This window comes from Heloderma suspectum, chromosome 3, assembly GCF_057233095.1.
Source record: "Heloderma suspectum isolate Gila_16-S chromosome 3, 16-S_ref, whole genome shotgun sequence".
Taxonomy (NCBI): domain Eukaryota; kingdom Metazoa; phylum Chordata; class Lepidosauria; order Squamata; family Helodermatidae; genus Heloderma; species Heloderma suspectum.
The window spans coordinates 160,859,685-161,436,400 of record NC_139460.1 but is presented as its reverse complement, the minus strand read 5'-3'; the positions used below and the strand labels follow the sequence as shown (position 1 = coordinate 161,436,400).

At 45.4% G+C, this 576,716-nt stretch overlaps 1 long non-coding RNA gene across 1 annotated transcript; it reads right to left on the bottom strand.

The window, feature by feature from the left end:
• Positions 1–81,849: 81,849 nt before the first annotated feature.
• Positions 81,850–90,492, bottom strand: LOC146350381 (uncharacterized). Its single transcript, XR_014788843.1, has 3 exons — positions 90,370–90,492; positions 83,920–84,092; positions 81,850–82,349 (listed from the first exon to the last, which is right to left on the bottom strand). It is a non-coding gene; the product is annotated as an uncharacterized LOC146350381 (long non-coding RNA).
• Positions 90,493–576,716: the final 486,224 nt, after the last annotated feature.

Here is a 576,716-nt window from a genome sequence, read left to right as displayed (position 1 = left end):
TCAGAGAATTTCTCCACGAATCTTGGGGAGGCTGAATGCCAGCGCATTCGGCCCCCCGAAATTGGTGGAGAAACGGTCTGCCCCCCCACCCCCCACCCGGGATGGGACTTACCTAGGTCGAATGTCCCTGGCAGCGGCGGCTCAGGCGGCGGTTCGGCGGCGGTGGCAGTAGTGGCGGCAGCGGCCAGTCTTCCGACTGGCTGCAGCTGCCGCCATTTCCAAGTTAAAAAAAAAAAAAGTGATAGGCTACGTAAAGATTTACGTAGCCTATCACAGCTAGATTTAAAAAAAAAACACCGTGATAGGCTACATAAATCTTTACGTAGCCTATCACAGCTGACTTTGAGAAAAAAAAAAGCGCGTGCACAAATGGCGGCGCCCATGGGCGCCGCCATTTGCGTTCCTTATTTTGGCACATGTAGTCTACGTAAACATTTACGTAGACTACGGCGAAAATAAGGGCAACACAAATAGCATTGCCCTTATTTTCGCCGTAGTCTACGTAAATGGTTACGTAGATTAAACGTGCCAAAATAAGGAACACAAATGGCGGCGCCCATGGGCGCCGCCATTTGCATACGCGCTTTTTTTTTTTCAAAGTCAGCCATGATAGGCTACGTAAAGATTTACGTAGCCTATCACTGCTGACTGCAGGGACACAAACGGCGGCAGCTATGGCCGCTGCCATTTGTGTCCCGGCAGGAGATGAGGTTCGCAGCCAGAGGGATGGGGCGCCTCCCCCCCAGCCAGAATTTTGGCGGGGAGGGACGGGGTGCCTCCCCCCTGCCCAGAATTTCAGGGGGAGGGACAGGGTGCCTCCCCCCACCCAGAATTTTGGGGGGAGGGACGGAGCGCCTCCCCCCCACCGCGAAGGAAGCATTGGGATCAGGTAAGGAACTTTCGTCCATCCCTAATGTACACATAGACTACCAATTGCTATGTTTTAAACATGGTGATCACAGTGGAGGTGGAGGGACCAGTGAGTGGAGCAGGGGCTGTGGAGGGGGGAGTGTTTGGAGAATCCAGATGATGGTGGGTTCTCACATCCCTAAGCAACACCACCAGAATGATCTCTGTCTCTGAAGCACAGCTGTTTTTCTCCAGTTATTCAGTTTTCCTGATTAGAGATTGCTGGGTTACGTTCAGCCTTGATTTGGCAACTAGAGTTTCCATTCACCAAAGCTTCCTCCCTCTTCCTCCTTCTCCTCTCTTCCTTCCTCCTCCTCCTCAATCCCTTACTGAAATTTCTCAAGTTGATACTTTTGGAGCCAGGCTGTCTTGAGTTGCTTAGAACGAATCACCCTGTTGGATGAGGTGCCTCATATACAAGCCACTTTCCTTCGGGGTGCCTCGTTACTATTCCGCTCTGCCTCGTATCATGTGGAGGCACCTTCAAAGCAGCCCACTTCAACTCATTATTCAAGCTTTGGACTAAGGTGGTTCACAGCCCTGGTAAAAAGACAAAAAGACAAATCTTGTCTAAGAGAGAGTTTGTTAAGAAACAGAATTCTGTAGTAGCCATATCAAGAAGGAAGTACTGAGCTGGCTCTAGGTGGTATCTGGTTTTAGGATAAATTTGACTATATACATAGTAGACAGGTGGTTGCCAAAGTACTGAAAATATAGTTTGATAGAATCTCTGAACCAGGGCATATGCCACACATAATCTTCCCAATTAAAACCCAACCCAACCCACAGAGAGACTTACTTACTTACTTACTTATTTATATTTCTATACCTTGCATTAGTCAAAGCTCTTAAGACAAAGCTTAAAACCATAAAATACAATAATATAATAAAATATAAAACAAAACCACAAGTTTAAAACTTAATAAAACCAAAGCGGTAATCAAGATAAAAGCCAGCAGCACCAAAAACGCACTAACACAATTTTTAAAAATGAAAGGCTAAAAAGCTTGGAAAATAAAAAGGTCTTCTCCTGGTGTCGAAAAGACCACAATGTAGGCATCAATATAATTCAGCATATCTGAATAACTGTTGTGCCATGCTTGGCCAATTGGCATTGTTACACAACAGTTTCCAGATCTCGTCACTGCCTGCCCCGTAAGAACTGATAATACTGCCAAACTTCTTAACTTTTCTGTTTCATGTGTGCAGTTGTATTTACCTTAGTTGCCACCAGCAGTTCACTGAAAGCAACATTTGAAGAAAATTTGAGAGTGCCTCCTCCAGTGAGTTATCATCTCAGTTGATCATGTGTGTCAGTGTATAGTCTACTGCTTATACTGCCAGGCCCTTTTTATGATTCAGCTGGTCATTTTACATCAATATCTGAGATTCAGCTTCCTTAGACATCCTTTTTCTCAGATTCAGCTTCCTTGGACAGACTTTTTCTGAGATTCAGCTTCCTTAGACAACCTTCTTCACCAGCACAAAGTTCCAGTTTGCATCCAACTGAATACCAGTTCACTGTACAGGCTGATATGGGCACTCCTCCTATAAACAGCAGTATAACTGAAAGTGTTTTATTTCCCCATGATTTGGAATTTTAAATTAATGGCTAAAAATGGTGGAATAAACAAAAAGGAGCTGAAGATGTGGCTTATGGAAGCCTTAAAGTTAATTGCTAAGAAGGCAATGACCAGAAGCGTTCACTGGGGACACTGCGTGTCCTTTAAAAAATGATGGAAGACTTTAAAATTATTATTATTCATTTGCTGATTGCCAGCAGTTTGTAGTGCAGCCTGCTGCATAGGAGAAGACACTGTTGCCTCAGGGAGCTTCCAATCTATTGTGAGACTTTCATTTACATTTTGAATGCATATGGGAACAGTGGAATATCAGCCATTTAAAAAACAAACAAACCTGAAACGATCAACTATTTAAGCCCTCCTGCTTAGAATGGTCCTTGGTTGAGTCTGAGAAACAAATAGCAGTTTGCTTTTTAAGGCTGTCAGAACACTGAGCTTATTGCAATAAGGAGTATCTCTTATTCCCTAGTGGAGCAGCCGAATTGTCCATATTATTTAACAAATGATAAAACAAAGCAAATTGCCTTGAACACAGTTTTATCTTCTTGCCCTAGTTCTGAACATTTTCCATCTGAGTTGGGATACAGCAATAGAATTTTAACTAAGACTAGCTCTGAGGATTCTCTGTGTGTGCATCTCTGTATGTGTGTGCGTGTGTCCATGTGTGTCTTTGTGTGTGTGTCTCTGTGTTTTTCAAACAAAACCTCTTCATTCCTTTGTCATCTGAGTGCAACACACACACAGCAAAGAGCACTTGAGAATAGTCACATAACTTGCACAACCTCTCCAGTGGCAAAGATTCCAGGGGATAATTTATGACAAAGGGAGAGGGGGCCATGCATCCCTTAACTACATCCTAATTGGCACCCCAGGAACTTCAGAGTACAGACTAAAGGTTCAACAGACTTTAACAAAAGATTCAGAGAGAAATACAATGTACAATAATAAGTGTTGTTGTTCAGTCGTTCAGTCATGTCCGACTGTTCGTGACCCCATGGACAATAGCACGCCACCCCTTCCTGTCCTGTGCTCTCTCCCGGAGTGTGCTCAAGTCCATATTCATTGCATCGGTGATGCTATCTAGCCATCTCATCCTCTGCTGTCCCCTTCTCCTTTTGCCTTCAATCTTTCCCAGCATCAGGGTCTTTTTCAGTTACTTTTCTCTTCACATTAGGTGGCCAAAATATTTCAGCTTCAGATTCAGTATCTGTCCTTCCAATGAGCAGTCAGGGTTGATTTCCTTTAAGATGGACTGATTTGACCTCCTTGCAGTCCAGGCGACTCAAAAGAATCTTCTCCAGCACCACAGTTCGAAAGCATCAATTCTTCAGTGATCAGCCTTCCTTATAGTCCAGCTCTCACAGCCATACGTTGCTACTGGGAAAACCATAACTTTGATTATACGAACCTTTGTCGGCAAGGTGATGTCTCTGCTTCTTACTATGCTATCTAGGTTTGCCATAGCTTTCCTCCCAAGGAGCAAGCATCTTTTAATTTCATGGCTACAGTCACCGTCTGTGGTGATCTTGGAGCCCAAGAAAATAAAATCTGTCACTGCTTCCATTTCTTGCCCTTCTATATGCCAGGAAGTGATGGGGCCAGATGCCATGATCTTCATTTTTTTAAGGTTGAGTTTCAAACCAGGTTTTGCACTCTCCTCTTTCACCCTCAACAAGAGGCTCTTTAGATCCTCTTCGCATTCTGCCATTAGGGTGGTATCATCTGAGTATCAGAGGTTGTTGATAATTCTCCCGGCAATCTTAATTCCGACCTGTGATTCATCCAACCCAGCGTTTCTCATGATGTACTCTGCATATAAGTTAAATAAGCAGGGTGACAACATACAGCCTTGTCGTACTCCTTTCCCAATTTTGAACCAAACAGTTGTTCCATGTCCAGTTCTTACTGTTGCTTCTTGGCCCACATACAGGTTTCTCGGGAGACAGGTAAGGTGGTCTGATACTCCCATCTCTTTCAGAATTTGCCACAGTTTGTTGTGATCCACACAATCAAAGGCTTTAGCGTAGTCAAAGAAGCAGAAATAGACATTTTTCTGGAATTCTCTTGCTTTCTCCATGATCCAGCGAATGTTGGCGATTTGATCTCTAGTTCCTCTGCCTCTTCGAAACCCAGCTTGTACTTCTGGTAGTTCTTGGTTCACAGACTGCTGAAGCCTAGCTTGTAGGATTTTGAGCATAACCTTGCTGGCATGTGAAATAAGCGCAATTGTACGGTAGTTTGAACACTCTTTGGCATTGCCCTTCTTTGGAATTGGAATGTAAACTGACCTTTTCCAGTCTTGTGGCTTGAGTGTTCCAGATTTGTTGGCATATTGAATGCAGCACTTTAACAGCATCATCTTCTAGGATTTTAAATAGCTCAGCTGGAATACTGTCATCTCCGCTAGCTTTGTTGTTAGTAATGCTTCCTAAGGCCCACTTGACTTCACTCTCGAGGATGTCTGGCTCAAGTTCAGTGACCACACTATCATGGCTATCAGGGACATTCAGATCTTTCCTGTATAGTTCTTCTGTGTATTCTTTCCACCTCTTCTTCATCTCATCTGCTTCTGTTAGGTCCTGCCTTCTTTGTCCTTTATCATGCTCGTCTTTGCACAAAACATTCCCTTGAGATCTCTGATTTTCTTGAAGAGATCTCTAGTCTTTCCCATTCTGTTGTTTTCCTCAATTTCTTTACATTGTTCATTTAAGAAGGCCTTCTTGTCTCTCCTTGCCCTTCTCTGGAACTCTGCATTCAGTTGGATATATCTTCCCCTTTCTCCCTTGCTCTTCGCTTCCCTTCTTTCCTCACCTACTTGTAAAGTAGCTGGCTTTCTTGCATTTCTTTTTCTTTGGGATGGATTGAGTTGCTGGCTGCCTCCTGAACAATGTTACAGACCTCCGTCCATATTTCCTCAGGCACTCTGTCTATCAGGTCTAATCCCTTAAATCTATTCCTCACCTCCACTGTATATTCATAAGGGATATGATTTAGGTCATACCTGAATGGTTTAGTGGTTTTCCCTACGTTCTTCAATTTAAGCCGAAATTTTGAAATAAGAAGCTCATGATCAGAGCCACAGTCACCTCCAGGTCTTGGTTTTACCGACTGTACAGAGATTCTCCATCTTTGGCTGCAAAGGACATAATCAATCTGATTTCGATATTGACCACCTGGTGATGTCCATGTGTAGAGTCACCTCTTGTGCTGTTGGAAAAGAGTGTTTGCTATGATCGGCGTGTTCTCTTGGCAAAACTCTATTAGCAAAACTCTATTAATTATTATTAAATTCAGGCCGGGGGGGAGGCTTCCCGCCTCGGCCGGCCGAAATTCAGGCCGGGGAGGAGGCGCATCGCCTCGCCCGGCCACGAACTCAGAAGTTTTTTTTAAAAAAAAAAAAACGCCCTCGTGATAGGCTACGTGACGATTAACGTAGCCTATCACGGCTAGATCTGCAAAGTCAGCCATGATAGGCTACGTTAATCATCACGTAGCCTATCACGGGTGACTTTAAAAAAAAAAGCGCGTACGCAAATGGCGGCACTCATAGGGAGCCGCCATTCGCGTTCCTTATTTGGTCGCTGTAGTCTACGTAAATCTTTACGTAGACTACAGCGACCAAATAAGGAACGGGAATGGCGGCTCCCTATGGGGGCCGCCATTATCCGTACGTGCTTTTTTTTTTTTTTTTAAAGTCACCCGTGATAGGCTACGTGACGATTTACGTAGCCTATCACGGCTGACTTTGCAGATCTAGCCGTGATAGGCTACGTTAATCATCACGTAGCCTATCACGGGGGCGTTTTTTTCTTTCTTTTATTGGAATGGTGGCGGCGGCAGCCAGTCGAAAGACCGGCTGCCGCTCCCGCCCCGGACGAACACCCGCCGAACTGCCGGCCGGACCCGCCGCCGGGAGGGACATTCGGCAAAGGTAAGTCCCATCCTGGGGGTGGCGTGGCGGCGGGGAGGTGTGGAGAATTTCTCCCCGAAACTTGTTCGGGCGGCCGAACACATTGGCGCTCGGCCCCCCGAAGTTTCGGGGAGAAATTCTCCACCATCCCTAACTGAGAGCATTCTATCGTTTTTGAGATTGTACCCCAGGACTGCTTTTCCCACCCTTTTGTTGACTATGAGTGCTACTCCATTTCTTCTAAGGGATTCTTGCCCACAGTAGTAGATATGATGGTCACCTGAATTAAATTCACCCATGGTTGTCCATTTTAGTTCGCTGATTCCCAAGATGTCAATTTTCAATCTTGCCATCTCATGTTTGACCACCTCCAGTTTACCTTGATTCATTGATCTTACATTCCAGGTTCCTAAACAATATTGTTCTTTACAGCATCAGATTTTCTTTTCACCACCAGCCACATCCACAGCTGAGTGTCCTTTTGGCTTTGGCCCAGCCGCTTCACTCTTTCTGGTGCTACTTGGAAATTCCCTCTGCTCTTCCCCAGTAGTATATTGGACACCTTCTGACCTGAGGGGCTCATCTTCCGGCGTCATATCTTTTAGCCTTGTGATACATTCCATGGGGTTTTCTTTGCAAGAATACTGGAGTGGGTTGCCATTTTTTTCTCCAGTGGACCACATTTTGTCAGAACTCTCGACCATGACCTGTCCATCTTGGGTAGCCCTGCATGGCATAGCTTATGGCTTCACTGAGTTACGCAAGCCCCTTTGCCACAACAAGGCAGTGATCCATGAAGGGAGCAATAATAAGTACATATAACAACAAATAGAAACTAGAGAATTTTGTGTGAAGCAGCAGGATGACCTTGATCAATTATAGCCTATTAAGTTGAATGCAACCCACCAGCAATATACTGTGACCTATATTTGATAGGCACCCTGTTTTTGCAGAAGTATATTGAGCCCCTGATGGGCTGTTAAAGGTGACTGGGGTGGTAGCAGGGGAGGCTGCATTTTGCTTAGAGGGTCACAAGTTTGGGCAGACCTGAACTGTATGATAAAATGAAAATTGTGAAACGGGTCTCCACAACTTGTGACCCATCAAGCTAAAAACAGCCCACTAGACATTACTGGAGGCCCACCCACCGGGCAGGGGTGGGCAAAGTGTGGCCCTTCAGATATTGTTTTTTTCTTCTTCTAATACTTTTTCTTCTACTTTTATCTTTATAAATGATACTTTTTATTCTACTTTTATCTTTACAAAGAACACTAACAATATAATCATCTTCTACCGTTTCCAGAATTACAGCATTCTTAAGAGGACCCCTCAATAATGAAATAAGGGGGGAAAAGAGAGTAAGAAAGGAGATAATATAAAAAGGAGAGCAAAGAGCAAAGGGGAAGGAAGCAAAAAGAAGAATAAAAGATGCAGAAAGAGACGAAAACAAAGCAAAATATAAACAGAAGTTTACATAACAAACTTAAATTTAAGCTACATTACACATAAATTTCAAATATCACTCTACTTAAATATTATACCAATCTTACAGGTCAATACAGCATAAATAATCAATTTAAATATTGTGTCTTCAGGCTTATAACAAAGAAGTAAGCTTAGAATTAATTTCCATTGGCCATTCATTTCCATTCATTTCCATATCATGCCTTTTAGCTACTATATAATGATAAAGCTTAAGAACAAACAACGAAAAATATTTACTAATCCTAGTATCATAATATTGATAATATTAATAATAATAATAATTAAAAAGAAAAGAAAGAGATTATAAAGAATAAAAAATAACAAAAAAATAAAACTATCACTAATATATTTTATGCAAAGAGAAAACTCTCTGGAAAAGACCCTGATGCTGGGAAAGACTGAAGGCAAAAGGAGAAGGGGACGGCAGAGGATGGGATGGCTAGATAGCATCACTGATGCAATGAATATGGACTTGAGCATACTCCGGGAGAGAGCACAGGACAGGAAGGCCTGGCGTGCTATGGTTCATGGGGTCACGACGAGTCGGACACGACTGAACGACTGAACAACAACAAATATATTTTATACTATCTATATTTTAGATAGTATCATTTCTGAATATATAAATGAGTGTGCACATTTCTGTACACCTTCACACAGAAGATTTAAATACATTCTATCATATCCATTTTAAGAGAAGAAGAAGAAAAAAGAAAAGGATGAAAGAAAAAGAATGGATATACATAACCAGCTATCTCTGGCCTTACAGACTAAACATAGCCAATTGACAAAACATGTTTGTAAATTCCAGTTCATGGAGCTGGAGCAGAAGTCTCGTGTATTTTCCCAATTAGCCACGCCTCTGCCGTTTTGTGATTTAGAAACTTCTTCATCTGACCTTCAGAGAAAATGTAAAACATAGCAGGATATTTTAAATGATATTGTAGATTCGTTTTGCCAAATTTCTCGCCTTGGTAAATAGCCTTCTTTTATCAACAACTTCTTTTGTGTAATCCAGAAATAACATAACTCTATCTTGTTTTGATCCCCGCAAAAGATTTTCCCCCATCTTGCCAAACACAGGATATGATTTTTTGTGGAGGCTCTTGCAAATTGAACTATAATCATATAGTCAGTCCCATTAGCATTTGGCACACGGAATGTATGCTCAATTTCAAGTACATAATCAGATGACAAAGGAAGTATTTCATTCCGGAGCTTATCTACAGTAGTAAACAAATTTATATCAGTAGATAAATCTTTGATACCAATAATACGCACATTTGCTCTGCATGTGAAAGCCTCCAATTGCGAGATTCTTGCAGAAAAATTATTATGAAAAGCTTGTGAGATGGTCTCTTGTGCTGCCACTCGATCTTGCAGCTCAGGTCGTTAACCTTCGCCTCCATTTTTTGCCAAGAGTTGTTAATTAAATCCACAGCCCCTTGCAGTGTTTATAATTATGTAGGCTAGAACTGCGAAAAATAGGGAATGCAAATGGCGGCCACCGTAGCTGCCGCCAGTTGCATACGGTGGGTTTTTTTTTGGGGGGGGGTTTAGCCGTGATAGGCTATGTAAATTCTTACATAGCCTATCATGGCTGCCTGGCTGGACGCAAATGGCGGCTGCTACGGTGGCCGCCATTTGCATCCGCAGCAGCCCATCCGCGGCCGGAAATCCGGCTGCGGACGGCCCTGGCCAGCTGCTCCACGGCCTGGCCATGGAGCGGAGCTGGCCGTTGAGGATTCCAGGGGGGAGGACCGGATCACCTCCCCCCTGTTGAGGATTCTGGAGGGAGGGACGGAGTGCCTCCCCCACCACTGCAAAAGATTCCGTGAAAAGGTGAGTTTCGTACATCCCTACTCTTGTGCATAGTTCAGAACCTAGTTTCCAGTAGTGCAACATCATTTGTGCTAACAGGATGACACAGCTGGATACTGCCCCTAGGTCCACTACTCTGCCACTGACAACAATTCAGCTACAAGGCAGTGGTGAAGCTGGAACTAGCTACAGTGTAGGATACCACTTCATACTCATTTTGCCTAATTAAGGTGTGTGTTTAGGGCTGTAATTTCCCAGCATTTTGGAGCTTGAGTGCACATAGGAAGCCCTTAACTCAACATGTGAAACCAAAATGTTTTTAGTTAACTGAATATACGTTTTGGATAGAGCCTATATGTGTACAGACTGGGTGAAGATTCCATGCTACCTCCATCACCACTTATTTCAAAGCATTTATATAGAAAACTGATATCCTGTTATACAATTCATATGTATTTGAGCAATTATCAGTCATTCATCTGAGGGCTTCCTTAGTAACTAATTACACACGATATTCTGCTTCTTTCTGAATCACACTTGTAACCTGCAGGAAATTATATAGAGGTACTGATTGCATAGTAGTGTATTTCTCCACATGATCCCCTCTGAGTTGCAAGCAGTTCCACATGCTCCTGGTATGGTGGCCATTTGTCTTCCAGTACAGAGGACAGTCTTTTGTTTGAAAGACTGTGAGAGGACTGTCCTCTAGTTTGAAGGCATCTTTTATTCGAAGGGCTTCCCAGTCCAAGTCAAGCATAACAATAAAGGGCCATCAGAAGGAAGAGCTGGGCCCATCAAGTTGCCCATCAACAGTTAAAGCCTAAATAGCAGACTGAGCAAGGTACACTGGTTACCTGGTCAGTCTTCCACACCAAAGTGAGATTTATTGTATTCCTATTTAAATTATAATAATAATGTCTACATTTGCATCTATGCATATAAATTAGGATTAGGGATGCACAGTTTGTGTGAAATATGTTCCGTCTGTGTTTCCCAGATTGTCAGGTGCCTTTCATTCCACCATCTGCCCATCAACATTGGATTTTTTGTTTCTGAATTTGTGCCAATTCATATTTCCACAAATTTTCACATGCAAAATTGTGGAAATTCCCCTGGGATGTACATTTCCATACTTTAGCCTATGGGGAAAATGCATATTTTGGACTGGGGTTTTTTTTTTTTTTTTTGCATATTTTTCAATGACGAAATTTCCACAAAATTCGGGACAATTAAAAAATCGGTCTGCAAGTCTGCAGAATCCATCCAAAAGGGGAAAAGACGGTCCACTGAGGAATCCGCTATCGGATTCATGAAATGAGCTCATTTGGTTCCATTACAGATTTCTCCAACATCCATAAATAGGATATGCAGATTTTATGCAAATCAGTGTCCCCTTCTGTCCTCTTGTTTGGCAATTCACAAGTGGCCACACTACCTGCAAGTGCTCACATGATGGCTACTGACTTTGGCCTTCAACATCTCCTTTCAGTTTTATTTTTATTATTACATTATCCCTCCTTTTTTTCCTTTTGCAAGGAGCCAAGGTGGCTCACATGGTCCTCCTCTCCATTTTATCCTCACAACAACCCTGTGAGGTAGGTGAAGCTTGAGAGTCAGTGACTGGCCCTAAGTCACCCAGTGGAATTCATAGGTGAGTGGGGACTAGAACCTGGATCTCCTGAGTCTCAGTCTAACACTTTAACAACTACACCACACTTTAAGCACAATTACTGATTGCTTCTTTAAGGACAACTGAAAATAATTATGTAACTACAATAACTTTTTTGGAGAGCGGAAGAGAATTATATAAAAATGGTAAAAATAAATACAGTGCCAGACAACTAGCCTATTTGTAGTGGCTAAGGCAGGGAAGTCTGTAGTTCAAATCTCACCTCCACAGTTAACTTACTGGATCATCTTAGTCAATAATACTGAGTTATTTACATGAGTGAATAATAGGGATGTACAAACCATGTAAAATCTGCTCCATCTCTGTTTTACAGATTGTCAGCCGCCTTTTGTTCCATCATCCGCTCACAAACGGATGCAAATATTTTTCTTTCGTCATGCGGAAAAATGCGCAAATAATTATGTAAGTTCTTATGTAAGTATTTGCATAAGTATTTACATAAGTATTTATATAATTTGACTTAGTACACAACATTTAGCGTATTGTCCCCCATTCCATTTAATGTTTCCTCAGCAGAAACTTACATATTTTTGTATGAATGTATATGCATAAATTTTGGGAAATTAAAAAAAATCATCTGAAAGGCCATGGACTACATGTCTCCTGAGGGGATAGCTCTGCAGTGGATTCCACAGGTTGGATTCTTAGAAATCCAAACTCATTTTAGTCTGTCTCGAATTTCTCCAGCATCCCTAATGAATAATATTGAGAAAATGCACATGATGTAAAGCATTTTGATAGGGATGTACGAAACGCCTACCTGGTTCCACGCTGGGGCATACGCAGTGGGGGGTAGGCGCTCCATTCCTTCCCCCAGAATCCTCCCCGGCTGGCTTCGCTCTGCGGCAGGTCCTCACTGCAGCTGGCTGGGGCCAGCCGCAGCTGGAGTTCCGGCCGTGGCTGGGCTGCTGTGACCGCAAACAGCAGCCGTCATAGCAGCCGCCATTTGTGTCCTTCCAGGCTGCCGTGATAGGCTACGTAAGTATTTCCGTAGCCTATCTCAGCAAAGAGCAGGGAGGGAAACGGCAGCCTCTACGCTGTTTGCGCCTCTGCTCTTTGCCATGATAGGCTACTTAAGTATTTTCATAGCCTATCACGGTAAAGGCAGCTACGCAAATGGTGGCCGCTACGCCATTTGCGTGGCTACCTTTACCGTGTGGTAGGCTATGTAAATACTTAAGTAGCCTATCACGGCAAAGAGCAGGGGTGCAAACGGCATAGCGGCCGCTGTTTGCGCCCCTGATCTTTGCTGTGATAGGCTATGTAAATACTTACGTAGCCTATCATGGCAGCCTGGAAGGACGCAAATGGCGGCTGCTATGACGGCTGCCATTTGCGGCCACAGCAGCCAGCCAAGAGACCAGCTGCCACTGCTGCCGCCTCTGGAGCCCCACGTAAGCTTCATCCTGGGGGGATTCCGCGGGGTGGCAGGGGGTGGGAGGCCATTCCGCCATGGGTTTTGGGGGGCCGAATGCCAGTGCATTCGGCCTCACTGAAATCTGTGGCGGAATTCTCCGCCATCCCTACATTTTGAACACTTACAACTAGTGCTATAAAAACAAAGTATTCCTATTATAGTTAAAATATACCATCCAGTTTACTCTTGTGTTTTCTCTCCATTAAAACTGATCATTTCTTGGAAGATTTCATCTCACAAATGCCAATCAAAATGCAGAGGCAGACTTAGTTCTGGCATCAGATTCACATGACTGGATTTGTATCACACCATTGCTATGCGACTCACTTTACAGATAGGCAGGAATACAGTGGGTCAGATACTAATGTGACCCCAAAGCCCCTACCCCAAAGAGCTGACAATCTGGAGAGACAGTGTGTGAATGGACTGAATACAGAATGCTAAAAAAGAGCAGTGAAGCAGGAAGCTTATTAGAATTGTTTTGCTTAAAACTCATTCTCCCCTCTTTTAACTTCCATTTTGTCTGATTATTTCACCCTCAACTAACAGTACCATCTAATTATAATTTCTAGAAATCATGCTTCCCCTCTCAGAAACATCCCTTTCTAGAAAGTCTGAATCTTGACTTGACATTGTAGCTCAATGCAGTGGAGGCTGGAGACTCTTATTTCGGTGAGGCTGTAAATCCATTCTGGGTTTTAGTCAGAACCAGCCAGAACTGCAAAGGAGCTTTCTAAGGTGTTGAACTCATTTGTGGGATAGGGTACAGCACCTTGGATAGCTCCTTTGGAGTTCTGGCTGGTTCTGAGTACAACTCAGAATGGATTTACAGCCCCACTGAAATCAGAGCCACCAGCTTCAACTGGCTCAATGATCAAATACAATAGAAGAAGAACACAGAATCACTGAGCTGAAAGATGCCCTGTAGGTCATCTAGTGCAGCCCTCCGCTCCATGCATGCCCAGCAGATGGTGGCTTTGTATCTGCTTGAAGACCTCTAGCAAGGGAAGAACCTCCCTGTCCCCTGGAATTGGTTCCATTGTCAATCAAACTGCTGTTACCGTTAAGACATTTCTCTTACTGTTAAGACATTTCTCCTAGTATTCAACCAAAATCTACCTTCCTGTAACTCAAGGTTATTGTATCTAGTCCTGCCCTTGGAGACAGCAGAGAATAAATCTTTGCCCTCTTCTATGTGTGAGCCCCCAGGTATCTGAGGCATTACATCATGTCCCCTTCAGGGCCAAACAGAATGTACTGCTAAGCATGCATAGCAGAGCTATGCATCATTGGCTTACATGGGCCTGATTCGAACTGGGACCGTGATGATTGGGGGGGGTAACCATACCCCCCCCCCAATTTCATTACAAAATTCCAGTTCTCCCTCATGGTTAAAAATAGAAAAAAAATGTCCCCATTGATTCCAATGCAGATTTTGTTTTCTATTTTTAACTCCCTGACCCCAGAGTGGTGGGGATTTGGGGGTGAAAATAGGACAGAGGAGCTTAAATTCCTCCTCTCGAATTGCCATGGTCCCAATCAGAATTGGGGCCATGTGTGCTTACACTCATAAAAGTAAGCTAAAGTGGCAATCCGCTTGGGGTGACAGGGAAGGGAGGAGGCTAGCTATGCACAGGGCTTCCTCCCTTTCCCAATAATACTTCCCCCTCCCACCCCCCACCCCACCCCAGGCAGTCCTCTCGCTGCTTCAGGGCCACTCATAATGGCACTGAAGTAGTAGTCTCCTTGGGGTGACCAGGGAAGGGAGGAGGCCTTGTCACCTTGTCCCTTCTCCAGACACCCCCATGCCACATCCCGGTTTAAACTCTGGTCTTTTAAACCCTGCTGGTTTAAAAGACCAGAGTTAAGGCAGTCTCATGTTGATCCAAACTCCAAAATTCCAGGAAATTGGAAGCTAATGCCTCGTGATAAGTGATGATGTTGTGCAATGTCACAAATTGTGCTTGCTTACAACTTACTCCCCATGCATCTACACTTTTCCTTAGTCTGTCAGGCCCAAATCCAGATGAAGATGATGGAGTGCCTGGTACCAGCAAAGATGTGCTACATTGTCCTGCTCCTGTATTGTCATATGACCCATCTGAGCCTTATGAAGCATCTGATTTTTGGGCACGTTATGCCTAATGTACACATTGTTGTATGCACTTTTGCCACACACACACACACACACACACCACTAGCAGATTTCCCCAGATATTGTAGGTTTGTTTCACTAACATACACATTTTTGTGTGCGTTTCCCCCTAATAGATGGGGGGGTGGGTTGGTTGGGGACATGTGAATACTGAAAGACAACTGCATTCTGGTTCACATATTAATTTGTGAAGTGCAAACTTGGTAACTTTGTATCGATATGCGAACTGAACTAAATTCCCCCGCCCCCATCTGTAGTTTGTCTGCAGAGACAAACATTCTTCTGCTGCCACAACAGCCCAAAGAGCTAACCAAAGACCAAAGAAACACAGTGACATTTGCTGGAACAGGAATAGGTGGCTAACCATTAACAAGAGGTGGACAGAATACAGCATTCACTAACCAATGCAGAGTAGGACATGGTAAATATGGTGGACTTGCGTGGACCCAGATCTGTTTTGGATTGTGGGTGGGGAGATGGAGTCAGAATTTACAAGCATGTGGAAGAAGTCATAAATCCTCTGCTCATTTTAAAGCATGGAAACAGGACACCGCTCAGGTTTTTGTTGTTGTTGTTTAGAAACATAAGTTTGGTAATACAAATTGAATTCATGTAATATTAAAATGTCTATGCTGGCCCAACTGCGGGAATAAGGTCCATGGTGTGTGCTTGAAACTTGAGAAATGGCCTTTAAAATCTCCTCCTTTTCTATTTTCAAAAGGTGGAAGCCACTCACCAGAAGGCATGAGGGAGGAGAAGCTTTAATGGCAGCATTTTCACAAAAGAAGAAAATATAGCAGCAGAAGGGGGCGGGCGGGGGAGGGATCCTTTTATTCCGGGTTTTTTTTTCCCCAGACAGCTGCCAAGAAGAACTAGAAAAGACCAAGGCCCTTTAATACTTTCAATGACAGTAAGCCCTTTGTTGCTTTATTTATTTACATGTTTCAATTATTAATAGCGTGAGTTCCACGACTGTGGATTTTGTTTTGTTTTTCTCAAGCATACAGAGTGAAATCTCTCTTGCTTTTTTTGGCGGGGAGAAAAATGGATTGACACCTTTGTTACATTAAATGTCTCCATTCCCTTCAAAACAGGTACATCTTCAGGGGGACAACAAGACCATACACTCTTCGGGGCAGCTAGTTTCTGGGATCTCTGCTATGCTGGTTCCAAAAAGACTTCCAGTGAACATCCTAACACTAACAGCAAGCTCCTTCTCATAGTGTGGATCCTTATGCAGCCAAAATGGCACCATCCTCACACAAGAGGGAGGGATCAGCAGGCTTGAGGGAACCCCAAGGTCTGCAGAAGTACCAGAACCAAAACAAACCCCATAAGTGAAAAAATAAACATGAGAGCCAAAGTGGTATAGTGGTTAGAGTGTTGGACTGAGACTTGGGAGATGGAGATCTGGGATTTAGTCCCCACTTCCTCAGTGTGGGGAAATCCAGCCATCTTGGAGCTTGATGCATTTCCCCGGAGTGCCTGGCTTGGGTTGGATTGTGAGCCAAGCTGCAGGCTTCCTACCAGAACTTGTGGACTCCCTGTTGCAGCAGGAGAAGGAAAGACTTGTACACAGCCAGTGGCAGTGGGCAATTGTGGTGCTGGTTGCTGTGTGCAAGCCTCTCCTCGAGTCCTCCCTGCTGGGGCCTTGGCAGGGAGGAGGAGAGACTTATGCACAGTGACTGGTGGCAGGCACTTGTGGCATCAGTTACTGCTATCACCATTGCCGGCCACTCTGCACAACTCTCTTGCACGAGGGAATTGTGCAGAGAGGCTGGCAATGGAAATTGTGGTGGCAGAAGTCCACAAGCTGGACAAGTGACCCGGAGTCCAGGGGGCCAAGCTGCCAAAGGCTCGGCACTCTTGACCCCCCCAAGATGGATTCCTCTGACATCCCCAGTCCCCACTCAGCCATGAAGCTCACTGGACTGGGCCAGTCACTGACTCTCAGCCTAACCTACTTCACAGGGCTGTTGGGAGGATAAAATGGAGAGGAGGAGGGCTGTGTAAGCCACCTTGGGTTCCTTGCAAGAAGAAAACAGTTTGGGTAAAAATGTAATACTACTAGTGCTGCTGCTACTACTAAAAAGTGTGGGAGAAACCCCTTCCAACTGCTGAATGAGAACTGATTATTGTGGGGGGGGAACAACAAAAAATAATGGAGAATTCTTGAAAAGGGCATAGCTAACTGACCACAAGCCCTCCAAACGCTTTTGTAGGTACCACTTTTTAACTGTAGGGGAGAGCAATCCTATAGCTTCTAGACCACATTTGGGAGGCCATATGATAGTTCAGATTCCTGGATCTGAGGTTGGAGACAGCACCTCAGACCCAGGAGTCCAAGCTTCCTACCCCCACCCCCTCCCCCTCGCAGCAGGCAAAGAGAGACCCGTGCTGGCTGCCTCTCCCAGGTCTCAAAAGCAACCTTGGAGAAGAGAGAAAGGGGGCATTCCCATGGGCAGGGAGAGAATTTTTGCCGTAGTCTACGTAAATCTTTACGTAGACTAGATGTGCCAAACTAAGGAATGCAAATGGCGGTGCCCCATGGGCGCTTTTTTTTTTTTTTTCAAAGTCACCCGTGATAGGCTACATGATGATTTACATAGCCTATCATGGCTGACTTTGGAAATCTACTGTGTGTGGTTTTTTTTTTACTTTCCTTTTTTTTTTCGCGGACGGGTAGACGGGGCGCTCCTCCCCGGCCTGAATTTCAGCTGAATTTTGGCGGCGAGGGATGGGGTGCCTCTCCCCCAGCCTGAATTTCGGCCAGGCGAGGCGGGGCGCCTCCCCCTCCTCCCCTGAACTTCAGGGGGAGAACTGAAGCGCCTCCCCCCCACCGCGAAGCAAGCTGCGGGACCAGGTAAGTCCCTTTCGTCCATCCTTACTTTCTGGTCTTACTGGCTCTCTCATTCTCTTTATATACCCTCCTCCCTCAAAACTAGGGATGGGGGAGAATTTCTCCCCGAAACTTCAGGAGGCCGAGCGCCAACGCATTCGGCCCCCCGAAATCGGCGGTGAAATTCTCCGCCCCCCCCCGCCCCCGCCTCCCCGAGATGGGACTTACCTTTCAGGACTGTCCCTCCCAGCGGCAGGTCCCGGCGGCGGTTCGTCGGGTCTTCGTCAGGGGCGGGGGCGACAGCCGGTCTTTCGACCGGCTGCCGCTGCCGCCATTACAAGGAAAGTTTAAAAAAAAAACCACCCCCGTGATAGGCTACGTAACAATTAACGTAGCCTATCACAGCTAGATTTCGTACGTCCCTACTCAAAACTGAAAGTACTACTTCAAACCTGAAAAAAAATAAAACCTAAGCAGAGAAATGAAACTGATGCTAAACTGGAGAAATGAAACTAATCCTTTCAGGATTACCACCTCCCAATAGAAAACTCCAGGCCTCTAAGCCTGACCCTTTTTCCCTTTGCCTCTGTGGTCCTCAAACCTCCAAAGGAGGTAATAAGGAAGTGTGATTTCACATGGTCCTGCACAACTATAGGAAACCTGGCCCGTAAGAATTGAGAGCTATAGAATCATATACCATTCTTTCAAACTGCAGCCTTAATGCACTCTCCACACACACTTTTGAGAACTGGCCCAGAAGCAATGAAATCATAGCATCCATTTACTTAAAGATGGCAAGTCGGGACAGGAAGATAATAAACTGGTCTTTATCTGCTTTCTGTGTTTGTTATGCAAACTTGTAGTTGGAATTTGACCATTTATTTTTGCCTCTCTTTCCTGGTTTGGGGCTAGTTATTGATCTTTGACAATATATTTTGCCTCTTGACCTTTAGTTACTTAGACTTTTTCTCTTTTTTCCCTTTTTTTTGGGGGGGAGGGTTGACTTGTGAGCAGGCTCTTGTAAAAGACCTTGCCAAAAGCCTTTTCAAACTTTAAATACATTTTAATCAACCAGTGCTCCTGTAGCCAATACTTTATTGACACTTTCAAACTGTAGTGCTGAAACTGTTTTAAGCTCCATTATAATGGTAATTTGAAAATATTGACTTTGTTGCATCTTTTTGTCCCCCCGCCCTTCCCCACCCACTCATGTTTTAAAGGTAATTTACATAATTTTTCTTTCTGAATTTTCCCTTTCTTGGACTGTGGAGAATTCTTCCAAAGGATAATGCAAGTGATCCCAGGATCTCCTCTGACACTGCAGAATGTACAGAATATTTTCTTAAAAAAAAAAAAAAACGGATTCCCTACATGCAGGCAAATCCATTAACATGCTTGAGTCCTTTCATCAGGTCTTTACCAAGAATTTTATGGTAAGGGGACTTAAGATGAATGAGGGGACATCTTAAGTCCATGTATGTCTTTGTACACAGAGCATAGCTTCTATGGAAAAAAACTAATAATGATTAAATTAAAGCTTAAACAGCAAAAAACATTGACACAAATAGTCCAATCCAGTAAAAGGTATATGCAGTGCAATCTTATACATGTCTACCCAGGAGAAAGCCATGTTGAATGCAATGGGACTGACTCCCTGGTAAGTATGCATTGGGTTCCAGCCATAATGTAATAAATCATTTTAATTATACTAAATTAAATCTAAGTGCCATGCACCCAGGTGTTTGTCAGATATCCCAGTGACCTTGAAATCAATGACCATAACAATGGAAGAGTTTTACTTATTTTTCAAACAATTGGACAGAATATTCTTTGCACGTTTCCCTTATGTTACCATTCTTCAGAATGAACAATGGAGCTCGGTCCAAGTTCCATTTTGGAATGTTTTCTTTGAAGATGGGGCAGCAGGGTGGGGGGCAGATAAAAGAGGGAGAGAGAGAGAGAGAGAGATGGTCACTTTGGGGTTGGTTGGACAGAAAAATTCTACATCTTTTCATGTAGAAAAGCCCTGGTGGGGGCTTACCAGGACAAGGAATGGTGGTGATACTGGCCTTTTCCTCTTCCTTTTAAAAATCATTATTTGTCCACAGTTGTGAGCAGCAAGGCATCTCTCCTGGCAGTGCAGCAGGCCACTGTGTCCCCCCATAATGCCCCACTTCACTGTAGGAGAAAGAAAGACAGTGTCCTCGGTCTCGAAGGATAGAGCTGCGTGGACAAACCATGTTATTAAAAAGGAAGGCTTGGGGCAGGGAGGCTGATACTGCCACCACTTGTCCTGGTAAGCCCCCCCTCCCTGAAAATATGGAGAATTTATTCTGCTCCCTGGAGGAATTGCTGAAAATGCTGACAGCCCACTTTGCTATGGCCTTTCTATACAAGGGAACAGGTGGCATTTTGTGGTGTGCATCTGTGCTTTGCAGAGGGATGAATGAATCCACTATACTGCAATCTTAAGGGAAGATGAGAGAGGGAAAAGAACTCCATTCAGAGAGATAAGGATTCCCTTGCACATATTCATATGCACATGTGAAAAGATGGATCATGCCCTTATCTCTGAGAGAGAGAGAGAGAGGAGTTCAGGGAAAATCCTTTAAAGTTGGGGACTGTACATTTCCCCTCCATCTGCACCTTTCTGCCTTGTATGTCTTCCATGGTAAGAAAACTTCTTTAAGTGAAAAACGGTAAAAATTTTCAAACACAAGACTTAGTTTCCACTTTTGAAGCTGGCCCAAGAATGCCACTGCAACTCATTATCAAACTCAAATATTTTGTTAGAGGACAAAATCAATATTTGTTTCCCCAAAGCCAGTACAATGTTATGTACTGTTTATATTGTGGTGATTGAAGGAAAAAGGGGGAAATAGCTTAGATTCTACCTTGAAGGTTTCTACTTAGATCAACGTAAATGTGCCAGGCATCTTGCCTACCACAAATCCACTTTTGATCAATCTCTTTTGAGTACATATCTACAGTAACACAGATGGAAAGAAAGAGACAAGGCAAAACTGTTTAAGATTTTATTTGTTGTTGTTGTTCAGTCATGTCCGACTCTTTGTGACCCCATGGACCATAGCACGCCAGGCCTTCCTGTCCTCTGCTCTCTCCCAGAGTGTGCTCAGGTTCGTATTCATTGCATTGCCGATCGCTGATGCTATCTAGCCATCTCATCCTCTGCTGTCCCCTTCTCCTTTTGCCTTCAATCTTTCTAGGGATGGCGGAGAATTCCGCCATGGATTCCAGTCACTGGAAAAGACCCTGATGCTAGGAAAGATTTAGGGATGTATGAAAGTCACCCCTGGAATCCATGGCGGAATGGCCTCCTGACCCCTGGCCCCCACGCAGAAACCCCCAGGATGGCACTTACCTGCGGCGGATACGGCGGCGGTGGCTCTGGCGGCAGTGGTGGCAGATTCGGCAGCAGCGGGTGTGGCGGCGAGTGCGGTGCATTCAGCAGTGGGTGCGGCGGCGGATGTGGTGGGTGCAGTGGCAGCGGGTGTGGCACCGGCGCAGGGGGTGCAGCGATGGTGGGTGCGGCGGTGGCACGTGTGGTGGCAGCGGCGGGTGCAGCGGCGGCAGGTGCGGTGGCAGCTGGTCACCTGGCCAGCCGTGGCCGGGTGCAGCATATGCAAATAGCGGCAGCTACAGCGGCCGCCATTTGCGTTCACTATTTTTTGCCGTTCTAGCCTACGTAAATATTTACGTAGGCTAGAATGGCAAAAAATAACGAATGCAAATGGCGGCCACCATAGCCGCTGCCATTTGCGTACGGGGGTTTTTTTTTTTGCTTTACCGTGATAGGCTACGTAAATATTTATGTAGCCGATCACGGTTCAATACAGGGACGCAAACGGCGGAGGCTATAGCCGCCGCCATTTGCGTCCCTCCTGCCCAGCAGCCGGATGTCCACTGGGCAGGACTCCGGGGGAGGGACGGAGTGCCTCCCCCCCATCGAGGATTCCGGGGGGAGGGACGAAGCGCTTCCTCCCCCACCGCGAAGCAGATCTGCGAAACGGTGACTTTCGTACATCCTTAAATCTTTCCCAGCATCAGGGTCTTTTTCAGTGAGTTTTCTCTTTGAATAAGGTGGCTAAAATATTTGAGCTTCAGCTTCAGTATCTGTCCTTCCAATGAGCAGTTAGGGTTGATTTCCTTTAGGATGGACTGATTTGACCTCCTTGCAGACCAAGGGACTCATAAGTAGGGATGGACGAAAGTCACTTACCTTTTCGCAGGGGTGCTTCGCGGTGGGGGGGAGGCGCTTCGCTTCTCCCCCCGAAGTTCAGGAGGGGGGGGGAGCCATCCCACCTTGTCCAGCCAAAATTCAGACCGGGGGGGAGGCTTCCCGCCTCGCATGGCCGAAATTCAGGCCAGGGAGAAGCGCCCCGTCTCCCCGGCCGCAAAAGTGTAAAAAAACAACAACCCAACAACCCCGTGATAGGCTACGTAACAATTAACGTAGCCTAACATGGCTAGATTTCCAAAGTCAGCCGTGATAGGCTACGTAAATCGTTACGTAGCCTATCACGGGTGACTTTGAAAAAAAAAGTGTGTACGCAAATGGCGGCGGCCTATGGGCACTGCCATTTCCGTTCCTTATTTGGTCCCGGTAGTCTATGTAAAGATTTATGTAGACTACGCTGTAGTCTACGTAAATCTTTACGTAGACTACCGGGACCAAATAAGGAATGCAAATGGCGGCGCCCATAGGCCGCCGCCATTTGCGTACGCACTTTTTTTTTTTCAAAGTCACCCGTGATAGGCTACGTAACGATTTACGTAGCCTATCACGGCTGACTTTGGAGATCTAGCCGTGACAGGCTACATTAATCGTTATGTAACCTATCACGGGTTTTTTTTTTTTTAACACTTTACCTTGTAATGGCAGCGGTGGCAGCCGGTCGGAAGACTGGCTGCCGCCCCTGCCCCCGAAGAAAGGCCGACGAACCGCCGCCGGGACCTGCCGCTGGGAGGGACATTCGCCAGAGGTAAGTCCCAACCCAGGGGGGGCGGAGAATTTCACCACCGATTTCGGGGGGCCGAATGCGTTGGCGCTCAGCCCCCCGAAGATTCAAGGAGAAATTCTCCACCATCCCTACTCATAAGAGTCTTCTCCAGCACCACAGTTGGAAATCATCAATTTATCTGCGCTCAGCCTTCCTTATAGTCCAGCTCTCACAACCATACATTACTACTGGGAAAACCATAGCTTTGATTATACGAACCTTTGTCGGAAAGGTGATGTCTCTGCTTCTTACTATGCTGTCTAGGTTTGCCATAGCTTTCCTCCCAAGGAGCAAGCGTCTTTTAATTTCATGGCTACAGTCACCGTCTGCAGTAATCTTGAAGCCCAAGAAAATAAAATCTGTCACTGCTTCCATTTCTTCGCCTTCTACATGCCAGGAAGTGATGGGGCCAGATGCCATGATCTTAGTTTTGATAATGTTGAGTTTCAAACCAGGTTTTGCACTCTCCTCTTTCACCCTCAACAAGAGGCTCTTTAGATCCTCTTCGCTTTCTGCCATTAGGGTGGTATCATCTGCGTATCTGAAGTTGTTCAAAATTCTCCTGGCAATCTTAATTCCTATCTGTGATTCATCCAACCCAGTGTTTCTCATGATGTACTCTGCATATAAATTAAATAAGCAGGGTGACAATATACAGCCTTGTCATACTCCTTTCCCAATTTTGAACCAATCGGCTGTTCCATGTCCAGTTCTTACTGTTGCTTCTTCTTGACCCTCATACAGGTTTCCCAGGAGACAGGTAAGGTGGTCTGGTACTCCCATCGCTTTCAGAATTTGACAGAGTTTGTTGTGATCCACACAATCAAAGGCTTTAGCATATTCAATGAAGCACAAATAGACATTTTTCTGGAATTCTATCCAGCGAATGTTGGTGATTAGATCTCTAGTTCCTCTGCCTCTTCAAAACCCAGCTTGTACTTCCGGTAGTTCTCAGTTCATATACTGTTGAAGCCTAGCTTGTAGGATTTTGAGCATAACCTTGCTGGCATTAGGGATGTCGGAGAATTTCTCCACGAATCTCTGGGAGGCTGAATGCCAACGCATTCGGCCCCCCGAAATTGGTGGAGAAACGGTCTGCCCCCCCGCCCCCCCCCCCGGGATGGGACTTACCTTCGGCGAATGTCCCTGGTGGTGGCGGCTCCCAGCTGCGGTTCGGCGGCGGCCGGTCTTCTGACCGGCAGCCGCCGCCGCCATTTCCAAGTGTAAAAAAACAAACAAACAAACGTGATAGGCTACGTAAAGATTAACCCTATCACGGCTGACTGCAGGGACACAAACGGCGGCGGCTACGGTTGCCGCCATTTGCGACCCGGCAGGAGAAGAGGATTCGCGGCCGGAGGGATGGGGCACCTCCCCCCCCACTGCGAAGCAAGCTGCGGGACCAGGTAAGGGACTTTCGTCCATCCCTAGCTGGCATGTGAAATGAGCGCAATGGTGCAGTAGTTTGAACACTCTTTGGCGTTGCCCTTCTTTGGAACTGGAATGTAAACTGACCTTTTCCAGTCTTGTGGCCACTGTTGAGTGTTCCAAATTTGTTGGCATATTGAGTGCAGCACTTGAACAGCATCGTCTTTTAGGATTTTCAATAGCTCAGCTGGAATACTGTCATCTCCACTAGCTTTGTTGTTACAAATGCTTCCTAAGGCCCACTTGACTTCACTCTCTAGGAAGTCTGGCTCAAGTTCAGTGACTACACTATCATGGCTATCAGGGACATTCAGATCTTTCCTGTATAGTTCTTCTGTGTATTCTTGCCACCTCTTCTTAATCTTATCTGCTTCTGTTAGGTCCCTGCCTTCTTTGTCCTTTATCATGCCCGTCTTTGCACAAAACGTTCCCTTGAGATCTCCGATTTTCTTGAAGAGATCTCTAGTCTTTCCCATTCTATTGTTTTCTTTGATTTCTTTGCATTGTTCATTTAAGAAGGCCTTCTTGTCTCTCCTTGCTATTCTCTGGAATTCTGCATTCAGTTGGATATATCTTCCCCTTTCTCCCTTGTTTTTCAATTCCCTTCTTTCCTCAGCTACTTGTAAAGCTTCATCAGACAGCCACTTTGCTTTCTTGCATTTCTTTTTCTTTGAAATGGATTGAGTTGCTGCCTCCTGATCAATGTTACAGAGCACCATCCATATTTCCTCAGGCACTCTGTCTATCAGGTCTAATCCCTTAAATCGATTCCTCACCTCCACTCTGTATTCATAATAGGGATGGCGGAGAATTTCTCCCCGAATCTTCGGGGGACCGAGCGCCAACGCATTCGGCCCCCTGAAATCGGCAATGAAATTCTCCGCCCTCCCGGGATGGGACTTACCTTTGGCGAATGTCCCTCCTGGCGGCGGGTCCCGGCGGCGGTTCGGTGGTGGTTCAGCGCGGGCAGGGGGGGCGGCCGGTCTCCCGACCGGCTGCCACCACCGCCATTGCCAAAAAAAAAAACTAAAGTAAAAAAAACCACACACACCCGTGATAGGCTACGTAACGATTTACGTAGCCTATCACGGCTAGATTTCCAAAGACAGCCATGATAGGCTACGTAAATCGTCACGTAGCCTATCACGGGTGACTTTAAAAAGAAAAAAAAAAGCGCGTACGCAAATGGCGGCCCTCATAGGGAGCCGCCATTCGCGTTCCTTATTTTGGCACGTCTAGTCTACGCAAAGATTTACGTAGACTAAGGCGAAAATAAGGGCACGCTATTTGCGTTGCCCTTATTTTCGCCGTAGTCTACATAAATCTTTATGTAGAATAGACGTGCCAAAATAAGGAACGCAAATGGCAGCGCCCATGGGCTGCCGCCATTTGCGTACATGTTTTTTTTTTTCAAAGTCACCTATGATAGGCTATGTGACGATTTACGTAGCCTATCACGGCTGACTTTGGAAATCTAGCCATGATAGGCTACGTAAATCGTCATGTAGCCTATCACGGGGTCTTTTTTTTTTTTTACTTTTTGTTTCATGGCCGGGGAGACGGGGCGCTTCTACCCAGCCTGAATTTCGGCCAGGCAAGGCGGGAAGCCTCCCCCCCTTCGCCTGAACTTCGGTGGGAAAAGCGAAGCGCCTCCCCCCCACCGCGAAGCCAAGCTGTGCAAAGGTAAGTGACTTTTGTTCATCCCTAATTCATAAGGGATATGATTTAGGTCATACCTGAACGGTTTAGTGGTTTTCCCTATTTTCTTCAATTTAAGCCAAAATTTTGCAATAAGGAGCTCATGATGTGAGCCACAGTCAGCTCCAGGTCTTGTTTTTACTGCCTGTATGGAGCTTCTCCATCTTTGGCTGCAAAGTACATAATCAATCTGATTTCAATATTGACCATCTGGTGATGTCCATGTGTAGAGTCGCCTCTTGTGTTGTTGGAAAAGTGTGTTTGCTATGATCAGCGTGTTCTCTTGGCAAAACTCTATTAGCCTTTGTCCTGCTTCATTTTGTACACCAAGGCCATACTTGCCTGTTATCCCGGTGATTTCTTGACTTCCTACTTTAGCATTCCAATCCCCTGTGATGAAGAGGACATCTTTTTTTGGTGTTAGTTCTACAAGGTGTTGTAGGTCTTCATAGAACCGATCAACCTCAGCTTCTTCGGCATCAGTGGTTAGGGCACAGATTTGAATTACTGTGGTGTTGAATGGTTTGCCTTGGATTCGGACTGAGATCATTCTATCATTTTTGAGATTGTACCCCAGTACTGCTTTTCCCACCCTTTTGTTGTCAATGAGTGCTACTCCATTTCTTCTAAGGTTTTCTTGCCCACAGTAGTAGATATAATGGTCACCTAAATTAAATTCACCCATGCCTGTCCATTTTAGTTCACTGATTCCCAAGATGTTGATGTTCAATCTTGCCATCTCATGTTTGACCACCTCCAGCTTATCTTGATTCATTGATCTGACATACCAGGTTCTTAAACAATATTGTTCTTTACAGCATCGGACTTTCTTTTCACCACCAGACACATCCACAGCTGAGTGTCCTTTTGGCTTTGGCCCAGCCGCTTCACTCTTTCTGCCGCTACTTGGAAATACCCTCTGCTCTTCCCCAGTAGTATATTGGACACCTTCCGACCTGAGGGGTTCATCTTCCGGCGTCATAGCTTTTAGCCTTGTGATACGTTCCATGGGGTTTTCTTGGCAAGAATACTGGAGTGGGTTGCCATTTCCTTCTCCAGTGGACCACATTTTTTCAGAACTCTCTGCCATGACCTGTCCGTCTTGGGTGGCCCTGCACAGCATAGCTTATGGCTTCACTGAGTTACGCAAGCCCCTTTGCCACAACAATGCAGTGATCCATGAAGGGGTTAAGATTTTATACCCATGCAAATAATTAGTTGTTACTTAGTCCAACAGTGAGCTCTCTAGGACACAACAGCTAACTATATAACTACTGATAAGTGGGCAAGCTTCTTGTTTCCAAATTAGTGCCCTTTAGCACTGCAGAGGCGTTATTTTTCTGCAAATAGCTGGATGTGGAATTAAAATAGAAGTCTCACACCAGCACTGAAATACAGTGGTATATATATCTAGCAATGGTCTTCCTCCTGGCTGAGACCTCCAAATAATATTTACTCATGAATGTGTCCCATTTAGCAATGGTTCCCACCATTTCTGAAAAAACACACAGAGAACAACACAGAGGACACTGGAATGTGACAGGATAACAATGTTGTGCTCCATAAAAAAAAAAAGAGCATATAAGAGATGGCAATTCCAGACAAAGGGGCTAGCATGGAAGCATCCTAGCTATCATGCATTCTGCTTACTTGAAAACTGTTAGAAATCTTAGCCACTAAGGTACATCAGGAAATCAAGTTCCAATCAAGTTCACATCTGACCCCTGTAATGGCCCCAGGAGTGTAACCAAGTCACCTGTAGTTTTAGAGGCGCCTAGAGATCCATAATGCTTTGCTTAGGTTCATTATTGGTGCAATTCTCTTGCTAGTCGGCCTCTGAGCATGTGAGATAGGACTGTAGCAACCCCTGCCACAAAACTCAGCAGATGGCCTTAGGCAACTCTCTCTCTTTCTCTCCCTCAACAATTTGCAAAATTTATTTATTAATTTAATTGTGTTACATTTCTATCCCACCTTTCCTCCAAGGAGCCCAAGGCAGCATGCATGGTCCTCTTCCTCTCCGTTTTATCCTCACAACCACCCTGTGAGGTAGGTTAGGCTGAGAGTCAGTGACTGGCCCAAAATCACCCAGTGAGCTTCCATGGCTAAATGGGGACTAGAACCCAGGTCTTCCAAGTCCCAGCCCAGCACTCTAACCATGACACCATGCTGGCTCTCCAAACCACACTGGCTGGCTCTCAAGATGAGGGTAAAAATACTCCCTTACCTCACAGGGTTGCTGTAAGGATTTATTTTATTCCAAACGTTTGTACGCTGCATGGTGATTACAACAAGATAATGCATGTGGAATGCTATGAACTCTTGAAAATGCTCTACAAATGATAAGTGTATTATTATTTATTCATTCCTATGGAAAGCAGGTGAATTGCTGCTGCTGCTGCTGCTGCCACCGCCCCATGTTTCACAAGCAGAAGAGTCTCACCTTGGAACCAACTCATTATATGTTGTAATAAATGCAGCAGAGGCTGGTGGCTCCGATTGTGGTGGAGCCATGAATCCATCCTGAGTTTCAGTCAGAACCAGACAGAACTTTAAGGGAGCTATCCAAGGTGCTGAGCTTATTTGGGGGATAGGGCTCAGCACCTTGGATAGCTTTTTTGGAGTTCTGGCTGGTTCTGACTGAAACCCAGAATGGATTCACAGCCCCACTGATATTGGAGCCACCCGCCTCCACTGAATAAATGCACAATCCTACTTATGTGTGTAGTCTACTCTTGTGAGCAACTGTCAAGATGGATTTGTGTGTGTGTCTTTTTTTCTATTTAAGGGAGCAATCCTATGGCCGCTAGACAGCGGCTAGACAGCCATAGGAAATGTTGTTTTCCGGGAACTGACTTCCCCCCACTTCCGCGCTGCCTCAGAGGTGGTGCAGAACAGCCCTGTCCTCCATGCTCGCAAGAAGGGGGTGGAGTGGCTGAAAAGGGGCGTGTCTGGGGGGGCCTCCGGGGCAGGGAGAGCATAGCTGCCTGTACGACAGATCCTATGTATCATACAGCAGCCTCCTCCCCTGCTCTGGGCTCCTCCCCTGCTCTGGGCTCCTGCGACTAAACAGCTGCAATCGGCTATCTAGCTGAAAAAGCAGAGCAGGACACTGGAATGTGACAGTGTCCAGATACATGGAGGGAATGATCCTCCGTGCTTCTCCTGTCCTGCTTTGGATAAGCAGTCACCTCTGAGTTCGGAGGCGGCTGCCTATCTAGATAGGATTGCTCCGTAAATGGGTGTAAGTCTCCTAAAAGAAGGAAACACAGTAAAGGCCCTTGTCAAGGACAAGCTAGGATTATGGAGGAGAGGGTAGCTAATGATATATGGCTGGGCAGGATCATGCAAACTAAGGGCACACGGGCAAGAAAAAAGGCAAACAGACTCCCTCTAAATCCAGAAAGTATTTAGGGCAGAGGGAGCTTCAGAACAGAGCCAAAGGGACAGGCAAACAAGCAGATTCAAGACAGGGATGGATGAATCTGTCAATTTTGTTCTTGCCAAGATTTTCAGATTTTTAAGGTCAGGCTCATTCTGTCCCATTTCTGCAAAAGTTTGCTTTTAAAAAAAATATATCTAAAAATACAATCATTTTTGTGTACCTTTTTTCCTAATGTACACATTGTGTGCATTTTTAAAATGTGCACATTTTTTCCTAATACTTTTCATTGCTGTAATGATGTTTTCTGCACACTATTTTCAAATAGACACATTTTATGTGCAGTCCCCTAATATGCCCACTTTTCTGCATGTATTCCCCCTACCCTCAAGAAAACTACATCACAAAGTTCAGCAAAAAAAAATAAAAATGCAATTTTGTATGCAAATATATCTTGGCTCGCTTAGTGGGTCAGGAGGTGCACATTGGGTAAATCCATAAAAATACCTTGATGGAACAATTTCTCACCCATCCCTGGTTCAAGGTGTGACACAGTGAGCCCAAAACTCTTATAAGAAGAAGTGAAAGATAGCAAGGAAGCTTAAGAGGTCTCAAGAGAGCTTTCTTTCCAAGGCACAGGCTAAGAAATGACTCTTCTTGACGCACATCACCCTTGCGAAGGATAAGCTGCTAAAAACTGTAGTTTATAGGAACGTGCCCAAATCTTTCCCATGCTGGTTGTGAGGGGGATGTCTTAGAAGAAAAATTGCTGGGGAAGGGAGTAAAAAGCCCTTCCCCCTGCCTGGTCTTCCAATCCAGATTGCAGCTGGATTGCTAATTTTTTTTAGCAATTTTTTTAGCAAATTTAGCATTGCTAAATTTTATCAAAGAAGAGGGTGGGGAGGGAAGCAGGGAAAAACTACACATGACTAAACATGACCTGCAGATTGGCACTAAATCTAGGCAGTAGACGTGCTTAAAGGATGCTGTCTAGGGATGTCAGAGAATTCCGCCATGGATCTCAGGGAGGCCGAATGCCAGCGCATTCGGCCCCCCGAAATCGGTGGTGGAATGGTCTGCCCCCCCACCCCCCTCTGGGACAAGACTTACCTGGGACAGATCTTCCTGGTGGCGGCGGCTCTGGCGGCGGGTCTTCCGACTGGCTGCCACCGCCATTTCCAGTTAATGGAACTGGAATTAACATTTCCAGTTAAAAAAAAAAAAAGTAATAGGCTACGTAAAGTAGGGGTGAACGAAAGTCACTTACCTTTTCTCGCAGCTTTTTCGCGGTGGGGGGGAGCGCTTCGCTGCTCCCCCCGCGAAGTTCAGGCCGGGGGGGGGAGGCTTCCTGCCTCGCCCGGCCGAAATTCAGGCCGGGGGGGGAGGCTTCCCGCCTCGCCCAGCCGAAATTCAGGCCGGGGAGGAGGCTTCCCGCCTCGCCCGGCCGCGAACACGAAAGTAAAAAAAAAACAAAAAAACGTCCCCTGATAGGCTATGTGACGATTCACGTAGCCTATCACGGCTAGATCTGGAAAGTCAGCCGTGATAGGCTACGTGAATCGTCACGTAGCCTATCACGGGTGACTTTAAAAAAAAAAAAAAAAAAGCGCCGGGAGGGACATTCAGGGAAGGTAAGTCCCGTCCCGGGGGGGGCGGGGGGCGGGGGGGGCGGAGGATTTCTCCCCGAAACTTGTTCGGGGGGCCGAACACGTTGGCGCTCGGCCCCCCGAAGTTTCGGGGAGAAATTCTCCGCCATCTCTAACGTAAAGATTTACGTAGCCTATCATGGCTAGATTTTAAAAAAACACTGTGATAGGCTACGTAAATGTTTACGTAGCCTATCTCGGCTGACTTAAAACAAAAAACAAAAAACCCCGCGCGTACGCAAATGGTGGGGCCCATGGGCGCCGCCATTTGCGTTCCTTATTTTGGCACAACTTAGTCTACGTAAACATTTCCGTAGACTAAGACGGCGAAAATAAGGGGAACACAAATAGCGTAGATGCTACGCTATTTGCGTTCCCCTTATTTTCGCCGTCTTAGTCTACGGAAATGTTTACGTAGACTAAGATGTGCCAAAATAAGGAACGCAAATGGCGGCACCCATAGTCGCCGCCATTTGTGTACGCGCATTTATTGTTTTACTCAGCTGTGATAGGCTACATAAACATTTACGTAGCCTATCACAGCTGACTGCAGGGACACAAACGGCGGCAGCTATGGCCGCCGCCATTTGCGTCCCTGCTAGCCAGCGGCCAGATGTCCAGCTGCTGGCGGAGCCGGCCGGTGGCTCCGCAGAATTGCTGCGGAGCACAGCCGGCTGGCCAGGATACCGGGGGGGGGCAACGGAGCGCCTCCCCCACCAGCGAGGATTCCGGGGGGAGGGATGGAATGCCTCCCCCTGCACCATCAGCATAATCTCCGAAAGGTAAGTGATTTTCGTACATCCCTAATGCTGTCTTTTCCTTCCAAGTTATTCATTCCACATTCTGCCTCTGACTTGAGAGAAAATAAATTTTATCTAGCCAGTCTCTCAAAACCATTTCCAAATTCAATTCCTTCAGCGGACTTCTGTAAATGTAAATCTGTAGTGGCCTACATTGAAGAATACATTATCTTAAAAATGTCACACACATATGAGGGACAAGGGTGTTCAACCCTGTTGATTCTCCTGGACCTCTCAGTGGCTTTCGATACCATCAACCATGGTGTCCTTCTGGATAGGTTGTCTGGGTTGGGAGTTGGAGTCACTGCACTGCAGTGGTTCCACTCCTACTTGGATGGCCGATTCCAGAAGGTGGTGCTGGGGGATTATTGCTCTGTGCCATGGCAATTGTGCTATGGGGTTCCACAGGGCTCTATTTTATCTCCCATGCTGTTTAACATCTACATGAAACCACTGGGGAGGTTATTTGGAGGTGTGGACTGAGGTGTCATCAATATGTGGATGACACCCAACTCTACCTCTCCTTTTCATCAAACCCAGGTGAAACAGCCAGTGGCTGTTCTGAATCCATGCCTGGGACTGGATGAGGGCCATAAACTGAAGCTCAATCAAGACAAGACGGAGGTTAGTGGGTGGTTCGTCTGCCCAGCTAGGTGATGTTCAACCTGTTCTGGCGGGGGTTGCATTCCCCCTAAAGGATCAGGTTCCTATTTGGGGTGCTCTTGGACCCAGAAATGTCACTTGAGGCACAGGTGAACTCAATAGTGCAGAGAGCTTTTTATCAGCTTAGGCTGATATACCAACTACACCCTTATCTGACAGAGATAGCCTAGCTACAGTTATCCATGCTCTGATAACCTCCTGTCCGGATTGTCCAATCCATTTCCAGGACCGATTCAAAGTGCTGGTATTACCATTCAAAGCCCTTAACAGCTTGGCGCCACGTTATCTGAAGGATCGCCTCCTCCCATATGTGCCTGCCTGGACCTTAAGATCATCTTCAGTGGTCCTTCTCCAGGAGCCCCTGCCAAAGGAAGTGAGGCAGGTGGCTACCAGGAAGAGGGCCTTTTCTGCTGTGGCACCCCAGCTGTGAAATGAGCTCCCTAAAGAGGTGCACCTGGTGTCTATGTTGTTCTCCTTCTGGTGCCTGGTGAAGACCTTTTTATTCTCTCAGTATTTTAGCATTTTAGCTTTCTAATCTTTTAGTTCTGATGTTTTAAATCTGTATTTTAAATCTCTGCATTGCTGCCAGATTTTATTCTAGTTGTACTCTTATATTGTGGTTTAAAGCTTTCATATTTTGTATTGTTTTATGCTCTTCTTTGTGGTTTTAATTTTTGTGAACTGCCCAGAGAGCTTTGGCTATTCGGCAGTATAGAAATGTGTAGTATAGTGAGAACAAAGTACAAGACTAGCTAACAATAACAAGGCTTTAATAATTGTCCAAGAATAAAGAGTAGTTAACCTTAAATCTGTAGGAGACATCTAGGCCTCGCTGAGGCCTAGTCCGGCCTGCCAGGAGGAGAGCTGTTGTCTGCTTAGCTGCTTGCTCTGAACTGAAGCCCTACCCCAGTAGTCATGTGATAAGCCTCTAACAACTGTAGGAGGGGAAAATCCTGTTAAGGGGCAGTACACACTCAGCTACACAACAAAATGAGATAAACAATACAAATAAATAAATAAATAAAAATAAAAATAAATTTTATTTTTAAAGGCGATCAAAGTTGGGCAAGACTTGATGGATATGGAAGTTTTAACACCAGCTGCAGTTTTCCATGGTAAATATGCATTTATTTATTTATTTAAAACATTTCTATCCCACCCTATATCATTAAGATCTCAGGGCTGGCATACAGATAAAATCAATGTAAGCAATATAAAACAATAAATAATTTAACACCTAAAAACATATTAAACTATTAAGCTGAAACCAGTTACAATCTAAAACTATAAAACCATTAAAACAATGTGCTAGGAAATGCATTTAGCCCTCAGAGGCTTTGGTAAAAAGCCACGTTTTTACTTGGTGCCAAAACGAGAACAATGTCTGCACCAATTGGACATCCAAGGGGAGGGCATTCCACAACCGGAGTGCCACAGCAGAGAAGGCCCTCTCCCACATCCCACCATAGTGTATGTTTTGTACTGGTGGGATGCAGAGGAGGGCCCCTTCAACCGATCTCAGTTCTCGGGCAGTCATGTATAGGGAAAGGCGCTCCCTCATATGAATCTTGTCAACATCTAAGTAGTGCACAGCGCAACCTGATTCTAATCTATTAATGTTTGTTTTGTTATGTCAAACTGAGTTCAATGGGACTTAGGGCTGATTCACACTTATACGTACATCACCTGGTTTCTCTACAGATGATGAATACTTTACAGTTTTATTTATTTATTTACATTTATATACCACCTTATCTGCTAAAAAGCCATCAAGGCGGTGTACAATAATTTAAAACAATAAAACCCTGCAACAATAAAAACAAGAGCATTAAAACAGTAAAAAAAAAAAAAAGTTTAAACATTAAAAACACACATTTTAAAAGGCTGCATTGAAAAGACTTCCTTTCTAAAGTCCAGTCATAGGGAGCACAATCCATAGTTTGGGGGCAACAATGGAGAAAGCCCTTTCAAGTGTCACCGACAAATGGGCCTGTGTGGGTAACAGTGCCCCCAAAAGGTCCTCTCCTGCAGATGTTAATACTCAGGCAGGTTCATAGCAAGTTAATGACTAGCCACTAAATAGGTGAACTGACTCTATTGAAAAAAATATGTGAGATAATGGGGATCATAGAATCATAGAAGTATAGGGTTGGAAGGGGCCTACAAGACCATCGAGTCCAACCCCCTGCTCAGTGCAGGAAGCCTGATTCCCAAGCAGTCTCCCATCCAAGTACTAACCAGGGCTGACCCTGCTTAGCTTCTGAGATCAGACGAGATCAGGCACTTCCATAGATAATAGGAAGAGGAACATCCATAATAGGATGTTCAAACAAATCCCCTCACAAGCTCAGTGAACTTGGGATCAGGGAACAGACCCTGCACACAACCTCTTCATGTTTCAGCTGAACGTGCAATTGGTGGGGGACCTGGCTGGTGGGTGCATTGTTGTTTGGGGATGTGGTCAGCAGGCACAATCCCACTTCCTCCTCGTGTTGGTGAACACATGAGGGAGGGTATTTGAATCCCTCAATTATAAAAGATTGATCTGTGGAGTGTGGTGTTATTTCTGTGATGGTTCATTCACAAATGCTGGTGAACTCAACACTTGTCATTCAAGTACTAAACATACATGTATGAACTAGGCCTTACCCCCAAGTGTACATATTGCTTATGGCTGCAAACTGAAGCAAGCTAACATAGAAACACATCCCATGAAATCAGTGGTGTTTTCTTCTGAGTACACACAGTTAGTATCAGATTGCTAGACTGATATACTATTATATACTAAGCCTGTGTGTTATGTATGCAGTGCATACTAATAAATTTAGGAAATTATAGTGATACTGAAATAGCGTTCATAAAATTAATGCAAATGCTCATTGGTTTAGTTTAATTATTGTCAAATATTTGGCTTAATCACACTCCTGCCTATTGAGGCTCTTAAACAAAAAGTTGTTCATATCTTTAATAAATCACATTACTACTTTGGGCAGAGGGAGATAATTGGCAGTAAAACAATTAAATATTATTTACAGTATTAGTTGAAGAATGTCAATAGTGGTATCACCTGTAAGTGGCTAGATTGTATGCTCTTCCTTGTTTTGCCCTAATGAAAATATCTATGTTCATCTCATACTGTGTTTCTCTTGCTTTTGCATGAATAGAGTGATCATTAATATTCATTATCTAACACATACTAATAAGGGTGCTTATACATGAATATTTATAGGCATAGCTTGTGCAAAACCATTAAAAGGCATTATTCAACCATGCGATTTTGATGGAGAGATGCTGGCGAAACTGCGGTATTAAGCCATACAGAGTAAGTTATGATTCCTTGTTATTATTTAGACTGGATAAAACATGAAGACCAGACCTAGCTTATTATCAATAACAACAACAACAGATGCTAGCCAATTTTAAACAGGATCCAGGAAATTGCAGGCTGGTTAGCTTAATGTTTGTTCCAGGTAAATTAATGGAAAGCACTATTAAAAATAAAATTATCAAGGATCTAGAAGGACGAATATTGCTGAAGATGAATCAGTGTGGTTTCTGCAAAGGTTAAGTCCTGTCTCACTAACCTTTTAGAGTTATTTGGGAATGTCAACAAGATTGTGGACAGGGGTGATCCAGTAGACATTGTTTATTTGGACATTTAAAAGGCTTTTGACAAAGTCTCTCACCAAAGATTCTGGAGAAAATTTAGCAGTCACAAGGTAAGAGGAGTGGCCCTCTTCTGGACTGATAAGTGATTAAAGCTCAAGAAGCAGAGATCAGGAATACGTGGTCAGTTCTTGCAATGGAGGGGTGTAAAGAGTGAAGTCCCCCAAGAATTTGTATCAGGAGTTGCACTAGTTCATACATGAACTGGAGTTAGGAGTGAGCAATGAGGTAACCAAGTTTGCTGATGACACCAAATTATATAGGGTGGTTAAAGCAAAAAGGAGCAGCAAAGACCACCACAAGGATTGCTCCAGGTGGGGAGATGGAACATTAAAATGATCAATGCAGTTCAGTATAAGTGTAACACACTGGTATATTTGCCTTTAAGAATTCTGGAGGGGGATATTCCTGCACATGGTCAGTAAGGGAGTGAGATAAGGAGTGGCCACCATTATGGGCAGATACCTCACGGCAGTTTGAAAGAAGCCTGTTTTCTCCTCTATGTAAGGCCCTGAACCCCTGAGACAGGTTAGTAGTAAGGTTTCCTTTAAAAAATGTAAAGAGTCATGGTTTTCACAAACACTGTGAGTTCCTGGTCTGATTATGTTCGTTTATATTATACAAAGGGCGGTCTGTAAAGTTTGTTCCTGTGTTGCTGGACTCTGATCCACTTTGAGAAGACTGCTGCAGAACTAAGGTGAGATGAGAATAAACTGTTTTCCCTCTTTGGCCAGCAGCTTCAGGGATCAAGCTTCAGGGAGAACTTTTATTTATATTTTTGTTGTGGACCCAATCTGGAAGACAGAACTTTGGGAAGGCTGTGCTCTGTTTTATTGTTTTGTGATATGTGAATTGTTATTCTTACATATGTATTATTGCTGATAATTAAGAAATGGAGGGAGCAATCCTATAGGGATAGATGGCCGCCTCCAAACTCAGAGGCAACCGCTCATCCAATGCATGGTGGGAGGAGCGTGGAGGAGATTGTCTCCTCCGTGCTCCAGCCACCCTACATTTATGGCTAGGTGGCTGATTTTGGCTGTCTAGCTGCGGGACCTGTTCTTCTGAGTGCAGAGGATGGGAGCGATCCACACTGCCTGTGAGGGGGAGGGGGTAGGAAGCTGGTTCTCCAGGAACCAACCAATCCTATGGCCATCTAGCCACTGTCTAGTGGCTATAGGATTGTGCCCTAAATGATATATGTTAATTATCCATGTGAGACTTTTCTATGAATCCCTTTAGAGACCTTGTAGAAAGTGTTACATAAGCAAGGGTAAAGTGATGCATGGTTTTAAAAAAAATCCTAAGTCTACATATACACTGATGAGGTTTGAGCTGGTGGTGACTGACCAGGAAAGGGATTTTGGGTTTGTGGTGGACAGTTCAATGAAAACATTAACCCAGTGTGCAGCTGCGGTGAAAAAGGCAAATTCCATTTTGGGAATTCATTAGGAAAGGAAAACTTCCAGAATCATAATGCCTTCATACAGATCTGTGATCTGACCACATCTGGAAGGCTGTTTCCAGTTTTGATTATCACACTTTGAAAGTGTGATAAAATGCAACCAACATGATCAAGTGGCAGGAGCAATTCTTCTATGAGGAAAGATTACAATGCTTGGGCCTTGTTAGCTTGGGTGGGGCATGTTAGAGGTTTAAAAATATGCATGATGTGAAGAAAGTGCCCCTCTCATTATACTAGAACCCAGGGTTCTGCAATTAAGTTAAATGGTGGGAGATGCAGGGCAGAAAATGGAAGTAATTCTTCACACAGCACATAGTTAAGCTATGGAATTTACTAACATGAGACATAATGATGACCATCAACCCCGGGCAGCTTTAAAGGGGGGTTTGACAAATTCATGGAGGATAAGGCATTCAGGGCTACTCGTCATGATGGCTATATGCTACCACCCACATCAGAGATAGGGATGTACGAAAGTCACTTACCTTTTCGAAGGGTGACATTCGTGGGGGGGGGAGGCGCTCCGTCCCTCCCCCTGAAATTCTGGCCAGGGGGAGAGGTGCTCCGTCCCTCCCCCCCCAAATTCTGGCCGGCTGGCTCCGCTCCACAGGGATTCTGCGGAGCCGCCGGCCAGCTCTGCCAGTGGCCGGACATTGGGCCACTGGCTAGCAGGGACGCAAATGGCGGCGGCCATAGCCGCCACCATTTGCATCCCTGCAGTCAGCCGTGATAGGCTACGTAAATGTTTACGTAGCCTATCACGACTGATTTAAAAGAAAAAAAACGCGTGTACGCAAGTGGCGGTGCCCATGGGCACCGCCATTTGCGTTCCTTATTTTGGCACGTCTTAGTCTACGTAAACATTTGCGTTCCCCTTATTTTCGCCATCTTAGTCTACGTAAATGTTTACGTAGACTAAGATGTGCCAAAATAAGGAACGCAAATGGCAGCGCCCATGGGCGCCGCCATTTGCATACGCACATTTTTTTTCTTTTAAATCAGCCGTGATAATCTACATAAACATTTACGTAGCCTATCACGGTGTTTTTTTTAAAAAAAATCTAGCCATGATAGGCTACGTAAATCTTTACGTAGCCTATCATGTTTTTTTGTTTGTTTGTTTGTTTTAACTGGAAATGCCGGTGGCGGCAGCCGGTCGGAAGACTGGCCGCCGCCGAGCCGCCGCCGCCGAGCCGCCGCCGCCAGGAAGATCCACCCAAGGTAAGTCCCATCGTGGGGGGGGCAGGGGGGCAGATTTCAGGGGGCCGAATGCACTGGCATTTGGCCTCCCCGAGATTCATGGCGAAAATCTCTGACATCCCTAACAGAGACAGTGTGCAGTGCTCCTGGCTGCATAGAGGCATTAGACCATTTTAAAAGTCATTCTGTCTCCCCAAGAAATCACAGGAACTGTAGTTCTGTAAGTAAGACTAGGGATCTCTAACAATGTACCCAACACACTCATTACATTATAATTAGCACAACTGTTTAAGGGAAGCCATCACAGCTGATTTTGTATAAAGCCAATAAAAATGTGTAGCACTGAATTATGCCTAATCTCAGCTCCTCTTTGTCTCTTAATCTCTTTCTCCTCTCCAACTCCAGAAAGACATGTGTGGGGGTCTCTTAGTGCAGCACTGTGTATACACTGTGTATACATACTCTTAAAGTCTATGAACATTTTACGTTCTAGGGCTGTAGTGAAGCAGACACCTTCAAGCAGTGATCTGTTATGCGAAAAGAGGATGTGTTACAAAGTGTGCAGGGGTGTGCCGGGTTTCATTTAGGAAATGCTGGAAGGCATGAAATCCTGCTTAAATGCAGCCTTGAACTGGTTACAAGTTAAATCCATGCTTAAAGTGTTTCTAGGAATGAGGCCTGACTGAACAGCTTCACCAAATACTTCGCTTGATAAGGTGACACTGAAGCAACAGCCAGTAAAATACAAAAGACATCATTACTGAAACACCTGCTACTTTTGCCGAGAAGGCAGTGCTCCTTCTTCCAAATAAACCGCTCCATATACATTTGTTAAATTATACTGTATGAACCACAATGTAATAGTACCCGTGATTTGTATCTTTCTGGAATGAACCATAAAATGCCATGTTTTACTAACTACTAGGCCCAATAATTTCTCAGCAATCTCTTGCAAGCAATCTCTTGCTGATTGTACTTTGTGTATTACAGGGACTTCTGGAATAAAGTAAACAGAATGTGTTACACATTTTTCTAGTTATCAGTTAGATTTATTAGTAATGAACACATCAAATGAATATTTAGAATGTTCGTGTAATGAGTATGCTAATTTTTCCCGAAGTGCAAACTTCTATAAAGCTATTCTCCTCAAAACAGAACTTCTTTGGTTGGGAGCGGGGGTGGGGTGGGAGCTTTCTTGTACAAGATTAACTACATAGCAATCTAGCTTTTGATCTGCAATTGTATTATCAGCTGTTAATTTAACTCTAATTCACATCATTTATTCTCATTATCTAAGTTTATCTTAATTCTACTCTAAGCATTTTCATTGTTAACATGGTGTTTTAACATTATTAAGATTTGGACTTCAGTCATGATTTCTCCTATAATCTAACATGTACCCCAAATGGAAATCATTCTGCAAGACCGACAAGAATAAAAAAAACACAAGGTCTATTTCACTAAATACGTATTCATGTTCATGCATAATTGAAAACATAATTTTTCCCACTGTAAAATGCAGCTCCATTTTAAACATGCACAAACACCCATCAAAACATCAGCCCTGCACCAGCCTATCACAGGAACTTCCAAAGCCATTTTTTTTACTCTCTCTCTCTCTCTCTCACACATAGCTAAGATAGGGGACAGCTGGCAATATTCTAGACTGAAATAGCTATCTGACAATATCTGACAAATAGCTATCTTTTGATTTGTTTATTCTTTTTTATACATTCTAAAATCAGTCTTAGGATCCCAAATTTTGGATTACATGCATAGGTTTTCACAATTGGCTGTTGGTCATCCTGCATATACTATTTTTCAATATACTTGGTGAAGCATATTTTGGGATGATATCGGTATCCACCTCTCCAGTGGTTTGCCCTAGGGCAAGGATAGGGAACCTCTGGTCTGCAGGCCGAATGCAGCCCATGAAGTTTCCCCCTCCAGTCTGCAGAGGGCCATCTTCTCCAAGTCTCACCCAGACAGGGAGAGAAATCCCCTCTTTATCTCCAATCACTTATCAGAGATAACAGCGGGGATTCAGCTTTGCGCACCGCTCGTCGTCCTAATTAGGATGACGAACAGCATGCCAAGCCAGCAATTCAGCTGGTGCTTGGAGGATCCACTCCTCCAAGCACCACCCAAGTTTGTTCATGCGCCACACACCCTCCCAACCAGGATGATGAGTAGCGTGTGACACTGAGGCTCAGCCGGTGCTTGGAGCTGCTCCTCCAAGCACCAGCTGAGTCCTTTGCTCCATGCTGAGAGAGGCATGGGACTCTGTGCCTCTCCTTGCTTGGAGAAAAGCAAAATGGTTGGGGGCAGAACTGGATGATGTCAGGGAGGAGGAAGTGTTGATCTGACATTATCTGACCCACCGGATTGATCTGGGAATTTGGCACCCGGACCAAAAAAATCGAGTTCGATACCCCTGGCCTAGGGTGTGTGCATGTACACTAGCTGTTTTTCAAGATTGGTCTCAGAAGCAGCCACTGCAGTCTGCATATCCGTAGTGGCATCACCCATCAGGGTTCCACTTCTGGGCTCTGTTGCTGGGAAGCGACTACCTCATTAAAAAGCTATTCCCTTCCCTTGCATTCTCCCAGGAGGAACAGACATCATAAAGAACAGTGCTTGCTTCAAGCTTACCTTGAAATAGTAAGCTCAGGGAGGGGTGGGGGGTGCTTCCTTGCGCATTGATCTGCTTGCAGGGATGTCAGAGGAATCTGATTGTGGGGGTAGAGCTCCAAGCGAAGTTTCACCAGCTCGGCCACCTGGACTCCAGCTCATGGAACTTCCCTGACTCAGCGTGCACTGAGCGGGACAAGCTCACAGTTTTCCACTTTTTCAATTGCACAAGTCGCAATTTGCACAAAATTGCGGGTATACATATTTATGGAAATTGCGATTTGCGTAAACCGATGGCCATAAATAGCACAATTTGTGCAAAATTGTGTTATTTATGGCTACCATTTTGCTCAAATCACGATTTCCATAAATATTTATACCTGTGATTTTGTGTAAATTGTGGCTTGCAGATAAAAATAACATAGGGACAAACGAACATAGGGAGCTGCCTTATACTGAGTCAGACCACCGGTCCATCTACCTCAGTATTGTTGACACTGACTGGCAGCAGTGTTTGAGGGTTTCAGGCAGAATGATTTCCTCGTCCTAACTAGAGATGTTAGAGAATTCCGCCATGGATCCCAGGGGGGGCCGAATTCCAGTGAATTTGGCCCCCCGGAATCCATGGCGGAATGGAGTCCCCCACCCCTCCACCCTGCGAAAGCCCCGCGAAACAGGGCCTACCTGGCTGCGGCTCCAGCTGCGGCTTCAGCTTCAGCGGTGGCGGCGGAGGTGGAGGCGGTGGCTCCGGCTGCTGCTGGGCGGTGCAGACGCAAATGGAGTCCTGAGTAGGGGACGCCATTTGCGTCCCTGCTTTAGCCGTGATAGGCTACATAAATATTTACATAGCCTATCACGGGCTACCATAGGGACGCAAATGGCGTCCCCTACTCAGGACACCATTTGCGTCTGCACCAGCCCGGCAGTGGCTGGAGACCCCGCTGCGGGTTGGCCCAGCCAGCGGCTCCGTAGCCTAGCAGCGGAGCGGAGCCGGCCAGGCAGGATTCCAGGGGGGAGGAACAGATTGCCTCCCCCCCGTCGAGGATTCTGGGGGGAGGAACAGATTGCCTCCCCCCACCTGCTGAACCCGGCGGACCCAGGTAAGCGGGTTTTGTACACCCCTAGTCCTAACTGGAGAAGCCAGGGATCGAACCTGGGACCTTCTGCATGCAAAGCATGTGCTCTATCACACTGAGCTATGGTTAGGGATGTACGAAAATCACTTACCTGTTCGCAGATTATGTTTATGGTGGGGGGGAGGCGTTCCGTCCCTCCCCCTGGAATCCTGGATGGGGGGGAGGTGCTCCGTTCCTGCCCCCTGGAATCCTCCGCGGCCGGCTGTGCTCCGCGGCAGCTCCGCAGAGCATCCGGCCAGGCCCAGCCAGGCCAGAGCCGTCCGCAGCTGGATTTCTGGCCGCGGAGGGCTCTGGGGAAAAACAAACCAAAAACACGCGTATGCAAATGGTGGTGGCTACGGCCGCCACTATTTGCGTTCCTTATTTTTGACATCTTAATCTAAGTAAATATTTACGTAGACTAAGATGGTGAAAATAAGGGGAACGCAAATAGCGTAGCGGACGCTATTTGCGTTCCGCTTATTTTCGCCGTCTTAGTCTACGTAATTATTTACGTAGACTAAGACGGCCCAAAATAAGGAACTCAAATGGCAGTGGCCATAGCCGCCACCATTTGCGTATGCTTTTTTTTTTTTTTACCCAGACGTTTTAGGCTATGTAAAAACTTATGTAGCCTATTACGTGTGTGTAAAAAAAACAACAAAAAAAACTGCAAATGGCAGCGGCGGCTGGTCGGAAGATCAGCCGCTGCAGCCGCCGCTGCTGAAGCCACCGCCGGAGCCGCCACCGCCCGGAAGATCCGCCCCAGGTAAGTCTCGTCCCAGGGGGATCCTCGAGGGGTGGCGGGGGGGGGAAGGCTGTTCCGCCACAGATTTTGGGGGGCTGAGTGCACTGGCATTCGGCCTCCCTGAGATCCGTGGCAGAATTCTCTGCCATCCCTAGCTATGGCCCCTCCCTACTTGCAGGTACATACACTGGTCTGCACAACCAAGCAGCAAGCTGATGTGCATACCTGTTAGCAGGTAAATTCGTATATCCCTTGATTTCTTAATACTTAATAATGATTACTGAACACTCACAGCTAAATGTGTGAACTGACTTCACTGAAAAGCATTGTGGGATGTTGTGAAATGCATTTCACCCCACAAATAATCTGGTAAAATCTGGCACAGATCTCTCTAGGGTGGAGGAACAGTTGGGGAACAACAAGGAGAAAATGAGTAGTAGAATTCCTTATATGCTAAGGTCGCATTGGGGGATGGGGACCTGTGGCCCTACAGATGTTGTTGGACTCCGACACCCATCAGCCCTGGTCATCATCAGGGATGATGGGAGTTGCAGCCTAACAACATCTGGATGGCCCCTAGTTCCCCACCCATGTGCTAAAGGGTATTGGTGTGGGGGGTAGGGTGGATGCTTGCTGTTTCATAGTATTGTGGCACCATTTCTTTGATGCTTTGATGGGTGATGATGCCTGAAGGAAAAACAGTCTGTAACATATCCACCCAAATGACAAGGATTTGAGTTATTCTGAACTATGTAGGATCAAACAATTTGAAAAGCCTATTATTGAAAAGCTTGAGAACCCTCTGATCAGAAGAATAACCCTCAAATACAATATAAATTACTGGGGAAAATGTTTTATACTTATCTCCTTAAAGAGAGAAAATTGTTTTAAAAGAACATACAAGCTTCAGAGACCTAAACCTACAGACAAGTCAATAAATCAATCTCTTCAAGGCTCTGACTACAAAATTAATATCTTTGCTAATTATCTCTTGCTAGGGAATCTTTGATCTTCTCTGGGCCAAGCTTGAGTTAAGGAGGGTCACAGCAGCAAATAATTTCTCTTAACAGATGACAAAAATCCATCTGAGTCATTGGAAAATTAGATTTTTCCCTTTGCCAGCTGGACTGCTTTTCTTCTTTTCTCACCAGGTAAACACTCCTCTCTTCTTTCTCTCCCCACTTTTAAACATCAATTTCTAAAGCTTACAAAATAAGATCCTGTCAGACTGTCTCAAAGGATATTATACCCCCACCCCTCCAGTTGCAATGATGTACTGAATGCACAGGCTATTTGATAAATGGGATTTGTGTTTACAAAAGCTTGAGCATTTGTTTAATACAAAATGCAAGCAAAAAGCCCAAGTGCCATGAGACAATACAGTCCCCTGTCCTTCCTTCCTCCCCCTCATATAAGTTATGAAGAAAATGCAACGTATTGTAGAGGAAATACAGCCCAGGCCAAAATAGGCAACCATCAGTAAATATGTAGGGAATTACAGTCATCTAGAAATGACAATGTACCTTCCAGTTTGTATGTAAATGTTTGATGTCCTGCCACTTATCCTTCTGCTCTAGAATAATTAACATTTTCTATTTGCCACAGTGTGCAGACAACCATCCAATAAGCCAACTGTTTGCACCACCTTCCCAAAGGTGATTCCAGACAGAAAGCTCCTAGCACTACCAATCAAAAGGCATTCTGCATGTATTCCATCTATTTCTACTTCGTGGATTTTTTTCTGGTAAGAAAGATGATAGAAGAAGCAATGGGAAAACAAGGGACAGTTACAAATAGAAGTCAGCATCATCTGGACACTGCCGTAAAATTCCATGAATGAGACAGGGTGATTGCAGGATAAAAGTAGTGTGGAGAATTTTACCTCACCCCTTTCCCCTCAGATTTGCATTTCTGTCACCCTGTATTGACGGGCAATATGGAGGAAAGCCTCCTGTATCCACGGAGGTTCTCCGCAAGCTTTTCTACATGAGACTGTTAATTGGTTGTTAATTTGCTGTATCTGCTTTTGGTTTTGTCATAGAATTGAGATCTGAGCACTACATGAGGAGTGTTTCCTTTGCTTCTTTTCTGCTACATAATCTCTAGGTGGCACCGTGGTATAGCAGACTTGCACAAATGCACAAGAGGAAATTGCACTTTCTTTCACTTTCACAGTTAAATGCCACATTTCCCCTGCTCTAAAAAAGCTCACTGAAAGTGCTGGTTAGACATAGAAGTGAAACTGGAGTCACAACATTGTTTAAAAAACCTGTAAACAACCATGTGTAGATTGTTTATGCCATGACAAATGCACAATAAATACCTCATGTACAAAAGTGCCACATGATTTAAGAACCCTGATTTTTCAGCTTTCTCAATCACATGGAGAGCCTGCATGGGTTCAGGAAGCTTTCCTCTTCACAAAGTCACCCGCCATGAATACAGGAAATGCATGGAAATGCATGAGGAGGGAATCAGGCTGACATGCTCCCTCTCCTGATGTGTTTATTTTAACCCCTGCATAGGGCTGAGATCTTGGGTTAAACAAGGGCCATAACTGTTAACACCAGTTCTGCTCCTTCCTCCTAACAGCCCACACATCAAAGATGTGCCAAGGCGAAGGGAGGCCTGCCCAAATCACCACCCCTGCCTTGAGCCTCTTGGACTTTGGTGGGTGAGGCAGGCAGGCCCAAGGGTGAGTTCCCACCCCTGAACCCTTCAGTCTCAGTGTTACCTCAGGGTGCTCACCAATGTGCCATATTTAATCATACCACTCCCTAACCTATTCTGACCCTGTAAAGTATGACCTATTTAAATGACATTTCAACTGGACTAAAATTCAACCAATCCCCAAAGGGCTCCCTCTGACACTGCAGTGCAGAGTAGGGGAAAAAAAAAACAACCTCAAGGAAAAACAACTTGTGCCCATGGCCAATTTGCAGTCAAAGTGTGTGTGTGTTGGTGGGGTGGGGTGAAGTGGGGGTGGAATCCTACTAGCTCCTGGCATCTCACATATATCTAGGAAGGGTGGGTGTCAAGCTAACCAAGAAATGCTGGGAGTGGGGGCAGGTCTTACAGACTTAAATAGCTACCTGATATGCATCTCCTATTGGCTGGCTTGCAGAATGCTAGCAACAAAGCAAAGTCACAGTCTTTCTCCTCATGTCCTTGATCCTGAATAGCCACATCCAGCTGCCCACCCCATATTCATCTATGGTTCAGGAGGAGGGGAACCTGGTAGAAATATACTAGTGCCTAGGCTGCCAAGCGGTTGCATGCCCATCATGGTAAATTAGCACTTGATAAATGATGCTTTATATTCAACCACTTTTGATCCTGCTCCATGACTAATACTTTGGTTCTGTTTCATCACCATTCTGTTTCACTCTGAATCTTAATTGGTTCTTCCCATGTCTACTGAGCTCCCCCTCTCTCTTCCTATAGCTAATCAAGATTGACCAATACACACAAGATTAGAAGCTTACAGGTGAAGAATCAATAGTTGGTTAGTTCAATCAAATATATGACATTTATCCCCACCACCATCCACTGCTCTCTCATTCCACCATTAGGATTTCCCCATTAAAGAGCTTATTCATCCATCCATCCATTTATTTATTTATTTATTTATTTATTTATTTACTTATAACTTTTCTAAACCCCTTCTTTAAAATGTCCAACAACATTGGCTAACAACAATTAAACAACCAACCAAAGGGAAAGGCATGGGATGCCATGCAAAAACAAGAGAGAAAGCGTTAAAGTTTTACGTTTTGTGTATGAATTTGATTTATTAGCCAGGATTTCAGTGGATTTCAGTACATTTGGCTCTTAGAGGTATATGAAAGTGTGTTTATAAATGTAATGCTACCGGATTAGAATAGAGATGACTCTGTCCTTTTAAAGAAGTCGATGGATGCAACATTAAGAATATATATTTGTGGGACTTATAAACATGTTCATCGATAGACATGATCAATGATAGGCAATATATCTGAACTTGGCTGTGTTATAGAAAATGGTTCTTTGTAATCATTTATATATTTTAATGGTTTTAATTGTAAAGTAATGATTTCTATGTAAGTCTGTTGTGTTTTTAGAAGCCCCTGCAGAAGAAATTGCATTTCTGAAAGGTGTTGGGCACTTTGACAATAATTAAAGGCAGTAAAGGTGCAATCCTATGCATGTTTAGACAGAAAAAAGTCCTACAACTCCCAGCATGCTCCAGCCAGCTTTTCTCTGCCTAAACATGCATTGGATTGCACCTTTTAAAAAATAAAAAGTAAAAGCAACAACTGGCACACTTCTTCTGTCAAATTCTTTGTAAGGATGTAAATGTTGATACCATGCAACATGGTATATTCTTTGGGGGTGGGAGTGGAGAGATGATGATGATCATGAAAATGATAGTAATGAAATCTGCAGCAGCAGCTAAAAGCTCTTTGTGGAGACCTAAGGAAGTTTTGGGATCCTGGCCATGAGCTAGCACATCATGTGTGGAATGGTCCAAGCTGTACAGTTCCTTGCACAGTGTGCACGTCAGCCTATACTCCGTTACTTGTATAGAACCAGTGATTAAAAAAAAAAACCAATAACAACAATTCATGTGATGGAATCCTAAGAAATATTAACAAACAACTTATAATTCATCTCTTCTTTTTTATTCTACTTTGCTGGAGTATGCGTAACGATATCAGAGTTGTCAAGCTCACAAAAAGTTTGTATAGAATAAATAGGATATTTAGTGTGACTTTCAGGATGACTAGGTTTTGATTAGATTATTTACTCTTGATTTGCTAAACAGAGAAAATGTAGGCAAGTCATTTCTGCAATCACAGATTTACATTTTTGCTATCCTGATTTCCACCATTTGCAGTTTTTGCTTCTTGGTTATTAAAGAGGGATGCAAGAGCCATGAACCAACATTGACATAACTGTAAACAATATTTTGGAAAGCTGCAGAAACAAATGGTTTTATACTTCTGAAACTGTGTGAGACATATTTTTTGCTTGCTCTCTCTTTTAAAAAAAAAAGAAAGAAAAAGAAGAGAGAGGTAACAATAAGACATATTAGATCATTTTTCCTCCATTGACAATGCCTTCTATGTGGCTAAAATACAGATAAAAGAGCCCTGTGCATACCAATGTAAAGCAAAAGTCCAATAAATAAAACAAAAGCTCCACCAAGAGTATGAATGCAGCAGTTTGAGATGTTAAGAAAAAAAAAACACCTATTAACAAAAGGAAGTTGATTAAAGCTCATGAAAGTGATGTCATGCTGTCTGATAGCCACAGACAAGTATGTAGGTAAAGCTGAGCTGGGGGAGCCGGGGAGGTGATAACTATAAATGGCTTCAGGGCAGGAGATCTCTATGCAAGATCCTTCTGTAGCAAATGAAGTGGCAAATGATTCCCAGAATGATGACTTTGAAATAGCTCCAAACTGCTGTCCCAATAGACAACAGGCTTCAATATTGGCTGGAGGACTTTGTATGCTCATTCTTGTCAAAGCCTGGCCCTTTTCTTTATATATTGAACATCTGTGTGTCCACACGGTAAGACAAGGCAAGGGCAGGAACAGAGCATAAACAGGTCTCCTAGATGCTCATAGGCCATGAGTTGAGGTCCATTATTGTGTTGATTTGTGGCAACCCCCAGGGGGCTATGTAATCTCTGCATTTTTTCTAGGCAATAACCCCATCAACCTTGGGTTAAAGGTTCTCCATAAAATGTCCTGCACGGTTTTCTTGTGGGATACTTTAAAAGAACAGCCTTAAAATCAGATTTTGTACACAGTCACTTTAAGAGTTTGGGGCTATAACTTTCACACTGTTTGCCCACTTAGGGCCCCAAAGGGCTCAAAATGACCAGAACAGATCCATAATGTATTCAAATAATTTGTGGGAGCATCATGGAAACAATGCAAAATAAGTAGTGCAGAAAGTGTATAACATCTGTGTGTGGGGTGGTAGTGGTGGGGAATCATTTTTTCAGATTTTACTTAAGTAAAAAATAGCTCCTAGAGCCTCAAGGCTTCATCTTTCAACAGTGTATTATGCACCATTTTCTTCTCCATTTAGGCTGCTATCAGGAACTATGCAACAATCAAACAATACATTATTGCATTGCTGGTAGTGGTGTGCAGCTAAGTGAGCTTAGACCCAGGACTTAGTGGTATAACGGGGGCGGGGGGGGGGTTATATGGCAATGTGAATTACTTCACTGGTGAAGCAGACAACTAGCATTTATTTTCCCTTCCCCTAACTCCGCCCCCGCCCATATTTTACAACTGCTTCTACATTTCCAATATGCAAAATACAAAAGCAAACAAGCAAACAAACCCTCAAACCATTTGCCAATCCTGATTTTTTTGAAAGAAATACTCTGAGCGTATGCAGATTTGCATTTTAAACTCACAGAAATCATAATGTCCTCGTGACTACTGGAATAAAATGGCGTTTGCTTCTCCTGTCCCAATGCTAAACACATTGACTTGGGAATAAGCACCCGTTTGTTGTAGAAAAGCATAACGTATTTTTTAAAGTAAAAAAATAATAACAACACAGTAAGCACCTCTAAACATGCAGATGCCCAGTCAGCTGCCCCCTGACTATAATATGATTTAAAAAATAAGAATGAAGGATTCTGTGATCATCCCCATTGGGCCCCCAGTTGCTGTTGTGGGCCTCTTTACCACTGCCCCCATCACTTGCCACTGTCTGCATGGTCCTCCCTCCCCCCAGCCCCTGGCTGCAGGGCCCTGGACTTCTGCCCCGAAGTTCAGCCTTAAGGGCACAATCCTATCAATATAGGCAGCCGCCTCCAAACTCGGAGGCAACCGCGTATCCTAAGCAAGGCAGGAGAGGCATGGGAGGGGATTGTTCCTCTCCCATGTGCCTCTCCTGCCCGCTATTTTCCGCTAGGCAGCCATTTTCAGCTGTCTAGCCGCAGGGGGCCAACCAGGAGAGGAGGCTGCGTGTACGGCGGATGCGTAGGATGTGTCATACACGCAGCTCCGCTCTCCCCTCCCTGGATCGCGCCCAGCCCCGCCCCTTTGCAGTCGCTCTGTGCTCCTCTTCTGAGTGCAGAGTATGGGGCTTCTCCACCTTGCCTTGGAGGCAGCGCGGACGTGGGGGGAGGTTGGTTTTCCAGGAACCGACCTTGGAGCACGGGCTCCAAGGTCGGTTCCTGGAAAAGAGCATATCCTTTGGCCCTCTAGACAGTGTCTAGGGGCCATAGGATTGCTCCCTAACTGCACCACTGCTTGCTAAAGCAAAACATCAACCTCCACCCTCCCTTTTTACCAGTGGCAACATTCACAGTACCTTACTGCTCTGTGTGTGCCCCATTTTCTCTCCATGTGAAGTAGTTGGAGTGTCAATGGACATCTTGGAATAATCTATTTAAAAACAATGACAAATACATGTTTTCTTCATAGGAAAGCCATATTTTTCCTTATTTGGCAGCATTAAAGAACCTGTGTATAAACAAAGGCAAAGAAAACATAATTCACTGTCAAACAGGGTAGGTATCAATGCTTTTTCAGTGAGGATAAATTATCCAAGGAAGTACTATCTTTGCAATGTAAATAACTCTCTACATTTTGCATTTTAGCTGACATTTTAGGGTGTGTGTGCATGTGTTTTAAGAAATCCTGTTTTAGGACTGCACCCTCACTGCTCAGAAGCCTCCAGACTCAGAGGCTTCAGAGTCCTGTGCCCTCCTGGGCTGAAGCCGGCAGGGTGGGAGGAGCAGCGGAGGTGATCTTTGCCTCCCTGTCTTTGATCTCCTTTATTTTTGCTAGATGGACTTTTCAGCTGGTCTAGCAAGGGTGCTTTGGAGGGGGAGAGAAGGAGGCTGGAGGAAGCTCAGGATAAATTATATCCTGGCCTCTCTGGTCTCCTCCCCAACTTGCCCACCGGAACACCCCCTTTTCCCTCTCTCTGAGGTCAATTTTCAACCTGGAGAGGCAGCCAGTGCAGTTCTCTCCATGCTGGCTGTCTGGGGTCAGGGATCAGAAATCTGACTTCCCTTTCCGAGGTCAGAGCACTGTCTCCAACCCTGGAAGGGGTTTGCCAAGCCACCCTACAGTCCCTGAGACACTCGCCCAGGGACCATAGGGTCGCTCTCTCACTTTCTGTCTTTCAAAATCACCACAACCTAATCAAAATCACTCTTGTCAGCTATATCTGCAATCTCAATGGCAGGATTAGAGAACTTTTTCTCATTGGCATAGATGTCAGCATTGTCAGTGCATCACCCAGGGGGAGTGACAGCAGCACCATCCTCCTTGAGATTCCCCATGCTGGCAACTACAGTGCGCTGACGTCTTGCAAGTCTCCTTATTATCTTGCAGGTCTCCTTGCTCTTTGCCTTGGAGTTGGAACCCACCTCACTGGCTCAGATAGTGGTTTGCTTTGGCTTGAACTGACGCCATGCTTTGGCCCAGATGTGTGGCGCTGCCTTGCTTTGTTTTTCAGAGCCTTAGATGACATCCCACATTGGTTATAATAGGGAAATCGTCAAATACCTAGTTATATTCAGAGGCAGAATTACATGAATTTTGCAAGCATAGTAGCCCCCTCCCAAAGGGTTACCAACTAGGGCATGCAAATACGCAAAAATCAAACTCATCACCATTCTCTGATTTCTTCCTGGAAGTGTGTCCCAACTCATGTCCATATCGGACTGCAAAATTGGTTGCAAGTTTTTTGCCCCAAAATCTGTGCACGCTTTCATGCACATTTCCCAATTGTACACATCAATTGTGCACCTTTTTGAACTGTACACATTTCTCTCCTATTGACTAAAGTGCACATTTTCTTTCAAATGCACACATTTTTCATATACATTTTTCAAGTGTACACATCACATTTTTGAATAGGGGTGTACAGACCCCACCTACCTGGGTCAGCTGGGGGGTAGGGATGGGGGAGAATTTCTCCCCAAAACTTCCGGGAGCCGAGTGCCAATGCATTCGGTCCTCCGAAGGTTGTTCGGGGAGAAATTCTCCGCTCCCCCCCGCCTCCCGCCCCCCCCGGGATGGGACTTACATTTCACGAATGTCCCTCCCGGCGGCGGGTCCCGGCGGCGGTTCGGCAGGTCTTCGTCAGGGGTGGGGGCGGCTTTTGACCAGCTGCCGCTGCCGCCATTACAAGAAAAGTAAAAACAAAAAAAACGCCCCTGTGATAGGCTATGTAATGATTAACGTAGCCTATCACGGCTAGATTTGCAAAGTCAGCCATGACAGGCTACGTTAATCGTCACGTAGCCTATCACGGGTGACGTAAAAAAAAAAAAAAAGCGCGTACGGCTAATGGTGGCCCCCATAGGGAGCCGCCATTCACGTTCCTTATTTGGTCCCTGTAGTCTACGTAAAGATTTCCATAGACTACGGTGAAAATAAGGGCAACGCAAATAGCGTTGCCCTTATTTTCGCCGTAGTCTACGTAAATCTTTACGTAGACAACAGGGACCAAATAAGGAACGCGAATGGGGGCTCCCTATGGGGGCCGCCATTTGCGTACGCTCTTTTTTTTTTAAAAGTCACCCGTGATAGGCTACGTGACGATTAACGTAGCCTATCATGGCTGACTTTGCAGATCTAGCCATGATAGGCTACGTTAATCGTTACATAGCCTATCACAGGGGCGTTTTTTTTTGTTTTTGTTTTTTTCTTTTGAAGTTCACGGCTGGGGAGATGGGGCGCTTCTCCCCGGCCTGAATTTCGGCCGGGCGAGGCGGGAAACCTCCCCCCCCGGCCTGAATTTTGGCCAGGCGAGGTGGGAAGCCTCCCCCCCCGGCCTGAACTTCGGGGGGAGCAGGGAAGCACCTCCCCCCAACTGCGAAGCAAGCTGCAAGACCAGGTGAGTGACTTTTGTACATCCCTACTGGGAGGTCCACAGGGGGGGAGGTGATCCAGTCCTCCCCCCCAAAATCCTTTCCAGCTGGCTCCACTCCATGGCAAGTCCACGTAGCCGCTGGCTAGGGATGGCCGCTGCCGGACTTCCATCCACGGCTGGTCTATGGACGCAAATGGCGTTGAGCATAGCAGACGCCATTTGCGTGCCTCCCTTTGGCCATGATTGTAAAGATCATGTAAAGATTTACGTACGTCCTACCCTTTTTGCCATGATAGGCAACGTAAATCTTTATGTAGCCTATCACGGCCAAATGGAGGCATGCAAATGGCATCTGCTAAGCCATTTGCATGCCTCCCTTTGCTGTAATAGGCTACGTAAAGATGTATGTAGCCTATCATGGCAAAAAGGGAAGGATGCAAATAGCGTCCGCTATGCCGGATGCCATTTTGCATCCTCACGGGGCAGCGGCCAGACCCGGCTGGATCTGGAGCTGGTGGTGCCAGCCTGCCAGGTAGATCTGGCCGGATCGGACTTCACATGGTGGCGGGATGGGGTGGTCCATTCTGCCATGGACTCAGGGGGGGGGTGGATTCTAAGAATCTGGCCTCATTGGAGTCCGTGGTGGAATTCTCCGCCATCCCTATTTTTGAAACACATTTTTTTGTTGTTGCACAAATCTCATTGCTCAGAAATGTATGGACTTCAAACCATGGATTGCATTCTGGTCTGTGTTTGGCTCTGGGAGGTGTGATTTGGATAAATTCTGGTAAAAAGCAAACTGAAGTGAATTTTTCATCCATCCCTAATGCCAAAATACACATTCTACTGATGCTGAGTTCCAGATACCACAGGTTGCATAACCAAGAAGGGTGTATGACTGTTGTTTGTGTGATTTATATGACCAACAGAAGTCCGATGATTTCCTCAGCTCATACTGGCAGGGCTTGAGGTCAACGAGGGTTGAGATGTTTTGCATGGCAACCCATTTTGAGGGAGCCATGTGCCTGAATTAAGATGACTTTTAATAGATTATGACTGTGCCTCTATAGAAACCCTCCTGTGCTTGCTTTTTGACAAGCGAGAGTAACAGTATTTTGATGCTTTTTAAGGAGTAAATGGACAATTGATTCAGATACATTCACAGTGACCGACAACACCTTCGTACTCTTATTTCCACTGCAGTCATTTGCCAGGGGACATTTGAATCCAGGTGTCATGAAAAAGATGCCAACAGCTACATTTGGGATCAACTTTACTGATGCCTGAAAGCATCACACATAATGCCCTTGATGTGGGGGAAGCTTTTGGCTTCAACAGAACCTTGTGGATCCAGGCTTAGAATACAGAGGGAGCAATCCTATGGCTGCTAGACAATGGCTAGATGGCCATAGGACATCCTGTTTTCTGGGAACCAACCTTGGAGCCTGCGCTCTGAGGTCGGTTCCCAGAGAACTGACCTCCCCCCACTTCCGCGCTGCCTCAGAGGCAGCATGGAACAGCCCCGTGCTCCACGCTTGCAAGAGGATCATGGAGTGGCTGAAAAGGGGTGAGTCTGGGGGCGTTCCAGGGCGGGGAGGGTGGAAATACCTGTATGACACATCCTATGTGTCATACAGCAGCTTCCACCCCCACTCAGCCCTCCGCAGCCAGACAGCCGCACTCAGTTGTCTAGTTGAAAATGCAGGGCAGGAGGAGCATGGAGGGAATGATTCCCTCTGTGCTTTTCCTGCCCTGCTTTGGATAGGTGGTCGCCTCCGAGGTCGGAGGTGGCCACCTATCTGGATAGGACTGCGGCCTTAATGATCTACTGCTTTTGAGAAAAATGAGTTTCAATAGATTCAATCAATTTATTGAAAATGATCTCAATCTTTAAGGGAGAAATCACCTCCAGAATACATACAATATTGAAATCCCCAGGACTGCATTGCTTCTAGGGATGTACAAAACACCTACCTGGCTCTGCACCGGGCAATCCGCGGTGGTGGGGAGGCACTCCGTCCCTCTCCCCGGAATCCTTCCTGGCTGGCTTCGCTCTGTGGCGACTCCATGGAGCCACCAGCCAGGGCCACCTGCAGCCAGACATCCGGCCACTGGGCTGCACAGGGATGCAAATGGCGGCTGCCGTAGCCACCACCATTTGCGTCCGTGTCTTTAGCTGTGATAGGCTACGTAAATATATACGTAGCCTATCACGGCTAAAGACACGGACACAAATGGCGGTGGCTACACCATTTGCGTCCCTGCCCTGAGCCGTGATAGGCTATGTAGATACTTACATAGCCTATCACGGCTTGCCAGGGATGCAAATGGCAGCCATTGTAGCAGCCACCATTTGCGGCCGCAGCCTGGCAGCGGCCGCAGCTGCCACCAGAGCCACCGCCAGGTAGGCTCTGTTTCGCGGGGCTTTTGCGAGGTGGTGGGGTGGGTTGCTCCATTCTGCCATGGGTTCTGGGGGGCCAAATTCACTGGAATTCGGCCTCCCTGGGATCCGTGGCGAAATTCTCTAACATCCCTAATTTCTTCTAACTAGTACATAAATACTTTAACTATTCTTTTTTTATATATATCAAATAGAAATCCTACAACTCCATCTCCTTCTCCTGCTCCTTCTTCTTCTTCTTTTATACCAAGAATGAATTAAATATGAATCAAATACGAATCAGATCAAATTTTCTCCTTATGATATTATCACTAACTGGTATTAAGATATGCTTATCAGAAGCACTGTAGCTTAACAAACAATGTATAATGAGCTACATGAAAATATTGTAGGAATATAAACTTACAGTTCTCATAGGTTCAAGGCTGGAGTGGGTTCCAAATTAATATATGTTTATAAATATATTAACATATTAATATTCATAATTTAATACTGAAGAAACCTGAGATGGAAAACAAAACCTCAGCTGTATAAATTACAGCAAGTCTCATAGGGAAAACAAATTGCTACTATCTTGTTCTGTAACACCACAGAAATATCTTGCATACAGTGTAACTAACGGTCAAGCTGTATGTATGGAGCTGACTAGGGATGTAGGAAAATTCCACCATGGATCTCGGGGAGGCCGAATGCCAGCATATTTGGCCCCCCGAAATCGGTGGCGGAATGGCCTGCCACCCCCCCCCCGCCACCCCCGGGACAAGACTTACCTTGGGCGGATCTTCCTGGTGGCGGTGGCTCCAGCAGCGGTTCGGCGGTGGTGGGTGCAGCGGCCGGTCTTCCGACCAGCTGCTGCCGCCGCCGCCGCCATTGCCAGTTTTAAAAAAAACACAACGTGATAGGCTACGTAAATCTTTACGTAGCCTATCACTGCTGACTTCTTTTTAAAAAAAAGAAAAATGCGCGTACGCAAATGGCGGCGGCCACGGCCACCGCCATTTGCGTTCCTTATTTTGGCATGTCTTAGTCTATGTAAATATTTACGTAGACTAAGATGGCGAAAATAAGGGGAACGCAAATAGCGTACTGTCTACGCTATTTGCGTTCCCCTTATTTTTGCCATCTTAGTCTACGTAAATGTTTACGTAGACTAAGATGTGCCAAAATAAGGAATGCAAATGGCAGCGGCCGTGACCGCCGCCATTTGCATACGCGCATTTTTTTTTTAAGTCAGCCATGATAGGCTACATAAACATTTACATAGCCTATCACGGCTGACTACAGCGACGCAAATGGTGGCGGCTATGGCTGCCGCCATTTGCATCCCTGCTAGCCAGCGGCCGGATGTCCAGCTGCTGGTGGAGCCGGCCGGCAGCTCCGCAGAATCCCTGCGGAGCACGGCCGGCCAGCCAGGATTCCAGGGGGGGGAGGAACGGCGCGCCTACCCCCCCGGCGAGGATTCCGGGGGGAAGGCCTCCCCCCCAACCATAAACATAATCCCCGAAAGGTAAGTACCTTTCGTACATCCCTAGAGCTGACCAATGGAGACTTCTTCCTCTCTATTTTTTACCCATATAGATGAGGGTGGCATATAGGAATTTCAGGAAGCTAGCAGCTGGACGGGGGAAGTTTAAACCCATGCACTTAAAAAAAAGAGTCAGCTGCATGCTACATATTGAATGTAATGTGGTTTCACCCCTATGACGTGGGTAAACATATGTGTGCACATACCCTGGATCGCTACAGTTCTTACCATATCCCTTTTGAGGAAGAAAGTGGTTGGGGGGTTGTTTTAGGGGTGGGAGGAGGACCTCAACGCTTCATTTTAGAGACTGAGTTCCTTGATGCCACCTTGAGTTCCTTGATGGAAGGAAGACAGGATGTAAACATACTAAGTAAATAAATGAAGAGGTGAGACCAACAATTATGTGGGTGTAAATAGGGATGTCAGAGAATTTCTCCACGAATCTCCGGGAGGCCAAATGCCAACGCATTCGGCCCCTCGAAATTGGTGGAGAAACAGTCCGCCCCCCCCGCCCCCCCTGGGATGGGACTTGAGCGAATGTCCCTGGCGGTGGCAGCGGCGTAGGCCAGTCTTCCAACCGGCCACTGCCGCCGCCATTTCCAAGTAAAACAACAACAACAACAACAAACGTGATAGGTTACGTAAAGATTTACGTAAGCTATCATGGCTAGATTTTCAAAAAACACCGTGATAGGCTACGTAAATGTTACGTAGCCTATCACGGTGTGATAGGCTATTTGCGCAATGCTATTTGCAATGCTATTTGCGTTGCCCTTATTTTCGCCGTAGTCTATGTAAATATTTACGTAGACTACCCGGGCCAAAATAAGGAACGCAGGAGAAGGGCTTCCATGGCCAGAGAGACGGGGCGCTCCCCCCCAGCCATAATTTCAGCGGGGAGGGATGGGGTGCCTCCCCCCCGGCCAGAATTTCAGCGGGGAGGGACGGGGTGCCTCCCCCCCTCCCAGAATTTCGGGGGAAGGGATGGAGCGCCTTCCCCCCACCGCGAAGCAAGCTTCAGGATCAGGTAAGTGACTTTCGTCCATCCCTAGCTGTAAATCTAAATATAGGGCTTCTCCACACAGAAGCTTTTTTTATCCCACAGTTTTATAGGGGCTTCGGCTTCCAGATTCTTTGCAACATTAAGACTGGCCCTTTACATGTGCTTCCCTCCCTGCCACCTTTCCCCCTTTATCTGTGAGTTCTCTGTGTTTCATTATACAGCCACTAGATGGTGCTGTGCTGTAGCACCTCTTATTTCACAACTTCCTCTTTTCACAGATAAATTCAACTCACTGTATTATAATAGGTCATTATTCTTGATCTTTTAAAAAATGGGATAAAGATGAGAAGATGTGAAAGTGGTGCTGGAGGCTGACAATGTCATGTAAAGGATTCGTAAACGTCCATGAGTAACCAATCTCAATTGCAAGAGAAAAGTCTCATGCAGAGAGGCTCATAGACCTTCTCAAAAGGATTTTCAAAGTGGATTTCCTGACTACCATATGCTGCTAGAGCTCACCTAAATGATCTCTCAAAATTCCTCATCCCAGTATCCCCCAACCTGGTGATCTCCAGATGTTTTGGACTACAACTCCCATCAGCCCCAGCCAGCATGACCAACAGTCAGGAATGCTGGGAGTTGTAGTCAAGAATGTCTGGAGGGCACGAGGTTGGGTTGGCTATTCTATGGTGGCCAAATGGGGCAGTCAAATGGGCTTTTTGCTTTTCAGACCCAGGTGCAACTTTCAGGATGACCTCAGTAACTCATCATGTATAAAAAATTATGGTGAGGGGGGCGGTGTTAGATAAGTCTCCCAATGTAAGCATCGGTTTGCCACCTGAAAGTGTATGGTTGCCAACTTTTCAATTATCCTGTGTAGTTGTGCCTTTAATATACAAGAAACAACAACAGGTAAAGCTTTTCCTGGCCTGCGGAGATACGTTATCATGTGCAGATTGCTACAGATCAAGGTACAGCTAAAACACAGCTTCTAGGGTCTGTCTGAAAAGTTGACAACCTTACTAAAATGGGAGTAGTAAAAATTTTCTTCACAGGAAGTGGATGAAAGAGATCATTGCTATGTACGGTAGTTAGCATAATGGTCAATGTGAATGATTCATTACACAAAAAGTCTGCACTTTGCATTACAGGGCCAGATGAACTGCATCCTAGATAGTGACATACAAAACCCCGCTTACATGGCTCCACCAGGTTCCGCTGGGGGGGTGAGGCACTCCGTCCCTCCCCCCAGAATCCTCGCTGGCTGGCTCGGCTCCGCAGAGATTCCGCGGAGCCGCCGGCCGGCTCTGCCAGCAGCCGGATATCCGGCCACTGGCTAGCAGGGACGCAAATGGCGGTGGCCGTAGCAGCCGCAGTTTGCTTCCCTGAATTCAGCCATGATAGGCTACGTAAAGACTTACGTAGCCTATCACGTCTGGGTTAAAAAAAAAAAAACACGTACGCAAATGGCAGCGGCTACGGCTGCCGCAATTTGCGTTCCTTATTTTTGGCCGTCTTAGTCTACGTAAATATTTATGTAGACTAAGACAAAGACAAAAAAGGGGAATGCAAATAGTGTAGTGGATGCTATTTGCATTCCCCTTTATTTTCACTGTCTTACTCTACGAAAATATTTACATAGACTAAGACGGCGAAAATAAGGGGGAACGCAAATAGCGTCCGCTACGCTATTTGCGTTCCCCCTTATTTTCACTGTCTTAGTCTACGTAAATATTTATGTAGACTAAGACAGCCAAAAATAAGGAACGCAAATGGTGGCTGCCATAGCCACCACCATTTGCAAACGCGTATTGTTTTTGTTTTTTAACCCAGACGTGATAGGCTACGTAAGTCTTTACATAGCCTATCATGAATGGGGGGGGGGGAAACAGACTGCAAATGGTGGTGGTGGCGGCAGCAGCTGGTCAGAAGACCAGCCGCCACCGCCGCCACTGGAGCCGCCGCTGTCTGGAACATCCGCCCCAGGTAAGTCTTGTCCCGGGGGGATCCGTGGGGGAGCGGGGGGATGGCAGGCCGTTCCACCATGGAGTTCAGGGGGCCGAATGCACTGGCATTCGGCCTCACCGAGATCCGTGGTGGAAATCTCTGACATCCCTAATCCTAGAGTCATAAAGGAACTGGCAGAAGAACTCTCAGAACCGCTGTCTATTCTCTTTGAGAAATCATGGAGGACGGGTGAAGTGCCAGATGACTGGAGGAGGGCTAATGTTGTCGCTATCTTCAAAAAGGCTAAAAAGGAGGAACCTGGGAACTACAGACCAGTCAGTCTGACATCAATCTAGGGATGTACGAAAGTCAGTTACTGTTTTGCGGATCTGCTTCATGATGGGGGGGAGGTGCTCTGTCCCTCCCCCCAGAGTCCTGGCTGGCTGGCTCCACTCTGCAGAGATTCCATGGAGCTGTCTGCCGCCTCCGCCAGCAGCCGGACATTCGGCCTCTGGGTTGCAGGGACGCAAATGGTGGCTGCCGTAGCCACCGCCGTTTGCGTCCCTGTTTTCAACCATGATCAACTATGTAAAGACTTATGCAGCCTATCACGTCTAGGTTAAAAAAAACAAACCCGCATATGCAAATGGCAGCGGCTACGTCAGCTGCCATTTGCATTCCTTATTTTTGGCCATCTTAGTCTACATAAATATTTACATAGACTATTACGCTGAAAATAAAGGGGAACGCAAATAGCTTAGTGAGCGCTATTTGCGTTTCTTTTTGATTCACCGTTTTAGCCTACGTAAATATTCGTAAACAGCGAGTCAAACAGGAACGCAAATAGCGCCCACTACGCTATTTGAATTCCCCTTTATTTTCACTGCAATAGTCTACGTAAATATTTATGTAGACTAAGACGGCCAAAAATAAGGAACACAAATGGCGGCCACCGTAGCTGCCGCCATTTGCGTACACTTTTTTTGGGGGGGGTTAACCCAGACGTGATAGGCTATGTAAGTCTTTACATAGCCTATCACATCTATGTAAAAAAAAAAAAAAAGAGACAGCAAATGGCGGCAGTGGCAGCCGGTCAGAAGACCAGCCGCCGCTGAAGCCACCGCTGGAGCCGCCACCGTCCGGAACATCTGCCCTAGGTAAGTCTCATCCCAGGGGGGATCCGTGGGGTGGCGGGGGGGTGGCAGGCCATTCCGCCATGGATTTCGGGGGGCCGAATGCCAGTGCATTCGGTCTCACTGAAATCCATGGTGGAATTCTCCGCCATCCCTACATCAATCCCTGGGAAATTCTGGAGCAGATGATAAAGCGATCCATCTGTAAGCACCTTGAAAACAATGCAGTGATTCCTCGAAGTCAACATGGATTTGTCAAGAACAAATTTTTTTTTTTTTACTTTTTATTTCGTGGCTGGTTGAGGCGAGGCGCCTCCTCACCGGCCTGAATTTCGGCCGGGCGAGGTGGGAAGCCTCCCCCCCGGCCTGAATTTCGGCCGGGCGAGGAGGGAAGCCTCCCCCCCCCCGGCCTGAACTTCGGGGGGAGCAGCGAAGCGCCTCCCCCCACCGCAAAGCAAGCTGCGAGAGCAGGTAAGTGGCTTTCGTGCACCCCTACCCAGGAAACAGGCCACACCTGGCCATGCAGCTGCTTGTCAGCCATTCGTTCCATTACTTATGAGCCACAAACGATGGGGGTGTGTGTATGCCACTGGCTGTACTTCCCGAATGGTTAGTGCCCCACTTTTGTCAAACCCCTTGAATGACAGCTGAAAGTCCTGACTTCGCTCCCATCTGGGTGTGTTTCCTTTCAACTTCAATGTGGGGTTGTACAGAGGCCAACTGCCAAAGCAGTTATCCTTGTTCCAATATTTCTGGCCCTGACTTTATTCGAATGTATGTGGCAATGCCATTCATCTGTTCAAAAATAGTTGCGGCCATTTTTAATATTTCCCCCCTGCCCCCACTGTAGCACTTGTGGGCATTGCTACATGTGGATTCTGAACCACAGGGGGCGGGGATCTTAAAAAAAATACATGCTCCAATGTTGTACTGCAGATTTTACATGGCACTCACAAATCTTACCAATTGTGCCTCAATTAAATAGCAAGTTCTCCGATACATGACTCGGTTGTTCAGATGTCTTAGAAAATACAAATTTGTCTAGTGAGTTCATCATGTGTAGACAATATTAGAGAAAAAATACCTCCTTTTTAAAGAGCAAGAGAGGCAGTTTGCATACTTGCAGGAGCTCAGGAAGAAGTGGGCAGAGAGGGGGGGGGTGGGGGAGAGAGGATTCTTACTGACGTTCCTGCGAAAGCTGCAGCCCTGCAGTATTGTAAAGAAATGCGCAGGGTTATATCTAAGTACATGCACAGTTTAGCTTTGTTCACAGTGTTTTGATTCGGAATACATCTATCCATTTTTAAAAAACTGAATCACCACTAAAATTCTGCCTGGTTGCATCGTGCTTAATTGTGCAAAATTAAAGGAAGTGTTATGTTTGGATATGCACCATCTAAATCTACTTAATTTACCAGCTACAAACTCCTCAGCGACTTGCCAAGGCTAGTATTTTAATAACTGTAAAAGAGAAACATAATTGGATTTTTTTTTTCTTGAACTGGGGAAAGACTGAGAAACATTTTGACATACATGCAGAAAGACTGGACTCCTTGCTGTGGGACAATTAAAGGTCAATTCTAATGCAGCCGTTGTGTGTTTGTGTACCCAGGGAAATTGGTAGCAAACAGAAAGTGTGAAGTCATCACATTGTCTGGGGATGTGCACTTTGTCTCTAGTTAATCCCACCCACTGCAATATACCAGTTCAACAGTACATTAACTCAGGCACACCCTGCATACACAGGCTCTCACGCACTGTGCATACACAGTGCCCTGTAATCCTTAAGTGTGAAACACTGGTATTGTGCATGCTCACGCGCGCACACGCAGAGAGACGGAGAGAGAATGAGAGAGATGAATACTGTAGTCTCCCATCACTTCCAAATTAGCCTGCCTCATTCATGTATGACTCCATTTCTCCTTCTTGCTGTCTATGTCATATGAATGCCATTTTGACAATCAACATATTATTTACAAGATTCAGGTGGATAGCCTCATTAGTCGGTTTTGCATCTGATGCAGTGGACTCTAAGGGTTGTATCCAATGCTTTCTGTTTGCCAGTGGAAATGAAACCACTGGCAGAACAGGTTCCCTCTGCCTTTGCGGGCCCTGTACACCCCACCCCCAATCTTGTCCGGGTGGATGGGGGACCACCCGGAACAGATCTGGTGGGTTCAGCATGGAGGATAAGTCCTATTGCACAAGCAGAGGTCTACTCACATGTCACTGGATGGAGCCCTGACCCACAAAGGTATATGCCATAATACATTTACTCAGTGGCACAGTGCCTCTGACTCTGGAGTTTCCAGAGAGCCATCATGACTAATCCCCATGGATTGACTTATTTTCTCTATGGATTTGTCTCAATCCTTTCTGAAGCCATCTTTTCTTGCAGACTTCGTAATATCTGATGGAATCTCTCACCAATAAATTTCATTGGAGAACTAGGAGGGAGGGAGGAAAATGTATCTTTCTTCATTTTCTCCACACCATGCATAATTTTATAAACCTTGATCATGCCTACCACCCCCATAATAATCTCTTTTTTTCTTCAGTGAAAAAGCCCTTTAAAACACACTTAAACTTTTCCTTGCAGGGAAGGTGTTCCACTTCCAACCCCTTGGTCTGCAGATGGCCAGAGGATAGTATTGCAGGCAGCTACCCACTCAACAGGGGTCAGATGATACAATGGACCAAGAGAATTCCACCTGGTCCTATAAAGCTGCTGATTCTGACTTAGCAGGCTCAGTCTACACAGCTTATTGCTTGGGCAAAGACAAATCACTCAGGCTGCCTTCCCTTATCTGCCCCCAGGCTTGATGCCAGACTATGAGCCCTTACAGCACTTCCTGCCCTGACAGAACCATGACTTGACATTGCATTGGTATTATGACCCCTACACCCAATCAAGCCTAGCATCTCTACCCAGAATACTTTGGTACTGCCAGGACACGCACATCCTGGCAGGGCCCACTGGTGCTGACACCTACCATATCTCCCCCTCACCCCATGGTTTGTACCACCAAGTCTCACCTCCCCCCCCCATAGCTGCCAGTTGGCATTAGTGACACTGAGACCCCCAGCTGGTTGCTGCAGTACTAGGAGGAGATCAACCCTAGGGAGGCCCATCAGGGGCACTCTTCCAAGGGTTCACTCAAGATTGGTGCTATCCCTGCACCCAACTTCTCCATCTTTAATATGCAATATGAATATCTACACCTTTTAAAAATGTGTTCATTAATGAACATTTAATTAGTTAATGAACATTAGTTAATGAACATGTAGGGTTTTTTTTTCCTCTAGCACCTCATGTTGCTTGTTCATTAATTCAAGTTTCAATGTGGAGTGCAGTGCGTTGCTGAAGACTGGATCCTATTACAAACAGAAATATGAAGGGAAAGGAGTTTGTTTGTAGGGCCTTTTCTAAAAGAATGATAAATGCATGGTGTTTTTATGCCTCTCTCATAATACCAAATATGGGCTCACCCCATGAAATTCATTGGCGGCATGTTAAAGATAAAGAAAAGAAAGCATTCCCCCCCCCCCCGCTGCAGATAATTAATTCATGGAGTGAATATGTCAGTGACCAATAACCGACTTACAGAAATATAAACTAATTCACAGAGGATAGGTCTATGGATGGCTATTAGCCATGCTAGGTAGATAAAAAAAAACCATTTCTAGAAGCAGCGCCACCAAATACCAGATGCTGTGGACAAATACCAGATGCTGTTGCCCTTTGTAAGCTTCCAAGGAACACCTGGCTGGCTACTGCTGGCAGCCAACGCTAGACTAGAAGATGCACTTTGATCTGACCCAGCAGGGTTCATAACCCACTGCACCACATGAAGCTTGAGGGAGGGGGCAACACCCACCATAAAATATAATGGAATAACAAATGTCTGTCATCTAATAATATTTTAAAATGATGGTCATATTATATGGCATAGGGATTAATATGGGGAAAGGACTGGCCATTGAAGAAATCTGTTGCTCTGTGTAGGCATGCCTCAATTAATATGGGGAATAGACTACAAACCCTGAAAAGGCATCTCCTACTGTGACTATGTTTATAAAAGTGCAAGACAAGCACTTACTGGGAAAGAGAAATTATATGGTAGAAATGGCACATTGATGTAGATTACATCATTACCTTGATATAAACGAAGCCCATGGCCTTGATGTAGCCTGCAATGTTCTGTAGCAATGGGAAACATTTATCTGCTGCGTCTAATTTAGCCCAGCTGCTGTATAATTTATATTTCCAAGCAAGCTTCTCAAAAAGTAACATCTGTTTAAGGCTCCAGTTGCCACAAAGTTGAAGGGAGAAAGACCTAATTGCTGAGTGTTTTATTTATCTCTCTCGCTTGCTCTCCTCAACCCCCAGCATCATGCTAACATTCAGCAATTTGTGTCTAGTGATCTTGCCAAGTTTCAGAACTGGGACGGTGGTGGGGATGACCCTCCCCCATCCCGATTCAGAAATAATGAGTGTTTAATGAGTCAAGCCAAAATCCCCTTGAATGTTGGCTAGGCATGTAATAAGCTTGAGACATTTTAAGGTGCTTCTGATCCTTCCCTTCCCCAAAGCTTATGATCCAGCAGCAGAGACTGGAGGGGTGAGGATGTTCCTTAGACCTTAATTAGGCCACAAAGCCTTACCAGTAGGATGTTTCCAGCACAAAGAGCCCTTAGTAAGGATCCAGGAGCCCTAGCAAATCTAGGGTGGCCACTTAGGCATCACCAAAGAAGAAGCTAGAAAAGAGGAGACCGATCTGCATAACATTTGCAAATGCTAATTTATATGTATAGATGCAAATTTAGAAATAATTACTATAATTTCAGTAGCAATACAATACATCTGACCATAGTGGGAAAGACTATGACCAGATTTTCTGTGCACCTTGCTTAGTCTGCTGTTGCCCAGGTGCTAACTGTTGTTGGGCAACTTCAAGGCCCTTGCTTTCCCTTCTTTCCCTTTAAACTGGACAGCCTTTCAAATTGACACAATTCAAATAGAGGGCTGTCTTTTGACAGCCCTTCAGACAGAGGACAGTCCTCAGTAAAGTAGAACACATGACCACCTTAGTTCCCAACATTTTTTATATTGGCAACTTTCTGCTGGTTTTCAGGCCTAATGGAGTTAAAAGGAGCAGTCCTCCTTTCCTCATCCTCTCTCCCTCCATCATAACTGCTGGTGGATGGTAAACATTGGAGGAAGGGAAGGAGGGCCCACAAGGGAGGAGGAAAACCAATTATAGGGCGGGCTAGGGACCATAAAGGAGGGACAACTGGAAAGTATTTGAAATGAGCCAGGGCTTTCTGAGGGATCAGAAAACATCTTGAAACATCTGAGCTTTTCCCAATAATTGTTTGAAAAAGAGAATATTTGGAAATGAGAAGGCGAATGTTCACCCAGGCTTACTTGGGGCCTAGTACAATATTCTTATTCTGCAGTTAAACAGCACCCACAAGCAACTTAAGAAATAAAGGATGTCCCCCATGTGGTGACCAACCCACAGGAGGAATGGCCTCACCCCATATATTCCTGCCAGACTGCTCTGTTCAGATATGGAAATTTAACTAACTGTGCCACACACTGTTTGCCCTGTGTCTAAAAAAGACATGGCATTTACTGTGGCTGCACCAGGCTTACAGAACTCAATACCAACTAGTATTAAGCAAACACTATCATTGTTGAGTTTCTGTCGCTTCCTCAAAATAATATTTTCACAGAAGCTTCCGCTGATCTATGACTTGGCTTTCATGCTTAATTTTATTTTTAAAGACTGGCTTTAGCGTTGCCTTAGCTGTATTGTATTAGATTTGATTTGTTTTTGTTCACTGCTCAGATATTTGTTATGGATTGAGTGGTGTATACATTTAATCAAACAAACAAATGATAAATGTGTGCAAAAAACACAAGTGGTATTGAAAGGTATGAACTCAAAAGAAAAGCCCTATTCAGGTGTTTTGTTTCTGGTTATTCTCAACACCCAATGAGAAGGAATGCTCCAGCCCTGCCCTTCTCCTTTTTCATATTTGTTGCCCTCAACTCACAGAGGGTGACAGTCTGAAAAGGAGAGCCTCCTGTATTTATTTATTTATTATTGCATTTATATCCCACCTTTTTTCCTCTTGCAAGGAACCCAAGGCAGCTTACATTATCCTCTTCCTCCTCTCCATTTTATCCTTACAACAACAACCCTGTGAAGTAGGTTGGGCTGAGAGTCTGTGACTGGCCCAAAGTCACCCAGTGAGCTTCCATGGCCAAGTGGGGACTAGAACCCAGATCTCCCGGCTCGCAGTCCAGCACTCTAACTGCTACACCACACTGTACCACACTGTATCCATGGATACTCTTAACATGAGCCAGAACACTGATTTTCTGGCTCACATGAAAAGCCTCCACAGATACAGGAGGCTTTCCTCTTCAGACAGTTGCCCTCCATGAATAGAGGGCAATGAAAGTGACTATGGAGAGGGGTCAGAATACTCCCTCTCATTGTATGTTGAGTAAAACTGGAATGCCTGAATAGGGCTAAACTAGTCAATGATTGTGGCTAAGTGCATGCAAGGAATTTGTTGCAATATATGTTATCCCAGTCAAAATATGTCACGAGATGGTGGCTGGGGTGGGGAAGATCTGCTGTTCACATTTTAAAAAATCAAAATCCCTTTGGGGATGTCCAAAGCTCTGGGCTTCCCAAAGTATCTCTTTGGGTCCTGGTCATATTAATATAATGTTTAGAACTGTATATTGTTTAATATAGATGATTGCTTTCTCAAAGTTTCTCTAAACATACAAGTAAATAAAAGAGTTTGAAAGCCTTTAATTAATACTTAATTAATAATATGCTGTATGAGACCATGGCTGACAGACAGTGCAAATCTTATACATAAGAGTTCAATGAGACTTCCACTGGTAAGTGTGTATAGGATTGCAGCCTTACTCACCTAAATGCAAACACATACATCTAGAGGAGGTAATCTGCATATGGAAAGATTTGCTTTTGAACTGATATCTGGAATAAGAATACATACTTATTTTTTCTCCTCTTTCCTTGATGTTTTGGATGGTTACTTTCAAGTTCCTTTATTGTGTTTTACCTATGGGCTTCTGACAGGTTCTAACAAGCTAATTATCCAAAGAACTTCCGGTTTCTTTGTTTGCTAATTGAGTCAAACACTCAACATTCTTCACATATTGTCACAAGGAAACAAAAAAAAATTGGTGTGTTTGGGGATAACATATTCAAAGAAAATGCCCATTCTTTGGGAGGTTGGCCTAATATTCTTCAGCCATTTGAAATCTAATTAATCATCCTGTTTTTGAGGAAGCAGAGTCAATTGTTCCAGGATGTTTAGAAAGTTAATAAGGAAAGTTTATGCAGGATTTGGAGCTTCTATGAGATGTTTAATGTCTATTAAAATAATATATTTACAGGCTTTCGCCTAATCTTTCTGCATGTGTATTTTATGCAGTTCAACCTTCTGAGAAGGGAAGACTAAAAAATAAATAAAAAAATACATGAATTATAAGTGGTGAATATTCTGCAGATTCTTTATTTCTTCTGGCATTTTAATGCAAGAATGTTTCATACTGTTCCAAGCTGCAAATAGCAGCTCACTAAAACTCTCAGTTGCATGACTGGGGAAAGCAGATTTCTGACAACCATCTGCTTTGCCATTTCTACTAATCAGACCATTGGAAATTAAAATACTGAGGCAAGCTGAGGAGTTAAGGTGATCATTGTGGAGCTGTTAAAGATGTAGTTTTTTTTCTGGGATACTTTGTTACAATACAGAGAATTGTTACTGATTTGGTTCTGAAGAATGAGTGATGCAGAATAGGAAGGTGCCTCGCCTATTTTATATTTCTCCAAGTCCCTATTGCCACGGGTACTGCTGTATTTGCTGACATTGTAGGAAGAGTTATTAGAATCTGTTATTCTAACTTGTTTAAGTCTTAAACTATCTGTACATATTCTGCCTATATCAGTAGAACAATACAGAGAAATCTCATGGAGTAGAAAGTTCACACAGTGGCCCAGGGCAGATGTAATGCTGCCATTTTCTTAACCATGATTAAAGCTGCAATACTACATATTTTTGGACAGAAAAAAAACCTACAACTCCCAGCATCCTCCAACCAGAGGCAGCATGTATGACTGGAGGATAAACATGCATAGGTTTGCACCCTAAGATGCTGCAAGTTAACTATGGTTAAGATGCATACCTCTTTCTCCCTTTCAGGCATGAGCCCTCTCCCTTTTCCTATAGGCCTTAATCATGGTTTATCATTGCATATACTGATGTTAAACATGGTTAATGCTATCCATGTTCTGCTTAAGAGGGTTCACATTTTAAGCAGAATTTGAAGTTGATTGGCAAACTCTGGTTGGCATAAACTGTATAATGTTGAGCCACAATTAAGGCTAATAAGGGAAGGGAGGGGAGAACTCATGCTGGAGAAGAGAGGAGGGAACAAGAAAGGTACTGATAGCTAAGAGATGATCAACATTCAGTGAAAGTGTTATAATTATAAGCTGCCATTATGGTTTTTTTTAAGAGAAAACAAACATACACCACTACTCTTAAAATGTTTGCGCTTGGATGGGTTACAACAGGTAAACTGATTTTAAACTTTTTTTTTTCCTGGCAAGGCTCTTGGGTTTTCAACAGGTGTGTGCCGTAAAGACATTTAGTAAATGAAGCTTTTTCTTGTCATTTTATTGCCATATCAGGAAAAGCTTAATCTGCTAAATTCATGCATGCCAGACAGTTTAAAGGCACAAAAGACCAGCAAGAAAAACATAGGTAATGTTAGTTTAAAACTAGTTGAGGTTTACAAGGAATATCATGCTTTTTTATTTTCTTGTTTGCTTTGTTGTGTGTGCATGTGTCATTTCATTTTTTCATGGCGATCACTCGTGACCGAGTAAGATTGTCTTCCAAAGGTAGAGTCTTAGCAGTGGGTGTGCAGGTGACTGTGAAGGCCAATTCTGGATCCACACAGCCTCCCACAGTGAGGACATAGGTCTCCAAGCGGAAGGCGATCACGGTGAGGGTTTGCTTGACGTGCCTTCCGCTGAGCTCGTCTCTCCCTTTCGCCCTGTGCTCGTGCTTCTTCAAAGTCCATAGCGCCTTTAATATAGGCTGACCTCCCGTTGGAATGCTCATGGGTTAGAGCTTCCCAGTTCTCAATGCTTATGTTACATTTTCTTAGATTAGCTTTGAGAACATCTTTAAATCTCTTTTGCTGTCCACCAATATTCCGTTTTCCATTCATAAGTTGGGAATAAAGTAGCTGCTTTGGGAGACGATGATCAGGCACTCGAACAACATGGCCAGTCCAGCAAAGTTGATGTTGGAGAATCATTGTTTCAATGCTGGTGGTCTTTGCTTCTTCCAGTACGCTGACATTAGTCTGTCTGTCTTCCCAAGTAATTTGCAGAATTTTTCAGAGGCAGCGTTGATGGAATCTTTCAAGAAGTTGGAAGTGGTGTTTATAGATGGTCCATGTTTCACAGGTGTACAGCAAGGTTGGTAGTACAATGGCTTTGTAAACAAGCATTTTGGTCTCCCTGCAAATGTCCTGATCCTCGAACACTCTACGCTTCATTCGGGAGAATGCTACACTCGCAGAGCTCAGGTGATGCTGAATTTCCAGCGGCTCCGCAGCCTGGCCACGGAGCGGAGTTAGCCGGGCAGAATTCTGGGGGGGAGGAACGGATTGCCTCCAATCCCATCGAGGATTTCGGGGGGAGGGATGGAGCGCCTTCCCCCCCACATGGATGTCCCTGGATGAAACCAAGTAAGTGTTTCGTACATCCCTAGTGAGGACTGTGTGTTGATCATTGTGCAGTGATCTCCACACATGAAACAGAAGTGTGCATGTGTAGACACACACACACACACACACACACACACAGACATCTTTCTCAGAAGGTTTTTTTTATGGAAAGGCAGTAAATCAATTTTAAAATGAATAGAAAGCTGAACAACATTGTTTTGTTTCACTTTTAAATGCTTTTTATAGTATTGATGAGATCCACATATTGGCCTGATCCAGACATAGTACTGAAGTATGGTTTAACATTATAACAATGAGATGCAGTGAACCTTGGGCGTCTTGCTTGCCATCCTCCTTTTCTCCTTTTCGCATGGGGAGAGGAGACTAAAAGCTTCTATTCTGAGTTTTGAAATAAACATAAAACCCTGCTGTGTCCCACTCTATTCGACCCTGAGAAACTGTGGTTTATTCTAACTGTGATTAGTTAACAAGCCACAATCTGATATCACAATTTGATCCTGGCTTGTTTGAATGAACCACAGTTAGAATAAACCACAGACTCTCATGTTGGAAATAATAGGAAACTGTGGTTTATTCAAAACCAGAAGCATTCAATCCCCTCTCCTCATGCATGAAGGAGAAGAAGGGAAGGGGAAATGCATAAGCCTGAAACTAGCCACGGCTTGTTCTTGTAAGCCATGATTTATTGCTATACCTGAACTGAATTATCTACCCAAGTTCCCATTAAGGTCATTGTCAACAGAACATTTCCGTTGAGTGAAATTAAATTTGCCTATTCCTCTGGGCACATCTAGATGGCTCAAATTTAGAGTTTTATGTGTTGTGACAATGCTGCTGATAGTTTCCAGTTGCATTGGGTGTTGGAGTCTGTGATCACTCCTGCATCAGTCTACACAAGTGACAGTTATGAGTTCCATAAGGCACTGTATCGTTTGCCTACGGCTCTTGAATCTCTTTCAGCCTGGGGGATGGATTCCACTTCAGAGAAGTTCTCAGGGGCTGCATTCCATTGGTGCCTTCCAGGTTTTTAGGGTGGCATTAGGATACTTGCCTTATGATACTTGTTTCATTTTTCAGTCCTTTAGCTAATATTTTCTGACACTGATTTTCCCATTTTTTCACTGTGTCTCCAGCACTCTGAGCGGACTTTTGAGTTGAATCAAGATCTCTTTCCTGGGTAGTTGCAGCCAATTTATCCCTCATAAACATCTATGTGAAGCTAGGGATGTATGTATTTGCCTCAGTGTGCATTGTTTGATTCACCTAACTTTTTTTTTTCTAAACTGAAAAGTAGCTGTGGCAGTGAGGTTCAGGGCAGCAGTGCCTCAGTCCCTGTGGGTTTCTCTGAAATTGCCCCCAGCACTGCTGTAACTAAACCCTCCGAGAAGCATGTCAATCTTTTAGAAGAGGGCGGGGATGCACAAAAGCTGGGAAGCTGATTAGTAGTCAGTGGAAATGGGGTGGATCCAGGGGAAGGGGCATGGCCATCCAGTGAACCACAGAGAGCCAGATTGGGGTGCCAGGTGGGATAGATTTGGCCCCCAGGCCTGAGTTTCTACACCCCTAGCATACATGGTTACCATCTCAGTATGTTCTCACAGTGGAGGCTGGTGGCTCCACTCTGGGTTTCAGTCACAAGCAGCAAGGACTCTAAAGGAGCTATTCAAGGTGCTGAACACCCTCCCAATAACCTCAGCACTAGTGGACAGCTCCTTTAGAGTTTGGACTGGTTCGGACTGAAACCCAGAGCGGATTCACAGCCCCACTGACATCAGAGCCACCAGCCTCCACTGTGTTCACAGGCATTTCGGAGGATCTTTGCGCAGGGAGCTCCCAATGCTTCTATTTATGTACTTCAATCCCAGTCCCATTGTGCACGATGCTGCACCCAGATATGTTGTTCTTCTGAATTTAAGGACACTTGCTTTGTAACATCATGGGCATCACCAGAACAACCAGCCAGAAGAAGTATGCAGAAAAAAGAAACTATCAAAGTGAACCAGCTCTTTAACAAAACGTGTTTGGTTTTTATGAACTGTGTCAATGAGTAAAAACACAGCACAAGAAAGAGAGGGGAGCAGGGGAGAGAGAGGTCTTGTAGGCAGCATGAGAAGAATGGCCTGAATGTAGTGGATTGTTTTTGTTTTTGTTTTGTTTTTCATTTCATCAAAGTTTTTCATGCCACGTCAGCAAATGTTGAGTATTATAGAAGTTATGCCAAAAACTGCTACAGCATGAAAAATTAATGGGCTGTTTGTAAAACTGGCCAGTAAAGCAGAGGGGGGGGGGAGCCCTTACCATATGCCAATGGAGATAGTACACAGGTTACTCCCTGTGGCGCCATAGCATACCATTTTGGATGATCCGCAGTGGATTTGAAAGCAAATGGAAAAGCATTTCCAGTTCATAATTAACTGAAGTCAAATGACCATAAGTGCTGATTTGCACAAGTTCAAAATATTTCTTAATGTTGGTTATTACAGTCTTGAAAGGTAGGCATGGTTGCTACCTCCTGAGAAACTCTAATGCCTCCTCCAAGACTCATGTAGCAAACTCATGCACGAAGCAAAAGTAGCTAAATATGCATATTTTTGAATCTTCCTGTGACATGCTGTGCATCATGCTGTTATATACTGCAAGTTAGCAAGAAGAGTTATCACATTGGTGAAGGTAGAGAAAAAGAAAAAAGAGAATTGTGCTGCACTTCTCCAAGCAAAGGGAAAAGATTTTAATAATCAATATGCATAAATGTTGTGTATAAACAGATAGAGAGCTGGAGTTTTGAAGCATTTTAATGCTCGTCTGGGTCCTGGATATTTGAAGACTGTCTCCTCCCATAAGTGCTCTGCCCTTCTCTCAGCCACTTGGGAGGAGATAGGAGGTGGGTGGGAGCCCAGGAGAAGGTTAGGCTCATTCACAGGTGGTCAGCAACCTGTAGCCAGCCCTCAGCCTAATTTCAAATGCCCTCTTCAAGTGATCAGTTCAGGCCTTGCACAAGAGCGATCTGTTCCTCTCCCAGCAACCCACTGGGTGGGGGCGGGGGGGAGAGAGAGAGAGAGAGAGAGAGAAGGGAATTTTAGAAAGCAGAAGAGAAAGAGGGGATAGCAGAAAGAACAAAGGAGGTGGGAGAAAGCGAAAGAGAGAGAGAGAGAGAGAGAGAGAGAACAGGTGGTCCACCCACTTTTGATTCCCTCCTACCCACCATAGGCTTCAGTCTTGCCTAGGGATGTACGAAAGTCACTTACCTTTTCACGGATTGTGTTCGTGGGGGGGGAGGCACTCCGTCCCTCCCCCCGAAATCCTCGACGGAGGGGAGGCGATCCAGTCCTCCCCCCTGGAATCCTGCCTGGCCGGCTCTGCTCCGCAGCGGCTCCGCGGAGCAGCCGGCCAGCCAGGGCTGTCTGCAGCTGCATTTCCGGCCCTGGACTGGCTGGTGTGGACGCAAATGGCGGCCGCCATAGCGGCCGCCATTTGCATCCAGCCAGGCATCCATGATAGGCTACGTAAGCCTTTACGTAGCCTGTCACGGCTGGGCAAAAAAAACCCCGGCGTATGCAAATGGCAGTGGCTATGGTGGCCGCCATTTGCATTCCCTATTTTTTGCCGTTCCAGCCTATGTAAATGTTTACGTACGCAATCACAGCGAAAAAAAGGGGAACCGCAAATAGCATAGTGGGCGCTAGTTGCGTTCCTTTTTTTTCGCAGTAAAAGCCTACGTAAATATTTACATAGGATAAAACAGCAGGAAAAAAAAAAACGCAAATAGCACCCACTATGCTATTTGTGGTTCCCTTTTTTTTCACTGTAATTGCCTACGTAAATATTTACGTAGGCTAGAACGGCGAAAAATAGAGAATGCAAATGGCGGTTGCCCCGTAGCCACCACCATTTGCGTACGCTGGGTTTTTTGGGGGGGAGGGTTAGCCGTGATAGGCTATGTAAATTCTTATGTAGCCTATCACGGCTGCAAAGACACCAATGGCGGCCGCAGCAGCCCAGCCGCAGCCAGCCAGGAGACCAGCTGCCGCCGCCTCCGGAGCTGCCGCCGCTGAATCCACTGCATCTGCCCCAGGTAAGTGCCATCCCGGGGGATTCCGCGGGGGGGCGGGGAGGGCAGGAGGCCGTTCCGCCACGGATTCCAGGGAGCTGGATTCTAAAGAATCCAGCCTCACTGGAATCCGTGGCGGAATTCTCTGCCATACCTAGTCTTGCCCACTGCTGGGATGTGGTCCCTTACATATTATCTCTGAGGGAATGTGTGGCCCTCAAGACATTGTATATATTCCTCACCCTGCCCTGTTCTGCACCAGTTTACCATGATTCAAAACTCATGTTGCATGGCAACAAATCACTCTCCAGAATAATTTTGACTCTATCTCAGTCTGAACAAAAGGTGTTGTTTCTTTAATAGTTCTGTGATGGATGTGTGTGTGTGTGTGTGTGTGTTTGCTTTCATCTGCTTTTAAGAATCATATGCCAGGGGTTCTTGGAAGCATTCACAGGGAAGCCACTGAAGCTGTTTTCAAAGTCTTTGTCCTTCCCAGAAAAGACATCTCTACCACCGATTTGCACAATGTGGGCCGGTTTGCATGATCAAAGAATCCCCCATGCCAGCATGTGCAGGCAGCCATTTTGAATATTCAACACCTGGCTACAGCTTATTGTGTGAAGCCAGGTGGCCAGGGCTTCATGAGGGTTAAATAACCCTTGCATAACCCATCATTTGTTATTGGTTATTATGCGAGGTTGGATTACCCTTGTGCAAACTCTCCAACCTGGGTTCACACAATACGACCAACCACGGCTGGGCACTGAATATTCAAATCCCACCTGGCATGCACTGATACATGCGCAGCCCGCTGGGGGGTGTTTTAATCATGCGAACCAGGTGGTTATGAAGGTTTAAGGCCCAGCCTTCTGCCCATTTTTGCCCCCACTGTGATTTATTATTTCACACAAAACTCCCTATTTTTCTAGCTGCATTAAGATAATTAGGGTTTTGCTGTGATCAACATGCAATGTGTTGCACATGCCCTTATTACATAATTTAAAAACAAATATTAAGACACAGATGATGATGATGATGATGATGATGATTGATATTTGTACACCACTAAATATAATAAAACCCCTGTGTGGTCCAGGCATAAGATCCAGGCATAAGCAAGCAGTTCAAGTGGCCTGATCTAAAGAAGGAGACCTACATGCAGTGCAGGTGTCCATATCATTTGTTAGGTCAGGAACTGCAGGTGTAGTTAGACAGTAATCCAAAGTGTGCCTCTGATTGTCTTATCTGCACTGCATTATTTTCCATGGATTAGTAGTTGTACGTGTATTCAAATGTATATTCAAATGTGTATCATCATCCACACTGTGGCAGAACCAGCCACACGTGGATACTATTTTTATGTCTATCTAGAGCTGGTTTGGGATGTGGTTTGCTACACATGTGGTCACATGTGTGCAATGCCCATTGCCCAAGATCTTGCCTTAGTAAAGGCAAGCCCTGATTTAGGGCAGCCTTTCCCAACCAAGTGCCCCCCAGATATTTTGGACTTCAACTTCCATCATTATCAACTGGCCAATAGTCAGGTATCCTGGGAACTGTAGTCCAAAACATCTGGAGGGCACCAGCTTGGGGAAAGGCCAATTTAAGGGAATCCTGAAGCAATTTGTTACCTTTGTTATCTTTTGATATTTTACTCTGAGTCAAAGCAACCTAGTAGAAGAAATGTGTGAACTTTGAATCATTTCTAAATGAGCTACATACAGTGCAATCTTATGCATGTCTATTCAGGAGTAAATCCCATTGGGTTCAATGGGCCTGAGACCTAAGTTAGTGGGCATAGGATTGCAGCATTATTATAGCCCTATGCACCTCCCATAGTGCTAAAGTGGTGAAGGTTTGTGGATGCCCATGTAATCTCTGCTCCCAAACATTCCCATGCACCCGACAATGGTTTAGATTTCTGTGTTTTGAGTGTGAAGGTCTGAAAAGGGCTCTGTAACTGTGCTTGTTTGAATGTACCTGCAAAGCTCCTGTGACTGGAAACCCTGCCTTATGAGGTGTTCAGTGAAACACTCTTGCAGAGTCCTTTTCAGACCTTCACACCGAGTGTGCAAAGGTCTAAATGGCAGCTTGCTTCCATGTGCAGCCATGTCCCCTTACCCCAATGCATGTGCAGGTAAATGCAGGTAAATCTTCAAGAAGTTGAATGTGATCTGGGATGTGTTGACTCCAATATGTTTAAGAAATAGGCTCATCCCCCATATTCTGCTGCAATCTCTAACAATGGCCAAAAGCGGTCTTGCTATACCATCACCCATGCACCAAGTTGAAATAAATACAAAGAAGCATGTACCTTTGATTCTCTCTCTCTCTCTCTCTCTCTCTCTCACCGCTACTGACGAGAGCGGAAGCTGAAATGTTTAACTGTTAAACTAAAGCCTATGAATGTAAAATGTTCTTGATCTAGTGAGCAAGGATATTGCCTGATGGTTTTCCCTAGAGAAACTGTCCTATAGCTGAAGCACTGCTATTGAGAAGATTTTACCTCCCTAAGGAACGGCACCTGGTGCAGAGCCCATCTCAGAAAAGGAGAAAGCACATCTGGTCAGTCTTCCCCAACCTGGTGTCCTGCAGACATGTTGGACTGGAACTCCCTGGACTGGTCAGTCTGGGTTGTGTGCTGGGTGTCAACACTGTGGTCTTGTCCATTGGGCAGGTCTTGGTGGCAGCTGTTCAGCCATGTATACTTTACCTTTTTTTCATCAGCTTATGAATATATGGCCACACTCCCTGAGCCACAGCACAGGACAGGATATAAATATGGATAGAGAAGTCAACAAATAAAGTCAGCTCAAAATGTTGAGCATCCACTGCGTTAAGCCACATCTGCTTTCCATACTCTGTATTTGGTGCTTTTGCACTTAATCTGAAGTTCAGGAAGCAATACGTGTAAAAAAAAAAATACATGTAAGAAATACATGTCAGAAATACGTGTAAAAAAGGGGGCGTAGAATGTAGAGCAGGAGATTGATATGCCAATGGCACTATTTCCCCAATATGGTCTGAATAGCCTGTACAGCCCCACGTCTGATGTATGAACAGATGGGGGAGCTGGACCAGTATGCATGCAGGTGCTACTTGCATTGAGCATATGAGATGCTCTGAATAGTGTCTAAATGTTTGAATGGCAATGAACAAGACAACAGTAATTGTGGAATACATGTGATTCTTCCAACGGCCTTTTTGTCCACCCTGCTTTGTTGCTTCACCACATGGAGGAGAGCGGGTGAGAAGACCAGCAGAGAAACATGGCAGGAAGTTCCATGGCTAAAGCATCAGTTAGTGTCTCAGTACATTTCAAGGTATAGGCCCTGGGTCTAGGTAAGGATAGCAACTTATGATATTCTTAGGTATAATAGTGCATACAGGCAAGGCCAGAAATATTGGAACAAGGATAACTGTTTTGGCAGTTGACCTCTGTACACCACCACACTGAAGTTGAAAGGAAACACACCCAGATGGGAGTGAAGTCAGGACTTTCAGCTGTAATTCAAGGGGTTTGAGAAAAATGGGGCACTAACCATTAAGGAAGGACAGCCAGTGGAAGCCAGTATCAGGAAGGATAACTGTTTTGGCAGTTGGCCTCTGTACACCACCACACTGAAGTTGAAAGGAAACACATCCAGATGGGAGTGAAGTCAGGACTTTCAGCTGTAATTCAAGGGGTTTGAGAAAAATGGGGCACTAACCATTCAGGAAGGACAGCCAGTGGCACACACACACACACACACCCATCATTGGGGGCTCATAAGTAATGGAATAAACCAACATCATTTCAAACTTAAGGATTGCCTTTAATACCTGGATGAAAATCCTTTGCAGTCAATGACTGCCTGAAGTCTGGAACCCATGGTCATGACCAAATGCTGAGTTTCCTCCCTCGAGATGCTTTGCCAGGCCTTTACTGCAGCTGCCTTCAGCTGCTGCTTGTTTGTGGGTCTTTCTGCCTTCAGTCTTGTCTTCAGTAAGTGAAAAGCATGCTCTATTGGTTTGAGATCAGGTGACTGACTTGGCCACTGAAGAACAGCCCACTTCTTTGCCTTGAGAAACTCTTGGGTAGCTTTTGCTGTATGTTTTGAGTCATTATCCATCTGCAATATGAAATGGCGTCCTATCAGTTTGGCAGCATTCAGTTGAATCTGAGCAGGAAGTATAGCGCTATACACTTCAGAATTCATCCTGCTGCTTTTATCAGTAGTCAGGTCATCAATAAACACCAGTGACCCAGTTCCATTGGCAGCCATACATGCCCATGCCATAACACTGCCTCCACCATGTTTGACAGTTGATGTGGTATGCTTTGGATCATGAGTTGTTCCTTTCCTTCTCCATACTTTTCTCTTCCCATCATTCTGGTACAAGTTAATCTTGGTTTCATCAGTGCAAAGAATCTTATTCCAGAACTGGGCAGGCTTTTCTAGGTGTTTGCTGGCAAAGGCTAATCTGGCCTTTTGGTTCTTGAGCGTTCCCAGTGTTTTGCACCTTGTTGTGAAGCCTCTGTATTTACATTCATAAAGCCGACTTTTGACTGTAGATGTTGACAATGACATGCCTACCTCCTCAAGAGCGTTCTTCTTGACCTGGCTAGGTGTTGTGAAAGGGTTCCTCTTCACCATGCGCAGAATTCCGCGGTTATCCCCTTTAGTTGTCTTCCGTGGCCTTCCAGGCCTTTTGCTGTTGCTGAGCTTGCCAGTTAATTCCTTCTTTTTCAGGATGTTCCAGACTGTTGTGTTGGCCACTCCCAATGTTTTTGCTATCTCTCTGATGGGTTTATTTTGTTTCCTCAGCCTAATGATGGGCTCCTTCACTCACATGGACACCTCCTTGGACCTCATGTTGGGGGTTCCAGTGAACAACTACCAAATGCAAATGTAACACTCAGAACCACTTCCAGGCCTTTTATCTCCTTGGTTGGTCATGGGGTGCCCAGGAAACAGGCCACACCTGGCCATGCAGCTGCTTGTCAGCCATTCGTTCCATTACTTATGAGCCACCAACAATGGGTGTGTGTGTATGCCACTGGCTGTCTTTTCTGAATGGTTAGTGCCCCACTTTTGTCAAACCCCTTGAATTACCAGCTGAAAGTCTTGACTTCACTGCCATCTGGGTGTGTTTCCTTTCAGTTTCAATGTGGTGGTGTAAAGAAGCCAACTGCCAAAACAGTTATTCTTGTTCCAATATTTCTGGCCCTGACTGTAGATGCCACAAAGCCGAAGCACTGCTTTCTGGGAGATGTAGTCTAATGTCACAGGAAACAGGAAGTAACAGGAGATTTGTCCTGGGCCTAAGCCAGGCTTCTCCAGATGTGTTGGATTACAAATTCCAGCATTCCCCAGTGCTGGCTGAGGGATACTGGGAGTTGTAGTCCAACACATCTGGAAGACACAAATCTGGCCTAGATTAAGTTACTGGGTGATGTGGCAGGCAGCTGCTGTGCATGTTTTCCGTAAGAAAATTAACTTTGGACTTAATTTCTGGATCAATTTCTGGATACATACACAACCCTAGCACTGACCAATCCTATCTGATACCCAATCAAAATCTGCACATAACATTCTCTCCATGATAGGAACAGTGCAGGCTGGTGGCTGTGATTATGGTGGGGCTGTGAATCTATTCTGGGTTCCAGCCAGAACTCTAAAAGAGCTATCCATGGCACTGATGGTATTTTGGGGATAGGGTTCACCACCTTGAATAGCTCCTTTAGAGTTCTGGCTGGTTCTGACTGAAACCTCAAATGTGTTTCACAGCCTCACTAACATCAGAGCCACCAGCCTCCACTGGATAGGACAATGACAGTTCTCAGGATATTTCTTACCAGCAGACTCACTAAATTGTTGTGATTTGAACCAAGAGAGGACATCAGACTGTGCTTCTGTAATGTTTTACATGTGTAATTCAGAAAGAGCTTTGTGTTTTAAAAATTGAAATGAGATCATATTGTGCATTAGCCTCTGTGATTTGCAAAATAAACTGCATTTGTTAAAAACAAAACTCCTCTTCTTTGGCTTTATAGGGATGCAGCCATATGTCTCATCCCCCTGGGGAATTTTCTCCTTGAGACTTTTTTCTCTTTAATTTGGTGAGAAGCACAACATCATAAAGGAGAAATACAAACAGCCCGTAATTAAGACATGTAAAACATCCTTGGCTATTTAGCAATCTACATTCTCATGGCACTCTTCATCTGACTCACTCACAAGTGGCATTCAGCAAAACCACAGCAGAAATACTGAAATTAGCTCAGATGCTATTCTGAGATTTTTGCTTGGAATTCTCCACAAGAAGCAAGAAATAGATGGTAGAGGGCATTGCTAAGATTGACTAATAGGGCTATCCTCATTCTGCGGCTCAAATTATTTGCCCTATTGCCCTCATTCTGTCGAGATCCCTTCCTTATCTCCACTGGACCAAGAATGAAGATCCAAACTCCCATCATAAGACTCTTGTTACTGCTGCCAGCCATCAACTTCTTCTTGTTTTCTCCTAAAGATTCAAGGTGAAGTTGGAGGTTTTGGCTCAGGAGAATTATCCAAGGAATTTCAAGGAAAGCTAAAAAAGGGTTGGTTAGGTTAGCAAAATATCATGGGGCTGGTGTGTGAGAGAGAAACTGTCACACCCCTCTAGTTATTTTGTTAAAGGCAGTAGATAGACATGTAAGGAAAGAACATACTGTAATGGTTATTTGCATGCTGACTGAGGCATCACTGGCAAAAGGTTGGAAATCTGCCATTCTACCACCTCAGTCAATGGAGACAAAAAATATGGAATAGTATGATACCAACTAAAATCACAACATGTAAACTTTTATGGGACGGAAAGAATAATACAGTGGAGACATTTCCACAGAACTGGGTTTTATTTATTCAGTTTTGGAGCAGGTATAGGCCTTCTGCCTTAGCACCAGTCGACCTTTTGATAATGTGATCTTAAGAATATCTGTTGCACTTTGGAGTTGTGGTCTGTAAACCTGGTTTACTGCTGATGACCTTAATGATCATGTATGATGTGTCTGATAACAAGTGGAAGGACTATGTGAAGAAAAAAAACAACTACAAAGGGTAGTATATCTATATAATTCACTGCTCTAGCCTTGCACCTGTCTGATTGTCTTCCACCAAAGTAATCTGCCCCTTCTCTGTGCATCTGGAGCATTCAACCACTTTTTTGGGGGGGGAAGAAAAAAAGAAAGAGTCACACCTTTTTCTTTTCTTTTTGTACACTCATGATTGGGCACTCATGGAAGTTTCTGGGTCCTTTCCATGACATCGTCAACCTCCAGGATGTCTCACATGCTTTTCCCCATTTATCTTGCTTTCACAAAGATCAGAGATAAGCTGGAATTTAAAAATAAAAGCGGGATATTGCCAGAGTGTAATGCCAGTGTAACACTATAATTTGGCCGCTAGATGGTACTATATTTCCTTATTTTCACTAGATGGTAAAAGTATAGAACTCCTGAGAAAAAGCATTTTTAATTCCATGTCAGTTGTTCGTCATCTAAAGGAGCCCATCCTAATTGCGCCAAGGAAATGGAAGCAGAAATCCCCGGCAGGGCTGCAGGACTTTTTCATAATGCAGAGAAGCCCACTGTCTCCTTCAATTAATGCCATCTCTACAACAATGCGAAAGCAATTCATGCATCTCTTCAATGGGCACCCACCAATAAGAATAATGAAAAGAATAGTCCCTTTGAAAGTGACTGGTGAGAAAAGCCATGACACAGCAAGACTGCAATCCTATATACTGGCCTTTCCCAACCTGAGAACTTCCAGATGTTTTGGACTTCAACTCCCATCATCCCCAGTGAGCTTTGGCCAATGGTCAGGAATGCTGGGAATTGTGCTGTTGGTTTGCACAATCCTTTCAAAAGAGCAAAACCTGTCTTGATGTATGAGCGTTAAATTGTTCAGAGGCAGTATGTTTTTGAAGATCGGATGCTGCGTTAAAGAGCAGTAGATGTTTGTTGCCTGATAGACCACTGTTGGGGAAAGAATGCTGGACTAGATGGACCTCTGGTCTAATCCAGGAGGGCTACGATGTTCTTAGGCTTGTGTGCATACATCCAGATCATATCCCCATCACACATCAAAACTTCTGAAATTAAGTTAAGGAACAGTATCACTGCATGATGAAGTCAACAATGGCTTCGCTGCACATTCATCAGCACTGACCCCACATCTTGGCGCACTTCACAATAGCAAAGCCATGAATTGCAGTTGTTGGTTTCAAGTGAGAAAGGGATTTGATTTCCGCATTTCTTTATTGCCTTTCAGCTCTAAACAATGTCTATAGATTTTAATGCTAATTTATTCTTTTGATCTTCAAAACAATGCTTTGTAGACTAACCCTGGAGGAAAATGGTCATATATGCAAATTCCCTGGAGAATAGCTATTCATTTGCTTTGCATTCTTTCTCTTGTTAATTACTTAACGTCTTTGTCCCATAACATAGTTTTGATCTATATTAGACATTACAGTTGTATGATATTTGGATTTTAATTAAATGATGTCCTTTATATTGCTTCTCAAACAATCTTCCATGAATTACTGACACTAATTATTCATCTTTGACTAGGACACTGTGATACATTGCATCTTTGCCACTTCTTTTGCAGTACTTGGAGTGACACATCTACTTACCAGTAAGTACAGCTCATTTTGTGCCAAGTGCATTCACTCAATCAGGCCACTTGCACAACTTGTGATCCAAGTCAAATGCACCAGTCATATATATGCAGCCTGCCAGGTGCTTGATACTAGTCTGGTGCTGAAAATTTCTCCCACATGTTTTCTGACCAATCTCATTCAATTTGATAGAAAAGAAGTTGCTTTTGAAAAGAAATACAAAGGTGGAGAAATTTCAGAGAAATTCTCATGGGTTGGGTTTGGGGTTCTTGTGCTTACCTTACTTATGAGGCTGAGGAGTGTGCATGAGTGACCTGTCTGTCTGTCATTGTACAGTAATCTCTGTGGCAGCCTGTAGCTTCCTTGGCTTCCTGCATTTCAGTTCAAGCCATCATGAGGAAGACATCCTGAAGCAATTCCTCCCATGGGGCTTTTTCAGGTGGCCTGGGAGGCTGCAGAGCAATGGAAAGATGTGTAAAAGAGAGAGAAAACACACACAGCACCTTCGGCCACCTCACAGTGATTAGGTAAGCTCAAAAATGCCACCAAAATAAATTAAAAATTTCTTTTCTTCCTCAGAAAAGTAGAAGCCTCAACAGAGTTTATGATGTTGCCACCTACAGAAGCAGTGCGATAAACCAAAAACCCGTAGGAAAAAAGAAAGAAGCTGTGCTACAACCCCTGCCAATAGTGAGTCCTATCTGTGAGGAACTGTTTGAAAATTTCTCCCCCCCGCCAGGATAAATTCAGTGAAATCCCACCCCCCTTTTTCTGCCCACAAATAGGCTGGAGAATTTTGAGAGGCCCTTTGTGTACAGCTCTACTCACCCCACACCCTTATTGCAGTTCTAGAGATGCATCAAAAATTGGGAGTTTTTATCAAGCCCAACCATGCCTATGGCTGTAATTGCCAAGCTCCTGCCCCCTGCCATAATGCTCCTAAACTCCTTCACAGAAAGAACAGGAATCAGGGCCCTGCCAGATGATATTGAGCTGGGGACCAGGGAAGAAATAGAGGCATGTGGTATATCTGGGCCTCAGATCCTCTTTCAGACTGAGGGCCAAATTCCATTTTGGAGAAGCTCTCAGGCCACATTCCAGTGCTGGGCCAGGTCAAAGGCAAAAGGGGCAGGGTCAAAATACCAAAAATACCAGTGTATTTTAGCCTAAAGCAGGTACTGTCAGTAACTACAGCTTTGGAGAGGCAGGCCAACCTTTTAGAATCGGGGGAAAAAAAACTAGACTGGGGAAAAACAAAAGTTGGGAAACCACCAAATGATTGGTTGTTGGGTGGAAGGGGTGGGGCCAGGGGAAGGTGGTGTGGTCATCTGAGGGCCAGATTGGGGGCCTGGATTTGGCTGGATCTGCACCCCTGTGGTACAGGATTCAAACTTGAAAGCCCCCAAGTTTTCTGAAGTGGTGCAGTCCTAAGAGATCTATACCATATATTTTTTGTCAGGCTTTATCTTCACTTTAAGTTGATTTTCAAGTGTATTTAACTTGGGATTCGTTGATTGGGGGGGGTGTTGATGGCATCCTAATCATGTGTGAAAAACTGGAGGAAATAACACTAGTACTTCCTTTTATTTCGAATTGTGGGTTCAACATATATATTAGGGATGTACAAAATGTACTCACCCGTCCATTCCAGGGCATCAGGGGGGGGAGGCGCTCCGTCCCTTCCCCCGGAATCCTCCCCAGCTGGCTCCGCTCTGCGGTGACTCCACGGAGCCGCAGGCCAGGGCCGGCTGCAGCTGGAATTCCGGCCGCGGCCATGCTGCTGCTACGCCGGCCACCATTTACATGGCTGCCAAGCCGTGATAGGCTATGTAAATACTTACGTAGCCTATTATGGCAAAGAGCAGGGGCGCAAATGGCGTAGCGGCTGCCATTTGTGCCCCTGGTCTTTGCCATGATAGGCTACATAAGCATTTACGTAGCCTATCACGGCAAAAGGAAGCCACGCAAATGGCAGCCACTACGACGGCCGCCATTTGCAGCCGCAGCAACCCAGCAGCAGCTGGGAGGCCAGCCGGAGCCACTGCCGCCGGAGCTGCCACCACCGCCGCATCCACCACCCAGTAAGCTCCATCGTGGGGGATTCCACGGGGTGCCGGGGAGGAGGGTGTTCTGCCACTGATTCCGGGGGGCCAGATTCTAAGGAATCAGGCCTCACCAGAGTCTATGGCGGAATTCTCTGACATCCCTAATATATATTGGGAAAATGTGTGGCCACTGAAGTCTAACAAAGCTTTCTAAGTCTGGAAGAAATGTGTATGGGGCAGGGGAGGGCAAGGGAGAAAAAGTCAACTGAGTTGTGGACAATATAAAAATTAGTGATGCCACCGAATTTCATAATTAGTTGGTTCATTGGTTGAAACTCGTCCTTTGGTAACACTCTCCTTTGTAGCAAGTCTGGATCGATGTATTATGAATTTACTATTAAGTCTGGAATTGACTGTGACTTTCAGAGCATGTACAGAGATGTTTAAAATACATTATCACAAAATGCACTGGTTTGTACAACTCACAATGTACAAAAGGCCATGCCAAATAGGACTTTAAATTGGGATCCTATCATGTGAAGTTATATACTAAATTGAGAGCGGCTTTTTATTTGATTTTTCACTTCTCCATTCCTGATTATATGTGGATGTATATGTAATCTTCTCCAGTCATTGACATCTAAAGAGGGCTTGCTTAACATTTCTCCTTTACTGTGGTTAGAACTAAGAGGCTATGGAGTGGGACCTGCTCTGATGTGCCACCCACTCTCTTCAGAATTCCTCCTCCTGGGAGATTAGACCATCTCCCACTTTCTACAGTTGTTGCTATGTTACTTGTCGGGATCTGTTGAGCTTGCTGTTGTATTCTGAGGTAGCCAAGGTAGCACTACATGAATATAAAAGGAAACTTGAAGCTTGTTCACATGTGTCTGTTCATCACTTGGTGACTGCTATTAAACAATGGTTTGAATGGATCTCTAATGGGCTATTCACACATACAACCCCAGATGCAAACCTTTTGAATTACCAGCTCAAATCAGAGATGGTTGAGGAATCCATTTTTTGTGTGAATTCTTATGCGAACTGACCTGATTGACACCTCCCAGACCAATGTGAGGATCGGAACTTAGTTCTCCAGTGGTTTTTATATCTTCTGAATGTTTTGACATAGTTCTCAGCTCCAAAATGTATCAAAATAGGTTTAAAATGTGTATTTTAAAAGAAAATACATTTGAAATCGTGTAATTCCAAATAATTTAAAATGTGTGTTAAAATGCATGTGTTAATGCATTTAAAAAACAAGCCAGGTAATTGAAGAAATATTTATGTGTGGAGATGTGCAAAAGTGACAAGGTCTGAGAGACAAACTACACGTTACACTAATCATGTAGTGTGTAGTTCATGGTTATCTTTTTCTTTACTCAGTGTAAGCACATGAGGCCCCAATTAAGCTCCGGTTCACCACACTAAACTCACCCCCTCACCATTGCTTCCTGAAATTGGTGGGGGGAGGTTTGTTAACAAAAGGGCCAAAAAAAAAAGAAAAAAAAGAGCCTCCGTTGGCATCAAGAGAGGCTTTTTTCTGTTATTGAACACCTATGCTACCGAACACCATGCATAGGATTTCACTAGTCCCATGTTTCAGACCTATATACTAACAGCAAACTCATTCTCCAAGTGTTGATCCTTATGTAGAACAAACAGCACCCTCCACACAAGACAGAGTGATCAGCAGGCTTCGGAGCACCCCAAGGTTAGCAGAGGTACCAAAAAGTTTTAAGGGGGAAATCTGAATGGAAATAAAAAGCTCAAAGCTCAGTGAAGACTGAGCATGCTCAGTGGACATGGAATGCTGACTGACTGGGGGAGGAGTGGGAAACTGAAGGAAAGGGGGAATGTAATGGAGTCTCTTGGGCTAGATCCACACTAGTGCTTTCTATCAGTATTAAACTGCAATGATAACTGTTGGGGGCACATTACGTATTCCATATACCACTTTTCTAGCATTATTTCCTGCTTTTTATTCCATATTATCCAAAATTCCACCACATATGTCATTGTCTGTGCTACAAGGTATAAATGCACAAGAGGGGATATAGCATCACCATGATTGGCTATAGCATCACCATGATATTGATATGGCATGAGGTGTAGATCTGGGATTGGAAAAGGGCATGGTTTGCTGGCTAGAATTCTGAACTCAACACAGCAATGTGTTTCAGACCCCACCTTTGTCTACCTATTTCCATTTTATTAAGATGTGTGTCTTCCACTGTTTTCTGGAACCACTTGATATATGTCTTAAGAATTCAAGAAAAGAAGATATAAACAAAATATATATTTCTTCATTCATGGATCAGGAATGGTCTATGCCAAAGACTTATCTGCTTATTAAAATCAGATGACATAGAATTGTTCTGAAACCTTTGCACCTTGACATGTTAGACTTCGCCTTTCAGTTATCTAAAAGCAGCACCCTGCATGGCATACTGAGTTACAAGCAGATATTTTGTCATCCTTCCAACAGCAACCAGGTCTAAATCTCCTACTAGCCAGTGTTTCAAAAAGCTTCAAGAACTGGTACTTAGGGTATTATCTGTGGGATTCACTTTATCTGGACCCCCTATATATATATTTTTGTCATCTATGATAATACTTCTCCACAAGCAAATTCAAAAAATTTGGTATGAACTTCCCCACCAACCCTTGCAAAAAGAATATGTCTATACAACATTTTAGAAGCTAGATAAAGCCCCAATTCAAAGCATAGTGAGTTTCAGGATCTAGAAACAGTGAGGATAGACGCAGTTATGAAGCCATAGAAAATCATGCAACTTATATCCTTGAGGAAAGGATCAAGGCTGTTTATAAAAGAAATGCTTGAATATATATGATTTGCCGAATTTTGTATAATCCTAAATAATAATGTAGGAGTATAAATAATGCAGGACGATTCTCCTCTTTATCCATCTTCTCCCCCTGAGCCATTCTGCCGATGTAGGAAGGATAGGTACCATCAGAAAGTTGAGTGGGAAGTGAATGTTAATAGGTTGTATTTAGAGAACCTGTGAACTTTCACTTTTACTCCTGCCCCCACCTTCCACCCAAGGAAGGGAAAGAGGAAAAAAAACTAATGGTGGAGTCACCAGGAAGGAGAGCTCAATACCTCTAAGATTTAAAAAAAAACAAGATTTTTTTTAAAAAATGCAAAGATCAATGTCTGTCAAAAATGATTTGAACATGAGCAGTCCAATTCTCAGTTTTCCCACTCCAAGTTAAAATTATTTTGACAGACATTTATGGAGCCAGGTAAGATGCTGTTAAGTCCAACTTCCATGTCACCCCTTGCAGCACAGATGTAGCCCAGCAGAGCTGGGAGTGAGGTCTGGCAAAGGTGTGGAGAAGACAGAGAGCAGGATGGGTCTGCTGGCTGCTGATGTCAAAATAATCAAATTATTTTGACACCAGCGGGTTTCAAAACAATTCTATGTCATCTGATTTTAATAAGCAGATAAGTCTTTGGCATAGACCATTCCTGATCTATGAATGAAGAAATATAAATTTTGTTTATATCTTCTTTTCTTGAATTCTTAAGACATATATCAAGTGGTAAACAAATAATCAAATTATTTTGACATCAGCAGCCAGCAGACCCATCCCTGCTCTCTGTCTTCTCCTCCACACCTTTGCCAGAGCTCACTCCCAGCTTTGCCTGGCTACATCTGTGCTGCAAGGGTTGACATGGAAGTTGGACTTAACAGCATCTTACCTGGCTCCATAAATGTCCGTCAAAATAATTTTAACTTGGAGTGGGAAAACTGAGAATTGGACTGCTCATGTTCAAATCATTTTTGACAGACATTGATCTTTGCATTTCTTAAAAAAAATCTTATTTCTGGTAAAAAGGACACGATAGGCAAAGCTTGGACACAAACAAATGCTTTTATAAAAATCACTTTGGACATATTTCCTTTTTCAAAAAGAATAACTTATATATTGAATTATATTCAGGATACATGTCAAAGAATATAGTTAATTGAGGGGTGGGGTTTAAATGGACTAAGTAAACAAAACACAAGCAACTCAAGTAGATAACCCAAAGTACTGGTATGCAGCTGCAAGAAAACAGAGGTAGATGTCAGTTGAGAAACCACCCCAATCAGCAAGATACAGTGACACGGGGGACCTTACCCAGAGTTTATCCATGATTTGTCTGCCAGACAATCGTGCAGAGTGCAGGTTATTTTTTCAATTCCTGGTTTGTTTGATTCTCTGCTCCTTCATCCACTCACTCCCTGTATCCCAAATGCCTTTGTGGCACTGTAGTACTGGCATGTACTACAGCAACTGTTTTGTTGTTTTGTTTTTTTAACCACTCGTGCCCACCACCTCTGTAGCCTGATGAGAGTATTGCTGTCTTTTCTGAATTCTGGCCTCCCTAACCTGACACGCTTATGACAAACATATGAAATTATGTTCCATATGTTTGTCATCCAGACCTTATGATGGGAAAAGATTCCAGGCTATTTTAGCCATCAGAAACAAGCAGAATTTCTATGAAAGAAGAGCAAATGTTCACTGCCAATTCTGTGCAATAGTATATATCTGGAGTCCTTATCAGTTGTGCACTTTAAAACTCTGCCACCTTGCACTCTGCCATCACAAGGTCTCAGAAACTTTGGTCACTTGGACACTACCACTACATATGGAAGAAAGTGCCTACCTTCCTATACTGTTTCCAACACTTTGGAAGGTTTCATGGATGCGTCCTCTTTCTGTCCCCTTGCTCTCATCCTGGTTCTCTCCTTGCTTCTCTCTCCCCACCCCCATACCCCCTTTTTCCTATAGGGGCCCTCTAGGGACAAACATCTGACAAACTAGGAAGGGTCTAAGAGCTATAATTCTCAGCTCAGGAAGGCAGAGCATGTTGCAATCTTAAAAGAAATATGAAATCAGAAGTAAAAAACACTATTAAAATCCAAGGAAACCTACTGAAACATTGAAAGCTAACCCAATTTCATATGGAAGCATAAGAAATTAAAATTAATAGACATGGCTTGTTCAGAAGAAATATTCTTAAACTCTACACATTTTTAACATTAAAAAATAGATCTCTACTTCCAAATAGCCTAATATTGACCTGAATATTTCACCTGTCCTGTCCAAGCTGTGATTTTTCCAAAACAGCAACAACAGTTATTAATAAATTGAGGGGGTTAATTTTTGTGAAAGATATTCAGTTTTACAAAAATTGTTATTAGCAAGAGTCTTAAATATAAAGGGTTGGATCCAGACTTAGTAATACATAGAGTAGACCCATCAAAAACAATGGAACTTAAATTAGGTATGACTCAATTGAGCCCCATTGATTCCAATAGGTCTACGCCACTCTGACTCCAACCCACTATTTATAATTTTCACCCATCTCATTCCAATGTTTGGAACTAACTTCTAAAGATAATTATTGGGTATGATTTGGATATTGTTTACCTCATTGGGCTGATGGAGTGGGGTATGTGGGTATTTTCCTTATGCACAGCACTTGCTGTATGCTACCTTGATCAGGCTGGCACCTAGAGCAAGGTGTCTGACTCAGCACATCAGCAGGCACTCAGAGGAGTGGCTCATCTGAGTGCTGGCTGAGTCCCTTCCCTTCACATGCCACTCACTGCTCTGCATGAGACAGTGCATGATGCATGAAGGAGGGACCTGCTTCTGGCCTCTGTGCCTCTCTCTATATGGAGATGGAAAAACAGGCAGGGTGGGCATAGATTTTCTCAGAGGAGGGGGGAAAGCTTAAGGGGTGGAACTCCAGACCATCAGATTGGTTCTAGGAGGAACAATCTGACCCCCAGACCAAAAAAGGTTCCCCACCCCTGAACTGTGGGGTCCTCTAGGGATCTGTTCTGTACAATGCTTAGGGTGGCTTAGGGTGTTACAACAAGCAGGAGAAGGTGAGTTACCCAGATAGTTATTTTTGACAGCATGTTGCCTAAGAAAAGACATTCATGCATCTCTTCCATGAGTAGATCTCCACAAAGATCTAGAATCTCAGCATCCATTTGTAGGGGTTATGTGAGTTCCCTCTCCTGTCTTTACAGAGGAAACATGAAGAGGTAATATCAGTTCTGTGGAATGTCAGAAGTTACTTCATAACTGATCTACAAATTATTAGGGCTGTGTACTGCTTTGGCCTGAAGCCTGAACTCTGAGTCAAAGCGGGGTGCCTTGGGCCACTTTGAGCCACCTCCATGTCGAGGCAGCGGGCCCCCGAAGTGGATTGGGTTGCTCCAAAGCACTTCAGTGAGCTTCGGAGTGATCCAGAGGCCCAACCACCATGCTGCCACCTTCCAGCCCCCAGCTCCTCTGGATGCGCGCCTACAGCCATCTTCTTCCAGGGAATGGGGGGAGCCATTGTTAAAATGGCAACTCCCTGTATTTCCAGAAATACAGGAAGTTGCCATTTTAAAAATGGCTCCCCCCTTGGCCTGGATCAAGACAGCTGCCAGTGTGCGTCCAGAGGGTCTAGGAGGTGGTGGCGGGAGCGGTTCCCCCGCAGCAATGGCGGCAGCAGTAGCAGCCTGCCCTCATTGCGAGCTATTGCCTCTGGCCTCACTCCAGCCTCCAGGGGCTCCTTGCAAGCAAGGAACCCATGAATGCTTGAGCAGAGGCAGGAGTCATCCTCTGACCAGGTGCCCTCCCCTCCTTCCAAGGAAGGGAGAGAGCTCAGTTGGAGGGCAACACCTGCCTGTAGGTGGTTGGTGGGCTGTGATGGGGAGTGGTTTCCTTGGCAGCACCTTCCCCGGTGGCTTCCCTGGCAGCAGTGGCAGCGGGTCCCCTAGCGGCAGCAGCAGCAGTGGCAGCAGTGGCTCCCCTGGTGGCGGCACCCCCCTGCACAGAGAACAAGGGCCTGGGTAAGGAGGTGGGGGCTGGGTGACATATGGGGGGGGGGTCGAAGTGGGATTCCAATGTCTGAATCTCGCTTCAGCTTCATAGGCCAAGGCAGGTCGGGGGGCCCTGAATCAGCCTGAGCCAAATTGGGCCTGCCTTGGAAGCCCTGAAGTGGCTTCTGAGTTGGAATGGGGGGGGGATCCATTCACAGCCCTATAAACAGTGAGGTGGTAGACCACTAAGATCATGGAGTTCTGGATTATACCACTTCAGTTTGCAGTAGTAATTTTAATGGTCCCACATCTTTAAAGAAAATCATCTTTGTGTGTCATAAATCAGCAGCTAAAGGTTCAAGTGGAGCATTTTACCTGTTATGCCAGGGTTGTTTGTTTGTTTTACTTTCAAGAATTTTTAAATATAGGAAGAGCATTAAAAACTCTAACACACACACACGTGCTGTGAAGTAGTACACTCCAGTTTACCTCTTCAGGATTCCACTGTTCTCATTTTGCTGTTTGTATAAATCCAGCCTAGCTTGTTGAAATATATATTTTTGCCATGATAAAACATTCCAATTATGGTGTATCAATCATGATTTAATCAGATACAGATCCCCCGTCTTATATGTTGATTGGTTAAATAGAAGCCCTTTGAATGAAAAAAAAAAAATCTCATGGGAAGAGATACTTTAATTTAAGAGAAAAATGATCACAAAACACCAGTGCCCTGTTGGGGAAATGAGAGCACTAATCTGAGTCACATATTAAATTAATTTATAATATCTAAATAGAACATACAATTTTTAAAAAAGTCCATTGTGGGATGGAATTGCTGGGTCAACTCCAGCATACAGGTGATAGAAAATGAGATTTAGTAATTTTCACATTAAACAGCAGTAAGATTAATTCATTGTTGCGGAGCACATCTGTTAGTCAGAGGACATAAATGGGGCTAACAAGCACTCCAAAGGAAATAGGTTTTCTCTTCTTCACACTCTGCAAGTCTCTATGGAGAAATAAAAGTTCATATTTGGCATGGAAGAAAAACACTTCACCCCTATCCTCCTATTACGTGAGAGAATACCATGAAAAATTGAAATAGCGAGGAAAGAGATGCAATGAATAGAAAATAATAGGAAAGAAAACAAAGTCAGTGTTCGTATTGCTCTTAAAATGTGGGAGAAGTTTGGAAAACATTCAAACAGTGCTTTAAAGTTTTAAAATTTTAAAAATTACTTTTATGCAAAGTTTAATTCATTGTTGTTGAGTAAGAAATCTGGGCCATGCTTTCCATCTGCTTTGAAAGCAAAACGAAAGGGTGATGTATAAAGTATTGTGACATAACATCTTATTTCTAAAACATCTCATTCTAAAATATCTTTTTTTAAAACTGTAGTTTCTGAGAAAAGTTAAGGCTCATCTGAATTCACTCCTGCAATAAAAACTATAGAAATTTTATGTTAAGGCTGCAGCCTTAATTTTCATACTGTGTAAGTGGTAAACATATTCTGTAGCAGGGATGGCAAATCTCAGGCCTGGGGCTGAAATCTGGGCCTCCTGGGGTCCCGTTACACCCCTTTGAGGTTTCCCCACAGGGCCTGGCCCCTTCCCCTGGACCTACCAAGTCCTGCAGCCAGGGTGGGACAAATGGGTGCCCCTTCCCAGAGCTGTGCTTCCCCCCCCCCTCGATTTCTTTGAAACTTGTCTTTTTAATTTGGGACATGACAATGACAGCCTCTATTTAAAGAATGATAGCTTGTTTTAGGAACAAGAGCAATTTAAGAATAGGACCCTCTGAAAAATGCAGTGATTAAGGCAGGGCGAGTGCACAACAAAAGCCTCATCTGGAAGAGCCCCCCAAGACTTTCATGAAAGACCTTCAAGACTTTTCCCTGATTGAGGGTGGATTTTTCATGATCACCATCACCCTACAATTACTTAAGCGAGCCTGGAAAAAAACAGCCTGTAAAGTAACATGACCCTGGAAGAGTTAAATATTAGAACTTGGTATTAGGGGCTAGGTAGGCTCCAGCCCTTGGACTTTCCTTTGCTCTCTTTTCCACTTTCAGTTTCACTTGTGTTCTCTACCCAGGCTGCAATAACGATGCATGTTTGTTTGCTGGCAGTAAGAAGTAAAAGTTTGTTTATTTTGCAGTTATTATGATGAGCAGAGCAGGATTGGGTGCTTATTGCTAAAGGGTGGAATAAAGAGATCACTTAAAGCGATCTGAGAAAAATCTCTACCCTTTAGTCTTTTAAAACACCCACAATACTCAAAATGCTGATGGCTATTTTTTCTTCTTTTTCTTGAGTACTTGTTGGCAAAGGATGAAAACAGCCCTAGGAGGAATAGAGAAATACTGTGGTGCACAATATGCTTAGCTGGCTGGCAGGCCACCTAGGCTGTAACTCAGTCCTAATTCCTGATTTTCCCAGTGTGTACAACTCAGCATGAGGATTTTTCATGATTTCTGGGCAGAAAAATCAACCCAGCAACCAGTAAAAAGAAAAATCCAGTTGCTTTCTACAATTTGCTTCCTATCTATGTTATAGAAATATAACATAGAATTGCGTTCTATTTTATTTGTCCATTTTCAGTGGATGATATTATTTTGTCAAAGCTTCATACAGGGGCTTCACCTTCCCCCCATAATCAGGTATCCACATTCTACAAAACCCGGTGAGCTCAAGGAAAGCTCGCAACTCTTGAGGGTCTTTAGGCCTCTGTGTCTTCTGTATGACGTCCAACCGAGCAGTGCTCAGGTCTCTGGTTCCCTTTCGAATCAGGTAGCCCAAGAAGGTGACGTGGGTCTGGCAAATCTGAGCCTTTTCTCTTGACACTTTATAGCCTTTCAAGTTTAATTCGTGCAAGAGGGAGATAGTCGCTTTAGCCCATGAGTCCTCTGTCTGGGTGACCAGAAGAAGGTCATTTGAATATTGAAGCAAAGACACCCACGGCTGGTACTCTTTCCCTTTTATGGCCACCATCGCCCCCCTCTTCCGCTTTCGCCAATGTCCTTTCTCTTTTTTTCCCCTGCCTTTTCTGCTTTACAGCATTGAAATCTAACAGCATGACTGAAAAACATTTTTTTCATTGCAGGGCATGGTGGAGCAGATCTGGCAATCATACTGTTCTTCTGGCTGCACAGCCAGGGCCCATTAAGATCAAGGGAAGGGCATTTTTATATATGCAAAAAGTTTTAAGCCACCATTTTTGCATCGGCAACTCCACACTTTATGAATTTTGTCAGAGTGTCAGGCTTGCCTCTGAGCATATAGAGTGTCCAGACAGTTCAGATTTTGAGAAAGAGCTGGAACACGTGGGGCAGGAACTTTCTCAGGCTTTAGAAGCACAGCTGGGCTTAGAGATGCCACAGGAGAAGGGGAGGGGGAATTTTCCTCTCTCACTTTTTAAGACAATTTATTGGCCCCCCTTTTTTTAAACTTTCGTAGTTTCTCTTTGAACTTTTTGAAGGCTGTTTCCTTTGTAGTCTGTGAATCTCTCAAAGCCTTGGAAATACAGCTTTTTATCTGAGTGTTGAAGTTACAAATCAAACTGTGCACTGAGCTGATCACAAACAAACACACAATCTACAACAACCGGAGTTTATGGCTATGACAAGCCTCACAGTACTGTTCATGGCAAGTCTCTAATAGTCTAAAGTTCTAATCCATGTGCAGAGTGCCTCTCAAAAATCCAAACAATAATGGATCCAAACAAACAACTGAGGGCAATAAAAATGGGATGTTAGCAAAGGCTGTCTGTCTTTTCATTAGTTTAAGAGTGGAAGGTGTAACCTTACACCTCTTTTAGATTCTTCGACAGATAAGAGCAAGGTCTGCTCTAGGGGTGGACGAAAGTCACTTACCTTTTCTCACAGCTTGTTCGCGGTGGGGGGGAGCGCTTCGCTGCTCCCCCCGCGAAGTTCAGGCCGGGGGGGAGGCTTCCCGCCTCGCCCGGCCGAAATTCAGGCCGGTGGGGGAGGCTTCCCGCCTCGCCCGGCCGAAATTCAGGCCGGGGAGGAGGCTTCCCGCCTCGCCCGGCCGCGAACACGAAAGTAAAAAAAAAACAACGTCCCCTGATAGGCTACGTGACGATTCACGTAGCCTATCACGGCTAGATCTGGAAAGTCAGCCGTGATAGGCTACGTGAATCGTCACGTAGCCTATCACGGGTGACTTTAAAAAAAAAAAAAAAGCGCGTACGCGAATGGCGGCCCCCATAGGGAGCCGCCATTCACGTTCCTTATTTAGTTGCTGTAGTCTACGTAAATGTTTACGTAGACTACGGCGAAAATAAGGGCAACACTATTTGCGTTGCCCTTATTTTCGCCGTAGTCTACGTAAACATTGACATAGACTACAGCGACCAAATAAGGAAGGGGAATGGCGGCTCCCTATGGGGGCCGCCATTCACGTACGCGCTTTTTTTTTAAAGTCACCCGTGATAGGCTACGTGACGATTCACGTAGCCTATCACGGCTGACTTTGCAAATCTTGCCGTGATAGGCTACGTGAATCGTCACATAGCCTATCAGGGGACGTGTTTTTTTTTTTTCTTTCATTGCAATGGCGGGGGCGGCAGCCGGTCGAAAGACCGGCTGCCGCTCCCGCCCTGCTCGAACACCGGACGAACCGCCAGCCGGACCCGCCGCCGGGAGGGACATTCAGGGAAGGTAAGTCCCGTCCCGGGGGGGGTGCGGGGTGTGGGGGGGGGTGCGGAGGATTTCTCCCCGAAACTTGTTCGGGGGGCCGAACACATTGGTGCTCGGCCCCCCGAAGTTTCGGGGAGAAATTCTCCGCCATCCCTAGTCTGCTCAGCTTTCCAGCTGTGATGCTTTAACTTGGGCAATTCTTTTGCAAATCTTACTGTTTCTATTAGGTCCTTACAGACATCTTCTGGTGGGGCCGGGCAACCCCCCCTTAGCTCTGCTCTCAATGGACTGGCAGAGATAAGCTTACACAGACCCAGACATTGCTCTGTCTTTGTTCCTTTAATTTTGCCACAGTCTTTAAGACTTCAAACAAATCTCTTTCTTCAGAGTTTACAACTTTTTTTGTTGTTGTTGTAGCTGTTCTTGCTTCCTCTAACAAACTTGAATACACTGGAAGATGTTGCAACTTAGAAGGAGCTAGACCGAGCGAGACTTGGGGATGTAACAGATGGGTTCTCCATGGGGGGGGGCTTCTCTCCCTCCTCCCCCCAGCAACCTCTCCTCCCAACCTAACAGGCCCAATAGTGCAGGGGAAACCCAGGGAGCCTTGGGCAGGATCTCTTAATCTCCAAGCTCTTTCCATGGGGCTTGAGTCAGGGAGAACAGGGGCTTTGGGCTTCATCTCGGAGCATACCATCATGACTTTACAATATTGACCTTTATGTTTTCTTATTCAATCAGAATTTTTCAATATCCACATTTGCCAAGCATCAATATAAGGCAGCTGATCCCCATGGTTATCAACAATCACTTTATTATATACCTTGGACCCAACATTTTTTCAGCTTCCCCCAGTTGGCCAGCCAACACTAAATTTTACCCATTCCCCATTACAAAATTTTATGAGCTCATCTTTTGTCATCTTGACACCATAATCTAACTTAAACAACTTACAATTCTTAAGCATGCATCCCAGTGGGTCTTGGCTATTTTCTCCTATGAAAGTTTCGATCCTATCCTGTCGGCCAATTTTTTTTATTTTTTCTTTCCCAACTGCTGCTTAAGCAAGGCTCAGTTAGACAAGAATGGGAGATTTGCACTCCCCAGATGGCCCAGACAGTGCGATCTGACTTACCTCGTAGCTCAGCCTCTAAACGACCCCATAGTCAGACAGCGTTTCGTCCTGTCCTCCAAAGACCACCACTCGCCTCATCTCTTCAGGAGTCCTTTGCTAGCTGGGTTGCCAGGCAACAGCTGCCTCAAACCTCACGATGAACCAAACAAGGTCCAGGGCGCCCTCCGCTTGGGTTGATCCAGCGTTTGCCTAGCTCCCAGGTCACACAGGGCGTCTCGGCAGCAGAGTCGCCAAATTTGTTACAAAAATTGTGTTCTTTTCCCTGGTAGACTTTCCAATTTGTTTACCAAGAATGAGAGGAGGCAGAGATCTGGTCCAACACTATTTTATTCTGCAGAATAAGGCAACCCTTGGGGCTAACGCTCCAACAAAGGTTACAATCAAGTGATGTGATTCAAAAGTTTATATAGGCAAGACCTTTGGGGGCTGTCTTACGCTTGCGCTGTACTAATCTCTTTGTCTAGATGAGAGGGAAACAGAAGACAGGCAGCACCTTTGACATATCTAGACACAGAGAGGTAGCCTTGTACTCTAGTAAACACATTCTTGGCATTCCTGAGTCTCTGATCAGGCGCTGTGTCTTTGTTTAGCATGGCAGTCTCACACTGAGGTAAAACAGACATAGCCTAGCTTATAAAATTATGGGATAACAGACATACTACAACTGAAATTTCTATAACACTCCCCCCTCAAAAGGCTTTTCTTAAATCTCATACCTCTCTTTGGTCCAGCAGTGGACTACACACTTAAAGGCACAAACCATCATCAATAGTATCATAACAAACAAGACTGCATTGATTACAAGTTGTTTTAACCATGCAAAATCAGGGAGCCAGGAAGTCAACTATAACCAAGGATCACTTGCTCCTGAATAATTCTGTCCAATCATATCTTGTAGTTTGGCGATTTCTTCTTCTATGGTTTTGTTTAAGTCATGGAACTTTACTCTACACCTTTGCTTCATTAGGGTGCAGGAGCCACCTTGGCGTGCCAAGAGATAATCTAAAACAAACTGATACTGGGCCACTAGCTGGCTGAGATCTTCAATTTTAGATTGCATGGCCCTTACCATTATGGCTATGGCACTGATGGTCTCTTCTAAATGGCAAGTGAGGCCTAGGATGCTTTTTCTGCAATAATTTCTGGGTATAAACCCAGGGTAAGCAATCCTGTAACTAGTTCACCCCTACCCTGTTTGGTTCTGAATCTGACAGTTGTTTTCCAATTATTACAGTGTCATCACAGTTTTTCCTCATTTGTTTTATAAGTTGCCCTATTTTTCTAGTGGTTTGCTACTTTAACGGTGTCCTTCAGGTGGGTCAGCTTCCGGTGTGACCCTCTCTGGTGCAGGTGATGCTTTAATGTGGGTGTGATGGATCCACTTCTTTCTTCTAGCGACTTTTATAGCCGTTTGAGTAGTGAGTAGAACCTGGAATGGACCCTTTCATTTCTCAGTAAGTGGTTCATCTTTCCAGGACTGGATCAGCACCTAATTACCAGGACTGAAATTATGCACTGGAGCATCTAAAGGCAAGGATTGGTATGGTGCTGCGAACCTGTGAAGACAAGACAAAACAGACTGCAAGGCAGTAACATATTCATGGATCTTTAAAGCCCTTACTTTTAAGTTTATATTTAACCTATCAGCCATAGGTAACATCTGAGGTGGGCGCCCATATAACATTTAAAGGGTGTCAATTTAATACTTTCCCTGGGGGTGTACTGTATACGAGTTAAAGCGATTGGCAAGGCCTGTGGCCATTTTAATTTAGGGGCTACACTGTGTCTCACGAGTAGATCTTCTATTGCAATTTTTCTTAGATGTGTAGCCTGGTGCAAGTCTCTCACTATAAAACTCAGAAGAGGCCTGGATATGAACACTTTGCCTCTTGGGACTATCTACCATCCATTTTTAGTTTGCTTTGCCTTGTATTCAAGAGCTCTCTCATGCTCAGCTGGAGAGTAGATTGGAACCAAATCTGTACTCAAATATGGGATTAGGGCTCTTTTATAATGCACCTCCTCACTTCTCATTTGTGCGGCTTCTTTTGCAGCCTTATCTGCCAAAGCATTGCCTCTAGGGATGGGGGAGAATTTCTCCCCAAAACTTAGGGGGGCCGAGTGCCAACGCATTCGGTCCTCCGAAGGTTTGGGGAGAAATTCTCCGCTCCCCTGCCCCCCTGTCCCCCCCGGGATGGGACTTACCTTTCACAAATATCGCTCCCGGCGGCGGGTCCCGGCGGTGGTTCAGCAGGTCTTCGTCAGGGGCGGGGGCGGCAGCCGGTCTTTCGACCGGCTGCCGCCGCCGCCATTACAAGAAAAGTAAAAAAAGAAACGCCCCTGTGATAGGCTACGTAACGATTAACGTAGCCTATCATGGCTAGATTTGCAAAGTCAGCCATGATAGGCTACGTTAATCTTCACGTAGCCTATCACGGGTGACTTAAAAAAAAAAAAAGTGCGTATGCTAATGGCGGCCGCCATAGGGAGCCGCCATTCACGTTCCTTATTTTATTTGTCCATTTTCACGTGGACAAAATCGCATTCCTTATTTGGTCCCTGTAGTCTACATAAAGATTTACGTAGACTACGGTGAAAATAAGGGCAACGCAAATCTCTGCCTCCTCTCATTCTTGGTAAACAAATTGGAAAGTCTACCAGGGAAAAGAACACAATTTTTGTAACATCTAGGGATGTCAGAGAATTCCGCCACGGACTGAAATGGGATCGAATTCCCTTCAGTCTGTGCCACGGAATCCTCTGTGGAATGGCACCACGAGGTCCTGCGGAGCCAGCAGTCATGCGGCTTTTTTTTTTTTGTCATCCACACAGAGTCACGAAATTTTTGTAAATAAAAACGCAAGGTAGAATATTTCGATAATAAATACATAAGTTTTTTTTTTTTTTAAGAATTAAGCTCACCGTGTTGTTTGTGGGTGTTCTTTTTCAATTGAAATCCTCCATCTCCATTTACTTTCAGCCAAAACACTTCCTCCTCCTAGGGGCTTCCCAAAACAAGGCTGCCCTAGGTGTGCCTGAGCGATGCACTCTTGGTTTAAAGCAACGCTGTTTGAAAGAAAGAAAGAAAAAACCTTTTAAAATGACCATGCCAGTCTGGAGCCCTGCATGAGTATTATTCCCCCTGCTAGGCTTTCTATTTCCACATCCAGCCTTGTTGGTGACATGGTGAGGCTAAAATGGAGAGGAGAACCAACTCTGTGCATGTCTACTCAGAAGTAAGTCTTACTGAGTTCAATGTGACTTATTCCTACACATGTCAGCACCCCACTTGCCCCCAGCTCAGCTTTGTATTTCCACATCCAGCTCATTAGCAAACCTCCAGTTAGTTATCTGACTGGGTGACTTTGGGCTGGACTCTCACCACTACATCATATTTCTGTAATGAAACTCATGAAGAAAAAGAGACAGTATAATGGAAAGTTCTTTCTGAAGCAGTCACACTTGTACAAATGCAGCATGAAGGGAAAGATCAGCAACTTTCTCTTTGTTTGAATAAAAAGCACACTCTGCACATGCCCAGGGAGTGGACAAAATGAGGAATAAACATACCAGGGAATATGAAGAACTATATCACATGTGTGTGTGTGTGTGGGGAAATCTCCCTCAATCCAGCTGTTCCCTGGAAATAACCCCGCCATTCACCCAAGGGTCTTCTGAGATAACTAACAGAAGGTCTGATAATGAACTGGATGTGGAAATACAAAGCTGAATGTCCACTACGCTATTTGCGTTCCCCTTTTTTTTGCCATAATTGCCTACGTAAATATTTACGTAGGCTAAAACAGCGAAAAATAGGGAATGCAAATGGCAGCCACCATAGCCGCCGCCATTTGCGTACGTTGGTCTTTTTTTTTTTTTTGCTTGCCATGATAGGCTATGTAAATACTTACGTAGCCTATCAAGGCAAACAGCAGATGCAAATGGCAGCCACGGCAGCCAGTCAAAAGACCCGCCGCCACCGCCGCTGGAGCCGCCGCTGCCGGAACATCCGCCCCAGCTAAGCTTCGTCCCGGGTGGAAGCCATGGAGGGGGGCGGGGGGGAGGCTGTTCTGCCACGGATTTTGGGGGGCCGAATGCCAGTGCATTTGGCCTCACTGAAATCCGTGACGGAATTCGCTGCCATCTCTAGTGCAGAGTGTGCTTTTTATTCAATCAAAGAGAAGGTTGCTGATCTTTCCCTTCATGCTGCATTTGTACAAGTGAAGTGTGACTGCTTCCGAAAGAACTTTCCATTATACTCTCTCTTTTTCTTCATGAGTTTCATAACGGAAGTACGATCTAGTGGTTAGAGTCCAGCCCAAAGTCACCCAGTCAGATAACTAACAGGAGGTTTGCTAATGAGCTGGATGTGGAAATACAAAGCTGAGCTGGGGGCAAGTGGGGTGTTGCTGACATGTGTAGGAGTAAGTGGCATTGAACTCAGTAAGATTTACTTCTGAGTAGACATGCACAGAGTTGGTTCTCCTCTCCATTTTAGCCTCACCATGTCACCAACAAGGCTGGATGTGGAAATAGAAAGCCTAGCAGGGGGAATAATACTCGTGCGGGCTCCAGACCGGCATGGTCATTTTAAAAGGTTTTTCTTTCTTTCAAACAGTGTTGCTTTAAACCAAGAGTGCATCACTCAGGCACACCTAGTACAGCCTTGTTTTGGGAAGCCCCAAGGAGGAGGAAGTGTTTTGGCTGAAAGTAATTGCTTCACATCTCAGGGCAGGGGAAAAAATTCGTAAATATCTATGAAAAATAGCCTTTCTTATGGAAGTTATGCAGAATTATGGCTGTTGGTACAGATTTATCTTTGTAATTTTCGGAGCAGAAAAAAAAGAGGAGAATTCCGGGGGCTTGCGAACGACGGTACTGAGCACTGGCCGCAAACTGCGAAAGTCGAGCGGCACAGAAGGTACACAGTTCGTACATCCCTATTATCGCTTAGTTAGTCTTTTATATAGCAACCAGTTAAAATGTTTTCTCTTGATTGTCCAACATGAAGGAAAATCTAAAGGCCAGGAACAAGACTAGAAGCTACACACACCAAAGTATTTATTTTCTCTGTGCCCTTCCCTAAACTTGTAGTATGGACATGTTTGTTGTCATGATACAAGATTAAAATTGAATTTTTGAGAAAACAAGCTCCGGACTAGCTTTTAACTTCTTAGTTAGAGCATAAACTATTTTGTTTGCTTTGCACTTTTTGGTATCCTCTTCTTCACTCAGGATCTTTTTAGGAATGTACGAATCTCTTACCTCTGGGTCTGGCAGGGGGGTCCGTGGGGGGGGGGAGGCGATCCCTCCCTCCCCCCAGAATCCATCTGGGCCAGCTCTGCTCTGTGGCAGTCCTGCAGAGCTGGCCACCGGCTCCGCTCCACTGGCAATACGGCTGGCCGCCATTGCCATGCTGTATCGCTGGGGTAGGGTAAGCGAGTCTCTGGACGCAAATGGCATAGCGGGCACCATTTGTGGCCGTAAAGCTGGTAGATTAGCCTAAATGCAGCCATAAATGCATTAGCCATGATGAGGGAGCCAACCCACATGGATTCCGGGGGGAGCCAGAGATGAGTGCTCCATTCCGCCACAGCCAGATTCTTGGAATCTGGCCTCATTGGGGTCCGGGGCGGAATTCTCCCCCATCCCTAGATCCTTTTTTCTTTTTTTTCATATGAAACCAAAAATATGCCAGTCATTTAATTCCTGGTGTTCATACTAAATTTTCTGTTAACTTGAGCTTAGGGTTGTCCGTCGCATGGAAATCCAGATCTTTTTGGGCCTGATGGATCCCCATGACAGACCCAGCTCAGCTTGCATTTGTGAGTAGGAATATCAGAGAATTCCACCATGGATCTCGGTGAGGCCGAATGCCAGTGCATTCGGGCCCCTGAAATCCATGGTGGAACGAAGCCCCCCACCCCCCCCCCATGAAAGGCACATGAAATGGAAAACTTACCTGCTGCTGTCCACGCTGACTTGCAAATGGTGGCCGCATCTGCGGCTGCCATACACTTCCTCATTATAGCTGTGATAGGCTACGTAAAAAATTATGTAGCTTATCATGGCTAACACAGGGATCCCATTTGCGTCCCTGCAGAGACCGTGATAGGCTATGTAAAATTGCTGCTGTAAATAGTGCAATTTGTGCAAAATTGCCACTGTAAGTGGTCTAATTTGCGCAAATTAGACCATTTATGGCCGCATGTTTGCACAATTTGCGCTATTTATGGCTACAATTTTGTGCAAATTGTGATTTGCATGCACACACCCCTTGAAAAATCCATGAGTTGGCCGAAGTCAGGCCAACTCGCAGATCATCAAACCAGAGTCTTGGGGGTTGGGGGCAAGCTGGCGAAAACTCGGCAAGCTCCACTCCCAAGTGGATTCATCCAACATCCTTACTTGACCTTTATATAGCCCATTATATAAGTTAATCACACTCTGCATGGAGGAGGACTGAGGGGGAAAGCCACTGTTTTTCCCTTCCCGTGGCTTGGCCTTCACATCTTCTCCACAAGTGAGGGGTGGGATTGGCTGGTGCTATGTGTCCCCCCCCAATTGCCCCACCTAGAAAAGTGGCCACCCCACCTAACAAGGAAGGCTGGCTACAGGGCTGACCTTGCCCTCTTCCCCAACCACTCATTTCTTGGTGGTTTCCCAGCTCTTGCCTAGTTTTTCCCCATTCTAAATGGTTGAAATGCCTCTCCAAAGGATTAGGGTATTTTTTTGGTGGGGGTATTGGTGCCCCCATCTGTTTTGCCTCTCACCTTTGCCTTCAGCCCCACTAACCCCCTAAATGCAGCCCCTGAGAGCTTCTCTGAAATTAAATTTGGCCCTCAGGCTGAAAAAAGGTTCCCCTCCCCTATTCTTCAGTCTCACATAATATGCTTGCTTTCAGCTTAGCTTCTATGCACCCACACTATATCCTTTGGCTAAGCTCCAGTCCTTTTCCTCTGCAGTTTGGGGGCAACACTGAAGGTCAGGACACTATGAGGACATTATTTGTGTCTCCTCCCTCCCCTCATTTCTACATCCCCACATTCTTCTCTCGCTCTCATTCTCTGTCTCTGTCTCTCCCCTGCCCCTCCTTGAGCCCAACCCACCATATCTCCAAACCAACCCAGTGCACCCACACATGAACATGCATGGGACATTGCCACCATCACCTTTTGTCTGCAGCAGACAGCTCCATCCAGAGGCAGCAGTTTCGGTCCTTCTCCGCCCAGAGTTCACTGGGTCATTCTGTCTCCCTGCTTCCTATTAGCACCGTAGTATACACCCATTGCTAAAGCTACAGCTAGGCTAGATCTACACTACTGCATTACAGCAGTATTGAAATGCACTTATAACTGTTGGGTCACATTACACATTCAATATACCACTTTTGTAGTGTTATTTCCTGCTTTTTATTCCACATTATCCAATCTACTGCAACCAATGCTGTTGTGTGTTCTACGAAGTATAATGCGCAAGAAGGATATAGCGTTACCATGATGGGATTGTAATGACATGATACAAGGTGTAGATCTGGCCCACATTTACTTTGAGGTTCTGCCAGAAGGCAACAGGTGGATCCCATGACAACAATTTTTCTGTGGGGCAGCATTCTAAGCTTCAGTTCTCAGTTTCCAAAAAAGACACATGCTGCACTGCTTGCCAAGTCTTTACTTGTAACTGGAATTCTTCTTCTTCTTCTTCTTATATCATAGAATCATAGAATAGCAGGGTTGGAAGGGGCCTACAAGGCCATCGAGTCCAACCCCCTGCTCAATGCAGGAATCCAAGTCAGAGCATCCCTGACAAATGGCTGTCCAGCCTCGTCTTGAAGGCCTCCAGTGTGGGAGAGCCCACCACCTCCCCAGGTAATTAGTTCCATTGTCGTATTGCTCTGACACTCAGGAAGTTCTTCCTGATGTTCAGCCAGAATCTGGCTTCCTGTAACTTGAGCCCATTATTCCGTGTCCTGCACTCTGGGATGATCAAGAAGAGATCCTGGCCTTCTTGTCTGTGACAACCTTTCAAGTACTTGAAGAGTGCTATCATCTCTCCCCTCAGTCTTCTCTTCTCAAGGCTAAACATGCCCAGTTCTTTCAGTCTCTCTTCATAGGGCTTTGTTTCCAGTCCCCTGATCATCTTTGTTGCCCTCCTCTGAACCCTCTCCAGTGTGTCTGCATCCTTCTTAAAGTGTGGTGCCCAGAACTGGACACAGTACTCCAGATGAGGCCTAACCAGTGCTGAGTAGAGGGGAACTAGTACTTCCCGGGATTTGGAAGCGATGCTTCTATGAATGCAGCCCAAAAGAGCATTTGCCTTTTTTGCAGCCACATCACATTGTTGGCTCATATTCAGCTTGTGATCGACAACAATTCCAAGATCCTTCTCGCTCGTAGTGTGGTTGAGCCATGTATCCCCCATCTTGTAACTGTGCATTTGGTTTCTTTTTCCTAGGTGCAGAACTTGGCATTTGTCCCTATTAAATGCCATTCTGTTGTTTTCTGCCCAGCGCTCCAGTCTATCCAGATCACTTTGAATTTTGTTTCTGTCTTCCAAAGTATTAGCTATCCCTCCCAATTTTGTGTCATCTGCAAATTTGATCAGCATTCCCTGCACCTCCTCCTCCAAGTCATTAATAAAAATGTTGAAGAGCACTGGGCCCAGGACTGAGCCCTGCGGTACCCCACTCGTTACCTCTCCCCAGCTTGAGAAGGTCCCATTGATAAGCACTCTTTGAGTCCGATTCTGTAGTCAACTGTGGATCCACCGGATCGTTGTTTCATCTAGCCCACTGAAACAAAAGCATTTTTCATTGGGACAACAAAATAATGCATATCAGGATGATGTCTATCACTTCTGTATCAGAACTATGAAGAAGTACCTTATTCTGAGAGGTGATTAATGCTCTTTATACTGGATTTCCTATAGTTGGGCATGATCCAGCCAAAGTTAAGCACATATGAAACCCCACTGATTTCAGTGGGGAATAAAGCACATGCTTAAATCTTTCCCACTGAAATCCACGGGAATTAAGAGTGCATGGCTTTGACTATACTTACCAGTTATCTCAGAACAATCTGGCATAGCACTATCCAGTGGGATAACACCAGAGTAGCAGCAGAGTATGATGTATAGAATTTAAAGGTGTATAAATTAATTGATATTTATCAAAATAGTTCACACAACAGTTCTGATCCAATGCTATAATTTACCAACCATCTCACAACTGTTGTTCGCTTTGCACTACGGGCCAAACCTGACACTACTTTAAATGTGTGTTTAGCAGCTACGTCCTCCCCACCACATTTTTACTCTAGAGTAGGCTGAGGGCCCCTGATCCAGATCACGATGCTAGTGTGGGGGTGGGGAGTCTTTAAAGATCTGGATTGGGTGCCCTGCACCTAGTTTAGAGTAGAAATAAAAAGACGACGTAGCTGCTAGATGCAGATATGCCCTCACCCGGCGCCAGCTTGTCTGGCTAAAAGGGGGGGCCATTGCAGGCGGGTGGGGTGACATGACGCAGGGGCCTTTGATTGGTGCACCCCAGTGGCACCACCATGCAAGGAGGGGCAGGCTGAGTTGCCTTAAACTCAGCCCCCTTCTCAAACTCAGCTCTCTGGCTCAACGCAACTAGAGAGAACTACAGCTCCACCAGAAACGACGAAGGACACTGGCCTGCTGGAGACAGGTGTTGTCACGCACGCTGAGGGCCCCGGCTCTTGAGGCTGCAGTGTGCCCGCCCCCTCCTTTCTCCTCGGTTCACGATGAGGGACTTTGGCCTGCTGGAGAACTGCTTCATCCTTGTTACAGTCGCCTGGACCCAGCGTGCTTCTGCACGCCAAAATCTCGCTTGGTGATACTGTTCGCCTCCCTCCCTCCTTCGCCGGCTCCTTTCCTCTTGCCCGCCCGTCCGTTCGGTCTCCTCGTGTACTCGCTCTCCTGCCTGCTCGCCCGCCCGCTCGCCTGCCCGCCCGCTTGCTCGTCCTGCCCGCACGCCCACCCGCTTGCCTGACCGGCCCACCGGCCGCCGGGCCGGCTCACGGCCCGCCTGCCGGCCACCCGGCCACTGGCCTTGCCGGCCTCTTCCTCCTCCCCTTGCCGGCCTCCCTGAGGTGTTGCTCCCGGAGGGGGGCGTCGGTGGGCGGGTGAGCGCGGCGCCGGTGTTTGCCGGCAGCAGCGCTCCAAGCGGCGGTCTGACTGCCCCCCCCACTGGTCAGCCGAGCCTGCCTGTTAGGAGGGGCGCCTGGCTGCTGAGCCGAGTTGGGGCGTGTATATCACAGCCCGATTGGTCGCCTCCCATGGGCTTTGGACGTCTCCCCCCCCAAATAAATAAATAAATAAATAAATAAAAGGAAGAGGTGCGGCTCAGTGGTAGAGCACATGCTTGGCATGCGGAAGGCCCCAGGTTTAATCCCCAGCGTCTCCAGGTAGGGCTACGAAAGAATCTTGCCTGAAACTTTGGAGATCTGCAGCTGCCAGTCAGTGTCAACAATTCTGTGCTAGATGGACCCAGGTTCTGACTCAGTATAAGGCAGCTTCCTATGTTTGCATGAAAAGAAAACTTTAATTAAATAAATAATAATATTAATAATAATAATAATAATAAAATTAATTAAATTACGATTATTAAATATTTAATTAATAAAATTGTGTAACAGCGGCGACTGCCTGTTTGGCGACTCCCGTGACAGGGTGCCCTCGGCGGTGGGCGCCCGTGCTCAAACGCAGCTCCATCACCTTTGGCCCCTGGCTGCGCCTCTTGAAAATCTGATTTTCTATCTAAACTGTAGTGCAGTGCTTAGGGGTGGACGAAAGTCCCTTACCTGTCCTCGAAGGACGTTCGCGGTGGGGAGGAGGCGCTTCACTGCTCCCCCCGCGAAGTTCCGGCTGGGGGGGGAGGCTTCCCGCCTCGGCCCGGCCGCGAACGCGAAAGTTAAAAAAAAAATGCCCCCTGATAGGCTACGTGACGATTCACGTAGCCTATCATGGCTAGATCTGCAAAGTCAGCCGTGATAGGCTACGTCAATTGTCACGTAGCCTATCACGGGTGACTTTAAAAAAAAATAAAGCGCGGACGCTAATGGCGGCCCCCTTAGGGAGCCGCCATTCACGTTCCTTATTTAGTCGCTGTAGTCTACATAAATGTTTATGTAGACTACGGCGAAAATAAGGGCAACGCAAATAGCGTTGCCCTTATTTTCCCCGTAGTCTACGTAAATCTTTACGTAGACTACAGCGACCAAATAAGGAACGGGAATGGCGGCTCCCTATGGGGCCGCCATTATCCGTACACACTTTTTTTTTTTAAAGTCACCCGTGATAGGCTACGTGACGATTGACGTAGCCTATCACGGCTGACTTTGCAAATCTAGCCGTGATAGGCTACGTTAATCGTTACGTAGCCTATCAGGGGGCGTTTTTTTTTCTTTTATTGCAATGGCGGCTGCTCCCGCCCCGCTCGAACACCCGCCGAACCGCCAGCCGGACCCGCCGCTGGGAGGGACATTCGGCGAAGGTAAGTCCCGTCCCGGGGGGTGGGTGCGGGGGGTGGGGGAGGTTCGGAGGATTTCTCCCCGAAACTTGTTCGGGGGGCCGAACACGTTGGCGCTCGGCCCCCCGAAGTTTCGGGGAGAAATTCTCCGCCAACCCTAGCAGCACTCCCATCTTCATCCCCAGGCCTCTCTGTCTCGGTCTGGAACTCATACCCACAGATCTTAAGACTGTGGGGTGGCTGCCTATTGTCTGGGGTGCCCAGCAGCTTTATTAACTCTTTGATAGTGTCAAGGGCTCCTTAGAGGGCTCTCTCAGTCTAATCCAGTAGCCAAGTCCAGACACAGACAAAGGGATTCTTTTCAAAGCTTTATTCTTCCTTTGCAACTTAACAACTCTACAGGTATCAACTCGATCTGAGCAGCAGCATCCCTATGCCCTAAGTTGGAACAGTTGGTCCCTGTTTGAAAAGCAATTACTGGCAGACCCCTGAATATATGGACTAGGGAGAATCCCTCCCCTTTTCCCTTGGATCCTCGGGGCGCAGCCGTTTAGTGCGCGCCTTCACTAAGTCTGCTATCTGTGCTCGGTCACTCCCCGGACTGCTAATTAAAACTAGGAATGTGGGGGGGGGAGGAAAACTCCGTTAGCTGTTGGTCCTGGGAAAGAGGAGCGCGCTCCTCTCCCAGGAGTGACTGCTCTTCCTCAGCATTAGAACTACTCTGGGATTCTATGGGCTCAGTGTCCACCCTGACAGATAGCTTGCTTAATTCACCTCCTACATCATGCCTCCTAAGAAGGGCCAGGGTGGTAAGAAAGGGAAGGGGAGGGCCCCTCCCCCCCTCCCCAAAAGTCTGCTGCCAAGGCCCGATTCTGACTCTGATGTGGACGCAGACGCGGTACTGGCATCATTTTTTTTTCTCGTTTGGAAGCTGCTGAGCGTTCCTCGAGGATCCCTCCTCCTCCCCTGGCCAGGCACAAAAATCCTCGGTGGTCCAGCACAAGCGAACATGACAGCAGACCCAACGCTCATTGCTCCTTTCTATTTCAGATTGCCTGGACGCTACTGAGGCATCCACCTCCTCTTCATCAGCTCTTCCAGAAGGCTCACCACCTTCAGCGGATCTCCTCCCTTCTGCTGCCTCATCTTCCCTGGGTGCACAAGCAACAACCTCGTTTTTTTCCAGCTGGGGATCAGAGTGTGCCCACGATTGGTACAGCTCATCTCTGGTTTCAGGGCACCCGGACACCATTGAAGCCTCCATCTCACCTTCGCAGGTTCACCATGGCAGCACCCCACCACTGTAGGCAGTCCACCTTCCTGCGGCATCTCCGTCAGCAGTGATCCAAGCAACATCCGTCTCCTTGGGGTTTCGCCCAGGCGACACAGCACACCTGAAGGCGGTCCGCCCTCATGAGGCATCTCCATCAGGAGCAATGCAAGTGGTATCGCCTCCCTTGCTCCCGGGGACCCAGACACAGGTGCCCTGGATATGGGTGACCCAGACACGGCTGCCCTGGATATGGGTGAGATGACTGCACCTCACCCCAGTTGTTCAGACAGGTGACCCTTAGGGCTGTGGGGTTGCTGCCCTAGCTTACCTACCTGGGGGCGGCTGTCCCTCCCAATGTCATCTCCCTATATGATGCCCGGGCTGCCTGCAGCTCCGTCAGTCACACCCCAGTAACCCCAGCCGCTTAATGCATCATCTTACAGGGTTTTTTCCTGGATTAATTAGGATCCCTCGCCTGCCCCCGCCCGTTTTGGACATCCACGTAAGGGGCATATCAGATCCCTATGCTAATCTGGCGAGTTGTATTGTCACCAGGGCTACTCCTTCTCGTAATGTCTTTCGCCCGAGGAGGTGTGCGAATTACTTGTTGAGGCCTCTCGCAGGAGGACCGCCATTGCCCTTCGCTGCATAAGGACCTGTTTGACCAGGACCTTTCACTCCAATTTTGACTCCTTCCCAGCTGGGGTCAGCAACAGATCTGGCAGTGGCCACATTCACCAGGTGGTCTCCTGCACTGGCCCTCGGCCTATGGCGGGTCCACTGCTTCAGCACTGCTATCTGTGCTGGGAGTAAAGCCCCAGTGGGCACATGCTCCCAGGACATGTGCAGTTTTCATCGTGAATGCTCCCTTGTAGCAGTCAGCATTCATGCACCTCTTGTCCAATGCTCGGGGAGGGTAGGGTCCCCTTGGAAAGGCCGAGGCAGTAGGAAGCTCTGGATGGCCAATGCCTAGTAAGGTTGGCACCGATACTCTGGCTTTAAGACACTACCCAACTGGGGGATCGTGTCTTAACTTGGAACACGGTTTATGCTGGGTTCTAGGGCCCCCTAGCATTTTTTCTTTAGGTCAACATAGACCATCCCTACCTCGTAAGCAACATTTCTCCTCGCTAGGCGTTGACAGGTTCAGGAGAGGTTAACAATGCAGTACTGGCAGAAGGGTTTTAGCCCCCCCCTTTTTTCCACACCCCGTTAGCTATTCTAGGGATCTCCCTTCTCGAAATGGTGCCCAGGAAATCCTCTAGGGAGTTTATCCTGATTCGTAACCTCTCTTTCCTGAGGGCCAGTCAATTATCACGAGATCCCTGATCATCTCTGCTCAGTGTGTCACACCTCTTCGATGAGGCAGCTGTCTTTGTCTGGGATGCCGGCCACGGGTCCCTGATGGGCATGTGCTGCATGGAGTCCAAAGATGGTGGTCAATGTTCTGACCTAACTCAAGTATTGCTTCCCCTTTCTGTTACTTCGGTGCCCCTTAGCTCACAAAGGCTGAGGGCCTGTCTCCCACAGCAACATTCAGTGAAGCCAATCCGATACCCTTAGGTGTTATTCTCACCTCCCTCAGGACAATTTTCAGGTCTGTTAGGCACAGCTCCAAGTCGTTATACATCAGGCATGGCTTCAACTTAGTAGGGCTTTAATGGCACCTCCTTCCGGAAGCGTGAACCTCTCCTCAAAGCTGGACTGCGGACTCACATGGTTCCGCCCCTACCCCAAGGGGTTTCAGATTCTTAGGGCAGGTCCAATCGTGCAGTGGGTAAAGGCCTGTAGAGTGGAGGCTGCCGCCCCCGCCAAGCACATTGAGGGATAACCTTATAGCCAAGTCAGTAACCCCCCCTTCGCTATGACAACATGACCACGTTATGCATTCTCCGTCCTCCCGAAATTGGAGGGTCATGTCATGTGTCAGTGTGTTCGCGCTCCAGAGTCAGTATTACAACATCTGGTTCTGGGTCCACCATGTGCCGGGTTAGGCAAACCCAATTGTCAATGCGTTGTCATGAAATTAGGTCAACATCTTCCGGGCCTTAGCCCCGTGGGTGCTCCATTCCCAGATCCCATCCTTGCAGTACTATGGGAGATCGGGATACTGAAGCCAGGCATGCCAGCCTGCATTCCATGGCTCTCTGTACAGGAGCCGCCTGCGACAGAGCAGGGTGTGTGTGCCGCGCAGTATGCAAAACCTCAGCGATAGGATTCATGGCCCTTATCTATAGATCATGGGCCACAATTTCATGCCTCCTTAAGGAACAACAGACTATTGGGACCATAAGTCGCAAGCTGGCCATTTAGCCTTCCAGCCCACAAAGGTGGGTTTCACTGACTCCATGTCAGAATTTAGGTTTCGGCGTGCAAGATAGTGTTGAACACAGATGTTTGCCTGCATTAGTAAATTATCTCTCTCCGGATACCCCTTTCGGGCTCCGGGGGTAATGGCCCTCCATTGGAGCTTTCCAATAAGATGTTTCCCTGTTCCACGTAGCAGCCCTAACGGAATGCAGGGTTGGTCTGGGCTCACAAGGCCGACTTGTCCCGGAGGGCCTTGATTTGCTGCAAGGTACAGGTCTGGCCCAAAGTAATCCATTTACATATTTGGTGATCAAATTGATCGGCATGGCAAGGGCACGGCAGTGGCCCGTGGCCAAACGCAAGTCAACGGATTATGCTCTGGCGGCACCTTATGGGTTTTATGGCATGCCACGGGTCTGAGGAGGGGCCTCCGTTTTTATCACTTCAACGGTTTGCTGTTGACTTAAGGGCAATTGTGTAGTTTCCCTTAATGTGCTTCTTCCTGAGACCAGCAGGCTCATTGTACGCCGGAACGGGTGCTCTTACATGGGCACGTTTTGATGTCTGGAGCTGCATGAAGAGCTTGTATGTCTTCTTCAGAATTCAGCTTCTGTCACCCTGTCACATTAAGATCCAGTGGCTCCATAGACGTGGCATACGTTGGGAGTCCCCTCCTCACTCTGTCCCACCAAGTTTGTCAGTCTTCCTCCGCAGGTCCAGGTGCTGCACACTGGAGGGAATGACTTCGGCTGTAAGCCAGGTGAGGACCTGATGGAACAGGCCTTGGTTGAGATACAGGTGGTCCGGCATACCTGGCCGGAAGTAGCCTATTGCAGCCCTCACTGCTCCCATGGATCAATGGGAAGGAATGGAATGACGTTGCCAGTGGCAGGGCATGTTGGAAAGTGCACAGAAAAATGGCTTATTGCCAGGTGAATGAGGTGATGGATGTACCACCCGCCAGGGAATTCTGTCGACATGGAGGGAGCGTTACAGGTAGGACGGTGTCCGCCTGTCTCATTTAGTGAATAACATATGTCTGTCTGATCTGCAAAGGGGCCTGTGGGAAGTTCTTCTGCGCAGGTGGGGGGAGTTTCACAAGCTCTAGGCTTGTGACTCCTGTGGCGGCTAGGACGGGCAAAACAGGAAAGTAGGGATGGTGTGCATGCAGAGGCACCTTATGGTGACAGGTGACGCCTGAGGGCCCCCCGAACAGGTTGTGCAGCTCGGCGGGGGGATAAGGGTTGCCTGGGAGACCAACCCTACTCACTCACCCAGGTGTTTCGCGGCACCGGGTTGGGGGTGACACCGGAAGGTCTACCTCCCCCAGAAGGGGCAGTCCGGAGGGATGGTGAGATCACCGCCACCCCTCAGGCTGGGTATGTTTTCGCCCAAGAAGTGCCAGCTAGCCGCTGACACAGTTAGATGCCCGTCCTAGTTACCCCTTTGCAGGTATTTCAATAAATGTGGCCCAATTTTCAACCCAAGCTTGTTGTCTGCGTCTTCTTTAACCCATCTCCACTCGCAATTAAAGTAATGTCTATTTTGGCACTATGTGTTGTAGTGGGCAGTGTGACTTGTTGAGCAACTGAATCTTTTTACACTGTTTGTACTGCCTATAGTAGTAAGCCTGTATCTGCCTGCCAGATATGTGTGCACGTGTTTCTATAGGCTCCTTCTCGAAGGCTGCAGACTCTGAAATGGTGGTTAACGTGGTGGTGGTTAATAAGCCATTGTTGATTGTTGTTAATTAGCTCTCTCTCCTTTTCTTTCCTAGACAGATAATGGAACAGAGCAGGCCCAAGGTCAAACCTAAGTGGCACTAGCAAGTCCTACAATACAAACATAAGATTTGAGAGTTGGCTGGGGCCTTGTATGCTACGTAATAGGGCTGTGCACCGCTTCGGCTCTAGAGCCAAATTCTGAGCTGAAGCGGGGAGCTTTGAGCCACTTCGGGCTGCATCTGATTGGCCTGAAGCAACTCAAAGCATGCTGGGTCACTCCAAAGTGCTTTGGTGTGTTTCAGAGTGATCCAGAAGCCCAGCCACTGAACTGTCCTTCCACCCAGCCATGCACCCTGCCACCCAGCTACATGCCCACCCAGCCACCCAGCTGCACAAGCTCCCTGCTTCATATCTGGACCCTCAGGACATGCAGCAGCCAGCAGCCTCTTTGGGGGCCTCTCCATTGCAACTTCCTTCATTTCCAGAAATTGAATCTTGTGCAAATGGCGGTCATCATGTACAAAACATCACAGGTGAAAATGTCTGTAATACTGCGTACATGACAGCAGAAAGGCTTCCATTTGTGCAGGATTCAATTTCCGAAATAGATGAAGTCACCAAAATGGTGACTCCCTTGAAGAGGCCAATGGCGCACATCCTGAGGGTTCAGGTAAAGAGCAGGGGGCTCGCACAGCGCATCGAGAGGCAGGGAGAGCCCACTTCAGCCATATGAATCCTCCTTTGACCCTGGAGCCCGAAGCAGATCGGGTTGGACCTGAAGCAGCCTGAAGCAAGTTGGGCCCATGTCAGAAGCCCTGAAGCGGCCTCTGAGGCAGATCAGAGGGTCCCTGCACAGCCCTACTATTTAATCCAACCCTCTGTAGAGCATCCTCAACAGACATTTGGCCAGCCACTACTTGAAGGCCTCCAGGAAGGGACTACTGTAGTGTGGAAAGAACGAGATATATGTAAAAGAATTAATGAATATCTACATTCATGGGAAGGGCTGTAGCTCAGTGGTAGAGCACCTGCTTTGCATACAGAAGATCCCAGTTTCAATCCCCAGAATCTCCAGGTAGGGCTGCAAAAACTCCTGCCTGAAACCCTGGAAAGCCACTGCCAGTCATGTTGTCAACACTGGGCTAAATGGGTGAATGGTCTGACTCAGCATAAGGCAGGTTCCTGTGTATGTAAAGTTGATTTTAAAACAGTGTAACTGCCACGACACGCCCCCCCCCCCAACACACATACACATACACATACACACCAAATCCTAGAGATTCTAGTTCCAGGGTGTAGAGAATTTTTTTGTTAGCAATCCCTAATGCTTCTCTCAGAGTTACAGTTTCCAAGGTTCTGTGGGGAGACTGAATGGAGTACATAAGCCCATGAAAACAATTCAGTGACAATGAATGGTTTTGTTGCAGAATTGAGATCTGAGCTCTACATCTCTTTTCCACTACATAACCTCTAGGTAGTGCTGTGCTATAGTGGCATAACACATGTAGGAAAATACATTTTCTTTCACTTTCACAAATAATACTCAATTTCCCCCACTCTAAGATAACCCGTGAAAGTGCTCTTAAGAAACAGAAGTGAAATTGGAGGGTCATGTCATCATCTAAAGAAGCCATTAACAACTGTGAGTAAGGAATGATGACTGCACAATAAATGCCTTGTGTAGAAAAGCCTAGGACTCCTGGACAGAAAGTGCTGACATTATAATTTGAACAGTGCTCTGCTATGGCATGATAGGCAATTGTAATTTTTAAGGGCTGAGCGCCCACAACTGAATTTATTTGCAGTGGTGACTGAAGCAATGTGGGAAATTTCAAAATCATGGAAAATGGCATGCACAAGGAATGCAAACATACTTGTGAACTGATGAGTACCCATTATACAGAGATGTTGATGTTTTTGTAATCTAGATACTATTTGCAAGGCACTGTGCATTTAAAGATATATAGTTATTCTGTCTCTCTTTCTCTCTCTCTCTCTCTCTCTATATATATATATATATATATACACACACACACACACACACTGTGTGTGTATATATATATATATATATACTGTGTGTGTGTGTCTGTTTGTGTATATATATATATATATATATATATATATATAGTAGATAGATGATAGATTTTAGAGGGAGAGAGAGAGATTGAGAGAGAGAGAGAGAGAGAGAGAGAGATTCATGGACAGTGAGTAGTTTTGAGATATTTTATTATTGTTAATAGGCAATTTTTGCATACTGATTTAGTACACCTACATATTTTGAAGCATCTTCCTGAGCTCCACAAATTTCATATGTGTAAATCAGTATGCAGAAACAACCAATGTTATTCACAGTTCCTTCCCAGGATAATGCAAGTGCCATACTTAGAGTGAACCCAATTACCACTAGTAGTTTATCACAGTTTCCATATGACACACTAGCACCTGGGTCCCATTTACTATTTCAGAAGCAGATCTAAAACCATGCTGTATATTCTGCCACCACATATAAATGTGTAAAGAAGTGTAGCTCAGTGTTTCCAGAGAAAATTGCAATACAGAGTTTAAAATAACCAGTGTCTACAATACTAGAACATTTCAGACTATATGCCTTCTGCTGGGAGATTTGCAGCATGAGCTGAACCATGTTTATTCAGAAGTATGTCCCATTGATTTAAAGCCTAGTTACATATTCCATTTCTCATGTGGCAAGAAGAAGAGCTCTTCTTGTATAGAGAATATAAGTAACCCCTTGCCAGTGAAAAGGGGTGGTCTTGAAGGTTCTGGTTGGTTTTGCTGGCCACTCAAAACAGACAGGTCATGGTGGAGTGTTCTGACAAAATGTGGTCCACTGGAGAAGGAAATGGCAACCCACTCCAGTATTCCTGCCAAGAAAACCCCATGGAATGTATCACAAGGCTAAAAGATATGACGCTGGAAGATGAGCCCCTCAGGTTGGAAGGTGTCCAATATACTACTGGGGAAGAGCAGAGGGAATTTCCAAGTAGCGCCAGAAAAAGTGAAACGGCTGGGCCAAAGCCAAAAGGACACTCAGCTGTGGAGGTCAATATCTCAAAAACCATAGAATGATCTCAGTACGAATCCAAGGCAAACCATTCAACATCACAGTAATTCAAGTCTATGCCCCAACCACTGAGGCCGAAGAAGCTGAGGTTGATCGGTTCTATGAAGACCTCCAACACCTTCTAGAACTAACACCAAAAAAAGATGTCCTCTTCATCATAGGGGATTGGAATGCTAAAGTAGGAAGTCAAGAAATCACTGGGATAACAGGCAAGCATGGCCTTGGTGTACAAAATGAAGCAGGACAAAGGCTAATAGAGTTTTGCCAAGAGAACACGCTGATCATAGCAAACACTCTTTTCCAACAGCACAAGAGGCGACTCTACATATGGACATCACCAGATGGTCAATATCGAAATCAGATTGATTATGTCCTTTGCAGCCAAAGATGGAGAAGCTCTATACAGTCAGTAAAAACAAGACCTGGAGCTGACTGTGGCTCAGATCATGAGCTTCTTCTTGCAAAATTTCGGCTTAAATTGAAGAACGTAGGGAAAACCACTAAACCATTCAGGTATGACCTAAATCATATCCCTGATGAATATACAGTGGAGGTGAGGAATAGATTTCAGGGATTAGACCTGATAGACAGAGTGCCTGAGGAACTATGGACGGAGGTCCGTAACATTGTTCAGGAGGCAGCAACGAAATCCATCCCAAAGAAAAAGAAATGCAAGAAAGCAAAGTAGCTGTCTGAGGAGGCTTTACAAGTAGCTGAGGAAAGAAGGGAAGCAAAAAGCAAGGGAGAAAGGGGAAGATATACCCAACTGAGTGCAGATTTCCAGAGAATAGCAAGGAAAGACAAGAAGGCCTTCTTAAATGAACAATGCAAAGAAATCAAAGAAAACAATAGAATGGGAAAGACTAGAGATCTCTTCAAGAAAATTGGAGATATCATGGGAACGTTTTGTGCAAAGGCGGGCATGATAAAGGACAAAGAAGGCAGGGACCTAACAGAAGCAGATGAGATTAAGAAGAGGTGGGAAGAATACACAGAAGAACTATACAGGAAAGATCTGAATGTCCCTGATAGCCATGATAGTGCAGTCACTGAACTTGATCCAGACATCCTCGAGAGTGAAGTCAAGTGGGCCTTAGGAAGCATTACTAACAACAAAGCTAGTGGAGATGACAGTATTCCAATGGAGCTATTTAAAATCCTAAAAGATGATGCTGTTCAAGTGCTGCACTCAATATGCCAACAAATTTGGAACACGCAACAGTGGCCACAAGACTGGAAAAGGTCCGTTTACATTCCAATTCCAAAGAAGGGCAATGCCAAAGAGTGTTCGAACTACCATACAATTGTGCTCATTTCACATGCCAGCAAGGTTATGCTCAAAATCCTACCAGCTAGGCTTCAGCAGTATGTGAACCAAGAACTACCGGAAGTACAAGCTGGGTTCCGAAGAGGCAGAGGAACTAGAGATCAAATCGCCAACATTCGCTGGATCATGGAGAAAGCAAGAGAATTCCAGAAAAACGTTTATTTCTGCTTCATTGACTACACTAAAGCCTTTGATTGTGTGGATCACAACAAACTGTGCCAAATTCTGAAAGAGATAGGAGTACCAGACCACCTTACCTGTCTCCTGAGAAACCTGTATGAGGGTCAAGAAGCAACAGTAAGAACTGGACGTGGAACAACCGATTGGTTCAAAATTGGGAAAGGAGTACGACAAGGCTGTATATTGTCACCCTGCTTATTTAATTTATATGCAGAGTACATGAGAAACGCTGGGTTTTATGAATCATAGGTCAGAATTAGGGATGGACGAAAGGGACTTACCTTGTCCTGCAGCTTGCTTTGCGGTGGGGGAGAGGCGCTTCGCTTCTCCCCCCAAAGTTCAGGCCAGGGGGGGAGGCGCCTCGCCTCGCCCGGCCGAAATTCAGGCTGGGGAGAAGTGCCCCGTCTCCCCGGCCGTGAAAGAAAAAGTGGGAAAAAACAAACAAACCCGTGATAGGCTACGTAACGATTTACGTAGCCTATCACGGCTAGATTTCCAAAGTCAGCCATGATAGGCTACATAAATCGTCATGTAGCCTAACACGGGTGACTTTGGGGGGGGGAAAAAGCACGTACGCAAATGGTGGCGCCCCATGGGCACCGCCATTTGCGTTCCTTATTTTGGCACGTCTAGTCTATGTAAAGTTTTACATAGACTACGGCGAAAATAAGGGCAACGCAAATAGCGTGCCCTTATTTTCGCCGTAGTCTACGTAAATCTTTACGTAGACTAGGCGTGCCAAAATAAGGAACGCAAATGGCGGCGCCCATGGGCCGCCGCCATTTGCATACGCGCTTTTTTTTTTTCCCAATTTCACCCGTGATAGGCTACGTGACGATTTACGTAGCCTATCACGGCTGACTTTGGAAATCTAGCCATGATAGGCTATGTAAATCGTTACGTAGCCTATGCACGGGTGTTATTTTTTTTTTTACTTTAGTTTTTTTTTTTTTGCAATGGCGGCGGAGGCACCCGGTCGGGAGATGAACCACCCGTTCTAACCGCCGCCGGGACCCACCTCCGGGAGGGACATTCTCCAAAGGTAAGTCCCATCCCGGGGTGGCGGGGGGGTGGCGGAGAATTTCACCGCCGATTTCGGGGGGCCAAATGCGTTGGCGCTCGGCCCCCCGAAGATTCGGGGAGAAATTCTCCGCCATCCCTACCCTAAACTCAACATTAAAAAAACTAAAATCATGGCATCTGGCCCCATCACTTCCTGGCATATAGAAGGGGAAGATATGGAAGCAGTGACAGATTTTATTTTCTTGGGCTCCAGGATCACCACATACGGTGACTGTAGCTATGACATTAAAAGACACTTGCTCCTTGGGAGGAAAGCTATGGCAAACCTAGCCAGCATAGTAAGAAGCAGAGACATCACCTTGCCGACAAAGGTTCGTATAATCAAAGCTATGGTTTTCCCTGTAGTAATGTATGGCTGTGAGAGCTGGACTATAAGGAAGGCTGAGCACCGAAGAATTGATGCTTTTGAATTGTGGTGCTGCAGAAGACTCTTACGAGTCTCCTGGACTGCAAGGAGGTCAAATCAGTCCATCCTAAAGGAAATCAACCCTGAGTGCTCATTGGAAGGGCAGATACTGAAGCTGAAGCTGAAATATTTTGGCCACCTAATGCGAAGAGAAAAGTCACTGGAAAAGACCCTCATGCTGGGAAAGATTGAAGGCAAAAGGAGAAGGGGACGGCAGAGGATGAGATGGCTAGATAGCATCACTGATGCAATGAATATGAACTTGAGTACACTCCGGGAGAGAGCAGAGGACAGGAAGGCCTAGAGTGCTGTGGTCCATGGGGTCACGAAGAGTCAGACACAACTTAACGACTGAACAACAACAACAGTTAAGCAAGGTGAAGTAGCCACCTCAGGCAACTGATTTGGGGTAGGGATGATAATTTTCATTTCTGATCAGTTCTGATGAGAATTCTCAGAGTTCTCTATATTTGGGACTAAACGAGCTTGAGCTTTCAAAAAAAAGAATGTAGGAGAAACCAACAGTGACAGATAGGTCCATCCAGGCCCAGGCTTTGAGTGATTTGCTCTTAAAAGTCTGGGTTTGGATCTCTGTGTATTCAACTATGTGTATCCAGCTGTATGATTCTGCTAGTACAAATGCCATTGCACTAGTGGAAACTAGGTTCGGAACTATGTGCAAGAGGAGAATCCAGTGGTATAGTGGTGGCAGGTTGCGCTGGGGCTTCGCTCCTGCACTTTTATTGAAGCAGTCCCCCAGCCGGGTCACACTCTGTTAGGGAGGTGGGAGGAGCAGAGGAAGGGAGTGTGGGCAGCTGGCGGCTGCCTTTCGCCTACCACGCAGAGCCAGCCAGCCAAAGTGGGTGACAGAGGGAGCCTGAGGGAGCTCTGCAGCCTCATCTCAGTGCCCCCTATTCTCCTCCTCAGCTCTCAGATTCTCCACACATCCTTGCTCTTTGCCTGCACACTCAGTGCTGCCCTTGTCATCCTGCAGCACCAGCCACCTGCCTGCACCTTCACCATCCAGTTTCGGAGGAGCATGTGGACCAGGCTAAGTTGCTTGCTGGAGACACTGATCTTGACTGTCAATCCCATGCCCCCAGCAAGCCCAGCCAGTTGTAGAGCCATGACAACCCAGCAGCCCCGCGCCTGAAAACATGTTGACCAACATCAGACTCAGGTTTGTTGGGTGGTGGTGGCAGCGGCAGCCAAAAAAGGCAGTGAGGTGTGAGATCAGGGAGTGGGAAGGGAAGAGAGAAGAAAGAGGACGTCTATATGAATGAAAAATACATGAAAATGAATTTTAAAAATTAAAATGATAAATACCTGATAATAAACCCCATTGAAATCCATATGCTTACTTCCGAGAAGACATGTATTGTGGATATTGGCTGCCTTGCCTGCCTCTGCACAGCCCGCACAGCTGGGCAGGGGCTGCAGAACTTCCCCATTGCATCTCTCACCCAGGCTTTTGCCCTTCAGATGTGTTGGACTGCAAATCCTATCATTCCCCCTCCCAGCCAGCATAGCAAATATGCTGCCTGGGGCCGATGGAGTTGTCATCCAGCAGATCTGGAGGGTGCCAGGTTGGGGAAGGCTGCAGGCAGCTGCGTTTCTTCTTGGCTGTTCCTGCAGAGGGTGGGGGCCTAAAGTGCACACTACCAGCAACCCTGACAGTCTTTAAATTATTTTTTTTAAGTAAAGCAGCTTTTTTCTTGTTCTCCCTCTACACACACACACACACACACACACACACACATTTCCTCCATATATTTGCTTTGCATTTACTTGAGAGTAAGCCCCCATACTTGAGAGTAAGCCCCATGGCCATGAGACTTTATTCTATCCATATGACAAGGTTACTATCTTATCTGAGGTAGAAAAAAAAATACATCATCATTGTTGTCCATATTTGATGTATTATTTATTTAATTAGGGCACAATCCTATGCATGTTTCGACAGACAAAAATCCTACAATTCCCAACATTCCCCAGCCAGCTGGCTGGGGAAAGTTAGGAATTGTAGGACTTTTGTCTGTCGGAACATGCATAGGATTGCACCCTTAATTGATTGGATGTATAGTCTACTTCATCCCAAAGGCTCAGGGCTGGTAACAATATGCTAATCAATCTATCTTTCCCTATTGCTGGTCACCAAAAGACAGTTTGAATAAAACATGTCTTCAGCTGCTTCCAGAAGATGCACAGACTTTGGTTTTTACAATATATGTGGTACTTTACAGAGAATCATAAGCAAAAAAGTCAATATCTGCCCCTAGAAGCTTACAATCTAAATCTAAATCTAATTTGTAATCTAAAGTTACATAGCTGTTTGAAACTTAATTTTTGATTATACAAGTTGTTATCATTATTATGTTCTCCTTTTTCCTTACACCATTTAGATATAATGTGTCTTTAGGAAGTAAGGGTGTGGAGATGTGAGTGGCCTAGACCTTTGTCCTCCTCTTGAAAATATGCTCCCATTGTTTTGTATCTTTTATTTAAAAACACACATAAAGCTGATTTACATACCATTAACTGAGGTTTGTTGGGGGGGGGCTCATTACTGTATCACCCTTAAAACTCCTGATGCTTAAACTTATTCTTAGCAGTTCTCCACACTATACCCAGTACCAGCAGCAGCCAGAGCCAGCTAGAGCACCATCCTATCCCACTCCCACAATTCCAGGGCAGGAAAGGCGAACAGGGCTAGAGCAATACACCAGCTCCTTCAGTAAGCGTGTTTAGGGTTGGTGCCTTTTACAGTGCAGGGGGTGGGGTGGAGAAATGTTATGGGAAAGTTTCTTTCACATCTTGATGAACATGAAAAAGATGGAGGCAGATGGGTGATGCAAATGAGAAGCAAGACAATGTTTTGTTCAGCATTAAATTATTAATATTCATTGTAAGAGTTGGTTTGTGCCAGGTTTTAGGATTTATCATACAATCCTGTGTATGTTTACTCATAAGTCAGTCCCACTATGTTCAGTTGCCAATTGGGCTTTCTCCCAGGTAAGTGCATAGGACCACAGCCTTAGCTGCCTTCCCAAGATCTCTGTAAATTTAATTCAAAATAAACACCCATTGGATTGCACTGTTAATTCTTGAACATTAATTTCTACAGTAAGCAGAATTGCCAAATGCAACCTTCTCTGTCAGCTACAATTTTTGCTACAAGGTTGGCATGGACCTGAGCAAACCCTGGTGTAGGGAAGGGAAACAGAAACAATCAGTTGGGGGAGAGGAGAAAGAAGGTTGTGTGTGTGTGTGTGTGTGTGTGTGTGTGTTTCAATCCAGCTGGGTGTGTGGATGTTTCTGTTGCAGGATGGGAGAGATATAATGAAGGAGCTTAGGAAAGGCTAGTGGGTAATGTTGGGGTGCTAAGGCAGTGTGCAAGGGGGCTGTTTAAATGAGAAGGGATCTGTCCATGAGGGCTGAGTTGACAGGGTGAAGCTTCCATAGAGGATCATATTCTGAAAACCTTAAATGTTCATGTTTGAGTGAGTGGGTGAAAAAGATTTTAACACCCCTGCATTTTTCTCAGACGTCCAATGGAAATACCACTGCCTTACTCTCAGCCACACTGTTTTTGGATCCCAATTGAAGGCTGTATATCTTACAAGGTTGCACAATCTTAGAAGGGGGCGTGGCTGTGAGGGGGCGTGGCTGTGGCTGTCACAAAGGGACCCTGCACTTCTGAATTTGCCACTACACTACTGGGAGAATCCAACTAAACTTATGTTTGCACAAGCATGATTGTCCAAGCTGTTGTGCACAAACCCATTGTCAAACCCATTGTGCAACTGGTTGCACAACCTGTTAAGCATAATCAGAACTGCTTGTGCAATGAAAAGATTTGGTGGAGCTTCGCTAGCACTATTTGAGTTTGGGGAATGACGCCGTTGGATACTACCCCATGTTTTTGCTTCATTATGGTTGCCACCTCTTTTTTCCTGACCGACTCTTCATTTTTAACAGCGCTATGGAGGCAGGTACTGCTCATCCCTTCTAGGAATAGCTGTACCTCCAGAATTTGGCTGGGGCAGATGGGTGAGCATTTCATTTCAAGGTTTCGTTTCTTGTTTGTTTTTAGAAACAAACTCTCAGTTTGTTTCGACCTCTCAGCGGCTTTTGATACCGTTGACCACGGTATCCTCCTGGACCGCCTGGAGGGGTTGGGCATTGGAGACACTGTATTGCGGTGGTTCCGGTCCTTCCTCTCCAGCAGGTACCAGAGGGTAGCACTGGGAGAGGAGGTTTCGGACCTGTGGCCACTTACTTGTGGGGTGCCACAGGGTTCCATCCTCTCCCCGATGCTATTTAACATCTATGTGAAGCCACTGGGGGCTATCATCAGGAGGTTTGGGGTGCAGTGTCATCAATATGCAGATGACACGCAGCTCTACCTCTCATTCAAATCTTCACCAAGGTTGGCCGTAGAATCCCTGTCCAAATGTCTGGAGACGGTGAGTGGCTGGATGGGGAGGAATAAGCTGAAGCTGAACCCTGACAAGACCAAGGTACTTTTGGTGGGAGACAGGAGGAGCCTGGGGGATGTTGACCTGGTGTTGAATGGGGTACGGCTACCCTTGAAAGACCAGGTCCGCAGCCTGGGGGTCATTTTTGACTCCCACCTGTCCATGGAGGCTCAGGTGTCAGCTGTGAGACGGACAGCGCTGTATCAACTCCATCTGATATGGCGGCTGCGCCCCTTCCTTCCCAACCATCTGCTCCCATCAGTAGTACATGCCCTGGTCTCCTCTCGTTTAGACTACTGTAATGTGCTGTACGTGGGGTTACCCTTGAAGACGGTTCGGAAGCTGCAGCTGGTACAGAACGTGGCGGCTCGCCTGATTAAAGGCAGCCGCCGGTGAGATCACTTCACTCCAGTGCTGAAGGAGTTGCACTGGTTACCAGTTGTTTTCCGGGCCAAATTCAAGGTGTTGGTTTTGACCTTTAAAACCCTATATGGTTCCGGCCCAGCCTATCTTAAGGAGCGCCTCCAGCAACACCAGACAGGCCGCTTAACAAGATCAGCCTCGGATGGCCTTCTCTCTGTCCCATCAGCCAGGACAGCTAGACTGGTGGGGACGAGGGAGAGGGCCTTTTCTGTGGTGGCCCCCACTCTGTGGAACTCCCTTCCTAGGGAACTCCGTCATGCCCCCTCTTTAATGAGCTTCCATCGTGCATTAAAAACATGGTTGTTCAGGCAGGCATTTGGGGTGGGTTAGGGTATTTTAAAAAAAAATGTTTATGTTAAAATTTTATTGTTTTAAATTGTTTTATGGTGGGTTGTACATCGCCCAGAGTGGCTGGGTGACCAGTCAGATGGGCAATTAATAAATTTAATAAATAAATAAATAAATAAATAGAAGAATTTGCCAAAATTTGTAAAGTTCATATCCAGGAGCAAAAGAAATATATATATATATATATATATATATATATATATATATATATATATATATTCACCCATCCCTAACTTTCAGTGTCCTGAAAGGGCAGGAAGTTGTTAGTTATTTAATGTATTGTTAGCTATTGTATTCTTGCTACCAGAGAAGGGGAGGAGCACTTCTGTGTTTTTCTTCCTCAGGTGCAAAAACACCTAGACCAGCCATGGTACTATGCCGCTTGACTTGTGGAGGGGGCCATTTGTTGCTCAGTCTCAGGCAGCACAATGTCTTGGGCCTCCTCTACTCCTCCTTTTAAAAAAATCTTCTGGTATTTAGCAGGCACAGTTTAGCAGATTGAAATAAACGTTGGGAGATCTGTTTCTTTAAAGAGAAAAGCACAGAGACAGCAAAAAAGACACAGAGACTAAAGTTGCTCCTGGTGGCCTGGCCACAGTACTATCTAGCCTAGGAGTGGTATTGGTAAATGCCAGGTGGATTTGTAATAAGACCTCACACATCCATGATATGATTATGGATGAGGGAACCAGCCTCGCCTGCATTACTGAAACTTGGATGGACAAGCTGACCATGAGAACGGGGTGATTTCCAGCCCCCTAATATCCAGACCATTCCCCTCACACCTAATATCCCCCTGAGGTAAGGGGCAAATCGCGGTTGGTCCTACCTTATATGTTGAATGATTAGGGATGTATGAAAGGCACTTACCTGGTCCCGCAGCTTGCTTCGCGGTAGGGGGGAGGCACTTCGGTTCTCCCCCTGAAGTTCAGGCTGGGGGGGGAGGCGCTCTGCCTCGCCCAGCCGAAATTCAGGCCGGGGAGAAGTGCCCCATCTCCCTGGCCGCGATATAAAAAAGTGAAAAAGCAAACGCCCGTGATAGGCTACGTAACGATTTACGTAGCCTATCACGGCTAGATTTCCAAAGTCAGCCGTGATAGGCTATGTAAATCATTACGTAGCCTATCATGGGTGACTTGGAAAAAAAAAAGCGCGTAGCCGTACGCAAATGGCGGCGCCCATGGGCGTCGCCATTTGCGTTCCTTATTTGGTCCCGGTAGTCTACGTAAATCTTTACATAAACTACCGGGACCAAATAAGGAATGGCGGCGCCCATGGGCGCCGCCATTTGCGTACGCGCTTTTATTTATTTTTTTCAAAGTCACCCGTGATAGGCTACGTAACAATTTACGTAGCCCATCATGGCTGACTTTGGAAATCCTTACGTAGCCTATCATGGGTGTTTGTTTGTTTTTTTTACTTTATTTTGTAATGGCGGTGGCAGCCGGTCAGAAGACCGGCCACTGCCCCCGCCCCCAACAAACCGCCACCGAACTCCCGCTGGGACCCACCGCCGAGAGGGACATTCGAGGGAGGTAAGTCCCATCCTGGGGGGGGCGGGGGGAGAATTTCACCAACAATTTCGGGGGGCCGAATGCGTTGGCATTCGGCCTCCCTGAGATTCGTGGAGAAATTCTCCGCCATCCCTATGAGTGATAACAAACTGAGATAGCCCCATGGCTGTCATGGTGGACATGAAGTCCCAAACCAGTCCTGTTAAGGCAGCCTCAGCAAGGATGTTGGAGTCCACAGGACCAAGTCCTAGGGTTCTCCTACACAACACCCAAGACCACCTAAGCCAGCTCTGTTAGGGAGGCCTGAGCAGAAGATTGGTTTAGGTAGTACACCAATAGCATCTCCAATCAGTATCTTTGGTAACCTTATGATTAGATTATTGGAATGCATTGTTGGGCTGCCCTTGTGTTTGGTTCAGAAGCTTTAGCTAGTGTAGAATGCAGCAGCTCAGGTGCTCAGTGGAACACCCAGCTAAGTACATACAGTATTACATATATGTTAAGGAACTGCACTGGCAGCCTATTAGCTATCAAGCCAAAATCAAGCATATCTTGTTGACATACAAAGCCCAAAATAACTCAGGACCAGGATACCTAGCAAACTGCCTACCCCTATATTAGGGCTGGACGGACTCACCCATGCCTGGCTTCATTCATGCCTGCAATGCTGAGTAAATGGGCCTTTTACAGCTGCCAATGATGCAATATTACCTACCCAGAAACACCCAAGCTGCCATTGTTGTGCACAATGGCAGGTCGCTTTGAGGCCAGGGCAGCTGCTGGGCACTCACAAAATGGTCATTTTCACCTGCAATTTTGCGCAAATTGCAATTTCCATAAATATTTATACCTGCGATTTTGTGCAAACCATGCCTTAAAAAAATTGTGGGAAAGTTCCAAAGTTTCAGGAACTGACCCACCATACAGCTCACAAATGCTTGCCAAGTCAGGGGTGCTGTAAGGATCCATCAAGCCAAAAGTGAACAGAATTTCCCCATGATGGCCATTCCTAATTCTGAGTTCATTCCAGTTTCAGAGTTCATTTGCACCTATAGGATCAGGATGTGTCTGTTTTCCTTCATCAAAATTAAGCACATTTAAAAATTTAAATTAAAAAAAAAGAAATCCAAAGGGTTATTTTATGATTGCACCAGATTTGTTTTTCAGGTCAAAAGCAATATTTTTGTGAGGCTAAAAGATTTTCAAAACAACTTAAATTGCCTGAATGTTTGATTTAAACATGCCCCCTCTCTGCTACTGCTTTGGCTCATTTTGTCCCCTTTGTCATCTTCTCAGGTTCATATAACAATGATGTTGCAATACTATATAGTCCATCAGGTTTGGCTACAGGATGGCATCACTGGGGATAAACAAAGCCATGACAGAATGAAGATAATGCTTCCTGGATTAGCACTGCTCTGAATAGTGGACAATTTTGGAGAACCTCAGTCCTCAGGGAAGCCAAAGGGCAGCTACTTTTTGCCAGTGATAGAAATGGTTGCTTTATTTATTTATTTATTTATTTATTTATTTATTACATTTATATCCCACCTTTCTTCCATCATGGAACTCAAGGTGGCTACATCTGGTTCCCAGGTGGTCTCCCCTCCAATCACTGACCAGACCCAGACCTGCTTAGTTTCAGCACAGTGACTGTCTCACGTGCCTTCAGACCATACCTGGGACAATCTTCCCCAGCCTGGTGCCTCCAGATGTTTTTGACTGCAACTCCCATCATTCCTGAATCCTGACCATTGGCCATGGTGGCTGGTGCTGATAAGATTTGGGGATCTGATGGGAGAACACCAGGTTGATGAAGGCTGGCATAAAACAACCCATTTTCACCTCAGTCCAGATTATTTAGAAGTATTGGACATGCGTGATGCATATATGATCCAAATAAGGATCAATGGAGCCTGCTTCTCTCCTTTCTGCCTTTACTGGGCACCTGCACACTTCAATACACGAGCCATTATAGACCCTCTATATGTGGACCCAAAGGCCCTGTCTTCCATAGGAGCACATGTACAATCTCCAGACTAATCCAGATTTCCAGCATCTAGTTCTAAACATGGTTCTAATGGTGGCTGTGATACCTTATTCAACCTCTAGACTGAATACCAATAAGTCAGTGAAGGCTGGTGGCTCTGATTTTGGTGGGGCTGTGCATCTATTCGGGGTTTCAGCCAGAACCAGCCAGAACTCTGAAGGAACTATCTAAGGTGCTGACCCCTATCCCCAAATGGATTCACAGCCCCACTGAAATTGGAGCCACCAGCATCCATAAGAATTCATTAAATTTATTATCAGTCACTGGATACAACCTTGATTTTGGTTCTCAACTAAATAAGTTACATGAATGTATTTATAGTAGTTTATGTGCACATCATGAATTCAGAGCATTTGATACTCCTAACCTTCCTCTAATTTCCTTTTCTGTTCTGATTCTGATTGGCTATACAGTGTTGTGACATCATCACATTCACTATGTGATGCCCAATTGACTGGGATCAGCCATATGGCTACCTCAGATATACCTCTGTGTAAGGAGAGTCATCATGCAGAGCTACAATGAAATCAAGAGATGTACTAGATTTCATCAGCATGGGTGTTTGTTTTAGTTTGCTGCAAATGAAAACCATCTGAAGACCTATTTCCTATCCAAAGAACAGGGTTGTTGTTTTTTGTTACACTAATGTGTTATTTGGTAGGTTGACCTTCTCTGTAGTTGCAGTGTAAAATGGTCATGTTGACCTATCCATGGTGACACTGGCAACATCTTGGTTTTGTCTCCATTCTAAAGCTGTTCAGCAAAACACAGAGACCCTGGGATATTAAAGACAGAAAGACAAATACAGAGGTTATCAATGAGCTATTTCATGGATCACTGCCTTGTTGTGGCGAAGGGGCTTGCGTAACTCAGTGAAGCCATAAGCTATGCCATGCAGGGCCACCCAAGACGGACAGGTCATGGCAGCGAGTTCTGACAAAATGTGGTCCACTGGAAAAGGAAATGGCAACCCACTCCAGTATTCTTGCCAAGAAAACCCCATGGAACGTATCACAAGGCTAAAAGAGATGACGCCGGAAGATGAGCCCCTCAGGTCGGAAGGTGTCCAATATGCTACTGGGGAAGAGCAGAGGGTATTTCCAAGTAGCGCCAGAAAGAGTGAAGTGGCTGGGCCAAAGCCGAAAGGACACTCAGCTGTGGATGTGTCTGGTGGTGAAAAGAAAATCCGATGCTGTAAAGAACAATATTGTTTAGGAACCTGGAATGTCAGATCAATGAATCAAGGTAAGCTGGAGGTGGTCAAACATGAGATGGCAAGATTGAACATCGACATCTTGGGAATCAGCGAACTAAAATGGACAGGCATGGGCGAATTTAATTCAGGTGACCATCATATCTACTATTGGGGGCAAGAATCCCTTAGAAGAAATGGAGTAGCACTCATAGTCAACAAAAGGGTGGGAAAAGCAGTACTGGGGTACAATCTTAAAAATGATAGAATGATCTCAGTACGAATCCAAGGCAAACCATTCAACATCACAGTAATTCAAGTCTATGCCCCAACCACTGAGGCCGAAGAAGCTGAGGTTGATGGGTTCTATGAAGACCTACAACACCTTCTAGAACTAACACCAAAAAAAGATGTCCTCTTCATCATAGGGGATTGGAATGCTAAAGTAGGAAGTCAAGAAATCACCGGGATAACAGGCAGGCATGGCCTTGGTGTACAAAATGAAGCAGGACAAAAGCTAATAGAGTTTTGCCAAGAGAACACGCTGATCATAGCAAACACTCTTTTCCAACAGCACAAGAGGCGACTCTACACATGGACGTCACCAGATGGTCAATATCGAAATCAGATTGATTATGTCCTTTGCAGCCAAAGATGGAGAAGCTCCATACAGTCAGTAAAAACAAGACCTGGAGCTGACTGTGGCTCAGATCATGAGCTGCTTCTTGCAAAATTTCGGCTTAAATTGAAGAACGTAGGGAAAACCACTAAACCTTTCAGGTATGACCTAAATCATATCCCTGATGAATATACAGTGGAGGTGAGGAATAGATTTCAGGGATTAGACCTGATAGACAGAGTGCCTGAGGAACTATGGACGGAGGTCCGTAACATTGTTCAGGAGGCAGCAACGAAATCCGTCCCAAAGAAAAAGAAATGCAAGAAAGCCAAGTGGCTGTCTGATGAGGCTTTACAAGTAGCTCACGAAAGAAGGGAAGTGAAAAGCAAAGGAGAAAGGGGAAGATATACCCAACTGAATCCCGAGTTCCAGAGAATAGCAAGGAGAGACAAGAAGGCCTTCTTAAATGAACAATGCAAAGAAATCGAGGAAAACAACAGAATGGGAAAGACTAGAGATCTCTTCAAGAAAATTGGAGATCTCAAGGGAACGTTTTGTGCAAAGACGGGCATGATAAAGGACAAAGAAGGCAGGGACCTAACAGAAGCAGATGAGATTAAGAAGAGGTGGCAAGAATACACAGAAGAACTATACAGGAAAGATCTGAATGTCCCTGATAGCCATGATAGTGCGGTCACTGAACTTGAGCCAGACATCCTAGAGAGTGAAGTCAAGTGGGCCTTAGGAAGCATTAGTAACAACAAAGCTAGCGGAGATGACAGTATTCCAGCCGAGCTATTTAAAATCCTAAAAGATGATGCTGTTAAAGTGCTGCATTCAATATGCCAACAAATCTGGAACACTCAACAGTGGCCACAAGACTGGAAAAGGTCAGTTTACATTCCAATTCCAAAGAAGGGCAACGCCAAAGAGTGTTCAAACTACTGCACAATTGCGCTCATTTCACATGCCAGAAAGGTGATGCTCAAAATCCTACAAGCTAGGCTTCAGCAGTATGCGAACCGAGAACTACCGGAAGTACAAGCTGGGTTTCGAAGAGGCAGAGGAACTAGAGATCAAATCGCCAACATTCGCTGCATCATGGAGAAAGCAAGAGAATTCCAGAAAAACGTCTATTTCTGCTTCATTGACTACGCTAAAGCCTTTGATTGTGTGGATCACAACAAACTGTGGCAAATTCTGAAAGAGATGGGAGTACCAGACCACCTTACCTGTCTCCTGAGAAACCTGTACGAGGGACAAGAAGCAACAGTAAGAACCAGAAATGGAACAACCGATTGGTTCCAAATTGGGAAAGGAGTACGACAAGGCTGCATATTGTCACCCTGCTTATTTAACTTATATGCAGAGTACATCATGAGAAATGCCGGGTTGGATGAATCAGAGGTCGGAATTAAGATTGCCGGGAGAATTATCAACAACCTCCGATATGCAGACGATACCACCCTAATGGCAGAAAGCGAAGAGGATCTCAAGAGCCTCTTGTTGAGGGTGAAAGAGGAGAGTGCAAAAGCTGGTTTGAAACTCAACATTAAAAAAACTAAGATCTTGTCATCTGGCCCTATCACTTCCTGGCATATAGAAGGGGAAGAAATGGAAGCAGTGACAGATTTTACTTTCTTGGGCTCCAAGATCACTGCAGACGGTGACTGTAGCCATGACATTAAAAGACGCTTGCTCCTTGGGAGGAAAGCTATGGCAAACCTAGACAGCATAGTAAGAAGCAGAGACATCACCTTGCCGACAAAGGTCCGTCTAATCAAAGCTATGGTTTTCCCAGTAGTAATGTATGGCTGTGAGAGCTGGACTATAAGGAAGGCTGAGCGCCGAAGAATGGATGCTTTCGAACTGTGGTGCTGGAGAAGACTCTTACGAGTCCCCTGGACTGCAAGGAGGTCAAATCAGTCCATCCTAAAGGAAATCAACCCTGAGTGCTCATTGGAAGGACAGATAATGAAGCTGAAGCTCCAATATTTTGGCCACCTAATGCGAAGAGAAAACTCCCTGGAAAAGACCCTGATGCTGGGAAAGACTGAAGGCCAAAGGAGAAGGGGACGGCAGAGGATGAGATGGCTAGATAGCATCACGGATGCAATGAATATGAACTTGAGCACGCTCCGGGAGAGAGCGCAGGACAGGAAGGCCTGGCGTGCTATGGTCCATGGGGTCACGAAGAGTCGGACACGACTGAACGACTGAACAACAACAACAACAATTTATTATTAATAACTTTGGACCTACCAATATAATTGAAGGCCAGTTGAAAGGAGGAGATTCACATTCAGTAATGCACCCCTGAGAAATATACCATTTTCTCTGCTTCCTTGGAGTGGATGCTTGCATGCTGTACCAACATACCACACCAACCCAAAGCCATGCTGTTTCTCTGAAGTGCATGTAGTGCTGAAAACATCACAACAGTTTTTCAGTGGCTATACCATGTACCAGGCAGCATGGAGTTTCTTCTACGTTATTGTTATTGTTATTGTTATTGATCCTGAATTTCAATTAGATTTTCAGTTATCTGCTAAGCCTGGAAACATACCTAATTTCATGTTGAGCCTTCTGACTGCCTATTCTGTAAGAAACATTTCCCCACTATTCTTAGCAAAGGTTAGCCATAAATCTCTTTCTCAGCAAGGGTGCTGATAGTTGAAGAACCACACTGATAAGGAATGCTCTGTTTCTGAGCTCATAACCAAAGAGCATGGATTGTCAGATCTTTGTCAACGGTATTTATAGGATTGTAGAAATCCAACAAGTTATTTTATACATCTCAGAATTTCAGTACTAGCTGAACTGGAGTACTCTCCAGTAGGGATGGTGGAGAATTCCGCCACAGATTTCAGTGAGGCTGAATGCACTGGCATTCACCCCCCCCAAAATCTGTGGCGGAACGGCTTGCCCCCCCGCTCCCCTGCAGATTCCCCCTGGGATGAGACTTACCTGGGGCGGACGTTCCGGATGGCGGCGGCTCCAGCGGCAGCTTCGGCAGCGGCGGTGGCTGGTCTTTTGACCGGCTGCCGCGGCTGCCATTTGCATTATGGTCTTTGCCATGATAGGCTAAGTAAGTCTTTACGTTGCCTATCATGGCAAGCCAATAATAATAATAAAAAATGGCGTACGCAAATGGCGGCGGCTACGGCCGCCGCCATTTGCGTTCCCTATTTTTCGCCGTCTTAGCCATATTTACATAGGCTATTATGGCGGGAAAAAAAGGGGAATGCAAATAGTGTAGTGGGCGCTATTTGCGTTGCTTTTTTATTTGCCGTTCTAGCCTACGTAAATATTTACATAGGCTAAAACAGTGAATAAAAAAGGAACACAAATAGCGCCCAATACACTATTTGCGGTCCCCTTTTTTTTTGCCGTAATACGTAAATATTTACGTAGGCTAAGACGGTGAAAAATAGGGAATGCAAATGGCGGCTGCCATAGCCGCCGCCATTAGCGTACACTGTTTTTGGGGGGTTTTGCCCAGCAGTGATAGGATACGTAAATATTTACGTAGCCTATCATGGCTGCCTGGCTGGACGCAAATGGCGGCCGCTATGGCAGCTGCCATTTGCATCCACACCAGCCAGTCCGTGGCCGGAAATCCGGCTGCAGACAGGCCTGGCCGGCTGCTTCATGGAACCGCTGCGGAGCAGAGCCAGCCGGGCGGGATTCCAGGGGGGAGGACCGGATCGCCTCCCCCCCGTCGAGGATGCCGGGGGGAGGGACGGAGCGCCCCCCCACCATGAACAGAATCCATGAACAGGTAAGTCACTTTCGTACATCCGTACTCTCCAGTTATGTACAGCCATGTGCTTTCAGCATAGCATTCATTAAGATTACCTGCTTATATCATTGCCTGGATTCTATTAATCAATACTCAGGTACTAGATTTGAGGGATAATTTATATGTGATGAGAAATACATGAGTAATGCTTACTCAGACAGAGTGATACATGGTAGACATCACATGCAAATTTAGGGAAGAACTCATCTGTCAGTTGCGGTTTCTCTCAATTTGTCACTTTCACAATCTTAAATTCAGCTCATCTTGAACTTTGAGAATTTCTCCAGTCTTACATTTGGTTTGAGATTTATTTATTTTTTAAAACATGTTTGCATGAAAATTGATAGACATTTTGTGCACATTTATCCTAATACATGCATTATGTATACACAATTTTTGAAAGCAATTGTCCTAATATAATGCATTTTTCAATGTTATTTTCTGTAATATACACATTTTCATATATATATTTTGACTGGAGAATTCCACTGCAAAATTTGGAGAAGTGTGAATTTCAAAGGATAACTGAGTTTTGGTTCCCATAAGTGTGAAATTAGGTACATTGTACATGTTGTACATAGGTGCAAACGCCTTGAAAAAAACAGGATGAGCCACATGGAACCAATTAACACTTTGCTTGTGTGCACCATGTATTTCTTCTCAATCCATCACTTGCTGCAATAAATGGGTGAGTTAGATTCTGGGAAGATAAATACTTCTGCTATTTTTTATTCTTTATCCTTGAAATTTCATCCTTTCTATAATTTAAAATAGTATGGATTCAGATTACCATTTCTCACATTGCTTATGACATTTGTAAGTATTGTCCAGTTCAGGAGTGGACAGCATGCAGAACAGGGGCTGCATGTGCTCCCCGCCCCAATACTTTTTGTGGACTCCACTGGCACACTGCTGCTGCAAATATGCGGTGGCAGCAATAAAGCATCACTTTAAAATAAGGCATGCAGAGAGCACACCTTGTTTTGAAGCAGGATCACACACCTGGACCCTCCCAGGAGCATGGTTTTGCTTCAAAAGGAGCAAATTGGGCCCTGGACATTGCCCATGCTTAGCCCAGTTGCTTCTTTGGGGCAAGTGGTTGGAGTCCAATTGTGCAGTGCACTTTGTGGTGGCTACCATGCATTCAGAAGCATCTCATTTCTTTTCCTTCTTTGGTAGGGTCACCTCTGAAATCTGTCCCATGGTATTTGATGTCACATTTTTTGGTGGTTTATCCATGGCAGATGACATGAAAGACTAAATGGAATTCGCCATACTTCTGCATACAAAAAATGCCAAAGATGATGTGATGGGGAGCCACCATGCTGAGACATTAAACATTTGGGGAATAGATAAGAGTAATTATTATGTTGCAAACAGTGCTCTTCACGTTTAATGTGTATTTATACTCATTTCTACAGTATTTTTTTAACTGATTTTAAAACTGCATCCAATGGTCAAAGTGATTCCATAACCAGAAACATGTCTGTGTAATTAGGGCTCTGTAGATTCATTTCATTAAGGAAGCAAAGTTAACGAGATACTTCTGTCCTCTATGCCTCAAACCAAATATAATAACCTACAATTCTTTATCTCTGGAAAGGGAATTAAAGGAAAGCCTGAACTTTACAAATATATGTTGCTGTTGTTCAGAAATCCATCTCTGTTGAATTATATAAACCAGTCTAAAGATTCTCAGGAATGTAGGTTATGTTGAGACTAAAAAGGCTTTTGAGTAGACTGATGACAGAGAAAGAGAGACACAGTGCAAAGGACACAATTAGCTAACAGCCCAGTCCTATTTCAGAAAGGTACCCATGTCAGTCCCTTTCATGCACACACATGTAGACGCTCCTTCCACTTCTCCATGCTGGGATCCCACATGAATGCAGTATTTGTGGAATACTGCAGGCATGCGGGAGGAGCTGAACAGATGGCTTTCCCCACCTAATTGCCGTCAATTGGGGTGGTTGATGACTAATGGGTAAAATCCATTTGAGGGAACCAAACTGCACACTTCTAGGGTTTTATTTTTATTTTAACACAAATATGGCACCCACATAGGATGGCACCATGTGGAAGTGGATCACAAACGGAAGTGGATCACAAAGTTGGTGTGAGGTGTCCCAGTTTGTTGCAGCAGAATGAGCAGAGAGTCTCCTGGCTTCTGAAAGATCCAGTGACAAACCTAGCCATCCATAGGTGATGGAGGCAGCCAATGTTGTTGTTTTTACTGCAGCCAATCATGTGGTTGAAGAGGTGGGTTGTTTTTAAACAAAAAAGTGATGTGGGGTGGGTGGTGGTGGTGGTGGTGATGATGGTGATGGTGATGAGCAGCCAAAACACCTCCTGTTGAGTGTGTGTGTTCCCCCACCCACCCACACTATGGGTGGCTAGCCTAGGACAGTGGTGCAGCCAGGGGCAGCCCATCCATATAGGTGAACTAGGTTGTCACCTATAACTACCCTAGCCTGCCAAGTTAAGTGGGGCACCAAATTCTAGGGGGGGAAATGTAAATACAAAAAAACCCCAAATAAAATAATGAAGGTATCACTATTTCATTTCCCTCAGAGGGAATATGACCAAGGTTGTGGAGGTGAGCAAGGGACAGACTGGGGATGGTAGGGCTAAGTCAGGCCACCTGCCTTTGGGACCTGGTCCTCTGTGGGATATCCTCATGCTCCACTGCAGCTCTCGGTTGGAGGCAGGGAGTGAGACACACACCCCCACACACTCCCTGAGAGCAGCCACTCCCTCTGCCCTCAGCAGGCTGAGCCTAGGGGCTGGCAGTGCCTTGCTGGCCATGTCGCTCTCAGGATGCAACTGGGACCCTTCTTCCAGTGACCCTTCTCCTAGGGCTGTGCTTCATCTCCTTTGTGGTGTTACCAGACACTCTGTGCTGATGCAGTGCTTAGTAAAACCTGAAACAGTTTTGGGCACGTTTCATTATAAACGACAATATTTCTGCTGCCGGTGATGCCGTGGGAGGGGGGTGTCTCTTCATTAAACATAAAATAGGGGAAAATGTTTCCTAGTTTACCAGAGACGTAGCCTAGATCTGCCCTTGGGTTTGGTGGTGGGAGCAATGATTGCGTGGTTCACCTAAGGTGCCCATTGCTGGCAGCTAGTCTAGGGCAACCCCTGGGTATGGCTAGGTTATTTTAGAATCCTGGTCTTAATACTCTCCTGTGGGGCAGGGGAGTCTATTACTTCAGCTGTGAAGCACACACTTAACGTTTCTTTTCTCCCCTGCCACCGTTCCATGCTTTACAACTGCTCCTATATTCTTGATATGTTAGAACACACACACACACCTGGGGGGGCAGGGGACTGTTTGCCAACCCTCCTGCTTCTAGGCTTTCCATAGGCATCTGGTTGGCCACTGTGGGAACAAAATGCTGCACTGCATTTTTGTTTCTTGTCCCCCCCCCATAATTTTATATTGTTTATGTTGAATGCTGCCTTGAGAGGGTTCTGTCCTTAAAGGTGGCCTAAAAATCCCTATAAATAGATAGATAGATAGATAGATAGATAGATAGATGATAGATAGATAGATAGATAGATAGATAGATAGATAGATAGGACTTTGGTCTGATCCAGCATGATTTTTATTATGTTATGATGTTCTTATGCAATGTTATTATAAAGCTCAAATGCATTTTCCCCAAGCTGATGCCTCGACTCTCTAAAAACATTCACTGATCAAAGTTCCAAGGTTGCTAAGAAAGCTGTCATGTGACCATCTTTTGCTTGCTTGCTTGCTAGCTGTAATGGTCATTGATGGCTGGTTAATATTACCTATAGGGTAACTAATGGCTGTGGATGTTTCTTTAATGGGCAATCCTCTTGTAGTGCTGGGGCTTAGTGAGGCAGTGTACTGGCTGTGGGTGGGTCAGAAAAATAAGCAATTGTTTTGCAAATTTAATTTGAGCAAAGATAGACAGCCAAAGAGCTGGAAATGTATTTGCAGTTAGCCAAGATGGAAGTAGTCTTGGCTAGAGGGAGCAGGACTGCTAGAATGCATACTGTTGCTCTTTGGGAATCTGATGCAGGATTATGGTAATGATGCCTACTTTGGGAGTCTACTTGCTTCCAATATGCTCTGTTTGTAAACAAAAATTCCAAATACCACCAGCACTCTCTCTAGTTCTAAGGAACAGACCCTGTAAAGAGGCCACCCCAGGAAGTTTCTACCAGTTTGGGGAAATAGGGTTCCCCACTTCATTTTGTAACAATGGATTCATGGATATTCCTTGCCATTATTTTTCTTGATCTATACAAATATGAAAAGCTGCCAAACAGATAGATCTCATGTATTGGAATTAGTATAAAGAGGATATATTCTAGAACTTTATTATAAAATGAAATTTATCAGACTAGTAGGATACATGCAAAGTTCAGGAACATTTATAGTAAGAGAACAGAATAATGACCAGAAACTGCCTACAATTTAATAACAGGAAAGCTATTTTACATCTTTCTGTGTTAATTATCATAACAAATGCATACACTCTGCCTAAATGCATGTAAAATTAGAAACTAATAAGAGTGAAATAAAGACACCTTTGCCTCCAGATGTCATGATTCTATCACGTGTTATGTAATAAAATCCAGATTTTTTTTTTCTTGCTTCAAGGCTTTCCACTTCCCAGTAGGCCCCAGACTGAGCTGTAGCTTTAAAACTTTGGAGGGAGGGAAGAACTTGACAGGATTTTCTCTTCTCTTTCTTAGAGGTTGATTTGGTTGGAGCAACTGCCACTCCTTTCAATTTTTGGATAATCATTTTTGAATCAGTTTCTGAAACCACAGCCATCTTTTGTATACATGCCCTATGGGATACCCAAGAAAGGACATGATCACTCAGGCTGGGTAGTGTTCCTAAATTCCTAATGACTGCCAAGTTTCCAGAAGTGGACATTGTACTATCCTTGTGAAGCTGCCTCTATTCATCTGGTAGTGGATGTCCTAACTTCTTAGGTAAAAGAGAACAATCCAACTCTCTAGGAAAAAAAAAGGCGATGGGGGGGGGGAATAAATGAAGTGGGGTAGGATTTTGGAAAAGTGAGAAGAAAACATTCGGCTATTGGGTGGTGTAGAAATGAAATAAATAAATAAACAAGCAAACAAACAAACATTTCTTTGGGGGATATGTGAAACCTCTGGTAGAATTTTTGCTTGCCCTATGTCTCCCTGTTAAACCTTCCTCATAATCTCTTGGAAGTTTTGCTTGAGGAAAAATCTCCAAATTCACTTTAATTCTGCATTAGTTGGCTGAATTCTAGAGCGGAATGTCAGGAATTATGCTCTATTTAGGCCTGAAGATTTTTTTATATACCTTTAATGTTTCAGTGTATCAGTTGATATGCCTAGTATGTAGACAATAGGAAGTGGTCCATGTACTAGAAATACGATTATGGACTAAGGCGTATCTCCCCAGTGCTTATCTTGCACAGTCCATATGTTAATTCATTAAAATGCTTTAAACCCACTAGGTATGACACACTTCACTTTAATGTTTGAACAATATTTCTTTACACAGATGCCCTTGTTCAACCACTAGAACAAATTGGATTTGCATATGTACATCTCAGTGTAGAAGCACATTGTGGCTGATACAGAGATGAGACCCCCATCTCTAATAACAAACTCTGCTGAGCAAGCCCAAAATGGGAGAAGGTGCCTAAACTTGCAGAATTCCCCCTCTATATAGTTCTTAAAAATAAGGCAGCCTTAGTTTTGCAGGGTCTGTTCTCTAGACCTAGCAGACCTATGCCCTCTTAGCCTCTGTTTCCCAGTTCCCAGCCTTCCAAACCTCTCTCACCTGTCTACTTCCTACACTTGGGTTTCTGTACCTCCTGGAGCCACTATCTAGTCCTCAGCTTGCCCCAGAGAGGTTCCTCTCTGCCTAGGGTCAGTCTCATTTTATCCCAGTCAAACTGATAATTGTTCTTTCAATCTTAGAACTGGACTGCAAACATTCCAAGAGCTTTGTCTGTTTGCTTTTTGTCAGAGCAGTTGAAATGTTCATGCTCAGCAGTTCTGCCAATAGGTGTCAGAGGAGTCTCTGCTGCAAGTGACATACTATCAATATCATTGATATGAGATATATATATATATATATGTGTGTGTGTGTGTGTGTGTGTGTGTGTATAATGTGAGTGCAATATAGGTTCTGCTCAATAATCTCTCTCTCTCCAACTTGTCCAAAACAGCACTGTTATATTTGAATGATAATAATATGATGAATGTGTAAAACTTTTAACATTTTTATTTTATTTTCATTGTAAAATCCTCAGTTGTCAAGGTAGATAGCAAAATAAACAAGGAAGGTTATGGAAGTTGCATATGTGTGTTTTAATCATCCTAATGTATATCTAATTTGATTTCATGTTCTCCAGAAAACACATCTTACTATCCAACACAAGTCATGCTCCCTGATAGTAGATGTGTTTTCCACAAATCTGGGACTGGCAAAAAGATTTAAGCAAACTGAAGTGACATTCAAATTTCTCATACTCTAAAAATGGAGGGGGGGGGATCTTAACAGCATAAGCTGCTTTAGCCTTTAAAAGCAGGAAACATAAAACTTGAAATCAGTTTGAATTCTCTGAGCCAGTCTTTGTCTCTTAGAAAAAAAAATATGAACAGAGGCACAAACTAGATAACAGCATTTTATGGGGTACAGAAATTAAAGTGACAGAATTACCTTTCAAAGAGATAGATCCCCAGGGCTTTAATGTAAAAATAGCTATTATTTTATTAGACAAGACTCTAATCCACAAAGCTGCTCAGTAGTATTCCAGACTTCCAAAAGATAATCAATGCCTTTGCTGCAAGACTTGATAGGATGGGGAAAACGATGCATTTGAAAGTTGCTGGGGAGCCATCTTGTGGCGAGTGTATTTAACCTTCAGAAAGCTTGTTCAACAAATGGGACAGGAGCAAAGAATGCTTGAGCCCATGATGTGGAGCGATGCACTAAGCTCAATGAAAAAGAGGCCATGTTGTTGTTGTTGTTCAGTCGTTCAGTCGTGTCCGACTCTTCGTGACCCCATGGACCACAGCACGCCAGGCCCCCCTGTCCTGCGCTCTCTCCCGGAGCGTGCTCAAGTTCATATTCATTGCATCCGTGATGCTGTCTAGCCATCTCATCCTCTGCCGTCCCCTTCTCCTTTTGCCTTCAGTCTTTCCCAGCATCAAGGTCTTTTCCAGGGAGTTTTCTCTTCGCATTAGGTGGCCAAAATATTGGAGCTTCAGCTTCATTATCTGTCCTTCCAATGAGCACTCAGGGTTGATTTCCTTTAGGATGGACTGATTTGACCTCCTTGCAGTCCAGGGCACTCGTAAGAGTCTTCTCCAGCACCACAGTTCGAAAGCATCCATTCTTCGGCGCTCAGCCTTCCTTATAGTCCAGCTCTCACAGCCATACATTACTACTGGGAAAACCATAGCTTTGATTAGACGGACCTTTGTCGGCAAGGTGATGTCTCTGCTTCTTACTATGCTGTCTAGGTTGGCCATAGCTTTCCTCCCAAGGAGCAAGCGTCTTTTAATTTCATGGCTACAGTCACCGTCTGCGGTGATCTTGGAGCCCAAGAAAGTAAAATCTGTCACTGCTTCCATTTCTTCCCCTTCTATATGCCAGGAGGTGATAGGGCCAGATGACATGATCTTCGTTTTTTTAATGTTGAGTTTCAAACCAGCTTTTGCACTCTCCTCTTTCACCCTCAACAAGAGGCTCTTGAGATCCTCTTCGCTTTCTGCCATTAGGGTGGTATCGTCTGCATATCGGAGGTTGTTGATAATTCTCCCGGCAATCTTAATTCCGACCTGTGATTCATCCAACCCGGCATTTCTCATGATGTACTCTGCATATAAGTTAAATAAGCAGGGTGACAATATGCAGCCTTGTCGTACTCCTTTCCCAATTTTGAACCAATCGGTTGTTCCATCTCTGGTTCTTACTGTTGCTTCTTGATCCTCGTACAGGTTTCTCAGGAGACAGGTAAGGTGGTCTGGTACTCCCATCTCTTTAAGAATTTGCCACAGTTTGTTGTGATCCACACAATCAAAGGCTTTAGCGTAGTCAATGAAGCAGAAATAGACGTTTTTCTGGAATTCTCTTGCTTTCTCCATGATGCAGCGAATGTTGGCGATTTGATCTCTAGTTCCTCTGCCTCTTCTAAACCCAGCTTGTACTTCTGGTAGTTCTCGGTTCGCATACTGCTGAAGCCTAGCTTGTAGGATTTTGAGCATCACCTTTCTGGCATGTGAAATGAGCGCAATTGTGCGGTAGTTTGAACACTCTTTGGCGTTGCCCTTCTTTGGAATTGGAATGTAAACTGACCTTTTCCAGTCTTGTGGCCACTGTTGAGTGTTCCAGATTTGTTGGCATATTGAATGCAGCACTTTAACAGCATCATCTTTTAGGATTTTAAATAGCTCAGCTGGAATACTGTCATCTCCACTAGCTTTGTTGTTACTAATGCTTCCTAAGGCCCACTTGACTTCACTCTCTAGGATGTCCGGCTCAAGTTCAGTGACCGCACTATCATGGCTATCAGGGACATTCAGATCTTTCCTGTATAGTTCTTCTGTGTATTCTTGCCACCTCTTCTTAATCTCATCTGCTTCTGTTAGGTCCCTGCCTTCTTTGTCCTTTATCATGCCCATCTCCAATTTTCTTGAAGAGATCTCTAGTCTTTCCCATTCTGTTGTTTTCCTCGATTTCTTTGCATTGTTCATTTAAGAAGGCCTTCTTGTCTCTCCTTGCTATTCTCTGGAACTCTGCATTCAGTTGGGTATATCTTCCCCTTTCTCCCTTGCTTTTCGCTTCCCTTCTTTCCTCAGCTACTTGTAAAGCCTCATCAGACAGCCACTTGGCTTTCTTGCATTTCTTTTTCTTTGGGACGGATTTTGTTGCTGCCTCCTGAACAATGTTACGGACCTCCGTCCATAGTTCCTCAGGCACTCTGTCTATCAGGTCTAATCCCTGAAATCTATTCCTCACCTCCACTGTATATTCATCAGGGATATGATTTAGGTCATACCTGAACGGTTTAGTGGTTTTCCCGACGTTCTTCAATTTAAGCCGAAATTTTGCAAGAAGCAGCTCATGATCTGAGCCACAGTCAGCTCCAGGTCTTGTTTTTACTGACTGTATGGAGCTTCTCCATCTTTGGCTGCAAAGGACATAATCAATCTGATTTCGATACTGACCATCTGGTGATGTCCATATGTAGAGTCGCCTCTTGTGCTGTTGGAAAAGAGTGTTTGCTATGATTAGCATGTTCTCTTGGCAAAACTCTATTAGCTTTTGTCCTGCTTCATTTTGTACACCAAGGCCATGCCTGCCTGTTATCCCGGTGATTTCTTGACTTCCTACTTTAGCATTCCAATCCCCTATGATGAAGAGGACATCTTTTTTTGGTGTTAGTTCTAGAAGGTGTTGTAGGTCTTCATAGAACCCATCAACCTCAGCTTCTTCGGCCTCAGTGGTTGGGGCATAGACTTGAATTACTGTGATGTTCAATGGTTTGCCTTGAATTCGTACTGAGATCATTCTATCATTTTTAAGATTGTACCCCAGTACTGCTTTTCCCACCCTTTTGTTGACTATGAGTGCTACTCCATTTCTTCTAAGGGATTCTTGCCCACAATAGTAGATATGATGGTCACCTGAATTAAATTCGCCCATGCCTGTCCATTTTAGTTCGCTGATTCCCAAGATGTCGATGTTCAATCTTGCCATCTCATGTTTGACCACCTCCAGCTTACCTTGATTCATTGATCTGACATTCCAGGTTCCTAAACAATATTGTTCTTTACAGCATCGGATTTTCTTTTCACCACCAGACACATCCACAGCTGAGTGTCCTTTCGGGTTTGGCCCAGCCGCTTCACTCTTTCTGGCGCTACTTGGAAATACCCTCTGCTCTTCCCCAGTAGCATATTGGACACCTTCCGACCTGAGGGGCTCATCTTCCAGCGTCATATCTTTTAGCCTTGTGATACGTTCCATGGGGTTTTCTTGGCAAGAATACTGGAGTGGGTTGCCATTTCCTTCTCCAGTGGACCACATTTTGTCAGAACTCTCTGCCATGACCTGTCCGTCTTGGGTGGCCCTGCACGGCATAGCTTATGGCTTCACTGAGTTACGCAAGCCCCTTCGCCACAACAAGGCAGTGATCCATGAAGGGGAAAAGAGGCCATAACTTTATGGAATAAACAACTTTTAAGGGTTTGGCATACGAAGGGCAGGGATCCTAACATTGTAGTGATCATCGCTGAGCTCAGTTCACCTGTTGGGTTAAGAGGCCATCTGCTGGGTCAGCCATAGGAGGGTACCACATGAAAGCCTTCTCCCAGATCCTACTCTTGTAACCCTGTAGGAGATTGGAGAGGAATAGTCACCACCAAGAGCTACACTTATCATGCTTTGCCCCTTGCCCAGTTGCTCTCTGACATGTCCCAGGAGGCACACAATTGACTGGATCTCCCCTTGCCAGGCACAGCAGTCTGCTTGAGATGACCTTGTGCTGGAGATTGGTCATGAGCAACATTGGTGATGGAGATTGGACAGAGTTGTAAGCTATGATAGTTGCATAGTGGATTTCTTTTTTCTTTTTTTACCATTGTGTATGAAGGGGCAGTAGAACACAAGGCAAACCAACCACCACACCATCATCATGATTATGATAATTATTGCATAATTATTCCCTGCAGATGTGGCAGACTCTGGCCTCATCCACTGGCCAGAGAACCAAGGGCCAGTGGGGGCTGCACTCCCTGTCTCCCAGGAAGAATGCTATGGCAAGGGAGAGACCAACCTGGCCCCATACGTAAGCCAGCTGCAAGGAGAAAGAACACCTATAAGAACTTTGAAACTAAGAACTGGGGCCTGGGTTTTGCTCACTGCCCTCCCTCCCAATCCCTTTTCCTTTTGTGCTGTGTATTTTAGATCATAGGCCTAAGAGCAGGGAGTGTCTTATTACTGATCTTTCTAAGCTGCTCTGGGAGCCTTTTTGGCTGAAGAGTGGGATCAAGATACTGTAAACAAAATAAATAAATAAATAAATAAATAAGAGGAGGAGGAGGAGGAGGAGATCAACAGTTCTTTTACTTTTCCTCACAGGATCAAGGAGTGGAGCAGGATGTTGAGATTGCTCAAATAGAGCTAGCTTATTACGGTGAATGGCACAAGCAGAGGTGTAGTGGAGGCAGGGTTTGGAGGGGCACAGCCCCTGCACTTTTTTATTAGCAGGGATGCTGACATCATTTGCCAACCCCCTCAGAATCCCCTGTTCCCTCTGAGTTTAGCTGCAATTTTCACAGTAGCTGGGGAGAAGACACATTATTTCTTCCTGTAATGCAAGGAAATAATTTTGGAGTGGCCTGGTCTTAAATGGGCAATTGAGACCCATTTGCTATATGAAAGACCTGCTCCTGGTGGAGATGAGAACTGCTAGAACTGGTTTGTTGGTAGGGATCCACACACAGCTGCCTGCATTTTTGGATTCTCCTTGGGGAGTGTGGCTAAGGGGACTGTCCTGATGAGCACCTCCACCTCAAAATGTGCCACTACACCACCGGACATGAGGAAATGTTCACAAGTGAAAAGGTAAAGGACTACATAAGAACCTGAAGAGTCATGTGTGATCAGACCAAAGTCCTCTCTAGTCCAGCACTCTGCTTGCACAGTGGCCAATCAGATGCCACTGGGAAGCCCACAAGCAGGACATGAGTGCTACACCACCCTCCCACCTGTGTTCCCCAGCAACTGGCATACCAAGGCATGCTGACCCTGACAATGGAGGTAATATATAGCCATAATGACTAGTAGCCAGTGATAGCCTTACCATCCATGAATTTGTCTAATCACCTTTTAAAACTGTAGAAGTTGAAGATATCACTGTATCTTGTGGTAGTGAATTCCACAGGTTTAACAGTGTGTGGTGTGTAACTATCTTGGTTTTATTATGTGCTATTTTTATTCATTTTTAATGGTTTGCATATTGATTGATTGATTGATTTATATCCTGCCCTTCCCCATAAAGGGCCCAGGGCAGCTAGCAACCTACATATAACACAGCTAGGGATGTCAGAGAATTCCGCCACGGATCTCGGTGAGGCCTAATGCCAGTGCATTCAGCCCCCCGAACTCTGTGGCGGAACGGTCTGCCACCCCCCCGCCCCCCGCGGATCCCCCCCAGGACGAGACTTACCTGGGGCAGATGTTCCGGACAGCGGCGGCTCCAGTGGTGGCTTCGGCGGCGGCAGTGGCGGCGGTAGCTGGTCTTCTGACCGGCTGCCACCGCCGCCATTTGCAGTCTGTTTCCCCCCCCCCCAATTTGTGATAGGCTACGTAAAGACTTATGTAGCCTATCACGTCTGGGTTAAAAAAACAAACAAACCCGCGTACGCAGGTTTTGTGTTCCTTATTTTTGGCCGTCTTACTCTACATAAATATTTATGTAGACTAAGACGGCAAAAATAAGGGGGAATGAAAATAGCATAGTGGACACTATTTGTGTTCCCCCTTATTTTCGCCGTCTTAGTCTACGTAAATATTTATGTAGAGTAAGACAGTGAAAATAAAGGGGAATGCAAATAGCGTCTGCTACGCTATTTGCGTTCCCCTTTCTTGTCTTCGTCTTAGTCTACATAAATATTTATGTAGACTAAGATGGCCAAAAATAAGGAACACAAATGGCGGTGGCCATATCCGCCACCATTTGCGTACGCGTTTTTGTTTTGTTTTTAACCCAGACATGATAGGCTACGTAAAGATAGTCTTTACGTAGCCTACCATGGCTGAATTCAGGGACACAAACGGTAGAGGCTATGGCTGCCGCCATTTGTGTCCCTGCTAGCCAGTGGCTGGATGTCTGGCTGCTGGCGGAGCCAGCCGGCGGCTCTGCGGAATCCCGGCGGAGCAGAGCCGGCCGGCCAGGATTCCGGGGGGAGGGATGGAGCGCCTCCCCCCCCCCAGTGGAACCCGGCAGAGCCAGGTAAGCGGGGTTTCGTACATCCCTAAATACAGCACACCACATAAACAAGATTAAAATCATTACAGATATAAAGTACAATTTTAAAAAAGATCAACACAACCAATCAGTCAAAAAACAAATAGAGCATTTGCCTGTACTCCAAAAGCCTGTACAAATAAATAGGTCTTTAACTGGTGGCTAAATGAAAACACTGTGCAGGACAGACAAAACTCCACTGGAAGAGAGTTCCATATTGTTAATATATTGGACACCGCTCAGAGACCTTGAGTTACTGGGCGGTTTAAAAGGGCAATACATACATACATACATACATACATGCATCAGTGTGACCACACTTTTAAATGGTGTTTACATTACCAGACAGTGGGTGCATAATACCAGTTGCACTTCAGATGAATATTCATTAATTACAATAACCAATAACCCTTCAAGATATATACAGATTAGGACTGAGCCCAAGTACCATTAAGCATCAGAGCAAAATGGGGGGATTGTGGGGTATGAAATGGACCACATCCCCCCAAAACTGTTCCCCTAGGAACAGCTGTAAAGAAAAGACTGTCATAAACTAGCACTAATGTCTAAGGGCTCCTGTGACATCAGCAGCCAGCCAGCCAATTATCTCCCTCTGCCCTCTTCTCGTTTATGTATTTGAAAATTCTGAACTCTAGACCCTGGAATCTTGATTCCGTCACAAATTTCAAATATCCTTACCATTTGGTGGACTTCCTATTGGGTTTTGTTGGTTCTTGTTTTTTAGACACCCTGTTTTCTACTTGAATGTTGATTTTTCATAGCAAATAAAATCTGTTATACAACAGAAAAGCACACTTTAGATGTTGGTTTTCTTTAGTACTCCCCAAGAAGACTCAAAATCTAACTGTATAAAGAGATTGTCAACCAGGTCATAAGTGCCAGCTGAATCCTAAGAACCAGTAAATACATTACTTAGGCAGTATGGACTGCCTCTCAGGCTGTTTCTGGGTTCAATTTAAAGTGCTGGTTTTAACCTTTAATGCTCTTAACAGCTTGGAACGAGGTTGCCCAAGAGACTGCCTTCTCCCTATAGTCTTCTCAGCACCAGGTGAAGACCTTTCTGTTCACCCAGGCCTTTTAAATAACTCATGCCATCTGAGCCTCTCAGTTTCAAATCTATGGTTGCACTTTTGGGATGCAGTGAAGTTTGTTTTGTTGTTGTATTTTATGGCCTTTCCTACACAAGGTTTTTTTTTATTATGTGCTTATCATTCTTCATTCATGGTTGTTTATGAGGAAGCCTTAGACAATGTCATCATCCTCGGGTGATTCTCCTGTCCTTTGCATCTACTTTCCCCAGGTGTGTGTGTTGTTGTTTTTTCTGAATGGGGACAATGTGGTATTCTTTTCTTTTGCAAAAGGAAAAAGCCTCCCTACTTTAGTGCAGTTGTGCTAGTGCACTTTATTCTGTTATGTGTTCGGGGAGTGCTGACGGAGGGTAGCAGGGAGGGAGGAAGGAAGGAAAGTTGATGTTCTGAATTTGTTCAGGAGCAGCAAAAAAAAGGTCTACAGATCAACGTGCACATATCACGTGCACAAAGTGCCATGGCTTGAAAGGGGATGAAAGGGAACAAGAAAAGGGCAGAGGGAAGAGCTATTCTGACCAACAGTGGAAGGCTATGTTGTGATATTTAGCAATATGTTGTGGTAAGTAGTGATGGGGAAAAATGGGTGTGTAGAGAACCTGCACACAATCTGAAAGAAGAAGGAATGGTAAGGTCGCAATCCTATTGGGATAGGCGGCTGCCTCTGAACTTAGAGGCGACTGCCTATCCAATGCAGGGCAGGAGAAGCATGGAGGGGATCATCCCCTCCGCACTTCAGCCACCTTGCATTTGTGGCTAGACAGCTGATTTTGGCTGTCTAGCCATGGGAAGGCGGAGCGGGGAAACAGCTGCCGGATGACACATAGGTAGGGATGTATGAAACCACTTACCTGTTTCGTAAGTGGCATCCGTGGTGCGGGGGAGGCACTCTGTCCATCCCCCTGGAATCCTCCTCGGCTGGCTCCGCTCCATGGCGACTCTGCAGAGCCACCAGCCAGGTGCATCCGCAGCCGGACATCCGGCTGCGGCAGGTCTGTGGACGCAAATGGCAGCTGGCATAGCAGCTGCCATTTGGGTCCCTTCACTAAGCCATGATAGGCTATATAAATATTTATGTAGCCTATCATGGCAAAGAGCGGGGACACAAATGGCGGCCGCTATGCCATGCCCGCTTTTGCCATGCTAGGCTAGGTAAATATTTACGTAGCCTATCACGGCTCAGCAAAGGGACGCAAATGGCAGCCGGCGTAGTGGCCGCCATTTGTGGCCACAGCCCAGCAGCGGCCAGAGCTGCCGCTGGAGCAGCTGCCGGAGCCGCAGCCAGGTAGGCTCCATTTTGGGGGGCTTCCGTGGGGTGGTGGGGCGGGTTGCTGGAATTCGGCCTCCCTGGGATCCGTGGCGGAATTCTCTGACATCCCTACACATAGGATGTGTTGTACCAGCATTTCCTCCTTCTCTGTCCTGGAATGCCCTCTGAAATGCCCTGTTTTTGCCGCTTAGCAATCCTCTTCGGAGCTCAGAGCACGGGCCATTCTGAGCTGCCTGCAAGGCAGCACATGGGGGGGGGGGTTTCCTCTGAGTGCGGGCTCTGCGGTTGGGTTCCCAGAAGCCAACATATCCTATGGCCATCTAGCCACTGACTAGCAGCCATAGGATTGCTCCCTTTGTTGTTGGTTTAAAAGACTTGTGCAGAAAAGCCCTATGTATTTTATGGCTGGGTGCTCCTGCCAAATTAAATGAGGTGGGTGGCTAATAAAAAGATGGCCTTTCCATTGTGGCACCCCAGAAAATACCTTGTGCCTACACTGTGACCTGTTCGGTGCTAGGTGATCTTTTTATTCTCCCAGGTTTCTTCGTCCTTCAGTTTTTGCCTGTTTTAAATCTGTTAGGGTGCAATCCCGTGCATATTACAAAATGCCATACAACTCTGGGAGTTGTAGGACTTTTTTCTGTCTAACCATGCACCTTACTGTATTTTTAGATCTTTACACTGCTGACCATTACTTTCATTTTTAAATATAATTGTAATTTTAAACTTTTAAAAGTTTTATAAGGTTTAATCATATTGTTGTATTTTAGGGTTTTAACTGGTGTAGACCGCCCAGAGAGCTTTTCACCATCAATCAATCAATCAATCAATCAAAACAAAACACATTGCTTTTGATTTTATGGTTGTATGTTCTATTTTACCTTTATTGTTTTTATCTTTATTGTAAGCTGCCTGGATAACTTTACCTTATGGGGTGGTATATAAATGCTGTAAGTAAGTACATAAACAATTCTGCTGATAAGAAACCACTTCCACACAGTTTGGTTCCACGTTGTCACAGTAACATATGCAAGGAAAGGCATGTTTTGCCTGGAAAATGTACTTCCCATGCCAGTCCTGACGTCCCTAGTGAATGTATCATGCTAGCACATGGTATTATTCCATGATCTGAGCAACCACAACTAGTCTTTTTGTATGTTGCTGCTATGGCATGGAGCCTTACCAGGTGGATGCAATTTTGGGTGACTACCACAGCACCTAAGTAGGGATGGGAGAACAAGTGACATTTGAGATGTCCAGGATTCTCTGAATGTCATCTCTCCATTTGTCTTGCGCCTGATTCCCATTTGCATTTGTGATCAGTGCTCATTCTGTGCAAATGGGAAACTTGCACAAACCGAGTAGCAATTGAATGGGAGATTTGCGAAAATCTCCCCAGATTGGTGTACATCTCCCCAAATTTGCACAGATCTTCTCAAATTTGCACAAATTTCCTCCATAGACCGAAGTGGGGCTGATTCAGACCACTGGGGAAATTTGCATGAATTGACATGGGAATCAGGAACGAGACAAATCTGAGCATGTGTTCAACAATTTGTGAATATTTTTGGCAGACACGTGCTTGGGCTCACATTTGGAGCTTCGAACAGGGCATGTTTTGTGAACAAAACTGAGATTCTTATACACCCCTACACCTAGGTAATGGATGAATTTTCCCTAAGGCTCATCCCCAACCTATGCAATTATTTATGTCATCCAACCACTGATAATTTGAAGGATCAGTGTGGGATCTGTTTAGGGGGTGAGGGATCCGTTTAGTTTTTAAGATTTTTTTTCCTTCAGCTGTGCTGCATACTGAATCAGGACTTGTACATATAAATGTCAAGTATCACAACTTTTTATAAAAAGAAAGAAAATATTTCTACACTGACATAAGACCAGTGCAGTGCTCCTACATAACCTTCATTTATTGCAGTCAATCATATGAAGAAACACCTGTCGAAGGATTGCCCTTGAAGGACATGATCCTCTAAACCTGCATAGATCGAGGTAGCTCTTAAGTCTTACACAATAGAGAGCAGAGCACCTATATGCCTGTTGGCATGGAAACAGTGGGTAGCATCTCTCTGAAAATGGGGCAATTATTCATACCATTCTTCTCTAATGTACCACTGCTGCACAAAGATAGCTGAGGACCTTGTGGTATTTGCGAAAGTACTTTGCAGTTTGCGCACAACCTATTTGACATTAGAACTTTATTAAAATGGGATTATTTAACACTTCAGCATGTGCATTCAGTAAATTCATTATATCCCTAAGGCCAGCAATCTGTGATACCGGCAAGTGAAAAATGAAAAGAAAAATGGAAAGAAAGAAAGAAAGAAAGAAAGAAAGAAAGAAAGAAAGATGGGTATGTATTACCATGCATGCTGTTGATAATAATTTATTTCTGTTAGGTATGAAAGAAGCCATCTTGGTTGGATTCAAAAGCTACCAACTCTCTTTTGCCTTGGCCTGCCTCCCAGTAGGCAGTGACCAAAAGCTGTGAACATGCAGATTGCTAATGGCTAACCAAACTGTTTCATGAGAGCAATCAATAATTTCCTTTCACTTTTAGCTTAAGTATTCTTAAACGTCAAGGCAGTATTTAGTTCCCAGGGAGAATTCATGCTTTTCAAAATCCATATTATTTATTTAAAGGCATTCTTTTCTTTTCTATTCTTTCCTTGTCTATTCTATTCTTTTCTTTTCTTACACAACTCTTCAATTATATTACCTGGCCAGTTTACAAAAAGCTCAGAAAAAAAAATTGGCTGACTCTGAAAGGACAATAAGGTAGGCACCACTCGAACTTCCCTGGGGAGAATATTCCACAACTGGGGAACCATTTCCAAGAAGACCCTTTCTGTCTTTCTGTGGTGATCAATCATCTCACCTCAGATGGTTGGGGTACCTGTCAGAGGTTCTTCATTGAAGATCTTAATGTGCATTTCTAGGCTCAGACAAAATATCATAGATCTCATAGAATCATAGGGTTGGAAGGGACCTACAAGACTATCAAGTCCAACCCCCTGCTCATTGCAGAAAGCCTGATTCCCAGGTGGTCTCACATCCAAGTACTAAACAGAGCTGATCCTGCTTGGCTGATGAGATCAGACAAGATCAGGCGCAACCAGCCCTTTGCTCCATGTATGTACCAAAGTATGTATGTATATGTATTTAGGGTGCAATCCTGTGCATGTTTAGACAGGAAAAGGTCTTACAATTCCCAGCATTCTGCAGCCAAGGAGTTGTGGTACTTTTTTCTGTCTAAACATGCATTGGCTTGTGACCTTAATTAATTAAAGTATTTTAAGCCCACTCGTCAGCCAAAAAGGCTCCCAAAGTGGCTTACAAAAAGTAGAAATAAGATAGCCCCTTCCCACAGGCTTGCAATCTAAAAGACACAACCCAAAAGGAAAAAGGATCAGGAGGGAGAAGGAAAAAAGCAAACACAGGCACTAGTTCTTTGTTTCCAAAATTCCTATAATTGTTCTTTCTGGCAGGGAGGAGGGAAGCAAGCTCCCTACAGCTGCCACCTCTCTGGCCAATGTATCAGGCCATGCTGGGCTTCAAGTTCTTTTTGGGAAGCAGGAGAAGCAGCCTTAGTGTTTTTTGTTCCTCTGGCCAATGGTAGAGCCCAGAATGTGTTGCCCTTAAGCTCTTCGGTTCCAGGGCAACTAACAGGTGTTCTACTATGGAGCAAGAATGGTTTTGTCTATCAAGTATGAACTTGTAAGAGAAATGGACTTTGAGGAGACAATTTATGTTTTTGCAATCAAAAATATGGCCTATTTATAAATGTTTGCAGCCACATTGGTCCCTTAGAATTTTAAAAATCAAAGCACCAACCTGATAATATCTTTATCAGGACCAATCGAAAGTTACAAAATAATCGGCCAGCTTTGTAGGACACTTCTTTAGACTAGATATTATGTTAAACAAACAAACCAAAAAGGCAAAGGAGTGGGTGTTTGGGGGCATGGTATAAAAGACCCCATGTGGGCCATAGTGTAATTTCAGAAATAAAGAAAATGTAAGTTCAAAATTAAAATAGAAACTTTTATTTCATGACTCATGAGATGGTATGTACGCAATGCGACTGTGCTATATGTGTGTGTGTGGGGGCTATACTTTATGCTTATGTGCCTGCTTTTCTTTATTAAGGTAGCATTTTATGATTTCTCTGTCAGCTCATTTGCTAGTTTTCTTGACTTTTCTAGTATGCCCTATGTTTCCAAAGCCTTAAAATACCTCTGGTCATACCAAGGTGGCTTAGGAGTAGGTTGGAGGAGGTGAGCTGATTTTTGTGGAAAATACACACTAAACCACTCTACCTTGGGTAGCTACCTCATTCTAACTCCTAGCTGTGGTCCCCTTCCAAATCCTAATTGAATAAGGGCTTGACGGCAACTGCACTCATTATAGTCAGTAGATAACCCCTGCTTACTGCTTCCATCACAGCCAAGAGCACTATTCCAGTTTGTCACAAATGAAATCAGGAATCTTGACCATGGTGTGAAAAGCAGTGCAATAGCAACAAGCTGAGAAAAGGATCTCCTCACAGAAAAATAAGCAAATGAAAGAATGTGAAGCTACACTGGTTATTGTGTGCAGAAAAATTAAGGACAAAACATTCAAAATACCAGAAAACAGCAGATAAAAAGAGATCAGAAGAAACAGAGACAAGCAGAATCCAGGCAAAGAATGTAAGCAGAATTAATAGAGCATGAACATCAGTGAAAATGTTAGTGGTCTTGCAAGAGCATACCCAATAGCCATAGATTACTACAAATCAACTTATTTTGTAGTATGTTGAGGAAATACAAAAAAAAAAAACACCCCTCCCCATTGATCACTGCTAGAGACTCTGAGTAGCTGAGATGCAGCCTGGACTGCCCAACAAAGATATTGATTAGTGGGAAATCCCAGACTGCATGTTGGTGTGTGGATATGGCAATGAGAGGGACAGGGAAGGGGTAGCGCCGATGCTATGCTACAGCTGATGAGGCTGGTGCTGAAGGAAGGAATACCCAAAGGCCCACTCACCACACAGACTCAACCTCAGAATGGCAGTGTTGGGGAAGAGCCAGCAGAGGGTTCCAGCTGGCATTGAGGGAGGATTAATGCACAGTTTGGAACTTGGTTATCCACCAGCTTTTGCACTTCCCAAATGCGCTGACATGGTTCTTGACTCAAACAAGTATCAATATGCATTTATAAAATGCATATTTGAGGAAGAAAATATATTTAAATGCACACATTACATTTGGGTTTAAATGCACATGGTCAAGGAGAGTTTATTTCTTTTTTTAGATCGCAAACTAATGCAGAGGCAGGATGGAACAGACTTCTGGGTGAATGAAGTGACACAGACTAGAAATGGACTGATTCTCACATCCCTATATGTGGAGTCAAAGTCTTATATTGGACTGACCAGCTTGTGGTCCACAGAAATGACAGGGGCTCTACTTGGTGGTTGCACAGTCTGTAAAATACACTGTTAAAAGCAGCAGCCTACTGTTGTCTTGAGTAGCTTGTTCTTGTCATTCCCTCCCATTGCATAACAGTTTTTCAGAACATGATTGTCCAGGCGATTGTCGCTATATTGGCTTCATGACAACTTGAAAACTGAGGAGAAAGGCCAGCTTGGGGTGGCCCTTTCACCTCAAAAATGGCCATAGGGATTGTCCATAAGAAGCACATATGAAACAACAAAGCAGCAACATGATGGCGAGAGTATGTGCAAGAAAAGTTACACTTCCTTTTCAAGGAACTTGCACAATCTTTTGTGGCATTTTAGTTGGTCCTCAGAAAGGTATTGCCTAATTGTCGATTGTGGATTTCCCCCCTGGATTTCAGATAATTTACTCATGGATCAGCATGACTGTCTTTGGTGTGTGTGTGTTTTTAGTAATAAAAAACCCTCTCTTTTAGTTTGACTGGCATATCTATTGTGTCAAAGCTGTCAAAGGCTTTGATTCCCCAGAGTCATTAATAGCTAGATTTAGTTAGTGAGGCCTCTAGGATTTGGTTTCTGATTAATTTCCCTTATTGACTATGCTATGCTGCTGATGATATAGTCCCATGGGTGAAAATTGTCCCTCCCCACTGCAAGTCGACAGCATAGTTTATTAGATTTTGGAATGGTTGTCAAATTTCACTTACAGAAGGCCCAAGAACAAAAATGTTTTGCAGGTCAGGTGTAAGCTTATGCAAATGAAAATGTGCAACCCCATCCACACTATATTGTATGAACTGGAGCCACCTCAGATGTGCCTTGCCTGGATGTGCAGCATAACATGAGTGTGCTTAGGATATCCCTATTGGCTTGGACCAAAGCTCCGTCTAGTAGTCCAGCATTCTGTTGGCAGAAGTGTATCATTTCAAACATAACAATATGAAGTGATCCTGGTTTCATATCCTGGTTTCTTAGAAGCTGTGAAATGAGGGTTTCCCAGTGTGGACATCACTGGAAGCTGCGGTTTAAAAAGCAAGGATCTTGGTGTCAAAACCATGTGCATGGGGGGAAGGTGAAGAAGAAGTGTGTGGGCACGTGTCTCATTCTCACCCCACCAAAAAACATGGTTTATTGGACTGAAATCATGATGTCTTAGGGCTCCTTCACACAGGGCTTTTATCCTGCTATTGAGATTGGTTACACACAGACGTTTGCGGGTCCTGTACACGATGCCGTCCTCCTCCAGGGCACCTCCCACTCTTTGTGAGCTCTATATAATTAGGGATGTATGAAAGTCACTTACCTTTCGCAGATTATGTTGATGGTGGGGGGGAGGCATTCCGTCCCTCCCCCCCGGAATCCTTACCGGGGGGGGAGGCGATCTGTTCCCCCCCCCCCGGAATCCTCCGTGGCTGGCTGTGCTCCGCAGCAGCTCCACGGAGCAGCCGGCCAGGCCCAGCCAGGCCAGAGCCATCCGCAGCCGGATTTCCGGCCACGGAGGGCTCTGGGAAAAAAACACACAAACAAACCACGTATGCAAATGGCGGTGGCTACAGCCGCTGCCATTTGCCTTTCTTAGTTTGGGCCGTCTTAGTCTACGTAAATATTTACATAGACTAAGACGGCGAAAATAAGGGAACGCAAATAGCGTAGTGGACGCTATTTGTGTTCCCCTTATTTTCGCCGTCTTAGTCTACGTAAATGTTTACGTAGGCTAAGACGGCCCAAACTAAGGAACGCAAATGGAGGTGGCTGTAGCCGCCGCCATTTGCGTATGCCTTTTTTTTTTTTTACCCAGACGTTTTAGGCTACGTAAAAACTTACGTAGCCTATCACGTCTCTGTAAAAAAAAAAAAAAAAAACTGCAAATGGCGGCAGCGGCAGCTGGTCAGAAGACCAGCCGCCGCCGCCGAAGCTGCTGCCGGAGCTGGAGCCGCCGCCGCCCGGAAGATCCGCCCCAGGTAAGTCTCATCCCGGGGGGGATCCGCGGGGGGGGGGCGGGGGGGGCAGGCCATTCCGCCACAGATTTCGGGGGGCCGAATGCACTGGCATACGGCCTCACTGTGATCCGTGGCAGAATTCTCTGCCATCCCTGATATTATTGCGTTGTTTTTCATGATGAAGAAAGTTTGACATTTCCCCTCCTCCCATCATGGAATCAATGTAAATCAGGGTACACTGTTTAAAGATGCTTTATTGCAAATGAAACAACAGCACCACCTAGTGGCTTTGTAATGAAACCCATAGAGCTTATTGAGAAGTTTAGTCATTTTGAGAGGCCACATGGAAAGGAGCTGATCCAATCCCACAAAGATTCTGGAAGCAGAAGCCCCAGTAAATTGTAGGATTTTTAGCCTTGTGTGATGAAGCCAGGCTGGTGTGGAAACCACGCTACTCCATCTGTGCACTAGAGGGCAAGCGTGGCGATCCTCAGACCATGAGATGGGTTCCCAGTCTGACCCTCTGGGCTTTCCTAGATAGCCATGCCCCCTTCCCCTGGCCCCACCCCTTTTGCTGGTTTCCCAGCTTTGGTGCAGTTGTTTCCCCATTCTAAAAGGCTGAAGTGGTGGTAGGCAAAGAAGGAGAGAATAGAGTGTGTGTGTGTGTGTGTGTGCGTGTGTGTGAGAGAGAGAGAGAGAGAGGAGGAGGAGGAGGAGGAAAGAGAGGAAGTTAGGGGGATAAAAAGAGGGAAAGAGAGAGACAATGGAGTGTGTGTGTGTGTGCGTATGAGACACATACACACACACAATATTTTGCCTAAGGCCACTGACATAATATATATATATGATATATATATATATATATATATATATATATATATATGACATAATATATAAACTGGAAACAAGACCCCACTAAATATAAATATATTAGCCAAATGTTAGTTAAGATCAACATCACTGCCCTCTTTCTCAAGATCTCACAAAGACAGAGAGAAAGAAACAGTGTGTGGGATGGTGATGATTGTAAGAGAGAAAGTGAGAGAAAGAATGTGGAGTAGCTCTGACCCCCCCCCCCCCATTGCTGGCATGCAGCCTCCAAGAGATTACCTTCAAGGGAACGCAGTCCTTGACAGAAAGAAGGTTGCCCACTTTTGTCCCAGAGGTGGAGTCTTAAATGTCTTTTGGGATGAGCCAAGGAGCAAGATTCTCCTGTATCATTTTTCTTCATGGTTACTGCCACTCCGAGTACACTAACAACATAAGTTAAAAAGGGGGGAGTTATCATTAACCCATTTCTCTTCAGACCCTAAGTTAAAGCTTTGACATCTGGAAGGGTCACTCTACTGAGAAGTAGAAAATGCAGGGGAGGAGGGATTAAATTTTTGGTAATTTTTGGTTTTACCGTGGAGGAAAAATACATAAAACTAAATAAGGGATTAAAGAAATGAATCACTGCAACAACAAAAAGAAACTCAGTTCCCATATCTCCCTTGTGAAGTCATTTCCTACATTCTATAAATTGAACATGACAAAACTATACAGGTTTTTGCAAAGTTTTTTTTTAAGTTTTTTTTAAAACTTAAAAAGTTTTTTTAAAACAGCCTAAAATTTTTGCTCATTATAACTGCTTTCTTTTGGCATGTGTATCATGATTAACACATTCTGCCATCAATGTGAGATGAGAAATTTTCTTTAATGTGATATGATAACCAAAATATCTATCTATATCTATATCTATATCTATATCTATATCTATCTATCTATCTATCTATCTATCTATCTATCAATCATCTAACATCTATCATCTATCATCTATCTATCTTTCATTTTGTGGCAGATAGCAGATGGGTGAAAACGTTAGAAAGCAGGAGGAGGGAAGGAAGAAACCCAATAGGCTCCGGTGCTGAGTCTGAATTATTTTCTTTAAGTCTGGTTCATGTGTAGATATTTATCACTCAAAAAGACAGCAATGAGTGATGAATGGCCCATCATGTCAGTTCAGTGTATAGCTTTTCAATGGACTCAGTTCACACATTCAACTACTATACATCACTGTCACCCACCCCATTTGTATGTTACCAGAGCTGATCCTCATATATTTGAGGAGCAGGCCCACCCTTCCCCTCCATGACATAGATGGTGCCATGTAAGAGCCAGCACTCCCACACTGGTGCCCGATGGTGTGGAGGTTTGGCTTGCACAGTTTCTCTCTCACAGGGAGAAGAATTACACAACAAAGTGACTGTGTGATAGGACACTGATGTGGAGTGCCCAACTCATCATGGCATAATCTGTGTGGTAGAAGGGAGAACTGAGGGTAGAAGCTGAGAACCACTGCCATCCATATATGAAGTGGTGCCAACCATACGGTGATCAAGTACAGAAAAAGGAAGTGATATACATGCATGTGCGAGCCATGCCAAAATATATGGGTTGACTCACCTGTGAAGCCATCAGTCTGTGGAGTTGTGAAGCAAACATTCCACCTGTGGTAGGGCCGTAGGGGTGTACACTTACGGATGTCAGAGAATTCTGCCACGAATCCCAAGGAGGCCGAATTCCAGTGAATTCGGCCCCACAGAATCCGTGGCAGAACAGAGCAACCCGCCCCACCACCCCGCGAAAGTCCTGCGAAACGGAGCCTACCTGGCTGCAGCTCCAGCTCTGGCGGTGGTGGCAGCTGCGCCGGCAGCTCTGGCAGCTCCAGCCACTGCCGGGCTGTGGCCACAAATGGTGGCCTCTACACCGGTCTCCATTTGCATCCCTGGCAAGCCATGATAGGCTATGTAAGTATCTACGTAGCCTATCACGGCTCAGGGCAGGGACGCAAATGGCGTAGCCACCGCCATTTGCGTCCGTGTCTTTAGCCGTGATAGGCTATGTAAATATTTACATAGCCTATCACGGCAAAAGACAGGGGCACAAATGGCATAGCAGTTGCCATTTGTGTCCCTGTCTTTTGCTGTGATAGGCTACATAAATATATATGTAGCCTATCATGACAATAGGAAGGAACGCAAATGGTGGCTGCCGTAGCTGCTGCCATTTGCGTCCATGTCTTTAGCCGTGATAGGCTACGTATATATTTACGTAGCCTATCATGGCTAAAGACACAGACGCAAATGGCGGCGGCTACGGTGGCTGCCATTTGCGTCCCTGTGCAGCCCAGCGGCCAGATGTCCAGCTGCGGGCGGCCCTGGCCAGTGTCAAGGGCTCCTTGGAGGCCTCTCTCAGTCTAATCCAGTAGCCAAGTCCAGGCACAGACAAAGGAATTCCTTTCAAAGTTTTATTCTTCTTTTACAACTTAACAACTATACCGATTGCAACTAGATCTGAGCAGCACAGTACCTATGCCCTAAGTTGGAACAGTTGGTCCCCATTTGAAAGGGAATTACTGGCGGACCCCTGAACTTAAGGACTAGGGAGAGTCCCTCTCCTTTTCCCTTGGATCCTCTGGGTGCAGCCGTTGTTTGCGCGCCAACCTGGCATTACGCCTCCTTTCCGCATCCTCCATCTGGCGCCGCTCTCTGCATCTGCGTCGCGCATCCACCAAGTCTGCTATCTGTGCTTGGTCACTCCCTGGACTGCTAACTAAACTAGGAATGCTGGTGGGAGGAATCTCCGTCAGCTGTTGGTCCTGGGAAAGAAGAGCGTGCTCCTCTCCCAGGAGCGACTGCTCTTCCTCAGAATCAGAACTACTTTGGGATTCTATGGGCTCAGTGTCCACCCTGACATCCAGCAGCTCCACGGAGTCACTGCAGAGCAGAGCTGGCTGGGAAGGATTCCGGGGGGAGGGACGGAGCGCCTCCCCCCCACCGTGGATTGCCTGGCGCGGAGCCAGGTAAGAGTTTTGTACATCCCTATGTACAGACTGTGTAAAATCCACTCTGTCTGTATTTTGTGGATTGTCAGGTGCCTTTCACTCCGTCGGCTGCTCACAGATGGATGCAATTTTATTTTATTTTTGTCATGAATAGAAATACACAAATATTTATGTAAGACATTTTGTAACCATTTACTGAATTTACCTTAGTACATAAGATTTAGTGTACTGTCCCCCAACTCCATTCAATTTTTCCTCAGCAGAAACTTCCATATTTTCCTATGAATATGCATACATTTTTGGAAAGTAAAACAAACAAACAAACAAACAAAAATCCGAAAGTCCACGGACTCCATGTGGTGTGTGTGTGTGTGTGTGGGGGGGGCGCATTGTTTGTAGCAGATTCCACAGGTTGGATTCTTAGAAATCCGAGCTCATCTTAGTCTGTCTCAAATTTCTCCAGCACCCCAAACCTGTGGTAGAACGTTTCACCCATGAAAGGCATGTTGTTGTGACTGCATAATGACCATGCAGGTGTGAACCAGAGGCCACTTGAGTTACACCAATCAAAGTCTTCAGTGAAGGACTTGGTGCTCTTAGCTCTGAAGATGACTGAGGAACTAGTAAAAAATTAAATTAATCCCAAATATCAAGTTAAATCCTGAGTCAGTTGTGATTCAGGATGTAACTTGACTCAGGATTGCAGGTTTTGAATCCCAAAATATGGATTTACTAGGCACAATTTAGGGGCAAAAAAAAAAGAACAAAGGATTAGCTGTGGCCACACATTACACTTCCCATAAGGATCAGCATCCCTGTGATGAGTTTTTTACCCCCACTCCCTCCAGCCAAGTTGTTTAGCAGCATTCACCATGTGAATCCTGGCTACTGCATAGGTCTTTTCTTGTCCCTGCTGATAGATATACAGTTATTGCTTTAGCAAGAACAGAAATGGGGCAGAGGTGGCTGGAAGGTATGTTTGGACACCTCATTTCCTCTGGGGCTTCTGATTTAGGCTATTTTCTCTCCCTCTGTTCTATGTAATATAAGGCTCATGCCTTGGCAAGGGTGCAAGCCAAAGGCCAAAAGCACAAGGGCTCTTGTCCTGTGGCTCTCAGCCAAGGAGAGCAGCCAGTATGAGGCAGGAATGATAGCTGGAACATGAAGTGAAGCAGCAAACTGAAGGCAGACGGTTCATCGAGAACAGGGAAGGTGCACTGCTCCCAAAGAGCTGTCACTGTGTCAACATTACCAAGGACAAGGGCGCATTCCGCTATGGAGAGAAGTCCCCCCCCCAATCTGTCATGGCCTGTGGGTTCTCCTGGATGAAAGTGAGGAGTGACCAAGGGGGGGAAGACGTTGATTTTCAATCCAAGCTGTCTCCATTGCATCCTCAAATAGCCATCCGGCAGAGCTTTTCCAGGTGGTTTAAGGTTTGCTGTCATATTTGGTAGTAAATCCTAGGTTGGAGGCCTGCTGTGAAAATTTGTGAGGTTTCATGGATAGAATTGCTCACCTTCATGCCAACTTGAATGCTGCTTTTATGCAGTATCTGGTGAAGTGTCCAATCCACCATCTGGTCCAGTAGTATGAGATCAAAAGTTCCAGTTTTGGTGGCCTGATGATGTGGACAAGATGCTTGTGACTGTTCAGCCTACAGCAGGCTTTCTTGACCCTTTGCCCAACCTGGCTTATTCAAGCTAGTCAAGAGGGGTTGGCTGGGTGGATCCAGGGAGTGGTGGATGCTTCCTTGCATGATGCAGTGGTGTCCACCACCTTGAAGGAGGCAGTGATGACTCGGCTCCCGAAAAAGCCCTCTCTTGATTTAGAGATTATACCAAGTACTCCCAGTCACTAATACCCCTTTATTGGGCATGATGCTTAATTGCAGACATTCTTGGAGGACACTCGTTATCTTGACTAGGGATGGTGTGGGCGCCTGTATGGGTCTGAGAACCCAGCAAATCCCCCACCACCACCCATGCCCCCAAACCCAGCTTGGTGGACCCCCACCCTACGCACAAGGTCAGGACTCACTGCAGCCACCCGAGTGCCCATTTTTGCACAAGATGGGCCTCTGTATTTTGTAGAACTACTGTTTTCACAGCAGAGTTACACAACGATGGCCGTAAAGGTTCATTTCAGCCATAGAAATGAACCTTTATGGCCACTGTTGTGTAGATCTACTGTGCACATCTTGCACAGCCCCATCTTGCACAAAAATGGCAGCCTGTCAAAAATGAGAGCTGCTGAGAGCCCCCTCAGACAGCCCAGCAGCTCACCCCTCACTTCTCACCAGGTCGGGTATGTAGCAGGGGTTCAGTGATTAGGGTTTCACCCACCCTAATCTTGACCCATTTCAGTCTGCGTTCAGGCCTGGTTTGGAACAGAATCAGCTTTGGTCACCCTGCTAAATGACGCAGGAGAGGGACAAAGGGCGTATGACTCTATTGATCATGCTTGATCACTCAGTGGGTTTTGATACTGTTAACCATGATATTCTCTTGGATCATCTTTGCAAGTTGGGAGTTGTGGGCACTACTTTACAGTGGTTCTAATCTACTCCTACTTGTGTAGACAGTTCCCCAAAGTAGCATTGGATGACTATGCCCTGGCACCCTTGCAATTTTGCTCTGGGGTGCCACAGGGAACTGTCTTGTCCCCCATGCTATTTAACATCTGTATGAAGCCACTGGAGATGCTCATTAGGGGATCTGGCGTGAGGTGTCATCAGTATGCTGCTGACACCCAGCTGTATTTCTCTGCGACATCTGAATCTGGAGAGGCTGTGTGTGTTCTGAGCCCATGCTAAAGAGTGCATAACTGCTAGAATTAAATCATTGAACTCTTACATACAAAAGTATGATGCACATTTTATTACAAAGTGTACACCTAACTATCATACGTGGAATAAGATCCAAATATACAGTACCTAAAGGCTAATGAACAATAAACCCAATGAAAAGATCCAACAACAAAAAATGCACACATTTTGAAATGAAAGGCACTAAGTATAAAGTTCCCCTATAGGTAAGTGTATATTTTTAAAGAAATATTACATTGACAAAGAATGCAAAGTTATGGGCATCCAGTAATATCCCATCTTGTTGAACTTCATCATGTGCTGCCATTGAATAACTCAGGTTCTTCCTCCATATACTGCAGAAACATTGAAAATGTATCCACATATAAAGGTTAAATAATTCACAAACAGACACGTTGACTGAGTTTGGATGGCGCATCGTGGGTTATTTAACCCATGGTGAGATTTATTTATTTAACCCATGACAAGACGTGGTGCCTGCAGGTGCCACACTGCATATGTAACCCCTGCTTGGGGGTTGTTGTGTCATGTGAACCCAGCAAGTGTGGGTTATGCAAGGGTTAAACAGCCATGGGTTATGTGAGGGTTTAACCCTCACATAACCCAAGCTTACCAGGTTCCCATGACACAACGATCCCAAAGGGGGAGTGTATATTCAAAATGGCAGCTGCACGTGCTCTGCATGTGCCGCCATCTCATCATGGGTTAAATAGCCCACAGTGGGCTGTTGTGTCATATGAACAGCCCCATTAAGACACCCACTATGAAAGCATATCCCCAGTATTCAATGGCAGCACCTGATGAAATGAAAGAAAATGGGATATTAACGGATGCCTGTAGCTTGGATTTCTTTAGCTGACATTAGCTGAAGCACAGCATGGTGTTCTGAGAGGGTCTTGATAAGGATATGGAGGCATGCATGGATCTTCACTTTCTTGCAGTGTCCCCTCATGCTGTCTGCTTGGGTGCCTGTGCAGTTATGTTGGCAGGGGAAAGAAAACAGGCCTATGGGATTTCTCTACACATGGGCAGTGCATGCACCCATCCTCAACTGCATTAAGCTCATGTGTTTCTATATACTGTGGAGTGCCGTACGATGCATCTTCTAAAACATGCATTATTTCTTTCAGAAGCATTTAAGAAATGATGCATTGTTATATGAATGCATGTCATATTTATCCCAAATATGTATACATTCCATCCAGTGAATAGTAAGATCATCCAAATGCACAGTACCTTTCTTGTTCCAGTGTAACAGTATTCTCTGCAGGGCCTCTAGTGGGATGAAAGCTTTTTCTTTCTTATTCCTTCAAACCTTCTTCGCCTACTACTTAACCAATTACAGCCGGTAGAGTCCAGGTGGTAATCAACTCAGTATGAAATTGCTTTCACGCTATAATTTTGATAAAAGTTACATGGTAATTACCACTGTAACACTAGAATTAACAGCAGAGATAACTGACAGTGCTGATTGGCCTCAGGCCAAGATGACCCAGTGTATTACCTTGAAGAGAAGTTAGAGCAGAACGTCCAACTTATGCATCTAGGGATATCTGGAGCCTGTTTCTATGGATATTTAGTCAGAAGCACTGAACTGAAAGCATTTACTCCTAAAGAAGTGCACATAGGATATGTGCTACTACTATTGCTACTAAAAATAGTAGATTTAGAAGGTGAATTTTATTTCTGTCACAAACATTCTCCTTTGAAAAACAGTGAATAAAATATTCCAGCTAAAAATTGGATTTACACATAATACTGAAGCTCTAGTGGACATGATGAAGTTTAAGTGTACCAACAGATCTCTGGGGCTGTTGTTTTCTATGAATCGTGGACTCTTTACACAAGAAGGCAAGAACATGGCTAGCAGTTATGAAAATTTGTAATTGGCTTTAATGGCCGCCTTGGGCCTCCTAGTACTTATGTCAGAACAATGGATTTCTCAGTGAGCTTTATTTACACTGTTAATGTTTGATTTTATAAATGTGCATAATGAGATAGGACATTATAAAAATGTAAATGTGGTGCATGGTGTTGAAAGATCGACTGGTGTAAAATTATTCACTTCGGCCCAGTTTGGACATAGCAACAGAACATGGGCTTGCCATTACAAGAACATGTTTGCACAAGCCTTGGGCTCATGTGCTTCCCCTTCCCCTCTCTGTGTGTGAGAGGAAGAAATTGGAGGCTTCCACTTCCACTTTTGAACTTCCCACAGTTTGACATTACATCCAAACTTGGGGGACTTTGGTTTGTTCAGAGCATAGTTAGTTCAAAGAAGTGTTGTGCCAAAAAGTTCTCCCACATTTTTTTCTTACTGTTCACATTCAATTTGATAGAGAAGAAATTGCTTTCAAACAGAAATTCAACACAGAAAAAAAACCCCAGAGAAATTCTCATGGCTTGGGTTCAGGATTCTTGTGCTTACCTTACTTATGAAGTGGCCAAAAAGTGTGAGCGAATGCCCTGTAGGGATGGTGGAGGAATCTATCCAATGGGTCAAGTCCGCTGAGCTTTTGACATCTCAGCCCCCCCCCCACTTGTCCATGACCTGGCCTGAGTGACTTGACCTGTGTGAATCAGGCCAACTTGTGGTCTTCCACCATCTGCATCGCCGTGACAGACCCCTCATGCTCTCCTTGCCGATGCTAACACCAGGCAGGAGAGCATGAGCTATTTGCACACAGCAGTGGTGGGTGGCAGGTGGCAATGGCAGGAGCTCCTGCCACCACCACCTGCCACCCATCACCTCTGCCATGCACAGACCCCTTGTGTCATCCTTGCCAACATCGGCAAGGAGGATGCAAGGGGTTTGTGCATGGTGGTGTTGGCAGGCAGTAGTGGCAGGAGTCCCTGCCACTGCCCACCACCACTGGCACTGCTGCCATCATTGCCATCCCCCTTCTGCTATTCTCCTTCCTGGACCCTGGGAGGGAGAAGGAGACATTTGTGCACAGTGGGGTCCTCATGCTGCCACTGCTGCACCACCACAGCAGCACGCAGCTGTCCCTCTCTCCCTCCTGCTGTCAGCCCCCAGTCTGGAGAGCCCACCACTTCACCTTTTTGACATGCACACTTGCACACTTCCCCGGGGGGAGGGGGGGAAGTATCCCATTTGTGTACTTCTGAAGCACCAAAAAATAATGTTAAAAGGCAGCAAATGAAGAAAATGCTCCAAAAAGGACGGAGTAGTGATTGGAGTGGGGAGGAGGTAGACTGGAGGCAGCACTGGTGAGATTGCTAGGAGTGCCACTCTTGCCAGGCGACATTGTAGCTGCTTGGGACATGCTATGGTGCTGGGTTTAGACATCACAACAAGCCACCCTGAGAACACGCCATCCTCAAGAACTCTACTACAAGCCATGGTTTCTCAGGGTGGCTTGTGCGTGGTTAACAAACCACACCGAATCATCCACCCTAGGTTCAGACGTCATGGTAACCACGCTGAAACTAACAAGGCTCACAACCCACCATGGCTTGTCATGTTATGTGAACCCAGTCACTGTGTCAGAGGACTTTTGACATATTTTCTATTTTCTTCTCTTTCATTGTTTTATCAAATACAAAGGAATATAGACTATTAAATTTATGGTACGCACACATTTTATCTTACTATTTCTTCTATGAAGAGTTGTATCATATTTTCTTCCAGATGAACCCCCTCAGTCAGTACTGATGTTCATCAGAGAAGGCTTTGCTCTGGACACAGCTGGGCCTGCTAGGGTAAAAAGCATGGTTACAAGCAGCCTTTTCAATGATGACAGAACTCCCACCACAGAGGGGCTTGGCAAGACAGCTTCCTGGTGACTTTTGAAAGGCTGGCAAAGTTCTTTCTCTTCAGGAAGGACTCCAAGAATGGTCCAGGCCTTTTGTTTGGTTTAATTGAAAATGTATAATTCTGTAGCTCTTTTTATTGATTTTAATTGTAAATACCTATTGGGTTATTTCATCTGATATTGTATTGATTTTTATTGTTTCTGAGCTGCCCTAAGGCCATATTTGGCCATAGAATGGGGATAAATTTAATGGAATAATAATTCTAATTGTTTTCATAGAGGCTCTCAGGCTTCAACAGAAACTAGGGGTGTACGGATTCCCCACCGTCTGTTCCGGTGAGGAATCTGTGGTGGGGGGAGGTGATCCATTCCTCCCCCCTGGAATCTTCCGGAGCGGCTCCGCTCCACTCACATTCTGGGTGGGGGACTGGCTTGGGGGTGCTTACCTTCCCTCCTGCCAGCCAGAGCTGTTCACCTCCTCCCTGTCCCTGCCGATTGCCTTTAAAAAAATGTCTTAAAAAAAGAAAGAAAAGGCGATCGGGAGGATGTGTCCATAGGCTTATACGCAAGATTCACCGCTCTATTTTGCATGTAAGTCTATGGGCACATCCTGCTGATCGCATGTGCTCATAGACTTATACGCAAAATAGAGCAGTGAATCTTCCATATAAGCCTATGGACACATAGACTTACATGCAAGATTCTTGACTCTATTTGCATATAAGTCTATGCGCACATCCTCCCGATTGCCTTTTTAAAAAAATGACATTTCTTAAAGGCAATCGGCAGGGACAGGGAGGAGGCGAACTGCTCTGGCTGGAAGAAGCAGCCGAGTGCCATTCCGCCTCCAGTCCTCCTGGAGCAGAGGTAAGTGGTCCCGATCTGCTGCGGATTCCTGAGGCCGGATTCCAAAGAATCCAGCCTCATTTGAATCCACAGCGGATTTCTCTGACATCCCTAACAGAAACCAAGGAAACTGTTTTACACTACTTGAGGCACAACCTCTTGAATCCCATGGGACTGTTTCACTATATTTTTAACTAGAAAACAGACCTGGCTTTGCATGGGTTGGGAAGAGCCCTTAGTTTGATACAATAAAGCTTTACACACCTGTCAGAATTGGAGACATTGTGTCTGCCCCATCTGAGTGAAGACATGCCCACTGGAGACCCTAGGCATGGCCTCTGCCATGGATTTACCTGTGTATTGTATTTATATTACTTTTCAGCCAATTTCAGGTTTTGTTAACTAATTGCTATTAATTTTATAGTGCTTTTTGTGTAGTTAAAACTTGTTCACTGCAGTGTTGAATCATCATGCCAAGTTTGGTTGAAATTGATCAAATGGTATTGAAGCTATAAATGTTTTAAAATTTTGATTGGCCACCATTTTGCTTCGAGATGGTGGATGCAATTTTGTATGGTTAAAATCTGCTTGCTGCAGTTCTGAATCATGATGTGAAATTTGTTTGGAATCAATCAGCTGGTATTGAAGCAGTAAATCTGTAAAAAAAATTGATTGGCCACCATTTTGTTTCAAGATGGTGGTCGAAATGTTCACTATGCCTAAAACCATTCCAGACAGAGGTAGAACAAATCCTAAAAGTTTCATAACAATCGATCAAATGGCATAGAGGCCGTGAGTGTCCGAATGGTTCAATTGGCCAGCATTTTGTTTCAAGGTGGTGGTCAAAATGTTCACTATGCCTAAAACCATCCCAGGTAGAGGTAGAACAAATCCTAAAAGTTTTATAACAATCGGATGCATGGTTTTCAAGTCTACCAAGGATGTACAAACAAATGCTATCTTTTATATAGATATATAAAAAAGAAGAAGAAATCATCATTCCACACAACCACATATATTATACTTTAAAAGAATTCAAGGTCAAAAGGGTTAAACATTTTACCCTCAGGAATCATCAAAACCTTCTGCATTTTCATCCTTCTATAGGGAACAGAAACCGGCAAGTCCATAGACTAAAGTCAATGTTTTATTTGAACATTCAAGCAAAGTCAATGATTACTTTGGCTTAGGCTTTGTACTCCTAAGATGTGGGCTAATGCACTTGATTGGAATGGAGTCAGCACATAATTCTACTTTTCCTTCGTAGTCTCTCTGAGTATATAGAAATAGCCATAAAAATGCATTGAATTTTGAGCATTTCCCTAAATGTCCATTATAAGCACAGAATTATGGAGAAAGCCTGGTGTTGATACAAGGTAGTCCTATAACACAAAATACATTTATAAATAAATGTTTTGTCATAGGAATGGCAGGTGCTTTTCTTTCATATAAATGAAAATACTGGCAAATTTAGTCCTCCCCCCCCCCCCGGAAATCACTTGTACTTAGAGACAATTCCCACATGGACTATACATACCAAGGTCTCCAGGAACAGGTCTTGTGCACAATTACATCTCCCCTGCATAGACATTGCCGTATTGTTGGGAAAACACATTCATCCATCCCCAAATGTATTTGCTTCACCCACATCATCAGTCCCTACTAGTGTGACTGCTTATTATGAATCACTAAAAAACAGGAAATGCCTCACCAAAGAAGAAGACAAAAGAGGATATTGATTTGCATATAATTTGTGTGTGCTAATGTATAGGTATAGCTGCAAATTTAGAAACAATTAAAATAATGTAAACAAAAATACAATACATCTCACCATAATGTGGAAATTTGTGATGAAGTAATCTGTGTGCCTGTCAGGGATGCCATCACAGGGAAATCTGCCCCTCTTTGGGCTTGCCAGATTTTCCCAGAGCCCCTGTCTTGGCTTGTGAGCCAAGCAGTGGGCCGTTCCCCAAAATCTGTGAGAAGGATTTCCTGGTAGGGATGGATGGAATGTTGTGACCACTGTGGTCCAGCGGGTGGATGTCAGGTAGGAGTCCAGGGGGATCAAGCCGGAAAAAGCTTGCCATTGCCAAGCTCCACCCCCCAAACTAATCCCTCTGACATCCCTCGTGCCTGTCTGTTCAATCTGCTCTCCAGGTGCGTTGATGAGCAACTTCGAGCTCCAACTCTTCCTTCTGAAGGTTCTTTATCTTTTCACCAGACTTGGACAGGACAGTCCTTCAAAGAGAAGACACCTTCAAAACAGAGGACAGTCCTCTGGCAGCCCTTCAAATACAGAACCATCCTCTGTTAACAAGGGCACATGGCAGCCCAGGTGGACAGATTATCCCTATTAATTTTATTGGATACTTTTATAGGATCTGCCTTTCCGCCAAGGTGCTGAAGGCAGCATACCTGGTTTCACGCCCCCATTTTATCCTCACAATAATCCTGTGAGGTAGCTTAGATTGAAAGCCAGTGGTCAAGATCACTCAGTGAGCTCCATGGCTGAGCAGAGATCAGACCCCTTTTACGGCATATTATTTTACGGCATATTATAAATAAATAATATTTAATTATTAATAATATAATAATTATATTATTATTTACTCACGACCATAGGAATTATTATTCTTGGCTGATGTATTTTTAAAAGGGAAGGAATAATCTCTTCTAGTCAGATAGTGACTTGGAATCTGAAAGGATATGATATACACTGCGAACGGAGAGGGGGAAATAAAGAGACTGTCACGAGTGCTTGGATTCAAATTGGGCCACGTTTATTGATAAATCTGTGAAGGGGAAACCCAGGACAGGCAACTGAACTGGGCCAACAACTAACTGACACTGACATGGGCGAAAGCAGTCAAAGCCTGTGGAGTGGTGCATCTTCTCACCACCCCACAGGACTACCCCTTTGGGGGAAGGTAGGCCTTCCCCTGTCACCCCCTCCCGGGCCGCAAAACACCAGGTGGGTGAGGTGAGTTGGCCTCACAGGTCCCCCTGATGGGCCGCGAAACCCAGAGCGGGAGGCCTCAGGCATCACCTGTCACCATAACCGTGCTTCTGAATGCTCACTGTCCCTATTCTCATCCCCAATGCCTGTCCTAGCAGCCACTGGGAGTGACAAGCCTATTGCTTAGTCAAACTCCCCTCACCTGCACTAAATTACTTCCCACAGGCCCCTTTGCATATCCAACAAAAATATATTGTTGCCTAAATCAGACAGGTGCACTCCATCCTGCCTATAAAGCTCCCCCCATGTCCGTATAATTTCTGGATGAGAAATGACCCCATCTCCATCCCTGTATAGCCCCAAAGCTATTCCCCTGTTAACTGTCTGACAGGCCCTTTCCATGGCCCGCTGGTTCCAACCATTCCTCCAGATAATTCTAGGAAGCAAGCATGACCAAATGATAGTTATCCCCAGCCAACAGTGCCTGATAACCTGAAAATCTGCCAATGCTTGCACCAAAACCTGTGGGGCGACATGCATCAAACCTTGATGGAATAGCGCAGGCAGGAGGCACTCCCACCGCATGTCATGTCTGCCAAGCCACTGAACACAGGCATGCTGGGACAGTCCGAGCTGAGGTCCGCAGCCTGACCTGGAAGCCCTCCGACCAGCCTAGAACACCATGCTGTGTCCACTTATGAGCACAGGCATGGGTTCACATTCATTCCATCTAAGGAAATAAAGGAAACAGGAAGGAAGAAAATGGCTGGCCATCAATATCAAGGTAAAGTCCTCACATAAGCCTTAAAGGCCTTGGAGCGCCATCTGCCCACCACCTTCACTTGGTCAGATGAAAAACCCAGTGACGCAGCTGTCAAAGTGGCCCCAGTTGGGAAGGAATGTGTCCCAAAGCAAAATTTACCTAGACCAAGGGTGCCCAAAGCCAATTTAGCAACAGCCCAAAATTGATATTTCATTAGAGGAGAACTGTCAGAATGGCAAAAAAGCGGACCTTTCGTGGACCTTCTTAGATCCAGAAGAACAGCTAACACCCTGACGGGGCATAATTCCTCCATCTGTGCTGGAAGTAGGGACACCATGGCACCCCTACCCATCTGATCAGTCTTGGACCTCTGGAGCAAAATCCTGACAACATCGGGATGGACCTGGATGTCTGTATATTGCAGAGCTCTGTCAGATACATCATCTTTGGATGCCATGACCAGTTCAGAAATTCTGAGGGTCCTGAAAAAAGCCATTAAGGGGGCCACATGAAACAGTGCCGCTTCAAAGTACGAAGCACAGATGGATGGCCACAATCCTCAGAGCCCCAAAAGGATGTCTGGAGAAAGGGGGCACCTGGGGTCTGCAGCTGTGGGCGATATCCTGGCACAACCCTGAATGGCACATTGCACCCTGCCAGGCCCCTGAATTTAGACAAAAATGCCAGTGCCATTCCGTCTCCAGTCCTCCTGGAGCAAAGGTAAATGGTCCTGATCTGCTGCCAATTCCTGAGGCCGGATTCTTTGGAATCCTCATTTGAATCCGCAGCGGATTTCTCTGACATCCCTAGGACTGAGGCTGGCAACACTGGTTGATAGTGTCCAATGAAACCCCCAAAATAATTAAATCTGAAGATGGACCCTCTGTTTTTTCATGAGCCAAAAGGACACCAAGCCCCTCCACCATGGATCCCAAACCCCACATCAAGTTGACACATTGTGTAGAATCCTTGGGTCCAGCAAACAATAAACATCCAGATAACAGACCACGATCTGTGTCCCTATCTCTCATGGCCCATTCCAAGAAGGTGCTAAACTTCTCAAACATGGCATAAGAGATGGAGCATCCCATGGGGAGGGCCCTGTCCATGTAGAACATTCCTTGGAAACAGAACCCTAAAAAGTCAAAATCCAAAGGACTGACTGGTAAAATGCAAAAAGCAGATTTTATATCGCATTTACCCATCAATGCCCCATACCCAAGGACCCAGACCATAGATACCGCAGAGTCAAAAGAAGTGTAGCACACCAAACACAAATGATCCGGGATCTTGTCATTCACAGAACTGCCTTTTGGGAAGGAGAGGTTGTGTATTAACCTGTACTCCCCAGTCGCTTTTTGGGGAACAACACCCAGAGGAGAAACCGTCAGGTTAGGGATCGGCGGTGCTGGAAATGGGCCAAGAACCCTCCCTGTGGCTACCTCCTTGTCAATTTCGGCTTTTACCACCTGTACCCTGCTCAAAACCAAGTTCTGATTCTTAGAAAGATGAGCCTTCTGCTGACCCTGAAAAGGGATTCTAAAACTGTAAGTGAAACCTTGTTCTAGGTAGGGATGTCAGAGAATTCCACCACGGATCTCGGTGAGGCTGAATGCCAGTGCATTCGGCCCACCGAAATCTGTGGTGGAACGGCCTGACACCCCCCGCCCCCCTGCGGATCCCCCTTGGGACGAGACTTACCTGGGGCAGATGTTCCGGGCGGCGGCGGCAGCGGCTGGTCTTCTGACTGGCTGCCACCGCCGCCATTTGCAGTCTTGTCATTTTCTTTTTTTTTTTACAAGACGTGAGAGGCTACGTAAAGATTTATGTAGCCTATCATGGCTGGGTAAAAAACAACAACAACAACAACCGCATACGTAAATGGCGGTGGCTACGGCCGCCGCCATTTGCGTTCCTTATTTTTGGCTGTCTTAGTCTACGTAAATATTTACGTAGACTATGATGGCGAAAATAAAGGGGAACGCAAATAGCGTAGCGGGCGCTATTTGCGTCCCTTTTTGATTCACCGTTTTAGCATACGTAAATATTTAAATAGGCTAAAACGGTGAATCAAAAAGGGACACAAATAGTGCCCGCTACGCTATTTGTGTTCCCCTTTATTTTCGCTGTTATAGTCTACGTAAATATTTATGTAGACTAAGATGGCCAAAAATAAGGAACGCAAATGGCGGCGGCCGTAGCCACCGCCATTTGCGTATGCGGTTTTGTTTTTGTTTTTTTACCCAGAGCCCTCCGCAGCTGGAAATCCGGCTGCGGACAGCTCTGGCCTGGGCCTGGCCGGCTGCTCTGCGGAGCTGCCGCAGAGCACAGCCAGCCGTGGAGGATTCCGGGTTGGAGGAACGGATCGTCTCCCCCCCCCCGTTGAGGATTCCGGGGGGAGGGACAGAAGCCTCCCCCCCCCATCAACGTAATCCATGAAAGGTAAGTCACTTTCGCGCTGCATCTGCGGCTGCCATTCGCTTCACCATTTTAGCCGTGATACGCTAAGTAAATATTTACGTAACCTATCAAGGCTAAAAAGGGGGATGCGAATGGCGGCCGCTGTAGCCACCGCCATTTGCATTCCCTATTTTTTTTGGCCATGGTAGGCTACATAAATATTTACATAGCCTATCACAGCAAAAAAAAGGGAGGCAAATGGCAGCGGCTACGGCAGCCACCATTTGTGTCCCTGCGCAGCCCAGCAGCGGCTGGATGTCGCTGCGGGCTGCCCAGGCTGGCGGATCCACAGAGTCACCACAGAGCGGAGCCGGCCGTCAAGGATTTCGGGGGGAGGGAGGGAGCGCCTCATCCCCCACCGCGGATGTACAAAATGAAACAGGTAAGTCATTTCGTACATCCCTATGCATAGCCTATTGCAAGAAGAAACAGGGGTGCAAATGGCGTAGCAGACACCTTTTGCATCCGGATCACTTCCTGTTTCTCAGCAGTAGCAATACAGCACAGCAATGGCAGCCGTATTGCTTGCAGAATGGAGTTGACCGGTGGCTCCATGGACTCACCGCGGAGCCAGCTGGAGAGGATTCCGGGGGGGAAGAACGGATTGCCTCCCCCCCCACAGACCCCCCTGCAGACCCCAGGTAAAGGGATTCGTACATCCCTAATCCAGATATTGGTTGAGGTGTAATCCCCTTATCTTTCTCTTCTGCTTTCACATGTGCAAGAATCAGTGCCAAATCAGGTTCCTCCTCCCCTTCTGAGGAAGAGTCATGCCTCTTTCAATGCCTTTTTGCTGGTGAGTGAGGGGCTTTGCCCTTTCCTTTCTTGCCCCCTTGTCTTTTTAGGGGGCATATTTGAATTGCTCTGGGCCCAACAGTCAGATATAGGGAGAGCTCTGGAGTGCCCCCCAGTAGGAGGTCAGATATTATATGCACTCTGCCAGACTACCCTCCCCCAGCTGAGTAAATGTATGTGGGAGTCCCAGGTGTTCACCCTCCAAATTCTGACCAGACCCAACCCTTCTTAGCCTCAGCAAGCCTCCACAGGCATACCAAGGATCCACCCACAAACCAGGCAGAAGCCCCAGTAAATGTGCCCCCCCCACCTTGGAGACTGCCTCCAAACCTCAGGCCGGCTGGCCCCAGAAGATCAGGCCTCTGTGCCTGAGTAAATCCAGTGTGTTGGAGATTGCGCTGCTCCTCCACCGCTCCTTGAGGAGAAGCCAGAAAAGGACGTGCAGCCCGTCCCAGCTGAGAGGCCTCAGCTTGTGCGAAGGTGCGTGAATGCTGTTGCCCCAGGCCCCTGAAGGAGAAGGAAGCCGCCACTGACACCCACCCAAAGCAGCCACTGCTGTGGCAAGAACCTCAGCCAGTCTGTGGCCAGGGGAGAGAGAAGCCACTGCTGCTGCTTGCCCGATGTAGCGGCGGCCACAGCAAACACCCCAGCTGGTCTGTGGCCGAAAAAAGATGCCCCCACTGAAGGCCCTGGCACAAAGGTCGAGCCACCACTGCTGCCCTCGCTCCATCGGCTGCAGAAGCGCGTGGCACCCGCCCCTGCAGCCGTGTGTTGATAAGGTGTTAGGGAGGGGCGCAGAGAGCTACGGTCACTTCCCCACACCCTCCCACCTCTGGTGGGACCACCAAGGGATGCCAATAACAGCTGTCGACATCTTTGCACCCCACCCGCCCACAGCGGCCCACCCCGTGGCCAGGCAAGCTGGATGCGGGGTGTGGCATTTTTCTGACCATTGATGTGTCGCAACACACTTTTTGTACATTTTTGATTATTTTGATTATTCCCTTTTTCAGAACACTGCGATCACTTGAATCCTCTAACTTTCCTTTCTTCCAGCTCGTCTTTCTGATCTTTACAGCCTTTTCCTTATAATACATTTTGTTCATCAGTTTCCTCCCCCTCCCCAGCCTACGCACACCATGGCTCCTAACACATTCTTTGGTATCTACCACCTTTGTGTTCTGAGCTCTCTTTGGATTGCAAGGCTCCCCCCACCCTACTACATTCTTCCAGGCAGCAGCAGAAGTGACAACCAAACACAAAAGGCTCCTCTCAACAGTGTTTTATTCTGATTGCAAATATTTCCCTCTCCATTGGAGAGATACAAAGCGGTGTCACCTGTGTACGCAAGTAAAACATCTTATTGCAAATTAAAATATTTCCCAATAGAAGACTTGATCCTGTGTGACATGACACTTCTGTTCATTGGGGGTGGGGGGAGTTGTTGCCAGTTTCCCCTAAAAAATAGACAAATTAATGGAGGTTAGGTCTATCAGTAACTCTTAGTCATTAAGCCTAAATGGAACCCCAGTGTACAGAGGCAGTGTACCTCTGAATCCTAAGATTATACAGAAAGGTAAAAGGGACGACCATCATCTGAATGTGCGACTTGTATGTGCATCTGGATGGCCACTGCTGGAAACAGAATGCTGGACTAGATGGACCACAGTCAAGTCCAGCAAAGGAACCTCACATCATTTCAGATTATTATTATATCATCACCACCACCACCATCATCATCATCATCAGTGCAGACCATACATGTCTACTTAGACGTAAGCCTTATTGAGTTTGATGAGACTTGCTTCCAGATAAGGAAGTATAGGATTGCAGCCTTAATATATGTACATTAGGTATCTTCAGCTCATAGAGCAGTTGAAGTGATTTATATTAATGAAAATGCAATAATCACTAAATTATATATTTAAGCAGTACGATCATAAAAAGCAGCCAATATAAAACAGTTTTAAAGCAGCAGCAGAAATCCCATCTTAAATTTTTGTTTAAATTGAAAGAAGAAGAAGAAAAAGAAATAAAAACTGATCATGTTTTGGCTTACCAAATTGGATCCTGCTAATCAGTCATTGCAGACCTAATTTTTGTACACTGTTTCATTCATGGTTTTGTTTGGTTTTTGATTCTGTGGTGTTTCTGCTTTGGAGACCATAGGCCACAGCTATACAGGAGCTTCCCTTTTCCTCCTTGCCTTTGGTCTTCCCGATATTCTCTGATGAGAGTCAACAATGACAGCTAAATTGTTTTATTATAGGGACACTTGGGGGAGGCCCAAACCAATTTCTGCTTGATTTGGAAGGACTCCCTGTTCTTTTGGACTCCAAGCATAGAGTCTGACAAAGATGTAAGGTGATGCTGCTCTATTCCCTGAAAGCCCTCCAAAGGGCAGAAACAATTTGACCTTTAAATGCACAACAGAACTGGCTTTGAGGGGGGAATTAAAAGTTGGAATGACACACCAGTATCAACTAACTGAGATCTCTCTCCCAGGAATCATCTGATTGGATAAAGGAGAAGTAGAAATATTCCTCCTTGGAGAGCCATTTGGAGGAAACCTTAGACCCTTGCCCCTTTGTTAGCCTAATGTTGGCTAATTCACATTAGAGACTGCAACTTGAGACACAAAGAAGTGGGGTGGGGGAATTCTTAAACAGCACTGTAGCCAGTGACTTTAGCAAGGAGACTCCATGGATGCATGGGCAAGTGAAAACATCCTATGATAACACCAAATCCTATAAATAAGGAATTGGATAGTTTTTAAACAGATCAAAAGATGAGTAACATTAAGCAGCTTGCCAACAAACATTTCTATTATTGGCTGCACAACTAAGGTATAGGAGAAGTAATGACCTTGTTCTGTTAACCTTTTTTTTTAAAAAAAAAGGCTGTTTTACTGACTAAGTAGCTGAGTTCTTTGCATAGGATTGTATTATATTTAGAGAGAAATATATTAACATCTGTCTCTCAAGCTGGTAGTGATGTTCCAAAATGTCCAGGTTTTAAGTTTTTCTGTGGTTTGAGAGTGGGTGAATGCTCAAAGTATTTTGAGCATTCAAAACAGAGAGAGAAAAAACTCAAACTATTTCTGGGTGCAGGGGTCTTACCAGTAAAGGTGAAAAATGGCATCTTCTGGAAAACTTTTATTTCTTTCTACAGAAATTTCCCCAACCACTTCAAGAAGTCAGGAGTGGCCGTAGTCAGTGGCCAGTGGGGGCTGCCATTGCTTTTGACTAACAAGGATAGAACTATGCATAGTGACATAGTTTTGTCTTTGAGTACTTGTTTAAGCCATGGTGATAGTGGCTTAACCTGGGCCCATGCATTTTGTAGTGCAAGCCCTTTTGAGGAACTGAGGAGGACCCACCTAAAGCAGGGCCGGGGTATATTAAGGTGTCTGCAGTATATAATTAATGCTGCTATTAATATAAGTCCTACTCTGACCAAAAAAAGAGATCTTGGGTTCCTGGTGGATAGCTCAATGAAAGCATAGACTCAGTGTGTGGCTGCTGTGAAAAAGGCAAATGCCATGTTGGGCATAATTACAAAAGGAATGGAAAATAAAATGGCCAAGATCATGCTGCCTCTGTTGAAATCTATGGTGCAACCACACTTGGAATACTGCATACAGTCCAGGTCACCGTACCTCAAAAAGGATATTGTAGAGTTAGAAAAGTTGCAGAAAAAGGAAACCAAAATGATCAAGGAGTTGGAGCAACTCCCCTATGAAGAAAGTTTACAATGTCCGAGTCTACTTAATTTAGAAAAAAAGGCACATAACAGGAGACATCAAAGAGGTTTACAAAATTATTCATGGTATGGAGAAAGTAGATAAGGAGATGTTTTTCTCCCTCTCCCATAATACTAGAACCTGGGGTTCTAGAAGCTCTGGCTATACAAGCTTTCTGTTGGAATTTGATAGCTGCTGGTACTATGTCTTTCTACCAGCTCCAGTGTCTTGAACCTTCCTTCCTTGACCTTGCTTTGTGACTGATCCTCTGTGCTGCTGACCTTTGGACTCCTGCTAGAAACTGTTTCTTGGACTGCATTTTTGTTCAACTGCTTACCTGTGCTTTGACCTTGATCATGCCTCAGACCCTTCTTGACAGGTAATACTATGCTCTTGACTAGGGGTGTCAGAAGAATCTGCAATGGTACCAAATTAGCTTGGATTTTTATGAATCTGACACATGGATTGTGCAGCAGGCTGGCTTTCCCCATGCCAGGTGGATTCCACAGACCTCCAGAACACTTTCTAACCTTTGGGAATTCTGTGCAAATTTTATCATAGAAAAATGTGGGGAGATCTTTTAAAAAACTGGCCAAAAATGTCTATTTCCCTCCATAGGCTAAAGCATGAAAATACACAGGTGTGGGGGGGGATTTGCACATCTTGTGGAAATTCATGTATTTTTGCAATGTGTATTTGCACAAATTCAGAAACTAAAAAAAATCCAATTCCACTGATGGGCAGACGTTGGAACGAAAGGCACCTGACAACCCACGAAACAGACAGAATGGATTTCAATTGGGCTTCAGGCCTGGGCAAGGGACAGAAACAGCCTTGTCACCTTGGTGAACATATGAGGGGGGCTTTGGATAGGGGTGAATGCTCCTTCCTGAGTGGCTGTGAGCTCACCAGGTGCCCCTGAGAGCTTCAATTAATTGGAGGGTGGGGTGGCCTGAGTACTCCCAGCAGCTGTGTGGGCAGGAAGATTCAGTCTGTTTCCTGCCTCCCAGCTGAGCAGAGCAGAGGAAGCTGCTTCAGCTGGTCTTGGGACTATAGAAGCAAGCAAGCTCCCAGAGAGTGAGCAAACAGGGGGAGCAAACAGGAGTTGGACAGGGGAGCTGCAGTGGCAGAAGAGACAAAGGAGACAAAGACAAAGAGTGAATAGAGGACCAGGCACAGGCTACTGTAGAACAACCAGGAAGCTAGACACAAAAAGGGAAAAGAGACTATGGAAGGACAAGACTCTCTAGTGGTGGTGACCTGCAAGGTGTGTGCCATGTTTGTTTTCTTGCCTGAGAACAACATGGCCTACACGTGCAACAAGTGCAAGTTGATCACACTGCTGGAAGAAAAAATAAGCGGACTGGAGCAGTGAGTGTCGACCCTCCAGGGAATAAAAGAACACGAAGAGTTCTTGGACAGAATGGTGGAACTACAGCAGCAAAGCAAAGAACAGAAGCTAGAAGAGCAACAGCAAGCTGAGGCAGAAGAGGAAACTGCTGACGTGAGGAAAAATGAAGTAGAGGATACTCCTTGGAAAAGGGTGACAGGAGCAGAAGAACTAGAAGACACTCAGCACCATTGGAGGCAGTGGAACTAGGGAACCATTTCCAGGTACTTGAGGATGGGAATGGAGGACAGCCTGCAGAGGAAGAATTACAGGGGAACCTGCATGAGATCAAGCAAGAGGCTGAAGGTCAGCCAAGCAGAGGTGATGAAACCAAGGCCTATAACTATAAGAAGAGAAGAGTAGTAGTAGTGGGAGACTCCTTGCTGTGTGGGATTGAAACTCAAGTATGTCGTGAAGACCCATGGACTCGTAAGGTATGCTGTCTCCCAGGAGGATGGGTTAGAGACATGACTGAAGGGTTGCCTGAACTCATAAAACCCACTGACAGGTATCCCTTTCTTCTCATCCATGTGGGAACAAATGATACTGCCAAGCAGAGCTACGAAGAAATCACATCAGACTTTGAAGCTTTGGGAAGGAAACTCAAGAACTTTGGGGCCCAGATAGTTTTCTCATCCATCCTTCCAGTAGTGAGAAGAGGGACAGAAAGGGAAAGAAAAATACTCTGGGTGAATGACTGGCTACAAAAGTGGTGCCGACGAGAGAGATTTGGATTCTGGGACCACAGGCTATACTTCCTGGTAGATGGACTGTTGGCAAGGGATGGGTTGCACCTCACAAAGGCTGGGAAGAATATGTTTGGCCACAGCATGAAGAACTTTGTCAGGGGGCCTTTAAACTTAATCCTATGGGGAACGGAGACATAAAGTTGGGGGTAACAATCGATGAAGGCTCATGCACAGCAATGGAGAGAACAGCTCCAATAGCGCCCAATAATAGTCTTCATAAACATGTAGGAAGAAAGCCAGACCATGAAGCACATGGTCTTTGATATCTATATATGAATGCCCAGAGTATGGAAAACAAACAGAATGAACTTGAACTCTTAGTACAGGAGGAAAATTATGACTTGATAGGTATAACTGAGACTTGGTGGGATGACTCTCATGACTGGAATACAGCAATTGAAGGATATAACTTCTTCAAAAAGAACAGGAGGAACAGAAAGGGAGGTAGGGTTGCACTATATGTTAGAAATACTTATCTCTGCACAGCAACACAGGAGGATGAGCTTGGTAGCCCCATCGAGAGCATCTGGGTTAAAATAAATGCAGCAAAGAATAAAAGGAACATGGTAGTCAGAGTCTACTATGGGCCACCCAATCAAGGAGAAGACAAGGATTAAACTTTTGAAAAGCAAATAACCAATGTTTCAAGGAAGCATGATGTCATACTAATGGGGGACGTCAATTTCCCCGATGTTTGTTCGGAGACAAATTCTGCAAACATGGCCCATCCAGGAAATTCCTGACTTGTGTGGTGGATAACTTGTAGAGGTAGGAACTAGAGGATCGGCTATCCTTGACTTGATCTTAACCAACAGAGATGACTTAGTGGGTAAAGGAGCAATTACAGGAACTCTGGGGGGAAACGACCATGTTATACTTGAGTTCTTGGTCCTAAAGGAAGCAAAAGCCAAGTGTAGCCAAACCCATACCCTGGATTTTAGGAAAGCTTCTTTCTTTCTTTCTTTCTTTCTTTCTTTCTTTCTTTCTTTCTTTCCCTTTTTTATTTTTATAAATGAAATAAACAATAACAACAACCTAATCAATAACTACAATTTCCCAACAATAAAATATTCTTAGGAGGACACCACAATAACGAAAGAGGAGAAGGAAAAAAAAGAGAGAGAGGAAGAAAAAACATTGGCAGTATTACAATTCAATACAGTATAATCAACCTTACATTTCAATATCATATCATCAGTCTTATAGCAAGGAAGCAGGCCTACAGTTCATTTCCAGTAACCATATATTGCCCTTCAGCTAACATATAATATTAAAGCTTAACAATTTAACCAGTCAAAAATCTTACTAACCAATAATAAGAGTTATAATAATAAAAAGAAAGGAGATTTAAAAGGATTAATAATAATACTAACAAATCACTAATAGATTTTATAATATTATATGATAATAAATATTAAAATCAACCTTACAACAATCACTAATATATTTTGTACTATATACAGCGATATATAAATGAGTGTGCACATTTCTATATGCCCTCAGACAGTAAATTTAAGTGTAGGAGTGCACGAAAGCCACTTACCTGGTATCGCAGCTTTTTGCGGTGGGGGGGAGGCGCTTCGCTGCTCTCCCCCCAAAGTTCAGGCCGGGGGGGGAGGCTTCCCACCTCGCCTGGCTGAAATTCAGGCCGGGGAGGAGGCGCCTCCCCTCACCCGGCCGCGAAATAAAAAGTTTTTTTAAAAAAAAACGCCCCCGTGATAGGCTACGTGACAATTAACGTAGCCTATCACAGCTAGATCTGCAAAGTCAGCCGTGATAGGCTACGTAAATCGTCACGTAGCCTATCATGGGTGACTTTAAAAAAAAAAAGTGTGTACGCAAATGGCGGCCCCCATAGGGAGCCGCCATTCGCGTTCCTTATTTGGTCGCTGTAGTCTATGTAAAGATTTACGTAGACTACGGCGACCAAATAAGGAACGTGAATGGCGGCTCCCTATGGGGGCTGCCATTTGCGTACACGCTTTTTTTTTTTTTAAAGTCACCCGTGATAGGCTACGTGACGATTTACGTAGCCTATCACGGCTGACTTTGCAAATCTAGCCGTGATAGGCTACGTTAATCGTCACATAGCCTATCACGGGGGCATTTTTTTTTTTTTTTACTTTTATTGGAATGGCAGTGGCGGCAGCCGGTCAAAAGACCGGCCGCCGCCCCCGCCCCTGATAAAGACCTGACGAACCGCGACCGGGACCCGCCGCCGGGAGGGACATTCGGGAAAGGTAAGTCCCATCCCGGGGGGGTGTGAGGTGGGGGGGTGCGGAGAATTTCTCCCCGAAACTTCTTCGGGGGGCCGAACACGTTGGTGCTCAGACCCCCGAAGTTTCAGGGAGAAATTCTCCGCCACCCCTATTAAGTACAGTATATGATATCCATTTTTAAAAGAAGGGATTTAAAGAAAAAAGATAAAGAGAAAATAAAATAAAATAAATGAGAGAGGATAAACAAAAAGAACGGATATATATATCAGCAATTATCTCTGGCCTAGCCTGAATCTTCCAGACTAAACATAACCAATTAGCAAAACATGTTTGTAGATTCCAGTTCATGGTGGTGAAGCAGAAATCTCACATGATTTTCCATTTAGCCATGCCTCTGCCATTTCATGATTTAGAAACTTATTCATCTGGCCTTCAGAAAAAATGCAAAAATGTAGCAGGATATTTTAAGGGATATTGTAAGTTCATTTGTTTGGGCAGATTTTTCACCTTGATAAATTGCTTTCTTTTATCAGAAACCTCCTTGGTGTAATCCGGAAATAACATAACTTTATCTTATGTTAAATGTAGGGATGTATGAAAGTCACTTACCTTTTCGAAGGGTGACATTCATGGTGGGGGGGAGGCGCTCCGTCCCTCCCCCGGAAATTCTTGCCAGGGGGGAGGCGCTCTGTCCCTCCCCAAAAAAATTCTGGCTGGGGGGGAGGCACTCCGTCCCTCCCCCCGCGAATCCTGGCTGGCTGGCTCCACAAATGGCGGTGGCCGTAGCCGCCGCCATTTGCGTCCCTGCAGTCAGCCGTGATAGGCTACGTAAATGTTTAATAGGCTACTTAAATATCACAACTGATTCAAAAGAAAAAAGACGCACGTACACAAATGGCGGCGCCCATGAGCGCCGCCATTTGCATTCCTTATTTTGGCACATCTTAGTCTACATAAACATTTACGTAGACTAAGATGGCAAAAATAGGGGGAACGCAAATAGCGTAGACACTACGCTATTTGCGTTCCCCTTATTTTCGCCATCTTAGTCTACGTAAATGTTTACATAGACTAAGATGGCGAAAATAAGGGGAACGTAAATAGCGTAGCGTCTACGCTATTCGCGTTCCCCATTATTTCTGCTGTCTTAGTCTATGTAAATGTTTACATAGACTAAGACGTGCCAAAATAAGGAATGCAAATGGCGGCGCCCATGGGCACCGCCATTTGCGTATGCGTGTTTTTTTTCTTTTAAATCAGCCATGATAGGCTACGTAAACATTTATGTAGCCTATCACGGTGTTTTTTAAAAATCTAGCCATGATAGGCTATGTAAATCTTTACGTAGCCTATCATGTTTTGTTTTTGTTTTTTTACTGGAAATGGCGGAGGTGGCAGCCAGTCGGAAGACCGGCCACCACTGCCACTGCCGAACCGCCGCCAAACTGCCGCTGGAGCTGCCGCCAGGAAGATTCACCCAAGGTAAGTCCCGTCCCGGGGGGGCAGGGGGCAGACCGTTCCGCCACCCATTTCGGGGGGGTGAATGCACTGGCATTCGGCCTCCCCGAGATTCGTGGCAAAATTCTCTGACATCCCTAGTTAAATGTGAAGTAGCTACCGCCGTGCCACAGCTAACTGATGACTAGCAGCACTAACAGTTACTTTCCAAGCAATCTGCCCATCCCATGTTACCCTTTTATATAAGCCTGTCAGGAGAACACACCATCCACGCCATCCCAGTAATGCATGGGATGAAGAACTGAGCAAAAGTTAGATTAACACTGCTATATCAAGCTTCACATATTTTTTCCTATAATCTGTAAACAGACGTTTTTCTCCCTAAGGTGCATCCTTCATATATAATGATTGCCATAGAGCTGCATCATTTCAGTAATGTGAAAATCAGGGGGCAGGGGGATTACTAGCTGCAGGGAAGCATGGGTACCTTTTTATACCAAGAGATGTTTCCCTTGTACAAAGAGGCAAGGATGATACACTACCTGGCTGATACTCCTGTACATCAGCTACCCAAATTACTGAATGCTAATGGGTGTATATGTTGGGGGGGGGGGTTATGGAAGAGCACATGCTTTGAAAACAGAAGGTCCAAGATTCAGTCCCCAATATCTCTACATCATCATCATCATCAACAATCTTAGCAGGGTCAGGAATTCCCTGAGTCTGCTGCCTTTGAGAGCTATTGACACGCAGGGCCTAACTACACATGATGCTAAATACATCTTTCCATCTAAAAATCCCCTTTCTGAAGCTAGTATTCACTTATTTTATTTTATTTTATTTATTGTATTTTTATCCCGCTCCTCAGCCAAAAAAGGTCCCAGAGCAGCTTACAATCAATGAACAAAGAAGGCAGTCCCTGCTCACAGGCTTAAAAACTATAAAAGACACGACACACAAGGGAAAGGCAATGGGGAGGGAAGAGGAGGAGAAAAAGAATTAGGTAGACTGTCAGCAGGGCTGGTGGGATGGCCCTGTTCCCCCCTCTCATGTCCACTTATGAGAGGGGACAATCCCCCATTTGAATCAATGAGGCTTTCTACCCAATGCAAATAGCACCTTCAGAGGAGTGATCTTCCTCAGGACTGGAGCAAGAGAGGAAAGGGTTAAATTTCCCTCCTCACCTGCTGTGATTCCAATCATTTTCCCCTCAGTCTTCCCCCCAGTTGGTTCTATTTATCTATTTTTAAAAGAAAAAAAATCACTGCCATGTTAAAATTCAAAGACACATTTAACATTCTGCCTAGTTTGGCCCTGAAGTAGTCAACAGCGGGCTAGATGAAGCAATGGTCTGACTCAGTCTAAGGCAGCTTCAAATGTTCATATTTGCGAGTAGTAAAGTGATTTTTCATGATGCTTTTAAAAACAGCCTAATTCTCTAAACAATATACAAAGTAATGAACACCATAAAGAAAACAGTGGAGTTGTGTCTATGTGTGAAAATAATGGGGCACGTTTTATTCATGAGCCTTGACAATGGTTCACATGAAATATACAGCTGAGCAAAAGCTCTGCAAATAAAAGAACAAAAGTACAAGCACCATAAACATGCCCTCATTAAAGTCCTATGGCTGCATTTTGCTTCGTAACAGCATACCAGAACTAATAGTACTTTTCAGATGTATTATTATTGTTGTTATTAATCATGTCACACTCTCCAATTTCAGAATAAGAAACAAGCAAGTCCAAACAATTTTTAGGGATGTCAGAGAAATCCGTTGAAAAGTCAAATGAGACCGAATTCAGACAAATCCGGTCTGCAGAACCCTCCCCCAGGACGGGGCGCCCCGGTCTACTTGAACGCTAGGGATGGGGGAGAATTTCTCCCCGAAACTTTGGGGGGCCGAGTGCCAACGCATTCGACCCCCCGAAATCGGCGGTGAAATTCTCTGCCACCACCCCGCCACCCCCCCGGGATGGGACTTACCTTTCACAAATGTCCTTCCCAGTGGCGGGTCCCAGCGGCAGTTCGTCGGGTCTTCGTCAGGGGCGGGGGCAGCAGCCGGTGTTTTGACCGGCTGCCACCACCATTACAAGGAAAGTAAAAAACAAAACAAAACCCCGTGATAGGCTACGTAACGATTAACGTAGCCTATCACGGCTAGATTTGCAAAGTCAGCCGTGATAGGCTACGTTAATCATCACATAGCCTATCACGGGTGACTTTGAAAAAAAAAAGCGCGTACGCAAATGGCGGCCCCCATAGGGAGCCGCCATTTGCGTTCCTTATTTGGTCCCTGTAGTCCACGTAAAGATTTACGTAGACTACGGCAAAAATAAGGGCAACGCTATTATTGCTATTGCGTTGCCCTTATTTTCGCCGTAGTCTACGTAAATCTTTACGTGGACTACAGGGACCAAATAAGGAACACAAATGGCGGCTCCCTATGGGGGCCGCCATTTGCGTATGCCCTTTTTTTTTTTCAAAGTCACCTGTGATAGGCTATGTGACGATTAACAATAGCGTTGCTCTTATTTTCGCCGTAGTCTACGTAAATCTTTACGTAGACTACAGGGACCAAATAAGGAACGCAAATGGCGGCTCCCTATGGGGGCCGCCATTTGCGTACGCGCTTTTTTTTTCTCAAAGTCACCTGTGATAGGCTACGTGATGATTTACGTAGCCTATCACGGCTGACTTTGGAAATCTAGCCATGATAGGCTACGTAAATCGTTACGTAGCCTATCACGGGGGTGTTTTTTTTTCGTGGCCAGGTAGATGGGGCGCTTCTACCCGGCCTGAATTTCGGCCGGGCGAGGCGGGGCGCCTCCCCCCCCTCGTGTGAACTTTGGGGGGAGAAGCGAAGCACCTCCCCCCCACCGCAAAGCAAGCTTCGAGGACAGGTAAGGGACTTTCGTCCATCCCTATTTGAACCGGAGCTCATGCGGTATTTTTTTTTTTTCTCTGCCGAAAATTTTATGAAGGTATTTATGAAGGAAACTTTGCAAATCGGGATGAAAGATGGCGAAAGGGATTTTATGAAACTATTTAATAAATATGCAGTTTCCTGCTACGATGCGGCTTTCTTTCGCTGGGAGGGACGGGGTCACTAACTGCACGTAGCCTCATCTTTTTTTATTGTCTGTGTGTGAAGGTGAGGTCAGGTTCAGGTCAGGTGAGGTCAGGTGAGCGAGATCCCTCCAGGCCACCCCCCCCCCAGGAAAATAACATCATTGAGGGGAGGGAACTCATTGACCATTTATCCTGCCTTCACATAGGATGGCGGTGTGTCCAGCAGCCTCAGTTGCTCCAGTCCAGACTCCAGACTAGAGACCAGAGGCACCACTGCTGCAGACAGAGTGTCTGTCTCCAGCAGCTGCAAGGAGTGTGTTTCTGTGTCCCTCTGTTCTATGGCACTGCAGTTCAACCTTTATTAGAGTGAAGGTATGTTCTTTCATATGTTTACTTTACCTGAATGTGCCCCTATGCTTAGTGATTTTGGGGTGGGTTGGAGGAGCAGGGGGAACTGGGAAGGCATCCTCCAGCAGCCTTTGTTTAGGCCTGCCAGGAAGGACTCCATCCTCCATCCTCCTGGGCTTTCCAGGATTAATCCACGTGCTTTTCAACTCCATGTGCCCCTATGTACTTAGTGTTTCTGAGTGGGTTGGGGTGGGGGGAACTGGGAAGGCATCCTCCAGCAGCCTTTGTTAGGCCTGCCGGGAAGGACTCCATCCTCCATCCTCCTGGGCTTTCCAGGATTAATCCACATGCTTTTCAACTCCATGTGCCCCTATGTACTTAGTGTTTCTGAGTGGGTTGGGGCGGGGGGAACTGGGAAGGCATCCTCCAGCAGCCTTTGTTAGGCCTGCCGGGAAGGACTCCATCCTCCAGCATCCTGTGTGCACTGTAGGCTTGTGTTTTTCAGGCCGCATGGATGGACTACATCCTCCATCCTATGCTTTTCAGCCTAATCTGCTGTACAATATGACCCTATTTAGTAAGCATTGGATGGCTGGATTGGTAGGTAACTACTCCTACACTGCACTATATCTGTGATTGTAGGCTGTTCACATGATTTCAGCTTTGCCACATGCATTTATGTCTCCTTCTGCCCAGAGACATGAACATGGAGAAAAGAGGAACCCGTGGTCAATCCAGCACTCAAAAGAGGCGTGGACGCCCGGAGAGAACATTCTCCACTGAAGTTGCATTTCAGCGGTGTTTTAAGAATGAGATGGGAGAGGAGGAAGCACAAGGTGTGACCAGCAGCGACAGCAGCCCCAGCCCCAGTCCACCCCACACCCGTAAGCAGCACACACCACCAATTTCCGCTACAGAAAGTGGCACAGGCACAGCCGGCCACAACTCCAGAGGAAGAGGATGAAAGTTCATGGATGGTGAGCGGAAGGGCAGTGTCTCCAAAGTGGATGAAAATGTTCCCAAGGAGACTCTACAGTGGCGGAATGAAAGTCAAGATGTCTATTTCATTCCAAAGGATGAATCTGGTAAGACTCTGTCATCACAGGTGCTTGTAAATATCTGGATACAAATAAATATCTTCAAATATTTGAATAGTCCCTACATTAGCCTTCTGCAACTTGCAGCCTTCCAGATGTGTTGGGCTACAACTCCCAGCATTCTTGACCATTGGTCATGCTGGCTGGGCCTGATGGGAGTTGAAGTCCAAAACCTTTGGAGGGGACCATTTGGGGAATGGATCTTCTTCTTCAACACGACAAAACATACACGGCTGTTTTACATTCATTAATTTTCATTGCTGTGAACATATTTCATTTTATTTAAATGTTACATGGTACTGCAGTACTAAAGAAAACCCCAAGTCTTTAAAAGAACTGCAATACTTTCTCAAACGATACACCTTTTCGGTGGGAAAACACTTCAGTGTTTTGTTCTTGCTTGTTTCCAAAGCCATTCATCATAGTTTGCTGTCTTGTTTGGCCTTGATCTCTTTTAACTAGAGCTGCAATGTGAATTGATTAAGCAATTACATTTCTGAGGATGGTTTTTAAAAGAGGGCCTGACTAATCAGGCACTGCTCCCGGGGGACCACAAATGCACCTCAGAAAAAGGCGGTGGGATTTGCCAAGTATGTGCTCAGGACCAGCCCTATCATTAGGTAGCAGCGAGGTGTTGGGGCACAGAACTGTGGGTGCTCCTCAGACTGCCTTGTACCTCCTCAGCCAGCTTGTTGTCCTCTGGTGTGGTGGAAGAGGCTCTCCCATTGTCACTGTTCAAGTAAGATTCAGGTACTGCTCTATGTAGGATGGAGGGGTGCCATTTTATCCTTTGCCTCAGGTCAGGAAGCAAAACGCTTTGGGCCAGCCCTGTAGGTGCTGAGTCCCACACAGTGGTATAATAGAGCTGATGCAAAGGAGTGGACCTTGCAAGGGAGCCAGATATCTCCTCCCCCATGCTTTTCAGACTTTCACCAGTTAGGACACATTTAGATAACTCTCGTTGAGTTTCGAAGTCTGTACAGTACATTTTTTTTTGCACCTTGTGTCATGTTGATTGATCGCAATTCCAAGCTATGTTTCATAGATTTCTACAACTACACAGTTTTATTCTCTTGGCTATTACTCATGTGTAAAAGTTGCATTTCTCATGAAACTCTGCTTCTATCTATTTTGAATCTTTACAGAGACACCCACAACCATCCTCTCCCTGCATCAGACAGCGGAAGTGGGACAGGTGAACCAGGTCCACAGCTGCCTGCTGATAATCACCTCGTGAGCGGCGGCTCATGTGATTTTGAAAAAAAGGCTGGAGGACTGAGTGTCATCAGTAATCCGGACAGCGAAGATGATGAGGAGCCCTTCTGTATCAATGATGTCCCTGCTGAGACTGGGTCTGACTCTGTTTTCCACTTCCAGCCTTCTGGGTTCTTTGGGAGCAATCCCAAACCTCAGGAACAAACATCCCCTGCTAAGCACTGGTCAGCGCCATAAACAACACCAAGAACAACACCATCCACAGATGAGCGGAAACGTGCAGCTCCCAATGCCACCTCATTTGGAACCGATACCCCCATTCCCCAAAGAAGAAATGGTGGTGGCAGGGTGAGCTCCTATGTGTGGGGTTCTTCAAATATGCAGAGAACGACCGCTATGTCGTGCTTTGCGATATTTGTAGAAGCCGTGTGCGTAGGGATGTACGGAAATCACTTACCTCTAAGCGAAATTGATTCGCGGTGGGGGGGAGGCGCTCCGTCCCTCCCCCCGAAATTCTGGCCGGCTGGCTCTGCTCCGCATGGATGCTGCGGAGCCACCAGCCGGCTCCTCCAGTGGCCAGACATCCGGCCGCTGGCTAGCAGGGACACAAATGGCAGCGGCCGTAGCCGCCGCCGTTTGCATCCCTGCAGTCAGCCATGATAGGCTACGTAAATGTTTATGTAGCCTATCATGGCTGATTTAAAAAAACAACAACGCGCGTACGCAAATGGCGGCGCCCATGGGCGCCGCCATTTGTGTTCCTTATTTTCGGCGTCTTAGTCTACGTAAACATTTATGTAGACTAAGACGGCAAAAATAAGGGGAATGCAAATAGCGTAGCATCTACGCTATTTGCATTCCCCTTATTTTTGCCGTCTTAGTCTACGTAAAGGTTTACATAGACTAAGACGGCGAAAATAAGGAACGCAAATGGCAGCGTCCATAGGCGCCGCCATTTACGTACGTGCTTTTTTTTCCTTTTAAATCAGCCGTGATAGGCTACGTAAGATTTATGTAGCCTATCACGGTGTTTTTTAAAGATCTAGCCATGATAGGCTACGTAAATCTTTACATAGCCTATCACATTTTTTTTGTTTTTGTTTTTACTGTAAATGGTGGCGGCGGCGGCAGCCGGTCAGAAGACCGGCCGCCGCCACCACTGAACCGCCGCTGAACCGCCACCGCCAGGAAGATCCGCCCAAGGTAAGTCCCGTCCCGGGGGGGCGGGAGGGCAAACCGTTCAGCCACCGATTTTGGGGGGCCGAATGCACTGGCATTCGGCCTCCCCGAGATTCGTGGTGAAATTCTCTGACATCCCTACGTGTGCGGATAGGAAAAGAAGGGGGCTGTGGACGAGTGGGCACGTCTGCCATGAGGCGACACATGGAGGTGCATCATGCGCTTCTTGTGCCCAAAGATAGCAACCGGAAGCCACAACCATCTAGAAAGAACAGTACCGCCTTCCTTGCCTCATCTTCCAAAAACTTCACGAAACGTGGTGCGGGTGAGAAGGGCACAGAAGGCAGCTTCGCTAAGAGGCAGGCGTCAATGGAGAAATGCCTCACACTGACACAGAAATTCCCCTCTGACAGCATCCAGGCACGAAGGTTGAATCAGGACCTGACAGTGCTCATTGCAAAACCTATGCTTCCCTTCTCCCTGGTGGAAGATGAAGACTTTGTGCACTTCATGAAGAGATTGTGCCCTCGGGGGGATGTCCCCTCTCATCACTTCATTAGTGGCATAGCCATTCCAGCCCTGGCTTCTGAAATCAGAAGGGTATTCCAACAGGATTTGAAATGTGCAGTTGGAGGTAGTGTACATTTAACGAGTGACACATGGACAAGTAACCAAACAAAGTCTTATCTGTGTGTCACTGCGCAATGGGTATCCATCAGTGCGAGCAGCCAACTGACTCGTAGAACAGTGACATTGGCCCTCACAATGCTCTCAGGGACACACACGGCAGAAAACATCAGCAGTAGCATCAGTGGTGTTGTTCAGTCCTGATTGGCCCCCTTAAATCTAACAGTGGGCTGTGTAGCAACAGACAATGCTTCCAACTACCTAAAAGCAGACCGCATCACACGGCTAAACCACATTCAGTGCGTTGCGCACTGTTTGAACCTTGTGGTGCATTCCGGATTGAGCAAAGCATCTCCTAAAATAGGCAAGCTACTTAAGGTGGCCCGATCCATTTGCACCCACTTCAGGCAGTCCTGCTCAGCAATGGAGGCAATCGGCGCCATCCAACGTAGCCATGGCCTTCCAAAGCACAAATTCATTTTGGATGTGTGCACACGCTGGAACAGCACATTGCATATGCTTCAGAGACTCTGTGAGCAGAGATCAGCTATAAATGACTACATTACTGAGAAACAACACCACTCCAAATTTTTTGTCACACCACATCAGTGGCTCTGGATGTAAGACCTGGTGGACATTTTAAACATATTCGATGAATGCACAATGCTACTGAGTGCAGACTATGCCACACTGGGCCAAGTTCTACCTGTGCTGAAGATTATAGAGGGGGTCCTGAGAAAACGCCATGCTGAGCTTTGTGAGCGCACCAGTGCTGTAGGCAGTCAAGTCCCCAATCCTGCAGTTAGTCTTGCTGAATTCCTTCTTCAGGAGCTGGGCACCAACAAACACATCACTTTGATGAGAGGGGACATGAAATACGTTGCTGCTGCATTCCTTGAACCACGGTTCTGGGATAGCACAACAAGGGCGGTGCTGTCAAACCAGAACCCTGACTTCCAAAGTGTAAAAACCTATTTGACAGAGAAAGTCATGGAGTGCTGCTGTAGGGATGGCCATGAATTTCTCCACTAATCTCGGGGAGGCCGAATGCCAACGTGTTCGGCCCCCTGAAATTGTTGGTGAAATTCTCCGCCACCCCCCACCCACCCCCGGGATGGGACTTACCTCATGCGAATGTCCCCCTCAGTGGCGGGTCCCGGCAGCGTTTCAGCAGCGGTTCGTCAGGGGCAGGGGCGGCGGCCGGTCTTCCGACTGGCTGCCGCTGCCGCCGCCATTACAAAATAAAGTAAAAAAAAAAAAACCACCTGTGATAGGCTATGTAACGATTAACGTAGCCTATCACGGCTAGATTTCCAAAGTCAGCCGTGATAGGCTATGTTAATCGTTACGTAGCCTATCAGGGTTTTTTTGGGGGTTTTTTTTCCATTCAATTTTTATTTTGTGGCCAGGGAGACGGGGTGCTTCTCCCCGGCCTGAATTTCGGCCAGGCGTGGCGGGGCACCTCCCCCCCGGCCTGAACTTCAGGGGGAGAACCGAAGCGCCTCCCCCCCACCGCGAAGCAAGCTGCGGGACCAGGTAAGTGACTTTCGTACATCACTACAGAGAGATGTGCTGGATGAGAAGGAGCTGGGGAAGAGTGAGGCTAGTAGGACTACAACCTCCCCTGAAGATAATATCTGCAGCAGTAGCACCATCACCAGCAGGAGTGGCGATGATGACGCCACAGCACCTGCACCACCAACACAACATACAGACACAGGGGCATCTTGTCGAAAGTTCTACTTGTACTCCTCAATGGCAGTGGAGCTCGGTGTAAGTGGGAGCAGGCAGGGGGAATGTGCCAAAGCAGCCAGGAAAGGATCAGCTTATGATGTGGCTATCCAGGAACTGGAAGCTTATGCCAGAGAGAGTTTCTCGGGAACACAGAACAGCCCAGAGAGTGATCCTCTCCTATACTGGGAGACAAAACATGGCGTTTGGCCAAATCTGACCAAAGTCGCCATTTGGCATCTATCTTGCCCTCCCTCGAGTGTGTCCTCTGAAAGGCTTTTCTCCACCACTGGCAACATTGTCACCACCGGCCGAAGCAGACTCACACCAGAACATGTCTCCACCCTTGTCTTCATACGCTCCAACAGGGGATGGATTCCCGAGGAGAACCTCCCTCCACCACCACCAGCTGTCAGCAGAGTAGAGCAGTCATCAAGTGACGAGGAGGACCCCTGGGATGATGATACTGCTGCTAATGTGAGCCAGAGTTCTGAGGGACAATGAGGCAGAATGATATAATTGTGAGTGTGGTCACACTGAGGTGTCCCTCAGAACTTTGTCCAAACAAGCAGTCCCTGCTTGGTCTGGGCAGAGCCCAAAGCACTGGTGATATGTGGCGGAGCTTTATAGTAACTCACATGCAGAGTCCAGACTGTGTGTGGCGGACTATGCAACAGCGTACATCCCTACTACACACACAGAGAGAGTTTTCTATGCATCCCAGTGTACTTTGCTATCAACTGTATATGTGTATCTTTACCCCTCAGAATGTTAGTATGAGTCTGATTCCCCAAATGTATGTATAGTTCTAATTCTCTTGATGTGTGCTTTTAATTCATTTAAAATTCTTTCATGAATCACGGAATTGCTTTCAAAAACCTTGTTGTGGTCTCTCTCTGGACTCCCTCAGCTTTTGGGTTTTCCTAAGCACCGAGGGTTCTATGTGAAAAGATCCCTCTGGTATGCATCCAGTTTACATGTATGTGATATGCACCTCCACGTAAAACAAAGCATACTTCATAGAATCATAGAGTCATAGAACAGTAGGGCTGGAAGGGGCCTACAAGGCCATCGAGCCCAACCCCCTGCTCAGTGCAGGAATCCAAGTCAGAGCATCCCTGACAGATGGCTGTCCAGCCTCGTCTTGAATGCATTCATTCATAACATCAGGGATGCTGACTGACCATCTCCCTATGAGGGAAGCTTACAGCAGTTGGGCTTGTTTGGCTGGGAAGGCATTCTTGTTGCGGTTAACAGTAAGCAAACACAGAGATCATTGTGTACAACGATCTAGATTTAAAAAATTATATCTGTGGACTTGAACCAAGGAATTGTTACCTTTTTTTTTTTTAGAAAGAACTTTATATACAAACAGAACAGATCAAAACAAAAGACAGAAACAATTGTAACGTTGGGCTGGGCACTGGCTGGCTGCAGGCCTCAGTTCGTAGGGGGATGCAGTTCCCACTCCATGGCCTCCACCCTTCTTTGAAGGTCATCACCTGTGTGTAGAAAGAGAAGAATAAAGCGCAATGGTAATAATATGCATCTTGCAGGCAGAGTTGTTAGCTCAGGTCAGGTGCCATTCTGTAGTATTACTTACAGGTCCTGCTGAGCCTCTGGATGTCTCTCATCAGACGCATCAGGAGCACAAGAGGAGGGGCTTCATCTGTGGAAGAAGGGTGGCCTTCCTCCACAGATGCTGCTCCTCTTGCTGCTGGCTCTTCGATCTCCTCCTCCTCCTCTTCCTCCTCCTCTTCTTCCTCTTCCTCCTCCTCCTCCTCCTCTCTCCTCTCCCTCTCCACGGCCCTCAGTGCCTCCTCTGCCAGCAAGGCATGATGCGCAGCTGTGGGATGTCACAGTAACAGAATGAATGCATTTATATATGTGGTGAGTGAACAAAACCACAGTCATTGATTGATCTGTCTATCACCATCCCCACTACCATAAGAACCACTGATTCTGTCCTCCCACCACAAGGTCTAATGATGAGGGGATAGTTAGGGAGGCAGATTATACAGTACTGACCGTTTTGGTGTGATGGGGACTGTTGGACTTCTGTAAACATGCACAGGATTGCACTTCTAGTCACCCCATTTCTACATTTGCAATGCCATGGTATTTATTTATTCTATTGATGCATTGCATAAATGCCACTTTTTTCCTAGTGCAAGGAACCCAAGGTGGCTCACATTAGCCTCTTCCTCTCAATTTAACGCTCACAACAACAACACTGAGGTAGGCTGGGGCTTTCTGACTGGGCCAAAGTCACCCAGCGAGCTTCCATGGCTGAGTGGACTATACCCAGATCTCCAAGCTCTCAGATGAACGCTTGCTCATGAGTTGACTTGAGTGCCAATGTCTTGGTAGAAAGGTGGGGTGCAAAAATTCAGCAATCACTACATGAAGAAGGATGACGTGCACACACCGAGTGGCTGGTCCTGTTGCTGCTGGGCTGGTGCCAGTCCCCCTGTGTGCACTGTGCAGAGACCGGCAGCAGCAGCATTTCCCTAGAAATGGACAGCGTGTCAGTGTGTAATATGAGTTGTAGCCAGGCCCGCATAATCCTATGCATGTGGTTGTACAGGAAAAAGCAATGCAGCAGTTCTCAGCATCCCTTCAACCAGCCAAAGTGGCCAGAAGATGATGGGACCTTTTTGTGTCCACGTTCAACAAGCATAGGATTGCAGGCTAAATGTTAGGATTTCTTTGTTTCCACATGAGACCACAAAGAGATAGCTTCATTTTTGGTACACATCCTTGTCTTCATATTTAGTTAAGCTTGATGATGGGATGGGATAACTATAACTTACCAGGCATATACCTCTGCGAAAATGGGGGCTGGCCTGCTTTGACCCACACTCTGTGGATGCGCCAGTAGTAGGCGGGGAGGTTGGACAGCGGTGCCCTCCTCTCGGCAGCAGCAATCCCCTCTCTGATGAAGGACGGCTTTAGTGCCTTCCATTTGGACCTCAATTGTCCAATTGTGCGATGGTGGCCTGCTCGCTCCATCCTCCTCTTTATCCGGGCCCAATAAAGTTCATTGCGGCAGGAGCAGCTGCCAAACAGCACTGCCACCACCCCGCTGCTCTTAATGTTGATGAGGGGGGCCTTGGTCTCCTCATGGTCCCACCTCCTGCCACACACTGGTGCAGCCATTTTAGAGCAGCCACACTTCTACTACACACAAACACACACACACCAACACAGCCACGCACAACCACCACTTAACTACACACACACAGACCAAACTGGACAAAAACACCACAATGCATAACTATACACACACACACACACACCAGACAGCCATGCACAACCACCACTTAACTACACACACACAGACCAAACCAGACAAAAACACCACAATGCACAACTACACACACAGACCAGACAAAACCACCACAATGCACAAACAACACTGATACAAGGAAATCCACTAAGCACCACCACTAACACACCACCACCACCACACAACAGAACTCCACCCACAAATCACCACGCAGACGCAAGCGCAAATGCAGACGACATTCAGGAAGTTAGCAGGAAGTTGACGACAGATTTTGCGGAAGCGGAGCTGCAGCCCCGTTTTGTTTTGTTTTTTGTGAGGCGGTTAGGTTAACAAGACCAGTAAATGCAAGGATCATCAAGCACAAATACACAGAAATTAATAAAATCACAGTCCCTGTCCCTGTCCGAGAAAACAAGACAGCGGGGGAGTGCACAGAGGGCGGGAAACGTTTCGGGCAGCAACGAAAAAAATACGTAAATAATTACAAAAATAGTGGGAAAGTTCTGGCCAAGGCAATCCCAACAATGGTGAGAGTGCGGCTGAAGCTACGGGGGGATTCCCCCCTAGGGAGGAAATACGTAAGCAATCACAACAAGGGAGAGTGCAGCAGAAGTTACATAGGGTCAATTCCGGCCGACAGAAACTATGTAAATATTTGCGACGAATAGTCTTTCGCAGAATGGCGGAATGGGAGGGCAGCTGTTGGGTGCGGAGGATTTTTCGACGTTTGCTGCGATTTTATTTACGTAACTTTCGAGGCGGGAAAAACCCACACAGTATTTTGGGGGTTTGCGGACAGCGGGACGGGACAGAGGACGCCAACTGCGGAAGTCAAGCGGAATGGTATGAGCACAATTCGTACATCCCTAATTCTATTCCAGTGTTAAATGTGTTTGGTTGGAAGTAAGGTCCTTTGATAGCGATGGAACTCGTGTTCAAGGAAAGGGCTGCACAACTTGTAACCTACCAAGCTAAACAGAATGCACCATCAGCCACAGGAACATAAGTTGCCCAATGCTTAGCCAGTTCACATGAAATGAGAAGCCACTGTGGATGAATTTCCCCACAGGACTTTCGTTGCAGTGCCAGCTGCCATTTTGAAAATTCGAGCCACAGTGGGGGGCATGCTGTAGCTTCTCATTATGTGCAAATCCAGTGAGGGTAGGGTCTTGGGTGGGTAACAGAGCCCAGACCAATGGTTCTGGGTGGCTTGTTAAACACCCCAACAACCCACCCTTGCTGGCTTTGCATGTAATGACAAGCTGCAGTTGTCCCCCCATCCCCCAGCTGCAACTTGAATGTTCAAAATGCAAAACAGCAAGCCCTGTGGGGAAATTCACCCATGGTGGCTTGCCATTATGTGTGAACTAGATGACTGAGTCTGAACATTGGCCCATTTAACTGAATATTGTATAAAATGACTGGCAATGGCTCTGTAACCCTAATTTGAGGTGCCAGGGACAGAACCTGGCCCTTATACATGCAAACCATGTGAGCTACAGCCCTTCACCCCCTGAAAAAAGCACACATTGTCTATGTGCTTGACCCTTCCCCTCCCCTGTAATTTTGCAGTCTCAACAGGCAGCAAAAACAGGAGGTTTGACCATCCCTTGTGGGCTGCCTGCTGTATAGGGCAACTGCATGTGTTTGAAATGTCCCTATAAATCAGGTGGCATCCCTATTTTCTGGTCTCTTGTCTGGCAAATTGTTGCCCCTGTTTTATCTCTGTTTTGTCTTTTGAAGATATTTCAAGGATACCTTTGACAAATATATATGGACAGTAGTTGCTAGAGCTGTCATTTTCCAGGTTTCAGACACCTTCCTGGGGTCTCCAGAAATTCAATCTCTGAATGACTCATCGAGCTGAACACAGCTTCACCAGCCTACCCACCATCATTTCATGACATTTCCATCTCCTTTCACCTCACCTCACACACAATGCTTGTCAATGGGAGCACTATCGCACCTTCAGCATAGGGAGTGATAAGTCTTCAAGTGATGAGATAAGGAGTGATGAACATGCATGAGTGAATCAACCCTTACCATCAGGCGACATGTTAAGCCCACCATAGATATGACATGGCCATTTCTCCCTCTCCTTGCTGTCATGTATAGAAGTAGTCACCATACGGCATAGAGTTATTGGCTAAAGATGTGAAATGGGGGCGGGGGAGGTTAACACACAACCTGCAGACTAAAAAGAGAGAGGTAACTGCTGGAAATAACTGCAGGAACATTTAGCAATGCAATTAATTCCCTGATCTTGAGAAAAATTGCTATTCTATAAAAGGATGTGGTTCCTAGCTTTCCTTTCACAAATGGGACACAGTTCATGTTCCTAGAATGAACTCTCTTGCCTCCCCCTTCCCTCTGCTCCTCACCCCAAAATCTGCTCCTGAGGATTGGGGGGCAATCTTAGGAGTGCCCTAGTAAATGATGCATGGGGCTACAGATGGAGGGGAGAGTTGGCAGAAAGAAGGAGCAGCTTAGGATTCAAGGCAGTGTACGTATTCTCAGTCATGTATAACACATTAGATCCAGGGTAAATTCCCATTCAGATCAAAAGAACTTCAGTCATGACCAATTTAAATGGGACCAATGTGCAACAAATTTAGTCTGGATCCAACCCCCTAGATGTAAGTGGTATGTGCATGCAAGCATGCATGTTCAGAAGACAACTCATGGGACATTCTATGTGTGGAAGATAAATTGAGATCATTCCCACTGGTCCCACTCCCTGGCCACAGTTTAATGGGTACGTTTGCACAAAAGGGCTGCAGGACCTCTTTAGCCTGATGGCTGAATTCCATTCGGGGCTGCATTCCAGTGGTGTGCATTGCTGAAGGCAATGGCGGCAGGGCCAAAAGGGGATGGGACCAAAAGTACCAGCGTATTTGAATTTAAAGCTCCTGCTGCCAGTTGCTCATCTTTGGAGAGACATTTCAACCCATTAAAATGGGGGGGGGGGACTGCACAAAAGCTGAAAAACCACCAAAAGATCAGTGATTGGGGGAAAGGCCTTTTGAGGACCTCCAGAGGGCTGGATTTGCCCCGTTCCCAAGGCCTGAGGTTCTGCACCCTTGCTACATTGGATGCATCCAATAGTGTCCTTCCATGAACATAAAAATCTATTCATGGAAAGCCTCTGCTAACAGAAGAAGAGGAGAGGCTATTTTTACTGATTCTCCCTTTCCCTGTTCAGCTCTCTGTGCCCACATTCCATGATGTTATCGTCTCCCAACACACTAGAGCAGATTTAAGGTGAGGGGCTTCAGGGAGAAGGGAGAATAAATGAAAATTGCACTCTTCCTGTTCCATTAGCAGAGGTTCCCATTGAATCAAAAGCCCTTTTGCAAGCAGGACACCCCCCAACTCAAACCTCTCTGTGCATATATAACACACATATTTAGAGTACTGTCTATGATTGCACAGGGTTTATGTGAAAAATGGAGGGGAATTCCCACCAGTCTTAAAGATTTTAAGTGCAGGGTTATACCAGATGTGCAAAACAGCAAAATATCCTCCTAACCAAGACCAGTCTTTGAAAAATAATTGTGAGATTTTGACAATGTCATGATAGTAGTGACATTTTGCAGATTCTGCTGCTGAACAAACTCATAAAATGTGACCATAAAAGACAAGAAGAAACATAAATTTTATCTTTTCATTTGAGTGTAGCCATATTAAAAAATTTTCTTTGTCAGATACTGTTCTTCTCTTCCCAGGCCTTGAAGGATAGTGGATTGCCATACAAATTCAATTCACGCTTAAAGAGATGCTCCATATTATATGGAGCACTGAATAATGTTTATTGTCCCCTTCAGTTTACTGACTTTTCTGTATGATGTCATTTAGAAAACACAAGGACAGCTACCATGCTTTCTATACCTTATACAATTAAGTTATATTCTGTCACAATTTGACCTATCTTGTTATATAAGCAAGGAGTTTTGTTCAGACAGAGACTGAAAAAAATCTCTGTGAAATTTCAGTACTGTCACAGAAGTTGAAAGAGAAATCTTCTCTGGTAAAAATGTATGCATGAATAGAATAAATTGCTATATATAAACCATGGATCAAATTGTGTAAGATATTGATACCGTGACAGGGGATGGGAGCAAAAATGGTTTGCTTACAGTTAATACGAACTAACCCAGTTTGTACTTCCTGAACTAATAAGCTAACCTGAACACAATTTTCCTTCATTCTTGGCCATTCTCCAAATTTTGTAATACAGTTATCCAATTACAAAATGCATACATTAGGGGAAATTGCATAGAAAACTGTGCACAAGAGGGAAATTTGTATATTAACAGCATATATTGGAGAAGAATGCTTGCAAAAATGCATATATTAGGGGAAATTGCATACCAAAATGTGTACACATTTGTATGTGTACAGAAATGCATATGAATGTTCATGTTGTATCTTAAAAATGCTATGTGATGGGATGGAACAATCTTGTGCTTGAAAAAATGAATGTGTTATAAAATGAAGCATTTATCCATCCTTAATTTCAACACCTTTTACTCCTTACACCGCTGAATCTAGCCAGAGAAGCATAAAGAGAACTGGCCACCATACATTCAGGTGAAAGTACAAGAGTCGGGTGGGGGGAGGTCCTCCCCAAACCAGTGGTCTACTCCAACTGCAAGCAGATGATCCTAGGGGACTTTTTGGAATGAAAGAGAAAGGCAGACAACATCTCAGAGAATGTGGAGTGGGTGCCAAAGAAGGCAAGCTAGAGATTGGGTTGAACACACTAGTACCAAGAAGGAGGTTAAACAAAAGTTGGCCTACAGTCCTGAGGGCCACATTGGATGTCTGCTGGGGTGGCGAGGGCTGCACATGTGTGCACATGCATGTACATGAGCACACTTTCACATACAGCTCATATAACTCACACACACACACACACACACCACTCATTCAAATCCAGCTCTTGCCTAAGAGCATTTCAGAGGCCGGGCGTCTGCTTCAGTGAGATAAAATGAACTTTTATCCCAGATACCTCCGTTCGCAAACCACTTGACCATCCAGGAATGCTGGCTCCTTGCCCTTCACCCTCCTGTGATCCACTCTCTTGCTGAAGAATCCTTACGTCCCACACTCTATTACCTGGGGTGGAAGTGTGGAAAAAAACCCCTCTAGGAACAGTCCCATTGGTTCTTGCTATAGAAAGCCCATTCCTAGAGCATTCTAGGGAGCAGGCAGGAACCTTCAAGCACAGCTTCCTAGGATGCTTCACGGATCCACTAGGAATGAGGCTTCCAGGCAGGAGCTATGGAGCCCATTCCTAGAGCATTTTCCTATTTTTCTTGTTTTTTCTCAGGGTCTGCCTTTTTTTATTTTCTTTCCCTTTTTTTTTCATGCCTGATCTAGATGTTGTAAGGGACATTATGGCTCAATCCCAAAACCTCTGAGTCTGAGATTCGAACCTAGACAAGCAAAAGGAATAGTGTGCAAAACATTATAGCTTCTGCTCTTGGCAGGTAATGTGAAGGTTCTTGACTGGCCAAGACTGAGATAAATACTGAGAGTCTGCCATTCTGCCCATGCCAATCAACAGAGCAGAACATTCTGCCTATGCAGCTCCAACTTCCAGCCACTGACCTCAAGGACCTTGAGTTGGATAATATCCCTCAGGACTTGATTAGAAGATCCACCAATGGTCCCAGCCTGGCTATGGGAAATGGTCTGGAATGAGGCAAGAACCAAGAGTCTGGTTTGCTGAGCATGAGGATGAAACAGGAGACAGGACTGGAGAACAAGCCAGGAGGCAGGATGAAAGAGAATCAGGATCAGAGGACAAACTGGAGGCAAGACTAGAGAACAAGCCAGGACAAGTCAATTGCTATCAATAATTATCTTTCAATATAACTGAAAAATAGCAACAAATAAAAAAAAGTCCCACCCATTTCAATAGATGCAGGATTTGAGCCTCATATATTTGGAAGGCTTTGCACTCACCTCTGTATTTTATCAGTTTTGGATCTCTAATCTTTGAAGGTTTTTATTTTATGGTATACAGTCTCAAAAGTTAGTTTTTCTAATTACTGAAATTTCACATGTGAAAGGGTCATTGGTTGAAAAACAGGTATTTTATTAGTCATCTTGCCATTTATGAACCTCATATTTTGAGTCAGGATGATGTTTTCTCTCATAGCTTTTTTTGGCAAATGATTGTTAATGGTGCAGTAGGGTTGATGCACTTTCTCTGTGGAATTTTTCTTCAGTTGGCACAGAACTTGTTTTTATCTTTAGTCAACAAATTATTCTCTTGTTCGTTTTTTTTTTAAGGCATTTTTTTTTTGGTAAAATTTCCAAGATGTTTGCTGGGCTTAATTTCACAGAAGATGTCTTTTCTCCTCTTTTAGGGAATGTAACAATTACCGTGTGATTCTTCACTGACCTCATAGTGGAATTTCTTCAGTACTTGTCCAATGTGTATTATTTGCAAGGAAGACATGGCCACATTACAGGGTCACTTTTCTGAATGGTTCTTCAGATTTCAAATAGTAATTCATGAAGAGATTATTTTTATGCCTTTTTGCAGCTCAGATAATAGCCCTGATCAGTCAAATGCATGAGGGCATAAACCTGTAGGGATAATGTGGCAGTGTGGATTAACCCCATCCCAATATTTGCACATATTCCAGTCCTTGTCTTCCATTTCCAGTCCTCATATCTTTAGAGCCAAGATCTGATGGGACATTCTAAGTTCATTCTGCTCAATGTATTCACAATTTCCCTCCAGACCTTTGCACTAAACACACAAAAGAGTGAAAGGGGTGAAGTCTCATGTGAGGAAGCACTGGAGGTGGGATATAGTCTTATTTCATACAAAAAAGTGTGACTTTTTTCCTGAGTTTGTAAACATTAAAAACATTGTCCTAACTATGCCATTGCCAATGGAGATACAGTCCATGGGCCTGTTTCCACGAGTGATTTACGCTGAACTGGCTGCATGTGGAGGTCATTAGGAATATACAACATCATGGCTATCCAGCAGCCACACTGGAACTTATTGCAGGAAAATCTGGCTTTCCTGAGACCGATTCTTTTCCTTAATTTGGCTTATCTGTATTTCTGTTGTGGTGTACACCAACACTTCACATTTACTCCAGTATGCTAGTCCTGTCCAGAGATGGGCCTTTCACAGTGACCACAGTCAATGGGTGTTTCCCCAGTGTTTCCCCTGCCTGTGTTTCCCTGATGTTTCTGCCATTTCCCGGCTGGCAACCAGAGTTCTTTTTTTACAAAGTAAAGGATTAAAATGAACAGTGCTTTAGTGTGACATCCTGAACCCGAAGTAAGCACACCACATTCATCAGCAGCCGCTGCCTGTGGACTGTGAACTGTACATTTAACGTCGTTACTCGGGGTGTATGAACCCCACTCACCTGAGTCCACTGGGGGGTCTGCAGGGGGGGAGGCGGTCCGATCCTCCCCCCAGAATCCTCCCCAGCCAAGTCTGTGGAGCTGCCGGCTGGGTTCGTCCGCTGCCAGACTTCCATCCGGTGCTGGTCTGCGGATGCAAATGGCGTCCGGCATAGCGGATGCCATTTGCATCCCTGCTCTTTGCCATGATAGGCTACGTAAAGATTTATGTAGCCTATCATGGCAAAGAGCAGGGACGCAAATGGCGTAGTGGACGCCATTTGTGACCCTCTCCCTTTGCGTGATAAATCTTTATGTAGCCTATCATGGCAAAGAGCAGGGACGCAAATGGCATCCACTACGCTGGATGCCATTTGTGTCCACAGACCGGCAGCAGACAGCAGCAGATGACCCAGACCCAGACCCAGACCCAGCTGGTGGCAGGTAAGATCCAGCCAGTGCAAACTTCGCAAGGTGGCGGAGGTGAATGGTCCATTCCGTCACAGCTGAATTCTCCACCATCCCTAGTTGTTATTCCGTCAGGGGCTAAGACTTACACTACTAAAAGTGCCATGGGTTGGCATGTATATGTATAACTTCCCGGCCAAATTGCATTTCCAGAGGTAAGTTACTGTAGAATCTTCAGCTGTGCATTTAGAAAGCATCACTATCACGCAATAGCGAAAAAAGCCCCAGTCTCCAGTTCACTTCTACCTGCCCCCTCCCGCTATCTCATTATGACACTATGGCACATTTCTCCAGGAATGCACATACTGTCAGGTTTCCTGATCCCCCCAGCACACACTCTCAGGCAATCGGACACTGGACACCCAAATCAGTGAGATTCCTTTATTGCAGGGAATCCCATGGCAAAAGCTTAATTGTTACACTCTTCAGAAAACATATAGCTGATGGTCAGTAGTAGCTATAGGCTCTATGTAATTCCAGAACAGTCCAAAGCTAAACACTGCTACCATGACTGTGATCCTCAACGTGGTTTTTCCATTGCCATTAGGGATGTCAGAGAATTTCTCACAAATTTTAATTGGGATCGAATTCTGACAAATCTGGTCCACGGAATCCTCCTCGGAATGGGGCGGCCCAGTCAACCTGGACTGGAGCTCACGCAGACCCCCCCCCCTTTTTTTTGTCCGCCGAATGGCGGATTTTATGAAAATAATCACAAAAAGAAATCTGTAAATTAGAAATGGAAGAAGAATGCAAACGGCTTTAGCCTTTTTACAATAATAAATAGGCATTTTCCTTTTGCATTTTCCCGACGCTTTCTTTCACTGGGGCTAAGTCGCGAAGTCCACAGAAATCTTCCATCTTTTCTGTTTATTGTCTGTGGAGGTGAGGTCAGGTGAGCCACTGCTCTTTCCATGATAGGCTATGTAAGTATTTACGTAGCCTATCACGGTAAAGGCAGCCACGCAAATGGCATAGTGGCCACCATTTGCTTGGCTGCCTTTACTGTGATAGGCTACATAAATACTTACATAGCCTATCATGGCTGCAAGGATGCAAATGGTGGCTGCAGCAGGCCGGCCGTGGCTGGCCGGGAGACCAGCCGCCGCTGCTGCCAGAGCCGCTGCCGCCACTGCCACATCCGCCCCAGGTAAGTTCCAGCACTGGGGGATTTCGCGGGGGGCGGGGTGCCGTTCAACCATGAATTCTGGGGGGATGGATTCTAAAGAATTCGGCCTCACTGGAATCCATGGTGGAATTCTCTAACATCCCTAGGCCCAGGGTACATCATGTATTCATTGGGTGAAAGGCATAGTAACTCCCCTAATGGCTGTGAAGCGCTATTTCCAAAGCTGTGTGTCTCTGCTGTTTGGTTCCAGGCTTTTGGGGAATAATTGATTCCAACTTCAATCCTTTGCATCATTGCCTAGCTGGAGCTTCAGGGGGCAGGAGAAAAGTAGGGTTGGCAGAGAATTTCTCCAAGAATCTTCGGGAGGCCAAGCACCGACGCATTCAGCCCCCCGAAAGTGTTGGGGAAATTCTCCGCCGGTCCCCCGCCCCCCCCCCCGGGATTGGACTTACCTTCGGTGAATGTTCCTCTCAGCGGCGGGCCCCGGCGGCAGGTCCCGGCGGCGTTTCGGTGGCGTTTTGGCGGGGGCAGCGGCCGGTCTCCCGACCGGCTGCCGCCGCCGCCATTGCAAAAAAAAAAGAAGTAAACTAAAAAAAAAAAACACACCCGTGATTAGCTACGTAAGGATTTCCGTAGCCTATCACAGCTAGATTTCCAAAGTCAGCCGTGATAGGCTACGTAAATCGTCACGTAGCCTATCACGGGTGACTTTGAAAAAAAAAAAGCATGTACGCAAATGGCGGCGCCCATGGGGCGCCGCCATTTGCATTCCTTAGTTTGGCACGTCTAGTCTACGTAAATCTATGTAAATATATACAAAATAAGGAACGCAAATGGCTATTACATAGCCTATCACGGCTGACTTTGGAAATCTACCCGTGATAGGCTACGTAAATCGTTACGTAGCCTATCACGTGTGTGTGTGTTTTACTTTTTTTTTTGTGGCCGGGTAGACGGGGTGCTCCTACCCGGCCTGAATTTCGCCGGCGAGGGATGGGGCGCCTCCCCCCCGGCCTGAATTTCGACCGGGTGAGGCGGGGCGCCTCCCCCCCTCGCCTGAACTTTGGAGGGAGAACCGAAGCGCCTCCACCCCACCGCGAAGCAAGCTTCGAGAACAGGTAAGGGACTTTCGTCCATCCCTAGAGAAAAGGGAGTAGAGCCTGGAGGGGAGGAGCCTCTCTTATTAGATGAGCAGTCCCTGCCTGTCTGATGATGTTCACTTCCAATCCCTCCACCCCACCCGGAAGTATGTTTCTGTCAGTGACTTATAATGGTGTGGTGAACTCCTTTGTGGAGCCTCCCTCCTACCCAACTACCTCCTGTCAGCACTGCCACCTTCTCCTCCTGATCCTCTTCTCTTTCCCTTTTCCATCTGCCCTGCCTGCTCCTGTTTCCTCCTTTTCCTCCTCTCCTCTCCTCTTTTCCTTCCTCATGGATCCCCACTGACCACCTCCTCCTCTTCTCTTTCCCTTCCCAACCCCCTCTGGTCACTGTCATTCTCCAATTAGTCTGCCTCACTCAATGTGAGCGGTCCTTCCTAGCAAGGCATTCTGGGTGAGGGAGCCCTGGAAACTGCCTATGCTGCTGTGGCACAAGCAATCTCCAGGGCCACTTCACCCAGAATGCCTCACTATGAGGAACAACCCTTCATAGGGAGGAATTTGGGCCACTGACAGGTGGGCTTTTTGGAGAGCTTGGCCAGCCACTTTTCTAGTATGGAATTTGCCACCACAGGGAAGCAGTCAGTTGGGCTTCCCAGAGAGCCTACCTCACTCCATACTAGGGATGTTAGAGAATTCCACCACGGACTCCCCTGGAGTCTGTGACAGAATGGATCAATCCCCCCCCTCGAAATATCCCTGGGATGGACCCTACCTTTTGTCGGCCATCTGGTCCGTCCACATCCCTGGTCTGAATAGGGGTGCACGAAAGCCACTTACCTGGTCTCGCAGCTTGCTTCGCGGTGGGGGGGAGGCGCTTCGCTGCTCCCCCCGAAGTTCAGGCCGGGGAGGAGGCGCCTCGCCTCGCCCGGCTGCGAAATAAAAAGTAAAAAAAAAAACGCCCCCGTGCTAGGCTACGTGACGATTAATGTAGCCTATCACGGCTAGATCTGCAAAGTCAGCCATGATAGGCTACGTTAATCGTCACGTAGCCTATCACGGGTGACTTAAAAAAAAAAAAGCGCGTACGCAAATGGTGGCCCCCATAGGGAGCCGCCATTCGCGTTCCTTGTTTGGTCGCTGTAGTCTACGTAAATCTTTACGTACACTACGGCGAAAATAAGGGCAACGCAAATAGTGTTGCCCTTATTTTCGCCTTAGTCTACGTAATCTTTATGTAGACTACAGAGACCAAATAAGGAACATGAATGGCAGCTCCCTATGGGGGCCGCCATTAGCCGTACATGCTTTTTTTTTTTTTTCAAGTCACCCGTGATAGGCTACGTAAATCGTCACGTAGCCTATCACGGGGGCGTTTTTTTTTTTTAACTTTTATTGGAATGGCGGTGGCGGCAGCCGGTCGAAAGACCGGCTGCCCCCTCTGCCCCTGTCGAAGACCTGACGAACCGCCGCCGGGACCCGCCGCCGGGAGGGACATTCGGGAAAGGTAAGTCCCATCCCGGGGGGGGGTGTGTGGGGTGCGGGGGGTGCGGAGAATTTCTCCCTGAAACTACTTCGGGGGGCCGAACACGTTGACACTCGGCCCCCCGAAGTTTCGGGGAGATATTCTCCCCCATCCCTAGGTCTGAAGCCACGAATGGCTGCCCCAGTCTGCGGCTGCCATTTCCCTCCCTACTTTTGCTGTGATAGGCTACGTAAATATATACATAGCCTATCACGGCTAATGCAGGGATGCAAATGGTGGCCACTAGGGTGGCCGTCATTTGTGGCCACAGCCAGGCAGTGGATGGAAGTCCAGCTGCAGGCGGCCCCAGCCAGCGGCTCTGCGGACTTGCCACGGAGCTGGCCAGGGAAGATTCTGGGGGGAGGGACGAATCGCCTCCCCCCTCCCCAGCAGACGGCTCCACCGGAATGGGGTGAGTAATCTGTACACCCCTACTCCATGCCTAGCTGTGAGAGGCATTGGGTGGGAAGTGCTTTGGATAGCTGTGCCGGGCACTCTCCAGCAGGAGTACAGAAACTGTGGCTCTCCAAAGTGCTGGACAGGCCAATAGGCATTGGCCCACCACTCCATGCTGGGCCTCCAGCAGCAGAAGGCATGTGGCTGCTGCTCCTGGCACTGGCTAGGAGGACCCAGAGTACTGCTGCCAGCCACCATCACAACCACCGCACGGCCTCCACCGTCACATTGAGGGGGTTATTTGATCCCTCCTGTGGTCCTGAGTAAAAACACACTGCGTGATTCTTGAGACCAACTGACCTTAAAAATGTCAAGAGTTACCATTATCAATATCATCATTGACTCTCTGATATTTACCACAACATGTAAACACATTCTATATTATTTATATCGTTAATAGCATTTCAAACTGTTCCTTGTTTTTCCCTTTTGAGTTATGCTAATTGAAACCAAAATATCCACATTAGTTTAAGAGCCATATTTCAAGTGTTAATTGAGTGATACGTTACCAATTAGCTATAACTGGAAGGAGAACTTAGCATCATCTTAAAAAAAAAAAAAGTGAACAAAAATCCCAGATTTGCTTTGTTTTTCTCTTGAAAGAACATGAGTCTGGAAGGTTCTACCCTAGGGAATAGCTACAAGAATTGTTTCTGGTCCCTTTCCTGTTGGATCCTGAGAGAGAGAGACTGGATCTGTCAGCTACTTTGGACCAATTGGCTGCTATTAGGCCCCATCCAGCCCAGCTGTGACTAATTTAAAGAGTCACAGGTGCGGCAGTAATCAGTCAGCAGGAATAGCGGCAGTGTGGGTATTCGGCTGCATTAACACCCTGCAGCACAGACCTTGGCTTTCCTTCAGGCCAGTGCTCCAAAGGAGTTGAATGATAGAGATGAATCACCAGAATAAATTTCGCCAGGTGAAGCTGGAGTTGGAGATTGATGGAAGTTTTGGGAAATTCAGCCAGTGTGCCCCGTGCTCACTTTTAACTTGGAGCTACTGTTCTGTTTCATAACATTGTGCTTCTGTTCTCTGTGTGATGTTATATGCCAGCAGTATCCCTCCTCGCTTTTCTGTAGGGCAACAGAATTGTAAAGTGATCCTAGGAGTTTGGCAGTGACATGCATGTAAGGTAGAATGCTGATTACTTAGGCCAGTAGCCTTCTGTTTCTCTAGACCTTCTGGCTCAGCTTGCAACATGGGACTCACAAACTCTTCTGTTATAACCTCCTTGCTTATATTTACCCTTCTTATATCTATTTCCTTTGTCTCTCTTTAACTTTCTCCCTTCTGCCTGCCTGTCATCTTCTTTCTCACTTCCTTATCTTCTTTCAAGAAGATAATTGTAATGTTGTTGGTGTGAATGTGATCTATCATGTGCAAGGCACAGTTGCAGGTCACAGTTAGGGTGGCCAAAGAACTACCAAATGCATTACTAAAGAAGTGGAAAAAGGGAACATTGGCTGGCATAACATTTGCATATGCTAATCTGTGTGTATAGTTGCAAATGTAGAAATAATTATTATAATTTAAATAGAAATACAGAGCATCTCACCATAATGTGGAAAACTGTGACTAGATGACCTGTGTGCCTACTCAGTCTGCTGTCCCGGTGCTGTTGATGGGCAACTTTAAGACCCCTGCTCTCCCTTCTGATCATTCTTTTTCTTTAACCCAACTTGGACTCACCAGACAAACCTCCAGATTCAAGTCCTTTGGCATCACCTCAAATAGAGGACTGTAAAAGACCATCCAGAATGAAAATGGCTTCCTCAAAATTCTCCATGTTATCTCCAGGCAGTAAAAAAAAAGAAAAGAAAAAAAAAGTCTTATAAAATAGTAGGGTGGGAAGGCCTCGATGGACTCAAGACCATCGAGTCCAACCCCCTGCTCAATATAGGAATCCAAGTCAGAGCATCCCTGGCAGATGGCTGTCCAGCCTCATCTTGAATGCCTTGCATGTGTGTGTGAATGAATATCTTCCGGCGTGTGTGAAATTCTTCAGCGGTGGGGTGGGGATGGGGGTGGGAAGAAAGTTCTCAACTTGCTAGGAAATTTCAGCTCATCTAATACTGACTGAAATTTTATTGTTAGTTCTTATTGGTGGATAAAGGAAGCAATGGGCTAAGAAAGGAAGATTAGAAGCCAAGCACATTGCTTCCTTCACCAATATTAAAAATAACACTCAATATTACAGTTGGATTCACAACTGTTTAACTCTCCATCCTAGGGATTCTTTTCTGAGAATGTTTTGCCCAGATCTAGATCACTGATTGAAGTTAAGTTTCCAGACATCACCAGTATTCTTCAGCTTCAAGACTCATGCAGCGAGAACTAGGGATGTATGGACTGTGTAAAATCTGCTCCATCTGTGTTTCGTGGATTGTCAGGCACTGTTTGTTCCGTCGTCTTCTCACTAGGGATGTCGCAAGCATCCGGTTGGGGCTCGAAGCCCGGCAAGAAGTTGCCGGTTCAGCCCCCCAGACACCAGCTCGCAGACCTGAGCTCTTGCCCAACTCTCAGTGTGCTGAGTCAGGCAAGACCTTGGGCTCCCGCTCCCTCAGAAAGGAGAGGGGAAGAAGGCAGCATCTCTCCTCCTCCCCCCATCCTTGCTACAGTGGCAGTGGCACGGGAGAGGCTGGTTGTTTTCCGTAAGTTTTCCTGGCCTTACGGAAAATGACCAGCTTGTCCCTAACCACTGCTTCTGTAGCAGGTGGGGCTGGGGGAAAGAAGGAGGCACGTATCCTCTTCTCCCCCACCCACCTGCTAGAGGCCAGGGCGAGAGGCTGTGGGCTGGCTGCCCAGGCCCTTTTCCCCGCGCTGGCCCTTGACAGCCAGCGTGAGGAAGAGGGGTGACGGCAGCACTCCAGCGCTCTCTCCCTGGCCTCCTCTAGAGAAGGCCAAGGTGAGAGGCTGGGGGGCAGCTTTGCCAAGGCCTTCCTTCCATGTGCTGGCCCTTAATAGCACGAGGAGGGGGGCAGCTCACGCAGCTTGCAGGCAGGCAGGGTGAGCAAGGAAGCTCCCCAAGCAGGCCCGCTCTGTGTGAGCTGCGGGAGGGGGGCAGTTTGTCAAGTTCCCCAGTCCCGGAGAAGATGGGCTTGTCCATCCCTACCGCTCACAGACTTTTTTTCATCACGTGGAAAAATACGTAAGTATTTACATAAGTATTTACATAATCTGCCTTAGTACGTAACATTTAGCATATTGTCCCCCGTTCCGTTTAACATTTTCTCAGCAAAAAAGTATGTATTTTTCTATGAAATTATATGTATAAATCTCAGGAAAGTAAAAAAGAATCATCCAAAAGCCCACAGGCTCTGTGCAGCCCGAGGGGGTTGCTCTGCAGTGGATTTTACAGGTCAGATTCTTAGAAATCCGAGCTTATTTTAGTTCATCCCAAATTTCTCCAGCATCCCTAGTGAGGCCTCTTTTTCACCAGTCACTGTTCAGTTTGTGTCCTCCTCCTATGCAAAATCCTACACAGATGGGATTGGCCCTCTGACACTGTTCCTTCCCAGGGCAAATTAGCCTCAGAATCCTAGACAGAGACTTGTGTGCAAGAGAGGTGAAGGGGTCCAGGCAGTAGCAACTTCTCTGCCCTAGTGAGTACAAATGAAGTTCTCAAAATATTAATTTGCAGTATTTTAAATTAACTCAACTGTGTTGCACCAGAATATATATTTTGCAGGCTGACTGGGAGACAACTGTGATAGCCATTTCTCACATATATTTATTTACTTGAACTACTTATATACCATGTAATATCCTAAGATCTCTAAGTGGTTTACTTAAAAAATGAGAGCTGTGCTGAAAATTTCTTCCACATTCTTTTGGCCATTCTCATTCAATTTGAAAGGAAAGAAATTGCTTTCAAAGGAGAAGAAAATTTTGGAGAAATTCTCATGGGTTGGGCTCATGATTCATGTGCCAAGGCAGTTGATGCTGTTGCCAGTTGCAATGGCAGCACAAAAAAAAAAACCTTAGGAAAAAAGAAAGACTGTGCTACAACCCCTATCAATGGTGAGACCTATGTGTGAGAAACTATAGGAAAAATTTTCCTCCCTGTGCAGAAATTTTGTGAAAATGTCCCCCAACCCCCCAATTTTTTTCTGCACACAAATAAGATGGAGAATTTTGAGAGGATATTTGTGCACAAATATTAAAATGCATATCATACAATATAAAAACCAGTATTACAACAATATAAAGTAATAAAAACATTAAGGGTGAAACCCTATCAGGATGACACCTGCTAAATAAAACCCTCCAATCTCGGAGGCTTCTGACTATTCTGTGCCCTGCTGGGCTGCTGGCAGGGTAGGAGGAGTGATGGAGGCAGTTTTTACCTCTACATCGTCCCTCTAGATGAGCCTTTGAGCCCATCTCACAGGGTCGGGGCTGGAGATGCCATAGGGGTTTTTTGTAACCTAGCCTTTCCCATCCCTCCCCACTGGAATATACCCTTTTTGACCTCTACGAGGTCCTACAAGGCCACTTTTGTGACCTTGGAAAGCAGGCACCATGGTTCTTTCTGTTGTGGCTGTGAGGGGGCAGGAATGGGGGCAGGAATTGGATTGTGTAGTCCGCCCCACCCAAGTCATAGTAGAATCCAATAAATCCTATGATCCCCTGGATGTTTTCCAGGGACCATAAGATTGCTCTGCCCAAATGTTACAGCCAAAACAGAACAGAACAATGCGATTACAAGTCGGACACCATATGTGTGTGTGTGTGCGTGTGTGTCTGTCTCTGTCTGTGTGTTTCTAGGATGCAGAGCCTTTTACAAATGAGGTAACTGGACACTACTGATTCATGCATTAACTAATGCAGAACAGTGTGGAAACAATGCACATATCTTCTACCTATGAGGTAAGGGAGACTGCGTAGTTACATACTGAGCCTGTTCACACCATCATGGAGGGAGGGAGGGAGGGTGGGTTGGTGGGTGGCAGGCAGAACCACACTGCAAGGAGGGGTAGGAAAATTATGACATGTGTGCCCCCCTCCCGCCGACCATGGAAACACAAAGGGCAGCATGGTTCCCTTACTGATACCCACTCCATGTTTCCCCCGTCATCCTCCCATCGCTGTGGTCATGAATACCAGCAGCTACCATGTCAGGAACAGGCTGTGTCAGCTGCACCTGCATTGCTAGGTGACTGTGACCATAGAGACTGACTGTGGGGGTTAGAGCATCACCAACATTTCCAGCCACTCTAGGCAGCTGTCTCTATAGTTGTGGGAATTTATCCACAAAGTGGCTGAATTTATCCACAGGAAGCCCAACAGATGACATGATAAGCCATGCTGGGGCCCTGTACCCGCTCTGCAGAGGGTGGTAACAACGGTGGGTAACTTCGTGATTGCAGGTGGGGAAAACACCCCCCACATGAAACATCCCATGGTGGGTTAGCGTGTCATCTGAACTCATCCACCATGTTAATCAGTTTGATGGTTCTTGGGGGTATGGTATATACCAGCCTTCCCCAGCTTGGCACCCTCCAGAGGGGTTTGACTACCACTCCCAGCATTCCCTAGCCAGCATGCTGGGAGTTGTAGTCCAACCCATCTGGAGGGCTCCAGGTTGGGGAAGCCTGGTATATAAGCACACAATCTTCCCTAACCATTTGGGTGGGCCTTTTACACATTACCGGAATAGCGTGAGAGGACACATGGAAGTGGCAGCAACAATGTCTGTCAAGTAATATTTAAATTATGGGTTGGTGCTTTTGTCTGGTATTGAGCTGCTGAGTGATTGAGTAGTCATTGCCTGTCTTTGTATTTCTCTATTCAGAGAACACGATAGATAGCTTAATTACTTTCAGCTTGAGTGTCAAAAGATCTAGGTGACCGTAACTGTGCCACTTGGTACATGAAGTTGAATTAGGCTGAAATGGCGCACTTTACGAAACACCAATTATCACATCACTGTCATTTTATTATTATTATGTACACATAGTCTTCATTTTACTGGAGAAAAGCATTTCAAATCTTCCAGTGACTGCTTATGAAATCTCAAAAGCTCCAGTTGTTGTTTTCATACAGTTGCTGTTGGCAAAACTATGTCAAAACAGTATACAAACATGTAATAGCTCTCATCTGTAAAGAGCCCACTCTTACAATCCCAGGTTGTCTAACAACAAAAACAGACTCCTGCTGTTCTGCATTGAAGCTTTCCTGGATGTTTGCATCTGAAAGGGAAACAGAATCGCTCTGTGTTCATCTCACATGGGGAAACAAAAGGTGTGTAGTTTGCTGTTTGTAGTCACAATCCACACCACTTGCATTGCCGAACAATCCAGACACAGCTGGGTATCTTGAAACATCCCTAAAATGCCACTAGACATAACACGCATGATGAATGAGGTGGCAGAATGAATTTCACCACTTCAGATGATAACAGTTTTAAAAATTCCCCTGTGTTAAAAACCAGCAAACTAACTGGAAATGCCCTACCCCCACGTCCGGCTTGCCTGGCTGCGGGGGGGGGGGTGGCATTGTGGGGAGGGTGAGAGGACGTGTCCTGCTGCCACTGGCAGTCCTTGGTGGTTCCATCAGAGGTGGGAGGGGCCAGAGAGGCGTCTTAGCTCTCCTCGCCCCTCCCAACTGCCCCTTGCTTGTGCAGCTCCTGCCTTCTCTTAGGCAGTGTGGGTTTCAACCACTTGCCCTTTTGGAAGCAAAGTAGGAATTTTGGGCTCACAGTCTGATTGGCCTGGGCTGTATGTCTTTTCCCCTGCTTCACACTGTTAATGGGGTGGATGAGTCCTTTAGGTAAATCTGGTAGGGATGTATGAAAGTCACTTACCTTTTTGCAGCTTGGATTCGTGGTGGTGGGGAGGCGTTCTGCCCCTCCCCCCGGAATCCTCCTTGGGCCGGCTCCGCAGAGCCGCCGGCCAGGGCCATCCACAGCCAGAGTTCCAGCTGCGGACGGGCTGCTGGGGATGCAAATGGCGGCCGCCATAGTGGCCACCATTTGTGTCCTGCGAAGCTGCCATGATAGGCTACGTAAGTATTTATGTAGCCTATCACAGCAAAGCCCCCCCAAAAAAACAGCGTACACAAATGGCAGCGGCCACAGCTGCCGCCATTTGCGTTCCCTATTTTTACCCATTTTAGCCTACGTAAATATTTACGTAGACTATTACGGCGAAAAAAAGGGGAACGCAAATAGCGTAGTGGGCGCTATTTGTGTTCCTTTCCCCCCCACTGTAATAGCTTATGTAAATATTTATGTAGGCTAAAATGGGTAAAAATAGGAAACGCAAATGGCGGCCGCCGTAGCTGACGCCATTTGCGTACGCTGTTTTTTGTGGGGGTTTTGGCTTGCCGTGATAGGCTACGTAAATCCTTACGTAGCCTATCACGGCTATGATGTAGAAGCGAATGGTGGCTGCAGGGCGGCCGCCATTTGCAAGTCAGCCCAGATGGCAGCAAGTAAGTGCTCTGTTTCGTATGCCTTTCATGGGTTGGGGGGGCGGGGGCTTCGTTCCACCATGGATTTCGGGGGGCCAAATGCACTGGCATTCAGTCTCACCGAGATCCATGATGGAATTCTCTGACATCCCTAAAATCTGGTCCAATTCATGTAAGTTTTGGCTGCATGTACAGACAGCTGCTAGGATGGGCAAGGGGGACGAGATTAGGGATGGTGAGTATTCAGAGGCACTGTTCTGGTGACAGGTGGCCTCCTGTTCTGGGTTTTGCAGCCCATCAGGGGGATAAGGGTTACCGACTCACCTCACTGTGAGGCCGACTCACCTCACTCACCTGGTGCTTTGTGGCCTGGGAGGGGGTGACAGGGGAGGTTCTATCTCCCCCATAAGGGGTAGCCCTGAGGGGTGGTGATGCTGACATGCCACTCTTCAGGCTGTGAATGTTTTTGCCCATTTCAGTGCCAGCTAGCAGATGGCACAGTTTAGTGCCTGTCCTGGGTTTCCCCTTTGCAGATATTAATGTGGCCCAATTTGAATCCAAGCACTTAAATCCATCTCTTTATTACCCATCTCCACTCACAATAGCACAGGTACCTGTTTCCCTGCTACATCAAGAGTGAGGAACCTGTGGCCCTCCAGAAGTCATTGGACTCCAATTCCCATCAGCCCCAGTCACCATGGCCAATATTTAGGGACGATAGGATGTGGCAAATATTGGGACCCATGTTTCTCAGCCTGACGTAGCTAAGCAGTTAGGAGATTCCATGATCAAATGCATCAGAATATATTCTGCATTAGGGTTTCCTGACTTTATTCCAACACCCTGTCCCACACAATTGGGGCTCTTAGGCTGAGAGTAAAATATTTTTCCAAGTACACTCCTGTGAGAATCATGTTGTGATACTTAACATTTTGGGGGTGGGTGAGGATCCCACAGATTTATATCAGGATGTAAAGTGGTGAATAGCTGACAATGGAGGTTCTAGTGTCAATACTGGACAGTATAAATCAAGGGAGTCACAATGGAATTAGGTTATGAACAATACAATAAACAAGGGATGCTATCAACCTAGGAAGGGATGCTTGAAATGGGAAACAGCAGGCCTCCCAAGCTAAAACACAAATACAACCATTTTGCAATTTATTTATTTTTTCTAATTCAGGCATGGTCTTTGAAGATTTGAAGATGTGAAGCTTCGAATCTTCAAATCTTCAAAGAGCATGCCTGAATTAGAAAAAAAAATTGTGGAGAAGCCACGATTCTTCGAAGATAATGCCTTAATTAAAAAAAATAGCTGAAGCGAGGGATAGAAGGGGGTAAAACTTAGTCTCATTTGAAGAGATAGAACAGCACCCTGCTCAATGTGGGAAGTCTGATTCCCAGGCGGTCACCCATCTAGGGATGTCAGAGAATTCCGCCACAGATTCCAGTGAGGCTGGATTCTAATGAATCCGGCCTCCCGGAATCCATGGCAGAACAGCCTCCCACCCCCCGCGAAATCCCCCTGTGACGGAACTTACCTGGGGTGGATGCAGTGGCAGCTCCAGCAGTTCCGGCGGCTCCAGTGGCAGTGGTGACAGTGGTGGCGGCGGCTCTGGCAGTGGCGGCTGGTCTCCCAGCTGGCCATGGCCGGGCTGCTGCGGCTGCCATTTGCATCCTTGCAGCTGTGATAGGCTACATAAGTATTTATGTAGACTATCACAGCAAAGAGCAGGGACGCAAATGGCTGCTGCTATGCCATTTGCACCCCTGCTCTTTGCTGTGATAGGCTATGTAAGTATTTCTGTAGCCTGTCAGAGTAAAGGCAGCCATGCAAATGGCGGCAACTATGCCATTTGTGTGGCTGCATTTACCATGATAGGCTACGTAAATACTTACGTAGCCTATCATGGCAAAGAGCAGGGGCGCAAATGGAGTAGCGGCCACCATTTGTGTCCCTGCTCTTTGCTGTGATAGGCTACGTAAATACTTACGTAGCCTATCATGGCTGCTTGCAAGGATGCAAATGGCGGCTGCTACAATGGCCGCCATTTGCGGCCGCAGCAGCCTGGCCGCAGCCGGAACTCCGGCTATGGATGGCCCTGGCCGGCGGCTCCATGGAGCTGCCACGGAGTGGATCTGGCCAGGGAGGATTCCGGGGGGAGGGACAGAGAGCCTCCCCCCCACCACAGATGCCCGTGCACAGAGCCAGGTAAGGGATTCGTACATCCCTACACCTATCCAACTACTGACCAGGACCGACCCTGCTTAGCTTCCAAATCAGACAAGCGTGCACACATCCAGCCCTTTGCTCGTTGCTGAGGAAACATTGAGTGCTGAGGAAGCCATGCGATCAGTAGCTGGAAGATGACATGGGGCCGTCGAGAACTGTGATTGGACAGGAGGGAAATACAAACACCACCATATATGGACAGGCAGGGGAGGGGTCTATGACCAGATACAGTAGCGAAGGCGGAAAATCAGACACATTAAAGGGAAATACCAGGATATCAGGGTATGAAAGTGGGAGCACGGAAGTGGGAAATTCCAGTTCCAATTCAAGGTGGGTACTGCATAGTGTGAAAGACAGGCAGTGATACCTCATTGGAAGCGAAAACCCCCGTAAGTGTAGATCGGCCCTTTGTGGCTAGAAATAGGGTCTTGAGACCAGGCGATATGAATTTTTAGAGCAGATTTAGTAATGTGTTGATATTTCCATTATATAAGAAGGAATTTAAAATTTGAATGTACATAAACAGGTGAACATGTGTAAAAATGCTTAGCGTGTACAAAAGGCAGTCCAGAGAAGAACTCAGTTTCTTTGCTTGATTTAGGAAGATGTTTTACTTGTTTTGCTGTTCATAGGCCTTGTTTCTAGAAACGTATCTTGATGTTTTTCTGATTTCTGGTTGTACCAACATTGTGTGCTTAGTATTTAGTTTGTATTAGGGATCTACTTGAAATAAATAAAAGACAGAAAAGACAAAAGCTTGGTCTCAGAGTTGTTCCTGAACTCAAACTTTCTGTGTCTTATATCAGAAGTCAGTAAAAACCTGCATTACTGATGACATTTTGTGCTAGGGAAAAGTGAGTGGGAGTGGTTACCTGGGCTGCATCTACACATAGTAGTTATACCGTTATCATACCATTATCATAACTATTGGTGCCCATTGGTGTCATGTGTACCAGTAGTTAATGATATGTATGATAATGGTATGATAACGGTATAACTGCTATGTTTAGATTCAGCCCTGGTGGTCTAGGGCCAACCTAAATACCAGAATTCCATCTCATAGCATCTCTGGGTGAAGACAGATTTGTCACAAGGAGTTATAGTCCAACAGCATCTGGAAGGTCATGCATTCCTCACCCCTGTGCTAAGTCCTTTACAAAGGTAGCCTCTCCCCAATTCAAAGTGTTTATCACAACATTTGTTCTGTTACTCTAATCATCCAGTTGCTTCCCAGTTAATGACTGGACTATCGAAAGGACCAGACTGCCCTTCAAACAAGATAATAGCCTCAATCCCTTTCCCTCCCTCCTGGGAAATAATCTAAATACAAAGGAACATTTTGTTACCTGTAACAGGTGTACTCAGCTCACCTCCTAGCATGAACTCTCTATGACTCACTGCAATCATATTGCTCTTGCTTTAGTGAATGGAAGACCACTGCCTTTCCCTAGCTATGGGTTTCTTTCACTATTTAAAATGGGAAGCAAAGGGTAAGTTTGTCTTTGAATGGGAAATCCTATTTGCAACTTTTTGCTACTTTTCCAGGTCTGATTATCAGCAAAATCTTTTAGCATCCAGTTTATTTTCATTCCTAGCTCTGTAATGGTTTGTGTTTTCTCGGTGTCTTGATTATCTTTCTACCACTGCTGTTTCTTTTTACCATTTTCAATGGGATATTTGTTTTTTTTCACTCGAATGGGACTGCTCATTAATTTTCTTCTCTTTTTTTGCTGTTCTTGTTCTTTCTTCTACTTTTGATACTGTTGACCTTCTTTCTTTATATATCTGATATTGAGGTTATCTAACCTCCTTTCCAGGTTTTCCTCTTATCTCTCTGGTTGCACACGTTGTGTCTACAGACAATGCCTCTTGGTCATCCTGATCTCAGCTTTCTGTGTTCCTCAAGGTTGAGTTCTTGGTTCTCATTTGTTTATTTTGCATCTTCATCCTCTTCTTTGTTCTTTTGGTATTGATAAATGCCTCCATGTTAATCATAGTCAGTTAGATTTTTCTGACCCCATTATCTCTTCTGTCTCATTTTTCTAATATTTCTGTTTGTTTCCTCTTGGTTGCCTTCTCATTTTCTGAATCTCAATTTAGCTAGAACAGTTATTTAAAATACCTGCTCTGTACTTCCTGTTCCAAATGTCTGGTGCTGCCATTTCTCTTTTTTGCTAGAAATCCAAGTGTGCTTTTTTATTCTTCTCTTCCTTTTTCATCTTCTCTTCCTTCTATTGCTAAGGTCTCTTACTTTCAGCTTCTTAGTGCACAATCCTATGCATGTTTAGATAGAAAAAGTAGGGATGTCAGAGAATTCCACCATAGATCTCGGTGAGGCCAAATGCCAGTGCATTTGGCCCCCCGAACTCCGTGGCAGAATGGCCTGCCGCCCCCGCCCCCCCGCGGATCCCCCCCAGGACGAGACTTACCTGGGGCGGATGTTCTGGGCGGTGGCGGCTGCGGCAGCGGCTGTGGGGGCTGGTCTTCCGACTGGCTGCCGCCGCCGCCACCATTTGCAGTCTTGTCTTTTTTTTTTTTTTACCCAGACATGATAGGCTATGTAAGTTTTTACATAGCGTAAAACATCTGGGTTAAAAAAAAAAGCATATGAAAATGGCAGCGGCTACAGCCGCTGCCATTTGCGTTCCTTATTTTTCTTCATCTTAGTCTACATAAATATTTACATAGACTAAGACGAAGAAAATAAGGAATGCAAATGGAGGCAGCTGTAGCCGCCGCCATTTGCGTACACTGTTGTTTTTCCTTACCCGGAGCCCTCTGCGGCCGGAAATCTGGCTGCGGACGACCCTGACCTGGGCCTGGCCAACTGCTCCGCGGAGCCACCGTGGAGCACAGCCAGCTTTCGAGGATTCCGGGAGAGAGGACCAGATCGCCTCCCCCCCGGCGAGGATTCTGGGGGGAGGGACGGAGTGCCTCCCCCCCCAGCGGAACCCTGCAGAGCCAGGTAAGCAGGGTTTTGTACACCCCTAAAAAAGTCCTACAACTCCCAGCAGTCCCCAGTGAGAATGGGACTGCATCCTTGAACTTTCTAAGAGTTGTTGTTTTCTTCGGTTGACTCTGCTCATTCTTTACCTTGTTCTTTGATTTTATATCAGTTTGGTTATTGTAATTCTTTACATGTTGGCATGCTGTTATCTCATCTTAGGTTTCTTATTTCTGTCTTTCATTTTTCTGTATGTTTTTTACTCTTTTTTGGCTGACAACTGTAATCACACCTTGTCTATTTTCTTTTCATTGGTTACCATATTCCTTCCATTTTCATTTCTAGATTTTGGCTGCAATCCTACATACATTTATCTGGGAGTGAATCCAACTGAACTCAGTGAGGCTTACTTACTTTATAGTAAGTAAGCTTTATTGACTGTGCTGTGTCTTACTAGCTTTGAAGAGCATCATGACTCCCTCTTATCTTCTCTGCTTTCATGTCATTCTCCTCCATGATCTTTGTTTGTTTCAAATGCTCTGCCAATAAGATCTGGAACTTTCAGTCCCTACCAGCCTTTAAGAAAAATGTATTTCTTTCAGTTTGCGTATATTTGAGAGGAGATCTGTCTCCTATTTCCTTCCTTCTTCCTCCACCCTAGGGTGGCCACATGCATTGCCAAAAAAGAGGAAATGCATCACCAACAAAGAGGACAAAAGAGGGCTCAAATTTGCATAACAATTTGCATATGCAAATGTATATGTATAGGTTCACAGGGAATAATGTCCTGGAAAATTAGGAATAATCTTGTTTGTTCTGTGTCATGCAGATATATGTGTGTATGTATATGTTAGGGATAATGCCCCACCATGCTCAAGTGAGCCACACTGAAACTTGGTTCACAGATGGGTCTGCCAGATACCAGGGGAATGAAAGGGTATGGAGGGCAGCCACTATCAATCCTAAAAAGCAGGCTACCTTGTCTCGTGCTGGATGAGACAAATCCAGCCAGTATGCTGAATTAATGGCAGTAATGATGGTGATTGAACACGCGGTAGAACAACAATCTGATACCGTGTACATATATACTGACTCTTGGGGAGTGTGTAAGGGATTGACAACATGGCTTCCCAAGTGGAAGCAAGATGAGTTTTGCATACATAACCGCCCCTTGTGGGGTCAGGAGCTCTGGAAGCAAATCAGTCAATTGCTCCAGCAAATCACAGTATATGTTGGACATGTGGATGGGCATGTCTCAGGAACACCTGAAGCTTTGTACAATCAGGCTTCTGATCAACTGGCTAAAGTGTGGGCAGCCCCGCCTACACTAGACCAGGGGGAGGAGATGCTGACCTTGGCCTGGTGGGTGCATGAAAAGTCCGGGCACCTGGGGGCCAAGGCAACTCAGGAATGGGCTATTCATAGAGGCGTTCCCTGCCCTGTGGATGCAGCAGCCACCGCAGTTGCTACATGTGAATTGTGCTTGAAGCTCAAGCAGATGCCCCTTCCGAAGATTCCTCTAGGGCAGTTGCACACAGGAGAGGGGCCAGGGCAGATATGGCAGGTGGACTATGTAGGTCTGCTGCCCCAGTTTAGAAGGTGGCAGTATCTACTAACCATGGTAGATACCTATTCAGGGTACTTATTAACATACCCATGTGCCCAAGCTACACAACAAACTACAATCAAGGGACTGGACTTTCTGATCAGGAGATATGGGGTACCCATTCAAATCCAGTCTGATAATGGGAGTCACTTCACAGGTGCAGATGTGAGGGACTGGGCCAATGAATGGAATATCCAGTGGATATACCACGTTCCTCATCATCCGCAAGCATCTGGGTTGATTGAATGGATGAATAGGTTGTTGAAGCAAAAGCTAAAACAGCTGACCTCAGACCATACCTTAAAAAGGTGGGGGACAGTCTTGGAGCAAGCTGAGTTTGAATTAAACAGCCACCCCCTAGGGGTTGGCCAAACACCTCTGCAACGTATGGTGGGATTGGTAGCACCAGCACCAGTGGAGCACCTCATGGTGTAGAAAACCCAGCCGTATGGAATCCTGCCCCTCCTGGCAACACCAGGCTGTGCAGGGGCGGACCTCGCAACACCAGAAGGGGTGGAGGTACTGGCCAGAGGGCGGGTCACTGTACCCCTTGGCATAGGGGTGACCGTCCGCTGTGGAACCTATGGGTGAATTGCGCCACGATCTGGCCTAGCCCTTAAGGGAATACAGGTGTTAAGAGGGGTAGTGGATTCCGATTTTAAGGGTGAACTAAAGGTGCTGGTACATAACACAAGTGCAGAGGATGTAGCCCTTTCCACTGGGCAGTGTATAGCCCAGCTAATTTGTGAAAAATTGAGTGTGCCTACTATCCAAGAGGTAGCAGGTCCTGGTAAACCCACGAGCAGAGGGGACAAAGAATTTGGGTCCACAGACAAGGATCTAACTCCAGGACAGAAAGTATGGGTGATGTATCCAAATCAACTTGATCAGACAGGAGAAATTCTCAGTAAAGGGCCGGGGGCTACGTATTGGGTATTGTTGGCCACTGCCACCTCTCCTGTCTGTCTCAACATAGCTAAACTGAAATGTCGAGAATGATTAAAATGCATGTTCCCCCAGGTGTTGCCACAACATGGCGAAGATGAGCTGGGGCACACTGCCAGAAACATGCACCAAAAGGCCCAACTGGGTGCAGTTCTTAGGACCAGATACCTATATGACAAGAAAGTGGCAAAAACAGGTTTGGGCATGGGATAGATGCCCTCATAATGCTCTGATAACTGTCACAGCATGGAAAAGCCAGTGGGGGGTGTTGGCCCTGGTGCAAGGACCGCACCCTGACTGTCCTGCTTCAGTCTCCATCCAATTGAGGCAATTGCCACATTGGGATGGACTTTGGGGGGTGCCCTACATGAAGCTACCACCTACTGGCATGCCAGATAGAGAACCCCCGTCATGGGAGGATTTGTTTGCTCCATGGCACTTCTTCGGGCCTAGAAGTGTTCTGGATGCGAAACATTCATTACCCTACTTATGTTGCCAATATTGCTAAAAGGAAACATGATGTATAATGTACAGGTGTAGTAACTTTATCTCTGTGTTAGTTCTTTGCATATAGAATGAGATTAATGTGGCCAGCATACTTGGTGCTTGTCTGGGCACAGTCTGACCTGCCTGCTCTGGAAATGGCTTCCATATCAAACTCCACGCTGCCGCTGACACCTGGAAGGGCAACCTGACTACCCTCTCGTTATACGAGCAACGAGTCCTGTCACAGAAGCAGTGGCGGCCGGGCACTCAAGGCAATTGTATGAATGTTACAGGGGTGGGCTTATATTAGTATGTATCCTTTATATTAGGGTTAAGCAACTGTATATAAAAGTGCAGACCCTTATTTGGCTAAATGAGGCAGGAGACAGACAACAGGACTTGAAGGAAGAATTGTGCACCCCAAGGGGTAGAATGTAGAGGAAAACCACGAGAAGACTATTGTATATCGAGGAGATAGGGATGGTGTGCCACAGTTGTTCCTTCTATTCCCATGTCTCCTGGAAGACCTTAAAACTTATGCCTCCGTAAAGCCTTTAGTGTGAAATTCAGTTTTCAGAGCTGGTTGCAGGTGGGGATGGCATGAAATGCGGGAGGGTACCATCTGGCTATTGTCCACTCGCTTCACCTAATCTTTTGAGTGGTACAGATATGACTTACATCACCAGGTGGCTTAAGCACAACAGGTGTGATTAATTGAGGTGCTGCCCTAAGCGGCAGGTAGCACTCAAGAGATTAAAGTATAAAAAACCCTGCAGTTTCGCCCAAGGGGAGCTTCAATGCAGACCTGACCAGGAAGGTGCTGCATGCCGGCCGTATACTGGGGTCTCCTTGTTGCCATTCCGCTCGGGCTCCCGACAACTGATTGAGGACAGCTTGCTTGGTATTGTATATTCTTCCTGATATCCTTTGCCTGCTTTAAATAAAATCCTTTGACTTCAAGTCACTTGTGTGCTTATTGCTCCTGAATCCAAAAAGAACCCTTGCCTTTGGCAAGGCAGAGAGACACAAAGAGAGAGAGAGAGAGAGCGCTAAGTGTTGCACATTCTAAGAACTTCTATAAGACATTCCCCTTTTAGAAATTAAGTTTGATTTAGGGATGGCGGAGAAATCCGCCTCGGAGTCCAATGAGGCCGGATTCTGAGTCCGTGGTAGAACGGACTACCCCACCCCCCCTGCCACCCAGCAACATTTTCCCAGGATGGACCCTACCTGCTGCCAGCTGGTCCGAGTCTGTCCGCTGCTGTCTGTTGCCCCGGTCTGCCAACGCAAATGGCGTCCAGCGTAGCAGATGCCATTTGCGTCCCTGCTTTAGCCGTGATATCATGGCAAAGACCAGGATGCAAACGGCATCCGCTATGCCATTTGCATTGCTACTCTTTTCGTGATAGGCTACATAAAGATTTATGTAGCCTATCACGGCTAAAGCAGGGACACAAATGGCATCCGCTATGCCGGACGCCATTTGTGGCCGCAGACCGGCAGTGGACAGAAGTCCAGCTGCGGATGGGCCCTGGCCAGTGGCTCCGTGGAGCAGAGCTGGCTGGGGAGGATTCCAGGGGGATGGATGGATCGCCTCCCCCCCTCCAGATGCCCCAAACAGGTGAGTGTGTTTCGTAGTTTGATTCTACCTTTGTTCTATCTGTGATATATACAATTATGATTTAATTTATGACAGGGATATGAATTATTAGAATATTTTGATACAGAGGAGGCTACCTTTGATTGCCCAACATAACCTTTTTTGTTTGGGAGTATGTTCTTCATAGTGATGCATTTATAACCCAACCATAGATTTGGTCAGCCAATATGCGAATGCTTGGAGTGGCTGTTCCATGAAATGCATTGGCACGAAATGTGACATCACAGTAATGTCCAAGAGAAACATGCTAGCTAGGGCTGAGCCACATGTTTTCTTGGTTCACTTTTTTCCTCAAAAGTAGCTAATATGGTGGACCACCCACCCTGGTTAATCCTTTCTTTTTAGTGGCAGTTCTAAAATGTGTTTCTCAGAACCAAAATGGTAGTAAGGGGTCTGAGCCCCTAGGAGACACATGAGAATGAAAATGGGACAATGCAGTATATTACGGAGCATGACTAGGAAGAGAACATACAGGCAGACCTGATCCACTGGTCAGGTGACTCCTGGACCTGGAGCAGTTACACCTTGGAGTTAACACCTCCTATTAAAAGGCAGACCCAAACAGATGTGCTTTCAGAAGTTGCTCAGACAGGGCTGGCGCAAAGTGTAGGCATAGTTGGGCACCTGCCAAGGATCCACACCCCAGTAGGGGCCTACTGATAACAGCCTCCTAGAGTTTCACCTCTTCGCCATTTCAGCTTGTTTGTTAACCTGCCTTTCGCTCTGGCCCAGACAACAGAAATGGTGAGAAGTGCCCTGCCCCCCACATCTGGCTTGCCTGGCCATGGGGGGGGGCATTGCAGGCGGGTGGGGTGAGTGGACGTGGTGGGCCATCATTGGAGGAACCCCCATGGCGCCACTGGTGAGGGGAGGGGTCAGAGAGGTGTTATTACTCTCCACGCCCCTCCCAACTGCCTCTCGCTCATGAGGCTGGCTGAGGAGCAGTCGGCACGTGCTCTCCAGCCCTGAAGAGGAGCAGTGAAGGCATCAACAACCTGATCAGAGGCAGCAAGGCCTTCGTGGTGTGGCCTTTGTGGGGCCTGAGGAGCAGCCATAGTTTCTGCCGTGGCTGCGGCAGCAGATAGGAGCCAGCGACGGCAGCGCTTTGGCAGCTTCTCCCTTGTGGGACGACTGCTCTTGTCACATGCCGCCAGCAGTTGGAGGGCTGACCGTTTTAATGGCGGACCCATTTTGGGGGGAAAATTGCTGCGAATGCGGCCCCATGCCCGGCGTGGACAACAAGTCTTCAAGGGCCATTTGGCCCAAGGCTTGGCTGCTAGGGCCCCTGGGGGAATGGGGGGGTAATCCCAGGTTTGTGGTCCCTCTGGGGGGTGCTTGCCTTTTCAGGCCCTGTCCTGACGGCCAAACATAGAGGCCCCTTCTGACTCTTCCTCGGGTAGTGGGGGCAGGCTGCTTGCCCAAGGGCATGGGACATCACCACTCTTTCTCCCTGGAATCATTTTAAAAGGGGGATCCAGTCCTGATTTTTGGGCGTCTGGGCCCAACAATGTTGTGCTGGTCATCCACACTGGTTTGGTTAGCTCGTGTGTCGGGGATATATCCCAGGCAGTTCCCTGCTTGTGCTCATTTTCCTGGGCCTTGTAGACTTCTTTCTAGCACCTTGCTATTACACCATGGGTGTAATTTCAATTCATCATTATTAGAGTTGTCTGGTGTGCATTGTTTGTATTTTGGCCTTGCCTAGGCAATCCCTGGGATCCTCCTCCTTTTGCTTTTGATTATTATAATTGGGCAACATGCTTCCTAAAAAAGGGCAAGGAGGCAGGAAAGGAGAGGGTAAGGCCCATCGGCCACCCACTAAGAGGCCACAAAGTAAGCTTGACTCTTCATCTGAAGATGATGTGGGCCTGGATTTGGCTACAATCCTGGCATGCCTGAAGGCTGTAGAAAAGGACAAAGGATAAGGATTACATATCCCACCCCTGCCGGGCCAAGTAAATCCGGGGGCTCACAGCCTAAACGAATGAGTCAGTGGACACAGCACAGCACACATTATTGCTCTCCCTTTCGGTGTGTTTGGATGCCGTTGGGGCATCTTCCAGCCCAGCTTCATCTCATAAGGCTGGATCGGCTCTTCAGCCAGAGGAAGAACCGACAACGGCAGCATCATAGGTATCTGCGGTAGGGGAAACATCATCCACCATGGTCGGGAAACCCTAGGGCCAGAGACTGGCAGGGCCCCATGCAGGATGGACGGGGCGGAAGGAGATCCGGTGGTGGACAACAGCCCCCCCCAGGGGACCCAGCCCAGTTGAGATTGGGCCCCTTCAACAGCTGTTGAGGCGCTATCCACGGAAGGAGGATGCCATCGACCTTGAGCTGGGTTTCATGCACTGTTTTAGGATTCCTTTTCAGGGTCAACGTAAGGCCCAATTTTCTAAAAACTAGACTTCCGTCCTTACCATGGAATGGTTAGTAAAGGCCAAAATTGATAAGGAGATACTCATGGGTAAGGCTCTTGGCCTGTTTGCCCTCCCTCCCAATTCCTAACTTAAGGGTTTCCCCTCTGGGCATTGTCCCTAGGGATGTACGAAAGTGACTTACCTTTCGCGGCCCGTTTGCCACCCCCCCAATTCCTAACTTAAGGGTTTCCCCTCTGGGCATTGTTAGGGATGTACAAAAGTGACTTACCTTTAACAGATTATGTTGATGGTGGCGGGGGATGCATTCCGTCCCTCCCCCCGGAATCCTGGCCAGGGGGGAGGTGCTCCGTTCCTCCCCCCGGAATCCTCGAACGGCCGGCTGTGCTCCGCTGCAGCTCCATGGAGCAGCCGGCCCGGCCTAGCCTGGCCAGGCCAGAGCCATCCGCAGCCGGATTTCTGGCCACGGAGGGCTCTGGGTAAAAAAAACAAAAAACAAAACATGTACGCAAATGGCGGCGGCTACAGCCGCCGCCATTTGCATTCCTTCTTTTTGGCCGTCTTAATCTACATAAATATTTATGTAGACTATGATGGCGAAAATAAAGGGGAATGCAAATAGCGTAGCAGGCGCTATTTGCGTCCCTTTTTGATTCCCTGTTTTAGCCTACGTAAATCTTTATGTAGGCTAAAACGGTGAATCAAAAGGGGACGCAAATAGCGCCTGCTACACTATTTGCATTCCCCTTTATTTTTGCCGTCATAGTCTACGTAAATATTTACATAGATTAAGATGATAAAAAGAAGAAACGCAAATGGCAGCGGACGCCATTTGTGTACGTGGTTGTTGTTGTTTTTTAAACCCACCCAACCATGATAGGCTACGTAAAGATTTACGTAGCCTATCACATCTTTTTTTTTTTTTACACAAGCCTGGAAATGGCGGCGGTGGCGGAGCCGCCGGCGCCCGGAAAATCTGCCCCAGGTGAGTCTTGTCCCAGGGGGGGATCCACGGGGGGGGGTGGCAGGATGTTCTGCCACGGAGTTCGGGGGGCTGAATGCACTGGCGTTTGGCCTCACCGAGATCCATGGCGGAATTCTCTGACATCCCTAATTGTCCCAAAGAAGTCCTTTGGGGAGTTCAGGTTAATTCATAACCTCTCCTCCTCCAAAGGTGGGTCGGTTAATGAACAAATCCCCAATCATCTGTGTCCTGCTCAAATGGAGGAGTTATGCCCCATCAGGGCTTTAGCAGTTTTCTTGGACCTAAGATGGTCTGCAGATTGTCAATTATTTTGTCATTCTGATGGTTCCCGATTGACAAAATATCAATTTGGGTCATTACCAAATTAGCATTGAGTGCTCTTTGTCTGGGTAAGTTACCCCAAGGGACACATTCCTCTTGGATTGGAGCCGCTTCGACAGCTGCATCTTTGGGTTTTTCACACAATCAAGTGAAGGCAGTGGGTAGATGGTGCTCCAGGGCCTTCCAGACTTACATGCAGGGTTTGTCTGCCAATTCGTAATATGACACTTCGCTTTCTTGTTCTTACTGTTCTTATTTCCTTAGATCAATGGAAGGGAAACAAACCAGTGTGTGGGCTCATATGTGGGCACAGCATGGTGTTTTGGGCTGGTCGGAGGGCGTCCACGTCGTGCTGCGGATCCCAGCTCGGACAGTCCCAGCGAGCCAGTGTTCAGTGGCTTGGTAGACGCAGCATGCGGTGGGAGCGCCTCCTTCCCACACTATTCCATTGAGGTTTGGTCCATGTCCCCCCACAGGTTTTGGTGCTGCATCTTGGGGAAGACGACTTGTGTTGTGTGAAAGGCAAGGACCTCATTGTGCAGGCCTTGGCCGATTTTCAGGTTATCCAGTGCAGTTGGCCAGGGATAACTATTATCTGATCCTGCTTGCTTCCAAGAATTAATTGGAATGCTTGGAACAAGGGAGCTATAGACATGGCTCGGCAGAAAGTCAACAGAGAAATAGCCTTGGGGCTATACAAGCACTGTGATGGGATCATCACTCACCAGGAAATCACATGGACAAGGTGGGAGCTTTACAGACACGATGGTGTGCACCTCTCTGATTCTGGGAACGACATATTTTTGTTGGATCTGCAAAGGGCCTGCAGGAAGTGCTTCAGCGCAGGTTAGGGGTGTATAGAACTCACCTCCAAGTCCACTGGGGGGGGGTCTGCAGGGGGGGAGGCAATCCGTTCCTCCCCCCAGAATCCTCCCTGCCTGTTCCGCTCTGCGGCGAGTCCATGGAGCCTCTGGCCAGGTCCGTCTACTGCCGCCCTGCCTGTCTTCGGATGTAAATGGCGTCGGGAGTAGCAGATGCCATTTGCGTCCCTGCTATTTGCCGTGATAGGCTATGTAAATCTTTATGTAGCCTATCACGGCAAAAGGCAGGTACGCAAATGCCGTCTGCTACGCCAGATGCCATTTGCATCCGAAGACAGGCAGAGGCAGATGGGACAGGTGGCAGCGGATGGACAGCCGCAGGTAGGATCCGGCCCCACACGGATTCCCCCGGGTGGCGAAGGTGAGTCTTTCGTTCTGCCGCAGACTCCGGGGGACTCCACAGACTCATTGGAGTCTGTGGCGGAATTCTCCACCATCCCTAGCACAGCTGGGGAGAGTTTGACAAGCAATAGGCTTGTCACTCCTGGTGGCAGCTAGGATGGGCAAAGGGGAATGAGCTTAGGGATGGTGAGCATTCAGAGGCACGGTTATGCTGACAGGTGACGCCTGAGGCCTCCCAAATGGGTTTTACGGCTTGGCGGGGGGATAATGCGCCCCGCGGGGGATTGCCTGGGAAACTGACTCACCTCGCTCACCCAGGAGCTTTGCAGCCCAGGAAGGAGTGACAGGGGAAGGTCTACCTCCCCCAGAAGGGGTAGTCTTTCGGCGATGCTGTCATGCCACCCCCAGGCTGTGTATGATTTTGCCCATTATAGTGCCAGCTAGCAGCTGGTACAGTTCAGTGCCCATCCCAGGTTTTTCCCCTTTGCAGATATTTCAATAAATGTGGCCCAATTTCAATCCAAGCACTTGCGTCCGTCTCTTTATTATCCATCTCCGCTTGCAAGGAGGAGCCGTAGATGCCACTGCCTACTTTCTCACTGGCTCTCTGCCTGTCAAGTTAGAGAATGAGGAGCAAAGCAGCTGGTGACAACAGCGGTGAAAATACAGAGTTGCTGAGTAAGGGAGCCCACTGAGCATGTCTTTCCCAAGAGCCCCCAGAAGCCGGCACTGTGCTCAGAGTCAGACTTTGGTAAGTCTGCTGGGAAAAGGATTTCCATAGGACAGACTCTAAGAACATTCCTGAGAATGTACAATTATCATTCAGAAGATACCCCAATGCATGTTTAGCTGTTTAAAATGCTCAGTAACATGTGTAAGCTAATTGTCCATGGCCTGCAAATTTGCTCCCCCATCGCCACAATGTAAGAGGTCAACAAATTTTATGATACGTGGACTGCAGGGTGCTGCTTGGTGAGTCATTTTTATATAGTTCCACCCAACGTTAGCAAAGAGCACCACATCTTTCAACACTGTTACTAGACTGACAAGAAGATAGGGCATTCTTTCCTACACAAGGAGCTGCAACTTTCTATCCCATAAAAGCTTTTACACATGATAATAACAACATAGAGCACACATAATATTCATATCTTCTTTAATGAAAAATTGGAAGACACTCCTAGTGCCATAAATTACATGCAAGGACAAATTTAAAAGAGTTGTCCTTGACTGCTTCAGATCCACTGGACAAAAATAAAGCGTTTGTGATTTATGGAAAGGGGAATAATGACTTTATTAAAAGGCTTGTTGAAGCTCATTTTTCAAAATATATAGTACATGTGATTATTTCCATTTATTACTGATTTTTTATGCCTTGGTTGTGGCAGGCAATACCCATCATTTGTTTATCTCATTAAAATTCCCTCTGCAGGAAGAAAGCATTATGTCATCACTATAAGATTACAAGTTCTATAAGGTCAAAGTTTCAAAATGATCTAAAGTAAATTAGCAGGATGGGAGAAAAAGAGGCTCTGCTCTATCAGATGAGAGCCATGTGAAGGGAAAATGCTCAGCTGTTTAAAACCTTCAGTCAGTTCACCCATACTATAGATGGCTGAGAAATCATGCTGTTTCATACTTACTGGTGAGGCTCAGAAAAATTGGTTAGGTTTCATTTTTTCAAAGATTTTTTTTTTCATTTTCTTTTTTAAAAATAAATTGGGTTGAGTGAAAATGCTCTCCCTCCCAATTCACCACCTGAAAGAATTAGCCAGGATTGGGGGAATTTCACTTAATACTTTCTGGTAAGACATACAATTCTCCAGCAGTTTCAGGGATGCTCACCATTAGCAGCAGTGGTTGTGCAATCCCCACCACTAACTTTTAGAAAGCTAGCAGCAAATAAAAATGGTTACTTTTTGATTTTTCAATACCTATGACTAGGGGACGGGTGAAGCCCCTGACATCTGGTCTCTGGAGGGTCCACTGCAGGGAAATCCAGGTTACTTGGGGCCCCATAGACTTTCCTGGAGCCCTGGAGCATCCCCTGGAGTTCATGGGGTGGCTCTCTATCTCTCTGAAAGGCGCAACAGGCTAATGGAAACTGCCATTAGCCTATCGTGGGAAAATTACAGCTGCCATTTGTGGCCGTAAAGCACTTACTTCTACCTAAATTCATAGAATAGAATCATAGAATAGTAGGGTTGGAAGGGGCCTACAAGGCCATCAAGTCCAGCCCAAATTATGGCTGTTTACATGCTTTATGGCCAGAAATTGTATAAAATACGCCAATTATGGCCATAATTTTCTCGTGATAGGCTAATGGTGGCCACCATTAGCCTATCATGACTTTTAGAGTGATGAAGAGCTGCCCTGCACATAATCTGAGGATGCACAGGTAAGGGGGGTTGGTCCGGAGGTAGGATTCCTGGTAATTCAGCCTCATTTGGGTCTGCAGCAGATTTCTCTAGCTTCCCTAGCTATGACAATACCTTTCAAATTGTCTTCTGGGGAACTCTTAAGATTCCTTGGAAGCTTCTCAGAGGATCTGGGATGGGTGGGGCACCAATGGAGGGCAAGAGAGCTTGGCTTCCATGGTTCTTCCCTTCATTGTGAAAATAAAGGGAAATATTGGGGTGTGTTGTAGGATTTGGTCTCACATGGATTGATGGAGAGGCCTCACCAGTGCCTTGGGTGAACTGACTGTGCCCACTAGAGCATGCCCCACAATCCTCTGAAAAACAGGGTTTCTTAGGCAGATGCCCACAGATTCCTCAACAGACAAATCACCGTGAAAGGTAGAACATTTTAAGAACACTGCTCTATGAAATAAACTAGGGCTGTGTATGGACCCTCTGCTCTGCTTTGGATGCCACTTTGGACCAATTCAGAACCCCCTTTCCTTCAACTCAGATCCAGATCCGAAGTGAGATTCAGACTTCCGTATCATTCGTTTGGGGCATTTCCCCATTGACTTGCATGGAAAAACACAAACAGCCATAACTTTTTCAGTTTTTATGATACATACATGAAATTTGGAGAACCCTCAGCCCTCCTGGAGGGAACTCCACCTGCCTAATTTCAGACAGTTTGGCCCAGTGATGTTTGTGCTAGGTGGAGTTAAAATTTGATTTTCTTCCACAAAAACTTTCAAAGCAAAGAGCTGTAACTTTTCACCATTTCCACACAAATGCTTGAAATCTGGGCCCCTCTCAGCTAGGGATGTACGAAAGTTCCACCACAGAATGGCCCCCCACCCCCCACCACCCCCCCAGGACGGGACTTACCTGGGGCGGATCTTCCTGGCGGCAGCGGCAGCTCCGGAGGCGGCGGCGGCAGCGCTGCAGCTGCGGCGGCTGCAGCAGCCGGTCTTCTGACCGGCTGCCGCCGCCATTTCCAGGTTTAAAAAAACAAAAAAACAAAAAAAGTGATAGGCTACGTAAATCTTTACGTAGCCTATCACGGCTGACTTTAAAAAAAACACAGATGTGCGTATGCAAATGGCGGCGGCCATGGCCGCCGCCATTTGCGTTCCTTATTTTGGCACGTCTTAGTCTATGTAAACATTTACGTAGACTAAGATGGCAAAAATAAGGGGAACGCAAATAGCGTTGACGCTACGCTATTTGTGTTCCCCTTATTTTCGCTGTCTTAGTCTACGTAAATGTTTACATAGACTAAGACATGCCAAAATAAGGAATGCAAATGGCGGTGGCCATGGCCGCAGCCATTTGCATACACGCGTTTTTGTTTTTTTTTAATCAGCCGTGATAGGCTACGTAAAGATTTACATAGCCTATCACGGCTGACTGCAGGGACGCAAATGGCAGTGGCTACAGCCACTGCCATTTGTGTCCCTGCTAGCCAGCGGCCGGAGGCTCCACAGAATTGCTGCAGAGCACAGCCGGCCGGCCAGGATTCCTTGGGGGGAGGAACAGAGCGCCTCCCCCCCGGCGAGGATTCTGGGGGGAGGGACGGAATGCCTCCCCCCGCACCATCAGCATAATCCCCGAAAGGTAAGTGCCTTTCGTACATCCCTACTCTCAGCTCCCCTGGAGGGCATCTCACCTGCCAAATCTCAGATAATTTGTCCCTCTAGTTTTTGTGTAAGGTGCAGGTAAAATGTGCTGTTCTCAGAAACGTAAACCAAAGTTCATAAAGGGATATTCAAGTTAGGCGCTGAAGTGGTGAGGAGGTCACTATCCCTGAACTCTGCTGTAGGGTTCTTTGAAATGCAAATAACCCCTTTCCCCTAGTATTACTCTCCTATCCATAGTCAATACTTCAGGGTCTCTTTGGCTGAACTGCCTGGGAAAACACTGGCAGGTACGCAGGAAGCAAACAAAGACAGCAACCCTGCCAGGTGGGCACACTGACTCGAATGAAGAGCAATGAGAGTTGTCTGCTGGACTGACAGAGGCAGGAAGCAAGACAGCGACCCTGCCAGGAGGGCACAGCAGCACCTCGCCCACCTCTGCCCCTGCCAAGACTCTGAAGATGCCTCATATTGGGCTTGCTTTGCAACACACAGTGTAGTATTATATTATTTAAATAATATCTGTTAATGTGTGCAGTCCTTTGCCCACTGTTTTTGGAAATATGGACTGTGTGTACTCTGACACACACTGTTTGCTTGTCTGCACAGCACAAGTACAGACAAACACACGCATGCACGCACACACACACACACACACACACGAGCAAAAAAGAAGAAGCAAACACTAAACTACAAGCAATTGGGGCGGGGGGGGACTAACTATAATCCTAACAGAAGAGAAAGGGTATTATTATTATTATTATTATTATTATTATTATTAATTTTAGGTTAAAGAGGTCAAAAATGGGAAGGGAAGGAATACAAGAATTGAGACGGGGAGATGGAGGGGAGCCAAGAACAAGGAAAGGTAAGTTCTATCATCTATCAATTGATCGTTGGATCGATCTATCGATCTATCCATTGATCTATCATCAAAATAAGGGCAAACTAATAGGTAGGGATGTATGAAAGTCTTACCTGGCTCCGCGCCAGGCAATCTGCAGTGGCGGGGAGGTGCTCCGTCCCTTCCCCTGGAATCCTCCCCGGCCGGCCGCAGCCGGAGTTCCAGCCACGGCTGGGCGGCCGCAAATGGTGGCCGTCGTCGTGGCCACCATTTGTGTCCTTGCAGTCAGCCATGATAGGCTATGTAAGTATTTACGCAGCCTATCTCGGCAAAGAGCAGGGACGCAAATGACAGCTGCTATGCCATTTGCGCCCTGCTCTTTGCCGTGACAGGCTCTGTAAGTATTTATGTAGCCTATCACAGTAAAGGCAGCCACGCCAATGGAGGCTGCTATGCCATTTGTGTTGCTGCCTTTACCGTGATAGGCTATGTAAATACTTAGGTAGTCTATCACAGCTGACTGCAAGGACACAAATGGCAGCTGCGACGATGGCCACCATTTACAGCTGCAGCAGTCCATCAGCGGCTGGCCGGGAGACCAGCTGGAGCCACCGCCGCATCTGCCGCCGGAACCACCACCACTGGAGCCGCCACTGCTGCCGCATCTGCCACCAGGTAAGCTCCATCCTGGGGCAATTCTGTGGGGTGGGGGGGGAGGCTGTTCCACCACGGATTCCAGGGGATTCTTTAGAATCTGGCCTCACTGGAGTCTGTGGCAGAATTCTCTGACATCCCTACTAATAGGGGAGAGAGAATTGAAAAGGTATGTGTGCGTGTATGTGTGTGTATGTGTGTGTGGGGGAAAGATAAGCAACTACAGTGACATTTTCTGGTTTTTTAAATGAACAAACAACAAGAATGAATGGTAATCCTCTTACAGAAGGGTAGGGTGGGGTGGGGTCACTAACATGTAGGGGTGGACGAAAGTCCCTTACCTTTCGCCGAAGCTTTTTCGCGGTGGGGGGGAGCGCTTCGCTGCTCCCCCCGCGAAGTTCAGGCCGGGGGGGGAGGCTTCCCGCCTCGCCCGGCCGAAATTCAGGCCGGGGGGGGAGGCTTCCCGCCTCGCCCGGCCGAAATTCAGGCTGGGGAGGAGGCTTCCCACCTCGCCCGGCCGCGAACTCGAAAGTAAAAAAAAAAAAAAAACGCAAATAGCGTTGCCCTTATTTTCACCGTAGTCTACGTAAACATTGACGTAGACTACAGCAACTAAATAAGGAACGCGAATGGCGGCTCCCTATGGGGGCCGCCATTAGCGTACGCGCTTTTTTTTTTTTTTTTTTAAAGTCACCCGTGATAGGCTACGTGACGATTCACGTAGCCTATCACGGCTGACTTTGCAAATCTTGCCGTGATAGGCTACGTGAATCGTCACGTAGCCTATCAGGGGACGTGTTTTTTTTTTCTTTCATTGCAATGGCGGGGGCGGCAGCCGGTCGAAAGACCGGCTGCCACTCCCGCCCCGCTCGAACACCGGACGAACCGCCAGCCGGACCCGCTGCCGGGAGGGACATTCAGGGAAGGTAAGTCCCGTCCCGGGGGGGGGCGGGGGGCGGGGGGGGCGGAGGATTTCTCCCGGAAACTTGTTCGGGGGGCCGAACACGTTGGCGCTCGGCCCCCCGAAGTTTCGGGGAGAAATTCTCCGCCATCCCTACTAACATGGCTGTCATAGCATGCACTTTCTTCTCAGCTTCATTCTGCCAAAGGAGAGAGGGAAGGGTAAGGCTTCCTCTGCCATGCCTGGGAGGGACTGGCACAGTTGCTCTTGGTGGCCACAGCAGAGGCAGGATAGGGCTGGAGCTGAGAGCAAAATGCCATGGAGCTTCCCTCTCAGATCCTGTCCCATCCTGCTGCTGCTGCTGCTGCCGCTGCCACCACCATCACTGCACACAGTGACAGCTCATCAGGGTAGTGGGAGGCTGCCCAATTATCAGGCGGCTCGTGCACCCCAATGGATCATCTTGCGCCCTCTCCCTGGGGTGTGTGCACCCTATTTGGAGACCACTGCTCTAGCTTCTAGTCCTCTCCTGTCCAGTAACACCACCTCTCTCACAATGAGCAAACGGAGGCTGACTCACAGAAAAGCTCATTCCCTCCTCCTCCCCCACTGCCCTTCCCATCTTCTTTGTCTTCTGCCCCTCCTGGTGGCTGGATCTCTCTCAAATTGATACATTTGACACCTCCATGTCCTCTCTCCTTTCCCCCTCCCCCTCCAAGTGATCTTTCAGAAGTTGATACATTTTGGAGACAGCCTGTCTGGGCTGCTCATAAGGAAAAAGAAGAGCTCTGAATATACAAGGCTGACTGAGGTGCTTCGTAGGTGGCCCGCTTTGGTTCAGGGTGCCTCGGTGCTGTTCTGATCTGCTTTGTAGCAAAGCAAGGCACCTCCAAATCAGCCCACTTTGCCTTGTTATTCGGGCTTTGGACTGAAGCGGTGCACAGCCCTAAAATAAACACCCCTTATATGCCCTAGAGGGTAAGTCTCATTGAACTCAATGGGATTTACTTCTGAGCAAACATGCTTAGGGCTGTGCTTATAGTAATAGAAAATACTGGTATTGTACAGTATCCATAAATTTTGATCCTTAATATATTTGCAGCCTAATACTTACCAGGTTTACTTGGAAGCAACCCCAACTGAATTTCAATTAGCATTTCAGCCTTACCTGAAACAACTTCTATTAAAATTGGTGGGATTTACGTCCAAGTAATTGATTCTAATTCAAAGGGAGGTGCGTAGAGTTCCTGAAATGCAGCAGGGCTTCCAACCAAGTTCCCACCTTCTGCATCTGATTGCCACTTGACACCTCCTTTCCCAAACTCAGGCTAGCTTTGGTTGATATTTTCAGCTGCTTTCAGGAATTTGAGTCCAGATGTACATGCGTTAAAATATATATATTTGGATTGTGACCTATGAGCATAATTTATCCAAAGTTGAGTACTTTAAGGCCAGTCCCATATGGATGTTACACTGGAATCTTAAATAAACTTGTTTTGAAATATTTTTTTATCAAAATCAATGGGGCTTGCTTCCAAGGAAATGTGTTTAGTATTACACCACAATCCTGAGTAAGTAATGATTAGGTATGTGTGAGAAATTTGCTCAATTTTTTTTTTTTAATAGATTTACCCCGTTTCCACTTCCTGGACCTGAACATGAACCCGAACACATTTTGCAGTTGGAAATCCATACATTTCTGAACTTTTGATGTATTCTGCAAAACAAAACAAAAATGTGCTCAACAATATGCACACTTTAAAAAAAATCACAAGGTCATATAGAAATAGGATGGAACAAGCTTTGACCTTAAAATAAAAAATAAAAAAATGACAAACTTGGCAAGACTGTTGCCAAGACTGTGACTGTTCTGTCTATCCCTAGTTACGATCCCACTGAGTTCAATTAGGCTTACTAAAAAAAAAATGTGCACAGTCTTGGTTGCTCCCATGCCATTTTTAATAAAGCTCCAATATAAACCCTCAAGGCTCAGCCTATGTTTGCCCCATATTGGTGTTATAAGAAACACAAGTACTAGAAAAAAGTATTCATTATTTGGCACCTTCCCCCCATGAGGATAATATACTGTTGCACTGAGTTTGATGCAGGTACAAGTAACGGCATATGATCGTTGCTAGCTTACACTTTAAGAGTTCTCCAACTAATTAAGTTGATTTCACATTTAAACGGTCTGAGCTGTATACAAAATTCTATATTCTGATTTCAAATGACATCAGGGTGAGGCGATGGGGGTGTCCTGAATCAATGACTGGGTAATGTGATAATGGACGGGATGGGAGTAAAGAAACTCAAATTCAATCTAGACAAGATAGAGGTACTGTTGGTGGGCTGTTCGTCTGCCCAGGGAAGTGGTTTTCAGTACGTTCTGGAGGTGTTTCACCCCCATTAAGGCACCAGGTTCACAGTTTTGGACTTCTTGATGACCCAGCACTGCCATGCAAGGTTCAAGTGGACTCTGTGGCTTGGAGCACATGGCTTTTATCAGATTTAGCTACCCATGCTCTGGTAACCTCCTGTCTGGACTATTGCAGTGCACTGTTGTGACACTTACCACCTCCCTATAACTTAGGAAGCTCTTCAGTATTAATAACTAGTTATATCCAAGGTCTGCTCAGGTAGTATCTCTGTCACCTCTCCTTGTGTGCCATATTCCCCTGGCTGGGCAAGGAGCTGGAGCATCCTTGATCTTCATCAATCCAGACACTGTAAGAAGAGGCAAGGCATTGTGGGGGAGGCCAGTGCAGAAGACATCTCTATAATTATGCTCCAGGATTCACTGAATATTCAAAATGGGGCTATTTATTCATAGGCTAAAAGGCAGGGTTTATATATGGGAAGTAAGGATCAACATACGAAACATATATTCAGGGTGCAATTAGGGATGGACAGACTCACTTGCTGCTGCCTCACCCTCCGCTTGTTGGACCTCTGCCAGCTGCCCACCCCTGCTTATGCCAGGGTATGAGCTGCCCGTAGGTCTGCGGGAGTCTGTTGAGCCTGCGCTCACTTCCCCAGTGAGCTGCTGTTGTACGCACAATGGTGGCTCATTGGGGGCTTGTGGTGGTGGAGGCAGCAGGATGGGAGGTGAGAGGGAAGAGCCATGGTGCTCAGTTCCCATCTCTCTCTGTTCCCATCTGGCTGCCTCCTCCACTGGGCAACCACACTGCTGGGCACTGGCAGAGGAAGGTATGGTTGCTCAGTGGGAGGTGGCAGGATGGGGAACCTTGAATGGCCCATGTCAGCAACATTACAGGCATAAATGCCTGTATTGTTGTGGACATGGCCCGCTTAAGGCCCCCACTTGTGAATTCGGGATAGTTACGGAAAAGAACGAGCAGCCATTTGAGTGGAAAATGGTGCTTGGCAAGGAAGGGGCCGCCCGTGTGGTTGCCTAGCTCCGAATGCACCAAGCTGGGCAAGCACTGGGGTCCATGGATTGGCATCCAGAGGCCGAGCTGACAACTTCTTGCTGGACCTTGAGCCCCAACGCCATTCCTAGGTGCAATCCTATGGAAGTTTGGACACACACAAAGGTCCTACCACTCCCAGCCTTTCCCAGCTAGCCTTTCCCATCTAGCCTTTCTGGCTGGGGAATGCTGAGAGTGGTAGGACTTTTTTCTGCCTAAACATGCATAGGATTGCATGCTCAGAAACAAACCTGCTATAATCCCTAGCTACACTGCCTCTAACCCTGGGGTCTCTTAGAGGGTGGCACAGCTATATATTTGTGAGACAAGGACAAGTTGAGATTGAATCCACCACCTTCTCTCCTTCAGGCTAACCTCTGACTCCCAACTGACAAGACCCTACTGTCATGGAGGCTGTGCTCTCCCTCCCCACCCTGCTTCTCTCATAGAGGAGGGACTAGGGATGTCCGAAACTCATACCTGGCTCCACGCCGGGCAATCCACGGTGCGGGAGAGGCGCTCCGTCCCTCCCCTCAGAATCCTCCCCAGCCAGCTCCGCTCCACGGCAACTCTGCGGAGCCGCTGGCTGAGGCTGCCTGCAGCCAGACATCCAGCTGCTGGGCTGCACAGGGACGCAAATGGCTGCTGCCATGTCTGCCACCATTTGCGTCCGTGTCTTTAGTCGTGATAGGCTACGTAAATATATACGTAGCCTATCACTGCTAAAGACATGGACGCAAATGGTGGTGGCTACAGCAGCCGTCATTTGTGTTCCTTCCTATTGCCGTGATAGGCTACGTATATATCTACGTAGCCTATCATGGCAAAAGACAGGGGTGCAAATGGTGGCCGCTATGCCATTTGCACCCTGTCTTTTGTCATGATAGGCTACGTAAATATAAATGTAGCCTATCACGGCAATAGGAAGGAACACAAATGGCAGCAGCTATGCCATTTGCGTCCCTGCCCTGAGCCATGATAGGCTATGTAGATACTTACGTAGCCTATCATGGCTTGCCAGGGATGCAAATGGTGGCTGGGATAGCAGCCGCCATTTGCGGCCGCAGCCCAGCAGCGGCTGGAGCCACCTACGCCACCACCAGAGCCATGACCGCTGGAGCTGCCACTGCCGCCGGAGTCGCAGCCAGGTAGGCTCCATTTCGTGGGGCTTTCGCGGGGTGGTGGGGCAGGTTGCTCTGTTCCGCCATGGATTCTGGGGGGCTGAATTCACTGGAATTCAGCCTCCCTGGAATCCATGGCAGAATTCTCTAACATCCCTAGGAGGGACCACAATCTTGACAGGCAGGTCGTCAAGCTCAGCTGTCAAACCTGCCATATCACTTTCTTACATTTGTACATGGGACTGCCTCTGGAAATGGTCTGGAAACTGCAATTAATTCCAAATGGAGTAGCAAGACTGGACAATTTGATCGTATGTTGCACTCATGCCCTGCTTGTGGGTTTCCGGTCCACAGCTGGTTGGCCACTGTGTGAACAGAAGGCTGGACTGGATGGACGCTTGTGCTTTTCCAGCATGGCCCTTCTCATGTTCTCTTATGTATTGCACCAGTACTTTATCATCAGCTTCTAGTCCATTTCCAGAATAAACATTTTTTGAACACACATTCACAAATTCTGGAATTTTTAAACACTGGTTGAAAAGAAAGGCTTCTGCTCTCATTTGAGCTCAGGATTGTGAACGGGGCATGTTCACGTGATTTTCAAACAGAAATTAAGTTCTTGTCCATCCCCATTTGACCTCTTCCCCCCTGTAAAAACACCACTACTACCCACAAAAACCATGGGGTTAGGATCTGTCCTTCTGGTATTTAAAAGGTTTTGATCGTGTAGGTGACCTCAATCACCATTTGCCTGCTCCATTGCAGCACAGGCTATCAACTTCCCACCATGATAGTTGCGAAGTCACAACCAGTCCAGTCAACTCTATCTGTTTGATAGTGCTGTGAGTTTATATTACTATTCTAGGAATGTTGTCTGTTCCCCTCCAATATATGTTCAATATTACAGCACACTTTAATCCCCAACTGTCCAAAAGCCTAGGTCAGGCCTGCACAGCCTGTGATCCAGCAAGACAAATGCAGCTCACCAGTCATATATGGTGGCCCACTAGGGGCTGGATAAACTGCCTGGCTTCCTGGAACTGCAGAAACTGATCAAGCACCTGTCCGACCACAATACATGGTTGATGACCTGTGTTTGGCTCAGTGGGGTATGAGGTCATTTAGTTTTGTAAAGCTCTCGCTGGTGGTCAGTGTTTAAATATAACAAAAAGAGAACTCTATTCATTGAATGCATTGCTTGCCAAGTTGCTTTTTTCTCTGCAACATTAAAGCATTAATGAAATCTATACAGAAAGGAATACTGGGGGAAAAACAGAATTGTGGACTACTTTCTAAAGTAATGAAGCAGTAAGCTTTAATGAAGCGACATCTTCATAGCACACAACCAAGATCTTGCCAGTACATCTTTCTTTTCAGTTTGTCCTTGGTAATGCAGTTGTTATGTAGTTACCATTGAAAAGGATAATGCATAGTGGTTGGGTTTTTTTTTTTCCCCAAATCCTGTCAAAACAGAACATGTAGTCTGCTGTAAATCACACACATTTCATTTCATTAGCACTGAATGTGAATAAACATATTTTTTTCCAGTTTTGCAAGGCTTTGCAAAGCCAGCCCAGCCCAAACCTTAGTGTGGGAGAGAGCCCTGTTCAATGAATCCATGGTTTTATATTTGAGAAAACTAAGTAAGCCTTGTGGACTGATTTTGACAAACTGTTGATTGTACACTTTGGGCATTTCAGTGTGTTAATTCTTTGCACCATCAATAGAAAAAATAAAACATATAAACACTGCATGACTGTTACTCTACTGTGGTCTGCAGTCTTGGAAAGTGAGCACCTTCAAATGGTGGAGGAGTAGGTGTGTGTTGTCTTTTTCTCCACTGTGCACTGCATAACACTGCATGTGACACTACCACTCCACGTGGAAAGTTTATCAGTCAGAATCCCAATCTGCACAATTCTTCCCCCTTCAAAAATGTGGTGGGGGAAGAGGAGATTTTGTGAATAGGGCATCTGTGTAGTTATATGCAACGTCACATGCAATGCTATCCACTGGTAGAGGGAAGGGGCATATGCATGCTCTACAACTACACCAAGGTTTTCTCTGATGTTGCAAATGTGAACCAGGCCATATTTTCAACATTCTAGTGAACGTTGGGACAAGCAAGCAGTCTTTATCTGAGGCAGTCAATTGTATCAGGAGGTGCAGAATAAAGTGATGCAAGTGGAGGCTTTCTTGGTGGTGGCCCCGCAATTCTGGAATGATCTCCCCCACAAGGCCCACCTGGCACCAACATTGTTATCTTTTCAATGCCAGGACTTCATCTACATGGAAACAGAAAGAGAAGTGCGTTCTGGTTATATCCAGATTTTCATGGAATCGCTTTGGTCAGTCAGGGGCAAAAAAAGCAGCATATACACTACCTAAAACCCTGCTTTCGCGGATCACACAGAACTTGAATCCTCCATGCTGCTCAGAGAATGAGAGAAGCTTGTTCCCTGCCCATATCCACACTCCCCTGCTCCTCTCCACACTCCCCTGCTCAGGGAAGTTTACTGGAAGCGCTGAATTAAGCCCCTGTAGTTTACGTCACACCTATCCCCTCTCACCCACCATTGGGATAGTGTGGAAAATTAAAAGATATTGTGCTATTATGAATGGGAAAAACAGGCTACATAATCTGAATGGGTGAAGCAGCTACCCTGCTATTGTGAATGCTTGAAACAGCGCTACTGCACTATTCAGAATGGGAAACACAGGCTATATACTATGAATGGGCAAAGCAGCTACTCCAGTATTGCGAATGCCTAAAACACTGCAACTAGGGATGGATGGACACCACTGTGACTGTGCTTGGCAGTCACTTCAGCAGCTGTCCCTGCTGCTTGCCCAGGCCAGCCAGGCCATGTGAGCCCCTTGAGGGCTCAGCGACCCTTCCTCTCATGTCTGGGCCTGGCTTGTGTGTGGCTTTCCTCCATCCATCCTCCTTTGCAGCCACCATTTTAATGAGGATGGAGGCTTTTGTATTTTTCATAAGTCTATTGTTGCATACAATGGTGGCCCTAAAGGTAGGGATGCACGAAAGTCACTTACCTGGTCTCGCAGCTTGCTTCGTGGTGGGGGGGAGGCGCTTTGCAGCTCCCCCCAAAGTTCAGGCCGGGGGGGAGGCTTCCCTCCTCGCCCGGCCGAAATTCAGGCTGGGGGGGAGGCTTTCCGCCTTGCCCGGCTGAAATTCAGGCTGGGGAGAAGCGCCCCATCTCCCCGGCTGTGAACTTCAAAAAAAAAAAAAAAAAAAAGCTCCAGTGATAGGCTACGTAACGATTAACATAGCCTATCACAGCTAGATCTGCAAAGTCAGCCATGATAGGCTATGTTAATCGTCACGTAGCCTATCACGGGTGACTTTGAAAAAAAAAAAAGTGCATACGCAAATGGCAGCCCCCATAGGGAGCTGCCATTTGCGTTCCTTATTTGGTCCCTGTAGTCTACGTAAAGATTTACGTAGACTACGGCGAAAATAAGGGCAATGCTATTTTTTAAAGTCACCCGTGATAGGCTACATGACAATTAACGTAGCCTATCACAGCTGACTTTGCAAATCTAGCCGTGATAGGCTATGTTAATCGTTACGTAGCCTATCACAGGGGTGTGGGTTTTTTTTTACTTTTCTTGTAATGGCGGCAGCGGCAGCCGGTCGAAAGACCGGCTGCCGCCCCCACCCCTGATGAAGACCTGCCGAACCGCCGCCGGGACCCACCGCCGGGAGGGACATTTGTGAAAGGTAAGTCCCATCCCGGGGGGGTGGCAGGGGACGGGGGGGAGAATTTCTCCCCGAACAACCTTCGGAGGACCGAATGCGTTGGCACTCGGACCCCCGAAGTTTCGGGGAGAAATTCTCCCCCATCCCTACCTAAAGGGTGATGTCCTCAATAATAGACTTATGACAAACAAGAGCCCTCATCTTGCATCAAAATGGTCACTGCAAAGGAGGATGAGTGAGGAAGGGCACGTACAAGCAGATGGGCCTGGTAATTCCTCCTGCCCCACAACTACCGCTGCTGCCACAGTAGCCAGGATGGGGGGGGAGGAGAAGGGAGCACCACGCACCTCTCCTCTTCCCCCCATCCTGGCTACCACAGCAGCATTGGAAGGGCAGGAAGACAATGAGAGGGAAGACAGGCTCATCCGTCAAGCCTGCGCTCACTTCCCCTATGAGCTGCCATTGTAAGCACAATGGTGGCTCGTTGAGGGCTTGTGGTGGTGGAGACAGCAGGATGGGAGGTGAGAGGGAAGTGCCATGGTGCTTGGTTCCCATCTCCCTCAGTTCCCATCTGGCCGCCTCCTCCACTGGGCAACCGCACCTCTCTCTGCTGGGCAATGGCAAGTATGGTTACTCAGTGGGAGGTGGCAGGATGGGGAGCCTTAAATGGGCCATGTCAGCAACATCACAGGCATAAATGCCTGTATTGTTGTTGACATGGCCCCTTTAAGGCCCCCATTTGTGTATATGCAATAGTTATGGAAAAGAACTAGCAGCCATGTGAGTGGAAAATGTCGCTTGGCAAGGAAGGGGCCACCCATGCGCTTTCCCAGCTTGGAATGCACCAAGCTGGGAAAGCACTGGGGTCCGTGGACTGGCATCCAGGGGCCGAGGTGAGAATGTCTTGCTGGAGTTTGAGGGAAGTGCCTCTTCTTGTCCTCCTGCTCCATCATGCTGCTGCTGCTGTGGTAGCCAAGCTGGGAAGGGGAGAAAGAAGCACCAGCATGCAGGTTGGCAGCTTTCAGCAGGGGGTGAGCTAATCCTGGGCACTGCTGAGCTCTGGGGCACTCAGCGGCTGGGTCCGTCAGTGCCTTACAGCTCAGCAAGTGGGGTCTGGAAGGCCAAGTGCAAGAAAGTATGCTGGCCTCCCAGACCCAGTAGGGTGCACGCCACAACCCTAAGCATTACTGTGATACTGTGAATGGGGGCCAATCTACATTGCATCCACCATCGCAATGAATTCGGTGTCCTGTCAGGTTAAACGCTCTCGCATTACAACGTGATTATTCACACTCACCCATTTTCCCCATTGCAGTGCTTCATCGAATGCACAAGCTCGGTTCACACTCGAGCGCTGTGCTGTTTTCCTGCTGTTTTCCTGTGCGTGCTTGTCTGATCTTGGATGCTAAGCGGGGTCGAGCCCAGTCAGTAGTTTGATGGTTGACCGCTTGGGAATCAGTTTTACCAAGTTTTACCCCCTCCTATCCCCCACTCCAGATGGTTTTTTTTTTAAATTAAGGCGTTATCCTCACAGAATCGGGGCTTCTCTGGTATGTTTTTTTTTTTCCTAATTGAGGAATGATCTTCAAAGATTCGAAGTTGTGAAGCTTCACAACTTCAAATCTTCAAAGATAGGGATGCGAGAGAATTCCGCGACAGATCTCAGTGAGGCCAAATGCCAGTGCATTCGGCCCCCCGAAATCCGTCGCGGAACGAAGCCCCCGCCCACCCACCCCATGAAAGACGTGTGAAATGGAGCACTTACCTGCTCCCATCCATGCTGCTTTGAGAATGGCAGCCATCCTGCAGCCGCCATTCGCTTCCTCCTCTTCATAGCGATGATAGGCCATGTAAATACTTACGTAGCCTATCACGGCTAATGCAGGGATGCCATTTGCGTCCCTGCGGAGGCCGTGATAGGCTACATAAGTATTTATCTAGCCTATCATGGCGGGGAGGGGGAAACCCAGTGTACGCAAATGGCGGTGGCTACCGCCATTTGTGTATGCTGGGGTTTTCCCCCCTGCCGTGATAGGCTATGTAAATATTTACGTAGCCTATCATGGCTCAATACAGGGATGCAATTGGCGGTGGCTATGACAGCCGCCATTAGCATCCCTGCAGGGCTGCCCAGTGGCCGGATGTCTGGCTGTGGGCGGCTAGAGCTGGCCGGCGGCTCCGCGGCTTGGCCGCGGAGTGGAGCCAGCCAGGCAGGATCCCGGGGGGAGGGACAGAGCGCCTCCCCCCACCGCGGATTGCCCGGCGTGGAGCCAGGTAGGTGTTTTGTACATCCCTATTCAAAGATCATGCCTGAATTAGAAAAAAACAACAACAACATCGCGAAGAAGCCCCAATTCTGCGAGGATAATGCCTTAATTTTAAAAAAAACACATCTGGAGGGGGTAAAACTTAATCTCATTTGAAGGGATACAACAATCCCCTGCTCAGTGCAGGAAGCCTGATTCCCAGGCAGTCGCCCATCCAACTACTGACTGGGGCCAACACCGCTTAGCTTCTGAGATCAGACAAGTGCGCGCACATCCAGCCCTTTGCTTGTTGCTGAGGAAACGGGGGCTGCTGAGGAAGCTATGTGATCAGTAGCCAGAAGAAGACATGGGGCTGTCGAGAGCTGTGATTAGACAAGAGGGAAATACAAACACAGCTGTATATGGACAGGCGGGGGAGGGGACTACGACCGGATACGGTAGGTGGCAGTTCCGGTGGCAGCGGCGGCTCTGGCAGCTCTGGCAGCTGGTCTCCTGGCCGGCCGCGGCCGGGCTGCTGCGGCCGCCATTGGCATCCTTGCAGCTGTGATAGGCTACGTAAGTATTTACGTAGCCTATCATGGCTAACCCCCCCCAAAAAAAATCCAGCATACGCAAATGGCGGTGGCAACGGCGGCTGCCATTTGCGTTCCCTATTTTTCGCCGTTCTAGCCTATGTAAATATTTATGTAGGCTATTATGGCGAGAAAAAAAAGGAATGCAAATAGCGCCCACTACGCTATTTGCGTTCCCCTTTTTTTCACCGTAATAGCCTACGTAAATATTTTCGTAGGCTAGAACGGCAAAAAATAGGGAACACATATGGCGGCCACTGTAGCCGCCGCCATTTGCGTACGCTGGGTTTTTTTTGGGGGGGGGTTAGCCGTGATAGGCTACGTAAATACTTATGTAGCCTATCACGGCAGGCTGTCTGGATGCAAATGGCGGCCGCTACGGTGGCCGCCATTTGCATGCGCAGCAGCCTGTCCGCAGCCAGAACTCCGGCTGCGGATGGGCCTGGCCAGCTGCTCCGCGGAACCACCGCAGAGTGGAGCCGGCCGGACAGGATTCCAGGGGGGAGGACCAGATCGCCTCCCCCCGTCAAGGATTCCGGGGGGAGGGACGGAGCACCTCCCCTCCCCACAAACAATTCCACGGAAAGGTAAGTGAGTTTTGTACATCACTAAAATTGGGCCCATGTGAAAACTGCCCTCCTTTTCCAGGCATTTGGCACCATGTAATGAGTTTTTAATCAGGTTCTGGATTGTCTTTTGTTGTTTAAAAATGTTTTTTGATACGTGTGTGCTATCTGTTTATGTTTTTCTGTAGATGTTTTTTGTAAAAAAAATTGTGAACCTCCCAGGGATCTTTGGCTATGGCACAGTATAGAAATATAATAAATGAAATGAAATGAAATCTCTGTGTTATAACAGTAATAGTCACACACACACACACATACACACACACACATTAATAAGACACATGTGACATGGATAAAATATTTATTTCAAAAGGAAAGAACAAAAGTTGAATGAACATGGCGTATTGGAGCTGGGGCTTAGAGTAGTTATCAAAAATGTATGTGGAAGTGAGACAGTGGTTTTGTACGTCTCCAAGTGAATTCTCTGACAGCTGTTATGTGGTCCGTCCTTCACCATCCTGTTTGTACGTTCTTAAGTTCCCTGAAGTGATATTCAGTGATGTGCTGTTATTGGGTTTATGGAACTCAGAACGCAACAGCCAGCACTGAAAGAATGCACATATACAAATACACAAACAGTAAACACAATACTTTTGTCAAATAAAGTATACGGTATCTTTTTTTTCTTCCCTAACTGCCTGTATATTGGAGAGCTCTTCTACTTGCTGCTTTAAAGGAAGCCCAGCATTTATCTAATTCAGGTTATTTATTCGGACATAATGAATACTCTATTTAAAAAGTGATAATATGTATACAAGTAAAGTATTATTTATGCCCAGTTCTAGAGTTCTTGTTTTAAAGATATATTTTTTTAAAAAAATGGGGGAAAGCTGAGGAAATAATAGAAGAAACTATGACAAATAGTCTGTAATCATGGAATTGTTTACATGATGCATTTAATAGGATTTCTCAGGTGTGTTGTTGTTTTAACTTGCTGGTGGAACTAATCTTTTTTTGGCAGGGGGCATGGCTCCTGTATGTGTAATATGAGCATAAGGGGGAAAACAACCAGTAGGTAAACAGAGGCACCACTCAGGGATGTTTTAGATGAGATGTGATTGTTAGGTTGTGTATTGTCAGTATTGTGTACAATGATTAGCAACATCCCCCGCTCCCGGGGGTTAGACCCTTTCCCAGCCTTGAAGGTGATGGGCTTTGGAACCTGGGATTTTATGCATGTAAATTACCACTGAGCTGTGATTCATCAAGTTGTGCCCATCTCTCTTGTTATCATGAAGAATAAATGGGGATGGTGGAGAAATTAGCTTGGTTCACATTTTAATATGAACTGACCTAATTTGCACTTCAATACGTGAACTGGAACACAATTATCATTCAGTTTTAACACTTCTCTGAATTTTGTGATGCCGCTCTCCAATAAAAAAAAAAATGTGTACAAAAATGTATGCATTTTTGTACACGTTTCTAATAACGTATGCACTTTTGTGTGCATTTCTGCGCATGTATGCCTTTTTGTTAGGGATGTATGGATTGTCTAAAATCCACTCTGTCTGCATTTCTTGGATTGCCACATGCCTTTCATTCTGCTATCTACTCATTGATGGAATCAGGTTTGTTGCAAATGCACAAATCCACGCCCCCTCTCCTGCATTTCCACACTTTAGCCTATGGGGGGAAATTCACATTTTTAGCTTCTTCTTTTTTTTAATGCATATTTTTCCATTACTCAATTTGTGAAAAATGCAGGAAAAATAGAAAAATGGTCTGTAAGGCTACGGAATCTGTCCAATTGGGGAAAAGCTGGTCGACTGCAAAATCCATGGGTCGGATTCATAAAAATCCGAACACCTATGACTCAATTGTGGATTTCTCTGACCTCCCTACTTTTTGTACACATTTCTGCTAATATGTGCATTAGGAGAAATGCACATGAAATTCCATAGATTAGCAGAAATGTGTACAATGCATTCACTAAAAGAACTGAGTACAAAAATACATATGAAATTTCACAGGGATTTTTTTACCAAAACAAATCGCAAACTGATGTGGAAAGGGGTAGGGATGGCGGAGAATTTCTCCCCGAAACTTCGGGGGGCCGAGCGCCAACGTGTTCGGCCCCCCGAACAAGTTTCGGGGAGAAATCCTCCGCCCCCCCGCCCCCCGCCCCCCCCCCCGGGATGGGACTTACCTTCCCTGAATGTCCCTCCCGGCGGCGGGTCCGGCTGGCGGTTCGTCCGGTGTTCGAGCGGGGCGGGAGCGGCAGCCGGTCTTTCGACCGGCTGCCGCCCCCGCCATTGCAATGAAAGAAAAAAAAACAAACACGTCCCCTGATAGGCTACGTGACGATTCACGTAGCCTATCACGGCAAGATTTGCAAAGTCAGCTGTGATAGGCTACGTGAATCGTCACGTAGCCTATCACGGGTGACTTTAAAAAAAAAAAAAAAGCGCGTACGCGAATGGCGGCCCCCATAGGGAGCCGCCATTCCCCTTCCTTATTTGGTCACTGTAGTCTATGTCAATGTTTACGTAGACTACGGCGAAAATAAGGGCAACGCAAATAGCGTTGCCCTTATTTTCGCCGTAGTCTACGTAAACATTTACCTAGACTACAGCAACTAAATAAGGAACGCGAATGGCGGCTCCCTATGGGGGCCGCCATTCGCGTACGTGCTTTTTTTTTTTTTGTAAAGTTACCCGTGATAGGCTACGTGACGATTCACGTAGCCTATCACGGCTGACTTTCCAGATCTAGCCGTGATAGGCTACGTGAATCGTCACGTAGCCTATCAGGGGACGTTGTTTTTTTGTTTTTTTTACTTTCGTGTTCGCGGCCGGGCGAGGCGGGAAGCCTCCTCCCCGGCCTGAATTTCGGCCGGGCGAGGCGGGAAGCCTCCCCCCCCGGCCTGAACTTTGCGGGGGGAGCAGCGAAGCGCTCCCCCCCACCGCGAACAAGCTGCGAGAAAAGGTAAGTGACTTTCGTTCACCCCTAGAAAGGGGATGGAAATTCATGGAATGAACTTGTGATTCAAAATGTCTGAAAGTTGTAGAAACTGAAACATACAGATTTGTCCATGCCTAGATATAAAAAAGTAACCTCAACAAACATTCTTTAAAATATACCTCTTTTTGTAATGTAATGTTTAATATGTCCAAAAAACAGGAATAATCGTATCATAAAATCACAGAATGTTAGAATTGGAAGGGATCTTGGAGGTAATATCAAACATATCTAGAATTCACTCCTGATCCAGAAGAGGAATTGTCAGATTTTCGGCAGGGGATTTGGTGGGGAAAAGCGATGTGAAGAGCCTGCAATTATTCTAATAAAGAAGTGGCAGTCAAGGTTTTGGTGACTCTGTGGTGGTGGGATAAAGGCAATCTACACATGCTCAAAGGCACCCCTTCCTCTCTAACAGTACTTCATATTATATTCCATAAATGGAATCATCAACTGAGGAGCCTGATCAGCGTGCATGGTTACCTGGGAATCAAACCATTGACTGCAATGATGTTTACTCACAAGTAAACATCCTGGATTGCCATTTCAAAGTTGCAGCAGCTTGGATGCAGAGACATTCCCCCATGCCCCAAGCTGGACTGGCGATTTGGGATGTCCTGCATGATCTCCCTTCCTTCCCCAGAAGAGCAGTAGAGTGCTGGGAGTAAGATGATTTGGCTGGCACCTCCTTTCATTTGTGTGTGTGTTTGACTATGTTAAAGGCTCTAAGAGAGAAGCAGGCATCTTTAAAGTTTTTAAATAGGATGTTAGGGAGGGGGACTGCTGTCGCCATGGGAAAGCAATGACAAAAACTGTTTAAAAAGAAGAAAGAAAAACAAGTTGAAAAGAAAGAAAAAGGAGTAGCCTCCAACTGCTACTCTCTGCCAAAAAACAAACACAAAACAAACAGTAAGTTCCAAGCCCCTGAAAGATTTTCTTCAGAATTTCTCTTGAGAATGTGATGAAAGTGATTCCCCACATGCACTTCTTGAGTGGGTCTGAGAATATGGGGAAGTATTTTTTTGATCAGCCCCAATTGTCATACTCACAAGTAATGGATTTTACCTGCCTCAGTTTCCTGCTGATAGAACAAAGAGTCTTGATTTTCAGATGAATGGAATCATTAGGCTTTAGAATAATTAAAAAAAACACACACCACAAAACCAACCACCCCACCTCCTCTTATAAAATTATTCCTGTGGCTATATAAAAGCAACCTGCAAGCATCAATTCCCTCAAAGAGCTCATATGAAGCTAAATAATATATTGATAAGTGGCTTAGGGAGAAAATTGTGTGTGTGGGGAGGTAGAAACACACAGCAAAAATACCTCCCCTGGCACTCCAGGTACCAAGAAGAAAGGGAGCTCCATTGTCCACCATTCATTAGCTCTTGTTCTCCCAACTCATTAGTTCTGCACTGTCCCAGACCCTCTCCTACAAACCTAGGGATGTCAGAGAATTTCTCCACGAATCTCGGGGAGGCTGAATGCCAGCACATTCAGCCCCCCGAAATTGGTGGAGAAACAGTCTGCCCCCCCGCCCCCCCCCCCGGGACGGGACTTACCTTGCTTGAATGTCCCTGGAGACGGCAGCTCTGGCGGCGGTTCGGCGGCGGTTCGGCGGTGGTTTGGCGGCGGTTTGGTGGCGGTGCAGCGGCGGCCGGTCTTCCGACCAGCTGTCACCACCACCATTTCCAAGTAAAACAAACAAACAAACAAACAAACAAACATGATAGGCTATGTAAAGATTTACATAGCCTATCATGGGCCCGGCTAGATTAAAAAAAAACACCGTGATAGGCTACGTAAATGTCAGGGTAAAAAGTCAGGGCTGACTTTGGGGGAAAAAAAAAAGCGCGTACGCAAATGGCGGCACCCATGGGTGCCGCCATTTGCATTCCTTATTTTGGCACGTGTAGTCTACGTAAACATTTACGTAGACTATGGCGGAAATAAGGGGAACGCAAATAGCATTGCCCTTATTTTTGCAGTAGTCCACGTAAATGTTTACGTAGACTACATGTGCCAAAATAAGGAACGCAAATGGCGGTGCCCATGGCCGCCTCCATTTGCGTACGCACTTTTTTTTTTTAAAGTCAGCCGTAATAGGCTATGTAAACATTTACGTAGCCTATCACGGCTGACTGCAGGGACGCAAACGGCGGCGGCTATGGCCGCCGCCATTTGCGTCCTGGCAGGAGACGAGGTTTTGCGGCTGGAGGGACGGGGTGCCTCCCCCCCGGCCAGAATTTCAGTGGGGAGGGACGGGGTGCCTCCCCCTGGCCAGAATTTTGGCGGGGATGGACAGGGCGCCTACCCCCCGGCCAGAATTTCGGGGGGAGGGATGGAGCCCCTCCCCCCCACTGCGAAGGAAGCATAGGGATCAGGTAAGGGACTTTCGTCCATCCTTACTATCTTTTGCCTGAGTAGATTCAGTACTGCATGTTTTATTTGCTCCAAATAAAACGATCCTCTAAAAAAACACACACAACACCATGGTGACACCACTAACCCATTTGAAGCCTGGACCAAGCAGGGCAAGGCAGCCAGAACATCGAACAGCAGGAGGTGGGCCAACTTACCATCTTATTGGCCTGCCTGGGACTGTGTTGCTGCCAGTGAGAAGCCCCCCCCCCCGGCTGGAGCTGAAGAGGGAAAAAAACTCCCCTGGGCTAATTACAGCTGATTTGGGCCAGCTGGGTCCAAGCTTCCTGGGAAGACTCTTATATGCCCATCTCTGCTGCAGGGCGGCAGCACCCTGGTGGCAGCAATGCCGAAGGCAGAGTCGCCCTTTTGGAGGACCGCTTTGGGGAAGATGCAATGGCAAGAGCCACCTCCCTAACACTGGGTTGACTGGTTCTGTGGCTTCTATGTGTGGGGGTTGGTTTTGCTTTTGTTTTGCTTAGGATCCTGTTATGTGCCTGGGAGAGAAGATATATGGCCAAGTCAGGGTACTTGAGGGGGCCCCAATTAGTGTGGTTGCGGATCAAGGGAGATATGGCATTGGGAGGAGGGCTAGCCAGGTTAGGGGAACACGGCCCAGACAGTTAACGGCTGTGCCATGTTCCATCCCTCCCCCCAGCCACAGGCATGGTGGTTGCCCTATCAGCCAGCCCTCAGGTCTCCGGATGCTGCTTTTAAATGCCAGATTGGCTCAAAGTAAGACCTCCCTCATCCATGACTTAATAGTGGATGAAGCAGCCGATCTGGCATGTATAACCGAAACCTCAGTGGGTGAGCAGAGAGGAGTTTGTCTCTCCCAGCTTTGCCCACCAGGGTACTTGTTTCAGCATCAAGGAAGACCTGAGGGGTGGGGGTGGGGGGCTGCTGTGGTCTATAGGAACTCCATCTCCCTCTGCAGGCTCCCTGTCCATGTGACTCCTGGTCTGGAGTCTTTGCTCCTTGTTTTGAGCCAGTGGGACAGATTGGGGACTCTGTTGGTGTACCACCCACCCTGCTGCTCAACAGACTTCCTATCTGAGCTGACAGAGGTGGTCTCAGGTGTGTTGTTGTGATCCCCCAGACTGTTGGTTCTGGGGGATGTCAACATTGACACTGAGGGCACCTTGTGTGGGGTGGCTCAGGATTTCATGGCTTCCATGATGACCATGGGACTGTCCCAGCATGTCATCGGCCTAACGCATGTAGCAGGGTATACTCTAGACTTGATTTTCTCAACTGGCCTTGGAGAAGGTGGTCTGAAGGTGGGAAACTTTGCATCAGTCCCCTTGTCATGGTCATATCATTAGCTGCTGAGGTTTAGACTTACAGCAGCTTTTCCCCTCTGCAAGTGTGGGGACCTATTAAAATGGTTCACCCCTAGAGGCTAATGGATCCGGATGGTTTCCAGAGGACTCTGGGGAAGTTTCTGGCTAATATGGTGAGCTCTCCTGTCGAAACTCTGGTTGATCTGTGGAATGGAAAGTGGAAATGACCCGGGTAGTTGCCATGATTGCTTCTGAGCACCCTCTCCTGAGTGGAGCTTGAACTGCTCCATGGTGTACGCCAGAGCTGAGAGCAGTGAAACAAAATAGGAAATGGCTTGAGTATAGATGAAGAAGAAATCCTAGTGGATGCAATCGAATGCTGGTATGTGCCTATGGTAAAGTATATTCAGGGGCAGTGAGGGTGGCAAAAAAAATAATCTTGCTTAGGGATGTACGAAAGTCACTTACCTGTTCATGGATTATGTTGATGGGGGGGGGCGTTCCGTCCCTTCTCCCGGAATGCTCACCGGGGGGGAGGCGCTCCGTTCCTGCCCCCCGGAATTCTCCGAGGCCGGCTGTGCTCTGCGGCAACTCCACGGAGCAGCCGGCCAGGCCCAGCCAGGCCAGAGCCGTCCACAGCCAGATTTCCGGCCGCGGAGGGCTCTGGGTAAAAAAAACAAAACCGTGTACGCAAATGGCAGAGGCTATGGCCGCCGCCATTTGCGTTCCTTATTTTTGCCCTCTTAATCTACGTAAATATTTACGTAGACTATGACAGTGAAAATCAAGGGGAACGCAAATAGCTTAGCGGGCGCTATTTGTGTCCCTTTTTGATTCACCATTTTAGCCTATGTAAATATTTACGTAGACTATGACGGCGAAAATCAAGGGGAACGCAAATAGCATAGCAGGCGCTATTTGTGTCCCTTTCTGATTCACCGTTTTAGCCTACGTAAATATTTACATAGGCTAAAATAGGGATGGGGGAGAATTTCTCCCTGAAACTTCGGGGGGCTGAGTGCCAATGTATTTGGCCCCCCGAAGTAGTTTCGGGGAGAAATTCTCCGTGCTCGCCCTGCCCCCCGCCCCCCCCGGGATGGGACTTACCTTTCCCGAATGTCGCTCCCGGTGGCGGGTCGCAGCAGCGGTTCGGCAGGGCTTCGACAGGGGCAGGGGCGGCAGCCGGTCTTTTGACCGGCTGACACCGCCGCCATTCCAAGCAAAGTAAAAAAAAAAAAACGCCCCCGTGATAGGCTACATTATGATTAATGTAGCCTATCACAGCTAGATTTGCAAAGTCAGCTGTGATAGGATACGTAAATCGTCATGTAGCCTATCACGGGTGACTTAAAAAAAAAAGGAAAAAAGCACATACGGCTAATGGCGGCCCCCATAGGGAGCCGCCATTCGTGTTCCTTATTTGGTCGCTGTAGTCTACGTAAACATTATGTAGACTATGGCGAAAATAACGGCAATGATATTTGCGTTATTTATTCCAAATAAGGAATGTGAATGGCTGCTCCCTATGGGGGCCGCCATTTGCGTACGCGCTTTTTTTTTTTTTTAAGTCACCCATGATAGGCTATGTGACGATTAACGTAGCCTATCACGGCTGACTTTGCAGATCTAGCCGTGATAGGCTACGTAAATCGTCAGGTAGCCTATCACGGGGGCATTTTTTTTTAACTTTTATTTCGCAGCCGGGCGAGGCGAAGCGCCTCCTCCCCGGCCTGAATTTCAGCCCGGAGAGGCGGGAAGCCTCCCCACCGGCCTGAATTTCGGCCGGGCGAGGAGGGAAGCCTCCCCCCCGGCCTGAACTTCGGGGGGAGCAGTGAAGCTCCTCCCCCCCACCGCGAAGCAAGCTGCGAGACCAGGTAAGTGACTTTTGTGCACCCCTAGGCTAAAACAGGGAATCAAAAAGGGACGCAAATAGTGCCTGCTATGCTATTTGCGTTCCCCTTGATTTTCGCCGTCATAGCCTACATAAATATTTACATAGATTAAGAGGGCAAAAATAAGGAATGCAAATCGCAGCGGCCATAGCCGCCGCCATTTGCGTACGTGGTTTTTTTTTTTTTTAACCCACCCAGCCATGATAGGCTACGTAAAGATTTACATAGCCTATCACATCTTTCTTTTTCTTTCTTTCTTTTTTTTCTTTTACAAGAGTGGAAATGGTGGTTTGGCGGTTCAGCCGGCGGTTCGGCGGGTCTTCGTCCGGGGTGGGAGCGGCAGCCGGTCTTTTGACCGGCTGCTGCCGCCGCTGCCATTCCAATAAAAGGAAAAAAAAAACGCCCCCGTGATAGGCTACGTGACGATTAACGTAGCCTATCACGGCTAGATTTGCAAAGTCAGCCATGATAGGCTACGTAAATCGTCACGTAGCCTATCACTGGTGACTTAAAAAAAAAAAAAGCACGTAAGGATAAATTCTCGTTCCTTATTTGGTCGCTGTAGTCTACGTAAATCTTTACGTAGACTACGGCGAAAATAGCAAATAGTGTTGCCCTTATTTTCGCCGTAGTCTACGTAAAGATTTACGTAGACTACAGCGACCAAATAAGGAACGCGAATGGCAGCTCCCTATGGGGGCCTATCACGGCTGACTTTGCAGATCTAGCCGTGATAGGCTACGGTAATCGTCACGTAGCCTATCACGGGGGCGTTTTTTTTTTTTTTAACTTTTTTGTTCGTGGCCGGGCAAGGCGAGGCGCCTCCTCCCTGGCCTGAATTTCGGCCGGGCGAGGCGGAAAGCCTCCCCCCCGGCCTGAATTTCGTGGGGGGAGCAGCGAAGCGCCTCCCCCCCACTGCGAAAAGCTTCGAGGACAGGTAAGGGACTTTCGTGCACCCCTACCATGGGCACCGCCATTTGCGTTCCTTATTTTGGCACGTGTAATCTACATAAACATTTACGTAGACTGCGGCGAATATAAGGGCAACGCTATTTGTGTTGCCCTTATTTTCCCCGTAGTCTACGTAAATGTTTGCATAGACTACATGTGCCAAAATAAGGAACGCAAATGGCGGTGCCCATGGGCGCCGCCATTTGGGTACGCACTTTTTTTTCCCCCGCAAAGTCAGCCGTGATAGGCTACATAAACATTTACGTAGCCTATCGCGGTGTTTTTTTTAAAAATCTAGCCGTGATAGGCTATGTAAATCTTTACGTAGCCTATCACGTTTGCTTGTTTGTTTGTTTGTTTGTTTTTCACTTGGAAGACGGGCCGCTGCCACCACCGCCGCCAAACCGCCGCCGGAGCCACCGCTGCCAGGAGGATTTGCCCAAGGTAAGTCCTGTCCCGGGGGGGTGGGGGGGCAGACCGTTTCTCCACCAATTTCAGGGGGCCGAATGCCCTGGCATTCGGCCTCCCTGAGATTCGTGGAGAAATTCTCTGACATCCCTATCTTCTATTGAATATTCTATCTGCCACCCAGTGAAGCTCTTCAGAGTCATCCCGGGGCTATTACATGCCAGCCCTAAGGACACTGTAGACCCCTCTGAGGCCCACTGTAATGCATTTGCTAGGCACTTCCAGGATAAGATCTCTTGCATTCACTGGGACTTGGACTCCAGTGTTATAGCAAGTCAATCTGGTGATGTATCCAAAGCACAGCCTTGTCCTGTTCTCCTGGATGAGTTTCAGTTGGTACAGCTTGAGGACGTTGACAAGGTGCTTGGACAGGTTCATGCAACCACTTCCGTACTGGATCCTTGCCCCTCTTGGCTGATAAAAACTGGCAGGGAAGGAACAACTGGCTGGGCCAGGGAGGTGATTAATGCATCCTTGTGAGAGGGACTGGTCCCGGGCCGCCTCAAAGAAGCGGTAGTGAGACTACTCCTAAAGAAGCCCTCCCTGGACCTGGAAAATCTTAGTAATTTTAGGCCAGTGGCAAATGTTCCTTTCCTGGGCAAGGTTCTTGAGTGGGTGGTTGCCAACCAGCTCCAGACACTCATGGATGAGACCGATTATCTAGAGCCATTTCAGTTGGAGTTCAGGCCAGGGTTTGGCATGGAAACAGCCTTAGTCACTCTGGATGTTGACCTATGTCAAGAGAGAGACAGGAGGAGTGTAACCTTGTTGATTCTCCTTGATCTCTTGGCGGCTTCCGATACCATCAACCATGGTGTCCTTCTGGGGAGATTCATTCTCTGAGCTGGGAGTGGGAGGCACTGCATTGCGGTGGTTTCGCTCCTACTTGGATGGTTGGCTCTAGAAAGTAGTGCTTGGGGAATATTGCTTGGCCTCATGGATTCTCCAGTATGGGGTTCCACAGGGATCAGTTCTGTCCCCCATGTTATTTAACATCTACATGAAACTGTTGAGTGTGGTTATCTGGAGTTTAGGGGTGTGTTGTCATCGGTATGCTGATGACACACAGCTCTATTTCTCCTTTTCATCTTCTTCAGGTGAGGCTGTGGATGTGCTAAATCAGTGCCTGGCTGCGACAATGGACTGGATGAGGGCTAATAAACTGAAACTCAATCCAGACAAGACTGAGATGCTGTTGGTGGGTGGTTCTTCTGATTGGATGGAGGGTACTCAACCTGTTCTGGATGGGGTTGCACTCCCCCTGAAGTAGCAGGTTCATAGCTTGCGGGTCCTCCTTGAGCCATCCTTGTCACTTGAGGCTCAGGTGGCCTCAGTGGCACAGAGTCCCTTCTAAAAACTTCAGTTGGTGGCCCATCTACACCCTATCTGGACAAGGGTAACCTGGTTTTAGTTGTCTATGCTCTGGTAATCTCCAAATTAGATTACTGCAATGCACTCCACGTGGGGCTGCCTTTGATGACGGTTCAGAAGCTGCAGCTTGTGCAAAATGCGGCGTCCAGATTGATAACGGGGACCAGAAAGTCTGAACATATAAGACCAACTCTGGCCCGCTTGCACTGGCTGCCTGTATGTTTCTGAGCCTGATTCAAAGTGCTGGTTTTAACATATAAAGCCTTACACAGCTTGGGACCACAATACCTGATGGAGCGCCCCTCCTAACACAAATCTACCCATATACTATGCTCAACATGTAAGGCCCTCCTCCAGCTGCCTATACTGAGAGAAGCTCGGAAGACAGCGACAAGGGAGAGGGCCTTTTTTGTGGTGGCCCCCAAATCATGGAATGATCTCCCCTATGAGGCCTGCCTGGCACCAACATTGTTATCTTTTCGGCACCAGGTTAAGACCTTTCTCTTCTCCCAGGCATTTGGCAGCATATGATAAGTTTTAATTGATCCTGGAATGTCTTATGGTTATGGTTGTTTGTTTTTGAGATTGTTTGTTTGAAGTTGTTTTAGATATATGTTTCTTTTGTGTATATTGTCTGTTCATGTGTTTTTTTTTTAATGTAAATGGTTTTTAATCTCTGTGTGCTGTATTCTTTAATCCTTTTATCTTTGTAACCTGCCCAGAGAGCTTTGGCTATTGGGCGGTATAAAAATGAAAATAATAATAATAATAACAACAACAACAACAACAATATAAGGCTAACAATAGTGAAGCCAGCAAGAGTGATAGGAGTGGCCATGTTCTCCTGGAATCAGAGAGAATCTATCTCCATTCCTAATTTGCTTAAAGGAGGTTCTGGCCTTGGCTACAGCTTTGCATTTGGCAGTTCGAAATGGCATGATGATGACTCAGTTGTAGAAGCTGTGTGTGAAGAGTAGGGAACAGGAGCATGCCTCCTTGTCCTGCCCAGTATTGCACTCTCTGCCTGCCCCAGTGTCAGGAGGTGCCCCTCTGCAGACATCCATATTCAATTCATGGATGGCAGGGGCAGGAACGCTTGTAGCAGCAGAGCCTGGTCCCTCTTATCCATGTGCAGTTTCTACTCATGAGTAATATCCGCATAGGGGGGCTACCATCATGGAGGGATGAGGGGAAACATGTGATTCCAAGAGCTTATCTTTTGTTTTTTTCCCCATCTCCCCTGTATGTGAACTCCACACCACTTGTTCCCATCTCTCTTAGTACACATAAAAAAGGGCTACCAAAACATAAGATTACCACCCATCACCCACCCGCCATTTCAGGACATGTAACTAGAGATGGATGACCCAGCACTGTATCTCCATATTGGAGAAAATTCCACCTGCTCTGTAGGCCACAGGGGCCCAGATGCCTTTCCAGAAAGAAAGAAAGAAAGAAAGAAAGAAAGAAAGAAAGAAAGAAAGAAAGAGGTGGCAGTTTTCATACTTGACATTTAGAACGGCCTTTCCCAGCCTGGTACCCCCAAGACATGTTGAAATACAACTTCCATCACACCCAGCCAATACAGCCTTGCTGACTGAGCATGATGGGAGTTGTATTCCAACTCAACTGGAAGGCACCAGGTTGGGGAAGGCTGATTTAGAAGATGATCTTTTAAAAAATTCAGAGGAGGCATTTATATAATACTTCTGGAGAATCACTGCTTAGAAGCTAGAAATTTACTCAGCACACTGCAATGACTCATAGATGGTTGCCATAGTTGGCTGGATAAGCAAAATACAGATTTGTTGTTTCCTCAGAACAAAGGGAATTTAAGGTTTTTCTCTCCCCCCCTCCACTTTCCCTTTCATTAGCAATAACTGGAGTTATAGAAGTAAATTCCAGCTGCACTGCTGGGAGAATTACATGCTGTAAGAGAAACTCATTGTGCACTTATTTAAATAGCAAAATAATAAACATTTAAGCGTAATTGAACTATACATCCAATCAAGCTATATCCTTCTGTCAATTATGCAATTTTATGGCTTTATTTTTTCTGTGAGATGTATGTGTGTCTGTGTGTGTGTGTGTGTATACATATCTATCTATATATATATATATATACACACACACACATACATACACACACACACACACACACATATATATATATATATATATATATATATATATATATATATTCTTGATGGCTTTACTCCTTTTCCCTCTATCACAAATATTATTTTCCTAACAACTAACAGATGTGTGTGTGTGTGTGTGTGTGTGTGCGCGTGTGTGTGGTGTTGCTGTTGTTATTATTGTAGTTGTTGCTCTGTTCATGAACAATCAATGTTAAGAGCTTTTGTAAGACTGTGAACAGCAAGCAAATTAATGCACAGAATTTCTAGACTTGAGCTCTGATGATCTACTGCAGCCCCTGCTTATTCACAAACTGACAGCAGGGAACCCTTAATTGATTTCTATCCAAAATACAAGGAAAGAAACTGGAATCAAACAAGGAAGGTAGAAAAGAGACAAATGCCAGGCATCTGACGCTTGATCTGCCACATACCGGCACTAAACGGCAAGCTGCCATATGACATTGAGCTAAGGTTGCTGCCTTTCTGAGAAATTAGCATATGACAACCATAAAGAGAGGAGGCTATTGATTTTTAGTGTGAGTTATGCTCTGACAGCCCATGTTACCAGAGACATTCCTTATTTTCTTTGGTAACTATCTTCAGAAAATCTTCTTGTTTTGCCCTTTAAGGAAATGTGTGGGTATGCCTTTTTAATTTTTGTTGCTGTCAGTGTGGATGCACGTGTTCCTGAGGTTTCTACAGGTCTCAGCCCCCTCCCCCATGTATCTGCAAGATAAATCTCCAAGTAATTAGGCATATGTATTTTGACTGTTATGCCTCTAATGCGTATTGATGTAAATAGAGCCACATTGACACAGAATGCCAAGGCACTGCTTCCCTTCCATTCTCCCATAACCCAGAAAGCAAATGTGTGTTTCACTCCGGGAGAGAGCGCAGGACATGAAGGCCTGGCGTGCTATGGTCCAGGGGGTCTCGAAGAGTCGGACACGACTGAACAACAACAAAAATGTGTGTTTGTGTCATGACTGTTCTGTAACAAGTACCGTCAGGTCCATTGTGTGACTAGATATTCTGTGGGTGAATCTGTCAGTTTCACTTTCTCTTGCATTAGAATTTTTTAACTCACAAGTGTTTTCTCTCCCACCTGCATCAGACAAATTCAATAGGTACAGCTATTCCCCGGCATGGAGAAGACCATGATATAGCTGCCTGCCATAGAGCTGTTAAAGATGAGCAGCCTGTCAAGAAAAAGAGGTGGCGACCCTATTTAAGCACCTAATATGGTTGAATACACAGGGATTCAAGACCAGACTTTTAAGAGAAAAGTAGTCCAAGTCCTGGGCCTGGATGGATGAATGTGGCAGCTTTGGTTTCTCCTAAATTCAGATGTTCTTAATCTCTTTGTCCTCAAAATGGAGAACATTGCAAATTTTGGTAAAATATTACCGGAACCGAACTGAAACAAAATTCTCACTCATACCTTTGTGAGGTCCATAGGAAAGAACATTAGTTATTGGGCAGGTTTGTTTGTTGTTGTTTATTCGTTCACTCACTTCCAACTCTTCATGACTTTATGGACCAGCCCACGCCAGAGCTTCCTGTCAGCCATCGCCACCCCCAGCTCCCCCAAACTCGAGTTTGGAGTCCCCCAAACCTACAGAATATCATCCATCCAACTTGCCCTTGGTCGGCCCCTCTTCCTTTTACCTTCCACTTTCCCTAGTATATCAGCATCTTCTCCAGGGTTCTGTCATTGGGCAGGTTAGAATGTAATAAATAAATACATAAATAAAGTTAAGAAGCTGTAGCCACCGCCACAAAATGGTATTTGTCCTCCAAATCTTTGGTACCTTTGTGTACCTCAATTGTCTTCCTGAATTTGGGCCCCAGTGCAGCCAGCAATTTCAAGACAAACACTTTGCACACACAGTTTTTTTTAGCTCAGCCCTAACTGAAGTCCAAGCAAAGACAGCCAAGCTGTCTGCTACAGACAGTGTTGTACAAAAAGATAATCTGAGGATCAATAGTCAATCTGACCTAGGGAGAAAAAAAGATGTTATCTGAAAGGACAGCAAAATGTTAGTTATTTAATTTAGAGAGCAATCCTATGGCTGCTAGACAGTGGCTAGATGGCCATAGGATTGTTTGGTTCCCAGAAAACTGCCTCCCTGCCCCTGCCGCCTCATAAGAGGCATGGTTCGCCCTGGGCTCCATGCTCGGAAGAGCAGCAAAAGGGGGCATTCCTGGGGACAGGGCAGGGTGGGGAATGCAGAAGTGCCAGTACGATGCTACCTATAGGTCATCCAGCCTTCTCCCCCCCCCGCCCTGCTCTGAAGTCCTGTGGCTAGACAGCTGAAACCAGCCAGCTAGCCATGAATGCAGGGCAGCCAGAGTGTGGAGGAGAGGATCCCCTCTGCACTCCAGCCAACCTGCATTGGCTGATTTCAAAGCCAATTTGACCTCCGATTTCAAAGGCAGCCAACTATCCACACAGGATTGTGCCCTTACTGTAGTTGTAGTCCCACAGGAGGAGAGGCTCCTGTGAGATTTTCTGCCTCAGGTGCCAAAATAATTTTGCTGGCCTTGGGTCCTAGAAAAAAAAAAGGGGGGCGGGACAGTTGCTAAACAGCACCCCAAAATGCTGCCACCTGGTTTGACCAAACAGTAAGCTTCAGTCTTCAGTTGTTATCGACTGACCTTAAGAACAGTAGGCTTTTGATATATACATATATAAAGGAAACCAGCAATAAGCTGGATAAGAGGTTTTCCTTTTAAAGCAATTGACTGTGTTTGGCCTTGAAAGAACTGAAATGTTGTTGAGTGGAGGAAGCATTCGTCTTACTATTGGATTACTTCGGATGAAAATCCACAAAAAGGGTACACTACCATATGTCCACTCCTGTACATCCTTAGACTTGTGTATTCTTAGAATGTATCTCTGTCAATGCACTTCGTTTGGAAGCCCAGTCCATGTTTAATCAGGAGTGTAGTTCTGTGCACCGTGGAGACAGTTAGTGAGCAAGAGGCGGCCTGTGGCAAACCGGTGGGGAGTGATCTGGAAATCGGGGGTATATCCACCACCCCCTTGTCATGGTCAGAGCATTACCTGGTGGGGTTGGACTTCTTGGTTCCACAACCCCTCTGCAGGGGTGGAGGACCCATTAAGATGGTCTGCCCCAGGCATCTTATGGATCCAAATGGATTCCTGGCTGCGCTTAGGATTCTTTGGAGCATGCAAATGACAGCTTGGTCAAGACCCTGGGGGATGGCTAGAATGCTGCAATCACAGGAGCATTAGACTGGGTGGCTCTGAAACGCCATCGCCCCCTGAACAGAGCTCAGACTGCACCATGGGTCACCCCACGGTTGTGAGCTCTGAAGCGCGAGGTGAGACAGCTAGAGCGCTAGGGGCAGAAATTTTGCACTGAAGACCATTGGACAAGGGTTAGAGCTGTAGTTTCAGCCTACCACATGGCGATAAGAGCAGCAAAAAATGTTTTTTATGCTTCCTTTATCATGTCCACAGAGTGCTGTCCCAGGAGGCTGTTCTAAGTGGTCCAGAACCTGGTCATTCCAGTAGTTCTGGAACCAATGGAGCATTCTAAGGCCTCCTGTGTTGAATGTTCAAAGCACTTTGCAGATAAAATTGACCAGATCAGACTGCTTTTCCGTGCACTGTGGATACAGTTAGTGAACGAGAGGTGGCCAGTGGCAGACCACTTGTGTGGGATCAGTTCCAGCTTATTCTAGGGATGGACAAAAGGGACTTACCTGGTCCCACAGCTTGCTTCGCGGTGGGGGGGAGGCACTTCGGTTCTCCCCCCGAAGTTCAGGCGAGGGGGGGGAGGCGCCCCGCCTCGCCCGGCTGAAATTCAGGCCGGGGGGGAGGCACCCCATGCCTCGCCGCCAAAATTCAGGCCGGGGAGGAGCGCCCCGTCTACCTGGCCGCAAAAAAAAAAGTAAAGTAAAAAAAAAAAACACAACACCCGTGATATGTAAATCATCACATAGCCCATCACGGGTGACTTTGGAAAAAAAAAAAAAGTGCGTACGCAAATGGCGGTGCCCATGGGGCGCCACCATTTGCGTTCCTTAGTTTGGCACGTCTAGTCTACGTAAAGATTTACGTAGACTATGGCGAAAATAAGGGAACGCTATTTGCGTTGCCCTTATTTTCGCTGTAGTCTACGTAAATCTATCACCCGTGATAGGCTACGTGACGATTTACGTAGCCTATCACAGCTGACTTTGGAAATCTAGCTGTATAGGCTACGTAAATCGTTACATAGCCTATCACGGGTGTGTGTTGTTGTTTTTTTACTTTCCTTTTTTATTTTGCAATGGCGGTGGTGGCAGCCGGTCAGAAGACCGGCCGCCGCCACCGCTGAACCGCCGCCGGGACCCGCCGCCGAGAGGTAAGTCCCATCCCGGGGGGGTGGGGGGCCGGCGGAGAATTTCACCACCAATTTCAGGGGGCCGAATGCCTTGGCATTGGGCCTCGAGGAGATTCGTGGAGAAATTCTCCGCCATCCCTAGGTTCCTTCTGATGAAGTGGACAAGGTGCTTTCATCTGTAAAGCCAACCACCTGCTTACTTGATCCTTGCCCAACTTGGCTCATTATGAGCTGCAGAGAGAGGCTGGGTGAGGGGATCAGGGCAGTGAACGCCTCCCTTAAGGAGGGCGTGATACTATCAGCCTTCAAGGAGGTAGTGATAAGAAAGCTCTTAAAGAAGCCCTCCTTGGATCCCCAAGTCTTGAACAACTTTCGCCCAGTCTCGAATCTGCCATTTTTAGGCAAGGTGATTGAGCGGGTGGTGGCGATGCAGTTGAAGGTATACTTGGAAGATGCCAATTATCTAGATCCATTTCATTCAGGCTTCAGGCATGGGCATGGGACAGAAAGCGCCCCGTCTCCCCGGCCGCGAAAAAAAAGTAAACACACACACACACGTGATAGGCTATGTAACGATTTGCGTAGCCTATCACAGCTAGATTTCCAAAGTCAGCCGTGATAGGCTACGTAAATGTTTATGTAGCCTATCAGGGCTGAGTTTGGGAAAAAAAAAAAGTGCGTACGCAAATGGTGGCGCCCAGGGGCACCGCCATTTGCATGCCTTATTTGGCACGTCTAGTCTACGTAAAGATTTACGGAGACTATGGCGAAAATAAGGGCAACACAAATAGCGTTCCCTTATTTTCGCCATAGTCTATGTAAATCTTTACGTAGACTAGATGTACCAAAATAAGGAATGCAAATGGCGGCGCCCATGGGCGCTGCCATTTGCGTACGTGATTTTTTTTTTTCCAAAGTCACCCGTGATAGGCTACGTGACGATTTATGTAGCCTATCACGGCTGACTTTGGAAATCTAGCCATGATAGGCTGAGTAAATCGTCACGTAGCCTATCACGGGTGTGTGTTGTTGTTTTTTTACTGTACTTTTTTATATTGTAATGGCGGCGGCAGCGGCAGCCAGTTGGGAGACCGGCTGCCGCCCCTGCCCCTGCCAAAACGCCGCCGAAACGCTGCCGGGACCCGCTGCTGAGAGGGACATTCGCCGAAGGTAAGTCCCATCTCGGGGGGGGCGGCGGCAGAGAATTTCCCCAACACTTTCGGGGGGCCGAATGCGTCGGCACTCGGCCTCCTGAAGATTCGTGGAGAAATTCTCCGCCATCCCTAGTCTGGAGATGATGAGTAGCTAGATGGGGAGGAATAAGCTGAACCCTGACAAGACCAAGGTACTTTTGGTGAGAGACAAGAGGCGGTTGGGGGATGCTGACCTGGTGTTGAATGGGGTACGGCTACCCTTGAAAGACCAGGTCCACAGCCTGGTGGTCATTTTAGATTCCCAGCTGTCCATGGAGGCTCAGGTGTCAGCTGTGAGACGGACAGCGCTGTACCAACTCCATCTGATACGGCGGCTGTGCCCTTACCTTTCCGACCATCTGCTCCCATCAGTAGTACATGCCCTGGTCTCCTCTTGTTTAGACTACTGTAATGCGCTCTACGTGGGGTTACCCTTGAAGACAGTTTGGAAGCTGCAGCTGGTGCAGAACGCAGTGGCTCACCTGATTAAAGGCAGCCACTGGTGTGATCACATCACTCCGGTGCCGAAGGAGTTGCACTGGTTACCAGTTGTTTTCCAGGCCAAATTCAAGGTGTTGGTTTTGACCTTTAAAACCCTATATGGTTCTGGCCCAGCCTATCTCAAGGAGCACATTCAGCAACACCAGACAGGCCACTCAACAAGATCAGCCTCGGATGGCCTTCTCTCTGTCCCATCAGCCAGGACAGCTAGGCTGGTGAGGATGAGGGAGCGGGCCTTCTCTGTGGTGGCCCCCACTCTGTGGAACTTCGTCCCTAGGGAACTCCTCCATGCCCACCCTCTTTAATGAGCTTCCACCACGCATTAAAAACGTGGTTGTTCAGGCAGGCATTTGGGGTGGGTTAGGGTAATTTTAGAATGGGATGTTTTAATCTTCAATTTTACTGGTTTTTTGGTGGTTGTACATCATCCAGAGTGGCTGGGTGATCAGCCAGATGGGCGATTAAGGAATTAATTAATTAAATAAATAATTAAATAAATAGCATCGTTCCCCTTTTTTGTTTATGGGTTTATTGTGCTTTACTATGCACCACTGGATTTTATCTTACTATACAATGAAATGCTCATATGAAGTTGTTACTTACGACAGCCGGGTGCTTTATAGCAGTTCTTGGTGTTGCTGGCCTTGGGTGCTATTCACCTTGACTTATGCAGGGGTGGGGGCACTATTCGGTGCTTCGCCTCAGGCAGAAAGATGTCCTGGGACAGGCCTGCAGCGCTATGTCGTGGTGTAGCATTAGTCCAAGGTACTGAGGGGTCGGGAGGAATGGCAGTCAGGAGGCAGCTCTGCCATCACTTCTTCTGTGGCAGTGGCAAAAGAAACAAATAAAGCAAATGAGTTAAGAATCCACTGCCGCAAAATGGTAAGCTTGCCCTACTGAACTGTGAAATTGCTTCCTCAGCTCACCCTGAAAATATTGCCAAAATGGCCCTCCATTTTCACTACCTCTGAGTGGTGCAAAAAGCAACCGCTCTCATTTTAATATGTGCTGGCAAAGAATGCCCCCTTCCCTCCCATCTACCTACCTACCTGCTGCTGCTCTAGTGGTGGCAAGAAAAAGCGAGGTCTCTCCCCACTTTGGGGAGCTCTCGCCCCACTTTGTCGCTCTGGCACCTGATGTTCTGGTATGCAGCTCCTCAGGTGGGGGTATCATTGAGTGGTAGATGCCTGCTTTGCTTGCGGAGGGTCCCAGGTACAATCCCTGGCATCCCCAGGTAGGGCTGGAAAAATTCCTGCCTGAAACCCTGGAGAGCTGCTGCCAGCCAGTGTCGACAGTACTTGGCCAGATGTGCCAATGGTCTGACTCAGTAGAAGGCAGCTTCCTATGTTCCAGGTGTAAATAGTCCTGTGAAAAGTATTTTCCCCAAAGGCTGCAGACCTCCACCATAGCCTTTGGGAAAACTGTGTCTGGTGTGCGTGCAGCGGCATGCCAGGCGGGAGAAGGGGAAATACTTCCCTTCTGTCTTTCCTCCTGCTTGCCACTGCCAGACAAGAAGCAGCCATGGAGCTAGGTGGTAGAGAATGTGGGAAAGGGGTTGGAGGATCATTGGCAGGTGGTGGAAAGAGGTTCTAGGAGGTGCAAAACGGGGTATGGGTTCGAGGCCAGTGTGCCCTCGATGAGAGGCATGACAGGATCCAAATCGATTCAGGATCCAAAATGATTCAGGATCCAGTTGATTCAGATTGGCTCAGAAAAAAGTTAAATTATTTCTGGTTCACGGGGGGAATAGCTTGGCTTAATTTGAGCCAATGTGATTCAAGGTTGGGGGAGATCATTCTTTGCTAGGTGCACCTTCTCTGCTCCTAGCGCACTTCAGTCTGGATTATCATGGGGAAACCTGTTGGGAGAAAATGCATGGAGGATCCTGCCTTGGTTAATCAAGACAATTCATTCATCTAGTCCAGGCCAGGGGTGTTGAACCTCAGGCCCACAGGTCAAATATGGCCCAGCTGGGGTTCCAAAAGAAACCTCTGGGTTTCCCCAGATGGCCACACACACCCTTCCCTGGCCTCACCCCCTTTTCCTTGACTACCAATAGGTTGGTGGCTTCGTGGCTTTTGTGCAGTTTCTTTCCCCCATGTTAAAAGGTTGAAATGGAACCTAGGAACATAGGAAGCTGCCTTATACTTAGTGCATCTAGCTCAGTATTGTCAACACTGACCAGCAGCAGCTCCCCAGGGTTTCAGACAGGAGTCTTTCCTTGTGCTACCTAGAGAAGCCGGGGATCGAATCTGGGACTTCCTGCATGCCAAGCATAGAGATGTTGGAGTAATCCTCCACGGACCCCAATGAGGCTGGATTCTATTGAATCCGGCCCCTCAAAGTCTGTGGAGGATTGGTTCTCCTACCTTTGCCTCCCCTGCGAAGTCCTCACCAGCAGATCCTGCCTGCTGCCGGCTCTGAAGCCCCAGACATACGGCTGCCATTGCTGTATCGCTGGCTGGACTGATGAACTGTGGATGCAAATGGCATCCAGTGTAGCAGATGCCATTTTGCATCCCTGTTCTTTGACATGATAGGCTACGTAAATCTCTATGTAGCCTATCATGTGAAGGAAGAGGGAAGAAAATACGCCATTTGCATCCCTGTTCGTTCGCACAACGTTTGCCGTGATAGGCTACATAAAGATTTCATTCTTTGCTGTGATAGGCTATGTAAAGATTTACATAGCCTATCATGGCAAAAGGCAGGGATGCAAATGGCGTCCGCTTTGCCAGATGCCATTTGAGTCTGAAGGCTGGCATTCTGGCAGCAGACAGACCCGGCCGGTGGCTCTGTGGACTCACCGTGGAGCAGAGCTGGCTGGGGAGGATTCCAGAGGGAGGAACAGATAGCCTCCCCCCGCCGCGGACCCCCTCCGTGGACTCGGAGGTGAGTTCTGTACACCCCTAGATCTGCCCTGGGTCTGCTACCTGGGATCCTTTTAACCAGAGATGGTGTGGACTAAACCTGGGACCATTTGCAAGCAAAACATATGCCCTACCACAGAGCTATGGTCTCTCATCTAGTTCTATCCAGTGCTTTGAGTTTATGATTATAAACTAAGCCACTGGTGTCCTTAACACAACTTTAATATCGCACTGTTGGTTTCCCCCCTTCAATTTGTTGAAGTCTTACTGATGTACCATGCTGGAGACACAGTGATTGCAGAGTGCTGGTGGGGATGAAATCAGGATCCCATTAACAGATGATCAATACTGCTGTCACCTTGAATTAGAGGAGAGACCATCATATCAGTGCTGATTGGAGCCTATTACTTTTTTCTTATCATAGCTGGAAACTTCTTGCTAGGGCTTTCAGTTGATGAGTATAGTATCACATTTAGATCTTCAAAAACGCCAAATATATGATGAGGAAATGATCCAGATACAACACTCATATATTTCTTTAAAGAAAGTGTTTCGTTTCAAATGTTTAAGCTTTGTTTCCTAAATGTAATACAGATTTCAAAGTATTGCATAATGGTAATAGTATTACATCTTCTATACTTTCAGTTTTATACAGAATTGTAGCAAAACAGGGCCCTGATCCTAAACGTATTTTTTTCTTCATGTATTGATTTGATATCTTGTGTTTTGGCCTATACTGGCATCACAAGGAACCGAATAAAACAGAGTAAAAACCATTTATATATGATAAAAAATGATATATGGCAACATGACCCCTTTTACAACAATTTCAGCAACCATCAACAATAGAATCAATACAATGACAATAATAAGTCAAGCTTAAAACCTCAGCTCATCCATAGAATCATAGAATCATAGAATAGTAGGGTTGGAAGGGGCCTACAAGGCCATCGAGCCAACCCCCTGCTCAGTGCAGGAATCCAAGTCAGAGCATCCCTGACAAATGGCTGTCCAGCCTCATCTTGAACACCTCCAGTGTGGGAGAGCCCACCACCTCCCTAGGGAATTGCTTCCATTGTCGTATTGCTCTAACAGTCAGGAAATTTTTCCTGATGTTCAGCCGGAATCTGGCTTCCTGTAACTTGAGCCCATTATTCCATGTCCTGCACTCTGGGATGATCAAGAAGAGATCCTGGCCTTCCTCTCTGTGACAACCTTTCAAGTACTTGAAGAGCGCTATCATATCTCCCCTCAGTCTTCTCTTCTCAAGGCTAAACATGCCCCATTCTTTCAGTCTCTCTTCACAGGGCTTTGTTTCCAGTCCTCTGATCATCCTGCATCCTTTGTCTGCATCCTTCTTAAAGTGTAGTGCCCAGAATTGGACACAGTACTCCAGATGAGGCCTAACCAGTGCTGAGTAGAGGGGAACTAGTACTTCCTGGGATTTGGAAGCTATGGTTCTATGAATGCAGCCCAAAAGAGCATTTGCCTTTTTCTGCAGCCACATCACATTGTTGGCTCATATTCAGCTTGTGATCGACAACAATTCCAAGATCCTTCTCGCTTGTAGTGTTGTTGAGCCATGTATCCCCCATCTTGTAACTGTGCATTTGGTTTCTTTTTCCTAGGTGCAGAACTTGGCATTTATCCCTATTAAATGTCATTCTGTTGTTTTCTGCCCAGCATTCCAGCCTATCAAGGTCACTTTGAATTTTGTTTCTGTCTTCCAAAGTATTAGCTATCCTGCCCAATTTTGTGTCATCTGCAAATGTGATCAGCATTCCCTGCACCTCCTCCTCCAAGTCATTAATACAAATGTTGAAGAGCACTGGGCCCAGGACTGAGCCCTGCGGTACCCCACTCGTTACTTCTCCCCAGTTTGAGAAGGTCCCACTGATAAGCACTCTTTGAGTCCGATTCTGTAGCCAACTGTAGATCCACCGGATCGTTGTTACATCTAGCCCACTTTGAGCTCGTTTGCTCATCAGGATATCATGGGGCACTTTGTTGAAAGCTTTGCTGAAGTCGAGGTATATGATGTCTACAGCATTCCCACGGTCTACAAGGGAGGTGACTTGATCAAAAAATGAGATCAGATTTGTCTGGCAGGACTTGTTTTTGACAAATCCATGTTGGCTTCTAGTAATCACTGCATTGTTTTCAAGGTGCTTCCAGATGGATTGCTTTATCATCTGCTCCAGAATTTTCCCAGGGATTGACGTCAGACTGACTGGTCTGTGGTTCCCAGGTTCCTCCTTTTTACCCTTTTTGAAGATAGGGACAACATTAGCCCTCCTCCAGTCATCTGGCACTTCCCCCATCCTCCATGATTTCTCAAAGAGAATAGACAGCAGTTCTGAGAGTCCTTCTGCCAGTTCCTTTATGACTCTAGGATGCAGTTGATCTGGCCCTGGAGATTTGAACTCATTCAAAGTAATTAGGTGTTCCTTGACCATATGCCTATCGATCTTAAGCTGCAATCCTGCCCCTTCAGCCTGTACTTTGCCTTTGCCAGGGGGCTCATAGACCCTCTTTTGGGAGAAGACTGAGCCAAAGTAGGAACTGAGCACCTCTGCCTTTTCTTTGTCATCTATTATCGTTTTGCCATCCTTATTTAATAGCTGAACAACCATTTCTTTCCACTGCCTTTTACTATGCACGTAGCTGAAGAAAGCCTTTTTGTTGTTTTTAGCATCCCTCGCTAACCTCAGCTTTAGCCTTCCTGACATCATCCCTGCAATTCTGTGCTACCTGCCTGTACTCTTCCTTTGTTACTTGGCCTTCTTTCTACTTCCTATATGTGTCCTTTTTTGTTTTCAGGTCATCCCTAAGCTTTTTGTGAAGCCACATTAGCTTCTTCTGTTGTCTTCCACCTTTTCTTCTTGTTGGAATTGTTTGTGATTGTGCCTTGAGAATTTCCTTTTTTAAAAGTTCCCACCCATCTTGGACTCCTTTTCTCGTTAGCGTCGCTTGCCATGGGACCTTACTGATCATTGTTCTGAGTTTATTAAAATCAGCTTTCCTAAAATCCAGGGTATGCATTTGACTACACTCAGCTTTTGCGTCCCTTAGAACCAAGAACTCAAGTACAACATGGTCGCTTTCCCCCAGAGTTCCTGTAACTGCTACTTTATTCACTAAGGCATCTGGAATTTTTAAAAGGGTCTACAATTCAAGGACTTCCATTTCAAGGGTCTTCCCATTTAGGAAGCGTGCCACTGCCAAGGAAGCCCCACTGTTAGTATTATCTAGCCTAGCTTCACCAGGCCCTTACACTTGAAACAGGAGCCCTATGCTGGTAGGGATGTATGAGAAGCTGGTTGCAGTTCATGTTTGTCCAGCATTTACCCAGTTCACACATCCCAGAACTGAAACAGACCTAAATCAATTCTGTGGTAGAATTCTGTACATTTCCGAGCTTGAGATGCAATTTGCTGAACAAAACAAAACAAAAACATTAGGAAACTGTGCAGAGTTAAGAAACGTGCATTAAAGAAGTACGTACTTTTGAAAAATGCACACAAACATTCTTTAATCAATGGGAGGAAAATTGGTACATTTAAAAATGTGCACAATTTATGTGTACATTTGGGGATATGTACCCAAAAAGTTTCATGTAGAAAACATCGCCCCCCCCTCGAGCTCACAATCTGATATAGGGATGAGTCAGAACAAACTCCGAGATGGAATTCAGAGGACCTTGATAAGCTCAAGTTTAGCAGAACTGCACATCTGTAGGGATGTCAGAGAAATCTCCAATGGGAACAAATGAGTTCAGATTTTCACAAATCTGGCCAGTGGATTTCACAGTAGACTGGCTTTCCCCGTCAGGTGGATTCCACAGACTTGCGGACCGGTTTTTCTAACTTCCCTGAATTTTGTGCAATTTTCATCATGGAAAAATATGCAAAATAAAAAAACAACTGGCCAAAAATGTGCATTTTCCCCCATAGGCTAACGTGTGAAAATGCACATTTGGGGGAATTTGCGCATTTTGGAAACCAAAAGAAAATCTGATTCCGTCAATGGGCAGGAACAAAAGTTGCCTGACAGTCCATGAAACACAGATGGAATGGATTTTACACAATCCATACACCCCTACATATCCCTAGTCCTCTGCAGGGTACTATTCTGGGCCCCCTCCTCTCTGGGTGGTCCACTCAAGGAGTGGTCCCTTCTGCAGCCACAGTTCCTATCACAGTTTTATTTTTTTTCTAAAATACAATGCACTGGAAGTTCCAGTTCCAGCATATTGTGGGTTTAAAAAATGGCCATTACCACATAAATAGCAACAAACATGTTTTTTAGCCACACTGTACCAGGACCAGAACTTCTACTGCATTGCATTACATTTTGGGAAAACAACAGATTAGATTCCTGCATTGAGCAGGGGGTTGGACTCGATGGTCTTATAGGCCCCTTGCAACCCTACTGTTCTATGGGTCTATGAATGACAGTGGATGCAACCATGACTACCAAGGGGATCCGAGTGGAGGGGTCAAGCAGTGGTGGACCTGCTGCAGGCATCGTCAGCAGCTTGAGCTCCAGCCTCCAGCACATGCACAACCATGCCTTGTGGTGGCTCCAGGAAGGTGTGTGGATAGCAGGCACAGTCCTGCTCCCCACCCAATAATACAGATTTAGTGTACATGCATGCAACGCTTGTATAAGGCTCACATCTTTACTCAAGGTGTGCATAAGTCAAAGTAGCCATAATCAAGCTGTATTCCCTAATTGGCCAATTCTCCTCTAATGGTATGAACTATGAGATCAAAACCTACCCTAACCATAGGATTTTTATTGATCTGGGACAACCCTGCAAATTACTCAACAAGTTACTAGCCATTAAACATATTTACTAGCTCACCTGCCCACATATACCTATGTCAGTCACTTGTATTTTGTTGATGGCTTAGTAATTTGTGTTCAAGATAAAAACTACCAACTCAACTCTTCCAATTTACAAAAGTTTCCACCTCCATTTCTGGTTGCTTGGAGGTGATTCTTGCCATACCTGTGCAAGTGAGAAATTATTATTATTATTATTATTATTATTATTATTACTACTACTACTACTACCCCACCTTGTTTCCTCTTGCTAGGAACCCATGGCAGCTTACATAGTCTTCTTCCTCTCCATTTATCCTCACAACAACCCTGTGAGGCAGGTTAAGCTGAGAGTCAGTGACTGGCCCAAAGTCACCCACTGAGCTTCATGGTCAAATGGGACTAGAAACTGGATCTCCCAAGTCCTAGTCCAACATTCTAAGCAGTACACAACATTGGCTTCCTATTTACAAGTCTGGTATCATCTATTTTTTCCGCCCAAAGAAGATCTATGAAACTGAAGGCTGAGATAACTGGCTGATATTCTTTCACATAATGTCTGATGGACATCAGCAGCTTCTTAACACAGGGCAGAGTGACATGATCACCTCAGGTGGCAGTTATTGGGGGACCTCCTATCTGTTCCTCCTGCAATCCCCAGCTGTTTCCTGCTGCCTGAGGACATAGCTTGGTGTACCACACAACCTTTCCTAGGTCCCCTGAACTACCCTGCTGCCTCCAGTTTAGTGGAGAACAGTGTTGAAGTAAGATTCAACTGCTGGTCCAGCTGGCTTCTGCACATGATGTGGGGCACCATCTTGTCCTTTGCCTCAGACAGCAAAATGTCTTGGGTTGGTCTTGCTTAACCCTGCACAGCTGCTGTAACAAAATATAGTCTTCAAAAATGGTTGAACAACTACTGGCAGCACTGTGGATCACAACAACCATAAGACATATTACAGCTGTTTTATATGTGAGGAATGAAAAAAACAAAAACAAAACCCCGGTTTCCATTGTGGGGGTGGGGCTGGGAAAAGTGGTGGTGGGCAGGTTTAATCCTCTGCTTTCAGTGCACACACTTACTCTAGAGTAAATAAAAAGCTACCCTTCAGCTTCACTTCTTCACACAGGGTAAAGTCAAACTATGGAATTTGCTACCACAAGATGTAGTGATGGCCACCAACTTGGATGGCTTTAAAAGGGGATTGGACAAATTCCTGGAGGAAAAGGCTATCAGTGGCTACTAGGCTTGATGGTTATGTGTTCTCTCCAGTGCCAGAGGCAGTATGCCAATGTACGCCAGTTGCTGGGGAACATGGATGGGGTGGTGCTGTTGTACTCATGTCCTGCTTGTGGGTTTCCTGTGGGCAGCTGTTTGGCCACTGTGTGAGCAGAATGCTGGACTAGATGGACCCTTGGTCTGACCCAGCAGGGCTCTTCTTCTGTTCTGATGTTCTTACATGCTACATGATTAGTGTACCTTCTAGTCTGATTCTAAGAAGTTAATTAGGACAGTGGTATGTGTATGTGTGGAATCAGACCCCCACTCACAGCCAAACAGATGACTGGTGTGCTCGTGGCGCCCTTTAAAGGGCTATCACACAGCCCCAACTACTGCATTCACACAGCAGCGGATCAGATGACTGGTGTGCTCGTGGCGCCCTTTAAAGGGCTATCACACAGCCCCAACTACTGCATTCACACAGCAGCGGATCAGATGACTGGTGTGCTCGTGGCGCCCTTTAAAGGGCTATCACACAGCCCCAACTACTGCATTCACACAGCAGCGGATCAGATGACTGGTGTGCTCGTGGCGCCCTTTAAAGGGCTATCACACAGCCCCAACTACTGCATTCACACAGCAGCGGATCAGATGACTGGTGTGATCGTGGCGCCCTTTAAAGGGCTATCACACAGCCCCAACTACTGCATTCACACAGCAGCGGATCAGATGACTGGTGTGATCGTGGCGCCCTTTAAAGGGCTATCACACAGCCCCAACTACTGCATTCACACAGCAGCGGATCAGCTGACTGGTGTGATCGTGGCGCCCTTTAAAGGGCTATCACACAGCCCCAACTACTGTATTCACACAGCAGCGGATCAGATGACTGGTGTGATCGTGGCGCCCTTTAAAGGGCTATCACACAGCCCCAACTACTGCATTCACACAGCAGCGGATCAGATGACTGGTGTGATCGTGGCGCCCTTTAAAGGGCTATCACACAGCCCCAACTACTGCATTCACACAGCAGCGGATCAGATGACTGGTGTGATCGTGGCGTCCTTTAAAGGGCTATCACACAGCCCCAACTACTGCATTCACACAGCAGCGGATCAGATGACTGGTGTGATCGTGGCGTCCTTTAAAGGGCTATCACACAGCCCCAACTACTGCATTCACACAGCAGCGGATCAGATGACTGGTGTGATCGTGGCGCCCTTTAAAGGGCTATCACACAGCCCCAACTACTGCATTCACACAGCAGCGGATCAGCTGACTGGTGTAATCGTGGCGCCCTTTAAAGGGCTATCACACAGCCCCAACTACTGCATTCACACAGCAGCGGATCAGCTGACTGGTGTAATCGTGGCGCCCTTTAAAGGGCTATCACACAGCCCCAACTACTGCATTCACACAGCAGCGGATCAGCTGACTGGTGTAATCGTGGCGCCCTTTAAAGGGCTATCACACAGCCCCAACTACTGCATTCACACAGCAGCGGATCAGATGACTGGTGTAATCGTGGCGCCCTTTAAAGGGCTATCACACAGCCCCAACTACTGCATTCACACAGCAGCGGATCAGATGACTGGTGTGATCGTGGCGTCCTTTAAAGGGCTATCACACAGCCCCAACTACTGCATTCACACAGCAGCGGATCAGATGACTGGTGTGATCGTGGCGTCCTTTAAAGGGCTATCACACAGCCCCAACTACTGCATTCACACAGCAGCGGATCAGATGACTGGTGTAATCGTGGCGTCCTTTAAAGGGCTATCACACAGCCCCAACTACTGCATTCGCACAGCAGCGGATCAGATGACTGGTGTAATCGTGGCGTCCTTTAAAGGGCTATCACACAGCCCCAACTACTGCATTCACACAGCAGCGGATCAGGGCCAGAATAGTTCATCCCCCTCCTGCCTTGATGAGACCATTTTTGATAGTGTGCGACACTCTTTCTGACACATGTAAGATGAAGACAATGCAGAATCCGCGCTTATCATTCATTCAATACAAGTGATATCGCTCTTGTGGAAAGGTATATTTTCAGTCTATTTGGCAAACAACAGAGTGCAGTTTGAAGCCATTTGTTCCTAAACTTCAAGGCACTGAAAATTGAATTCTGCACAGAATGAAATATGTTGATTATGTGGAGTGGCAAGAAAGAGGTTGAGCATTTAGTTGTGCTAGACACCTGATAATGCTGCAGTAATTTCCCCCCTCTTTTTTGATTGCAGGTCTCGAGCTGTCCAATTGAAGTAAAAACAGTCAGCAATGACTATTGCTCATTTGCTTTCCATTTAATATCTGACCAGGGGAAAATCTGTTCTCTGCATGTACATTTTGAAAGAGGGAGGGAGGGAGGGAGGGAGGGAGGGGGAGAGAAATAATTTCGCTTTGCAAAGAAAATGCATAAGGGCCCCAAGCCAAAGATAAACAGCAAAATGGCAACTTTTCAGTTATCACTCAATGTCATTTCTGCTTTTGGCTGCAACCTCATGCTAAAAGTCAGATAAATTATTGTCCAGTTTTAGTTCAGTGGCTGGAAAATAAATTACTAGTACATCTCTTGTGAATTAAGTTATCCCTGTGCATGCATATAAATCATAAAGAAAGGAAAGAAATTATCCCCCAAATGTCCACAGACCCGTATTCTTCTTTCATAATAACACGCATTTCATCTGCTGGAATTTAAATTTAAGATGACCTTTATAACACTCAGGATTATTATTAACTGCACAAAAATCCAAGCTGTGATCTAAGGCTGCCAGGTTATATATAATGTTCTAAAACAGTATGATACATCAATTTAATGCAGGAGGAAGAACTTTCTGATATACTTGATTCGTTTTGGCAAGGATCTGCTTTCTGTCTTCCCTACCTCTTTGCCTTGATCAGAAACTCATAAATGAAACAGAAAAATCCAAATAAATTTTGGTTGTCAAGAGAATCTTCAAGAGTATTGATTGTATTATTTCGGTTCACGATTCAATGTACCTTTAATTTGCTGGGCACAGCCTACTGAAGACAATGGAATTACAGATGTAATCCAAAACACATCTTCAGATAAGTTCTACATCAAAATACTTCCATATAAGAAATTGCATGTATCTCACACATACACTCTGAAGTATGACACTTTTGCATATTTTAATGGGTTGAACACACTATAGGAAGGCATTGCTGGCTGAGGTTTCTATGTCCTGAAATGGACATGTATGAATTTATCACATCTGAGGATATTTAGAGTTGAAATGAATCTTGACTCCCCAATTCTTCTTGAAAGTCTCCACTGCAAAATTGATGTTTGATAATCAGTGGATATTCTCTGGATACCAAATATTTGTTAACTGTTTGACATCTGATTATATCTGATGTTTGACAGGCAATATTTAATGGTATTTAGTGTCTGGCAATGGCATTTAGTATTCTATTGTTATTTATATAACATGCAGTGATATTTACTATATGAAAATTGTCAGTCTATGGGAATCTCATCTTTGATGATTGCCAACATCAAAACAACCAAGATATATGCTGACAAGTCCAATATCACTTAAATTTAGATTGAATTTAGCACTTCTGAAATGATTTAGATTGAATGAAATGAAAATAAAAATAAAAATTTCAAATATGGTATGCAAACATCATTATTACTAATATTTCAAACATTTGCCAATATTATTTTAGTTACAGTGTGCATGAAGGCTGCATCTGATATCCTACATGGAAATGATACCCATGTAAGAAATTTACAATGTATGATATGGCCCATAATATCTATGTTAGCAATGCAAAATTGTATGGATGTATAACTTTCTGAAACTTTCAAGCCAGCCCCCAAAGCAATGTTTTTAATATGGATGTCAGAGAATTCCGCCATGGATCTCAGTGAGGCCGAATGCCACTGCATTCGGCCACCCGAAATCCATGGCAGAATGAAGCCCCCGCCCCCCCCACGAAAGGCGTGTAAAACGGAGCACCTACCTGCTGCCATCCGTGCTGACTTGCGAATGGCGGCCACCTCTGCGGCCGCCATTCACTTCTTCATCATAGCTGTGATAGGCTACGTAAATAATTACGTAGCCTAACACAGCAAGCAAGCAAAAAAAACACAAAAAAACAGTGGATGCAAATGGCAGCGGCTATGGCGGCCGCCATTTGCGTTCCCTTTTTTTCACCATTTTAGCCAACGTAAATATTTACATAGGCTATTACGGCGAAAAAAAAGGGTATGCAAATCATGGAATAGTGGACGCTACTTGCATTCCTTCCCCCCCCCCCCCCGCCGTAATAGCTTACGTAAATATTTACGTAGGCTAAAACGGTGAAAAAAAGGGAACACAAATGGTGGCCACCATAGCTGCCGCCATTTGCATCCACTGTTTTTGTTTTTGTTTTTGCTTGCCATGATAGGCTACGTAAATATTTACGACACCTATCACGGCAAAATACAGGGACACAAACGGCAGCGGCTACGGCAGCCGCCATTTGCGTCCCTGCAGGCTGCCCAGCGGCTGGATGTCCGGCTGTGGGTGGCCCTGGCTGGTGGCTCTGCGGAATCTCCGCAGAGTGGAGCCGGCCGAACAGAATTTCGGGGGGAGGGACGGAGCGCCTCCCCCCCACCACGAATGTCACCCTTTGAAAAGGTAAGTGACTTTCGTATATCCCTAGTTTTTAAGCTGAGGGAATTTAACTATCTGAGTTTACTGTGAGAAAATGCTGCATAGAAATCTGACAGAAAAATGAACAGGAAGGAACTGTAGCTGTGTGATCCAGAAGTATGTGCATTCCAGATTTCGTGGCCCACCAATGTGATTAGGACCAGTGATTTTGTGGGGAAGGCTGTTATGAAGTAGCCACCCTTCAATTTCTGACACACCTAGGTAAAATCAATTTCTTGCCACATTGATTTCAGATAAGGATGAATGAAATCTGGTTAGACTGGCCAGGTGTCCCACATTACAGAGGTCAATCCTCTATTTGGGAGAGCTGGTAGAGGACAGCCCTCTGTTTGAAGGTGTCCTGTGTTGACCAGGTGAGGTATCCAGTCAAAGTCTGATTTAAAGTCAAAGAACCATAAGGAGGAAGAGCCAGGGGCCTTGAAGTTGTCCATCAACAGTTAGCCACACAGGTCATCTGGTCATAGTTTCCCTCCCTATGGTACAAATACATTGTATTTCTATTTAAATTATAGTAATTATTTTTAAATTTGCACCCCCCCCTCTCTGTATACACACACACACACTTGCATATGCCAATATTATACAAATTTGGGTCCTCTTTTATCCTCTTTGTTGGTGATGCATTTTTAAAATTTTATTTTTAATGGGGGGGGCACTACATACGTGGCCACCCTAAACCTGCTGGATAAATCAAATGATGGTGAACATTTCACCCAAAACTGGTCTTATCTTATGGGGGAAAGTCTTTCAGGGCCTAGCTTCAGTACTGCAGTGGGCCTTGTAGGTTATAACCAGGATTTGATTAGAAGTACCCTGGAAGGGCTTGGGATTGTTCAGCCTCTGGAATGTCGGAATCTGCGTGAGTGCATCTCTGTCAGTGTTCTCAGAGCAGAGCCAGGGGGAGACATCCGACTCCCTGCCCACCTGCTGGTTTGGCCTAGGCAAGCAGGGAGGCTGGAAGCTGTCTGTGAGAACCTGACAGAGGTGGGGCGGGGCTTGCAGAAGGAGTACCCAGGTTGAAGCATCGCTGCTGGAGGGCTGAGCAGTGCCACCCTGTTTAGACAGCGGCCTTGCTGAAAGGCCAAAAGCCCTTGTCTGTCAAGGGGTCTGGAGGAGGTGTCTTACAGTCACGTCTCTCCCTTCTAAGCTGTTGCAAAGATGAAGAGTCTTTGCAAGGAACATGTTGCCTTCAGTGCCTGAAGCCTTCTCTTTTTGGATCTATCATTGTTTGGGCCTCTAGAGGCACTCTGCACATGGACTCTCCTTCTAATTGGACTTGGGATTCCTAAGGACTTGCCATGAGGTGTACTGCGATGCTTTTCATAGACTTTGAATCCTTGTTTTGCTGTACATTGTGTGTCTTCCTTGTTGTCAGCCCAGCGTCCTGACAGGCTGGGTTTGATCCTGACTCTTGGGCTTTTCTCTGTCTGGACTCATGCACTATGGAGTCACCAAGTCAAAAGCTGTGGCATGGAACTCTCTGCTTATGTGGACTTACTCTTGGACTCAATAGGCCTCGCCCATGTAGCACAAAGATCCCAATGAAGGTTCAAGGTTGGATGAAGTCTGTGGATTTGTTTAGGCCTTTTCTAGAACTCTTGCTTTTGATTGCCTGGGAAGGATGACCCCAGGAATCATTCCAGTTCCCTGTGATGTTTGTGGAGATTTGTGTCTTTGATTGCCTGGGAAAGTTGACCCCAGGAATCATTCAGATTACTGGCTATTGTCCCTGATTGCCTGGGAAGGATGGTCCCAGGGATCCTGAGCCCCTTCCCCTGTGTTTTGAGCCTCAGCGATTTCAATGGAGAAACCTGTTTTGTGTATCTCTGTCATGGTTGTAGTTTTTAGCTTTGGACTGTTCTGGAATTATACAGCCTAGAGCTACTGACCATCAGCTGTATGATTTCTGAAGAGTGTAACCATTAAGCTTTTGCTTTGGGATTTCCTGCAATTAAGTAGTCTCAGTGATTTGGGTGTCCAGTGTCAGATTGCCTCAGTGTGTGTGTGTGAAAGATCAGGAAACCTGACAAAAAGTCTCTAATTAAACTAAGCCTATATAGGCCTCTGTAGAGGCCTCCAGGCCCTAATGAGGGAGACACACTTCTAAGATGGTGCTGGCCATGGGTATTGTACATGGAAATGTGCACATAATGCACAAACCAGTGTGGTGTAAGGGCAGTCTACATTACAACTTTAAACTGGTTTCAAACTGGTTTATCTAAAGGGATTCTGCAGTTTCATGAGGGTACTGAGAATTCTTTGCTAGAGACCCCTGTCCCCTGCCCAAGTGGCCCCTCTTTCTAGAGCTACAATTCCCAGAATTCCTGTATTCGGTAGCCGTAATCGCTAAAAACAGGTTTAAAACCAGTTTAAAGTTGTAATGTAGATTGCCCAATAGTGGCTAGAGTGTTGGAGTGGGAGCTGGGAGATCCGGGTTCTAGTCCCCACTCAGCCATGGAAGCTCACTGGGTGACTTTGGGCCAGTCACAGATTCTCAGCCCAACCTACCTCACAGGGCTGTTGTTGTGAGGATAAAATGGAGAGGAGGTGGAGGAGAATGTAAGCTGCCTTGGGTTCCTTGCAAGAGGAAAAAAGGAGGGATATAAATGCAATAAATTAATAAATAAGTAAACCAACCAACCAACCAACCAACATCACCACAGAGGTGCCTTCTTCATGCCACAAGAAGCTGTTGGTATTAGAAACCAGGATAGGTCATTTCGAATAACATTTGTCCAAAATGCCCTTACAGTTAGGGATGGCGGAGAATTTCTCCCTGAATCTTCAGGGGGCCGAGCGCCAACGCATTCGGCCCCCCGAAATCGGCAGTGAAATTCTCTGCCCCCCTGCCCCCCCCGGGATGGGACTTACCTTTGGTGAATGTCCCTCCCGGTGGCGGGTCCCGGCGGCGGTTCATCGGCCTTTCGTCGGGGGTGGGGGCGCTGCCACCGCCACCATTACAAAGTGTAAAAAAAACCCAAAACACCTGTGATAGGCTACATTACTATTAACGTAGCCTATCATGGCTAGATTTCCAAAGTCAGCCGTGATAGGCTACGTAAATCATTACGTAGCCTATCACGGGTGACTTTGGAAAAAAAAAAAGCGCGTACGCAAATGGCGGTGCCCATAGGCCACTGCCATTTGCGTACGTGCTTTTTTTTTCTCGAAGTCACCCGTGATAGGCTACATAATGATTTACGTAGCCTATCACGGCTGACTTTGGAAATCTAGCCGTGATAGGCTACATTAATCGTTACATAGCCTATCACGGGGTTTTGTTTTGTTTTTTAGACTTTGTTTCACAGCCGGGGAGACGGGGAGCTTCTCCCCGGCCTGAATTTCGGCCGGGCGAGGCAGGAAGCCTCCCCCCCTGGCCTGAATTTCGGCCGGGCAAGGCAGGACGGCTCCCCCCCCTTGCCTGAACTTCGGGGGGAGAAGCGAAGTGCCTCCCCCCCACCGCGAAGCACCCCTGCGAAAAGGTAAGTGACTTTCGTACATCCCTACTTACAGTTCACCCAAACTTGCCTGCCCCATGTGTATAATCAAGCTAGATTGACTTTTCCAATTAAACCATATCTGTCTGTGTGGTCATTCTTAGCAGAGTAGCCTAAAAATGAGTGGATGTAAATGATCTCACCCCTCACCACCCAGGTCTTCCCCTCCATTTGTTTTCTGCTATACTCAAAAGTAAGCCCCATTGAATTCATTGCGGCTTATCCCAACTAAATAGATAAAGGATTGCAGTTTAAGAGTTGCAGACACCAAAATCCACCATATAAAAAGAGCTAGACCAGAGTCCAGACCAAAGATACATCTAGTCCAGTATTTTATTTCCAACAGACAGCCCAATGCCACTGGGAAGCATGGGTTTCCCCACCAGTCACACACACAAAAGAGATAATAGCGCTGTACTTGCTTCTGTGGATACCATGGCTATTTGTTACATGCTCTCTGTAGACATGTTAGGAGATAGAACCACAATTAAGCTCTTTACACATACTCTCCCATCGATGATGCCTTCACACACATGCAGAACCCTTCTAAAGAAACTCCCTGAAGTCCCCCCAAACTCAGAGGCTTGTGAGCATTCTATGCAGGGCAGGAGGAACAGTGGAGGTGATCTTTGCCACCCTATCCTCCTGACCTGAATTTTTCACATTTTTAGCCTGTATATAAACAGCATTTTGAAGGGGGAAGGAAGTAGAGGTGTCAGGATAGCTCATATCCTGGCCTCTCCTGTCCCCTCCCCGCCCACTGAAACACCCCATTTCCCCTGCTTTGAGGTCAAGTTCCTGACCTTGGATGCCAGTTGACATGGTTTTTTCCATGCCGGCTGTGAGGGGGAAGAGGGTTGATTCTCCAATCCCACCCCCCCTCTGAGGTCAGAGCACTGTCTCCAACCTTGGATCAGGGAATCAGAACTATCCTATGGTCCCTCAGATGCTGTCTAGGGGCCACAAGATTTATCCCTAGCACACAAAGACAATGTGCAAATCTCCTTTAGTTCATCTTTGCTGCGTTAAAATGTTTGCCCAAACCTATGCAGTCTTTTCTACTGATTTGAACTCATGGGGGGAAATTTAAATGCTTCAGTGACCAGATTATTGCCTTTACCCTGATGCCTCATTAAAATGTCTGGATTTGAGTCACACACAGCTGATGAGCCAACATTGATTCTCTCTAGTTTACAACATGAATGAACATTTTTTATTTGGTAACTGATGTATTTTTAAAAGCCTATGGATTGCACAGAGGAACAGGCTCCCTTAAACTCTCTTCTTAATTTGGATTCACATTGCCGACATTAACAATTCAGTGCTATTCATCTTATAGCACTAGGTTCAGGCACTTAAAATGCAGGTCTGCCTCCACAAACAAACACAATTTAAAAAATCTTCCACTCTGTGACCCAGAATAAGATTTAAGTTAGATGGTTTTGCCTGTTTTGGTAACATGAATTCACCTGTCATTGGAGATCTTAATATCTATTACTGGTCATGATCAGCATGGGGATGAACTAAAAATATCCCCATGTTGAGTTCTCTCCCATCATCCCTGTAACATGCATGATCAGTTTCCCCATTCATTGCATGGTGTGTATCTCCACCCATACCAACAGCAAAATGATGTAGATCATCACAGTGTAATAATTTCATGTTATGTGGTTTGTGATCCTACATGTTTAAAAGGTGAAGGGATCCCATTTTTGGTTAGTCCCCATGAGTTGTAATTCCATCCTTAGACATAATGTCACAATGAAGTGTGAACTGAAAGTTTTGACAAAGTGCACATGCACTCTGTGCACGATTAGGAAATAAGGGCACAATCCTATGGGGATAGTCGGCTGCCTCCAAACTGAGAGGCTTTAGGCTCAGACATTTAGGCTGTCTAGCTAGAGTGGCTTGGAGCGGGGCAGGGGTGGTGGATGGTGCATTGGAAGTGTCATAGAAAATGAGGAAGGATAGAATGGTGCTTCTGCTGCCCCTGCCCCCCCACCCCCAGGAACACCCCCTTTCCCCCCACTCTGTGCTGCTCTTCCAAGCACAGAGCCAGGGATGGGATGAACTGCACCTTCTACGAGAGGACAGGAAGGCAGTTTTCTGGGAACTGACCTCAGAGCGCTGGCTCCAAGGTTGGTTCCTGAAAACCAAAAAATCCTATGGCCATCTAGCCGCTGTCTAGTAGCCATAGGATTGCACCCTAAATAAAACAGAGGACAATGGAAGGTTATAATATCTTGGTTCCACTTTGGAAACAATGCCAAGTAATTTGGAACTCAAAAAAATACAGGGAAAATTTGAATATCGGTAGAATTTTAGAAGCATCCTTAGCTGACGCTAGACCCTAAACTTCTCATAGTTCATGCTGTGAGGGAATGGGATCTTACTAGAGATGGATGAGCTGCTCACAACATAATCACCATTAGGGATGTCAGAGAATTCCGCCACGGATCTCGGGGAGGCCGAAGGCCAGTGCATTCGGCCCCCCAAAATCGGTGGCGGAACGGCCTGCCCCCCCACCCCAGGACGAGACTTACCTGGGGCGGATCTTCTGGGCAGCAGCGGCTCCGGCAGTGGCTCCGGCGGTGGTTCAGCGGCAGCAGCTGCAGCGGCCGGTCTTCCGACCGGCTGCCACCGCCGCCGCCATTTCCAGTTTTTTTTTAAAAAAAAGACATGATAGGCTACGTAAAGTTGAGGATGAGGAGCTTATGGACACTCAGATATTGTTGGACTACAATTGCCATGATCCCTGACCATTTGTCATGCTGGCTGATGGGAGCTAGATTCCAATAACATCTGGTTCCCCACCTCTGGAACAGAGTATCCTGGAGAAGGGAGTGGCTGGCTGGCTGGAAACCTGCACAAGAGCATGCCTGTTAGGAAGGGAGGATACGCTGTAATGTGCCATTTGTGAACTCCTGTATACCAGCCCGTATTTTCTGGTACCTGTTCCTGGAAAAAAGTACTTACCCTCTTTTGCCTTTTGGAAAAAGGAAAAAGAAGTCAGGCCAGGGTTTTTTGTTGTTGTTGGGCGGGGGTATCCCTGAGAGGAGTAGTTTCATTTCCCTGGTTATGTTTCAGTTTCATTCCCCCTGTTAAGTTTCATTTCTTCAGGGTTGAAATAGTACTTTCAGTTTTGAGGGAGAAGGGTATATAAAAAGAGCAAAAGAGCCAGTGAGAGCAGAGTCAGGGAGACCAGAACCTGAAGAGGGTGCAGTAAGAAGCAGCCTGCGGAAGTCTACGTACAGCTAGGATAAAGGAAGTTGCTTCTTGCAACATCCCCCCCCCCTTAATGCCTTTTGTATCACTCAGCTCTATAGTGTAAATACCTTTAGTTGTGATTTGCTTGTTTTAATTTTCCAGTAAACTGTTGTGGTAAACCCTGTGTTTTGAGTGTCAATTGCCCTACCTCTACAGCCTAAACCCCATGTTACTGGAAAGAGGAAAGTAAAAGAAGGAAGGTGGGACCCTTATGGAGGCAAGAGATCCTTAAGGAGTTGCTCAGGAGGTCCAGGTCATAAGGGGAACCCTGACAGTGTGCACTGAAATTCAGTAGAGCACTTCAGGCTTCATCCCCTCCCTTTGGTCTTGAGAGCTTAAATAGCTGAATGAGGTAGGGGCGGAATAATGTCACACTGAGTACAATTCCATATAAATATACATTGTTGGGCACAGCTCCCCTTTCATAACTCTATCTAGATAGTAAATGTGTGCTTGTGTTGCACCTGTTCTATAATAAGTAAAATGAGATGCAATGCAAGATTAATATTCTTCATTTTTTGAAGAAAATTTTTGAAATTTTTCCGTTTGAAAAGCCACATTCAGAGCAGCGGCAGTGCACTATGCAACACAGCAGAACTAACACAGGTTTTACTTATAACATTTCTTGTTTTGTAGCAGTTCCTATCTTTTGATGAGCATTCTTTATTTTAGAATAGCCATTATTTGTATCTTTAAAAATAACAAGGAAAAGATATGAATAAAAAGGTGTCCAGCTGACCTCTTATAGCTTACGGCTTTATTTTATTATTGTTTATAGAGTACTTATAGCATTTACAGTATTTGAAATGTTAAGTGCTCTGTAACAGTGCCTCAAAGTAAAGCTGTGTTTCACTGATTTTTACCTAGCATGAATGTCATCGCGGTGGAAATTGACAAAGAACCATACTTTGAAACTAATTGAAGGAAGATCAGCTTTGTAGTTGGTACCCAAACAACCTGTAGAACCTTGAAAGAAAGGTTACCCACACACTTGCTTTTTGCAGCCCTGGCTCATTGCAGACAGTGCATTCAAAAAACACAGCCACTGAGCTCTAGGGATGGTGTGAATGCCTGACTGGGCCCAGGAGTCCATTGGGTTCCCCCACCTGCCCACACCCCCAGACTGCGTCCACTGAGTCCCTGGCCTCAGTTGCCCCTGCTCATGCCCTCCCAGATGCTCCCCACACTCACCTGAATCCATCCGTGAGCATCCGCCATTTTGCTGAGGTTGTTTTTTTTATGAAAAAGGAGCTAATTAACAATGCACATATTTAAATATGTGCACATTTGGGCTGGAAAAGCTCAATCTATGCAAAATTAGAGGCATTATGCAGGACCCAGGGTGAGTACAGGTGGCTCACTGAGCTTGTGGGGGCTTGAGCATGGGTCCGGGGGGCCTTGAGAGGGGGTGGTGCTCCAGCAGGTGCCCACTGATACCGGGCAGGGGTGGGTTCATACATCCTTACTGAACTCAGCTTGGTGCCCACCTCAGCTTGGTGGCCCAGATGACCACCCAGCTTGCCCACCCCTAGGGCCAGCCCTCTGTGCAGAAGGCAGAAAAGATCCTTCAGCAATGTGCAAGGGGGCTCAATTAGTGATCCTTGGCGGAAGCACTGCTGCTGTTACACATCATACAAATACACAGGTTCCCTGTTTTCATCTGTGAGATGTTGTGATAGGGAATACTTTGTTCAGATTCTCTTCCATGTGCATCCATAGGTGAACACCTAAAACCACAGGTTGTTGCTTTTGTTAGTGTTGCTTGGCTGTGTAATAGAGTGGTGGATGTTTGGATGTGATAAAAGATGCAATAAATGTTTCAAGGTTGAGGGCCCTCAGGGAAGATGGTCTTTCAAGGGCTTCAGGGAAACAGCTGGCTGTAATTTACCAGCTGATAATGGTGCTATATAACAGAGCTCGAAGTTTGCCTGAGATCATTAGATAGGGAAACTCCAGAGGGAAAGGAAGTAGAAGGCTGGAATCAAGGGGCAGGTGTATTTAGGGGTGTCTGTGTGGTGTTTTTGCTGTTTTTTTTTTAAGCTGTAGTTTCTGTTTGGAAACCCAGCTTTGAAGAACAAAAGCCAGATCAGAGACTCTGTGAGATTCTCTCATCATGAAGCAGGGGAGTTTGCAAAGCTGACTCATAGACAGAGCTTTTGATTTTATTTGGTTTTATTAGATTTTATGTCTTCCTCCTTGCAACCAGACATTCAAAGCACTCTCTGCTGATGCAAACCCCATGGAAATGAGCAAGGCTTCTGCCAGCCCTACAAAGCTCAGTTTAACATGTTGTTGCTTGCTGATTTGTTAGAGGCCATCTACACCTACTTTATCCCACCCCCACCCCACTTTGTATAACTATCTTGGTGTGTCCTGAACAGTATCTAATAATCATATAAAAAGACACAAAAACTAACAAATGGGGATGTCTCTAGAATCCTCTCCATATGGGTCAAAACCCCTGCAAAGTGGAAAAGACACATAAAAATTCCTTTTATCTATTTGCTTTTCATTTTCCTTGATGAAATACTTAATGAACTGTTTAAAACTGGAGAGAGAGAGGAAACCATTTTGAGTAGCTGCCCTATTAGCGGTGCAGTTACAGCGATGCCTGTTGTACTTTGTAATCGCTTCTAGGATTGTCTCCAGAGGAAACACGCACAGAGTGGTGTCCTCCTTTCTTGGCCACCTGTTCTTATCTGCTGCATCACAGGCCAGTGTTTCTCATCCTTTGACATACAGAGACAGCAAGATGATACTTCTGCTGCCTCATGCAATTTGATTCAAAGCATGTCATACAGCTTATGCTTATAGGTGCTAATCATTGTTCTGCAACATCAGACATCCATCTAGTCCAGCACTCTCTTTCTAACAGGAACCAGCTAGATTGCGTGGGACACTTGCAGCAGGGCATGACACTGCCAGAGGTACAGTGGATGGGCATGAGAGAGAAGCCCTATTTGGGCTCCAAATTTAATGTGTTCAGAATTCCCTTTATATACTCTTTTGAGGCTAATCAACATGTTTAGATTGTTTTTACTACATTTATTCATGTCCATTAAACTACAATCCCAGGGACACATTTCTGTTTTAAAATAACTTATGTCTAGATAACAGTATTGAATTTTGAATGTATTATCAAGATAAATGATTGTAACAATATACATATAAAAACATTCCAGAATCCCCTGATCAGGTGTGTTTGTGACACAAGAATTATTTCTCTGACTTCATCCTGTCTTCTGAGTATATCTTCTCAAAACACATATCTTATATTTGTGATGTGGGAAACTCCCTCCTACTACCTTATCTGATGTCATATAACTGGCAAATGTTTTATGATTGCCCTCATTGTTTTTATGGTGGTGTTTTATGTATGTATTGCATTTATACCCTGCCTTTTTTCCTCTTGCAAGGAACCCAAGGCGGCTTACATTATCCTCCTCCTCTCCATTTTATCTTCGCAACAACAACCCTGTGAGGTGGGTTGGGCTGAGAGTCTGTGACTGGCCCAAAGTCACCCAGTGAGCTTCCATGGCCGAGTGGGGACTAGAACCCGGATCTCCCAGCTCCTAGTCCAACACTCTTGCCACTACACCACACTGGCTCTGGTTCCAATGCTGCGAGGAAGATGTTACTATAAATCTAATATGGGCACTGACTTCCTGGTGCCAGAAGTGCGAAACCTGGCACATTGGCTGGATTTCTTTCTTAACAATTGTTTGAGCCAGAATTCTCTTGGAGGCATTAAATTACTGGATTTCCTAATTGGGAAACAGGAGTAAGGTGGAGCAAATATGAAAGATTTGCCTGATCTGCATGTAGGTGATGGTCTGAAGAGGAGTGCCTCCTGTATCCGTGGAGGTGCTCCATGCAATTAAGAACTCTGATTTTCCAGGTTTCTTAACTGTGGGGAACCACCTCCATAGATACATGAGGGGGTCCTCTTCAGACTGTCACCCTGCATGATGGAAATGCACATTTCCACGACTGATGGAAATGTGGGGGGCGGGTGGTCAGTGGAGATACAGAACTCCTCCTTGCATATTGATTCTACACAGCTTCAGAATGCCCAAATTAGGGTTAGTGACTTTCTCTGTTGTGGTGTCAATATTACAGAATCCTATCTTGAGGGTGGACTCCCTTTTGGCAGCAATAGATGCACATTTATTCCAGTGGGATATTGGAACATTCATTAGTTGATTAGATGCTGCATTTTAACAATGCTGTGCTGAGGCTGCCATCTGTTTTTATTTTTAATTACTTGTCAATGATGTTTTAATTGTTTTTTGTTTTAATTTCAAGCTTGTCCTTATTGTTTTGGTACTGAATATTTTGAAATAGAAAGTCAGATAGGCATACTTTGAAAAGGAAGAAAAGAAATTACCCCAAGATTGTGACCAAAAGGGGCATACCTGCACTCACATTTCATGTGATTACGTGAATCTCTGGCAGAGATTTTTTCCCCCTCAGACGTTGCCACCACATAACCATCAAACTACTTCTTAAACCTTTTGAGTCCAAGGAGCAGTTTAGGAGTTTGATCCAAGAGTGATTTCAAGAAAAAAATATGAATATTTATTTTATTTTACATGTGCAATCTTATATTTCAGTGACGTCCACTTAGAAATAAGCACCATTTAGTTCAATGAGATTTACTGCCAGGTAAGTGGGTAAAGGATTGTACCCTAACATTGTTCTTGTGAATAATTACACTTTGAACATGGGGGGTGTTCTGTTATACCCTCCCCCATCCTAACCATAGTCATTTTGGTTTCTTCCTGCTAGCGTATAGGTGATTAAGTGCTAACCCAACATGTATACATTTGAAGTATACATTTACAGGCTGACACAAACATATCTCTTAACAACCTTTCCTATTGTACCTTCCTATTCTACTTTTTCTTTGACAGCATATACAGTATGATACTTCCTACTATTTCAAGTCAGTAAGTCTGAGCTTCAGCTTTATACTCCCACAGGATACTCAGCGCTCACAGAGTGAGTTTTTTTCTCCAGCTGATGATCTGTGTTTCAGGTTGACTTACCAGGCTGAGAAGAAATGGCTTTACTTCAAATCCACTACTACTATTTTTCCCAGACTTTCAAGGATCTGTTGTCATGTGGGTTAGAACTTAATCACCTACATGCTAAACAGCAAGGTGCCCCCCATAACATTACAGTAGGACACTCTACACTCTGCTACAGTTTCCATTGTCTCATAGTAGGCTTCACTGTAACATCACTTACTCTGCTGTAACTTTGGGATGTCTCTATTTTTAGCTTTAACAAAGTAATTAATGCTTTTACAAGAGTTCAACAATACTGGAACAATGGCTTGACATGTTCTACAACATATGTTCTGCACATAGAGCAGAGGTGTTAAACCTCAGGCCAATGTGCCAAACCTGGTCTATCACTCTATCTGAGGTCCCAGTCTGGCCTTTCAGGGTTCCCCAGAAAGTCAAGCTCCCTTCCCTAGTCCTACATCCTTTTCCCCAACTGCCAATTGTTTGGTGGCTTTCCAACTTTTGCAAAGTTTTCTTCCCTACCACCAAACATCTTGATTATAGATGGTTTGGGGCAAAGACCTGTCCTGGTTGCTTGTATTAATTTGATTAATACAAATACTCCACCTGAGTGCCCTCTCCAGCACTGTGGAGCCCATTCTGCTCCCTGGTATACTGGGGAGCTGCAGTCAATGAAACAGGCTGGACATCGGCTAGAGCGCAGATGGCGCAAGGCTCGAAGTGAAGATGGCTGAGCACACTCTAGAGCACGTAATTGTGCCTACTGCATGGCAGTGTGACTTTTCCTTGGCCCCTTGGCAATTGAGCAATGAGGTCCCACTGGGTACCATCTTGTCCCTAATGTTGTTTAACATATATATGAAGCCACTGGAAGTGGTCATTATGGGATTTGGAGCTAGATGCCATCAGTATGCCGATGACACACAGCTCTGTCTCCCTGTGGCATCTGAATCAGGAGTGGCTGCGCAAATCCTGAATCAGTGCCTAGACTCAGTAATGGGCTGGATGAGGGCCAAAGCTGAATCCTGGCAAGATGGAGGCCCTGTGGGTGAGGGATTCCCGGGTCTGGGAGATAGGCTTATTGCCTGTTCTGGAAGGGGCTGCACTCCCTCTGAAAGATCAGGTTCATAGTCTGCGGGTACTAGGGATGGGGGAGAATTTCTCCCCGAAACTTCGGGGGGCCGAGTGCCGACGTATTCGACCCCCGAAGTAGTTTTGGGGATAAATTCTACGCCCCCCCGCCCCCACCAGGATGGGACTTACCTTTCCCGAATGTCGCTCCCGGTGGCGGGTCGCAGCAGCGGTTCATCAGGGCTTCGACAGGGGCAGGGGCAGGGGCAGGGTCTTTCGACTGGCTGCCACCGCCGCCATTCCAAGCAAAGTAAAAAAAAAACAAACGCCCCCATGATAGGCTACGTGACGATTAACGTAGCCTATCACGGCTAGATTTGCAAAGTCAGCCGTGATAGGCTACGTAAATTGTCACGTAGCCTATCACGGGGGCATTTTTTAAAAAACTTTTTATTTCGCAGCCGGGCGAGGCGAGGCGCCTACTACCCAGCCTGAATTTCGGCCGGGCGAGGCGGGAAGCCTCCCCCCCCGGCCTGAACCTCGGGGGGAGCAGCGAAGTGCCTCCCCCCCACCGCGAAGCAAGCTGCGAGACCAGGTAAGTGACTTTCGTGCACCCTTAGCAGGTACTCCTAGATCCATCATTGTTGCTGGAGCATGGATGTACGAAAGTCACTTACCTTTTAACGAAATGTGATTCGAGGTGGGGGGGAGGCGCTCCGTCCCTCCCCCCGAAATTCTGGATGGGGGGGAGGTGCTCCATCCCTCCCCCCTGAATCCTGGCCAGCCGGGTCCGCAAATGGCAGCAGCCGTAGCCTCCTCCATTTGCGTCCCTGCAGTCAGCCGTGATAGGCTACGTAAATGTTTACGTAGCCTATCACGGCTGAGTAAAACAAAAAAACAAAACCCCCCCGCACGTACGCAAATGGCAGCGCCCATGGGCGCTGCCATTTGCGTTCCTTATTTTGGCACGTCTAGTCTACGTAAACATTTACGTAGGCTACGGTGAAAATAAGGGGAACGCAAATAGTGTAGACGCTATGCTATTTGCATTCCCCTTATTTTCGCCATAGTCCTCGTAAATGTTTACGTAGACTAGATGTGCCAAAATAAGGAACGCAAATGGCGGCGCCCATGGGCGCCGCCATTTGCGTACCCGCGGGGGGGGTTTCTTTTTTAATCAGCCGTGATAGGCTACATAAACATTTACGTAGCCTATCACGGTATTTTTTAAAAATCTAGCCGTGATAGGCTACGTAAATCTTTACGTAGCCTATCACGTTTTTTTGGTGTTTTTTTTTTTTTACTGGAAATGGCGGTGGCGGCAGCTGGTCGGAAGACCTGCTGTCGCCGCCAAACTGCCGCCGGAGCCGCTGCCGCCAGGAAGATTCGCCCAAGGTAAGTCCCATCCCGGGGGGGGCGGGGGGGCAGACCGTTTCGCCACCGATTTCGGGGGGCTGAATGCACTGGCATTCGGCCTCCCTGAGATTCGTGGTGAAATTCTCTGACATCCCTACACTAGAGGCCCAAGTGGTCACAGCAGCTAGGAGTGCCTTTTACCAGCTTTGGCTGGTTCACCAGTTACGGCCTCTCCTGGACAGGGATAGTTTGACCATGGTGGTACAGGCATTAGGAACCTCAACACTGGATTACTGCGATGTGCTCTGTGTGGGGCTGCCCTTGATGTTGGTCTGGAAGCTGGAGCTAGTTCAGAATGCAGCAGCTCGGTTGTTGTCAGGAGCTGCTCCTTTTCAGTGAACGAATCCTTTGCTGAGGGAACTGCACTGGCTGCCTATTTGCTACTGGGCCAGCTTTAACGTATTAGTACTAGTGTACAAAGCCCTAAACAACTTGAAACCAGGATACCTGAGAGAGCACCTCCTTCTTTACCAACCTGCCCAGTCACTGAGGTCATCAGAGGGCATGTCCCTGGTACTTCCGCAAGGACCCACGGCCTGGCTGGAGTCTACCAGGAGAAGAGCCTTCAGTGTGATGGCCCCCTTCGTCTGGCATTCCCTGCCTTTGGAGGTCAGGCAGGCATCAACACTGTGTTCCTTCCAGAGCCTCCTGAAGACATTATTATTTCGAAAGGCCTTCCTTGCGTGCCCAGCCTTGGTTTATTAAATTCACCTTATTGGAATTCGTCTTTTAATATTTTTTTTAAACTATTTTTACCTGGTGTTTTATTCATTTACTTTTGTTGTTCACTGCTTCAAAATCTTCTGATGTGGAGCAGTATATAAATATTGTAAATAAATGAATAAATGATTTGTAAAGTGTCATGGGCAATATTAGCCCTATAACAGGGGTGGTGAACCTCAGGCCTGGGGGCCAATTCTGGCCCACCAAGGTCCCAATCCGGCACTCTCCTATCCCTGGCCCCACCCCCTTCCCCCTATCCACCAGTAACATTTGGTGGCTTTCCTGCTTTTGTGCAGTCCCCCCCTCATTTTAAATGCCTCTCCTGTGGCCTAGCTACTGGCAGTAAGAGCTTTAAGCTAAAATACACTGGTATTTGGGGTATTTTTGCCCCACCCCGTTTGCCTTTTGCTGTAGCCCCTTGTGCCTTTGGCTCCATCCACCACTGGGCTGCAGCCCCTGAGAGCTTCTACAGAATTGAATTCATCCCTCAGGCTGAAAAAGGTTCAACACCCTTGACCTAGAGTAATATAACTTGAACTGAAAGCCCTGTTTCTGTTACGTACCACACGAGAATGGGCAATTATGAAAACTCTCCACTGTTCATCGTCATAAGGAATATGCCACAGTTAGTTTCATACTTAAAGATTTACTGTCTTCCCTGTATTGGCTTTACAAAATCAAATTACATCATAATAGAACTGTGCATGCACAAATGGCCTTTCAAAATTCTCCAGCCTATTTGTGGGCAGAAAAATGGTGTGTGTGTGTGGGGGAATTTCAACACATTTCTCCTTGGGGAGGAGAAATTCTCCAACAGTTTCTCACAGATAGGGCTCACTACTGGCAGGGGTTGTAGCACAGCTTCTTTCTTTTTCCCTAGGAGTTTTTGGTTTATTGCACTGCTACTGCAGGTGGCAACAGCATCAACTGTGTTGAGGCTTCCACTGTTTTGAGGCAGAATTTTGAATTTCTTTTGGTGGTATTTTTGAGCTGTGAGGTGGCCAAAGGGGCTGTGTGTGTTTTCTCTCTCTATTACACTTCTTTCTATTGCTCTGCAGCCTCCCAGGCCACCTGTACTTCCTGAACTGAAAAAGCCCCAGGGGAGGAATTGCCTCGTGATGCCTTCCTCATGATGGTTTTAACTGAGTGGGAAGCTGAGGAGGCTAGAGGCTGCCACAGAGATTATTGTACAATGACAGACATGACACTCATGTACACTCCTCAGCCACCTGATAAGTAAGGTAAATGCAGGAACCCCAAACCCAACCCATGAGAATTCCTCCAAAATTTGTCCTCCTTTGAATTTCTTTTTGAGAGCAATTTCTTTTCTATCAAATGGAATGAGAATGGTTGGAAAAAATGTGGAAGAAATTTTCAGCACAGTACTACCTCATAGCTCTTAATGATGACAGAATGCCTCATTATACAGTAGCTCTTAATGTCAATGTGCCAACACTTTAAGGGCACGTGGAACACTGCTGAATACTGAATGTCTCACCACAAGGGAAACTTGGGAGGCAGTGTAACTGTTAGCATTATCCTCTATAGCAGGGGTGGGGAACTTGTGGTTCAGTTATTGGGCTCCAGCTCCCGTCGGTCCTAGCTGGCATGTCCAATGGCCAGGAATGATGAGAGTTGTAGCCCAACAACATTTGGAGGGCAACAGGTTTTGGAAGCGCTATACAAAATGGTCTCCAGCTTCCAAAATGTGTTGTGATCACAGCCGAGCTATTTAATGTAGAGCCACCACATTTGTTCTAATAGAAAAGAATAACAATTATTTGAGTCTGCCGCCTCAATGTTGTAGTTCAAACTGTCCCTTGTGCTTATTATATCATGCTTATGCCAAGTCACAAGATTTAACGATCAACTGATTTCCAAGACAAAACCGGCAAGGAAGTTAGAGAAATAAGGAGAACCCAGAAAAAACTGATAATTGTCACCCTTTATTAGACTGTGTGTGTATATCTTAAATGTGAGGGAGGCAATCCTTCAAGTAACCCAGTCTCCAACGATTTAAGGAGTTACAGGTCAAAAATCATACTTTGAATTGTCCCCAGCTAAACCTTGGCTAACATCTGAAACTAAGCCCTGGCTAAGTTTTTCCATGGGGAAAAGTTCTACTCCTACAACAGGGGTAATGGGGGGAACCCAGCAGAAATAAAACCAGCAGCCAACACAAACCGACCTGAGGCATTTTGTCAGTACAGAGACAGCAGCATGCCAAGGGGAAAACAGCAGGTGGTCTCTGCCATGGGACAGGAGAGGGGAAGTAAATTGCTTTGTTTGTATATCAGAGTGCCCAGCCGGGGGTTCACAAAGCCAGATGGTAAGTAAGCATTTAATTCCATTTCCTCCCTGAGTCCTATATTTTCTCTGTTGCCTCGACTCCTTGACAGATTGATTAGCAGTCAATGTTTTTATTTTGATCTTAAATAAATTCAGAGGAATTAAAATAATGAGCAGAGTTATTTTGTGTTTCCTTTTTAATTGTGTAGTAATTAAGTTTTATTTTCTCTGTGTTGGATTAATGTGTGCTCCCTTGCTGTTAATGTTAATGCAGATTAAATATATTCATGAAGCAGGTATTTTTAGAATGTCCCTGATGTAACTAATGCTGGAAAGAGGCAGATTTGTGCTTCATATCCTATTGAGTTATGCAATTTCTGAAATGTAATTTTTTGGGAGGAAGGGGTCTTTAAAAGCAGAACAATGCATTAAGAAGTACATTTGCTGACAAAAGACCCTAATCAAAAACACCTACTCTGCAGTGGTACTGTTAGAAAAAAAAGGAGACTCCATAACCGTTGGCGTCTCAAGTTACGTAAGAGCCCGAGTGGTGGGAAAATGTAGGCGGAGCAAAAAGGGAATCATACTGACGCGCTCATGACTAACAGCTTGGTAAGCTGATAGTGACTGTTGATTGGCTATTGACTTAGTGAGCCGATGTACTAACTGTTTCATTGGTTACTGGTAAGAACAATAGAAGCGATATGATATAAAGGGCTTTTGCACACGTGTCTCGGGACCAGACTGCTCTGCACCCATTTTGCAAAACGTTCAATAAAATAGTGTTGGATCCACTGCTGCCTGCCTGGCATCCTTCTCTTCTAAACCGAAAGCAAGGACTTTTTATCTAACAATTTGGTGCCGTGACTCGGATCCTGCTTTGGGGTGCGTCCCCTTCGCACTGAGCCGAGCGGAGGAGAAGTGGCCACAGGCGGTTGTTTTACACTGCCTTCTCCTCACAACGGTGGCGGCGTAGGCGCCTGGGGACCAACGCCAGAGGAAGAGGGAGACGTGATCACTCCTTTTAGGCACCGGCAGTGGATCAATAAGCAGCTGGACGCAGCTGCGGGTGGGACAGAAGAGGCTTTTGGGGTAAGTGAAACAGCTTACATTAGGGGATAAACGCAGGACGGTGGTGTGATTGTGTGAGACGCCTACGGGCGAAGTGAGTGGGGAGCCCCGATCTGCATTTCCTTACCCCGAAGACGGGCTAGGTCAGAGGAAGGCGAAGTGCAAGAATTGCTGATTGAAATTCCCACCATCATGGGCGGGTCCCAATCTAAGTCTGCGAAGAAGTCCCATATGCCCTTGGAGTGTTGTTTGTGCCCTTGGAGTGTTGTTGGTCACGTTTTAAGCAGGATTATGGAACTAAGATGACAAAGGATCGTCTTGTCTTTTTTTGCACCAGGGAATGGCCAATATTAGAACCTAAATGGCCACCCGAGGGGTCTTTTGACCCAACCTTGGTATCTGATGTGCGAACAATAGTAGCACAGAGGGGAAGTTGGGACCAGTTCCCTTATATTGATTCATGGGCAACTTGTGTGCCCCTTGGCGGCAGGCCCGCTCCGTGGGTTGTTAAATGCATGTCCCTTGGCCTTCCCATGGTGGTCAAAAGGAAACCACCAAAAGAAGGACCACCCAGGGTTGTGGCCACGGCACCGGGGGACCCACTGCTTCCTCCTCCCTACGGGACAGCCGTCGCAGGGCGACCACGCCCGTTGCAACCACCACCCTCTCCTGAGGGGCCCGCCCAGCGGTTAGATGCCCCCGAGAAGGACCCCTCTCACGAAATAGTACCAGAGGACCCCACCCCTCTAGTTGAACGCCGGGACACTCTCCAAGATCGTCTATATTCCCTAGAGGAAAGATTGGAGGTCCTACAGAGAGAAGCAAAAGGGGGACCTAACTACAACCTGCGAAAGGACCCCCAACCACCGGTGAAGTTCACCTTCCCCATCAGAGAAATCCCTGACCCTACCGCCCAACATCCTCAAGGGACGATGTTTGTTTATGTCCTATTCACAACATCTGATTTGTATAATTGGAAACAATTTAACCCCTCCTTTGAAGAGGATCCCGGGCCACTCCTGACTCTGATGGAGAATGTGAGGCTTACTCACAACCCCACATGGGACAATACACAAATGCTATTGAACACCTGTTTTCTCAGCCAAAAACCAACCATCCTTGCGGGGCCACGAGCCAAGTATAGGGAGGAAAATCCCCAGGCAACTGAGGAGGAGATGGCGGAGGTTCTGCCCACAGGGCGACCCAATTGGGGGGTGGCCACAGCGGCACAAAGATGCTTACATGCTGACTATTTTCAACTCATTTTAGCAGGCATGAAGCAAGCCACGAGAAGGGCCCCCTATTTGCAAAAAGTCCTGACTCTAAAGCAAGACAAAAACGAACCTCCTGCCGTGTTCCTCCAAAGGCTGAGGGAAGCCTTCGCTAAATATACTGACATTGACTTGAATGATCCAAATAATTTAAGGATCCTCATGACTCAGTTCGTGGGAAATAGCTGCCAGGACATCAGAAAGAAGTTGCAAAAAGTTGAAGGAGGGTTGGCAGCTGACCTAGGAGTTTTAGTTGAAGTAGCTCAAAAGGTTTATGAGAGGCGAGAAGAAGAAGAAGGAAAAGAAAAAGACAAGAGGCAGGCCAAGCTCCTTGCTGCGGTTCTTAAACCTGACAAAGAGGGAGCTAGAAAGGGGAGGAAAGGGGAAAGGAAAGGATCTCCCCTGGGGAAAGATCAATGTGCCTTTTGTAAGAAAATGGGGCACTGGAAACGTGACTGTGAGGCTTTGAAGCAGAAAGAGAGAGGGGAAAATACGGGAGGAGCAGAGAGAGTTCTGTATGAACAGGAAAGAGATTAGGACAGACCGGGGCCCGGCCCCCTCTTAGCCGTCTCTGAGGCAAGACGGGACCCCATGGTCAAAATAAAGGTTGGGGGCCGCTCCTACAAAGCCCTTGTGGACACAGGGGCCGCCCTGTCCATCCTCCTCCTCAGTGAGCCCCCAACGGGAGGTGGGGGGTTCACCACCATAATGGGGGTCAAGGGAAGGGCAACCCAAGTGCCCCTCTCTCGTCCCCTGTTCACCAAGGTTGGGAAAACACACCTAGAACATGCATTTGTCTGTACCCCCTCCTGTCCGGTGGCATTGCTAGGAAGGGACTTATTGACTAAACTCCAAATTGAGATTGCTTTTACTCCTGATGGAAGGATGGAGGTACGGCTCCCTAAACAGCAGAGTAGTAACTACCAAATGGCCCTTTTGAAGGTTGCAGAAGAACCCACCTCAGAAGCCACCGAGGACTGGAGCCTAATAGAAGATAGAGTCAACCCTCTAGCTTGGGCCAGGATTGGAGGGGCCTCTCGTGCCAAGTCGGCAGCACCATACAAAATTCCCCTCAAGGAGGGAGCAAGGCCTGTTCATGTGAAACAGTATCCCCTTTCCTGCCAAGGAAAGGAGGGCCTACAACCAGTAATAACAAAGCTCCGAGAAGAAGGCCGACTCATTGAGATAATGTCCCCCTATAACACGCCCATCATCACTGTGCCAAAAAGGGGAGGGGTGGGCAAGGGCTACCGCTTAGTGCAAGACCTCCGGCTCATTAATCAGCAGATCGAGGCCCCCCATCCTGTGGTCCCCAACCCACACACCCTCCTTGTAGGAATTCCAGAAGACCACGCCTGGTTCACTGTCATAGACCTAAAAGACGCCTTTTTCAGCATCCCCCTCCACCCTGATTCAAGGCCTTTGTTCGCCTTCGAATGGGAAAGCCCAGAGGGAGGGTCAAAAGTTCAATTAGCATGGACAGTCATCCCTCAGGGGCTCAATCTCTCACCGGTCGTCTTTGGCCAGCAGCTCCAGTAGGATCTCGAACCCTGGGTCCAGCAGCACTCAGAGGTGCATCTCCTCCAGTACTGTGACGACCTCCTGATTTCAGCCAAGGCCAAGAATGCGTGCCTGAGTGGGACGGTTTCCCTCCTCAACTATCTAGCGGGGGGGGGGGTATAAAGTGTCAAAAGAAAAAGTACAGTTGGCCCAACCAACTGTTAAATTCCTAGGCTACCACATAACTAAAGGGACTTGGAGCCTAGGGCAAGAAAGAGTCGAAGTCATCCGTGACACTCCTGTCCCTAAGTCCCCCCGCGAATTGAGGGCCTACCTGGGGTTGACCGGATTCTGCCGACTATGGATAGCAAACTATGGGGAGACAGCGTGGCCGCTGTATGAGGCGCTGCAGAAAGATAGACTGGATAAATGGAAATGGACTAAGGAAATGAATAAGTCTTTTCTCAGTCTTAAAGCTGCTCTTGTGTCACCACCTGCTCTAACCATACCAAATCCCAGCCGGCCATTTAGACTTTATGTGCATGAAAATAAGGGCATAGCTTCGGGAGTGCTTTGCCAGCGGAAAGGGCCCTCTTGGAGACCAGTGGGATATTATTCCAAGGTCCTAGATGTCATAGCACGAGGATGGCCAAGTTGCCTGAGGGCAGTGGCAGCAACAGCTCTGATCTGTACCGAGGCCGAGAAAATGATGATGGGAGGACCCATTGAAGTTTGGGTGCCGCATGGGGTGCCACAAATTTTGGGATCAGGAGGAGGAAGTAAATTTCTCAACCCAGCCCGGCATTCCCGATATGAAATAGGTTTACTAACAAACGAAAACCTCACTTTTAAGGCTTGCTCTAGCTTTAATATCGCCACACTACTGCCAACATTACTGGGCACAAACGGATCGGGACTCCCAGATCATGACTACCTTGAAGTATTAGACCTAGACACCAAAGGCCAACCGGACCTTGAGGATGAACCAATAGAGGGAGCCAGAGATCTGTTTGTAGATCGATCTAGCTATATGCTGGATGGAAGGCGCTACACAGGAACGGCCGTCGTTACTCTAGACGAGAGTGTGCACAAGGAAAGGCTGCCTCCTCATTTCTCTGCCCAATCTGCTGAACTGGTAGCCCTGACAAGAGCCCTGCAAGCCAGCAAGGGAAAGCGAGTAAATATTTATACCGATAACAAAAATGCCTTCGCTGTTGTGCATGCTCATGGGCAACTGTGGAAAGAGAGGGGATTCCTTACAGCAAACGGATCTCCAGTGGCTAATTGCGGCCTAATAGTGGATCTTCTGGATGCCCTCCAGCTACCCTCACAAGTAGCTGTTGTCCACATCTGAGCCCATGGGAAAGAAAAAGAGGAAAAATGGAGACAGGGAAACCGGAAGGCAGATGAGGCCGCAAAAAGAGCAGCCAGAGAGGGAATCCAAGGAACATTCCTCATTCTACCCAAAAGAAAAGAGCGCCCCACATACTCCCCTGCTGAGTTACAGATGGCACAAGAACACGGAATAAGTCCCTGCGACGACGGATGGATCCAGATGACAGATGGAAGACTGCTTCTTCCACAGACCCTGCAGAGGGTTGTTCTAGAGCAAGTTCACCATTCTCTTGGACACCCTGGAGCATCAGCCATGATCGACTATTGCAAGAGGCTGTTTGTCTCCCCTGGCTTAACTGTATGTGCCCACCGACTAGCTGCAACCTGTGAAGTCTACCAGAAAACCAACCCTCCCAGGGCACCCCCTCCTCCAAAAGGAGGGCGACCATGGGCCTACTATCCTTTCCAGAGGGTGCAGATTGATTTTGCTGAGATGCCACCATGTAGGGGTTACAGGTATTTGCTTGTAATAGTATGTCAAATGACGGGGTGGGTAGAGGCGTTTCCATGTAGGAACTGCCAAGCTAAAACTGTTGTTGCTAAATTGTTACAGGAGGTGGTGCCCCGGTTCTCCCTGCCCGAAGTTATAGAGTCCGATCAGGGCTCACACTTCACCTCAGTTATTACACGGGGGCTGGCACAAGCTCTGGGAGTAGAGTGGCATTTACATTACCCCTGGAGGCCCCAGGCAAGTGGACAAGTTGAAAGAATCGATCGGAGCCTCAAGGAGACTTTAACCAAACTCCAACAAGGGGTGAAGCTCACATGGGTTGAGGCTCTGCCAATAGCTTTAACGAAGCTTCGAAGGATGCCAAGAAAGGACATAAAATTGTCCCCCTTCGAACTGATGTTTGGGTTCCCGCCTCGGGTACACTGCGGAAGGAGGGAGGAAGTCAAGTGGGAGGTGGGTGATCAGATGCTAAGGGATCAGCTGACTTCTCTACAGTCTGTTCTTTCACAGCTACGAGCTTATTCCGTTCCGTTTCAGAGACTGCCGTTAGATGCACCTATCCATCTCTTCCAGACGGGAGACGAGGTGTTGCTGAAAAAGTGGAATAAAGAAGCTTTAAAGGAAGGGTGGGAGGGGCCTTATTTGGTGGGACCAACCAGCCACTCATGTGTAAAGCTTGTGGGTTCTAGTAAATGGACACATTGCAGCCGGATAAAGCCATTTAAGCGACCCTTGCTTCCTTCTGTCACCTGGAAAGAACAGGAGGACACGGGCAACGGTCCTTTGCTCCCTGGCACCCCTCCGGAAGCTGGCAGGGACACAGGCGAAGAAGCCATCCAGGAGCCACAATCGCCTGTAATATACAAGTCACAACATCTGGGAAAAGCTCGGGTTCGAATTACAAAAAACTTGTAATAAGAAGCAAGTATTGTGGGTGGTGTTGGTAATGTTAGTTAAAGAAATATTAACGTGGATGGTGATACCTCAAGAACTTGGGCTTGACAGCTTTAAGATAAAACCCCGAAATGTCACACCAACACCCCTCAAACCACTTCTGGTACAGATCCCCGAGAAAGAGAGGCGCCCCTGGAGAACCAGGTTAGGAATCCCAATAACAGAGGAAACTGATAATGTGTGGTTAGAGTGGATAAAGTATACAGCCAAGTCTTTAAATAAGTCTGACTGTTTTGTTTGTGCCACAGGGAGATCAGTAGCAAAGGTGCTGCCCTTTCCACTGGGGTGGGACACTCCTTCCCTCCTCACCTGCGTGATCCGTTTGTTCCAACACCCTGATGCATGGGGAGAGGAGGAATGCCAAACCCTCAATAAATTATACCCCCCACTCAAATTAAAGGATCGCGTCAGACCTTCCACAGTCTTCCTGCAAAGAAGAAACCATACCGGATGCATACACCAAAACCTTGCAGACACAGAGGGGCGTATAGGGAACCTGACGAGTAAAGTAAAATGTGTTAATTCCACCCGCTTTAGGAATAATTGCCTTTCAATCCCACGAGCTGATCTCTGGTGGTATTGTGGTGGTCTAGAGTTGTACGAGGTATTGCCCTCCAATTGGTCCAGAGCTTGTGGGTTAGTTCAGTTGGCAGTCCCCTTTTCAATTGCATATCATCCAGCAGAGAAGACTGGCCAACCCCGGCAGAAACGATCAGTAACCCCTTTTGATGATCAAATATATATTGACTCCATAGGAGTACCAAGGGGAGTGCCAGATGAGTTCAAAGGAAGAAATCAAATTTCTGCAGGATTTGAATCTACCCTGTTTGGGTGGGTGACCATTAACAAAAATGTAGATTGGATCAATTACGTTTATTATAATCAACAGAGGTTTAGAAACTATACTCGAGATGCTGTAAAAGGATTGGCTGAGCAGCTAGATGCCACCAGCCAAATGGCTTGGGAAAATCGGCGTGTTCTTGATATGATGTTAGCAGAAAAAGGAGGGTTTGTGTCATGCTAGGTGGATGGTGTTGCACCTTCATCCCTAACAACACTGCCCCAGATGGCACGGTAACAAGGGCTTTGCAGGGCCTCACCGCCTTGTCTGAAGAATTAGCCGAGAATTCAGGGATTAACAACCCCGTGACTGCCTGGTTAGAGAGATGGTTTGGAAAATGGAAACACCTAGCAGCCTCAATCCTTATTTCGCTTGTAGTGATGATAGGAATTTTAGTGTTATTTGGTTGTTGCATTATCCCCTGCGCTAGAGGCTTATCCCAGCGGTTAATTGAAACCGCTCTGTCAAAACAGATGCTCTTGCTTTATTGTGCTGATAAAGAAACTCCGTTTTAAATGCTTTAAGACGTGAATAAAGACTTAAAGGAGGGAATTGTTAGAAAAAAAAGGAGACTCCATAACCGTTGGCGTCTCAATTTACATAAGAGCCCGAGTGGCGGGAAAATGTAGGCGGAGCAAAAAGGGAATCATACTGACGCGCTCATGACTAACAGCTTGGTAAGCTGATAGTGACTGTTTATTGGCTATTGACTTAGTGAGCCGATGTACTAACTGTTTCATTGGTTACTGGTAAGAACAATAGAAGCGATATGATATAAAGGGCTTTTGCACACGTGTCTCGGGGTCCAGACTGCTCTGCACCCGTTTTGCAAAACGTTCAATAAAATAGTGTTGGATCCACTGCTGCCTGCCTGGCATCCTTCTCTTCTAAACCGAAAGCAAGGACTTTTTATCTAACAGTACTATTGACTATGGTTTGGGATGGGAGCTATTGAATAAGAAAGGACAGAAATGTCCAGGATTAGGACTGTGCAAACCCTGTTCCCCCACCCCGATATTTTGGTAGCCTTATCAAAACACTTTTCATTGCTCTTGACATTCTTAAACTGTCTCCCCTCCCCCCCAATGTCCCCCGTGTTGGGCCTTGAAAACCACTTTCAGATTTTGCTTTAGGCAGTAATTGGTGGCAATTAGCCATCAACATGGGGAGGTCAGGTGTGGAAGGGCAGGGTTTAAGATAACATGTGCTTTGACCCATACATTTTGCCAATAGCAAATTTTGAGGCAAACCTGGAGTTTTCAGCTTACCTAAGCATCCCAGGATTTCAAGGTAACCAAAGGGAGTTGCAATTGGACTAACAGAGTCTCTCATCAGGGTTGGTTGTGCACTACTCTTCCTTGGACCCACAGAAAACACTGCCCTGTTAGTCAAGCTGTGTTATGGATGCCATCTGCTTCTAGGGATGTCAGAGAATTCCGCCACGGATCTCGGTGAGGCCGAATGCCAGTGCATTCAGCCCCCTGAAATCCGTGGTGGAACAAAGACCCCCCACCCCCCCGCCCCACGAAAGGCATGCGAAATGGGATTCCTACCTGCTGCCATACGTGCTGACTGGTGAATGGTGGCCGCGGCCGCCATTCACTTCATCGCTATAGCCGTGATAGGCTACGTAAATACTTACGTAGCCTATCACAGCTAATGCAGGGATGCCATTTGCGTCCCTGCAGAAGCCGTGATAGGCAGCATAAGTATTTACGTAGCCTATCACGGCAAAAAAAAGGGAACGCAAATGGTGGCAGCTACGGCGTGATAGACTATGTAAATATTTACATAGGCTATTACGGCAAAAGAGAGGGGTGCAAATGGTGTAGTGGCTGCCATTGGCGTTCCCTTTATTTTTGCCGTAATAGGCTACGTAAATATTTACGTAACGTATCACGGCAAAAAAAAAAAAAGGAACGCAAATGGTGGCAGCTGTAGCCGCCGCCATTTGCGTTTGCTGTTTTTTTGTTTTGTGTTTTGCCATGATGGGTCACGTAAATATTTACATAGCCTATCACAGCAAAATACAGGGACGCAAATGGCGGCAGCTACGGCCACCGCCATTTGTGTCCCTGCAGGCTGCCCAGTGGCTGGATGTCCGTCTGCAGGCGCCCTGGCCAGCGGCTCTGCGGAATCTCCATGGAGCGGAGCCAGCCGGAGAGAATTTCAGGGGGAGGGATGGAGTGCCTCCCCCCCACCGCGAATGTCACCCTTCGAAAAGGTAAGTGATTTTCGTACATCCCTATCTGCTTCTCGTCAGCACTGGATGTCCTAACAGTCGTAGCCAAAATTTGTTTGTTTATTTAAACTTTAACCCACCTGAGAACATTTTCTGAGCAGATTACAAAGAGCTAAATGACTAAAATGCAACACAAACAGTTTAAGATTTAAAATACAGTGCAATATTTCAAAGAGAAAAGAAATACAAACAACAAACAGCATAGGAATAACAACCATAAAAATCTAGATCTAGGTCTCTAAAATGCCTGGGAGGAAAGAAAATCTTTACGTAGGCTAAAACGGTGAATCAAAAGGGGATGCAAATAGCGCCCGCTACGCTATTTGTGTTCCCCTTTATTTTCGCCGTCATAGTCTACGTAAATGTTTACATAGATTAAGACAGTAAAAAGAAGGAACACAAATGGCAGCGGCCGTAGCCGCTGCCATTTGCGTACGCGGGTTTGTTTGTTTTTTAAACCCACCCAGCCATGATAGGCTATGTATAGATTTATGTAGCCTATCATGTCTTTTTTTTTTTTTTTACACAAGCCTGGAAATGGCGGCGGCGGCAGCCGGTCAGAAGACCGGCCACCGAAGCTGCCACCAAAGCTGCTGCCAGAGCCACCTCCGGAGCCACCGCCGCCCAGAAGATCTGCCCCAGGTGAGTCTCGTCCTGGGGGGGATCCATGGGGGGGCAGGGGGGCAGGCCGTTCCACCACGGAGTTCGGGGTGCTGAATGCTCTGGCATTCGGCCTCACCGAGATCCGTGGCGGAATTCTCTGACATCCCTAACATGCTTACACTGTCCTGAAAGTCTTTCCCTGTCAACATGGGGAACTGTGGGGAGTGGAGGTGAAGCATGCAATCCTGACTCTCTCCATGGTTAGAGCAAATGCCAGAAGAAGGCTATCACTGAGCTGGGAATCAGTTGTACAGTACTTTGATTTGAGAGTGCTTGGCTTCGTCAGCACATAAGGCAACGAGCGTGTGTTTTACGTTGCAGCCTTTGCAATGGATGCTTGAAGTTTTCTCAAATGACCCTGTGGCTTTTTTTATTTTGATTGTATAAATTGTATTTGGTTGGATGGAGCTTTATGCTGGATTAGCTACGCTAATGGAAGCGGACTTCCCTGCCCCCTCCTTCCCACAGCATACGTCCTACTCAGAACAAGCCTCTATGACTTTTAAGGGATGTCAGTAAGAATTTGGAACTTCTCAGGGGGGTTGGAGGCTGAAATGTCACACACCTGTCATTTCTGAAATATTTTGTTTAGAAATGGAAGTTGAAGTGAGTTTTGAAGGGCCTGCTTGGGCAAAACTGGTATAGGAATTTTGAGTAATGGTAAAAGAACTGTTCACCAAAGGTCAGCAAAATTTCTTGGGGGTGTGTCATGCATCTTCTGTGCTCAGATTCTACATCCTCCATAACCAGCACTATTATTGCTTAAAGATATATATTTGTTTTAGGCTCTCTTTTAGGGCAAAGCTCTCACAGGATGATTTCCAGCATATAAAACACAAAATATACAATCATCATTTGCATAATCATGCACTACACTGGTTCTCACTAGAGATAGGTGAATCTGTCCATTTCTGTCTCAGTCTCCAATATCAGTTTGGTTCATTCCGAACTTTGAAATTTTTTCCAATCTTAGGTTCACACCGAACTTTGAGAAAAAGATTTGCATAAAAATTTGCATGCATTTTTGTGTGCATTTCTCCCACTACATGCATTTTTGTACGTAATTTTACCTAATATACACCGTTCTGCAAGCAATTTTCCTAACATAATGCACATTAATATATGAATTTTTGTGCACTCTTTTCACCAATATACAAACATTTGTATGCATTTTTTAGTTTGATAACTCCATCGCAAAATTAGAAGTGTGAATTTTGCAGGGAAATTTAGTTTTGTTTCACATATTGGTTTGGAAGTGCCAAATAAGGTATGTTTGCATTAAAATATGACCCGCCCCCCTCCAATTCTCCCCCTTCCTTAGTCCTGCACGTAATTTACAGACCTTTGCATAGCAGCTGGTGACTTGGGATGGGGAAGTGAATCAAGCCAGTTCAACGTGGCTTAGATGAGTATTGTGATTCAGATGTGCCTGGGAGGGGCCATGGCTCAGGGATACAGCAGAGGATGCAAAAGGTCCCAGGTTTGATTCGCAGCATCCTCAGGTAGGGCAGAAAAAGTTCCTGTCTGTCTGAAACCCTGGAGAGCTGCTACCTGTCAGAATCAACAGTATTGGGCTAGGTGGACTAATGGACTGACTCTGTATAAGGCAGCTTTCTACATGCATCCAGAACCGCATTTACATCTGATCTGGCTGCATACATGGAAGCTTGCTTTTGCTCATGAATTGTGGGATTGGGGAAACTTTTTCTCTTATTTTTAATAGGTCTGTAGTAGGGATGCTGGAGAAATTCGAGATGGACTAAAATGGGTTCAGATTTCTAAGAATCTGACCTGCAGAATCCACTGTGGAATGACAACCTCAGGCCGCGTGGAGTCTGTGGACTTTTGGATGATTTTTTTTTACTTTCCTGAAATTTACACATATAAATTCATAAGAAAATGTGTACGTTTCTGCTGAGGAAACATTGAATGGAATGGGGAACAATATGCTAAATGTTACATAAATACTTACGTAAATACTTACATAATTATTTGTGTATTTTTCTGCATGATGAAAAAAAATTTGCATCCATCTGTGGATGGATGATGGAACAAAAGGCACCTGACAATCTGTGAAACACTGACGGAGTGGATTTTACACAGCCCATACATCCCTAGTCTGTAGTAGGGAGGTTGGAGGATGCCATCTGCGGACAGGTTTGTGTGAAATCCACAGAGCTTTCTGCGGCTTGGCTTCCTGGACTCTGACTTGGCAGCCCGTAGTCTTTCGTTTCTGCTGCCACCATGCACAACCCTCCCTCTCTCCCTGCGGGGAGAGTGGGAGAGTTGCACACAGCAGTGAGAACAGCAGGCAGGAAGGTGAGCCAAGGTGCTTCCCTCCCTTTCTGCCACCACTACCTCACCAGCAGGGACAGAGGGAGCATTGTGCATGGCGTTGGCTCTTTTTTTTGCTGTAAAAAGTCAAGATATGCAAATTGCAGCCACAATTTGTGTAACTTGGGCAAATTACAGCCATGATTAGTGCAATTTGTGCAAATTGCAGCTGTAAATTTCATAGTTAGGTGCAAATTGTGGCAAATTATGACTTTTTACAAGGAGCGGGGAGGAAATCTGCGAGTTCTAGCTGGAAGTCTGCTGCTTGGCTCACAAATGCAAGCTGAGCCAGGGGCTCCAGGGGAATCCGGCAAGCCCCAAGAGGGCCAGACTTCCCCACGCTGGACATCCCTAGTCTGTAGTACTGTATCTCATTATAACTGCTGGCTGAAGTAGTGGTTGCCACCCCTGCATGCACACCACTGAAAGCTTTTTCCTGTGGTGACATTCCATACAGATGTGGTAATGTTTCAATGTTCCTTATCCACTTAGGCTACAACCCTATACACTCTTATCTGGAATGCAATGGGGCTTACTTCTGAGTAGACATGTATAGGCCAGTACATGGTTGTCATGTGTGTAAAGTGTTCACCCATTGTTGGCACATTCCTGGCGAGGACTGTACTGGCATACATAATTCAGTTCTCACACAAGAAAATCAACTTTTGCTATTAGGGCCTCTCAAAATTCTCCAGCCTATTTGTGGGCAGAGAAATCAGGGGGTCAATCTCACCAAATTTCTCCTAGGCGATGAGAAACTCTCCAACAGTTTCTCACAGATAGAGCTCACTATTGGCAGGGATTGTAGCACAGCTTCTTTCTTTTTTCCTAAGGTTTATTTGGTTTGGTTCATTGCACTGCTTCTGTAGGTGGCAACAGCATCAACTGTGTTGGGGCTTCCACTGTTTTGAGGCAGAATTTTGAATATCTTTTGGTGGTATTTTTGAGCTTACCTAATCACTGTGAGGTGGCTGGTGGTGCTGTGCTTGTTTTCTCTCTCAATTACACATCTTTCCATTGCTATGCAGCCTCCCAGGCCACCTGCACTTCCTGAACTGAAAAAGCCCCATGGGAGGAATTGCCTCATAATGTCTTCCTCATGATGGCTTTAACTGAGGTGTGGGAAGCTGAGGAGGCTACAGGCTGCCACAGAGATTATTGTACAATGACAGACAAGACACTCATGCACACTCCTCAGCCACCTCATAAGTAAGGTAAATGCAGAAACCTCAAACCCAACCCATGAGAATTCCTCCAAAATTTCTCTTTCTTTGAATTTCTTTTTGAGAGCAATTTATTTTCTATCAAATTGAATGGGAATGGTTGAAAGACATGTGTGATAAATTTTTGGCATGGCACTAGTTAATACTTTTGCATGTCATGCCATGCTGAGAACTTTGAATGAGCTTTTCATTGGTCTCTGTGAGGGAATGGTAATGCTGAAAAACTGTCAAACTCTTCCTGAATCTGTTGTTGAATAGCAGTTGTATATACCATGCAACAAAATGGACTGTCAGTCTTTTACATATGCTTTTCCTTTGTCTTTGAATTTTTTATTCATATCATCTTCATATTTTAATCTTTCATAATGTTCATATTTTTAGATTTTTCATATTGGTCTTCAAATTTTATGGTAAGGATGGGAAAATGGAAGCGATGGTAGAAACTGTGCCCTAAAAGGCAAGTTGTGCTAAGTTTCAGTTGGCTAAGATTTCTGAGACACCGATAGGTGATACAAAAATGGGGCTCATAAATACAGACTTAAAATCAACTTTTATGTTAGGTGTTCAAAAGAAACCATATAAATTTATCACTTCTAATATGAGGCATTTTGGCTAAGGTAACAACAGAGGATAAAATTAAAAAGGAATTCATTCCAGGAAAGTATGGTATTAAACCATCATCAGGCTATAGTGCTAGGCACAAATTTTCATTTTATGACATTTCTTTTATGCGTTTTCATGCAGAACAATATTGTGATAAGACATCACCTGGATACACATTATTTTTATTTTGTTTTGCTCTGAGAACATTTGTGCACTGTGACAGACTCAAACTCTGATATACAAGTAGGATATTTTAGACTAAAAGAAAGAAGATAAATATAAGCAAGGGTGGAGAAGCATGAAAAATGTTTTTTTTCCCACTGAATATATAAACCAGAACTCTTACATTACAAGGCAAAATGCTGAACTACTGACTTACTAACCTAGTCTGTTTTGCAAAATTATCACCATTTAGGCAATGCAATATCATTTTTGTCTGTACTTACCTATTTTCTGTAACACAACAGTTTGTTCTTTGCTCGCAACTGGAATTTTAAAGAAAAACAATGCCATAGAGGTTACAATATAAAATTGGAGATCTGCTCCACAAGACTTGAAATCTTAGGTGTGTGTGTGCGTGTGCGCATGCACTTTGGTCAGCCTTAAGGATGGAGCAGATGTTATGACAGATCTGGAGCTTCTCCTCTAGTCTGTAACCAAGTTGCAGTCAGATTTACCACATGACATAATGTAATCACACTGAGTTTCCCCATTTCCAAGCCATTCTGTTCAGGTTTTGCTCTCAGGGGCAGAAAAATCCACAGCATGATATTGTCACATTCCTTGCTGAGTATCATCCTTCCGATCCTTATGGCTATGAGGAGGAGAATGTGAACTGGGGGTGCCACTTTTTGGTAGCAGTCATGTCGTTTATAATGTCTAGTTATTAGGGGTGCACGAAAGTCACTTACCTGGTCTCACAGCTTGCTTCGCGGTGGGGGGGAGGCGCTTCGCTGCTCCCCCCGAAGTTCAGGCCGGGGGGGGAGGATTCCCTCCTCGCCTGGCCAAAATTCAGGCCGGGGGGGAGGCTTCCCGCCTCGCCCGGCCGAAATTCAGGCCGGGGAGAAGGCGCCTCGCCTTGCCCGGCTGCGAAATAAAAAGTAAAAAAAAAAAAAAACGCCCCCGTGATAGGCTACGTGACGATTTGCGTAGCTTATCACGGCTAGATCTGCAAAGTCAGATAGGCTACATTAATCGTCACGTAGCCTATCACGGGTGACTTAAAAAAAAAAAAGTGCATACGCAAATGGCGGCCCCCATAGGGAGCCGCCATTTGCGTTCCTTATTTGGTCACTGTAGTCTACGTAAATCTTTACGTAGACTACAGCGAAAATAAGGGCAATGCAAATAGCGTTGCCCTTATTTTCGCTGTAGCCTACGTAATCTTTATGTAGACTACAGCGACCAAATAAGGAACGCGAATAGCGGCTCCCTATGGGGGCCGCCATTAGCCGTACGCACTTTTTTTTTTTTTTTAAGTCACCTGTGATAGGCTACGTGACGATTTACGTAGCCTATCATGGCTGACTTTGCAAATCTAGCCGTGATAGGCTACGTTAATCGTCACGTAGCCTATCACGGGGGTGTTTTTTGTTTTTTTTTACTTTGCTTGGAATGGCAGCGGCGGCAGCCAGTCAAAAGACCGGCTGCCGCCCCTGCCCCTGTCAAAGCCCTGCCGAACCGCCGCTGCAACCCGCCACCGGGAGCGACATTCGGGAAAGGTAAGTCCCATCCCGGGGGGCGGTGGGGGGGTGGAGAATTTCTCCCCGAAACTACTTCGGGGGGCTGAATACGTTGGCACTCGGCCCCCCGAAGTTTCGGGGAGAAATTCTCCCCCATCCCTACTAGTCATCATCTGGCACAACCAGGTTAGTTTAGGGATCACTTCATCCCTTATATCCCTGTCCAGTGTTTCTGATCTTCAGAGGGAGCACTTTGGTGGTGCCACATAGTCCTGAGATTTACCTTAGGAGAGTAGTAATAGACTATATTGAATGGAGCATTTAGTGTTGAAGCACCCATCGTCTGCTGCAATGCACTCCCGGTTGACGACAGGCATCTTCAGTTTTGATGTTTATATGTCTCCTTAAGACATGGGTGGGCAACTTGTGGTCTTTCAGATGTTTTGGCCTACAAGTCCCATGATTTCTCAGCATTGGCTATTCTGGATAGGGCTCTTCGGAAATGTAGGCCAAAACATCTGGAGGACTACAAGTTGCCCTTGCCTAACAACCTATCTTTTCACACTGACTTTCCCTGAGGTGTGACCCAGCCAGTTACAGTTATTTTAAGGAATATTTTATGAATATTTTATTGACCTATTTTATTGCTACATTTTAGTGTTGAAATTGTTATTATGTTCACCTCTTTGATAATGTTGTTGGGAACCAGTGCATACATTTGTGAAATAAATAGTCCCCCCAATATTGCCCTTATTTTCAAGAAGTCTTGTGAGAAGACATCAAACTGTCATATATTCTATTCTATATTGTTGTAATACTGCTGTATTTGTAACTGGTTGTTGATTAATTTCTATTGTACCTTTGTTTTATTTTGTAAGTTGCTCTGAGAACCATGACTGATGAATGTCTAATAAATGTTTTTAATAAAGTAAATAATTTCCATCCAAACAGTTTTGACTGAGTAAGAGCCAAAACAGATTGCAATTAAGGCTGCAATCCTACAGACACTTACCTAGGAGTAAGTCCCATTGAACTCAATAGGGCTTACTTCTGAGTAGACATGCAGAAGATTGCACTGTAAATCTGTGTCTAGCAGCTGTGTCTTTCTCATTTTTTACTCTAGAATAAGCACAGGGCCCCTGTTGGGATTGGGGCCCTAACATGAGGGATAGAGGGGCTTTTAATATCTAAACCAGGGGGCTGCACCTACTCTACAGTAAAAAAAAAAAAATGGGAAAAACAAGGTGCTTGCTAGACACAGATTTAAAGTAATGTCTGCTTTGCTGTTTTGGCCCTAAAACACAAGGTTATCATGTTTTAATCATCTCAATCAAGCTTGATTTTTTAAAAAATGACATGTCTTCTTATGTCTCATTTTCCTTCTCATTGTCCAGAGTAAAGCAGTCCCATCTAATGAGTGCTATTCTCAGCATATTTAATGTTCACAGCAGTTTCTGTTGATTAAATAACACAGACAACTCATATCCTGCGTATAAAATAATCTAAAAACCATTACCCGGCTTAAGAGGTAAACATCATTGTAATTCCCAATAGCACTCACAACCATTTTTTACAATAAACATCTTAGATTAAAACCTAATTAAAATTCACATTTGATTGATGAAGACCTTGATGGATGGTACCAAGGCATCCACTGGTGCTTTCAATACTCTGTAGAGTATCATAATTTCAGACATTTTACTTGTTTTGCAAGAAGGGACCATCTGACAGACGGAGTATCCATTTTTTGCTTAGGCCTCTGGATGGCTTTAGGATAGAATGCTACAGTAATAAAGTATGGGCCTATTGAACGGAGCTAGTCCTGACATTTTAGCACCCTGTTGAAATATATACAATGGCAGCCTTCTCCTTACTCACCATGGTAGCTTCTAGATATTCTGAACTCAGGATGAGCATGTTTGTAGCTTGATGATAGCAAACTTCAAGTGATGGCTAATATGGATCACGCACCATGCCCACAGCATTGCAATCACTTATATCACTTAAACACAGTATCTTCCAATGAAGGCAGTTCACACTTTTCAATGGAAGTTGTAGGGTGTTGAGTAATCAACTAATGAGTTGACAAGTGACATACATACAAATGTGAAACATTATGCAGTAGGGTTCTCACTAGCACATTTTGTCTGGTACTGTGATTTGAAAATCCCTAACAAGGTCACCATCTCCTCTTTATCTTCCTTCTCTCCTTCATGCACATGTAGGACCATGTTTACAAACTCTAACTCTATTGCATTTCTTCTGCTTGTATGCCTCACATGCCCTCCTTAAGTAACAATATGCTGCTGTTTCCCCAGCCACATACTACTGAAAAATGTGAGCATTCCTGAAACCCATTCTTGGTCATCCACATCTTGAGTCTTCCACAGAATGAGACTGCTGCTGTTCTTTTGCAGTGGAAGTCTGGAGTAGCATAGAGAATGGGAAGTCCCTTCCAGCTGCTTCTGTCATCTTTAAACTAGACAGTCACCCAGGGCCAGCCCTATCATGAGACAGAGTGAGGCAGATGCCTTGGGCAGCAAATGCAGGGGGGATATAGGGAGGTGGCAAGATGTTAGAGTACACACCTGTGTATGCCCCGTGGCATGCCCCCTGCCCCGAGCCCCTAAGCTAGCCTGCTGTCCTCAGGTGTGGTGGAGGATGTTACCCCATCACCAGTGTCGAATTAAGATTCATCTGCCAGTCTGATTGGCTTCTATATGTGAAGTGGATGAGCAGAGCATTTTGTTCTTTGTCCCAGGCAGCAGTACGTCTTAGGCGAGCCCTGCAGCCACCTGTGGCCATGCATACTAATGTGTTCACTTTGTAAATAACTTGGCAAATTTCAACCCAGAGCTCGATCTGCTAAGGCAACTGGTACATTTAAAAATGCCATTTTAATGTGCCCTTCAAGCTATTGGGCCGACAGATGGTGCATGTGTGTTATCAGTAGCAGTGGTTGTCACAGAAGCATATCTGGAATACTTTGGACAGTCACCCATGACTAGCCAGGCTTCTTCACTTAACAGCTAAATATACTGTAATGAAGGAAGGGATGATTGTGTCCCAACATTTTTTAACACTTCTTGATAGCTGAATTTGCTCAAAGATTGAGACGCTTTCTCCCTATGTATAACTGAAAGATAACCCTTCAGGCAACTTATAAACCTTGTGTTCCATTTCCTCCTTTTTATCTGTCTGAAATTCTTCTTATTACTCTCTCCCTACATGCAATTCTGCTACTAGCATTCCCGCCCCCCCCCCGCCGCCCTTATGTGGACTTAGCTTAGTTTTCTCCAAAGTGCAAAACTGTTGTTTGATCTTTCTCCAGGAGCAAGTTCCCAATTATAGATCTGAGCTTTAATGAGAAAGGCAAATAGATTGAAATGCTCTCTGTCAACTGGTTGTGTAATCTAGGGGGACCAAACAAGGATTTGCCCTTAACTATGCTTTTCATATTTCACCGACCGAGGCCTAGGTGCCACAGCCCAAACAATGAGCATCTACTTAGAGAACACAAAGTACAGCAGACAAAATCCCATGTGAGTTTCTCCTGTTCCTGCCCACTCACAATGAAAATGAAGCATGCTACTGAAAAGAGTGCATTTGACCCTGATTGTATGTTTGAAGTTACACTTAAGTAATCCCATTGTTTCCTTTAAGAAGGATTTTCCAGAGTAGCTGAGAACCTTCAACATTATCCTGCTCTAAACACCTTGGGTGTATAAAATTATCCTGCAGTAGAACAATGTCTGGCCCAAAGAGAGGGCAAATCCAGAAATGAGTATCCATTTTATAAAAGTCTAGATATGAGAGACGCTTATTCCATTTTATTTGTACTTCACCTTTCTACCAAAACATGGCACTCGAGGTGGCTTACAGAACTAATTAAAATTTATTAAAACAACACATTAAAATACAATAAGAGCATAACAGTTACAGGGGAAAATATTATTAAAAGCAGCACCCAACCCACCAGATACACTTACAGGCTAAAAGCCTGCTTAAATAAAGCAGTCTTTGGCTGCTAGCAGAAGGACAACAGAGAGGAAGCAAACCTAGCCTCACTTGAGAGGGGTGAGTTCTGTAGCCTGGGAGCAGCCACCAAAAAGGCCCTCTCTTGGGTCACCACCAAACTTGCTTCTGAAGGCAGCAGTCTCAAAAGTAGGGATGGCAGAGAATTCCGTCACGGACTCTAATGAGGCTGGATTCTAAGAATCCGGCCCCCCAGAGTCCATGGTGGAATGAAAGACTCACCTCCGCCACCTGGTGGAATCTGCACAGGCCAGATCCTACCTGCTGCCATCCGTCTGCTGCCGCTGCCGCCTGTCTTCAGACGCAAATGGCATCCAGCGTAACGGACGCCATTTGCGTCCCTGTCTTTTGCTGTGATAGGCTACATAAAGATTTACATAGCCTATCATGGCAAAGAGCAGGGACGCTACGCCGGATGCCATTTGCGTCTGAAGACCGGCAGTCCAGCAGCGGATGGACCCGGCCAGTGGCTCTGTGGACTCGCCACAGAGTGGAGCCAGCCAGAGAGGATTCCGGGGGGAGGAACGGATCACCTTCCCCCTTCCGCGGACCCCCCGGCAGACTCGGAGGTGAGTTCTGTACTCGCCTACTCAAAAGAAGGGCCTCTCCAGAATCTTAGGGACTGGGCAGGCTCGTATGGGAGAAGGTTGCCTTAGGGAAATATGACTCATTAAAGACAAGATATCTAGATTTTTGTCATTTTTCCAGATTCCTCAACACACTTGCATAATAAGAATGTTTAAAATAGACATGTTAAAATTGCATGGCTTTATGATGTGGTTGTTCTTAAAAACAGAATTTGTTTTTATTGTGACCAAGGTTCAAAGAAGAAGAGAAAGGCCTCATTCTTTAAAGGCCATGGTGGTCGTGGTGGTGGTGTGTGTAGAAATAAAGATAGACCCTGTTCAGACATCATGCTAAGCCATGATTGTTAGCATTTTTGAGCTAATCATGATGGCTTAGTGTGATGTCTGAATGGTGTTTTTTCCAACCATGGTGGCTTATTAACCATGGACTAACCACACTCACTAACCACTTGCTGCAACATGGGTAGCAGCCCTAACTATGGCTTAGCATGACATCTGAATAGGCCCCTGTGGTAATTTAAGCGCTACCACAGAGCTCTGTGGCAAGAGTGGCTGAAATTGGCCCAGCTTCTCCTGCCAGCATTCAGATCTCCTTGGTCAAAATCTGCCTAGCAGCACATGATGAGGGAGCTGAGATCCAGCCTCCTCACTCTCCATCCCTGCCTGCAGTATGAAAACTGGAGAAGCAAGGGAAGAGAAAAATGCTTTCAACCCCATGCCATGTTATTGCCACAGTGACCTTGAACACTTAGCACTCTGAGCCACAAGCACCTGTGTCCACCACAATAAAGAAAAACATCCCCAGCTGGCTGGCAGCTGGCCAAGCAGTGTCATCCCTGCCTCAAATGGTGCTGCTGCCCCCACTAGGAATGTCAGAGAATTCTGCCACAGACCGATACGGGATCGAATTCCCTTCAGTCCATGCCACAGAATCCTCTGCGGAACGGCACCACGAGGTCCTGAGGAGCCAGCAGTCATGCGGCTTTTTTTCATCATCCACAAAGAGTCATGGAATTTTTGTAAATAAAAATGCAGTGTAGTATATTCCGATAATAAATACGTAAGTGTTTTTTTTTTAAATTAATTGTGCTCACTGACTTGTTTGTGGGTGTTCTTTTTAAATTGAAATCCTCTGTCTCCGTTTACTTTCAGCCAAAACACTTCCTCTTCCTTTTTTTTGAATATATATTTTTTATTTTATTTTTATAAATGAAATAAACAATACCAAAATTACCAACAACCTAATCTATACTTCAATTTCCCAACAGTACAATATTCTGATGAGGACACCACAATAACAAAGAGAGATGAAAAAAGAGGGGGAAAAAAAGGGGGAAAAAGGGAAAAGGGAGGAGGAAAGGAAGTGAAGAAAAAATAAAAATTTCCTCCCCCCCTCCCTCTCCCTCCACCTTAAAGAATTAAGTTTAAACTCCAACACCCCCCGGCCTCCGATGCCATTCTATTTTAAAAACTATATCTATAACATTAACAATCTTACAGTTTAATAAACAACCTTACATTTCTATATCATATCATCAATCTTCTATCAAAGGAACAGGTCTACAATTCATTCAGGAAAGCCTATATTATTAGTTATATATATATATATATATATATATATATATATATATATATGTATGTATATTTGTTGTTGTTCAGTCGTTCAGTCATGTCCAACTCTTCGTGACCCCATGGACCATAGCATGCCAGGCCTTCCTGTCCTCCGCTCTCTCCCGGAGTGTGCTCAAGTCCATATTCATAGCATCGGTGATGCTATCTAGCGATCTTATCCTCTGCCGTCCCCTTCTCCTTTTGCCTTCAATCTTTCCCAGCGTCAGGGTCTTTTTCAGTTACTTTTCTCTTCACATTAGGCGGCCAAAATATTTGAGCTTCAGCTTCAGTATCTATCCTTCCAATGAGCACTCAGGGTTGATTTCCTTTAGGATGGACTGATTTGACCTCCTTGCAGTCCAGGGGACTCGTAAGAGTTTCCTCCAGCACCACAGTTCAAAAGCATCGATTCTTCGGCGCTCAGCCTTCCTTATAGTCCAGCTCTCACAGCCATACTTTGCTACTGGGAAAACCATAGCTTTGATTATATGAACCTTTGTCGGCAAGGTGATGTCTCTGCTTCTTACTATGCTGTCTAGGTTTGCCATAGCTTTCCTCCCAATGAGCAAGCGTCTTTTAATTTCATGGCTACAGTCACCGTCTGCAGTGATCTTGGAGCCCAAGAAAATAAAATCTGTCACTGCTTCCATTTCTTCCCCTTCTATATGCCAGGAAGTGATGGGACCAGATGCCATGATTTTAGGTTTTTAATGTTGAGTTGCAAACCAGCTTTTGCACTCTCCACTTTCACCTTCAACAAGAGGCTCTTTAGATCCTCTTCGCTTTCTGCCATTAGGGTGGTATCATCTGCGTATCTGAAGTTGTTCAAAATTCTCCTGGCAATCTTAATTCCTATCTGTGATTCATCCAACCCGGTGTTTCTCATGATGTACTCTGCATATAAATTAAATAAGCAGGGTGACAATATACAGCCTTGTCATACTCCTTTCCCAATTTTGAACCAATCGGCTGTTCCATGTCCAGTTCTTACTGTTGCTTCTTCTTGACCCTCATACAGGTTTCCCAGGAGACAGGTAAGTGGTCTGGTACTCCCATCTCTTTAAGAACTTGCCACAGTTTGTTGTGATCCACACAATCAAAGGCTTTAGCGTAGTCAATGAAGCAGAAATTGACGTTTTTCTGGAATTCTCTTGCTTTCTCCATGATCCAGCGAATGTTGGCAATTTGATCTCTAGATCCTCTGCCTCTTCGAAACCCCGCTTGTACTGCTGGTAGTTCTCGGTTCACATACTGCTGAAGCCTAGCTTGTATGATTTTGAGCATCACCTTGCTGGCGTGTGAAATGAGCGCTATTGTACAGTAGTGTGAACACTCTTTGGCATTGCCCTTCTTTGGAATTGGAATGTAAACTGACCTTTTCCAGTCTTGTGGCCACTGTTGAGTGTTCCAAATTTGTTGGCATATTGTTTGCAGCACTTTAACAGCATCATCTTTTAGGATTTTAAACAGCTCAGCTGGAAGACTGTCATCTCCATCAGCTTTGTTGTTAGTAATGCTTCCTAAGGCCCACTTCACTTCACTCTCGAGGATGGCCGGCTCAAGTTCAGTGACCGCACTATAGTATCATGGCTATCAGAGACGTTAAGATCTTTCCTGTATAGTTCTTCTGTGTATTCTTGCCACCTCTTCTTAATCTCATCTGCTTTTGTTAGGTGTCTGTGTTCTTTGTCCTTTATCATGCCCGTCTTTGCACAAAACGTTCCCTTGAGATCTCCAATTTTCTTGAAGAGATCTCTAGTCTTTCCCATTCTATTGTTTTCTTCGATTTCTTTGCATTGTTCATTTAAGGAGTCCTTCTTGTCTCTCCTTGCTATTCTCTGGAAATCTGCATTCAGTTGGGTATATCTTCCCCTTTCTCCCTTGCTTTTCGCTTCCCTTCTTTCCTCAGCTACTTGTAAAGCCTCATCAGACAGCCACTTGGCTTTCTTGCATTTCTTTTTCTTTGGGATGGATTTAGTTGCTGCCTCCTGAATAATGTTACGGACCTCTGTCCATAGTTTCTCAGGCACTCTGTCTATCAGGTCTAATCCCTGAAATCTACTCCTCACCTCCACTGTATATTCATAAGGGATTTGATTTAGGTCATACCTGAATGTTTTCATGGTTTTCCCTACGTTCTTCAATTTAAGCCAAAATTTTGCAATAAGAAGCTCATGATCTGAGCCACAGTCAGCTCCAGGTCTTGTTTTTACTGACTGTATAGAGCTTCTCCATCTTCGGCTGCAAAGGACATAATCAATCTGATTTTGATATTGACCATCTGGTGATGTCCATGTGTAGGGTCGCCTCTTGTGCTGTTGGAAAAGAGTGTTTGCTATTATCCGCGTGGCAAAACTCTTGGCAAAACTCTATTAGCCTTTGTCCTGCTTCATTTTGTACACCAAGGCCATGCCTGCCTGTTATCCTGGTGATTTCTTGACTTCCTACTTTAGCATTCCAATCCCCTATGATGAAGAGGACATCTTTTTTTGGTGTTAGTTCTAGAAGGTGTTGTAGGTCTTCATAGAACCGATCAACCTCATCTTCTTCGGCATCAGTGGTTGGGGCATAGACTTGAATTACCGTGATGTTGAATGGTTTGCCTTGGATTCGTACTGAGATCATTCTATTGTTTTTGAGATTGTACCCCAGTACTGCTTTTCCCACCCTTTTGTTGACTATGAGTGCTACTCCATTTCTTCTAAGGGATTCTTGCCCACAGTAGTAGATGTAATGGTCACCTGAATTAAATTCGCCCATGCTTGTCCATTTTAGTTCGCTGATTCCCAAGATGTCGATGTTCAATCTTGCCATCTCATGTTTGACCACCTCCAGCTTACCTTGATTCATTGATCTGACATTCCAGGTTCCTAAACAATATTGTTCTTTACAGCATCGGACTTTCTTTTCACCACCAGACACATCCACAGCTGAGTGTCCTTTCAGTTTTGGCCCAGCCGCTTCACTTTTTCTGGCGCTACTTGGAAATTCCCTCTGCTCTTCCCCAGTAGTATATTGGACACCTTCCGACCTGAGGGGCTCATCTTCCGGCATCATATCTTTTAGCCTTGTGATACGTTCCATGGAGTTTTCCTGGCAAGATTACTGGAGTGGGTTGCCGTTTCCTTCTCCAGTGGACCACATTTTGTCAGAACTCCCTGCCATGACCTGTCCATCTTGGGTGGCCCTGCATGGCATAGCTTATGGCTTCACTGAGTTATGCAAGCCCCTTTGCCACAACAAGGCAGTGATCCATGAAGGGGATATATATTAGGGATGGCAGAGAATTCCACCACGGATCTCGGTGAGGCTGAATGCCAGTGCATTCGGCCCCCAGAACTCTGTGGTGGAACGGCCTGCCACCCCCCCACCCCCGTGGATCCCCCCCGGGATGAGACTTACCTGGGGTGGATATTCCGGGTGGCGGCAGCAGCAGCAGCAGCGGCGGCCGGTCTTCCGATTGGCTGCCGCCACCATTTCCAGTGTTAAAAAAAAAAAGACGTGATAGGCTACGTAAAGATTTACATAGCTTATTATGGCTAGGTTAAAAAACAAACAAACTACGTGATAGGCTACATAAATCTTTACGTAGCCTATCACGTCTGACTTAAAAAAACAAAACCAACGCGCGTACGCAAATGGCGGTGGCTACAGATGCCGCCATTTGCGTTCCTTATTTTGGCCCATCTTATTCTACGTAAATATTTACGTAGACTAAGACAGCGAAAATAAGGGGGAACACAAGTAGCGTCTGCTACACTATTTGCTTTCCCCTTATTTTCGCCGTCTTAGTCTACGTAAATATTTACGTAGACTAAGACGGGCCAAAATAAGGAATACAAATGGTGGCAGCTGTAGCCGCCGCCATTTGTGTATGCGCGTTTTTTGTGTTTTTTTAAAGTCAGACGTGATAGGCTACGTAAAGACTTACATAGCCTATCACGGCTGACTACAGGATGCAAACGGCGGCGGCTATGGCCGCCGCCATTTGCGTCCCTGCTAGCCAGCGGCCAGATGTCTGGCTGCTGGCAGAGCCGGCCGGTGGCTCCGTGGAATCCCCGCGGAGCAGAGCCGGCTGGCCAGGATTCCAGGGTGGATGATTCCGGGGGGAGGGACAGAGCGCCTCCCCCCCCCAGCGGAACCCGGCGGAATCAGGTAAGGCCAATTTCGTACATCCCTAATATATATATATATATATATATATATATATAGAGAGAGAGAGAGAGAGAGAGAGTATTATATAATAATAAAACTTAATATAAACCTTCAACCATTAGTAATATATTTTATACTAGATATATTATCTATTTTAACATAAAAAATATGAAGAAAAGCAAGAAAAAATAAAAGATGAAAGACAGTAAACCAATATAAATATAATCATTTATCTTCTGAATTAGCCTGGATCATGTAGACTAAACAGAAATAGTTAACAAAGCTTGTTTAAAGATTCCAGTTCATGGGACTGTAACAGAATTCTCACGCTTTTTTACTTTCAGCCACGCCTCCGCCATTTAATGATTTAGAAACTTCTTCATCTGACCTTCAGACACAATACAAAGTGTAGCAGGATATTTTAATTAATATTGTAAGTTCATTTGTTTTGCCATATTCTTTGCTTTGATAAATTGCCTTCTTTTATTCGCTACCTTTTTGATGTAGTCTGGAAATAACATAACTTTATCTTGTTTCCAGGAAAGGCTTCCAGCCTCCCTTGCCAAACGCAGGATATAATTATTTGTGGAGACTTTTGCATATTTAGCTATGATCATGTAATCCTTCCCTTTAGCATTTGGCACATGAAATGCCTGCTCAATATCAAGTAAATAATCAGATGGAGTAGAGAGTATCTCATGCAAAAGTTTATCCACAAAAATAGGCAATTTTACATAATTAGGCAGATGTTTAATCCCAATAATACGTACATTGGATTTTTTCTTGAAGGCCTCTGGTTGAGAGATTCTATCAGAGATATTTTTAAAACAAATTTGTGTTGTAGTTTCATTCCCTGCCACTCAGTCTTCAAGCTCATTAATTTTCATCTCCATTTTTTGCCATGATGCATTAATTAAATCTACAGCTCCTTGCAGGGCGGTGATGGAATTTTGGATTAATTCCAGCCTTTTGACTTGTTCCGTAAATTGTGAAGATAAAGTCTTTATCAGAGTAAATAATTCCCCTATATCTTCTGTTTTCGACACTTTTGACACAGAGGATGTGGGGGGAGTAGATGCCAGCTCTTTTCTTCTCCTCGGTGCAGACATGTTTCTCTCAAACAAATCTTGCAGGTCCTCAGATGTTCTTAGATATCGTTAATGTTTCTTAAATCGTCTCTCAGAGGTTGTTATTTTTATTAATGTAAAAGAAATGAAAGGGTTAATTAGGCCTGTGTGTATGTCATGTTTCTGCAGGAGCACTGAAAATGTGTAGAATGTAGCATTTCGTTAAGAATGCATATTTCTGATCATCTCAGATATATAGATATAGATATAGATATAGATATAGATATACACACACACACACACACACACATATATGGTTCTTGCACTTATGGCTGGAAAAGTACATTTGAAAAAGTTTGTGCAGAGTGAAGTCAGAGGGGTGGCTAAAAAGATTTCCAGTGAATGGGGGTGTGGCTTCAATTTCTTGCACAGCTCCTACCCTCTCCCAATGACTAGCAGGGGAAATTGTAGAAAATTGCAGAATAATTATGCAAAATATATAGCATTATAAACTGGCTGCACAATTTAATTATCCTGGCACAGAATTTGAATTGCTTGGATGCAGAATTATACGTTTGTTTGTTTTACAGCAAGGAGATACACATTTATTTATTTATATTTATTTATTTATTTATTTAATCAATGTATATGCCACTTCCTATATCAAAAGATATCATTAAATGGTTATGGTCATTGTTTTTACAGCAGTTACTATACATAAATGCATGTTACATTCATGGTAAAAGATCTCTAACATTTTCCATATTGATTAAGCCAAATGATTATGATTATTTTAGGTTTCACAAAGTCGCCTGACTTTGCAAGGAAATGATATTAAATGACTTTTAAATGTTGATCTCTCCCTCTCTTGCTCTCTACACACAAGCATTTTTTTTTTCTCTTATTAATGCAAGGGTTGTAGCTGGAGCTAATGTAATCTTGTATTAGTAAAGGATATCAGCAGTTCGTGAAGAGATTACATTTCTGCATAGTTTTTAGCAGTATAATGTGAATATTGGAGATAATAGGCAAGCTAACATTAGCAAAATCAAACGGTTTAAAATGTTCTATTTCACATTTACAATAGAGGTCTCTATTTAATAATTGTGTTCCCCCAACCCACCCCTGTTACAGATGTGTGCTCAGATTTTTCTTCAGTTGCAGTACAGTTAAGTACAAAAAAAATATGAATGAATTCACTGAAGTGTTATAGTAAAGCAATACAAATTATAGCCTAGTTTTTACCCCAAAATTATTGCCCAGATCTGCTAAAGTTTCAGTGCCATTTTTAAGTTTAACAGGGTGTCATGGGACCAGGTATGTCCTAATCTGCATGTGGAAGAGAGATCAGGCTAAATAGTGTGCCTTACTCCCGTTTGCCCCTCCGTTCCTGGTGCTTTCCCATTGCCACCAGGTGGAAATCCTTATTTTCCCCACCTACTTCCACCAAAAAGCCTTTAAAACCATCTGGGTGGCTTGTTAATACCTTTAGGTAGTTTGGGATTTGGCTTTTAGGTGTGGTGGGTAAATCAACAAGGAAAGAGACCATAAGTTTTAAATTAAATTAAATAACAACATTTTGAAATTTTACTGGAAAACTATTATTAGGACAAAGGTTTTAATATCTGAATGGTTACAACACACACACATACACACACACACATGCACGAGCAAAAGGATAAGAAAATAACCAGGGTTAAACACATCCACCAAATCCTTGCTAGACTCTCCCTATTTTATCCAAGTTCTTCCCAGCACTATATTAATGTCAGAATTATTAGCTTTCCCAAGCACCTTTCTTCCTTGACTTATTTCTTCTTTCTTTTCAGCCTACCAACCTCTGATTTTCTTCTGGACTCTCTCTAAATATCATTTTGGCCTCAGCATTTTATATGCTAAAGATAGCCTGTGTTCTTGTAACTCTGACAAGTCAGGAGGGCTCACCTATGCCCTAAATTACTTCTGCTGAGCTTTGTGCAAAACTGAAACTACTTACATAACCTATTTTTCCTTCAGAGCAGACTTTTTGGCACCAAAAGGCTGAGCAAGGATCCTGACCTTTTGTTGAACATCCTGTCCTCTCACTTGCTCTATAGACTTACTGGCAACTGCCATGTTTTGGCCACCTGAACTTTTGACCTTTTGGTTTTATCAAACACAGAAAGGAAATTAACTCCACAACATACACAAACTATATATACAATTATAAGATAGTTTTGTTTCTCTACATAGGGTTTCTTCTTTCTCCTTGCTTTATGATTCCAATGAATAGTTAATCTGATGATGTCACAGATCAATGAGACTAATCAAATTTGGAAACATGGTGATGTCAGTAAGGACAACACTGCACAGCTCCATACTAGTTTCATAAGTTACACAAGTAGTATGAAGTTGCCATACAAGCTACACAAGAATGCACATTGGATGATGATGATTATAATTTCTTAGATGCCTTTCTCAAAAAAGTCTCAGCGTGAGCTAAGATAGAATTAAAACATAGAAAGTTTAAAACAGTTACAGCAATTATCCATTAAAATACACCCATCCCATAAAACAACTAAAATGTAAATGACAACCAGAAATAATCTGACTTATGAACTAAACAGCCCATCATATGCCATGAAATGCCTGGCAGTAGAGGGAGATCTTAAACTAGTTCCAAAAAGATGACATTAATTTGGCCAGTGCATTTTACACAAGCTGAAGTTTCCAAACCATCTTCAAAGGCAGCCCCACATAGAGTGCATTGCAGTAATCTAACCTGGAAGTTACCCAAGCATAGACTACTGAAGCCAGGTTATGCTGTCCAGATCGGGGTGTAGCTGGGCTGCCAGCCAAAGCTAGTAGAAGGCACTCTGCAACACTAAGGCAACCTGAGCCTCAAGTAACAGTGATGGTTTCAGAAGAACACCCATGCTATGAGCCTACTTCTCCAGGGGGAACGCAACCTCATCCAGACCAGGCTGAACACCATTCATCTGGTCAGAAGAACCTCCCACTAATAACATTTTGGTCTTGTCTGGATTGAGTTTGTTTATTTAGTTTAATATACATTTGGACATACACTTGAATGCATATTCACCAGAAGTTGCTGGATCTGCGTAGGGATGTACGAAAGGCACTTACCTGGTCCTGCAGCTTGCTTCGCGGAGGGGGGGAGGTGCTTCGGTTCTCCCCCCGAAGTTCAGGCTGCGGGGGAGGTGCCCCACCTCGCCCGGCTGAAATTCAGGCCAGGGAGAAGCGCCCTGTCTCCCCAGCCGCGAAATAAAAAAGTGGGAAGAACAAACAAACACCCATGATAGACTACGTAACGATTTACGTAGCCTATCACGGTTAGATTTCCAAAGTCAGCCGTGATAGGCTACGTAAATCATTACGTAGCCTATCACGGATGACTTTGAAAAAAAAAAAGCGCGTATGCAAATGGCGGCGCCCATGGGCGCCGTTATTTGCATTCCTTATTTGGACAGGGGTAGTCTACGTAAAGATTTATGTAGACTACGGCGAAAATAAGGGCAACGCTATTTGCGTTGCCCTTATTTTTGCCGTAGTCTACGTAAATCTTTACGTAAACTACTGGGCCGAAATAAAGAACGCAAATGGCAGCGCCCATGGGCACCGCCATTTGCGTGCGCGCTTTTTTTTTTCAAAGTCACCCGTGATAGGCTACGTAACGATTTACGTAGCCTAGCACGGCTGACTTTGGAAATCTAGCCGCGATAGGCTACGTAAATCGTTACGTAGCGTATCACGGGTGTTTGTTTGTTTTTTTTTTACTTTATTCTGTAATGGCGGCGGCAGCAGCCGGTCAGAAGACCGGCCGCCGCCCCCGATGATCCGCCACTGAACTCCCGCCGGCACCCGCCACCAAGAGGGACATTCGAGGGAGGTAAGTCCCATCCCGGGGGGGCGGGGCGGCGGAGAATTTCACCAACAATTTTGGGGGGCCGAGTGCATTGGTATTCAGCCTCCCCGAGATTCGTGGAGAAATTCTCCGCCATCCCTAGATCTGCGTGCTGCTGCCCAATGGAGAACCACTAAACTTCAAGTGGAAGCTTCTCAGTAAAGTATCTTCAGGCTGGACTGATTCCTTCTATCCAGGCTAACTGTATGACCTTTCTGGTAGGGATGTACGAAAATCACTTACCTTTCGGGGATTATGCTAATGGTTGGGGGGGGAGGCGTTCCATCCCTCCCCCCAGAATCCTCGCCGGGGGCGGTGGCGCTCCATTCCTCCCCCCCCCAGAATCCTGGCTGGCCAGCTCCTCAGGGATTCTGCAGAGCCGTCGGCCGGCTCCGCCAGCAGCTGGACATCCGGCCGCTGGCTAGCAGGGACGCAAATGGCGGTGGCTGTAGCTGCCGCCGTTTGCGTCCCTGCAGTCAGCCGTGATAGGCTACGTAAATGTTTATGTAGCCTATCATGGCTGATTTAAAAGAAAAAAAATGCACGTACGCAAATGACAGCGCCCATGGGTGCCGCCATTTGCGTTCCTTATTTTGGCATGTCTTAGTCTACGTAAACATTAACGTAGACTAAGACGGCGAAAATAAGGGGAACGCAAATAGCGTAGCATCTACGCTATTTGTAGGGGTGCACGAAAGTCCCTTACCTGTCCTCGAAGTTTTTCACAGTGGGGGGGAGGCGCTTTGCTGCTCCCCCCACAAAGTTCAGGCTGGGGGGGGAGGCTTCCCGCCTCGCCCGGCCGAAATTCAGACTGGGGGGGAGGCTTCCCGCCTCGCCCGGCCGAAATTGAGGCCGGGGAGGAGGCGCCTCGCCTCGCCCAGCCACGAACTAAAAAGTTAAAAAAAAAAAAAAAAACACGTCCCCGTGATAGGCTACGTGACGATTAACGTAGCCTATCACGGCTGACTTTGCAAATCTAGCCGTGATAGGCTGTGTTAATCGTCACGTAGCCTATCACGGGGGCATTTTTTTTTTCTTTTATTGGAATGGCGGCGGTGGCAGCCGGTCGAAAGACCGGCTGCCGCTCCCGCCCTGGACGAATACCCGCCGAACTGCCGACTGGACCCACCGCTGGGAGGGACATTCGCCAAAGGTAAGTCCCGTCCCGGGGGGGTGCGGGGGGTGGGGGGGCGGAGAATTTCTCCCCGAAACTTGTTCGGGGGGCCGAACACGTTGGTGCTCGGCCCCCCGAAGTTTCGGGGAGAAATTCTCCGCCAACCCTAGTATTTGCGTTCCCCTTATTTTCGCCGTCTTAGTCTACGTAAATGTTTACGTAGACTAAAATGTGCCAAAATAAGGAATGCAAATGGTGGCGCCCATGGGCCCCGCCATTTGCATATGCGCGTTTTTGTTTTTTTAAATCAGCTGTGATAGGCTACGTAAACATTTACGTAGCCTATCACATTTTTGGGGGTTGTTTTGTTTTCAATTGGAAATGGCGGCAGCGGCAGCCGGTCGGAAGACTGGCCGCCGCAGCTGCCGCCGCCGAACCACCGCTGCAGCCGCCGCTGCAGCCGCCAGGAAGATCCGTCCAAGGTAAGTCCTGTCCCAGGGGGGTGGGGGGGCAGACCGTTCCACCACTGATTTCGGGGGGCCGAATGCGCTGGCATTCAGCCTCCCCGAGATCCGTGGCGGAATTCTCTGACATCCCTACTTTCTGGGCCGGAAGAAGTATAAGAGGACTTCCTGTTCCAGTGAAGCCTTCCTTGAGAAATAGGGTTTTCCTAAGCGTGTTCCTCTCTTCTTGGTTAATCTTTGGCCCTTGCTTGCTCCTTATAGTTTTTCATATACCTTATTAGTAATCCTTACCACCAGGGGTAGGCAGCCTGGTGCCCTCCAGATGCTTTGGACTACAACTTCCATCAGCCTCATCCAGCATGGCCAATGGTCAGGAATTCCTGGGAGTTGTCGTCCAAAATATCTGGTGGGCACCAGTTTCCCTGCCTTACCTTACAACTATCCTGTAAGGTGGGTCAATATGTTTATCCCCAAATGGACGGCTGACATTGAGAGACAGTGGCTTGCCCATGTCCACCTAACTAGTTTTTGTTAGGGATGGCGTGGGGGGCTAACTGGGTCCAGGAGTCTGTTGGGGTCCCCCATGACCCAGGCCGCTGGACCATGCCCTCAGAGCCTCTGGCCTTGCTCATCCCTGCTCGTGCCCTCCCGAACGTTCCCTGCACTCACCTGGACCTGTCTGTGAGCCTCCACCATTTTCCCAAGCTTGTTTTTATGAAAAAAAGAGAGGTCTTTTAAAACGTGCGTATTTAAATATGTGCAAATTCAAGCTGGGAAAGGTTGATCTACACAATATTAGCGGCATAATTGGCCCATTTACACCTCTAATATTGTGTATGTGCACATTTTAAAAGACCTCCTTTTTTGGTAAAAACAAGCTTGGGAAAATGGTGGGCACTCGCAGATGGGATCCAGGGTGAGTGCATGTGGCTCAGTGAGCTTGTGGGGGCTCAAATGTGGATTGGGGGGGTCGAGCAGGGGCAGCTCTTCAGTGGGTACTTTCTGAAACCAGACAAGGGTGTGTCCATCCATCCCTAGTTTATGGAAGTTGAGATTTGATCTGGTGACATCCTCACTCATATCTCATTCTCAGAGGGAGCAACCCTACTGGGATAGGCAGCCACCTCCGAACTTGGAGGTGACCGCCTATCCAATGCAGGGCAGGAGAAGCGTGGAGGGGATTGTCCCTTCCATGCTTCAGCCACCCTGCATTTGTGGTGTCGTGGGCAGCAGCTTAGCTGGACTCTCAAGGACCACACTAACATGGTCTGCACTTGCAAAAAGCTTTATTCAGGACAGAGTATCGAGGCATGGGATGGTTCACCTCAGACATTTGAGTGACCAAGAATGGAGCTTTCAACCCTCTGTTATAGATGATATGCTAAACCATATTTCTCCATGCCCTCCCCCCTTGTATTTGCTATTCACCATTGTGGTTTCTCATATAAAGCAATAAGGTGTTAAAGCTTAGACATAACTTCATAAAGGTGACAGGAAAACACTAGCTTGACCACAAGCTCTATAGGAAACTTACAGAAATCCACAAACTACATCCTGTTATTGTCTACCTTTGCATTAAGCTAAGCCTTCAATAAGTGGACTTGCATTGCATCCTTGCTTTAGTCTTATTATGGCTGATAACTTAAAATGGAGTCTCTTTGGCCAAAGCTAAATATCCATTACAGCTATGACAGTGGCTAGACAGCTGATGAAATCAGCTGTCTAGCTGCAGGAAGGCAGAATGGGGGAAGTGTCTGCCGGAAGACATGTTGAATGTGTTGTACTGGCATTTCCACTTTCTCTGCCCCAGAACATCCCCAGGAATGCCCTGTTTTCACTGCTCTATGCTCCTCTTCTGAGCACGGAGCGCAGGGCCGTTCCATGCTGCCTGTGCTGTGAGGCAGCACAGGATAGGGGGAAGGTTGGTTCTCAGGGAACTGACCTCGGAGCCCATGCTCCGAGGTTGGTTCCTGGACGATGTCAGTTCCTGGAAACTGACGTATCCTATGGCTGTCTAGCCACTAGGGATGGGGGAGAATTTCTCCACGAAACTTCGGGGGGCTGAGTGCCAACGTGTTCAGCCCCCTGAAGTAGTTTCGGGGAGAAATTCTCCGCACCCCCCCCGCCCCCTGCACCCCCCCCCAGGATGGGACTTACCTTTCCCGAATGTCCCTCCTGGCGGCAGGTCCCGGCGGCAGTTCGTCAGCTCTTCGACAGGGACAGAGACAGCAGCCAGTCTTTTGACCGGCTGCCGCCACTGCCATTCCAATAAAAGTAAAAAAAAAAAAACGCCCCCGTGATAGGCTACGTGACAATTAACGTAGCCTATCACGGCTAGATTTGCAAAGTCAGCCGTGATAGGCTACGTAAATCGTCATGTAGCCTATCACGGGTGACTTAAAAAAAAAAAAGTGCGTACGGCTAATGGCAGCCCCCATAGGGAACCGCCATTCCCGTTCCTTATTTGGTCGCTGTAGTCTACGTAAAGATTACATAGACTACGGTGAAAATAAGGGCAACGCTGTTTGTGTTGCCCTTATTTTCGCTGTAGTCTACGTAAATCTTTACGTAGACTACAGCGACCAAATAAGGAACGCGAATGGCGGCTCCCTATGGGGGCCGCCATTTGCATACGTGCTTTTTTTTTTTTTAAGTCACCCGTGATAGGCTATGTGACGATTAACGTAGCCTATCACGGCTGACTTTGCAGATCTAGCCGTGATAGGCTACGTTAATCATCACGTAGCCTATCACAGGGGCGTTTTGTTTTTTTTTTACTTTTTATTTCGCGGCCAGGCGAGGCAAGGAGCCTCCTCCCCGGCCTGAATTTCGGCCGGACGAAGCGGGAAGCCTCCCCCCCGGCCTGAACTTCGGGGGGAGCAGCAAAGTGCCTCCCCCCCACCGCGAAGCAAGCTGCGAGACCAGGTAAGTGGCTTTCGTGCACCCCTACTAGCCACTGACTAGTGGCCATAGGATTGCAATATCAGCCACTCTATTTCACTATAAACAACGAAGAGTCTTGTAGCACCTTAACTTTGTTGCTTTTGCTACAACACAACACTGAAACCCCTCTGGAAATTGGAAAGCATTCTTGGAAAGCATGGAGACAAGATACTGCTCTGCTGATAAAGTATCCAGAGTACTATGGAAATCAAGGTGGGCACACATACACTCACACACACACACACACACACACAGAGAGAGAGAGAGAGAGAGAGAGAGAGAACAGTAAAAGCAAGGGAAACTTTTTTCATTACAAACAGTAGGGAAGTTAGAGAAATCCGCGGCGGATTCAAATGAGGCTGGATTCTTTGGAATCTGGCCTCAGGAATCTGTGGAGGATCAGCCCCACTTACCTCCTGTCCTGTAGGATTCCACATGGGATGGCACAGCTGCCTGTTGCACCAGGACCCATTCTCCTCTGCACCGATCGCCACTTAAAAAAAAAAAAGGCAATCGGCAGGATGTCCCCATAGACTTATATGCAAAATAGAGCTGTGAATCTTGCATATAAGTCTATGTGTCCATAGGCTTATACACATGATTCATGGCTCTATTTTGTGTATAAGCCTATGGGGACATCCTGCCAATCACGATTAAAAAAAAGAAATGGTGATCAGCAGGATGTCCCCATAGATGTATATACAAAATAGAGCCGTGATTCTTGCATATAAGTCTACAAAGACTTATACACAAGATTCATGGCTCTATTTTGCATATAAATCTAGGGGGACATCTTACTGATCGCCTTTTTTTTGTAAAATGGCAATCAATGCGGAGGCGAAAGGCTGTGGTTGATTCAGGAAAGTGGTGGCCCTCGGTTCTGAGGAATCCTCGTGGAGATGAAATGGACAGTGGGGAATCCATACATCCATATCAAACACTGATTCATCTAGAAAGGAGCGCCTCCAGCAGCACCAGACAGGCCGCTTAACAAGATCAGCCTCGGATGGCCTTCTCTCTGTCCCATCAGCCAGGACAGCTAGACTGGTGGGGACAAGGGAGAGGGCCTTTTCTGTGGTGGCCCCCACTCTGTGGAACTCCCTCCCTAGGGAACTCCGTCATGCCCCCTCTTTAATGAGCTTCCGTCATGCATTAAAAACGTGGCTGTTCAGGCAGGCATTTGGGGTGGGTTAGGGTATTTTAGATCAAAGCTATGGTTTTCCCAGTAGTAATGTATGGCTGTGAGAGCTGGACTGTAAGGAAGGCTGAGCGCCGAAGAATTGATGCTTTCGAACTGTGGTGCTGGAGAAGACTCTTACAAGTCCCCTGGACTGCAAGGAGGTCAAATCAGTCCATCCTAAAGGAAATCAACCCTGAGTGCTCATTGGAAGGACAGATAATGAAGCTGAAGCTCCAATATTTTGGCCACCTAATGCGAAGAGAAAACTCCCTGGAAAAGACCCTGATGCTGGGAAAGACTGAAGGCAAAAGGAGAAGGGGACGGCAGAGGATGAGATGGCTAGATAGCATCACGGATGCAATGAATATGAACTTGAGCACGCTCCGGGAGAGAGCGCAGGACAGGAAGGCCAGGCGTGCTATGGTCCATGGGGTCACAAAGAGTCGGACACGACTGAACGACTGAACAACAACAACAACAAGGGTATTTTAGAAAATGTTTTTATTGTAGAATTTTGTTTTAAACTGTTTTTATTGTATGTTGTACATCGCCCAGAGTGGCTGGGTGACCAGCCAGATGGGCGATTAATAAATTTAATAATAAATAAATAAATAAATAAAGGAGCACTGGACATTTGTTGAAAAAAATGACCTCTCCAAAAGAAAAGAGAAAAAAATGGATTTAAAAATATATATTATAACTTGTTTTTTGCTTTGTTTTTTTGCCTCGGAACTGATGGAAGTCCTCAATAAATATATCATGTTATAAACTGTCTGAATTTTTAGATTAGCTGGAAAAGATTTGTCTGAGAGACACTGACCCCCACCCTGTAGTCCCAAGGTCTCCCCACACTCCAGCATGCCTATTTAGAAGAGCCCTGTCTCATTGCCTGAATAAATTTAATTACACACTCAGTTTCACTCAGTCAGTTTCAATCACACTAAGGCTCCAAGACTAAACCTACCACCTCATAAGTAAGTCTTTCTGAAATCAATGACTTTCTTAAATAAGTGTTTTTAATTTTACTGTAGTCTACTTGGATGAGGTTTAATGGAGCTCTCCCGACATTGCAAAATACTTTTGGGCACAATACACTGGGCTGTTCTCTTGCACACGGACTACATTTTTATAGCATTTTTACAGTGTAATGGTATGCATGTTACTCAGAAATAAGTCCCATTGATGGGCTTACTCCCAGGTAAGTGTATATACACTTTCCTGGGAGTAAGTCCCATTGAACTCAGTGGGCATTACTTCTGAGTAGATATGTACAGGATTGCACTGTTAATGTGGTCCTTTTTAGGTGGCCTGGGATACTGAAAGGAAGAATAGAGTGGACTGCAGAACATCTTTTCTAGAGCAGCAGTGAACAACTTAGACCTCAGTGCCTTCTGCACTCTGATGCAGCTGTATAGTGTTTGTGACTCAGATTGGTGTTGTATTAACTAATAATCATCAAACTTAGCAAAGCCTGATCACTGCTACCTTTTTCTTGGGTAGCCACTTATGAATTGCCCCAAAAGAGAACTGCATCACCCCGAAAGAGGGAAAAGAGGAGAGATTTGCCTAAAATTTTAATATGCTAATTTTATGTATAGATGCAGGTTTAGAAATAATTATTATAATTTAAATAGAAATACGGTACACATCACCAGAGTGTGGAAGACTGCGACCAAGTGACCTGTGGGCAGGGATGTCTGGATTTTGTGAAATCTGTCCTGTGTGTGTTTCATGGATTGTGTGGTGTGGTTTGTTCCGGCATCTGTTTACAGACAGATTCCGGTTTGTTTGTTTGTTTTTCCTGTTCTGTGGAAAAATACGCAAATAATTCTGTAAGAGGGTTCACAACAATTTATGTAATTTATGTTAGTATGTAACATTTACCGTATTGTCCCCCATTCCATTCAACTTTTCCCCATATGTATTTTCCAGGATAGCATACATCTCAGCAGAAAATGTCAGGAAAGTTACAAAAAAAAAAAAAAAGATCTGAAAGTCCATGGACTCTGCGCAGCCTGTGGGGGCCCGTACACAGTGGATTCCATAGGTCAGATTCTTAGAAATCCAAACTCATGTTAGTTTGTCTTGAATAAATTAGTATCCCTACCTGTGTGCCTTGCTCAGTCTGCTGTCCAGGTGCTTTTGATGGGCAACTTCAAGGCCCAACTCTTCCTTCTGATGACCATTCATCTTTATACTGGACTTGGACAGCACAGCCCTTCAAAGTCAAACAGAGGATGCCTTTAAACAGAGGAATGTCCTCTGTAAAAGAGGACACATGGCCACCCTAGCTTCCCCCTTTCCTGCAGGTTCAATGCAGCTGCACCAGGGCCACAACCCCAAACCCAATTTTGCCACCGTTGCACAGAAAGGAGGAGGTGGGGACCTGATTTAAAGAGAAAAAGGGTGTGTGGGTGCAGAACCCTTCCCCTGGGACTTCTCTCCCTTTTGTCTGTCCCCTGAAGTCTCCTTTCCTTCAGCTCTGCTCCAATATCACAAGTGAGGCTAAATGGTGGAAAGTGTTTGGATACAGTGGCTGCAGGGAGTGCAAGCAGTGGGAAGTGGGAGAGTTCTGCATGCCTTACCACAGCCCCATCGGATTTGTAACTTGGAAACCCACCCACCCCATGCTTGCTTTGTGATGGCAAAGTCCACAGCTCTAGGTTGGCCTTCAGGAGGCAGAAAGGGTTTAGTTTTAATCTCAGAAACTAAATCTATGTTCAATGGGAGCTAATCTACTCTCAGGGGCCAAATCCAGGACTCATGGGGTCCCAAATGTGGTCCTCCATGGTTCTCTAGATTGTGACTGCCATGTTCCCTTCCCCAGGCTCCGTCCCCTTTCCTTAACTAGCAATCATTTGGTTGTGTCCTGGAAGTTTTTTCCCATCCTAAAAAGCTGGCATGCACCTCTTATGGTTGAGTTACTGGCAAGAAGGGCTCTAAACTAAAATATGTGGGATTTTTAGCCCCTCCCCTTTTGCCTTTGGCCCCACCCACCACTGAGATGAGGTTCCCAAGAACTTCTCCGAAATGGATTTTTTTTCCATGGGCTGAAAGAGGTTCAACATCCTGGGGTATACACACTTACTAGGAAGTAAGCCCCATTGAACATAGTGGGACTTTTGTCTCAGGAAACATGCATAGGATTGCATGGTATATTACCTATCTGCATATACTTGCATTTTATCATACAATTCAGACCCAGGTGAAATGGTTTGGCCTTTCAAGCCCCTTGGCAGCTTAGGACCAGGGTACCTGAAGGACTGCCTGTCTCCATATGTATCTACCAGTACACTGAGCTCTTCACTTGAGCTAAGGTGGGTGGCTACCAGAGAGGGAGCATTCTCAGTGGAACATTGCTCCCAGAGACATTTGCCTGTGATCTGCCTTATTGTCTTTTCAGCATCAAAGACCACTTCATTTTCCTGAGCTTTTAAGGGTACATTTCTAATGGTGATGACTGTTTTATGGAGCTTTTATGGAGCTTTTATGATTTTGTTGCATTTAGCATTTCACACACACACACACACACCAATGGTTTGTAAACTGCCCTGGGAGCATACTTGCTGAAAAAAACTCACAAACACAAACAACATTCTGTTGTAGGCCTCCTCATTTGCCTGCCATGTATCCTGAAACAAGCTATCACATGCCTACATCATTTAAAACAATGCACTTGCAATGTTGTTGTTGTTGTTGTTGTTCAGTCGTGTCCGACTCTTCGTGACCCCATGGACCATAGCACGCCAGGCCTTCCTGTCGTGCGCTCTCTCCCGGAGCATGCTCAAGTTCCTATTCATTGCATCGGTGGTGCTATCTAGCCATCTCATCCTCTGCCGTCCCCTTCTCCTTTTGCCTTCAGTCTTTCCCAGCATCAGGGTCTTTTCCAGAGAATTTTCTCTTCGCATTAGGTAGCCAAAATATTTGAGCTTCACCTTCAGTATCTGTCCTTCCAATGAGCAGTCAGGGTTGATTTCCTTTAGGATGGACTGATTTGACCTCCTTGCAGTCCAAGGAACTCGTAAGAGTCTTCTCCAGCACCACAGTTCGAAAACATCAATTCTTCGGCGCTCAGCCTTCCTTATAGTCCAGCTCTCACACCCAGACATTACTACTGGGAAAACCATAGCTTTGATTAGATGGACCTTTGTCGGCAAGGTGATGTCTCTGCTTCTTACTATGCTGTCTAGGTTTGCCATAGCTTTCCTCCCAAGGAGCAAGCACCTTTTAATTTCATGGCTACAGTCACCATCTGCGGTGATCTTGGAGCCCAAGAAAGTAAAATCGGTCACTGCTTCCATTTCTTCCCCTTCTATATGCCAGGAAGTGATGGGGCCAGATGCCATGATCTTAGTTTTCTTAATGTTGAGTTTCGAACCAGGTTTCGCGCTCTCCTCTTTCACCCACAACAAGAGGCTCTTTAGATCCTCTTCGCTTTCTGCCATTAGGGTGGTATCGTCTGCATATCGGAGCTTGTTGATAATTCTCCCAGCAATCTTAATTCTGACCTCTGATTCATCCAACCTGGCATTTCTCATGATGTAGTCTGCATATAAGTTAAATACGCAGGGTGACAATATGCAGCCTTGTCATACTCCTTTCCCAATTTTGAACCACTCAGTTGTTCCATGTCTGGTTCTTACTGTTGCTTCTTGACCCTCGTACATGTTTCTCAGGAGACAGGTAAGGTGGTCTGGTACTCCCATCACTTTAAGAATTTGCCACAGTTGGTTGTGATCCACACAATCAAAGGCTTTAGCGTAGTCAATGAAGCAGAAATAGACGTTTTTCTGGAATTCTCTTGCTTTCTCCATGATCCAGCGAATGTTGGCGATTTGATCTCTAGTTCCTCTGCCTCTTCGAAACCCCGCTTGTACTTCCAGTAGTTCTCGGTTCACATACTGCTGAAGCCTAGCTTGTAGGATTTGGAGCATCACCTTGCTGGCATGTGAAATGAGCGCTATTGTGCAGTAGTTTGAACACTCTTTGGCATTGCCCTTCTTTGGAACTGGAATGTAAACTGACCTTTTCCAGTCTTGCAGCCATTGTTGAGTGTTCCAAATTTGTTGGCATATTGAGTGCAGCACTTTAACAGCATCATCTTTTAGGATTTTAAATAGCTCAGCTGGAATACTGTCATCTCCGCTAGCTTTGTTGTTACTAATGCTTCCTAAGGCCCACTTGACTTCACTTTCGAGGATGTCCGGCTCAAGTTCAGTGACCGCACTATCATGGCTATCAGGGACATTCAGATCTTTCCTGTATAGTTCTTCTGTGTATTCTTTCCACCTCTTCTTAATCTCATCTGCTTCTGTTAGGTCCCTGCCTTCTTTGTCCTTTATCATGCCCGTCTTTGCACAAAACGTTCCCTTGAGATCTCCAATTTTCTTGACGAGATCTCTAGTCTTTCCCATTCTGTTGTTTTCCTCGATTTCTTTGCATTGTTCATTTAAGAAGGCCTTCTTGTCTCTCCTTGCTATTCTCTGGAACTCTGCATTCAGTTGGATATATCTTCCCCTTTCTCCCTTGCTTTTCGCTTCCCTTCTTTCCTCAGCTACTTGTAAAGCCTCATCAGGCAGCCACTTGGCTTTCTTGCATTTCTTTTTCTTTGGGATGGATTTTGTTGCTGCCTCCTGAACAATGTTACGGACCTCCGTCCATAGTTCCTCAGGCACTCTGTCTATCAGGTCTAATCCCTGAAATCTACTCCTCACCTCCACTGTATATTCATCAGGGATATGATTTAGGTCATACCTGAACGGTTTAGTGGTTTTCCCGATGTTCTTCAATTTCAGCCAAAATTTTGCAAGAAGCAGCTCATGATCTGAGCCACAGTCAGCTCTAGGTCTTGTTTTTACTGACTGTATGGATCTTCTCCATCTTTGGCTGCAAAGTACATAATCAATCTGATTTCGATATTGACCATCTGGTGATGTCCATGTGTAGAGTCGTCTCTTGTGCTGTTGGAAAAGAGTGTTTGCTATGATCAGTGTGTTCTCTTGGCAAAACTCTATTACCTTCTGTCCTGCTTCATTTTGTACACCAAGGCCATGCCTGCCTGTTATCCCGGTGATTTCTTGACTTCCTACTTTAGCATTCCAATCCCCTATGATGAAGAGGACATCTTTTTTTGGTGTTAGTTCTAGAAGGTGTTGTAGGTCTTCATAGAACCGATCAACCTCAGCTTCTTCGGCATCAGTGGTTGGGGCATAGACTTGAATTACTGTGATGTTGAATGGTTTGCCTTGGATTCGTACTGAGATCATTCTATCATTTTTGAGATTGTACCCCAGTACTGCTTTTCCCACCCTTTTGTTGACTATGAGTGCTACTCCATTTCTTCTAAGGGATTCTTGCCCACAATAGTAGATATGATAGTCACCTGAATTAAATTCGCCCATGCCTGTCCATTTGAGTTCGCTGATTCCCAAGATGTCGATGTTCAATCTTGTCATCTCATGTTTGACCACCTCCAGCTTACCTTGATTCATTGATCTGACATTCCAGGTTCCTAAACAATATTGTTCTTTACAGCATCGGATTTTCTTTTCACCACCAGACACATCCACAGCTGAGTGTCTTTTTGGCTTTGGCCCAGCCGCTTCACTCTTTCTGGCGCTACTTGGAAATACCCTCTGCTCTTCCCCAGTAGTATATTGGACACCTTCCGACCGGAGGGGCTCATCTTCCGGCGTCATATCTTTTAGCCTTGTGATACGTTCTATGGGGTTTTCTTGGCAAGAATACTGGAGTGGGTTGCCATTTCCTTCTCCAGTGGACCACATTTTGTCAGAACTCTCTGCCATGACCTGTCCGTCTTGGGTGGCCCTGCACAGCATAGCTTATGGCTTCACTGAGTTACGCAAGCCCCTTCGCCACAACAAGGCAGTGTTCTTGCAATGTACTTCCAACATTAAAACGCACACACACACGGCCCTTCTCTATTGGATCCCTCCCCAGACTCTTTCCAATTAAAATATTATGTCATTGTCCTTTTGTGTCTTTTTATTTCCCTCTGGTTTTGTGTTGATCATTTTCAGACACTAATTGCTAATCTCCAATTAGGATTATTGTTGTTTTTTAAAATAGGGGGTGGGGGGACTACAGAATGCAAATCACATCTTCATTTCCTTAGATCTCCCCTCCATGCACACAGAGGCATGGAGGGGTTACACACTCTTCTCTGCACTGTCAGGAGTTTATGCATTCATGCCACTTCTAACTTGTGACTTTCATTGTCTTAGCAGAAAGAATGACTTGCACTTTTTGCAGGCCAGCACGACATGGCACGGAACAAAAAGGGCACCATGTTGCAGCAGCTGAATAGATAACGCATGTCAATGGTGTAAAATACAGTGATTTACTCTAATGGAAACATTTGAAGTTCCTCAGAGTCACTTATCACAGCTCAGCAGCCTATTTCATTAGCATTTTCATTTTTCCCACTGTTGTTTAATTTAATCTAAGCAAACACAAGAAAGTTCATATGTGTCCCCCGCACCCACTCCTGTTCCCTTTCATGAGTTACACAGCCTAGAAGGGGTGAAAAATTCAAAACTAATTCCCTTGTCTTGGCTGGGCGGAGTTGACTCTCAGGAAATGTAAAATGGAAGTGAAAATTGTGGGTCACTTTAACTATAAAGTGTGATGATTTGGTTTGTTTTTTACAAACAGCATGCCAACACATCTACAGATGCTTAAAGGAAACACTGTTTAGCTGAAATTGCTTAGGAAGGATGCCCCAAATTCAGAAACTGTCTAAAAGAGGTATGGGAAAAGATGAGTCCATGGTTTATACATACCCTCTAACACAGGGGTGTAAAAAGTAGAACTGTGAACAAACGGCCTCTCAAAATTCTCCAGGCCATTTGTGGGTAGAGAAATTGGGGGGACAATTTCACTGAATCTTTTCGAGGGGAGGAGAAATTCTCCAACAGTTTCTCACAGATAGGGCTCACGATTGGCATGGGCTGTAGCACAGCTTCTTTCTTTTTTCCTAAGGGTTTTGGTTTATTGCACTGCTTCTGTAAGTTGCCACTGCATCAGCTGTGGTGAGGCTTCCACTTTTCTGAGGCAGAATTTTGAATTTCTTTTGGTAGTATTTTTGGGCTTACCTAATCACTGAGAGGTGGCCAAGGGTGCTGTGTGTGTTTTCTCTCTCTATTACACATCTTCCCATTGCTATGTAGGGATGTACAAAAGTGACTTACTTGTTCATGGAATTGATTCGAGGTGGGGGGGAGGCGCTCTGTCCCTCCCCCCGGAATCCTCAACAGAGGGGGAGGCGATCCAGTCTTCCCCCCCAGAATCCTGCCTGGCCGGCTGCGCTCTGCAGCATGTCTGCGGAGCAGCCGGCCAGGGCCGTCCACAGCCAGACCTCCGGCCACGGACGGGCTGCTGCAGATGCAAATGGCGGCCACCATAGCAGCCACCATTTGCATCCAGCCAGGCTGCCGTGATAGGCTACATAGGTATTTATGTAGCCTATCACGGCTGGGAAAAAAAACAAAACAAAACAGCGTACGCAAATGGCAATGGCTATGGCGGCCGCCATTTGCGTTCCCTATTTTTTACCGTAATAGCTTACATAAATATTTACGTAGGCTAAAACGGCAGGGAAAAAAGGAATGTAAATAGCACCCACTACGCTATTTGCTTTCCCCTTTTTTTTGCCATAAATAGCCGTAAATATTTACATAGGCTAAAACGGCGAAAAATAGGGAACGCAAATGCAGCCGCCGTAGTCGCCGCCATTTGCATACGACTTTTTTTTTTTTTTTAACTTGGCTTGCTGTGATAGGCTACATAAATACTTATGTAGCCTATCACAGCAAAGAGCAGGATGCAAATGGTGGCTGCGGCAGATGGTCGAAAGACCAGCTGCCGGCAGCGGTGGAGCCACTGCGATCCAGAACATCCACCCCAGGTAAGCTTCATCCTGGGGGGAATCCACGGGGGGGCGGGGGGGCAGGCCGTTCCACCACGGATTTTGGAGGGCCGAATGCCAGTGCATTCAGCCTCACTGAAATCCATGGCGGAATTCTCTGCCATCCCTATTTCTATGCATCCTCCCAGGCCACCTGCACTTCCAGAACTGAAAAAGCCCCAGAGGAGGAATTGCCTCGGGATGCCTTCCTCATGATGGCTTTAACTGAGTTTTGGGAAGCTGAGGAGGCTACACGCTGCCACAGAGATTACTGTATGATGACAAACAGGACACCCATGCACATTCCTCAGCCATCTCATAAGTAAGCCTGAACCCAGCCCATGAGAATTGCTCCGAAATCTCTCCTCCTCGGAATTTCTTTTCGAAACAATTTATTTTCTATCAAATTGAATGAGAATGATTGAAAAAAAGGTGGGAGAAATTTTTGGTACAGCACTAGTAAAAAGTGCAGCCCACCAAGCCATTTCTGCAAGGCTGCCAGCCCCCCCTCCATCTACCGCCCCCTTGGTGGCACTTCCCATCCCTTGCTTCTCTCTGATTTCTCTGAGATTGGAGATAAGCAAGGGATTCCCTTGCTACTGCTAGCACTACAAGGGAATCCCTCCCCTTTTCTCTGAGGTCTGATAAGGGAAGGGATTCTGGGTCACTGCTTCTGGGCCCCTGGGGAACTGAGAAAGCAGCAGCAGCAGCAGCCTTCTTGCTTCGTTTGCAACCCAGAAACAACCCGGATTGCTGCTTTGGTGACTCTGCTTGAGCTAGGGATGGCAGAGAATTCCGCCACGGATTCCAGTGAGAATCCGGCCCCCGGGAATCCATGGCAGAACAGCCTCCTGCCCCCCGCCCCCCCCCGTGGAATCCCCCGGGATGGAACTTACCTGGGGCTGATGCAGTGGATTCGGCAGCTGCGGCGGCTGGTCTCCTGGCCGGCCGCGGCCAGGCTGCTGCGGCCGCCATTGCCGTCCTTCAAGCTGTGATAGACTATGTAAGAATTTATCATGGCTAAATGATCGCTGTGAATTTAAAAGAATTATCACGGCCTATCATGGCTGCCTAGCTTGACGCAAATGGCGGCCACTACGGCGGCCACCATTTGCATCCACAGCAGCCCAGCCGCAGCCGGAAATCAGGCCGCGGACGGCCCTGGCCGGCTGCTAGGGATGTCAGAGAATTCTGCCACAGATCTCGGTGAGGCCGAATGCCAGTGCATTTGGCCCCCCGAAATCTGTGGCGGAACGGCCTGCCACCCCCCTGCCCCCCCGTGGATCCCCCCCAGGATGAGACGTACCTGGGGTGGATGTTCCGGGCGGTGGCAGCTCCGGTGGCGACGGCTTCGGCGGCTGGTCTTCCGACCGGCTGCCACCGCCGCCATTTGCAGTCTGGAGGTTTGGGTTTGTTTGTTTTTTACAAAGACATGATAGGCTACATAAAGACTTACGTAGCCTATCACATCCTGGTTTAAAAAAAAAAAAAGCGTACACAAATGGCGGTGGCTACAGCTGCTGCCATTTGTGTTCCTTATTTTTCTCTATCTTAGTCTACGTAAATATTTACGTAGGCTAAAACGGTGAATCAAAAAGGGACACAAACAGCACCCACTATGTTATTCGCGTTCCCCTTTATTTTCGCCATAATACTCTATGTAAATATTTACGTAGACTAAGACGGTGAAAAATAAGGAATGCAAATGGCAGCGGCTGTAACCACCACCATTTGCATACGCGTTTTTTGTTGTTGTTGTTGTTTTACCCAGAGCCCTCCGCGGCCGGAAATCTGGCTGTGGATGGCCCTGGCCTGGGCCTGGCCGGCTGCTCTGCGGAGCTGCCACAGAGCACAGCCGGCCTTCGAGGATTCCGGGGGGGAGGACCAGATCGCCTCCCCCCTGTCGAGGATTCCGGGGGTAGGGACGGAACGCCTCCCCCCCACCATGAATAGAATCCGTGGAAAGGTAAGTGACTTTCGTAGATCCCTACCGGCTGCTCCGTGGCCTGGCCACAGAGCAGAGCCGGCCATCGAGGATCCCGGGGGGAGGACCAGATCGCCTCCCCCCCCATTGAGGATTCTGGGGGGAGGGATGGAGCGCCTCCCCCCTACCTCAAAAGATTCCACTAAAAGGTAAGTGGGTTTCGTACATTCCTAATTTGAGCACCCTAGACACTGCCCATCCCCACTTATCTCCGATCTCTTATCAGAGATCAGAGATAAAGGAAGGGGTTCCTGGATTGATGCTTTGGCATCGCTAATGGGAGCACCAAAACCGTGATCAGGTCGGGGTCACCAGAATGACCCAGAGGCAGCCTGGGCAGTGCCAAGTATCCAGGCTGCCCCCATCCAGTGTGTGTGTATATGTTTATGTGTCCCCCCCTTCAGTGTGTGTGTGTGTGTGCGCGTGCCCTGGCCCTTCAGAGATCTTTTTTCTCCACAGCGAAGGGGCCACAGGGCCTTCTCTCTCTCTCTCTCCCCCTCTCCCTCTCCCCAATCTCTGTCTCTCTGTCTTTTTAAAAGATAACATTCATAGTAACACATGAAGCTGCCTTATAGTCATACCATTGGCCCATCTGGCCCAGGATGGTAGGCCCTGACTGGTAGTGGCTCCCCAGGGTCCCAGACAGGGGCCCTTCACAGCCCTACCTGGAAAAGATGAACCCTGGGCCTTTCGCATTCAAACCATCTGCTCTACTAGTGAGCTATGGCTCCACCCCGTCATTTAGTGCACATGTCCCAGACTGACATTCTAACCACAAAGCTACCACATAAAAGACATAATAGATACAAAAAACAGGATATTATTTTAAAAGAATGTAACACCTCCATGACAGTGTATAATGCCCATAAAGTTGTGTGTGGACCACAGTAAAGTTCATACTCATAATATTTATGGGTATGGAAAACTTGGATTTCTTGCTCTGCAGTTGGAGCAGTGTCTCAAACCTCGGATCCAGGAATCCAAACTATCCTATGGCCCCCCAGATTCGGTGTAGGGGCCAGGATGCTCCCTTACAGAATTGTTCTGAAGATTAAGAAAGGGGTGACAAGAGAAGAACCTTATATTCTGCCTTGAACTCTTTGGAAGAAGCGTTGGATAAAATTGTGATATATAAAGACATGTGTACAGTCTAAACCATGAACTGAAGGAGGGTTTTTCCCCCTTCCCCCAAATAATTTCATAGGGAAACAAGAACAAAAAGGGAGAAATGCAGTGATTACATAATAAATATCTACGTTGTATCTTTAATACTGAAATGTTAGGCATGTCTACTCAGAAGTATGTCTCATTACACTGAATAAAATTTACTCCCAAGTAAGTGCATATAACACTGCAGTCTAAATGTAAAATGCCTGCTTTCCTTTTGCTCACACAGATGAAGGCAGCTGTTATTTCTTCTAGACTTTCACTGCTGCAAAAAAAAAAAATCAATGTTGATATCCATAATTTGAAAGGTGTAATGGAAAACCAAGTAAACAAGGCATAATTGCTATGTTCTCTCCATAGGGGGCGCACTCTATGAAGGTCTGAAATGTGAATGGATTAATTCTGCATCCTTTATATTTTGTGGTCCCATCATTATTGCTATAGTAACCCAACAAAATTGTATATGATGTCAACTTCTGAAAACAGTTTTTAGGGAGAAAAGCATCTGTTAAAAATGGACAGGAAAAAAAAGACAGCAGTAAAAAAAGAAAAAAAAGGATCGCAATTTGGACCATCAGAAATGTAGTGTCTGTATATTTCATATGGTAGAGGAAACTTGTTGAAGAGAAGTCGCTTTGCACGTGCTCCCTGCCTAGATGGGAAAATGCCTGGACTCCCACTGTATATTGCTTCGTTGGCTTGGCCGTTTCCTAATACATCTAATGGAATCATATGCCTAATACATCTAATGGAAAATATGCCTAATGTTTGCACATATGCCCTTGCTTTGCATAATTTGTTATAATTACTTGATGTAAAACAATTCAGTTTTTGCTTACAGGAATGTCATCTTTTTGTACATCATACAAATGTCCATTAACCTTTATAAGAAGCATGGTATGCACATCTGAAATATTCAGAAAGTGTGGAATCCATGAAAGTGCAGATGTGGATGATGCAAATATGGCCCAGTTGCATGACTTCCTTTTTCACTTATATATAATAATAAGATGCATGCATTACCAAGTGTGCTTGGGGTTTCGTTTGTGACCAGGTCCATGTTTAAGGTGGCTATGGGCAAGGGATCCCTCTGTCATCCCCCCACCCACCCTTTGAGAGCTTATTTTTTTCCTCACGGGTTAGCCTCCCCCCTGCTCCACACACATAGGCTTCCTTGGCACAGGTTCTGCTGAGTGGGGGTGATACAGGAGGGCTGCCACTGCCTGTGCTTCTCTAGATTTTGTGACACTACTCTGGCTGGCCAGGGAGAACAGAAGCAGCAATGGCCAGTGTGTCAGGAACTGCTAGGCATTGTGGGCATCTGGCTGGGGCTTCAGACCTGGTGAGAAATCACCAGTTCAGCCCCCCCCCCAGACACCAGTCTGCAGATCCCACACTTGCCCAAATAGGTGCACGTCGAGCAGGCAAGCGTGGGGATCCCCAATTCTTTGCCAAGCTGCAAAAGGTGGCTTGGCCTTTTTCATTAAAGGCAATTTTATGCAAATGGCAGCCATAAAGTGACAATTTAGCAAGGTTGCAGGCAAAATTTTATGCAAAACAGCAGCTAGATGAGGTATTGGGTGGCCATGTGCTGCTCGCCAGGTACTTGTGGACCACCTGGTGATTCGCTGCACAGGGCAAGCAGAAGTGGGTGGCTGGTGGGGGTCCGGTAATCAGCATGCTATCTGGACCACGGTGAGTTCGCCCATCCCTAGGAACTGCTGACTACTGTGGTGAAGCATATAACTGCAGCCTTACAACAAAGAACCATTGGGTTCTTCACAGCGGGAAGGAGTATAAAGAGCTTCCTGTTACAGCTTGTTACTTGAGCAACAAGGTCTACCTGAGATCTCAAGTGTCCTGTGTTTCTGTTTTTGCTCTTTGGTCCTCAGTCCCCCCTTGTTCTCCAGTCCTGCCTTATGGTTTGCCTTCTGATCCTGATTGCTCTTTGGACTTGAATCCTGGTTCCTGACTCACTCCAGATTGATGCCCAGAGCCTAGTGGAGGACAAATTCCACTGTCTGCACTACTTTGGGCTCCCTGGCTTGCTGCTACCATCACCATCAGCCTAGGATAGCACAGACAGAATCCCTTCCTCTTCCACTCCATTCTTTCCCAGGCACAGCACTGCTGCCATAATGATCTTCCTTCTTGTTCTCAGTGCCTCTAGGCTGTGCTCTGATCTACACATCCAGGGTAGGGATGTACGAAAGTCACTTACCTTTTCGAAGGGTGACATTTGCGGTGGGGGGGAGGCAGTCCATCCCTCCCCCCAAAATTCTCCCTGGCCGGCTCTGCTCCGCGGCGACTCCGCAGAGCAGCTGGCCGGGGCCGCCCGCAGCCGGACATCTGGCCACTGGGCAGCCTGCACAGGGACGCAAACGGTGGCCACTGTAGCCGCCATTTGTGTCCCTGTATTTTGCCGTGATAGGCTACGTAAATTTTTACGTAGTCTATCATGGCAAAAAAAAAAGGGAACGCAAATGGCGGCGGCTACGGCGGCCGCCATTTGCGTTCCCTTTTTTTTTTTTTGCCATGATAGGCTACGTTAATATTTATGTAGCCTATCATGGCAAAACACAGGGATGCAAATGGCGTAGTGGCCGCCATTTGCGCCCCTGTCTTTTGCCGTAATAGGCTACGTAAATATTTATGGAGCCTATCATGGCAAAAAAAGGGAACGCAAATGGCGGCCGCCGTAGCCACCGCCATTTGTGTTCCCTTTTTTTTTGGTCATGATAGGCTATGTAAATACTTACGTAGCCTATCACAGCCGCCGCAGGGATGCAAATGGGATCCCTGCGTTAGTCGTGATAGGCTACATATTTACATAGCCTATGACGGCTATAATGAAGAAGCAATGGCGGCTGCAGAAGCAGCCGCCATTCGCAAAGCAGCGTGAACGGCAGCAGGCAAGTGCTCCGTTTCGTGCACCTTTCGTGGGGGGGGTGGGGGGCTTCGTTCCACCATGGATTTCAGGGGGCCGAATGCACTGGCATTCGGCCTCACCGAGATCCGTGGTGGAATTCTCTGACATCCCTAATCCAGGGCAGGCCCCAGAGGCATGTCCACTGTAGCAGCCATATCTGCCTTGCCCAGAGCTGTCGCCCCGCCCCCTTAAAAAAAAATTAAGAGCAGGCTAGCGGCAGTGCCAGTAGGCCCCAGCATTTGCTCAGCTGATGCTGGGCCTGTATGTGATGTAAATTTGGAGTGGGATCTCATGGAATCATAGAATAGTAGGGTTGGAAGGGGCCTATAAGATCACTGAGTCCAGCTGTTCTACAGTTATACATTGAAACAGAGGAGAGGATTCTTAAAGGGCCTCTATACTATTCAGTGCAGTTTCATTTCATTTGTTGGTTTGTTTATTTCAGCAGAACCCTCAAGGCTGCTCACAAGATAAAATCCTATACACAAATCAGTTTAAAATCTGCCATAGAAACAACAAATCCAACAGTCAAAATCAGCATGAGGCCATTTCTAAAGCAGCGGCTGACAGCAACCGCATCATCCCTAGTACTCCAAAGTCCATCTGAATTCACCTGGCCTCTAACTGACCTGAAGGCTGAAAGCTAAAAGGCACAGTGGGCTTGACTGGCTTCCTTAGGGAGGGAGTCCTGCAAAGACAGAACCAATGTTTCACCTGGGCCTTATTTTGAAGACAGGCCGATCTTTCCTTGTGCCATGCTAGGGTCCCAATCCTGGTTGGGTCCTCAGCACCTACTCTAGAGCAAAAATGAATTAAAGTAATGTCTGTTTTGGACTTTAGACTTCATCTTTCCAGAAATTAACCTATAAACCTCTAGGGCTTCAGGGTTGTTGTTTTTCTTTTTAATGACAGCCTGCACTCAGCATGTTACAATGGGGTTATCTTGGTATTAGTGGTGCCACCCAATTAACTCCATCGCCCTCTACAGGTAGTGCCCTGTTAGTCCAGGATGCGTATTCATTAAGGCCACTGCTTATTACCATCACTCTCCCATGGATTACTGAAATAATGCATGGTTTGAATACTGAAGTGCTCTTTGAATGTTAAGTATTGTTACAGCCTGCTGGCCATGGGCATGCCTGTTAGTTGTATAGCTCTGACCCAATATAGAATCACACAGGAAATTATTTAATCTCAGATAGCAGACCAATAATAATAATAACATAATTTAAATATAGACAGTTTTACAGACCTCTGTAACATTCATTGCTTACATTGGACTGTATATAGGTATACAGGATTTGATCTGAAGAGTGTTGCTCTGTATTATTGATAAAATTTTGCACTGTGATCCATCAGTTAATCAGCTAACACAATTTTTAATTTATAATTGTGTTACTAATTACCCAATGAATGACTGTGAATAGTTTTTGGCAATAACAAAGAGCAGCACTCTTAATTTGCACTCTGTAATAATATAATGCAATGTTATGTTAAGATGATCCAAACAGATCGTTCTGGAAATGGAAGCTTTTGCTTTTAAAAAAAGGTTATGTAAGTAATGCACTAGGGGTGTGTTTGTCATAATATAACCATTTCCTCACAGCAGTAAAAGATATGAGACTTAACATGGTATCTGTAATTCTGAAAGGGTGTGATTATCTCCTGACAACCATTCTCTGCATTTGCCTTGCTGGTATCTTTAAAAGTCTGCATTGTGCAAGATAATAGGGCTTAATTTTCTAGGAGATAAAGTCAGTTTGACACCAGGTTCTGTGTATTTGTATTGTTCTGTAATGGAATAGTTGGGCCATTTCGCAGCCAGTAGGAAGTCACACTCCAGTGGTTCAGTGGTAATGTTGTTGAGTAGGACAGTACAACCAGTGTAATCTGAAGGTACATTAAAATGGAAATGTGGAAAAACAGAAAGCCTATGTTTTGTCTTTTCTCAGGTAAGTTCAAAAAGCAATTTCCCTCCCCAAAGAAGTAAGTCCTTGATAGTGGCAGAGATAGTCTTTCCCACTCTTTTTCAGTTCACACATTTTTATTAATTGATTGTATGATGTTAACTGTTTGGGAGGTGGAAAGGTGAGACTTGGAGCTTTATGGTGCACCTTTATCATTGGTACCCCACCCAACATGTCACAAATTAAAATTAAAATAGGTATAGTATTGTATTCATATACCACACTGATTTTTACACAAGGTAAATGCCTTAGCATTCCCCTTTTGTATCCTCCTTAGGAAGTGCCATTGTTTTTTAAGAGGAAGGGACACACTACACAGCATGGTTTCCCTGGGCACTCCAAGAAATGCCACTGCACTGGAAAGCTACAGAGAGAGACCCACAAATACACAATAAGGCTCTCTTTTAACTGCAATCAAGGAGAAAAACATAGCTGTTACAGGTGAAAAGCTATGGAGAGCCACAAGGCTCTCTAAATGCAAAGCAAAGGGGAGAAATGCAATGGGGCTGTGAAGATCTAGAGAACAGAAACACTTCTAATTATTTGAAGAAAACTGGGGGGAAGCTCACACACCTTATAACATTAGTCCCCCCCCCCCTTAAATTGTCATGCAAATTTCTCCTACCCTACACAATCTTTCAGGGGCCTTGTTAGTCCCCACCTCACATGAATTGCTGGAAAAAGTTTGCTACTGTTGTCAAATAGACCTATAATACCCATTGTTCTTATGATGAAGTAGGTTCTTGTGTCTAACCGCTCATGTCAATGCAAGTCATTTAAGGTGCCACAACTCTTTGTTTTTCCCAGCAGGTTGTGACAAGCAGAAATGAAATTAACCTTCTCGAGAAACAGTGCTAACCATAGAAAATAGCAGCACTTTCATGTTTTTGCTCAGTATTTCATAAAGTGCATCTCATGACATGCTCAAAGTTTACTGTCAGAGTGAAATGTGAAATTAAATACATGCTGCAACTTGCCACAAACTAGAAACTGTGATACTGCAGCATTTTATTGCTAGGCTAGGGAATAGCTGTGGTGCATTTGATATTCTTTTGCGGTAACTATTATGACACTGATGTAATTTTAATGGCACTTGGTTTTAATTATAAATATGCTGCATGACTTGAAGCCATCCAATGAGAAAAGCTGGCAAGCTCAGCCTTGGTTTTGCCACCTTACACTGGAAGAATGATCCAGATCATTAAATTTAAATGGCCTAGAACGGGCCACTTGTTCGTTAATTTGGCATCCGCGCTTGCAAATGGAGCTGTGTGTGAGGACAGCTTCTCGTTGCAAAGAGATGTGTTGAGCTTTGAATGTGCCAGCCCTGAAGAAAAGTAGATTAGAGGACATATCATTAGTTTAGATCAGCCTGTTTCTTGTGGAGGCCCGACAAGCCAACTACATTTGTTTGACCAAAAAAAGAAGTTAGAAATGCCCTTGAACATCAGCAGTTCACAACTGCTAGATTAACTTTCTGAAATGTGGGCTACAATAGAAATTGGCAAGAAGTGAAGGAAATGAGAAAGGTGACAGTGTTCAAATTTGTACATGTTTTGGCATTGGCCAAGAAAATCTTCCCGCCCCATGCCTTGTGTGTGACCATGCACTGCAATTGTGTGTGTGTGTGTGTGTGTTTAATTCATTGTTTTATATACTTGACCTTCTTAGCCTGTGACTAAAGGTAGAGGCTGTTGGCATAGAATGTCCATATATTTATGTCAGCAGCTTTCCCTAAACAATTTTGCTTCACCCAATAGCAGCTATTAATTGCTGAATAGAAATGCAGCTGCAGTTAAAAGTCATATCAACATTTGCCTTTAAAGCACCAAAGGGATGCTGTAGAATATCTCCAAAATTGTTGAAAGTAATGCAAAATAGCAAAATGGATGGGCTGGCAAGTTCATCATCTTTGTAGTTGTCCTGTCCCACAAAATATGCTGCCTCTTTTTACAGTACTTCTAAAAGACACAGGTGCTCTCTCAAGAGTCCTGCACATGTTTTGAGACAAGCAAACATGGGGTGTACCATGTTTTGGACCACAGGTAGAAAGGTGTTTGGACTACACCTCTCATATGGGAGTTGTAACTCAAAATGTCTGGTGGGCATCAGGTTGGGGAAGCAGTGCTGGACCTACCATTAGGAGTCAAGTAGTCACCTCAGGCAGCAGATGGTGGAAGGTGGCAGTAAGGTGTTGAAGAAGAGTACTTCCATACTCCTGTATGGGAGGATTCTCCCAGGGTTGAAGAAAGTTTCAACTGCCAATCCACCTGTCTTTCCTGCATGGAATGAAAGCGGGTTGTTCATTGCTTCAGGAAGCAAAATAGCTTGGACTGGCCCTGTGGGGAAGGTTGCCTGTCATGCCCTACCTGGAGGATTCATCTGAGGAAGAAGAGGAGGGAGACAGCCAGCACAATGGGCCTCAGCCAGAGCTAAGCATGAAACAGGAGGCCTTGGCTGACAGTCCTCCTCTGGAAACATTACAGGAGCAAGCAGGGCCCTCTTGAGGAGTTCCTGAACTTCCCCAAAAGTTGGAAGCAGACTCTGAGGGGATCCATCCCTCCGCATGGTATAGAATCAGATGCATGCAACAAAAGAACAAAAGGAAGTCACAGCATGGGGGCCTCCCTTAAAAGCAACACACTGCCCTAAGTAGCCAGCTGTGCTGACTAACATTTGCTGCACATGTCTGATTTTATGCCTTTCAGGGGATGGATCCCCTCAGAGTCTGCTTCCAGCATTTGTTCAGGAACTGCTCAAGAGGGGCCCAGATGCTCCTGCAATGTTTCCAGAAGAGGACTGTCAGCCAAGGCCTCCTGTTCCTGGCTGAGCTCTGGCTGGGGTCCATTGTGCTGGCTCTCCCCCCCCCTCCGCCTTCTTCATCAGATGAATCCTCCTCCAGATAGGGCATGACACTGCCATTGAGCTAAGAAACTAGAATGGAGTGAACTGAATAACTGAACTGAAATCTTTTATTGGCGATGATTATATGGATGCAGATTGGGACATCAGTCTTTAGCCCAAGAGCCCAGGTCAACATACTTATATCATAAGGTAAAAAAGGGCTGACTATCTGGACATTGCACAAAGGTTGTGGCATCTCCAAAACTGTGAGTTTTATGCATAACTGCGGGAGTGTTTAGTGGTGGCAGGCCCCTGACCCCACCATTGTGGGGCCAATAATTACATCATAAGGTACATGGATGAAATAAGCCATATCTGTTGGGGACTTGTGTATATAATTCCAGACTGTCCAATCCAATTGACTTCATTGGGGCATACCTCTTTCTGACTATTCCAAAAAGGGGACCATTAATTATGTCTTAAGGCACATGGCTGAAACTGGTACTATTGGTAGAGGTCACCATCCTGTATCATAAGATAGCCAATCTGACTGTTTCAAATGTAAAGATACGTTTCATGTAACATAGAATTATACCTTATGATTCTGGCTTAGTTAAGACTACCAGGCAGGACAAGGTGGGGATGAAACACATTTGCATTCATTTTTTTTTAAAAAAAGTTATGTAGTTATGGAACTTTTAAAAATAGGTATCTAGTTATTTTGGGGTGTGGGGTGTGGGGTGTGGAAGCTGAATGATGATTATGAATCTGTGTACAGATATTTGTATATATAGGAATGTGCATGTGTAAATGTATCTATGTGTCCGTGTGTATATATGCTGAATGAATCTCTTTCTATCTGCTGCTAAAATACAGGTGGAAACTCCCCTCCTGCTACATGATGTGAGGGTGGAAACTGGGGGCTCGTATGTTCAAGTTGCGAAGATGGGCACATGCACATCATGGATGAAGAACCTGCTGTGACTGTTCTTAAAATCCTACATCTGTCTTCATCCTAAAGTATATATTATTTACACGTTCTGCAATGCAAAGAATATAAAAAGCCTTAGTGCTCTCTCTCTCTTTTCCCTTCAAAGAAGGAACTCTTAAAAGAGCATTTTCTGGTGAAATGAGACTTGAGTTACACTTTAGCAGAGCATAATGGGATAATCAGTACAGAGTCTGAATTACCCAGATGTGAGCATTACATTATGAATCCCCAGATCTTAGCAGGGAGAGATAGCATTTGAAATAGAGAATGGAAAAGTTGGCAGGGAAACAGATAGCAAAAGAAGACACGGACAATGAAGTAAAGATTATCATCAGGACTTCATTTCTTGCAGAAGGCTTCAGTGTGGCTCTAGTCACTCTGTAAGAACAGGGTTTATAGGTTGTAATAATGCTTTGAAGCTTTCTACATATATATATATATATATATATATATATATACACCAAAGATGCTCTGCTGTACATTTTCCAGTTTCTACTTATTCTCAGGAAATCCAACAATGAGAAAAAAGAGTTTCTGTTCATCCGCATTGGCTACAGCCTGCCATGTAAGGGAGCAGAGCTACATTTGGATCTGGCAAGCAACACGGTTATAGCACAGCTGTTCATTGAAAAGATGTCTGCATTAGCTTCTTATCTGACGTATGTCTGTGTTGCAGGGCTGGACCATTTCCTATTGCAGATGGGGAAACAATGCTTGAATTCTACTGTCCCACACATATAATGCTCCCTCTATTCCCAGTAAGCAGCTTGGAAGGCCATTTTGAGGAAGCGATGGAGGTTAATGAGTTTGATCCCTGCTCACCCCCACAAAAGTGGATTTGCAGTAAGCTCAATCCCATACTGTCCATTCGCAGATGAAAACAGGGGCACTCTTGCACATTTGTAATATCCCTATCCTCTCACTAAGAACCACTCTTTAAGCGTGTCCTCTTCTTAACACACTGCTGTTTGCTGGGGGATGTTCTCTGCTTGGTATATTCATTTAGGCCTGGCCTGGACAATACTTCCCACCACCAACCCAGGACATTCTGTGGAGCCTGCTCTCATAGGAACATAGGAAGCTGCTTTATACTGAGTCAGACCCTGGGTCCATCTAACCCATTCTTGTCAACATTGACTCACAGTGGCTCCCCCGGTTTCAGGAAGGAGGTTTTCCTGCCCTACCTGGAGATGCCCAGGATTGAACCTGGGACTAGGGATGTACGAAAGTCACTTACCTTTTCGAAGGGTGAAATTCGTGGTGGGGGGGAGGTGCTCCGTCCCTCCCCCCCAAATTCTGGCCGGGGGGGAGGTGCTCCGCCCCTCCCCGCCAGAATTCTGGCAGGGGGGAGGTGCTCCGTCCCTCCCCCCCAAAATTCTGGCCGGGGGAGGAAGCGCTCCATCCCTCCCCCCTAGAATCCTGGCCGGCTGGCTCCGCAAATGGCGGTGGCCATAGCTGCTGCCATTTGCATCCCTGCAGTCAGCTGTGATAGGCTACGTAAATGTTTACGTAGCCTATCATGGCTGATTTAAAAGAAAATTTAAAGCCATTTAAAAGAAAAAAAACAAAAAACCCGCATACGCAAATGGCGGCACCCATGGATGCCGCCATTTGAGTATGCGCTTTTTTTTCCTTTTAAATCAGCCATGATAGGCTACGTAAACATTTACGTAGCCTATCACGGTGTTTTTTAAAAATCTAGCCGTGATAGGCTACGTAAATCTTTACAGATAGCGTTGCCCTTATTTTCGCCGTAGTCTATGTAAATCTTTACGTAGACTACAGCGACCAAATAAGGAACGGGAATGGCGGCTCCCTATGGGGGCCGCCATTATCCATACGCGCTTTTTTTTTTTTAAGTCACCCGTGATAGGCTACGTGACGATTGACGTAGCCTATCATGGCTGACTTTGCAAATCTAGCCGTGATAGGCTATGTGAATCGTCACGTAGCCTATCAGGGGGCGTTTGTTTGTTTTTTTCTTTTATTGCAATGACGGCAGTGGCAGCTGGTCGAAACACCCGCCGAACCGCCGGCCGGACCCGCCGCCGGGAGGGACATTCGGCGAAGGTAAGTCCCATCCCGGGGGGGGTGCGGGGTGCGGGGGGGTTCGGAGGATTTCTCCCCGAAACTTGTTCAGGGGGCCGAACACGTTGGCGCTCGGCCCTCCGAAGTTTCGGGGAGAAATTCTCTGCCATCCCTACTTCCAGTGTCTCTGGATGTTCATGTGGACCTGTCATGTTTAACCACAAGCTACATGTCCCAAATCCAATGCACACAGGCCAGAATCGTGTGCCGAGTGTCTGGATTTTATTAAGCTGGTACTCCCACAGGGGATGTATTTGGCCCTGTAATTTTTTACAGCACACGCTTACTTAGATATAAGTGCAACTGTGCTCTATGTAGGGATGTCATGGGTGCCCGACTGGGTCTGGGAGTCTGTCAGTCTCCCCACCCACCCCGCTCACCCCTGAACCCAGCTCGGTGAGCTGCCACCCCTGCCTGCTAAGCTGCACAAGCAGCTGGGACTTACCAGAACTGTCCGCTCATGCCCAGGAGCTGCCCATCCTCGAAGTGAGCTGCCATTTTAACGCAAGATGAGTGCTCTGAATTTTTCACATCTCTAATGCTGCACACAATGGTGGGCATAAAGGGCAATTTCCACAACATTGGAGGGCTCTAATGTTGCAGGAATGGCCCTTTACAGTCACCGTTGTGCACAGCATTAGATATACCAAACTAGAGCCCCAATCTTGCATTAAAATGCTGGCTCACATGGATGAGAGGGCAGCTGTGGGGCTCTCCAGGACTGCTTGCTGAGCCCTCCAGGGGCTCATATGGCCTGACTCATGTGGGCAGGCAGCAGCAGTGGCTTCTCAAGTGCCCACCAACTCGGGTGAGTCCATCCATCCCTAGCTCTATGGGACTTACTCCCAGGTAAGTGTGCATAGAATTGCAGCGTCCCTTGCTGATGTGCTGCTTGAAGAGTATTTGAATTGTGGTTTTAGCTTTATTGTTATTGTATCATTTCATTTCATTTATTACATTGCCATGATACTGCCCAATAGCTGGGCACTTTACAAAGATTAAAATCCTAAAATACTATAATAAAACCATTTGCATACAAAATTATAAAACAATTTTACACAGTCAAGAATAACAATCCCAGGACCCATTAAAAACCTTGTCATGTGCTTTCAAATGCCTGGGAGTAGAGGAAAGTTTTAATGTGGGCACAAAAAAGAGAACAATGTTAATGCCAGGCAGACATTTTTGCGGGGGCATCATCGAGGAGGCTCTCTCCCTTGTTGCCATCCTCCAAACCTCCCGAGGATAAGGGGCTTGGAGGAGGGCCTCAGATGATGATCATAATACAGAGGTAGGTCCATTCCATAGTGTTGCTGTTTTACTATGATTGCCTTGTAGGCCAATCCTGGCTAATGTACACAAATTTTGTGAGTAAAACAATAAACAGAACCCGCAGCCTACACATATAAAAGCAGCATGTCAGGGGAAAGCCTGATGCTAGAAGCTTCCCCCTGATATGGTAGTGTTACAGTAGATTATGCCAAAAATGAAATGTGACTGAGTTTGGAGTTGGAGTTGGAATAAATATTTTAATGTAAGACAAGCAAGCAAACAAAATACAGAATAGGGTCTTGGTTTTTTTTGGCTCCCTCTCTGTATGCATCTGTGATGTATGTGCCTGGCATGGACAGCTAGGCTGTGTGTGCATTCACAACTAGGATGAATGGCTAGCAGGGCTGACCCAAGACATTTTGCTGCCTGAGGTGGAGCAGCAAATGGTGCCCCTCCACGAAGTGAAGGTACATGTTACCCAAAGCCAGGCAAATTATTTTGGCACCTGAGGGAGAAATCCTACAAGCACCTCTCCTCATCTCTGGTAGTAAATATACAATAGTGACCAATTAAATAACTCACCATTTGCTGCTGTTTCATGACCACCTTTGTCATGATAATCTTTGTATACTGCCCAGAGAGCTCCGGCTATTGGGCAGTATAGAAATGTAAATAATAATGATAATAATGATAATGATAATGATGATGATGATGATAATCATCATCATCATCACAATCTGCTGCCTGAGGTAGCTGCTTCACTCTGCCTAATGGTAGGGCCAGCCCTACTGGCTAGCTTGCTCTATGTGTGCATGTCTAGCATGGGCAGATTGGCTTTGGGCATGTGTAACTCAGACAAGTTCCTTATTTCACTTTCCAGCTCTAAACTGGGAAAGATGTCTGTGAATGCTTAATTATCTAGTCATCATGTACTGCTAGGGATGTCAGAGAATTCCACCACGGATCTCGGGGAGGCCGAATGCCAGTGCATTCGGCCCCCCGAAATCTGTGGCGGAACGGCCTGCCCCCCTGTGGATCCCCCCGGGACGAGACTTACCTGGGGTGGATCTTCCGGGTGGCAGCAGCTCTGGTGGCGGATCCGGCGGCGGTTCGGCGGTGGCGGCCAGTCTTCCGACCAGCTGCCGCCGCCACCATTTCCCGTGTAAAAAAAAAAAGATTTACGTAGCCTATCACTGCTAGGTTAAAGAAAAAAAGTGATACGCTACGTAAATCTTTACGTAGCCTATCACGTCTGACTTTTTTAAAAAAAACCTCACGTACTCAAATGGCAGCCGCCATTTGCATTCTTTATTTTGGCCCGTCTTAGTCTACGTAAATATTTACATAGACTAAGACAGCGAAAATAAGGGGAATGCAAATAGCGTTCGCTACACTATTTGCGTTCCTCTTATTTTCACCGTCTTAGCCTACTTAAATATTTAAGTAGACTAAGATGGGCCAAAATAAGGAACGCAAATGGCGGTGGCCATAGCCGCCACCATTTGCGTATACCCATTTTTGTTTTTTTTTAAAGTCAGATGTGATAGGCTACATAAAGATTTACGTAGCCTATCACAGCTGACTACAGGGACGCAAACGGCGGTGGCTACGGCAGCTCCGCAGAATCCCTGCAGAGCAGAGCCGGCCGGCCAGGATTCCAGGGGGAGGGACGGAGCGCCTCCCCCCCATCAACATAATCCGCGAAAGGTAAGTCACTTTCGTACATCCTTATGTACTGAACATGTGTGTGCTATGTCCTTTATGTGTCTTGAAATATGGCTCACCTGTTTGCAAGGAAACAAACAAACAAAAAACTAGGGCTGTGCATGGACCCCCCACTCTGCTTCGGATGCAGCTTCGGATCTTCTGAAGTGGCCTTGCTCTGCTCTGCTTCGGACCAATTCAGACCCCATCTGTTTCGACTCAGATCTGAATCCGAAATGAGATTCAGACATCAAAATCACTTCTTTGGGGTGTTTCCCCCATTGACTTGCATGGAAAAACACAAATGACCATAATGTTTTCACTTGTTACAATAGATAAATGATATTTGGGGAACTCTCAGCCCTCCTGGAGAGGACTACCCTTGGCAAAGTTCAGACAGTTTGGACCAGTGGTTTTTGTGCTAGGTGCAGGTAAATTTTGATTTTTTTTCCACAAAAACTCTCAAAGCAAAGAGCTATAGCTTTTCATTTTTTCCACAAATGCACATGAAATCTGGGCCCCTCTCAGCCCCACTGGAGGACATCCCACTTACCAAAGTTCAGATAGTTTGGCCCAGGAGGTTTTATGCTAGGTGCAGGTGAAATGTGCTGCTCTGAGAAACTCAAACCAAATACAGGAAGGCAGCAGGGGGGATAAGAGCCAAGAACAAGCAAATTATTGGGAAAAAACCCTTTAATTTTTTTTTTTTAAGAATCAAGCCAGAAAAGAAACAAACAGTTCACTTCAGAATGGGGGGTGGGGAGGGGGCAATAAGGCAAGGCATGGGTAGGCTGGAATAGTAATATTTTTTCCTCAGAATTTAAAAAGAAAGAAAAAAACTAAATGGTTGAACAATAATTTAAAAGGATGGAGGGGGAGCAAAGGAACAAGTTAAGAAATAAATGTTTGTTTTTAAAGATCTAGAAAAGACTGTGTTTTTAAAAATCTAGAAGACAGATTTGAATGGACAAGGAAGGAATTAAGAAGCTGCAATGAGTGCACCCCCCCCCAGATCTAACCAAACAAACATAGCCCTCTCCCAACCAACCACCTTGTGCCCAAATGCAGCCTTTTGCCAAACTATATATACACCCCTCCTCCACCGCTGTCTCTGGTTGGAGACTGCTGGCTTAGGTTCAGCCCTAGAGTTCCCATCTGCCAAAGCATACTCCCTCCTCCTTCCCTCACCTTCCCCCTCTGTTCTCCTCCTCCCCCTCTGCGTCACCTTTCAGAAGTTGATACATTTTGGAGACAGCCTGTCTGGGCTGCATAAGAAGAGCATACAAATCTCCGAGGCAGACAAGACACCGTGTGGAGGAGCTGCTTCACTTTGGGGTGCCTCGGTGCTGGTCTGATCTGCTTCATATCACAACAAGGCACCACTGAATCAGCCCGCTTCGCCTCATTATTCAGGCTTCGTGCCAAAGTGGTGCATGGCCCTACGAAAAACTTCTTATATGTGCTCTGGCCAGGATTGGTTTAAAATAAAATATGAATGTTTCAGGGAAACTTACATATGCATAAAGGTTTCAGTGAGGAAAAACTGACCTAAGGCCTGCTTTAGCTTACCAACTGCTGGACCTCAAAACATCACATTAAAATGAGGTGTGCTATACTACTATTGCCACTGAGCTGAATTATTTGTTCTCTATTTTAAATATGTATGTAGCGCCTTTAAGGGTACAATTCCCTCAAAGTAGTTCACACAATATAATTAATAAAATCATATAAACACTGAGACAGTAAACTACAAATGCACCCATGTCTCCTTTTCCCTACTGCATTGTTCTTGTGCATGTTGTGTGGCAGCAGCTTGTATCAAAGTGGGGCCCTGAAGCGATTAACAATGACCCTGATCATGTCACACAATGTCTTTCCTTATAGTAGGGGTGGGCAGCCTGTGGGCCACATGTAGGGATATCAGAGAACTCCACAATGGAATGAAATGAATTTCTATTTCCGTGAATCTGACCAGCTTTCCCCCTGTCCAGTAGATTCCACAGACTTGCAGACCATTTTTCTAACTTTCCCAAATTTTGCACAAAATCCGTTGCAATAAAATACACACAACCCCCCCCCCGCCCCAAAACGCACATTTTCCCAATAGGCTAAACATGAAAATGTGCATTTTGGTGGAATGTGTGCATTTGGGCATGTGCAAATTTGCACAATTGTAAATTTTTGCAAATTTGGAAACAAAAAAGGTGAGGAAGACCCCTGCTCCAAAATAAAAGCAAATAAGGCTGCATATTCATATACTCCTGGGAGTCACTCCTATTGTATTCAATGGGGGTTACTCCTGAGTAGGCACGCACAGGATTGTACTGTAAATTTAAGTTGTATATGGTCATGTGACTGCAATGGCTACGTAACTGCATTGCTTCCCCAATCCCCCATTATAACTGCTATCTTGGAATATATTTAGAGTTAATGCTCTGGCACAGCTGATGACACAAATAAACTGGGTGCGAAAAGTTGTAAAGTAGCACGGGAAGAGGGGTAATTGAAAGTGATAAATAGCAATATATACACAGAACAAAACAAAGATTGGAAAAGACATATATAATTTCCTTGTATGCATTTTTGTCAATATGACTACATCACAGTATAGTAAATTGGAGTCCAATTCCACTTTAAAGCGGAGTCGAATCATGGATTAAAAATCTATTAAAAATAACAAATGCAGTTAAGGGCACAATCCTACTTAGGTTTAGACAGAAAAAAGTCCAGCAACTCCCAGCATTCCCCAGCCAGCATAGTGGCTGGGGAATGCTGGGAGTTGTAGGACTTCTTCTGTCTAAACCTACATAAGATTGTGCCCTAATACTCTCAGTGGAATACTGGTCTACTGTCTGATTTGGCATTAGCTGAAAGGGGAGTGCTGAATTTTTTTGATTGAGACAAGGTTAGGCTGAAGCAGGGAGTATTTGGGGCTCGGGTGGGCAGTTTTAGTCGAAGGGAGTCTCAAGTGCCATTTTTTTGGTGGAAAGGTGGGTATTTATTGAACAATTGGATTTTTTTATTTGTTTATTTTTTGAGAGGAGAACTCCACTACAAAATTCAGAGAAGTGTGAATTTTGAAGGATAGCTGAGTTTGTGTTAAAATTTTTGTTCAAATATTCAACTGCTAATTACACAAATTTATGCCCCATTCCTAGCATTGAGGACAATGCTGAGTTCCATGGACCATTGGTCTGAGTATAAGGCAGGTTTGTTACTGAGGAGAGCTTCCTTTGTTCCATTTCCATATGGCTGAATAGACCTATGCAGGCAGCTGCAAAATAACGGAAGACATATACATGTGCATGCTGCAGACATGCCCACAGGAGCATGTGAAATGGCATGCAAAAGACAAGTGTAAGGACTAAGGATGTATGGATGTTGTGAAATTGGTTCAATCTGCATTTCACATATTGTCAGGTGCCAATCATCTGCTCATTGGTAGAATCAGATTCCCCCCCCCCAATTTCTTGAATTTGTGCAAATTCACATTTGTAAACATTCACATTTGCACAATTTCAAACTTGTGAGAATGTGCAACTCCTTCCAAATTGTGCAAATCCTCCCCAAACTGCAAATCCCCTCAAAATGTGCATTTTAATGCTTTAGCCTATGGGGAAAATGCACATTTTTGGCTGGTGTTTATTATTGTATGTATTTTCCTATGACTAAATTTGTGTACAATTCCACAAAGTAAAAAATTGGTCTGCAAGTCCACAGAATCCTTGCGACTCTGGAAAAGCTGGTCCACTGTGGAATCCATGGGTTTGATTCATAGAAATCCAAACTCATTTAATTCCGTTGTGGATTTCTCTGGCATTCCTACTAAGGAACAACCAACTTGTCACACTGGGAGAGCTATGATTGAACTGTATGTGTATATATATATATATATATATATATATATATAAAAAAAAATTATATATATATATATATATATATATATATATATATATATATATAAAAATTATATATATATATATATATATACATACAGCCACGGGGTACTGCTAATTTGCTCAAGGAAGCAGCTTGGGGGTGTAGGTCTTTAATTCTTTCCCAATCTAAATCAGCCTCTCCCCTACTCATGCAATTATTTGCTCATGGGGAAAATGTTGGCGAACACCCCCCCTTGGGAACATAAGGATACACATCTCTCAGATGCTGTCCGGATAAAACTGCATCCTTGTGTCCCTTAGGAAGATCATTACCAAAATGTGTTGAGCATCTAATTGTTTTACAAGGTTTTAAGGTTGTTAACCTCTGGCCAACTTGTGGTTCCAGTCTGGCCCTCCAGGGTTCCCCAGATGGCCCCACCCCTTTTCCTGGCCCCACCCCTTCCCCCCAACTCCCAGTCATTTGGTGGTTTCCTGGCTTTTCTGCATTTTGCACCCCATTCTAAAAGGGTGAAATGCCTCCCCTAAGGCTTAGTGACTGGCGATTAGCGTTTGAAGCTAAAGTATGCTGCTATTTTTGTGTGTGTGTGTGTGTGTATTCTTGGCCCTGCCCACCACTGGAGTGCAGCCCCCGAGACCTTGTCCAAAATTGGATTCATCTCTCAGGCTGAAAGAGGTTCAATACATTTTACATTTAATTTTTTTTAAAAAAGTTTTTGGTACCATTTTGAGGATTTGCTTCTTTTCTTTTGGTTTCCTTGTGTTTGGTGCGGCCCCCTTTGGCTTCATTTTTTGACCCAGTATAAGAAAGCTTCATATATTCCAGAGTCTGTTGGGCTCCATTCAGCTTGGCGAGCTACCTGTGAGCAGGCCTAGATCATATCACATCATGCAGCCGGCACAAATAAAACCTACTACCCTCTTTGCTTTCTAATATGAAGGAAATATATAGAGCTCTATCTCATTTCCTTCCATCAGGATAATTGTATCTGCCAAGCTTTTGCTACTCCATCCCAACTCTATTTTCCCAAGTGTGCATCTGGGAAATCATGCAGAAGTGGAAACACTGTTAGTAAACCATTGTAATACTGACATCACATTAACCCCCCCCCCCACATTCCATATAACTGGATGATATAACTGGAAGTGTGTGTGTGTGTGTGTGTGTGTGTGCGTGTGCATGTGGTGGGAAGCACTGAGGTGAGATGCCACCTGATGCACCAACCTGTCAGAAAATAAAACTATATAAAGTACAATCCTACAATCAGAGATGTCTAAATCTAGTAAATCAGACAGGGATTGTAATTATTTTAAAGATAAAGAGCCATGACGCTGGAGAGAAGGGGGCAGGAAAGTAGTGCTGTGCCAAAAATTTCTCCCACATATTTTCGACCATTCTCATTCAGTTGGATAGAATAGAAATTGCTTTTGAAAAGACATTCCATACTGAAGACATCTTGGAGAAATTCTCAAGGGTTGGGTGTGGGTTTCTTGGACTCTCCTTACTTAGGAGATGGCTGAGGAATCAGCACAACTGCACAAGTGTCCTGTCTTTCATTGTACAATCATCTCTTTGGCAGTCTGTAGCCTCCTGAGCTCCCCACACTTCAATTGAAGCCAAAGCCCAAATGGAAGGAATCATGAGCTAATTCCTCCCTTAGGGCTTTTTCAGATCCGGAAGTGCAGGCAGCCTGGGAGGCTGGCTGTGATTAGGTCAGCTCAAAAACACCACCAAAAGAAATTCAACATAAATTATAGACTGTCCTGAGAATGAGGCAGAACAATGGAAGCCCCTTTCATGGGGGAAGAAAACTTTCTGGAAATTGGAGGACAGATTTTGGCAAAGCACTACACTTCATCCCTGGAGCTTGATACAACACTGCCCCCCACCCCCCACCCCCCACACACACACCCAGCATTGTGGTGGATGGAAAGTGGGGCCAGCCGTCAACACAGTTGATACTGTGCAGGACAAACCCCGCCCCCCAAAAACCCTGACCAAAAACAAAAGAAGCTATGCTACAAGCCCTGCCAATGGGGATCCCCACCTGTGAGAAACTGTTGAGAATTTCTCCTTCCCCTGGATAAATTTGGTGAAATTGTCTCCCAAATTTCTCTGCCCACAAATAAGGTGGAGAATTTTGAGAAGCCAGCTGTGCACAGCTCTAGAAAAAAACTGAGAGCATCTCCCCAATCAAGCCCCTGTCTTGGAGTGTGTGTGTGTGTGTGTGTGTGTGTGGAGAGGGGATTGGGAAATGTTATCCCTCTTGGGAATCCTGGAGCTGCATGCCATAAGGTGGTGAAGGAGCATTGATCCCTTTCCCAGTGGATCCCTTGGGTGCTAATTGGGCCACTCAGGGTCAAGAGATGCTGGGGAGGTATTCCCCATATATCATCCTTGTCCCCAAGTGCATAACTTAACTTTCCCCCATAGAATAAAATATGACCATTCAGGATATAAGATAAAGTAAAGACAAGCACCTATACTGAACTTGTCCCCTGCTCTTGGTGACAAGAGTGTACCCCCTCTTAATTGTATCACAGATTATAGCCTTTTTGTTTTGTCCCACAGAAATCAGTGGGAGCCATTGTGAACCAAGCCATCTACTGTCTGCATATCCCTGCCCTGGTTTCTGATCCCAGGGCTGCAAACCTAAGCACGCTTACTACAGAATAAGCCTTACTGAACACAGGGACTTAATTCCAAGTAAATATGCATATGATTACACCGCTGGTCACATTAAAGTGTGACTCAGTCCTAGGAGAGCAGGACAAAACCTTGTGGAAGTACTCTCTCTCAACACGTGCACGTGCGCACGCACACACACACACACACACACCCCTTTTCTACACAAGGGTGTTAATTCACTGTATCTACTTCCTATTTCTTCATAGAATTGAGATCTGAGCTCTACACAAACAGCTTTTCCTTTCCTGCTTTTCCACTACATAACCTCTAGGTGGTGCTATGTTATCATGGAATAACACAAGTAGGGGAAAAACATTTTCTTTTGCTTTCACAAATAATACTTTATTTTTCCCACTCTAAAAACCTTGTGGAAGTACTCTTTAAAAACAGAAGCAAATCTGGAAGGTCACAGCATCATTTAAAGAACCCATAAACAAACATGAGTAAGGAATAAATAAATGTAGAAAAAAGCTCACACAGAGACACACACAAAAACATACTTAAGTGTGTCAATATAAACAGTAGTATTTATTGTTATCTACAAGTGGGGCCCTGCAACAAAATGTAACAGTTCACTGTTCCAGCCATTATGTTTTCCTACTGTCGTAGTATTTTGTATTCTTTTATAGACATTTAATGCTAACATTTCTTCATATTTTTGAGTGGATTTGTTGCATACCAGATATCTCAAAACAATTCAGCACTTGCTCTGAGATAGAATACTCTTCTAGGTGACCTCTGTATCTATGGCATATTTCTTATTGTCCTCTTTTATTATTTGATTTGAACTCCAATCCCAGAAAATGGCTTTTATTTTTAGTTTAGCTGGAGGCAATGTATGCTAATTGGGGGAGCAATCAACTGGGACTCAAAGACCTATTTCAGTATTGCTAGTGTGTTACTGTGGGATGTTCTCTAAATAACTTCAGCAAAATCTTTGAACCTGGTGCTTTGAATTGAACGAATAATAGGGATGTACGAAAATCACTTACCTTTCGGGGATTATGCTGATGGTGCGGGGGGAGGCGTTCCGTCCCTCCCCCCAGAATTCTTGCCGGGGGAGAGGCGCTCCGTTCCTCCCCCCCCCCCGGAATCCTGGCTGGCTGGCTGTCCTCCGCAGGGATTCTGCGGAGCCGCCGACCGGCTCCGTCAGCAGCCGGAGATCTGGCTGCTGGCTAGCAGGGACGCAAATGGCAGCGGCCGTAGCCGCCACCGTTTGCGTCCCTGCAGTCAGCCGTGATAGGCTATGTAAATGTTTACGTAGCCTATCATGGCTGAGTAAAAAAAAATTAAAAAATGCGCGTACGCAAATGGTGGCGCCCATGGTGGCGCCCTTTTTTTTTAAAAGTCAGCCGTGATAGGCTACGTAAACATTTACGTAGCCTATCACGGTGTTTTTTAAAAAAATCTAGCCGTGATAGGCTACGTAAATCTTTACGTAGCCTATCACGTGGTTTTTTTTTTTTAACTGGAAATGGCGGCGGCAGCCGGTCAGAAGACCAGCCGCTGCAGCCCCCGCCGCCGAACCACCGCCAGAGCCGCCGCCAGGAAGATCCGCCCCAGGTAAGTCTCATCCCGGGGTGGGGTGGGGGGGCAGACCGTTCCGCCACCAATTTCGGGGGGCCGAATGCGCTGGCATTCAGCCTTCCCGAGATCCATGGCGGAACTCTCTGACATCCCTAACTAATAATGGGTGAACGGACACAGTCATAATTTGTAATTTGCTAGCCAAGTCATGAATCCAGTGTTATAAAACTCAGGTGAAGGATCTCTGGCATTACAAGATTTTGAAGCATCTCCACATTTTTGTGCATGTGCCTCATCAAAGTGTATCTTAGGAATGTAGCATGTATAATATGGCATTATTTTTCCATACTGGGCTTCACAACATCATACATCACCACAAATCTTTCTCTGATTGGCTGTTATCCTATGTGCTTTTTTAAAATAGTAGGTTGACATGTAACCAGTGCAGGTGGAGGCAGTAACTATGGAAGCACAGCCAACACCTACACAAACTCATATATGTGTGGTGGTAAATTCTGAAGTACAAGTGAAGTGATCCTCATGACAGTCCTCATCGCCACAGCTCCAAGTAGAGGCCAGAATTTCAGGCAGCTGTGGTAAATTCAGTCCTGTCTAACCTCAGAACTTGCACCAAGTGGGTCTGAAGCACCCCGATGGGTAACCAAGCTAATCCCAACAGGTAAACATCACCACAGAACATCACTACAGATAAGACTGTAAATTGAAACCATATTTATGGCTTTATTGCAGAAAATTCAGGGAAAATACAAAACAATGAAAATGGCATGGTGGTTATATGAGCACTAGAAACTGTCTCTCCAATTACAGGAAAAGAGAATGCAACATAATAAACAGAAGATAAATCTAAAGACTTCAGCAAAGGAGATCGTTACCTTGTCGTGGTGCTGGAGCTTGAGCGTTGCCCTTATTTATAGCGTTGCCCTTATTTTCGCCATAGTCTACGTAAATCTTTACGTAGACTACCCCTGCCCAAACAAGGAATGCAAATGGTGGTGCCCATGGGTGCCACCATTTGCGTAAGCGCTTTTTTTTTTTTCAAAGTCACCCGTCATAGGCTACATAAAGATTTACGTAGCCTATCATGGCTGACTTTGAAAATCTAGCCATGATAGGCTACGTAAATCATTACGTAGCCTATCACGTGTTTTTTTTTTATTTTACTTTTTTTATTTCGCGGCCGGGGAGACGGGGCGCTCCCCCCCGGCCTGAATTTTGGCGGCAAGGGATGGGGCACCTCCCCCCCAGCCTGAATTTCAGCCAGGAGGGGCGGGGCGCCTCCCCCCTGCCAAGAACTTTGGGGGGAGAACCGAAGCGCCTCCCCCCCACCACGAAGCAAGCTGCAGGACCAGGTAAGGGACTTCTGTCCATCCTTAGATTTGACGGTGTGGTCAGTGAGCTAGAGCCAGACATCCTGAAGAGTGAGGTTGAATCGGCCTTAAGAAGCATTGCTAATAACAAGGCAGCAGGAGATGACGGTATCCCAGCTGAACTGTTTAAAATCTTGCAAGATGATGCTGTCAAGGTGATGCATGCCATAAGCCAGAAAATTTGGAAAACACAAGAATGGCCAACAGATTGGAAAAAATCAACCTATATCCCCATACCAAAAAAGGGAAGCACCAAAGAATGTTCAGACTATCGAACAGTGGCACTTATTTCACATGCCAGTAAGGTAATGCTCAAGATCTTGGGTAGACTCCAGCAATTCATGGAACGAGAATTGCCAGATGGACAAGCTGGGTTTAGAAAAGGCAGAGGAACTAGAGACCAAATTGCCAATATCTGCTGGATAATGGAGAAAGCCAGGGAGTTTCAGAAAAACATCTCTTTCTGTTTTATTGACTATTCTAAAGCCTTTGACTGTGTGGATCCTAACAAATTGTGGCAAGTTCTTGGTGGTATGGGGATACCAAATCATCTTGTCTGCCTCCTGAGAAATCTGTATAACCACCAAGTAGCAATGGTAAGAACAGACCATGGAACAACGGACTGGTTTAAGATTGGGAAAGGAGTATGGCAGGGCTGTATACTCTCACCCTACCTATTCAACCTGTATGCAGAACACATCATGTGACGTGCTGGGCTTGATGAAGCCAAGGCTGGAGTGAAAATCGCTGGAAGAAACATTAACAATCTCAGATATGCAGATTTTACCACTTTGATGGCTGAAAGCGAGGAGGAGCTGAGGAACCTCATGATGAAGGTGAAAGAAGAAAGTGCAAAAGCTGTGTTGCAGTTAAACCTCAAAAAAACCAAGATTATGGCAACCAGCTTGATTGATAACTGGCAAAAAGAGGGAGAAAACGTGGAGGCAGTGACAGACTTCGTCTTTCTATGTGCAAAGATTACTGCAGATGCTGACTGCAGCCAGGAAACCAGAAGACGTTTACTTCTTGGGAGGAGAGCAATAACAAATCTTGATAAAATAGTTAAGAGCAGAGACATCACACTGACAACAAAGGTCTGCATAGTTCAAGCAACGGTATTCCCCATAGTAACCTATGGCTGCGAGAGCTGGACTATAAGGAAGGCTGAGCGAAGGAAGATAGATGCTTTTGAACTGTGGTGCTGGAGGAAAGTTCTGAGAGTGCCTTGGACTGAAAGAAGATCAAACCAGTCCATACTCCAGGAAATCAAGCCAGACAACCACTTGAGGGAGTGATATTAAAGGCAAAACTGAAGTACTTTGGCCACATAATGAGAAGACAGGATACCCTGGAGAATATGCTGATGCTAGGGAAAGTGGAAGGCCGAAGGAAGAGGGGCCAACCAAGGGCAAGATGGATGGATGATATTCTGGAGGTGACGGACTCGACCTTGGGGGAGCTGGGGGTGGCGACGGCCGACAGGAAGCTCTGGCGTGGGCTGGTCCATGAAGTCACGAAGAGTCAGAAACGACTGACCAAATAAACAACAACAAACAAATCAAAAGAATTGCAATTGCCAAAGCTGGTACTATGAACTTGGCCAATAAGATAATGGCTTTAGCTTCTAACATTGTTATGACTCCTCTTTCCAACTTACTCCTGTTTACTACTGGTGGTAGTAAAGAATTCTCTGACATCCCTACTCAATCCCACAGCTCACTCACTAGTTTACTATGCGAATGGCTGAACTCATGGAGCAAACGCTGCCTTTTCCACATCTTTCCCAGTGCCCACTTGCACCTAAGCCAAAACTTTTACTTACCAAAGAACAACCTTTTATGTCTAATGCTCCAGAGGAATGTCAGCCCTAGGTTGAATAACTGGAAAATAAATGAATGCCAAGCTATGAGGGGAAAAAGCAATGTTGTATAAGAGGTGGATACAAATCAACATGATAGTTCCTTCCAATGTTGTTGGTTATTGTTGGGGTCTCTGACCTTTTTGGGTTGGTGGGCATAGTTAGAATTTAGAGAGTGTGTTGTGGGCATTCTCAAAAAATGGCTGTCATGCGGCTTGCCCACTCATAAAATGGCTGCCATGGTGAGCATGACCAGTCAGAAAACACTCGTTTCCCAGAAGGCAAAATGGAAAGGACATTTATGTATGTATGTATGTTATGTATGTATGTATGTATTACATTTCTATATCACCCAATAGCCAAAGCTCTCTGGGTGGTTCACAAAAATTTAAACCACAAAGTACAGAATAAAAACAGTATAAAGTATAAAAGCTTAAAACTACAGAATAAAAATACAACCAGAATAAAACCTAGCAGCAACACAGAGATTTAAAATACAGTATCAGATTTTAAAACAGCAAAGTTAAAAGACTATAGGAAAAGTAACTTTGCTTTACAGCATGCCAGCCTCCCAGTTATTTTGTTTTAATTAAAAAACCCTTAAGAAAGAAAATAAAAGTCAGGAGGAGCAGGGAGCCTGATGGGTGACTAGAGAGATGTCCTCAGGCACCACATTGGAAACCCCAGGGTCATTGTATGGTTTTAACTTTTAAATTGATTGGGTTATTTGGCATAGAGCAACTAAAGGGTTAAAGTAAAATCATTTTGCACATCTACATTGCAGATGGGATATTTGTATTTCCTTCAGTAACTAACAGGTTACAGCAGGCCTGTAAGGGGCAGGAGTGGTGGTAGTTTTAGGAAACCAACAGGAAAGCCTTTGTTTTTCTTCTTTACGGCACAGATACTATTATTTTGGAACAGTGCCATGGTGGAATCTCCCCACATAAATATTCCTAACAGAACATGCAATAAAGGCTATACCTGAGATGAAGGAATAGTTTGACATGCAAAGAGTTGTATGTCTTTTTTTAAGAAGGGAGAAGGGATGTATTGCTCAGATTTATAGAAGCAGTTCTTTAAAACACTTGTTGGTTCAAAGATGGACTGGATACTTGGATTCAGTTACAGTAATACATTCAGATGAAGAGTTTCCACACTCAAATTAAGTAGTCCGTCTTCCCCTTGTGAAAAATGTTGTCATCTGAAGCTGTTCATTTGCTCAATCAGATCAGTGGTCTTTCTTTTCCCTTTCTTATTGAAGTTATGCTAAAAATACTGGGATATCTTAAACCTGCAACATAATTGCTGCAGCAGAAGAATCTGGATATTGAGGCAACATTTAAATGTATTGACTGTGTTGGAAGCAGGGATGTTGGAGAAATCTGCTGCAGACTCCAACGAGGCCGGATTCCCAAGAATCCGACCTGCGGAGTCTGTAGCAGACTGCCTCCCCTCTCACCTGCATGTCCTCCGGATTTCATGTGGGGCACCTTTCCAGCCTTAAAAACAGCAAGATACGCTAATGGTGACTGCCATTAGCCTATCATGGGAAAATTATGGCTGTAATTTGCATCTTTATGCCATTTGCAGCCATAAAGTACTTAGATCTACGTAGATTACAGCCATAAGTGCTTTACGGACGTAATTTACATAGAAGCGCTTTACAGCTGCAATTTATGTAGAAGTCAGCACTTTACCGCCGCAAATGGCATTAAATACGCAAATTATAGCTGTAATTTTCCCACAATAGACTAATGGCAGCTTTTAAAGCCGGAAAGATGGCTAGGGAAATCCAGCAGACACACCAGGGCTCTGGGGAAATCTGGTAAGTTCCAAGGGGCAGACCCCCCCCCCCCGCCCGTAGGCTGGACATTGGGGGGGGGAGGTTGCCCATCCCTAGTTGAGAGGCAGTTGCAAGAAATGCAAGATGATACTTATACATTTTTGAAGCAGCCAAAGAAACATGTGAAGCTGCTGACAGTGAAGCACCATCAGATCATCTTCGTAAACTTTCGGGGATTTCTGCATTTTATGGGAATTTGAGCATTTTTGCCCTTGTGAATTTGGAAACTAAAAAAAAATCCAATTCCATCGATGGGTGGATGATGGAATGAAAGATGCCTGACAACCTGTGAATCACAGGTAGAATGGATTTTACACAATCCATATGTCCTTAATGAAGACCCCACCCTCACTCAGTTGTATTCTAGCAATTCACTGTTGCCTCTGAATATGTAGGTTCCAGTCAGGTGTCATAACTAATAGCTCTTGACAGACCTAGACTGATCCTTCATTTTATTTTATCTTGCACCCCCAAAGACTTATTCAACTTTGCAGAAGAGTGAAACAAAGAATGACATCTTTGATTATCCACCAAAAATGTAACCTTATTATATTATGTGAGAAGTGTTTAGAGATGGTTCAGAAGGTAAACAATAAGAATGAAGGGTAATTACAAGATTATCATTCTGGCAAATGTGTTTATGCCAATTCTTGGCAAGTTTTGATCCCAAGGGAATATTCCAGATCTCTAGGATCTAAATTAAAGACTGCTTGATTGACTACTTGTCCTGTTGACATTATACTGGAATGACTTTTTGTTTTTACTTCTGATCTGTCCGTTGAACTGAGCTGATTAACAGGCTAAAACACTGATTCCAAGTCCCCCTTCATTTTGCAAAAAGTAGGCAAACAAACTGAAAGAAATAGTTGAATGTATGACTGTGACTGGCAGAAGTTATTTAGAATTCTAGTAAACAGTGGAATGGGAAATTTATTGGCAGTAAAGCCAAAATAAAAAAATAGACTAGAATTGCATTTCAGTTCATAGTTCTTCAGAATTCTTTCCTCTACATCCATTGTAAATGTCCTGAATAGGTTCCACAGCCTTTGAAGCAAAATTCTGTTTTATTTTCAAATAACCAATCCAATGTTATTCAATTGCACAAATTGCTTTACACAAATAAAAACAAACCAGAAATCCACAAGCTGGCCCAACCCGATGCAGACTGAGTCAGGTTAACTTGCGGAAAAGCGAGGCCAAGTCTGGAACACTGTTGCTGTTGTTGTTCAGTCATTAAGTCGTGTCCGACTCTTCGTGACCCCATGGACCATAGCACGCCAGCCCTTCCTGTCCTCCGCACTCTCCCCGAGTGTGCTCAAGTTCATATTCATTGCATCAGTGATGCTATCTAGCCATCTCATCCTCTGCTGTCCCCTTCTTCTTTTGCCTTCAATCCTTCCCAGCATCAGGGTCTTTTCCAGGGACTTTTCTCTTCACATTAGGTGGCCAAAATATTTGAGCTTCGGCTTCAGTATCTATCCTTCCAATGAGCAGTCAGGGTTGATTTCCTTTAGAATGGACTGATTTGACCTCCTTGCAGTCCAGGGGACTCGTAAGAGTCTTCTCCAGCACCACAGTTCGAAAGCATCAATTCTTTGGCGCTCAGCCTTCCTTATAGTCCAGCTCTCACAGCCATACATTGCTACTGGGAAAACCATAGCTTTGATTAGATGGACCTTTGTCGGCAAGGTGATGTCTCTGCTTCTTACTATGCTGTCTAGGTTTGCCATAGCTTTCCTCCCAAGGAGCAAGCGTCTTTTAATTTCATGGCTACAGTCACCGTCTGCGGTGATCCTGGAGCCCAAGAAAATAAAATCTGTCACTGCTTCCATTTCTTCCCCTTCTATATGCCAGGAAGTGATGGAGCAAGATGCCATGATCTTAGTTTTTTTTAATGTTGAGTTTCAAATCAGCTTTTGCACTCTCCTCTTTCACCCTCAACAAGAGGCTCTTTAGATCCTCTTCGCTTTCTGCCATTAGGGTGCTATCGTCTCCATATCTGAGGTTGTTGATAATTCTCCTGGCAATCTTAATTTTGACCTATGATTCATCCAACCCGGCGTTTCTCATGATGAACTCTGCACATAAGTTAAATAAGCAGGGTGACAATATGCAGCCTTGTCTTACTCCTTTCCCAATTTTGAACCAATTGGTTCTTCCATGTCTGGTTCTTACTGTTGCTTCTTGACCCTCGTACAGGTTTCTCAGGAGACAGGTAAGGTGGTCTGGTACTCCCATCTCTTTCAGAATTTGCCACAGTTTATTGTGATCCACACAATCAAAGGCTTTAGCGTAGTCAATGAAGCAGAAGTAGACGTTTTTCTGGAATTCTCTTGCTTTCTCCATGATCCAGCGAATGTTGGCGATTTGATCTCTAGTTCCTCTGCCTCTTTGAAACCCCACTTGTACTTCCGGTAGTTCTCAGTTCACATACTGCTGAAGCCTATCTCTGGAAGGTTGAGCTGACTAAAACTCAGTGAGCTTCACCCCTTGGACAGATTCTTCTGACATCCCTGTTCCAGATCAACACTTCTCCAACAGTTAGAAATCATTGGGCCATTTCACGCATTACACAGCAATGAGTATATATGCCACAGGAAGCTACAGCAAATCACGGTTCCCTAATGAGTCTCCTTGTATGAAGCATATGTTTTCAAAAACGTGTTTACTGCAGCTCCGTACTACATGTTTAGATGTACACTTTAAAGATCTCAGATATGCTCCTAAATAATTAGATGTGTAAGAAAAGCATTTGCCTAATCACTAGTCTACATGTAGGAGTGGTCAAATGATGTCTGTCTGTTGTCTTCCTCACTTTTCTCTGTAAACCTCTCCCCATCCCCCACCCCACAGATGACACCTTTTCATCTGTCTCTGATCTATCCATAGAGTACAATCTTGCCACCAGGAGTCTTAGCCAGCTTCTGGGGGAAACCCCCCTCAAAAAAGATAGGGCAGAATGTCCTTGTTTTTACCTGCAGGCTATTTCCTTCAAGTGACAGCCAAAAGACAGAGCTGGAGGGGTTCATCTGCTGTTTGGCTATCAGTTAGTGTCTGCAACAGAACAGATGGTGAGAGGTTAGGAGGACAGACTTTTGTGGAATCCCCAAATGGAGTTTATTATAGAGGTCTGCTTAATGGATGTTTTCCCTTTCATATTCTTTCAAAACCATGTGTTTCGCTTATATATCTACATATAGGCTTCAACTGAAAATGGGGGAGGAAAAACATTGCCCCCTGTGACTTACTGTTGTTGTTGTTTTTTGGATTTTGGATGTTTGCTGTGATCCAGAGTCATGCTTGATCACAGCAAACATCCGTCTAGGCTGGGATCCTGTTTCCAACAGTGGTCAACCACATGCCTCTAGGAAGCACCCAAGCAGGGCATATAGACAACTGTCCTCCCCTGATGGTTGCATCCAACATCTAGTATTTAGAGGTACACTGCCTTGGACCCAGAAGTTCCATTTAATTATCATGTCTTAACAGTTGTTCATACCAGAAAAGTGCTGTGTGAAAGCTGTAGAATATGCCAAGCTTGATAGCCCAACACATTTTGAATCCACAAGGCTCTTCATCTGGGAATTGTAAATGTTCTAGCAGTGGGATTTGCTTTCCTTCTCCCAATTTGCTGACTGCCTTGCTTTATTCCACAGTAAAATGTAGGAACTCTTTACTGATGACACAAAATGTGCATGATGATTATGTACTCGGGAACTGATACCCGAGTGCCACAGTGTAATATATAATATGAAGTGATTTGAAATAAGGCAACAGAGAGAGTGGTGGCTTAAAGGCAAAATCCCCTTAAACATTATGGAGAAGCAACACCAGGTGAATGAAGAAATTACTGCATTTGGTTGGTCCAGCAGCACTTCTCTGTATCGTCCAAACTTGCTTTGACCGTTTTATTGAAAGAGATGAATGAGTAATACGGCAGGTCATATTATCTCTAATAATACTGTTTTGTTGTTTTAATCCATTTTAATTGTGCCTTTAAACTGTCTTGAGCGCTATTTTTTGGTGGAATGGTGGAGTACAAATTAAATACATAAATGAATGAATAAATAAATAAAATGTGTGGATTTGTGAACTCCAAATCCTGTAACAGTGAACTCTGGATAGTACCCAATGGGGGCCTGTGTATGCATGGCCAGCCCTGGTCTGTGCACAACTACAATATGGCATTTCCAGGGGCAAGCCCCATCACAAATGAAAACACTGGTTTCTTGAAAGGACAGATTGCACCCCTTCTAGAAATGAACATTTTCGTTCACATCGGGGCTTTCCCCTGGAAGCTCTGTATCATGGCTGTATATACACCTGGGCTGGCGGGGCTGGGTGCATCTGGACTGGGGCCCGGTAGGGCTGGCTGCGCACTCACAGCTAGGGATGTCAGAGAATTCCGCCACAGATCTCGGTGAGGCCGAATGCCAGTACATTCGGCCCCCTGAACGCCGTGGCGGAACGGCCTGCCCCCCCGCCCCCCCGTGGATCTCCCCCGGGATGAGACTTACCTGTGGCAGATCTTCCAACCAGCTGCCGCCACCGCCATTTCCAGGCTTGTTTAAAAAAAACAAAACAAAAAGATGTGATAGGCTACGTAAAGATTTACGTAGTCTATCATGGCTAGGTTTTTTAAAAAAAAACAACAACGACGTGATAGTCTACGTAAATCTTTACATAGCCTATCATGGTTGGGTGGGTTTTTTTAAAAAAAACCCGCGTATACAAATGGTGGCGACTACGGCCGCCGCCATTTGCATTCCTTCTTTTTACCATCTTAATCTATGTAAATATTTACGTAGACTATGACGGCGAAAATAAAGGAGAATGCAAATAGCATAGCGGGTGCTATTTCTGTCCCCTTTTGATTTGCCGTTTTAGCCTACGTAAATATTTACGTAGGCTAAAACGGTGAATGAAAAAGGGATGCAAATAGCGCCCACTATGCTATTTGTTTTCCCCTTTATTTTCGCCATCATAGTCTATGTAAATATTTACGTAGATTAAGATGGCCAAAAAGAAGGAATGCAAATGGCGGTGGCCGTAGCCGCCGCCATTTGCGTACGCGTTTTTTTTTTTTTTACCCAGAGCCCTCCGCGTCCAGAAATCCGGCTGCGGACGGCCCTGGCCTGGCTGGGCCTGGCCGGCTGCTCCGCGGAGCTGCTGCGGAGCACAGCCGGCCATTCGAGGATTCCGGGGAGAGGAACCGAGCGCCTCCCCCCCAGCGAGGATTCCGGGGGAAGGGATGGAATGCCTCCCGCCCACCATAAACATAATCCACGAACAGGTAAGTCACTTTCGTACATCCCTACTCACAGCCCCTATTAGATACTCCCCCTGATTTTGAAACATTAATTTAATCCCATGGACCAAACCTGCCCCCTAAAAAGAACTACCATCAGGCATGAGCAATTTATATTACCCATGATTTTACCATAATTCCACTCCATCCTGTTTCTGAATTAATATGCATTTTTTAAAAAAATCATGTAAAAATAATGGCATTTTCTCTCAAAATACGGATTTAAAGTGCATTCTCTTTCAAAATAGTACTTAAATGAATATACATTTGATATATTTAAACTGCATAACAACATTTGGAGAAGTGTGAAATCCAGCGGATAGCTAAGTTCTGATCCACTGGATTTCACACTTAGTCTCAGAGGTGCAGATCAGGTATTTTGTAAAGAAATTCATAATGATCAAATTCCTCAAGCATCCCTACTTGTGTTTAGAGGATGAGGGAACAAGGCTTGCCAGCAGATAGGATGATGGAGGCCACTGCCTTCTCAACATGTCTTTCTAGAACAGGGATATTTAACCTCTTCCAGCCAGAAGGCAGACTTCAGTTATGGAGAACCTCTCAGCAGCTGCATTCCAGGGGTGGGCGGGGCCAAAGGCAAAAGGGGAGGGGCCAACCGTGAAAGGAATGGGTCCAAAAATACAAAAAATACCAGACTGTTTTAGTTTAAAGCTTTTACTATCAGTAATGAAGATTTAGGAGAGGCATTTCAACCTCCTTGAATGGGAAAAACTGCACAAAGGCTGGGAAATCACTAAACTATTGATCAGTAGGGGAAGGGTGTGGCCAACCCAAAGGGCTTAATTAGGACCCCAGGCAGGCCAGATTTGGCCCCTGGGCCTGAGGTTGTGCACCTCTGATCTAGAAAACTAGTACATGACCATTTAATCAAAGAACCTGCTCTTTTGAGGATGCTCACCTTTCTTCTAAACCTTTCCCATTTTGACAGAACTGCTGCTCAGTTTTATAACTGAATATGGATTACAAATGTGCTTGCCTTGATCTGTCATGCTTTTCAGATGTTAATCATAAGTAAAATAAGTTAAGTCAACTATACTAGCTAAAGTTTCTTTTCTTTTCTTTTTCCTCCTTGTTTTTTTTTTTTTCAAGGTGAGGTCAAGTCCAACACTGTTTTGAAGGACAGCCATTGATCTTTGCCCATCATAACTGCACTCCTTGCCCGTAAGCAGCTTGAATGATTGATGGGCATATCTGATCCAGACAGACCTGGTCTCTAGTGAGAAAACATCAGAAAGGGTCTCATGAAGGAAATTTTATGACATACTGCACACTGTTAGAACCAACTGCTCAGAAAGATGATGCCTTCTTTACATTTGGGATGTGCCCTGTTTCACTGGGGACTTCCTCTCAACAGCCCCTTCATAGAGGTCAGGAAAGAGCTCTAATCTCCCAATGATGATCTCTTAAAAGAGATGTGTCCCAAAGAGCCTGAATTTGTAGAGACAGCTGCAGGGGAACAAAAGCAACAAGACAGGATAATTTTACTATCTACCTGATTATAACTTGTAGATAAAAAGGGTTTAATGCATTGTTGCATGCCCATCCTCTTGAAGACTTTCCAGTATATTATTTTACCTTGGGATTTCTTTAAGCCAAGGCTGGCTGGCTGAATGATGGCCCAAAGGCCAGGTCTAGCCAATAAAACAATTTTATCTGGCTTCTCTCAGCCCTACCACATTTTAATCAAGACAGAGTAAACATTTTTGCCTAGAGTTTCACACAAATGGGAAAAAAGGTTCCAAAAGTCATATTTATATGCATATGGGTGAAAAAAAAGATTCCACATTTCAATATCTTTTTCTTTGGATTTTGTTCCTAGACCAGTAGTCACACAAAGTTGTAATTATACAACTATCTATATTATTTTATTTTATTTTATATTATTTATATTATATTATATTATGGACTGATCAGACCAATTATTATGGTGTGTTATGCAACACAGTACACTTCCTGAGCCCTACCTCACCACCACTATCTGGAAAATAAAGTGTGCCCCCCTAAATTATTTTATTTATTTATTTGTAATACTTTTATAATGCTTAATATAATGAAATCCCTAAGCGGTTCACAAACAAATATTAAAATCACATTTAAAATACCTTATTAAAAATATCCCCATTACAATAATAAAGTGGAGCAATATAAGGAGCAGCAAGATGGAGCAGCATGATTAACTTAATTACAAGCCAGGGAAAGGAGTTGACAGGGAGTTGACTATCTCTGCTATGTATCAGGAGAGAGGGGCTCATATTCTGCATTAAAAAAAAAAAGATTTTGTAACTAGAAATGCCAAAATTCAGGAGTTAGGATCCTCCACTCCACCTTGTGACTCTGAAGTTAAATCCTGACAAGATGGAAGCTCTATGGATTGGTGGTTCCTGAGTCTGGGAATTGGGTAAGCGACCTGTCCTGGACGGAGTTGCACTCCCCCTGAAGGAGCAGGTGCGTAACTTGGGAGTACTCCTAGATCCATCCCTGTCACTGGAGCCCCAGGTGGACTCCATGGCCCAGAGCTTCGGCTGATCTGCCAGCTATGGCCTTTCCTGGACAGGGATAACCTAGCCACAGTAGTACATGAGCTGGTAACTTCCTGATTAGACTATTGCAATGCACTTTACGTGGGGCTGCCCTTGGAGACAACTCAGAAGTTGCAGCTAGTGCAAAATGCAGCTAGACTGCTGACCGGAACACCCCATAAAAACCATATAACACCGATTTTAAAGGAATTGTTGCACTGGCTGCCAATATGCTTCCAGTCAGAATTCAAGGTTTTGGTGATGACATTTAAAGCCCTAAGTGGCTTGGGACCTTGATATTTGAGGGAGCTCCTCTCCCTATATATGCCTGCCTGAGAACTGAGATCTGTTGGAGGGGCCCTCCTCTGCATCCCACCAGCACGAGGCATACACTATGGTGGGATGTGGGAGAGGGCCTTCTCTGCTGTGCCACCCCAGTTGTGGAATGCCCTCCCCTTGGAGGTCCAATTGGTGCAGACACTGGCCTTGTTTTGGTGCCAAGTAAAAACATGTTTTTTACCAAAGCTTTTGAGGGCTAAATGCATTCCCTAGCACATTATTTTAACTGCTTTATTATTTTAGATTTTAACTGGTTTTAGCTTGTTTGATAGTTTAATAAGTTTTTAAGTGTTAAATGATTTAATTTTATCTGTATGCTGCCCTGAGATCTCAATGATATAGGGCAGGATAGAAATGTTTTAAATAAATAAAATAAATAAAGATCATGTAGATACAATGAATGACTGCACCATCAAGTCAGCAGGGGAGTTTCTCTTACCCCCACCCCACCCCTTACTTTTTATAACATCATGTCTGTTGATGAGATCTGGAAATCTCAAAGACTTGCACATTTTTTTGGTGACAGATTGGTTGGCCTAATAAAGTTATTATACTACTATGGATTTAGGATTTTTAAGAATTGCTAACATGGCTACTTTTGCTTTTAGAATAAATTCTGTAATTGACCTTAGCACACTAGTGCTTTGTATCAGTACTGAAGTGCACTGATAACTGCTGGGGCACATCATGCATTCTGTATACCACTTTTCTAGTGTCACTTGTTATTCCGTATTATCCAAAATACTGCAACGGATGTCACTGTGTGCATGATGAGGTATAAATGTGCAAGAGGAATATATCGTTACCATGATGGCATCTTATCAATATGACACAAGATCTAGATTTGTTTTTATTCGTTCTTCTACAGAATATGAGATCTTTGTCAGAAATGGTGATGATGAATGGAATGGAGACCTGCGACCCCTCAAATATTTGTGAGCCTTAGTTTTGTTATGGCAGATGTTGGTCCAGAACAGGGGTGAGCCATGACGGGAGAATTCAGAGAATTCTAGCTGATGTGGCCAGAATGTCCTGTGGAGGTGTCAGGAGCCATTCCAGTTAATGAGGGACAGGAGCAGGCCAAGAACAAGGCGGAGGATGCTGCAGTTCAAGAAAATATGAACTACCGAGAAGCATAGAAACAGAATAAAGTCACTCATGCTTCTCTTGAAGCTTCTTTATTCATTTCAAAGCTGCTCTTAGTGTTCATTTTAAAGTTATTACTGAGTAAGGCTGAGCCCAAACCTTTTATCTCATATTCCATGTGTGCATTCTTAGGTTAATGGGTGTTGAAAAACACCACCAATTTTCTGCATTTTTTAGCACTCGTTGCATGTTTTTTCACTGATATTCTTCTCAGTGTCATTCTCCTTCTTTACTATCAGAGTCTTCGGTGTACATAGCTGTTTCATTGTGGAAATCACATTTTCAGCTGTGGAAATCCACATCATTATGTCAGTGTTGTCATGAACCCTTGTCTGATATGATGACAGGGCCAGTCCAAGACACTTTGCTGCCTGAGGTGAAGGACATCATGATGCCCTCCCCACATTCCACACACAGATGCCAACCAGACTGGCCATTGAACGTTATTACAACACTGGTAATGGGGCAGTATCCTTCCTCCACTACACCTGAGAGCATGGGGGGTGGGATGCAGGACAGGCTTTGTTCTTCAACACCTTGCTGCTGCTCCCTTTCCTCCAGCATCTGCTGCCTGAGACAGTTGCTTCACTTTGCCTTATTGTTGAGCCGGTCCTGTGTAATGATATCACAGATGCCCATAAGAAGAATCATGTGCTTGCTATAGCCACTTAGATTAAACAGTAGTGTAGGCAAGTGAGGTTGAGGCATGGGAGGGCAAATAAAAAGGGAAATTATGCAGTATGGAAATAGCAGCCAAAGGAACAAGGAAGTACCCAACTGCATCAAATTGACATGAATATCTGGCAAGCCAAGATAGGTCTTTCTGTATTTATTTTTTTCTTGGTAACCTGGCTTGGTCATTTTTTCTTAGTGAACTGCATTCAATGCAGTTTTCAAAGTGGTTATCTGAGTATTTGGCATAGCCCTAGAAATGAGTCATTTATGTTATGGCACTACTTATTCTGAATGATGCTTTGTTTCTTTTGTTAGGCTAGTTTTCTGCATGCAGGCAGATTTATGTATGGTGGAGTATTTGAACATGTAAGTAGTCATTGGAACGTGAAATGGTACAGTCACCTTAAGGACCAGCTTTGCACAAAGTAATAGAATACAGATTTGGAAAATAATGAAGATAATAAAAATGGGGTCAAAAAAGGTGTGTTACTTTGATTTTTCTGATTGTAAAAATCATCAATGACTTGTTTCATGTTCAGCTTCAGGAGAACATCTCACTTTAGTCTGGCTTTCTTGCATTAGGAAAAATGCCCGCAAATTTCACTTTCATGAGAAATGTCAGTCAGTGACAACTCTGGAATGGGCAAGAATACCTCACAATTACCTCCATCACAACAAAAAGTAATGTGTAAATCAGCCCTAAGTTCAGGCACAAAAAGAATTAAAGGTCATATTTTTCAGAGTAGCAGACTTGGCAAACAGAAATAGCTAGGGGGGAAATACGTAATTTCCCTCTCTCAAAAGGCAAAACTCACCTTTTATGCCACTTTTAGTATGGCTAACAGACTGTTTGCTGTATGATATAAAACCTCTTTTGTCTGCTCTGTTATGCTGCTATGGGGAATTGTTAAAAGCTGCTGAAGCAAAAGAAATAATACACTTGAACATTAAATGCTACTACAGTACCACAAGGCATGCAAGCAACCTAGACTGACAACTACTGTGCATATAATCATAAGAATACTCACTAACCTGAGTTACCTTGGACTTCATTAGTGCTACTGGAAGAAGAAGAAGGGGAAAATGCCTTTAAAAGATTTCTGGATAGGGTTATTACAGAAATTGAACCTTAATTGGAACTTAATTTCCATAATTATGCATAATTATCTGTGTTTATGACTCCTACAATGAGCATACAGCGTTTTTTTCCCTCCTTTTCTGTAAGCTGGAAGACACAGTGACTTAAGCCTCTTTAGAATCATTGGGTAATATGATCATATTCACTTCAGTGACTTTATTAAGCTGTATAGTTTTAGAATTCAATTAGAAAAGTGTGTATTTTCAGTACTTGGCCCTTGACTTCACTAAAGAACATGAAGGGAGCAACAAAGCAGATTAAAACTTTTGCTCAGTTTTATTCCTTGAAATGTGGACCAGAAATTGAAGTATTTAATCCTCTGACAGTCCATCTTTCTTTCTTGACCTGTTTGAAAGAGTGGTAAGGGCATGTTTGCCTGCTCCAAGGCAATGGCAAGCACTGCTCATCCAGTCTTTTTATTCTTCAGACGTTAGTAGGGTAGAATCATATTCAGCTTCCACTGATGTTAAAACAAGCAAGCAAACACACAAGGCCACTAATTGTAAGAGCATTTGATTGGCTGTGCTGGATTAAACCTAAGATCCTCCTAGTGCAGAGCATAGTCTGTAGCAGCAGCTAGCTAGGTCTTGTGGAAGGTAATAAGCAGAGCCTGAAGGTGCAATGCTGTTCACCTGTTGTTTGTACCCAATATCTGATACACAAATTATGCTGCTATGAACATTATGGCTCCACTTAACTATCATGATGAATAACTAGGAGCTGATGGCTATTCTCTGGGACATAACCATTTTGGCAGGTCCAGCCATATTATTACTGTCCTGAGTGTCCTCCAAATATTATGAATATTTGCACTGCAGCAGTGCCCCATACTGAAGGTGGTGAAGTATAGAACTGTGTCCTCCCTCCCTCTCTAGCCCATGAAAAGACATGCTGTGTAGCTCAGAAGCATCTCTCCTTCATCCACAGTGAATTGGATCATGAAGAGAAGGCCACAAAGAGGATACAAAACCAACAACAACTTTAATAATGAAAGCTTATTGAGGACAGGTCATGCAGCAGACTGCTGCAGGCAAGGCTGAGCAGGATACTGAAAGCACAGTGCCTGAGAGGTGATGTAGCATGTAGGCACTTCCTGGTACAGCAAGCCAGGAAGGCCAAAATACAGCTGGGAATGATTGTGTCAGGCATAAAATGATTCATGCACGCTTGCCTTGCTGGCTCCAGGATTCTGAAGTCACTTGGGCAAGGCACCCTCAAAGGCCCTTCTCCTACAATGAATCTACCTTCTCACTGTCATTGCCACCAACTGCTATTGCTCCTCTAGTACAGGAAAACTACAATTTGATGTGGGCAAAATTGTAACAGAAGCATCTGAAAGTACTTTACATTCCAAAATAATGGCTGATTAACGTATCCAAAATCTGCGAAGATGAGGCACAGGAACACCCTCAAATTTGCATTTCAAAATAGCAGTTGTGTTCTAATCTGCAGGTAAGTGTAATTTCTCTGTAAAACTTTTATTTTTCAGTGTTGTAATGTCCCAGTGGCTAGTAATTAATTGTAAAATATATAACATACTCTAAGAAATATACAGGCCCAGGATCATGGTACTGAATTGATTATGCATAATAACCATACTATCTATAATAATAAAAGAGGATTTGTGTCTGTTTGTCAGCACCATAGCACCAAGACCATAAAACCTAGACACCTGAAACTTGACATGCATATGAAGAATATCCTAGGGTTCTCTGCACTATTTCGTTTTTAAAATACATTCATGGAGGGAGAAGTCCTATGGCCGCTAGACAGCCTTAGGATATGCTGTTTTCCAGGAATCGACCTCGGAGCCCGTGCCCCGAGGTTGATTCCTGGGGAACCGACCTCCCCCCACTTCCATGCTGCCATGGAGGCAATGCAGAACAGCCCCATGCTCCGCGCTCACAAGAGGAGCATGGAGGGGCCAGAAAGGGGCGTGGCTGGGGCCATTCTGGGGCAGGGAGAGCGTAATTGCCTGTACAACACATGGGTCGTAGAGCAGCCTCTCTCCCTGCTCTGTGTAGGAGTGCACGAAAGCCACTTACCTGGTCTCGCAGCTTGCTTCACGGTGGGGGGGAGGCGCTTCGCTGCTCCCCCCGAAGTTCTGGGCGAGGCTTCCCACCTCGCCCGGCTGAAATTCAGGCCGGGGGGGAGGCTTCCCGCCTCGACGGGCCGAAATTCAGGCCGGGGAGGAGGCGCCTCGCCTCGCCCGGCCGCGAAATAAAAAGTAAAAAAAAAAACGCCCCCATGATAGGCTACGTGACGATTAACGTAGCCTATCACGGCTGACTTTGCAGATCTAGCTGTGATAGGCTACGTTAATCGTCACGTAGCCTATCACAGCTAGATCTGCAAAGTCAGCCGTGATAGGCTACGTTAATCGTCACATAGCCTATCACTGGTGACTTTGAAAAAAAAAAGCGCGTACGCAAATGGCGGCCCCCATAGGGAGCTGCCATTCGCGTTCCTTATTTGGTCGCTGTAGTCTACATAAATCTTTACATAGACTACAGCGACCAAATAAGGAACGTGAATGGCAGCTCCCTATGAGGGCCGCCATTAGCCATACGCGCTTTTTTTTTTTCTCGTGATAGGCTACGTGACGATTTACGTAGCCTATCACGGCTGACTTTGCAAATCTAGCCATGATAGCCTACGTTAATTGTCACGTAGCCTATTGCGGGGGCGTTTTTTTTTTTTTACTTTTATTGGAATGGCGGCGGCGGCAGTCGGTCGAAAGACCAGCTGCCGCTTCTGCCCCTGTCGAAGACCTGACGAACTGCCACCAGGACCCACCGCTGGGAGGGACATTCGGGAAAGGTAAGTCCCGTCCCGGGGGGGGGTGCGGGGGGCGGGGGGGTGGAGAATTTCTCCCCGAAACTACTTTGGGGGGCCGAACACGTTGGTACTCGGCCCCCCAAAGTTTCGGGGAGAAATTCTCCCCCATCCCTAGCTCTGTGCTCCCGCAGCTAGACAGCCACAGTCGGCTGTCTAGCCTCAAATGCAGCAGGGCAGGAGAAGCGTGGAGGCAACAATCCCCTCCATGCTTCTCCTGCCCTACTTTGGACAGGCGGTCACCCCCAAGTTCAGAGGCAGAACCTGTGATTCATCCAACCCGGCGTTTCTCATGATGAACTCTGCATATAAGTTAAATAAGCAGGGTGACAATATGCAGCCTTGTCATACTCCTTTCCCAATTTTGAACCAATCGGTTGTTCCATGTCTGGTTCTTACTGTTGCTTCTTGTCCCTCATACCAGTTTCTCAGGAGACAGGTAAGGTAGTCTGGGACCCCCATCTCTTTCAGAATTTGCCACAGTTTGTTGTGATCTACACAATCAAAGGCTTTAGCATAGTCAATGAAGCAGAAATAGACGTTTTTCTGGAATTCTCTTGCTTTCTCCATGATCCAGCGAATGTTGGCGATTTGATCTCTAGTTCCTCTGCCTCTTTGAAACCCCGCTTGTACTTCCAGTAGTTCTCGGTTCACATACTGCTGAAGCCTGGCTTGTAGGATTTTGAGCATAACCTTGCTGGCATGTGAAATGAGCACAATTGTACGGTATTTCAAACACTCTTTGGCGTTGCCCTTCTTTGGAATTGGAATGTAAACTGACCTTTTCTAGTCTTGTGGCCACTGTTGAGTGTTCCAAATTTGTTGGCATATTGAGTGCAGCACTTTAACAGCATCATCTTTTAGGATTTTAAATAGCTCAGCTGGAATACTGTCATCTCCGCTAGCTTTGTTGTTACTAACGCTTCCTAAGGCCCACTTGACTTCACTCTCTAGGATGTCCGGCTCAAGTTCAGTGACCGCACTATCATGGCTATCAGGGACATTCAGATCTTTCCTGTATAGTTCTTCTGTGTATTCTTTCCACCTCTTCTTAATCTCATCTGCTTCTGTTAGGTCCCTGCCTGCTTTGTCCTTTATCATGCCCGTCTTTGCACAAAACATTCCCTTGAGATCTCCGAATTTCTTGAAAAGATCTCTAGTCTTTCCCATTCTATTGTTTTCCTCGATTTCTTTGCCTTGTTCATTTAAGAAGTCCTTCTTGTCTCTCCTTGCTATCCTCTGGAACTCTTTATTCAGTTGGACATATCTTCCCCTTTCTCCCTTACTTTTCGCTTCCCTTCTTTCTTCAGCTACTTGTAAAGCCTCATCAGACAGCCACTTGGCTTTCTTGCATTTCTTTTTCTTTGGGATGGATTAAGTTGCTGCCTACTGAACAATGTTACGGACCTCCGTCCATAGTTCCTCAGGCACTCTGTCTATCAGGTCTAATCCCTTCAATCTATTCCTCACCTCCACTGTATATTCATAAGGGATATGATTTAGGTCATACCTGAATGGTTTAGTGGTTTTCCCTACGTTCTTCAATTTAAGCCGAAATTTTGCAAGAAGCAGCTCATGATCTGAGCCACAGTCAGCTCCAGGTCTTGTTTTTACTGACCGTATGGATCTTCTCCATCTTTGGCTGCAAAGGACATAATCAATCTGATTTCGATATTGACCGTCTGGTGATGTCCATGTGTAGAGTCGCCTCTTGTGCTGTTGGAAACGAGTGTTTGCTATGATCAGCGTGTTCTCTTGGCAAAACTCTATTAGCCTTTGTCCTGCTTCATTTTGTACACCAAGGCCATGCTTGCCTGTTATCCTGGTGATTTCTTGACTTCCTACTTTAGCATTCCAATCCCCTTTGATGAAGAGGACATCTTTTTTGGGTGTTAGTTCTAGAAGGTGTTATAGGTCTTCAAAGAACCGATCAACCTCATTTTCTTCGGCATCAGTGGTTGGGGCACAGACTTGAATTACTGTGATGTTGAATGGTTTGCCTTGGATTTGTACTGAGATCATCTATCGTTTTTAAGATTGTACCCCAGTACTGCTTTTCCCACCCTTTTGTTGACTATGAGTGCTACTCCATTTCTTCTAAGGGATTCTTGCCCACAGTAGTAGATATGATGGTCACCTGAATTAAATCCGCCCATGCTTGTCCATTTGAGTTCGCTGATTCCCAAGATGTCGATGTTCAATCTTGCCATCTCATATTTGACCACCTCTAACTTACCTTGATTCACTGATCTTACATTCCAGGTTCCTAAACAATATTGTTCTTTACAGCATCAGATTTTCTTTTCACCACCAGACACATCCACAGCTGAGTGTCCTTTCGGCTTTGGCCCAGCCACTTCACTCTTTCTGGCACTACTTGTGCTCTTCCCCAGTACCCTCTGCTCTTCCCCAGTAGTATATTGGACACCTTCCGACCTGAGGGGCTCATCTTCCAGCATCATCTCTTTTATCCTTGTGGTACGTTCCATGGGGTTTTCTTGGCAAGAATACTGGAGTGGGTTGCCATTTCCTTCTCCAGTGGACCACACTTTGTCAGAACTCTCCACCATGACCTGTCTGTCTTGGGTGGCCCTGCATGGCATAGCTTATGGTTTCACTGAGTTACGCAAGCCCCTTCGTCACAACAAGGCAGTGATCCATGAAGGGGAAAAAATACCCCACCCCACCCCAAATGCCTGCCTGAACAACCATGTTTTTAATGCATGGCGGAAGCTCATTAAAGAGGGGGCATGGCAGAGTTCCCTAGGGAGGGAGTTCCACAGAGTGGGGGCCACCATAGAAAAGGCCTTCTCCCTTGTCCTCGCCAGCTTAGCTGTTCTGTCTGATGGGACAGAGAGAAAGACATCTGAGGCTGATCTTGTTAAGCGGCCTGTCTGGTGTTGCTGGAGGAACTCCTTAAGATAGGCTGGGCAAGAACCATATAGGGTTTTAAAGATAAAAACCAACACCTTGAATTTGGCCTGGAAAACAACTGGTAACCAGTGCAACTCCTTCAGCACCGTAGTGATGTAATCACGTCAGAGGCTGCCTTTAATCAGGTGAGCCACCACATTCTGTACCAGCTTCCAAACCGTCTTCAAAGGTAACCCCATGTAGCACACATTACAGTAGTCTAGACGAGAGGAGACCAGGGCATGTACTGCCGATGGGAGCAGATGGTCAGGAAGGTAGGGGCACAGCTTTCGTATCAGGTGGAGTTGGTACAGCGCTGTCTGTCTCACAGCTGACACCTGAGCCTCCATGGACAGCTGGGAGTCTAAAATGACCCCCAGGCTGCGGACCTGGTCTTTCAAGGGTAGCTGTACCCCATTCAACACCAGGTCAACATCCCCCAACCTCATCTTGTCTCCCACCAAAAGTACCTTGGTCTTGTCAGGGTAGGGACGTACAAATTGTGTACCTTTGGTGCCACTTAATTTCCTCAGTTTGCGGCCAGTGCTCCGTTCTGCCTTTCACAAGCACCAGGAATTCTCCTCTTTTTTCCACTCTGAAAATTATGAAGATAAATTTGTACCAACAGCTGTAATCCTGGTGCCCAGCCGTCTCCGTGAGACCACATAACTTCCATAAGAATCGCTATTTTTCGTAAATATTTACGTTTTTTAAAAAAATTGAAATCTTCTGTCTCCATTTACTTTCAACCAAAACACTTCCTCTTCCTAGGAGCTTCCCAAAAGAAGGCTGTCTTAGTGGTGCCTGAGTGATAAACTCTTTGTTAAAAGCAATGCTGTTTTAAAGAAAGAAAAAACCTTTTAAAATAACCATGACAGTCCTGGAGCAGCATGGTCATTTTAAAAGGCTTTTTCTTTCTTTAAAACAGTGTTGCTCTAAACAAAGAGTTTATCACTCAGGCACCCCTAAGACAGCCTTCTTTTGGGAAGCCCCTAGGAAGAGGAAGTGTTTTGGCTGAAAGTAAATGGAGATGGAGGATTTCAATTTAAAAAGAACACCCACAAACAAGGCATTGAGCACAATTCATTTTCTTTAAAAAAAATTACGTATTTATTATCGGAATATACTACACTACATTTTTATTTACGAAAATTTTGCGACTCTTTGTGGACAACGAAAAAAAAAGCCGCATGACTCCTGGTTCCACAGGACCTTGTGGTACGTTCTGCAGAGGATTCCGTGGCACCGACTGAAGGGAATTTGATCCCATTTCAGTCCGTGGCAGAATCCTCTGACATCCCTATGTCAGGCTTCAGCTTCAGCTTATTCCTCCCCATCCAGCCACTCATCATCTCCAGACATTTGGACAGGGATTCTATGGCCAACCTTGGTGAAGATTGGAATGAGAGGTAGAGCTGCATGTCATCTGCATATTGATGATACCACACCCCAAACCTCCTGATGATAGCCCCCACCCTGATACCCTCACCCAGCCTCTCTCTGCAGCTCATAATGAGCCAAGATGGGCAAGGATCAAGTAAGCAGGTGGTCGGCCTTACAGATGAAAGCACCTTGTCCACTTCATCAGAAGGAAGAAGCTGGAACCAATCCCACAAAACCAGTTTGCCACAGGCTGCCTCTTGCTCGCTAACTGTATCCACAGCGCACAGAATAACACTCCTAATCTGATCAATTTTATCCACAAAATGCCTTGCCAAGGCCTCAGAGGAGGCCTTAGAATGCTCCAGAGGTACCGGAGCAACTGGACTGACCAGTCTCCGGACCACCTTGAACAGCCTCCTGGGATAATACTCTGCAGATGCAATAGAGGCAGCATAATATTCGTTTTTTGCTGCCTTCACCACCACGTGATTAGGGATGTATGAAAGTCACTTACCTTTTAGCGAAATTGATTCGAGGTGAGGGGGAGGCACTCCGTCCCTCCACCTGAAATTCTGGCTGGGGGGGAGGCGCTCCGTCCCTCCCCCCAAAATTCTGGCCGGCCGGCTCCGCTCCGCAGGGATTCTGCGGAGCTGCCAGCCGGCTCCGCCAGCGGCCGGACATCCGGCCGCTGGCTAGCAGGGACGCAAATGGTGGCGGCTGTAGCCACCGCCGTTTGCGTCCCTGCAGTCAGCCGTGATAGGCTACGTAAATGTTTACGTAGCCTATCACGGCTGATTTAAAAGAAAAAAAATGCGCATACGCAAATGGCGACACCCATGGGCACTGCCATTTGCGTTCCTTATTTTGGCATGTCTTAGTCTACGTAAACGTTTACATAGACTAAGACGGCAAAAATAAAGGGAACGCAAATAGCATAGCATCTATGCTATTTGCGTTCCCCTTATTTTCGCTGTCTTAGTCTACGTAAATGTTTACGTAGACTAAGATGTGCCAAAATAAGGAATGCAAATGGCGGCGCCCATGGGTGTCGCCATTTGCGTACGCGCATTTTTTTTCTTTTAAATCAGCCGTGATAGGCTACGTAAACATTTACGTAGCCTATCACGGTGTTTTTTAAAAATCTAGCTGTGATAGGCTATGTAAATCTTTACGTAGCCTATCACGTTTTTTTCTTTTTTTTTAACTGGAAATGGTGGCAGCGGCAGCCGGTCAGAAGACCAGCCGCCGCAGCCGCCACCGCCAAACCGCCGCCAGAGCTGCCACCAGAGCCGCCAGGAAGATAAGTCCCGTCCTGGCGGGAGGGTGGCAGACCATTCCGCCACCAATTTCAGGGGGCCGAATGCGCTGGTATTTGGCCTCCCCGAGATTCGTGGCGAAATTCTCTGACATCCGTACACATGATAGGCTGAAGATACAGCTCTAGCCCATGTCTGATCGTCTTTGGAGTGAGACTTCCACCATTGGAGTTCTAGCTGTCTCACCTCCTGTTTCAGACCTTGTAACTGCAGATTAAACCATTGTGCAGTCCGAGCCCTGTTCAGGCGGACAGGGCATTTCGAAGCTACCCGATCTAATGCCCCAGTTATTGCGACATTCCTAGGGATGGCAGAGGATTCCGCCACGTATCTCGGGGAGGCCGAATGCCAGTGCATTCGGCCCCCCAAAATCTGTGGTGGAATGGCCTGCCACCCCTTCACCCCCCCACGGATCCCCCTGAGACGAGACTTACCTGGGGCGAATCTTCCGGGTGGCGGCGGCTGCGGCGGTGGCTGCGGCGGTGGGATCTGCGGTGGCTGGTCTTCTGACCGGCTGCCACCGCCGCCACCATTTGCAGTTTTTTGTTTTTACACACACGTGGTAGGCTATGTAAGTTTTTATGTAGCCTAAAATGACTGGGTTGAAAAAAAAAGCGTACGCAAATGGCGGCTACAGCCGCCGCCATTTGCATTCCTTATTTTGGGCCGTCTTAGTCTATGTAAATAATTAAGTAGACTAAGACGGCGAAAATAAGGGGAACGCAAGTAGTGTCCACTACGCTATTTGCGTTCCCCTTATTTTCGCCATCTTAGTCTACGTAAATATTTACGTAGATTAAGACATCAAAAATAAGGAACACAAATGGCGGCGGCCGTAGCCGCCGCCATTTGCGTACGCGTTCCCCCCCCCCAGAGCCCTCTGTGGCTGGAAATCCAGCTACGGACGTTAAACAAAAATCAAAACAATACATCCCCCTCACAAATACTGCCAGGCAGGAGTCCACAGGGAGAGCAGCAGCAGGAGGCATGCCCTCTTCCCTGCGTAGTGCCTTCTCCTGCAGATCCTGGCTCTCCCAGGCCACCTCAGCCAGCCAGCTTATATATCCCTACCAGGAAGGGACAGGTGGAGGTGGTCTGCACAGCTGACTCAGTACCTGGGGGCCTGGTCCTGCAGGGACAGGTGGTCTGCCCGGCAGAAGTCCACAGGGAGAGCGGTGGTGGTAGTGGTGGCAGCAGCAGCAGAAAGCAGCAGCAGCAGACATGCCCTCTTCCCTGGGTGGTGGCTTCTCCTCCAGATCCTGGCTCTCTCCATGTGTTTGAAGCCTGCAGTTACATATTTAGTTGCTAGTGGGCAAATTTCCCTAAGCAGCACATAGTTTTGCAGTTGATGCAGTTTGAAGCCAGGGGAGATTAGTAGATAAAGTGACAGTTTATATGGCTACTCCCTGCACCACATATGGGGTAGAGCCCTGCATGGGAATGGAGCGGAGAGACGCCTCCCTCAGGGGCTATACGGGCGCACCAACACAGGGGCCATGCCTAGGGTTGCCAGCCGGTGTGCCTTCACTCTGACAGGGCAGGCACAATGTGTCCAACTCTGACAGCTGTGTAAGTTTGCTCATGGGCTTCGCTGTATCAAACTAAGGGCTATTCTAATCTGTGCCAAGCTGGCTCCATTCACTAATAACTAATGATTAACAAATACTTAAATGATGAAACTTCTTCAAGGCAAAGTAGTTCCAATGAACCTATTTAATTCAATCACCGTCTCCACACTCCACTGTCAAACCATCATCATATCCACTGACTTGGCAGTAGGGATGGTGTGGGCTGCCGATTCCATCTGGGAATCCTGCGGAACCTCCCTGCCCGCACCCTGAGCCCTGCTTGCCAAGCCCCTGTTCCCACCTGCTCCCTGCCTGCACTCGGCAAGCAGGCCGCACTCACCCTGGTAGCCTCAGCGAGCTCTGTGGTCACCACTTTTTGACAAATAAAATGGCAATCGCAAAAATGTGCATATCTATGCATGCGAAAATGCATACTTTTCTGAACTCACATATTTGCATATGCACAAAGTGGAATGTTTGCAAAATGCGCATTTTGCGCATACGGAAATATGCACATTTTTGCGATCACCATTTCATTTTTTAAAAAATGGCAACCATGGAACTCCATGAGGCCACCGGGGCGAGTGCGGGCTGCTCGCCAAGTGTTGGAGGGGATCGAGTACAGACTGGGGACTAGCAAGTGGGGGCCAGGGGTTGGGTGGGCACCTGGAGAACCTGGATGGTGGTGGGTTCGCACACCCCTACTTGGCATTTACCAAAAGTGGTCAAACAAGGCAATCCTTTTTTGCTTGCAGCCACAGCACAACATTGAACACCCTGTTATGCAGTTATACCAAATCATTTTCACTAGTCATTCAGGAGCTGGAGCCATATCAGACTTTTTTTTTGACCAGTACATCTGATTTATCTAGCTGCTAGATACTGATTTAAAAGAATGTCTGTTTCAGCCCAGAGAGAGGAGTCAAAAGTTTTTCTGCTTTTTTCATGGTTTTTGGTTGTTTGTTTTTTGGCATCCCCGCAGCAGATTCCTCACTGCTCCTATCCCAGCAACGGAGGACCCATTCCTGGGCTCTTAAAGGGCCCACTTGTGTCTTCCTGGTTAGCCCTTCACTAGGTGTCATGAGGGTACCACACAGCAAAGTGAAAATGTGACAAGTAGGGATGTCAGAGAAATCTGTTTGTGGGGTGGAGCTCGGCGAGTTTTCATGGGCTCGTTCCCCCAGACTCTGGCTCACTCATCCAAAAGCTTGTCTGACTTGGCATGCAAGAAGCTGGACCAGCTCGTGGAATTTGGGGCATTCTTTTATTTGCACAAATGTGATTTGCACAAACTCGTGGTCGTAAATAGTGCAATTTTCACAAAATTGTGGGTGTAAATGGTCTAGCCTGTGCAAAAAGGGGCGGATTTCCCTGTGACGGATAACCCTAGCAATAAGCCCTCTGACCTTTGCAAGGTAGGAAAACTATGCAAAATATTGCCCCGCACACCAAGTTCTCTTGGATTAGTTGGGAACCAGTGCAAGTGCCACCATGCATCTAACGAACCATTCACTAGGACTGTTTGGCTGCAGTCCTCTGCATATCCATATATGGCAGTAAGTCTCACTAAAGGCTGCAAGGCTGGCTTCCACATAATTGGGCATCAGACTGGGGCTCCAAAGAATGATGTGCATGAATCATATTCTCCAGCCTATTTGAATTAGTGGATGATTCAGATTACTTGATCTAGAAAGAATGTGTCACCTTCTCTACTTCTGTACCCAGTCACTTATGCAAAAGAGAACCAATGCTCCTCAGGATGCAGTAAATGTACTGAGAAATGGAGGGTGGGGGATTTAGTCCCCTACAGTTCTTCAAATATCCCCCATTAGTCATCAAAGCAAATTGAAAAAGGAGACATGCTGTCCTCCTATCAGAAGCAAATCCCACTGTTCAATGGAGTTGACTCCTAGGTGATATGGCTGAGGTTGCACTGCAATCTAACCCATATTAATTGATCTTTTGACTGCTTTCTGACCATTTTTTAAAATCCCAGATTAACTGCCATGGGCACTGTCAGCATAATCCCCCTGTGTGTTTACTCAGATCCCTCACACTACATTCCGTAGGATTTACTGCCAGGTAAGTCTGCACAGCATTGCAGCCGATCTTCTAAGAATTGGCATTGCTTGTTGGCTTTACTTTTAAAATGCCTCATAACATGATTACAGCAGCCCCCCTCTTTTTTTGAGCAAAGGGATTTGTGCCTTGGCAATGATGTAGTGGTAATGTTTAATGTGCAACTGCTTCATGACAGTATCCATAGCCATGCCCCTGAGAAGAATCCAAAAAACCAGGCAGTGGTATTGATCCATATCAACAAGCCAGTTCTAGCAGTTTTCATCTCCACTTGGAGCAGGTCTTTCATAAAACTAATGAGTCCTAATTGCTCATTCAAGGTAATTTACATTGCAATATATTGAGAACAAAAGATTGTTTTTGGAAAAATTCAACTAGTGTGAGATTTGCAGCAAACCTCAGAGGGAAGAAGGAATTCTGAGGGGGCTGGCAGCCTCAGTCAGGCAGAAAAAAAAGAGGGGATCTAGCCAGCTCCTGCTGGTAGGCCGCCTTTTTAGCCATTTACCTTTCAGCATTTACTATTTTGGCCATTTATGGATTTCTAAAAAAAAAAAAAAAAAAAGGCAAGAGGGGACATTGTTCTGCATAAAAAGTGCATATGCTAATTTATATGCATAGATGCACATTTTAAAAAAAAAATCACTATAATTTCAATGGAAATACAATACATCCTACCAGGTGACCTGTATACCTGTTCAGTCAGCTGTCCAGGGTCTAACTGTTGATAAGCAACTTCAAGGCCCCCATTATCCCTTTCTTATGGTTCAAACCAGATTTAGACTGGAAAGCCCTTTAAACAGAGGATGCCTTCAGAGGTCCATCCTCTGACATACCTTCCAATAGAAGATTGTCCTCTATAAAGTAGGACACCTTGCCACTCTAGTCACCATATAAATTAGGCAGCTCTGTTTTGCTTAGTAGGTTGTGCAGGTATGCTATAGGCCTTGAAGCAGGCCTTCCTAGAGCCCATCTTATTATAAAGCAGTAATTGAGTTGCATGAACTTGAGCACGCTCTGGGAGAGAGCACAGGACAGGAAGGCCTGGCGTGCTATGGCCCATGGGGTCACGAAGAGTTGGACATGACTGAACGACTCAACAATAACAAAAATTGAGTTGCACAAATCACTTGACCACACAGTCTTCTGAACTACGGTGTTTTCTTTTCCAAAGAACACTTACATGATCAACTCAAATCTAGTCACAGCATTGCATGCACATACCCATTTTATAAACCCGCTACACATGTATCTGTCACCATTTGTGCAATCGTGGCAGCTGTATGCACAGCCACAGGCAGCCACGTATGGGCTACGAAACATCTGGACCTCTGTTTTATATCTCCTTGGGCCAGCATGGGTTTAACAGCAATGCAAACAATACATCAAGAGAAGCAATTGCTAAAGTGATCGAGAGTGCACTGTAGATGTGTAGTCAAATGGAATGACAAGTAAAGGATAACGATACAATCTGTTCCTAGTGACCTTATGGCTGCACAGAAGGGAATACTGAACCGCATGTACCAATATGCTGATTATATTATTAAAATGATTATTCATTCAGCTGAAGGGTAACGAACTGAGACAGGCATGAAAAAGACTTTTATACTTTTGCAAGGTGCAATAAATTTAGACTTGCGCTTCGGCCAGTTAGCCTCCAGATTGTAAAAGATCACAATGCCCTAGGTAGGCTTATGTTGGCAAAGCAGAAGAGTCAAGCTAAAGGAATAGCTTCATTGAACTAAATGCATGAAGTCATCTTTCAAGATAAGCTTTCCATAGTCACATTATCTAGTCTTGGAACCTTTATTTTTCAATTAAGTTTATCAATCCCAACCCCCCGCCCAGGCCAAAAGGCTCTAAATAGAAGTCACCTCACATATATCAATTAGAGCTGTGCACAAATGGCCTTTCAAAATTCTCCAGCCCATTTGTGGGCAGACAAATTGGGGCATGGGGGGGGAAGTTCACCAAATTTCTCCGAGGGGAGGAGAAATTCTCCAACAGTTTCTCACAGATAGGGCTCGCTATCAGCAGGGGTTGCAGCACAGCTTCTTTCTTCTTTCCTAACGGTTTTTGGTTTATTGCACTCCTATTGCAGGTGGCAACAGCATTAACTGTGGTGAGGCTTCCACCTTTTTGAGGCAGAATTTTGAATTTCTTTTGGTGGTATTTTTGGGCTTACTGAATCACTGTGAGGTGGCCGAGGAGGCTGTCTGTGTTTTCTCTCTCTATTACACATCTTCCCATTGCTCTGCAGACTCCCAGGCCATCTTCCATTCCTGAGCTGAAAAAGCCCATGGGAGGAATTGCCTCAGGATGTCCTCCTCAGAATGGCTTTAACTGAAGTGCGGGAAGCCGAGGAGGCTACAGGTTGCCACAGAGATTACTGTGCAGTGACAGACAGGACACCCATCCACACACCTCAGCCACCTCAAAAGTAAGGTAAGCACAAGAACCTCAAACCCAACCCATGAGAATTTCTCCAAAATTTCTCTTCCTTTGAATTTCTTTTTGAAAATGATGTCTTTTCTATCAAATTGAATGAGAATGGTGGGAGAAATGTGGGAGAAATTTTCAGCACAGCATTAGTATCAATACAAAGGCCCTGAAAGCATACCCATACAAAAACCACGCATACGATTTGGGCTTGCTTCCACTGACATATCATCAAGCCTAAACTTTGTAAAATTGTGTCTATTTGATAATTTAGTCCCATTGTAAATTTGATGCCTATTTACAGAAGTTAAGGCTCATCTTTCTAAGGATGCTAAAGGGTTTTGTTACATTACAAAGCATTACACACACATGGCCACTGGCTCATTCACAGAATGTTATCCTATTGTCATTAAGTCAACATAGCCTCTTCCCATATGAAGGACTGGGAAGGAGCACAGCTCGTGAGACTTAATATGTGATGAATAGAAGATGGATGGAAGATAAGGGATAGTTCTGGAAAGTTTTCAGATACTTTCTAATAGGTCTTCATTGGGATATCTGTGGGGTGTCCCATACACACAGGTGTATGTATGGGGCTTGCTAGAGATGTTCTGATGAAGGCACACAGTCTAGGGCAGAGCTTGACTTTCCCCCTTGTGCATTCATTGACAACAATGTAAGTGCCTGCAAAGGTCTGAAGAATGAAATAAGGGACAAGTTTAGTGCTCGCTCTCTCATGATACTTTACCAGCCAAGTCCTTTTCTCCATGCTGGGAGAGACATAGAAAAAGTGAAAATCACTCGGGGGAGGGGGAAATAATGCCAGTGGGCATTGCCACACCCACAGATGTCATCTGGAAGGGCTGTTGGGAAGCAAAGCAGCTCGCCACCAAAGATGTATTCTGCAGCCCTGCTTTAAGAAGAGGGAAAGTTTTCATGATGTCGTCGGGGACAGCTGTCAAGACAGAGGGAGGCTGCAAAGATTTTTCACATCTAGCCTCCTGCCCATTTGTTTCTTTGATCTAAATAATCAAAAACCTATCAGACTACCATGACCTGGTGTTTTGGATCACCAGATAACCTTCTATAGCCTCTTATATAAACAACTCAAATATTATCTAGGCCTCTCAAGTCTGGTAAGCATGGAGGAAAGCAGCGTTGGAGTCAGTGGAGGTGATAATCAAAGCACATGAGTGTAATCAGAAAGTGTGTGTGTCTGTGTGTTTGTTTTAGGAAATCAGAGTTTACATGGCTTAGGATGGAGTCAGCACATGACATCACTGGGCATGTGTCAGAACGCCAGTGTCCTGGCAGGGGCTATTATAGATTTATTGATTGATTGATTACATACATTTCTATACCGCCCAATTTCCGGAGCTCTCTGGGAGGTTTACAAAGATTAAAGACATTAAAATACAATATACAGAGATTAAAAACAATTTACATAAAAAAACACATGTTCCAGGCAGCTGGATCTTGCTACCATTATAATTCCCCACAGTGTCCCCAACTTAGTATTTCTCCAAGGAATTATGGGAAATTTAAAGGGTGGCTAAACCCCAGAGCTCCTCAGAGCACTGTCACCACAGTCAGGTTAGGGGGTTCAACTCCCTGGAACCTACTGATGGGGGGGGAGGCAGCAGAGGACACTTTGGCCAGAGCCCCCTCATACTTGGGAGTCAGCTATATACATGGAATTTAAACCATAAAAAGAAGGAAACCACAGTTCAAGCATTTCTTTTACTTAGTTGTTTATTTATCTATTTCTTTAGGGTACAATCCTATACATGTTTAGACAGAAAAAGGGTCGTACAAAAAAAGTCCTTCCCCATGCTGGCTGGGAGTTGTAGGACTTTTTTCTGAGTAAACCTTGGGCCTTAAAAGCATTTCTACCCCACTGTTCAGCTGAAAAAGCTCCCAGATCAACTTACCTACAACCAATGAAAACAAGACAGCACCTGTCAGCAAGCTTACCATCTAAAACATTGCCATCTAAAACCAAGAATAAAATAGTAAAAAGCTGCACTGAATTTTAAAAAGTGGTTTAAACACCTAGGCCAACTTCAAATTAGTCAAGTGAAGGGAGAATAACCATGTCTTTTAAACATATTTAGAAACACATGACAAGAAGCCTAAGCAAATTTCCCATGGAAGGGTCTTTCAATGTGATGGGGCCACCATCAAGAAGGTCCCATCTCTTGTGCCTGCCAGATTAATGGAGCTAGTCCTAGATAGGCTCATATGGGTGTGCGCAGTCCATCAAAGAGACCAGATGGTTCTTTGGTCTGATTCAGCAGGGCTCTTACATTATAATACTGCAACTAGCCTTGGAGGAGAAACCAACATGGCTTTGGATTTGGAGTATATTAGTTTAGGCAGGCTTTACTGGTCTCCCACTGACCAAGGTTCCCAAGTAAAGGAACATGAGCCCTATATAAGCTAAGTGACAGCATGGAGCAGGGAGGAGGGGGGAAAACAAGCTGCTCCCTTCTTCTTCATCAGCCATCAGTCTCTCCTTCCCCAGGTTCCTGAGCTGAGATTAGCAGCACAAGGTCTGACAGGGGTGAGATGCTACATCTAGAGAAACCCAGGGAGGGCTGTTTGTTTCGTTCCCAATCCATTCCTGGATTTTGAGCATCTGGTTCCAGAGACTGGACATTGCTCTTCAATTCACAAGCTGTCTGGTTAAAAAACAGGCAAATGGCCAGCCTAATTCTCAGGCCTTTGGAATCTCTTTTTATTGCCCATTGTGTCTTCTTAAGATCACGTTAGTTCAATAGCCTAGGGCCCTCTAGAGTAACTCTCAATTCCAGACCATGCATCAAGCTGAGTGTACTGTGATTTCCCTTTAGGCTTTGTACAAAGATCTGGTCTAGCCCTCACAAACCACTTGCCTGCATCTCCCCTGCTAGAGATTTTTTTTAAAGTTTCTAATCAATTAGTGTCCTCAAATCTATATGCTATAAAAAGCTGCCATAAAGGATGAAGACAGGCATTTCACAAGCCTGAAGAAGTGTTGATCTGCCAAGCCAAATGCAGCTTACCAACCATGAACTGTGGCCTCTAGGGATTAATGAAAGTCACTTACCTTTTAGCGAAATTGATTCAAGGTGGGGGGGAGGCGATCCGTCCCTCCCCCCGAAATTCTGGCCGGGGGGGAGGCGCTCCATCCCTCCCCCTCGAAATTCTGGCCGGCCGGCTCCGCTCCGCAGGCCTCTGACTAGCAGGGACGCAAATGGCAGTGGCCATAGCCGCCGCTGTTTGCGTCCCTGCAGTCAGCTGTGATAGGCTACGTAAATGTTTACATAGCCTATCACGGCTGATATAAGAGAAAAAAAAATCGCATGTATGCAAATGGCGGCGCCCATGGGCGCCGCCATTTGTGTTCCTTATTTTGGCACATCTTAGTCTACATAAACATTTACATAGACTAAGACAGTGAAAATAAGGGGAACGCAAATAGCGTAGCGTCTAAGCTATTTGCGTTCCCCTTATTTTCGCTGTCTTAGTCTACGTAAATGTTTACGTAGACTAAGACATGTCAAAATAAGGAACGCAAATGGCGGCGCCCATGGGCGCCGCCATTTGCATACATGCGATTTTTTTTTGTTTTATATCAGCCGTGATAGGCTACGTAAACATTTACGTAGCCTATCACAGCTGACTGCAGGGACGCAAACTTGCGCAAATTTGCGTACATGCGTTGTTGTTGTTTTCCTTTAAACCAGCCGTAATAGGCTACGTAAACATTTACATAGCCTATCACGATATTTTTAAAAATCTAGCCGTGACAGGCTACGTAAATCTTTACATAGCCTATCACTTTTTTTGTTTTACTGGAAATGGTGGCGGTGGCAGCCGGTCGGAAGACCGGCTGCCGCAGCTGCCGCTGCCGAACCGCCGCCGAACTGCCGCCAGAGCCGCCGCTGCCGCCAGGAGGATTCGCCCAAGGTAAGTCCCGTCCCGGGGGGGCGGGGGGCAAACCGTTTTGCCACCAATTTCGGGGGGCCGAATGCGCTGGCATTCGGCCTCCCCGAGATTCATGGCGAAATTCTCTGACATCCCTACTGATTTGTAACTTACCATTGTTTGCATCTAACCACTTGGTTATTAGTACAGTCCTTGGCAAGACAATACAGAGAGCCCATACAGATGACCAAATTATCATGAGGTGGTCACTTCCAACATCCTGAGAAATGCTATGACAAACTCTATCACACATCAGGGGTTGGATCCAGATTTACACTGGATCAATTGCACTGGAAGATGTGGACTTCCTTATCCCCCCCTTCCCACAGCATCCCCCCCCCCAAATTCTACATAGAGAGTCAAGAGACCCTGTTGAATAAGTTAAGCTGTGGTGTGGGGGAGGGGTAATCCCCCCAAAACAGGCATAGGGACTTTACATGAGCAGAGTCCTTTCTCTCATAGAAGGTCCCTTCCTCTCACGGAAGGCAGATTCCCAATCCAGCCTCAGGTGCAGATGTGTAATGCCCACCTGTATCAACTATTGGCCCAGACAAAGAGTTGACCCCAATGGTTACATGTACACCATGGTAAAAGTTACCACTGGTAAATAATTGTCAGTATTCAGCTAAAGATAGATACAATCTCAGAGAATACACATAGTCATTGTAGAATCATGGAATACAGTAGACACAATTCCTAACATGCAGGTCTACAGCTAAGGGTAGAATGATGTGGTTGAATGTCAGGTTCTCCATTGTCCTGTATGCTACCCATATTGTTGCAAACCATGTCATTGCTGGAAGAGCTGATTTCCCCCCTGTTTTTGCATAAAATGCTATTTCAGATTATACAGTCATAACCTGTAAAATAATCGAATTCAACCCACTGCCCTAAGGCATAATTATCTACACATCAGGATTACATGATATCGCATTGTATCCGAAGGTCATCTAGCGCTTAAGGCAATTAGGCAGAAACACCATTACAAGCCTGGTAAGGGACTGTACATGAGAAGAAAACATACCATCACTACCACTGAAACCAGATAATGAATTGTATAACATACTAACGTAAGGATGAAGTTCTTAGGCATACTTGCTTATGAGTTGGTTTTATCTCAATGGGATTTATACAGTGTGTGTGTGTGTGTGTGTGTGTGTGTGTCGGGGGGAGGGGATCCTAGAATTGAATTCATAGGATTTTTCTGTGTAAATACTTAGAGATGATATTATATTAAGCAGTATACATGTATCATGAACAAACAAACAGAATTGTCAGGAAGATCAACCATTCCCTGAAACAGACATACGTAAATTCCCACCAGGCTACGAAATCAAATTTACATTTTTCAAAAGAAGCATGAGAAGCACACACATGTTTTTAAACATAAGGATGCCCTTGCTGGATCAAATCAAGCTCCATCTAGTTGTCTAACATTCTGTTTCCAGCAGTGTCCAGCCAGATAGCTCTGTAAGCTCACATTGTACCTGCCTGCCATGTGCCTGTTAAAGATGATAAGCCTGTCAGAAAAAAAGAGGCACCCCCCTAATTCAGCATCACAAACATGGCAGAATACACAGGGATTCAAACCCAGACTTTTAAGACCTAAGCATTCCAAGCTCTGGGCCTGGATGGATGCATCCGTCAGTACAGTTTTCTCCCACATTTGATTTTTTTAAAAAACAGCAACAAAAAAATCTCAAGTTCTTTCCATCCCATTTATGGAAAAAATGCACATTTGAATAAGTACTTACAAAACAATGAACTGATTAAAATTTTCACTGATCCATACACATGAGTCCACTGCTTCCATTATAAATTTAAATGCACTACAAGGTTAGATGAGCATGGATTGCACCACATTATTAATGGAAAGGGGGGTGGGTTGGGGCAGGAACCACAGTTCAGCCATCAAGCATGTGCTTCACATGCACAGGATCCTAGGTTCAATTCTGGGAGTCTCACTTAAAATGATTTCAGGTTGGAAGACCCCCATCTGAGACCCTGAAGACCCACCACTGGTTGAAGTGACCATACTGGACAGCATGGAGAAATGGCCTAACTTGATATAAGACAGATTCATATGCGAGCATGTAGACTTTACATTTTATGTCGTGAGACTTCTGGGTAGTTCACAGAATGAATCCATCCCTGTAACTTCTACAGCACCTTTGTTGGGTGAAGTATTGGAAAGATGGATCCCTTTCCTTAGGATATTAGCTAATTTTCTAGGCTGAGAGTATATTTCTTTTATAAGCCATTTGCAAATTTTATTGGGCATTAAATGACACCATGGTACCCAAATTAAAATGAGCATTTGTAAATATACTTTGAGACTAAATAAAAACTCCCAAATTAATGGCCTAAATAAATTACCTGTTTTCTTTTTATTATATTAACATGAGGACAAAAAGCAAGTGGAAAGTGACACTGAAAGTCAAATCAGTTATACAAGTGAAACATTTTATGGCTTCTGTTTTGATGTTGTTACACACTCCCCAACTCCCTGAAGGGTACAGAGTTCCAGGGGTGACATCACAGGGTTGAGTTGCCTTTGGATACGGAAGCCTTGTAGAGAGGACTGTAGTATTTGTAATGTTTGCTTTATTTACAAATATACAGTCAGAGCATGGTGGAAGCAAAGACACACTCATACAGCAGGAAGCACGTCCCCAGAGACAAACATTTGCGACCTTCATCTCATGGCAAGCCCCCACACCCAATTGCCAGCCAGCTCTAACTATACAACTCAGTTTTCTCTGTCCCTACTCAGATGTTGTTTACTCAGAATATTCAAAAAATGTGTGCAAGGGGAGTGGGTCCATGGCAATCCCTCTCTCAACGTCTCCATGCCCCCGCCCCCTGGCTTCACCCTCAGCCTTCATACATTGAATATCTGAAGGGGGAATCTTCACACATTCAACAGAATTTGCTTAGAATCTTGGTAACCCTGCACCATCAGGGCTCCCAACTGCGGGGAGGATTCGTATGTATGTATGTATGTATGTATGTATATTTTTAATCTCCCCAATAACCTACATTCTTTGGGTGGATTGTTGTTCAGTTGTTAAGTCGTGTCCGACTCTTCGTGACCCCATGGACCATAGCACGCCAGGCTTTCCTGTCCTCTGCTCTCTCCTGGAGTGTGCTCAGGTTCATTTGACCACCTCCAGCTTACCTTGATTCATTGATCTGACATTCCAGGTTCCTAAACAATATTGTTCTTTACAGCATCGGACTTTCTTTTCACCACCAGACACATCCACAGCTGAGTGTCCTTTTGGCTTTGGCCAAGCCGCTTCACTCTTTCTGGCACTACTTGGAAATTCCCTCTGCTCTTCCCCAGTAGTATATTGGACACCTTCCGACCTGAGGGGCTCATCTTCTGGCGTCATATCTTTTAGTCTTGTGATACATTCCATGGGGTTTTCTTGGCAAGAATACTGGAGTGGGTTGCCATTTCCTTCTCCAGTGGACCACATTTTGTCAGAACTCTCCACCATGACCTGTCCATCTTGGGTGGCCCTGCACGGCATAGTTTATGGCTTCACTGAGTTATGCAAGCCCCTTCACCACAACAAGGCAGTGATCCATGAAGGGGTTGGGTTGATTATGCCAAGCTAAAAGTCTAAAATGCCATATTTTAGGCCTCCAAAGATGACCTGAGCAGGTACATAAGGGGGTATAAGCACGTTTGGCTGAATGTGCACCCTCTCCCTATATGCATTATTTGATGTGTGGGGAATCACTTTTGAACTGAAGTGGCTTCTGTGTATGTCAATTCAAATGTGAAACCTCTCTCTCTCTCTCTCTCTTTTCTGTGCAATCCTAGGCAGGCTGCAAAAGGTCCTGTTGGGCCACTTTTGGTTTGGTGGGTCACAAATTCTGCATTTCTGAACTAGAAAAACTAGAAGTTGGACTCTCTAAATCAGACACCTTTCTTTAATAAAAGAGGGAATAGAACATTTGAAGCTGCTTGTAATTCTTCAGACTATGGTCCAATCCAAGGAGCAAGGAGATATCTGCCCTCATAGTGCTTTCTGGCCACATTGAAATCAGCTCTTAAAATTCCAGAGTTTAGAAAGGCCTCTTGCAAATGGAGGGAGAGGTTGCTCTCTGAAAATCACAACAATTGTCTTTGCATGCATTGCCTCTGTACATGAAGGCCACTGATGTGTACGTTTCCTTTCTGGATTGGGATCTGTGCCAAGATTTTTTCTATGTCCAGTTGTTCCTTTTTCTAGCTGTCATGAGGTTTGATCACTGATGTGTAAAATGAAGATAAACATAATAAATTTTGAATAGTCAACTTTTGGCCAATCAGATTACCAGCTATCTGGCACAAACAAGGGATGACACTAGGGATGTCAGAGAATTTCTCCACGAATCTCGGGGAGGCTGAATGCCAGCGCATTCAGCCCCCCGAAATCGGTGGAGAAGCGGTCTGCCCCCCCACCCCACCCCGGGACGGGACTTACCTTGTTCGAATGTCCCTGGCGGCGGCGGCTCCGGCAGAGGTTCGGTGGCGGTTCGGCAGCAGTGGCTGCGGCGACCGGTCTTCCGACCGGCCGCCGCCACCGCCATTTCTAAGTAAAACAAACAAACAAACAAACAAACAAACAAACGTGATAGGCTACGTAAAGATTTACGTAGCCTATCATGGCTAGATTTTTAAAAAACACTGTGATAGGCTACATAAATGTTTACGTAGCCTATCACGGCTGACTTTGAAAAAAAAAAGCGCGTACGCAAATGGCGGTGCCCATGGGCGCCGCCATTTGTGTTCCTTATTTTGGCACATGTAGTCTACGTAAACATTTACGTAGACTACAGAGAAAATAAGGGGAACGCAAATAGCGTTCACCTTATTTTCGCTGTAGTCTACATAAATGTTTACATAGACTACACGTGCCAAAATAAGGAACGCAAATGGTGGTGCCCATGGGTGCCGCCATTTGCGCATGCGCTTTTTCTTTTTTAAGTCAGCCATGATAGGCTACGTAAACATTTACGTAGCCTATCACGGCTGACTGCAGGGACGCAAATGGTGGTGGCTACGGCCGCCACCATTTGCGTCCCAGCAGGAGAGGAGGTTTCGCGGCTGGAGGGACGGGGCGCCTCCCCCCTGGACAGAATTTCGTGGGGGAGGGATGGGGTGCCTCCCCCTGGCCAGAATTTTTTGGGGGAGGGATGGGGCGCCTCCCCCCCAGCCAGAATTTCGGGGGGAGGGACGGAGCGCCTCCCCCCCCCCACGAAGCAAGCTTTGGGATCAGGTAAGAGACTTTCGTCCATCCCTAGATGACACGATCCAAAAACCTGAATGAATGTCCTTTTATTTAATATCTGTGTTTGTGGGAAATTTCATTCTTATTCATTGGAGGGATTTTATGTGCCCCTTGAGATGCAGTTGGGTGTATGATGGCAAGTAGATGGAGATGCTACTTTACACACACCCCTTCTCCCCAAGGCCTCACTGGATCTTGGAGTGATCCTCTGTGTGCTGTTCTGGGAAGCAGTCATACTTCTTGTCTTGCTGGCATGGTGCATTTGAACCCTCTTCTGCTCTCCTCTTTTATTAAATGAACTGATGTGGTGTCATTGGTTCACCTTTTAGATTTAGAAGTACTTGAGTAGGGGAGATTTTTGCCTTTGTGTAAAGTAACTAACTAGATTTCCCCTGGTTCCTTCCATCTGTGTAATTCTTGCAGAGGAGATCTCAGATGTGCAGTAGGCTCATATGTCTGTTTTGCCTTCTCCTGCATTTGTCTCAAGTCCTTTCCCCCCTATGAAGAGCTGTGCAAATTTTGGTAAATTCTTCTCAACATTGAACTGAAATTCTCACCCATTCCTATTGTGTAGTTATTTATCTCTGTGGACTGGTAGAACAGCTAAGCCTGGTCTTGCTCATCCTGTCTCACCACTTGTACAGCTTGTAATGAAGTCTGGTAAATGTAGGTCCTGTTCACATCACAATATGTACGCCCAGGTTCTCACTGCAGGATATATAAGACTATATGTTGAATTACTATCTTATAACTGGGACGCCCAAAATAGTCCTTCAGATCTCCAGCTGAAGCAGGAAACAAGGCAACCATGGTCCTTTCACCCGTTCCATCCCTAACCCTGTTGTCTACCTCCTCTCTCACCCATTGTGCTGAGGATCTTTCCAGAACTAGGTGTGTCTCTACAGCAAATGATTACAGGATAGTGTAGGCCCCAAGTTCACCCCAATACAAACTGTGTGCATTAGCCATGTGTGAGGTTGTCTTCTGATGATTATGTGTTTCAAATCTGTATCTTTTTACTGTTCTCCTCCCTGCTAAATAATACCAAAAGAGAGCTCTCAGAACATGGTAGTGGTCCATCTTAATTTATGTGTGAAACAAACATCACAGACTTTGAATTAAGATCCCTTGATTCAACAAGGAGAAATTAATTATACTATACCATAATTCATAGGTAAATCCATAGTGCCCTACACTTAATGTACACAAAGTATTGGAGGGTTAGAAAGGGTACAGACCATGAAATTATACTCTTATACTCAATTAACACTCACATCACAGTTAATTATGGTGAGGACATTTTAACAATGCCCTTTTCAGCCACCTTGTGAAGGGTCCTTGATATGTGTGAAATAAATGATCCCCCAAGGGTGATTAAGGAAGGTCTCTCTTAAGTTTGCCGATGCTGACAACTTTTCTAATGGATGCCATCAAGCATAGAAAGGCAGCATACATCCATTTGAGTGGGTGGAGGGATCAGCCAGTCCTTCAGAATCGATTATCTGCTTACCGGCATTACCCACAAAAAAGAAACATTTTTATGCATCCTTCAGTAGCAGAAGCTTTTAATGACCTGAAACTTGTGATGTACCATTGATTACAGCCTCTGTTCACAGAACCAAACTGAAAATGTGATGGTGGGTTGAATGTGTCTGGTTTGAATTGTGTTCGTGGTAAAGCAGTTGTAAGAATGCATCCCATCATGATGAACAGGAACTCAACCTAACTTTGCAACGTCATGCTGAAAGTGGGCTGATCATTGGTAAGGTCTGTGTTGAGTTATGGTGAAACTATCACCTGATGCTTTTACTGTGAACACAATTCAACCCCAATCTCCTGAGCCCTCAAATTTCTGAACAATTTTGAAGTAGGGCTGTGCAGGGACCCCCCCTCCCTAATCCGACTCAAAAGCTTCTTCATGGCTTCCGAGGCAGGCCTGATTTGGCTTGGGCAGATTCAGTGGGGCCCCAACCCAACTTGGTCCCAAACCCGAAGCAGGATTCGGATGGCGAACCCTGCTTTGGGTCCCCCCGATGCCCTCGCGCAACCCCCCAGCTCCTTACTTGGGCCGTTGCCTCCTCCTCCTCTGCCACAACCACCGCCCCTGCATTCTCCTCACTGCTGCCATCGTGTTCTCTGTCACCACCCGTCACCGCACTGCCTTCACTTCCACAGCTGCCTTCTCCATCGCCTCTGCTGCTGCCTTCTCCATCGCCACCACCATCACCTGAAGCCTGGATGCGTGGTGACTCGTCTTCTTGCAGGGAGTCACCATTTTTAAGATGGTGACTCCCTGCAATAAGGTGAGTCATGGTGCATCCAGGCCTCAGGAGATGGCGGAGGCATCAGAGAAGGCAGTGGTGGCATGGTGGAAGAGAAGGCGGCGGCAAGGAGATGGCAGCTCAGGTAAGGACCTGGAGGTGCTGGGAGGCTGGGCCGGGGGAGGGGTGAAGCTCGAAAGTGCACTGAGTGCTTCAGAGAGCCCCTGACCTGCTCCAGGTCACTTCATGCCCCCTCCACTTCACCTCGGAAGGGACACAAACTGACCCGAAGTGGCCTGCTTGGACTTGGGGTTCAGGCCTTGGGCCAAAGTGGTGCACAGCCCTATTTTTTAGTGTGGCTTTACTCATTTCATTTCATAGGGTCACACATAAGGTAAGTCTGCACTAACAATGGAATGTGTGAATGAGCCAAATTTCTTTAGAAGAACCACAGAGAGTGAGGAATAGGAGCAGAGTCCTATCAAGTGTATATTCATTGATAAATGTGGGTTGTGAGTTCCGACAGGAGCCATGTCGCCCTGGCAAGCATCCTGCAGAGGCTCCACAGGTCGCCTCCTCAAACAACTTTTAAAAGGTTGAAAAACCTTTTCATCTTCCCCTGGAATTAAAAGGGGAAGCTAGAGTACCATCTGGATAAGAGCTTGGAAGAACAACTCCTTTTGTGGAGCAGCAGAAGAGCTGGACTCTAAGGTCAGTTTTCTGGAGCGTCATCTACTCAAAGTTGTTTTGAAACTCCTATGCAATTAGGGCTGACGAGCTCCAGAAGTATTTATGAATTAAAAATACCAACAATATCTGAGGACCTGTAAAATCTGTTGAAGTGACTGTTTGTTTGTAATTATACTTACTTGCTTTCTTTATGGAAGAATAGGGTGGCAGCATCAAGGAGAAGAAAAAAAGCTGCGGGACCCACCGCCAAGTCCCCCAACCCCTCCCTTGGCAAAGATTTCTAGAGATGTCAGAGATGTAGAGGAGTTGCTGACTCTGATAAAAGCTTTGTCTTCTCAATTAGCAGAACAGGCTAAGAGGCTGGATACAATCCAAGATTCTATTACTAACCTTTAAGGGGCTGTAGATTTAATTAATAGCTCTTTGCAAAAGATGGGATTGAAGGTTAATGCTTTTCAAGACCAGGTGTCTGCACAAGAGACGGCTATGCATGCCTCCCATAATATCCTGTCTGCGAGAATTTCCCAACTGGGGGCATATACTCGTAAAGCGAATCTGAGTATTCTTGGTATCAAAGATCTGCCTGCTAATATAAGTCTGTCTAAATTAGGGATGTCAGAGAATCTGGCGCCTGGATCTGTGGCGGAACGGCCTCCCGCCCCCTGGCCCCCTGCGGAATCCCCCCGGGACAGAACTTGCCTGGGGCAGATGTAGGGGTGGACGAAAGTCCCTTACCTGTCCTCGAAGGACGTTTGCGGTGGGGGGGAGGCGCTTTGCTGCTCCCCCCGTGAAGTTCAGGCCGGGGGGGGAAGCTTCCCGCCTCGCCCCGGCCGAAATTTAGGCCGGGGAGGAGGCTTCCCGCCTTGCCCCGGCCGAAATTCAGGCCGGGGAGGAGGCTTCCCGCCTCGCCCGGCCGCGAACGCGAAAGTTAAAAAACAAAACAAAAAACCTGATAGGCTACATGACAATTAACGTAGCCTATCACGGCTAGATCTGCAAAGTCAGCCGTGATAGGCTACGTCAATCGTCACGTAGCCTATCACGGGTGACTTTAAAAAAAAAAAAAAGTGCGTACGCTAATGGCAGCCCCCATAGGGAGCCACCATTCGTGTTCCTTATTTAGTTGCTGTAGTCTACGTAAATGTTTACGTGGACTACGCGAAAATAAGGGCAATGCAAATAGCTTTGCCCTTATTTTCACCGTAGTCTACGTAAAGATTTACGTAGACTACAGCGACCAAATAAGGAACGGGAATGGCAGCTCCCTATGGGGGCCGCCATTATCCATACAGACTTTTTTTTTTAAAGTCACCCGTGATAGGCTACGTGACGATTGACGTAGCCTATCACGGCTGACTTTGCAAATCTAGCCGTGATAGGCTACGTTAATCGTCACGTAGCCTATCAGGGGGCGTTTTTTTTTTCTTTTATTGCAATGGCGGCAGCAACCGGTCGAAAGACCGGCTGCCGCTCCCGCCCCGCTCGAACACCCGCCGAACCGCCGGCCGGACCCGCCGCCGGGAGGGACATTCGGCGAAGGTAAGTCCCATCCCGGGGGGGGTGCGAGGTGCGGGGGGGGTTCAGAGGATTTCTCCTCGAAACTTGTTCGGGGGGCCGAACACATTGGCGCTCGGCCCCCCGAAGTTTCGGGGAGAAATTCTCCGCCAACCCTAGGCAGATGCGGCGGCGGCGGAGGCTCCGGTGGCGGCTCCAGCTGGTGTCCCGGCTGGCTGCGGTTGGGCTGCTACAGCTGCCATTTGCATTCTTGCAGCCATGGTAGGCTACATAAGTATTTACATAGCCTATCACGGCAAAGAGCAGGGATGCAAATGGCGGCCGCTACGCCATTTGTGCCCCTGCTTTTTGCTGTGATAGGCTACGTAAGTATTTATGTAGCCTATCACACTAAAGGCAGCCACACAAATGGAGTAGTGGCTGCCATTTGCGTGGCTGCCTTTACGTAGCCTATCATGGCAAAGAGCAAGGGTGCAAATGGCATAGTGGCTGCCATTTGCATCCCTGCTCTTTGTCATGATAGGCTACGTAAATACTTACGTAGCCTATCACGGCTGCTTGAAAGGATGCAAATGGCAGCATTTGGAGCCTCAGCAGCACGTCTGTGGTTGAAACTCCGGCTTCGGCTGGCTCCGGCTGGTGGCTCCGCGGAGCCAGCCGGGGAGGATTCCAGGGGGAGGGATGGAATGCCTCCCCCCCACCGTGGATGCCCCGGCACGGAGGCAGGTAAGGGATTCGTACACCCCTAGTCTAAATTCTTGGATAAATTTCTGCATGAGCTACTTGCTCTGCCATCTGATTATTTACTCAATATTGAGCATGCATACCATTTTCCAGGTCTAGTTCGTGGCATCAAAGGGATTGCCTATACTGTTATTGTTCAATTTGCAAGAGTTTCTATAAAAAAAAAATATTTTGCACTTGGCAAGAGAAGTGGGAGAACATTTTGGGGGGCATAAGTTATGTTATTTCTAGATTACACTAAAGAAATTGCTGACAAAGGAAGGGAATTTACCAAGGCGAGAAACCAGGCAAGACAAATGAATCTGCAATATCATATCAAATATCCTGCTATATTTTGCATTCTTTTTGAAGGCCAGATGAAAAAGTTTTTAAATCATGAAATGGCAGAGGCTTGGCTAGCTGTTGTTCAAAGTAAGGCACAGAAGACAACTTCCCCAGCCTCATGAGCTGGGAACTTTTCAATTATTATTGTACTTTGGATTTGTTTGGGTTATAAGGTCTGGGCAGTATGACAATCCAGAGGACTGTTTACATACATCCCCCCCTTCTCTCTCTCTCTCTCTCTCTCTTTCTTACTTCCTCTTTTTTTTTACATTAGACATGATGTACTGTATAATAAAATTCCTGTTTTTGTGTGTATAGATATGTATACATTCATATATAGATTTAGAAATGACAAAAATATAGATAGCATAAAATTTATTAGTGATTTGTTATTATTATTACTTGTCCTTTTTAATTTCCTTCCTTTTTATTATTATTACTATCATTATTATGAGACTTTGATTAGTAATATTTTTGGCTGGTTAAATTGTTAAGCTTTACTGTTATATGTCAACTGAAGGGAAATATATGGTTATTGGAAATGAATTGTAGGCTTGCTCCCTTGCTATAAGACTGATGATATGATACTGAAATGTAAGGTTGATTATCTATGCTGTACTGAATTGTAATATATTGGCAAAGTTATAGGTATAACTTTTAAGTAGAATGATATTTGAAGTTTGTGTGTAATGGAGTTTAAATTTAATCCTTTTAAGTAACTTTTTTATATTTTTTCTTTTTCTTTCTTGCTTTCTTCTTCCTTTTCCTTCTTCTATTTGTTTTTTTTTTTTTCATTATTGCTGTGTCCTCCTAAGAATACTGTAATGTTGGAAACTGTAGATAATGACTAGGTTGTTGGTACTGTTTATTTCATTTATAAAGATAAAAAATAGAATAATTTTTTTTTTTTTAAAAAAAAAAAAGATAAATGTGGATTGTGTGTGAAATGTCCCACAATGACTGAAACGTGAGTTGAAGAAGGGGAGAATGAAAGATCAGAAAATGTGTGAAGCAGCTAACATTACTGTGTAGAAGTTCATTTCATTCATTTCTGTAGTATTTTTACTGTTCTGTTTATTTTGCTGTCTGTATGCATATATATATATATATATATATATATATATATAAATGTATCAATGAATCAAGGTAAGCTGGAGGTGGTCAAACATGAGATGGCAAGATTGAACATCGACATCTTGGGAATCAGCGAACTAAAATGGACAGGCATGGGTGAATTTAATTCAGGTGACCATCATATCTACTATTGTGGGCAAGAATCCCTTAGAAGAAATGGAGTAGCACTCATAGTCAACAAAAGGGTGGGAAAAGCAGTACTGGGGTACAATCTTAAAAATGATAGAATGATCTTAGTACGAATCCAAGGCAAACCATTCAACATCACAGTAATTCAAGTCTATGCCCCAACCACTGCGGCCGAAGAAGCTGAGGTTGATCGGTTCTATGAAGACCTACAACACCTTCTAGAACTAACACCAAAAAAAGATGTCCTCTTCATCATAGGGGATTGGAATGCTAAAGTAGGAAGTCAAGAAATCACCGGGATAACAGGCAGGCATGGCCTTGGTGTACAAAATGAAGCAGGACAAAAGCTAATAGAGTTTTGCCAAGAGAACATGCTGATCATAGCAAACACTGTTTTCCAACAGCACAAGAGGCGACTCTACACATGGACGTCACCAGATGGTCAATATCGAAATCAGATTGATTATGTCCTTTGCAGCCAAAGATGGAGAAGCTCCATACAGTCAGTAAAAACAAGACCTGGAGCTGACTGTGGCTCAGATCATGAGCTGCTTCTTGCAAAATTTCGGCTTAAATTGAAGAACGTCGGGAAAACCACTAAACCTTTCAGGTATGACCTAAATCATATCCCTGATGAATATACAGTGGAGGTGAGGAATAGATTTCAGGGATTAGACCTGATAGACAGAGTGCCTGAGGAACTATGGACGGAGGTCCGTAACATTGTTCAGGAGGCAGCAACGAAATCCATCCCAAAGAAAAAGAAATGCAAGAAAGCAAAGTGGCTGTCTGATGAGGCTTTACAAGTAGCTGAGGAAAGAAGGGAAGCGAAAAGCAAGGGAGAAAGGGGAAGATATACCCAACTGAATGCAGAGTTCCAGAGAATAGCAAGGAGAGACAAGAAGGCCTTCTTAAATGAACAATGCAAAGAAATCGAGGAAAACAACAGAATGGGAAAGACTAGAGATCTCTTCAAGAAAATTGGAGATCTCAAGGGAACGTTTTGTGCAAAGACGGGCATGATAAAGGACAAAGAAGGCAGGGACCTAACAGAAGCAGATGAGATTAAGAAGAGGTGGCAAGAATACACAGAAGAACTATACAGGAAAGATCTGAATGTCCCTGATAGCCATGATAGTGCGGTCACTGAACCTGAGCCGGACATCCTCGAGAGTGAAGTCAAGTGGGCCTTAGGAAGCATTACTAACAACAAAGCTAGCGGAGATGACAGTATTCCAGCCGAGCTATTTAAAATCCTAAAAGATGATGCTGTTAAAGTGCTGCATTCAATATGCCAACAAATCTGGAACACTCAACAATGGCCGCAAGACTGGAAAAGGTCAGTTTACATTCCAATTCCAAAGAAGGGCAACGCCAAAGAGTGTTCAAACTACCGCACCATTGCGCTCATTTCACATGCCAGCAAGGTGATGCTCAAAATCCTACAAGCTAGGCTTCAGCAGTATGCGAACCGAGAACTACCGGAAGTACAAGCTGGGTTTCGAAGAGGCAGAGGAACTAGAGATCAAATCGCCAACATCCGCTGCATCATGGAGAAAGCAAGAGAATTCCAGAAAAACGTCTATTTCTGCTTCATTGACTACGCTAAAGCCTTTGATTGTGTGGATCACAACAAACTGTGGCAAATTCTGAAAGTGATGGGAGTACCAGACCACCTTACCTGTCTCCTGAGAAACCTGTACGAGGGTCAAGAAGCAACAGTAAGAACCAGACATGGAACAACCGATTGGTTCAAAATTGGGAAAGGAGTACGACAAGGCTGCATATTGTCACCCTGCTTATTTAACTTATATGCAGAGTACATCATGAGAAATGCTGGGTTGGATGAATCAGAGGTCGGAATTAAGATTGCCGGGAGAATTATCAACAACCTCCGATATGCAGACGATACCACCCTAATGGCAGAAAGCGAAGAGGATCTCAAGAGCCTCTTGTTGAGGGTGAAAGAGGAGAGTGCAAAAGCTGGTTTGAAACTCAACATTAAAAAAACGAAGATCATGGCATCTGGCCCCATCACTTCCTGGCATATAGAAGGGGAAGAAATGGAAGCAGTGACAGATTTTACTTTCTTGGGCTCCAAGATCACCACAGACGGTGACTGTAGCCATGAAATTAAAAGACGCTTGCTCCTTGGGAGGAAAGCTATGGCCAACCTAGACAGCATAGTAAGAAGCAGAGACATCACCTTGCCGACAAAGGTCCGTCTAATCAAAGCTATGGTTTTCCCAGTAGTAATGTATGGCTGTGAGAGCTGGACTATAAGGAAGGCTGAGCACCGAAGAATTGATGCTTTCGAACTGTGGTGCTGGAGAAGACTCTTACGAGTCCCCTGGACTGCAAGGAGGTCAAATCAGTCCATCCTAAAGGAAATCAACCCTGAGTGCTCATTGGAAGGACAGATAATGAAGCTGAAGCTCCAATATTTTGGCCACCTAATGCGAAGAGAAAACTCCCTGGAAAAGACCCTGATGCTGGGAAAGACTGAAGGCAAAAGGAGAAGGGGACGGCAGAGGATGAGATGGCTAGATAGCATCACGGATGCAATGAATATGAACTTGAGCACACTCCGGGAGAGAGCGCAGGACAGGAAGGCCTGGCGTGCTATGGTCCATGGGGTCACAAAGAGTCGGACACGACTGAACGACTGAACAACAACAACAAATGTATCCAGTGTTAGTCTTAACTCCCATTCATTTCAATGGGTCTATTCTAAGTAGAACTAACATTGGATATTTGAATTGTCTTGATGATTTTTTAAAAAATGAAAAATGACCAAGACACGCAAATAAATAATATTAAAGTGGGAGAAAGTCTAAAACATCATCTATAGGAGTTATTTTCCTATGCAAATTGCAGGCACAGGGTTGTATACAATACTAGTCCTACTTAGAGTAGATCCATTGAAATGGATGGGGGGAGTTAGTTCAGTGGATACAACCCATACCACCACTACCACCACCACCACCACCCCAATTTGGACTAGGATTACAGCAGGGGGTAAAGTGTTAAATCCTTCCTGTTCCTACCCCCATGCTAGGATCCAGATCTTTACAGAGTCCCCTAGGTTTACTTGAAGTTAAAAAAAAAGAAAAACAAGAAGAAAAGTGCAGATGTAGCTGCATGCCACATATTAAAAGTAATGAAGAGTTTGGCCTCCAACCCCTTACTGTAAGCAGCCTGTCTATTGTTATGAGAGTATATCCAGTTCCCTCCATAGGAATGCTGTCCCTCAAGAAGGATGTAGATGTGGATTCTCTGCTTCTTAGACAAGCAGATGTCACTTCCCTCATCTGCATGAAGAAGAAGAAAAAACTATTTGCCCTCTTTTCTATGACTGGCTAGCTCTCATTCCTTCCCTTCCTTGGCTAAAGAGCCCACTTGTCCTGATGGGATAATCTTTCAAATGCAGAGGAGGAACTTGCAAAATTCAAAAGGAGCATCTTGACAGATCCAGGTGTGGAGAGAGGATTTGAGTGATTCCCCCCCACCCCCCAGTGCCTAGTGTAGCACATGATTGTCTGGAGCTGTCAGAGCCTAGGTAATTGTGGTTTGATTCTGTTCTGAAGTTCTTCTTTGAAATGGCTTGAAAACAAAGGGCTTGTGGACCCTGCCAGCCAGATGTGATTATCCTGCACCAGCTAGTTTTAAAAAAAGGGGGCATTCACCTTAGGAATCCAGAATTTGTCTACTTGTTATGCTGCGTGTGCATGTGTGTGTGTACCAGTTTTAGAAATATTTTCTTCCTTTTAATTTAAATGTCATGTGAACTCTTGTTTCCTTAAATAAATTCAATTTTGTTTTAAAATGCCATACTTTTCTTTGTGTCGTTGTTGTTTGCCCAACCACCTAGGGTGAAAAGTAGAGAATAAAATTGTCTCTCTTTTTATAGGGGAATGTTGATGTGTTCTCTGGCAGCCTGATCAACAGCTAGGGTAAAGGCCCATAGCTCAATGGCATAAAGGTCCCAGATCATGCAATTTATAATTAAAAGGATCAGGTAGCAGGTGACGAGAAAGGTTTCTGCTGGAGACCCTAGCAAGATGCTACCAGCCAGAGTAGACAATATTGGGCTAGATAGACCAATGGTGTGACAACTCAGTACATGGCAACTTTACAGGGAAGGCAGTCTACTGAGGTTTTATTGGTCTTCGAACCTTTTATTTGGGGATGTGAATAGGGGTACAAGAGCTGAACATCAGGGGGAGGGATCTCTGCATGCCCCTCATAGCATGATACCTTCTCTCCCCCAGGCCCCAGGCCCCACTCACTCTTCCTAGCCCCCTCCCACAAGACCAAAATCTCTTCTCTCCAATCAGCAGCTGATCAGAGGTCTTTGATTAGAAATAAGCAGTTTTCCTTGCTTCCCTGCCACCACATTGCATTTAGGCTTCAAAATCTCTTCAAAATCCCCCTCTCTGGATTTTGACTCTTCTATGGATGTTTGACATTCAAATCAGCATTTGACATCAAATGTTTTGTCAGGAGCTGTCAATGTTAGGCAGTATCTGGAATCTGATGCAGGACAGCAATTTAGCATTGAGTACATTTTGTTCTAATTTTATGAAATCATTAAACCAGGCAGGAACACACTCTTGGACAAGTTAACAACATCAACAATCCAACAATTATTTCTATGTCTTATTTTGACATCCAATTTCATAATCCAAAATGCAGAATTTGAGAATTCTTCAAATTTAAAACATTTCCAAATATTGTTTGAGATCTAATACCTTGTCCAGATGTAATTATATGGATTTCCTGGCCATGTTAGTCTACTGCAGCAAAAACAACAAAGAGTCTTGTGGCACCTTAAAAACTACTGAATTTATTCTGACAGAAGCTCTTATGGACTACAGGCCATCTCCTGAAGTAGACTATAGTCCACAAAAGTATATGCCAGAATAAATTAGTTAGAGATCCTTCACATGGAGCTTTTATCCTGCGATTGAGATTGTGCCTTCATGGAAGTTTGCGGGCTTCTTTACATGACACTGTGGCCCTCCAAGGTGTCTCTTGCACTAAATGCCCTTTGTTCTGTTTTTAAATAGATCACAGAGAATGAGCTATCAAATTACCCCATTGTGTTCGGCTCAGTTTCCTCCATCAAAAAAGTTAAAGTGGCAAGAAGAGGAGCAAGACCAATGAAAGATAATGGAAGACTCAGAAAAATGGAAGCGGGGAGCACATGTAAAGGGAGTCAGTGGTGATCCTGCATTTAAAACAGAAGCAGAAAGCCCCCTTTTAAATGCAGGACTTTAGGCTGGTGTAGAAATGCCCTGAGTCTTTAACGTGCCACGAGATGCTTTGTTATAATTTCATGTGGTAGAAAACACATCTGTGAATGTGTGAATAGTATATAGTATTAAACTTAGGTCACAATAACTTTTCAATCTCACCGAGTTTCAAGAGCTTCTTTTTTACATTTTACAAAAGGACAACTGAGACAGAAAAAAATGACATAACTCAGTGTTTCCTTTTCAACTCCTACCTCAGTTGGGAATACTGCTGTTGTTACTTAAACACTAGTCTCTTAACCACGTCTCCCAGATCCTTGTTCAGAGTTCTCACCACTGGACTACTTTGATTGACTCTCTCGAAATCGATCCCACCTTTTGTTCACTGGAGTCTTGGTGAGGCTTTTCTTCAAGTCATACCTGCTACAGAGAACTGCAGGAACTAAAGCCACCTGCCAAAAAACTTTTAAAAGTCTATTTTGTCTCAACAGATGCTGCAAGTGATTAATTAGCTCCGTTCCATAGCTGTCAGTTACGCAGTTTGACTCTATGACACATGACTTTGAACCTATTCACCTGAGTATATATGCACAGCTCTGCCGTTCACTTGATATATTCCTTTCCGTTTCATTCTTGTGAGAAAAAAGAATGACATGAATATTTTCATCAAGGTAATGGCTTACAGTTCATGGCTGGTTTGCTAAGGTTGCATACCTGACCTATTTTCCAATAAGACTAAAAGCAAATAAGGTCCTTTAGTTCTTCAGCACATGGCAATCTTGCAAGAGTACTAAATCAATAATAGGTATCTAATAATTTAATTGGCTATCATTAGAAGTGAGGAAAGAAACTTTTCTGCCTTCCGTTATCAAAATTTCATGAGGACTATTTACTTCTTTGCTTTAAAAAAATCAATATTTTCCTTGACAAATGTATTGGGCAATTCCTTTTGAAAGCAAAAGAGAGACGTAAAATAAGCAAACATTGTGGAGGATAATAATGAAAATAGTCACGCCTGTCCTAAGAAAGTTACACCTTATCACTGGCATAGCCAATGGTATATATGAAAATATTCTAAGAAATTTTTTCCAGTTTAAACCCTTTTCAGTTTCCCTTGGATTTCCTCAAGCTGTGCACATGTGTTAGTCCTCTACCTGGAACTTCCAAATTAGGAACGTAGGAAGCTGCTGTATATTAAGTCAGAGCATTGGTCCTTCTATCCCAGTGTTGTTGACACTGATTGGCAGCAGCTCTCCAGGGTGTCAAGGCAGGCATTTTTCCAGGTTACCAGGAGATGCCGTGGAATTGAACCTGGGACCTTCTACATGCCAAACATGTGCTCTTTTGCTTTAGGCAACATTTGGTGAAAATGGTCAAGGATGTGCAAAATCCCACCCTTCAGAAGTTTTCATTAGAATTGTCAAAACTCTCTTGGCTTTTCTCAAAACTATTTTTCATCCTTTCCCCCCCCCCCAAAATCCACGTTGCAGAATATTCAGTGCCAACTCCAGACAGAACAAACAGAACAAACCCATAGTGCAAGCACAACGGACTCAGTTGTCAATCTGAGTAATTATAAGCTGAGGAGGAGGCTGGGGAAAGGAAGAACCCCTGGCAGGAATGCCACAGCCTCCCTCTTCTTTGCCAAGTGCCCACTCGGACATATAATCCCAGTGTCCTGCTCAGCAGGAAAACAGGCTCTGCTGAGCTGGAGCTGCCTCTGACACTGCTACCGCTACTGCTGCCTGCTTCTCTTACCTTGGGTACATTGGAGGGGCCCTTGGAGGGGCAGGGGGCAACCACAACCACAGAGATTGTGGAGTTGTCTGAGATGCAGCTGAACACATCAAACCTTGGAGGGTTGTTGTTGTTGTTGTTGTTTTTAATTAAACTCCAGAATGGCTCCTAACTTAAGAATGGCAACAAATATATCTTGAAACAGAAGTAGGATGTCTGGCCTCCTCTGCCTAAGAATGCATTCTGGCCATGTCCTTTGCCTTTTTGGTTTGGCAGGCTGGAGCTGAGATGACGGGGCCTGGCTCCCCCCTTCCAAACTCTTGTTCTCTTGCCCACCAAACAAAATAGCTGTGGGCACAACCCTATGCATGTTTAGAGACAGGTGAAGTCCTACAATTCTAAGCAGGCCCCAGCCAGCTGGCTGTGGCAGGCTGGGATAAGTAGGCCATTTTTCTGTCAAAACATGCATGGGATTGTGCCTGAAAGGGAGCTGATGAAAGATAAAACTGAGGTGGGGGGACAGATTCCATTTTGGAGAAGTTCTTGGGGACCACATTCCAGCCATGGGCATGGGCAAAGGCACAGAGCCAAAGGCAAAAGGCCCCAAATACCAGCATGTTGTAGCTTAAAGCTCTCACTGCCAGTAACTAGGCCACAGGAGAGGCATTTCAACCTTCAAACCGTGCAAAAGCTGGGAAGCCACCAAAAACCTGGTGGTCAGGGAAAAGGGGGTGGGGCCATCTAGGGGACCCTGGCAGGCCAGACTGGGACCCCAAGAGTGCTGGATTTGGCCCACGGGATGGAGGTTCCCCATCCCTGGGCTAAGAGTTCAGTTGCCCCCTCCCTCCATGTGTGACGGGGAGGAGCAGCAAGAGCAGAGCAAGTAGGGTCCATACGTGTGTCTTCTGGAATGGGAACTAAGAAGGGGAAGTGAGAATGGGTTAAGATAGGCTTTTACAAAACAACAACTCTCAGATCATTGATTTTCATGGTTGTCCATAAGCACACAAAATTCACATCTAACATCTTTCATGTGGGTACAATATGGGATGCTGGGAAGGAGTTGCTAGGGTGCTTCCATGACACATAATTAAAGGTTGACTCAGATAATTACACTCCAGCTAGGCTATGTTCTACTCCAAAGCATACTTAGCAAATGGTTAATCCAAGCCTGGTTCCTTAATGGTGAGAGAAAGTTATAGATTTGTATTTCATTGTTTAGACTCCTGGGGAGGGGGTGGACCCATTACTTTATTTTAAAGCTGTCTTTAGTCAGCCCCCTCCCCTCCTTTCAGGTTTCACAGTGTCTAGCCAATGTCTCCATCTTCATAACCATTACAGAAGTTAACCTACTGATGCTCTGTGAGTTTGCATGCAAATCTGCTTTAACCATGAACTTCCAGATAGCAGTTTGCAAAGCTGTAAGAAAAGAAACAGTTTATCCACTTTAATGATATTTAATGCAGATGTCACCACAATGGCAGCTGGTTGGATCTGTGTCATTAGAATCAAAAGATATGCATGGGAGGTTTTTACTGCTCTCATTACTGATGCTAAGCTGAAGGAGTGTTGATACTACATTGGTACAGCACAAATGGGAAACTAAGACAGAGAAAAATGCACATTTCAGTTGAAGCTTTACAAACTAAATGAAAAAAAACAAAGAAAAATGTTAGCCAAAAGCAAAGGCTTCTATCTTTCTTTGAGCCAATCCAGTGTGGCAACTTTTACTACACAAAAAAACATTTCTGTGGATTTTTAATTTACATTTGAAATCTAGGTAGTAGTATTAAAGCACAAAAAAGGCTAACAATTTGCCTATTTTATTTTTCTATTTTTTTAAAAAATAAAGTTCTTTGAATTTAAATGTGGAAAGCAGTATTGAATCCTTGCTTTTTGTATTGTTGTAATTTGTACACAAGACTCAATGTAATTTGTACACAAGCAATTGCTCATACTTTTCAAGGTCTTTCTATTTTAGAATGTTCAGTGACATGAGTATTTTCTAGTGCTGTGTCTTACCCTGTTTTGTTTTTTCCAATCCTGAAGGAAGCTTCAAATTTTCGAATTTTTGGATCTTTGAAGATTATGCCTGAATTAGAGGGAAAAAAAATATCTCGGAGAAGCCATGATTCTTCAAAGATAAGGCCTTAATTAAAAAAAAAAAAAGCCGAAGTGTGGGACAGAAGGGGGTAAAACTTAGTCTCATTTCAAGGGATAGAACACCCCCCCTTCAATGCAGGAAGCCTGATTCCCAGGCGGTCTCCCATTCAACTACTGATTGGGGCTGACCCCGCTTAGCTTCCGAGATCAGACAAGTGCACGCACATCCAGCCCTTTGCTTGTTGCTGAGGAAACACTGAGTGCTGAGGAAGCTATGCGATCAGTAGCCAGAAGTAGGGATGTCAGAGAATTCCGCGACAGATCTTGGTGAGGCTGAATGCCAGTGCATTCAGCCCCCTGAAATCCATCGTGGAATGAAGCCCCCGCCCCCCAACCCATGAAAGGTGCACAAGACGAAGTCCCCGCTGCCCCCACCCCACAAAAGGCGCACGAAACGGAGGACTTACCTGCTCCTGTCTGTGCTGCTTTGCGAATGGCAGCCATCCTGCAGCCTCCATTCGCTTCCTCCTCTCAATAGCCGTAATAGGCTACGTAACTACTTGCGTAGCCTATCACGGCTAACGCAGGGATGCCATTTGCATCCCTGTGGAGGCCGTGATAGGCTACGGAACTATTTATGTAGCCTATCACGGCGGGGGGGGGGGAACCCCAGCGTAAGCAAATGGCGGTGGCTACCAACATTTGCGTACGCTGGGTTTTTTTTCCCCATGTCATGATAGGCTACGTAAATACTTACGTAGCCTATCACGGCTCAATACATGGACGCAAATGGCGGCGGCTATGACAGCCACCATTTGCCTCCCTGCAGGGCTGCCCAGAGGCCGGATGTCCGGCTGTGGGCGGCTGGAGCTGGCCGGCGGCTCCGCAGCTTGGCTGCGGAGCAGAGCCGGCCAGGCAGCCGGCCAGGCACTCCTCTGGGGGGAGGGACGGAGTGCCTATCACGTGTGTATAAAAAAAACAAACTGCAAATGGCAGAGCCACCACCACCCAGCAGATTCTCCCCAGGTAAGTCTCGTCCTGGGGGGATGTGTGTGGGGGGGGCAGCCGAATGCACTGGCATTCGGCCTCCCCGGGATCCGTGGCGGAACTCTCTTCCATCCCTAGTTCCAATTCGAGGTGGCTACTGCGTAGTGTGAAAGACGGGTGGTGAAACCTCATTGGAAGCGAAAAAACCCGTAAGTGTAGTTCAGCCCCAGGAAGTTTAGGCACTCATAGTCAACCTTGATTTGAATAACGATGTTTGTTATAGCTAACCAAGGTTGGTAAATGTGTGAACATTATGAACATAGTAGATTCAGCTTATGAGTTTTGCTGGCATCACTAAACATGACCTGAATTTTTAACTTAGAAGTTGAAGCCTTTTCTTCTGATTCTGAATTCGAGAAGATTGCAGCGTGATGCTTCTTCTGATCATTGGTCAATGCACAGACTTGCTTATGTAATGCATCAACTTGCCTCTTGTTTATTTTGGTCAGTTTTATAACCAGAGAAGAAAACTATAGAACTTAATTAAATCCTCAACTCCCCTCCCCACCATTCTCCCAACATTAAAAGGGGTCTTAGATTCATTGTTTCCAAGCACTCCTTCAAAGGGGAGAAAGGAAGACGGCAATTGAAATTGACAACAAGTGTGTCAGTTTCACCTCCATGTCAGTCTTTAACAAGTTCTGAGGGCCTTTATTTTCCACAGTGAAAATTCAATTTAAAAACATAGAATTGAAAATTCCTAACAGATGGCAACCTTGCAGCCAGATACTACACATGTTTACACAGAAGAAAGTGTTTCTATTTTTCAATGATATCTCTCCCTGGTTTGTAGGCTTGGAGAAGCCTGGTAAAACTTTAACTTACACAATCTTATGCATGCCTACTCAGAAGTAAGTCCTATTGAGTTCAAAGGGACTTACTCTTAGGTAAGTGTGTATAGGATTCCAACCTCAGTCACACACATTCTGATCATCATTTCTTGCTCTGATGGTTTATGGTGTGATCCTATATATGCCAGCACCCAACACCACCCCAACTCATATTTGAATGTCCATATCCACTTCATCATCGCATTTCCAAATGCCAGTTAGGCTCTTCAGAACAGGCTTGATGGGGATTGGGCTTCCCCTTACCACCATTGTTGGCAGGATAAGTTTTATTCCACCTATTTAAGTCAATGAAGATATTTTGCTTAAATATGGGAGAAAGGGGAGCTGTACTGAAAAATGGCGGGGGGGAGTGGAAGCCCACCCACACCAAGGACCTTGTTTTAGAAAGTGTACCTGCACCCCTTTGCCATCTTTATAGAGTTAGTAAGCACCATACAACTCCCCCCCCCTTTACGAAATGTCTAAGAAGAAATTTGCCCTGTCCTTTCAAAGGAGAGCTTTGGCTATGGGGCAGTATAGAAATGTAATAAATAACAATAACATTTTTCTCTCTCTAGATAAAATTCTTGGCAATTCTGTATGTGCCATTCACCTTGCCCTTCTTGACTATAGTTGGGTTGGTTTCACTACTTACAGTCTTTATTGATACTGCCCTCTGAGTCTTCCATCCTGAAGGAAGCTGTAAACAAGTTTTCTGTTGATCTGGAGGATATGGGAAATTACTGGCCTATTTACAACTTGCTATTCTTGACTCATCATTCCTGATGGAAGGTGAACTTCTTTACCCGTTCCTAGTTTCAAGCCAGGTTTTGGCTCAGAAACTGTTTTAGTGGTTATAGTAGGTGATCTTTGAGCAGGACAACAGTGACTCCCCTGGACCATTCAGCAGCTTTTTATATTATCAAGTGTCTGACCCTGAAGGGGAGGTTGGAAGTTGGAAGCACTGCATTGTGGTAGTTACCATCTTGCTTATCCAGATTGATACCCAGAATTTTCTTCTGTGCTCTACAGTTCTAGAAAATATCTCAGGCTTTGCTTTCACTCTGCCCTGATGTTGGTAGGTATTGATGGAGTCTGAACTACAAGTGTCTCAGGAAAAGTGTAGCACTAATTAATGTCATATCAGACATGACGGCTCCATATATTGGAGGGGTTTTTGTTTTTGTTTTTTTAGATTTTCATCCTTTTAAACAGACAGGGTTGGAAAATGTCAGTAGTAATAAAAGTAAATGTGCTGGCACAGCTGACAAAGTCTAGAAAACTGACTGATGTATGCATATTGCAAGTTTGCTTAGGCCTGGCCTGCAAAGCTTAGGGATACAACAAATGTCAGTGGTTTTCAATTCATGAAGCAAAAATTGTGTATTTGTAGCTATGGATAATTGTCTCAGATCAAGGGAAAAGTTTTCAAACAGTTATTTCAGAACTGGAAACAAAACAAAAAGGAGGGGTTGGGCAATAAAGGACGTTCACAATAAGGAGAAGGCGCAGATTGGGGCAGTCATCAAAACAACATTTTTGCACCATGCTCAACAGCAACCTGGTCAACACTTTGACAGAGAATAAGCAACAGCCAGCTAGTCAACCCTTTGATGGGGAGCAATGATATGCAAGACAAGGGCAGTCAGCACTTTGGTTTGGGATTCTCCGCCATCCCTACACACATCATAGAGATGTTCCCAGTCAATAAATCTGCAACATTTCAGAAGTATAGGTACAGGAGCTAGGAGGTTACAATGCTTGAAAACCAGTTTATGGCTGTTTCATAGTGAAGCCTGGTGGCATTGGAAGAATGGTCATCTCACAGTCCCATCCGTGCGCTTCCCCAAAGCACAGTGGTTATTGCTCATGGTAAAATGTGCCCTAGAATTAGAATGTGGACCTGTCAGTCACTCAACTGCACTCCCCCCACCCCCCTGCTGCATTAAGAGAAACAAAACCAAATGACACTATTTGGAGACATAAAGTCTGTAGGCACATATCATATGTGAAACATGAGTCAGGAATGAAGCCTCTTTCTGGATTGGCTTCAGCTCAAGCTTCAGACTTCATCTGAATCTGATTCCACTCAAGCATGAGACTTCATCTGAATCTGATGCATATCCCTAGTATTGATAGGTATGTGATAAATAGCTGAGCCTTTGAGGGATCTGAGTGCTTGCTCCACTTATCATTAAGCAGACTGTGCAACTTTGCACAGACAACTCATGTCCTTTGTGTTGCTTGAATAGACAGATGAGAATATGCATCGGGCAGACTAGCATTAAAGGCATTTGCTATATATGTGCTCTTGAGCACTCTCACCAGGTTTATCTGTGGTGCCAGCTTCACTAGATTTGGTGTGCTCTGGTTCCTTATTATTTTTGTAGACATTTCTACTTCACTGAAAAGTAACACTGCATGAAGACTATGTGCAAAATATATCTGTAATTTTTGCACCGGCAGGTTATTATGGATAGCTGGTTGACTAGCTGGCTGTTACTTATTCTCTGTCAAAGTGTTGACTAAGCAGAACGGCCTCCCTCCCCCCCCCCCGCCACCCTGCAGAATCCCCCAGGATGGACCTACCTGGTAGTGGATGCGGCGGCGGCAGCAGCTCCGCCAGCTGCTCCGCCGGCAGCTCCGCTGGCGAATGAAATGGCAGCGGAGGTGGCAGTGGTGCCTCCAACTGCTGCCGGGCTGCTGTGGCTGCAAATGGCGGCCGTCGTAGCGGCTGCCATTTGCGTCCCTACACTAGCCCATGATAGGCTACGTATATATTTACGTAGCCTATCACGGCTAAAGCAGGGACACAAATGGCGTCCCCTATGCAATTTGTGTTCCCACTTTAGCCGTGATAAGCTATGTAAATATTTACATAGCCTATCACAGGCTAGCGTAGGGACGCAAATGGCGTCCCCTACGCAGGACGTCATTTGCATCCGCAGCAGCCCAGCAGCAGGTGGAGGCCCCGCTGCTGGTTGGCCTGGCCGGCAGCTCTGCGGACTGGCCATGGAACGGAGACAGCCGGGCAGGATTCCAGGGTGGGAGAACAGATTGCCTCCCCCCATCAAGGATTCTGGAGGGAGGAACGGATCACCTTCCCCCCACTTGCGGACCCCAGCGGAGGCAGGTAAGTGGGGTTTCGTACACCCCTAGATGTGTGCCATTTTCATAAAAACTGATCCCCCCCACAATGGGGAAGGGACGGGAAGCAAATCACTCCTCCTCCTCACAAAATGGGAAAGCACTTCTTCCACATGAACAGCTCCACCTATCCTTATGAAACTTTTCAGTTTTCTTACTTAAAGACACCTCTAGGCTGTCTGTAATTTTCAGAATAATGATCCACAAGGAACATAGAGATGTAAACATGACCTATTTTGGAGACCCTCAAAAAGTCAAGGCTGCTTTTGCACAAAAACTCCTGTGGTTGTCATATTGAAATTTGGCCCTCAGAAGAGACAGCTATCTTGGCAATGTTCATCTAATTCTGCCAATAAATAGAAAAGTTATTGGCAGTTCCTTTATTTTATTTCTAAATCAAAATATAAAGACAAGTAGCACAAAAACCCCATCACCTATTTTTCTGACATTGGGTAGGCTTAATCTCTTCCTATGGGGCTACTACACATGCAATTAGCATCCAATTCAGACCAAAAAAATGGTTATAGCCATTTTTAAATTTCTCATGATATTCCATGGGAAGCACAAAGCCTCAGTTTCCTGAACCTTGACACGGATTCGGCACCTCGTTGAGGCGGACCAACTATGCATCATTCCAAGCAGATGCAAGCTATTTTCTGAAGTGCCAAATCTGGATACAAGTCAAAACAGGGACTCAGTGTGCACCTCTAATAAAGTCTAAAAACTATCCAAAAAGATAGTGGCTAGCCCAAAGCAGAGTGCGAATTTAAACACAGGACTTCACTATTCCAAGTTGGACATGGTATTCACTATACTACATTGAGTCCACGTTTTAGTTCTGTTTATGCTCTAGGTCCTTTGACTGAATAATCTTCCCCATAATCTGAGTTTTGGGTGATTTCCCCCTTCGGCAGCAGATGCCCAACACCCCATCCGACATTCAAAGAGTTTTCAGGGGGCAGAGGGGGCTCCAGAAGAAAGATGGAAACTTCCCTTCTGTGAACCTCCTTCCATTAACTTATCTTAGAATGCAAGCCAATTATTTTAAGTCAGCTTGCAAGCCATGTTTTAAAAATAAGCCATTTGCTTGATTTGGTTTGGATGTTTAGCAGATTATGGTTAGGTGAAGCAGGAAAAGGAGGATGGAGTGCATGAGCCGGCAGCATGCTCCCGATCCTTCAAACCAGGATTTGGAGGACTAGTAAGAATATGACGACAATGGAAACTAAATGTTTTAGTTTAGCTGGGTCATGCTGACATTGTAAATATGGGCACTCATTCGAGACAAATATATATTAAAGTATTTTTGTTTACCACCATCACTACCACCACCACTTTCTTAGGTGCTGTTATACAAATGTTGAATTGTATCCGAGAGACACGGTGGGTGAATTGGTTGCCAGAATTCCATTGAATATTTTCAGTGAAACATGTGAGACAATTAGCATCAGTTTATTTGCCAATACAAAAAGGGAGAACGTTCTGTATTCTAAATAACAGCTTTTCTACATGGCTCAAAAGGGAAGAGATTCATAAACAGCAGCTTTGTAATTTGATACCTACTGTGATATATTAATGCCCTACATGTTACTATTTTCCCCTCAAAAGCTTGTTTAAACTCTTCCTATATACATTAATAAGATTACATTTCATATATATTTTTAAAATCTCAGTTAACTCCTTCTTCTCCTTCTCCTTCTTCACCCAAATCACAGTTATTTGAAACGAAGGGGAGAAAATGAATACTGCATAATAATTATATGCAGATTGAAATCTCCTTCTCAGAAAATTGTTAATGCTTGAACAGAGACAGAGATTATTCTTTGGGAGAAGAAGTACAGAATCAATCTGTTCGGTTTAGTAACAAAGTTCCTTATCAACTCTTGCCTTTGGAATTAAAATACATATGATAATACCAGTCAAGCAAATCCACTCAATAAAGGTTTCTAGATCTCTGTTCTAATTGCACCAAGGCCACGTTGGGGTAGCGCACATGGATCTCTTAACCATGAGAAAGAGATTGGGAGCTGGCTGTGAAACTGAATTCTCTCATCCTGCAGCCCTGCTCCTCTCCACCCCTCTCCAGAGCAAATCCCCCCTTGCCTCAACTGCTTTATCTTATCAAGAGAGATGTCAATACCCACAATTAACTGTAATTGAGGCTGGCTTCCGGTACAGGCAGGATTTGGAAGAAATCTGAAAATCTTCTTTGAGAACGAACATGTTTAGCCTTAGCCATGTTTAAATATAGTACCAACCTTAACGACAGTTAAGAAGCAGGTGGAAAATTTGCTCTTGGTATGGAGAAAAGGCTGTATTAAGTTTAACATGTAGACTACTTACAATCTTTAGGACAAAAGTAGACATGATTGCAGCAGAAATGTATGTTTAAACATAGATCATCATCGGCCCCGAGCCTATAGAAAGTGGGCATGCAATTTTTTTTGTTTTTACTCACAAAACATGTGAGCATGCCCTGTTTGAAGCCCCAAACATGAGCACCAGAGCAAGCATGTATCTGCCAAAAATATTTGCAAATTCTGGACATGTGCTCACATTTGTCTCATTCCTGATTCCCAGTTCAATTTGCCCCAATTTCCTAATTTGCCCAGGTTTTCAATTTTTTGATTCAGTAGACTGAATCAGGCCTGCTTTGGTCTATGAAGGAAATCTGCACAAATTTGGGGAGATTGGAGCAAATTTTGGAGATTTGCACAAATCTCCCATTTGATTGCTGCTCGATTTGCACAAGTTAACCATTTGCGAAACGTGACCAGTGAGCACAAATGGGAATAGGAATCAGGCAGGAGATGAGTGGCAAGACCATGTTCAGAGACCTCTAGTGATTTTGAACATTGCCCGTTTGCCTATCCATAATAGAAAGAGCATTGAGGGGCAGGTTTTAACAGCAACCAAGAAAGGAACTAGATATGATGATGTTTTGTTCCCCTTGTAATGTGAATGGGGGGTGGGATTGCAGGGGAAAATCAACAGATTAAATGGAGTGCTTAACTCTTCCTTAACCAGCAGTCTTCCCCCAGAAATGCCCTAGGCTTTTAGCCCATTTCCCCAAAATGGACTCTACAAGTAGGAGAAAAACAGCTGCATAGGAGGGGATGCAGGGAAGAATTAGAAGCAACTAGATTAAGCACCACCTCCTTCTTCTCACCAATTCTCTCCTACAAATGCCCTATCCTACATTTGGATTACATCATCAAAATCAGATTTAGGAACACAGGTTTGCTGAGATACCATGTTCAGAGACAGACAGCACAGTTCACTAGAGCCTTAACAACAGTGCATCAGGGCTTCTTACACAGATCCCTATAGACCATCTGGCATTCAAAAATTGCAGCATGTGGTGCACAGGTGGCCCTACAAACCTTGTCTGATGGCTCCCAGATCCCCAGCATCTGCTGCCACTGAAAAAGGGCCAAAGGGGAAAACACTCTAGAAATAGGTTCTGTGGTTTCCTTCCATAGAAGTCTCATTCCTAGAGTTTCCATGGAATGTCCTAGGAAGCAAAAAGGGAGAATGAGAGAGAGAGGTTCCTGCCAGCTTCCTAGGATGTGTAGGAATGAAGCTTTCTATGGCAGGAGGAACCATAGAGCCCATTTCTAGAGCATTTTTTCATCTCTCTCATTGGTGATTGGGTGGCTGGGGTGGGGGCCTCAGCACCTTAACGCTGTGACATGAAACAGTTGTTGTTGCTGCAAGACCAAGATCTGTTGCTTCTGGTGTGTGTATGTGTATGAGAGAGAGAGAGAGAGAGAGAGAGAGAGAATGTGTGTGAGTGGGGTGTGCATGCGTGTGTGTGAGAGAGAGAGAAAGAGAGAGAGAGAGAGAGAGAGAGAGAGAATGTGTGTGAGTGGGGTGTGCATGCGTGTGTGTGTGTGTGACAGAGAGAGAGAGAGAGAGAGAGAATGTGTGTGAGTGGGGTGTGCATGTGTGTGTGTGTGTGTGTGTGTGAGACAGAGAGAAAGAGACAGAGAGAGAGAATGTGTGTGAATGGGGTGTGCATTTGTGTGTGTGTGTGTATGTGTGTGAGAGAGAGAGAGAGAGAGAGAGAGTGTGAGGGGTGTGTGAATGGGGTGTGCATGCATGCGTGTGTGCATGCATGTGTGTGACAGAAAGAGAGAGAGAGAGAGGGAGAGAGAATGTGTGTGAGTCGGGTGTGTGAGTGGGATGCCTGTGTGTTTATGTGTGTTTATCCAGTCCGGCCTGCTGTAGGCAGTGCTTTGTATCCAGAAGTTGGATGAAAAATATTGAATGTTTTGAGGAATGTGTTGAAAATGAAAGTGTTTGTCAATAACACAAATTAAACTGGATGAATAGTTCTTTTAGCTTAGCTCTGGAGAGAAAGAGTAAAGATAAATTGCAACTAATTCACATTAAAAAAACGAAACAAAGACCTAGAACATTCAAGTGTGTCTGTCAGCTTAGCCATGCAATGATAATGACTGCATAAAGCCTATAATAATAGATGTGAAATAAACTACTGAAAGCACTGGTGCACAGCCCAGTTCCTGTGTTTTCAAATGTTGCTCCATATAGACTGCCACTGCTTTAACAGGAAGATGCTACTGGCCAATTCCAGAGATGTGTAAACAGCTGCTTTTGAGTAACGTAGCAGAACTGCTTGATCAGGTGCAGGTATGAAGTCAGGTTTATTCTTCTGTTTCTCACAGTTCCTGAAAGTTGCATCAAAACCAGAAGTGCACGTAGAAGAAACATAACTGCTAACCTATGTAAGAAACATAAGAAATGCTAAGGTGCTGGTTTGTGTACTGAATCTGTCTCTGAAGTCAGCAGTCAAAAATATTAGGCCATTTAGAGTTCTATAGGCAGCCATCTGAGCACAAATATAATTGTGATTGTCTAACCATAGTCTATATCGACTTCAACCAGCTTGATAAATTGGGGATTGCAGGTAAAACAAAGGGGGTACAATTTAAGGAAGCAGAAACCCCTAACCTTCCTACACATGGGGGGGGGGCGTTATAACTGACTTAAAATGAGTATGAAACGTGTAAAATGTTCATGCAGCCACTTCATATGCCAGGGGTGGAGAATAGTTTTCAGCCTGAGGGCCAAATCAGGGACCATTTGACAAGAATGCGCAGGGCCCCCACAAACATACTGCCACATGTTTTCTCTTTCACACACACACACACACACCATCCACAGCTTAAGAACATAAGAAAAGCCGTACTCGATCAGACCAAGAGTCCATCTAGTCCAGCATTCGTCTCACCCCAGCTGCCCACGGGAAACCCACAAGCAGGACATGAGTGCAACAGCACCCTCCTGCCCATGTTTCCCAGCAACTGGTGTACACAGGCATACTGCCTCTGATACTGGAGGTAACATAGCCATCAGGACTATATCCTTGTCATTGCCTTATCATCCATTAATTTGTCTAATGGCCTTTTAAAACCATCCAAATTGGTGGCCATCACTATGGTAGTGAATTCCATAGTTTGACTAGGAGCTGTGTGAGGAAGTACTTCCTTTTATCTGTCCTGAATCTCCCACCAGTCAGCTTCATTGAATGACCCTGGGTTCTAATATTTTGAGAAAGGGAGAAAATTGTCTCCCTATCCACATTCCCCACACCATGCATAATTTTGTACGCCTTTATCATGTCCGCCCTTCACACACTCATCCCTTTCATACACACACACACTGAGCCAGCTTCGCTTGAGCCTCATCTTTCCCTAGCAGCTGATTGATTGAGAACTGGCTTTGCTCTACCATTAACTTTCCTAACCAGGAAAGGGGGGAGAAGGAAGGGGAAGCAAAGCCAGCTCTTGATTCGGTCACAGCCTTGAGGACCATTCCTTGAGGTTGCAGTTCAGTCAGGAGCTGCTTTCCTGCCCCCATCTTTGAGGGGGTGGGCCTTTGAGGAGGGGCCTAATGGGGAGGCTGGGGAGGCCAAAGATTCCCCAAATGTGCTCATGGCAATAAAAGTCCCAATGTGTTAAATATTTGTGAAGGCCCTTCCCCTCCCAGTCACTCCAGCATGGTGAATATTCTCTTTACACCCCCATAGCTGCTTTACATTGATGCCGCAGTTAAGGTGAGCAAATATTAACTATTCAGGTTTCCTCTTATTCTTACTTCCCTGAGGGTTTGTGTGTGTGTGGGTGGGTGGGGGGGATTGAATGAATAAGGTGTCAGGAGATTGAGACCCATATTTATAAATTCAGTTGGAGTCACTGTCAAATACATATCGTTCCCCCTGCAACTATGTCTGTTTTACCAAACTACCAGTTTAGTAAAGTACTTTGTACAAGTGTAAAACTCACTGGAATTACTTTAGTTTGATATGATATTGATGCTGCCAATATATTTATTTCAACAAAATTGCTCAAATAAATCAGAATGACTTATAGTAGCATATTCTGGAAATGCGAGGAGTGGCCAGAAACACTCTCCAATGAAGAAATCCCAAGTAACTGAGATCCCAGCTCATTTGGATTCTGAACTTCAGCTTGGCAGGTAATGGCTCAGAGGCAGGCCTCCACATTCCCCAGCCTTCTCCTCTTTAAGGATGGAGAAGAAATGTATTTAGCTCACATTTTAGTGTGAACTGACCTAATTTTGCACTTTTGAATATGGATGTATGAACCTGCCCCTGTCCATTCTTCTGTGGGGAACCTGCCCCTATGTAAAATCCACTCTGTCTGTGTTTTGTGGATTGTCAGGTGCCTTTTGTTCTGTTGTCTGTCCACAGATGGATGTGATTTTTTTTTCGTCATGTGGAAAAATACACAAATAATTACGTAAGTATTTACATAAGTATTTGCATAATTTACCTTAGTACGTAATATTTAGCATATTGTCCCCCATTCCATTCAATGTTTCTGCAGCAGAAACATATGCATTTTCCTCTGAATTCATATGCGTAAATTTTGGGAAAGTAAAAAAAAATATATCCGGAAGTCCACAGACTCCGTGCTGCCTGAGGGGGTTGCTCCGCAGCAGATTCAGCCGGTCAGATTCTTAGAAATCTGAGCTCATTTTAGTCTGTCTCGAATTTCTACAGCATCCCTAGGGATGAACCCTGTTCACACGAAAGGCTACACAAATATTTGCGTAGCCTATCACATCTAAAAACAGGGACGCAAATGGCATACTGGACACCATTTGCGGCATTAAAGCTGGTAGATTATCCTAAATGCAGCTGTAAATGGCTGCATTTAGGCTAATCTACCATCTTTACGGCCACAAATGGCACCCACTACGCCATTTGCATCCGGAGACTAACTTGTACAATGGCTGCCGGCCGCCTGTATCAACAAAATTCGCCAGTGAAGTGGAGCTGGCGGCCGGCTCCACAGGATCGATGCGGAGCAGAGCCAGCCTGGATAGATGGATTCTGGGGGGAGGGACAGATCGCCTCCCCCTGCGGGTGGATTTCCCTACGGAACGACAGGTAGGGAATCCACCCAACCCTACCGTCCTGTCCCCATCACACATATTCCAAACTTAACCAAGATGCTAGGAGAGGGGAGAATAGAAAATGGCAGCTGAGATAGCTGGGGTTGTTGAGGGCTCTTCCTGTGTTCCCCTAATTCCTCAGTATAGTACAACAGCTCCATAGATACAGACTACTTCAGTCTGAGTTATCTACTCCTGTAGACACTTAAGATATATGTATAGCACTTAAACTGGCTTCAGCTGCAATCCTAAACACACTTACTAGAGAGCAAGGCCCATTAGATACAACTGAACTTCTGCGTAAAAACATGCATAGTATTTCACTGTGTCAATAGTATTTCCCTCTGTCTAGGGAACTCTGAAAAATGTAATTTCCAGCATGAACCTGCCCAGCAGCTGAGAAGTACACTGGGGAACTTTCTCCAGTGGCTGTTGCTTATAGAGATTAGTCTGATGGCTAATGAAAAGAGGGCCTTTTCTCTGGTCACACTGCAGTTGTGAAACTCCCTCCAAAGAAAGACCCTCCTGGTACCTTTCTTTATTATCTTTATTATTTATGGCCCCTTTTATTGAGCTTTTGGTTGTTTAATTTAATTTTAATTTCCCACTTGCCTTGGTTTTGTTTGTGTTATGGCATTTGCACCCACACCTGGAATAAAGAGACAAGACATGTATGGATTGGGTGAAGAAGGGGGCACAGTTTTTATTCAACTTTTAACAAACAAGATCTGCAATACTGACTGAGCTGGATATACTAATACTAATTCCCTACCCCCTAAAATACCTCTCTTCCTCTCTTTTTTAAACAGCAGAGCTGGTAGAAGCAGCACCTCATGAGGAGAGGATCAGCGAGAAGTCTTTCCCTTCCTCTCCTTCTGTCAGCCTGATGTTCTGGTTAACATGAGCCCAGGAGGATCATGGGAGAGCTAGTTCCTCTGAAGCATGCTGTAACAGCTTTTTTCCAGTCATATTGGTGGAGATCTCTCTCTCTCTCTCTCTCTCTCTCTCTCTCTCTATATATATATATATATATATATACACACACACACACACACACATACACACACACACACATATATATATATATATATATATATATTCTCCCATTTTTCCTCATTTGCAGAAACTTACATGTGAGCCAGTGGGAATGGAACAGGAAGACAGAAGGGGAATAAGAGTTACTGCTAGACATTTGTGGCAACTGGTGTATGTAAGCATAGATTTCCAGTGAATGCTCCCAGCTGTGTAACACATGTCTATAGATATATTACTGAAAACAATAACATTTGTCTGTGTCACAGTCAGGTTTACAGCCTAGAAATTGTGGAATTCATCACTGTCATTATGAGAAATACCATATAAAACAGACATTTTAAAAAGCTGGGGCACACTCAGGAGTTTACTGGTTCCATAAAGGCCTCTAGCCAATCCCTTTCATTCTCTTCAGATCAACACATTTCCACAGGACTCTTGTCAATATTAAATGTTTGAGGTTACTAGTAACTAGTTAAAGCAGTATGTATGCAGTGAATATGCACAGATGTATTATTATTATTATTATTATTATTATTATTATTATATTAATTGCTTACATTGAAGATTTTTCTAAATGATGTGCAAAAAACAAGTATTCATACACAGGCTGGGATTTCCTTCCTGGGAATGCCTGTTGGAAAAGGCGTATGTTCAGTAGGACCTGGAAACCCAGAAGGGTTGGCACCTGCCCAGTTTGGAGTGGGAGGGAGTTCCAAAGAGTGGGTACTACAATATTAAAGGCCCTGTTCCATATCATGATGGACTGAACCTCCAAAATCTTGGGTAACACCAGGACGGTATCTCCTGATGAGCGCAGCAACCGAGCAGACCAGATAGGCAATCTCTTAAGTAACTTTTTTTAAAAAATACAGAATCCTCTGAAAAAATCCAGAAAGTAACTAAGAAATGATCCCAGTATTATCTCAACTGTATTAAACTGATTACAAAGAGTAAAATTCAAAGTCTCCCCTCAAAAAACCTTTGTCTGCTATGATAGTTTTGTTTTCAAAAAAAAATCTCTCCTCCGTAGAACCTAAATCAACTTCCATCCCTGCAGTATTTTTTCGCAAGTGGAACTATGTATTTAAGGGAGCAATCCTATGGCCGCTAGGCAGCAGCTAGAGGACCATAGGATATGTTGTTTTCCAGGAACTGACCTCAGAATCTGCGCTCCGAGTTCGGTTCCCAGAGAACTGACCTCCCCTCACTTCCGTGCTGCCTCCGAGGAAGCACGGAACAGCCCCATCCTCCGCGCTCACAAGAGGCTGAAAGGGGGCGTGGCTGGGAGCATTCCAGGGCAGGGAGGGCAGAAATGCCTTACCACACATCCTTACCTCCTTCCCTGCTTCATCCTCCTGTGGCTAGACAGCTGCAATCGGCTGTCTAGCTGAAGGAGGGAATGATCCCCTCCGTGCTTCTCCTGCCCTGCTTTGGATAGGTGCCTATCTGTATAGGATTGCTCCCTAAATCTTCCAGACCTCAAATTCAGTTTCTCTTTCAGTTTAAAGGAAGATTGTCTTTGCATTGTCCCAAAACACACAGGAAATGACTTTGATTAGGGGGGGGGGATAAATATTTGATTAGTCAGAACTGTTGTGTTCCTATTCTCAATGGGCATTTAAGGTTGCTGAGTGATCTTCAGAAGGGAAAGATAAAGAGGTAGCTCCTTTTTTAGGCATATCAATTGCTAAATTTCAGTTCTTTGCACAATGCATTTGGAACAATGAGTTTACTCCTACAAAAACATAATATGGTTTAGAGGCAGAATTTGATTTGCCACACTCAAGTACTACTAAGGTTTAGAAAAATTATTGAAGAGTGGAAAAAGGTGTTTTCTTTGCTATTTATCCTTCCTCCCTCATCCTCTGCTTGTTCATTCATCTGAAAGAATGTGAATTAACCATTGGCTTCACTATTAAAACTTTAATTAAACTGGTGTAGTAAGACAATAGCAGTATTGCACTATTAAATGCTAAGATACTTTACAGGACAGTGGTACCACTCAGATTTGTGTAAGAAGCATCATCAGCCCTGAAGGTACAATGGACAGATAAGTGCCAATGGGCGTTTGATGAACTGAAAGACTGGTTAAAACCGTTCCCTATTTTGCCAGCCTCTGACTGTGAGCAACTGTGTGTCTTGCAGATAGATGCTTCAGAGATGGGGCTGGGCTGTACTGTTGCAGCAGGATGCTGAACGAGAGCTGCACCCAGTAGCCTATATTAGCAAGAAGTTCTTGCTGAGAGAGAGAAGTTTGGCCACTGTTGAGAAGGAATGTCTGGCTATAGTTTGGGCTTTGGGGAAGTTGCAGCCTTATTTGTGAGGACATCATTTCCAGTACAGACAGATCACACACACATACCCTTGGCTGGCTGGCCGGCCAAAATAAAGGGCACCAACCAGAAGCTGCTGTATTGGAGCTTAGGACTCCAGGATTATGATTTCTCAGTGGTCCGTTAAGGGGGAGGCCAATGACCTGGCGGATGGGCTTTCTTGAGCATCTAAAACAGATTGAAGTAAATGTGTGCTTACCACCCCTGCGAGGGTGATGAATAAGATTGTGAGCTGAAATTTGGAGTGTGTACCCTGTAAATGACATCTTCCAGGGAGAAGGTGTAAAGAACCAGAGCATCTCTATATTATGTTTCTGCCTTGGGAGTTTGGGTAATTAAGTAGAGTGTTTTTATGTTGCTTCTTAGTCTTAGGAATGTATTGTTTTATGACTTAGGACAGGAGACTGCTAGTCAGAAGGGGCCCTGTGAAGGGAAGATACTGGTATCTCAACCCTGTGACACCTGGAGGTATTTTAAATTTAGCTTTCAGCTGGGACCCTAACCTGCAGCCTCAAGGTCATAAACTACTCTGGCCCACAAGAGACTGCAGACACAGTAGCTACAGCTGGCAAGGTGTGACTCATGCCACCCCTCCTTCAGAAGGAAGCGGGGTGGGGAACAGTGGCCAAGCCAAGCCTGGATATGCTATAAAGTTGGGAAGGGCTGTTTGCTCTGGGTCTTTTGTTCTCTATCTGGACTGGAGGAGATGTACAGGTTTTTGATGTGGCTTATGATAGAAGGGACCCTTATAACCAGTAAGTAGCATAGGCCTGTTAGTAGATTTCTTGTTTTATCTGTATTGGGTTTTCAACTGCCTGTTTTATTTTAGAAGTCTTGTAACTTTCTTGCTGTTCCTTCCCTATTCCCCTTTCCCCAAATTAAATAAACCTCAATTTATTTTGTGCTGCTAATTTCCCACTGGGGTCAGCACTGAATCCTGTGGGAAACCTGGCCAGCGTTACCAGGCCATCTGACTGGGCTGAGCTCAAGCTGTGGTGCTTGAGCCCAGGAGTCCAGACATCTGGGAGGTTCCTCCAAGTCCCAGGTGTGGTGGCCTAGGAGGTGGTGGCAGCGAGTAAGACGTGGCTGGTAAGAGTCACGTTGCCTTCCTTTATGAATAGCATAACTGAAGAAATTTCATATGAAGTGGAAGGGCCTCAGATGATTCTGCAAAATTAGCCATTATAGGAAGACAGCTCTGAGATTTTGTTTTTTCCAAGAGGAAAGCTTTCTGTTAATACTGAGTAACAGTGAACACACATTTCCCTATTATACATATACCTTCTGTGACACAGGCTCTTGGAGGAAAAGGGAAGGCCTACATATATCTTTACAAAATAGAGAGAGACCTCTATTTTTAACAGGCCTGAGTAATATTTATCTCTTTTACTGTCATCTTTTTAATTGTATTTTTAAATTGGTTTTTATGTTTTGTTTTCATTGAATTTATATTTTAATATCACTTTTTATTGTTAGGTAGCTTGAGTGCTATTTTTGGTGGAAAGGTAACCTCTATATTTAATAAATTTCTAACCACACAGAATTCTAATTGAATCAAAGCCCACCACTAGGGTATGTGTGTGTTTATAGATAGACATAGATATATAATCAGCCTGGAACTGTGTTTGTCTATTTCCATTTCTTCACTGAGAATGTCACTCTCCTAATAGACCCATGTCTTTCTGGACCTGTGCCCACACTAGTCTCTGTGTGTGTGTTTTTAATGGTAAGTGGTGTATAAATGTATTAACTAACAAAGCATAACATATAATGGCAGTAGCACTTGAAAAGACTCAAGTTCTCAAAGATCACCCACTCTCAGTCCTGACATGCTATGGAGTATGTCAGGACTGAAAAGGTGAAGAGAGGGGAAAAAAATCTTCCTTCTCCCTGCTCTCACTGATGCCTCTCCCATTCCTCACTTGAACGTCATGCTTTCATAGAATTTCTTCCATCAGCTGCTTTGACTACCTTCTTCCTGATTATCTTATGTCATGCTGCACACACACTACCGATGAGAGAACCTTGCTTTAGTGCAAAGTCATGCAGGGCATTCATTAGTATACTCCTAACAAGCAGTTGTTTCCAATACAACCTTCTGAAGAAAATAAAGCACCATGAAGAAAAAAACTAGATAGGACTTTTTAATGAGATCATGATTACATTGAAAAGGTTGGGTAGATAATTAATCAGAACAACCATAACAATGCAAAGCATTCAAGAAAATCAACTAGAGATTAGGACGACACTAAAGTACACCCTTAAACCATTTAAAAGCCTGGATGTGAGCTGAATCCATGAAAGACGGAGCTGTGCTCTGTCTTCATTCAGACTAACCACCCTCAATAAAATCTACACATTTATAAAAAAAGAGAATTGTTAAGGCTACAATCCTATGCATACCACTTACCTGGGAGCAAGTCCCATTGAACTCATTAGGTCTTACTTCTAACTGAAGATGGAATGGTGTAAGGACCAGACTATGTGTCTAAATTGCCATGGAGATATCACCAACATCTGTGTCCTAGGAACACAGACTTAGGGATGTACGAATCCCTTACCTTGTTCCATTGTAGGGCTTCCATGGGGCTTCCACCATTTGCGCCCCTGCTCTTTGCCATGATAGGCTATGTAAGTATTTACGTAGCCTACAGCCTAATGCAGCCACGCAACTGGCAGCCGCTATGACGGCCACCATTTGCGGCCGCAGCAGCAAAGCAGCGGCCAGAAGAGGAGCCGCCTCCGCCTCCAGGTAGGCTCCATCCCGGGGGGTTCCACGGGGTGGGGGGACATTCCGCCACGGACTCCAGGGGACTGGATTACAAAGAATCCGGCCTCACTGGAGTCCGTGGCGGAATTCTCCGCCATCCCTACACATACTACCTTATACCGAGCCAGTCTTTTGGTTTATCTAGTCCAGTATGTTCTGTTCTACTGTTTCAACCCTTTCCCTTAAAAAAGGTGTGATTAATATTAATGAGGTTGATACATATTCTAGTAACTATAATAAAGTCACAAATTGTATTGAAGTATATTATAAATGGAGGTCATTTTTCTGCCATGTTTTTTCCTTTTTTCAGCAGCACTGATGCTGCTGTTCTAAGTCTATGCCTGTGAAGAATCTTGTCCATGGGCATGTCTGTTTCATTTATATCTATACAGTAATCACTCTTTCCTTGTGGGCTAACTTACAAATTTGCAATGTCATACTTACACGAACTTTGCTGCTAGGAATAGATTCATTGTGAATGTAGGCGGTGAGCCAATATCACCTCCATGATTCAGCAAAATAATCAAACAATCCATTCTGATGTTAATTCCAAATATTTTAGAGGCAGATGTTAAAACCTGAGTCCAGTTAAGCTGGGCAAAAGTTCAAAATTACCAAAGTTGGGGAAAAAAATCAGCATGCTCCTCTGAACAATTCCAGCATTTAAATCTATAAGTAATGAGCATTTGATTTCAGCTAACTGTAGGGATGTCAGAGAATTTCGCCACAAATCTCGGGGAGGCCAAACGCCAGCGCATTCGCCCCCCCGAAATTGGTGGCAAAACGGTCTGCCCCCCCCGCCCCCCCAGGACAGGACTTACCTTGTGCGAATGTCCCTGGCGGCGGCGGCTCCGGCAGTGGTTTGGCTGCCGCCACCACCATTTCCAGTGGAAAAAAATAACACCAAAATACGTGATAGGCTGGCTATGTAAAGATTTATGTAGCCTATCACAGCTAGATTTTAAAAAAATACCGTGATAGGCTACGTAAATGTTTACGTAGCCTATCACGGCTGAGTGAAAAAAAAAAAAACAACCACGCGTACACAAATGGCGGCGCCCATGGGTGCCGCCATTTGCGTTCCTTATTTTGGCACATGTAGTCTACGTAGACATTTACGTAGACTACGGTTCACCGTAGTCTACGTAAATGTTTACGTAGAGTACACGTGCCAAAATAAGGAACGCAATGGCGGTGCCCATGGGCGCCGCCATTTGCGTATGCACGGTTCTTGTTTTTTTCACTCAGCCGTGATAGGCTACGAAACATTTACGTAGCCTATCACAGCTGACTGCAGGGACGCAAACAGCAGCGGCTACGGCCGCCGCCATTTGCATCCCGGCCGGCAAGGATTCATGGCGGGAGGGATGGGGCACCTCCCCCCCAGCCAGAATTTCGGGGGGGAGGGACAGGGCACCTCCCCCGCAGCCAGAATTTGGGGGGGAGGGACGGAGCACCTCCCCCCCACCACGAATCAAGTTTTGTGAAAGGTAAGGGACTTTTGTACATCCCTAGACTGGAGTTAAGTACCAATGGCACATCATCTCCTTCTACATCTGATGAGTTATGTTGCAGTGGTACATCATTTTATTCTCCAGGAAAGCTTATGCCGTAATAAATAGAGGTCTTTGTATTGTTTTTCCTGCAATAGACTAAGATGCCTACCACCTGGATTTCACAATAAAAAAAGCTCACAGTATGATACGGGCATGAGTCAGAATGAGCTTTGAGATGAAATTCGGAGAACTTTGGCGAGCTCAAGCTTTGCTGATTTGCATATCCCTACCTGGATTATATTTTGGTTTCCCATATAACAAATGCAAAATATTTTAATTCATCTATTAACTTTGGCCCAAAGTTAATGTGAAATTGTAGCTACTACGTTTCTCTCCGATAATATGCATCATTTTGTGTGTGTCAGAATTCAATATTGGTTTATATACTAACAATAAAGTGCCACTTTTTCTAAGGTTGTGTGTAACTTGTGTCACTTTTTCTAAGATCCACGTTCATAAAATTTTAACAGTGAGGAGGGCAAGAGTGGGATATTTTCAGTGTTACGATTATTGTATTTCATAAAAATTCTCAAATCTCAATGGCCACAACATTTACCATAAAAGTGCATGAAGGACTTTTCCAATATCTGTGAAGAACATCTTATGTTTTCAGTTTTCAGTCAAAAAGTGATTTGTTCAGGAATAGCGTCAGCACAATACCTGAATACAGTATAAAATAAGTACCTCAAGTATCAAAATAAAGTGTCCTCCACTCAATAATTCATTCCCCTTACTAACTCATTGAAACCAAAGTTTATTTCATGGGTCATCATTGTATGATTAAGGGACACTTCTAAAGCAGCTGATCTTTGTTTGCCATGCTTCTTTACTGAAGAGGCAATATCTTAACTAAGTGTTTCTTCACAATTAAAACAACTCTTTGACAACTCCTAATGTGCACTCATCTTTAGAATCTTTCCATAGATGGCAACAGTACTTCAGACATCTAGAGTGTAAAGTGTTTCATATTAACTATACGGTGGCATGACATGTCACATCTTGTCCTTAATGGCATTCTAAAAATTGTACATTTCCAAGCCCTGACTGTAAAAAGCTCACTGCTGTGCTGCAAATGGACTAACTGCTTCAAGGAACTTATTCTCTACACCCAGTCAGAAATTACAGTGCTGTAGCAGCTGTCAATTGGCCCTGTGGCTACAGAAGTAAGGAAAAGGACTCTCTGGCCTCAGTCATTGGTCAAATTAGGCTGCTGGGTGGTGGCCCCCTTTCCCTCCCTCCCTCGCTGCAAGAACACCAGCAAAGGAAAATAAGCTCCCAGCCATAAGTCAGAGGACCAGCACGAATCGCAGCCAAGGTAACTGAAATATGCCTACTGGTTCTCAGAGACCTCAAAGGCCCTATCACTAAGCAGTATAAATCAGACCATACTTATTCCTTCTTGGTGAAAATTAGGCATTCCCCACTGCATTCTTCACTGTGAAAGCCTCAGGTTTCATGGAGGCCAATGCATCCAGGAAGTAGGGATGGCGGAGAATTTCTCCCCAAAACTTCGGGGGGCCGAGCGCCAACGTGTTCGGCCCCCCGAAGAAGTTTCGGGGAGAAATTCTCCGCACCCCCCCGTGCCCTGCACCCCCACCGGGATAGGACTTACCTTTCCCGAATGTCCCTCTCGGTGGCAGGTCCTGGCGGCGGTTCGTCGGGTCTTTGTCAGGGGCGGGGGTGGCAGCCGATCTTTCGACCGGCTGCCACCACCGCCATTCCAATCAAAGAAAAAAAACCAAATGCCCCCATGATAGGCTACGTGACGATTAACGTAGCCTATCACGCTATTTGCGTTGCCCTTATTTTCGCCGTAGTCTACGTAAAGATTTACGTAGACTACAGCGAACAAATAAGGAACGCGAATGGCGGCTCCCTATGGGGGCCGCCATTTGCGTACGCGCTTTTTTTTTTTAAAGTCACCCGTGATAGGCTACGTGACGATTTCAATCCAGCTGTTCCCTGGAAAAAAAAAAACCATTCACCCAAGGGTCTTCTGAGATAACTAACAGGAGGGTTGATAATGAACTGGATGTGGAAATACAAAGCTGACTTTGCAGATCTAGCCATGATAGGCTACGTTAATCATCACGTAGCCTATCATGGGGACGTGTTTTTTTTTAAAAAAAACTTTTTATTTTGCGGCCGGGTGAGGCGAGGCGCCTCCTCCCCGGCCTGAATTTCAGCCGGGCGAGGCAGGAAGCCTCCCCCCGGCCTGAACTTCGGGGGGAGAGCAGCGAAGCACCTCCCCCCCACCGCGAAAAGCTGCGAGATCAGGTAAGTGACTTTCGTGCACCCCTACCAGGAAGCAAAACATTATGGAAGGTATTAGTCCTCTTCACATGTTTGAAGTTTATTAGGGATGTACGAAATGTACTTACCATCCCGATCTGGGGTGTCTGCAGTGAGGGGGAGGCGCTCCGTCCCTCCCCCCGGAATCCTCCCTGGCCAGCCAGGGCTGCCCGCAGCTGGATTCTGGCTGCAGCCGGGCTGTTGTGGCCACAAATGGCGGCCACTACACTGGCTGCCATTTGTGTCCCTGCCAAGCCGTGATAGGCTATGTAAGTATTTATGTAGCCTATCACGGCAAAAGGCAGCCACACAAATGGCAGCTGCTACGCCATTTGCGTGGCTGCTTTTTGCCATGATAGGCTACGTAAATACTTATTTTCCTTTCCTGTTGTTCTTGCAGTGAGGCAGGGAGGGAAAGGGTGCCACCAACCAGCTGCATTCGCCGCCGCATCTGCCGCCGCCACATCGTAGGTCCATCCTGGGGGGGGATTTCGGGGGGGGAGGCCATTCCAAAGAATCTGGCCTCACTGGAGTCTGTCCAACCACTGGAAATCCATCCGTGGCGGATTTCTCCAAAGAAAAGAACAGCCCTGAAGTTTATAGGCTGAAGATGCATGAGTGGGATCACAGTGGCAGTCTCCACTCCTGATTGACATGTGTTGTGTTTTTAAGGTAAGGATAGGGTCTCATACACACATGCATGCATAGAGCTCTTGTTCCACATTTTCAGGAGATCAGGAGCAAGGACACTGCACAGAATCCTACCTAGGGAAGGACGAAAGGGACTTACCTGGTCCCGCAGCTTGCTTCGCGGTGGGGGGGAGGCGCTTTGGTTCGCCCCCTGAAGTTCAGGTGAGGGGGGGAGGCGTCCTGCCTCGCCTGGCCGAAATTCAGGCCGGGGGGGAGGTGCCCCATCCCTCGCCGCCGAAATTCAGGCTGGGGAGGAGCGCCCCGTCTACCCGGCCACGAAAAAAAAAGGAAAGTAAAAAAAAACCACCACACCCGTGATAGGCTACGTAACAATTTACGTAGCCTATCACGGCTAGATTTCCAAAGTCAGCCGTGATAGGCTACGTAAATCGTCACGTAGCCTATCACGGGTGACTTTGGGGGGGGGAAAGTGCGTACGCAAATGGCGGCGGCCCATGGGCGCCGCCATTTGCATTCCTTATTTTGGCACGTCTAGTCAAGTGTGGTGTTGCCCTATTTGCGTTGCCCTTATTTTCACCATAGTCTACATAAATCTTTACGCAGACTAGACGTGCCAAACTAAGGAACGCAAATGGCGGCGCCAATGGTCAGGAATGCTGGGAATAGTAGTCCCAAACTTCTGGAGGGGACCAGGTTGGACAAGGCTGAAGTGCAGTCTTGCCATTTTGGACATCTGACTTGTCCTGCCAATAGTCCAAAGTGGGATTCACTTTACAAGATCCAGAGTATCCAACAGACACTGTGGGTGTTTCCAGAATTTTGCCAGCATCACTGTGTTGGGCTGCATCTCACTTACATTTTATACGTAATGCCATATACGGTTTTGAGAAATTGGTAGAAAATGATCACACAATTTAGATGGAAGAAAAAGAAGATGGATCGATTGTTTTCCAACAGAAGTTCTGTTTTATTTAATTTCTGTTACCAAGATAACTTAGCACTAAATTTTGGAACTAATCATACTTGAAGTTGTTCTAAGAATGAAAGAATGTCTTATCATCATCATCATCATTATTAAAAGAAAATTACCTTAAAGAATAACATAAAGCTGAAAGTGCCTAAAGAGGAGTAGTGGTTCTGTTATTATAATTATATATGATTATATATGGTGAATGGATCCATGTACTCAGTTATGCATGCCAAATGCACAGTGTCCCTTGCTTGTTTTCGGTAGCAGCACTATAAAATTATATGGCAGGGGATGGAGGGAAAAGCTTGATCCTATATGTTAAATTTCGAAAGAGAAAAAAAATGTGTATCTTTCATATTAATGCTTACATCCTAAACATACGGTGGACCTGAATTAAAGAAAGAGAACATGTTTGAACTGTATTGCTGCTGTTGTTTTGAGAGAGAGAGAGAGAGAGAAATACTCTTAAAATAGGAATGCTTTTTCCATTGAATGTGAGAATCTTGCCCTCTCCACAACACAGAAGGTTCTTTGCTTTCTTCCCCCACTGAATTTGAAATGGCACCCGAAGTGAGATAGGTACTTTTGCTTGACTATTCTACATCTTTATCTCTCATGGCTGGTGGGTCTGCTTTTGCCTGTCTCCCCTCTCTCCCATTCAGCAGATGCTCCAGGTATTCAGTGCATTTGTAATAGCAGAGAACTAATCCAGGCATATTCAAAATGTAAGAGAAAGCCAAATCAAACTATCTGCCTGAGCTGACTGACTTGTTCTGCCTAATGGCAGGGCCGGCCCTGTGTATGTAGAAGCAATTCTAATCTGTATTACTGATTCTGAGAAAATATCTGAATCTTACTGCTTCTCTTGACTGGCCAAAACAAGAACAAATTTCATACACTTGGAAAAAAAATCATATTCAGTATATAGCTGGGGAAGAAACATGCATACACATACATGACTTACAATAGCAACATCAGCACTGAACATACTTTCACAGTGAACAGCACTGATGGAAAATCTGTGACTAATGAATTAAAACTATTGATATACTAACAGGTCTCATTTGTACCTTCTGCTTCAGTTAAAATGATACACTTTATGGCAAAACAACAGGTTTTAGAAGAAACCAAAGTGCCACAATGGGCTAAGATAAATTCCTTCCTTGTTTTCAGATGATTACAGAAAAAAAATGCAACACACTAAAACAAATCCCATATTTTCTATCAAATGCAAGTAAAGTTTAGAGAAAAAATCATAGCATATGTCAAAACCTCTGAGCTGATCAAAAACCTCAGTCACTACATTCCTTAATGCTAAATCAGATGAAGAATTTCAGCTATATTATACTACCTGCTTCAGGGATATAAATTTAATTAATTTGTGTCAGAGGCAATGGGGTCCAGTTCAGATGGAATAGGAAACCCAATTTCCTACTACATAACCAAGCCACAGCAAGCCTTACAGTCATACACTCACCCTCCTCTCTTCTCCCCCTTTGCATGTTCAAGGTGGAGATTAGATTCTTTCATATCCAGTTTTAAACAAGCCACAATTCCCCATTATTACTAAATTCAGAATTGTGGTTCATGTTAAAACAAAATGGTTCATGAGAACTGGGGATGTTGGAGGAATCTGTATGGGGGGTCAGGCCTGCTGAGCTTTTGGTGGCTCGGCTCCCCAGACTCTGGCTCGCTTGCCTGACTCAACCTGTGCCGAGTCGGGGCAGCTCGTGGACTTCCGCACCCACCGTCACCATTACCAGCCACTCTGCACAACTCTGTCACTTGAGAGAGTGGTGCGGAACAGCCAGTGGGTGATAGCGGTGGCAGCAGCAGCAGGGAGGGAAGGAGCTGTCACATTCGATCCCCCTTCACAGTCAATAAAACGGAGACTCATAGTTCTATCTATTGCGGTTTTATTATGCTAAAGGCTAGGGATGGCGGAGAATTTCTCCCCGAATCTTCGGGAGGCCGAGTGCCAACGCATTCGGCCCCCCGAAAGTGTTGGGGAAATTCTCCGCCAGCCCCCCGCCCTCCCCCCGGGATGGGACTTACCGTGGCCGAATGTCCCTCTCGGTGGCGGGTCCCCGCGGCGGTTCAGTGGCGGTTCGGTGGGGGCGGGGCGGTGGCTGGTCTCCCGACTGGCTGCCGCCGCCGCCATTACAAAATAAAAAAGTAAAAACACACAACACACACACACACACATGATAGGCTACGTGACGATTTACGTAGCCTATCACGGCTAGATTTCCAAAGTCAGCTGTGATAGGCTACGTAAATCGTCGCGTAGCCTATCACGGGTGACTTTGGGGAAAAAAAAAAGCGTACACAAATGGCGGCGGCTCATGGGCGTTCCCTTATTTTCGCTGTAGTCTACGTAAATCTTTACGTAGACTAGACGTGCCAAAATAAGGAACGCAAATGGCGGCACCCATTGGCCGCCGCCATTTGCATACGCGCTTTTTTTTTTCCAAAGTCACCCGTGATAGGCTACGTGACAATTTATGTAGCCTATCACAGCTGACTTTGGAAATCTAGCCATGATAGGCTACGTAAATCGTTACGTAGCCTATCATGGGGTTTTGTTTTGTTTTTCCTCACTTTTTCTTTCGTGGCCGGGGAGACGGGGCGCTTCTCCCCGGCCTGAATTTCGGCTGGGCGAGGCGGGGCGCCTCCCCCCCCCGGCCTGAATTTCAGCCAGGCAAGGCAGGGCATCTCTTCCCCCTCGCCTGAACTTCAGGGGGAGAAGTGAAGCACCTCCCCCCCACCGTGAAGCAAGCTGCGGGACAAGGTAAGTCCCTTTCGTCCATCCCTACTAAAGGCAAGCCTTTCCACAATGCACATTCAAGGAAGCTCTCAAACTGCCCCAGGCTCTAAACAACTATTCTAAGATCTCTGTTAGGGAAGACAATCCACAGATTAGTGAAGTTGCTGACAGTTTGCCCATGGACACCCGCAGTCAAAACTGCCTAACTGTGATGCCCCTCCCTTAGGGTGCCTCCCTTCTACGTTGCTTTCTAAGACTGGCTATCATGGCAAAGTATCTGAACCCTGTCCCTAACTCTGCTCACTTTGACTCGAGACACTGTCTGGCATTTCTCAAGTTACACCCTCCCCTTCCTCTTGCTTGGAAACTGGGGTTCCTACTAGGGATGTCAGAGAATTCCGCCACGGACTGAAATGGGATCGAATTCCCTTCAATCTATGCAACGGAATCCTCTGCGGAATGGCACCACGAGGTCCAGCAGAGCCAGCAGTCATGCGGCTTTTTTTTTGTCATCCACACAGAGTCACGAAATTTTCGTAAATAAAAACGTAAAGTAGTATATTCTGACAATAAATATGTAAGGTTTTTTTTAAAAAAAAAAACACGAATTGTGCTCACCGGCTTGTTTGTGGGTGTTCTTTTTCAATTGAAATCCTCCGTCTCCGTTTACTTTCAGCCAAAACACTTCCTCCTCCTCGGGGCTTCCCAAAACAGGGCTGCCCTAGGTGTGCCTGAGTGATGCACTCTTTGTTTAAGGCAACGCTGTTTGAAAGAAAGAAAGAAAGAAAGAAAGAGAAAGAAAGAAAGAAAGAAAGAAAGAAAGAAAGAACCTTTTAAAATGACCATGCCGGTCTGGAGCCCTGCATGAGTATTATTCCCCCTGCTAGGCTTTCTATTTCCACATCCAGCCTTGTTGGTGACATGGTGAGGCTAAAATGGAGAGAACCAACTCTGTGCATGTCTACTCAGAAGTAAGTCTTACTGAGTTCAATGCGACTTAATCCTACACATGTCAGCACCCCACTTGCCCCCAGCTCAGCTTTGTATTTCCACATCAAACTCATTAGCAAACTTCCTGTTAGTTATCTCACTGGGTGAATTTGGGCTGGACTCTCACCACTAGATCATACTTCTGTTATGAAACTCATGAAGAAAAAGAGACAGTATAATGGAAAGTTCTTTCTGAAGCAGTCACACTTCACTTGTACAAATGCAGCATGAAGGGAAAGATCAGCAACCTTCTCTTTGTTTGAATAAAAAGCACACTCTGCACATGCTCAGGGAATGGACAAAATGAGGAATAAACATACCAGGGAATATGAAGAACTATATTCTTCCATTATGTGTGTGGTGTGTGTGGGGGGATCTCCCTCAATCCAGCTGTTCCCTGGAACCCCCCCCCATTCACCAAGGGTCAACAGAAGTGTGGTGTAGTGGTGAGAGGCCAGCCCAAAGTCACCCAGTGAGATAACTAACAGGAGGTTTGATCATGAGCTGGACGTGGACATGCAAAGCTGAGCTGGGGGCAAGTGGGGTGCTGACATGTGTAGGAGTAAGTCGCATTGAACTCAATAAGACTTACTTCTGAGTAGACATGCACAGAGTTGGCTCTCCTCTCCATTTTAGCCTCAGAACGTCAACAATGTGGAAATAGAAAGCTTAGCAGGGAGAATAATACCTCGTGCAGGGCTCCAGACCGGCATGGTCATTTTAAAAGGCTTTCTCTTTCTTTCGTTCAAACATTGTTGCTTTAAACAAAGAGTGCATCGCTCAGGCGCACCTAGGGCAGCCTTGTTTTGGGAAGCCTGGAGGAGGAGGAAGTGTTTTGGCTAGGGATGGGGGAGAATTTCTCCCCAAAATTTCAGGGGGCCAAGTGCCAACGTGTTCGGCCCCCCAAAGAAGTTTTGGGGAGAAATTCTCCGCCCCCCCGCCCCCCGCACCCCCCCCCCGGGACGGGACTTACCTTTTCCGAATGTCCCTCCCAGCGGCGGATCCCGGCAGCGGTTCGTCAGGTCTTCGTCGGGGCGGGGGTGACAGCCGGTCTTTCGACCGGCTGCCCCCGCCGCCATTCCAATAAAAGTAAAAAAACAACAACACGCCCCTGTGATAGGCTACGTGACGATTAACGTAGCCTATCACAGTTAGATTTGCAAAGTCAGCCGTGATAGGCTACATAAATCGTCACGTAGCCTATCACGGGTGACTTAAAAAAAAAATAAGCGCGTACAGCTAATGGCGGCCCCCATAGGGAGCCGCCATTCACGTTCCTTATTTGGTCGCTGTAGTCTACATAAAGATTACGTAGACTACGACGAAAATAAGGGCAACGCTATTTGCGTTGCCCTTATTTTCACCGTAGTCTACATAAAGATTTACATAGACTACAGCGACCAAATAAGGAACGCGAATGGCGGCTCCCTATGGGGGCCGCCATTTGCGTACGCGCTTTTTTTTTTTTTTTAAGTCACCCGTGATAGGCTACGTGACGATTAACGTAGCCTATCATGGCTGACTTTGCAGATCTAGCCGTGATAGGCTACGTTAATCGTTTCCTAGCCTATCACGGGGGCTTTTTTTTTTTTTTACTTTTTATTTCGCGGCCGGGCGAGGCAAGGCGCCTCCTCCCCGGCCTGAATTTCGGACGGGCGAGGCGGGAAGCCTCCCTCCCCCGGCCTGAACTTCGGGGGGAGCAGCGAAGTGCCTCCACCCCACCGCGAAGCAAGCTGCGAGACCAGGTAAGTGGCTTTCGTGCACTCCTAGTTTTGGCTGAAAGTAATTACTGCACGTCTCAGGGCAGTGGGAAAAAATACGTAAATATCTATGAAAAATAGCCTTTCTTACGAAAGTTATGCAGAATTACAGCTGTCGGTACGGATTTATCTTCGTAATTCTTGGAGCAGAAAAAAAAGAGGAGAATTCCGGGGGCTTGTGAACGACGGTACTGAGCACTGGCCGCAAACTGTGGAAGTCAAGCGGCACGGAAGGTACACAATTCGTACATCCCTAGTTCCTACAGTGGGTGGGGGAGATGGCAACTCGGCTTGGGCCATCTGTTTGTCAAGGTCTTGGGAAGATTCTCTTCCAATGCCTGCGGGATCTGGAGGAGGTTCCTCCCCCATTCTCTGAGCTAGCTCTGAGTCAGAATCAGAATCCTCAGAAATCTCAAGGTCCACCGCCAGTCATTGTGCATAAGTTTCCCTTCTCCCTGCTGGTACCCCAATGATCGGTGCTGGAATTGAATCTGCACCCCTGCTCTAAACAGCCTGGGATCAGCTTACTTGAGGAATCGCCTCTTTCCATATGAAGCTGCTAAAGATTTGTGCTCTGCAGCTGAGGACTTTCTCATTTTGCCTTTACCACAGCTGTCCCCCACCTAGTGCTCTCTGGCTGTCTTGGATTGCAGCTCCCATCATCCCCAGCCAGCATGGCTGGCAGAGGCAAGAGGGCACCCATGGGGGCTGCACCACAGGCTTTGTTGAGCCACCTGTGCCCCATGGGCTGTGCACTCCTCAGTCTACATTCTCTGGCACCAGCTGCCCAGACCTTTAGACAAGGTGACCCAGCCTTACAGGAAGATGCCAGTGATTGATCCCAGGACATTCTACACATGCTCTACTGCCAAGCTATGGTCCTTCCCCAAAACAAACACCACAGGAAGCTGCCTTTCACCAATTCAGACTATTGGACTAGTTCAGTAGTGCTGATATTGACTGGCAGCAGCTCCCTAGGGTCATTGGAAGGGAAACTTTTACACACAGTGACCAGCCACGGGCAATTCTAGTGCAGGTAAAGTCTCCTTTCTCTATGCTGGGGGCCCAGCAGGGAGAAGGAAGACTTTTGACTGGTGCTGGAATTGCCTGCTGCTGGTCGTTGTGTGCAAGTCTCCCTTCTCTCCGCTGGTGTTCGGCATGGAAAAGGGAGACTTACAGACTCTGTGAGTTCTGACGGGGAGCCTGTGGCTTGGCTTGCAAACACAAGCCTATCTGGGAGCTCTAGGGAAATCCATCAAACCCCAATAGGGCTAGATTTCACCACACCAGACATCTCTAGTAAGAACTAGGAATGTTTGGATTTTGTTATATCCATTCTGACTGTGTTTCATGGATTGTCAGACATATTTCATTCCATCATCCACTCATTGACAGAATAGGATTTTTGTAGGGATGGCAGAGAATTCCACCATGGATTCCAGTGAGGCCAGATTCTAAAGAATCCGCCCCTGGAATCCGTGGTGGAACAGCCCCCCCCCCACCACCCTGCAGAATCCCCCCGGGACGGAACTTACCTGGGGCGGATGCAGCCGGCGGCTCCAGCAGCAGCGGTGGCTGGTCTCCCGGCCTGCCGCAGCTGGGCTGCTGCGGCCATTTGCAACCTTGCAGCTGTGATAGGCTACATAAGTATTTATGTAGCCTATCACAGCAAAGAACAGGGACGCAAATGGCAGCCACTACGCCATTTGCATCCTTGCTCTTTGCTGTGATAGGCTATGTAAATACTTATGTAGCCTGTCACGGCTGCTAGCAAGGATGCAAATGGCGGCCACTACGACGGCCGCCATTTGCAGCCGCAGCAGCCCGGCCACAGCCGGAACTCTGGCTACAGCTCTGCGGAGCCGCCGCAGAGTGGAGTCGGCTGGGGAGGATTCTGGGGGGAGGGATGGAGCGCCTCCCCCCCACCGTGGATGCCCCTGCGCGGAGCCAGGTAAGGGATTCGTACATCCCTAGATTTTTGTAGTAGAATTTCATTCTACTTGTGCTAATTCGCATATGCGCTCATGCGTACTTGTGCTAATTCGCATATGCGCTCATGCATACTTGTGCTAATTAAAATACGCTAGTGTGCATTAGTTAATACGAATTTACACAAATCTCCCCCAAAGTAGGAAAAATGTGCAAATACCCCCCCCCCCCAATCCACATTTTCACACTTTAGCCTATGGGGGAAAATGTGTATTTCTGACTGGTGAGGGATTTTTAAATGTATTTTTGTATGGCAGTAAATTTGCGTGCAATTATGGAAAATAAAAAACCAATCCGCAAGTCTGGGGAATCCATGTGACTTGGAAAAAGCCGGTCAGCCATGGAATCCATGGGTCAGGTTCACAGACATCTGAACTTATTTGAATCAGTTGCAGATTTCTCTGACATCCCTAGTGAAAACAAGGTAGTATTAAACTGTGGTTTCTGATCCTGGTTTGTTCAGTTTAAACAAGTCAAAGCTGCCTGAGTGTGGATGCCCAGAAGAACTGTGGTTAAAAACCAGATGTGAATGCTTTTACCCCCCTCTCTGGCATGTGAAAGAGGAAGGGAAGGGGGGCTTGCCTTGACTTGCTACAGCTTATTCATATAGCAGGAATCCAGGGTTTCCTGTTATATTTGAATATTTTATCAAGATTCTCTTGGCTTAAGTCTTGTTACCTGTGTGCTTAGTTGTCAGAGTGCACTTGTTTATACTGCACTGAGTGCACTTCAGACACAGGACAAAACAGAGGTATGTAACATCAGTTGCTCCATTGTCTCTGCATTAGCCAATCCTGAAATAAATACTAGGAGCTTGGCCTTGAGCTTTAGCCAATAGAGTAATTAGGGATGGACAGCTGCCCCTCTGTCTGGGTTCTCTCTCCCAGGCACCACTGAGCCCCTGCCCCTACTCATGCATCCCTGAACCTGCACTCAGCACCCCTGTCCCCCCGCTCACCGAGCCACCCGCATTCACCTGGGACCCATCTGCAAGCTCCATGAGCGCCATTTTGAAAAATAAAAAATAAAACTGGCAATCATGAAATATGCGTACATCTACTCTTACCCAAAATGGGGCCATGTATGGCCCGTATACACAAGATTATAGGCATAAATGGCCCACGTACGCCTGTAAACTTGCATATATGGGCCATTCATGGCCCCATTTTGAGTAAGACTGGATGTGTGCATATTTTGCGACTGCTTCCCCCCCCCCCACAAAATGGTGCTTGTGGACGGATCCCTAGTGAGTGTCGGTGGCTTGGTGAGCATGCCGGGGGTGAGCAGGGGCAAGGGCTCAGTGGGTGTGGCTGAGGAGCATGAGCGGGGGGGGGGGGTGTCCGCCAGACTCCCAGACCCAATCGGCTGCCCATGCCATCCCTAAGAGTGGTTTCTTCTCTACTCTAGGCATCATCCTTAGGTGCTCTGAGTTGGACAATGTACATTCTAGGTCTGGATTCAAATTCAGCCATTCATAGCCTCAGCCTTTTTGTGACAGTTTGCTTGTATGTTAACAACAATATAATTGGATAAAAATGTGCTCTTTAAAATTATACATCACTGATTTTACAGGTTTCCTCTGAAAATGAATTTCTGATCATCCCAGAATACTGATGACTACCAAGCCCACGACTCTGATATACAGTTATTGAGTTTTGCACTCTGGATTCTTGCAGAAACATTCAAATGCCTGCTGGCTGAAAAATTAACTGGATGAGCTTCCTCCAATATGTCTCCCAGTCAGCTAATGATAAAATGAATCTGACATTTTTATGTTCTTTCTGTTGCCGATTGAAACTTCTGTTGTGAGCATAACCAAAATAAATAAAATAATGTATTTCTTGTAGTGGTTTTGGGTAAGCCAAACCACTTGGCTCTCCTTTTAATTTGTATTATTTGGCTTGACTCTGGGAGGATATTATAGTATGGTAACAATTACTTCTTAATTACTACAAAATGTCAAAATTGCTAAAATTCCTCAATTATCAAATTACAAGATTAGCTGAACTAGAGATTTTGATTCTAACAATAGAAGGGAAACTATTTTAAAACAAAGTAATACTTTGTTGTTGTCTCCCTAAACTGCAATCCTATGCCCACTTACCTGGGAGTAAGTTCCATTGTGCTCAGTGAGACTTACTTCTGAGTAGACACATATAGTACTGCACTGCTGATAAGCAATAATATCATAAAATGAGCATTTATGCCTGAATGTCAGAGAAGTGATGAAAACCAGCATATAATTTCCAATACATTCTGTTATATCCTGCTTTGTTTCAGCTTGACTGTGGGAAACTCAATGTGACATTAATTGCGTGAAAGTAATGGACATGCACATTTTTTGTTATGCCAATAGCATCTGGAAGAAAGCCTGAGCAGCTTTGAGACTGTGGGAGGTGCAGTAGGGGAAAAGGAAGTTTAACTCTTTCACTCCCTGTCCATATTCCTGACAAAAATAGTCTCTGTTATCTGCATCTCAACAGAATCTCCTGTTGGTGCCAATAGAGGCTTCCTTTGAAAAGCAAATGACAGCTTCAAAGGGTCAATTTTTGCCTGGACTGTGACAGGCAGAGTAAGAATTTGACTCCCCCTCCCTCCACAGTCTCAAGTCTCTTTACATAACAAAAACACGTGATGTTGCTCTCATTCACTCAAATAATGTCATGTTAAGTGTGTCTCTATATTTATTCAGTCTTTGTGTAATTCAGCTGCTATGTATTAAATCATAATCATCATGACTACTGCTACTTTTATTCATTTACTTATTTATTTTATATGGTGCCATTAACAGACACGGAGCTTTAGACCTACACAGTCAAGAAGACAAGTCTCTGTCCCATAGAGCTTTCAGTCCCTTACACCTGTGTAATGGGGAACATGGGATAAATGTGAGTAAATGAGTTTGCACATGCTTTGTTTCAGTTATGGATAAGAATTAAGTGTTTTAGCCAAGGGCTTCATAGAAAAAGTTGGTTTGAAGGAGGGATTTGAAGGGAGATTTTACATTTACACTGGATGGCAGTTGTACACCACAAGAAATTTGCAAGCAAAGGAATGATCATGCAGATAGGCCATTGCCCAGAGCAGGGGTGAAGAACCTCCAGACCATAGGCTGAATGTGGCCCATGGAGGTTTTGCATCTGGTCCATGAAGACTCCTCTGAGGCCTTGCCCCCTCTTTGGGGCCCTGAGCCTCTCCAGGGAATCTCTGATCAGTGATTGGAGGTAGCAGTGGGGATTCCCAGGCTGAGACTCAGATGGTGCTTAGAGGAGCAAGTCCTCCAAACCCCTGTCTCAGCTGGGATGATGGGCAGCACACAAAGCTGGGGACTCTAAATGCCAGGCAAGTGCCTAAACCGGGTGCCATCCAAATCTCTCTACTTGGATCTCTGCACAGAGAAAAGCAAAAAGGGTGTGAGGTGGGACCAGATGATGCCTGAAAGGGCTCACCAGTTGGTTCAGGACAGAAATCTGGCCCCTGGACAGAAAAGGTTCCACATCCCTGGGTTAGATGCTTGTCTCTATGCTGCCATAAAACATTTCTCTTTTCCATTTTACAGCAATGAAAAAACACTGTGTCAGATGCCAATCTATCACTTGAGCCACTGAATGCAGTGTGATATGTGGAACAGCTTCCATGGGAATGTAATTTCAAAGGGGCCAGTAAAATGGAAGCAACCCTTCTTAGTAATAGCTGCCTAAAATGTATATGGCTGTACTATACTTTTAACACCGAGTACTACATTGATTCTTTTTATTGCTATTTCTTGCTAAACCTGTAGGAGTTTATTACTACTTTAAGTTGACAAACAACACTCATGTTATATGATGGTATCACTCAGTGTGTAGGCCATTCATTATTTTTTTCCAGAATGCCCACAAACAGAAAATGGGATGGCTAAAGCATAAAATTTGTGTAGCTTCTCTTGAATTTCACAGCAGTAACAAGTATGGATATCATGAGAATAACATTCAGTCTTTTCAGTAACCATGCTTTCAGAGACAAAGACTAAGAAATTGACTGATTCTGTTATAAAAGGAGATGGAGGTAGGGCTATTCTGCAATCCACTGGACACCCACAACTTGCCTAGAATTCTTTAAAATGGGCCATTGGTAGCTTGCTTATGTACACACAAAAACTCTCATCTTAGGGCTGGGAACAAAAGTCCAGGTTTCCCAAGCCATCTCACAGCATTATAACTACAGGGCCTATCTACCTATTTTGAAGTACTGTGTCAATTCTACCATAGTCTGCTACTTTGATAATAATACCTCCAGGAACCATAATGGCAACTTTGCTCTTTAAAGGCTATTTTATTCCCCCTTTGTTTGTAAATGTGCTTAAAATAATGGTTTGTGGGAAGGGAAGAAATAACTACAGGCCATTTTAAAGGGGGATCTGAGATTCCATGTGGGGCCATCAAAGCTGTATAGTTGAGGGTCTGGTATCAGCAGCAGGAACAAGTCAGACATTTCCTGCAGCATTATCTTCCACAACAAAAGATAGTTATAAAGAAAAAGAAGAAATACACACAACAGAAGAGGTTTTTTAGGCTGTAACACTATCAAGTTTATCTGAGAGTAAGCACTATTGAAAACAATGGGACATATCTTCTCTCTCTCTCTCTCTCTCTCTCTCTCTGTGTGTGTGTGTATATACATATATATGTATATGTGTGTGTGTGTATGTGTGTGTGTGTGTGTGTATATATATATATATATATATGATTGCACTATTAATTAAGGACAAAATGGGCTGTAGTAATGGAAATCTTATAAACATATGTTAATATTAATTTAAACAAAAATTGTCAGAGAATCTGACATAAGGCAGCATGAACCAATGTTTTCATTTCATTTTTTAATCAATGTTGTATTATCTTACTGTGTTTTATTGCTTGTACCCTGCTTTGGGATTATTTTATAATACAAACCAGGTAAGAAGTTTCTTAAATAAAATTCTTAAATAAATATTATAATATGGAAGAACTATAAAGAATGTTTGCTTTTAATAGCATGTAATGTAAAACATTAAAACCGCACATTTATGGTAATCTGAAAATTTAGTAATGTTTCATAGATTATACAGTGGCAAACTAAGTAAACTGTAGCTAAAAGGTGTAAAGGTGTCCCCAACCAGTCGTGTCTGACTCTAGGGTGCGGTGCTCATCCCCGTTTCTAAGCCGAAGAGCCAGCGCTGTCCGAAGACGTTTCCGTGGTCATGTGGCTGGCATGACTGAACACCGAGGTTCACGGAACGCTGTTACCTTTCCCGCCGAGGCGGTACCTATTTATATACTTGCAATTTCTTGCTTTCGAACTGCTAGGTTGGCAGGAGCTGGGACTGAAGACAGGAGCTCACTCCGTCACGCAGCACTCGGGTCTCGAACTGCTGACCTGCCGACCTTCCAGTCTGCAGTTCAGCGTCTTAACCACTAAGCCACCGCGGCCCCACTAGGGATGTGTGAATCAGCAAAACCTGAGCTCACCAAAGTTCTCTGAATTCCATCTTGAAGTTTGTTCTGACTAGAGTCTGTATCAGATTGCAAGTTTCTTTTCTTTTCACACGAAAATCCATGCATATTTTCATGAATATTTTTCCACATCAGTCGTGTTCATATTTGAATTGCACACATTCTTCTCCCATTGCCTAAAGGGTATTTGTGCTTGTTTTTCCAATAGTACACATTTTTTTCATGCACATTTTTCAAATGTCCACATTTGAAAAAATGTGTACAGTGCTGGTAATGCAACATGTTGGTTTAGAATGGTATGATCCTGGGTTGCAAGAATCTTGTTTAAGTGTAGTTTAATTAACAATTTACACAGATTGGGTGGTTTTCTGAATGCAATGCATGGTGGAGAATTAATGGCTTCCATTAAATGAACACAATAGGATATAATAGGGTAGCTGTCTTTAATTATCTTGTGGATATGTGTAGAGAGAGAGAGAGAGTTAACCCTACAAGTTTGGAAAAGTGATATGCTTTTATCTGTCTCTTTCTACCTCACTTTGCTTCAAATTTCCAGAAGGGTAGCTATGTTAGTCTGTGTAGTGGGTTTAACACTGGAAGAATTGTGAGGATTCTAGTGAGTTCCCACAGCCGTGTCCTATACAGCATGCTGAGTGCATAGAGGCATGTATAGCCTAACGTAATGGGAAGATTATAGTTAACCAAGTAGGCCTCTCATATAATGGGCAGCTTTTAGCAGGCCTCTCACATAGCTAACTTGTACGAAGCAAGTACAGCTCCATATGCCAACTAACCTTATAGCTGAGAGGCCTATACCAAGCTATTTCATCCTTCTAAGATAAGGGTGTTGTGCCTTGACTCCCACAGAGGAGCTAAGAAACTCTCCTTCCCCTCCTGGCATGTTGGGGCCCTGTTCTCAGGGAAAGGGTGATTTACCTCCTAGCCTGGATGCTTCGAGTACCTTCTAGAAGGTGGCATTGTCTCCCAGCCTCGAGGCTTTGGGCTCATTCTGGAAGTGGGGAGGAAGCTGTGGGGACTCCAGTGCACAGCCAGCTGTGATGAAGGCCTGCTTTGGTCCGCTGGAGGGATGTGTGAACTATCTTTGCATTTCTTTCTGCATCCATTTATCACCTGTGTGCAATCAATAAACTGTTAATCTGATGCATCCGTGACTTTGTCTCATTTTGGCAGCCCACAGTTTGACTGGAATCTGACAGGATCAGGATCCCAAGATCAATATAGTCTGTTTCAGCAAAAACAGAAGTCTTGTGGCACCCTAAAGGCTAACACGTTTATTCTGGCATAAATTTTTGTGGACACTCTCCATTTCATCAGATGCCTGAAGTGTTAACCTCAAATTGGCAGACCCAGCTCTATATACATATGCTGGAGGTAGGGTGAGATGTGAACTGTATTGTTAGAGGGAAACAGAAATGTAACAACAACAGGCAGTGATGATTACCTTAACAGTTGCCATTCACAAAACATTGCTGGGTGATAAAACAGACGACATTGCAAGTGTGAATTGATTGACATATGTAGCTCATTAACCTATTAAAAAAGAACTTTATCCTTATTCAAACCACAGAAAATGGTGCTGAATCTTTGGATGAATCGTACTTCTTCAATTTTGCAATGATATCTGTCTTTGAAATTCTTTTGTTCAAGAACAGCCCCCCTGAGGTCATGCTCAGAGTGCCCTGGGAGGATGTGGGCTGGGAGAGTTTTATTGACTGCTCCTGTTAATATGGAAGATGTAAGTTGTATTTAATAACTAACTTAATTCTATTTCTTTCCCCTTCTCCTCCTTATGTGTATATCAGATACACAGGACTATATGACAAGAGAGTGGAAGTGATGTGCATATGTTAGGTGAAAATTAGGTAACATTAGCTATGTTATTGTTTAATATAAAGACTGCCTTGTTGATTTCTACTTCTCTTTTCCACCAACCAAGGAACTTGTCCTGGCTGGAGATAATTTTGATTCAACAGCTGGATTTTATATATTCAAAAATGGAGAATATGAAGGCACACATGGGGAATAGAATTTCGAGAACTGAAGCAAGAAGGCAGACTGGAACCAGGAGTGAGGGAGCTTCTGAGATGCTTAAGAACTAGGGTATGGTACACACACACACACATGTTGGCACCACAGGAGACCACCCAGTGGGGAGTCCTCAGAGTGAGGCATTGGCCTGGGTGGCTGGCACGACGTGGAAGGGGGAAGACGGGGCCCCTCCTGGGAGGTCCAGCCCTGGTCATAGGGTACAATGAACCTTCCTTCTGTTCTGTCCCATTCCTTGACTGCATATGCCATTATTCAGAACATGCGGTAGGTGCAGATGTCTCCCAAAGTGCCATACACTCACCCTTCTTCTAGTTTCCAATGCCCTGCATTGCAGGCCACTCTTGTCCAGAGTAGAAAACTGGCATCTGCTGGCCCCCAGCATGGTCATACAATTAATTGGGCTTTATCAGAATCTGAAAAAAAAAAAAATGGAAAAAAAGTGACTGCCTTAAAGTGAATGAGATTCACTGTCAACTAAACATATTTGGACAAGGATTAGGTCCAGTTAAAAAAAAACAACAGAGCTCTTGATCAGGTAAAGATGTTTTAGCAGATTTAGTCACCTGTCTTATCATTAACCAATTAATAAGTTTAAGTACATTGACTTAGACCCATGTTTTGGTTATGTGAGTGGAAGGCCCTTCCATTCATATGGTGAGGAGATCCCAATTTTGCAGCCATTCTGCCACCTCGAGCACTATTTTTGTAGCAGAAATGTAGAATATTAAATAAATCTATGCATCCCCAAATAACAATGGCACCAGAGGCAAACACCCCAGCGTGTGTGTGTTTTTTGGAGGGTGGGGTGGGGTGGAATTGCATAATACCACAGATGGGGAGTCAGTTACACCCTCCCTGCCCAAGCAAAAGTGCCTTCAACTCCCACAGTGGGATCTTTTGATCCATGCCTTTTAAATTTCATGTTAATACACTAAAGGCGCAATCCTATCGGGACAGGCAGCAATCTCTGAACTCGGAGGTGACCGTGTCCAATGCAGGGCAGGAGACGCATGGAGGGGATAGTTCCCTCCGTGCTTCTCCTGCCCTGCATTTGCAGCTAGACAGCCGATTCCCACAGCTGTGGGAAGGCAGAGTGGAGGAGGAGGCTGCCAGATGATACATAAGAGGTGTCATACCAGGACTTCCAGTCGGAGCCAATGTCGCCCTTGCAGCATCCTGCAGAGTCTCCACAGGACGCTATCTCAAACAGCTTTTTAAAAGGTTGAAAAATCTTTTTATCTCACCCCTGGAATGAAAAGGAATGGCAGGAGCAGCTCTGGATAAGCTTTTGGAAGAACAGCTCTCTCGGCGTGATAGCAGGGGCTATCCAGGGCTAGTCTGCCAGAGCTTAACCATTGCTCAAAGCTGTTTGAACCTCCTAATTAATTAGGAGAAACTAGGGCTGATATGCTCCATTGTAGTTTATGGATTAAGAAACACCAACAACATCTGGGGAATGGAATAAGAAATATCAAGAATATTTGAGGACCTGCAAGTTCTGTTTGAAGAGAAGGATGACTACATTAAGACAAAAAAAGGATCTCCACCCCCACACACACACACACCCCTTGGCAAAAGCTGCGAGAAGCGGAGATACAGAGGAGTTACTTGCTCTGATAAAAAGTTTGTCCTTGCCATTTGCAGAGCAGGCGAAGAGGCTGGATACCATCCAAAATGCCATCACTCCTCAGCAAGGGGCTGTGGATTTAACTAACACCTCTTGGCAAAAAAATGGAGGTGAAGGTTAACGAGTTGCAAGATCGACTGGCAGGGAATGAAACTATGTCACAAGCTTTTTTCAATGATTTTTCTATCAGAATTTCTCAACTGGAGGCATCAGCATGCAGGGCAAATGTACATATTATTGAGATTAAATATTTACCTACTGATGTAAATCTGTCTACCTTTGTAGATAAGTTCCTGCATGAGATACTCCCTGGGCCGTCTGATTATTCATTTGATATTGAGCAGGCATTCCGTGTGTCAAATGCCAAAAGGACTGGTTATATGATTGTAGCCCAATTTGCAAGAATCTCCACAAAGAATTATATCCTACATTTGGCAAGAGAGGCTGGAAACCTTTTTTGGAAACAAGATAAAGTTATGCTATTTCCAGATTACATCAAATAAATTGCTGATAAAAGAAGGCAATTTACTAAGGCAAAAAATTTGGCAAAACAAATGAATTTACAATATCATTTAAAATATCCTGCTGCATTTTGCATCTTTTCTGAAGGCCAGATGAAGACGTTCCTAAATCATGAAATGGCAGAGGCGTGGCTAAATGGAAAATCATGAGATGTCTGTGCACCACCATGAACTGGAATCAACAAACATGTTTTGCTAACTGGTTATGTTTAGTCTGGAAGATACAGGCTAGGTCAGAATTTTTTTTCTTATTCTTTTTCTCTCCTTTTCTCTTTTTTTAAACTCTTTCTTTTTAAAATGGATATGATATACTGTACAATGTGTACACTCATTTATATACAGTATCTATTACAAAATATATTAGTGATTGTTGTGAGGTTGATTTTAAGCTTATTATATAATATTATAAAATTTATTAGAGATTTGTTATTATTATGTATACTTTTAAATCTCTATTATTATTATTATTATTATTATTATTGGTTAGTAAGATTTTTGGCTGGTTAAATTGTTAAGCTTTATTACTATATGTTAGCTGAAGGGCAATATATGGTTACTGGAAATGAATTATAGGCCTGCTTCCTTGCTATAAGAATGATGATATGATATTGAAATGTTAGGTTGATTATTTATGCTGTACTGCATTGTAATATTGCCAATGTTATAGATATAATTTTTAAGCAGAATGGGATTTGAAGTTTTTATGTAATGGAGTTTAAATTATTTTTTTTAAAAAAATAATTTTTATACTTTTTTTTCTTCTTTATGTTTTTTCCCCCCTTTTCTTCCCTCTCCTTCTTCTGTTTTCTTTTTCTTTTTCATTATTGCTGTGTCCTCTTAAGAATACTGTATTGTTTGGAAATTGTAGTTATTGATTAGGTTGTTGGTATTGTGTATTTCATTCATAAAGTTGAAAAACAGAATAAAAAGTATTTTCCAAAAAAAAAAGAGAGGTGTCATACCGGCATTTCTGCCTTCCCCATCCCAGAACGCCCCCCAGAACACCCCGTTTTGGCCGCTCCATGCTCCTCTTCCGAGCACAGGGCTGTTCCATGCTGCCTACGAGGCAGTGCGGAAGGCGATGAGGGGGAAGGTTGGTTCTCTGGAAACTAACCTCGGAGTATGGGCTCCAAGGTCAGTTCCCAGAATACCACATATCCTATGGCTGTCTAGCCACTGACTAGCGGCCATAGGATTGCTCCCTCCAGGTGCAATCTTATGTATGTTTAGACAGAAAAATGTCCTACATGATGGCTGGGGAATGCTGGGAACTATAGGAATTTTTTCTGTCTAAACATGCATAGGATTGCACCCTAAATACATGCAAAATCTCAATATAAGGTATTTTTCTGAGATATTGAAAGAATTGTAAAAACATATAATTTACTAAACAAAAGCAATGAGGTCTTGTTCGAGGCAGAAGCCATCTCTTACCTTTTCTATTTCATTCCTTATTACATCAAAATGCAAGTACCAAAGTATGCCTAGTGAATAAAATGTATCTTTACTGAAAACTGGTCCCCACCAATGGCATCTGTCAAACTGAATGGCAGAGAGAAATCATCAGTAAAGTGGGCTAGTGGGATACGTTTTTAGTGCTCACCATTTTCCCTGCTTCATAGAAAATTTCAAGCTGATATTACTTGTTGATGTATTCAAAACATTTAGTAAATCCTGTGTTTAAAGCAAGGATAAATCTAATTCTACATGCACCAGCTTCAAAGGGCAAACTAATGTAAATTCTAGTATATGTTTTGCTATCTGGGGTTTTGTGTGCATGTAGGAATATAAAATACATATTCATGCAAACATAATTTTGGATCAATTTACTAGAGAGAAATCAAACTCATAACAAAGAAATGCATTATGGTATAATGCTGTACCTGATGCCCAAAGGTCATAACATATTTTTAAAACTAAAATTAATCCAGAGGGGTACTATTACTGTCCTTATTAATTTGATTTAGAGTGACCTTGTTTCACCATTGTTGCAAGATAACTTTGTTATTATTCCTCCTTTGCATTTTTGCCTCCATGTTCCCACTTCTTCCAGACAAAACTACAATTCCAGCTGTATCCTATTCAGTTTACCATCTGTTGAACATTTGGATTCATTTGCCAAAACTGGCATCTTCTGTCTGCTGGGAATTTTTCCTGCCAAATGATCACTTTTTTCCACCCATCATCTTAAAGGTTAGATTCCTGTGTGGGCAGTCAATCTACTGGAGACATTTGTTTTATTTACTTTAGTTCAGGAAACAATGCTTGATATAAAGAACAATAAACTCAAGATTTATTAAAGCTCACCATGCAGATAAGTGCATGTCAAAAACTAATGCTATTGAGAAAGATTGTTCCCGGTCTTCTGTCACATAAATCAGCATCGCAGAGGCTTCTCTGGAACAATATTAGTAAGATTTGGTGTTTAAAAACAACATAGAATGTGAGAAGCAACTAGTTTTAAAGACTTCTTTATGTGAAATGACAGAGACTTTTATTTGCTGCCCTCAAAAATGTGCCCCCACCCCATGTTAGAAGGTACACACACACACACACACACACCCTGTAGGAATAGAGGAATCTTACAAAGTTGTGACAAATATTACAGAATATTACAAAGAAATGAAGAAAAAAATACTGGACATGATCAAAATAATACTAAGCACTTCAATGGGCAGAACTGTGCCTTAGCAGAATAACAGAGCTGCTGCAGAAAACCTATGTCAAGTTCCCCTCCCTTTCATCATATGTAGTTTAACATTCCTCATGTCTGGATATCATTGAATGATTTACCACGGCTGTTCTACAATATTGGATATTTCTTTCATTTATTTGAAAACATTTCTGTGCCATCCCTCAGTTCAGAAATTCTGGAGTGGTTTACAAATCCCCAGTAAAGCACAATAAAACACACTAAAACTATCAGAGGTAGAGCTCAGCAGATATTTAAAAAAATCTACATCATAGGAACACAGCCTTATACAGAGTCAGATCATTGGTCTGTCTCTAGCCTAGTATTGTTGACAATGACTGGCAGCAGATTCTGCCCAGGATCAAGCATGCCAGGGATGATCGGAGTTGTAGGCCACACATCTGGAGGGACTCAGGTTGGGAAAGACTGATGTAAGGGTTGTATCACTCCTCATTCTCCTGCATTGTGCAAGCAAGTGCAGCTAAATTGAAAGACATTCTTCCACTCACTCAAAACCGCTTATGCAACAGAGGCATTAGAATTGGTGTAAAATCTATTATAGCACTGTGTGACCTCTCATGCAAGCTGTTACACAAAGTGTTTGCAGAACAGCAGTAGAAACTGTTTTCCTTCCACTCACTGTTCTTTAGATCTAACCCAATGTCTTTGTACTGGCTCGACTCTTTCTTTTTTATATTTTGAATTGGAAACTTCGCTGAATTAAATTGCGAAGGAGATCAACATCTTGTACATCAATTATTTAGAAGTAGTGAGTAATGTATAGCATCTATAAAAGCCAAATCTAAATGGTTGCCACGTGTAGGCTATGAATATGGTGATATATCCTCAAATGCAACAAAACAGCCTAACTTGAGTTAGCCAATTTGTAAAAGAATTAATGCTTTCCAGCTCGTTTCATACAGCTCAGCCACATAGACATGACAACTCTAGCTATTTCTTTAATTAGGGAAATTGCTACTGTTGTTCAAAGTGTTTGCCTTCTGTTCCATTCAGCTAAGGTGACCTGGGATGCTTAAGGAAACAGGGAGAGAAGACATGGCACCCTCTAAATGACTGCATACAATTCTCAGTTGAATTCAAATACCTCGAACCGTGTTAATGGTTTTGGAAGAGGAAGATAAAAATATATTCTACAACAAAAAGATGAATTATGTTCAGTTTAGCTTTGAGCTAACAAACCTCGAATTACTCACACTGATGAGGCTTTACCTTGAAATGAACCCATAGAAACCAGCATGTAAAGGCAGCCAGGAACTTAAAGCTATCAATTATCGAGAAGTACAAAGTACCTCAATGCTGCTGCTTTAATACTTGGACAGGCCATTTAGAACTGAAATGTAAGGCACAGTATGCTCAGTTTAAACAAAATGGACCACAGATTTGGAAGGAAAGACTCTGCTGATGATACTTCAATGATAACAAATTTAGTAGGGAAGTAAAGGATATGCTCGGCAGTTGGACATTAGGCTGCTCTAAGTAAGAAAAAAATACATATTTAAAATAAAAGATAATGTAGCATATTGGACAGAGTCATGGGGGGGGGAGCAGTGAGGGCTGGGTAGATAGCCATCAGCATGGCCTTAGTACATTCAAAAAGGAGCAGGTGAGGCTTATAAAACCCAGTCTCTTAAGAACTGTGGCACCTGCACAGGCATTACTGAAGCAAACATAACTACAGCTTTTGCCAGTGTTTTGAAAATTGTGTTGGGATTGAGAAAGAACTCTTGTCCCAGATCCTGTACAACAGCCTTTCCCAACCTGGCACCCTCCATATATTTTAGACTACAATTCCCTTTTCCTTGACCATTGGCCCTGCTGGTTGAGGATGATGGGAGTTTTAGTCCCAAGTATCTGGAGGGCACCAGGTTGGGGAAGGCTGCATAATGGAGTGGGAAGAAGGAACTTGACACAGTGTTCCTGTGTTTGCTGAAAGCTCATGTTTCTTATAATTTGTAGCTCTGCCTTTAGTATTTTCACTTAAGAAAGACTGTGTTCTCAGCATGAATTCTTCCATCTTGTTCATCAAAATCACAGCCCAGTGAAAGGGTAGGCAACCTTGGGTAGGATACACACAGTGCCCTACGGCTAGTGGAGAGTAGTGTGCCCCTACCACCAGCAGTAGTGAAATAGCAAGCCCCCAAACAGGCAGAAACACAAGCTTCTGGCAGGGATAGGAACCAGCGGTGCTCGTTGCTAGTGGTAGGGCACCGTTGGCTCCTACCCCTTGTGTCTACCAGATGTTTTGGACTATGACTCCCATAATTCCAGGACACTGGCCATGCTGGTAGGGCCTTATGGGAACTGCAGTCCAGAAATTGCCCCGCAATTATGGTTAATCTGTAACAAAGGGAGGGGGAGGAGGGAGGCACAAATTGTTAAGGTTGGCATTTTGGGTTTCAGTGAATGGGACACATTTCTGTAGCAACATCATTCACACCAAAGCTTGAAGTCCTGATCTTCAAAATGAACCCCCCCATTGTGGTGAATTGGTCAAACCTGTCAAGTTCAATTTCATTCAGTTTCTCATTTTTTCAATATTAATTCCACCCCATTTCCACATCAGTTTGTGATTTTTTCTTCTAAAAGTCTACATGACTATCTGTACACATTTTGTATGCATTTCTCCTAATATACACATTGTTGTACACACTTTTCCTAACGTACATGTTTTATGGAAGCAAATTCCCCTAATATAAGAGAGCTTTGCTTACTGAGCAGTATAGAAATATAATAAATAAATAACTAAAATAAAATAACATGCATGTTTGAGTACACTTTCCTCTATTATGCACATTTTTGGTATGCATTTCTTTGATTTGTGAACCGCATCACTCAATTTGGAAAAGTGCAGATATTGCTGTATCACTGTGTTCTGGTTCATGTGTCAATTTGGGAGGTGTGAATTTGGTAAGTTTGCATTAAAATGCAACTAATTTCTCACCCATTCCTAGTCATTTTTGTATGCCATGTTATATCCCAAGAGATATGTACTTCTACATAGGGGTGTACAAAACCACGCTTACCTGGCTCTGCCGGGTTCTGTTGGGGGGGGGAGGTACTCCGTCCCTCCCCCTGGAATCCTGGCTGGCCAGCTCCGCTCCGCGGGGATTCTGCGGAACCACCGGCTGGCTCTGCCAGCAGCCAGACATCAGGCCGCTGGCTAGCAGGGATGCAAATGGCGGCGGCCGTAGCTGCTGCTGTTTGCATCCCTGAATTCAGCTGTGATAGGCTACGTAAAGACTTATGCAGCCTATCACATCTGGGTTAAAAAAAAAAATGCGTACGCAAATGGCAGAGCTACGGCCGCCGCCATTTGCATTCCTTATTTTTGGCTGTCTTAGATTACGTAAATATTTACATAGACTAAGACAAAGACAAGAAAGGAGAACACAAATAGTGTCCGCTACGCTATTTGCGTTCCCCCTTATTTTCGCCATTTTAGTCTACGTAAATATTTACGTAGACTAAGACGGCCAAAAATAAGGAATGCAAATGGCGGCGACCATAGCCGCCGCCATTTGCGTATGCACTTTTTTTTTAACCCAGACGTGATAGGTAACATAAGTCTTTACATAGCCTATCACGAATGGGAGGGGGGAACAGACTGCAAATGTTGGCAGTGGCAGCAGCCGGTCGGAAGACCAGCCGCTGCCGCCAAAGCCGCCACTGGAGCCGCCGCCGTCCAGAACATCTGCCCCAGGTAAGTCTCGTCTGGGGGGGATCTGTGGGGGGGTGGGGGGCAGGCTGTTTCACCACGGAGTTTGGGGGGCCAAATGCACTGGCATTCGGCCTCACCGAGATCCGTGGCGGAATTCTCTGACATCCCTACTTCTACAGAATAATTGCATTTGGTCTAAAACACAGAGAAGCAGCAACTTTTTCTCATGTGCTTGCTAAATAGTACCCCTACAGGTTGTCCAAAGTCAAGTGATCCACATGAAAATTTACTGGCAGTAAAGGAGAAACTTCTTCCTTAGGAGGCAGACTTCAACCCTGTTATATATGAAACAAAACAAATGAAAATCTTTGCCTTATGTGGCAGTTGCAATCAGACACAACCTGATGAGTGAGGTGAGGATCAGCTGAGCTTCAATGTGTGTACTAATTCAGTTAAATAAAGCTTGAAGTCCATAATATAAATCATGCTGAACTTTTGAGATCGAGTGGGAAGAAAACTAAATAAATACTAGTAAGTAGTAAGTCTTGTAAAGAAAAGTAATTAACTAAAACATCAAAACTGAATACTTCCTACTTTTGAATTTTTCAGCTTTAAAGTTGAAAGTTCAGTTTATTTCAACTAAATGAAATTATGCTTATAATTGCATAGAAAAAAGTAACAAATAAGACTTTTCTAACAGAGTAGATGAGACCATTGGCCCACTCAGCATCTCACACCGACATCAGTCTAACAACTGAAAATGAACTACCCATTCCTACTTCCACTGCAATCAGTTGAAGAGTTATTTATGGGGGAAATGCTCCTTACACAGATGGAAGGGCCCACTTTTTAATGTGTGAATGCGAAAACTCATATCACAATCTGATTGACAATTCAGTTTAGTTAATTTAGTTTATTATTTATATCCTGCTTTTCTATTAAAAATAGAAATCAAAGAGGTGGACAGCAGAGTAGGTACAATACAAGTAGGTAAAACATAGGCAGTGATCCTGTACCAGCTTATCTGGGAGTAAGCACCATTGAACTCAATAGGAATTACATCTGAGTAGACACTATATAGGCTAGCACTATTGAAAACAAAAGAATCATTGACAGTACACTCCTATGCATGGCTTTTTAAAATTAAGCCTCACCTAATTTAATGGGGTTCCCTTTCACGTAAGCAATCTTCAATAGACTAGATCCATTGCAATCAATATGTAGACTAGATCCATTGCAATCAATGTGACTTAGTATAGTCATAACTGTATCAAGTCTCATTGATTTCGATGGGTCCGCTCTAAATACGGCAAGATTTGGATCCAACCCAATGCATATAGGATTGCAGATTAAAACAATAAAATAGCCACAGTTCTTAAAAAAAGAAAATGAAAAAGCCAGCAGTTCCAAAAAAAAACCCCAAACTTGGCATAGCCAGTCAACTCAGCTACTAGTTTCATTGCCAATGTCATGTAGGTGTCATGGCACGTTCCCTTACTGGGGTAAAATCCAACATACGTTCAACTTCAAGTCAGGATTAACATAAATTCTATTCATTTCAGTGGATATATTCTAAGTAGAATTCATGTTGGATTTTATACCTTGTTTCTTTTTGTTTCTTTTTCTGTTTTTCTACATTGGGAAATGCAATGAATTGTATGATTCACTATGACATTTCATGCCTATCACAGCTTTGCCCCATAGGAAGCAAATAAAACAGGTTTGTCTTGAATGGGCCGTCACAGAGAAGAATGGTTGTAATTTACAAACTTGTGCTTCTAAAAACATATAAGAAAAATAAACCAGCATGAAAACAATCTAATTTAAATAACCTACATATTTACTATGCTCATCATCATCAAAGTCCACACTCCAGGTGCCTCCTCCAAGGGAGGCTTTGAAGGCGGCAACATGGGAGAGGGCCTTCTCAGCGGTGGCCTCCCAATTGTAGAATGATCTTGCCAGTGAGGCCTGCTTGGCACCAACATGGTTATCTTTTTGGCACCAGCTTAAGACCTTCCTCTACTCTCAGGAATTTGGCAGCATATGATAAGGTTTTTAATTTAGGTCCTATATTTCTTATTGTTGATTGTTAAAATTGTTAGATGCGTGTGTGTGTGTGTGTGTGTGTGTGTGCATGCACGTGTGCTTTCTGTTTATATGTTAGTATGTCAAAGGTTTTTATATTAAGTACAATATTGTATTTTAAAGATAGTTAATCTTTGTAAACTGCCCAGAGAGTTTTGGCTATTGGGTGATATATAATAAATGAAATGAAAGAAATATCTGGATATGTTTTAAATAAAAGTATATTTCTATAATTTTATTTCAAAATCTAATCCTGTATGTGTGTGGTCAGTGACCTCCTTTCCTATCCCCTACCCCCCCAAATCAGCAGAGAAATATTAATGATTTAAAAGTATTATTAAGTTAGAAAGCACTACATCAGCTGATGGACTTTAAAAGTGTCTATTAACCTTTTGCCTTTGCTAAAGGCTTTCAAGGGGGGGGGGATAAAGCAGTTAGAGCGAGGAAAGAAAGATATGAGAAACCACCTAAAGAAACAATGACTAGCAATAAACGGTCAATTTTTAACATAGCAAAGGTTAACTGACTGTTATCCCCAGGTCTTTGCTTTTAAAGATCTGGAATGGGGTGAACTTCAACCCCACAATCCACAAACTACTTTTTCACTACTGGCCTCACATAGGTTCTATTGACATCAGTGGGTTTACTGTAGGCTGCTTATGAAAAGGATGTTTTGGAAATTGGAATATGTGGTAACAATAGGGTTGCTAGCTTTTCAGAACAAATTTCTAGCAGCCATGTGAGTTTACAGTAGCCACGCACAACTTGGAACCCGATAAATAAACTCAAGGGCATAGTCTAAAGGCACATGATGTGGCCACCTTGCTGAAGCGAAGCAGTAGTCAGTGCTTAGAGGGGAGACCACCTGGAAACCTCATGTAGCTACCTTCTGTTTCACAATGAAAGAAAGTGGGATATAAATGTAATTAATTAATTAAAATAAAATAAATTGAACTGAAAGCAATCCCATGAATGGCAGCCCATTGGATGTTTGATAAACCTTCTGATTTTGCTGCTAACTTTAGGGATGTGTGGCTCAGCAAAACCTGAGGTTCTCCGAATACCATCTTGAAGCTTGTTCCGACTCATGACCATATCGATTGTGAGTGTTGTTGCTTTCTTTTTGCTCCAAAATGAGTGTGTGTGTTTTCATGCACATTTCCCCAAATGTACAGACCAAGTGTACACATTTTTGAAATGTCCACATTTCTCCCCATTGATTAAAGCACATTTGTGTGTATTTTTCAAAAGTACTTATTTTTTCATACACAACTTTCACATGTACGCATTTTACGAACACATTTTTGTTGGTGCTCCATAAATTGCATTTCAAGCTCAGAAATCTATCGACATTGACCATGGTTTGTGTTTGGGTCTGCATTTGGGTCTGGGACTGGATAAATTCTGGTCAAATATGAGAATGAAACAAATTTTCCATATATCCCTAGCTGGCTTCAGGGCTGGCCCTGCCATGAATCAGGGTGAAGCAACATCCTTAAGGTGGCAACATAATGGCAGAATAGATGAAGAATGGTGTCTAAATGGTGCCATGAGACTTTTCAAAGTGTTAGCTGAGGGTGATGCCATTTGGGCTCTGTTTCAGGCAGCATAATGTCTTGGGTCAGCACTGGTTGGCCTGGGCATGCTGAATCATGGAGGTTGTCAAGAATCAGGCAAGCCACAATGCATGGGCGGAGGCTGAATGCAGCCCTATGTGGGTCACTCACAAGTTGCCTGGTTAGTGGGGGAACCTGGATGGCTTGGGATGAAACTTGCATTCATTACACAAATATGTAAGAATTCAACTTCAGACTGTCTCTGTTTTGCACTTGTTTGTACTTGCTGCAATGAACACAGGCTCCCAGATCACAGATTGTAAAATGCTACCCACCTCAGCATGCCCCTTATATAGTCTAATCATTTGTGTAAGAATGCAGCCATGTGCAGCACCACACTAAACTGAAGTACCTTATTGTGCACGTGAGCTAAGTATTTAGGGAGAAATCGTATTAGTAATCCTTTCTAGACAATTCTGACTGAACTAACAAAATTATGGTCAGATAAAAAATAAATACAGCCAGGTCATAGGAAAAAGTAGTATCCCTATGTGGCATAATTTACAAACTACACATATTTTAGTTATATTGCAACTGAAAACATTTGGATCACCAGTGTCCTTAAAAATGTACTAAACTGTAGGAGCCAATTCACATGTTAAAATGCAGCATTACATATCTGGAAGCTTCCTTGCACCTGAAATGCTTTGAGAACTTCGACTATTGGGCGGTATAGAAATCAATCAATCAATGGCAACCAGTTCCGATAGCCATTGTAGGCAATGGCAGTTGGTGAACCTCCCTCTAGCCCTATCTTCCCCTGTGCTCTGATCCATGGAAGAGCTAGTGCTACCCATCACCCTCCCCCATCTTGCCTTTTCTTTTCAGAGAGGGAAATACAAATTACTGTGCCAGCTGTTGTTGTTCTGTGTTCAGCAAAATCCAGAGCTGCTTCAGCCTTCTGTTTTACAGTCCCAAGCTGGCCTCACTCTTTGGTGGCAAGCCCTATAAACCAGTATTTCACTGGTGTTCTCTATGATAAAGACATTGTCAGGAATTGCTGGATTTGTGTGCAGCTGCCCCATGAGGTGATGAACTGCTGAAATATATGTGGCAGCTCCTCAGTGAAGTACCAGCAGGCCCTGGACTAACTCCACATACCCAGGCTAGGTATAGGACAGCTTCCTGTTCCAGTGGAGCCTTCCTTGAGCGACAAGGTGTTCTTGAACTTTGATATGTTCCTGAATCCTTGGCTGCTCTTTGGTAATTCTGGCCTGCTCCTCAATCTGCCTCCTGGTTTATCCTTTGGTTCTGACAACTGGCAGTGTGTATGTGTGTGTGGGGGGGTCTAGCACATGTGGCCACATGTTCCCCCATGTTTCCCCTCCATTTTGTTTTTGTTTTTTTAAACTAAGAACTGGTGCCTGAATTTTGATTTTTTCCTCCTCCCGCCCAATCCTTTTTCTTTTTGTGTCATGTCTTTTAGACTGTAAGTCTGAGGGCAGGGACTGTTTCATTATTAAAGTAGGTAAACTGCTTTGGGAGCCTATTTTGGCTGAAAAGTGAGGTAAAAATACTGTAAATGAATGAATGAATGAATGAATGAATGAATGAGAAGTGGTATATAAAACTTGCTAATAAACAATGTCATTTGAATATGAAAAGGGGGTCATCTGGACTGCCTTCCCCCACCCCCATGGTAGACAATAATGAGGAGTGGGTGTAGGGAAACACATTAAATGGGCATATGACGCAGAGGTGCAAGAAGCTTGCATTTTGTCATTATGCCTAGTACCATCCATAGCTTTTTACATTTAATATGAAAGGTTTTCTTGATACGAATGGATTGTTAACAGACAAGCCCTGACAGAAGAATATTGTATCAGTAAACACTAAAACTAAATTTAGCTTCATTCTTGACCTAAGAAAATGTTTTCTTCACCTTGTTTTACCCAAGTGATCAACTGGTATACATATTTTGGTGTGGAATAGTTCCTCAGCCTGTCTTACGTAATAGATAGTATGTGTTTGCCTCATTCTCAGTGGCTGAACTGCAAGACATTAATGAGAATGTGTGAAGGTTTATTGTTTTCTACCGAGAACTACCGGAAGTACAAACTGGGTTTCGAAGAGGCAGAGGAACTAGAGTTCAAATCGCCAACATTCGCTGCATCATGGAGAAAGCAAGAGAATTCCAGAAAAATGTCTATTTCTGTTTCATTGACTACGCTAAAGCCTTTGATTGTGTGGATCACAACCAACTGTGGCAAATTCTTAAAGTGATGGGAGTACCAGACCACCTTACCTGTCTCCTGAGAAACCTGTACGAGGGTCAAGAAGCAACAGTAAGAACCAGACATGGGAAAGATTGAATGCAAAAGGAGAAGGGGATGGCAGAGGATGAGATGGCTAGATAGCATCACCGATGCAATGAATATGAACTTGAGCAAGCTCCGGGAGAGTGCGCAGGACAGGAAGGCCTGGCGTGCTATGGTCCATGGGGTCACGAAGAGTCGGACACGACTGAACGACTGAACAACAAAGCACAGTGTAATACTTTTCACTAGTTCTGGCAGAGGCTGAGACAAATTTGAATTCTATTCAGAAGATAGATAGCAATGAACTTCTTTTTAAAAAATGGCAAGGACAGCTCAGTATTTTATATTTCCAGTAACCATAACCAAAGGGCATTAATTGATTTAATCTCTCTATGTGTATCCAATAATACCCAATCCTTTATTTATCCATAAAAGAATCATTAATCATTATGGCTGGGCTGAACATTTGTTTCAGAAATGTAGTCCTCAGAATGCCCCTGGTAATTTCATCACATTCCCGGCAGGTATTCGCTCCATCACTGGAGGCTGAGGTTGGGTGCAGCAGGGTGCAAGGGAAGACAACAGAACACCGTGGCTTAGATGTAAGGACTTGCCGTTCATTCTGTTTTTGACCAGGGCTCATTCAGCTATATGCTCCCACTGTAGTGGGAGCTCAAATTGAAGCTGGAGAAATACAGGAAGACAGGGACAGCAAGCAGAGTTCAAAACTACATTTCACAGGAAATTCTGCAGTTGGACAGGACATCTATTGTTTGTTGAACTCACTGGGAGGTACAACTTTAGGAATGATTTTAAAAGGTTGCAGTTCAGATATTAAATTAGATCTGGGACTTTGCAAGCCCAAATACTCACACACATATAGTATGTATATAGTATACTAACAAATACTGCCGATCAAGTCAGATAGGGAAAAAAATAGACAAAATGAATCTGCCAAGCATAACATTGTTGTTGTTCAGTCATTCAGTTGTGTCTGACTCTTCGTGACCCCATGGACCATAGCACGCCAGGCCTTCCTGTCCTCCGCTCTCTCCCGGAGTGTGCTCAAGTCCATATTCATTGCATCGGTGATGCTATCTAGCCATCTCATCCTCTGCCGTCCCCTTCTCCTTTTGCATTCAATCTTTCCCAGCATCAGGGTCTTTTCCAGTGACTTTTCTCTTTGCATTAGGTGGCCAAAATATTTCAGCTTCAGCTTCAGTATCTGTCCTTCCAATGAGCACTCAGGGTTGATTTCCTTTAGGATGGACTGATTTGACCTCCTTGCAGTCCAGGGGACTCGTAAGAGTCTTCTCCAGCACCACAGGTCGAAAGCATCAATTCTTCGGCGCTCAGCCTTCCTTATAGTCCAGCTCTCACAGCCATACGTTGCTACTGGGAAAATCATAACTCTGATTATATGAACCTTTGTCGGCAAGGTGATGCCTCTGCTTCTTACTATGCTTTCTAGGTTTGCCATAGCTTTCCTCCCAAGGACCAAGCGTCTTTTAATTTCATGGCTACAGTCACCGTATGTGGTGATCTTGGAGCCCAAGAAAATAAAATCTGTCACTACTTCCATTTCTTCCCCTTCTATACGCCAGGAAGTGATGGGGCCTGATGCCATGATTTTAGTTTTTTTAATGTTGAGTTTCAAACCAGCATTTGCACTCTCCACTTTCACCCTGAACAAGAGGCTCTTTAGATCCTCTTCGCTTTCTGCCATTAGGGTGGTATCGTCTGCGTATCTGAGGTTGTTGATAATTCTCCCGGCAACCTTAATTCCGACCTGTGATTCATCCAACCCGGCGTTTCTCATGATGTACTCTGCATATAAGTTAAATAAGCAGGGTGACAATACAGCCTTGTCGTACTCCTTTCCCAATTTTGAACCAATCGGTTGTTCCATGTCTGGTTCTTACTGTTGCTTCTTCTTGACCCTCGTACAGGTTTCTCAGGAGACAGGTAAGGTGGTCTGGTACTTCCATCTCTTTCAGAATTTGCCACAGTTTGTTGTGATCCACACAATCAAAAGCTTTAGTGTAGTCAATGAAGCAGAAATAGACGTTTTTGTGGAATTCTCTTGCTTTCTCCATGATCCAGCGAATGTTGGCGATTTGATCTCTAGTTCCTCTGCCTCTTCGAAACCCAGCTTGTACTTCTGGTAGTTCTCGGTTTGTAGCAGCCATATCGGGGATCAGACTAAGTAGCCTCATGCAGTCTCATGCTTCATGTTCTTGCTGAGCTCTTTCTCCCTTGAATATATTGTTGTAAGCTGACGAGACACAGGAATTCCTTATCTTGTCAAAGGTCATACAATTGTATATCTTGTTCTCTGCTGTTCTCTTCTGTTCTCTCCTTATCATGGCTATCCTATAACCCAGTTCTTGTATTATAAACAATAGTGCTAAGAGAAGAAATGTTGAGGATTGCAACCCCATGCGGGAGGGGGAGGAGGAGCCGTTTCATATGTGTCACAATGTCTATAAAACCAATGTGCTAATGTAAATCGGGGCTTCTGGCTCTTTGGAAACGATTCCAGCCTTAAGCCCGCGCGTTAAATAAAGAATCTCTTTTTCCTTCACTCCGTGGTCTCTCTGACTCTGGGTTCTGCAACATAAATGGTGCCGTGACTCGGATGTGGCAGGCTCTGAGCCAGACAGGTGGCAGTTGCCTGCTCTTGATCGCCGCACCGGGAAGACGAGCTCGGCGCATGCCTCCCTTTCTTGGCGCCACTGACCTTTTTGTCGAGTGAATGGGAGAAAGCCTGCACCGGGATCGCCCAAACGGCAGTGAGCGGCAAGAGAACCTTGGGAAGCGGAGGAAGGAACTTGAGCCCTGCCTGTATCGCAGCTGCAATTGAGTTGAAACCCACATTGGAAGCCTTCAGGAGAAAGGCAAGTATATGGGAAAAAGAGGGCCCCGCCTTTAGGGAGAAAGGCCACTGGGCAGAAAAAAAGAGGGCCCCGCCTTATGAAGAAGGTCAGTGTTGGTGGTATACGTATACAAAAGAACCTACTCCTTGCGGGTAGAAGGGGGGCCTGATCACACCCCCGAGTGGGCGCCAGTACCTAGCACGCCAGTACTCAGTAGGAAGCTGAGGAAGCTGGGGAAGCTGGGGAAGCCGTTTTCCGCTCTGGTAAAAAGTGGGAAAAGTGGGTGGCAGGGACATATGGATGCAGTGGAGAGATTGATGATTGTGTGAGTGGCTACTGCGGTTTCTGAAGCATACCGTTGACCGTCCGGGTGCCCAGGCCAGTAGCAAAGTGCGTGGTGTGAAAAATCCTCTTGTGTCGGCCAGTGAGACCCCTTACTCACTGACCAATTCCCATTCCCTAATTGTGTCTGTCTTCAATTTAGGAGGGAGGCTATGGGTGGTGGGGGAAGCAAACCTTGCACCCCCTTGAGATGTATGTCAAACAAAGAAGGAAAAAGGTTTTTTTTTAAAAAAAAGATTCAGAATAAAGAGAGAAAACAGCAAAAAGCTCAAGGTCGAGCTGGGAGGAAAAAAAACAAGATCTGAGGCTGTTAATTAGAAAAATGTTGCAGGACAGTCTGGCTTTTAACAAAGTGTGGGAGCGTGAGAGTGTAAGGCCGAAAAAGTAGCTGTTAGCCTAGCGCGCCGAGAGAGGGGGGGCAGGAAAATTGCCCACAACGTTCTGAGTTGTGCAACATCATCACCTCGCCTAATTGAGATGAAATCCCTAAAAAATGGAAACTGAAAATGAAGACCCAGAAGATGAAGGCAAAATAGAAAATAAAGGTGAAGAATCAGCCCCCAGAGCACAGGCTAGACCCCTCTTCGAGTGAAAAGTGTGCCATAAGACTGTCCCAAAGCAGAATGAAGCGGAAAGACCATGTTGAAGATCTCTGTCAAGGTAACCATGTTTAGCTTTGAACTGTGTTAAAATTGCATAGAGCCTGTAGCTACTGACCATCAGCTATATGATTTCTGAAGAGCGTAACCATTAAGCTTTTGCCGTGGGATTCCCTGCAATGAAGAAATCTCACTGATTTGAGTGTCCAGTGTTACACTGCCTAAGTATGTGTGCTAAAGAGACCGAGAAACCAGACAGCATGTTCCTGGCCAAGCCAAAATCACGCTACTGCCATGCTCCTGAAAGCTGCAATAAACTGTGTAAGCTGAAAGACCCAACCTGATTGAGAAGAAAATATTGGAGCAACTGTCTTAAAAAACAATGAGATCTGTGTAGCTGGCTGGCTGACGCTGTCAGTGATGTTACAACTTTAAATTAAGACTGTTTTCCTGTTTGAGACCCCAGCGAAGAAAGCTAACCCGAGTTATTTGTTGCCCGTGCCAAAGCAAGAATTTGGTGGCCCTGTACCTCATCGTGTCCTGTTTTGAGCTTGGGATTTACAAATACAAACAAACTGAGAAGCCTGCCTTTGAAGTCCTGCAAATCACCCCACCGCCTCCCCGAAGATTAATGGCTGCCTGAAAAATGCAAGTATAAAGCGATGCCCATCACCCCCCAGCGTCCTGAGTTTCGGCCCTCAGTGTTTCAGTGCTTTCGTGTACCAGGTTAGAAGAGAAAAAAAAAAAAGAGTAAGTTTTTAAAATGTCTGTGAGAGAACCTGACAGAAGTAAAATAAAATTTACAGAGGAGTTGCCCAAGTTAAAGCATCATGGCTAGAGAGCTGAGCTGTGCCGCTCTGTTTAAACAGAAGCCTTGCTAAAAAGTTAAAGGCCCTTGTCTGTCAGAAGGGGTGTAGGGCCACACTTCCCCTTTTTAAACTGATGCAAAAGTGGAGAGCCTTTGCTGGAAACATCGCATCTTCATTGCCCAGAGCCTTCTCTGTTTGCCTCCATCAATGTCTGGGCTTTTTAGAGACACTCTGCACATGAACTAAAATTTTAAATTGTCAAAGACTTGCCATGGACAGTGCTATGAAGCTTTTGATAAACTTGAACTCTCATCGCTGTAGACCATGTGTCTGTGTTTGTAGTCAGCTCAGTGTACAGCAGGCTGAGTTTGATCTGTGACTTTTAGATTTCCTTCTGCCAGAACTCATGCAGCATAGAGTTGCCGATGCAAAAATGGTGACCTAGAACTCTTTGTGTGTGTGGGTATGCCTGTCCCTTGATTTTGATGAGCCCTGAGCTTTCAGCCAGAAGAGCAGTATAATTGCTGGATCTGCTCCATCATGCCTTACCATGCAAAAAGTGTTTTCCATTCATTGTGTTAAATTGCAGAAAAAGTTTGTTGTGTATATTTTATGATTTCTTAGATATCATAAAATATATGTGATATTTGCAGATTAGTGTTAGTTGCAACTCCAAATGATACTAAGTGTGGTTCCCAATGGATGATGAAGAGAAAAGACAAAAGCAAGTAGAAAAGAAGGAATAGAGAAAGTAGAAGACAGATAGAAAAAAGAGAAAAAGAAAAGGCAAAAGGCAAAGAAAAAACATTTGTAAAAAAAGAAGCGTGGCCATAGTTGCCCCCAGGGTAAATTAAAAGCAGCTGATTGTGCCTGGAGCTTATTACCTGGGGTAAAGTAGCCACAATAATGTAATAGTTCTTTAAAATAAAGAAGATGTAGCTAGAGGGAGAGGAGGGGCCTATCCCAAATGTGTGTCAGTGGGACTAGTGTAAGGCAGAAAAGTTTAAGTAAGTTTAACTTGAAAAAGACAAATAAAGAGACAAGGCTGGTGCATGGAGCAGAAAGTTTTATATAAAAAGTTTGAAACATGATCTGCAATACAGGCAGATCAGCAAAGAAAAAGAAAGCAAAAGAAAGAGAAAAAATTTGTCTTCCCATACTAATAAATAAAAAGTGTTATCAAGCACTTTGGAAAGCGAAGTTGTTTACAGGAAGCTGTGCCTGAGAACCAAACACTTCTAGCCTATGCTGAAAATCCTTGCTAGTGTTATGGGTAACATGTACGGTATAAAACCCATTTAGCGCAATAGCTCGTGGTTCAGAGAAGCTGTCTGATCCAACCATTAAGTACGCCTGTGTGCTGTAAGTTACCCAATAAAGCCTCCTTGTAAGTACCCCCCCCCGCTAGAATCCCAAAACACGTGGGGCTAGAGCGCCTCACCCAGTATCAAACCCTGCTGTTAGAAGCCATAAAAGCAGGTATGAAGAAGTCAGTTAATATGACCAAAGTGTCTAAAGTGCTGCAAGGTGCCACCGAGGCCCCAGAGCATACTTGGAGCGTCTTTCAAATGCCTATCGCCAGTATACCTCCCTCAACCCAGAGGCCCAAAAAGACGTGGACGAAAGGAAAAAAAAGAAGACCCGGCAGAGGCAGAAGATTCTTAAAAAAAGAACCAGTGTGCCCAGTGTGGACAAGATGGACATTAGTGGCATGAATGCCCAAATAAAATAAATCAAATACACAAAGGAGAAAACCAAAGGGGCCAGAATGGGCGAAGAGAGAGACAGCTTGAGAGGGGCCGTGACATTGACTGTGAGGGGCAGTGACATTGACTTCATAATTGACACTGGAGCAGCATCAAAAGCAAGCAACAAGAAGTCCAAACACTAAACAAAGGTCTTCAAGCCCAGCGTCGCTTTGTCTTAGAAAATAAGCCCCCAATTCCCATCACAGAAGTTCATCCTTTCCAACCAAGAGTTAAAGTATGAGTTAAAGAGGGAAAAATAACCCTTTGACTCCCAGATAGAGAAGACTGAAAACTGTCATACTTTCCACCCCCACAGCTATGAAAGCAGCTAGAGTTAAACCCTAGATACATTGGACACGAGTCAAGAGAGTGAGAGGGGGAGAGTAGACTGTAAACAGAAATCCTAAAAATCCTTTAAAAATCATTCTGAAAAAGCAGTAAGAAGACTCAGGCTAGACCTTACTGTGGACACACCGGGAAACTGTCCCCCTGCGTACGGTCAGACCTGCAACTGGAGAATTGAAGAAGGGGACTAGACCCTACTGCAGCTTGCCAGGTGAATAGCTGCCCAGCGTACGGTCAGATCCCAAAAAAGATCAAACATGCGTGTTGTAGTGTTAGTAGTGTTGCATTGTGTTTCCTTAATAAGGTGCAAAAAGGGTGGTCTGCCCCTGGAAAAAGAAGTTTGTCCCAGTGATTTGCTGATAATTACTGGCTTCACCTGGCTAACATCATGAGAGTAAAACATTTTTGTTTGCCAAGAGGTATACCTGCAAACAGGCTTATTAGCTCTTGCTTAATACCTGTCTGTAGACATCCTGGAAAAATGCAAAAAGATACCATGTTAAAAGTTTATGGTGTAAGTTTAACTTATTCCCAAAATGCTAATTGGGGCGTTGTTGCAAAGATCCTACCCCCTACAGAGTTCACTCTACGCACCCCCATCGTTGCTGAAACAAATGCTACGTGTGCACAAATGCTTAATTGTCAAAAAATTTTCCAGAAAATACAAAGCTATCCCTGGCCCCCTTCCACTGTAATAAAATTCAAAACATATCTTTTAATGATGCCCACATACTTTTGCCTCATGGATGGTTTTAGACATGTAATTCCCGCACTTGGTCATTCATTCCTGCCAACTTGTCTGATAACCACCCATGTTGCCTCAGCCGCCAATTGAACTGGTGCCAATTCTTCCCCTGTAGCCTGAGAAAATCCGTCAACGGCAGCCTCGAGCACTCCAACTAACTAAAAATTGTAATAGTCATGTGCAGTTATATTCTGACTCAGAAAAATTGGCCTTAGCAATGTCACTAGTTGGGGTTCCAGGTTTAGCCTTGGCTAATGGTCTAAAGAACAACTGGTTAGCTTGCAGCTTAGCCAAAAGCATAAATGCCACCTCACGAGCATTGTCATTGTTAAATAAAGAGTTGCGTGATCTAAGAGGTGCAGTTCTAGAAAATAGAGCTGGTATAGATTACCTCTTCCTTCTTCATCATTTAAGTTGTGAGACACACCAAAAGCTCTGTTGTTTTAACTTAACTGATAATGGCAATGCTGTAAATAAACGAATCAACAAGCTGCACAATATAGTAGCTTACAAAACAATAAAACAAAACAATTAGCTCAATTAGTTGACCCTTTGGCTTCCAGATCTTAGCTGGCTTAAAAGCATTGTTCATCCTAATTCTACCAGTATTGTTCATAAAAGTTCTGTTATGTCTCTGCGTTCCTTGTCTTATGCGCTGTTTAACCAATCTGTTTTATGTCTCAGCTAGTAAAACTGCTGCCCTCTATGCTCTAATAGCCCAACAAGAGGCTAAGTAATATGTATGTCACAAAAAGCTTTGTATGGTTATCAGAAATGCTATAATTGTAATGAAATTATGCATTTAAGGGGGGAATGTAGCAGCCATATCGGGGATCAGACTAAGTAGCCTCATGCAGTCTCATGCTTCATGTTCTTGCTGAGCTCTTTCTCCCTTGAATATATTGTTGTAAGCTGACGAGACACAGGAATTCCTTATCTTGTCAAAGGTCATACAATTGTATATCTTGTTTTCTGCTGTTCTCTTCTGTTCTCTCCTTATCATGGCTACCCTATAACCCAGTTCTTGTATTATAAACAATAGTGCTAAGAGAAGAAATGTTGAGGATTGCAACCCCATGCGGGAGGGGGAGGAGGAGCCGTTTCATATGTGTCACAATGTCTATAAAACCAATGTGCTAATGTAAATCGGGGCTTCTGGCTCTTTGGAAACGATTCCAGCCTTAAGCCCGCGCGTTAAATAAATAATCTCTTTTTCCTTCACTCCGTGGTCTCTCTGACTCTGGGTTCTGCAACAGGTTCACATACTGCTGAAGCCTAGCTTGTAGGATTTTGAGCATAACCTTGCTGGAATGTGAAATGAGCGCAACTGTACAGTAGTTTGAACACTCTTTGGCATTGCCCTTCTTTGGAATTGGAATGTAAACTGACCTTTTCCAGTCTTGTGGCCATTGTTGAGTGTTCCAAATTTGTTGGCATATTGAGTGCAGCACTAACAGCATCATCTTTTAGGATTTTAAACAGCTCAGCTGGAATACTATCATCTCCACTTTGTTGTTATTAAAGCTTCCTAAGGCCCACTTCTCTTCACTCTCTAGGATGTCCGGCTCAAGTTCAGTGACCGCACTCTCATGGCTATCAGGGACATTCAGATCTTTCCTGTATACTTCTTTTGTGTATTCTTGCCACCTCTTCTTAATCTCATCTGCTTCTGTTAGGTCCCTGCCTTCTTTGTCCTTTATCATGCCCAACTTTGCACAAAACTTTCCCTTGATAATCTCCGATTTTCTTGAAAAGATCTCTAGTCTTTCCCATTCTATTGTTTTCTTTGATGTCTTTGCATTGTTCATTTAAGAAGGCCTTCTTGTCTCTGCTTGCTATTCTCTGGAAATCTGCATTCAGTAGCGTATATCTTCCCCTTTCTCCCTTGCTTTTTGCTTCCCTTCTTTCCTCAGCTACTTGTAAAGCCTCATCGGACAGCCACTTGGCTTTCTTGCATTTCTTTTTCTTTGGGATGGATTGAGTTGCTGCCTCCTGAACAATGTTACGGACCTCCGTCCATAGTTCCTCAGGCACTCTGTCTATCAGGTCTAATCCCTTAAATCTATTAATTTAAATAATTAAATTAAAGTTAAGTCTCTTCCTGGGGGGGATCCGCGGGGGGGCGGGCGGGGCAGGCCGTTCCGCCACAGATTTCGGGTGGCCGAATGCGCTGGCGTTTGGCCTCACTGAGATCCGTGGCAGAATTCTCTGCCATCCCTACAAAAATCACCTCAAGATCTTCCAGTAGATCCCAATCCACTGACTGCCTAACCCTGGCTTTGAGGATCATGTTCTTAAGAACTTGATGGAAAGCAGACTAAGGATGAAAATGCAGTAGGAATCTTTGGTACTTAAAACCTATTTGGTGCTGTCTGAGAATAAAGCTTTGCTTTAAAATGGTTTCAGAGGGAGGAGAAGAGAGATTCATCCAAACACGAAGGTAATTCATAAATGCTAACCCTTGTTTAATATTATTTTAACAGGGAAGGCACAAGAAAGTTTCTCTAAGGAAATACAGTATTTTTATTTTTATTTGTTTGCAGAGGCACACAGAATGATTGAGGCCAGAATCTAATACAGGGTTAGTTGCACTTCAGGTCATTGAAATCAGTTGTCTTAAGCACAGGTAATTGCATATTGGGTTATACCCTAATTACTGACTGGTGTCCAGAAGTTTTTGTTCATCATAGTTTTTAAATTCTGAAAATGACTGTTTGACATTAATTAATGACTGTTTGACATATAATGTCAAAATGACATTACGCCATAAACAGTAAAGTTTCCCATGCTTCAAACTTCTTGTTATTGCTATGAAATACTAAGATTAAGGTATATCAGTAAGTTTAACAAAATTCTGTCTCTGCCTTTAATAGCATTTAAGTGGGAATTCTGTGGGTTCAAAGTATACAGAATCTAGCTCCCAAATCAAAGAATATGAAAGATGTCCTTTGATCTTCAAAACTTACATCTTGCTTATATTATGCAAGCTGTTCCTTGCATAGCTGAAACTGGCCCATTCTACCAGTGATTGCAGAGAAGTTTAATTTATTTTAGCAGGTGCAATTCACCCCAGAGAGGGTGTCCAAGTGCCCAATATTATGGACTCCCTCTTCACGAGTAGAGAGGGAGGTTTGTGGAGAGACAAGGATGTCTTCCCCTGGAAGCCTTCTTTTTGTGGTGACAGAAACCTCTGATGCCATCCCTCAGTGGTTGGAGGCAGCTCAACAGGCGGTTTGGATGTGCAGGATCCAAAGCCCTCCCTTACCCAACTGTAGTGAGTTTGTTGGTGAGCAATAAGGTAGACTTCACAGCATTCCTCTCTATGCCATTGGTAGCTACCTAGAGACCTCTGTAGTTTGGCCTAGCCAGCAGATTTAGTTAAAAAGAAGAGCGGGCCTCTCACACAGGCTAGTAAATTACAGCTTCACCTCAAAGCTGTTCCTGCCAGCTAGATGATGTCAGCTCTAGAAAATGAGATAGGTTTTGCTTCCCATGGGAAAGAGAAGCCACCCTTCTCCTGAGAAGAGAGTGTGTTTCTGTATATCAGACTGTCAGCTCCTGAACTAGGGAGAAACCTATAAAATCCAACCCATAGGCTTTGTGCTTTGGTCTCACTCCATGAGGGAAAGCATGCTTCCAGCCAGGGAGAAACTTGTGGCTCTAGGAATGACTTCTCATCTAGCTTTGGGGCCCAGATAGACACCCAGCTTGTGACAAAGGTGCCTGCTTTGTCAAGTGATGAGAGACGTGAGCTTTCTTTGTATTGTTCTTTCTGTACCCATTTCCTATCAATAAGCAGTCACCCTTTTGCACAATTGGCTTTGTTTCATCTTAGCAATCTAAAAGAATCTAATTTGACTGGGCCCTGAGAGAATCAGGACCCCACATCAATACCCTGAAAAATTGCTGAACATGGTTACATGGGATGCATTTTGAGGACTGCACAGATGTTCACAAAATGCCCACCACCCCCAGTTTGACTCAGCTCTAGGGATGGGTGAATGAGTGATGTTCAAGTTTGCCCAGATTCTCCGAACATCATCTCACCGCTTGTCTCACGCCCCATTCCTGTTTTCGGTTGCTGTTCGCTTTGCACGAACATGAAAATTGCACAACAAATCAAGCAGCAATCAAATGGGAGATTTGTGCACATTTCTCCACATTTGTGCAAATTTCCCCAAATTTGTACAAATTTCCTCCATAGGCTAAACAGGGCTGATTCAGTCTAAAGAGGAAATTTGCACAAATCAGGAAATTTGTGCAGATCAAACCGGGAATTGGGAATGAGATGAATGCGAATGTATGTTTACAATTTGTGAACCGTTTTGGCAGACATGTGCTCATACTCGCATCCAGAGCATCAAACAGGGCATGCTCACATATTTGGTGAGAAAAATCAAAATTCTCATACATCCCTACTTAGCACTACTGTAGTTATGAAAGTGAGTCAAAAAGCTAAATCCTCCTATGTTTAAGATTATGGTACCCCAGAAATTTGCCTGAGACAAACTGTCAGAGTAATCTTACTTGATCTATTATGGATAAGAATAGATTAAAACAAATTTCTGCATGCATGAAATATATTGCTCAAGCAGAAAGCAATCTGCATTGATAGTCCTCTTATTAACCTCTTCATCATTTAAGAAAACAACTGAAGGAAAGACATTTCCTGTCTTCATGACAAAATATTCAATTCTTCAAGTGGAAAGATTTGTTTGCAGAAATTCATGGAGGAATTTTGAAACAATGAAGCAACCTGGGGATCTGTTTCCAAGCACAACACTAAAATAAAATGAAGAGAATAATAATTTCTTTCTTTCTTTCTTTCTTTCTTTCTTTCTTTCTACTCAAAGCTTACAGAGAAAGTAGTGCAATTCACCACATAAATTATTCACCAGAAATTATTTTTTGCTTGGCTCTATGGGTGAGTCATGCTTAGCCTGAGTGGAAGATTCTGAACACTCTAGGAAGCATATAAATTATTTTTACTCAATGTAAAATTCATGGATTTATTCTCTTTCTCACCTAATGTCTCACCAAAACTCTGAGGTTCATTGACAAGAGACTTAGGAACTTTGGGTTAGCCTACTTGTTGTAATAGCCTCAGAATTATCTTCCTGTGCATTTTGTAGGCATGTATGCATGCATAGGGATTTTATATATATATATATATATATATATATATATATATATATATATATAATGTCCTACCAAATGTGACTGCATTAAAAATTTACACTGGTGAAGGTGGTAGAAGTTCTAATCTGATGTTATCTACCAGCAGACTGGTATAGACACACGAGAATTTGGGGGTTTTGCCATGGTAACAGAGGTAGTTTGCTCAGTCAGCACATTGGCACTCCTACATAGGGCTAGCACATTGTAGGGCCCACCAAGCCAAGCATAACCCAAGAGATATGTATTGTGTCCTCCCAGGAAGCAAAAACAGGAGGTTTATTGAGTGCACTAAAGGCTTGATAAACACTGAGAGTTATCTTCCGTTTCCCCAACCTCCTACGGACATGTGTGTGTGTCTGTGTGTGTTTGTTCAAGTTTTGGGGCTCATGAGACTGTTAATTTGCTGTATCTACTTTGGTTTTGTCACAGAACTGAGATCCATGCACTACATGAAGAGCATTTCCTTAGATGGCACTATGGTATAGAGGAATAGTACAAATACACAAGTGGAAAAAAGCATGTTCTTTCACTTTCACAAATAATGCCACATTTTTCCTGCTATAAAAACACTCTCCAAAAGTGCTGGTTAGACACAGAACAGAAACTGGAGGGTCACAACATGGTCTAAAGAACCCATAAATAACCACATGACAAGCACACAGTAAAGGCCTCATGTAGAAAAGCGCTTTAGTTAACATTGCTAAAATTCCCTCAGGAAGGCTTTTGCAGGCTATTTTTTAATTAAAAACATTTAAGTACTGTTATGACACACACTGTCGTTTGTTTTCTTGTGGTAAGGACACAGGAATAGTAAAGTCATTCCTTCCTCCCCCTGGGAAGCCTGATTGGCTCCTTCTGAGATTTATCAGTGATTTGTAAACACATGTTATTTCCACAAGCTTTTGGGCTGAGTTAAGCCCTTCCTCCCCCACTACGAGTATGTTTTCTCTCTCTGCTTATCTCCTGTGGTGTTTCCATATGTATTTGATGCTGTGTTGTTTTAATGATGGCAAGCTGCCTGGGGCCTGGCTTGACTGAAAGGTGGGTGGGGTATACATTCCCAGATAGATAAAGAAAGAAATGTTTAAGATGGGAATCAAAAACTAGTTGGTCTAGAGCCTCCTTCATGGTTGCCTAGCCCTGCATGGCATATCAATGGGCACTGGGCCCACTAGTACATATCAAGGTATAGCTGGTACTGTGCCAGAGCTGCAGCTGGGACAGGCCAATATCCACATGGGGTAGCAGTTGCAGTTGTAGTCAGACTCTTGAGCTAAATCCTGTGCCTTATGTAAGCAAAGCAATGAGTGGTTAAAGTGAAACTGAGGCTCCCACCCCCACCTGAAAATCCAGCATCAAAGCAGGAGCCAAGGGAACCCCCAGGGGACACAGCCTTGTCCTTTAGGAAGACTATGACCCCATCTGGGACAGGTAAGTCTCAGCTCCCCACACTGTATCATGTGACCAGTGTATCATGTCATGTGTAATACAACTAGGGGCGTACGAACCCCACTCAACCGTCCGGTCCAGGGCATCCGCTGGGGGGGGGAGGCGATCCGTCCCTCCCCCCAGAATCCTTCCTGGCTGGCTCTGCTCCGCAGTGAGTCCACGGAGTTGCCGGCTGGGCCCGTCCGCAGCTGGCCTTCCGGCCACTGCCACGCAAATGGCGTCCAGCATAGCAGACGCCATTTGTGTCCCTGCCCTTGGCTGTGATAGGCTACATAAATATTTATGTAGCTAATCATGGCCAAGGGCAGGGATGCAAATGGTGCCCGCTACACCGGATGCCATTTGCATCCACAGCCCAGCAGTGGATGGCTGTGGATAGCAGTGAATGGACCCGGACCAGCTGGCACCAGGTAGGTTCTGTCCCTACCGGACTTCATGGATGGTGGGGGGGAGCAGTCCGTTCCGCCATGGACTTCTAAAGAATCCGGCCTCACTGGAGTCTGTAGCAGATTTCTCCGCCATCCCTAAATACAACTAAGTAGAGAGATTCAGGATCTAGAGGGGAAGCAGTTGAGAAAAGAAACAGGAAGTCTTGGGGCAGGAAGTCTTAGGGAACAGTCCTTGAACTGCAACTTGCTAAGGGCAGAGGTGTGTGGGACCAAATGTAGAACTGAGTCAAAGTTCTTAGAGTGGCCATGTGTCCTCTTTTACAGAGCCCTGTATATGAAAGGTTGCCGGAGGACTGACTTCTATTTTAAAGGCACCCTCTACCTGAAGGGCTGTTCAGTTCAAGTCCACCTGGAAGATAAAGAACTATCAGAAGAAAGAGTTCAGCTTTGAAGTTGCCTATCAATAGTTAGCACCTGGATAGCAGACTGAGCAAGGCACAGGTTACCTGGCCGCAATCTTCCACACTATGATGAAATTACTGTATTTCTATTTAAATTATAATAATTATTTGTAAATGTGTATCTATACATATAAACTAGCACATGCAAACAGTATTCGACCTGATATCCTCTTTTGTCTTGTTTGGTTGGTGATGCATGTTTTCTTCATTGGTGATTCGTAAGTGGCCAACTTGAATTGTCTTCTACTGGGCATTCATCTTTGTGAGCCCCGAAACCAACTAACCATACATGGTGGTCCACCTGGAATATGATAAACATCCTGTTCTGCTGCATGTGACTGCAAAAACAGGTGCATTGACAACCAACTGACAGGCCATCACATGGCTCTACTTCAGACTCAGCAAGTTGCGGACGCCCCTTTCATATCCATGTTTACTAATAATTTTCCTATGTTCCATATGACATAACTGTGATTTACTCTTTTTAAAAACTAAAAGCATCCTTTTTAAGGTCAGCATTTGGTTTTTACTTACCTGATGACTTTTTCTTTTCTTTTTTCTTAAAAAACAAAGTTTGTTCTTATGTACTGCATTATTACTGCCACCTGCCTTGTCAGGCCTTTCTCAGAAATGAAACGCTGACTTAGCGACCTTGCCCTTGGTTAAATAAACAAACAAACCATAACTGTAGTTGTAACATGATTATCAGAGTACAAACCTGAAGGTCTGCTTAGGATTTATTAGGGCTACACTGCCATTACCAATGCTGCTTAAACTTTATTGCATTTGCCTTGCTTCCTAACAGCGTGTGTGCTGCTCCTTGTCATTATTGGAGAAGCCCCAGCATGTTAGAGACAGAGCTCTAGTCAAACAGCATGTTCTCTTCCTTTCTCTCTCTGACTCCTCTACCCCACTCCAAAGGCCTTTGTGCTTTACTGAGGTGTTTGCATGCCCCCACTGGAGGAATCCTCCTCAGAGGAGGAGCTAGACCTCCCAGAAACAGAGAGCATCCTAGAACAGCCCAAGTCAAAAGACCAGGAGGAGCCTGGTTCTTTGGGTCAAATGGCTGCAGGACCATCCTTGTCAGGGGGAGGGGACTCTGCTTCTGAAGCAGAGGCTGAGCAATCCCCTGGCCCCCAGGAGTGTCATCACCTCAAGAGGCTCCTTTGAGAAGGAATGTTCAATTACAAAGGAGGATTCCTCAAGAGGAAATGACTCCTCATGAGTAGGACTCTTGCCAGAGGGCTAGAATGAACTACAGCTGAGCCCTGTGTGCAGATCAGGAAACTCTGGCTATATAAGCCTTCAGTTTCAGCCTAGCCAGTGCCGGAAAAATGCTACTGCTGCAGCTCCTGTATCTTGTACCCTGACTTTGAGTTGTGTTTGGACCTCTGTGTTTTTGAGTTTTGGCCTTCTGCCTGACACTGCCTTTTTTGAACTCAGATTATACTGGGTAGATATCCTGTATGTTTGATTTTGACTTTGTCTCTGAGCTTTCTCAGAAAAATCCATGTTTGTCTGGTAAACTGCATTTTTGCCTAGCAAACAGACTTACCCAGTCAGAGCAGGACAGGTGTCTTCAAGCAGGGATGCCATCTCAGAATTTGATTGTTGGGGTGGCACAAAATTCACAACACAGTTCAAATGCTATTCCTGGATTAGTACTGTTGCTAAATGTATGTGAATTTTCATATATGCAAGAATTAAGGTCCTTCCATATTCCAAACAGCAGTGTCATTCAGAGCCCCAGTAATGAGCAGCACAATAGCAGTTCCCAGTGTGGTTGGTGGGTCTCAAACAAGAGCAACCATCCCAAATCAGATGTTTTGGACTATAATTCCCAGCATTCCTGGTAGGTCATGCTGGCTGGGACTTATAGAACTTGGTCCAAAACATCTGGAAGGCACCAGGTTGGGGAAGGCTGAGCAAGAGTGTAAGTGAGAAAACTTTGCCCCAACCAGCCCCAACACTGCTGAAGTAATGGAAAGGTCCTGGTTCTTTCTGAGGAAGCAATTTCAAGAAGATAATGATTACATTTTAATATGTTATTATATGTTGATATAATTGCTCCTAGTAGCAAAGGATGGAATATGCAACCTCTTTAAGAAAACTGCTCAAGGCTGAAAGGCCTTTGGATGAATTTATGTGAGTATGAATATTAGAAACAGAAACCAATCTGGACTCCCCCCTCCCCATGAGTCTCTACTTCTTCTTGACTTGGATTCCTGCATTGAGCAGGGGGTTGGACTTGATGGTCTTATAGGCCCCTTCCAACCCTACTATTCTTTGATTCTATGAAATGCTAGGAGAGGTTCTCTACAGAACATAAGCTGCTACTGAAGTCTCCACTAATAGAAAGCTGATGGATAGGTTAATATAGAAATAAATATTGAATCACCAGTATTCTCTAGGCAGACTTTTGAATGTTTGCATCAACTGTGAGATGATCCTATTTTTCAGCTCCCCCTCCCTCCCTCCCTCCCTCCCTTGGCCTGAGTTGTATGCAAGGGATGCTCCTTTGGAGTGTACTAAGTCCTTTCCCTTTTCCCCCTGCCACCAGACCAGCCTCACCTACATTGCCTGAATGTGAAGCCCTTAAAAGAGATCAAGCCTTTTAAAAAGATAGAGATATTGTCTCATGAGTAGTAGCTTGCATAACAGGGGCTTGGCGAGGATAGGAGTGAGCTGCATACTTCTGTGTGAGGCACAGAAAGGCCAGTAATGGGGTTGACAGACTCATATGTGTATCCTCTTCCATACAGACCAATTCTATGCACGTTTAGACAAAAAAAAATCCTACAGTTCCCACCACACCTGGAGTTCTAGATATTATTTCAGATAGCCTTGTCCAAGCTGCATAGAACTATATAGGTCATAAACAGCACTTTGAATTCTCCCTGGGAACAGCTAGTGAAGCTGTTGTAGCAAGGGAGTCGCATGCTCCCTGTAACTGGCCCTGGTCAACAGTCTGGCCACAGCATTCTGGACCCAATGAAGTTTCTGTACAGTTTTTGAAGGCAGCCCCACAGTGCAGTGCATTACAGTAGTCGGAGAGGGATGTAACTAAGGCACGTGTGACTGTGGCTAGATACGACATCTCTAGGAATGGCTGCAGTTGGCACAGTAGCCTTAGCATGCAAATGCACTCCTGGCCACTGCCAAAATCTGGGCATTGAGGTTCAAGGCAGAGTCCAGGAGTGCACCCAACTTGCAAGCCTGAGTCTTCAGGTTGAGGAGTAACCCTGTCTAGCACAGGCTGAATCTCTATTCCCTGATCCGCCTTTTGACTACCAAGGAGCATTTCTGTCTTGTCTGGATTAATCATCAGTTTGTTTGCCCTCATCCAGTTTAGAACTAGAAGAACAGCTTCCTTGGATTAGCATGGAAAGGGGAGAGAGAGTTGAGTGTCATCAGCATATGCTGGCACTGAACCCCCAAATTCCTGACAAACTCTCCCAGTGATTTCATGTATGTGTTAAAAATAGCATGGGAGATAAAATGGAACCCTAAGGGACAGCACAGGCCAGTGACCAGTGTTGAGCAGGATTCCCCCAGCACCACCTTCTGAGGTGGCCCCTTCAAGGACAGGGGGCACTGTGTAACAGTGCCTCCCAGTCCCATTTTAGACAGATGCCCAGAAGGATCAATGGTATCAAAAACTGCTGAGAGGTCTAGTAGAACCAACTGAGACAGACTCCCCCTGTCCAATTCCCAGCGTAGATTGCCCACCAAGGTGACCAAAACATTCTCTGTCCCATAATCAGGCCTGAAGCCAGACTGAAATGGATCTAGATAATCTGCATCATCCAGAAATCCTTGGAGCTGAGAAGCTACCACACACTCAAGCACCTTGCCCAAGAATGGAATATTAGAGATTAAATGCCTGCTTAAAGAGAAAGGTCTTAACATGTGTAAATGTATACAAAGAAGACACCAGGAGGGCATTCCACAAGTGGGGGTGGGGGACACACCATTGGGAGTTTTATCAATTTTCTGTACCCCCCTCACTTGCTTTTTTTTTTTTTTTTTTTTTGGTACCACCTAGCCTAGTGAACAGTCCTGGAGAAGCCTGAAGCTAGCACTCTATTTTGTGATATTTTGCTTGGCCCTAATAAAGGTATTGCCCAGCTGTGGATTTTGGAGTTATAATTGCCTGTAATTTCTACACACATCTGTGTTCACTGTCTGGCAGTTAAAGATCAGCAGATTACTTTTGAGCCTCCCTCTTACCAAGTTTGCTCTCTCTGTGTGAAATCATTTCTTCCCACATGGTGATGTTCCTTTTTAAGGCTTCACAAATACATAATGGCAATATCCAAATTCACTGATTACAGTAATTCACCTTGTAGAGTGACACTTGAATGGGTTTCAATTTTTAGCATCTTCCTTCACCTGTAGATTGCTAGTCAATCTACAGTTTAACCACCCTGATGCTATTTAGTGACCTGTGATGTTTCTGTTGTATTTATTAATCACAGATGATAAGTGGAAAGGCTCATTATCACAAATTACTTTTTCCCCTTAAATGCTTTTGGCAATGAATGCATTTTACATCATTGCCTGATAACTGAGGTTTAACTTTTAATAATTAGAATTGTGCTTAGGATGCAGGGTGGAGGTAATCAGGGTGAGGCTAGTGGATGTACTGCCTCCCTTGGAACAGTGGTTCAGTCCTACCTAAGACATTTTAATAAAACAGCTTTTTATTTTCTGATGTGACAGTTTCCAGTTAGAGCATCAGAGCTTATTTTTAGAATAGGATAAGGTCTATTTAAACACACACACACACACACACACGCACGCACCTGAGTCTCCCAAAAGTGGTAGTGCTCCAAACTGCATCCACTTGCCCCTCCCAGGTCTGCCTACCCAAGATCGCCCCTGGGTTAGAGTGGATCATCTTATCTTACTTGGAGGTTTGCCCAAGACATTTGGCTGCCAGAGCAGCAAACGGTGCTCCCTGCCTCCTGTCAAGGCCAAGCAAGTTATTTTGGCCTTGGTCTGAGACAGAAAATCTCACAAACGCCTGTCCCACTCCCTAGCAGTAAAAATGCAATGGCTAAGATCCGAAATTTGCTCCTGCTAGTGGAAGGGGGGAGGTGACTTTCATCAATTCCGTCTTCCGCCAGTCTCCCCTTGTGTTCCCTAACTTTGCTCTAGAGAGCTAGGGGATCCTCTGGAACAATGTGAGGAGGCTGCAGGGGAAGGGAGAAACAGCAAAAATTTCCTCCCTCTGTCTGTTGCCAGGATCCACCATGGGATCCTGATCCTGTGCATGTACAGACGTAGACTGAAGCCTAGGATAACAATAGTGCAACCCTATACATGTCTATTCAGAACTAGGTCCTCTTGAGTTCAATGAAGTTTACTCCCAGGTAAGTATAGGATTGTGGACTAAATTAAGTAACTAAGGGTGCAGTCCTATGCAATTTTAGACAGAAAGAAGTCCTGCAACTCCCAGCATTCTCCAACCAGCAGTGCTGGCTGGGGAATGCTGGGAATTTTAGTATTTTTTTATTCTGTCTAAACCTGCATAAGATTGTGCCCTAAATGAATGGGCAGGTAGGTATGGAAGAAGGCAGTCCTTCTGATGACTGTGGAAGATGCCACTGAATTTCAGAGTCAAGTAGGATGTCTAAAACTTCCCAAATCTTATTCATTAGACATGATTGAGTGGCAAAAGTGATACATCTGCAAAAGGGATTACATGGTAAACTTCCACATTAATAAACCTGTATTATAAATATAAGGTGTATGTGGTTTTATGAAATAATACATGGATAAAAGGATAAAGTGTGGAATAAGTATGGACTTAGAGACAAAACAATTGACTTAAGAGGATAGGCATTATTCTTGATAACAAGGCAGAATTACTTGCTATAATTATAGTGATTGCTATTGTATTCACCAGGACTATTGACAAAAACTATGAAAGGAATTTAATGATGGAGCCATCTTTAAAAAGGTGGAGATGTAAAACAACAGACATAGCCCAACATTTTTTCCTATCATTATCACTGCTGAAAAAAAATATAAAAGATCAATGTATATAAAAATAGCATTACTTCAATACAGTGTTAACAAACAAACAAACAACAGCAGCAAAGGTAACTGTGTTGAGCCTTGTTGCTGTATTCAGCCATTGGAATGGTGATAATGATCACTGAAAGAAATAATAATCATTACCTCTAATAGTGAACTCAGGTGGTGAGTGCCAACAGACATGGAACAAGAAATGGCCACTAAGGAACAAGAAGGAGGTACTAGCATGCTCCGGGGAACCTCAGGGTTTGCAGAAATTTCTCTCCCTCTCTTTAAAAATCTAAGACAACAACAACAAATCAACAACAATAGCAACAACAATAAAAACAACAACAAATAGCCCAATCAAGACTGAATGCTGAGTGTCAGAGATGTAAGAACTCACCCTAGCTTGGTTTCTCCAGGCGTTTGCCAAAGTGGCGCCCCCACTCGCAACCCCCCCAGACCAGTGGTCAGGCCACCTACAAGCTCAGCGAGTTGTTCCCTGGGCTCACCGTGATCCCGTTCAGTGAGTGCCCACCATTTTCGCGCCTTTGATTGCTACGTAAAACAGGGAGTTAAAAAAAAAAGTGCATATTTAAATATGTACAGTTTGGAGCTGGGAAAGCTAAATAAGCACAATATTAGAGGTATGATCCCTCTAATATTGCACTTATTTAGCTTTCCCAGCTCCAAACTGTGCATATTTAAATATGCATATTTTTTTAACTTCCTGTTTTATGCAGAAATCAAAGGTGCAAAAATTGTGGGCACTAACCCGACCAGGATTGCGGTGAGTCCTGGAGAGCATGAGTGGGCACGAGTGGGCGGGAGCGAGGGGCGAGCAAGGACAGGGTCTAGGCGGGGCAGGCGCAGTCTGGGGGTTGCGGGTGGGGGAGCCCGATGAATTCCCGGATCCAGTCAGGTGCCAGCGACATCCCTAGTGTCAGTTGAAAAAGAAAATTTGATGGGTGTTTGTGTTAAAATTTCCTATTCCAGCCCCTTACAGGTTATTTGTATCCCACAGGAAGGCATGGTTTGCTGGAATCCTGAACAAGTATACTCCTGTAGGAATGATCATACAATACAACATTTTGTTTTGGGTCTCTCGCTACCAATATCAAAATATATAACAAAGAAGACCATAGATATCAAACTATATAACAAGACATGGACATTTGTAGAAAATCCAAAGATAAATCAGAAACAATAGAACATGTAGAAGCTGACTGCTCTGCCTTACCTAATTCAGAACTTATCACCAGAAATAATCAGGGTGCAAAAATAATTCGTGGTCAACCAGGCATATAAGATCAACTGCTCAATTCAGAACCGAACCCCTGCTACAAGATATAGTTTTGACCCAGTTCCTCCTCAGAATAATGGTTACTCCTTATATTTATATTGGGATGAATCTATTATAACAGATAAAATAATAGATTACAATAGAGATAATATTTAAAAATGTACCCCCTAATATGCCTACTATAACAGACATTGCAATATATCTTACATGTAACACTGAAAAACTTGAGAATGAACAAATAAACAAAGATCGAAACCTAGCCTTGGAAATAAAGTATGTCTGGAAGCCTAAGCCATTTTAAAGTACTTTTCTGAATATCAGTTACAGGAGTGATTCCAAATACCCTGAGGGGAAACTTACAGAGAATAGAATTGCCATGATTTCTGTAATAGTTCTCTTTTTTCCAGACTTGCCAAAGCACCAGGCCGTTCCTAAAGAACTACTGAAACTCCTTAAGAAAGAAATTTGCTGTATTGGAACAGGGCTAGTTCCAGGTTTGGGTGAGGTTCCTAGTGGAACCCCAATATACCTCACACTCCCTTTTCTGTCCTCAATACCCAAAACTCTGAGTGAGCAGGTGAACACCAGTGGAAAGGAGCAACCTTCACCCAGTCATTCACTTGTCTTCCTCTGGGAGGCATGGCAGTTTGGCAGTAGGGAGTCAGCCCAACATTCACACACTCCTCATGTGTTTTGAGAGATATCAGGGTTGGACATTGCAGCCACCCACCCTTGTGACCACCATGTTCAGCCAACATGCAAATCTGTGAACTCACAAATGTACATCATCCATGTGAGTAGAAAGCCTGGCTCAGTCAAGACCTCCCCTTACATGGAGGCTCTCTCAGTTTGTATTGCTGTATGCATGCAGAGCCCCTTCACATGCTGCCTGAACATGCATTAGGGTCATGGTCGGTTTGCATGGAGGCAGCACAGATGAGTGGCTGCAGTGTGAGTTCCTTCTTGTATGTGCCTATCGGGGTGTGTGGCATTGGCAGCAGAGGGTGGGGCAATCTTATCTGGTCCTGTGGCCCCACAACATGTCCCTTGAATACAGGACACCCATCTGGTGTCACAAATAGATTTGGGAGTGGGGGGAAGGAACAAATCTCAAATTCATCTAGGTGGTACAGCTATGAACAAACAAAGACAGATACCTAATCTCTCTGTCTTGAGTTTTCAGAAAAATTAGGAAGCAGTAACATATAATACAACTTACACAAACATATACATATACATATGATTTATTGTAATCTAACTCCTTGTTCACTGAAAAGCCATCAAAGCAGGGAACAACAATTTAAACCATAAAACCATAAAGCACAAGGCCCTTAAAAACATTAAAAGAATTAGAACGTGTATTGATGCCCTTTCTGAAAGCCAGAAAATGGGGCGCAATGATAAGGAATGTGCTTGAGGGAGTACATTCCACAGTTTGGCAGCAACACCAGAGAAAGCCCTTTCACATGTGCCTGAGAAACAGGCCCCTGCAGGTAATGGTATCCTCAGGAGAGCCTCTCCTGCAGAGCTTAATAACCGCCGGACAGTTTCATAATGAAACAGGTGATTCCTAAGATAGCCAGGTCTTAAGCCATTTGGAACTTTAAAGGTTAAAGCCAAGATCTTGATTTGGACCTAGAAAGCAATTGGCAACCAGACAGGTGTAATATGGTCTTCTTGACACCATGAACCAGAAATCAGTCTGCCTGCTGCATTTTGCACCAATTGGACCTAGGCATGTGCGAATCTGCAAAACTTGAGCCCACCAAAGTTGTCCAGATTCCAGCTTGAAGTTTATTCTGACTTGAGTCCGTATCGGATCACGAGTTCTGTTTTATTCTTTTCACATGAAAAGCCATCCATATTTTCATGCTTATTTTCCCCAGTGTATGCATCAATTGTACACATCTTTGAAACATACACATTTTTCTCCCATTGATTAAAGTACATTTTTCAAAATTATACATTTTTTCATCTGCATGCATTTTTCAAATGTACACATCCGTCAAATGCATTTGGGGGGGGGGGTGTCAGGAAACAACAATGCATGCTCAGAAATATGTGGATTTCAACCATCTGAGACTGTGATCGGTCCATAAGGTGCAAACTGTGTAAATCCTGATAAAAAATGCACTTAAATAAATTTCTCATACATCCCTAACTGAAGCTTCTGATGCTCTTCATGGGTAGCCCCACATAGAAGGATGTAACCAAGGCATGGATAGCTGTTGCCAAATCAGACTGACTCAGGAAAGGTTGCAGCTAGATAGAATCCTGTGGAACACCATGGGTCAAAGGCCATTGAGTCAAACAGTAATCCCCCATTGTGCTTGGTAGGGATGGGTGAACATGCAGTGTTCAAATTTGTTGAGGTTCTCTGAATTCTTCCTTGAAGCTCATTTCACCTTGTTTGCATTTCTGAATGTGAGCATCTTTTCTTTTCTTTTTTCTTTTTGATTGGAGAAAATGCATACTTTTTTGATCTGGAAAACAAAAGTGCATTTCCCCCCATAGGCAAAAGCGTAGAAATGCAGATTGGGGGGGGGGGTTGTGCAAATGCGCATTCGCAGATTTTTGGAAGCGTGGATTTGTTCCTGTGTGCACTTTTGATTGTGAAAGCAAGTTTAAGAAATTGCAAAAACTTCCTGAGAATTGTGTTCCTGCTCACATTCACATTTGGGGTTGCAAATGGGGCATGTTTATATGATTTGCACACAGGAACAAAATTCTCATACATCCCTAGTGTTTGGAAACATGGTATAGTACAGGGGCTAAAGGCCTGTGAATCCACACATTTCTGCTTCAGATCTCACCTCTGTGAGCTTACTTACAGTTCAATCGTAGTCAGGTCTGCTTAGAAGAAAGCCCCATTGAGTTAGGGACAATCAGTTTGGTTTTTATAAGAATTTTATAAGGACGGGCCTAGGAGCCCCAAGCACTCTAGTCCCCTTCTCCTATATGTCCCTATAGTCATTCTTTAATCTTTACAAGGACAATTTTCAAATAATTTCAGCTGGTTTGGTTTTGTTTCTATGTAGTGAGTCAGTGATACGTTCCATGGGGTTTTCTTGGCAAGAATACTGGAATGGGTTGCCATTTCCTTCTCCAGTGGACCACATTTTGTCAGAACTCTCTGCCATGACCTGTCCATCTTGGGTGGCCCTGCACGACATAGCTTATGGTTTCACTGAGTTATGCAAGCCCCTTCACCACAACAAGGCAGTGATGGCAAACCTAGACAACATAGTAAGAAGTAGAGACATCACCTTGCCAACAAAGGTCCATATAATCAAAACTATGGTTTTCCCAGTAGTAATGTATGGCTGTGAGAGCTGGACTATAAGGAAGGCTGAGTGCCAAAGAATTTATGCTTTCGAACTGTGGTGCTGGAGAAGACTCTTACGAGTTCCCTGGACTGCAAGGAGGTCAAATCAGTCAATCCTAAAGGAAATCAACCCTGACGGCTCATTGGAAGGACAGATACTGAAGCTGAAGCTCAAATATTTTGGCCACCTAATACGAAGAGAAAACTCCCTGGAAAAGACCCTGATGCTGGGAAAGATTGAAGGCAAAAGGAGAAGGGGACGGCAGAGGATGAGATGGCTAGATAGCATCACAGATGCAGTGAATATGAACCTGAGCACACTCCGGGAGAAAGCAGAGGACAGGAAGGCCTGGTGTGCTATGGTGCATGGGGTCATGAAGAGTCGGACACGACTTAACAACTGAACAACAACAACAGTGAGTCAGTGCTTTAGGGAATCCTTCAATAAATGCTGCTTGCACACCCGAGGTATTTATCCTGTGGACATTCTAACAAACCTATCAAATGAACCACTTTTGAAATTCACATAGCCATAATACTGATCAGCAACGGTCCATTTACTATCCTATAATTGCGGATGATGTTTATTCATTCTTGCCCCCATATTTTACTTAATCTTCTGTAATGTTACAGGTCACTGCATGGGTAGAGCTGGGATTCTGGAATATTTGTGAACTTAATTGTGCAAACAAAAGCTGCTCAGAAAACAAAACTGTCTGAAGGACAAAAAGGATAAGGTTAGAACTTAACACTTAGGAAAAATAAGTGTTACATGTGTTATCGATGGCAGCTCAATATTTTTCTAATACTAAGGATTGTCTCAAAAAATATAAATGGGGGAAATGCCTTTCTATGGATGAGGGCTCTGTTGGATTCTTTGAATTACACTGTCAGGGCCCAGCCCCAGCATGGCAGTGGGCTCTATAGTTAACAGTCAGAATCTGATCAGAAGTGGTCAGGAAGGGTTTGAAGCCCAGTTCAATAATGAGAAGCCCAGGGTCTAAGAATTTGGCTGTGTCTGGTTATTCCTGTAATGGCAAGAGGAAGTGGGGACGGGGGGAGAGGGCTTGTTTGGGTCTAATCAGCCTGTGGAATGTCAGAATAAATGTGAGCTTATCTTGGTCAGTTTTCTCAGAGGAAAACCGGGGGGAGTGAGTCTGTCCCATCCAGCTGCTAGTGGTCATCCTTGAATGCCACACCTATAGTTAAGAAAGCTAACAGCCTCCCCATGAGAAACTAACAGAAGGAGTGTGGAGTTTTTAGAAGTGTCACACAGGTTGATACGTCAACTCAAGAGGGTGGAATATAAATGCCCTGTTTGACGCAGGTTTCGTTTATGTGTTAAGATCCCCTGTCAATTAGATCATTAATAGGTGAGTTATTGCAGTCCTACCCTTGCTTTTAAACCAGTGCCCAGGCTAAGAGTCTTTGCTGGGAACGCCGTCTTTAATGTCCATCTTTTATGGTCCATCGTATACTGCCTGTGTAACCCTTCATGTTTGGGACTTCCCACTGACCTGCGAGAAACACTTCTCACATGGACTTAGTCTGTTTCACCTGAATTGTCTGTTTGATCTGTGGATCACTAAGAACCTGCCATGGAATGTATTGTTATGCATTTCATAGACCCTGAATTCTTCTTTGCTGTGGATTGTGTATCTTGGTTTTTAATAGCCCAGAGTGCCTGCTGGCTTGGACAGATACTGTCGCTTGGATTTTTGTATGTCTTGACCCATGTAGCATAGAGATATCGATGCCCATAGATAAAGTGGAATCTATGGGTATTGAAATCTGTGTGTACGTGGGTTTATTTTGGAATTACTCTTGAACCTATATTTTGACTCTTGGATTTGATCAGCTTGACACATGGAGCATGGAGGTACCAATGAATATTTCAGGGTTGGACTTGTGTAGATTTATTTAGGTCTTTTTCTGTAAACAGAATGCTGGAGTATATGGACCCTTGGGCTGATCCAGTACAGCTCTTATGTTTTTATAACTCTTGTCTTTCATTGCCTACAATGGTTTGTGTCAAGAGTCATTTGAGCCCATTGCCCTGTATTCTGAATCATGGAGATCGCAATGGGGAAACCAAGCTGTATTGATCTCTGACACAATTATAGTTATAGATTCATGATTATAGTCACAACAGCTTGTGACTGTTCTTTGAATAAAATAAAGAGCCTATGGCTAATCTCCATCAGCTATGTGATTTCTGGAGAGTTGCAACCATTATGCTTTTGCCATGATTGTCAAGAAGCTCGTGAATGAAACCTGATTTGCTACCAATAAAAGACAATAAAAGTTCTCACTGTTTCTGGTGTTTTGTGTTAGTTTGCGAGGATCTGTTTATGCCAAAAGATGGGCACAGGACATATACAGATATTTCACCTGCCAAATTGTTTTACAGAAGGAGAAAATATATAAGCACCTTTGAAAACAAAACACATATATGAAGACATCGAAGAATGTACTGGAAAGACATTTCTTGGTGAAAAGTAGGGTCTTCTCAGTGGCAGCACCCTCATTGTGGAACACTCTGCTCAAAGAAGCCTGCAGACAAATTCATGTTATTTGCATTTACACAGCTAGGTGAAATGTTTTCTTGTTCTTGTTGTTGTTTCAGAAGACATATGAAGGTCTTAATTGAATAGGGTGGCCATATGTCCTGTTTTACAAAGGGCCAAAGGGCTACTTGAAGGGCCATCAGAGGACATTCCTCAGTGTAAGGGCATCCTGTATAATAGCTGTCAAGTCCAAGTCTAGTTTAAAGTTAAAGAACCACAAAAAAAGGGAGAGTGGGAGCACTGAAACTGCCCATAAACTGTTAGCACCTGGACAGTAAACTCAATAGTCACACAAGTCACCTGGCCACAGTCTTCCCCACTAATTATATGTATTTTCTATACATATAACTGTTGTTGTTGTTCAGTCGTTCAGTCGTGTCCGACTCTTCGTGACCCCATGGACCACAGCACGCCAGGCCTTCCTGTCCTGCGCTCTCTCCCGGAACATGCTCAAGTTCATATTCATTGCATCGGTGATGCTATCTAGCCATCTCATCCTCTGCTGTCCCCTTCTCCTTTTGCCTTCAGTCTTTCCCAGCATCAGGGTCTTTTCCAGGGAGTTTTCTCTTCGCATTAGGTGGCCAAAATATTGGAGCTTCAGCTTCAGTATCTGTCCTTCCAATGAGCAGTCAGGGTTGATTTCCTTTAGGATGGACTGATTTGACCTCCTTGCAGTCCAGGGGACTCGTAAGAGTCTTCTCCAGCACCACAGTTCGAAAGCATCAATTCTTCGGCGCTCAGCCTTCCTTATAGTCCAGCTCTCACAGCCATACATTACTACTGGGAAAACCATAGCTTTGATTAGACGGACCTTTGTCGGCAAGGTGATGTCTCTGCTTCTTACTATGCTGCCTAGGTTGGCCATAGCTTTCCTCCCAAGGAGCAAGCGTCTTTTAATTTCATGGCTACAGTCACCGTCTGTGGTGATCTTGGAGCCCAAGAAAGTAAAATCTGTCACTGCTTCCATTTCTTCCCCTTCTATATGCCAGGAAGTGATGGGGCCAGATGCCATGATCTTCGTTTTTTTAATGTTGAGTTTCAAACCAGCTTTTGCACTCTCCTCTTTCACCCTCAACAAGAGACTCTTTAGGTCCTCTTCGCTTTCTGCCATTAGGGTGGTATCGTCTGCATATCGGAGGTTGTTGATAATTCTCCCAGCAATCTTAATTCCGACCTCTGATTCATCCAACCCAGCATTTCTCATGATGTACTCTGCATATAAGTTAAATAAGCAGGGTGACAATATGCAGCCTTGTCGTACTCCTTTCCCAATTTTGAACCAATCGGTTGTTCCATGTCTGGTTCTTACTGTTGCTTCTTGACCCCCATACAGGTTTCTCAGGAGACAGGTAAGGTGGTCTGGAACTCCCTTCACTTTAAGAATTTGCCACAGTTGGTTGTGATCCACACAATCAAAGGCTTTAGCGTAGTCAATGAAGCAGAAATAGACGTTTTTCTGGAATTCTCTTGCTTTCTCCATGATCCAGCGAATGTTGGCGATTTGATCTCTAGTTCCTCTGCCTCTTCTAAACCCAGCTTGTACTTCCGGTAGTTCTCGGTTCGCATACTGCTGAAGCCTAGCTTGTAGGATTTTGAGCATCACCTTGCTGACATGTGAAATGAGCGCAATGGTGCGGTAGTTTGAACACTCTTTGGCATTGCCCTTCTTTGGAATTGGAATGTAAACTGACCTTTTCCAGTCTTGTGGCCACTGTTGAGTGTTCCAGATTTGTTGGCATATTGAGTGCAGCGCTTTAACAGCATCATCTTTTAGGATTTTAAATAGCTCAGCTGGAATACTGTCATCTCCGCTAGCTTTATTGTTACTAATGCTTCCTAAGGCCCACTTGACTTCACTCTCGAGGATGTCCGGCTCAAGTTCAGTGACCGCACTATCATGGCTATCAGGGACATTCAGATCTTTCCTGTATAGTTCTTCTGTGTATTCTTTCCACCTCTTCTTAATCTCATCTGCTTCTGTTAGGTCCCTGCCTTCTTTGTCCTTTAGCATGCCCATCTTTGCACAAAACGTTCCCTTGAGATCTCCAATTTTCTTGAAGAGATCTCTAGTCTTTCCCATTCTGTTGTTTTCCTCGATTTCTTTGCATTGTTCACTTAAGAAGGCCTTCTTGTCTCTCCTTGCTATTCTTTGGATCTCTGCATTCAGTTGGGTATATCTTCCCCTTTCTCCCTTGCTTTTCGCTTCCCTTCTTTCGTGAGCTACTTGTAAAGCCTCATCAGACAGCCACTTGGCTTTCTTGCATTTCTTTTTCTTTGGGATGGATTTCGTTGCTGCCTCCTGAACAATGTTACGGACCTCCGTCCATAGTTCCTCAGGCACTCTGTCTATCAGGTCTAGGGATGGCGGAGAATTTCTCCCCGAAACTTCGGGGGGCCGAGCGCCAACGTGTTCGGCCCCCCGAACAAGGTTCGGGGAGAAATCCTCCGCCCCCCCGCCCCCCGCCCCCCCCCGGGACGGGACTTACCTTCCCTGAATGTCCCTCCCGGCGGCGGGTCCAGCTGGCGGTTCGTCCGGTGTTCGAGCGGGGCGGGAGCGGCAGCCGGTCTTTCGACCGGCTGCCGCCCCCGCCATTGCAATGAAAGAAAGAAAAAAAACACGTCCCCTGATAGGCTACGTGACGATTCACGTAGCCTATCACGGCAAGATTTGCAAAGTCAGCCGTGATAGGCTACGTGAATCGTCACGTAGCCTATCACGGGTGACTTTAAAAAAAAAAAAAGTGTGTACGGATAATGGCGGCCCCCATAGGGAGCCACCATTCGCGTTCCTTATTTGGTCGCTGTAGTCTACGTCAATGTTTACATAGACTACGGCGAAAATAAGGGCAACGCTATTTGCGTTGCCCTTATTTTCGCCATAGTCTACGTAAACATTGATGTAGACTACAGCGACCAAATAAGGAACGCGAATGGCGGCTCCCTATGGGGGCCGCCATTCGCGTACGCGCTTTTTTTTTTTTTAAAGTCACCCGTGATAGGCTACGTGACGATTCACGTAGCCTATCACGGCTGACTTTGCAGATCTAGCCGTGATAGGCTACGTGAATCGTCACGTAGCCTATCAGGGGACTTTTTTTTGTTTTTTTTTACTTTCGTGTTCGCGGCCGGGCGAGGCGGGAAGCCTCCTCCCCGGCCTGAATTTTGGCCGGGCGAGGCGGGAAGCCTCCCTCCCCGGCCTGAATTTCGGCCGGGCGAGGCGGGAAGCCTCCCCCCCCGGCCTGAACTTCGCGGGGGGAGCAGCGAAGCGCTCCCCCCCACCGCGAAAAAGCTGCGGGAAAAGGTAAGTGACTTTCGTTCACCCCTAATCAGGTCTAATCCCTGAAATCTATTCCTCACCTCCACTGTATATTCATCAGGGATATGATTTAGGTCATACCTGAATGGTTTAGTGGTTTTCCCGACGTTCTTCAATTTAAGCCGAAATTTTGCAAGAAGCAGCTCATGATCTGAGCCACAGTCAGCTCCAGGACTTGTTTTTACTGACTGTATGGAGCTTCTCCATCTTTGGCTGGAAAGGACATAATCAATCTGATTTCGATATTGACCATCTGGTGACGTCCATGTGTAGAGTCGCCTCTTGTGCTGTTGGAAAAGAGTGTTTGCTATGATCAGCATGTTCTCTTGGCAAAACTCTATTAGCTTTTGTCCTGCTTCATTTTGTACACCAAGGCCATGCCTGCCTGTTATCCCGGTGATTTCTTGACTTCCTACTTTAGCATTCCAATCCCCTATGATGAAGAGGACGTCTTTTTTTGGTGTTAGTTCTAGAAGGTGTTGTAGGTCTTCAAAGAACCGATCAACCTCAGCTTCTTCAGCCTCAGTGGTTGGGGCATAGACTTGAATTACTGTGATGTTGAATGGTTTGCCTTGGATTCGTACTGAGATCATTCTATCATTTTTAAGATTGTACCCCAGTACTGCTTTTCCCACCCTTTTGTTGACTATGAGTGCTACTCCATTTCTTCTAAGGGATTCTTGCCCACAATAGTAGATATGATGGTCACCTGAATTAAATTCACCCATGCCTGTCCATTTGAGTTCGCTGATTCCCAAGATGTCGATGTTCAATCTTGCCATCCCATGTTTGACCACCTCCAGCTTACCTTGATTCATTGATCTGACATTCCAGGTTCCTAAACAATATTGTTCTTTACAGCATCGGATTTTCTTTTCACCACCAGACACATCCACAGCTGAGTGTCCTTTCGGCTTTGGCCCAGCCGCTTCACTCTTTCTGGCACTACTTGGAAATACGCTCTGCTCTTCCCCAGTAGCATATTGGACACCTTCCGACCTGAGGGGCTCATCTTCCGGCGTCATCTCTTTTAGCCTTGTGATACGTTCCATGGGGTTTTCTTGGCAAGAATACTGGAGTGGGTTGCCATTTCCTTCTCCAGTGGACCACATTTTGTCAGAACTCTCTGCCATGACCTGTCCGTCTTGGCTGGCCCTGCACGGCATAGCTTATGGCTTCACTGAGTTACTCAAGCCCCTTCGCCACAACAAGGCAGTGATCCATGAAGGGGATACATATAATTAGCACACAGAAATTCTATGCAAATTTCTGTCTTCTCTTGTCCTCTGTTTTGGTGATGTGTAAGTATATACCCTACAACTGATTGGTACTTTAATCCTTCTATGGCATTTTACAGTGCAGTCCTATACATGTCTACTCAGAAGTAAGTGTCATTGTTTCCTATGGAGCTTACTCCCAGGTAAGGGGGGACATAATTGAGCTCTAGTATTCTGTTTTGTTTAAAATTTTGCTGGACTCATTCTACCTGTTTTAAGTATTCATATGGTTTTATGCTGATTTTATTGGTATCTCTGTAATCTGTAAGGTGCCTTGGAGGTTCCTTTGTTGCCAAAAGGTGAGGTAAAAACTGATTAATAAATACTAGGACTGCCATTTCAGATCAGGGATGGTCATGGATGAAAGTTTTTAGTTTTAGGGCAGGAAAGATTCATCAACGGGGCTGAGGTCCATTCTTAGGGACAAACTAATTGAGAGGTTGAATGCATCTTTGCATTTGACCTGCACTTTCAAAATTTCATTTTAAAGCAAATTGCATTAGCTGGGGGGTGGGCAATGGTGATTAATGGAATTAGGGAGCAATCCTATGTGGATCGACGGTTGCCTCCGACCCCGGGGGTGACCACCTATCCAGTGCAGGGTGAGAGGAGTGGTGAGGAGCAGATCTCCTCCTTGCTCCCCCTGACCTGCTTTTGCAGCTAGACAGCCGATTTTGGAGCCCGGGAAGTGGCAGCTGGATGTGTCGTACCAGCATTTCTGACCTCCCTGCCCTGTTCTGACGCTGAGAACACCCCGTTTTTGCCACTCTGTGCTCCTCTTCCAAGCGCAGAGAATGGTGCTGATCTGTGCAGCATGGGAATGGGTGGAGGTCAGTTACCTGAGAAGCGTGGGCTCCAAAGTTCATTCCCAGGAACCGACCTATCCTATGGCCATCTAGCTGCTGGCTAGCAGCCATAGGATTGCGCTCTTAGAGTAGGTACAGAGAGGAAATTGAACACTTCCCTTTCTTGCTTAAGGAAAATTCCTCTTCAGGAGGTCGAATTTGCATTGGGAGGAGCGAATCAAACAGTTTGTGAATCAGTTCTTAAATTCGAAAAAAATGATTAGAAAAAATGTGTATATTAGGAAAGAAGTGCATTATATTAGGTACAATTGCTGGCAGAAATGTTTATATTAGGAAAATGTGCCCACAAAAATGTGTATATTGGGAGAAATGTGCATGCAAATGTGTACAACTGTTCATGCAGACTTTAAAAAATAATAATTGCAAACGAATGCGAAAATGGAATGAAATGAATGTAAAGCTGGAAAACCGCCCAGGGAGCTGTAGCTATTGGGCGGGATGGAAATGGCGGGGGGGGGGGGACTGAGTAAAACTGAGTAAATGAACAGATTCCTCCATCCCTACTGTTATCATGCTCAGAGGGGGCTACTGAACAGGCAGTGATAGCAAGTAGGAGAACCAGGGCCTGGAGACTCCACATGTACAGCCATGGGCTTGAGGTGCAACAGTGCTGACCGCTGATACGGACTCTGCTGACACAACAATTGGGTCCATTCTGCCCACTTAGTTCCTCCAGTCTAATAGCATGCATAGCAATAAACATATACAAGTGGCATCTGGGAGTTGTAGTTCAAAACATATGAAGGGAACCAGGTTGCTTCTGATGTAGTTGTACCAGAAGACTAGACATCAAATTCAAGATTAAGGCTCATCCTTATTGGGCAGCCCTTAGCTGCATTTCTACTGCATCACCTCTGCTGCCTCAGTTATCAGTAGGGATGTATGAAACCACTTACCTGTTTTGTAAGTGGCATCCGTGGTGGGGGGGGAGGCACTCCGTCCCTCCCCCTGGAATCCTTCCCAGCCAGCTCTGCTCCACGGCAACTCAGCGGAGCCGCCAGCCAGGTGCATCCGCAGCCAGACATCCAGCTGCGGCAGGTCTGCAGCCGCCGGCCACAAATGGCAGCTGGCATAGCGGCCGCCATTTGCATCCCTTTGCTGAGCCGTGATAGGCTACATAAATATTTATGTAGCCTGTCACGGCAAAGAGCGAGAACACAAAAGGCGCAGCAGATGCCATTTGCATCCCTGCTCTTTGCTGTGGTAGGCTACGTAAATATTTACGTAGCCTATCACGGCTCAGCGAAGGGACGCAAATGGCAGCCGGTGTAGTGGCTGCCATCTGCGGCTGCAGCCCAGGGGCGGCCAGAGCCACTGCCAGAGCCGCCGCCGCAGCCAGGTAGGCTCCATTTCGCGGGGCTTTCGCGGGGTGGTGGGGCAGGTTGCTTCGTTCCGCCACGGATTCCAGGGGGCCGAATTCACTGGAATTCGGCCTCCCTGAGATCCGTGGCGGAATTCTCTGACATCCCTAGTTATCAGTTACAAAGACTGCTAGTTTGGGTTTAAAAAAAAAAATACCTGTCATCTAAACAAGAAGAAAGCTCAGGCTGCACCATCTCCTCATCTTCTCTCATATTTTGGAAGGCAGCCACATGAATTTATTGTCACATTGGCTGATATTGTGTAATTTATTCCTGGGGTTCAGCATTTCTAAGAGACTTCATTTAATAGATGAGTCCTGATTTATTATTTTCTTCTGTATTATAGCATCTGGCAGAGCAGCAGGCTAAAGATTTTAGTTTTATTTGTAAGGTTCCTTGTCTTTCATTATGGAACGGCCATAGCTGCATGGTATAGCACATGCTTTTGCACGTCCCTGGCATGTCTAGATAGGGCTGGGAAAGACTCCTGTCAGAAACTGCAGAGAACCACTGCCAGTCAGTGTAGACCAAGAATAGGCAACCTGGTGCCCTCCAGATGTTTTGGACTACAACTCCCATCAGACCCAGACAGCATAACCAATGACCAGGTATTATGGAAGTTGTACTCCAAAACATCTGTAAGGCACTGGGTTGCCTACTACTGGAGTAGACAATATGTAGTAGTAGTAGTAGTAGTAGAAGTAGTGCAATATTGAGCTTGATGAATATATGGATTCAGGATAAGGCAGCTTTCTATGTTCCAGAGAAGCAAACAAGAAGATATGAGCCTTGTTCAGGCATCCAAGACAATGCTTGAGTACATAAAGTGTTTTATAGGATAGGCTCATTATGCTGCCCCACACCCTACACCTCTGGGGGAACTGGCCCCACCTACCTCAGTTTAGAACTTGCCATGTTGAACCAGCAAGGGAGTTCTACTCGCCTTCACTTGAAGGTGAGTAGAACTCTCAGCGCAATCAGGAACCCTGATAAGGCAGGCTCTGCAATTGTGTGGAGAGTAGGGATGTACGAATCCCTTACCTCGCTCCACTGAGGGGCATCCGCGGTGGGAGGGAGGCGCTCCGTCCCTCCCCTGGAATCCTTGATGGGGGGGAGGCGCTCCGCTCCGCGGCTAAGCCACAGAGCCGCCACCCGGCTCTGGCTGCCCACAGCCAGACATTTGGCCGCTGGGCAGCCCTGCAGGGACGCAAATGGCGGCTGTCGTAGCCGTCGCCATTTGCGTCCCTGTATTGAGCCATGATAGGCTATGTAAATATTTACGTAGCATATCATGGCAGAGGGAAAAACCCCATCATACGCAAATGGCGTCCCTGCGTTAGCCGTGATAGGCTACATAAGTATTTACGTAGCCTATCATGGCTTGAAGAGGAGGAAGCAAATGGCGGCCGCAGGACGGCCGCCATTCGCAAAGCAGCGCGGACAGGAGCAGGTAAGTGCTCCGTTTCATGCACCTTTCGTGGGCTGGGGGGGCTGGGGCTTCATTCCATGATGGATTTCAGGGGGCCAAATGCACTGGCATTCGGCCTCACTGAGATCCGTCGCGGAATTCTCTGACATCCCAAGTGGAGAGTTGTGCTCACATTCAACCGAACGCAAGCACAGCTCCTGTTAAAACCTTGCAGGTTCGACACAGTGAGGCCTGAACTGAGGAGGGTGAGGTCAGTGCACCTGGAGACATGGGGGGTAGGGCCAGAATGCCCGTCCTTGTCCCAGTGTGCACAGCCCTCACAAATTCTCTTAAAATACCTGAACAGGGCTATGGTCTCTCTGCTTAGGGGTAAGCAAAGATGCTGAGATAGGGTTGTAAATCATAGAATCATAGAATAGTACAATCATAGAATAGTAGGGTTGGAAGGGGCCTACAAGGCCATCGAGTCCAAACCCCTGCTCAATGCAGGAATCCAAGTCAGAGCATCCCTGACAGATGGCTGTCCAGCCTGATCTTGAATGCCTCCAGTGTGGGAGAGCCCACTGCCTCCCTAGGGAATTGGTTCCATTGTCATATTGCTCTAACAGTCAGGAAGTTTCTCTTGATGTTCAGTCAGAATCTGGCTTCCTGCAACTTGAGCCCATGATTCCGTGTCCTGCATTCTGGGATGATCGAGAAAAGATCCTGGCCTTCCTCTCTGTGACAACCTTTCAAGTACTTGAAGGCCGCTATCATATCTCCCCTTAGTCTTCTCTTTGCAAGGCTAAACATGCCCAGTTCTTTCAGTCTCCCTTCATAGGGCTTTGTTTCCAGTCCCCTGATCATCTTTGTTGCCCTCCTCTGAATAAGGCTTTAAAAGGTGGTTCAGTGCATTCCATTTATAAAATCCATGTAATGGCTGCGAATTATATTGTTCAGCACAAGTCCAGATGGATAATCTTCATGCCCTGAAACAGCTCTTTTCCAGAAGATTTTAGAGAATTTGCTGAGCTAAATTACACCAACTGAATTGTGGAAATCCATATGCATGGTAGGATATACAGCCTGCTTCTTTCAGACTGTATACTCATGGCAATTGATAATGCTGAGCCATTAGAAGATTTGAGGGGAAATGGTGTTTCATTCCTAAATCACTCCTGCAATATGAGATGGTCAACTTCATATTACAATCCAGATATTTGGGAGTTTCAGGCCCATTATGAAATAGGGATGGTGTTAGGGATGGACGAAAGTCCCTTACCTGATCCCGACGCTTGCTTCGCAGTGGGGGGGGAGGCGCTCCGTCCCTCCCCCCGAAATTCTGGCCGGGGGGGAGGCGCCCCGTCCCTCCCCGCTGAAATTCTGGCCGGGGGGGAGGCGCTCCATCCCTGCCCGCCAAAATTCTGGCAGGGGGGGAGGCGCCCCGTCCCTCCAGCCGCAAATCCTCTAGTCCTGCCGGGACGCAAATGGCGGCAGCCGTAGCTACCACCGTTTGTGTCCCTGCAGTCAGCCGTGATAGGCTACGTAAATGTTTACGTAGCCTATCACGGCTGACTTTTTTTTTTAAAAAAAAAAGCACGTACACAAATGGTACACAATTTGTACCATTTGTACACAATTTGTACACAAATTGTACACAATTGTACATAAACCATTTGTGTTTCTTATTTTGGCACGTGTAGTCTACATAAACATTTATGTAGACTTAGGGATGTACGAAAGTCACTTACCTGGTCTCGCAGCTTGCTTGGCGGTGGGGGGGAGGCGCTTCGCTGCTCCCCCTGAAGTTTAGGCTGGGGGGGAGGCTTCCTGCCTCGCCCAGCCGAAATTCAGGCCGGGGGGGAGGCTTCCCGCCTCTCCCGGCCAAAATTCAGGCCAGGGAGAAGCGCCCCTTCTCCCCGGCCGCGAACTTCAAAAGAAAAAAAAACGCCCCTGTGATAGGCTACGTAACGATTAACGTAGCCTATCACGGCTAGATCTGTAAAGTCAGCCGTGATAGGCCATGTTAATCGTCACGTAGCCTATCACGGGTGACTTTGAAAAAAAAAAAAAAGCACGTACGCAAATGGCGGCCCCCATAGGGAGCCGCCATTCGCGTTCCTTATTTGGTCCCTGTAGTCTACGTAAAGATTTACGTAGACTACGGCGAAAATAAGGGCAATGCAAATAGCGTTGCCTTTATTTTCGCCGTAGTCTACGTAAATCTTTACGTAGACTACAGGGACCAAATAAGGAACGTGAATGGTGGCTCCCTATGGGGGCCGCCATTAGCCGTACGTGCTTTTTTTTTAAAAAAAAGTCACCAGTGATAGGCTACGTGACAATTAACGTAGCCTATCATGGCTGAGTTTGCAAATCTAGCCGTGATAGGCTACGTTAATCGTTACGTAGCCTATCACAGGGGTGGGGTTTTTTTTTTACTTTTCTTGTAATGGCGGCGGTGGCAGCCCCTGCCCCTGGAGAAGACCTGCCGAACCGCCGCTGGGACCCGCCGCCAGGAGGGACATTCGTGAAAGGTAAGTCCCATCCTGGGGGGGGCGGGGGCAGGGGGGCGGAGAATTTCTCCCCGAACAACCTTCGGAGGACCAAATGCGTTGGCACTCGGCCCCCCGAAGTTTCGGGGAGAAATTCTCCCCCATCCCTACGTAGACTACGGCAAAGATAAGGGCAACGCTATTTGCATTGCCCTTATTTTCGCCGTACTCTACGTAAATCTATGGGGGCCGCCATTTGCGTATGTGCTTTTTTTTTTTTTTTTTTTTGAAGTCAGCCGTGATAGGCTACGTAAACATTTACGTAGCCTATCATGGTGTTTTTTTAAAATCTAGCCGTGATAGGCTACATAAATCTTTACGTAGCCTATCACGTTTTTTGGGGGTTTTTTACTTGGAAATGGCGGCGGCAGCAGCCGGTCGGAAGACCGGCTGCCACCGCCGAACCGCCGCCGAACCACCGCTGGAGCTGCCGCCGCCAGGGACATTCGAGCAAGGTAAGTCCCATCCCGGGGGGTGGGGTGGCAGACCGTTTCTCCACCAATTTCGGGGGGTCTAATGCTCTGGCATTCGGCCTCCCTGAGATTCGTGGAGAAATTCTCTGACATCTCTAGATGGTGTGAGCATCTGTGCAGGAGGTAGAGTCTGATGGTCTCCTCCCTGCTCAGCCTCCTGGACTTGGCTCTCTGAGCCCCTCCCCAACCCACTGAGCTGCACGAGCTGCCGGGACTTACCAGTCCCGTCCACGAGCACCCACAGACAAGTCACAAATGGTGACTTGCTGTTTTTCATAAATTAAGTCTTGCACACAATGGCTGGCACTTTACGGCTGGCCACTGTACGCAATATTTTTTTTTAAAAAAAGTTGCTGTGGGTGCACGGCTCTGTAGGATGGGGGAGCTATCCTTTTTTCCCCTCCCATCCCAGGTCATGTGAAGGCAGTGGCTTGAAGGGAGGAGGGAGATGAGAGAGAAGCCCATCTCGCTTTCCTCCTCCCATCAAGCCACTGCCCCCATGTAGCTGGCCTGGGATGGGAGGGGGAGAAAGGAATGATTGATTGATCCTGACAGGATTGATCCTTTCTCCCCCTCCCCTCATCTGAGCCACACAAAGGCAGTGGCTTGACAGGAGGAGGAAGGTGGGAGGAAAGCCCCTCTCACCACCCTTCTCCATCAAGCCACTGCCCCTATGTAGCTGGCATGGGATGGGAGGGGGAGAAAGGAATGATCCCCCCCTCCCAGCTACCAATATACAAAAATATGCAGCCCCTTCTATGCAAGAGGAGGCTCTATATTTTCGTAGATTTATTATTGTGCACAACCGTGGTGGCCAGAAAGGGCCAGTTTACAACAATAGAGGCCTCTTAAGGTTGTGGAAATGGCCCTTTCCAGCCACTGTTGTGCGCAACAATAATCTATGAAAAAATAGAGCCCCATCTTGTATAAAAGATGGTGGCTTGCATAGAGGAGTGGGCAGCTGCAGTGCTCACCTGTACAGCTTGCCGAGCCCTGCAGGGGCTCGCACAGCCCGGCTCACATGGGTGGATGGAGGCTGCTTGAGTGCCCACCGAGAACAGACTCTAATGAGTTCATCCATCCCTATAAATTAATAATATTAGGCAGCTACATAAATGGTTTCAATAAAATGCAATATTTAAGGACCTGTTCCAATAATAATTTAAATGCATTCCTATATGTCTTGAGGGTGTTGAGTATTTTTCATACACATTGTCTCAGTAATCCTAACAAAATCTTTGTAATGTAAGTCAATAATATTATTATAATACAGTAGTTCCAGTCCCATCTTTAAGTGCGTGAGTGTGTGTGTATGGTGGGGGGGGGGTGTTTGTGTGTGTATACATGCACATACCAAAGTAGTATACGACTCCCTCCCTCTTTTGCTCTGCCCTGCAAAGGGTTTAGAGGTTTACCATGTAGATCACAGGAAATAAAAAAATCAAGCACTCCATGTAATGGCTTTAAACTACACACCAACAGGCAAACAACACAACTTGAAATCAATAGCTTGAAGACTTTGAAGTTGGTCTTACATCAAGTAACAGACCATGCAAAATGTTTCTCTCTCTTCTGTTCTGTGTATCACACATTAACAGTTGTGCTTAGTTGCTCTAGCTGCAACTTTAATTATGATCTTGGAAGTTTTAGTAACATCTCTCTCTTTTTGTCTTGTCTTTTTTTTTTACCTCAAGGTTGGTCGTGTTCCAATAAGCTCTGCAAATAGCAATGCTGTGGACTAGCTGATGTCAAGCTGTGAGAGCTTTTAATTACACAGAGTTCAATTAGGCTCTCTCATTTTCATAGAGGAGAAATCTGAGGAGGAGAGACTGATGCAGGTTTGGATTCATTGCTGCAAGTTTGGGAGCATTTTTCATCCAAAATTATTTTTTCACCATTATACTGATGGATACCTGGAGATGCAAATTCATATTATAGATAACGAAATCAGAATAGGTGAAAACATTAGCATTTTCTGTTCAGACATCTAAGTAAAGAATTCTGTGATTTAAGTAATATTTTCTTTACGGCCTAATCCTATGCATGTTTACTCAGAGGTAAGTCCCAACAAACTTACTGGGAGTGACATCGGAATAAACATGATTGGTGTGAAAGCCTGATAATTTTAATTCAGTGAGATGAAGAGTGTATTGCAAATATATCTGAAGCACTAAAGAGGATAGCATAAAAAAAAATAGAAACCCTTTATTGTGTACTTAAAATAAACAAGTGATATGGATCTATCTTGTTAAATATAGAAAGCCAGGCTATAAAAGTCAGCATTAGGCAATGATCCAGGTCTTAACACCCTTCATTGACCTTGGTTACTCATCAGCTAGAGTTGCCCCCTTATACAGAAATGGCTCTGGGCCCTTTCAATATTAAAAGGTATATGAGAAACCAAAATTAAAGGAGTGGAAGCTTTTTAAAAAAACAAAAACAAAAAAATCCATCTCAGTTTGGGAATCTGCAAAAACACACATAAATTTTCATGCACACAAATGTTTGTCAGGTCTTTAAAAAAATCAGAATGATGCAGAAAAAAATCTAAACATTATAGAAAGCAAAACAGATCTGCCCATCTCTACCGGTAGGGAGGTTTGGTGGTGAGAGCATTACAACCTAGATCTGAACTTCAGGGGAAGTTTGGTCCTGGCTCATAATGGGGAGACATCTTAACTGGACAGTTTGTGCCCCACCATCAATCCTGAAATTTGCCACCATGAGTAGTTGTAAACATTAACAATATTTGCAGCTGAGATTGAGAACACTGTGCTACTATATATCATCCAGAATGCAACTCACTCTTAATATTTACTGCTTTAGTTTAGAGGTGGTAATTAAATAGACAGGGGTCATTTAGGTATTATGAAAATGTGTTTTGCTTAACTTTCATAATGAGCAATGTGGTGTACATTTATTTTAAATACATCTTGTAAGACTGTGTGCTTGTGGATGTGAAGCTAAAATGCAGGAAATGGTTTTGTTTTGTTAAGATAGCAGGGGAAACGGAATTGCTTTGGGCCAAACTACTGTTGCCTGAGGCAGGTTACAGGGAGCATTTAACAACTCCGTTGTTAAAACAGCTTCACTGGCTTCCAGTCTGTTTCCGGTAGGGATGAACGAAAGTCACTTACCTTTTCGACGGGGTGATTTGCGGTGGGGGGAGGTGCTCTGCACCTCCCCCCGAAATCCTAATCTGGCTAGCTTTGCTCCATGGAGATTCTGTGGAGCCGCAGGCCGGGGCCGCCCACAGCCGGACATCTGGCCGCTGGGCAGCCTTCCGGAGGAAAAAAAAAACCTCATACACAAATGGCGGCGGCTACTGCAGCTGCCATTTGTGTTCCCTTTTCTTTGCTGTTTTAGCCTACGTAAATATTTACATAAGCTATTATGTAAAAAAAAAGGGGAATGCAAATAGCGTAGTGGGCACTATTTGAGTTCTTTTTTTTCCCTGCCGTTTTAGCCTATGTAAATATTTACATAAGCTATTACGGTGAAAAAAAAAGGAATGCAAATAGCGCCTACTACGCTATTTGCATTCCCCCTTTTTAAGCCGTAATGGCTTACGTAAATATTTACATAGGCTAAAACAGCGAAAAAAAGGGAACACAAATGGCGGCAGCCATAGCCGCCGCCATTTGCATACGCCGTTTGTTTGTTTTTTAGCTTGCCGTGATAGGCTACCTAAGTATTTACATAGCCTATCACGGCAAAGGCAGCTACGCAAATGGCATGCTGGCTGCCATTTGCGTGGCTGCCTTTGCCGTGATAGGCTATGTAAATACTTACGAAGCCTATCACGGCAGCCTGGCTCGACGCAAATGGCAGCTGCTACAGTGGCCGCCATTTGAGTCTGCAGCAGCCGGCCGAGAGACCAGCTGCCACCGCCGGAGCTGCCGCTGGAGCTGCCGCCACTGCCAGAACATCCGCCCCAGCTAAGCTTCGTCCCGGGGGGGATTCCGCATGGGGACGGGGGGTGGGAGGCCATTCTGACATGGGTTTTGGAGGGCTGAATGCCAGTGCATTCGGCCTCACTGAAATTCGTGGCAGAATTATCTGCCATCCCTAGTTTCTGGGCACAATTTAAAGTGCTGGCTATGACCTATAAAGCCCTATACAGCTCCAGTCCACATTAACTGAAATACCATATCCTCCCTTATGAACCTGCCCGTATCCTCAGATCCTCTGGGGAGGCCCTTCTCTCAGTCCCACCACTGTCACTAGCATGTTTGGTGGGAACCCGGGAGAAGGCCTTCTTGGTGGCTGCCCCATGACTATGGAACACCCTTCTGGAGGCAGACTAAAACATTCTTGTTCCAGCAGACCTTTGGGACATAGTTTGAACCTGGGGGTAAGCTGCTAAAATGCTGTTTTAAAATGCTGTTTTAATGTTTTAATATAATTTTAAATTGTATTGTTTAATTTATATTTTAACTTTTGTGTATTTTTGTATGTTTTAAATGTATATGTTTTAATTTTTGTAAGCTGCCTTGTGTCCCAGTACTGGGGAAAAGGTGGGGTATAATAATAATAATAATAATAATAACAATAATTCTGCTAATCACATAGCTAAAGCCGAGACAGATATTTTTTCTTACTTCATTATAACCTTAATCCTTCCCTCCCCAGGGTCACTGGTCCTGATCAAAATCAGGACCACACACAGCTACACTGAGGTAAAGAAAAATATCAACCTCAATCATACCTAAACAATTAGCGGAACGTGTAGTTTAACCCTTATGTGTTGTTAGCAAATAAACAGTACAGAGTGCTGTTCAGTGTAATCTGAGTGAAATTGTCCATTATTTCATTGCATTTATTACATTTCTATATGCCTTGTTGTGGCAAAGGGACTTCCATAACTCAGTGAAGCCATAAGCTGTGCCATGCAGGGCCACCCAAGACGGACAGATCATGGTGGAGAGTTCTGACAAAGTGTGGTCCACTGGAGAAGGAAATGGCAACCCACTCCAGTATTCCTGCCAAGAAAACCCCATGGAATGTATCACAAGGCTTAAAGGGATGACGTTGGAAGATGAGCCCCTCAGGTCGGAAGGTGTCCAATATACTACTGGGGAAGAGCAGAGGGAATTTCCAAGTAGCGCCAGAAAGAGTGAAGCGGCTGGGCCAAAGCTGAAAGGACACTCAGCTGTGGATGTGTTTGGTGGTGAAAAGAAAGTCCGATGCTGTAAAGAACAATATTGTTTAGGAACCTGGAATGTCAGATCAATGAATCAAGGTAAGCTGGAGGTGGTCAGACATGAGATGGCAAGATTGAACATCGACATCTTGGAAATCAGCGAACTAAAATGGACAAACATGGGCAAATTTAATTCTGGTGACCATCATATCTACTACTGTGGGCAAGAATCCCTGAGAAGAAATGGAGTAGCACTCATAGTCAACAAAAGGGTGGAAAAGCAGTACTGGGGTACAATCTCAAAAATTATAGAACGATCTCAGTACGAATCCAGGGCAAACCATTCAACCTCACAGTAATTCGAGTCTATGCGCCAACCACAGATGCCGAAGAAGCTGAGGTTGATCAGTTCTATGAAGACCTACAACACCTTCTAGAACTAACACCAAAAAAAGACGTCCTCTTCATCATAGGGGATTAGAATGCTAAAGTAGGAAGTCAAGAAATCACCGGGATAACAGGCAAGCATGGCCTTGGTGTACAAAATGAAGCAGGACAAAGGCTAATAGAGTTTTGCCAAGAGAACATGCTGATCATAGCAAACACTCTTTTCCAACAGCACAAGAGGCAACTCTATACATGGACATCACCAGATGGTCAATATCTAGGGATGTACGAATCCCTTACCTTGCTCCGCTGAGGGGCATCCGGGGTGGGGGGAGAGTAGGGGTGCACGAAAGTCACTTACCTGGTCTCGCAGCTTTTCGTGGTGGGGGGGAGGTGCTTCACTGCTCTCCCCCCAAAGTTCAGGCCAAGGGGGGGAGGCTTCCCACCACACCCGGCCGAAATTCAGGCCGGGGGGGGAGGCTTCCCGCCTTGCCCGGCCGAAATTCAGGCCAGGGAGGAGGCGCCTCGCCTCGCCCGGCCGCGAAATAATTTTTTTTAAAAAAAAACGCCCCCATGATAGGCTACGTGACGATTAACGTAGCCTATCATGGCTAGATCTGCAAAGTCAGCCGAGATAGGCTACGTAAATCGTCACATAGCCTATCACTGGTGACTTAAAAAAAAAAAAAAGTGCGTACGCAAATGGCGGCCCCCATAGGGAGCCGCCATTCGCGTTCCTTATTTGGTCGCTGTAGTCTACGTAAATCTTTACGTAGACTACAGCGAAAATAAGGGCAACACAAATAGTGTTGCCCTTATTTTTGCCGTAGTCTACATAATCTTTTTTTTTTAGTTTTATTGGAATGGCGGTGGCAGCAGCCAGTCGAAAGATCGGCTGCCGCCCCCGCCCCTGACGAAGACCAGATGAACCACCGCCGGGACCCGCCGCCAGGAGGGACATTCGGGAAAGGTAAGTCCCGTCCCAGGGGGGGTGCGGGGGGTGGGGAGGTGCGGAGAATTTCTCCCCGAAACTTCTTCGGGGGGCCAAACATGTTGGCGCTTGGCCCCCCGAAGTTTCGGGGAGAAATTCTCCGCCAACCCTAGGGGGGAGGTGCTCCGTCACTCCCCCTGGAATCCTCAAAGGGGGGAGGTGCTCCATCCCCCCCCCCCGGAATCCTGCCTGGCCGGATCCGCTCTGCGGCCAAGCCACATAGCCGCCAGCCGGCTCCAGCCGCCTGCAGACAGACATCCGGCCGCTGGGCAGCCCTGCAGGGAAGCAAATGGCAGCTGTCATAGACACCGCCATTTGCATCCCTGTCTTGAGCCATGATAGGCTATGTAATATTTATGTAGCCTATCACGGCAGGGGGGAAAAACCCAGCATACGCAAATGGCGGTAGCCACTGCCATTTGCGTACGCTGGGTTCCCCCCCCCATCGTGATAGGCCACGTAAATACTTACATAGCCTATCATGGCCTCCGCAGGGATGCAAATGGCATCCCTGCATTAACCGTGATAGGCTACATAAGTATTTATGTAGCCTATCACGACTTGAAGAGGAGGAAGCGAATGGCAGCCGCAGTACGGCCGCCATTCACAAAGCAGCATGGACGGGATCACGTAAGTGCTCTGTTTCATGCACCTTTCATGGGGTGGAGGCGGCAGGGACTTCGTCCCGTGCACCTTTCGTGGGTTGGGGGGCGGGGGCTTCGTTCCGCGACGGATTTCGGGGGGCTGAATGCACTGGCATTCGGCCTCACCGAGATCCGTCGCGGAATTCTCTGACATCCCTATCAATATCAAAATCAGATTGATTATGTACTTTGCAGCCAAAGATGGAGAAACTCTATACAGTCAGTAAAAACAAGACCTGGAGCTGACTGTGGCTCAGATCATGAGCTTCTTGTTGCAAAATTTCAGCTTAAATTGAAGAACGTAGGGAAAACCACTAAACCTTTCAGGTATGACCTAAATCATATCCCTTATGAATATACAGTGGAGTTGACAAATAGATTTAAGGGATTAGGCCTGATAGACAGAGTGCCTGTGGAACTATGGATGGAGGTCTGTAACATTGTTCAGGAGGCAGCAACTCAATCCATCCCAAAGAAAAAGAAATGCAAGAAATCAAAGTGGCTGTCTGAGGAGGTTTTACAAGTAGCTGAGGAAAGAAGGGAAGCGAAAAGCAAGGGAGAAATGGGAAGATATAACCTACTGAATGCAGATTTCCAGAGAAGAGCAAGGAGAGACAAGAAGGCCTTCTTTAATGACAATGCAAAGAAATTGAGGAAAACAATAGAATGGGAAAGACTAGAGATCTCTTCAATAAAATCGGAGATCTCAAGGGAACATTTTGTGCAAAGACGGGCATGATAATGGACAAAGAAGGCAGGACCTAACAGAAGCAGATGAGATTAAAAAGAGATGGAAAGAATACACAGAAGAACTATACAGGAAAGGTCTTAATGTCTCTGATAGCCATGATACTATAGTGCGGTCACTGAACTTGAGCCGGACATCCTAGAGAGCGAAGTGAAGTGGGCCTTAGGAAGCATTAGTAACAACAAAGCTAGCAGAGATAACAGTATTCCAGCTGTGCTATTTAAGATCCTAAAAGATGATGCTGTTAAATCCTACAAGCTAGGCTTCAGCAGTATGTGAACCGAGAACTACTGGAAGTACAAGCGGGGTTTCAAAGAGTCAGAGGAACTAGAGATCAAATCGCCAACATTCGCTGGATCATGGAGAAAGCAAGAGAATTCCAGAAAAATGTATATTTCTGCTTCATTGACTATGCTAAAGCCTTTGAGGGTGTGGATCACAACAAACTGTGGCAAATTCTTAAAGAGATGGGAGTACCAGACCACCTTACCCGTCTCCTGAGAAACCTGTACGAGGGCCAAGAATCAACAGTAAGAACCGGACATGGAACAACCGATTGGTTCAAAATTGGGAAAGGAGTACGACAAGGCTGTATATTGTCACCCTACTTATTTAATTTATATGCAGAGTACATCATGAGAAATGCTGGGTTGGATGAATCTCAGGTTGGAATTAAGATTGCCGGGAGAATTATCAACAACCTCTGATATGCAGACGATACAACCCTAATGGCAGAAAGCAAAGAAGATCTAAAGCCTCTTGTTGAGTGTGAAAGTGGAGAGTGCAAAAGCTGGTTTGAAACTCAACATTAACAAAATTAAAATCATGGCATCTGGCCCCATCACTTCCTGGCATTAAGCCTAAGTAAAGGCACAGTACCCATGCAGAGCACAGTTTCCCAGAATCCCTCTCCCCATACACAGGCAGCATCAGAGCCCATTGCAGGGAATAGGATATCAGCGTGCAGTGCACATCCCATATCTTCATCCAGCCCATGTTACTCATCCTCCATATATTATTCATTCTCCAGTGTAGAGTAACATGCATGGCATATCGAGAAGGGCTGGATGGGAATATGGGAGGTGAACACTGACCATTGCAGTGGGGTTGAATTCTTATAAGTGGGCATAGATGCCTGTAACTCTAACAAATCACCATAGCATTTTGAGGTCTGCACCTCTAAGATCCTTAATTTGGAGAATAGATCCCAAAGAAAAATCTTCAACACCCAAGCTTTGCAGCTCATTAAAAACAAAGCCCCATTCAGTACTATACAGCAGACAATCTCCGAGAAGATGGTCTGTTGTTTCATCCACTCCACAAACCTCACAGACAGCAGAGTCAGATCTCCCCAAAACAAACAGATTGCTAGACAAAGCCCGCTAGGCAAAGTGTCTGCTCAAGACCCGTAACATAGCCACCTGCTGAATCTGATCATGTTGGTCAAAAATCCTAAAATCACTGAGGGCTGGACAGAAAGACAAAAACACACACAACCCTTCCTCCCAACAAGCCCATTCTCCCACCGTTTCTGCCAAGCCAATTTGATTTCATACCGAACACAGCTTTTAGCCTGTGATGGTGACAAAGGAAGTCTGATCTAGGGATGGGCGGTTTACTTACTCTGTTCCGGGTGGGGGCGTCCATTGGGGGAGAAGACAATCTGTCCCTCCCCCCGGAATCCTCCCTGGCCAGCTCTGATCCACGGCGAGTCCACGGAGTTTCTGGCCAGGCCCACTCGCAGCCAGACTTCTGTCCGCTGCCGGGCTGCGGCCGCAAATGGCGTCCGGCGTAGTGGGTGCCATTTGCATCCCTGCATTAGCCATGATAGGCTACATATATATGTACGTAGCCTATCACGGCAAAGAGCAGGGACGCAAATGGTGCCCCCTATGCCATTTGCGTCCCTGCTGTTTTTGTGATAGGCTAAGTAAATATATACGTAGCCAATCACGGCTAATGCAGGGATGCAAATGGCGTAGCAGCCACCATTTTTCATCCCTGCTCTTTGCCATGATAGGCTACATAAATACTTATGTAGCGTATCACGGCTAATGCAGGGAGGCAAATGGCGGCCGCAGACTGGGGCAGTGGACGGACCAGACCAGCTGATGCCAGATAGGGTCCATCCTGGGAAAAATTCGCGGGGTGGCAGGGGGGACTGCTCCGTTCCGCCACAGACTCCGGTGGGGTCTGTGGCAGAATGGAGTCCGTGGCAGAATTCTCTTACAACCCTAGTCTGTTCTCAATTACATCATGACCCAGGCTTTCTTCACACCTGGCATTTTATTCCACTACAAAGCATTCCTTTTGATTCCTGATCCTTTCCTTTCTGGGATTTAGACTAGCCTTGTATGCAGGCATCTCTCATAGTGCGTCCGTCTGCTGTATTCATTTTCATGACTGGGTGGAGCTGCATGGAAAAATTGGGACAGAAGGTGGCTGCTGGCCCCTCGCCCCCCCCCCCCCGCTGATCATTGTTTCCTGTAACACGATTGATGCTCTGCCCATCCCTCCTGCCTGCCTTCCTTCCTGCATCCCCTCCTTCCTTAACTATAGTCAGTGGTGGCTTTTCTTCCCTTGTATTCTGGCTTCCCATCTACTGGCTTGCTTCCCCTCCCCGATACACTGTTGTTGCTTTCCCTCCTTATTCTGGTCACCAAACAACCCTGTAAGGTGGGCTAGGAGAAGAGATAGTGGATCCCCCACCCACCCTGCGCTGGTGTTGCTCTTCCCCCTTACATGGACCAATGGTCTGACCCAGTATAAGGCAGCTTCCTATGTTCACAGCTCACATTCACAATTGGAGGCAGCCATAACCAAGAAAAGGAAGGATATACAGAAGGCCTAACAGAGACCCTATTCTGCAACAAATGGGTGACCAAGATGAAACTTGCACTACGTGAGAGACCCACCCAGGAATACATCCCCGTGGACTACTACACTCCAGCAGGCGTCATAGAGAAAATTCCCCTGACCTATTTGCAAATCCCTCAACCTAGTGCAAAACAAGATGTCAAGGAATAACTGATGCAGATCCCCAGGGCATTCACCTGTTGCACAGTGTAAAACATTACAGGGAGTAGTAACAAAGAGTCCTACAATAATCCATAGAGTCTTAGTCCAACTTCTGTAACAACGCTTTAGAAGCAGAGGCATAAGCTTGACATCTGTAGTCCATTATAGACTACATTATAGACTACTGTAGTCCATTATAGACTACCGAATACATGCGTAATAGAAAGACTTTCTTGACATACTGATACTGTCTGCCCACTAGGGATGTACAAAAGTCACTTACCTTTTCAAAGGGTGCCATTTGCGGTGGGGGGGAGGTGCTCCATCCCTCCCCACGAAATGCTCTCCGGCCAGCTCCACTCCATGGAGTTTCTGTGGAGCCGCCAGCTGAGGCTACCCATAGCTGGACATCCGGCTGCTGGGCAGCCTGCAGGGACACAAATGGTGGCTGCCATAGCCACCGCCATTTGCGTCCCTGTATTTTGCCGTGATAGGCTACGTAAATATTTGCGTAGCCTATCATGGCAAAAAACAGAAACAACGAACGCAAATGGCAGCGGCTACGGCGGCTGCCATTTGCGTTCTTTTTTTTTGTCCTGTATTAGCCTATGTAAATATTTACATAGGCTATCATGGAAAAAAAAAAAGGGAACACAAATGGTGGCCGCCGTAGCCGCCGCCATTTGCATTCCCTTTTTTTTGCCGTGATAGCCTATGTAAATACTTACGCAGCCATTCACGGCTTCCACAGGGACTGCGGGGCTAAGTATTTACGTAGCCTATCACGGCTATATAGTAGGGATGTACGAAATTGCCCTTACCTGTCTCTGCCGGGTTCCACTGGGGGGGGGAGGTGCTCCGTCCCTCCCCCTGGAATCCTTGCCAGCCAGTTCCGCTCTGCAGGGATTCCGCAGATCCGCCGCCCGGCTCTGCCAGCAGCCAGACATCCGGCTGCTGGCTAGCAGGGATGCAAACGGCAGTGGCCGAAGCCGCCAAAATTTGCATCCCTGTAGTCAGCCATGATAGGCTACATAAATCTTTACGTAGCCTATCACATCTTTTTTAAAAAAAAAAAAACAACTGGAAATGGCGGCGGCAGCAGCCGGTCAGAAGAACAGCCGCCACAGCCGCCACCGCCGCCGCCACCACCCGCAAGATCCTCCCCAGGTAAGTCTTGTCCCGGGGGGGATCCGCGGGGGGGTGGGGGGGTAGCAGGCCATTCCGACACAGAGTTCGGGGGGCCAAATGCACATTCGGCCTCAGCGAGATCCGTGGCAGAATTCTCTGCCATCCCTACTATATGGAAGAAGCGACTGGCAGCCGCATCTGTGGCCGCCATTCGCCTTCCTTCCAATGGCCGTGATAGGCTACATAAGTATTTACATAGCCTATCATGGCTAACACAGGGACACCATTTGCGTCCCTGCTTAGGCCATGATAGGCTACGTAAATACTTACGTAGCCTATCACAGCAAAAGGCAGGAACACAAATGGCGGCTGCTACGCCATTTGCATCTCTGTCTTTTCTTTTGCCATGATAGGCTATGTATATACTTATGTAGCCTATCACGGCAAAAGACAGGGACGCAAATGGTGTAGCGGCCGCCATTTGCGTCCCTGCTTTTGCCATGATAGGCTACGTTAATATTTATGTAGCCTATCATGGCTCAGCGAAGGGACGCAAATGGCGACCGCTACGCCGGCTGCCTTTTGCGGCCGCAGACCTGTAGCAGCTGGATTCCCGGCTGTGCATGCACCCGGCCGGCAGCTCCACAGAGACACCATGGAGCAGAGCTGGCCGGGGAGGATTTTGGAGGGAGGGACGGAGCACCTCCCCCCCCCCACCGTGGAAGCCACTTACGAAACAGGTAAGTGGTTTTGTACATCCCTAATACATTGCCTCCAAGTAAGCTTAGCATCAACAACCCAAAAACATAAAATTAGAAACTAATTGAACCTGCTTTTCATAAAGAGTCAAAACAATATTCCCAGGGAAGCAAAATCTAGTAAAAACCAGTCCACCAGTTTTACATTAAGGATACCAAAAGCCCCAATATGCACTCCATGTTTCAAATGTACACAAGTTTTCATTTAACTTCCTCTCCACCATGGTAACTTTTCTGCCATGTGCCCAGATGGCAGAATCATCAGCATACAAGCTCACTTCCACACCAGGTGGAATAACTGTTGGCAAAACATTAATCATAATATTAAAGTGGATAGGGCTCACTACACTTCCCTGAGGGAGACCGTTTCATGCTAAATGAGAAGCAGATAAAGTTGAACCCACTCAAACACAAAATGATCTACCGCTTAAAACTCACGAATCCACCAAAACATCCTACCTCATATGCCTAGCTGATGCAACTTATATAGCAATGCTTCCTTCCATACCACGTCATAAGCCTTCTCAGTATCAAGAAACTCGGAAACTAAATATTTCTTCTACGAGAAACTCTTTGAAAGGCCTCTCTCCAAACACAAAATATGATCAAGAATGCTCTCTGCCCTCTATGAAATCCACTCTGTGCAGACACAAGAAGCTGGTGTTTCTCTAAAAAAAACAAATAAACAGGTGTGCATTCAACATCCATCCTGTAAGTTTACATATGCAAGGTATTAATGTGATAGGCCTATAGGAAGAAGGAGGAGATAATTTTTTTCCAGGCTTTCCTGTGGGGACAAGAGTAGCACGCTTCCAGGATTTCAGCAAAACAAATATAAACATTCTGTAGGCTTTCATAAGTTACTTGATCCTCACCTGGAGAAGTATTCTTACAACAACCCAAAGCTTTCTACAACTCTCACATAGTAAAATATACATTCAATACACCTTCATCTTCCAAACTCCAATCTTTCAACAATGCATCATTTAAGGAAAGAAGACTAGCTCAGAATGGATTAAAATCTTCTGTCCAATTCTCTTCATTACTAACCCTTTGGAATGCACCTGCCAGAACCTCTGTTTTGTCCATACTGGTAGTGGAGATCTTATCAACATGAGATACCAGAGCTGGTATACCCCTCTGATGGGAATGTACACCATCACCAGTAGTAAGGTTCCCATAGAAGTCCCTCCAGCCCTTCTGTTTAGCATTCCAAACAACTTTTTTGACAACAGCCTTATATCGTTTATACAATGCCAAATCCTCCCTTGCTAGGGTATGCCAGACTTTCCAGAAGGCCAGATTTCTTGCCCAGACTGCTTCACTGCACTCAGTCATCCAGCTCAGAACCATTTCCTGACCTTTCCGCACTTGATTCCTCTTAGGATAGCCTGCAAAGCTGCTCCTGTAATTCACACATCAAATTACCAGAAAATCCCTTGACATAAGAACTACCTCACCAGGAACTAGCAAAATCCATACATAATTAGTCAAAGTTCAGTTAGCATTTTAAAAATTCTGTTGGGAAGACAAATTTATAGCATCAGAAACAATACAGGGTATCTAAGAAATAAATATTGGGAAATGTTCACTGCCCATGTTAGTGTCTTGAATCACCATCCAACCACATCTAGCAGCTATTGTTTTAGACACAATCCCTAAATTGAGACAGAGAAAGTGACATGATATGAATCAAACTGAGTAGGAGTTAGGGGTGCACGAAAGTCACTTACCTGGTCTCGCAGCTTGCTTCGCGGTGGGGGGGAGGCTTCCCTCCTCGCCCAGCCGAAATTCAGGCCAGGGGGGAGGCTTCCCGCCTCGCCCGGCCGAAATTCAGGCCGGGGAGAAGCGCCCCGTCTCCCTGGCCGCGAACTTCAAAAGAAAAAACAAAAACAAAAATACGCCCCTGCGATAGGCTACGTAACGATTAACGTAGCCTATCACGGCTAGATCTGCAAAGTCAGCCGTGATAGGCTACGTTAATCATCATGTAGCCTATCACTGGTGACTTAAAAAAAAAAAGCACGTACGCAAATGGCGGCCCCCATAGGGAGCCGCCATTCGCGTTCCTTATTTGGTCCCTGTAGTCTACGTAAAGATTTACGTAGACTACGGCGAAAATAAGGGCAATGCTATTTGCGTTGTCCTTATTTTCGCCGTAGTCTACGTAAATCTTTACGTAGACTACAGGGACCAAATAAGGAACGCGAATGGCAGCTCCCTATGGGGGCCGCCATTAGCCGTACGCGCTTTTTTTTTTTAAGTCACCCATGATAGGCTACGTGATGATTAACGTAGCCTATCACGGCTGACTTTGCAAATCTAGCTGTGATAGGCTTTGTTAATCATTACGTAGCCTATCACAGGGGCGTTTTTTTTTTTTTTTACTTTGCTTGTAATGGCGGCGGCGGCGGCAGCTGGTCGAAAGACCGGCTGCCGCCCCTGCCCCTGACGAAGACCTGCCGAACCGCCGCCAGGAGGGACATTCGTGAAAGGTAAGTCCCATCCCGGGGGGGGCGGGGGGGCAGAGAAGTTCTCCCCGAACAACCTTCGGAGGACCGAATGCGTTGGCGCTCGGCCCCCCGAAGTTTCAGGGAGAAATTCTCTCCCATCCCTAGTAGGAGTTCCATCATTCTAGAAAGCCAAATCATTCCCATCACAAAATTCTTCTAGAAGTATCCCAGTTCCTATCAGTCTTCTGGCTACTCCCAAAAAAACTTCAAGAGTTTAAATCCCCACACAGCAAACAAGGTCCCTTTGCAGATTTCAATAAATGGCCAAATCACTCAACATCAAGGGCCGATCTACATTGCACCGGCCATCGCAACGAATTCAGTGTCCTCTTGGGTTAAACTCTCTCACATTAAAACATGATTATCCACCCTCAGACATTTTCCCCGTCGTGGTGGTTCATCGAATGCGCGAGCTCGGTTTACACTCAAGCGCTGTGCTGTTTTCCTGCTCTTAAAGATGGCGGCTCTCATTGGAGGATCAGAAACTCTTTCTGTTTCTGCTGATTCCACGCCCACCACGCGGCAGTGGCGCAGGAGAGGCTTGTCATTTTCTGCATGTTTTCCTGGCCTTGGGGAAAATGACCAGCTTGTCCCTTGCCACTGCCGCTGTAGCAGGTGGGGGTGGAGGGAAGAAGGACGCACCTATCCTCTTCCTCCCCCCATCTGCTGGAGGCCAGGGTGAGTGGCTGGGAGGTGTCTGCCAATGCTCTTTTCCCTGCACCAGCCCTTGACAGCTGGTGCAAGGAAGAGGGGCAGTGGCGGCGGCACCCAGCGCTCGCGTTTGGGGTGGGCTGCTGGCATCTTTGAAGATTCGAAGCTTCACGTCGGCCCAGTCAGTAGTTGGATGGGTGACTACCTGGGAATCAGGCTTCCTGCATTGAGCAGGGGGTTGTTCTATCCCTTCAAATGAGACTATGTTTTACCCCCTTCTATCCCGTGCTTTGGCTTTTAAAAAAAAATAAGGTGTTGTCTTCAAAGAATCGTAGCTTCTCTGTGATTTTTTTTTCTAATTCAGGCATGATCTTTGAAGATTCGAAAATTCGAAGATTCAAAAAGGTGAAGCTTTGAATCTTCAAATCTTCAAAGATTATGCCTGAATTAGAAAAAAAAAATATGGAGAAGCCATGATTCTTCAAAGATAACGCCTTAATTTTCTTAAAAAAGCTGAAGTGGAGGATAGAAGGGGGTAAAACGTAGTCTCATTTGAAGGGATAGATCAACCCCCTGCTCAATGCAGGAAGCCTGATTCCCAGGCAGTCGCCCATCCAACTACTGACCAGGTCTAACACTGCTTAGGTTCTGAGATCAGACAAGTGCATGCACATCCAGCCCTTTGCTTGTTGCTGAGGAAACATTGAGTGCTGAGGAAGCTATGCGATCAGTAGCCGGAAGATGACATGTGGCCATTGAGAGCTGTGATTGGACAGGAGGGAAATACAAACACTGCTGTCTATGGACAGGCAGGGGAGGGATCTATGACCAGATATGGTAGCGAAGGCAGAAAATCAGAGCACATTAAGGGGAAATACTGGGATATCAGGGTATTGAAAGTGGGAGCATGGAAGTGGGAAATTCCGGTTCCAATTCGAGGCGGATACTGTGTAGTGTGAAAGATGGGCAGTGAAACCTCATTGGAAGCAAAAAAAAAAAAAAAAAAATGTAAGTGTAGATCGGCCCCAAGAGGGAGACAAGGATTTATATATATTAAAAACCCACAACACTTAATCAGAAACAGTTACTGGAATATCTGCTGAGAGATATTCAAAAAGTATTTCCTGGTTCTCCAATTCCACAAAGTTTATATATTCTTTAATGAAAAGTGCACCACCTCCACCACTTCCATAATTTTTATCTTTACAAAGTAGCATAACCTTAGATCCCAAAATTCAATTCATTCACAAGCCATGTTTCCTGAATGCAGATAATAGCAGGTAACTCCGGCAATGTAGTCGGAAGATACTTTCATTGGCATGAACCACCAAACTATGTGCATACCAATTCAAAATCCCTAAACCAACAAAATTATGCCTCAGGAATCAGGATGCCCTAAAAGTCAATGAATTCACTCCACAGATAAGTTGCCTACATTTAATATTTCTCAGTTGCTTTCAGAATGCTCATCACTTTTCCTGAATTCCTTTCAGTCTGAGCTGTATAATTTTTAACCTCTATCATCAATGCCACAGCTTTTTCTTTCTTTACAGCTCTCCAATCTGATGACTCCCTACTTAGGGATGCTGCCGGTGTCTGGTTGGGGCTCGACACTCAGCACTTGCTTTCTGGCTTGGTCCCCCAGATGCCAGTTCACAGATCCCCTTGCTTACCAAACTCAGCCCATGTTGAGTTGGGCAAGTGAATGGCAACCTGTGTCAAAATGACAGCTCAGCCTTTTTCATACATAACCATTTAAGCAAACGCCAGCCGTAAAGTGGCCATTTATGCAACACTACAGGTTGCATAAATAGCCATTTTATAGCAAGCAGGGTTGGGCAGCCATTGGGGATCCAGTGCGTGGTGCATGGGGCGAGAAATGGTGAGCTTGCCCATCCCTACCTCTTCTCACCACCATTCCCACTTGACATGAAGATGGCACAGAGTCCAAAATAAGAGGATCAGATCTCTTTTCCTAATTCCTGCATGGTCTAGCTGCAGCTGCATAAGAAATCTCCTTGTTTATTCAAATAGATTGAATGTCCCAAGCCCATATACCCACAAACAACCTCACAGTTACAACTGGAGTCTGAGATCCATCACATTGGTCAAAAGAATGTTTTCCACCACACTTTCTACAGTGCACATACATAGCTTCAATACACTGCTTCCTCATGTCCAAAGTTTTTACAATGAAAACAACAAAGAGCAGGAGAAATATAAGGCAGGATTCTAAATAACTGAAAACTAATAATCACACTCTCGGGAAGCTCCTGCACCCTAAAGCAAAAGAAAAGTGCAAGACAGGGGTGTGGTTCACCACCACATTTAGAAGTTAGACACCTAACCTCCAAAAGCTGATCCTCCCCGAAAGCTCTCTAAATATCAGTCTCAGAAAGTTCCAAAGGACCTCCCAAGACTGCTCCCTTCTTTTCCACCATAAAATGAGGAAGCTGACAAGCAATTTTAATCTTCTAGAGAGGTAAGCTGATGTAACTTCTTTGTCTGCTCTCTATTCTTACACTTCACTAATAAATCTTCACCGTGGCTAGCCCACACTATATCTCCAACTGATTTTTTTAATCAATTCAGCCAGCTTCAAAGGGTTAATATCTCCAAGTGTGACATCTTTTGCCATGGCTCTTATTATAAAAAGATAAGCTCATTTTACTCTCCCTTTTGGGGAACTCATTCCATAATCGTCCCTTCCAAACAGCCTCCTTTTTCATATATCTAACTCCTCTTTCAAACTCATCCTCCTCAGTCGCTTCCAGCAAATGCCCTCCCTTATTCTTCCCTGAAACTACCAAGAAATTTTCCTCCACCTCAGCCATACCAAACAATTCCGCCCCCTCCCCCAACACACACCTTATTCGTCCTTGGCAATCTTCTGGGAGAAAAACAACAGAGTCCCTAAATAAACCACCAAATAGCAACCCTTCTTTCCTCCTCTAAGCTCCACCCCCCCACCCCCAAGCAGCCAGCAGCCTGCTCCATTTCCAAGCCTTGGCCTACACCCAACCCAACTATCCCTCTGCCTCTCCTGCTTTCTCCTTTGCCTCCAGGCTCTCTCAAGCTCAGCCAATCCATTAAAGTTTCTCCATTCATCTGAGCATTTTTAATGCTCTCTGGAGTTCCAACAACACTTCCTTATTATTTCTTTGTTTCTTTCCAGTGATGGTCTGGAAAACAGCAGATCTATGGCAAGAACCACAGAGCCCCAGAGCATTGCCCACAGTTGCTACCACTGCTCCTGCTGCTGCCTCCATGCCACCACTGCCACTACGAAGAGGACTGTATTAACATTAAAAATATATGCTTACTTATATATGAGTTAGGGAAAGTGGAATAAATAGGGATGTACGAATCCCTTACCTGGCTCCGCACAGGGGCATCCGTGGTGGGGGGGAGGCGCTCTGTCCCTCCCCCCCCCAGAATCCTCAATGGGGGGGAGGCGCTCCATCCATTCCCCCGGAATCCTGCCCGGCCAGCTCCGTTCTGCGGCCAAGTCGCGGAGCCGCCAGCCAGCTCCAGCCGCCCGCAGCCAGATATCCGGCAGCTGGGCAGCCCTGCAGGGATGCAAATGGTGGCTGTCATAGCCACCACCATTTGCATCCCTGTATTGAGCCATGATAGGCTACGTAAATATTTACATAGCCTATCACGGCAGAGGGAAAAACCCCAGTGTACGCAAATGGCGGTAGCCACTGCCATTTGCATACGCTGGGGTTTTTCCCCCCTGCCGTGATAGGCTACGTAAATATTTACATAGCCTATCACAGCAGGGGGGGGAACCCAGCGTACGCAAATGGCAGTGGATACTGCCATTTGCATACGCTGGGGTTTTTCCCCCCTGCCGTGATAGGCTACGTAAGTATTTACATAGCCTATCACGGCAGGGGGGAAAAAAACCCAGCGTATGCAAATGGCAGTATCCACTGCCATTTGCGTACGCTGGGTTCCCCCCCCTGCTGTGATAGGCTACGTAAATACTTACGTAGCCTATCACAGCCTCTGCAGGGATGCAAATGCCATCCCTGCGTCAGCCGTGATAGGCTACGTAAGTATTTACATAGCCTATCACAGCTATTGAGAGGAGGGAACGAATGGCGGCCGCAGGACGGCCGCCATTCGCAAAGCAGCGTGGACGGGAGCAGGTAAGTGCTCCGCTTTGTGCGCCTTTCATAGGATGGCGGCATCAGGAACTTGGTCCCGCACGCCTTTCATGGGTTGGGGTTGTGGGGGCTTCGTTCCATGATGGATTTCGAGGGGCTGAATGCACTGGCATTCGGCCTCACAGAGATCCATTGCGGAATTCTCTGACATCCCTACGAATAAACAGTATGAATGAAGGGGGATAAAATATCAGTGGGATTTTACACACAGGTGAGATGGGATAGGGAGGGATCTTATAAACTCACTTTTCCCTCTGGATATACCCTCTGTTTCCCTCTGGACATCCCCCCTTTTTGCTTTGGATATACCCCCTTTTCTCATGCAGCCTCCAGTAAGATGCTATAGACAAAGGCCAAAACTAGGAAGTCAAACATCCTGGAGGCCAAAAGCCTGCTAGGAAAAGAAAATCTGCCTGGAGTTGAAAGTCCAGAGGGGGAGTATCAATCAGATATTGGGAAGGCTATTCCAGAACCTAGATGTGGCAACAGAGAAGGCCCTGTTCATGCATTCCCACCAACTAAACATCAGATTCAAGATGTTCAACCTGGTTTCCCTAGAAAATCTAAGAGAATGAGAAAGCATATGTAGTAGGAGGGAGTTATTTAGCTATTCTGGATCTAAGCCACATGTTCTTTGCTTTATTAAGATGAAAATGAAGACCTAAAAAATGAAGTCTGCGATGAAAACTTGTTTGCTTCTGGCCAAAAATCTGATATTGGTTTCATATCCTCATTTATAGTCAGACATGAAACCAATGTTTCCAAGTCTGGATGAACTGAGAAACTGTGGTTTAACAACCCCCCCAAGAGTATTGAATTATGGCCCTCAACAGAAAGGAGGAGGGAGCATGCAGATACATCCATTATAATTTGTTTATTAGACTAAGATCATTAAATTTGAACCAGGGCTGTTTTTCTAATAGTAAAGCTCAATATGAAGGGCAGATTTTCTTGATTATTACTCTGCATATGCAAAATTGGCTATTTAGCAAAGCTAGGACATATAGCCCCATGTAGTTTTGTAGCACTTGACAAGATAAAGGCATCCACCTAAGGCTGAATCTATACTTACCGCCTTTTTTTGCTTCCACTGAGGTTTTGCCGCCCACCTTTCACACTACGCAGTACCCGCCTTGAGTTGGAACCGGAATTTCCCACTTCCGTGCTCCCTCTTTCGGTACCCTGATATCCCAGTATTTCCCCTTAATGTGCTCTGATTTTCCACCTTCGCTACCATATCTGGTCATAGTCCCCTCCCGCACCTGTCCATATATGGCAGTGTTTGTATTTCCCTCCTGTCCATTCACAGCTCTCGATGGCCCCATGTCTTCTTCTGGCTACTGATTGCATAGCTTCCTCAGCAGCCCCCATTTCCTCAGCAACAAGCAAAGGGCTGGATGTGCACCCGCTTGTCTGATCTCGGAAGCTAAGTGGGGTCAGCCCCGGTCAGTAGTTGGATGGGCAACTGCCTGGGAATCAGGCTTCCCGCAGTGAGCAGGGGGTTATTCTATATCTTCAAATAAGATTAAGTTTCACCACTTCCTATCCCCTGCTCGGATGGTATTTTTTTTTTTTTTTAATCAAGGAGTTATCCTCGCATAATCGGGGCTTCTCCGCAATGTTTTTTTTTTCTAATTCAGGCATGATCTTTGAAGATTCAAAGTTGTGAAGCTTCACAACTTCGAATCTTCAAAGATCATACCTGAATTAGGGATGTACAAAACTCACTTACCTTTTTGCGGACTCTTTTGCAGTGGGGGGGGATGGGGGGAGGCGATCCGGTCCTCCCACCCGGAATCCTCAATGGCCGGCTCTGCTCTGCAGCCAGGCCATGGAGCAGCTGGCCAGGGCCGTCTGCAGCCAGATTTCCAGCCGTGGATGGCTGCTGCGGTTGCAAATGGTGGCCGCCATAGCAGCCGCCATTTGCATCCAGCCAGGCAGCCGTGATAGGCTATGTAAGAAATTACGTAGCCTATCACGGCTAACCCCCCCCAAAACCCCAGCGTACGCAAATGGCGGCGGCTATGGCGGCCGCCATTTGCGTTCCCTATTTTTCTCTGATTTGTCTTACATAAATATTTACATAAGATAAAACGGCAAAAAAAAAGGAACGCAAATAGCGTAGTGGGCACTATTGAATAGCGTATTGGGCGCTATAGGCTGCCAGCACTTAATTGAAGTGCTGGCAGCCTATAGCTTCCTTGGCTTCCAGCACTTCAATTAAAGCCTAGGGGAAGATATCATGAGGTAATTCCTCCCATTGGGCTTTTTTCTAGGGATGGATGAAAGTCCCTTACCTGGTCCCGCAGCTTGCTTTGCAGTGGGGAGGAGGCACTCTGTCCCTCCCCCCGAAATTCTGGGTGGGGGGGAGGCGCCCCATCCCTCCCCGCCAAAATTCTGGCTGGGGGGGAGTTGCCCCGTCCCTCCGGCCGAAATTCTGGCCGGGGGGGAGGCGCCCCGTCCCTCTGGCAGCGAATCTCATCTCCTGCCGGGAAGCAAATGGTGGCGGCCGTACCCTGCAGTCAGCCGTGATAGGCTACGTAAATGTTCTAAATGTTCTAACGCTATTTGCGTTGCCCTTATTTTCACCATAATCTACGTAAATGTTTATGTAGACTACACATGCCGAAATAAGGAACGCAAATGGCGGTGCCCATGGGCACCGCCATTTGTGTACATGCTTTTTTTTCCCCAAAGTCAGCCGTGATAGGCTACGTAAACATTTACGTAGCCTATCATGGTGTTTTTTGAAAATCTAGCCATGATAGGCTATGTAAATCTTTACGTAGCCTATCACGTTTGTTGTTGTTGTTGTTTTTTACTTGGAAATGGCAGCAGCGGCAGCCGGTCGGAAGACTGGCCACCGCCGCTGCCAAACCGCCGCCGAACCGCCTCCGGGAGTTGCCGCCGCCAGGGACATTCGACAAAGGTAAGTCCCATCCCGGTCATTGTATATCAGAGAAGAAACTTATATTCTGCCAGAGATATGTTAGAAGAATACTGTATATCAGGGAAGAATAGTTTTGAGGAAATTGGAGGACAGATTTTGACACCTGGAGCTGGACATCGCCCCTCACACACGCTACAGGGCTTTCAGGGAAGTAGCAGAATTATAAGCAAGCTAGAGACAAGCTGTATCCACAATCACCCCTCAGAAATTTAACATTTGGAAGACCCTGGGGAAGCTGCTGAACACTGAAGGATGACTAAAAAAAGAGGGGGTGGGGAAGGCTGCCAATACATTAACCACCTACCCTAACAGTACTACTTAGATGTATTTATTTTTTAATTGTCAAGCAGGACTTCTGTGTTTGTTGGTTTGTTTGTTTGTTACATTTCTATATTCCCCAATAGGGACGCTGGAGGAATCTGGTTGTGGGGTGGAGCTTGATAAGCTTTCATCAGCTGAGCCCACTAGACATTGTTTCGACTTCAACCTCCTAGCCTGACTTGGCCTGCAGAGTCAGGTCGGCTGGTGGATTTTTAAACTTTGCATAAATAGACATTGCGCAAATTGCAGGCACAATTTGCATAATTTCTGCAAAATGTGCCTGCAATTTGCGCAAATGTCTATTTACACAAATACAAAATAAAGCCAGAAAAAGTTCCAGGATTTCTAGGAAAATCCATGGCTCAGCTTGCAAATGCAAGGCAAGTGGAGGGCACCACAGAAATCTGGTGAGCCCCCAAAGGGAAAGATTTGGTAGGAACCCAGGAGAAGGCCTTCTTGGTGGCTGCCTGCTCCATGGCTGTGGAGGCTAGGATGGCTCCCTCCTTGATGTGTTTCCGGATGCAGACTAAAACATTCTTGTTCCAGTAGGCCTTTGGGACATAGTTGGAACCTCGGGGTAAGCTGCTAAAATGCTGTTTTAAAATGCTGTTTTAATGTTTAAATATAATTTTAATTGTATTGCTGTTTAATTTATATTTTAACTTTTGTTTATTTTCATATGTTTTAATTGTATATGTTTTAATTTTTGTAAGCCGCCTTGTGTCCCAGTACTGGGAAAAAGGCGGGTCTTAAATATAATAATAATAATAATAATAATAATAATAATAATAATTTACCAGTGACAGACATCGCTACTCCCCAATAGCTACAGCTCTCTGGGCAGTTACATTAGACATACAAAAAGGGTTCTAGCATATTCTGGATTAATTGAACTGGCATAACAAACATTTAGACACCCACTTTTATTAACTAAAGCCTTCAAGGGAGTGGGCTTGGACATTGGTAGGGATGGTGCAGGTGCCTGATTCAGGATGGGAATCTGGCGGAACTGCCCCTGACCACCCCCCCAAGCCCTGCTCCCCGAGCCCCTGCTCGCCCCCTGCTTGCGCTTGGCGAATGGCCTGTACCCACCCTGGTGGCCACATCAAGCTTTGCAGTTGCCATTTTTTTGAGAAATAAAATGGCAATTGCAAAAATGCACATATTTCTGCACATGTGAAAATGCACATTTTGCAAATGCGCATATTTGTGGATGCTCGAAAATGCAGTTTTTTAAAATGTGTATTTTTGCACACAAATGTGTGCCTTTGCAAAAAATGCACATTTTGCACATGAGAATATGCGCATTCACAAAAATTAACATTTTTGTGCGTATAAAAACATACACATTTTTGAGATCGCCATTTTATTTTTCAAACAAATGGTGACCGCAGAGCTCAACGAAGCTGCTGGGGTGAGTGTGGGATGCTTGCTGAGCATGGGAGGGGATTGAGCATGGCCCAGGGACTGGCAAATGGGGGCTGGGCAGGCATCTGGAGAACCCGGATGGTGGTGAATTCGCACATCCCTGGATATTGGATATTTTGGGGATATTGTGGATATTTTTATTTGGTTAGTGTGGCTAGGGATGGCGGGGAATTCTGCCACGGATTCCAGTGAAGCCAAATGCACTGGCATTTGGGCCCCCAGAATCCATGGCGGAAAAGCCTCCTGACCCCTGCCCGCCCCGCGGAACCCCTCGGGATGGCACTTACCTGGGGCGGATGCGGCAGTGGCTTCGGCAGCGGAGGTGGCGGCGGTGGAAGGTGCAGCAGGGGTGGAGGCGGCAGGGGCGGGGGCGGCAGCAGGGGTGGCAGGAGTGGTGGAAGGGACGGCGAGGGTGGTGGCGGTGGAAGGGGTGGCGGCGGAAGGGGTGGCGGTGGGGGCAGCAGGTGCGGTGCTGGCAGGGCGGCAGTGGCGGCGGAAGGGGCAGCGGTGGTGGAAGGGGCGGCGGCAGGGGCAGCAGTTGCGGTGGCAATTGTGGGAGCGGTGGCAGCAGGGGGGCGGCGGGGGGCGGAGGCGGCTGGTCTCCTGGCTGGCCGCGGCTGGGTGCAGCGTACGCAAATGGCGGCGGCTATGGCGGCTGCCGTTTGCGTACATTTTTTTTTTACTTTGTCATGATAGGCTACGTAAATATTTACGTCGCCTATCACGGTTAAGTACAGGGACACAAACTGCGGTGGCTACGGCCGCTGCCATTTGCATCCCTGCTGCCCAGCAGCCGGATGTCCAGCTGCCAGCTAGGGATGGACGAAAGGGACTTACCTGGTCCTGCAGCTTGCTTCGCAGTGGGGGGGAGGCGCTTCGGTTCTCCCCCCGAAGTTCAGGTGAGGGGGTGAGGCGCCCCGCCTCGCCCGGCCAAAATTCAGGCCGGGGGGGGAGGCGCCCCATCCCTTGCCGCCGAAATTCAGGCCGGGGAGGAGCGCCCCGTCTACCCGGCCGCGAAAAAAAAAGTAAAGTAAAAAAAAAAAAAACACCCATGATAGGCTACGTAACGATTTATATAGCCTATCACGGCTAGATTTCCAAAGATCTGCTATTTGCGTTGCCCTTATTTTCGCCGTAGTCTACGTAAATCTTTACGTAGACTAGACGTGCCAAACTAAGGAATGCAAATGGCGGCACCCCATGGGTGCCGCCATTTGCGTACGCGCTTTTTTTTTTCAAAGTCACCCGTGATAGGCTACGTGACGATTTACGTCACCTATCACAGCTAACTTTGGAAATCTAGCCGTGATAGGTTACGTAAATCGTTACATAGCCTATCACGGGTGTTTTTTTTGTTTTGTTTTACTTTCCTTTTTTATTTTGCAATGGCGGCGGCGGCAGCTGGTCAGGAGACCAGCCGCCGCCGCCGCCCCCGCCGAACCGCCGCCGAACCGCTGCCAGGACCCGCCACCGAGAGGGACATTCGCACGAGGTAAGTCCCATCCCGGGGGGGGGCAGGGGGCCAGCGGAGAATTTCACCACCAATTTCGGGGGGCCAAATGCGTTGGCATTCGGCCTCCTGGAGATTCGTGGAGAAATTCTCCGCCATCCCTACTGCCAGCAGAGCCGGCCGGTGGCTCCACAGAATCCCCGCGGAGTGGAGCCAGCCAGGCAGGATTCCAGGGGGAGGGACGGAGCACCTCCTCCCTGTTGAGGATTCCAGGGGGAGGGATGGAGCACCTCTGCCCCACCGCGAAGCAGATCTGCGAAACGGTAAGTGACTTTCGTACATCCCTAAGTGTGGCTCATTGTGAATTGTACTGGTATTTTATTTTGGTTTTATGTAATTTATTTATTTATTGAAAATGGGACTTCCATTTGACAGAAAGGTTGTGGATCAGGCTTTCAAATAATTTAATTTAATTCCCATAGGAGTCATAAGTATGCTTTGACACCGGGACAATACAGATTTTGCCACTTTTTGCTATCACAGTTTTGATCACTAGAACAAAAAATACATATGAACTTAAGAAGCAGCTTAAGTCAGACCATTAGCCTATTTAGCCAAGTCTTGTCGATGTGAATTGACAGTAGATCTCAGGAAAAGCTCTTTCCCTACTACTGTGAGATCCTTCTCACTGAAGGTACTAGGCTTTTGACTGTATCTATGTAAAAGAAGTGTTCTGCTGTTGAACAGGAGTATGCCCTAAGAAAAGGTACAGTCCCCTGACTTTTTTTTTTAATTATTTTTTTTATTTCATTTCTATACCACCCTATAGCCGAAGCTCTCTGGGCAGTTCACAAAAATTAAAACCAAACAGCACACAATAAAACAATTTAAAATATACAGAACATTAAAACCACAATATAACAATACAACCACAATAAAACCTAGCAGAGGTGCAGGAGTTTAAAATATAGATTTAAAACAGCAAAGGTAAAAATTTAGAAAGCTAAAATGCTAAAATGCCTGTGAAAATAAAAAGGTCTTCACCTGGCACCGAAAGGAATACAATGTAGGTGCCAGGCGAACCTCACTAGGGAGCTCATTCCAGAGCCGGGGTGCCACAACAGAAAAAGCCCTCCTCCTAGTAGCCACTCGCCCCACTTCCTTTGGCAGGGGCTCACGGAGAAGGGCTGCTGACGATGATCTTAAGGTCCGGGCAGGCACATATGGGAGGAGGCGATCCTTCAGATAACCTGGCCCCAAAACATTAAGGGCTTTGAATGTTAACACCAGCACTTTGAATCAGGCCCGGAAATGGACTGGCAGCCAGTGCAGCTGGAAAAGTAATGGCATAATATGAGCTTGCAGGCCAGTCCCTCTTAACAATCTTGCTGCCCTATTTTGGACCAGCTGAAGTTTCCAGACCATTTTCAAAGGCAGCCCCACGTATAACACATTGCAGTAATCCAGACGAGAAGTTATCAGAGCATTGATAACTGTAGCTAGGCTATCTCTGTCCAGATAAGGGCGTAGTTGGAATACCAGCCTTGGCTGATAAAAAGTGCTCCGTGCCGCTGAGTTCACTTGTGCCTCAAGTGACAGTTCTGGATCCAAGAGCACCCCCAACTATGAACCTGATCCTTTAGGGGGAGTGCACCCCCCTCCAGAACAGGTTGAATATCATCTAGCCAGGACTTCCTCCTGCAATAGGGCAAAGAATCGGCACCTTTCTGACCAGGGCACAAAGCTGCCAGCTGACCAGACCTGTGCTTAGAAGAGGGAGAGAGTCATCACAGGCTGTGAAGGGAAGTGGGGGTGGGGCAGACCTGCCCTGTGCGCTATACTGCTATTGGCCTTTCTGCACCAAACAGGCTCACTTTGCCTCTCTGGTCCAACGTCTTTCTCTAAGCTTGCAAGACATGAGACCCTTGCAAGACATGAGACCCTTCACATGCAACGGTGATGGGGGGAGGGGGGTGGCCAGTGAAAATGTCATGAGAGGACAGGACAAGCCCCGTGTCCCCACAGTCCTTTCACACATGCTTTCAGTGCATGATGGGGTTTCAGATGAATGCCCCTAACTTCTGTTAAAAAGAAGCAGTTGAGTGTGAGATCCTCCTTCTCTTGTGCCTAGTAGTTCAAGGCATATGTGCTCTTCCCCCATTCTGTCCATTGGCAAACCTGCTACTGGCAGTGTTGTTTCTTAAGGTCCTGGTTTCCCATGCAAGAAAGAGCAAACTCTGCCATTTTACTTGACTCACACTAGAGATGGAATCCTTTCAGAGGCTCCTCTTGCAAGTGTAGTAATAATGTATGAGCAGATGAGTTCTGAGTGTTAAGGTTTTTATTGCCCCATGTTCCCGATCTGCAGTACAACCCTATACAAGCCTCATTGAGTTTAATGGGAATTCCTCCCCAACTCTGGCCTAGGAAATATGCTAACCTAGGAAATAAGGTTAAAATGGTTTTCAGAAATGGCATTCTTGATTTTAATAGAGCCTAATATGTAATCAGTTAACATAAATGACTGGAATGTTTCTAAGAATTAATTGAAAGCCTATATTCAAAATGGAGGAAAAGACACTTATGTTAAACTTTTAAACCCAATGCAGCTAACTCTGTTTGTGTATAACCATCTTGTAGGAATATATAGTACAACATCCAGTTGCAAGCAATAAGCATAAATGCTCATTTGTCGTGTTGCATTCAGAAAATTGTTTACAGATGTGCATCTCAGAGAAGTGCCTATCCACTGCATTTCTGTCAATTGAAAGAATATATACATACAACATGAATACTGCAATCTTCCCAAATGCAATATCAAATATTTACTTCTTATGTGTGTGTTTTATAACAACACACACACATACGCACGCACGCACGCACAAGGTTGACACTCACAGATTCTTACATTTGAAGAAACCATTAAAAGCTTTTCAGGAAAAAAAATGCACAAATAGAATGAGAATATCTCAGTCTAAAACTGATTCTATCAGTTAAGTTCCAAGAAATGAATAATAAACCCAGGTTGTGGAGAGCTCTTTCTAATGGTTGCCTTCTGGTCAAGAGAGATAGATATAGAAATGTCTTCAGGGGCAGGGAGAGAGGAAAAAGAAGGTGGGAGACAGAAACCAAAATCTGTTTAGAAATTCCCAAACATTCCCAAAAGGAAACATTAGAGCTAAGCAAAAGATGTGTAGTGCAATACTAAGCATGTTTACTCAAAAATAAATCCCAGTGAGGTTAATGAGAATTACACTCTAATACATGTGCTTAGGATCGCAGCCTTAGACACACATTTGTAGGATTATCTTTGGAATCCTGGGAGCTAATTTACTTCAAAACACACACATGCCGGGGCAAGGAGAGAAATTTGGGTTCCACTCATGCCTACCATTAGGAAAGATGGGTAATATTATTTCACCACAATTCCCATACAGTCCCATACAGGAGTGTCCAAGGGCTTTTCTGCTTCCCAGATAAATACCTTACAAAGATCTCACCAGTTCTATAGGCTTCTCTGGCATCCAGAATGTTACACTCGGGGCTGTTTCAGACATGCCTCTGAAGCAGGGAGCCTGTTCTACATGTTCAGTTGTAATCCAGTGAAGGGAGGATAACTGAAGGGAGATAGTAACATCATTAATTCATACCAGTGCTGAGAGCCCTGTGGCCAAACAAGCATGAACAGAACCCACAGCAAATGTCAATATGTTCTCCTAAAAGTGCATAATAGGCTCCTAGAATCTGGTCTGAATTCCACATGGATGCATTTGCCAGCAATTTCATGATGGAAACCCATATTTTCTGTGCTGTACTAATGTAGATGTACCCCGAAACAGCAACAGTAGCAACAAGGTTGCTTCTTCCCTCTTTCCAAATCTTATTCCCTTCAGCAGCTGAAGAACCCTGAAGTCAATTTTCCTCAAAAGAAGTCTGCTTTCACATAAAAATGTATATTGTGTGAAACCCTTGAATTCAACTTAAATCTTGAAAAAGATATTGATTCCCTAAAGTGATGTCAGCCTGGATTTTATGTGTAATGTAAATAAAGGATTATAAAGGTATAACATACGTATTTTCTTACGAAGATTAATTGAACCACTCATAATTCTCACTGATGTTTTTAACAAATAAGAAAATTAGAGCTCAGCCAAAACTACCTAGCTCTTCATGAAAAATTGTGACAGACTCTCCCTTCAGCACTGTTTGTGAAAATGTTTGTTTATTAATTTCCATTGCCTTCTCTAGCCATCATCACTACTGTTGTTGCTGCTTTGGATGTTTAAATGTATGTGTTACTTCCCACCAGAAAAAGCATAATTAAAAACAATAAAATATTAACAGTGTTCATCCACAATACACAAAAGCCCTTTCCCCGCCATCCATTCACAATCTATAATGAACACCATAAAAACAGCCCACAACAATTGGGTCTAACTAATGTCCAAACACCTGGAAAAATACATACATCTTTGCCTGTTGCCAAAAGGATAACAGTGTGAGCTTCAGGTGAGCTTCCTTGCAGAGAACATTCCAAAAACTAGGCATGGTAGAGAATTCCGCCATGGATCTCGGTGAGGCCGAATGCCAGTGCATTTGGCCCCCCGAAATCTGTGGCGGAACGAAGCCCCCCGCCCCCCCCAACCCATGAAATGGGCCCGGAACGGAGCCTACCTTGGTCGGCCGTTCCAGTGCTCCTTGAATGGCAGCCGCGTCTGCAGCCACCATTTGTGTCTTTCGAATGGCTGTGATAGGCTACGTAAATACTTACGTAGCCTATCACGGCTAACGCAGGGATGCCATTTGCGTCCCTGCGGAGGCTGTGATAGGCTACGTTAATATTTACGTAGCCTATCACAGCAAAAAAAGGGAACGCAAATGGCGGCAGCTACGGCGGCTGCCATTTGCGTTCCCTTTTTCACCATGATTGGCTACGCAAATATTTACATAGCTTATCACAGCTAAAAAAGGGAATGCAAATGGCGGCTGCCGTAGCCACCGCCATTTGCATTCCCTTTTTTTTGCCGTGATAGGCTACGTAAATATTTACATAGCCTATCACAGTCATTTGCATTCCTGCTTTAGCCATGATAGGCTACATAAATAATTATGTAGCCTATCATGGGCCGGCATAGGGACGCAAATGGTGTCTCCTACACAGGATGCCATTTGCATTCGCACCAGCCTGGCAGCGGCTGGAAGCCCCACTGTGGGTTGGCCCAGTTGGCGGCTCTGCGGCCTGGCTGCGGAGCGGAGCCAGCCATGCAGGATTCCGGGGAGGAAGAATGGATAGCCTCCCCCCCATCGAGGATTCCAGGGGGAAGAACGGATTGCCTCCCCCCACCTATGGAACTCGGCGGAGCCAGGTAAGCGGGGTTTCGTACACTCCTACCAAAAATGTGGAGCATTTTGCAGAAAAGGCCCATTCCTGAGCTGCCACACCCTGAGTTTCTTTCAGATGGGGTACAGAGAAGGGCCTCTGAAGCTGACCTCAGGGACCAGGTAAATCCATATGGGGAGAAGTGGTTCTTGAGGTTTTGGGGCCTCGAGCTATGTAAGGCTTTATAGGTTAAAACCAGTACTTTGAATTTGGCCTGGAAACAAATTGGCAACAGTGCAGGTAAGCCAGGACTGGACATATATGTACACATTGCCTAGTCCTAGTCAACAACCTGGCCACCAAATTCTACATTAACTGCAGTCTCTTCAAAGGCAGTACAATGCATTGCAATAATCTAACCTAGAGGCTACATGGGCCCCAGAGGCGCTCTTAGAAAATAAAAATGGCAAGAAGCTGCAGCCCAATGCTTGGTTCTGAAGTGTGCCCAGCCACCCAGAAAAAAGGAAAAAGTAAGCTGGGGTTGGTAGGGAGTGTCTTGGGGAGCTGAGAGTGATAGGAGGTGTTTTGCCTGGGCTGTGTGTGTATGTGTGTTAGGTTGTTAGTCTTGTTTGCTTGTTTTGGTGTATTGTGTGTTTCACCTGGGTTGGTATGTATATCTATTAGGGCTGTGCAGGGACCTCCCAGATCTGACTTGGAAGCATATTCGTGACTTCAGAGCCCGGCCTGATTCAGTTCAGGCAGATTCAGGGGACCCTCGACCCAACTCAGCCCCAAAGCTGAAGCAGGATTTGGATTTGAATCCCACTTCGGGTCCCCCCTGACACCCCCACGCAAACCCCCTTACCTTGCTACTGCTGCCTCCTCCACTGCCTTCTCCACTGCCATCGTTGTCCTGGCTGCCTCTGCCACCACCATCTTCACCACCACCTCTGCCACCAATGCCACCATTACCGTCCTTGCCACGGCCGCCATCCGCAGCAGAGAAGGTGGTGAGGACAGCAGTGAGGACAGCGGAGACAGCGACAGTGGTGAGGATGGTGGCAGCGAGGGTGGCGAGGGCAGCAGAGGTGTCAGCGAGGACGGTGATGGCAAGAATGGTGGCAGTGGCAGAGGAGGCAGTGGTGGCTGAGGTAAGGACCTGGCGTGGTTGGGTCGGGGGTGCCGAAGCTCCGAAGCACACCGAGTGCTTCAGACAGCCCCCAACCCGCTCCAGGTTGCTTTGTGCCCCCTCCCCGTCACCTCAGAAGGGGCACAAAGTGACCCAAAGCAGCCTGCTTTGAGTCAGGGTTCGAGCCTCAGGCCGAAGCGGTGCACAGCTTTATTATTTGTATGTGTGTTTGTCTGGTTTTGTTGGGTGTTTTGTCTGGGTTTGAGGGAGGAGGTTGGTGCGTGTTTTGTCTCTGTGTGTTTTTTAGTGTGACTGTGTGTTCTACGTGGCTTTCTACCAGTGTTTTTGAACTCAGACTCCACTTCTGCATTGTACTTAGATTCTTGAGCTAGTTACTTTTCTTTTATCCTTGCCAGTTTGCCTTCTTGGAAAGGGCCACACCTGCCATGGCAGACTTTTTGCAAATGGGCACCCTGCCCCTAAACAGAAACCATCTTTTGAGAGTGCCCATAACACTCTCAAAATTCCAAATGATGCCCACCAGTCCAAAAGACTGGGGACTAGGGTTGGCGGAGAATTTCTCCCCGAAACTTTGGGGGGCCAAGCGCCAACGTGTTCAGCCCCCCGAACAAGTTTCGGGGAGAAATTCTCCGCACCCCCCCACCCCCTGCAACCCCCCCAGGACGGGACTTACCTTTGCTGAATGTCCCTCCCGGCGGCGGGTCCCGGCGGCGGTTCGTCGGGTCTTCGTCAGGGGCAGGGGCGGCAGTCGATCTTTTGACCGGCTGCCGCCACCGCCATTCCAATAAAACTAAAAAAAAAAAAAAAAGCCCCCGTGATATGCTACATGACGATTAACGTAACCTATCACGGCTAGATTTGCAAAGTCAGCCGTGATAGGCTACGTAAATCGTCACGTAGCCTATCACGGGTGACTTTAAAAAAAAATAATGCACGTACGGATAATGGCGGCCCCCATAGGGAGCCGCCATTCCCGTTCCTTATTTGGTCACCGTAGTCTACGTAAAGATTTACGTAAACTACAGCGACCAAATAAGGAATGCGAATGGCAGCTCCCTATGGGGGCTGCCATTTGCGTACGAGCTTTTTTTTTTTTTAAAGTCAACCGTGATAGGCTACGTGACGATTTACGTAGCCTATCATGGCTGACTTTGCAGATCTAGCCATGATAGGCTACGTTAATCGTCACGTAGCCTAGCACGGGGGCATTTTTTTTTTTTTTACTTTTAATTTCGCGGCCGGGCGAGGCGAGGCGCCTCCTCCCCGGCCTGAATTTCGGCCGGGCGAGGCGGGAAGCCTCCCCCCCCGGCCTGAACTTCGGGGGGAGAGCAGCGAAGCACCTCCCCCCACCACAAAAAGCTGCGAGACCAGGTAAGTGGGTTTCGTGCACTCCTACTGGGGACCCCTGATCTGACTCATTATAAAGCAGTTTTCCAAGTTCCTATGTCTTTTGAGGGTGGGGGATAAATATATCATAAAAACTGAGCTCTGTTTATTTCATTCCATACCCGATTATAAATTCAAGGCTGACAGATAAATTATCCTATATGTCATATGTCATTTAATTGAACATGTTGACAACATAACGTATAGGATCAGCTTGCCTTTTTAATAACATTAGGGGCAAGCATTCTTACTGAGCTTTGGAAGCATGTATAAAAATAAACAGACGAACAAAACATACTTCATTTTCAGTCTACTCCCAACTACAAGGGGGATGCTGACTTTAGCTTCCGTCATTAGATTCCATGTGATGAAGTCACTACATTGATTGTGAAAGCAGAGGTCATGCTACTGAGTGGATGTTTCCAAGGTAAGCTACCTGTGCATAAAGTTCTTAATTCTTGAGCTATATTTCTTTTCACTTGTCTAGCTTTTTATTATGTTCTGAACTACAAACGGTTGATGGCCATGTTGAAAGAGAAGTAGCAAGTTCAAAGTGACCTTGTCAGTAGGCTCAGTGACTTCAGAATTTAATCAATCAGCCATTTGAAAGAATATGACAACTACAATCTTTTTGGCATAACCCAGGCTTCGAAACTGACGATGTCATAAACAGAGGAGGAAACGAAGTAGAGAAGAACTGCAAAATGATAAATACTACCCAAGAATTTTCAACTGAAAGAAATACTTAAAACATACATTCAATATACCAAAGTATTTTGCATAACTTATGCTGTCAGCATATCAACCTAGAATCTTTTGGTTTATAACCTAGCTGACATTAATGAGCTTAATGCACTTGGTCTCCTGTGTTTCACATCTCAGGCTGTGAAAAGAAAAAATAGGAAGATAAAAAGGGCTAGTAAATAGAAAATAAAAATGGAATGTGACTGGAGAAACATTTTCAATGATAGATTTATGGCTGAAATACCCATAATTATAGCACTGCAGCTGTTGTTTTCTATTAAGTTCAAGCACAATGCACTAACCAAAGGGAGAGTTCTTTTTCCAGAAATTTTCTACAGCAAAGCAACTGTGCTATGCCACTTTTTGTTCCATTTGCAAAATCTAGATATATGTAAAATATTCTTCTCCTGTCTCTTAATAGCAAGCAAGTCTTCAACCTGTATTTACAATCAAATTTTGGATAGCAGGTATATGATGGGACATGTTGATGTGTTTATACTGCTACATCTCCACATCTGAAACCATGATCCTTTCCTGTGCTGGAGAGATAATATGGTTGCTTTTTAAAGATTTCAACTGTCACTGGAAAATTGGTTGTGTGAATGGGAAAAAAGCATATTCATTATTGTTAAACATTGCCACATCATTTTTCAGGCAATGGAGCACATTTTAGGTCACAAAACACAAAGCTTTCGATACCATCGACCATGGTATCCTCCTGGATCGTTTATCCTGGATCCAGGCCTACAAGAAGAAGAAGAGAAGAGTGGTAGTTGTGGGAGACTCCTTGCTGCGTGGGATCGAGACCCAAGTATGTTGCGAAGACCCGTGGACTCGCCAGGTATGTTGTCTCCTGGGAGGACAGATTAGAGATGTGACTGAAAGGTTGCCTGCACTCATAAAGCCCACTGACAGGTATCCCTTTCTTCTCATCCATGTGGGAACAAATGATACCGCCAAGCAGAGCTACAAAGAGATCACGTCAGACTTTGAAGCTTTGGGAAGGAAACTCAAGAACTTTGGGGCCCAGATAGTTTTCTCATCCATCCTTCCAGTAGTTAGAAGAGGGATAGAAAGGGAACAAAAAATACTCAAGGTGAATGACTGGCTACGAAGGTGGTGCCGACGAGAGAGATTTGGATTCTGGGACCACGGGCTATACTTCCTGGAAGATGGGCTGTTGGCTAGGGACGGGTTGCACCTCACAAAGGATGGGAAGAATGTGTTTGGCCACAGCATGAAGAACTTCATCAGGAGGGCTTTAAACTGAATCCTATGGGGAAGGGAGATGTAATGTTGGGGGTAACAATGGACGTAGGCGCATGCACTGCAACAGAGAGAACAGCTCTGATAGTGCCCAATAATAGTCTTCAGACACATGTAGGAAGAAAGCCAGACTATGAAGCACATGGTCTTCGATGTCTATATACTAATGCCCAGAGTATGGGAAACAAACAGAACGAACTTGAACTCTTAATACAAGAGGGAAATTGTGACCTGATAGGTAGAACTGAGACTTGGTGGGATGACTATCATGACTGGAATACAGCAATTGAAGGATATAACATGTTCAAAAAGAACAGGAGGAACAGAAAGGGAGGTGGGGTTGCACTGTATGTGAAAAATACATATCTCTGCACAGAAATACATGAGGAGGGGCTTGGTAGCCCCATCGAGAGCATCTGAGTTGAAATAAATGGAGCAAAGAATAAAAGGAACTTGGTGGTCGGAGTCTACTACCGGCCACCCAATCAAGGAGAAGATAAGGATGAAACTTTTGAAAAGCAAATAGCCAATGTTTTAAGGAAGCATGATGTAGTAGTAATGGGGGACTTCAATTTCCCCGATATTTGTTGGGAGACAAATTCTGCAAAACATGGCCCCTCCAGGAAATTCCTGACTTGTGTGGCGGATAACTTCCTCCTACAGAAAGTAGAGCAAGGAACTAGAGGATCGGCTATCCTTGACTTGATCCTAACCAACAGAGATGACTTAGTGGATAAAGTAGCAGTTACAGGAACTCTGGGGGAAAGTGACCATGTTGTACTTGAGTTCTTGGTTCTAAGGGAAGCAAAAGCTGAGTGTAGTCAAACGCATACCCTGGATTTTAGGAAAGCTGATTTTAATAAACTCAGAACAATGATCAGTAAGGTCCCATGGCAAGTGACACTAATGAGAAAAGGAGTCCAAGATGGGTGGGAGCTTTTAAAAAAGGAAATTCTCAAGGCACAATCACAAGCAATTCCAACAAGAAGAAAAGGTGGAAGACAACAAAAGAAGCCAATGTGGCTTCACAAAAAGCTTACAGATGACCTGAAAACAAAAAAGGACACATATAGGAAGTGGAAAGAAGGCCAAGTAACAAAGGAAGAGTACAGGCAGATAGCACAGAATTGCAGGGATGGTGTCAGGAAGGCTAAAGCTGAGAATGAGCTGAGGTTAGCAAGGGATGCTAAAAACAACAAAAAGGCTTTCTTCAGCTATGTGCATAGTAAAAGGCAGAGGAAAGAAATGGTGGTTCAGCTATTAAATAAGGATGGCAAAATGATAACAGATGACAAAGGCAGAGGTGCTCCATTCCTACTTTGGCTCAGTCTTCTCCCAAAAGAGGGTCTATGACTCCCCTGGCAAAGGCGAAGTACAGGCTGAAGGGGCAGGATTGCAGGTTGAGATCGATAGGCATATGGTCAAGGAACACCTAATTACTTTGAATGAGTTTAAATCTCCAGGGCCAGATGAACTGCATCCTAGAGTAATAAAGGAACTGGCAGAGGAACTCTCAGAACCACTGTCTATTCTCTTTGAGAAATCATGGAGGATGGGGGAAGTGCCAGATGACTGGAGGAGGGCTAACGTTGTCCCTATCTTCAAAAAGGGTAAAAAGGAGGAACCTGGGAACTACAGACCAGTCAGTCTGACATCAATCCCTGGGAAAATTCTGGAGCAGATGATAAAGCAATCCATCTAGAAGCACCTTGAAAACAATGCCGTGATTACTCGAAGCCAACATGGATTTGTTAAAAACAAGTCCTGCCAGACAAATCTGATCTCATTTTTTGATCAAGTCACCTCCCTTGTAGACCGTGGGAATGCTGTAGACATCATATATGATATACCTCAACTTCAGCAAAGCTTTTGACAAGGTGCCCCATGATATCCTGATGAGCAAACTAGCTCAAAGTGGGCTAGATGAAACAACGATCTGGTGGATCCACAGTTGGCTACAGAATCGGACTCAAAGAGTGCTTATCAATGGGACCTTCTCAAACTGGAGAGAGGTAACGAGTGGCGTACCGCAGGGCTCAGTCCTGGGCCCAGTGCTCTTCAACATTTTTATTAATGACTTGGAGGAGGAGGTGCAGGGAATGCTGATTGAATTTGCAGATGACACAAAATTGGGTGGGATAGCTAATACTTTGGAAGACAGAAACAAAATTCAAAGTGATCTGGATAGACTGGAGCGCTGGGCAGAAAACAACAGAATGACATTTAATAGGGATAAATGCCAAGTTCTGCACCTAGGAAAAAGAAGCCAAATGCACAGTTACAAGATGGGGGATACATGGCTCAACCACACTACAAGCGAGAAGGATCTTGGAATTGATCTGGGGAAGGAGGACCAGCCAGCAGCTGCACCGGGTGATCCTGAGCCTGAGCCTGCTTCTGCCCCAGCCCACAGGTACTTAAGGCGGGGCTGCCAGAGGCAGCGCCTCGGCGTCGCACCAAGTGTGACGCTAAGTGCGCACTTAGCGTCGCACTTGGAGTCGCAAGATCTACCCACCTGCCTCTCCAGAGACACCAGCAGCCACAACACCAGCAGCAAATAGCAGCAGCAGCAGAGGGCAGCAGCTTTAAAGACCAGGGGAAGGGGCAAACGTGGACTATCTGCTCCTTCTTAGCTGCTGTTCTCTTTTATCTCTTTTATATTCTTTTAAACTGTTGTATATTTTATATCTTAATATTTTAATATGTGCCTGGGAGGACTATTGGGCAACTCAGGGGGTGGGGGAGGTGCCACCATAACTGTGGTCACGGGCAGGGGGAGGTATGGCGTTGGGGGATTAACAGGCCGGGTGAGGAGAAGAGGGGCTAGACACCTTACAGCTGTCCCCTCTTCTGGTTCTTCCCCCAACCTGATGGTTCCTGGCAGCCTTACCAGTCTGACCTCAGGTCTGGTGGTGCTGCTGCTGAATGCCAGGTCGGCTCAAAATAAGACCTCCCTCATCCATGATTTGATTGTGGATGAAGGGGCTGACCTGGCATGTATTACTGAGACCTGGGTGGGGGAACTGGGAGGGGTCACTCTCTCCCAGCTGTGCCCTCCTGGGTACTCGGTGCAGCACCAACACCGACTTGAGGGTCGGGGAGGGGGGGTTGCCGTGGTCTATAGGAATTCAATCTCCCTCTCCAGGCTTCCTGCTCATTCGAGTGCAGATCTTGAGTGTCTGTACCTTGTGTTGGGTACCTGGGACAGATTAGGGATTCTGTTGGTGTACCGCCCACCCCGCTGCCCATCGGACACCCTGCCTGAGCTGACGGAGGTGGTCTCGGACTTGGTGTTGAGGACCCCCAGGATGATGGTCCTGGGGGATCTCAACTTCCATGCCGAGGCCACTGTATCCGGGGCGGCTCAGGACTTCATGGCCGCCATGACAACCATGGGGCTGTCCCAACATGTCATCGGCCCAACGCATATAAAAGGACACACGCTTGATCTGGTTTTCTCGACTGGGCAGGAGGATGGTGATCTGAAAGTGGAGGAATTAACATATGTCCCTTTGTCATGGTCAGATCACTTCCTGCTGAGGTTTAGACTTCTGGCGGCCTTTCCCCTCTGCAAGGGTGGGGGACCTATTAAAATGGTCCGCCCCCGGAGATTAATGGATTCCGATGGATTCCAGAGGGCTCTGGGGGATTTTCCTGCTGGTATGGCTGGTGCTCCTGTCGAAGCCCAGGTTGCTCTGTGGAATGCAGAGATGACTCGGGCGGTTGACACGATCGCACCCAAGCGCCCTCTCCCTCTGAGCAGAGCCCGGCCAGCTCCTTGGTATACACCTGAGCTGAGGGCAATGAAGCAAGAGGGGAGACGGCTAGAACGCAGGTGGAGGAAAACTTGTGCTGAGTCTGACCGAACACAGGTAAGAGCCCACTATCGAGCCTACTCTGTGGCGGTGAGGGTGGCAAAGAGACATTTCTTTTTCACCAGCATTGCATCTTCTCAGTGTTGTCCAGCGGAGCTTTTCCGAGTGGTTCGCGGCCTGTTACATTCTGGGCCAGGGAGAGAGACGGTGGAACCCTCGGCAGCACGCTGTGACGAGTTTGCGCGGCACTTTGAGGATAAAGTCGCTCAAATTCGTCATGAATTGGACACCACCATTAATGCATTTCCATTGGTAGAGGCATTCAGAGCACCATCTGGTCCAGTTTTATTGGATGAGTTTCAGTTACTGAGGCCTGAGGATGCGGACAAGGTGCTTGGCCAAGTCCGATCGACCACTTGTGTGCTTGACCCTTGCCCTTCATGGCTTATTAAATCAAACAAGGAGGGGTTGTCCGGCTGGGTCCAGGAGGTTGTAAATTCCTCCTTGAGAGAGGGAGTGGTGCCTGCAGCTTTAAAAGAGGCGGTAATTAGACCACTCCTGAAAAAGCCTAACCTGGACCCAGAGGATGTTAACAATTATAGGCCAGTGGCCAACATCCCCTTCCTGGGCAAGGTGCTTGAGCGGGTAATTGTAGGACAGCTCCAGGCACTCTTGAATGAAACGGATTATCTAGATCCATTTCAATAGGGCTTCAGGCCTGGTTTTGGAACGGAAACTGCCTTGGTTGCCCTGTGGGATGACCTCTGCCGGGAGAGGGACAGGGGGAGTGCGACCCTGTTGATTCTCCTGGACCTCTCAGCGGCTTTCGATACCATCGACCATGGTATCCTTCTGGATAGGTTGTCTGGGTTGGGAGTTGGAGGCACTGCACTACAGTGGTTCCGCTCCTACTTGGATGGCCGATTCCAGAAGGTGGTGCTGGGGGATTATTGCTCTGTGCCATGGCAATTATGCCATGGGGTTCCACAGGGCTCTATTCTATCCCCCATGCTGTTTAACATCTACATGAAACTGCTGGGGGAGGTTATCCGGAGGTGTGGGCTGAGGTGTCATCAATATGCAGATGACACCCAGCTCTACCTCTCTTTCTCATCAAAACCAGGTGAGGCAGTGGCTGTTCTGAACCAGTGCCTGGGCACGGTAATGGACTGGATGAGGGCTAATAAACTGAAACTCAATCCAGACAAGACGGAGGTACTGTTAGTGGGTGGTTCGTCTGCCCGGCTAGGTGATATTCAACCTGTTCTGGAGGGGGTTGCACTCCCCCTAAAGGATCAGGTTCGTAGTTTGGGGGTGCTCTTGGATCCAGAACTGTCACTTGAGGCACAGGTGAACTCAGTGGCACGGAGCACTTTTTATCAGCTTAGGCTGGTATACCAACTACGCCCTTATCTGGACAGAGATAGCCTAGCTACAGTTATCCATGCTCTGATAACTTCTCGTCTGGATTACTGCAATGCGTTATACGTGGGGCTGCCTTTGAAAACGGTCCGGAAACTTCAGCTGGTCCAAAATAGGGCAGCAAGATTGTTAACAGGGACTGGCCTGCAAGCTCATATTACGCCAGTACTTTTCCAGCTGCACTGGCTGCCAGTCCATTTCCGGGCCCGATTCAAAGTGCTGGTGTTAACATTCAAAGCCCTTAACAGCTTGGGGCCAGGTTACCTGAAGGATCGCCTCCTCCCATATGTGCCTGCCCGGACCTTAAGATCATCATCAGCGGCCCTTCTCCGTGAGCCCCTGCCAAAGGAAGTGGGGCGAGTGGCTACTAGGAAGAGGGCTTTTTCTGCTGTGGCACCCCGGCTCTGGAATGAGCTCCCTAGTGAGGTTTGCCTGGCGCCTACATTGTACTCCTTTCGGCGCCAGGTGAAGACCTTTTTATTTTCCCAGGCATTTTAGCTTTCTAAATTTTTATCTTTGCTGTTTTAAATCTGTATTTTAAACTCCTGTACTGCTGCTAGGTTTTATTGTGGTTGTATTGTTATATTGTGGTTTTAATGTTCTATATATTTTAAATTGTTTTATTGTGTGTTGTTTGGTTTTAGTTTTTGTGAACTGCCCAGAGAGCTTCGGCTATTGGGCGGTATAGAAATGAAATAAATAAATAAATAAATAAATAAATAAATAAATTGTTGTCGATCACAAGCTGAATATGAGCCAACAATGTGATGTGGCTGCAAAAAAGGCAAATGCTCTTTTGGGCTGCATTCATAGAAGCATAGCTTCCAAATCCCGGGAAGTACTAGTTCCCCTCTACTCAGCACTGGTAAGGCCTCATCTGGAGTACTGTGTCCAGTTCTGGGCACCACACTTGAAGAAGCATGCAGACAAACTGGAGAGGGTTCAGAGGAGGGCAACAAAGATGATCAGGAGACTGGAAACAAAGCCCTGTGAAGAGAGACTGAAAGAATGGGGCATGTTTAGCCTTCAGAAGAGAAGACTGAGGGGAGATATGATAGCGCTCTTCAAGTACTTGAAAGGTTGTCACAGAGAAGAAGGCCAGGATCTCTTCTTGATCATCCCAGAGTGCAGGATACGGAATAATGGGCTCAAGTTACAGGAAGCCAGATTCCGGCTGATCATCAGGAAAAACCTCCTGACTGTAAGAGCAATACGACAATGAAACCAATTCCCTAGGGAGGTGGTGGGCTCTCCCACACTGGAGGCCTTCAAGACGAGGCTGGACAGCCATTTGTCAGGGATTTCCTGCATTGAGCAGGGGGTTGGACTCGATGGCCCTGTAGGCCCCTTCCAACCCTACTATTCTATGATTCTATGATCTAGACTGGGCTTGGGAGGCACAGTTTTAAAGTGGTTCCAGTCCTTTCTGGAGGAGCAGTCTCAGAAGGTGGTGCTGGTGGACTTTGGTTCCACCCCATGGCCATTAGCCTGTGGGGTGCTGCAAGGTTCTATCTTGTCCCCCGTGCTTTTTAACATCTACATGAAACCACTGGGGGAAGTCATCAGGAAATATGGGCTGAAATGTCATCAGTATGTGGATGATACTCAGCTCTACCTCTTGTTTCCATCCGCACATCCAAGAGAGGCTGTGGAACTCTTGAACCAGTGTCTGGAGGCTGTTTTTGGATGGATACTGTTGCTGCTGTTAATATCATTGTTGGTTTTATTGTTGGTTTTAATTGTTTATTGTTGGCTTTTATTGTTTTTATTGTTTTTTGTATTTTTATCATTATTAATATATTAATTGTTTTTATGTATTTTATTGTTGTAAGCAGCCTTGGGAGGGTTTCCGCTCTGAAAGGCAGCCAAGAAATATTTGAAATAAATAAATAAACAATAAAACATTTTACAATTCTTATTTTATTTATCCTCCCAATTAGAAGGATTATTGTTGTTTAGTCATTAAGTCATGTCCGACTCTTCGTGACCCCATGGACCATAGCACGAAGATAATTTGTTCAAGGCCACCAGTGACATTCCTGATTAATGCCAGTGTTCTAGACATAATCGACACCCAATTTTGCCTGAAGTGAAATTTTAGGCAAACTTGGAGTCTTACTTTTTTTGTTTTGGAGATCAGGTTCCAAGCAATTCTGGGTTTCAAGAAGAATCTAAGAAAAAAGCATTAACTTCTATTGTCCTGGTGACAGTTGCATGGATCAACATGAATGATTTGTGATATGTGCTCCGATTCTGTAGTAGTAGCCACTGCCCTAAGAATGTATGATATCTCCACATAGAAGTCTCCACATAGAAGTCTGTTATACAGTTTGCATGAGCTCAAGGTGAAAAGCAATACTGGTTATAATTATACTTTTTTGAAACTTAGATTAACAAAGGCTTTATCAAAACAAAATGCTCCTCATTTTTACATTACTAAGGGTGCAATCCTATGGGGATAGGCAGCCGCCTCTGAGGCAACTGCCTATCCAATGCAGGGCAGGAGAAGTACAGAGGGGATCGTTCCCTCCATGCTTCTGCCATGCATTTGCGGGCAGGCAGAGCAAGGGGGGGGGAGGCTGCCAGATGACACATAGGATGTGTAGTACCGGCATTTCTGCCTTCCCCGCCCTGGAACACCCCCCCCCAGAACGCCCCATTTTGGCCGCTCCACACTCCTCTTCTGGACGCAGAGCACAGGGCTGTTCCATGCTGCCTTCCTGGAAAACCACATATCTTATGGTCATGTAGCCGCTGACTAGTGGCCATAGGATTGCTCCCCCTGTTTATTTATATAAACCATAAGTTATTACAAAAGATTCAAACAGAGGTAGGTCATCACCTTTACAATTATCAGAACAAATTTTAAAACTTTGCTCTGATTTTCATAGCTGCAGTTGCAAACAAGGCCACCCATTGAGTAACATATGGATCATCATCAGATAACAGTACTAGTATTCTCTCAGATAATTTTCCACCAGACATTGTTTTTAACAATGGAGTAAGAAATTTCTTTCTGGAATACGAATACAGCTCACAGAACAACATGAAATTGACAATATTCTCTATCTGTAGAGCTTCACAGATACATAATCGCTGTATGATTAGCAGCTTCAAAGATACGTAATCACTGTATGATCAGCAGCTTAGCATACCATCTACAGGTGGCTCTGCAGCACTTGCTGGGTGCTCATCAGGTGCCCCAGTGGCTCACATGGTGTGGTGGGCAGTGACAGCTCAGCGAGCACCCAGAGAAACTGAACAGAGGTGAATCCATCCATCCCTAAAATTTATTTTGAATAACTTCTAATTCTTCAAACTCAGGCATACCCCATATTTTCACACTATAGAGAAGCTGGGCTAACACTTTCCCTACAAATATATTTAGTGCTGGAGGTACCAAACATCCATCTTTCCTTTTAGAAAAAGAATAACAAGCTTTCATGGATCTAATCACCATTAACTTAGCTGCTGATTTATGACATTTCCAGGAAAATGATTCCGAATAGGGATGGGTGGATTACTTACCCCATTCCGGCTGGATGGGTAGGCAGGTGGGGGGAGGTGATCTGTCCCTCACCCTGGAATCCATCCAGACTGGCTCTGCTCCACATTGATCCTGCAGAGCCGGCCGCCAGCTCCGCATCACTGGTGAATGGCAATACGGCCGGCAGCCATTGCCACGCCATATCGCTGTGCTAAGTCTCCGTACACAAATAGTGTAGTGGGTGCTATTTGCAGCCATAAAGCTGGTAGATTAACCTAAATGCAGCCATAAAAGGCTGCATTTAGGGTAATCTACCAGGTTTATGGCCACAAACGGCGCCCACTAGGGATGTTGGAGAAATCCTCCATGGACCGCAGTGAGGCTGGATTCTATTGAATCCAGACCCCCAAAGTCCGTAGAGGATGGGATCTCCTACCTTGTCTTCCAGCTAGGGATGTACGGAAGTCACTTACCTTTCCGTGGATTATGTTGATGGTGTGGGGGGGGAGGCATTCCGTCCCTCCCCCAGGAATCCTCGATGGGGGGGAGGCGATCTGTTCCTCCCCCCTGGAATCCTCCACGGCTGGCTGTGCTCCACAGCAGCTCTGCGGAGCAGCCGGCCAGGCCCAGCCCAGCCCAGAGCCATCCGCAGCTGGATTTCAGGCCGCAGAGGGCTCGGGGGGGGGCGGAAACCGCGTACGCAAATGGTGGCGGCTACGGCCGCCGCCATTTGCGTTCCTTATTTTTGGCCGTCTTAATCTACATAAATATTTATGTAGACTGACAGCGAAAACAAAGGGGAACGCAAATAGCGTAGCGGGTGCTATTTGCGTCCCTTTTTGATTCACCGTTTTAGCCTATGTAAATCTTTACATAGGCTAAAACGGCGAATCAAAAAGGGATGCAAATAGTGCCCGCTATGATATTTGCATTCCCCTTTATTTTCGCCATCATAGTCTACGTAAATATTTATGTAGGTTAAGACGGCCAAAAATAAGGAACGCAAACGGTGGCGGCCGTAGCGGCCACCATTTGCGTACGTGGTTTTTTCTTCTTTTTTTTTAACCCAGCCATGATAGACTACGTAAATCTTTACATAGCCTATCACGTCTTTTGTTGTTGTTGTTTTAACAAGACAAATGGCAGCGGTGGCTGGAGCCACCACCGCCCAGAAGATCCGCCCCAGGTATGTCTTGTCCCGGGGGGGATCCACCGGGGAGGCAGGGGGGTGGCAGGCCATTGTGCCACAGATTTCAGGGGTCCGAATGCACTGGCATTTGGCCTCACCAAGATCCGTGGCAGAATTCTCTGACATCCCTACTTCCAGTGCGAAGTCCTCGCTGACAGATCCTCCATGCTGTTGGCTCCGAAGACCCAGCGATATGGCTGCCATGGCATCTGCTATGCCATGTGCATCCCTGCTCTTTAATGTGATAGGCTATGTAAAGATTTACATAGCCTATCACGGTAAAGTGCAGGGACACAAATGGCATCCACTACGCCATTTGCGTCCCTGTACTTTACTGTTACAGGCTACATAAAGATTTACGTAGCCTGTCATGGTAAAGTGCAGGACACAAATGGCATCCAGTTCGCCGGACGCCATTTGCGGACAAAGACCAGCTATGGCTGGAAGTCCAGCCATGGCCGGCCATGGCCGGCGGCAACTTGGACTCGGAGTGGAGTCAGCCGGGGAGGATTCTGGGGGGTGGACCAGATTGCCTTCCCCCCCGCGGACCCCCAGTGGACCCAGGTAAGTGGGGTTCGTACACCCCTAGCACCCACTACGCCATTTGCATCCGGAGACTTAGCATAGCAATATGGCACTTGCAATGGCTGCCGGCCATATCGCTAGTGATGTGGAGCAGGTGGCTGGCTCTGCAAGATCAATGCAGAAATGGATCCAACCTGGACGGATTCCAGGGGGAGGTGGAGGTGAGTGCTCCATTCTGCCAGAGATCCCAATGTGGCTGGATTCTTGGAATCCGGCCTCATTGGGTTCCATGGCAGAATTCTCCCCCATACCTATTTCCAAAGGAGTAGATCTCTAGATACTTAAGGGAGGGGATTTGCAAAATAGGCTGACCATAAAGGGTCCATTTATGTCTTCTTTGTCATTTGACAAACACTACTATTTTAGTTTTGGAGTAGTTAATTTTAAGTTGTTCACTTTAACAGTATTCGCTGAACCTCCTCTGTAGCCTTCACATCCCTATTTGGGTGGACTGTAGGAGGAACCTATCATCCACATACAAAAGAATGGATATTTTACAATCCCCTATAGACAGAGGATAGAACAGAGGGACTGTTAGGGCCTCCACTATGTTGTTGATATAAAAGCTGAACAAAAAGGGTGTGAGGAAACAACCGTTTTTCACTCCCCTAGTAGTGTTGATCTCATTTGTCAATGTTCCAAGTGGTCTATGCGAACCTGCATAGTCGTGTGGAGTTCTTTAATTAGAAACCTAAGTCTTTTGTCTATATCAGTGGCTTCTGGTTTACTCCATAGTCTAGATATGTTCAATAAGTCAAAGGCAGATGAAAGGTCCACAAAAGCTTTATAGCATTTGCTCAGCCCACTCAGGGATTTCTGGATTAAATGTTGCAGAATAACATTCTGCACATGTCTGTTGTGCAGAAATCTTTCTTAAACCCTGCTTGTTAAGGAGATATAATTTCATTGCATTCAGCCCAATCTTGGAATTGATTCAATAGGTATCTGGAATATAATTTGGAGCTTATATCCAGAAAACTAATCGGTCGGTAATTCTTGGGGTCTGTTCTGCCTCCTTTCTTGAAGAGAGAAAATACTATGCTGTTCTTCCATCCTGCTGGTATCCAGCCTTTGGCATTAATATAGGAGAACAGTTTAGCAAGAACAGGGGCCCAGCAATCTGTGTTTGATTTGAATAATTCTGGAGGGAACCTATCTTTTAACAGGTACTAGCTAACTGTCTTATCAGGTCTTTGAACTGACTTGCTGTCACAGGAGGCCATTCGGGCAGGTCTTGCGGCATTTACTTGGTGCCAATTTCTAGGTCTATGCCCTCTTCAGATATTCCGAAAATAGACTGAAAATGCCCCACCCACACAGAGGGTGCAATTTGAGATTCGCACTTCTCTAAAATCACGTGCTACTAGTTCCCAGAATCTATTTTCATTTTTCTGTATTCAGCCTTGCCCCAGGTCATTCCATAATTGTCTTGCATGTTCCAGCTTCTTTTGTCTTAAATGTTCCAGCTTCTTTTATCTTTTCTTGTTTTACCACTAGGTTATCTGTGTTCTGGTTACAGAGATGATTCCTACTTTTCTTAGTCAACCTCTTTAATGCTTTCCTAGCTTCCCTATATTGATGATCAAACCAGAATGCTACTGGGGCATTACCACTTCTTTGAACTTTAAAAATTTTATGTAGGTGGGGTTGCAATATTTTTACAATTCTAAAATAATTGTTCTTAACAATATTATCTGGCGAACACATCACATTGGTTCTAAGCTAGGGATGTACGAAAGTCACTTACCTTTCCATAGATTATGTACATGGTGGGGGGGAAGGCGTTCCGTCCCTCCCCCCGGAATTCTTGACGGGGGGGAGGTGATCCATTCCTCCCCCTCGGAATCCTCCACGGCCGGCTGTGCCCTGCGGCGGCTCCGCGGAGCAGCCGGCCAGGCCCAGGCCAGAGCCATCTGCAGCCGGATTTCTGGCCGCGGCGGGCTCTATGTTAAAACAAAACAAAACAAAAAAACCGCGTACGCAAATGGCGACGGCTACGGCCACTGCCATTTGCGTTCCTTATTCTTCACCGTCTTAGTCTACATCAATATTTACGTAGACTATTACGGCGAAAATAAAGGGGAATGCAAATAGCGTAGCAGGCGCTATTTGCGTCCCTTTTTGATTTGCCGTTTTAGCCTATGTAAAGATTTACATAGGCTAAAACGGCGAATCAAAAAGGGACGCAAATAGTGCCCGCTACACTATTTGCATTCCCCTTTATTTTCGCCGTAATAGCCTATGTAAATATTGATGTAGACTAAGATGGCGAAAAATAAGGAACGCAAATGGCGGTGGCTGTAGCCGCCGCCATTTGTGTATGCTTTTTTTTTTTTAACCCAGCCGTGATAGGCTACGTAAATTTTTATGTAGCCTATCGTGTCTCTGTAAAAAAAAAAAAACCACCCTCCAGACTGCAAATGGTGGCGGCGGCAGCCGGTTGGAAGACCAGCCGCCGCCACCGCAGCTGCTGCCAGAGCCGCTGCCGCCTGGACCATCCGCCCCAGGTAAGTCTCATCCCGGGGAGGATCCGCAGGGGGGTAGGGGGTGGCAGGCCATTTCACCACAGATTTCGGGGGGCCGAATGCACTGGCATTCGGCCTCACTGAGATCCGTGGTGGAATTCTCTGACATCCCTATTCTAAGCTCAATAAATTCTGAACTGTGTAAGAGTTGGTGGATTTCCTGTTCTTTATTTATTGACCATTTAACTTTTCTTTGACCTCCTAAAATTCCATCCTGTGCCTGCCTCAGGTGATGAATGTTAAACTGTCTGTCTGATGAAATCGTCCAAAGCGCTTCTCAAAAACTTTAAGGATACCCTACACAAAAGGAGTAGGAAACTGTCTGGGCCATGGGCACATTTGATAATTTGAGGAACTGTCATGGGCACCACCACAAAATGGCTGCCTTGGGAGATGTAGCAAAGGACAAATAACCTGTCCAAAAGACAGGTTTGGTGGAGTCTGACCCCCAACAAACTAAACAACTACTTTGAATCCAGTTTCCAGCATCAACAGAAACTTGTTTTACAGCAATTCCAGCTGCCAGTAAGAAAATGTTCAATTTCTTTTCTTTCTTTTTTTAAAGTGGGAGGTAGGTAGGACACCTTGAGGGATGCCAAGTAAGGTGTCTGGGGCCACATTGGTGCCCACAGGCACCACATTGCCTACCACTGCTATACCATATAGAATAATCCATAGATACTGACATCTCAGTCCTAAACCACCCAGGGAGCTTTGGCTATGGGGCGGTAGAGAAATGTTTGATGATGATGATGATGATGATGATAATAATAAACATTTTGATGAAGATGATTGATTGATTGATTGATTTTGTATCCACCTTCCTTTTACACTTAGACCCAGGGCAGGTTACAAATGCTTAAAAAGAATGTCAATATCAATAAAACAATATAATCACAATAAAATTGTCATAGAACAACTTTAAAACATCGTGCCACTCCAGAATGCCTTCCAAATGTGAAAAGTTTTCACCGTCTTTTGCAAGGTAACTAAGGACATGGTAAAACAAAAAAAAACTGGGAGGGAAGGGTTTTCATAGCCCTGTCACCACAATGGAAAAAGCCTTTCCCCTTGTAGCAAGCAACCAAACGAACCACAGAAGGTGATGACATTTGAGCCCAACCCCCAAAGATCTAAGACTGTGAGGAAGTTCCTGTGGGGACAGATACTTCAGTAAATAGGCAGGTAAGTTTACATAAAAACATAGTTATTTCCAAGTGAATTACTTGAATTTAACCATTCCTAGTAGTCAATCTTAGGACACCTTCTGATGTTACCTTTCCCTCCTTCCATTTTTACCTCCATTTTGAGTACAAGAACTATAAATGGCAACAATATCATTGAAAGCATTTTAATGAGCAACAGGTTATGCGTGGCAATGAGATAACTTAAAACCCTAATCAAAGTGGAAAAACAGATGAAAAATATCCCTTTGACGTTAGAAAGTCTCACTGTGGATATTTTTTTCCATGCAGTTACTTAGCTGAGCTGACATAATTATTTTGGCTAATTATTCCCAGATTCTGTATCTGAAAATGTGGATAGGAGCCCTTGGCTTAGAAGAAATTTGAAAGGGTATAATCAGAAATGGTTTATCATGCTATATAAATCTGCTGTACCTTCGCATCTCAAGAAATGGGCACTCGTATTTATTTATATACCAGTTGGTTCCTTGCTTACACAGTTTGCATAGAAAAATCAAATCCAACAAAAGGTTTAACTTAATTAACTGCGTTTACTGAACATTCAGAGTATAGATGTCTCTTAATCTCTTCATGATTTGTTTACAGGCCTTATATTACTGACATATCATTGTACTTTGGCCTGCACCTGTCTTTATAAAGGTGTACAGAGATTTTGTGTGTGTTCATATTCCATTTTGCTCTAATTTGCAATTAATTATGTTTGTTTCATTGTACTTGGCATATAAAAGAAGCTTAATGGACATAAATAAACTACCGACTTTGAATTATAGTGGAAACTGTTATTATTTGTGGAATCTGTGTGTCAAGAGCTTTCTGATGAAGTGTGTTTCACGAGAATCAGTCAACAGGAAGGCAGTCAAAAAGGAATGACCAACTGACCCCCAACTTTGAATTATATATGTATTAAGATAAGTTTCCATAACATTGGAGCTGATGCACATAGTGCATGAATAGGCAGGTTCATGTCTCTGTATATCTTGGGTACTCACAATGTTCCCTGTAATCTGAGTTGTCTTCTTTGCTTGTGTGCACTGTGTATATGTACACATGGTTAACAGGATGACAGGCTCAGACACATTATGGAGAGGAACACAATAAACACACTATTATAGGTGTTTACTCTAATCCCTGTAATGTATAAATTGGCCCATTTGGCTGGTTTATTCCTGAAATTCTGGAAGCTAAACTGCAATTCATTGCATATTCCTAGCTTTAGTGGCCTGGCTCTCACAGGATCAGTAAAAGTGCTAATACTGGCAGAAACCTCTTATTGTGGAGGGGGATATGTAGGCATGTTAAGGGCCTATTGTGTACAGATAACGCCATATCTAATATGGCAGAAAGTCAAATATGGTTGTGTACATGGAATGAGTCTCGTCAAGAACCTGTTATAACTCCAGCTGAGTAGCTCTCACATTCAGGAGATATTCACTCACTTGGGCCAAAAAGGTAACATCAGTTCTACCAATGGCCCTTCCTAAACAGCATACTGTAAATATCAAGTCTTCTTTCCTGATTTATTTTTCATAAGAAACATGCTCATTTCTAGGCCATTGATTCATAAGAGCTGTGTTGGAAGACTTTTTAGTGCTCTTTTTTATGTTTTGAGAAAATACTCTTTCCATGAAGACATTATACGCTCTTTCCAGCCCATGAGAACCTAGTATTCTGTGAAAAGTGAATTCATCTTTCCAATTGCTATTTGGCTCAGCTATGAAGAAATTACTTTCAAGGTTAATTATCCTATTCAAATCTGTTCTCACCTGAAGGCTTTCCAAAATATTTTAGAAGTACTAGTGAGATTTGTTTTGTTTTGCTTTTGCCAGACAAGATGTGTGATATGCATAAATAAGTTTGAATATGGAAGGCAGAGTACCAGGCCTCCTAAGGATAATATTTCATATACAAATTGAAGGCATAGATTTTCAGTATTCTGAGTGGTTCATACAGTTAACTGTGTGGCATTGCTATATGTGAGAATGGATGGATGATGATGGCATATTTATTGAGTTTCACTGTCCTGCTCATAACTCAGAATTTGCATTGCCCATGTCTTTGGACTTATGAAGCAACACAGATGGGACAAAACATTCAGTGTAGGAACAAATGGAAGCTCCATGAAAAACCCAAGAGGTCTTAAAATTCTTTTGACTTCACTCAACATTCTCTTAGGGATGGCACTCCATCCCTCCCCCCGGAATCCTTGACGGGGGGGGGGAGGTGATCCGGTCCTCCCCCCTGGAATCCTGCCTGGCCGGCTCCGCTCCGCGGCCAAGCTGCGGAGCCGCCAGCTGACTCCGGCCACCCGCAGCTGGACATCTGGCCGCTGGGCAGCCCTGCAGGGACGAAAATGGCAGCTGTCATAGCCGCTGCCATTTGCGTCCCTGTATTTAGCCGTGATAGGCTACGTAAATATTTACGTAGCCTATCACGGCAGGGGGAAAAAACCCAGCGTACGCAAATGGCGGTAGCTGCCGCCATTTGCGTACGCTGGTTTTTCCCCCCCCTGCCATGATAAGCTATGTAAATACTTACGTAGCCTATCATGGCGGGGGGGGGGGGAACAGCATATGCAAATTGCGGTAGCTGTCACCATTTGCGTACGCTGGGTTTTTTTCCCCCTGCCATGATTGGCTACGTAAATACTTATGTAGCCTATCACGGCCTCCGCAGGGACACAAATGGTGTCCCTGTGTTAGCTGTAATAGGCTGTGTAAGTATTTACGTAGCCTATCATGACTATGAAGAGGAGTAAGTGAATGGCGCCTGCAGGACGGCCGCCATTCGCAAAGCAGCGCAGACTGGAGCAGGTAAGTGCTCCATTTCACGTGCCTTTTGTGGGTTGGGAGTGGCTGGGACTTCATCCTGCATGCCTTCCGTGGGTTGGGGGGGGACTTCATTCTGCAACAGATTTCAGGGGGCTGAATGCACTGGCATTCGGCCTCACCGAGATCCGTCGCGGAGTTCTCTGACATCCCTACGTTCTTCAGGCATTTAACCCGAGGAGAAACTTCCCATTTGCTTCAATTTTTGGTTTAGGCAAAATCCAGATATAATGTATGATAGCAAGGAACCCTCTCATCCAAGCCCTCTGAGAAATTGTAATAGTCTTATTCAAATGCTTTTGACATCCCTCAACATTCCTCAAATATTTTGTCAAGGAAGTTCCTTCAAATTGCAACACTGGCAACATTTTGATGATAACTCTAGCACAAGATGAAATGAGAGGGCAGAGTTTTGTAAAAGAAGTGGCAGCAAGGGCTAGATGCTAAGGAAATACTGGTAGCAGATAGCATGGATTGATCCATCTGTTGTGATCCCTGTAAACTTTTCAGCAGGCTAGTGATGTCAGAGAATTCTGCCACGGACTCCAGTGAGGCAGGATTCTAAAGACCCCGGAATCCGTGGCGGAACATCCTCCCCCCCGCCACCCAGCAGAATCCCCCCGGGACGGAACGTACCTGGCAGTGGATCCTGTGGCTCTGGTGGTTCCAGCGGCAGAGGATGCGGTGGTGGCTCCAGCTGGTCTCCCGGCTGCTGCTGGGCTGCTGCGGCCACAAATGGTGGCCGTCGTAGTGGCTGCCATTTGCATCCTTGCAGTAAGCCATGATAGGCTACGTAAATACTTACATAGCCTATCACGGCAAAGAGCAGGGGCGCAAATGGCGGCCGCTACACCATTTGCGTCCTTGTAGTAAGCCGTGATAGGCTACGTAAGTATTTACATAGCCTATTACGGCAAAAGGCAGCCACGCAAATGGAGTAGCAGCTGCCATTTGTGTGGCTGCCTTTTGCCGTGATAGGCTACATAAATACGTAGCCTATCACAACTTATTTATTTATTTATTATTTATTCATTATTAAATATTAATCGCCCATCTGGCTGGTCACCCAGCCACTCTGGGCGATGTACAGCATATAATAAAACAGTTTAAAACAATAAAATTCTACAATAAAAACGTTTTCTAAAATACCCTAACCCACTCCAAATGCCTGCCTGAACAACCACATTTTTAATGCACGATGGAAGCTCATTAAAGAGGGGGCATGGCAGAGTTCCCTAGGGAGGGAGATCCACAGAATGGGGGCCACCACAGAAAAGGCCCTCTCCCTTGTCCCCACCAGTCTAGCTGTCCTGGCTGATGGGACAGACAGAAGGCCATCCGAGGCTGATCTTGTTAAGCGGCCTGTCTGGTGTTCCTGTAGGCGCTCTTTAAGATAGGCTGGGCCGGAACCATATAGGGTTTTAAAGGTCAAAACCAACACCTTGAATTTGGCCCAGAAAACAACTGGTAATCAGTGCAACTACTTCAGCACTGGAGTGATGTGATATCGCCGGCGGCTGCCTTTAATGAGGTGAGCTGCCGCGTTCTTTCAACAGCAGCTTCTGAACCGTCTTCAAGAGTAACCCCACATAGAGCTCATTACAGTAGTCTAAATGAGAGGA